Below are 560,770 nucleotides of genomic sequence, written 5' to 3'. Positions count from 1 at the left end.
GATTTGGTATTTGGTTCAACAAAGGCGCCTCGGCCATCCCTGGTCCGTGTGGCTCCTGTCACTTGGTGGGAGACTTTCACTGCAAGCACCACTCGAGCTGAGCTTCAGTTTCCTTCTCTATGAGGCAGGAAACCATCGAGGTAGAAATGGCATCTCATGGGACTAGCCCGGTGCCTCTCAACCTTGCCGGTGCATCAGAACCACCCGGGAATCTTTTTTTAAAATTTTTTTTAACATTTTTATTTATTTCTGAGAGACAGAGAGAGACAGAGTGCGAGCAGGGGAGGGGCAGAGAGAGAGAGGGAGACACAGAATCTGAAGCAGCCTCCGGGCTCTGAGCTGTCGGCACGGAGCCCGGTGCGGGGCTCGAACCCCCCAACTGTGAGATAGTGACCTGAGCCCAAGTCGGATGCCTAACCGGCTGAGCCATCCAGGCGCCCCATCACCTGGGAATTTTAAACCCTCCTCCAGCCCTGCCACCCAGTGCCCAGGGCTCCTCCCCAGAGATTCTGAATCATTCGGGGGAGGGCGGGGCTTGGTTATTGATACGCTTTAAAAATGCCCTTTTTTTGGTCATGTAGATGACACGGCTAAAGTGTTAGGGGTACTGGCATATCCAGTGGGCAGAAGCCAAGGATGCCAAACACACCACACTGCACAGGACAGCCCCCAAACAAAGTAGCCACGGGGCCAAGGTCGAGGAAGGCTGGCAAAGGTTTGGCAGCCCTCGGCTGGGGTACGAGTTCCTCTGGGGAGCCACTCCAGGCTCCCAGCACGTGTGGGAGGTGCCCCTCCCCTGGAACCCCCACAGCAGCGGTGCGCATCCGTCAGGGTCTAGGGAGGACATCAGAAGCCACGTGAAGTGTTCACAAGGGCAGGAATCATGCAAGGACCTGGTGATTCTAGTGCTGAGGAAGCTGATATCCCACAGGGGAGAGGACGGAGGCACCGGAGGTTAGCAAGAGGTGGGAGCCGCCTCCACCCTAGTCGGGAGGGACAGAGGAAGAAGGTGGTATCACTGGAGCCAGGCACTGGAGGTCCTCAGAAGAAACCAGAACCATAGTCAGGGGCTCTCCAGAAGGAGCTGGAGCCACAGAGGGGATACCACGGAAGCCACCCGCAGAAGAGACGGCAGGGGAAATACCCTAGCTTCTCCCTCCCTCCCGCCTTCCAGTGCCCTGAGGGTGTCTCCCACTGCCAAACTCAACTGGCCAGGAGCCTAGAAATGCAGCCGGTAGGTGCCAGCCCTCCAGCGACAGAGCAAGAGCAGGAAATAGATGTGAGAGCAAAGGAGCAGCCCACTAAGGGGCGCCTGGGTGGCTCAGTCGGTTGAGCGTCCGACTTCGGCTCAGGTCATGATCTCACAGTCCAAGAGTTCAAGCCCCGCGTCGGGCTCTGTGCTGATGGCTCAGAACCTGGATCCTGCTTCGGATTCTGTGTCTCCCTCTCTCTGCTCCTCCCCTGCTCATGCTCTGTCTCAAAAATAAATTTTAAAAATTTTAAAAAAGAGAAGATCAGCCCACTAAGCCCCACGGGGGGCTGGCAGTGAAGAGGTGACTATCTGTGCCTGACAATGCACAGGGTCTAGGGTGCATTTAGGTTGGGCACACCACCCTGCTCCTTTCTGCCTCCAGTCTGGAATAGTTTCAGAGGGATCCGTGGTCAAGCCAACCTCAGGACTTCCCTGTCACATCCTGGCTGCAATCAATCCATAGACAATGCTTTGAGCACCTGTTATATACCGTTCCCAACGCTGTGAGCTTTAGGGGCTCAGAAGCCCAACGAAACACAGTGAACGAGACAGGCAGCTGACATGGGAGACAGACAGCAAGAGAGTAAACAACCACCTTAAATAATTTCAGGTGATTTCAAGTGCGGGGGGGGGGGGGTAGGGGGGAGGACAAACCAGATGATGTAATCAAAAGTCATCAGGAAGATGGGGGAAGGGCTATTTTCGATCGGGAGGTCAACAGAAGCCTCTCTGAGATGTTTAAGCCGAATCCTGAGTGAGGTAAAGGGAGCAGCCCTGCAGCTTGGTGCAGGAAGGGCATCCCAGGCAGAAGGGACAGCCAGTGCAAAGGCCCTGAGGTAGGGTGCACTTGGTGGGTCTGAAGAATGACTGAGGCCAGCGTCATAAATTGGCTTAAAAGGGATAGGAGAGCTTTAGGTAGTGTTGCGACATGACCTGGTTCCTGGGTTTGCACCCTGACTCTGTGTGGCAACATGCACCAGGCTGAAGAAATGAATCAGGCTGTCGTTGATTCCCTTAGATTTTACCAACTAGTAAATTCTCTCCCATCCTGACCTCAAAAGTGGAGGACCATTATATGAGGTTGTCAAGCTTTCATCTCACCAAGACTGCAAATGCCCAAAAAGAAAAAAAAAAAAAAAAAAAACTACTGGATCCCCATCATCATACTTTTATAATAGAGAGGACGTTTCAGCACCAGAAAACAAGGAGAAAGGAGGAAGGACATAATCTCAGAATAAAGGACAATGCTTTGTATTCAATAGAGTTGACTTTGTGCAAGGCTCCCTCCTTCATCCTGCCTTTGCTCATTTTCTCTGAGGATGGTGGCCATTTCATCACGCTCCAGTGTGCCCTTGACCCCCAGGGCTGGCCAGGAGGTCAGAGGAGCAGCCAGGCGTGGGATAGAGCTCAGGTCCTCCAGGAGGTGCTGTGATGAAGTCCTTTTTCATCCAGAGCCCTTTTGACAAACCTAAAATCGTCCACAGAGAGGAATCAGGATCTGGTTTCCTTCTCCTCCCACCCTAGGACCCCCTGCCCCGTGTCAAGTGTGAGAATCATTGAGCCATCAAAGGCAGAAGTCCTGGGGCACCTGGGTGGCTCATTGGGTTAAGCATCTGACTCTTGATCTCAGTTCAACTTAATAGCTCATGGGTCGTGAGATCGAGCCCCATGTGGGGCTCTGCACTGACAGTGTGGAGCCTGGTCAGGATTCTCTCTTTCTGCCCCTCCCTAGCTCAGGTGCACACATGCTCGCTCTCTCTCTTTCTCTCTCTCAAAATAAATAAATAAACTTTTAAAAGGCAGAAGTCCTTCCTGGGAGCTCAGAAGATAACACTGAGCCTTAGGTTATACCATATATATATATATATATATATATATATATATATATATATATATACAGATAGTATTTATTGAGCACTCCTATGTGTCCCCAGCACTATTCCAGGAGCTTTATAAATATTAATCGAGGGCGCCTGAGTGGCTCAGTCGGTTGAGCCTCCGACTTCGGCTCAGGTCATGATCTCACGGTTCACGAGTTCGAGCCCCTTGTCAGGCTCCATGCTGTATCACAGAGCCCGCTTCAGATCCTCTGCCTCCCTTTCTCTCTGCCCCTCCCCCCCTCAAAAATAAACATTTAAAGTAAAAAAATAAACACTAAGCCATTTAGCAATGATAATCTAGTAATTGTAATGTATTATATACAATATACACATACTATTATTAAGCAGTACCTGTACTGTCTGTAGTATTACATCATTATAACAGTCCTATAGGGCAGGTACCACAGTTCTATGATGAGAAGCCATAACTTGCCCGGAATAAGGCAAGAGCTGGCAAACTGGTGCGGCCAGACTCCTGTGCCCGGGACTTCAGGTTTTCCACTCGCCACTTCGGTTTTTCTCCTTTGCTTTCCAAACATAAAATTACACTCTAATACTGACTCTGCTTTATCAAACTGCACGTGCCCCACCCATCCCCCCCCCCAAGACTCAGATCCAAGTCCTATTTATTTATTCAGCCGAAAGGCACTGAATGCCTACTGCGTGGAAGGTTCTTTACTGGGCACTGGGTGGTGGCACCAGCCCTGTGCCCCGGCAGAGAGAGCTGGAGGGGACGTTCTGGAGAGAGGAGCGGCTGGGGCAAAAGCCTGGGGGGTGTCAGTGATGACGGGGACAGACCAGAGAGATGGGGAGGCAGGGCAGATGCGGGGAGAGGAGGGGTGAGTGGCGGCGGGAGGCAGGGAGGTCAGGAGGGGGCAGCGGGCATCTATGTTGTTACCCCACCCATGGCCCATCTCTGGACAGTGAAAGGGCACATCAGTGAAACACATAAAAGGTCCGTGTAGATTCTTTTCCAAACCTGCTTTTCAAAGCCATGCATTCCCTCCGGGTTTATTCCTTCAGTCCACAAAATCTTCACAAACACCTTCTCTGTGATGTGCTGGCCACTGAGCACACAGCCGAGCACCGAACAGATCGGCCAACATCGAAGGTGCGTGGAAGTCAGATGCTCCTTGGAACGAGCCTGTGATCACAAAGCCGTGAGGGGAGGAGCCTGAACAGGCTGTGAGACAATACGAGGCCACCTTACTCTGCCCGGGCTGGCAGGAGGTGGCCTTTGGGCTCTGATTAGACATAAGAGCCACAACCGGCGAGCTTAGAGCTTCTCAACCCTCCCAGGGCTTCAAAATCACCTGACGGGACTTGAAAAATACCCAAGCCCGGGAGTCACCCGGAGAGAAGCCGCGTGGATTGGTCTGAGCGGGGTTCGAAGGTTGGTGACCTTCAGGCACCCGAGTGGGGGACGCAGGCCATGTGGGGAAAGGCAGGCTGCACAAAGAGAGAGGGGAGAGCTCGCCAGTCAAAGCGATCGGCCTGAACCAAAGCCCGGGAGCTGGAAAGAGCTTGCCTCTGGGCCTGGCTGGGTGCAGATTACTTTTCCCCCAAATCAGAGAGCTTCCTAGAGTCAGAGGGCTGGACAGACCTTCTTTCCTTCAGACGCCTTTTCCTCCTCGTGTTAAGACCCAGCTTCAAATCCTAGCCCTGCCCCCAGCAATCTGTGCCAGTCTGCAACATCTCTGAGCCTCAGTTTCCCCCATCCATCCATCAGGGCAAATGTTTTCCGGATTCGCAGGAGAAGCAAATGAGATCTCCTGAGGGGTGCTTGCAAACACGGTGCTTGTGGGCCCGGCACTGTGCGGGGAAGTGGGGGCAGAGCCATGGACAGGCCGCAGACACTGCCCTCAAGAAACTCAAAGGCTAGTGTAGACCATGAGGAAGTTCACAGATATCTTGTAATGAGAAGGGGGCTGGGACCAGGCGTGTGTGGCGGGGTCCTCACGGGGACATCTGCCTTCCGGCCGCTCCGAGGCTGAGGTGGGGCAGCCAGGGGCCACCAGGAAGGCAGCGGGCCACAGGAGAGGGCGCAGCGGGCACCGCGGGGGGTGGGCAGCAAGGCCTGGAGAGGGTGGGGAGCTGACTCAGGGTGGGCGCTAGGGGAACGGGGCACCTTGCCATTGGGACCCTTGAGGAGGCCGCCCCCAGAAGGAAGTCGACCACACAAAGGGAGCCAGGAGACAGCAGGGGGAGCCTAATGCAACCTTTTAAAAAACAATAAATAATAGCGCCCGGTGATAAATGCATCCCCTATGTGAATGGCGGCTGGAGAACCGGCCCCTTCTTTCTAATCACTTAATGACCCCCAAGAGGGCGGAGGGGGCTCACTCAAGGCCCCCCTCCGCCTTCCCCTCTCTGCACCAGGTCTATAAAGAGAAACTGGCTCCTTAAAGAGGGTCATTTACAAACCCTCCTTAATGGAGGGCGGCAGAGCTCCCGGGTGACACCCTTCTGGTCCCGGACAAGGGTCATGAAAAAGGAATTGGCTTCGGAGTCCCGCGCACATGAGCTCGCGCAGCCCCAGCCGCTCCCGCCCCCCACTCCTCTCCAGCCGGGAGCCCCGCGGCTGGCACGCTCCGATGTATTTATTATTTTTCCCCCCATTGTCTCGGCCTCCCCCCTGCCCGGCCCGAGCCCCCTCCCTCCTCGGGGCCTCCCCCTCCCCAGCCGCCCCTCCGGCCCGCCCTCCGCCTGCATCCAGCCTCTCATAATAGCGTCCTTTTCACAGAGACAAATTGTCCGGCCTCAGGATGCACCTGAGGACTTTCGCCCCTTAACAAATGGTCTTTTAATTTTCTACCAGAAGGGCAGAGGGGAGGGGGGCTGAATCAATCACACATCCGTCTTCATCATTGCTGCTGAGGGACTCTTTTTGCTGGCTGGCTGCCCCTGGGGAAGATGGGGTGAAAGAGAGGAAGGGGGGCGCCGTCGGAAGGGCCGTGGGGGAGGGGCAGCTGCAGGGAAGCCATGCGGAGAAGAAGCCGGCCGCCTCTCCGAGGGGGAGGACCACCCCCCCACCTCCCCCTCCCTCCCCTGCCCTCCCCTCCCACCCACCTCGCCTCCCAGCGTGGTTTGAGTCCAACCGACCCCACGCAGGGCACGAGGTGCTGCTATCTTGGCAAACGGGGAAACTGAGGCCCACCTAGCCAGTGGTCTGACAGGGAGGAAGTACCAGAGCCGAGATGGGAGGGCGGCTCAAGCCTCTTTGCCACTTCTGGCAAAGTCTTTGGGGCCAGGGAGGCAGGCTTTCCAGTTCTGCCGGGTGCCCACTTACTAGCTGGACCGAGGCCCCGTGAGCCCTTCAGCCTAAGCCTCCAAACTTCTCACCTCCCTCCTAAGGGTGCTGCGGGAACCGAGGGAGATAATTCAGGGGAAACGCGTGGTCTGGTCCCCAGCACAGAGTGGGCATTTGATCCATGATAGCTATGCTCCCCAGATACTAGGTTTCAGATCTCCCCCCACATTACCCCCCTCCCTTCCAAAAACACGCTCTCTCTACTTAGAAACTTGGTTTTCCTGGAGTCTGGGGAGCAAGCATCTATTTCCAGGCCCAGGTGGGTGTGCTCAGGGCCTTTGCCCCGGCTGTTCCTTCTGCCTTCTTCTGTCAGATATCACCCTTTCACCTCTTCAGGTCTCTACTCAAAAGTCATTCTCCGAGTGAGGCCTTTCTAGATCATTCTACATCATCCTGGAACACCTCCCACAGTTTCTTTTTCTGTGGAGCACCTATCTATCTAATACCCTGTGTGTATTTTTTGTTTAAACAAACATTTGTATAGCATGAGCTAGGGGCCAGGCATGGTTCTAAGCACATTTCAGATACCGGCTCATTTAATCCTCATATCAATCTAGGAGGTAGGGATTATTGTTTCCTGCTAACATGGGGAGAAACTGAAGCACCCAGCTAGGTGTTCTGAGAACTCCTACGTGAAGTGACACCCCAGTAGCCGTGAGCACACCTGGAGCCCAGACCATGGCTTCTACATCCCATTCCCCCACTAAAAGGAGCTAGGGTTCCTCAAAGAAATGGCTGATTCCAGGTCTGGAGCAGAGAAAGGGCAAAGTGAGTCTGAGACACCTGGAAATGTCCAAAGAATGATGGGGGCCTGTCCAAAGGGCACAGGAGTCCACTTGAAAGACTCCCATTGGCCAAAGCTAGGACAACTTGAACATCAAAATACATAGGTGATAGTAAAAGATTATTGGCCAGTGAATAAAGTAAGAGTCCTAAGTCCATCCTGACATGGTAAATACATAAATGAATAAACAGATGAACGGATGGATAAATAAATATACATATAAACAAACAAGCAAATAAGTAAATAAGGAATCCTCTTGTTTACGGTAGAAAGCCAACTAATAAGTGTAGAAGGAAGACCAGAGTTAGAAAATTTGCATTTGGGAAGCATCATAAGGGACATCTGGGTGGCTCGGTCAGTTGAGCATCCGACTTCAGCTCAGGTCATGAGCTAGCAGTTCACAGGTTCCATCCCCTCGCTGGGCTCTGTGCTGACAGCTCGGAGCCCGGAGCCTGCTTCAGATTCTGTGTCTCCCTCTCTCTCTGCCCCTCTCTTGCTCATGCTCTCTCTCTCTCAAAAGTAAATAAAAACATTAAAAATAGTAATCGATGCAGGCAAGAATCATCAAAGAATGCTAAAACCAGTCAGTGCAAATCTGAGGAGTAGCATCATCTCAAAAGATACATAGATGCCAGTTTGCCCCTCTTCGTCCATCTTCCTGCCTACCGCCCACACAGCCCTCAAAGTCCCAGGAAGAGAGAACGGTTTGGGTTTGGGTTTGGGTTTTTGTATTCTGTTTTATCAACTGCTATATTCCCCGAGCCTAGAGCAACGCCTGGCACACAGTGGGAACTTAAGAAATGTTTGTTGAGTGAATGCATAAAGTTCAGGCAGAGGCGCTGAGGGCCCCCTCCCCCCGCCCCCCCCCCCCCATATCACACAGCTGCCAGGGATGGAGTTTGGCCTTGGCCAGGTTTGGGTAACTCCACAGGCACACCCTCACACCTGCTGCATCCCATGGCCCCCAGGGTCTGTGTCCTGGGGACTCCAGGGTCTGGGAGACTCGCAGGGAACAGGCTTTGCCACCTCCCCAACCCAAGAGAAAAACCAGAAACCAAAGCCTCCTTTTCTCCTGAGGGCCACGAGGGCCCCATCCCTAGCCCTAGCAAATAACGTGGGCTTGCCCAGCGCGTTGGGGCTTATTAAACCGGGATGCAGATCTCAGATCAAGCCTGAGGCTGCTGAGAAAATCAACCCGCTGGAGTTTTAGCTCAGCCCCTGCCTGGAGGGGAGCTGGCAAAAAAAAAAAAAAAAAAAAAAGCCTGGCTTCCTCTCCCTCCCTATGGCCTCCCCTCCTCGTCCCATCCCCCAAATCCATCCCCTGAGGGAAGGCTGGGAGCCCTGGGAGGGCCGCCTCCCTCTCTGCAGAGGGAACTGAGGGAGAAGGTTAATTAGATGTTTGCATCCAATTTATGTCTTGTTTGTGAAAGCGCCGTTTCAGCCTCAGCCGCAGCCCGGGCGGTGGCCCCTTGCCCTCCTCACAAGCCTCAGAGTTAGTTCACAGCTCGGGAACTGGTTAGCCCGGGTCAAAATGCACCCATTATCATTTTATCACTGCCTCTTCCTCTATAATTACGGAGCTCTGCTTCCCACCATCACCACCCCCCACTTTTCTGTTGTTTCAACCCCAACCCCCCTTCTCATCCTCCTCCCCAGGCACCCACGTTGGGAGAGATGGGCCTCGGGGAGGTCCATGTGGGCCAACACCGCTGACCAGGACCTGCCTTCCCGGGCTGGGCTCTGAGCTGGGCACCCTGGGGCGGGGTGGGGGGTGGGGGGGATGGCACTGCTCTGGAAGGTTCCCATACCAGCTAGCTGCCCCGGCCAGGGATCAGAGCCCCCTTGCACACTCGGATGCCATGCAGGTAAGGCACGTGGGCCATGCTGGAGATCGGGAAGCCACAGGGGAAGGGGGAGACGTGGGCAAAATGGAGAAGACCACCCAGCCCGAAGGGGCACCATTCTTGCGCTCTGACCAACGGATGACCGTCCACTGGCAGGTTGGCCCATCCCTGTGTTCGGGAAAGGTGGCGGTGGGGGTCAGGAGGACAACGTGGCCCAGGATGGACGAACAGCCCATCACTGGAAATTCCGCCAATACCCATCAACAGTAGAAATCAAACAGGGTGTAGTCATACCATGAAATATGACGCGGCAGTAAGAAAGATCAATCAGCAGCTACCGCCAGGATGTCAGGGTTTTCATCTCTGTTGTCCCCGATGTGGTCCCAGTGCCTCCCGCGGCACCTGGCGTGTAGTAGGTGCTCGCTATGCGTTTGTTGAGTGAATGAGCAAGCGCCCTCAAGAAACATGTCCCAAGACTCAATTCTAAAAGTCTGCTTCTGAAGCTCTCTGCCCCTGCTGGAACCCAGCCTGGACCCTGCTCAAGAAGGCTGTCCCCGTGCCCAGCCCCCACCCACAGCCTGCCTCCTTCCATGCTGTGTCCCTCGGCCAGGCCTGTTGTGACCTGTCAGTCACTCTAAGTCCTGCAGGCAAGGCCCACTGGAGACCAGATGGAGCCCTCCTAACTCATTCGGCTTGTCAGGGGACCCCCACCTGGAGGGGGGGCAGGGGCTCTGGGGAAAGGGGGCCAGTTGGGTCTATTAACCCCTTCACCCCTGCCCAGCTCCGTCCAGGGAGGGCTGGGCTTTGGGATGCAAATCGAGGTGGTCCCTGGTGAAGGAGGGACGTTCCTCCTTTCTGTGGTTTGGGAAGGCCCCATGCCAGCTCCAGGTGGGGGGTGGGGCCCTCCCTGGGGCTCCTGGGCCCCCAGCACCTCAGGAAATATAAAAAGGTAGTTCTGCTTTGTCGTTGGAGGGAGAGCCCACCAGCCGCAGAGACAGGAGGGGGGTGCTGACCTGCAACTCTCCTCCCTCTACCTCCCAGGGCACTATTCAGCCTCCCTGTTTGCAAACAGGGAAACTGAGGCCCAGTGGGAGAAAAACCTGAGCTCACCAGCCGGTCAGAGGGGAGAGCTGAGATCGCACCTCCTGAGTTCACTGCCAAGGTCTTGCCTTCTCTCCTGTGCAAAGTCCCCACTGTCCAAGGACCCATTCTGCTGTTGCCCCCAGCCCACCGCAGCCCTGCAGACCCCCTGCCCATCCTTAGCAGGCGGAGCAAGGGGAGGCATCTCACCTTCAGGGGCGAGGGTTTCAGGGAGAGGAGCTTGGGCAAAAGGGATCCAGAAGGGGGAGTTGGTGCCGCTTCTCTTGACGTCCCCAAATGTTCCTTGCTCTCTGCAAAGATACAGAATTACCCGCTGCCTCGGTTTCCCCCTCTGCCACCGTTTGGCTTCTGTGCGCAGAACTACCGTAGAGATCTGGAGAGATCTACACACGGCACCCCACTGGGACACTGCACCTGAGTTGTGCCTTTCCAGAGCCCTGGCATGGAGCCTAAGAAACCCCGACTTAGACGCTCCGTTGTGATGCCACAGGGCAACTCTGTCTCCCTCCATTGGAGCCTCCAGCCCTGCCCCAGGCTCCTCCCTCTGACTAGATGGCTGGGTGGGCAGGGGGGAAGGCGCTCTGCCAGAACTGGCTGATCCCCTTAAGCATCAATCCCCACCCCCTAACTTGGGGGGAGTTGGGAAAACCAGAAAGTCTCTGTATCCGGAAGGAGGGAAGAAAGAAGGAAGGGGGGGGGGGGTCTCGCTTCTTGCGATACTATAGTGGCAGGATCATTTACAGAGATTAAAATCCAATTCGTAATGGGGTTTTTAATAATTTCCCCACTGCAGGGCCAGCAGCTGGGCAGGGGTCCCTCACACACAAAGTGTGAACAGCTCAGCTACAGGTTGGGGACTCCTGACAAATCAGTTCACCTTCCGGTCCTAGGAAGGCTAAAGTACTGGCTGGGGTTGGGCGGTGGCCCTTCATTCACGTTCTCTCATTCGTTCCAGTGTTTGCGAACACCTGCTGAATGCCGGGCACCGCGCCAGGCGCCGGGGAGGTATAACTCCTGCCCTCATAGCGCGCACAGTCTTGTGAGGCTGCACCATGCGAAAGAAGCTGTCAGACACAGGAATAGAAAATCCCAGTGATTGGGCTCCATCGAACCCTTTCCTGAGAAGGGAAAATCCTGAAATAGAGGGTCCTTGGCAAACTTCCCCCTTCCCCCAAGCAGGTCCAGGCTTCAGAGCCAGAATGCCCGCCTTCAAGTCCTGCCTTGGTCGCTTCCCAGCTGGATGACCTTGGGTACACGGTGGCCTCTCTGAACCTCGGTTTCCTCCTCTGTGGCCAGGAAACGATGATCACAGCACCTGCTTCCTGGGGTCATTGGCAAAACCAGCTCATTGGCGGCAGGTTGTAAAAGGCCGGTGACGGGAATAGGGAGGAGGCTGGAGAGCATCAGGGACATTCTGGGCAGCTGGGCCCAGACTGGGGGGATTATGGAAATGCAGAAAGTACCAGGCAGGGTAGACATAAGGAGAGAGAAGGAGACGGCAGGAGAATCCGTATTACTATGGAATGCAAGGCACGGAAGGTAATAGTTAAACACACAACCTGCCTGGGTTCAGATGCCAGCTCCAACCCTGACCCACTGGGTGACCTTGGGCGAGTTACCTAATCTCTCTGTGCCTCCCTTCCCCCGTCTGAAAAACGGAGAGCATAAGCACACCAATCTCACAAGGTTGCCATGAAAATTGTTAAAATACGTGGACATCGCTGAAAACAGTGCTTTTGGCACAAAGGAAACATCACATGAGCAAAAGAGCGAAATAAATAAACATATATAGAAACCGCATCCCGTTCAGACAGCCCCTGCCAGCAGACCCCCCAGCCTTCAGCAGTAGCTGGGGAAGGACGGTCTCCCCCCCGCCCGCCCCCCCCCCCACACACACACACGGATGTGAGAGAACATTCCACCATCAGCAAATAGAAACACTGAAAGGTTTTGCTTGAAGGAGCCAGAGATCATTCGTTCACCAGCCTGGGATCCTGCTGCTGACCTCAATGAGCAAAGGGACAGATGGTTACAAAAGACCTGACGAGTTTATTGGGCCCCGGCCACAAAGCGCTTTCAGGGTGTACCAGGTTGAAAATCAATAGGGAGCCAGAAGGGGCGTGGCTTAAAAGTAGCTTAGTGGGGAGGGGATTCCAGGGGACAGCGGGGAAGGGCACGGAGATACCAGAGCTTGGTGGAAGGAGGGCTCGTTGGCTGGGGAGGCAGGAGGTAGCTTTCAGACCCCGGGCAGATCTGGGTCAGCTGTGGGTCCTCCATAAGCCTCTTGGAAGCCAACCCCAAGCCTAGCACCTGCCACGGACGTCACGCAGCTTCAGGGACTGTGAATTACCCTGGGGGCTTTGTCTAAAATAGCTGGGCTGATCCACGAGGAGCCCAAATGGTAAAAGCGGGAAGAACTGTAATATTCAACCAGTTAATTATAGCAGCTCACGCTGACCAAGCGCTTACTACGTGCCAGGCACAATAAGGGCTTTACCTGGCATGTGAGTTTCCTAGGGCCACTGTAAACAGATTGTGGTTTAAAAGAACACACAAAAAATGACTGTCTTCTCATTCCGTAGGTCAGAAATATGTCACGGGTCTCCCTGGGCGAAATCAAGGTGTTGGCTGGGTGGCATTTAGTCTGGAGGTTTTAGGGCAGAATCTGTTCTTTACCTTCTCTAGCTTCTCGAGGCCACCTGCTTTCCTTGGCTTATAGCCTCCTCCTCCTCGTAGAAAGCCAACCGCTTTCCCTCCTGTCTCTCTCTCTCTTCCTTTCTCACGTCTCCTTCTCTGATTGTGATCCTCCAACCTCCCTCTTATAAAGACCCTTAGGATTACACTGGGCTCACCTAGATAATCCAGGATAATTTCTCCATCTCAAGATCCTTAATCCCATCTGCAAGGTCCCAGTGGCCATGTAAATGAACATATTTACAAGCTCCAGGGATTAGGATCCAGGAACAATTTTCTCTTCAGCCTACCTGACTTGGATCGACTCATTTCACCTTATGAGGGAGGGACTGTTAGTCCCTCCATTTTACAGATGAGAAAACTGAGGCTCTGAAAGGGAATCTGCCTATCCAAGATCATGCTCCCAGGAAAAGTAGAGACCCTCCCTTTCTCTGGCCTAGAACCTAGGAGGATGAGCCCCCAGATCCAACTGTGCCTGAAGGAGTCTACCTTCAACTTTTCAGTGAATAAGCTAACAAATTACCTTTTCTGGATCAAGTTGATCAAGTTGGATCTCCTGTTACTTGCAACCGAGAGAGTTCTGGAGGACATGGGAGTCCTTTAGGGGATCTGTTTCCTCCAGGGCAAGGATTACACATGGCGATAATGCCCAGTGACTTAAGAGTCTGCTGTCAGAGTCTGATTCTTAAAAAAGTTGGGTCTCGTATCCATTCATTCATTCCACAGATAAATTTTGAACACTCGCTGTGCGTCAGGCGGTGTTCCAGGTCAGGAGATGGCAACATGTTTCTGCAAAGGGCCAGGTAGTAAACACTTTTGACTTTGCACCCCCCTGTCTCTGTTGAACTCTGCAGCTGTTGGGCGAAAGCAGCAGTTGACAGTCAGAGATGAATGGGCATGGCTGTGTTCCAACAAAACTTTATTTACAAAAGCAGACTGCAAGCTGGCTTTGTCCGTGGGCTGTAATTTATTGACGCCTGCCCAGCTGATAAAAATACAGCCGCGAACATGTCTTTCAAAGTCTCTGCCCTCATGGAGCTTCCATTCTATGGACAGAAAGGGACCACAAAGAAATAAATAGCTGTATGAATAACAGTCAAGAAGTGCTAAGTGCCATGGAGAAAAGTAAAGACTGGACGGAAAACAGGGAGGTCTGGGCAGAGCAGTCAAGGAAGGGCTGTGTAGGTCACCTTTACCTGAAGGTAGGCGGCTGCAGGAAGAGTGAGCCGGGCAGGGACCAGCAGGTGCAGACACGCCAAGATGGGACCGTGCTCGGGGAGTTTGAGGAACAGCAAGGAGGCTGCGGCGGGAACAGAGTGATGGGGGGCACAGAGGGAACCGGGGCCCACAGTTAGGACTTAGGGATTTGGCTACGACGGGGGTGATCTGAGGGTTTGGGGCAGGGGAATGACAGGACCTAGCTTGCGCTCTGGGACAGCTCTGGCTGCTGGGTGCAGAAGGAACAGAGGAGCAAGGGAGAAGGAGGGAGCCCAGGCAGGGGACTGCAACAGTGGACGGCCAACACATGATGGGGTGTCCGGCCCGGGGCAGCAATGCAGAGGGCGGGAGCTGATGGGATTCAGGATAAACGCTGAAGGTCGAGCTGACGTGACTGTCTGATGGGCACCCCCACCCCTGACCCGCCCGACCCAGGCCTCGCTTTCCATCACCTTCTGCAGCAGCCCCCACCCACCCCCACAACAGTGAAAACAGCTGTCAAGACTTCTTTTTTTCAGAGAATGAAAAAAAAAGCCAACAATCTATTAACTCATCAATACAGAACCCCGCCAATCTGTCCATCACCCGGGTTCCCGTCGATAACTCCATCTCGGGACTGACAAGGCGGGAGGGAAGAGGGGAAAATGAAATATTTATAATTTCTTAAGGGACAAAGCCCTTCCCCAAGGTGATGTTCTCAGGTTCAAGCGCATTAAGGTTTCCATCACCAAACGGTCTCCCTGACTCCTGCTGCCATCTTGGTAGGACAGAAACACCCAACAGAAAAGAAAATCCTAGAAGCCATCTAGAAGAAAACTTCTTTAATTTTGGACCTCGACTTGGAGGGAGGGCAGATTCATAGATTTCCATGGGCTCCTAGATGTGTGACCAAGGGCAAATTATTTCACCTCTCTGGCCTCAGTTTCCCATCTGTAAAGTGGGGACAAGATAAATGGAGGTGATGTACATGAAGCACTGAACATAGTGTGTGGCACATGGGGAGAGTCACCGTAAGAAACATTTCCTGGGTGCGCCTATTTGGTCTGAGTCTTGATCGGAACTGCATATCAAGCAGGAGGGGAAGAGCCTGGGCAAAGGCCCTGAGGGTTGAAGGAATGTAGATTTGAGGAGCTGTGTAGGGCCTGGTGGGAGATGAGACAGATGTAGGCAAATTAATTCCTCCCCTGGCACCAGAGACAATAAGATTAGGTACCCGAGGCTGTAAGCAGGAAGGTCGGACTTCCCCAGTTTGGGCTGAGGAAAGACAGAATCTGGGGCTGGTCACTCTGCCAAGAAGGGAAGGCGATGCCCTGTGAATGGGTGGGTTGGTTTGTTCTTAACCTCAAGGGCTGAAATCAAGTTGACCCTTCTCAATGCACAAGATACATTATCACCGTTTATTCAGGCAAGGCGCCCCTTTTGCTTTTTATTATTATGTTTCCCTTTGTCCCTGTGTTAGCCAGCTACTGCTGCAATAATGCTGCGTAACAAAAAAACCCAAAAAACACAAACAAAAACTCAGAATCCCAGAGGCTTCCGACAACAAATTTACAATTTTTTTTTTTCACACACGTGGGTCTGCAGGTTGGCTGTGATTTGGCTGATCCAGGCCGAGCCCTCCTGGGTCAGGTTGGCTCCAGGCTCCGTGAAGGGCATGACTGTGCTCCGTGGAGACCAGCAGCTGCCCAGGGCATGAACTTATCAAGGCAGATCATGAAAGTGCAAGGGGAGAGGGTCGACCCCATATGCACATTTAAAGCCTGTGCTGGTATCACATCCTTTAACATTCCATTGGTCAAGTCACATGGCCAAGTTCAAAGTCAAGGGGCAGGGGAGTTCACCCCACCACACTGAAGACACAGCAAAGGTGGAGAAGTATAATTTTGTAACATGAGGGAGTGGAGAATTGGGAGCAATGATCCAATCTATCACAATCCCCATTCACAATTTCCTTTTCCACCCCACCACGGGCACCTATGCTTATCTATGTCCAACGAGCAGAAGACACATACATACGTACGTGCATACACACACACATACATACATACACACACACACAGATAGAGACATAGAGGCATATATACATATACAGTCACTAAAAAAATCTTTTAAAAACATTTTTTTAATGCCTATTTCTTTTTGAGAGACAGAGAGACACGGTGTAAGCAGGGAGGGACAGAGTGAGAGGGAGACACAGAATCCGAAGGGAGCTCCAGGCTCTGAGCTGCCCGCACAGAACCCGACGCGGGGCTCGAACTCACAAACCGTGAGATGATGACCTGAGGCGAGGTCAGATGCTTAACCAACTGAGCCACCCAGGCGCCCCTAAAAAAAATCTTAAGTGTTGGGTGCCTGGCTGGCTCATCAGTGGAGCATGTGACTCTTGATCTCGGGGCTGTGAGTTTGAGACCTACACGGGGTGTAGAGGTCGCTTAAAAATAAAATCTGTTAAAATAATTTTTAAGTATTATTTTTGTTTTATATTTTCTTATTTACAATAAAATACTGTTTTAAATAAACCTTATTGAAGCTAAAGTCACGCACCCGTTTTAAGTATCGAATTTGGTAAATTTCGGTGAATGTATACATTCACATAACCTCTTCCATCAAGACGAGCACATTGCCACCACCCTAGAGAAAGTTCCCTCGCGCCTCCTTGGAGTAACTCTACCTCCGCTAGCCCCAGCCTTCTGCCCTTAGAGATGAGTTTTACTTGTTCTTGACTTTCATATCAACGGAGCCTCACGACATGTCGCCTTTCGGGTCTGGCTCCTACCTAACAGGATGCTTTGGAGAGTCCTCTGTACCATGGCCTGAATCAGGAGCGCATTCCTTTTTATTGCTGAGTAGTGTTCCTCTGTGTGAATGTGCCATAGTCTACGAATCCATTCAACCGTGGAGGGGCTGTAGTATTGTTCTTAATTTACTTAAGTGATACCGTTTTACACATCTTACCCCGTTTCTTACTTTTTCACATCAAATATTTTTATGGCCACCATGTGGCCATGTATAGCTCTGGTTTGCTTTCTGGCTGGCTTGCATGAGCGTGGGTGTGTGTGGGTGGGTGTGTGGGTGTGGGTGTGGGGGTGTGTGGGCGGGTGTTACCCCTGTGTCTATTTCCACAGACCACACACTGCATTTGCATAGTGGTGTCCCCTGCCCCCTCCTCAAGCCTGTTTGTAAAGACACCCGGCATAATGTGGATGTGTGTGTGTGTTTCCCTTTTATTTTGCTCACTGTTCTGTGACAACAGAATGCTTTCCCCCCGCTTACCTCCTCTTCCACATTGCAATCCTTTGGGGGATATCAAGGGCAAGCCAGAGAAGGGTTACCTGGAGAAAAAGGTTGCTAAGCAACCAAACACCCACCACCCCGGAGCACCACCAACCCAAAACTCCGTTCCAGGCCTGCAACCAGATTAGCATATTAATGAGGCTGTAATTTCCCCCGAATTGTCTGCTCGTACACACTCAACTCACAGCACACTGGCCCAGGAGTTTGCTATGCAAATAAACTGGTTTTACAGACTGCGACTTAATTAACTCATCAAGTTCATCCTCCTAACAGAAAAGGCAGACGAACTACAGATTAATGAACCTGTGTTTGCTTGCCCCTCTCTCTCTCCCCAGCCACAGCAAGCCGCCTTTCTCTTTTTATGGCCCGTTTCCTTTCCTTCTCCTCCTGAACCCCGTAGCCCCCCAAAAGCCCACCTGGGGCTCTTCTCCACCTTCCTCCGGGGTTTCCCATTCCGAACCTGGTGGCCCCGACACCCCGAGCGCCTGGCCTTCCTCATCCCTGCCTGGAGCCCCCAGTGCTCCTCCCCCCCCACTCCCACCCCCACCCCACCCCACCCCCGCCCTGCACCCGGCTCTAAGCAGCAGGCAAAGCTGATGGGGAGGCAGAGGGCTGGAAATGGGACGCTGCTCCTTTAACAAGTGGAGCGCGCAGGCTTTATTTTTGACACACGATTCATAGTTTAGCCCGAGCCCTGATATTCAATCAGCTGAATACAGACTCTGGAAGAAGAGGCATTCTCCCTTGCCTGCGTGTTAATTAGAAACGCCAGTCCTGGCTGACGCCCACACTAATCAACTTTCTCCGCGTCTTGACGGAAGCCACGCAGCCGGGAGGGGTCTCTGAAACTCGGTGGAGAAGTTCCCAATGCCTTGCAGGCAGGAGGCGCCTCGGGAGGGAGTGGCTTTGAACACTGGACCATTTCTCCTTAAACCCCTTTTCTTTTCTCTCTGGGTTGGCCCCTCACTGAGGTCTGGGGTGGGGGAGCATCACCTCCTCCGGGAAGCCCTCTCTGGTTTGGTGAAATTCAATGTATGGATCTGAACCTGGAAGAGGCGCTGTGGTGGAAGTTGAAGACATTTCTTCCCCGGTCCCTGACCTCACATGAGGCAGGACCTTTGGCAATTTCTCCAATGCCACAGATGCCCTGCACACTGACTTTCTGCCCCTTCTCTAGACTTCTCTGTGCAAGTTCAGGCCCTACTATTTCTCCCGTGAACAGTTGCACCCTGGTCCTATATCACTTCTGCCTGCCTGCTGTCTTCCCTCCTTCCAACCAGCCTCCCCTGCGCTGCCAGAGAAATAAGCCCGCTCCCTCCCTTGCTCAAACACCTTTGATGGCTCCCTATGGATCTCAGGACAAAGTCTAAATGTAGCACAACATTAAGGCCGCCTGTGATCTGGTACTACGTAACCTCCCCCAGGTTTTCTCGGCACCCCAAATGTCTGTGGTTCCAAAATACAAGGGAGTGTGAGAACCCCCTGGAGCCTTTGTTATAATACAGATTCCTGCTGCCGCCTTCAGAGATTCTGTTTCGGGAGGTCTGAGGCGGGCCCATGAATCTGCAGCTTTAACCAGTAACCCAGGTAACTGGGTCCTCAGACCGCTCTGAGAGGCAGTCTTGTGAGTTGAAATTCCCTTCCTGATTAAACCCACCCGGCCTAAGCACCTGCTCAGGACTGGCCCTCCTTCTCCAAAGGCCACCTTGACTCCTCCCACCTGGTGCTCCCGCCTGGGGTCCCCCGTCAGGGCTGCTGCCTGGACTGTAGTGAGTGGGGGGCCTTTCCCTGAATGCTCCAGCCCCACAGGTGCCCTCAGAAAGGGGGATCTTCTGTCTGTGGGCAGTGGGCACCCATGCAGCCCCTGGGGCAGTCGTGTGTTACTTTAGGGTCCGGTTCAAGGTTATTTTTTTAACTGTCCTTCCAAACCAAGAGCTATTTGGAAATGTGGGGGGGGCAAAAATAATAATTCTCCCAAATGGTAGCTCTTACCGTCTAGCAATAAAGATCTTGAGTGTGAATAAGAAAGAATGTGAATTCTAGAGTCCAGCCTCCTGGGTTCGACCGACTCCCTCATCTTGCCACCAGCTGGCTGTGTGACGCTGGGCAAGTGTCTTCCCCTCTCTGTGCCTCGGCCCCCCTGTAAGCAAAGTGTGAATGATGGTAGCATCCACTTCATAGGAGCGGACACGAGATTTTACAACATCCACAGGACTAGCGGAGATGCCCGGACCGTGGCCGGTCACTGCCGGTGTGGTTAATGCCCCGTTTGCCTGCTGGTCGCAATCCAAGGGGTGCTGAGAGCTTTCTGCCAACCAAGGGTTCGGGTTTGGGTATGCGAGAGAGCGTGAGCGGGGCAGGGGCAGAGACAGGGGAGGACAGAGGATCTGAAGCAGGCTCTGTGCTGACAGCAGAGGGCCGGACTCGGGGCTCGACCTCACGAAGTGCGAGATCATGACCTGAGCTGAAGTCGGACGCTCAACCGACTGAGCCCCCCAGACGCCCCAGACAAGCTCCTTTTTTTTTTAAATTTTTTTTCCAACGTTTTTATTTATTTTTGGGACAGAGAGAGACAGAGCATGAACGGGGGAGGGGCAGAGAGAGAGGGAGACACAGAATCGGAAACAGGCTCCAGGCTCCGAGCCATCAGCCCAGAGCCCGACACGGGGCTCGAACTCACGGACCGCAAGATCGTGACCTGGCTGAAGTCGGACGCCCAACCGACTGCGCCACCCAGGCGCCCCCAGACAAGCTCCTTTTATGCATCCAGGCACTTCTCACATTCACACACACACGGACACACACACACAGACACGCACAGACAGACAGGCATAGAGAAGGACACATTCAGACACACAGACACACAAAGACAGAAACACATAAAGACAGACGCGATCAGATGCCCACAAATATAGGCAGGCGTTTGCACACATACGAAGGCTCACCCAGATGTCCACATGCACACTCCCACGCACACAGATTCTCACACGTGCACACGCGTGCACACACACACACACACACACACACACACACAATGCCAGTCTGTTCAGTCCTCTTACACCAACAAGCTCAGGGGCAGCGACCACTGCAGGAGTGGCCTCCCGATCTCTAGAACAAGCCTGCATTTGTTTGAAGAGTGTCAGGAGGTCATTCCTCAGCTAAATAGTGTCGTGCCCGTCCTTTCTGTCTCGTCCTAGGACCTATTCCGCGATCCATTCATCATGCCCCGCACCTCCAGCCGCAAGGCCCCTCCACGGATGTCCCGACGCGGCCCCTCCCACACGGGGGGCCGCCGCAACCTCTCTGGGGGGCTGGCTCCACATCCCTCCCCCTGCTCAGCGATTCCTTCCCCCACCCCACGGATGAGAAGGCGGAGGCTCAGGGAGGAGAAATGCTTTCATTTCATTCATTCATTCGTTCCTTCAGACACTGGGTGGTAAATGTTCACTGCAGCACTATTCACAGCGGGCAGGAAGTGAACACCACCTAAAACTCCACCCACAGACGCTTAAACGGATGTGGCCGATCCCTACAACCGGATACTCTTCGGCCAGAAAAAGGAGCAAAGCCCTGATATCTGCCACCTCGAAAACGTGACGCTGAGCGAAAGAAGCCAGGCACGGAAGGACAGATGCTGCGCGGCCCCGCTTACCGTGAAACACCTAGAACAGTCAACCCCAGAGAGACAGAGAGCAGCTCGGGGGTGACCAGGAACTGGGACGGGGGGAGCAGGACTTAGTCCTTAAGGGGGCGAGTCGGGGGCGAGGACGTTTGCAAACAGACCATGGTGATGGTGGCACAGCACGGTGAATGCCCCTGATGAAAAATGGTTAAGACGGCAAGTTTTACGTTGGATTTATTTCATCGCGGTAAAGAAAAAGAAGGAAAAAACCCACCTTCGGGTAGAGAATGGTACAGGCAGGGACGGCAGCGGGGAGACCAGCGTGATGGCCACGGCCTTGGTCCAGGCAGAGACCATAATGGCCAGAACACTTTCACCCAAGGTGTCCCGGGGTTACTGTTAATACTGGGGCTCCAACCCAGGACTGTGGCCCCCACACCCTTTCCTGTGGCAGAAACGTCCGGCTTTGGGGGCTTTCGGAATAGACTCGCAGCTGAGAGTTCAGATTCCAGGGCTGCCCTCCCAGCTCTGTGACGTTGGGTCGATGACCTCCCCTCTCTGGGCTCCAGTTCCCTCATCTGCCCACCCCCGGGACTGGTGGGAGGATTCGTCGGCGTAGGCGGGAAGGGCTTGCCTGGGGGCCTGGCAGCACACAGGACTGAGCACTCAGTACTCAGCTGAGGTCACTGTGGGACACCATGGATTCCCAGTCCCAGGGGCCCTCCCTTCTCCTCCCTCTTACTCTCTGCTCCTCCCTCCCTCTCCTTTCCCCTTCTTTTCTTCTTTTCCCCACCTCTCTCTTCTCTCCAGGATGGGTTTCGTGGCCACACAAACTGTGAAGTCCCGCGGGGGCCCCCCACTTGCTTTAATGACCTGCGGTCGCCATCTTGAGATTCTCAAAAGTTCTTGAGAATTGTTAAGGACCTCTCATTTTCATTTTGCGCCTGGGGTCCGGCCACCCCCTCGTCCAGACCCTCCTCCACAAAGAGAACCACTGTGCCCACCTCTGGTCTTCAGGAAGGCGTTGCTAGAACTCCAGGCCAGAAGGGGCTGTGCCCACTAGCTCACCAGTAGCCTTCAATATTATTTTAATGACCCGCCTCCTAGTTTAACCGTCCTCCCTCTAGGGAATAGCAAAGGGGGGGTGGGGGGTGAGAAGTCTGGAGACTCTCAAAGTTGGCTACATCTCAGACTCACCAGGAAAATGGATTGGAAGAGTGGCCTCTGTGGCCCCACCATTCCCAGGGTTCCTGATGATTCTGGTGCAGGGAGGTAATATCCAAGTCCCCATGGGGCCAGGTGCCATCTGGCCGGCCCATACCCTTCTCTTCTGCCACCCCCTCCCCACCCCAGGGCCTGGGCACCTCCCTTTTCTTCTCCCAGGAACGCTCTCTCCCTGGATCTTTAGCTTAAATGTCACCTCCTGAGGCCCACATCTAAAGCAGGTCCCCAGCCCCCATCCCTCTCCATCACCTGAGTTGGTTAACTGATCCCAACACACAGGTCCCTTATTTAGGTTTCCCCGTCTGTCTCCCCGACTAGGACGGGAGCCACGTGACAGCCAAGACTTCAGTGTCCTGCCACTGCGGGGGCCTTGGCTGCCTCGCCCGGGGCCTGGCACATGGTAGTTGCTCAGTAAACATCAGCTGCATGTACGAACGAACAAGTCTGTGTTTTCCACAAGAGCCTTGGTGATTTGCAGGTGTCTGGGCATCAGAGACCTGGATGGGTCCCTGCTGGAGTGCTCTCTGCATCCCATCAGCCTTTGCTTGCACACCCCCGGCATTGGGGAGGCTCATCCCCTTTTGCGACAGCGCTAACAGTTGGCGAGACTGACCTTCTTGAGATGCTGAGCCTGCGTCCCCATAGCTTCCAGCGATTGGCCCTTATTCGACCCACACACCCCTCCGAACGGCCCTAATTCCTCCATCAAACCATGGCCCCTCAAAAGCCTCAGGACTTCATTCAGGCTGCACCCCTCCCGGCCCTTCAACAAGCCCCATTTCGTAGTTTCACTTCCGCTTAGAGAGGACCAGGATTTAATCGAAGTAGATCCCTCTTCTGGAGTAGATACCTCCCATACCTCCCATTTATTACTTTTGACATCGGCTTCTTCTCCAAAACGTTCCACCATGAACTTGGATTCCTTCCATAATCAGAGAGAAGAGCATTTAAGAAGACACGCTATTCAAAGCGACAGTCACTTAGGAGAACGCTCCCTCCTCCTGCACCGCCTCCCCGCCCCCCAAATAAAAACAAATGTCTTTGAGGCCTAGAAAGAGAGTCGGTACTGAGGAGTGGAAGTCACCAAAAGGCAGAGAGCTCTCTTCGCTATGCTTGTGGAGAAAAGCAAATGTATGTCCTCATTCGTGAGGGCCACTTGGGGGGGGGTTCACAGGCCCTGGGGGACCTATTTTGTGACAAACCTAAGCCAGCCCAAACGGTCGGACCCATGCTTCGGGAAGAGACGGAACTTCCAATGGGGGTGCCTTCAATTTTGGAATTTTCAGCACCAAGTCCTGGCTGTGCTGTTGAGAGAAGCATATTGATCAGAAGAGGGTTGGGTAGGGGTGCCTGGGTGGCTCAGTGGGTTAAGCGTCTGACTCTTGGTTTCGGCTCAGGTCAGGTCATGATCTCAAGGTCTGTGAGTTTGAGCCCCACATTGGGTTCTACGCTGACAGAGCAAAACCTACTTGGGATTGTCTCTCTCTCCTCTCTCTGCCCCTCCCTCAAGCTTGCTCTCTCTCTCTCTCTCTCTCTCTCTCAAAATAAATAAATAAACTTAAAAAAAAAGAACAGGACTGGGTATAAATTCAAAAATCTCTTTCTGATCATGTGGAAATTGTTCCCGCATGTGGGACTAAGACCTCAGTTCCCAGAAAGCCTGAAGGCCTCTGTGCAAAGACCTTGGGGTGAGTCAGGTTTGAAGGTTGTACAGTGATCCTCCCGGGGGAGCCGCGAGCCTCTAGGATCATCCAAGGAGACTCCTAGGGTGGCAACGGGAAAGGACTCTGGAAAACAACCCGTCCCCACCCAGGCCATCTTCTGGTGCTTTTTAGAAAGTTTTCAAGCAGCAAGCATCAGCTTTGGTCAACATACCCAGAGAAGCAACTGGAATGATGGCTTGTCAGGCAGGAGACACCGTCTCTCAGCAGGAACTGTGGCCCCTGTGGGAACAGCTGCCCAACGCCCCTCTGGCCTCCCTCTGGGGATCCCCTTTGGGCAAACCCAAGCAGAAGCCAGGGGGGAGAGGGACGCCTGGGCGGCTCAGTCCGTTAGGCATCTGATTCTTGATTTCGGTTCAGATCGTGGATCTCACCATCATGAGATCGAGCCCCGCGTTGAGCTGGGCTCTGTGCTGGGCGTGGGACCTGCTTGGGATTCTCTCTCTCCTTCTCCTTCCACCCCTCTCTTGCTTGTGCTCTCTCTCTCTCTCAAAAACAAAATTTGTTTTAATTAATAAAAACAAAGTCAGAGGGAAGAGAGCCATAGATGCTCCCTATAGGTCAGCCCCCCAGAACACAGGGCAGGTGGGGGAGGATGGAGGAGAACGAATATAGAGGAGCAGACAGAAGACCCCCCACGCTATTCTAGCCCCGTCCCCAGCACAGTGCCTACCATGTGGCTGGAGCTCAACAGACGTTCGATGAGTGAGCGAGCGAGCGAGTGAGTGATGCTTGGCATAGCCTCACCTCGTTACCTTGCATTTCTCCGCCTTTGGATTTTTGTGCACGCTAGTCTCTTCCCTTAAAATGCCTTCTGCTTCCTCTCTGACTCAGACCCCGTCCTTCCCAGCCCAGCTCAGACTCAGCTGAGACCCTGTAGGCCCACTAAAAGAAGCCAGACACAAAAGACTACATACTGCATGGCTTCGTTTGCATACAATTTTACAAAACGCAAAGTCATCCGTAGGGACAGAAAGCAGAGCAGTGGTTGCGGGGGGGGGGGGGGGGGGGGGGGCAGTCGGGGAGGGGCGGCTTGGTAAGAAGCATCATAAAAGGACGTGTGGTCGCTTTAAAGGCCGACGGCCGTGCTCAGTCTCTTGATCGCGGTGACGGTGTATACAGGTGGGTGCATGTGTCCAAACGCATCAGATCGTACGCTTTAAATATGTGCAGTTCATTACACACCAATTGTATTTAAATAAAACTAGACCCAAAAAAATCCGCCTGCCCCCCCCTCCCCGCCAAAATCTTCAGATTCCCCACCTCCTGATGATGCCTGGTCCCTGGCTCTCTCTGCCCGGCATGCATTCATTCCCCAGCTATTTATTGAGCATCCACTAGGAGCCACGCAGTGGGGCTGGATGCTGAGACCAGCCCCAGCCCTCAAGGAGCTCAGAGCCCTGTGGGGAAATCCACAGGGGGTCTGGGGAGTAGGAAGGTTTCCTGGAGGAAACGTGTCTGAGAGCCGACCTGAAAGGCAAGAGGAGCAGGGGGAAGTCGGGGAGGAAAAACAGTTAAGAAGAAAGAAACAGGCTCAGAAAGGGACAGAGTGTGTTGGCGAATCCAGTCAAAGCTCAGGATGGCTGGACTGTAGGGAGGGAGGAGGCAAGAGAGGAAGTAAGTGGAGGGGGGGCGGCTGGAGGGGGGGCAGGGAGACAGGGGGTTGGAAACCAGCTAAGACACTGCAATTTGTTCTGGCAGCAATGGGGAAGCACCCGGAAGCTTTCAAGCATGGGAGCCACCTGGTCCGTTGTGTTCTACAGCAAAATCACTCTGGCAGGGGTTGGGGTGGGGGGGGGGGCGTGGGAATGAATTGGAAGAGGAGGGGTGGGAGCCTTGTGTCCAGGCAGGTCACAGGCAGGTGAGAGACTGGGCGGGATTCGGGAGGGGTTGCGGGGAGCAGGAGAGAAGGAGCCCGTGTGGTTTCTGGCTTGGGCAGCAGGGAGGACAGCGGTACCCGGAAGGGGCAGCAGGTAAGGGAGGAAGAAGGTGACCGGTTAGTACCGATCACGCTGAGGGGTCTGTAGCCACCCCCACCGCAGGGAGTCTGTTCAGCGGGCGGCTGGGTAGACGAAGCTGATGCCCAGGAGCCGGGTCTCTGAGCCCTTCTCCTCGAGCTGCGAGACCCTTGAAGAGACTATGAGATCCCTGAGGATCTTTGCATCGTCCCCAGCAAGCCACCCGCGAGGCCTCACAGATCTTTGTCTCCTAACGGATGTTTGTCGATTGGCCCATTGCTGATTTCTCTCTCCAGGCAGAAGCTCAGTCTCAAGGGACATCTACTTCTTTGGTGGTGGGGTATCATCACCTCCATCCAAGCCTCAGGTCTGAACGGTGTATGGAAAGCAGCGCTAAATTCCCATGGGCCCATTCCTCCAAGCCCTCCCATGACTCCACTGGGCTCCATTCCTGGAGAAGAGGCAGCCTCTGGTTGGCCAACCCTCTTCATGGTCACTTTGCCCTCAGGAGGGAACAGAACTCCATGCCTACCATATATTTAATTTTTTTTTAATGTTTCTTTATTTTTGACAAAGAGAGAGAGAGACAGAGCATGAGCAGGGGAGGGGCAGAGAGAGAGGGAGACCCAGAATCTGAAGCAGGCCCCAGGCTCCAAGCTATCAGCACAGAGCCCGACGCGGGGCTCGAACCCACGAGCTGTGAGATCATGACCTCAGCCAAAGTCGGACGCTCAACCGACTGAGCCACCCAGGCGCCCCAATGCCTGCCATATATTAATCATTACATCTCGGAGAGCCCCGACATTGTGCTCCAGGAAGCTCTGGCCAACGTCCCCAAGGCTGGGGACACATAATTCCCAATTCAAAGATTGAGACATGCAATAGAGAGACTCAGAACTCTCCCAAGGCCACACAGCAAATCCAAATGCAGAACCAGGCCTCCGGATGCAGAGGGTGTCTTGTCCCCAACACGGGCTCATCTTCCCTGTCCACCCTCTCCAAAGTTGGCCTCTGAGGACCCTGAGGGTCTCAAATTAGAAAAGCCATGAGGACTGCAGAAGGGTAAAGTGACTTGCCCACACCCTCACAGCTAGGGAGGGGCAGGGAGCTTTTTCACTGGAGCGGAAACTGGAACCCTCCTCTCCTCCACTTCTAAACTTCTCCAGGGAACACGTACAATCAGCAGTCACTCTATTTATCTACACTGATGAGCTCGGTCACGGCAAACCCTTCCTTCCGGGGGGCATTTCGTATCTTTTACTGGTTTCATATTTAATCTTCTCCAACTGAACTCCTGGGGCCAGAACTGAGTCTGATTCATCTTCCTGCTCCCCAACCCCTCACAAAGTGCCCTGATGGGGGAGGAGGCTCGACAGTAAGCGTCTGACCCTTTGACGAGGTGGAGAGGAGACATCACTGGTGGAGGGGAGACACAAAGCATTGACTGAATAATGCCCATGGCCCGGGAGGCCCTCTGGAAATCTGGATTTCTACCCCGGCCTTTTTTGCTACCACGTGGGAGATACCAAAACAGCCATCTGTCCCAGGCCTCAGATGTCTATAAAGTGGTAGTGATGATATAATGAAGGACTTGAGGCCTAGGCAATCAGAATTCACACGGAAAGCATCGCATCTCATCGAGGAAGGGGGCAGGGCACGCTGCTCCCTTGTCCTCTCTCCTCTCGAACTTCGTGGAGATCAGAGACCAGAAAAGGGCCGCTGCTATCCACCGTGGAGAAAGACCAGCTCAAAGAAACACACCCCGGTCAAGTCCATGCAGGGCTGGGGTAGCCGACCCACTGGGTCCACCTCACAGACCGGTGCCCAGAGAGGTAGAGGGACTCCCTCAAGCTCACGCAGCAAGAGAGTGGCAGCGTTTGGCAACATGAGGTCCACCAGACAAAAGCGTCCCTGCTGGGAGAGTGTCTTGCTGAGTTAGCCTCAGACAGCTCCAGATTCCATCTTGGCTTTGCAAGTGAGACGTTGTAACATCCAGGAAAAGTGGCCCAGCCTCTCCACACCTCAGTTTCCTCATCTGTGCGGTGGGTAGAATGGTAGCACCTACCTCAAAGACGCGTAGTCCCCAGGACATGCAATCATCAGCTGAGCTGTGGTGGCTGCTGTTTACTTTCCAAAAGACCCCCAAGAGGTAGAAATGACTCGCATTGAATCAGAGCTGGCTGGGAGACCTTTCGGACCACAGAACTTCTGATGCCCTCAGAGCTCTGATCCGGTGCCGGACCACCTGGTCACCCGTGCCCCGCCCCACCTGCAGATTCCACAGGGACATGGTCCGTAGAGACCTGTGTGCAACAGCTGGGTCACCTCCTTCCAAAGAGAGCCCCGACGGCATCTTTAAAAACGAAGACCTTCTCGGATCTGGTTTCGTGAGGCCTCAAAAATCCTGAAGCTTCCCAGAGAGAAGGAGAGAGGCAAAGAGACCCCAAGACATTTCCACAACACTTGCATGCCAGGAGAGCCCTCCAGAGAAGCCCGTGTGGCTACTGGGCCCTGGGGATCTGACCAGCTGGGGCTACCGATTGGCTCAGGAGGGAGTGGGCTGGGCCTGCCCGGGTGTGGGTGCACACACACACACACCACAGTAGGGTCCTCTAGTGCAGGGGCTTGGGTCTCAGGGCCTTAATCCCAGACACCGGAATGGGGGCTTTCTCCACTTTTACACTACTGAGATTTGGGGTAATTCTGGGGTTGGAAGAAATGGTCCTGTGCACGGGAGGACGTTTAACAGCATCCCTGGTCTACCTGTTCCATGCCCGTAGCACGCTGCACTTGGTCGGGTCAGCCGACATGTCCCCAGATACTGCCGTATGTCCCTTGGGAGACAAAATCACCCCTGACCGAGAACCACCGATGTAAAGGGGGCTTCCCAGAAGGGGAGGGAGGAACAGAGCCCCCGGTTAACAGTGGTGGGTAGAAGGGGAGAGAAAGGGGAAGAAGCGTAGACACGCCCACCGGCCTTAGAACGGAATCTTGCCCAGGTAACAGAGCTCACACTCTGCCCCTTTATTCTGAGGGATCCCTCCTTCTTATTTTTCTTAATAAGGGCATGATTCTATTATGTAAATATTTATTGATTGCTTTTTGGAGACAAGGCACTTCCACGCATGCATTTCAAAAATGATTCAAGAAATTTGTGCTGCTCGTATTATTACTACATATTTCATCCCTGATCATGAATAGCAGGCGTCGTTAATTGGGCACTTACCTTGGACCAGGCACTGTAGTAAGCACTTTACATTTATCATCTCATTTAATCCCCACAACTCCTGGAGCTGAGTCGTTGCCTTTATCAGTGTTCTTTCTCCCGGTTTGCAAATGAAGACAGTGAGCCGCCTAAAACAAAAGCACTCAAGCTGGTATAGCTTTGGGGGAGGGAAGGAAGGAAGGAAGGAAGGAAGGAAGGAAGGAAGGAAGGAAGAAGGAAGGAAGGAAGAAGGAAGGAAGAAGGAAGGAAGGAAGGAGAAGGAAGGAAGGAAGGAAGGAAGGAAGGAAGGAAGGAAGAAGGAGGAAGGAAGAAGGAAGGAAGGAAGGAAGGAAGGAAGGAAGGAAGGAAGGAGAAGGAAGGAAGGAAGAAGGAAGGAGGAAGGAAGGAAGAAGGGAGGGAGGGAGGAGGGAAGGGGAAAGGAAGAAGGAAGGAAGAAAGGAAGGAAGGAAGGAAGAAGAAGGAAGAAGGAAGGAAAGAAGAAGGAAGGAGGAAAGAAGGAAGAAGGAAGGAGGAAGGAAGGAAGAAGGGAGGGAGGGAGGAGGGAAGGGGAAAGGAAGGAAGAAGGAAGGAAGGAAGGAAGGAAGGAGGAAGGAGGAAGGAAGGAAGAAGGGAGTGAGGGAGGGAGGAAGGAAGGGAGGGAGGGACAAAGGAGGGAAGGGGAAAGGAAGGAAGGAAGGAAGGAGGAAGGAAGGAAGAAGGAAGAGAGGGAGGGAGGAAGGAAGAGAGGGAGGGAGGAAGGAGGGAAAGGGAAAGGAAGGAAGGAAGGAAGGAAGGAAGGAAGGAGAAGAGGAAGGAAGGAAGAAGGGAGGGAGGGAGGAAGGAGGGAAGGAAGGAAGGAAGGAAGGAAGGAAGGAAGGAAGGAAGGACAGCCCAACAGTCCATACCTCTTCTTCCTTTGATGTTCGGTAGTAATGTGTAGATGCTGTGAGCAAATTCGAGTTGATGGTGGGTCTCCTTTGCCAGGCCGTGAGGCATTTTGGGAGCTGGGGTGGGGGTGGGGTGCTCCTCATTCACAGAGGCAACTTCAGCCTCTGGCACAGGGGTTGGCACAGAGTAGGTGACCAATACAGTTTTACCGAGTGAGCCAACGAAAGGAGGCACTTTGCACATGTCTAATTTACCCTCATAAACACCACCTCCCAAACCCAGCACAGGCTCTGTCCCATAGTAGGCTCTCTCGGTATTACTGTATTTTGTTCAAAGAGGACAGGACGGGTTCTGGAATCCTGAGGCTTCCCAGGGCTTGAGGCAAGTCTGGCAGACCTGGCTCCAGATCAGTAGTTGTGTTTTTTATCCCCCCAATGTTTTATCTGTTTTTGAGAGAGAGAGAAGCACAGAGTGCGAACGGGGGGTGGGGTGGTGCAGAGAGAAAGGGAGACACAGAATCCAGAGCAGGCTCCAGGCTGTCAGCACAGAGCCCGACACAGGGCTCGAACCCACCGACTGCAAGATCATGACCGGAGCCGAAGTCGGACGCTTAACCAACTGAGCCACCCAGGCGCCCCTCTAGATCAGTAGTTGTTAAGTGGCAGTGATTTTGCACCCCAGGGCACAGTTGGCGATATCTAGAGACCCTTGGGGCTGTCATACTCCTGGCATTTAGGAGGAAAGGCAGAGGAGGCCGCCTATGCACAGGACAGCCCCCCACGACAAAGATGTATCCAGCCCAAGATGTCAATAGCGCCTGCTCTATTATAATCAAGCCCGCTCTACATGGACATATTAGCAGATGAATTGTAATCGGGGATTGTACAGATATCTAGGGACAGACACTCTGGGGTCACCTAGCTGTTCGTTCATTCATTCAGAACACCTGTACCCAAACCATCTGACGTAAGGAAATCGCAAGAAGGGGTGGGTGAGGAAGAGACAGATAAATACGGCTCAGTCGCGCTCTGCCAAGCTTACCAGCTCCTGGGGTTTCGGCTAACGACAAGCAACACCGGAGTGCCGGATAGGAAATGAGTGGTGAGTGAGCCAAAGAGAGTAGAACTCAAGGAGAGGGAGGAGGCACACCACCTTGGCGTTGCTCAGGGGGAGGGAGGCTCTGTCCCACTTCAATTTCATCCCGCAATCTTTCCAACTGTGTGTCGACAAGATGCACCAACAGGGGGAACCACGTGGAGAGAAATGTCTCCTCTCGTCCCAAGTCACATCTGTGTGTTTACTTTACAGAGGATTTTCTTGGACAGCTCATATTACATTGTGAAGTTTGTTTATATTTTACACACACACACACACACACACGCACAAAGAAAGCCCGTTAGCACTGGGGCCAGAAATTCAGTCCGAGTCTTCAGATCCAGGTACAAATCTGGGCGATGGGCTCTGACACCAGCCGTGTGACTTCCCTTCCCTTAGTATCTCCGCCTGCGAAATGGGGTCTGCCTCCTAGTGCCGTTCGGAGCATTCGACAACATGATGTGCAACATGATGTGGATCATCTGGATCACCGCACTGCAGAGCACAGTATCTGGCCCCTGAAAAGACTTGATGACTTTTTTTTAAGGCGTACAGATTAGGGAGTGCTCATTAACCTAACAAAGGGATTCACCAGGAGAATTATCTTAACGGCACATTCCAGTAGGGCATTTAACACCTGGTGCCATCGACCATCGTGGGTTGGAGAGATGTCTCTGTAGAACATTCTGTTACGTAAAGGATGGTTCCCCTGAAGGGTGAAACTGACCACAGTGGCCCAGATAAGGTCTCTGGGAACCAGCGCCATCTGAAACCGGGTCAGCCCCAGCAACAGGATTGGCTATAAGAAGGCCCTTTAATGACTCCAAGCAGGTTGCCTTCCTACTCTGATCCATTCTAGGGCCCAAGAATAATGCTCAAAGAGACATGTTTCTTTATAAAGAGAGAAAAAAAAAAGCTCCAAATAAGACCCATTGACAGCAGCTAACTACTAGAGATGCTGTCCCACGTGCTGGACAGGTTCCCAAACATCATCTCCCCAAATGCCAAATGAGGCAGGCTTACAATTACTGCCCATTTTATAGATAAGAAGACTGAGACTCGGAGAGGCTGAGAGTTCCTTCCTGCCGTGACTGAGCTGGTCAGCGCTGCAGCTAAGACTCTAAGCCAGGCCCTCTAATTTCCGAGCCCTCTTCTACCTTGACAGATAAGAGAAGAGCTCTTGAAGGAGAAAAGGAGCTCTTAAGAAGGTGAGTCTCATCTTTTTCCCTTGGCACTCAGTCTGTTTGCATCTATGTCTCTCCCACTCGCAACCCTGCTCCCCTTTTTCTCTCCTATACCAAACTCCAACACAAATAAAACAGACTAGAGCAATCCCTCATGGCCACTCTACAGGATAGGTATACTATTTTTATCTCTAGTCCACAGATGAGGAAACTGAGGAACAGAGAGGCCCAGTGACTTGCCCCCCATCACGCAACTCCATTTGGTGAACAATGGAGCCAGATTCCAGGACAGGAGAACTGGGCTCCAGAATTTGAAACTGTTAACTAACACCACACTGTATTACTTCCCTCACAAGTAGGACTGGCTAGATTTTTCAAGAAAGATTTTGTAATTTAGATATCTTCCCGATTTGCTGTGCTTTTCCATTGCCACCCTTTTGTTTGTAACCAAGAGAAGGTTCCAGGTCCGCCAAGAACAAATAAAAATCACTCTTTGAGGCATAAACCTGATTTGCCACCCCAATGTGATACCTGCATCTGGTTTTCAGAATCCACCTAAAGACTGTGCCCTCTTGGGGTCTTTGGCAAACTTTTCTTTCTTCCCTTCTCCATGCTGGGAACCCAACAGGCAGCTGCTCCATTTGTGGAGCCCAGAAGATAGGCAAATGCAGTTCAGTCTCTCCTCGGCTTTGAGCCCATCCCCATTCACTTCTGTACCACGTGGTTCATCTGTGTATTCAGTTACTTTTCATTCAGTCGACACACGCATACTGAACAGCTCTATTCCAGGTACTGGGCTAGGCACCGGGGATTCAACAGTGAACGAGACAAACACAGTCTCTGCCCTCAAGGAGCTTTTATTTTATGAAGAAACACAGACAGTGTGCACCTAAACAGACAAGTAGGATAATTCTAGATATTGGTAAAGGGCTACAAAGAAAATTGACAGAGGGGTAGACTAGAGAGTGACCGAGGACAGAGTGCTTAGCGAAGGTGGCCAGGAAAGACTTCTCTGAGGACTTGACGTTTGAGCTGAGACCTAAGGGACAGAAGGGAGCCAATCTCCTAAGGATCTGAGGGCAGAGGGGCAAGCCAAGTGCAAAAGGTCTGGAGGAGAGAAAACCTAGAAGTGTGTGAGGCACAGCAGGGGGGCCAATGAAGGGGGAGCATGCTACAGAGATGGGCGGGGGCCAATCACAAAGGGCCCCGCAGAGCAGGTTGGGAAGTATGGATTTTATTCCAAGTGCACTGGGGAGCCGTGGGAGGGTTAAAAACAGACGAATGACAAGATCTGATTTATGATTTTAAAATATAATTTGAGTTATCGTGTAGAGAATAGATTGCAGAGGAGGGCAAAGATAGGAGAAATAGGGAGACCAGTCAGGAGGCTACTTTTATAAAATAGATGAGATGATGGCGGCTTAGACTAGGGTAATAATGGAGAAGAAGATGAGAAGTAGATGGGTTGGAATATATTTTGGAGGCAGAGCTAACTGCATTTGCTGATGGATTGGATACATGGCAGGAGAGAAAGGGGGAAGTAAGGATGACTCTTAGGTGTGACTCCTGCAAGATGACCCAGGACCTTTTTCACATTCTGCAAATACCCACCTAACCCACATGAATGGGAGGCTCCTCCGTCCTCTCCATTCTTATGTCTTGCTTTCAGATTTAGAGTTTAAACCAACTTCTAAATACAGACCAAAGGCCATGATGGCTGGGCAACCCAAAGGGATTGTGGCAGTGTGGCCACTGATATAACCACCAGTATAACCATCAGTGTGATCTCCAGAAAAGCATGGGGTATGAGAGTAAGGACAGGCTCCAGAACCAATGAAACCTAGGTTAGAATCATTGTATAACCATAAGGAACTTCATGAACATCTCTGAGCCTCAATTTCCTCATCTGTACAATGGAGCCATGATAAATATCTACCATCTTTCAGAATCTCAGTGAAGATTAGGAATCAAATGCACATAATGGTCACTCAATAAATGGCTTTTTTTTTTCATTTCTCCTTTACTCACTCAAGGTCAGGGTTTCTGTCCTGCCTTCTTCTAAGAGGTTGAAAGGTATATGATCCAGAAGGATGATGGCTTTCGCCTTAGTGAAATATCTCAGGTTGTTTTAACAGTCAGGGTTTGGCGGAATGGGGGTTCGTTACCTCAACCCAAAGATTCAGCCTCCTATTACAAATCACCCCCCCCCCCGTTTAAGAATTCTGGTTCCTCTGCCTTTAGGGGCAAATTAGCTCTAGAATGCCCAGGTGGGGAGCCAGAGTGAATCTATTCCATTGAATTCACAGGGACCTCTCGCCAGATGTATTGACAATGCTAACAACTGGGCTTAGCTGACACCCCTGTGGTGGGGAGGATTGGAGGGTTCAGAGAAGACCATAAGAAGTGGCCCCAGGGTATCTGGGCTCTCTGGGAAGCAGTGTATCTATGAGATGCCAGAAGGAACGTGTACGGATCTGTGTGCATTAAAAATGGGTGGGCGCCTCCCCTCCGGAGGAAGTATGTGATTTTTTTCCTCCCCTGCTCAAACTTCTTCAGACAAGTACTGCATACAAATTTGAGCAGAGGAATCGATGCTTGGTTATACACCATGCCAGGCATCTAGATAACACAGTGCACATTTAGAAAATGAAACACCAGATTAACCCTTTTGTACCCAAACTTTCGAAAGGAATCATTTCCATCTTGATAATCCTAGAGATTGTTACCTTTTCAGATCTCATCTCAGCCTCAAAGCGTTAGGTCAACTTAATGTCCATGCTGTGACCCTCACAAGCCATCTATTGACTTGTAGGCAAATGCCTTAGTCTGTTCACTTTCATATTTGACTGCCAATCCTCTCCAGCTCTTATATTTTTGAACCCAAAAGTTAAGATGCCAAGGATATGATTTTCCTGAAACTAAAATGTCTAAACCCCTCGCCTCTTCTTCAGAATAAATCAAAAGGCAGATTCATGGCCTCCGCTATTGCCCAGTTCTATTGTTTTAAGCATGAGTTTCCACTTCGTTGGGGTTAGCGATACCTACTTGTATCTATTTAAGAGTACACTTAAAATACACCTTTCTTACATCGTTTATTTGGGAAGAAAGGAGAGGACACCGTATTTAGTCAGTTGTTTTGTTCTTTGATATATATACCTGTGTACAGGACGCGGGTGCTAAGGAAAGACAAAGCGGGGGAAACAAACGCAGGAGAGGGCGAAAATCACAGGGTAAAGGGAAGGTGGAAGGAGGGAGTGAAGGAGGAGAGGGCAGGTTACAGGAGCCCGTTTGCCCCCTTGGCGGCGCGGCAGGTTCAGCACCGCGGACAGCTCCCGTCTTTGTCTTGGTCCAAACTCCGGGCCGGCGCTTAGCGAGGTAGCGACCGCTGGTGCACCTGCTGCCTTCTCCACCAAACCTGCTTCGGAGAGAGAGAGGGAGCGTGGAGGAGAGGGAGGGATTTTCCTATCCCCTCCCCGTATCTTCCGAACTCGGCCCTGATGCCATCCCACCATATCACGGCGGCTGATATTAACTTGGCTTCGCCAGGAACCTCGCTTCTGTCTACATGGTGTTGGGGGCTGGGGTGTCTCCGTGGTGAGTTCAAATTGGGTTTGGAATTCGTTTTGCTGTCACTGTCCCAGGTCCTAGACCCCCACATCTGTCCCCAGACAACGCCTAGCCTTTGACTTAAAAAAAAAAAAAAAAAAAAAAGGCGGCGATGTCGAACGGTTCGCTGATGCGCGTCCCGAGCTGTGGACACACAAGGACGCCCAGACCAGCTGAGCTTGGCCCAAGACCCACAGCATCAAATCCAGGAAAACCACCACTGGGAGACAGGAGCCAGAAAGATGAGAAAGGGTTTCTTCTGATTCAACCTAAGCCTGGCAGAAAGCAATGGATTATGTTGTGTTCAGAAACTATACATCCCACCACACGAAATCAGCCTCGTTTTTCTCCCTTTCGCCAAAGAAAGCATCTGGCTTTGAGTTCAACAAGCATCACCCACAGAGGCTGCTCAAAATACTTTTTTTTTTCTGGGCCCTTTCGTAGGATCCAGGATAAAAAGAACGCCTCATGTTCTCCTCTGCCTCAAACCTTGCTTCCCCGAGGGAGTAGGAGATGCCGTGCATGTGAAACTCATTCTCCAAATCCTAACACACACACACACACACACACACACACACACAGAATGTAGCCTAGGGTCACTAAAGTTCTGCGCTTTTGCCAAGCTTCAGAGAAGTCGACCAGCCAAACCACCATTTGTTCTCATAGAATTTGTTCCCCAGGTGGAGCCCTAGGGTGGGGGTAGAGACGAGGAAAGTTTAAGAATGAGCCTCCTGCACAAGGAGGACTTCCTTTGGCAGTCTGCAAATATGTTAGGAGGAAAGAAAGCGGACCCTTGCAGATCTGAAGCTTAGGGCCCCCACACCAGCGTCTGGAGCACAGAGATATCACCACAAACCAACCAGCCCGAAGACCCCGAGCCCAGTCCAGCCACTGTAGACGGATTGGAATTCGCCTCCAAAATAAGATGCTTCACCATCCCCTTCAGGGGGAAAAAAAAATTCCTGGATTTTTTTTTTTAAACAGCATTCTGTCCCTCCCCTCCTCCTCCCCCCAAGAAACCTGGAGGAGAAAGGCCACCGCGCACCGTTGGGCAGCTCAAAGGAGTTTTAGAGAAAGCGCATCCCCGCTGAGGTCCCCGTGGAGCAGAAGGGCGCTCAGCGGGGTAAACATACTCGCCTTGGGAGGAAGGAGCGGGGGGTCGCTTTCCCTGGGCCCCTCCCTCCTCCCGAGATCCGACGCCTGGGGCGGGGGTTGGGGGGAGGACGCCCCCCACCCCGCCCGCTCCGGTGCGTCGTTCAGCCCGGCTGCGGTGTAAACTGCCGCTTTCCGATGCAGATTTCCCTTTTAACACCTTCTAAACAAAGGCTAATGAGGCCACTGCTTTACTCTATCAACACACAATCATTAGCAGCCGAGAAATACACGCGCGCGCGCACGCACACACACAGCGCCAGGCTGCCAAAGTCGGGCGGATTCTAAAGGAACCCATATGAGGCTAACAAAAAGGAGGTGGGGTAGGGAGGGGCGGGGAGAGGAGGTGGGATAGAACGGGGAGAGAAGGGCGGGAGGGATGTTATGGAGACCGCGAAAAAGACCAAGAGGAAAGAAAGAGGCAGCAAGATCCGGGCTCAAACGCAGACTCGCTGGTTCAAGGGTAACCAGAAAGTGTAGGGGGTCCTAAATCGGAAGGTTAGAGTCCCCAGAAAGCTCTCTCGTTTGTGCTCCAGAGATGGCGGAGGGTTGCAGGCACCTCCTTCCAAACGGCTCCCTCAGTCCCGCAGCTGGTCTCCACCTTCAGATATGCTCAATGGGGCCAGGGAAGCCGTGGCCACAGCCCGATCCCTCAGCGCTGCCGGCCCTCCGACGCCCTACGGCTGGGGCTGGCCTCCAGGCCTAACCGCCAGGGCAAGGCTGAGGAGGATCCCAGCCGTTCTCAGCTCCCACCGTCGTCTTATCTGGCCACCCGGGAGATGCGCTTCGGCGGGCAGCGTTGGGGCAGCCCGCAGCTCAGCACCAAGTGCAAAGGGCAGCGTTTCCCCTCTCTGAACAAAAGGTTCAGTGTTTTCCTCAAGGGTTGAGGGGCTGGCTTGCACCTTTTTTTCTGTCTTCCTCGGGTCCCCTTCTGGTTCCGGGGAATCAGCCCCAGCCGGTGGCCTCCCAACGAATGGAGCCTGAGTCCTGCCCTGTATCGCAGCGCCCAATCTCGGAATACAGGCTGCAGGAGCTTGCTGGGCAAGTAGAGACTCCCGAAGGGTGCGTTCCAGGAGAGGGGCTTGCAGGAAGGAGAGAGGGGCCACCATTCCCTGCCCCCACCGCACCACTGTCGGGGTCTCTAAGCTGGCCAGCACTCACAAGCACTTGCACTCGCGCTTTGGGACTGGATCTCCCAGAACCCGAAGCGGTGCTCAGCCGCTGTCCTCCCCACCTGCTCCCTCCCAGAGTTGCCAGGCCTGCTCCCCAGCGCCTGGTAAGGCTGAGAACTGACCTGCACCGGCCACCCGACTCTCCACCCCGTGAAGCTGACCACAGTCTTCTGGCCCCCGAGTCCGTCCCAAAGCTACCCAACGTGACAGTGTTGCCCAACCCCTGCTGGCTTGCCCCTCTCGGGCCCCTCAAAGTCCCAAGCAGATACTAGACTGGGGTTGAGTTCAGACTCAAGAGCCACCCTTGCAGGCTCTGGCAAGGGAACTCAGAGGAGGGAGGGGGCTTGAGGAAGAGTGCCATTGTTGAATGGATAGAGGGGAGGGAGGGAGGAAGGAAGGAAGGAAGGAAGGAAGGAAGGAAGGGAAGAAGGGAGGGAGGGAGGGAGTGAGGGAGGAAGAGAGGAAGGAAGGAAGGGAGGGAGGGAGGGAAGGAGGGAGGGAGGGAGAAAGGGAGGGAGAAAGGGAGGAAGGGAGGGAGGAAGGAAGGGAGGGAGAAAGGAAGGGAGGGAGGGAGGAAGGAAGGAAGGAAACAGAGGGATTCCCTGCCTTTTTGATTAAACGTTCCAGGTCGGGCCTGCCCAGTTAACGAGACCGTTAATTAAGCCATGCGCAATTCAACTGACAGGAAGGCCCCGCGCCCCGCAGAGATGTTCTGGAAACCAAGCAGTCCAAGGCAGAGCGTTAGGGGCACACCGGCCTCATCGCCCCTGTCCTCCAGGGTTCCGCCTATGTCCCGACTCTTGGGGACGCCCAGGCCCAGATACTGTCCCTGCCTGGACTCGGGGCTGCCCCCAGGTGGCCACCCCCTGGGGCTCCCGGAAGGTTCGTCCACCCCCACATTCTGCATCCCTGTGCGGATATCCAGGCCTGCGCCCGAGCCCTGACCTACTCATCGCACTCCACCAGCGTCCACCCGGGCCAGCCAGGGCGCACACGTTCCGGGCGTCCTCGGGCAAACTCGAACTCCCGAGGATAGAGGTTGGAGACCCGGCCGGCCAGCTCGGCTCTCTGGGTCTCTCCGGAGCGCCAAACCAGGCGCTCTTCTCAGGCCTCCGGGCGTCAGGGCCCAGCCTCCACGCCCGCTCTTACTCGGGGGCCGATTGCGCGCAGCGGCGGGCAGAGCGAGGCGGCGCGGCGGGACGCTGAGTGTGTGTGCGCGGCGCGGCCTATATTTACACCCCAAACAAAATAATTACACTTTTGTCGGAGGGAGAAAGCCAGTGATTAGGCGCGGGCTCTTTGCGGCAAAACAGTTTCTCAGTGGTACACCAGTATAATTTTTCACGGCTGGCTGAAATCAAAGAGGGGAAGTAATGAATCCGGCGAGCAATTTAAATTTACAATTTGTAACGCCGCCGCCGCCGCGCAGACCCGGCCGAGAGCGCAGCTCTGAGGCGCTCGCTGCGTTTGTTTAATGTTAAAGCCCGCGCCGGCTCTTGGGGACGGGGTGGGGGGGGGGTGGATGCGGAGAATGCGTTTGGCTGGGGGGGGGGGTGGTTGGGGGGGAGGTAATGAACGAAGTCGCGAGCGGACCGGCAGCGCCGCCCAAGATGCCGCGCGGAGAAGCCAACGAAGGGCGCACCCCTCGGGTTCCCTCAGAGCGCGCGTCCCCCAAGAAAGCAAGCCGCTCCGGACCACTCAAGGGGAGGGGATGCCTTCGGAGGAGCGAAAGGAGATATTCCGGCCGCCACAAAAGCTCCAGGTTCCTGCTGGCCGGCAGAACCACCCACCCGCCCCACCCCAGGCAAGAGAGCTTCCAGGGAGTTAGGGAGGCGCGACTGAAAATTCTCCTTAGCCTGCGGGGAGGCCAGCTCCAAATTCGCGAAGAGTCCCCATTCCGGCCGCCGCCCCGAGTCCCCGGCTGGAGAAGACAAGGAAGAAGCACCCCAAGCCCCAGCTCAGCGCGCCTCCAAACTCCCACCCCGGGCGGGTGTGTGCCTCTTCGCCGGTAATTAATTACCGAACTCAAGGGGGAATATGCAAACCGCATATTACTAACTCTACAGGGCTTAAGTGATTGGAAACAGATTATTATCATGCTTGTCTTTTGTCTGTTTTACTTATCCCGCCGCCGTCTGTCGAGTTGTAATGTTGATACTCTTTAGTCTAGGAGGAAGATTTTTATATAGTAAATTCCATCAACATCTTGTATAAGTGACACTGCGTCTCCATGCATTACCCTGTTAAGACACAAGCGGTTTATTAGTTACATATAGGAGCGGATTTCGCTGCCTGGTCGCCATCTGTTAGCGCTGTTAGGGCGGGATAATTCGTCTAATAGTTGGTCTGCCGGCGTTTTTCGGATGCTGTGCGCCCTGGAAGGTGGAAGGCTGGTAAAGGCCAAGCAGGCTTTCCTGTGGTGGGGCTGGGGCATGGAGGTTCTGGACCGGGGCTGGGCTGGGCTGAGGCCCCCAGGGTGACTTCAGGGGGGGGGCTCTGTCCTGCACGGGATGGGTAAACCCAGCGACAGGAGGCAGAGGCCAGAGCAGGGCTTCTGGAAGCAGAGCTCTCTTCTCCTGCAAACGGGCACTCGGCCCCTCATGACTCACCACATCCAGGCTCCGGAAGACTCAGAACTGCTCTCTGAGACCGTCCCCGATTCCTGCTACCTCCCCAGCCTGCTATCACCGCTGCTGGGGCCTGGCTGTGCACTGGCATTTAAGCACATCCAGGAGGTGAGGGCAGGTGGGTCTGTCCCAGATGGAACGCAGCACACAGCACCCAGCAGCCGGCAGGGTTGGCAAAGCCAGGGCTGGGAAGACACAGTAACCTGGCTCTCAAGGACCCAGTCGGGCGGGGGGAGGGGGGGGCGTTGGAGGACCGTGAGTTTGGGGTGCTTAGTCCAGAACAGGGCAGAAGGCTGTCAGATGGGGCTTTTAATGACTGTATGTGAGTCTCCCAGCACCCCAAGAGCTGTGCGGTGCGCGATGAGAATTGTTCACTGAAGCATTGAGCACGGTGCTGGATTTGGACGCCCAGCAGAGAAGAAGGGGGGAGAAAATAAAAACGGAGTGAAATCGAGAAAGTGATGGAGAAACAGAGATGAAGGGAAAACAGAAAGAGAGCAGAGGCTGAACATAAGAAAGAAAAGGAGACAGAAAGGAAAGCAGATGTGCAGGGAACGCGGGAGAGAGAAACCCCAGCGAAACAAAGGCGGGGTAGGCAACCCAGTTGGCCTCCACTCCCAGCCTGGCGCCTCTCTCCTCGTGCGTTCTTGGTCCTCCCGGACGCTGCCCCGCTGGAGGCTGGGGCCCCTCATGCCCGGGGAGGGCAAAGCCAGGCTGCCAGAAACTGTGGTTTTCGTTTGGGGCTCTGGGAGCTCTCCCAGCTGGGCCTAGGGGACCGGGCGAGCGCCGGTCCACTTGCTCCTGGCTGAGCCCGGCTCTAACCAGCCACGCTGCTACCTCGTGTGGACGCCTGTCCCTGGGCAAGCCAGAGGCTGGAGTAACAGCACCATCAGGCAGAAGCTACTCGATTTGGGGACTTCTTTTCAGAGACCCAGCTGTGGGTCAGTGTCCCACCTGGCAACCAGCATCTGTCAATCTCCTGTCCCCAGCCAGATCGCCTCCCCTAGAGACTGGGGGACAGCGCTAAGCCTAGACAGGAACAGAGAGAAGTAAGCATCTCTGTGCCTCCACCAAATGCCCCAACACGGGCATCCAGAAATCCTGCCCCCATCAAATCCACAAAGGTAATACAAGGAGCACACACACAACAGGGCCCCCAAAGCCTACAGGAGTCACATAAAGAAAAACAGGCCATCCACACACACACACACACACACACAGTGACTGGCATACAAGCACAGACCCACAAAATCCTGCGCACACAACCTAGCTCAGTCACACACACACACACACACACACACGGCGTCTCAGGCACGCACACGCTCACCCACGCACAAACACACACACCTCCAGGTTTTTTTAAGTCCACTTACACATCAATGTTAGTACACGCACACGATAATATCCACACGCCCACTCACACGTGCAAACACCCTCCCGCTTGAGTGTCTGAAAGTCAGCCTACACACACGCACGCACACCCCGACAGAAACAAGACCACACAGACTAAAACACAGCGCAGAACTATTAACAAATGCAAACACACAGATTTGCACCAAAAAAGACACATGCCCAAATGTATTCACGTGATTAATGGCTAACATTATAAATAGAGGCAAAAATGCAATTCTCAAACAGCAAACATACACTAACAAACTCCGTAGATGAGCCAAACACACGTTCACAGCCAAGTCTTGGCACAAACACACTTCTCTGGCCCCAGCCCAGGGCCTACCTACCCGGTCGGCCAATGGCGACTTTCAGCGAGCAGGGCGGAAAAAATCCTGCGGAGGCTTCCCGGCCTTGGTGAGCCGGGTCTCCAGGTCGGCCCCTTGGGAAAGGTGGCCTGGCCTCTCCCCCCACCCCCCAGACCCACCCCTCCCTCTTCACACACACACACCTGCAAGCGCCCCCCACACGCCCCAGACCCTCGGCTCCCCGCCGAGCCGCTCTTCCTTCCCTCGACTTTGGACGCAACTTGTACACACAGCCCGCACGCGCCGCCAAGTACAAGCAGCGCCCACACAATCTCTAGCGTTCCGCCCCCACCCCTCGAAAGCGTGACCTACTCACCACGGTGCCCCGACTGGCTGAGCCGGGATCTGGAAGGTGCATCGAGGAGAGAAGAGACGTGGTGAACGCCACCTCTGAGCTGGCTTCAGAAAGACCCGTCCGCCCTGGGTCGTCTGCTCCCCACCTCTCCCCCAGAGACCCGTGGGCGGCGCGCTCAGGCCTGAAACGCCAGGGTCTCGGACCAGGCCAGATGACCCACTCCCCCTCCCCCCCCCCCACCCGCCCTGCTCCACCTAGTTTTGGGGCCTGCGCGGGGAAAGATACCCAAACGGCGCGGCGCGGCTCGCGCTCCCGCTTGCTCTCTCGCTCGCACATTCACGCGCTCTCTCTCGCTCTCTCTCTCGCTCTCGCTCTCTCGGTCCATGAGAAAGGCCGGGCTGGGCCCCAGCTCCGTGTGTGACAAAAGAAGCCGCCCGGCTCGGGGAGCCCCGTGAACCGCGCTGTCGCAGCTCCAGGGCGCAGACGCCAGGGACTCCGGGACGAGGGAGTCCAATCTGGGCGTGCTGGACTGGGAACGAGGAGGGGTGGACGCAGAGCGCGCTCCGGGCCTCGGGCAACTTCTGCAAGTTCCTCTCGCGCCAGGCCTTGGAATCCTGGCCCGCAAATATTTATGAGAAGACAGAGGAAGGGAGATGCGGTTTTGAGATCGCGCGGCCCGCGCCCCCAGCCCCAAACTGGAAGGTAATACTTACTTAGCCTCCGAACCAGGTACAAGCTAATACTCAACAATACTGATGCCTTGTTTTTTTTGCTCTGTCCGGACCGCAACGCTGTAGCCAATTTAGATATGCTATAAATTTAAGAGGTTGCCATGGCCACCGCGCGCCCATTGGCCGCCGGGCCCCCTACGTGCCGCGCCACGTCACCAAATCTGAATAAGGATGCGCGAATTAGGCGGCGGCCAGACAAAGATGAGGATCGGGACGGCTTGAAAGTGGGGGAAAGTGCCGGCGCCTCCGCCACCGGGGAAAGCCGCTCCGCAGCGCCGAGGCCATTCGCCACCCGAGACACCTGGGGGAGCCGGGAGCCAGCACTGGGGCGCGCGGCCCGGGGCATGAGGCTGTGAAGGCCACCCCTCCCCACCCCACCCCACCCCCGGCAGCCCAGCGCCAGGCCAGCGATCATCCAAGGACTTGACCCGCTGAGTCTTGGTCCGGACCGGACTCGCCCGGCGGCGGCCGAGATAAGAGGCGGAGCGCAGCAGCGGGGCCCGGGGGCCCGAGGGCCGGGGGCCCAAAGGGAGGGCAGGGCGGCCCGAGCCGCCGGGGCGCTATGATGGTGCACTGTGCCGGCTGCGAACGGCCCATCCTCGACCGCTTTCTGCTGAACGTGCTGGACCGCGCGTGGCACATCAAATGCGTTCAGTGCTGCGAGTGCAAGACGAACCTCTCTGAGAAGTGCTTCTCGCGCGAGGGCAAGCTCTACTGCAAAAATGACTTCTTCAGGTAAGAGGCCGCGCCGCCCTGCTGCCTGCGCGCCCGCCCTGCGCGCGCTCCTCTGGGGCGCCCGGGCAGGGGGAGACCGCCAAAGCAGCCTCCTTGGGCTCCCAGCCTAGACGGGAAGCGGGGCAGCCCACTGCTCTCCTCCTGCCCTTGGTCCGGGAAGGCGCCCGAGCCCGGGCGGAGTCAGAAGAACGCTGCTTCGCTGCCTCTAGTTCGCTCCTCCAGCCCGGCCTGGAGCCGCGGCGGGGCAGGGCGGAGAAGCCCTGAGAAACTTGCGCGCCACTCATCTCTGCCCCTTCCCCGCAGCTGCGACCCCAGGGTGCACGTTCAGGCCCGGTTCTGAGAGAGGAAGAATTTTTGCCTAAGTCAGGGACTGCTGGAGGCTTCTCCCGGCCGGCAGAGTGCGGGAGCCCAGGGGCTGACCTCCCGCAGGCCAGGGCCCCAGAGCCCTCCTGGACAAGCTGAAACTTCCCAACGCCGAGGGGACTCAGTCAGGAAGATCTCCTCTGATGACGGAGGGAGGGAACCTTCTCCTTGCCCCCACCCCACCCCCAACTCCTTAAACATTTTCTCCCGCGTTGAAATGTCCAAACGAAATCGAAGCTGAGAATCACGACCTCCAGGGTCCAGCCTGCGATGTGTCACCTCCCTTTGCCGCCCACGGATCACTTTTCTGGGCCTCAGTTTCCCCAGCTGGGAAATGCCAGGGGAGGGCCTGAAAGGCTGTGGGGTTTTCGGCAGCTCAGCCCTGCCGGCTTCCGCCAGGCGCCCCGAGCCGGCTTTGTGCGTGCGAATTCCCGGGCACCAAGGGAAGGGGGGGCGTGATTAACACCGCGGAGAAAGGCTGTTCTCCGGCCCCAGCAGCCAGGCACCAGGGAATTTGAACGGGAGAGAATGTCAGCCTCGGCTTTACACGTGTCAGCTCCCTGGCTCCGGAGGCCTGAGGCCCCTAATGTGGTGGTGCTTGCAAAGTGCCTAATGATTTTTGATAAGGTGCATATGGCCAATTACGCTGCCGGATAAGGCCAAAAGTGACTTATGGCTTCTAATGCCCTCACTACATCAACGTCACCCAAATTCGCCCTGTTTAGAGACGTGGGTATGAGTCGATGGGGGGCCCCAAAGTCCTGGGCCCTCACTCTCCCCCTCGACCCACACCTCCCCCCTCCCAGTGCTGGCCTGCACCACCCATTTTGGGGGGGAGGCTGGCCTTCTCCAAGCGCTCAAGGAAGAAAGAAAGGGATTTAGATCAGGAACGCGGGAAAGGGGGGGTTTGAGAGATCCTGTGTACTGGCCGTGCAGGTTGAGGATTGCCTTCTGGTTACATTCTCCCAGTTCCTGCCAGGGCCAGAGATTGGGGACAGGGAGGGGCGGGGGAGACCCGATCCCTGCTTTCCGGAGACCATCGCTCTGAGGCCCTGCTGTCCACAGGCTCCCAACTAGCTCCAGCGGGTCCCAGAGTGGTCCCGGACTGGAAGGCCTCCAGCGCCGGTGGCACTGGGAGTCAGCTAAAGGTCCCTTCCTCCTTGCTTGGGTCCAGCTCCGAAGAGCTCCCCACCCCGTTGATAGGACCTGCCATCCGGGCCCGTCTGGCCTTACCCGGGCCCCAGCAGGCTGGAAAAGCATCCAGGAGGCAAAGGAAGAGGTGGTCCAAACCTGGCTTGCCGGGCTTAAAATGCCTCCTAACTTGGAGATCCAAGTTTGCCTCAGGAGAGCAGCCGGGGCGGATCTGGCAGGGACGGGGCTGGCATCTCGGGGTGCTCTGGCCTGTGTTTGGCTCAAGGCTCCGAGCCGGGTGGTGTGTGGATAAACCTGAACAAGGCACGCGACAGTCGCAGCCCCAAGAACAGCCCGGGACATTTGTCTCATCTCTCTTGCGCTAGTCGGACAGCATAGGATTGGGGTCTCGTTTGACAGATGTGGACGGGGCGGGGGGGGGGGCTTCTGAGAAGCTAGGGCGCGTGGGAAGAGGTCAGGGGCTCGAGGGAATGGGACGCCGGGCTGCTCCGAGGTGACAGGCCACGTTGCGTTCCGCAGACGCTTTGGCACTAAGTGTGCGGGCTGTGGGCAAGGCATCTCGCCCAGCGACCTGGTGCGAAAGGCCCGCGGCAAAGTGTTCCATCTCAACTGCTTCACCTGCATGGTGTGCAACAAGCAGCTGTCCACGGGCGAGGAGCTCTACGTCATTGACGAGAACAAGTTCGTGTGCAAGGATGACTACCTGAGCTCCTCCAGCCTCAAGGAGGGCAGCCTCAACTCAGGTAGGAGCCCTCCTCCCCTGCCCAGCCGGGGGCCCTGAGACCCTGCGGCGGCACCGCGGGCCGGCCCTCTCTACTTTGCGCCCCCCCCCCGCCCCCCCCACCCCCCACCTCCCCTTGGGCGTTCTGTGCCAGGCTCGGAGCTCTCCGCTCCCACCAGGCATTTCTGGGGCAAATGGAAGGGGCGGGGAAGGGGGACAGCATCTGGAGTCTGTCCCCACCGGATACGGACTCCCGGCTCTTTCCCCGCTCTCCTTCCCCGGAGGGACCTTTTCCAAGCTGCCCTCCTCCCCCAGTTTGGAACCACACGACTCCCCCCACTTTCCGAATCTTTTCAGCTCCTGGTAACTTCAGGCCGCTCTGGGAGGACGGTCAGTGGGGTCTGGAGGAAGGAGAGAGGGGAGAAGGCATCTGTGGCCTCCTCCCGGTCCCCTCTCCTCGAAGGCCGGGCTCCCCCAGAGGGCGTGCCTGCCCCTCACCCAGGCCATAGCCGAAAAGTGCTGGAGAGGGCTGGAGAAGGGTCTCTCCGAAGGCCGGCCCCGCCTGGAGGGAGTGGGCGGGCGCCGGGCCCCTGGGGGAGGGGCTGTCGCAAGGCTTGGGGAGGAACCCGGCGCGGGTAGCTGCGCGCGGGGGTCGGCGGGAACCCGCTACCCGGTTGCAGAGACCTTGGGCCGCCGCTGACGCCGGGGTCCTCTTCCCGCTCTGTGCGCCCCACAGTGTCATCCTGTACGGACCGCAGTTTGTCCCCGGACCTCCAGGACCCTCTCCAGGACGACCCCAAGGAGACGGACAACTCGACGTCGTCGGACAAGGAGACGGCCAACAACGAGAACGAGGAGCAGAACTCGGGCACGAAGCGGCGCGGCCCGCGCACCACCATCAAAGCCAAGCAGCTGGAGACGCTCAAGGCTGCCTTTGCCGCCACGCCCAAGCCCACGCGCCACATCCGCGAACAGTTGGCGCAGGAGACCGGCCTCAACATGCGCGTCATCCAGGTGCGGCTGGGCCCGGGTCGCCCTTTCCCAGCCCAGAGGAGCCCCGGAGCCAGGAGGCCCACGGGAGCCTCCCATCCAGCCTCCTTGGCCAAGAGTGCGCCGAGTTGGGGTCTGCCGAAGGGCAGACTCTGTGCCCGAGGGCAGGGCCGGCTGGTCAAACTCCTAACCGAAAGATTCTGCAAAGCCCCGCTGACCTCCTGACGGCGCGATCTGGGGCGGGTCACTTCACGCCTCGGAATCCCGCCCCGTCCCCGTTCAAGGAGTTTTAAGCCTCGCTGGGGTACCCCCTCCCTTCCTCTCCTATTTCCCAGCGGAGAAGAAGGCAAGGTTCTCCACGTGCCCTCTCCCTGCGCCTGTGCGCGGGCGGACAGACAAACGGCCAGAGCCCGGCTGGGGAGCCGAGGTGCCCGGGACCAGGGCCGTGCAGGGCAGGAGGCCTTTATAAAGCCGTCAGGCCGAGGGCGGGCCGAGGACCAGGAAGCCCAGGTCTTTATGAGTCGCCCCACGGGTCCGCGAAATCCTTCACCCTTGGCTGGTTCCCCGAAGCCCCTCTCCACCTCTCCTGGCTTAATCCGCCCGCCCCCGCCCCTGGGCAGTCTTGGTGAGGAGGCTATAGAACCCAGAAGGAGCAGCCTGGGCAGGAAGGAGAGGGCACCCCGGATTGGAGCTCACAATCCCTGCTCTGTCCCAGGTGTGGTTCCAGAACCGACGGTCCAAAGAACGCAGGATGAAACAACTGAGCGCGCTGGGCGCCCGGAGACACGCCTTCTTCCGGAGTCCGCGGCGCATGCGTCCGCTGGGCGGCCGCTTGGACGAGTCTGAGATGTTGGGGTCCACTCCGTACACCTACTACGGAGGTAAGGGCCCCCCCCCCCCATCTCGGAACGCGCTGCCCTACACCCAGGCCCGTGCCGTTCTGGGGGTTGAGGATGCAGGTCCGGATCCCGGGCGCCGTTGGCCGCCAGGGACGCCCTCCCTCCCTTCTACTCACGCGGGAGGTACATACACAATCACGAACACACCTTAACAGACGCACAGCAACGTAGGCGTGTGCACTCTCCTACTCCTGGAGCCCAAATCAGACACCCATACAGCGACACACACAGATGAACACCCACGCACCCACGCAGGACTCATGGGTACACTCCCTTGCACACACACTGGAGTTCAGAGACCTCGTGGACACAAATCTAGACACATGATCCCACACAAGTGGTGCCACTCCCCAGTTACATTCAATGACAAATATACCCAAAGAAATGCACAGGCTCACACACCCCCAAGCGTCATGCCAAGACGAGCGCTGGCAAATCCACCTGCCCCCTGCGCCAGCCGGACACTCAGCCTTCGTGCTGCCCTTGCCCCGTGGCCTGGTGTCCCTGGCCCCAGCGGGAACACAGGCACTGGAGGGCAGCGCAGGCGGTAGGGATGGAGGGGTCGGGATCCATCCATGACTGTGCTGTGCACCCCGGGCGTCTGGAACTGTCAGCCAGGATGCCGGCCCGGCGCTCTGGGCAGGACTCCCGCGCACTCTCCAGCTCCAGGCACGCCAGTGGCCATTAGGGTTGGAAGTACAACTGGACCAACCCGGTTCCCCGCTCCCGGTCTTTGGAGCTGCAGGGGGCCAGGAGCTGGACTTTGCAGAGAGAATTCTGCTGTTGCTGTTACCGGGTTCAAGGCCTGGGTGAACTCTCCTCCTGGTCACTCCTTTTCTTCCTTCCCTCCTCTTCTCCTTCCTCCCTAGTCTCCTCACCACCACCACCACCCTCCATTTCCTTGGCATTTGCCTGGCGACCCATTCCAACCCCCCACTGCCCTCCCAACTCCCTCACCAAGGTTTTCTGAGACCCCCAGTGTGCTAGGGAATCCACTCCGGGTCCTGCATTTCCCCAACCTTTGGGCTCAAGGAAAACACCTCCCGCTTCTGTTTGTTTCTGACCCTCTGAATTTGGAGAGCCCCCAGGAGTGCCTATGCCTCAGACACATCTCTGCTGAGTTGCTCAGTGCCACAGGCCTGTGGGGGGGCTGGTGTCCCAGATTGGGGAGAGGTGACTTTTCTTAGAAACGTGGGTTTGGAGGCAATGCCTAGGCCTGCGGGTGGGCGCCTGGCACGCGGGCCGACCCAGGAAGGAAGGTTTCCGCACATTGTGGATCTAGGAGGTTAGATCTCACCTCGGGCCAGGGCCGCCAGAAATTGTGGGCATATACGGCGGCTGTGTTCTGGGGAGAGACTCTGCGGTGGCAGGGCCCTGACTGGGGGGCTGCAGACGCCCAGGACAGCTCGGATGGTGTCCCGGGGTCTTCAGTCACCAACTCTCTCTACCTGTCTTTGCGTCCTTCGGCTCACGATCTCCGCCCGGCACGGGGAGATGGTGGGGCGGCGCCGTCCGGAATTTCTCCCCGCCTGGGTAATTAAGCGAGGTCTCCCCGAGGACTCGTGTGCCCCCACCGGTCCCGCTGCCTCCTCTCCCCGCGCGTCTGCTGGATGGGGCGGGGGCCTGGACACGAGGGCCCCTCTTTCTCCGGAATGGGGGGCAGGACCTCCGCCCCCCCCCCCCCAGCCCCAGGGAGGCAGCCCCGCCTAATCCGCGCTGGGAGATCCCGGCGGCGGCGGCGGCCGGCAGCGGGCGAGAAAGGGGCTGGGCGGCGGGGCCGGCGGCTCCCCGTGGGAGCGCGGACAAAGCCCCAGCTGCGGCTTTTGTGCCCTTTTCAGACGGCGTTTGTTCCAATTACCTCCGGCCCGGCCGCCATATGGGCGGAGGCGGCGCGCTGCGCGCGGGGGCCGCGGCCCTGGCTGGCTTGCCGGCTCGCCCCGAGCCGCGGCCGGCCCCCATCCCCGTCCCTCAGGGGCCCCAAGTTCGCCGCTTCCAACCTTTCTCTTCGCTTTCGGGGAGAATGGAACGAGCGGTCTTTAAAAAGTTAATTGGCCAACGCTTTAGTTGTTGCCGAAACCGTCGACAAGCCGCGCGCCTCCGGGCACCCCCTCCCCCATTTGGACTGATTTCGGGGTTTGGAGAGGGAAGGGAGCTGGCGGCAGGGGACGTCCCGAATTCGCCCCGGCGACGGAGACCCCCCAAGACGGAGTGCGAGGGTGGGGGGGCGTGCAGAGGAAACCCTGGCTCGGGGGCGTGCTGGTTTTCCCGCGCACAAAGCGGGTTATTGTCACCGGTGGCCGCTACAAGGTGCTCCTTCCGTGGGGTCCCACCCCTCAAACCTTCACGGGCAGAGGAGGGGAGGAGGCTGCCTGGAAAGACCCAAGCGAAGGGGTTGTGGAAGGAGGTGAGAGAGGTGATGCGGAAACAATCTTCTTGAGAACCAGGGGGGGCTTGTCACCGGGAGCCCCTGCGCCCCCTGGTTTTGTGGGGGAAATGCGATGTGTGCATTTTTCTGGAGAAAGCCCATAGCTATCACCAGATTCTCAGAAGCACTCAGTGTCCCCAAATGTTTCCGAAGCTGGGTGTCCTGGCAAACCGCCCCCTGCCCCCCGGGGTGAGACTGAAGGCCCCAGCCTTCCCGCTGAAGTACCCACGAAGCGTTGGACGTGACCAGGCGAATACCCTCCCTCCTTCAAGTTCCGGGCTTCTAGTGAGGCCGGCACAAATGGTGGGACCCCCACATTCACCCAGAAGGTCCAAGGGCTGTGTTTGAGGGGGCGAAGGACCGGCCAGGGCCGTGGGGTGCCGGGGGTTGTCAGAGTTCCGGTTGCCGGGTCCCCAGGCCAACTCCTCAGCCCTGCTCCACTGCTCGGGCAGAGTCTCTCCCCAGAACCAGGTCCGGCTTCTCCCCCACCCCTGCCCCCCAGGTCGCCGGCCCCTCTCAACCATTTGGTGCTCTGGTCTCTGGCCACCCCAGCATCCCCCACCCAGCTCTTCTCCCGTGTCTCTGACTCATCTGCCGGGTCTGTGGGCGCCTCTGTCTCTCCTGGCCTCCCCCACCCCTCCCCGGCTCTCCATGGGTTTTTCACGGTGTATCTCTAACCAACGGTCCATCTCATCCCTTTCTCTGTGCTCATCCTAGACGAACGCCCTGGTCTCTGTCTCTGCCTTGGGCTTGGTGCCTCTGGGTCTCTTTTCCCACCTGAGTCTGGGGACTCCCTCCTGGGTCCCCTCTTCGCCCCCCTGTCACACTGTTCACTGTCCATCTCCCAGTGACCCTGTCTCTGGCTATTTCCGTGTCTCCGGCTCTCGGTGGATCTCCCCACTTCAAAGGCACCGTCTCGGATGGTTCACTGACTCTGTGTCCACTGTCTGTCTCTGTCTGTCGGGGAACCTCTGACTTTGAAGTCACGATATTTTTCTGTCTGTGCTTCTGGCTCTGGTCCTTGTGTCTCTCAGCCTGGGTCTCTGGGCCTTCGGGCAGCTCTCATGGTCTCTCTCGGGGACGCTTGTCCCCGGTGGGGGGGGGGGGGGGCGGGGGAGGGGTGTCTGTGTCCTTGTCCGCCGGCCGCTCTCTCCCTTGGTCTCCGCAGGCCTCCCCGCGGGGCTCGCCAACCTGAGTCGGTGTGCGCCCCCCCCCCACCCCCGTCCGTCCGTCCGTCCGCGTTCCTCCCGGCCCGGCCGCCTCTGACCTGTCCCTGTCTCCTCCCCAACCCCCTCCCGCAGACTACCAAGGCGACTACTACGCGCCCGGAGGCAACTACGACTTCTTCGCGCACGGCCCGCCGTCGCAGGCGCAGTCCCCGGCCGACTCGAGCTTCCTGGCGGCGTCGGGGCCCGGCTCGACGCCGCTGGGCGCGCTGGAGCCGCCGCTCGCCGGCCCGCACGCCGCCGACAACCCCAGGTTCACCGACATGATCTCGCACCCGGACACGCCGAGCCCCGAGCCGGGCCTGCCCGGCGCGCTGCACCCCCTGCCCGGCGAGGTGTTCAGCGGCGGGCCCAGCCCGCCCTTCCCCATGAGCGGCGCCAGCGGCTACAGCGGACCCCTGTCGCATCCCAACCCCGAGCTCAACGAGGCCGCCGTGTGGTAAGGCCGCGGGGCCGGGCCGCCCCCGGACGCAGCCGCCCGAACCGCCACGCCGCCCTCAGGGGTTCCCTCTCGCGTCCGCGCGCAGCGGCAGCTGCTCCTCGGCGGGGCGCGCGGGGGCGCCCCGGTGTCCACCCCGCGGGGCCGTCCCGCCGGCGCGAGCGGTGCTCGGGACCAAAGTCAATACTGCGGAGGGTCGAGAGATTTCGAGCAACGCCCTAGACTTCCCCCCGACCCCGGCCACCACCGCCTCTTCGGACCGAGAGAGGGTTGAGGCCCAGCGGCGAGGCTGACGTTCCCCCCTCTCCGCCATCCGAGTGGCATTTGGTAACCTTATTTCTCACTCTGCTTCCCCCGTCTTTAAAACAAGAGGATCAGAAAAAGAGAGAGATGGAAGGGAGGGCGAGGGAAGGGAGCAAAATGAGGAAGAGAGAAGATGGAGAGCGAGCGAGAGAGAGGAGCGCGCTCGAGGGGTGGGGGGGTGTCGCCGGGAGGACGAAGGATCCGCCTGCGCCTGGGCGCCCCCTGGTGGCCAAACTGGAGGATCAAGGTCAGCTTTCTAGGAAGGGGGCGGTCCGGACCTCGCAGCCCCGGGCCGGGCACAACCCCCCCCCCCACCTCTCCCCCGCTCCCCCCCCCCCACCGTCTCTCCACTCTTCCTCCCTTGGACATTTATTGTGAGCCCGGGGGTCCAGGCCAGACTGGAACATTCGCCCACCCTGCTCTCCCCCCGCCCCTGGCAAGGGCAAGGCGCCAAGATCTCCGGGCTCCGGCCCACAGACCACCCTCCCTGCCCGGGGCCTGGAGGCTGGGTCGTCAGGATGTACAGTATTATACTTTTTTGGAAGTCGAACGCTTCTAGTTTCCTTATTTTGTATAAAGAAGAAACAAATAAAGTATGTTTTTGTGTTTACTGTTTATTTATTGTACTCTAGTTATCCGGGGTTGGACATTTTTATATTTTTAAGAGGAGGGTGGGGCAGAGTGAGGGAGGGGAGGCAGAAAGAGGTTTACCTAAAAAAAAAAAAAAACCACAAAAACACGAAAAATCAACTTTTTTTAAAAAGAAAGATTAATAAAAAAAAATGCTTTTTTTTCCCTCAGTGCTGTGTGTGTGGTTTTCTTTTGTGTGTGTGCCTGCCTTCAGCTGCTGAGAGTGAAGGGAGCCATTCTTTTCTCTAGTCTACGTGTCCCACATAACACGGATTCGATGGGTGCACAGCCCTCTCTGCATCTGGGGGGGGTGCTTTTAAGAACCAGGAGGTAATGACAATGGCTGCCATCTCCCCCCCCCCCCGCCCCACAGCTACCATGTGCCGGGCACAGTATAGCCCAGATGCTTTAATGCTCTGCTGCTGTATGTAATATCCCCCCTCTCACACCGGGCGCACAGTAGGCCTTCAAAGCCGTTGACGAATGCATGATTGTGTCATTTGTTCGCCCTCAGTGTGGGTCAGAAGAATTCCAGCCTGGCTCCTAATGAGGCCCCCTCGGGCAAAAACTATGGGCGGGCTGGTAAGCTAGTTATCTTCCGAGGCCCTGTTAGGACAGAAGTGCCCCAGGGAGAGTGAGCAGCTGAGGCTGAGGTCCTCTGCCTTTCTGATGCGAGGCGTGCCCACGCCAGCAGGTAAATCCGCAGCAGCATGATGGAAAGTGCTAGAGATTCCGGAGGCCTGAGGCCACTACCTGAAGACAAGTCCCTCCTTCCTGTTGCCTCAATTTCCTGACTTCCAAAAGCGGGGATTGGAGGGAGGGCTTGCTACCTTCCCTTCCGGCTCAGACACTGTAGGGTTAGAGAGGCAGATGGGGGAGATACCAGTAAATGGAAGAGTGTCCTGCACGGGGTCCCTTTTCACCCAAGCCGGGGGGAGGGGGTTGCCCACTTCAGGGGCAGAGGGGCCAGGAGGGGACAAGGGAGACCAAGGAATGGGCACACACTAAGAGCCCTTTTATGTGGACTGTGGGGCAGTAACTCAAGGTGGCTTGGCTTTTTCTTTCCTTCCCCTGACATGCGTTTGTCTTTATCAGACCAATGCTCCGTGCTCGTTGAGGAAAATTTAGAAACTTCAGCTAAACAAAGGGAGGAGAACGGAATCACCCAGAATCTCAAGCGCCTTGCTGATGTATCTGGCACATTTCCTTCCAGACTTTCGTTTTTGTCTTCATTTTGAAACTAGAGATCATTCTCCCCACACTATATGGTTACCTGCTCTGTTTCACTCAGCAAGATCCCCAGGTTAATAAACTGATCACAGAGCGATGTCATCCTCTGGAGTGACTGGCGAAAACTTCCTGGCGATGGGGGAACCACCCTTTCACGGTTTTAAGTGTTTTATTTATTTTTGAGAGAGTGCAAGTGGGGGAGGGGCAGAGAGAGGCGGCGGGGGGGGGGGGGGTGGCGGTGAGGACAGAGGATCTGAAGCGGGCTCAGCGCTGACAGCAGTGAGCCCGATGTGGGGCTTGAACTCGTGAACCGCGAGATCGTGACCTGAGCCCAGATGTGATGCTCAACCAGCTGAGCCACCCAGGTGCCCCGGGTTTTGTTTTCTCTTTAACCTATTCTGTTGTTGGACATTTGGGTCTGTTTCCAACTTTTTGCTGCTGTAAACCAGGCTGGAATAGACATCCTCATCGCTAAATCTTTCGACTTGTATCAGGGGAGGTATTATTTGCCGCCTTAGGATGCTCAGAGAGGTCAAGGGACTCGCAGAAGGTCACATGGCTGGGAGTGGCAGAGTAGGGATTCAGGCCCATGTATGTATCAGGTTGTGTTTCTACGCCACAAGGGTGCCCTGATCGTAATGGGTCTCGGAGCCCCAGAGACAATTTGCAAGATTCTGGGCCCCATCTCTGCCAGGCCCCCAAGTGTTTTCTGGGCACATGTGAATTTTGCAAGCTTAGGCTCGCTCAGAACTTTTCACCAGAGAGAAACCTGGGCAAGTGAAGTTCAGAGGCACAGACTCACCGTCACTCCCCTGCAGACAGGCTTGTCACAGGGTCACGGAGGCAGGGGAGGAGGAGGGGAAGGGATTTATAAGAGAGAGGAGGACTCCCCCCCCAGTTGTGCCAGGTCACGTGACCTACCGCTCAGCCGCCCCCCCCCCCAACTCCACCCCACCCCCGCCAGCTGCTGACAGGTGGAAAGATTGAGCAGAGCTATCAGCTCCTTCCTGGGGACAGCAGAGTGGACCTACAGGGTGAGAATTCTCGGTAGCACCATCCCTCCCAGCCCCCCATCCAGCTACACACACACACACACACACACACGCACACGCACACGCACACGCACCAAACATGTATGTCCTCACACAAATGCACATTCACACATACAAAAACATGTGCAGAAACAGAACACCCACATAGACACAGACATGGGCACAGGCACACGGACGCACTCCTGCCGATGCACACACAGGCACGTGCGTGATGATCGTCAGGCACACACGGGTGCATGCCAGCACAGGCACATTAATGTGCACACCCCACGTGCTTGTGTCCAGTGTGATTTGCACAGATACGCAAGCGCAGACAAGCACACACACGCGTGTTCACACATCCATGCTTTGAACCCACACGCCCAGCCCCCACGGACGCCCGCAAACCCAAACCTCATATCCTTGTGAACGTGTGCGCATGCACGTGGATTCAGAGCATATACCCGCCATTCGCACGCCCACAGTTTCAGCCTGAGAGAACCGGGAGTGGAAGGAGCCCACTCGTGCACCAGGGAATGCTTGAATGGCCCTGGGGTGGTCCGTCAAGATCTCTGAGGGTGGTTCCAGAAGCCAGAATCCAGGAGGGAGGGACATCTGTGGGGTCATGATCAGTACTGGGGGCTGACTCCCAGGCACTCCCTCTGAGTGTGCCTGAATGAGGAAGGATGGGAGCAGAGGTCTCCTGGGACCAGGATGAGGGCAGAACAGAGCAGGGGTCCTGGGGTCCCGGAGGTTATCTGGTTGGTCACCGTATCACCCTCCTGAGGCTTTTTTTGGTCCCGCTGCAAAATGGGCTCACAATGGCATTTCATGCACATCGGAGAGATGTCATTCATCCAACCTGTGGCCAAGGTTCAGGAAATCTAGGACCTGGGTTCAATCCCCACCCCCATTTCCCCCCACTTCCACGCACACCAGCTTCCTCGAAAGGGGACAAGCAGGGGGCTGGCGGGTGTTGTCGTCGACATCTGCTCAAGCCCACGCCCACTGCTGTGAGCTCATCTCAAACGGCCCAAGTGCCTACTTGGACCCAGGGACTCTGAGAGGAGAGATCCCACCCCCACCCACCTCGTCTCAGTGCCCCTGCAGGGGACCCGTGGTGCAGTGGCTAAGTTAGGTGCGCTAAGTTAGGGAGACCGTTCCTGAGGAAGGCCGTCCGGGGAAGGGGGAGGGCTGGGCGTGATTGCCGGTCCCTAGAGACCCACAACCATTTTCTCAAAGTGTGATCAGGGGATGGTGCTTGCTACGAGTACATATCCCCCGGGGCCTCCTGGCCCCTGGCTGGCATTGCTCCCAGGCCCGGCACCCCAGATGCTCCACCCACTCAAGCTCCCAAGCTGATTCCGCTGTCCCCCAAACATTCAGGACCACTGCCCAATGAAGTCTCGTCCATCTGGGGTCCACGTAGACCCTCAGATGCCCTTCAGCGTGAGTGTTGTTATCCCCACTTTGCAGGCGAGAAGACTGAGCCCCGAGAGGTGAAGTAAGCTGCCCCGGGGTCACACAGCCAGGGAGTGGCAGACCCAGGCTTTGAAAGCAGGACTCCTGCTTCCAGAGCCCATGTTGCGCCTGGACCCAGGACAGAGCCTGGCCCAGGTAACGCCTCGTTCTCTGTGGAATAACTACAGGAATGAATGAATGAATGAATGAATGCAGTGCACCTGCCACCAAAAGAGATTTCTTTAAGAGAGACTCTAACGGGTGCTAACTCTCACGGGTAGCAACCTCACCGGATTTCGTTCCGGGGTCAAACAAAGCTAGCCCGAGGGCAGAGGGCATAAGGAAAATCGCCAAGGTCAAAAGACGCAAGGACTTCCGGCTTCTCCAGGCTCGCCTTTGTTTCTTTCACTCTCCCTCCCCACGGCCATCTCTTTCCACCTCCATTAATGAAACTGTTCCTCTCCTCTTCTATCTCTTCATCACCTGTATTTATTATCATTTAAAAATAAAAGATTTCCGAGAGGGGGAAGAAAAAATGCTCCGAGCTGTGCCCGTAAGGAAGCTAGCCAGGCCCTTCCCCCCCTCCCCCCCAGCGGTGCCCTCCAGCTCTGGGAGAAAGGGGCCGGCTCCTCTCCCTCGCTGCCCCCAGGCTGCGATTCTGGCAAACCTGGGCAATGAAACCACATGTATTCCGGCCCCCCCCCCCCCCCGCCTGCTCTCCGCAGCCCCAGCCCTGTCCCCCTGCCCAGAAATGAACCCCCCACAGAGCACGAAAGCTGACCCACTGTGCTTAGGACTAATATTTAAAATGCAGAATGGCTGTGGAGGGCTCCGGTTCCCAAGCCTTGTCGTGCAGTAAAAAGATATAAACAGAATAAATTACCTCTCCAGCTCGGATTATGAGAATACCCATCTCCTGACCGGAATTTTAAGTCCTGTCTCCCTCGTAGTGCTGCACACGGCTGATTTATGGAAACCTGAGCACTTCTGTGCATATTTCTTCTGTTGAGCCAAGTGACTGAGTTTACCCTTCCTATGCCATTAGTGTTATTAACACCTGGGCAACCGATCATTGCAAATGGGCCATTTCTGTGATGAACGGAAATCTCTCCCGCCACTTCTCTGGGGCCTTGCCGTCTCTGGCCTCCTCTTTCTGCATTTTGTGCCCGGGCTCAGGACCACCGCCCCCCCCCCCCCGCCCCCCGCTTCCCCCTAGCACCTGCCGATGGGCTCCTGAGGGCTCTGGAAGGAAATCCTTACCCCAGCAGGTGCCCGTGGCTCTCTGGCAGGCACGCCAAAAAAAAAAAAAAAAAGGTCAGCAGGGACCCCAACTTCACGGTCAACCTGAGTAAAGACGAGGCAGCCGGCTGAGCCAGGGAGACTGCAGCACTGCGAGGCGACATCCCGACCCACGCTGCGTGCCCATCCCCGTCCTCAGGCTGCGAGCAACTTGAAATCAGGGACTGTGTGACTTCACATCGGCCACTCAACCTCTCTGAGGCTTGCCAGCTGTAAAAAGGGTATGACAATACTAACTTCAAGTGTCATTGTCAGGGTCAAGTAAGGCCACATCGATCAGAGTCTAAGCGCGGTGCCTGGCATAGAGCGGGCCATGGAGTGATAGACCCTGAATGAAATGATAATAGTTTAGTAAGATAACAATGGCCACTTACTGCTTGATGTCGTTATTATTACCATTACCCTGTTTTCTTCTTTGAAGAAGGTGCTTAAAGCATTTAAAAAAAATTTTTTTAGTGTTTATTTTTGAGAGGGAGAGAGAGAGAGAGAGGCAGAGAAAGAGGGAGACACAGAGTTGGAAGCAGGATCCAGGCTCTGAGCCGTCAGCAGAGCCCGACGCGGGGCTCGAACCCGAGAACCACAAGACCGCGACCTGAGCCGAAGTCGGACACTTAACCGGCTGAGCCACCCAGGGGCCCCAAGCATTTTTTTAAGACAAAGACTAACTTCACAGCCTATCTGGATAGATATGCAATGTATTACTTTCCAGAACGTACTAATAGATGGAACACTGGCTACATGGAAGATTATAGGGCCTGTAAAGACAAGAACGTGCCTGCATGCGGTAGGAGGCCAAGACAGGGGGGACAGAGGATCCGAAGCGGGTTCCATGCTGACACCAGAGAACCCGATGCAGGGCTCGAACTCATGAACGGTGAGATCATGACCTGAGCCGAAGTCAGACGCTCAACCAACTGAGCCACCCCAGGCGCCCAACAGTTGCACTGTCAACAACGAAAGGATATTGTGGTATGTCCATTCAGTGGGCTATTATTACTCAGCCATGAAAAGGGATGAAGCATACTGATACTCGCTAAGACATAGGAGAACCTCGAAAACACGGCGCTAAGCGAACGAAGCCAGACAGGTGCGAGGAAATCACACGTTGTCTGGTCTTACCATCTCCGTGAAATATCCAGAACAGACACATCCAGACACAGCAAGCGGACCGACGGTTGCTGGGGACTGAGGGGGGCGAGGATGAACAGTGGCTGCTCAATGGGTACACAGGGTTTCCTTCTGTGATGACGGAAACGTCCCGAAACTGGACACAGAAGGTGGTTGCAACAGCATTATGAGTGTGCTCACTGCCTCTGAATCGTTTGCTTTAACGTGGTTCACTTTGTGCTGTGTTTCACCTCATTTTTTCCACATGAAAAGAGGGGCGCCTGGGTGGCTCAATTGGTTAAGCGTCCGACTTCGGCTCAGGTCATGATCTCACGGTTCGTGGGTTCGAGCCCCGCGTCGGGCTCTTTCTGGACAGCTCGGAACCCCGGGGCCTGCTTCGGATTCGGTGTCTCCCTCTCTCTCTGCCCCTCCCCCCGGCTCATCCTCTGTCTGTCTTCCTCTCAAAAATTAAAATAAACACACTTAAAAAATAAATCAATCCCTGCTGGAGAATGAAGAGTCTCTTGGGGCCTCTGTTCCTGCCCACGGTGGATGTTCGGGCTCCAGCTCCTCCTGGCAGACTTTGGGGGGGGGGGTTCCCTGAAATAAAATCGGCATCATTGTGTGGTTCCACCGGGCCGTTATTTAACCGAGGCAGGGTTTCCCAGGGTGAGGGGCAGGGGCCTCTGGAGGAAGCAGGAAGTCACTCTCTTTCCCCTGCTTCTCCCGCTCTCCTGACCGTCTCAGGGCCAGTCCCCACTGGGTGTTTGCGGGTCTTCAACGCCCCTCTCGCGCTTGCGTCTCAAACACACTGCAGGCAGGCTCGGAGACCCGGCGCACCCGAAGCCCGCCCCCACGCATAGGCATCGCTTTGCTTTTCCTGTGTTCATCGCTACGTTCATTGCCAAACTCTGGGAAGTGATACCGTGTCTCCAATTAGAGCGGTGATAACGTTTTCTTTCTAGAAGGCATTTAAGATTTCAAGAAACGTATGAATTGGGTACCAGTAAAGATGACGCACAACCCTAGGTGGCAGCGGGGGGTTCCGGGAGGATATTGCAGGTACATGCGCACAGTAGGAGGGCTGGCCCCCACCCGGCCGGCTCGGGGTCACCAGAGACTTCTCTGCGGTGAACACGCAGCGCCGTGGGATTCTCATGCGTGCGGCTTGCTCGGCCGTGGCTGTGCTGTGTGGCTGAACTGGGTTACTCACTCCCTCTGGGCCTCAGCCTCCTCATCTGAAAAATGGGGCTGGGAGGTGGACCAAAGACCTTGAAGCCAAGTTGTACAGGCACCTGCCTGACCTCCTACACTTCCTCTTCATTCATTCACTTAGCAAGTATCTGTTGAATTGCCTTGTATGCGCTGGGCACTCTTCTGGGCTCTGGGTTACGGATGTGAATAGAATAGGTTTGATCCCAGCCCTCACAGAGCTGATATTTCCCTGGGAGAGACAATAGCTCCCCCCCTCCTCCCGGTACAAAATGTAAGGGGCGGGGCGGGGGAGAGGCGCCCCAAACACTGTAATCACGATCAATCGCATTCTCATACAATATTTTGAAAAATCGAAATGAGTGCGCAAGAACCCATAATGAGCCAAATGGCAACCTTTCCGATAAAGACCGGACCTGACAGGCCTGGGATTCGGTGAGGAGAGGCACTCACGTCCAAGTGAGGCCCTGTCTTTATTTAAAATGTCACTATTTTACTTTTCACGAATTTCTTCCACGTTAATTTTAATTGAAACAATGTTTCATTGCTATGTAATTTATTTTGATTTCTGAGTTGGGGGTACCCCTTACTTTTTGCTCCCCAGCCGAGGGCCACGCTGGCCTCAGCCTAGACCCGGTCCTGAGAGGCAGCCTGCGAGCCCTCAGAGGGAGGGCTCTGAGCTAAGTGCCGAGTCAGCTGAGATGTGGGGGAGAAGTGTGACAGGCAAAGGGAACAGCACTGACGATGGCCCTGAGGCCGGGTCAAGCTTGGTGATCCTAGGAAGAGAAAGAGACTGGTGTGGCTGCAATTTGGGAAGAGGTGAGGAGGGGCCAGGGAAAGGCAGGAGCTAAGGTCTGTCTGAAAGGTCAGCAGAGAGTAAATGATACAGGGTTCTATAGGCCAAGGCGAAGGGGGGGCCCTTTATGCAAAATACGGTGGGGGCATGGGAGGGTGTAAGCAGGGTGGGGAGAGAAGGCAAAGATCTGCCTTAGCCTCCTTCTAGACTCCATATCAGGGGGTGAGGGCAGCCCCAACACCGGGCAGGGAGACCAGTGGGGTCTGGCCCACTTTCTGCCCACCTTACCAGCTCAGAAGAAAGGGCTACCTCACGTGACTTCAAATAAACAAGCCTCAGTTTCCTTCAGCTGCAATGTGGGACGAATTGTAGTACCCACTTCCTAGACTTGAAGGGTCGAGGAAATTAAATAAGCCATGCCCCGGCGAAGCACACCGTACCTTTTCCCTTAAAAGGAAGGGAAAAAAAGCCCTTCCCCACCCACTTTTCTCTCTGCTGGTTCTCCCCTAAATGGAGAAACTTTGGTATTTGTTCCTCAAACATTTATTTTATTCTTTAGGGGTTTTTTTTTTTTTGTTTTTTTGTTTTTTTGTTTTTTGGAAGAGGAAGGCTTGGTGAAGGTAATCAGTTTTCGGACTTAAGATAAAAAATCGCAGCGAAGGGTCGGCTTGACTCTTTATAATTAATGGGGCGGCTTGTAATAGGATTCTCCTGCCTATGGCGCTCCCAGGAAACACCTTTTTACATAAGATATTGCCCATGCCGGAGTGGCAGCGAGGTGATTTATGGGGTTCCTTGCTCCAGAAAACCTCTCCTGGGGTTGCCCGGCCGGTGGAATTTATCAGGGAGTTTGGAAGCAATGAGAGAAACCGGCCCATGACATTTTTGGTGGAGTTTAAAAAGCACAAACAGTGGAGAAGGGAGAGGCCGATGGGACGGGGAGCCGAGAGGGAGGGTCCCATTCGGCTGGCTTTTCCACCAGCAGAGCAGGAGGGCAGTGGCTGGACGGAGGGCGCGGAGGGCTCAGGCGGAGCCTGCCCTCGGCCTGATGCCACCCAGGGGGCCCTGCTCTGGGGATGGCACCACGGAAGCGCCCCGCCTGGGGCTCGCAAAGGGGTCTCCTTTTACTTCCCTCCATCGGTCATCGGCTGCGGGCTACCCCGGGGCGGGGGGGGGGGGGGGGGGGGCGTGGCCTCTCGCGCGTCTCTGGACACAGCGGTTCCCCTTGACCTTTCTCCGGAGAAGGGTGGGTGCAGCTGGGGGCTATTAGCAGCCGACACCCCCAGCAGCTGCGGAATGGTGCACCTGCCTGATAAAGGGGACTTGAGTCAGGGAGAGAGGCAGCAGTAGGGTCCCTTGTGGAGACAAAGGGGTCCCTGGACAGGAGACGGAACTCAAAGCTGGGGAAGGGGCTGGGGGATGCAGGGGAGGGGGGGTGGTCTCATCGTCCACTGTCCCAGGGCTCTCCCTCAGGCACAGAGTAAAAACCAAAGTCCTAACCACCACCCAGAAGACCGTCTATGATCCGATGCCCTGTTCCCCCCCCCCCCCACACACAGACACTCTCACCTCTCTGTCCGCCTTCTAGCATCTTCCGCCATTCTCACCCTCGCCCGCTCCCCTGCAGCCGTACTGGCCTCCTCACAGGTTCCCACCTCAGGACCTTTGCACATGCTCTCCCCTCTGCTCTTTCCCCCACATGCCCCACATGACTCGTTCCTTCATTTCCTTCAGGCCTCAGCTCCGGTTTTCCCTTTTCTGAGAGGCCTTCTTGGACCATCCTACCTCAACCTACCGACAGAGCAAGAGACCCGAGAGACCCCTTTCACAACCGAATGCGACGTGAACACTTTGGCCCCTGATTCCAACAAACCCACGCCAACAAGACAGCTTTGAGACCATCTTGGAGAAGCTGAATACAGACTGAGCAGCGGATCGCATTAAGCAGTAACTTGTTAATGGCGATGGACCTGGTAAGGGTATCATGCTTGCATTAAAACATTTTTTTCCTTATCTATTAGAGGCCATGCTGATATACTTTATAAGTCAAACCATATGATGCCTGGGATTGCTTTGGCAGACTCCAGCGGAACAAACTAGCCCCCCACCTCTTGCGAGGCATTCTCTCTCTTTTTCTCCCGCCTCATCTTTCCTCACACCATCCATCACCGTCTGACATGCCATACGTTTTTCTAATTTCTTTTTTGTAATGTTTATTTTTCCTTTTGAGAGAGAGAGAAACTGAGTACAGGCAGGGGAGGGGCAGCAGGCGAGAGAGAGCCGGCGCCAGGCTCTGGGCCGTCTGCCCAGATCCCGATGCGGGGCTCGAACCCTAGAACCGTGAGATCACGACCTGAGCCGAAGTTAGACGCTTACTCACCTGAGCCACACAGGCGCCCCTGACACGTCATATTTTTATTTGGGGATTTGTTATTGTCTGTCCGTCTCCATTAGAATGTAAGCGCTACGAGGCCAGGGCTTTTGCTGTATTCCCATCACCTGTAAAAATGCCCAACACAGAGTAGGTGCTTAATAAATATTTGCTAAGCGAATTATTGAGTGACTAAATGAATGGCGGGTGAACGGATGGATCCATTGGCTTTTCTTCCCACATGCTCCCTCTGTTCGGATCTCCCCTCTCAGTCATCTTCCCAGTGGGCCCCTCGCCACGCCAAGTCAACCACTAGGTCGTGTCGGTCCCACTCGACACATTCCATATTTCCCCAAACTCATCACCTCTTCTCCAACCAAACCACACGGCCAGACCACACGGTCAAAGCCGCGGGGGCCCGGCCCAGCGTCACCCGGCCAAGCAGAGGTGAGTCTGGGGTTGGGCATCGGAGCATCTAACCCCAGCACGGACTTCAGCCCAGTCGGGGCACCTCCCACGCCCTCATCCACCGTCACCCAATCACCCGTCCCTTCGTTCCTCGTCGTGGTGAAAACTGCAAATTGCCCTTTGGTCCCACTTCTCCTCTTGGGAAGTCGAACCCTGAGCTTCAGCCTGGAGAGTGCCCCCCTAGCTACACACTACATTTCCCATGTCCCTGTGCAGCCAGGTGACCCATGTGATTAAGTCTTGGCCGACGGGCCACCAGCGGGTGCAAAGGGTGTCACATCCAGGCGAAGCCCTTGGAAAGGAAACGTCTTGCCCTCTGCTTTCTCTTTTCCCCACGCAGCCTCGGTTATTACGGACCAATGTTGAGCATGTGGACAAGGGCAATATTTTCAGCGGCGGTGAAATAACAGGACAGAAGGAACTTGGGTCCCTCTATAACCTCGTGGCACAGAGCCGCCTCCCTTCTCTGAACTAACACCGTAGCGTGGGGTCTCTTCGTTCTACCAACTTAACCTGTACCCGTACACGTTCAGTCTGTGTGCCAAAGACGTCTTGTCATCCCTCAATATTCATTTATTCTTCTTTGTCTATAGCAGAACCTTTGGTCTTAGCTGGGCATATGGCTGTCTGGAATAAAGACTACATTTCCCAGCCTCCCTTGCAGCTAGCTGTGCCATGGGACTAAGTTCTGACCGACGGGCTATGAGTAGAAAACAGTGTGCCTTGGGGCGCCTGGGGGGCTCAGTCGGTTGAGCGTCCGACTTCGGCTCAGGGCATGATCTCATGGTCCGTGAGTTCCAGCCCCGCGTCGGGCTCTGGGCTGATGGCTCAGAGCCTGGAACCTGTTTCAGATTCTGTGTCTCCCTCTCTCTCTGCCCCTCCCCCATTCATGCTCTGTCTCTCTCTGTCTCAAAAATAAATAAACGTTAAAAAAAAAAAGTTTAAAAAAAAAAAAGAAAAGAAAACAGTGTGCCTTAATTACAGGGAGCGTCCCTAAAGAGAAGAAATGTGCTTCTCCTCATCCTCTCTGCCTTCCTACTGCCTGGAATGAGGATGTAATGGCCGGCCCCCCAGCATCCATCTGGGACTGTGAGGTGACCACGGGAACGGGATCCATTCACAGCTGAACCAAAAGCAAAGGGTCTCTGACACCACTGAGACACTACACCAGCCCTTTTAAGTGAAAGAGAAATAAACTTCTATTTTGGTTAAGCCGCTTATTTCTGTGTTTTCTGAATTGCGACGCGGAACCTAATCCTAACTGATACACTCGCGTGCGTTTATTCATTCTGAAATGAACCAGCAACAACGAAAGAATGGAACTGAGTGTGTGATTCCGGGTTGGATCCTCCGTACCCTTCTGCACGGGACGCCGAATGGCCAGTCCGCCCCAGAAAGGCCCAGAGGAGCCGGACTTTGAGATTAGGAATAAGTGGGGTCTACATCCTCGTGAGAACAGGCGCCCTACGAGAGCTCTGTGAAGGCCCAGGTGTCCTGGAGGGAGTGGCTGCCCCTCTCCGGGCCTCGCCAACCTCCTGGTTCCCCCGGCAGCTAACAGTCCTGCTGGGCCTTCCAGGAAAGGTGGGCATGAGGCTCTAAGTCAGAGTGATGCTGGCCGCAGGCCCCGGGGGTGTGTGGAAAATTAGGCAACCGTCTTCTTACAGGCTGGCGGCGTCTCTGGGTTCCACCAGCGCCGACACCACTCACACCGGCTACTTCCAAAAGAGACTCCTACCCTCTGATTTAAAACACCCTCCCAGCCTCATCAACACTGCCCCCCAACGTCATCAATATCACAGTGGGTTAGGCTTTGCTCTTCCCGTAAAGGCAGGCGGGATGAACCCCCACGCCCAGGAGGGAGAATGGAAAGTGCCCCCAAAGACAGGCGGAGAATGAAAGGCAAACTGCCCAGACTGGCCTCATTTTTGCCGAGGGCCAACGGCAGGTCGGGCTCAAACCCAGGCAGCTCGAAGCAAGTGAGTGCAACTCGTGAGACGTGTGCTGACTGTGTAGGCCATCAGTCAGGGCCCTTTCTGTCCCAAGTGACAGACATTGCAGGCTATAAAGGGGAATGCACTGGCTTGCGTAAATGAACAGTCCATGGATGGCTCCCAGTTCCCTCCTAAAGTCCTGACCAGACACTCTGACTGGACAGCGTGGCTCCTGGGCCCAACGGGAACCAATCAGTGTGGCCAGGGGACAAACAAGCCTCAAACTGGCTCAGGCTGGGGTCACGGGCTCCTCTGGACTCAGAGCAGTCACTTTCCTGCGGGACTTATCAGAGACTTTCCATGAAGACGTGGGCAAAGACACGTGGTGTTTCCTAGATTGCTTTGAATCTGGCTGAACGATCACCAGATCTGTCGTACCGGGACTGTGGTTAGATGGGCTTGAGCAGCGGCTGCCTCCCTGAGACAGAGCACAAGTTCTCAGTTTGCTCCAATCCCCACCATTCCCTAATGTGTAGCCCCCAGCCCGCCTCCCTGTAGACACTGAAGTTTGAAATCTGCTTGTGATTGGATAAGTCCCAAATGCAAAGATGTGAAGCACACTATGAGAGAAATCAAATAGCCTTCCAACATTTTTTTAATGTTTATTTTTGAGAGAGAGAGAGAGAGAGAGAGAGAGAGAGAGAGAGAGAGAGTGGGGCGGGGGCAGAGAGAGGGGGAGACACAGAATCGGAAGCAGGCTCCAGGCTCCGAGCTGTCGGCGCAGAGCCCGACGCGGGGCTCAAACTCACGGACCGCGAGATCATGACCTGAGCCGAAGTCGGCCGCTCAACAACCCACTGAGCCACCCAGGTGGCCCTCAAATAGCCTTCAACTAACGGCAACACTCCCTCATAAATACCTGAGTGTGTGCCCTCGCCCACATGCACACACACGTGGACCCAAACACGCAGGGGCACACACCAGCGCACGCAGACGACCTGGGACACAAAGCCAGCCTGAGCCGTCACGTCCCCAGCACGGGGGTCAGGTCTTGCCCTGCAGGTGCTGGGGCATGTGCCCCGCCCTGCATGGGCTCCCGCTGGGGCTGGAGGAGGGGGATGTGTGTCTGCATGTATGACTCTGGTCCCCCCCTCCTCACATCCCGCCTCGTCTGGGTTCCAAGCCCCTGTGTCACCCCGGATTAAGGCTGGAACAAAGGACCAGATGGAGGGGAGGCATCGGGAAGCAGGGTGCCGGAGTCAGGCCGGCCAGGGGGCAGAGGAAGCCTCAGCTACTAGAACACACAGGGGGCCAAAGGGGCCCTGTGCCCCGCGCGGGGGCCCCGGTGGCGGCGGGGAGGCGGCGTGTACCCAGGGCAGGTACACGCACCTGGCGGCGGCCCCGTTTGCTGCGCTCTCTGCACAGCCCTGGACAAACAAAACACAGAGAAGCTCCCGCTGCCAGGACCCTCCTCCAGGCTCCCCGTCTCCCCCCCGCAGCGGTCCGCGAGGGCACAGACAGATGGTGAGAGTCCCCGTGCCCGGTGCCCGTCCCGCTACACCCCCTCCCTGCGCCTCCACCCTGCCCTTGGCATTCCCGGGGTGTCAACCAGGAAGGGCTAAAGTAAGGTCGCTGCCGGGCGTTATCTGAGCGGGGCCACGGGCCCCTCGGCGTCTTATCTCTGTCTCGCCAGGACCTGTAGGGGAGCAAACAGCAGCTGACAAGTCTCCCAGGGGTGCGGCCGCGGCCCAGGCCTGACTGGGAGATAGGGCACCTGGGACTGAGGTGCGCCCTGCCCCTCGCCTGGACCAGCACAGGGCGGCGGGGAGAGCATCGCTGGCTGAAGCAATCCCGTGGGGCTTCTGGGAGGAGGCTGCCCTGCCGATGCGCTTTGAAAGCACGTAGGATTTAGAAGCACGGAGAAGCGTGAGAGCAGGAGCAGTCACACACACGCGCCTCGGGGGTTTACGCAGCGGGGTTCTGGTCGGGCTGTGTGGCCTGGAGGAAGCGCTCAACTTCTCTGTGCCTCAGTTTCCTCGTTTGCAAAAATGAAGGTAATGGTATCCACCACGTGGGTGATTGCGGGATTCAATGACTGCTAAGGCCCCTTTGCACACAGTAAGTACTCAGGACACGAATAAACTCTGGCCCCCCGCGCACCCTCGTTGCTGGGGAGCACGCTCAGGAGGTAGTAAGAACCAACATTGATTGAAATAGGCCAGGCCCATAGCAAGAATCCGCAAACCACCCATTTTGCAGATTAGGACACTGAGGCTCTGAAGCCGGGCAGTGCTTGCTCAATGAGGAGGAACAGGGCCGGGCTCGGTTCTGGCTGAATCCACAGCCGGGGCTCTCCGCGCCCCCTCTGTTCCAGGGAGCTCACACCGTAGGGTTCCCAGGAAACACCGCAGGGCCCAGTGGCTTCTGGAGGGGCAACTCTGGCCATCGAGGGCAACGCCAGGGTCAAAGAGAGAATGGGACACAGGCAGAGGGAGGTCACGGCAGGTCTCAAATTCTCTTGCGGGAAGGAGGAGGTTCCTGGAAGGGGGAAGCGCTTGGGCAAAGGAAAAGAGGCGGGAAGCCAGCACACTGGTGCAACTTTGAAGCCCAGAGAAGGGAGAGCACTTGCCCAAGCACACGCAGCCCTCCTGAGGCAGCCGGGGGGACTCCGTGGGAGGGGAGCCAGGGGCTGTTGCCAGCTGGACCCCACACCCTCGGAGCCTTGTTTCCAGCAGGGTCGTGAGGGTGGGATAGGGCTTCCCGATGCCAAGACCTCATGGGCTCCGGCCATCTGTGGGACCTCAGCACCCCTAGCTGGGGTGAAGGCCCCTGAGGGGCAGAGCCCAGGGAGGCTGGAGGGGCGGGTCCGGCCTTCCCAGCCCAGAGCCAGGCTTCCCCATCAGAGACGCTTTGCTGCCCCCTGGTGGCTCCAAAAGATTCTAATTTCCCTTCCTAAGGGATGCTTCCCACAGGTCAGATCAGCACCCACCCTCCTTGTGACCCGCAGCTGTATCCAAACCAACCTGGAGGTCCTCCCTCCTTCCCCAATGTCCCGCCACCACCGACCTGCACACAAAGGTGTCATATTGAAAATCACAGGGTTTGAGCCTGGCTGGGCCGCACTCCAGCTATGACCTTGAGTGGGTTCGGTCACCTTCCTGTGCCTCAGTTTCCCCATCTTTAGAACGGGGGTGATAATAATGGTTTCTGCTTCATAAGGACCTTTGTGAACATTAAAGAAGCAAATGCATAGAGAGCACTTGGTAAAGGGACGTCTGGGTGGCTCAGTCAGTTGAGCGTCCGCCTTCAGCTCAGGTCATGGTCTCACAATCCGTGGGTTTGAGCCCCGCATCGGGCTCTGTGCTGACAGCTCAGGGCCTGGAGCCTGCTTCGGATTCTGGGTCTCCCTCTCTCTCTCTGCCTCTCACTCACTCACACTCTGTCTCTGTCCCTCAAAAATGAATAAAGGTTAAAACTTTTTGTTTTTAACAAAAAGCACTCGGTAAAGACTGGTGATATTGTCCTTGCCTACCCAGGCCTGAGGTCCCCCTCCTCCCGAGCGGGTCCCCCAGGGAGGAAAGCCCTGAGGGGGTTCCGCATGACGGGATTCCCTTAGAGACCCAAGTTTTGCGTCCTTGCTATTATCGCCCACGCCATGTGATGTAGAAAGAGGTGCCTCACTGCAGAGCCAGCCTCGAGGAGAGACCGGATTAGCTGGAATTACAAATTCAACTCAGAAAGTGTTTATTGGCCAGGGCTGCGGGGAGTCACAGGGAGCAGGAGGGCTTCCTGTAGGAGGCGGCTGCACCATCCATGAGCCCAGAGGCCCTTCGGCCACCTGTGGGTGTGTCCGTCCGGAGGAGGGGCCCTCAGCTCTGACCCAGCTGGGCTTTCAGGGCCTGCAGCCCTTGACTGTTGATGTTGTTGCCTCCACACACAATGACCACGACCGAGGCCAGGGAGGGGCTCAGGCGGCCCTCAGCCTGGAGCCTCCCCAGGAGGCCTGAGTAGATGACAGCCAGAGCTGCCCCGCAGGCAGGCTCCACCAGCATGCGCTCGTCGTCTGCCCGGAGGAGGGGACGGGGGTGGATGAGAAGAGAGAAAGGGAGGAGGAACCAGTCAGTGCTCAGGAGGCTCTGGGCACTGCAAATCCATGAAGTCGGCCAGCCAGCCATCTCGTAATCCATCATTTGCCTGACCCCCCTCTCCATCCATCAATCTGACCGTCTATCCATCCATCCATCCACCTTTCATCTATCTATCCATCCATCCATCCCTCTATCCATCACGGGACTGTCTGTCTGTCCATCCATCAGCGTATCCATCAGTCAACGGATCCATCCATCTATCCATCCATTCATCCATCATCCCCTCTCCATCACGGGACTGTCTGTCTGTCCATCCATTAGTGTATCTATCAATCAATGTACCCATCCATCCATCCGTCCGTCCATCTATCCATCCATGCATTCATCCATCCATCCCCCTATCCATCATTGGACTGTCTGTCCATCCGTCAATGTGTCCATTAATCAACGTGTCCATCCATCCATCTATCCACCCACCCACCCATCCAGCCATTATCTACCTTTCCACTCACTCATACATTCACCCATTCATTCAACAAATATTTATTGAGGGCCCACTCCCTGCCAGGCCCTATGCTAGGAAGGCTCTGGGGACACAACAGTACACAGGACACAGCAGGCCCCACCCTCACGGGGGCTACATCTAGTGCTATGGATGAATAAGGACCAGGCAGGTATGAACAGACAAACTGGTGCCTGGGACGTCTCTAACCCCGGCAGGATGTGGGTGGGAGACCGGAGGAGGCTGCCCGGAGCAGGTGCCATGATGACTGAGTAGCCCTGAGTCACACGAAATCGACAGGGGCCAGGGATGGGCGGCCGGAAGAAGGTACACATGGAAGCCTGGAGGCTAGAGACGGCCCGGCACACGCCTCTTCCATGCACTCAACGTGCAGTTATTTGGTAAGCACCGCATGCCCAGCCCCGTGGCAGGCACTGAGGATACAGACAAGAGAGAACACGCTACCTCTAGGGGCCCAGGGACCTCATGAGTCTCCGAGCCTGGGGAGGGAGGGCAAGGCTCACTCACCCAGGAACTTCTGCACAGCACTCACGGCCTGGGCATCGTCCACTACCTCAGAGAAGATCTCCAGCTCCTTTGTGCACTCCAGGGCCCTCCTGGCCACAGTCTTGGCACCCAGGCTCTTGGCCACACTGCAGGAGGGGGCAGGCAGGACAGGGAGCGCAGGGGTGTGGGGAAGAGCTGGTGAATCCTCGGACCTCCGCCTTCGCGGACCCAGCTCTCCAAGCCCCAGGGCCCCCTCCCATCCAGCCATGAGCCGCGGCTCAGCCCTGTAAGAGGCCAGCACAGCACTGGCCCAGAGGACGTGCTCAACGATCGGGTGTCCCACGAATGGTGGACAAATGCACCTCACTCCCTCCCACTCGATAACCATGAGTGTGCCCTTCCTTTGCACGGACCCCAGAAACCCAAGCACAGAAATGGGTTGGGTTTTTTTGTGCATCTTATTCATTAATAACTATTTATCACGTCTGCACGATAACTAATACTTGCTGAGTATCTGCAGGGTGATAGATGCATTTTCTCTTTCAATTCTCATGATCACCCCTTGAGTTAGAAATTTATGAACTCATGGGGCGCCTGGGGGGCTCAGTCGGTTGAGTGTCCGACTTCGGCTTGGGTCATGATCTCACGGCTCGTGAGTTCGAGCCCCACGTCAGGCTCTGTGTTGCCAGCTCGGAGCCTGGAGCCCGCTTTGGATTCTGCGTCTCCCTCTCTCTCTGCCCCTTCCCCTCTTGCACTCAGTCTCTTGCTCGCAAAAATAAATGAACATTAAAAAAAATTGTTTAAAGAAAGAAATTTATGAACTCCCTTTTACAGAGAGGAAATTGAGGCTCAGGGGGAATAAGTAACTGATTCCAGGGCATGCAGTGAGTCAGTAGCAGAACGTGGATTCAAATCCAGGCAGTCTGGCTCCAAGGTCCTTGCTTCTTATCTCTGTGCTTGGGATCACCTACCTGCTGGCACTTTCCCGAGCTGGGCAGTTTGCCTCAGGCCCAGGAGAGACTTTGCCGAGTCCATCACAGCTGGGTCTGCGTCCCGAGGGGCCCAGAGCATAGACTCGGGAGCCAGGCTGCCTGGTTTGAAACCTTGGCTCTGAGCTAGCAGTGTGACCTTGGGAAAGTCACTTCACCTCTCTGAGCCTCAGTATCCTCAATCCGAAAAATGCAGATAATCATGAGATTGTCCTGGGGACGGACTTCGAACATTTCAAGGGCCTAGAAGAGAGCCTGGCATTTCACTAAATGTGAGTTCTACAGAAGGCTTAGTGGTGGTTATTATCATTGCCATTGCCAAGAATAAAGCCAACAGCAACAAGAGAGAAGTGGTCTCATAACTACAAAGACCCACTAGTGGTTGCCAGAGGGGAGGGGGCTGGGGGGATGGGCGAAACAGGCGAAGAAGAGGAAGAGGTACAAACTTCCAGTTACGAAACTAACAAGCCAAGGGGATGAAGAGGACAGCATGGGGAACCGAGTCAACGATATGGTAATAGCTTTGTGTGGTGACAGATGGCGACAACACTCATGGCGGCCAGCGCAGCGTGATGTATAGGCTTCCCGGGTCGCTACGAGGTACGCCGGAAATGAATAGAGTATTATAGGTCAACTATATGCTGGGTGGCAACTGCCTGGCTGAGCCACGGAGGATTTCATCAATGCAAGAAGGGCTGGTATTTCAGGTGGAAAGGACAAGAAAGGCTCAGAGATTAGAGGCACAAATAATTTCCAGGAAAAAAGCAGTACAGAGATGCTGGAGGGTGGGTGGGGCCAGAAAGGAGGAGAGACGGTAACCAGAAAGACAAGAAGGAGACTCATATATCCGGATAGAATTCTCCTTTTTTTTTAATTTAATTTAATTTTTTCAATTTTTCTAATGTTTATTTATTCTTGAGAGAGAGATCACAAGCCAGGGAGGGACAGAGGGAGAGGGAGACACAGAATCTGAAGCGGGCTCCAGGCTCCGAGCTGTCAGTCAACACAGAGCCCAATTCAGGACTCGAACTCACGAACTGCGAGATCCTGACCTGAGCTGAAGTCGGACATTTAACTGACTGACCCACCCAGGCATTCCTAATTTATTTTTTTAAGTATTTTTTATGTTTATTTATTTTTGAGAGAAAGAGAGAGAGAACCAGGCTCCATGCTGTGCCAGCAGCTCAGATCCTGAAGTGAGGCTCGAACTCACAGACCATGAGATCATGACCTGAGCCAAAGTCAGATGTTTAACTGACCGAGCCATGTAGGTGCCCCCAGATAGAGTTCTTGAGGTAAGGACTGAGTTGTTTCTCTAACTGGCCACCCAGAACCTTGTACACAATAGGTGCTTAATAAAGATGACTTAGGGGGCGCCTGGGTGGCTCAGTCAGTTAAGTGCCTGACTCTTGATCCCAGCTCAGGTCATGATCTCACAGTTCATGAATTCAAGCCCTGCATCAGGCTCTATGCTGAGGTGCGGAGCCTGTTTGGGATTCTCTCTCTCTCCTTCTCTCTGACCTTCCCCAGCTTGTGCTCGCTCTCACTCTCTCTCTCTCTCTTCCTCTCAAAACAAATAAATTTTATATATAAATAAATTATATATATACATATATATGTACAAATACATATACATATACAAATTCACTCATTCATTTCACAAACATTTGTTGAGCACCTACTGTGTATGCCAGGCACATTTTACTTGTGTAACTATGCATGCACAAGGGGAAAACAAAGACTGGGAAAATGTAGCCCATTGTTCATCTTTGGATGGTGGGATTGAAGGTGCCGTTTTGTTTTCTGTTGTTTATTGCTTGCCTACATTTTCTAACTTACCTGCAACACACTTAAACTTCCTTTTTAACGGTACATACCAATGAAACTTGTTTCATTAATTCATGAAACTTAAACAAATCATATCCTTCATCTCCTTGTTTGGCATCACCTTCTAAGTGAGATCCACATTTCCATGGTCGGGGTCACCAGGTGAAGTAGAACCTCTCATGTACACCCTGCCTCCACCGGTTGGGACTGAGAAGCCCAGTGACACTAACACCCCCATCCTCCAGCCCCCCACAAATGCCCCCAGCCCACACCTACCTGGTGATGTCTGGCAGTGTGACTAGCTTGCCTGCCTTGATGGCTGCATTGAAACAGTGTGCCCCTTGGGTCTCTGCTGTGATGATGGGCACATGCTGCCAGCCCACCTCTATGAGGCCAGCTGCCACCCCAGCTAGGAGCCCTCCACCGCCTACTGCCAGCACCAGGGCCCCCGGTGGGGTCCCCAGTGCTGCCTTCAGCTCTCGCACCAGGCTGGCATGGCCTTCCCTGGGGGAAGGAGGAAGCAGGTTGAGTAAGGTCTCCCCACATATACACAAACTCTCCTCCATTCCCAAAGGCTCACATATACACAAACTCTCCTCATCACCACCCCAATCCCCACCCGCATCAAGGGGAGAGGAGACCCAGGAACACTTAGTTCACTCAGCTTTCATTCATTCAATTTATTCATTCACTCATTCTTTCCAGGCACGTTCTCAGACACTGTCCCGTTTAATCCCCTCCACAACCTTGGAAATGGGTAGTTAGTGTGTGCTTAAGAGGAGACCAGCATGTCACTTGGAACCAGCTGACTCAAGTTCTGGGCCTGGGACCCAATGTCTTGGCCACGTACTAGCTGTGTGATCTCAGGCAAGTTCCTTGACCCCTCTGTGCCTGTGAAATGGGCATAAAACACTCACCTCTAGGGCTTTGGGGAGGATCAAATGATTAAATGCATCCCAAAGTGCACGCCATAAACAGGATTTGTTATTAACATTTCCATTTTATACATGTGGAAACTGAGGCATGGGGTGGTGAGATACTTTGCCGAGTCCCACAACTTGCAAGTGACAGAAACAGGGCCTGAACCCCAGTGTGCCTGGCTTCCAAGCATCTTCTCCTTTCTAGGCCTCAGTTTTCCCTTCTGTACATTGGGAAGACACCAACGCAACAAGGGTCTGGGCTCTAAGCTCTATGAGGGAGGGACAGCAACCTTACCAGATCAGGGGGTGGTCAAACGGAGGGACGTTCACCCAACCATCCCTCTTGGCCAACTCTTGTGCCTTCAGGCTGGCCTCGTCCCAGACCTAGAGACAAATCGAGGGTCTCAGAAGGCCCAGGCATCAGACCACTCGGAGGCTGGAGCAGAGCCTGAGGTCTCCTGGATGGCCCCAGTCCCGTGCCGGGGGACACAGAGAAAGCAAAGAAATAGTCTCTTTCCACAAGGAATTTCTAATCTAACCAAAGAGATGGGCCTCATTCTCTTGAGTTATTGAAACAAAAATGAGATTCAAAACCATGTGGCCCTTGACTCACCTGGAGGAGCTGCCTCCTCACAGGCTTCCTGCCTCCTGTCCGTTGCCCGAGTAAGGGTCCCATCGTGTCCCTCCCCTGCTCAAAATCCTCTAATGGCTCCCCATTGCCCTCAGATGAAAACCTGTGCCAGCCTGACCCTCAAGCCACCCTGCTGCTGAGGCGGCCATCCCCACCCCCACTCTTGGGCCTCACCTGTCATCCCCCCCCCCCCGCCGGGGAATGGAATGCACCATGCTCATCCCCATCCATGCCTTTCCCTCACTCCTTCTTCTGCTCATGACCCCCTTTCTCCAATGGGAGGACTTGTATTTCCCTCTCAAGACCCAACCCAGGGGACCCTTCTTGGGGAGACTTTCCTGGGTCATCTCCCCAAATCTGAGGCACAGCCTGGTGGTAGTTTGAACCATTGCCCAGTTCCTTCCCTCCATTACATTCACACATCATGCTTTTGCCACGTGACCACTGTTCTTCCCACTAGAGAGGGCAGAGGACATTCTTCACCACCAATTGATGTAGGTCCCAGTGTGGAACTTGCTTTGGCCAATGCCATGTGACAGAAGCGACAGCACAACAGTTCTGAGCCACGGCCTTGAGAGGCACTCTGCTCTCACTCTTCCTGACATTCACCTTGAGAAGAACAAGTCCCAGGTGGCCACTGGTCAAGACGGATGAGGGGCACGCGTGCAGACCTTAACCCCGTCTGCAGCCTGAAGCAGAGCCACCCTGGCCCACGCACAGGCCCATGAGCAAGACAGATCATGTTTCTCATAAGCTCCTGATATGTGGGGGCTGTTTGTTACGCAGCATTATCTAGCAGCAATCACTGATTAAAACGATATATCTTCTCTGTTCTTCCTCAGGGCCCTGTGCTTCCCATCAGAACACTTACCACATTCTCTTGTCACCATCTGCTTATCTGTGTGTCTCCCCAACATCGGGGAGTTTTGCAAGAGTAGAGACCATGGCTTACTATCTCTATATCGCTGGCTCTAACATACTACAGGCACATAGTAGAAGTTCAATGAATATTGGATGGATGGATGGATGGATGGATGGGAGGGAGGGAGGAAGGAAGGGACAAAGAGAGGGAAGGTGATGAGGGATGGATGGATAAATGGATGGATGGATGGATGGATAGGAGGGAGGGAAAGAGAGTAATGGATGGGAGGATGGTTGAACGGATGAATAACTAGAAGAAAGAAGGAAGAAAGGAAGGAAGGAAACTGGACACTGAATATTTGGACACCAGGTCTCAGGTACCATGGTATGGTTTTTAGTTTTAATTCTGATGCTTTAAAAAATTCTCTTTTCCAAGGATGCTTTTTTTCCTTCTTTCCAGGAAGGTAGAAGGATTACATAGTTGCATCTCTATTTTTTCAGTAGCGAGATGAGCCAGCGATATCCTTGACGGTGGGCCCCTTTCTCACTGGGGTGGTCTCAGAATAAGAAATGATGCCACCGTCATCTTTCTCTACGCTTTTTGTCTCATCAAATGCCAACAATTTTCAGACGAATAAGGCCAAGTGTTAGTGAGGATGTGAGGACACGGGCACACTCCTGGCCCATTAGCTTCCTGTTTCTCCTGGGCCCACACAGGGCAAGTAGAGGTAGGTAGAGGCAGGAAGCACTAGCCCTCAATATACATCATGCCTCGCTCCTGCCCCTCGGCTCAGCCATCCTAAGAGAAGGCTGGGCTCCAGGCCAGCCTTTAAAAATGTGTGTGGATGGGGGGGGGGGGAGATACCAACTCTTAGGGGTGAGTGGAGGGTAAAGGGGAACAGCCCACTCCATCCGGCTTCTCCTTCCTGGGGTCCTTACCTTTCCAGCCAGCTGGACTTCAGCCCCCTCCCCCTGCAGCCTCCTCACCACGTGCGGGGAGGTGCCCTCAGGGAGCACAATGGTGGCAGGGATGCCCAGCTTCCGAGCGGCATAAGCAGCAGCAAAGCCTGCGTTGCCCCCTGTGGAAGAAGTGGAAGGGTGGTCAGCGTGGTTTTAGCTCGTTAACACACTCTCCCCCCTCCCCCCTACTTCCCTTTGTGAGCCACTCCTTCCCCACGCTCATATGCCCCACCTTCTGTCCTCTTTCTGGTCCCAGAGGTGGATATGTGACCTAGAATGAGTCAATCAGAGAACTCAGTCCCCTAACCTGTGACTGTTTCACGGATGAGGACATGACCCAAGATGGGTGCAAAAGACCAATTCATGGGTTGAGGAGAACCAGCCAGAAGGGGTGCTCCCTTTTCACTAGGGCTCCTGATGGCCATCTTGCTGCTCTGAGGTCTGCGTGAGATTAAAGCTAGTACAGAGGAAAGACAAGCCAAGAGAAGGAGAAATAGAAAGGGGGGCTCCTGGATCCAGCTGTACCTGAAGGCCACTTATCCCAAGAATTTTCCATTCTTGGAACCTGTAGCTTAAGCCTGTATAAATTGGGTTTTGGTCACTTCTGCCATAAGTCCTGAATGACGGGAAGAGGGCGGGCAGAGGACAGTGGCCACCTGACCATGACCTTGATGAGGCGGGGCCTTCGGGAGGAGGCTGATCCCCGGACATCTACTGCTGCTGCTCCAGCTCTTCCTCCCCCACACCCAGAGCTGAGGACCCATCCCTGAGGGTCACCTGAGGAGCACACCAAGTGTCTGCATCCCCTCTTGACCGCCTGGGAAGAGAAGGAATGAGCTTAGGGGCTGACCCAAGCAGATGTCACAGAGCCCGTGCGGGATGGACTCAGACCGTCCCCAGCCCTCTCCTCACCCCTCGTCCTGCCCCTCCCATCTGTACAAGTCTGCTTCTCCCCTCCTGCCCTTGCCCCCCATCCAGCCGGCATCCATCCCCCGCCTCCTCCTCCTTCCCCTCCGCCTTCACTTCTCTCCTGCCGACACCTCACCTCCTGGCAGAAATGCCCAATGCCCCGGATCTTGAAGGAGCCGGCCGGCTGCACGTTCTCACACTTGAGGAAGACGGTCGTGCCTGCCACCTGGGATAGTGCCCAGCTCTCCAGCAGAGGAGTGACCACATGGAAATGCCCACCCTGAGCACAGTCTGCCAGGGGGCTCTCCATTCCAGCAGCCTGCAGAAGAACGCGACGGTCATAGCCCAGGCTGCTCCAGCAGGAGACCCCTTAACCGGGACAGAGGAGCGAAAGAGGGAGGAGAGCCTCGGCTAGGCCCCTCAGCCCTATCTGGCTGCCGAGCTGTGACACTCCAGGCAACTAGCCGCTCAGTGTCCCCGTCTGGACCACCAGGTTTCACTCTGTAACGGGCGTTGCCCACAGTGCTGGGGATGTAGAACGTGGCCAGTACCTGGGGATGAATGAACGAGAGTAGAATTCATTCATGCATTCACTCATCATTCATTCATTCAAGCAGGCTGCAAAAAAAAAAAAAAAAAAAAAAAGCTTTTCTTGAGCACCTACTATGTGCCAGGCAGTTCCAGGTTTGGCGACCCAGGAGTGCCCAAGTCAGAAGCAGCCTCTGCTTGGCCAGAGCTCACATTCTAGCTGCGGAGACAGGATCGCAAAACGTCAAACAGGGGTGACAGGGGCAGGAGGCAGTATTTTAAATTTTTTTAAATCTATTTATTTTTGAGAGAGAGAGAGAGACAGAATGTGAGCAGGGGAGGGGCAGAGAGAGAGGAGAAACCGAGAATCCCAAGCAGGCTCCCCACTGCCAGCGGTGGCCGGACGTGGAGCTTGAATCCATGAACCGTGAGATCATGGCCAGAGCGGAAATCAAGAGTCGGAGGCTTATCCGACTGAGCCACCCAGGCGTCCCTATTTATCATTATTATTTTTATTACATTTCCCTCCTGTATTATTTCATCTACAAATACTTCAGCACACATCTCTGAAAGTGAAGAACTCTTTTCCAACAAGGTAGCCACATGGTTTCATAACTGTATACGTTTGGACAAACTCACTGAATTCTAACTCAAAGTGGGCTCATTTTATTTTATGGAAATTACACCTCAAGGATGCTAAGGTTTTTTTTAATCATCAAATACCATTATCACTTCTAAATATATTATTAATCATCTCTTATTATCATCAAATACCTGGTGATTGTTCACCTTTCCATCCCTCTCATTAAGCTGGATAAATGGCTGGTTTTGCTGTCAGTGATCTGGGGTTTCTAACAGTTTGAACCAGGATGCAGATCGGATCTGCGCGTGTGCGTTGGTTGAGAGGTCTTTGAATTCTCTTTCGATCTGCAGGTTCTCCAACGGGGATGTTGGAGATGAGGGACAACAGGGAGCCCAGGGAAAAGCATTCCTGCAGAGGGAACAGAGGTGGAAACCCCTTGAGAGAGAAAATGAACTTGGGGAGATTCCAGTGCAGGGATAAGGGGGTTGGGCGCAGGAGGCGAGCAAGGAGGGCTAGGCAGGGACTTCTGGAAGGGCCTACCAGACCACGGGGAGGAACTGGAATGTTCTTCTAATTCTGCTTGCAGTGGGAAGCCATCGGGAGGTTTTGAGCAAAGGCCCCGTTAGTGCAAAAGCGACCCCTCTTTTTCACTGGGGGCAGAAAAGCATTGGGCCAACCCCTGCAGTTCCGCTATTGGCCAGTAGGAGGAGCGCTGCAGCTTTGCCCACCCTCCACCGCCCAGGGGTTCTTGTCCACCCTTACTTAGTCACATTGCACCCCTGCCCTACCAGAGTTCCAGGGCTCCTGCCCCTGGAGTTGACCTGGGGCCCTTGTTGGGATGGCCCTGGGATTCCCTGGTTAGAGCAGAGTCTGAGGCACCTCCACCCAGTTCCATCAGGGGCACTTCTCAAATTGGGCATGGCATTGACGAAGACGGCCCCGTGGATCACCCAAGCTCAGCATCCCTCAGCCTGGGCCTCACCTTGGCCCTGGGCTCTGGGCTGAATCAGAGACCAAAGTTAGAAACCAGCTCTGTCTTCCTAGCTGTGTGACTCCAACAAGTGTCTCAACTTCTCTGTGCCGTATTCTCTTTTGTAAAATGAGACTAATAACAGTCCCCAGACTCGCAGGGCATGGTGTGCATTCACAATAATAATAGCCCCCCTTCGTTGAGCCCCCAGTATATGCCAGACATCAGAGGAGTCCTCTAGAGGCATTACCTCACTGGGGCATTCTCACAAGGCGGGCATGCTTACCCTCACTCTAGCATGTCTGTAGGGCACCCACAAGGTGCAGGCCCTGACCTAGGAATTGGGGAGACCACGGTGAGCAGGACAGACATCTACTCTTGGAGCTGATGGGGGAGATCGGCGATCAACAAATAACTGTATAGACAAACAAAATAATCAGAAATGGTGAAAGTCGCTAGGAGAAAGACACACACCGAGGGAGTCTGAAAGAGAAGAACCCACTGCCAGCCAGGCACTGTGCCGGGAACCTTATATGCCATCTTATATAATCATCGCAACAACCCCGAGGTAGGTTCACCCACTAGCTCCGTTGTACAGACAACGAGACTGAGGCCCAGAGAGGTTAGGTTATCTACCCAAAGTCACACAGCTGGAAATGGCAAGGCCAGGCTTCAGACTCAGGCAGTGCACTTGGGCATCTGTGTTCTTAACACCGTGCCATGCTTTCTCTATTAGATGGCGACGATGGGGACGGTTAGGGTTGTGAGCATTTCATACTAATCGCCAGTTGTCCTTAGGCGCCAAATGCTCCTGGCTCAGTTCCCAGGCCCGCCTAGTACTGTCAGTTACACTATCGGCCCACCAAAGGACGGCAGGCATCAGTCAAATGGACAAGCCTCAAACCGTCAACAGCCTTATCAGGCCCAGATGCCCATAAGGACGCAGGCCTCCCAGACTGAGGTCTGGGGCCAAGGTGAGACCTTGGCCTAGGGACGCGTGGCTCTGACCATATGTGGCAACCACTGGGGCTGAGGTGGGAGCCCCGGGCCCTCTCGGCTGTGGGGCAATGTAGTGGGAAGCCCGGGGCTTGGGTTCAGGTCCCAGCAAGCACGACTTTGGCCACGTCCCTCTTCCTCACTGGGCCTCACCTGCCGCATCTATGAATTAGGGTAACAGTCATCTGCTGTTTCTGCCTCCTTTGTCCCTCAGGCTTTCCCAGAGGCCACCTGGGTGGCATAGCCAAATCCCTGGGACCAGCGCCGGGAAGCTTTGCCTGGCAGGAAGCCCCTCTGGCAAGAAGGGCCTGCTCCCCAGCCATCAGAGTCCCCGGCACCCCGCCTTCTTTTCCAAGGCAGTCCAGACCACAGAGCACCCCGAGTTAAATGAGCGTTCCTGGGAAGGTTTCGCACCCGTACCCTCTCACTTTGTGTCCACTCATCGTGGACTTTGCTCCAGAACCTTCCAGACTATCCTACGCGCACATGCACACACAGCCCCAGGGGCAGCATTCGGGCCCCAGGCCCCATTACCTTCCAGCCGAACAGTCCTCAGACCCAGCTTGGCTCCAGTCTGCGGCCCAGCGGCCAGCCCAGCCGGAGCACCAGCTCTGCCCAGTTTCCTGCAACTTCCTGTAGCCTTGGCCCCTCCTCCCCCATTAAAGGGACACCTCCCCGCCGGAGGAAGAAAGGGGACAAGATTCAACCTTCACTGCCCCGCTGTGCGCTGTCCAGGGTCCCATTGGACAGATGAAGAAATTGAGGCTCAGAGAGGGAGACTCTCTCGGCCAAGGCCACCCAGCTAGACTCTCCTTGGCCGAGGACCAGCTCTCCTGTGACACCGACATCTCCGAATCCTCTTACTCAGGGTCCAGTATCTGCTCTGTGTGCCAAGCCACCATCCCTGGGCCACTGTCAGGTCGGCTTAGGTCAAAGGACAAAGAGACAATTGTTATCTGTCACGCGAGAAGGCCTAATTTTTTTCTGAAGCCCCTCCTCACCTCTAATATTTCACACCCAACACAGGCACCCAAATAATTACTATGGTTCAAATGAATGACTCTGACCATTGATTCAGTCAACAACTATGTACTGAACGCCTACTATGTGTCGAGCGCTGGGACTTTAGCCCCAAAGGACACAGCAAGTCCCCTGCCCTCATGAAGCCCCAAGGGGCCACCAGAGAGCAGTTACCATCGGTATCTATCAGATGCTATCAGGCAGAGGTGGGGGAGGGCTGTGGACGCCCAGAGCAGGTACCTCACCTGGCCCCGGGGGGCTGGGAAATTTCTTGGAGGACGGCAGGTTTGGGGCTGGAGATGTGGGCAGGAACCACAGTCTGCAGGATGCCTATGCCACTCCAGAATCTGGGACTTACCCAGGGGTACTGGGGACCCATAGAAGACTATAGGCAGAGGAATAACACGAGCAAATTTACATCTTGTCACCATCTCGCTGGGTGAAACCGAGCTAGTCATATCCATCTCTAAGCCTCAGTTTCCCTATATACAAAACGGGAGGTGAGCTCCAGGAAGGACCTGGCAGCCGAGATGTTCTTTGCCCTCCTAGGACTACGTGTGACCTCCCCAGGCTTGATGATTAACTCCTGGCTGCTCGCGGTCAAGTTGAGCTGCTTGGCCATGACCCTTGGTGAGGGTTCTGGCAGCTTCCTGGCCATCCTCCCACGAAACATGTACCCGTCCTCGTCAAATGTCCTGTCCCGAACGGGGCACTGGGGACGCAGAGGTGGCAAAACCCAGTTGGTGCCCCGAGGTGGCCTCCGGCCTGGAGGGGAGAGGAAGACATCCAGTTCAGAGAGCAGAAGGTCCGCATAGGGCAGCTGGGGGTGGGGGAGAATCAGGGAGGGCTTCCTGGAGGAGTGGGGCCTTAGCAAACAGCTTAGACTTGGACAAGAAGCATGATAGCCCTCGAACCACACGGATGTGAACGGCGCAGGTCCACTTATATGTGGGTTTTTTAATACTATACACGTATTTTCTCTTCTTTACGATGTTCTTAAGGTTTTGTTTTGTGTTTTGTTTGTTTGAATAGTGAGTGGGAGCCATGACAGCGGCTTCTGGAACGCGGACCACGGAACCAGCCTCTGGCACAAACACCAGCTCTGCCACTTCCTCGCTGCGCAAACTCAGGTCAGTCCCTCAGCCTCTCTGTGCTTTGTTCCTTCAACTGTAAGAGGGGGCTAGAACACAACCTCTCTGGTGGAGTTACAGGGAGGATCACGCGAGTTAAGACGTGTAAAACATTTAGAACAGCAGACAGTGGCGGCATGCGACGGTGGGAAGGGTGGCGACACGACGTCGTCGGATCACGGAATACTCGTTGCGTGTCAGCATCCAGACCGAGCTCAGCAAGGTCAAGCCGTGTCCCGAAGTCACACAGCACTGGCAGAGCCAGAGCTCAGAAGCCGAGGGGCCAGGCTCCAGAGCACCTGTCTTAGAAGCGCACCCAGTGGGGACGCCAGGATGGCTGCATCAGAGGGCAGATAAGGCTGGAGGGGTGGCCCGGGTCACTGACCCGTGCCCTCCCGGAGCCCAGAGCTACGTTCGTCAGCCAGCCCCTGTCCCTGACGCCCACAGCCGCCAAACACTCACGCTGGCCAGTCCCCCGGGTTATTCATTAAGCTTCCTCTTACCAGCTTCACCCCAGCTGTCGCCAGGGCGAGGAGGGATGGAACCTCCGACACAGGAGACTGGCCCTCCCGATTCCCCGTTTAACCCCGGACTCTGTGTCATTCACTTTCCAGGCCGCGGGGGCAGCATTGCACCAACCGGGGCTAGCCTAGCCCGCGAGTAACCCAGCTGGGATGTGGACCCGGGTCTTCTGATGTCCGATGCAACACGGCATCTCAGCTGAGGTCTCGGATCCCTCGACTCTCGCCAAGACGCTAAAGCCTTCTAGCGCAGAGAGGGTCTCAAACCCGGGGGCCGCATTTCCGCTGACTGGAGCTAACCCACCATGTCCTCTAACACAGTATATGTGGCTCTCTACCTGCCACCCCTCCCTGTGGCATCCTCAACACCCAACAGGCCCCCGCCCGGCCCCTGAGATTTCTGAGTTTGAGACCCTTGCACACCGGAACTCTCCCTCTCTCTCTCTCTCTCGCCCTTGAAAAGAAGGAGTCAGTTATCAAGGGAGAAGCAGAGGGCACAGAGAGGTCGAGAGACTTGGCCCAAGTTGCCCAGCAAACAGGCCACAGGACCAATCTTCAAGGGAGCCCACATCCAACCTGGATGCTCTTGTCCTCAGAGACTTACACACCCACAGCCATCATGTCTGAGCTGGAAGAATCTATGTGGGCCTAATGCAACCTCTTTCTGGATGGAGAAGCTGAAGCCAGCGGCGGGGGGGGCTGGGGACAAAAGCGAACAGCTTAACATCTGCCCTCAAGCAAGACCAAGGGAAATTCTTGCCAGACTTTCAGAATTAAGCCTTTCCTTTAGGCATTCAGCAAACATCACCCCAAACCACCAAAACCTAGACCCTAGGGAAGGAGAGATGAAAACAAATATACATTCCTGGCCCTCAAGGGGCTCAGAGTCGACATATCAGTGCATAGATGCCATAAAGGGTTAGGGATGAAAATCGGAGCAACAATAAAATGCCATTAAAAAAAGCTTTTGTCGGGGGGGGGGGTTCCTGACTGGCTTAGGCTAGCAGCGTGGAGCCTGCTTGGGATTCCCTCTCTCTCCCTCTCGCTCTGACCCTTTCCCACACTCTCTCTCTCCCTCCCTCCCCCTCTCTCTCAAAAATAAACTTAGGGGGGGAAAAAAAAAACAATGGGGTTGGCAAAAACTCTTCAAAAGCATGAAAACGACAACAACCAGGGCTGGTGAGCATGAGGGAAAATGGGCTCTCTCGTACGTGGCTGGGGCGACCAGAAATTGCTACAGCTTTTCGGAAAATAGATCTGTCGATACCGATTACAATTTAATCTATACCCATTCCCTTGACCAAGACACATTAATTTAAGAGGTTTACTCTCCAAAGTGAAAAGTGCCAGAGGGTAGGGATGTGAGTATGAGAAGGTTTCTTAGAATCCTGTTCGGAACAGCAAAGAAACAAAAAGCTGGAAGCTTGGACGCCCTTGAATCCGGAAATGGTTAAGTCGTAATACGCTCTCAGCACGCAATTTTATGCAGTCATCGCAGAGAATAAATTAGCTGCAACTCTATTGGCCCAAAGAGACAGTCACAACGCATTGTGAGTGAGAAGAGGAGAACATATATACGTACGGTGGATAAGAGCTTCTTTTCTTTTTACAAAGAACCGTGACCCAAAGTGTGTCATATACCAGCCTGCGGTTGCGTAAATACCTGTAGGCTCGTGGAGAACAACGCCGATCACGTTGGTTGTCCTTGGGGGACCTGGGAACTGGGGACGAGGGAGGAGAGGGGTGAGGAGACACGGGGGCCGTAATGAAACCGGGGATGGAAATGTCCCGTCACCTGCACTGTCCAATGTGTTAGCCCCTCATCACCACCTACGGCTGCTGCCCGCGTGAGATGTGTGTGCACAACTCGGGAGCTGAACTGTAAGTCTTGTTCGATCTTCATTAAACCTAAATGCTGCGAGTGGCCACCGGCGACTGGATTGGGCAGCAAAATTCTGAAGAATCTAAGAGACAGTGTGGACCCAACATGAGACATATCACTGTCACCAGGAAAGCAAGGAGCATCAGGAAATCCTTAGGCTTTGCGTAACGATGCCCTCGCCCCAAGCCAGACAGATTTGAGCGGCCTGCAGACAGAAAGACAACGACCCAACAGGGACGTAAGTCCCCAAAACGAACACTCGGTCGCAGATGGACGCAACTTTTTTTTTTTTTTTATTTCAGATGGACACAACTTTTAAAAATCCCACACCTGGGGCGTCTGGGTGGCTCAGTTGGTGAGTGCCCAGCTCTCGACTTCGGCTCAGGTCACGATCCCAGGGTCGTGGGATCGAGCCCGGTGTCAGGCCCCGTACTGGGCACGGAGCCTGCCTAAGATTTTCTCTCTCCCTCTCCCATTCGCTCTCTGACTCTCCTAAAAAAAAAACAAAAAAAAAAAAAACAAAAAAAAACCCACACCCGGAAAAAAGAGGGAACTTTACACGAAGACACCTGACAAAGACCAGTTCAACCGGGCAGTGAAGGTTAGTATCAGCAGTGATAAGTCACGTCCGTACTTGACAGGGCCTTCTCGTGATGCGAGAACGCTGAGAGGACCACGTCACCTCCACGGTCTTCCTCCCCGGATCCCCGAACCCCATCCTACTCATGAGAACAAAACAAAACACAACACAAAATCCACGACCGGTACTATTTGAAACTGCCAAGGGCATGGAAAGCAAGGAAAAGTCTGGGGAATGTCACAGCCAAGAGGGACTTAAGGAGACAAGGACAAAACATAGCGCGTGCCCCTGGATGGGACTGCGGGGCAAAGGAAAGACGTTAGGGAAGAACCAGGAGGTCTGAATAGAGCACAGACTTCAGGGAGTAACAGGGTATCGATATCGGATCAATAATCGTTTTTTTTAATTTTAAAAAAAAAATTTTTTTAACATTTTTATTTATGAGACAGAGAGAGACAGAGCATGAACAGGGGAGGGTCAGAGAGAGAGGGAGACACAGAATCTGAAACAGGCTCCAGGCTCCGAGCTGTCAGCCCAGAGCCCGACGCGGGACTCGAACTCACGGACCGCGAGATCATGACCCGAGCCGAAGTCGGACGCCCAACCGACTGAGCCACCCACGCGCCCGTCCTGGATCGGTAACTGTGACACATGGACCACAGTAATGTAAGTCGTTAATAACAGGGGACACTGGAAGCCGGGTATCCGGGAAGTCCCTGCACTATCTACACAGTTTTAGAGTTCCTTTTCGGTCTGTCTAAACCTGTTCTAAAATAAAAAAAGGGGCTTTTCAAAGTCCCTACCCCCAGACCTACAAGAGTAGCGGCAAATAAACAATACCCCTTACAAGCAGATTCTGTGCAGAAAGCTTCTCCTCCAAGAGGGCTTACATAATGGGGCTGTTTTTACTCCCATTAACATAGAGCTTCTGTCACAGAAGTCCTGTGTTTCACAGCGAAGACAGAAACAGGCCCAACCCTGGGAGAGAGATGTCGAGAAGCTAGCGGATGACAGAGAAGAAGCTGGAAAAGAGATCGGTTGCAAGCCTCAGATAAAGAAGGGGCAGCGAACGGGAGCTATCCGGGATCATCAGCACAGTTTTTGCCTTCTGCCGGTTATTTGTCTGCATGGCCGGGAAAATGCATGCGGTGAGGCGTGTGTGAGGGAGGAATAATCTTTTGAGTTTATGAACTTATCACTCCCTCCCTCTTACTTCCCTCCCCGGGGAGGAGAGAGAGACAGAGACAAAGACACATGGAGAAAGCAAGCAAGCAAGCAAGGGAAGGAGAGTCCTGACGGACAGCATCGGCTGATGTCCGTGGTGTCACCACTCCCTCGGTGGACAGTTTCAAGCTACCAAAGCTTGGCTCACGAATGTCCCGCAAAGTTGAGAGTTGGAAGGAACCTACTCCCCAGCTCCACTGCTGGGGGAGGTGGGGGGGGGGGGGCGTCCTACAAGCAGGGGGTGCTCTTTGCCTCTGGGAAAGGAGGGAACAACAAAATAAGAGAAAGGGTTTGTGGCAGTGGCCACAACTCAGGGAAGACACCTTGAGTTTCCAAGCATTCTCTGGAACAGTTGCCACGGGCCCCAGACTATAGGACAAGGGCCCACGTGGCTGGGAAGGAGGAAGGGCCCCCAGGCGAGCTGGGGTCAGGGGGCAGTCAGCTGAGAACCACCCGGCACCCCACCTTGTACCGCCTTGGCCCCTGAATCTCCCTGCAGTCTCTGGTGAGCAGGAGAAACCCCTCACTGCCTCCAGCTAATTATCTGCATGAAATAAATAAAAATTAGCCTTGGGGGCGCCTGGGTGGCTCCGTCGGTTAAGCGTCCGACTTGGGCCCAGGTCATGATCTCACGGTTCGTGGGTTCAAGCCCTGCGTCGGGCTCTGTGCTGACAGCTCAGAGCCTGGAGCCTGCTTCAGATTCTGTGTCTCCCTCTCTCTCTCTGCCCCTTCCCCGCTCGCACTCTGTCTCTCTCTCTCTCTCAAAAATAAATAAAATAAACATTAAAAAAATAATTAAAATAAAAAATTAAGCAGGTTAAGGGAAAATAAAGAAGTCTCCATTTGTTGCACATGGAGTGTGTGGTCTGAGATTTAATCCTGCTGCAAATATCTTGATTTTTCTATGAACTTTGGACAAAATCCCTCAGAGGCCACCTGGACCTAGCCAACTCCACCCATCACATGTTGATTGATGGGTGATGATAAGCCCAAGGGGGAGGCCCAGTGTGGCCCTGGGGTCCTGACCTTGGCCGTGGCCAGTTTTAGCCATAAAGGCCCACCAAGAGACTGTTGTCACATTTTCGGATGACGCAAAGCCGGGAGGCGTCCCTACAGACAGCTCTGGCAATGACCGAAGGAGGGGTCACAAAGTCTCAATCGAATCAAATGATGGACTGAAGCCAGGCGAATGAACATGAAGAGGACTGAATGCCAAGCCCCACAGTAGAAATCACAGAGGTTAAGTGCATCACGTCCAAAACAAGGTAGGCCTTATCTGATTGGGTTAATTTCACCAAGAAAAAAAAAAATCGTTTAACTTCTCTGGAGGTCGATTGGGAAGTAGTTGGATACAGAACAACAGCTTTTTAGATAAAGCACATGTCACCCAGGTGGGATTAATTCATTTCTCCTGGTCATATTAATAGAAGTAGAGAAGGTAGAATGAGGGAGGTATGGGTCTCATTCCATATTACCCTTATGCAGGTTTCCTTAACCTTGGCACTACTGATATTTGGGGCCAGATAACCCTTTGTGTTTCTTTGGTGGGGGGCTGTCCTGTGCCCGACAGGATGTTGAGCGGATAGAGGATAGAGAGGGGAATCCAGCGGGGAAGGGGTCCATACAAACCTGCCCTAAGTCTGCTTATGAGCTCCCAGGGAGAGACTCCAGGGGCCGCCAGGCTGCAGAATCCCAAAGAGGCACTAACCCACGACTGGCTGGGGAGGGAACATGAACGAGGAAGGGAGATTCAGGGCCAGGGGCCCAGCAAGTGTGGGAAGGTCCTGGATTACGATAATGAGATCGAAGACGATCAGAACGGCAGCTACCATTTTCGGACCCCTTACTCTGTGCCCGGCCCTAGGCTGCAATACCCAGACCCGGGAGGTATCATCGTCCCCATTTCTGGGGGCAAGAAACTGAGGCTCAGGGAAGTTAAGCGACTTCTCTGAGGTCACACCCGGGTGTCAGTTTCAACCCCGGTCTGACGGGCTAGGGAGCCAGAGACCTTAACCAATCAGCAGACTCCAGGGCCGGAGGCTCCAGCCAGGGCGGGCAAACAGAGAGGGGAGCTGCCCGTTCCTCTCTGAGCTGTGAAAACAATCGTCAGAACCCCCGCCTCCCGCGGCCAAGGACACGCTGATTTGGCCATCCTCGGGGACGCTTCTGGAAAAGGTGTGATGTAATGGAAGCAGCAGGCCCAGGAGAGGGAGGCAGCTTGCCCAAGGTTCCCCAGCCAGACTCCCATCCCTCCTCCCAGGACCGGGACTGCGCTGCCCCCTCGCCTTCCGACGTTGGATAGATCCAGGCCTCAGTTTGCCCATCTGCTAAATGGGAGAGGGTGGGTTGCACTTTCTGCCCCTACTTCTGAAGCCCTTTCAAAGGAAGACTAGATGGAAGAGAAGAGCCCTTGTTCCCCATCACCCAGAGCTAAGAACTCAAACGCCTTCCTGGGTACCAGAAAATAAGGATGACCATCACCTCTCAAGGGTCCACCACTCGCCAAACACTATCCTTATAACTTTACGCCAGTTCGGTTTCAATCCTCGTAACAAATCTACAAAGCGGACACTACTATCAGTTAAAAAACAACAACAACAACAACAACAACAACTGAGGCACAGAGAGGTTAAGTAACTCGTCCAAGGTCACACAGCAAGTCGATGACCAAAGTTGGATTTGAACCTGGGCCCGTCAGAAAAGTGACTCAGTTGCTGTATGAAGGCTGCCACACCTCGGGACGGGAGAGTCACAGGCCCGAACTGATCCCGCTGGGGTCTGCACAGGGACGGCTGCCCCTCCTCCCCCAAGACCTTCCAGGGAGGGGGCACAGGGGAGCAAGTGGCGGATGTCCACAACAGGGGTGTACGTGTGGCCTTTGGTCCTCTTTCGGGCGCTCACACGGTTGGCTGTCTTAACGGGGTGGTTTTCAAATCACAGCAGTGACACATCCTTGCTGAAGCGAATGAAACAACGGGCAGAAGTCTCAGGAAAGACAGACTCGACTTGCCCCACCCCCGGCAGCTCCCGGCCGCCCTCCCCCACCCCCCAGTCCTGCCTCTGCCAAGAACTCCGACTTCCTGAGCCTGTCCGCTCACCTGCGACAGGGGGCTCAACATGCCCACTCGCCTGGCGGTTCCAGAGTTAAGCGAGACCCCACACGGCCACACTCGGAACGGGATCGGCCGCAGGCAGCGGCTTGGGCGTCGTGAGTGCCGGCTGTATACGCTCAGATGCACACAGGGAGGCTGTGCCTACCGCGTGGGAGCTTCGCGATGCCCACGCGTCTTCAGCCCTGCTGCACCCCGTGAGAGGGACGGCTGGGCGGGCTGTCTGTGCCCTCGCGGCCCTCAGTCTCATTGCTATCCTCGTCCTGGCCAGCGGGACAAGAGGGCTTTGTTGAAGGGGCCGGAAAAGACGAGCCGGACGTGTGTGCGCACGCAGCACCCCTGGGGGCTTACGGACCCCTGCCCACGGCCAGAGACAGACAGACAGGAGGCTCGGCACGGGGCAGGGAGTGAGCAGGTCCACACGTTATTGGGTCATCTAATCCGCGGAGGGAGGTTCCATTTTCACCCCCCCCCCCCCCCCCCGCCCCATCTTCCGGATGAGCAGAGGGAGGCTCCAGGAGGCAAACGGACCTGCCCGGGGCAACACAGCTAGTAACCGGCAGAGCCAGGACTTGAACCCCGACCCGCCAGGGTGGTCCCCAGAAGGCCATCGGCCCCTTCGAGACGAAAGCGTCACCGAGAGCGCCAGAGGAAGGCAACGGAGACCTGTGCTCACACTGCAGCCCACTGGGGTCCGGGGCCGGCTCATCTCTGTCACCACGTGGGTCTCCGCTTCCCTTGTCGTCAAATGAGGGTAGTGACAGTACCCACTTTCCCCTGGGGGCCCACTAGGTGCCAAGCACCTGCTAGCGACTAAGTGCACCGTCTCACGCCAGCCACCCTCCCGCAGGCCCTCGGGAGGGTGGGGGTGGGGAAGGGAGGTGGCCACCGAGGACGGAGACCCGAGGGAGCCGAGGGAGCCGCAGGCAGGACAAGCCCGGCCAGCTTCCCCCTCCCCTCCCGGAAGCCCCCGGGCCAGCGGCCAGGGGCGGGGCCTGGCGGGGGGCGGGGCCGGCCCCGGGGCTCCATTGGCTGCCGGGAGGCGCCCGGGGAATAAAGCCTGGGACCCAAGGCCCAGACCGGTAGTCCCTGGGACAAATCGGGAGACCCTCTACCTGCCCCGCTACCCTCCATCTGTCCGAGGCCCATCTACCCAGTCCGTCCATCTAGATCACCTCCTGGCCGTCCCTTCCCGGCTTGCTCGCTCTGTCCAGCCGCCTTGGCCAGGTAAGTACCCCTCCTCAGCCCCACCCCAGACTGGAGGGCCTGCGGCCCAGCGAGGGGGCAGGTTCCAGGCCAAGGCGAGGAGGTAGAGTCCGTGGAGCGTAAAAACCCATGCTCTGAAGCCAGACCGGCTGCGTTGGCATCTAGCTCTGGGCCTCAGTGGTCTCTTCTCTAAAATGGGGGTCATGACGGACCCTTCCTCATCAGGCAGTGGGAAGGGTGAGATGAGATCATGTGCTCAAAATGAGAGTTCGTTTTTATTGAGCTCTTGCTATGAGAGGGGAGGTGACTTCTTCTTCTTCTCCTTCTTCTTAACGTTTATTTATTTTTGAGAGACGGAATGCGAGTGGATTAGTGGCAGAGAGAGAGGGAGACACAGAATCCGAAGCGGGGTCCAGGCTCTGAGCTGTCAGCACAGACGCAGGGCTTGAACCCACGAACTGGGAGATCATGACCTGAGCCGAAGTCGTGATGCTCAGCCGACTGAGCCGCCCAGGCGCCCCGAGGGGGAGTGACTTCTGAGCGAGAGGGGACACATAGACAGCAGCTTCCAGCCCCCTCCCTCCTCCGTGTTTGGCACCCCCCACCCAGGATGTTGTGCTGGAGGGAGCAGTGCCCATAGGGGGTCCCTGCCCCTCATCTGAAGGCATCCGTGGTGCAACCAGACCCAGGTGGGGGCAGAGGCTTCCCAAATCCGCCCGAAAGCAGTCTTGGGGGTATGCCCCCCACTGCCAACCCGGAGGGCTCCCTGAGGCCAGAGATTGGCGACACGCACACGGGGTCCCGTCAGCCAGAAGGGGGGGTGCCGTTGTTTCAGGAATAACCTCCAGGAGGGTAATAATCAAATAGATATGGGGACGCTTCTGTAATGGGGTGCATCTAGTCTCCAGCTTTTGTTCAGGAGACCTAGGGCAGAAGTGGTATCCGTTCAGGGCCTCCCGCTCCCAGGCCCTGGATGTTAGTTAATTCACACAGACCTCAGTTGTCCGTATGTGGGGGAGCTAAGGCTGGGGAGGTGGTCAGGAACCCCATCCCTCGCTTTTCTTCTGAGCCAGGCATATATGGCCCTCTCTGGGAGCCAGAGGCCTGAGCTGGAGGCCGTGGCCAGAGCGGGCTGCACCGGGTGGGTCACTGGAAATGGGGCAGGGGTGGGTGGGGAGGGGCAGCCAGCCTTGTGTGGGACGGAGAAGGACATGGGGACGGCCAGACAGGCTCCCCACGCAACCACCCGCTGATCAGTTCTGGCTCAGCCCGAGTTGGGGAGACCCCAGGAGGAGAAGGGACGTGTGTGGTGGCCAGACTCTGGGCCACTTCAGCTTCTCGATCACCCAGAGCCCGTGCAGAAGGGGAGCCCTGAGCCGCGCTCACAGCCTGCAGCCCGGGTGCTAGACTGTCTCATCCAGTCCTGCCTCCCCCACTAACTAGCTGTGTGGCCTTGGGCAAGTCACATTAATATTCGGGTCCCTGTTGCTGTGGGACCAACCGCCCCAAGGTCAACAGCGTTCATCGTATTGTTGTCTGTCATGGCCCTGGGGCTTATCGGGGCAGTTCGCACTGGGGTCTCTCAGATGGCTGCAGGGTGACATCTCAAGGTCACCCCGCCATGTCTGGCCATCAGCTGTCAGGTAGGGCACCTACATGTGGCCTCTGCATGCGGCCTGGGCTTACTCCCACCCTGGCAGCTGGGTTTCGAGAGGGGAGCTGCCCCAGAGAGACGGCCAGGCGGAGGCTGTGTCCCCTTCTGTGACTTGGCCTGGGGAGCAGGGCTGCACTGGAGCCGGCAGATTGTGCCGTCTCTTCCCAGCTCCACAGGCAATGACGTCATGTTGGTAGCTCGAGAGTGGCCTTGGAGAAGGTTACGTACAGAACAGAAGTGCGCCCGCTACAAATCGGGGCTTTGTCTTGGGAGAGTCCATTGTTGAACATTTACAAGCACAGCACCGCTTGGAAATCGCATCGTGTCTTTTCCAGCTGCGGCCACAGACCACCCCCCTCCTCCAGGGTTCAAGGGGAGGAAACACAGAGCCCGCCTCTCACTGAGAAAAGCATCTGTGTCCCATCATGAAGGGATGGGAAGGGCTTGCAGGGGCCATCCTGGGAAACACAATCCGAGCCTGTGTCCTCATCGGGAGAATGGGATAATGATGGCACCTCCCAGGATTGATCAAAGGAATAAGTGAATTGATATTGGTAAAGCTTAGGGGCGCCCGGATGGCTCAGTTGGTTAAGCGTCTGACTCTTGATTTTGGCTCAGGTCATGATCTCACCGCTCATGAGACTGAGCCCCGCATCGGGCTCTGTGCTGACAGCCCAGAGCCTGCTTGGGATTCTCTCTCTCCTTCTGTCTCTCTGCCCCTCTCCTGCTCATGTTCTCTCTCTCTCTCAAAATAAATAGGTAAATTTAAACTATATATATCTGTCAAGTTTAAAATAGTGCCTGGCACATGGTAATCGCTTCATAAGCAATTAATAAACAATATAGTAATTATTATACAATAATAATAATAATAATAATAAAAAGCTTTCCCTGGTTGGGTACAGGGCTTTCCAAAGGTTAGTATAAAAAAATACACGTGTTTAAATAAAGAGGCAATACCTCTTCGTAGCAAAATAGTTAAATAGCACGAAAGGGGACGCCGAGTTCCCGCTCTCCCCAGAGAGCGTTTCTCACCCTAGCAAGTTTCTTGTGTGTTTCCTGCGATGTTCTATGCCCGCAGAAGCCTATGGATTGTGTGTGTGTGTGTGTGCGCGCGTGTGTCTCCATGTCCTCCCACAGACTATACATACCCGCCGTCCTGCCCCTTCTTTAGCACGTAACCGTCTCGCAGCTCGCTCTGCATCCGCCCCTGCGAAACCATCTGAGTCACGCCCCTTGACAGGTGCCAGGTCCCAATGCTATTTCTGAGTTCACAGCTTCCCAGCACAGTGTGCCCTGGGGGGGGGGGCTTCCCCCCCATTTTACAGACGAGGCAGCTGGAGCTGAGGGGGCATCGCTCGTCTGATGTCACCTGGTGAGTAGGTGGCTCAGTTGAGATGGGAATCCAGGCGTCCGGGATGCTTCTCATGTGGGCGTTTCCCTCGGCCTCGTGGGAGGGGAGGGCAGGGCCCGCTGGTAGGTGCACCGAGGGCCCCGGGGCCGGCTCTCCCGACCATCTGGGTCTCCTTCCCGCCTCCCAGCAATGACGTCTGGAGAGCCCCTGCACGTGCGGACCCCCGTCCGTGACAGCATGTCCCTGTCCAAAGTGGCGGGCACCAGCGTCTATCTCAAGATGGACAGCGTCCAACCTTCAGGCTCCTTCAAGATCCGGGGCATCGGACATCTCTGCAGGATGGTACAGGATGGGCTCCGCGGCGTCTGAGGGAGGGGGGCAGGCCCTCTCTCCTCGACAGGGTGAGGCCAGAGCTGTGTGAAGTCCCATGACGCATCCGCGGTTAGCACTGCCCCCAAAGAGGCCGTGCCCGCCCGGGAGGGTCTGCCCATGGACTCGTCCCAGAGCCGTCATTTGCTTGCCTTTCCCCCGCACCCTTCCCTGAGCCAGGCCCTTTGGGGAGGGGCGATGTCCGCGGAGAGGCAAGGGCAATACGAAGTCCTACTCCCTGGGGGAGGGGAGAGCCCGGGGAAAGCCTGGGACGTGGGCCTGACCCTCCCCCCTTGTCTCCACAGTGGGCTGAGCAAGGCTGTGAACATTTCGTCTGCTCCTCGGGTCAGTGGCGGCGTGCCTCCTCCTGTGTGTCCCAGGGCCGGGCGCTCTACCTCTCTGGGCCCTGGTTTCCCCAGCGACGAGCCATTACAAACGCCCACAGCAGCCCCCCGTTCGGAATTCCAGGGGGAAGGCAGGAAGTCACTGGGGGGGGGGGGGTGGTGTTCGGAGCCCCGAGGCTGGGGACGACAGTCCCAGCTGGGCTCCCAGGCCATCCTTCACTGACACTCTCCACCCCATCCCCGGCAGCGGGCAACGCAGGCATGGCAGCCGCCTATGCCGCCAGGAAGCTGGGCATCCCTGCCACCATCGTCGTGCCCAGCACCACACCTGCCCTCACCATCGAGCGGCTCAAGAATGAGGGCGCCGTGGTCAAGGTGGTAGGTGAGGTGAGCACCAACCCGGGGGCAGGGACCATGGGGCAGGGGGGCACCTGGTGGCAGGGCAGGGTCCCCCCAGCCCCTCACCCTCTCCAACCTCCCCAGAGCACCAACCCGGGGCAGGGACCACGGGGAGGGGGGGCATCTGGTGGCAGGGCAGGGTCCCCCCAGCCCCTCACCCTCTCCAACCTCCCCTGTGATCTTGCAGATGTTGGATGAGGCCTTTGAGCTGGCCAAGGCCCTGGCAAAGAACAACCCAGGCTGGGTCTACATTCCTCCCTTTGACGACCCCCTCATCTGGTATGTGGAGCCCCAAGGCACCCGGTGCAGGGGGCGACAGAGGGCTCTCGTGGGCAGGTGACTGATGCGGGCAGCCGGAAACCCGGGTGGAGGTGGGGAGGAGGCGACTGGCCCAAAGCCCGTCAGCCGCCTGGGTTGAGGACGAGCATCTCCAGGATCGCCCCCAGCCCCCATGGGGTCTCCAGGGAGCCCAGCCCTGACCCGCCCCCCCCCCCACCCCGTCCCCAACTCTCCAGGGAAGGCCACACTTCCATCGTGGAAGAACTGAAGGAGACGCTGAGTGCAAAGCCGGGGGCCATCGCGCTGTCGGTGGGTGGCGGGGGCCTGCTGTGCGGAGTGGTCCAGGGGCTGCAGAAGGTGGGCTGGGGGGACGTGCCCGTCATCGCCATGGAGACCGCCGGAGCCCACAGCTTCCACGCCGCCACCACCGCGGGCAAGCTCGTCTCCCTGCCCCAGGTTACCAGGTGAGCAGCGGGGCCCCCTCCGGCGGATGTTCAGCAGGCCTTGGGAAGCCCACCTCGGTGCCCGCTGCGAGGCAGAGCCCCGCTACCCGTCCCATTTTACAGACGAGGAAACTGAGGCTTTCCACTTGCCCAGAGCCACACGGCCAGAGAGTGGGTCTGCTGGGACCGAGCCCAGGTCTGTGTGACTCTGTAGGATGAACGTCACATTTCCTCACGTGAAGAGTTCACCGTTAATCACTGACCGAGGCCCCTGCCACAGGGTTTTACACCCCTCGTTAATCTGCCAAATGGTTGGCCCCTAACAGGGGCCAGTCTGAGCCCCTAACAGGTGCAAGCATTGCTGATCCCGGGGACAGGGTGGTGAACAAACACAGCCCCTGCTCCTAAGGAGTTCATATTCCAGCCCCGAACCTTTGACAGATGGTATGTAATTAGGATTAGGTTTGGCACGTTATACAGGAGGCCCAAGTAACAGTGACTTAAACAAAATGGAGCTTTACTTCCTCTCTATAAAGTGAAAAAAATGTCTAGAGGTACACAGTCTCGGGGCAGGGAGCTCCCTGAAGCCAGGGGTCCAGGTTCCTCGAGTTTGTTCTCCATCATCCTCATCATGTAGCCTTACGGCCCAAAAGGGCTGCCTAAGTGCCAACTGTCACACCCACGGTCCATCTGGCCAGAAAGAGCCATGCCCCCTGCCTTTAAAGACACAGTACTTCCACTGACCTCTCACTGGCCAGCATTTAGTCACATGGCCACAACTACTGCAGGGGAGGCTGGGAAATGTCTTCCTATCGGGTCTCCACGTGTGCAGCTAGAATAGATATTGGGTAGACAGGTCCCTACCTCAGATAGGGAAGACTGAGTCCAGGTGAGACCTCCTTGTGGATTCCTGAGCCTGGTACCCAGCAGCCACCATGTTGGCCTCTGATCCTGCGCTGTAGGCATTGAAATAGTGGCGGAGTGCCTACCACGAGTCACGTGCCAGGGCTCAGGGCTCAGGTGGTTCAGGCTGCAGGTGCTCATGGGAGACGTGAGCTGGGAATAAAGCCGACGATGACTCCAGGGAGGGCGGGGAGAAAGACAAGGCACCGATTACGCGTGCACGTCCCAGGGTTACGTGGATCCTGCTCCGGGTGCCCACACCACCACTCCCTGAACACATAACCGTGGGCCAGTGACCTGCGTGCTCTCTGCCTGGGTTTCCTCTTCCACGGAATCGAACCAGTGGAATGGCAAACACAGCCGTGAGGACTTAAAAATGCGCATAAAACGGGTGGTACCTCATACTCCCTCGAGAAGGGGTCGCTATGTCTGTTTATGGGGGAGGACCGACCGTTTGAGAGTTCCGTCCGGAGACAGGCACTGGAGTCCCTGGGGGACTCCTTGGAGGAGGTGGCCTTAATCCTGAGCCTTGAAGGACAGGGCGGGACTTGGACGGCAGAGTGGTGCCCAGCTTAGGGAGGGTCGAGCAGGTGGCGTCCTTTCAGGGAACCGCAAGGGGGCTTTTCCGTCCACGTGGATCAGGATAGGCTATTTACCCCACTCACGCCTCCGCGTCTTATGAGACCTCACCCTGACGGGGAGCCTCTGGGGCCTTTCAGTGCTTTACAGCCACAGAGGGCATGCCCCGCGCCCCTGCCCGTGGACCCCACTTCCCTCCTCCCTCTCAAATCCATTTTTCTCTTTCTATCCCTCCTCGTCCCGATCTCTGCCGCCTTCCTCCCTCCTGTTTTCCCCCGTTCCGGCCTTCTTCTCCATCACCACCTCTCCCAGTGTGGCCAAGGCCCTGTGCGTGAAGACCGTGGGGGCTCAGGCCCTGAAGCTGTTTCAGGAACACCCCATTTTCTCTGAGGTGATCTCGGACCAGGAGGCTGTGGCCGCCATTGAGAAGTTTGTGGGTATGTGCCAAGTCTTTCCAAGCCCTGCTGGCTCAGGGACTAACTGGTGACCTAACAGATCCCATCCACGACAAATTTTCCTCACAGTTCTGTCTCCCACCCCTTGCTAGAACTTCCCGTTAATGAAAGATAATACAAGGCAGCGGTATAACTAGAAAGGCCAGAGCCACAAGTGAAGAGGACTGATAACCATGATAGCAGGGAGCTTCCTGGTAGCCAGGGTGAAAAAGGAAAGCCAACCCTAGGGTTGGCTTCAGAAGTGGGTCTGTGATGCGGTTGGACTCTTTCTGGGTTCAGCCTAGGACAGGGACCACACACACACACACACACACACACACACACGAAAGGGAGCACTTAATCCTCCTGTACCAGCCGACAGTTTGGCTAATCAACCATGGCGGTCTTGCTCAAGTGACGGCCCAAGCCTTCTCAACACAGTGCTCGGGCAGTTAACATGCATCGGTGGGAGCGCTCGGGGTGAAACCTAGCCCTGCCTCAGGGTTCCAAAGGTCAACTAGGATAGCGATGGGAGGTTTGGTGCCCAGACTCCTAGCCCCGAGTCTTTCCCAGGGACCCAACAGTCCCCTTGCCCCCAGCGGAAGCCAGGCCCCACACTCATCACCCATCACCCCCTCCTCTGGCAGATGATGAGAAGATCCTGGTGGAGCCCGCCTGCGGGGCGGCCCTGGCCGCCGTGTACAGCCGCGTGGTTCAGAAGCTTCAAGCGGAGGGGAAGCTCCGTGCCCCGCTGTCCTCCCTCGTGGTCATCGTCTGTGGCGGCAGCAACATCAGTCTGGGCCAGCTGCGGGCCCTCAAGGAACAGCTGGGCATGAAGAACGGGCTGCCCGAGTGAGGGCCTTTCTCCGCGGCCGGCCTCCCCTACCCGGGGCGGGGGTGGGGGGTAGGTACCCCCGGGGGAGCTGGAGTTTTATCCAGCGTCTCACTGTAAATATTATTCTTGCGTCTGCCGGTGAGCCTGCGGCCCCGACCGGCGGTTCCTTCGGTTCCTTCTGGGCCGAGGGGCCGAAGCCCCAAGGTGGGGGACGGGTCGGCCGCCAGCGAGGCTGGATCTGAACCTCTCCGGCGTCTCCGCGCGACTAGACTATCCTGGCCACCCCTGCTAGGCGACGGCTGCCCGCGTGTCCCCTACCAGGTCCCCAGGGCGGGGTGGGCCCCCTCCCTGGAGGGGGCCGTGGTCGGGGCCAGGGGCCAGAACTGAGAACCAGCTGCCCTCCCCCCCCCCCCCCGAGCCCCGCCCTCAGGCGTTTTTCTAATTGCAGACTTTTTCGTTGAAAAAGAAAACAATATATTTATGGACTGAAGGTCCTTTGGGCTCCTCCATCGCAGTTGGCCTCCCTCCCCTCCCCCACCCCACTCACCCGCTCGCGGCCCCGGCTCTCAACAGCGAGCTCCCTGCACCCTCACCCCTGTAACCTGGGGGCCCCGAGGACACGGAGGCCAGGACCCTGCGCGCAGCTGGGCTCGCGCGCCCGGAGACAGCGAGCAGGAAGCAAGGAAGGGCGCTGAACCAGAGCTGGGGCAAGGGCGGCCTCCACTGGAGGCGGAACCAGCCGGGGAGGTGGACGAGGCCAGGAGCCGAATGACTTAGCACAGAACCGCTGGGAGCAGAGCAGCGAGCCCCCTACCGGTGGGGGTGGGCAAAGCTACACCGACTGGACACCCATCTCCGGGGTAGGGGAAGGGGCGGACTTGAAGAGAAGGTCACTCAAACCACGACACCCGTCTTCCGAGGAAAGCGTGGGCGGAAGCCAGCGAACGAAAACAGACCGAGGAAGGCCTGCCAGGGCTCCCCGAGGTCCGAGAGGGGCACGCACGCTGCTCACGGGCATCCCCGCGCCTCCGGCAGCAGCCTCAGGCAATTCATTGAATCCCCAAGGTCAGGGTGAAGCTTGAGATCCCCCCCGGAGCCCCTCAGGACACGATGCGGCTCCCTCCGCAGAGTCCCACCCAGCCGAGCAAACAGCAGGGGCTGTGAGATTCAGGGGAGACTGGGGACCCCACTCCAAGCCCGCCCGGGACACAGGCCCATCCCCCGATTTCCAGCCAGGAGGGGCACACATGTATCTTACAGGGGACGGAATACCAAGGAAGGGCTGGAACAACAGCACACCAGCAGCTCCCGGGCCCCACAATTCTTCCCCGGGGGCCAGACTGCGACTAAAATAGTGCTCAGTTTAAGAAAACCTGCCCAGAACACTGGATTGCTTCCAGCCTCCACTGTCCTGCCTGTGTCGGCACAAAGCCCCCAAAAGAGGCGAGGCAGACCCCTCCGCCCACTACAAGAGCTGAGGCGCTGCGGGCTGGGGTCGACCAGCCGGCTAAGGTCAGAAGGTGACAGGCTCTGTTTCGTCTTGTGTAGTACCCCACAGTGGAACTTGGGGAAGTCTTGTTGGCTCAGAAGGCCCCAGGACAGGACCCAGAACAAAGGAGGTGCTCAATGAACATCTGGATGGATGGATGGATGGATGGATGGATGGATGGATCTATGGATGGGTGGCTGGCTGGCTGGGTGGGTGGGTAGATACAGATAGGAGGGTTGGCAAATGAATAAATGGCTAGGTGGATAGACAGAAGAATGGACAAGAGAATGCAAGAGTGGATGGTCCAGAACCCAAACCAGAGAGGAGAAAAGGCAGCAACCCAGCTTTCCCCACTGCCCCAAAAAGCACAGCACAGGGGCCACGGCCTCTCATTTAATGGCAGCACAGCCTGCGATTTGGTTCCTACAGCAGGGGAGCTGTGGGCACGGCCCAGAGGCCAAGGGCAGGCCCAAGCTGGGGGGCAAGGGGCAAGAGGCTGCAGCCAACGAGGCCAACGAGGCACACGCACACCCCCGCAGCCACAAGTCACCAGAAACTTTGGTTTTTGTTTGTTTTCAAGTTTCTGTCCTCAGGGAAGCCGCCCAGGAGGGAAACCAGGGGGCTGCTTCCCGAGGGGGGCAGGGGCGGGAGGTGGCAGGACGGATGCCAGCCAGAGGCAACGCCCAGGTGTCGGGGCCGAAGCCCCACAAGCTCCAGAGCCACCGGCAGGAATGACACCGGGAGGCAGGGACCCAGACAGTCCCCCGCTGCCCCAGCAGGGGCCCCGAACCCCACCCGAGGACCCCTCCCAAGCCCTCAGGAGAGGGCAGCATGAGGACAGGGCCCCAGGCCGGGGGAGAGAGAGAAGCAGACGGGGCAGAGAGAGAGGTGCAGAGGCAGGGGACAAGGGCGGCACTCGCCCACTTACGGAGAGCGAACGAGTCAGTGCTGGGCCCCGGCGGGCCCCGTGTCCCACCTAGGAGACGACCCAGATGAGAGTAACCCTGGCAGACCCGGGTCCCGCATCCGGGCACAGCAGGTGACGAAGCCCACGGAGCGGGCGGGTGGGAGGTCGGGGCAGCGGCCTGTGGTGGCCCCGCGGGGGTCGGTGGGGCCGAGACGGAGGCTCAGGCCCACCGCACCTCGATGGGCGAGAACTTCCAGAGGTCGGGCTGGCCCATGTGCAGTAGGCCGCTGAAGGGCGAGGCGCTCCACTGGAACGGGGGCAGCTGGTCCCACGTGGGGCCACTGGCCGCCACCAGCTGAAAGGCCTTGGCCAGGGCCATGCTGGTCACCTGGGGGCCAGGGCAGAGGCCGCTGAGCACCAGCCCAGGCCGGGCCCCGAGCCGCCCCAATCTGGAGGGCCCCGACCCCCAGCCCTAACTCTGACCCCCACCGCAGCCCAGCGCCGACCCTGCCTCCTGTCCTGCCATCCACTTTGACCTGAGCCGTCGCCACCGCCCTCCCCCTTCCTCCCCAAGCCCACCCCCAGCCCCCAGGCCCAGGGCGGGGCCCTACCTTCACGTCTATGCCCCCGTGAGAGCGCTGCTGCAGGGCCTGGAAAGGGTAGGAGCCGTTGGCCGGGTTCAGGTCGGAGCGGGCCGAGATGGCATTCTCTGCGTTGGCCTGCGGGCTGCACGCTTTGCACAGTGACAGTGGGTCGTGCAGGAAGTCGTTGTACCTGGATGAGGGAAGGGAGGGGGCATCAGTCGCGCCGGGAAGAGGGGGCCGAGGACGGGGCTGAGCTCCCCGTGGCGGCAGAGCCCCGGGACAAGCCACCTGCCCTCAGGTGCCCGCTCCCCCCCCCCCACCCCCACCCCGCCGCCTGGGCCTCCCTCACCCCTGCACCTGCCCGCGCCATGCTCAGCGGCTCGTCTCTGCTCAGGCCGCCCCCAACCCCAAGCCGGGCTAGATGCCCCATCCTGCCCCCTTCTGGCATCTCTCGGGGCTCCGCCAGCCCAAGCTCACGCCCACATCGGTGCGCGCGCCTGACGGGCTCCGCGCCTCCCACGGCCAGGGCGCCCCTGCTCGGTGCGGGTTCTCTGGCACCGGGCATCGTGCCTGGCACGGGGTGGCCCACCCCACAGCTGCCCGGCACCCTCGCCCGGAACAGGACAGCGCCACAGGGCTCCCGCACCCGCGGCTACAGCTGGCCGCCGCCCCACGGCCCCCGGGCTCGCCGTGAGGGTCACACAAGGGCCAGGAAAGTGCACAGGAAGCCCCCACGGGACTCAGGGCTCCCGCTGCCCCACGCACCGCATAAGCCGGATCATGGAGTCCAAGTCGTGCACCAGCGACTGGTTCCGCCTGAAGATCTGGGCCCGGGGGCTCCTGTCATAGGAGAACCAGTCCCCGTACTGGGCCACGAGGGCCTGCATCCCGCTGGCATTGAACACGCTCTCAAAGTACCTATGGGGCACAAGGAGGGTCACTCCCGGCCTCTGACCGCGCCGGCTGTGGCCCGGGAGGTGGGGGGGGGGGGGGGGGGGGGAGGGTCACTCCAGAACATGATCACTAACAACCACGACAGGACAGCAACAACGTCTTCCGTTGAGGCCGCGGGGGGGGGGGGGGGGGGGGTGCGGCTTGGTGAGGTGACCAAGCTGAGGCTCTGCAGTCCCAGAGACATGGATTCAGATGCCGACTTCGCCACTGAACAGCTGTGGAAGGCACCTCAGGAAAGGCAGGCATTCGCGCAAGGCCTCAGTTTCCTCATCTGTGACATGGGAACAGTGGCCGTGGCTGCCGGGAGGGGGTCGTAAGCGTCAAATCTCTTGTCTGGCAGAGGACAGAGGGCCAAGAGGTTGCGGCTGCGCAGCCTAATTACAGGACACACGGCGAGGGAGCCACCGCAGGGGTCGGCACCTGAGCCGAGCCAACCCCCACCACCCTGCCGTGGGTGCAGACCTAAACCCCCAGACCGGCAGGGCTTTTCTGGCCAAAGAAAGGGCAGAGCGGTTTCTCTGCTCCACGGGTTGAAAAGATCGCGCACGGAAGACCCCTGGCCAGCCCGGAGAGCTGAGCAAGGGTGAGGCGGGTATGGGGCAGGGGTGGGGACATACGGGATGTTGTAGCTGGCCCAGTAGGTCTTCTGGTAGAGTTCCGAGGTCTTATCGGCCACCACCACCATGCCCCTGGGACCGAGAAGAGAGACGGGGCAAGACTGGTGAGAAAAGGAGCAACTGTGGGCGCTGCCCTGCTCCAGAACCCCTGATGGCTCCCCACTGCCCCGGGGTAGATTGCGTCCTGAATCTTCCCCTCTCCCACCTGGCCTTCCTCAGATGCTCGTCTTCCCACACCTTCCCACACACATTCCAGCATGCCTCCAGACCTTTGCCTAGGCAGTTCCCTCTGCCTGGAACACCCTTCCGTCCTTCCCCCAGTACTCACGGGATCTGCTCCAGGACGGTGAGCACCCTGCTCCGAGGGCTGGGCCCGCCGGGGACAAACGCCTTGTAGTCCACGATCATCCACTGGTTGTTGTACCTGCCGTGCCCAAGGAAGGGGGACTGAACACACCCTGGGGCCACCGCCCCAGTGGCCCGCGGAGTAGGGACTCATGGGGTGGGGGTGGGGTGGGGGAAGTCCGGCCGTCTGACTGTCACCCTGACGTTGCAGTTTGAACAGGTGTCGTCAGCTCTCATCATACCGTCTGCCTGCTCCAGAGGAATCTATGGCTCCCCAGTGCTTATTGGAACAGAAGTCAATTTTTCTGCCCAACCTTCCAAGGCCCTGCAATGTCCAGCTCCAGTGTCTCTGGCTCACAGGCCCTCATCCACGCATGTCCCCTTCCTCACACAGCCCTTCCCTGTCCCCAGAGCTCTCATATTCCAGGTTCTCTTCCTGGCCTCCCTCTTAGAGCCTGTCCCTGGATAGAAGAGCCTGCAGGAGAGGGGCAAAGCCCTTCCTTTCCTGAGCCTCAGTTTCCCTAAATATAAGACAAGGGAGAAGACTTTAAGGCACTTTCCAACTCCAGGAAGAACCATGAGGGCTCTGCAGAGGGTGTGGGGTATGTGGCCCTGGTGCCACGTCAGGTCCCCGGGGGCGTGACTGTTGGGGGGGGTCGGTCCATTTCGGGGATGAGGAGGCCACAGTGCCAGAAGCCCACTCACGTGCCACTGTTGAACTTCTGGAAGATGTCCGCCCAGGCGTCCCCGTCCAGGGCCAAGCGGTTGGCCACGACATTGCGGACCCACTCCAGCACAGAGTCCTTGGGCTGCACGTACTTCCACAGGGCCGGGTTCCGGTTGCCGATGGTGGTCTCCAGTGTCACCTGTGGGAGAGCAGAAGGGACGCTGCACTGAAGGGCCACCTGACTTACGACCGGGCACGCTGCCACCAAGTGGCAATGCTGCCCCAATCGTGGTCCGCACGCTGGTTATTCACAGCTTTTGGAAACCCCGGGTCCTGGTTTGGGTGCGCGTTCCTCACTGGTTCCTTGGCTGAGCGCCGAGGGGGCTTCACGATCACGCATCCAGCTTTGTCCCGGAGAACAGCCCCCGACAGAGCCCACGGTGCTGCTCCTGTGGACGCGTTCTCCCGACCAAGTCGGTCAAATCTTTCCCCAGAGAGACGGCATCCCATTTCTACACCTGCCTTGCAGTTCTGCAGGGCAAGTCGGGGGGCTTGAGGAAAACGCGGCAGGACCTCTGATGCCCCTCTTTACTGAAAGGTAAAGTGGGGCCCGAAACAGCCAGGGGACGTGCCAAAGGTCATGGCTGGTAAGCGGATGGGCCGAGATTCGATCACCGAACCTCCGGCTCCCACACCAATCCGTGATAGCAACGCCCGGGTGGGAACACCTTCTTCCACTCCTTCCACCCCGTCCCTTGCTTGCCCCTCGCTCTACTGCTCTTAGCACCCAAAGCCACTGCCAGAACTCGGACCGGCGTGGCCCGGAAAGCCCCGGAGGGCGGTTTCCCCTCTCGGGGCAGGGGAGCTCTGAGCCGGGGGCGGGACAAGGGGAGCCGGCAGACTGGGAGGGGAAAACAGTGCATCTCTGTTCCCACCTCCACCGAACTGAAACTCGGCACCTCCTTCCACTGGCAGCTCCCCGTGGCACGAGTGGCACCTGAGACCGTCACCAAGAGAGGTCACAGACGTCTGCCCAGCATGCGCCAGGGCGGCACCTCGCTCAGGATATCATTTCTGCTCCCCGTTCCTTCTGCGTCACGGTGGTCAGGCCTTCAGCGCGTTCAGTAAGCAGCACGTGTACAACATGCAAAGGTTCCTTACGTGGTATTTCGATCAACGCGTTTCAGTATAATCGGTTCCCTTTATGATCCCTATGTTCTGGCTTATGCGTTTAAAAACGTTACTCTGAGAAGGGGGTCCTTCTCAGGGCCTTCGCCTGCCAAAGGCGTTTGTGGCACAGAAACAGTTAAGGACCCTGCTGGAAGGTTAATTGCCTGCCGGGGCACCTGCCAGGGAACTGGATGAAACCTTCTCAGTTGTCCTTCCCCAGACTGTACCCTCCTTTCCCCACCAGGACTGCAGCGAGGGGGTCCCCGCCCCCACGACCTGGCCCTCTCGCGCTTCCTTCCACATTTAAGGGAGCTAAACCCCATGCTTCTCTCAGAAAGCAACAGGGAAGGAAGGAGCCCCTCCCCGCCGCCCCCCCACCCCACTCCGGGAACTGGCACCTTCTGCGAGGAGGGTATTATTTTAAAGCAATGTTTTTTCTCCTCCGCATGTTGCAATCTCAGGGCTCAATGCCCCGGCTCGGGGATGCCAGGAACATATTTCTAAACGAGTCTGGACCCCGGCCAGGAAAACCGATTAAAAACAACGCATTGGAAACAACATTTATTCAGAAAACCTGGCCGGGCTAGAGGGAGTGTGCGGAAGGCAAGAGGGGAGGCAGCACGAGAAACAGCAAGGTCACGGTGGAGGGAGGGGCGGCGTATGCTAAAGACACACGAACAAAACCGCAAACGGGCCCCCAAACCAGCGACGGATCGCTGAGGGGGTGATCGCGGAGCAGACAATGTGGAGCCCCGGCAGGGACTGGGGATCGGCAGCCCCGGGGAGAAAGGCGACACGAGAGGGACACTCACCAGCCCGCTGCCCACGATGTAGAAGTCATCACAGGAGAAGAGGGTGCCAGGGTAGGATGAGAAGACCAGCTTGTTGCCAGGAGCCAGCGGAGAATTCACTGTGGGGGGGGGGGGAGAGTAAGCCCAGCGGGGGATAGGGGTGCAGGTCAGATCAGCCCATCCGGGGACCCCTGCGCCCCCGCCCAAGACACAGAGCCTCCAGATGGGGAGCAGCAGCCTCGGGGCGGCCTCCATCCGTTCTGATGTGTAGCAAACCATGCCTTTGCCGTGTGTGTGTGTGTGTGTGTGTGCGTCTGTGTGTGCATGTGTAAAAAGGAAAGCCAGTAGCAAAAAAAAAAAAAAGAGGAAAAAGAGATATATATATACACACACATTTCTTTAAAAATACATTTCGTTTACTAGAATGCTTTGGCTTTCCTTTTTAAATTTTTTTAGTAACAGTTTAGTTTTGAGACAGAGAGAGGGAGAGCAAGGGAGGGGCAGAGGGGGAGGGAGAGAGAGAATCCCAAGCAGGCCCCACGCTCAGCACAGGGCCCAATCTCACCATCGTGACATCATGACCTGAGCTGAAATCGAGTCCGACGCTTGACTGACTGAGCCACCCAGGCACCCCTTGGCATTCCACCCCCCCGTTTTGTTTTGTTTTGTTTTGTTTTTTAGTTGCAAAGACCTATTGTAAAAATGATAATTCAGAGGGCAAAACCCAGAAGTCTGAGCGCACGGGCTTTGTTTTTGTTTGTCTTCCAGCTTTACTGAGATACAGCCGATGAATTACTGAGATATAACTGATGAATAAAAGTTGCCTGTATTCACTGTGTGCAGTGTGATGGTCTGATGCATGCACACACACACACACACACACACACACACACACACACACACTGTGAAATGATGCCCACGGTCAAGCTCTGGAGGGCGCCCATCACCTCACATAGTTACCATCTCATGTGGGTTAAAGTACTTACGGTCTATTCTCCTACCAAATTTCAAGTGTCACGACCCAGTTAACCTCGGATCCCCAGAACGTACTCATCTCAGAACGGAACCTCGGCCAACGTCCCCCCTGCTTCACCCTCCACCCCGCCCCTGTCAACCACTCTTCTACTCTCTGCTTCCACGCTTTAGGATTCTACCTATAAATGAGATCATACAGTATTTGTCTCTCTGTGTCCGATATATTTTACTTCACACAATGCCCTCCAGGTTCGTCCATGTTGTCGAAAGTGGAAGGGATTCCCTTTTCTTTAAGGATTTAACTTCCAAGAGTGCCAAGGTGAAGAGCGTCTAGCCCACGGCAGTACACAGTAGGCCTCCAATCAGGGGGTGTGTATATGAAGTTCTAGAACAGGCAAAACTAATGTAATGGAAAGGCGATCAGGGGTGTGGTTGCCGGAAGGATAACTACAAAGGGCACAAGGACCTTCCCGGGTGACGGAAGTGTTCTCTGCTTTTACTGAGTGGCGGTTACATGATGGCCTGTGTTTGTCAAACCCATCAATATATATATCCTACACTGTGTTTAAACTAACCATCAGTAAAGTTAATACAAAAAAAAAAAAAAAAAAGCTCAGTCCGGGATGTCATTTATGACCCATCAGAATGTCAAAAATGGAAAAAAACCATAACACCCAGTGCTGGCAAGGTTGAGGGGAAAGCTGATACCTCCCAGCCTTGTGGACAAGTATAAACTGGCCCAGCCACTTTTGGAGGCAGTTTGGCTGTGTGCATCTTGAGACTAAAATGTTTAATTATCCCATCTTTTAACCTAGTGTTTCTACCTGGGGGCCCACTTGTCTTACAAACACCAAAGACCTGGAAATGGCCCAAGTCCTCAACTAAGAACTAGTTTAAAGTTTAACATCCAGCAGTTAGAAGGTGGACTGAACATGGCAATTATCAAAACTTCTCCAAGGCCAGGGGCGTCTGGGTTGCTCAGTCAGTTAAACGTCCGACTTCAGCTCAGGTCACGATCTCGCAGGCTCCGTGCTGACAGCTCAGAGCCTGGAGCTAACCCTAACCCTAACCCTAACCCTAACCCCTAACCCCTAACCCTAACCCTAACTTTTTAAAACAAACTTTTTAGGGCAGTGAAACTCTTCTGTATAATACTATAAAGGCGGATACGCATCATCGTGCATTCACCAAAATCCGTACGACCATACTTTTCAGACTGAACTTGAATGTAGGCTAAGGACTTCGGTTGACAGTAACATACGGATATTGCTAGATCAACTGTTAACAAATGCACCACACCAATGCAACATGTTTATAATAGGAGAAAGGAGTGGGAAGGTATATTGGAATTCTCTGTAATAGCCACTCAATTTATCGGTAAACCTAAAGCTTTTCTAAAAAATAAAGACTTCCCAACAGGTGCCATCCTCAATAAATTATATTTAATATAAATAAACAAATTAAATAAATAAAATAAAAATAATAAAAAATAAAGACTTAACCAAAAAAAAAGGTTCACACATACACATTATAAAGGCATCCAAAAAAATCTAGACGATCCAAACCAAAGTGGCAACAGGTGTCCTTTTAGGAGGGGTCTGGAATTTGGGAGAAGGGTTTCACGGGAGAGATGTATTTCTTCACCTACATTGCTAGAATTTGTGTCCGCACGAATGTATTCACATGTTACTAGCATAATACAAATCAGTTAAAGCAAATGGAAAAATAAAGTATATTTCAGTCTCGGAAAAAACATAACCAAATAGCCTCCGAAATGATCTCCCAGGGGTCGTGCGGCATTCAAAGTGATTGTGATTCTATGTGAATGTTTTATTGTATTTTCCAATTTTCTGTAACATGTGTATAACTTATGTAGGTTTTTGTTTAAGTAAACTCTGCTCCCAGCGTGGGGCTCGAACTCACGACCCTGAGATCAAGCGTCGCAGGCTCTCCTGACTGAGCCAGCCAGGCGTCCCCTTACGTAGGTTTTTTAAAAAGACATTACAGTGTTCACGGATCTACAGCAACGGAAAGGAGAGACCTATGGCCGCAGGTGACAATATGGACGAGCCCGACAGGCATCACGCTAAGCGGGAGAATTCAGACACAGGCGAGCACATGCCGCGTGTTTCCACTCGCGTGACGTTCGAGATCAGGCAAACCTCGTCTATGCTGTAAGAATCAGATGGAGCTTATGCTGGGGTGAGGCCAAATGTGGGTGCTGCACCCAGGGCCGTTCAAGCCGCAAACATCTCAGCTCTACACGAATGACACGCACACTTCTCTGTATACGTGTCAGTCAATTCAGACATTTACTTGAAATTAACAGGCATTAGGTTGTTTCCAGACCATTATGGTAGTTGACATCCTTGTACCCGGGCTCTGTGCAGGAAGTCGCAATGTTTCTCTAGGGACAGACCCGAGCCAAGAACTGCTGGACCATGGGAGAGACAGATTTTGAATCTTATTAGAGGCCGGCTGGGCTCGTCTTCAAAGAGGCAGCACCAAGCCCCAGTCCCGTAAGCAGAGGAGGAGGGTGTATGTTTCCCCACCGCCTCGCCACCTCCTGGCAACATTTGATTTTTAAGGGTTGCCAAGAGGGAGGCACTGCGAACATGTGACAGTGGCTACCTCGGGGTGTGTGGGGGGGTGGGTTGCGGCGCTGGGGCCGGGGATTGGTGGGCGGGGAGCCACTCTGGGGCACTTGGGCCTTAGTTGCAAAGTTTTCACATTGGACAGGAAGAACGTACTCGCACGCTCCTCACGCAGCTGAGCATTTGCGCAAATGGCCGTCATTCTTCCTGATCTCGCACCCATACCGTCTGCAGTGGGACCCTCCAATTCCTCACCTCAGACAGCAGGCTCTGCTTCCCCACCTCTCATATCTGAGCGGGTCACTTGACTTGCTTTGAGCAACGGTTTCAATCGGCCTTCAAGAGGCCTTCCACGCTTCCCTGCCCAGATGTCACACGAAGGAGCCTGCGCCGGCCCGGCCGCCCCAACACCCAGCTGACGGCCAAGCCCCAGACGGGCAAATGCGGCCGTCCCACCTCCGCTGACCGCAGAAGCGTCAGGGACCCGGCCACCATCACCCAGGCCTGCCTGGCCCCGGATGACAAAACCACCCGGCTGACCCACGAGCACAAGTAAATGGCTGGGTCTCAAGCTTTGGTTGTTTTACACTGGGGTTGACTTGTTACGCAGCAACAGGTGACTGACACACCTTGTAAAGTACGAACTAAAAGGAAACAGACGTGTTAAAAATGAGACGAACTCTGAGGGCGGCCCCGCGGCGTGCGTGGGGCCGAGGCCCGCACCTTCCGCCCACCCTCCAGCCCGCCCCGCGCGCCCACACGCGCCCACGCGCACAGATACACCTGCATCCACCCACCTTGGGGGTCTTCCCGGAACTGGAACCAATACTTCTTGATGATGCGCAGCATGTTCTGGTAGGAGCTCCAGGTGTTGTGGGCGATCAGGAGGTCACTCTGGCCAGGCAACAGCTTGATGAGGGCGGAGCACGAACCAGAGCCCATGACGTGCTTGCTCTTGGTCTTGTTCAGGGCTGGCTCTAGGTCTCCCAGGTCCCCAGCAAGCTGCAACAGGCTGGGCAGGGCCGGGCACCAGAGGGTCACCGTGCCTGCCAGGAGTGCACTTACACACCCCTTTCCCAGAGGAGGAAGCTGAGGCTCTGGAAGGTGAGCTGAGCGGTCCGAGGCCGGGCCAGGCAGCGGCAGAATGGGCACTGGAACCCAGGTCTGTCTGACTATAAGGCGCGGGGCCCTTTCCCCTACCCTGTCCACTCCGGGGGTGGCACTTACAGGAACCCCAAGGGTTTGATGGTGAACCTCCCAGTCGGAAAGGTCACACTGCTTTCATAGCTGTCCTCCAGACCCTTCAGCTGCAGGAGGGTCAGCCGCACCTGAGGGAGGGGCAGAGGGAGGGTGAGGCGGTGGGAGGGGCTCTGGTCTGGGGATCCAGACAGAGCAGGAGCGGCCCAGGTGCACCCTCATGGCTCCAGCCAGCCCTGACCCCCCTCTTACCCAGCACCCACCCTTCCTGCCATTACTTACTTAATTATATGTCTCTTCCCTGCGCCAACCTAAATCACTCCCACTTAAGAGCCCAGTTCAAAGCCACCTCCTCCAGGAAGCCTCCCAGCCAGCCCTGACCCATTGTCAACTGCTCCCAATTCTGAGTTTAGCTACTGGCTGCGCTGCTGCCTCAGGGCCATGTGTCTTGTAACTGACTTCTCCCCATTGTCACCGTCACTGTTCTATAACCAGGGAGATCATCACTGTGTCCCCCGTAGGGCCTTGACCACGCACCTAGCATCTGTAAGATAGATGGACAGACGGGCAAAAGGCTAAGCTACACAGACAGACAGGCAGGCAGGCCTGAAAGATGGATGGGTGGCCACTAAGTTATGTAGAAGGAAAGGAAAGAGAAGCAATCGTCCAGATGGATGGCAGGGTGGACAGAAGGACAGATGTCTAATCAGGTGCATAGACTGGATGGGCAGACAGGACAAGACAGACCCCTTCCTTCATCTATAGATATTCAACAATCCCTTACATATAAAGCACCCACTATGTGCCGGCCCTTGTGCTGGGCACTGGGAGTATTTTGGTGAACAAAGTAGATGTGATCCCTGCCTGTCCTCACGGGCAGTGGAAGACAGACTCTGAGTCCCTCACTAGAGCACCACAGGGAAGTGTGAGGACCGGACAGAGGTGAGGGGTGGGGGGGCGAGCCAGGCAGAGGAAGTGCTCTTGGCAGAAGGAGCAGCGGGCCACAAGCCCTGAGGGAAGAGGAGGGTTCAAGGAACCAGGAGGTCAGGGAGGCTGGAGCACAGAGCGTGGTCAGCAAGAGACGAAGCTGGGGACAGAGAAGGTGCAAAAGGTGTGTGGGCATGATCCCCAGGGAACAGGGCAGCCCCTGGCAAGATTTAAGATGGGGAGAGAGGGCAGGCATAGAAGGAGCTACAGATGGACAGACTCACACTGACAGGTGCTTCAAGGACCGATGGCCAGGAAGAAGGTGAGGAATAAAGCAGACAGGGTGGCTGGTCAGACAGACAGCTGGGCAAGTGAATGGGAGGGGGGCGTAGGGGGGAAGTGTGCAGATGGGTAGACGGTGCACAGGGACACAGACAGACAACCCAATGGGGCACATCAATGGCGGGAAGGGCGGGGCGATAATGGGTGGGGGTAACAGATGGGTGACAGGAAGAGAGTGAAAGATGGGATAAGCTTGTGGGTGGTAAATGTGTGGACAAACTAGACATACAGAGGGCGGGGTGGGAGGGAAGGATGAATGGAAGATGGACAGATGGGTAGACAGGTGAAAGGGAGAGAAGGAAGGATTGAGGGAAAAGGAAGACAGAAGGTAGGGAGGGAAGTATGGCGGGAGGGAAGACTGGATGGCTGGATGGATAAACGGATGGGTGGGTGGGTAGGTGGGTGGGGAGATGGCTGGGAGGGAGGGATAGAGGGAAAGGGAAGAAGAGAGGGAAAGAGGGAAGGCTGGATGGATGGACAGACAAATGGAGGAATGGACGGGTGGCTGGAGAGGGAGGGAAGGAAAGAGGAAGGCCTGACTGATGGAGGGAAGGATGAAGGAGAGAGTGAGGGGAAAGGGCCGGCGAAGAGGGGTGGGAGGCCGGCGGTCAGAGCAACAGCACCCACAGCAGAGTCAGGTCCCCAAAGCAGCCCCGCCCACCGCCCCGCCCAATGGGCACGGGGGCCACGCCCACCTGATGCCAATAAGCAGAGCCCTTGTTCCGCTGCATCTGCTCCTGCATCCACGCCAGGTTGGTCTCCAGGAAGTTCTTGAGCTTCTCGCAGTAACCGACTTCGTACTCGAAGGGGCCACAGTAATTCACCACCGTGTTCACCCAGTGCATATAGATGAGCTGCGGGGCGGACGAGGTGGGCGCGGGCCGGGGTGGCGCAGCCGGGCTGCTCCCCTCGAGGAGGACCCAGCCGGCCCCCCGACTCGGGCTCCGATGCCTCGCCCCCACCCCAGCCTCCAAAGAGCCGAGGCGCCCTGGGAGGCCCCCTCCGCACCTTTGCTCTCCTCCCCCACCCCGCTCTCGTCCCTTCGGGGGCCCAGAGCCTCTGGCTGCCTCCCTCCTTTGAAAGCCTCCGCCGTTCAAAGTCTGTTCAGACTGTGCCTCTGAACAGCCTCAGACGCCCAGTCTACGTCCCCATTCAGTCAGCTACTGTTTACGCACCTACTGTGTCCCCATCCTAAGCCCCGAGGACACAGCAAGGAACTCACAACCGACATGTGGGTAAGAGAACACGTGCCCGTTCAACCGGCCCTCAGAAGCCCTCCACACACCCCCTGCTCTGATGTCACACGAGCAAGCCTGGACCACCTTCCTGAGAGGTTAAAGACCACGCCGCCCCATCACACCCGCTGGCAGACAGCCCATCCCCAGGCACAGGAATGAGGCCATTCTAGGTCACCCGGCTGCCCCGGCTGACCTGTCAGCTGACTGCAGAAGCCCGGGGGAGGCCGGCCAAGATCAGCCAGACCTGACCTGGAATCCCAAATCCACCCAGTGACATTCCGGCAGGGGGAGGGAAGTCCCCTAACTTGCAGCGTGACGGAGAAGTGGCCGGTTGCCCGTAGCCAGCACTGACAGCACTCTGCGTGACCCAACACGGTCGAACCCCACGGCAACTCCGTAAAGAAAACGCTACCGTGAGCATCCCTACTTCGTAGCTGCAGAAACTGAGGCACAGGCGTGCGAGGACCTTACCCGAGGTCCTCTAGGTAATGAATCAAAGAGTCAAGACTCGAACCAGGGGAAGGTGTAGATGGACCCCCACTCTGCGTTCATCTCCCTGAAACACCCTCACGTTCTACTCTGCCCTCGAGGCCTCGGTAAGATGCCACCTCGACCATGCAGCCTTCCCCTACTTCCAGAAGCATTTGCCAAGCGCCTGGCCTACACCAATCTCTGGCCTGGGTGCAGGGGACACAGCCTGGGATAGGACGCAGTGGCCAGTCACGGGAAGCCCCCCGGGCCAGTAGGGGAGGCAGCAGAACCTCTGGGCAGACAGAGGCGGGTCTGAGTGCTGGCTTCCCTGCTGATGGGCTGTGTGACCCTGGGTGAGTAATCTCCCCTCTCTGGGCCTCGGTGCGGTGTGCAGGATCAGGGAGAGAACGCGGGCAAAGCCCCGGGCACACGTGTTGGGGATTCCTTACAGGGGAGCCCTGTGGCCCTGCCCCGGTGCTCCTGGCAGGCTACGGGCCCCCCGAGAGATGGAATCAGGTCTCGTTCACCACCAAGCGCCCCAAGCAGCACAGGCCCGACCCAGCGTCTAAGCAGCTCTCCGGACATCGGGATCCCAGGAGGGCGTCCCAAAGTGCTGCTGGGGTATCACGACGAGGAGCGTGAGTTTCATAAAGGAGTGTCCCACTGCGTGCCGTCGTCTGTCGCATGCTCTTCCCTCTCGCCCCCGAGGACCTGGACGCAGCTCGGCGGCTCACTCCTTATCAAGGCCCTGTCATCGGCTCCCTGCCACTGTAGCACCATCTGGACACTCACGCGCCAGGGGCGTTCGGCTGTTGCCACCTTAAGGCAGTTCTGAGCCCCTCAAGCGCGTCCCCTTAAGCGGGTCGCCCGGGCACACCCGACAACTGAGGCCGCTGGAACCCCGGGCGTGGGCAGCCTCCGCTCTTTACTGCCCAATGATTTTCCAAAGCGGGCTTCACACCTCCACCCACGCAGGGGGCGGGGAGAATGGCTGTCACTCCATAGCCTCACCTACTTGTGACACGGGCTGACTTCCGAAATTTATGAGATCCCTTTCACAGCGCCCCAAATCAAGTAAAGCAGATTAGTAGGTATGTTGCCTGGGGATTCATCACATGAAGTACAAGTAGGTCACCAGAAGTAAGAGAGGGGAGATAATTCGGGTGTCCGTCCATGGGCGAATGAATGAATGAAATGGGCTCTATCCACACGATACAGTATCACGTGGCCACAAGAAGGAGCGAGGCTCGATATACTTTAGAACGTGGATGCGTCTTGAAAACATGACGCCGCGTAAAAGGAGCCAGACACAGGCGACCACTCGTTCATATGAAACCTTGCTAACAACACGCGAATCTACACAGGAGGTAGATGAAGGGTTGCCTGGGGCTGGGGTGAGGGAGAGAAGGGAGGTAGGGGCACGGGGTTTCTTTGTGGGGTGATGAGAATGCTCTGGAATTAGGGGTGACGGTTGCGCAACCCCGTGAATAGACTAAAAACCACTGAATTGTGCATTTTAAAACAGTGACTTTTACGGCATGTGAATTCTATCCCCCGTATAAGTGAATGCATGAATGGAAGTCACATTTAGGGTGACGGGTGCCTCTGGGGGCGGGGGCTGGGCCTCAAAGGTATCAGTAACAGCCTTACGTTTTAGTCTGGATGTTCGTTGGATCGTTGTGCTTCGTGACTTGGGACACGTTACGTATATTTTATACGCATCAAACGGTGCCTGGCGTTAAGTTTTCCGAGAACGCACGTTAGCCCCTGCTCCCCAGTTAGGTGCAGGGCTGGGGGCAGAGGCAGGGGAGCCCCCTCTGCACACGCCTCACCTCAGAGCCCTTCAAAGCTCCCTGGGGGACACGCTGGGTGGGGCGGGAGGCAGGATCCCCGGGTGTCCCCCCCTGCCCGCGCCCCCCCGCCCCCCGCCCCGGTCCGGTCTTACCTCCTCAGACACGGCGGCCTCCACCACGCCCGCCGCGTAGGCCTGCAGGCTGTCGTTATAGCGGCCGTTCGTGCGCAGCTCCAAAAAGGCCCATCTAGACGGGGAGGAGAGGGGACACCTGGTCAGCGCGGGGACAGATGCAAAGCCAGCCCCCGGCTGGGCACACGGCCATCTCTAGCGGTAAACCCTGAAAAACACAGTGAGGAACGGCCATTCACGCGAATGTCCATCAAGAGGGGTGCTGGGTCAAAGGGCACATGTTTTTTTCACTTCAATAAACACTGACAAACATCCGTCCCCCGCAAAGCCGTACCAATCCACGTCCCACCCCCTACAATCACGTCAGCCGGCATCCGGTGAGGGCTTCCCCTGTGCCAGACGCTGTTCCAGTCACTTCTTTTTTTTTTTTTTTTTTAACGTTTATTTATTTTTTTGGGACAGAGAGAGACAGAGCATGAACGGGGGAGGGGCAGAGAGAGGGAGACACAGAATCGGAAACAGGCTCTAGGCTCTGAGCCGTCAGCCCAGAGCCCGACGCGGGGCTCGAACTCACGGACCGCGAGATCGTGACCTGAGCTGAAGTCGGACGCTTCACCGACTGAGCCACCCAGGCGCCCCTGTTCTAGTCACTTCTTATGTACGAACTCATTTATCCTCGCGACCCTCCTACAACCCTATCAGGTCGGCATGGTTACCCCCACCCCCCATCACACAAGAGGAGGAAATTAAGGCACAGTGTTATGTCATTTCTGCGGGAGCCTGTGTTACTGCCCTCGCCCCCCCGTATCTGTGCCCTCTGCTGTGCGACTTTGTGGTCCCTCCCACCAACGGCCAAGCGCTTCCTCGCCCCATTGATTTGGGCTCGGTCACGTCACAGGACTTGCTTTGGCCAACAGAACATGGGTGGAAATGACCGTGTGCCAGTTATAAGATCAGCCCTCAAGAGGCCTCCTTTGGGGCGCCCGGGTGGCTCAGTCGGTTGAGCGTCCGACTTCGACTCAGGTCATGATCTCACGGTTCGTGAGTTCGAGCCCCGCGTCGGGCTCTGTTGCGGACAGCTCAGAGCCTGGGGCCTGCTTCGGATTCTGCGTCTCCCCCTCTCTCTCTCTCCCCCTCCGCAGCTCATACTCTGGTTCTCTCTCTTTCTCAAAAATAAATAACATTTAAAAAAAAAAAAAAAGGGAGGAGGCCTGCTTGGTTTCTACTCGCCCTCCTGTGCCTCTGCTATTGACCTGAGAACATGCCCCAGCCAGCCCGCCGCTCCCAGAAACATGGAGCGGACCAGGTCCGCAGACCCACAGCGTGAAACAGAGCCGGCAAAGGGCAGAACCGAAATTCAATTCCAGGCAGGCTGGCTCCCATTCCCCCGGGAAGCAGCATTTCCAAACTCTGATGTGCATCCGTGTCGCTAAAAGACCTTGTTCAGAAGCAGATTCTGATCAGGAGGTCTGGGGCAGGGCCCGAGGCCCCGTGTTTGTAACTAACAGGCTGCCTCGTCACAAGGTACACACTCCTGGCTGGGAATGATTCCTATCAATCTTTTCCACCTTTGCTCAGGCAATGGTCGAAAAATTCCATCGTGTTGTTTTCATTGTAATCCTTTCCTCGATTAAATTGCACTTGTCTTTACATTTTTATTGGTCATTTGTAGCTCTTTGGTTCACACGCTTTACTCTTTTCTCCCTTGTGTTTATCTTTGCTTATTGATCTGCGAAATTCTCTATGTCCACATTAGCCCTCCGCTTGTCACTAACACTGAAAATATGTTTGCATTTTCATTGATTTTTCGCTTTTGTTTTTGCCACACAGAGGTTTTCGTGTGCGTGCGGCCAAATCTATCCATCTTTTCCCGTGTGGTTCCGGCTTTCATCCTTGCTCCAAGGACACCAAACTATTCACCCAGGTGACTTCTGTACCTAGGGGAGAAACGCTGGTTAAGGCAATTCCTGCAAAGAAAATGAGGGCTACGGGAAGGCACTAATGAGAGTGTGAGACAAAACAGGGCACAGCCAGGCTCAGCCGGGACAGCCTCATGGGGAGGCGGCTAAAAAGCCCCCCGGAAGGGGTCCAGGCCCAGAACAGCTCAGCCCCAGAGAGGGCTCTGGAGAGGAAAAGACGATCAAAATGTGCACGCCTGATACTTTGGGCAAGCAAGCCTCGTTGAGAGCCTACTGGGTACCAGGCGCCAAGAAATGAATGACAAGCAGGCTCGGCCTTCCAAAGGCCAATGCAGGGGAGGGGGGGAGGGGTCGGCATGTAAACAGGTAATGACATAACAGGGAGACTGCTCTGATGGGAAGAGAGTGCCATGTGCTGACGAGATGTCAGAGGCAACGTTAAAAAAAAAAAATTAGGGGAGCCTGGGTGGGTCAGTCGGTTAAGCGTCTGACTGTCAGTTTCAGCTCAGGACATGATCTCATGGCTTCATGAGTTCAAGCCCAGCGTTGGGCTCTGTGCTGACAGTGCGGGGTCTGCTTGGGATTCTCTCTCTCTCTCTCTCTCTCTCTCTCTCTCCCTACCCCTCCCCCGCTCATGCTGTCTCTGTCTCTCTCAAACTAAACAAATAAACCTTAAAAAAATTTTTTTTTAGAGAAGCGCAATTGGTGGTCTGTGTGAAAGCGTTTTACACACACACACACACACACACACACACACACGGGCGCGCGCACATACCTATGCTTATACATAGGCATACATACTTAGGCCTATTTATGCACAGAAAGTTCTGGAAGAAAGAGCTAACCCTGGTTATCTCTGGGGCTATATTTTTACTTCATGCATCCTGTCTTAACTTTCTAGACTGCTGGGATTCTTACCACAAGAATTGCTTGTATAATAATTAATTACCTGTCTAATACAATTAACTACTTGCATAATAATTCCAAAAACTTAAAAGAGAACGGAAACGAGGAAGAAGCAGCAGGAAGCGATAGCCCCACCACCCTCCCCCCCATCTCCTGGTGTGCGGCCTCATTCCAAAGGGCAACTGAGGTGACTCCATTTAGGTGGGTTGTATTCACTTTGCTCAGAAAACCCAGGTTGATGGGTTTCCGCCTATTTCCAGAACACTTTGCATGGAGGGAGTTCCCATTCAAGGGGCTTTGTTCTAAGTCACCAGATTTCAGGGCTGGAGCCCCTGAGGCTGATCTCTGAGGATCCCTCTGTTGCCACAGGCCCTGGGCCTAATCAAATGATTTTTTTTTAATATGTGTTTGTTTATGGGGGGGGGGGGGGGGGAGGCGGGCAGGGAGAAAAGGAGACAGAGAATCCCCAGCAGGCTCGGCGATGTCAGCCCGAGCCCAATGTAGGCTTCACCTCATGGACTGTGAGACCAGGACCTAAGCGGAAATCGAGGGTCGGCCTCTTAACCGACTGGGCCACCCGGGCGCCCATCAAATGATTTCTTTTCCAAGGTTGTCACCACAGAGATGAGGCAGGCGAAGGGCCCCAAATGTCTCTGACAGTAAGGCAGACACTCGGCCTCATACTACACGTCCTTGCCCTCCCAGCCCCCGCTTCCCCATCTGTAAAACAGGGAAGCTTGAATTTGGGCAAACGGCCTCTAGGTTCCCTGTTGTGCTGACCACTTTGCCAAACTCTACCCCGATCCCCGGTCAAGAGAAAACCACTGACAAGAGCATTTCTGAAGCTTAATGTACCCGTTAGACTGCTCTCTATTAAAGAACACATCCTTTCTGCTTATTTGGCTCTAAAAGAGCTGATCTGTTAGGAGATAAAACTGACAGAGGTCAATAAATGCTTCTCTGTTTTGTTCTTAATGCACTCCTTCAACAAAAATAAAAAGTTGGTACACTGATCTGTTCCCTCCGGTTTTTTGGGGGGGTTTTTTTGTTTTTTCTGTAACGTCTATGGGCCACACTGCGATTTTACGCTGTCGGTGCCTAATGCCTGACGATTCCAGGGTCTAAAGAGGCCACGTTTGAGAAAAACCAGCCCATTCCTGTGAGATGAGCTGGGGGTCACAAATCTCCCCTGGTCACCACGCCCTGCTTTGGGGTATAGGGTACCCTGGGCACCCTCGGTATGTAGGCCACCCTACCTCATCTGGGGCTATCACTCCTTCCTCATTCTCGATGGAATATGATTATCTTTTCTGACTTCCAAGAACAGTTGGATGGTATTTATCCACTTCACAAGCTTCTGCTTGTTGGCTGGTGGATTTGGGCTGGTTCTCTGCCTCTTAACAGGTTAATTCCCTCTTATTGGTATTCTCTTCCTTTCCTGACTCCAAGGTGATCTGTGATTCGTATCAAGCAGCTGGTTGACAGAGGGGGGCGTCAAGGAAGGGGGAAAAGGTAAGGCTGGAGGGTTCAGCCTCCCCAGCACCAAGGTCAGAGCCAAACTGGCGAAGGCTCTGCCTCCTGGGGCAGCTCAGATGCCCACACACCCAATCCTAACTGTTCCAGGCTTCACGAGGAGTATCGGTCCAAGGTCAGATACAGCACAACTGAGAGAGGGCAGACTATGTGGGAAGAGGAAATGGAATTTAGCCAGACAATCCTGTGGCGAAATCTGGGGGACAGAAGGAGGAGAGATCCCGAGTACAGGTAAACAAAAGACGAGTCAAATTCCTGGCCTCCATCCTTGGAAAAATGAGACAGTCACCCACAACTCGGCGGTTCTGCTGATCGGGGACTAGGAAATCCCACATGTAGTTCGTCTCACCTCTGAGTTCTAAGAGGTTGTTCTGAAGGGCCTCAGTTTCCCTGCTTCTGATACAGTTCTCCCTACATCATGGTCCCAAGGGCTAAATGGGAAGACTGGACCGAAAGGATGCTGGAAAGAGGAGGTGGGAGCGAGAAGTACAGAAGAGACCTGGCCTCTTGCCTTAGGCCTCGGTTTCCCCAACTATAAAATGGGGCAGAGAGCACCTGCTCCTTTCTTTCACTCATTCCTTCTTTCAGTAAACAGAGGTGCTTTCTGTGACCCCACTGAATCCCCCCCCCCCTTCCTTGCAGAGGAAGGAATGGGTTCAGAGAGGTGAAGGGATTTACCCTTCACAGAGCAAAGGAGCTGGGCCTGAAAGACCTTTCCACCCGGCACAATCAAGGAAGTCCTCTCTCCGCGTCTGTTTTCCAGAATTCAGAGCAACACAGCCCAGTGGGGGCCTCCTGAAGACAAAGCCCCCGCCCTATGCGGGGCCTCACCTCTGTGCCTCCTTCCTCGCCAGCATTCAGGCAGAGATTTGTCAGGCCCTCTTGGCTTTGTTAGGGCCCAAAACACGTATGAGTCAGCAGAGAAAGTGTAACCAGATTCCAGAGTCACAGAGCCACAGAGCCCTAGTTCCTGCCATAGACTCTAGCCCACCCTGTGGCCTCCTCTCCCTGGGAGCCTTCCCAGATTAGCCCCACCCGCTGTGTCTGCAGCAAATCCTTCCTCACAATGTCCCCTCTGTCTACCGGATACCCTCCCAAGTCCCACAAAGCACCAGAATGGGGGTGTCTCCCACGTTCTGTATCTCCCCAACACCTGCAGGAATTAATGCATGCCAGCAAAGTGGATGGGGGCAGTGGGAGGGCAGTAGGGGGGAACTTAGGGTTCACTAGGATCCCCAACACAGCCTTGATCCAGGGCCTGAGCCCTGCTGACAAGGCTTTTAGGTAATTCTCCCCCGCCCACGGGCTCAGGTTTCGCTCCTGGCACTATCTGCCTCCCCACTGAATCGGGACCCTCACCGTGCTCAGCTCTGTGTCCCCAAAGCCAAGTACATCAGGTGAGTGAATGAATGAATGAATGAATGGGCACAAGCCCTGGTACAGGGCCTGAGAGGGTACCACTCAACCTCCCGGTGGAGCACCTCCAAAATCTGAATCACAGAAATGGGAGCCCAGACAAGCAAGGGAGTCAGAACGACAGCCGGGGTCCCAGCGATAAGGACAGCAATCGTGACTACCAAGGACCGAGCACTTGGCTCCATACTATCTGGCCAAGCAAGAGAGGACCAGGAGAGAGGAGAGAGGATCAGGAGAGAGGACCGGGAGAGGAGAGAAAGGAGAAGAGCCCAAGCAAACATACTATCCGGGTCTATGTGAATTTAGGGACCTCGCGCTTTTCCCACTGGCCTACAATCTAGGCTCAGTCCCGCTGCCCTGGTTCTAGAACAGAGGCAGGAAGCTGGCACCCATGGGGTAAGCCACCACAACCAAGGAAGTGAGATGAGAGTTTCTCTCTTGAAGAGCCATCACCAGCCTTCGGGCCCAAGATGGGGGGAGGGGGGCGGCGCTCCGCGGACCTGATCCAGATGGAGTCACTGGGGCCTGGGTGGCAGGGATCTGGTCTCTAGGGTAACAGAGGTACTGTCACCTTTGGCTCAAGGCCAGGGACTGGGCCCCATGAGCTGAGAGATGCTGCATTAGCCCCAGGGATCCGGTCCGGATGGCTGTGCTGCAGTCTCAGGGGCGGGAAAAGTGACCCTCGGGGAGACAGGGGCCCGGTTCTAGGGGCGGGCGAGAGGCCCGGTGTCCATGCAACCCCCTCCCTCAGCGGGTCCCGCGCGGAGTCGGACCAACCCTCACCCGGTCTCGCGGATGGCGTTGGTGAGGTTGGCCCAGGCCACGGCGTCAGGGTGGCGGCCATCCACCAGTCGGAGCTGGCCGGTCTCGGCGTCCAGGAGCACCGAGCGGCTGCGGGAGGCGGGTGGGACCGGCCCGTCGGGCCCCCACTGGCGCCCCGAGATCGGGATCGCGCCCGTCAGGCCGCTCAGGAACAGCCCGACCAGCAGGGCCAGCACCAGGGCCAGCGCCAGGGCCCGCGTCAGCGCCCGGGCCAGGCGGCCGCCGGGGGAGCCGTACATCGGGGCCACCATGACGGCGCGGACCGGGGCACCGCAGCCCGGCTCACGTGACTGCACTCGGCAGCGGAGGGCTAGGCCGGCGCAGAGGGGGAGAAGGCGGGGCGCGGCGGGAGGCGGGGCTTGGACGAGCTCTTCCGGGGTGGGCGGGGCCCGTCTTAAAGGGCCCCGGCGCCCCTGTCCCCCTAAGCCAACTGCCTCGCTCGCTTTGCCCCCTGTTTATCTTTCAAATTGTCAAACCTTGAGAAAAGGTGCAAGCGTGGCAAATACCCGTGTGCCTGCCATCTATGGCTAATATTTTGTTCTATGTACTTATCTGACCCAGGATCCACTCCTCCCACCATACACAAACACAGACTCCTAAATAATGAGAACGTGATGTAAATAACAAAACCAGAAGTGGTGAAAAAAATATGGGTGAATTCCTCCATAGCTTGTGTGTGGGGGCGGGGGGGGGGGGGAAGGCCTTCCAACTATGACTTAAAATCCAGATGTGATAAAAGATCAATACATTTGAGTACATAAAATCTTCTGTAACTTTTCCACGTGGAAAACGCCGTAAGCAAAGTCAAAAGACAGCTAACGGACAAAGAGAAAATACGTGCAACATATGTTATAGATAAAGGCTAATATCATTAATGTATGAAGAACTCTTTAAATGTGAAAGGGGGAAAATGTGGAAACCAGATAGAAAAATGGACAAAAATGTGAACAATTGATGAAAAAAGATGTAAAAATGATCCTTAAACTTATGAAAAATGCTCACTTCATTGGCCATAAGAGACACCCAAATTATAGCTACATTGAGGATAAAATTTCAATAAAATATACACCAGAAGTTTTGAGTGCGTGTAAAAACTGGGGAGATCAGAATAAGGTCTGTGATTTAGTGAAAAGTGATGTGTTCATGTCAAATTCCTGGCGCTGATCATTGCACTTTGGTTATGTGGCACGTTATCCTTGGGAGAAGCCGGATAAGCTGTACTACTTTTCAAAAAAACTTAAAAAAAAAACTACTTCTCACCCTTCAGATTAGAAAAACATGAAGAAGCTTCACAGCTTACGCTCTTGATGACTCTGGGGAAATAGACATGCCTACTTTGCTGGTAGATGTGTTAAACGGAGGGGAAATAGGTAATGTCTCAAAAAACTTCACTTGCGTTTACCTTCTGACCCAGCAATTCCACTTCTAAATATCTATGCATAAGGTTGTTCACTGCAGCCTTGTTCATAATTTTAAAATATTGGAAACACCTGGGCCTCCTGGGTGGCTCAGTCACTTAGGCATCCGACTCTTGATTTTGGCTCAGGTCATGACGTCAAGTTTCATGAGATCGAGCACCACATCAAGCTCTGCGCTGACTGTAGGGAGCTTGCCTGGGATTCTCACTCTCTCTCTCTGCCTCTACCCCTACCACCCCCACCCCCACCCCTGCCCCCGCCATGCATGCAGGCCCCTTCTCTCTCAAAATAAATAATAAACTTAAAAAAATATTGGAAACACCCTAACGCCCGTACACATTAAATTCATTTAGTAACTGGATCAGCTCCAAGATGAAGTACTATGCAGCTGTAAAAAAGAAAAAGAATAAGGAAATTTTCTATAGATTACTAACACATAGTGTTCATTGAAAAAAACAAAGTGTGAAAAAGTGTATGTAATATGCGGTCTTTTGTGTAAGAAAGAAGGGCAAATAACATTTACTTGAAGCTTCTAATTTTTGCAAAAGAAACACAGGAGGGATAAACTGAAAACTAATGAAATTAGTTTCCCAAGGAAGTAGGTGAGAAACGAGTGGAAGGGTTAGGAGAGAGAATGACATGTCCGTGAAGACAACTTCTTGTAGTTTTCTTTTTTTTTTAATTCCAATAAAACAAAAATACAGTGTTCTCTTTTTGCATAGTTTTGACTTTGGGAAATGTGTTGATATTTTGTGTACTTTAAAAAAATCCAAGTCTGGGGCGCCTGGGTGGCTCAGTTGGTTGAGCGCCAACTTCGGCTCGGGTCACGATCTCACAGTTCGTGAGTTCGAGCCCCGTGTAGGGCTCCGTGCTGACGGCTCGGAGCCTGGAGCCTGCTTCGGATTCTGTGTCTCCCTCTCTCTCTGCCCCTTTCCAATCATGCTCTGCCTCTCTCAAAAATAAAAAAAAATGTTTTTTTAGAAATCCACGTCAGCAATATGGGGAAAATCCATAAAAATGAATACAAGCAAAAACAAACAAACCTGACTTATTTTTTTAATTTTTTTCAATGTTTATTTATTTTTGAGAGACAGAGACAGAGCATGAGCAGGGGAGGGGCAGAGAGAGAGGGAGACACAGAATCCGAAGCCGACTCCAGGCTCCGAGCCATCAGCACAGAGCCCGACGCGGGGCTCGAACCCATGAATGGTGAGATCGTGACCTGAGCCGAAGTTGGACGCTTAACCGACTGAGCCACCCAGGTGCCCCCACACCTGACTTATTTCAAATAAATCACATAACTCCACTGAATGAGTCTCAAACTCTGTGTCACAAATTCGGTTTTCCAAAGAGGTATTCTGAAACTTTTCTCCGGGTATCGTAGGACTGAGCAAATGAATAAATATAATGCCGGTTCGGGATCCGGGTTTGTCACTGCGGGACGAGAGAAATACGAATATGGAAAGCTAGAAAGAGGCCGCAGAAGATTATCGTGTCATTGGGCTGGATTGGAGGCATTAGCATGAACTCCTGGTTTGTCACTATACCTAGAAATCCACATACATATATCCTTGCTCTGTCCAATTAAGATGTCCCAGGGGCAATGCCACCCTGGGGGCACCAAAGAGAGTCAGGGCTCCGTGAAGAAAAGGCTAACTCCAGGGCTGGGCCAGGGAAAGTACAAGACGAGCCTGGAACATCTTGTGTCCGAAACCACGAAAGTACACAAAGAAGGAGGGAACCGTGTCCACGGGGCAGGACCCCGGCTGGCAGAGAGACTCCCACTGGTGAAAACCGGGACAGTTTGAGCATCCTTGATAATGACAGCGATGTGTTCAGCAACACTGAATTAAATAAAACTCATGGGGCCAAAACTAAGAACACCGGCACCTTGATCTTGGACTTCCCAGCCTTCAGAACTGTGGGAAGTAAAATGTGTGCGGTCTAAGCCACGCGATCTGTGGTATTTTGATGTGGTGCCCGAGTTGACCCACGCGCGGACTCACATGGTGATTCTGGATTTAGCATTTGGAAGATCTGCCAACCCGTTTTTCAAAGCACCTGTGCCATTTTGCATTCTCACCACTGGCCGGGGGGCGGGGGGGTGGCATCGTCTCCACATCCTCACCGGCACCTGTTGTCTCTCTTTTTAAGTCACGGCCACCCTCGGGGCTGTGAAGACGTATCTGAGTATTGATTCACATTTCTGCAACTGACATGGGGCACGTCTCCCATGCCCATTGGCCCCTTGTGTGTCTATTCGGAGAGATGTCGATCAGACCCTTTGCCTAGTTTTTGGCGGGTCATTTGCCCTTTTCGGGTGGAGTCTTCGTTTTTTACACATGCCACGTCCAAGTCCCTTATCAGAGAAACGATTTGCAAAACTGTTCTCCTCAGGGGGAGGTTTGGAGCAGAGGAAAACGTGATCTGATTTCGTATTTTGGCAGAGTCCCTCCGACAGCAGAGGGTGATGAGGGTAGAAACAGGGACACAGTGAGGAAGGTCCTGCAGCCGACCCAGCACTCTGACCGGGGGTGATGGCCATATCAGTTTTTGTCACTCTCGGGGTGTGGTTTTTGTCATTCTCAGGAAAGGATTTGCCAAGGGAAGGGCCGGCGTGGGCTGAGAAGGAATCCAGGACGACTCGCCGTTTCCCTGGCCAAAACGCCTGGAGAATGGAGCGGCCGCAGGGAGGGGGACGATTGTTGGGGTAGCAGGACGGGGTGGAGGGGAGCTCCTTGTGAGAATCCAGAGCTGTGGTAAATGTGTCTGTCAGATGTCTTCTGAGCATGCGAAAGCATGTCTGCGTGAGGCCATTCCTCCCCCAGCCTCCACCCACACGCCTTCATCATGCACAGGGCAGGTGCGGGGCACGGAGACGTCACACACACACACAATGGTAAGTATGTGAGGTGACAGGTAGGTAAATTAGCTTGATGCGGTGATCATTCCACAATGTGTACACATATCAAAGCATCATGTTGTACATCTTAAATACAGACCATTTTTATTTGTCAAATATACTTCAATAAAGCTGGAAAGAAAGAAAGAAAGAAAGAAAGAAAGAAAGAAAGAAAGAAAGAAAGAAAGAAAGGAAGAAAAGAAAGAGAGAGAGAAAGAAAGAAAGAAGGAAAGGAAGGAAGAAAGAGAAAGGGAGAAAGAAAAGAAAAGAAAGGAAAGAAGAAAGAGGAAAGAGGAAAGAAGAAAGGAAAGGAAACGAAACGAAAGGAAACGAAAGGAAACGAAAGGAAAAGCAAACACACCTTCCAAGGCCTTTCCTGGAGGGAAAGGAAACCAGATTCTCCCAGACAAGGGACACACAAGGGTCCTCAGCCCCAGTGGTGGTCCAGAACAGCCGTGTCCCCAAGAGTGGCAATTGAGACTTAAATTATTTTCTTATTTGATTCTAAATTTGCTTGGGACAAATTTTTCAGAGCTGGCCCTTGGAGAAAAACCTCGGGGCAGGTTATTGTGTATAAATAAACTTGCCTATGGCATCATCATAACTGGCCCTCCCGATGTTCTGTGCTATTATTTGCTGTATGGCCACTCCTCCTTTAATATTAAAAAAAAAAAACAAACCCTGTAGGTCTGTCTAAATGTGCATACCTATGGGGCGCCTGGGTGGCTCAGTCGGTTAAGCGTCCGACTTCAGCCAGGTCACGATCTCGCGGTCCGTGAGTTCGAGCCCCGCGTCAGGCTCTGGGCTGATGGCTCAGAGCCTGGAGCCTGTTTCCGATTCTGTGTCTCCCTCTCTCTCTGCCCCTCCCCCGTTCATGCTCTGTCTCTCTCTGTCCCAAAAATAAATAAACGTTGAAAAAAAAAATGTGCATGCCTACATGTCTATGGGCATGCCCATTTATAAGTCTGTAAGTATATCCATTTGTCTATCCGTGTTACTCTGTGTCTGTATGTCTGTATCTATATGTCTATCTACAGCCCTATGCGATCCATACATCCCTGTCATTATCTGCATCTTTGAGTAGAGCTGGTTAGAGCGATCAAATGCTGGTTTCCTGCAGCTGGTTACTGCCATTTCTCACTTTGGATAGAGTTAGGGTTAGAGCCAAAGAGGGGGGAAAGGACATTCCTGGCGGGGGTCCAGCCTGGGCAGAGGCCCAGAGGTGACCCCACAAGGCTGATTCTGGGGCAGTGAATAAACCAGCTTGGCGGGATCCAACGACCAGCCCCATCTTTAGCTTTCTGCCCGCCCAACGAGGACAGAGAGGCAGTTTGGAAGGGTAGGTTGAAGGCAGACGGTGGACGGTGAACTTTGGGAACTATGGGGAGCCATGGCTGGTTTCAGAGCCGGGGAGTGAAGGCAGTGAGAAAGGTAGGGCTTGGGGGAGATTGGCCAAGAGGTCGCTAAGTGGTCACAGTCATGAGGTGGGGGGCGCACTGCTCTGACACGTCCTGACTGTGTGGCCTTGGAAGAGCAGAAAGGAGGCCAGTGAAGGAGGGGAGAAGGTTGCATGAGATAACGGGATGGTCCTTGATTTCCCCAAAGCATCTCTCTAAAGCTTCGAGGTGCCCTCCTCCCGCTCTTCACGCCCTTGGTGAGCTGGACGCGAGGGGGCACTCCAGCTCCCTTCCCATCCTGGGAAGAAAGGAGTCCCTCCCTTGCCACTGACATCCATCAGCACTGTCATGGGTCAGTCATAACCTGTGAACGCCTTCTGTTACAGAAGCCTCGCAGCGACCCGAGAAGTCCCCACTACTACTATTCCTATTGTGCAGGTGGGGAAACTGAGGCGGTAGCAGGTGAAGTGACTTGCCCAGGTCACCCAACCAGGAAATGTGAGAACAGGGATTTGAATTCAGCTCCGCGGCGCTGTAGGCGCTGCCCGTGGTGTCCGCCAGCAGAGGGCGCACGCCACCGATTCCCAACCGCTTCCCCGTTTGAGAGCATTTCCTGCGTCCCTCCTAAAAGTGCCAGGGGCACTGGCTAGAGACAGACTGGGCTCCGTGTCCCCCACTCCAGTCCCCATTCGCTGGGGGGGGGGGGTGTCTTTGGTTAAAGTGACGTCACCATGCTGTGCCTCAGTTTAGTCATCTCTAAAAAGGGGGCAAGAGCGGGACCTCTTTCATCAGGCGACCTACCAGGATTCAGTCAGAGCCTTGCACGGCACCTGAAACTCAGGGGGACTCAGTAACTGTTACTCGTCAGCCCCGGTGCCTTCCAAGTATACTGTACTTATCTAAAGCTGCTCCACCGAGAATTCTGGTCCACCGAGAAATTTGGTCCCGGTGCCCACTGTGGACTGACCACGTGGAAGCAAGGGCAGTGGCATTCTCACTAGCCAGACAGCGTGGTGTGAATAGCACCATGGGGTTGGGGATTCAGACAGACTTGGTTCAAATCCCAGTTCCGTCATGTGCCGGCTGTGTGATCTTGAGAAAGCGAACTGACCTCTCTGAGCCCCAGTGAAAAGGGGATAATAATCATTTACACCGTGGAGGCCTGTCCAGAGGTTTGTGTAGTGCTGGGCACTACAGAAGACTTGAAGTAATGGGACCCTCTCCCTCTGCCTCCTAATGACCCCCCGTGGTGCCCCCCAGCTTGCTCCGGGCCCCACGCAAAGGGGCAAGACCTCATGAGTCAGGATCCTGGCCTGTCCCCCACACCTAGCAGGTGCTACCCGCACCACAGCCAGGTTTTGAGGTCTCCACCATCCAAAGCGGCCGTCTCTGCCAAGCAAACAGGCTCCCGGGCAGAGAGGGCACTGCTTGGGCTCAGGGATGGCCCAGGCAGTGCCTGGCAGGCCCCCTGCTGTGAGAGCATTGCCCCAGCACAGGGCCTCTGATCCTCCCCATGGGTCATATGACACCCCCCTCCCCACCATGGCCACTGCTGCGGCTCTGCTGTGACCAGTCACTCTGGATGTGCTGCATGTGACCGCGGAGCAATTCTGTGTTCTTGGAGACTCGACCCCTGATAACATCTGCCATCCACCTGCTGAGTGCTGACAAATCCCAAGCATCTGATGTGCGTTTTCTCCTTCAATCTTTTCAACAAGCCTAAGAGATCCAAGAGCCCTTCAGCCCGTTTTAAAAGTAGAAAAACACCAGAGTCCGAGAGGAGAGGTGACTTCCCCCAGGGACAGTTTCAAGTGAGTAGCGTACCTGAGTCTGGCTGAGCCAAGACCTAATTCTTATCCAGGACATAACAGGGGACCTCAAGATGGGCAGCCTTCCAATGTGCAGAGTCTCCCCAAAACTGGTTTAACAATGTCATTTTGTAGAGGTAACAATGGCAAGGCAAGACCCCCATAGAAAAATACTCAAATGTGCTCAACGTCGCTCCTCATCAGGGAAATACAAATCAACACCACACTCAGATATCACCTCACGCCAGTCAGAGTGGCCAAAATGAACAAATCAGGAGACTATAGATGCTGGAGAGGATGTGGAGAAACGGGAACCCTCTTGCACTGTTGGTGGGAATGCAAACTGGTGCAGCCGCTCTGGAAAACAGCGTGGAGGTTCCTCAAAAAATTAAAAATAGATCTACCCCATGACCCAGCAATAGCACTGCTAAGAATTTACCCAAGGGATACAGGAGTACCGATGCATAGGGGCACGTGTACCCCAATGTTTAGAGCAGCACTCTCAACAGTAGCCAAATTATGGAAAGAGCCTAAATGTCCATCAAATGATGAATGGATAAAGAAATTGTGGTCTATATACACAATGGAGTACTACGTGGCAATGAGAAAGAATGAAATCTGGCCCTTTGTAGCAACGTGGATGGAACTGGAGAGTGTGATGCTAAGTGAAATAAGCCATGCAGAGAAAGACAGATACCATATGGTTTCACTCTTATGTGGATCCTGAGAAACTTAACAGAAACCCATGGGGGAGGGGAAGGAAAAAAAAAAAAGAGGTTAGAGTGGGAGAGAGCCAAAGCATAAGAGACTCTTAAAAACTGAGAACAAACTGAAGGTTGATGGGGGGTGGGAGGGAGGGGAGGGTGGGGGATGGGTATTGAGGAGGGCACCTTTTGGGATGAGCACTGGGTGTTGTATGGAAACCAATCTGACAATAAATGTCATATATTGAAAAATAAAAAAAATAATAAAAAATAAAAAAAGGATGTGAGCTAGCAGAACATGAAAAGAAAAATGCGAGTAGCCACCAGGGTTGTGAAAATTCCCCAGTTTTGCCAACAGGGAAAAAAAAATACAAATTAAAGCAGCGATGAGAAAGCATTTTTTTTTTTTTTTTTTTTTTTTACCCATTGGCAAGAGTTAGCAAAATTGTTAAAAATCAGTCTGGTGAGCATGCGGGGAATGATTTTATTCCCCGCTCTGCCATTGCCGGTGGGAGCGTGGACTGCTACGGTTTCCTAGGGAAGTATCTGCTGGAGTCTCTCAACGTTTATTATTATTTTATCATTTTTGTAATGTTTGACTTATTTTTGAGAGAGCGAGAGAAAGACAGAGCACGAGCGGGGGAGGGGCAGAGAGAGAGGGAGACACAGAATCCGAAGCAGGCTCCGGGCTCCGCACAGAGCCCGACGCGGGGCTCGAACCCACAAACCGTGAGATCACGAGTTGAGCCGAAGTCGGACGCTTAACCGACTGAGCCACCCAGGCACCCCTCTCTTGGCATTTAAAACACACATGCCTGTTGACCTGCCCTCTGCTTTTGGGAATCTGTCCTACAGAGATAAAAGCATGTGCACCCAAGGAAATGTCTGCAAGGATGTTTATGGAGCATTGTTCATAGGGGGCAAAACCCGGAAGCTTAGCAAGTACCCAGCAACAGGGGGGTGTTTGCAAAGTTACAGTGCTTTCCTCTGTCCACCAAAATATTAAGCAACTATTATAAACAATAATTTTGGGGCACATGGGTGGCTCAGTTGATTAAGCATCCAACTCTTGATCTCAGCTCAGGTCTGGATCTCAGAGTCATGAGTTCAAGCCCCACATTGGCCTCTGCACTGGAGGTGAAGTCCAGTTAAAAAAAAAAAAGAAAGAAAGAAAGGGGCGCTTGGGCGGCTCCGTCGGTTAAGTGTCAAACTTTGGCCCAGGTCACGATCTCATGGTTTGTGGGTTCGAGCCCCGTGTTGGGCTCGGTGCAGACAGCTTGGAGCCTGGAGCCTGCTTCGGATTCTGTGTCTCCCTCTCTGTCTGCCCCTCCCCCACTTGCTCTCTGTCTCTGTCTCTCTCTCTCTCCAAAATAAATAAACGTTAAAAAAAATTTTTTTTAAGAAAAAGAATGATTTAATGATTTTAGACTTAAATGTCCTGGCACGAGGGACACCCATAAAATGTTATCAATTTTTTAAAATGCAAGTTATAAGATAACATCAATCTCAGGAGTCTTTTATAAAAATTTAATGAAGTCAAAGTTGGGATCCCTGCATGGCATATATTTACACACACCTGCTTTCACCTGGTTGTCTGGGGCAGGGCAGGGGCAGGGTAGAGGGGTGGTGGGTCCACAGAAAGGGGGAAGAGGGCAGAATGAATTTCATGATTTATTGTATTGGCTTTCAGACTTTAGTCACTATCCTTCCCGCCCTTCCGATAACAAAAGAAACAAACGGAATGCTATTGTGTGTAAAAACACGCACTCACGCCTCCTTCACACCTGGATCCTTGCTCTGGCCCAAGCAATCTCACTTCTTGGTTTATGACTGTGAAGGTCAAGGTTATAGGTCCGCTTGGCTGGACCACAGTCCCCAGTTAGCTGTTCATCAAGCATTGAGCTAGCTGTTGCTGTGAAGGAATTTTGTAGATGTGATTAAAGTCCATAATCAGTTGCCTTCAAGCAAAGGAGGCAGGCTATCCTGGATCATCTGGGTGGGTCTGATCCAATCTGTCGAAAAGCCTTAAGAGCAGACCCAACCATCCCCCAAGAAATTCCACTTGTGATGGCTCATGCCTAGGACTTTCCAGCTGCCCTCTGGATTTCGGACTCACCCCACCAGCTCCCACAGTCTTGTAAATCCCTCCTTGCAGTGCATCTCTGAACCCCGATCTCCTCCTGGTTGTTCCTGGTTGAACCCCAGCTGACACAATGCCCTAGGAAAAGTTTTTTGCAAACGCACCAGGAGACGTGTAAAACAGATGACATTGATTAGCAATAACCCCGGGGACAACCCACATACAACCATCAACGGAAAAATGGCCCACAAACCCTGGTACAGTCATGCAACGGCTATGACATAGCACTGGGCACAGGGCAGCTGTGGCCACACAGAACAACACGCACTAAGCCCGCGAACGGGAAGGCAAACGTAAAAAGTTGCAGAGGAATATGTAAAATACTGCTCCATTTCCACAGAGTTCAAAGACAGGCAGAAGAAAATAAGTCGCTGCTTAGGCAAACGTATGTAATGATAAATGTATGCATGTATATTTGATGTAGATATAATATACATTATAATCTACCACAATATATATTATCTCTTATAAGAGATATACAATATCTCTTATATTATAAGAGATATACAATATCTCTTATATTATAAGAGATATGCAATATCTCTTATATTATAAGAGATATTGCAATATCTCTTATATTATAAGAGATATGCAATATCTCTTATATTATAAGAGATATGCAATATCTCTTATATTATAAGAGATATGCAATATCTCTTATATTATAAGAGATATGCAATATCTCTTATATTATAAGAGATATGCAATATCTCTTATATTATAAGAGATATGCAATATCTCTTATATTATAAGAGATATGCAATATCTCTTATATTATAAGAGATATGCAATATCTCTTATATTATAAGAGATATGCAATATCTCTTATATTATAAGAGATATGCAATATCTCTTATATTATAAGAGATATGCAATATCTCTTATATTATGAGCATCAAAGCAAATACATTAGAAATAATATATACACACATTTTATGTTTCATATATATATATATGAAACAAAGTTTTATACACACGATGGGAGAATGATTTTTTTAAGTTTATTTTTGAGGGGAGAGAGAGAGAGAGAGTGGGGGAGGGGCAGAAAGAGAGGGAGAGAGCAACTCCCAAGCAGGTTCCATGCTGTGGGCGTAGATCCCCATCTGGGGCTTGATCTCATGAACCATGAAATCATGACCTGAGCCCAAATCCAGAGTCAGATGCTTAACCCACTGAGCCACCCAGGCGCCCCTATGATGGGAGAATGATTTAAACAATCATCAAGTTGATGGTGATTTCAGGGACTCTGAATGTACTGATAAGGTTCTGTTTTTTAATCTGAATGGAGAGTATTTGGGTGTTGATTTTATTATTTTAACTGCAAATAAGTAACTATTTTTGCCCCATTTTGCACATAAAATACAGTCCACAATAAAACATTTTAAAAAAACAAGGCCAGCAAGCAAATAAACGGCAAGCCTCCACTGGAAGAGGAAGCCAAGTGTATATGGAATATCTTGGTGGAGGTTGACCAGATGTTCTCCAGGAACAGGAGCGCGTTCTAGAACACGAGGGTGGGGAGGCAGCAGGTAGAACATCACAGAGCCAGCGTGCGCTGCTCTCCGGCCTCAGCCCCTCTCTCAGTTCAGAGTTCCAAGCTCAGCACACCACATATGATCTAAATTGCTTCACCGAGGCAGTTGTTAGTGGGTCGAAAGGCAGATTTTATCTCTCTGAAGAAGGAGGAGAAGGGGGAGGGGGAAAGGGAAGAGAAGAAAGAAAAACAGAACGGTTAAATGGCTTTGTGGCAATATTTCCCAGGAGATCCCATAAGTGGTCGACCCAGCCGGCTGTTGTGGGACCGTTAGGGGTTTCTAATTGTTGCACAACTGTAAAGATTGCTGCTGAGAACACTCTTGCGCTCAGTGCATTGCCCATATCTTCTCTTTTTCACCACAGATACCTCTGGAGTATCTCTGGCGGCACAAAAGGCACACGTGTTTTTGAGGCCCTTGGAATTGACGTGTATCCATTGCCAAGTCACTTTCTAGAAAGATTATTCCAATGGAGACCCCCCCCACACACACACACACACACAAAGCCAGTGAAAACACTTCCTCTGGTAATTGGGCTGCTGTGAGAGGTAGTGAGCGCCACATCCGTGGGGGAAGTTAAGTAGGTGTGATGTGACCGTTTGCTCAGGGCTGCTAGGATCAGGAAGCCACGTGGATTGGTTGCAGGTGAGACTCAGGTGCCCCGACGGGACCTTCCAGGTCTCTGGGCCTGAGACTGAAATTTCTGATTCTCTTGTTCCCCTCCGATGTTCCGCTTTCAGCCTCACCGCTTCTGCTCGTGGTCCCCAGGTACTTGCGCTGTTTCCGGAGCTCCCGCCGTATGCCCCGGGCCCCCTGAACAGGGGTGCGGAGTGCTGGGCAGAGCTGGCCTGACCTTTGGCGTGATGGGGGACGCCAGGCCCAGGGTGGTGAAGGGGACTCATTCGAGGTCCCCCAGACCTAGGCACAAATCCCAACTCTGACGCTTTCCAGGGAGTGCCTTGGGCCCGGGTCACTTCATTTCCTGAACCTCAGTTTCCCTGCTCTGTGCAAGGGGGATCGCTGTGGGCCTCGACCCCTAGGACTGTTAAACGTGACAAGCACGTGAACACTCAGTACAAATTAAGTCTTCGATAAACTGTCGGTATTTATCTGGTTTACGCTGAGCCCCGGGCCAGCCTGCCCGTGTTGCTGCAGGCAGCTGTCCACGCAATGGGATCTGAGGGTCTTTTCTCCTCCTATCCCCAAAATACAATTCCCCTCCCACTGCTCGGCCCGCCACCTAAATATGCACCATTTGACTCCTCCCTCCGTGGAGTCAGGCACAGTGGCGGATTGTACTTTCCCAGCAGAGTCCACATTGAGAGCTCACGTGTCCCACCGTCTTCCTATGAGAGGAGCCTGACGTATCTCCCACCGAGAGGTACAATCTGTTTCTTCTTGAATCTGGGGGGATCCGTGACACAGCATCACTTCCACAACCAGCCATAAAAGGCAATGTGGCCGCTGCCCGGAGCCCCGGAGCCTTGACGTGCATACCCTGAGCTGCCCCAGCCCCTGGCTGTGCCATCCGTGGAGTCCGGCTGCCTGAGGCTGCCGTGCTCTATCTAGGGAAGCCCGGAGACCGGCTCCTGCAGAGAAATCTACACGGAGATGCCCTGAGACTCCACAAAGAAAGAGGAATGTCCGGGCGGCCCCCAGCCGCCCCTGCCCAGCCACCGCACCCGAGCAAGCACAGAAGAGCCCTGCTCCTATACCACCCGAGAAGTCCCTTCCTGAATTCTTGACCCGTAGAAACTCCGACATATACTAAAACGTGCTTGTTTGCGGAGGGCGGCTATAGGCACCCGACGCAAGTGTGAAATCCTTCATTCAACATCGACGTTTTCACCCGCTGGGTGTCAGACTCTGGGTCAGGCTCTTCCACCCTCAGCAATAATAATGACAGTGATAATGATGATAATAACAGCAACCTCCGTGTGTTCAGCTCTTACGAGTACCGCGCAGTGGGTTATGGGTTTTACATATATAATCTCACGACAGTCCCGTGAGTGCCGTTAGGTGCTGTTACCAACCCATTTTCCAGATGGGGAAACTCAGCCTCAAAAAGATGAAATGATTTGTCCGAGGTCAAGTAGCCAGTAAATGGCAGAGTTAGAACTTGAACTTGGATTGGGTGATTCCTGAGGCTACTCCTATGATGACTCATGATATCCAAATGGTTTTTCCCAGGGGCGCCTGGGTGGCTTGGTTGAGCATCTGACTTCAGCTCCGGTCATGAGCTCACGGTTTGTGAGTTCGAGCCCCGTGTTGGGCTCTGCGCCGACAGCTCAGAGCCTGGAGCCTGCTTTGGATTCTGTGTCTCCTTCTCTCTCTCTCTCTGCCCCTCCCCCACTTGTGCAAATGCGTGCACTCTTGCTCTCCCTCTCTCTTTCTTAAAAAATAAATAAAGATTTTTTCGGGGGGGCGCCTGGGTGGCTCAGTCGGTTGAGCGTCCGACTTCGGCTCAGGTCATGATCTCGCGGTCCGTGAGTTCAAGCCCCGCGTCGGGCTCTGTGCTGACAGCTCAGAGCCTGGAGCCTGCTTCAGATTCTGTGTCTCCCTCTCTCTCTGACCCTCCCCCGTTCATGCTCTGTCTCTCTCTGGCTCAAAAATCAATAAACATTAAAAAAATTTTTTTTAAATAAATAAATAAAGATTTTTTAAAAAATGGCCTTTCCCAGACTGGGAAATAGGCCTTAACCCTGAACACTGTCCACCAGGGCAAGGGCAAACCACACGCTGTGTCCCAGGCCCCATTTGTCTCCCCTCTCTGTCCCCCATGAGTCTTTCCCTCCCTTGGCTCTTTCCTGGGGTCTCTCAACACCTCAACACGTACCCTTCCTCCTCCCCACCCCCCCTCCCCACCCCCCCGCAGCCCTGGGAGACCAGGAGATAGTGATCCGCTTGCACAGCTGACCTAGATGGTGACACTGAGTTTCTTCTGCTGGCTGGGACACCAAGTACCAGTTAGGGCCCCTTAGGGAACGAGGACTTTGGTTCCAAACTCAGCAATTTCGGAGCTACTTCTCCAAGCAGCGGGTGCCCCGGAGGAACAGCTGACCACAGAGGGGGCGCGGTCATTCCCCTGCCCAGACACTCACTAGCTGTGGGCACCCCTGGCCTGCACCCTGCTCGGATAGACTCCCAGCTGGTTGAGGGATCAGGTGTGTAAGCCCCTATATTGCAGGATTCATGAAATAATGGTTGCCACGATGCCTTCCATGGAGGGAGTACTCACTGAACCCCCAGGCATAAGGCCCAGGCCTTTACACACAGTGTTGGATTTCATTTTGCAAGGACTCCTCGTGGTAGGTACTATTATCAACCTCATTTGCCAGGGAAGGAAAGTGAGGCTCTTAGAGTGTGTTTACCAAAGGTTGCAAAGAAACCAGACGCTCTGAGACTCCAAATATATCATGCACTGGGCCACCGTGTCATCCGTGTCCCAGAGTGGGGACCCAGGGGTATGCTCTTTTTTGACGGTGAGGAACCCGGGAGGTGGGGGCGACGGAGGCTGGGGGGAGGGTGGGCCAGGCGCATGAGTAAGATTTTTGTCAGGTGGAAAAGGGAAGCGTGGCATCCGGGGAAGGGAGCTCAGAAGGAACAGAGGTGCTGGCCGCGTGTAAATAGCAGGGTGTTCAGGGAATGGGGAACCCTCCCCGGGACAGAGCGGGAGGGGGTGGCGGCGGGGTGGAAGGGGGTACAAGATGAGGTCTGAAAGGGGCGCGAGGGCTGGACGCTGAGGGGCCCCAAACGCCTCCGGCAGGTGATGGTGAACCGGGGGACCGGGGGAGCCAGGCGGAGGCGTCCGACGTGCAAGGGCGGGGGGCGGAGCGAGCCTGCGGAGCTGCCGGGGAGGGGACGTCGGCCCCAGCTCCAACCTGCTCTCCTGCCGCCCAGCCCTCGGAAAGACGCCGAAGACGCGAACCTCCCCAGGGGCTGGGAATCGGGGAGGGGTACGAGTAGAGCACCGACTCCCCTGTCTTGACTTATTTGCCTTATTCCTCTTTTAAAAGCGATGCTACTAGAGAGAGTGCTGACCCCAATCAGGAGGTCTCGCGAACGGAGGCATTTCAGGCAGGGCAGCCGGAATATTTGCGGGACCCGCCTCTCCTGGGACCCTCTCGAGCGCCCCTTACCACCGCTGATTTTACCAGAAGCATCTAGGAGTAAACCTCCTAATTTCATTCTCTAACTGCCCCTCTCCGGCCTCCTGCTCTCTTTGCCCTTCAGGTTTTATCTTAGCTTCCGCCGAAGCCGCTGCGGCGAAACCGACAAGCTGGAGACTGAGAAAGGAGGGCGGCTGGCGGGGAAGAACCCCGAGACCTCGCCGGGACCTCGCGGGGGCCTGTGCCTTTAAGGGAGGGGGCGGGACCAGCGTTCGGGGCGTGTCCTTGGGCGGGGCCAGAGAGGGCGGGGCCACGGTGGGGCGGGGCGGAGACGAACCCGGGAAGTGCCCAGGACTCTGCAGCGGGCCGGGCGCCCAGGTCGGCGGCGACGGGGGCGAAAGGTCCGGCTGCGCGGGCCGGCGGCCAGGGACCGGGAAGGCCGCGAAGCCCGGCGGGATCGAGGTTCGGAGTTTGCGGGTCCGAGGCCCGGCCAGAGGTAAGCGGAGCCTCCTCGCCCGCCAGGGCGCCGCCTGAGGGTCGGGCACCCGGACTTCAACTTCTCAATTTTCTCAAAGATTAGGAAACACTTTGATGTTCCCGGAGTCTCGCACCTAGAAAGTGCAGCCGCAGATGGGGTTGAAGCCCAACTTCCTGTGCCCGCCTCTTCCTATCAGGACTGCACATCTAATGAGCGTTGGGCTTCGGACAGGCGTACAGAAGGCGCTCGATACATGCTCTCTTTGTGAATGAGTACAAGCAATCCGTCGTCCAAAGAGAGGGAGGTCCTGACCCTCAAGCTGGGGACGCCAGAGATTCAAACATTTATTGAGCTTTTACTATGTGCTCCGATGGGTCAGCATGTGGCTTCATTTTGCAGATACCGAATCAGAAGCTCAGAGAGGCGAAGTGACCTCCCCAAGGCCGCACGGCGGCTCGTAAGTGGCCGTTACCGGATTGGAAACTTGCGGTGTCCGGTTCCAAGTAGGTGCCAAGTGAAGTTCCGGAAAACAAGAGAAGAGGGGGAAAGTCACCAGGTAAGAAAAGAGCGCAGGGACGGGCCCCTTCTGCCCCCTCCTCTTCCCTTCTTTTCTTCTGGGGTCTCCCCCTCCCCCTCCTGCCTGGTCAGGTCATTGAGAAACATCTGTGTAAAGAATTACAAAAACAAACAAACAAAAAAAGCCCAATGTGGTTTTCTGGACTTCGCTTCTCGTGAGGGCAAAAACAAAGCATGCTCGTGTATATAACACATGGGAGAGCCAGAAGAAGGAAATCGGTGTGCCCAGGACCTGTTTTTGTTTTGTTTTGTTTTCTTTCCAGTTTGATTTCCTTGGGAGGAAATAAAGCTGGCTTTGCCCTGGTGTCGAGGTAAAAGGCAGATGCTAGGACCCAGCTCAGCTCGGCTGCTAACAGGCTGTGTGATTTTGAGCAACGCACTTCCCTCTGGGCCTTGATTTCCCCATCCCAGGAGCTGTGTGGGCTTTGGGACCTCCTTGCCATGTGACTTTGGGCAGGTTAGGGAACTCCTCCGAGCCCAGCTCCCTCCTCTGTGCAAGGGGCGGGGACGGTGACCTCTCCACCGCTGTCCTGAGGGCTGGATGAGAGAGGTGAGGCACAGCGGCTGGGGAAACAGACCTGGCTCTGTGCCCGGGTTTGCTCATCCGTAGAATGGAAATAATAACAGTGCCTTCTCTTGGCCAGTTCTGGGAATTCAGTGAGGTCATCTGTGATAAGTGCTTAGCTCACTGCGGGACCTGCAACCGCACTGCTTCTCCGTCCTCAAATCGGTGGCCCAAAGGCCAAGTGCACCCCCACGAGTATGTTTCCGTTGTTTTGAGGGCTTGCCAAGCCGCCACCCCTGCTGCCCACTTCCCATATTGTTTCACCCACCTGGTCTCTGGAGCTAAGATCCCCTTGGAGTCCCAGGATTCCTCCTTGCAGCCCTGAGGGTCCCGGCTCAGGCTAGGGGGTGGGCGTAGGTGGGAGAGGCCTGCGTCTCCATGGAGACACTACCTGGGGGCTTAGGAAGAAGGGTGTAACTAACCTGCCCGCCGGGTGAGTTGGGTCCCTCCAGAGAGCCTCCATCCAGGGGGTGGGTTTCTACATTTGGCTTTCCTTTGGCGGGGGCAGGACGGAGGGCAGCTCCTCAGCTGAAAAGTTTTCAGTCCCCTCCTGCTGGGGCCTGGGCTCTTTGGTGACACTGTCCCTCGTTCTCACCTCACCCTGCAGGCCGCTGGAGCTAGCAGCTGTTTGGAAGTGAAACGCTGCGGAAGGGGAAGGGGAGAGCGTGGGCCAGGCTCCGTGGGGGCCGATGACCGGCAGACAGAAGGATCTGCACTGGGTGCTGAGTTTGTTCCTTGTGCTGCGGATGGTGGAGACGGTGTCCGGGGCCAGGGGCCCATTTACAGGGACCCACATGAGCTCCCCGTTTTCGGCCTCAGATGTGAAGCAGACCCCCACGGTAGACGTGTATATCCAGGTAGGAAGCTGGCATCAGGCGGGGGTATATTCACCCAATCAACGAATATTTGTTGCATCTCTGCTATGTGGCAGGTACCCAGCTGAACCCTGGGATATACCAGGGAATGATAAAGACAAAACTCCCTGCCCTCATGGAGTGAACAGTCTTCTGGGAGGACAGATCAAGGAGTAAAACATGTAAATTTCAGGTGGTAAGACGTTAGTGGGAGCTGTGATGAGGAGGGTGTATTTTCAGTGAGTTCCGAATGGGTGGTCACAGGTGGCTTCTGTGAGACACTGACCTCTGAGCCAAGCCCCGAATGGAAAAAGGAAGTCACTTATACAGACATCTGGGGAAGAAAGAGCATTCCAGACAGAGAGGACAGCAAGTGCAAAGGCCCTGGGGCAGCAGCAAGCCTGGCATGTTCCTGGAGCAGTGAGGAGGCCAGAGTGGCTGGTACAGGACGAGCGAGGGGGAGAATGTTAAGAGATGAGGATGGAGAGGTAGCCGTGGCCAGGTTATAAAAGGCCTTATAGGCTGAGGCTAGGAGGTGATATTTGTTTACAATAGTTGGGAGTCCGTGGAGAGTTGTAAGCCGAGTGTTGTCAGAATCTGATTTATTTCTTCAAAAGAGCTCTCTGGCTTCTCTGGGGAGAGTGGATTGAGAGGAGTGAGGGTGGCAGCAGGGAGAGCAGCGGAGGGGGGGGGATCTGGCATAAACGTTGGGGGCACACTGCGTGGGATCTACCAACGGATGAGGTGGTGGGAGAAAGAGAGATCTCCAGGGGGGGGACGGTGGTGCTGTTGACTCGGATGCATGGAGGGAGAGAAATGCGGATGTCTCAGTGAGAGGCAGGAAGTCCTTCTCCAAGACAGGGAGGGTGGGGGCCATTGAGACAGGCTGCGGGAACTTGCGTCATGCCATTCTGATGTCTGCGAGCAGGGGAGAGATCACAGTAGATCCCAAGTGAAAGACTGAAGGCAGGGGACTGGTCACCGTGACCCCTGGAGTCCCCGCCATTCCCCCTTGGGAGAATGGAATTACAGACTCCTCCCTCTTGCACCGAAGAGCTGGGGGTGTTCGGCGCCCATGCCAGTTTTGTAGGGCCGCAGAGTACCTTCGTGCCCACCCTCGGAGGCAGGCGAACGGGTAATTATACCCATTTTACAGATGGGAAAGTGGTTTGTGGTTAGTGTGGCTATAAAATTCACCGCAGCCTCTCGGGGCATGCTCCTCGGGGGCAGGAAAACCGGAATAACTTGTGGCTTGTGCCAGACGATCTCTGAGTTATTGAGCACTTAGGCCAGCACTGAGGCACGCTCAACAAATTCTCCCCCAACTCCCCCCCCCCCCCCATTTAGGGACACATCTCTGCCATAGATGACGGTGCTGAGGGTCCGGGAGGGGAAGCCAGAGCCAGGAGAGGGCCAAATACTCCCCTGGGTGTCCTTAGTGACTCAGGGAATGGGGAGGAACCGAAAAGTCCACCCCAGACTGAGAGCAGTGCCACTGTGAACTTGCCACCCCAGGGCAGAGAGCTGGGGACGGGTGCTGCTGGGCTTTAGGGGAGGGCATGACTTCCTTGGGATGGGGGGCAGGCACGCTGTAGAAGAATGTGATTCTGGAGGCTGATGTGGGGGACCCGCCTTGCTGGCTCGCTCTGATGTCAGGGAAATGAAGACAAGCGGGGGCTGGGCCTGTCTCCCTGCCTGACCCTGAGGGCAAGGAGCGGGGAGGGGGTGTGGGCTGGAAGGGGAGGCTACCCCTGCCCCACCGGGCTGGTTCCCCAGGAGCTTCAGCTAGTCACTTTTGGAAAGAGCTGAGTTCGAAACCGCCCTTGGGCAATCACTTTGCCTCTCTGTGCCTCCGTTTTTTCATCTATCAAATGGAGACAATTGTACCAACCTCCCAGGTCTGTCACGAAGACCGAGTGCGATGGTGCCCAGCACAGCGTGTGGCAAAACAGTTGCTGAGGACCTACTGTGTGCTGGGCACTGTGCAAGACTTTGGTGGCGAGGTGGGCACTTAACCAGTGTGTGAGCCTACGAATCGCTGGGGACTTCAGAACACATAGGTGCTTGGCAGGGGGGGCACCTGGGATGATGAGAATTTATAACTGGGGGGGGATCCACCCTAGGCTGGAGGTAGTCGGGGAAGGCTTCCTGGAGGAAGCATCTGGGGAACTCAAGAATTGGAGGATGAATGTGGATGAACGCGGAGGCAGAAGGCCGCGGTGCAGCGGCCCCCAGGGAGGACATGCGCAGTAGATACAGCAGTTGCCTCGCCTGAGAGCTAGCCAGCAGGGGTGGGGCCGTGGCCAGAGGGCTCAGAGACCCGAAATCTCCCCTCCCCCAGTCTGAGGTCGGTGGGAGTTCGGCGAGGGCTGGAGGGGGTGGAGGCGCGATTTGACTACGTGGTTTCTCTTTAAATTACGGTGCAACATACATAACCTCAAGGTCACCGTCTTTTCGTCTTTTCACTGTAATGCGGCCGCCGCACCCCCATCTGTCCCCTCCCCATCTCCCCCACCCCGGTCTGCTTTCTGTCTCTACGAATTGCACTGGTCCATGCACCTCCGATAAACAGAGCTGAAGAGCGTTTGTCTTTTCGGTGACTAGCTTCATTGCACCAGCACAGCGCCGTCCCTTAGGGTCCCCATGCGGCCCGTCCGTCGTGTGGTGGCGGCGGCATTTCCCGCCTTCTGAAGGCAGAGTCCTAGGCCACCGCATGGATATGCCACACCTCCTCGTCCGTTCATCCCTCCGGGACCCCGGGGTCGCTTCTACACCTTTGGGCGGTTTGTGAATAGTGCCGAGGAACGTGGGTGTGCTCGTCTCTCTCTGAGACCTGGGTTTCTGTTCTTTTCGGCATATACCCGGAAGCGGATTTACCCGATCTGGTTTTGTCCCAGTTTTATTGAGGTAGAACGGACATCCGGCACTGCCGCCGTTGAAGGCGTCCGGCATCACGAGTTATGTGTAGCGAGGACAGGAAGCTTAGTTAACATCTCTTGTCTCATATAGATGAAAGAAAGAAAAAGATATATATATATATATATATTTTTCCCCCTCATGATGAGAACTCTTAGGATTTATTGTCCTAACAGCTTTCCTACGTCCCAAACAGCAGCGCTAAGTGGTCACCACGTGGTGCCTTTCCTCCCTGGACTGGTAATTCTCTTAATTTTGGGGGGATCTGCCCCACTGTTGTGTTCCATTCCCACCAACAGTGCGCGTGGGTTCTGATTTCTCCCCATCCTTCCTATTTTCCAGGTTTGTTTGCTTTATATAGCAGCCCTCCTAATGGGGGTGAGGCGGTATTTACAAAGCTTTTTTTTTTTTTTAATTCTTTGGGGTAACATTTATTCCTTTTTGAGAGCCAGAGAGACCCAGAATCCCAAGCAGGCTCCGGGCTCCGAGCGGTCGGCACAGGGCCGGACGCGGGGCTCGAACTCACGGACTGCGACTTCTTGCCCTGAGCCCCCCAGGTGCCCCTCAGAGCTTTTAAAAGTTTGAGAAGGCGGAGGGAAATCCTAGGCTGCAGACCCGACAGAGGGCAAATATCCATCATACAGAGAGCTTCCAGCTGAAAACTCTGGCAGTTTGAAGAAGGAACACACGTGACCGTTCCCGCACGAGAAGGGCACTTGGCAAGTAATCGGGGACTTGCAATTTAGCGACAAGGAGATTCCTACTGCGCTGGCCTGGACAGGACTTAGTGAGAAGCACTGGTGTGGATCCCATTTGCTACTGCTGGTGGGAGTGTGTATAATAAGTAGGGTCGGGGGCGGGGATTTTGGCCAAACCCATGGGAACGTTTAATATTTTTGTCTCTGCAAGAGAGGCGGGCAGGGCCCCGCCCCTATCCTTTGGGCATTACCGTTCTTTGCTGGGCTGCTCTTGGCTTCTAGTTGCCAGCATCTTTTTCTGGAACTGCCCGTAAGCACGGTGGGAAGAAGTGCTGGGGAGCCAGCTAGCGACCGGTGGGAGTCGGTGTCTAAATACCCCAGCTCCCTTGCCAGCGGGATTACTAGTCCAAGGTGGGCGTGGTCCCAGCGGGATTACTAGTCGAGGTGGGCGTGGTCCCAGCCCAGGCTCACTGGTAGCTTTCTTTTCCTTCCCCACCGCCTCATTTTGGTAGTTGTATTCCATACAGCACCCAAATACTTTTTTTTTCATAAAAAAAATTTTTTTCTTCCAAATACTCACTTATAAATCCTTGTGTCCCGGTTGCTTCTGGAGGAACCCAGACTATGATACACTCTGACTCAGCCCTTTTACTTCTAGAATTCTCTCTTTCAAAATCTTTTCACATGCACTCAGAGAGTCACATGCAAGGAAGTTTATTGTTGGCAATATTGAAAAATCAGACACACCCATAGGCCTGCCAGTAGGGAAATGTTACCTCCCCTGTGTATCCTTCAGAGTATAAAATACTCCTCCGTTGATGTTAAAAACAGATCGGCAGGGAGAGGCACCTGGGTGGTGCAGTCGATTAAGCGTGCTGACTCTCAATCTCAGGGTGGTGAGTTCAAGCCCTGCGTTGGGCTCCGCCCTGGGCATGAAGCCTACTTGAAAATTAAAGAATTGAAATGTATCGGCAGGGAGTCTAGGGGGAGTGTGATGGTTAAGGTTGGGTTATGGACACAACCTTGGGTTAAGGACAGGGTTCTGGAGGCTCAAACCAACTGGATTCCCACCCTGTCTACCACTGAGTGGACCCCAGCACACTGCCTTCGTGTCTTTATCTGTGCACCGGGCACGATAATAGGGCTCTCCTTGAAAGATTGTGGGGCGGGTTAATTGAGATACATTCTCAGCTCCTGGCCTAGTGCCTGCCTTATAGCCATTACTCAGAACGCTTTGACTTCTATCCGCTTCTCCGTTGTAATGTGTACCGATATATTAACACACGGCACGTATGTGAAGTGATAACAGCACATTGTAAGAAGAAGAGACTGAAGACGGATCCGTTTCTATAGAACAAGACAAACTGTGTACTAGGATGTATCTACAAGGTCATTATGCCTGTAAGGTTACTCAGGAAACTAACGGTGGTGGGGCCTTTGGGAAGAGGGGGGATTGTGGCGTGTAGGGAAGAGAATGGGGGATTTAGAAATCTGTACATATTTGTGTTTGGAAACCAATATGTATTCGTGACTTACTTGTGTTAATTTCAAACACAAGTTTATTTGAAAAAATTAAAGTATGCGGTTGGCACGGGGGGGGGGTGGGGCGCAGTTAGGGGTCGGGCTGAAGGAGCTTGTCTTCAGCTGCTGGGATGGTCACGGTCCGGCTGCCCTCAGGGCGTCTACCCCTGACATGTCCCCCCCCCCGCCCCACTTTCCACCTGCCCCTTCCTGCAGTGTCGTGAGGTGTGCGGCCTGAACGTCTCTGACCGCTGTGACTTCATCAGGACCAACCCCGACTGCCGCAGTGAAGGGGGTTACCTCAACTACCTCGAGGGCATCTTCTGTCGCCTCCCACCCAACCTGCTCCCTCTGGCCGTCACCCTCTATGTGAGGCCCTGCCCTGGGGAGCTGGTGAGAGGGGCCGGTGGCGGCCCCGGGCCGGACTTAACCCTCCCTCCCCTCTCCGGCCGCCCCTCCAGGCTGTTTGGCTGCTGTACCTGTTTCTGATTCTGGGAGTCACCGCCGCAAAGTTGTGAGTTTGGCCTTGGGCTCACGGACCTGCTTCTAGATGGGAACAGAGCCCCTGGGGGGGTTGGCATTCGGGTGACCCCGTGTTTAGGAGAAGGAGGTGGGCAGGGACCACCTGCCGGGGAGGCCCACACTGGTGCCTTTCTCTCCGCAGTTTCTGCCCGAACCTGTCAGCCATTTGCACCTTGCTCAAGCTTTCTCACAATGTGGCAGTATCCTTTTGTCCAGGGCCTGCACCCCGGAGGGAGGGAGGGAGGGAGGGCAGTCCGAGGGGTGGCTGGGAGACAGGGCGGTGTGGCTCGTGGCCCAGGAAAGGCCCGGCCGGGCCGGGGGCCCTGGTCTGTGTCCCCTTGACGCACACTCCCCCATGGCGTCACCTTCCTGGCCTTTGGGAACGGTGCACCTGATATCTTCAGCGCCCTGGTGGCTTTCTCGGATCCGCGCACCGCCGGCCTGGCCCTGGGGGCTCTGTTCGGTAAGAGTGGCCCGGCGGGGGGGGTGGGGCAGCGGGAGCGGGTGCAGGGCGGGCTGAGCACGCCGTCCTCTCCCCCAGGTGCGGGTGTGCTGGTGACCACCGTGGTGGCCGGTGGCATTGCCATCTTGCGCCCCTTCACGGCCGCCTCCAGGCCCTTCCTCCGGGACATCGTTTTCTACATGGTGGCCGTGTTCCTCACCTTCACCGCGCTCTACCTGGGCAGAGTCACGCTCGCATGGGCCCTGGGTGAGCAGCCGCGGGGCTGGGTGGCTCATCCATCACCCAGGGCTGGCAGGTGGCAGGCCAGTGGGGCACAGCGTCCCTCTGGGTTCCCAAGTGAGGGGAAATCCTACTCAAGCTGGCCAGAACAAAAAAAAAAAAAAAAGGAACATACGGTTCAGATAACCAAAGGGGCAGGGGCGGAGACTGGGGTGGTGTTGCAGACCTTCACGATGTCACATTTTAACAAGCAATAGAGCCAGGGTGCTGACCATGGCCGTCGGGGTCCTTGCTGCGCACGCGTTCCACTCCTGACTCAGGTGACGCGGGTGGAGGCACAATTTATAAAGGGTTACGGAAACCCACGAGGGGTGCTGAGATGCAGAGACATCTGGGGATCAGCACAGTAGGAGCCCCAGAAAGGGCAGGGCATGCTAGCTGGAGCCTAGTGAGGACTGGAGGTCTAGTCCTGGTGCCACCAAGGCACAGAGGGTCCCGCCCCGCCCCGCCAGAGACAGGGCACCACGCCGGGGAGGGAGCCTGGAAGAGTACCGCAGACCCTCTGCTGCCACCTGCCGATTTACTGGCGGGCCCCCTGCTGGCCAAACCCGGCACAGCCGGAGCTCGGGGGCTGCGGTCTTGGGGCTCCCGCTTCCCAGGGCGCAGAGCAGGACACCAGCCCTTAGCGCTCGACTCAGGTCCCGAAGGCCACTGTCTGTGTCGGGCGTTTCCTCTTTGATTTCCAGACCGTGGGGGGCAGGAAGGGGAGGTGGGCCAAGGAGAGCAGAGTGGTGGGGTGGGGGCTCCAGGAAATTGCCGTTTCCCTGCGGGCGCGGGGCTAGGTTGGCACAGACCAGCGGCACCAGGCACCAGGGGAGCTGACAGCCCTTTGCTCTGGGCCCGTGGCCAGGATGCCACTTGGTGACGGCCCGCGCCCTTGTCTGCAGGCTACCTAGGCCTGTACGTGTTCTATGTGCTTACCGTGGTTGTCTGCACCTGGCTGTACCGATGGCAGCGGAGGAGGTCCCTGGTCTATTCCATGCCAGGCACCCCAGGTAAGGGTCTGGGTCGAGCTCCCGAGAGAGGCCGGCGGGGGCTGGCACCCTCTGTGCCCTTCGCTGCTCCCTTAGATCTCTGGAGGCCAATGTCATCGTCCAGCTCCTCTGTGTACTTTTTCTACCCGTTCTCACCAAGGTCCCGCCTCCACGCTTTTGCCGGTGCCGGTGAGGCCTCTCCCCCAGCTGCCTGTCCAGGTTCTCGAGTCCCTCCTGCTCCGTGCTCTTTCCAGGGCGACATCCAAGAGCCGTCACGGCTCACATCCAGTGACGCTGCCACATACACAAATACGCGCGTAACACGCACGTACGCAAATACGTGCACAACACACGTGCATACACACACGCCCAGCCGACCCTTGAACAACACACGGGTGCCGGTGACTCCCCCTACAGGAAGTCTGCCATGATTTTTCCTCTCCTCTCCGGTGGCAACTGAGCCTTCCGATTTCAGCACACATCACCCCTGTGCCATCTTCCAGACCCATCATAGCCCATCAGGCTGGAGGAAGAGGGAGAAATGAAGCCCGGAGAGGGCCCTTAAGGACACACAGAGGCAGAACTAGGGCTGGCCGTGACTCCTCACTTGAGAAAGACCATTTTGATTTTAGGCCCCTCTTTGCCGGGCTCAGGCTGTAAGCGTTCCAGAGGACTTCCAAGGAAAGTTCCAGACTGAAAGAAAAACATGGGATGGGTTCCAAATTCTGGAAGGTCCCAAACTGAAGTCAGCAAATGTTTGAATTACCTCTTCCAACGCCTTATGTTACATTTGAAGATGTTTTTTGAGTTAGACTTTCTCACTTGGTAAGAATCCTGGGCGTGCGTAGGGATTCTGAGAAATCCGAGCTCCAGAGGGCCTGGACACTTGGGCCCTGGACACTGCCCTGTCCCGGGGCTGTCCCGCACTGGAATGGTGGTGGAGAGCGTCCGGGCTCCCTGGCCGGCTCGTGCGAAACACCCCTCTCTCCTACAGAGATGCTCTCAGACTCTGAGGTGGAACCAGTGTCTTCCAACAGCTACGACTACAGTGAGTCTGGTCTCCGTGCCCGGCGGGGGTGGGGGTAAAGAAGTGGGGAGGGGAGCGGGGTTCCTGGAAGCTGAGCCAGCCGCACACTCCCCCTTGCACACCCAGGCGAAGAGTACCGGCCGCTTCTCCTCTATCAGGAGACCACGGCTCAGATCCTGGCCCGGGCCCTCAACCCCCTGGATTACAGGAAGTGGAGGAACAAGTCCGTGTACTGGAGGGCCCTCAAGGTGCTCAAGGTAGGAGGGGGGCCCCTGGAGCCAGGCTCACGGCTCCACGACAGCGGCAGGGCAGTGGCCGCTCAACCTTCTCCAGCTAAATGACAGGGGAGGGGCTGGAGTCTGCTGAGACCCTCTCAGAATAGAGTACCTGGGACTTGATGGGGAAACTGAGTCATAGAGCTTGGCTGGGGGCCTGACCTGGGGCTTGGCCCCCACCGTGGAGGAAGGAGAGCCTCTGGGACAGAGGGAGAAGGGGAGGGGACCCCTCCTGACTGGGCAACGGGTGTCTGGGGCTGGGTGAGGGAGTGGGTCAAGGTGAGCTTCAACGAGAATGAGATTGAGTCGTGCTGACCATTTGCTGCTTCCCCGGGCAAACGTGTCCTGAGGTGTAGACCTGAGCGGGGTGCCCAGGCTGGTTTGCGGCTGCCTTTCACACCACCCAGAGCAAAAGGGGCAGGGTCTCACCTCCCAGCCCTATCTCCTCCCGGAGAGAACCTGGAGGCCGCCAACGCGGAGACATTTTCGGCCCCTCTGTTCCAGGAGGCACGTACCACACACTTATCCGTCCTCCACGGTGGCTCCGGTGGCATCGTGACCTGGGGCCTCTCTGAGCCTCAGTTTCCTCCGCAGCAAAATGGGGACAATGATACAGTGCCCTCCTGCTGGAGTGACTGTAATTGTGAGTTGCTGCCACAGCAATGCCCTACAGGAAACAGCCCCCCAAATCTCACCGACTTACGACGACAGTCTTTTTTTCTCATTCGAAGGCCTGAGGGCTGTCTGGGGGGACTTCAGGCTGTGTTCGGAGGTGTAGGTCCACCCAGCGTCTCATTCTGGGGCCCGTGGGTGCTGGGGATGCGCTCTGGTCTCGGCAGAAGAGGCCAAGGCCAACTTTGCAAGCGCGGTTGAAGTCTCTACTCCCATCACGTTCGCCGACAGCCCGTTGTTCCAAAGCTCGTCACACGGCCAAGTTCAGTGGGGCAGGGCGACATATCCTGCAGACTCCTATCATTTGGCAAAGCGTGTGGGTGTTGAATTCTGTCGCGGGAAGGGATTGGAGCATTGTGAACAGTATCGAGCCTATCACGGTCGCTGTGACAATTTAATAAAAAGTAATATGCGGAGGGCTGGGTCCTGTGTCTTAACAGGCATGCTCCATTTCATTGCACCTCGCTTTATTAAGCTTCACAGATACTGTATCTTTTACAAGTTGAAGGTTCGCGGCCAGGCTGTGGTTAGCAGGTCTGTGGGCACCACTTTTCTTTTTCTTTTTTTTTTTTTAATTTTTTAATGTTTTTTTTTTAATGTTTTTTTTACATTTATTTATTTTTGAGAGACAGAGTGAGACCAAGTGAGAGTGGGGAGGGGCAGAATGAGAGGGAGACACAGGATCGGAAGCAGGCTCCAGGCTCCGAGCTGTCAGCCCAGAGCCCGACGCGGGGCTCGAACTCACGAACCGCGAGATCATGACCTGAGCCGGTCAGACGCTCAACCGACTGAGCCACTCAGGCACCCCTAATTTTTTAATGTTTATTTATCTTTGAGAGATAAAGAGTACACGAGTAGGGGAGGGGCAGAGAGAGAGGGAGACACAGAATCCGAAGCAGGCTCCAGGCTGTGAGCTGTCAGCCCAGAGCCCAATGTGGGGCTCGAGCTCACGAGCTATGAGATCATGACCTGAGCTTAAGTCGGACGCCCAATCGACTGAGCCACCCAGGCGCCCCTGTGGGCACCACTTTTCCAACAGCATTTGCTTATTCTGTGGCCCTGCATTACGTTCTGGTAATTCTTGCGATATTTCATACTTCTCATTATTATATTTGTCGTGGTGATCTGTGGTCAGTGCTTAGCAGTCGGTGCTTATGACTCGCTGAAATCTCAGATGACAGCATTTTGTAGCAACAAAGTATTTCCTTAAGTAAGAGATGTACATTTTTGTAGACACAGGGCTACTGTGCACTTAATAGGGGACGGTGTAGGGGAAACATAACTTCTATGTGCACTGGGACCCCAGAACGTTCGTTTGACTCGCTTCGTTGCGACATTCGCTCTAGTGAGGTGGTTGGGAACCAAACCCATGATGTCTCTGAGGTTCGCAAGTCGGCAGCACTCTGTCCGTGTTATTACCTAATTTAGTTACTGGCTGGAAACACAAGGTGTGGAGTCGGTCAGAGCTGGCCCCGTATCCCAACTTCCCATACCCTTCTGTGTGTGTTTGGAGAAGTTCCGTAACCTCTCTGAGCCTCAGTTTCTTCATCTGGAAGGTGGGAAAAGATTAGTTCCTATGCACGGGGTCGTCGTCAGGATCAGCGGGCGAGGTGCTGTGGTCAGCCGAAGAACGGCGCCCCGCCCCCCGCCCCATGCCTGCGTCCTTCTCCCTGGAAACATGACTATGTTACCTTCATGGAAAAAGGGATTTGCAGCTGTGATTAAGGATCTTGAGATGCAGAGATTTTCTTGGATTATCCAGGTGGGCCTGGTGTCATCACCAGGCTCTTTCTAGGGAAGGAGGGGGGCGGGGGGGACGGAGTCGGAGGAGATGTGATAAGGGAAGCACAGCTTGGCGTGACCCGGGTGGGGGCCGCAAGCCAAGGAATGCGGGCGGCCTTGGAAGCTGGAAAAGGCAAAAAAACGAATTCTCCCGCAGAGCCTCCAGAAAGAGGTGCGGCCCTGCCAGCCCCTTGATTTTAGGAGCCTGTTCCCCAGAACTTGCCGGCAGGCACTCCGTCCTGGCAAAGGGGTCCCAGCGGCACTTGGGAGACTAATACGGGCACTTAGCCTGGGCCTGCCCAAGCCTTCGCGCAGCCCGCTGGGACGCGGGCCTCCCTCGTGACCTCCGTCTGCCTTCGCCCACTTGACAGCTGCCCGTGGAGTTCCTGCTGCTGCTCACCGTCCCAGTTGTGGACCCCGACAAGGACGATGGCAACTGGAAACGGCCCCTCAACTGTCTGCACCTGGTGATCAGCCCGCTGGTCTTGGCCCTGACCCTGCAGTCGGGCGCCTGTGAGTATGGTCCCGGGCCGGCCCCCCTCCCCCCGCCCCCCATTCCGGGCCACGTTTCTGAAGGCAGAGTTGCCTGGATGGCAGAAGGGCGTCCCCCGTGGGGGGGTGCCTGCTGTCCGAATCACGGCCGTCCCCTCTGTTGCCTGCTGGGGGACCTGGCTGGGGAATTCGAGTTTTCTCCCGTCTGCGCCAGCCTGCCCTCGCCTTTTCCGACCTGCTCTGGCTAAAGAAATGCCCAGTGTTATCAGGTGTCTCCCAACTCCTGCTGTGCAGGCTTCTTTCTGTTACGTGCTGCCCATCCCTCTGTCCCCTGGGCATCATGTGGAGGTGGGGGGGCGGGGGGACTCTGGTGACAAATGCATGGCCGGGTGTCAGCATGAAACATCTACCAAGTTCCCTGGGGGTTTCCTCTCTGATTTGGGTGCCGGGGCGGGGAGGAGCGGGGGCACAGAGACTGTCCAGCAGGGCAAGGTGTGATCCCAGAGCCGAGAAGGGCGCCCCCTGGGGGTGCCAGCCGTCTCGTCCCTCAGCCTTTCATTCCCTACTGAGCGGGAGGGTCTCGTCTCCGGCCCGGGGCCTTTCTCTCATGATCTCTGTGGCTTCTTAAAAGAGTAGTTCCCAGTAGTTCCCAGGCATTGGTCACTCATGAGCCATCTTCTTGATTTTTCTCCCTCTGTGTACTGTTAAATCTGACATTTTTCTTGAATCAGCTGTGCTTAAACTTACATTCACTGCAAAGGAAACTGTATCAGCCGCACCAGTAGGAAACTGGCTTCATTGCCGATACATGCAAGGTAAAGGCACAGCAAAAATTAAGCATCTGAGCCGGGAGCCTTTGATCCAGAGGGCGTTCAGCAGGTGTCAGAGACGTCACAGACCCATTAGCGCCAAGGGAGACTTTCTCTGAAGGAGGAATCCCTCGCCTGAGGTGTGATTCTGGCACGACAGCGTCTTGTCCACGTACCGACACCATCCGGTGATAGCAGGTCCATCCTGGGGAAATTCTGGTTCAGGCTAACGCGTTTGTGACCCCCCTGCTGGGCTGAGCACCGCATAGCGGGGCCCCCGGACTCGGCTCCCTGCCGGAGGGGGTGTTGTGTCTGTCGCCAGAGCCTCCCAGCCTCCCTCTCTAGACCACCCCCAGAGCCCTCTTCCTGAAGGGCCACTTTTCATATGTGGTGGTCACTTCTCTACTCCAAGACCTCCATGGCTCCCCAGTGCCTCTTGGTACAAGTCCACACCCCCGCCGGCCATCATTCAAGCCCGCCGCCTTCCCCAGCCTCTTCTGCTCATGCTGTACCAACCACCTGCTTGGTTCCTCCCCGGTCCAGCTCTCCCCTCTCCTCCTGTGGCCCTCGTGCCCTCTCTCTGCTTATGACTCATATCCTCGACGCCTGAAGAAGCCCTTCCTGACCACCCCACATCCAGCCACCTCCTAAAATTCCCCTAGAACAGGCTTAGCCAATACAGAGGAAGGGGCCCCTGACCCAGGCGTCAGGTTCCAAAGCCCAGACCACGTTCTGTCAGAATCGCCTCCTGAGATTCCGGCACAGTGTGCTGGGGACACGGTTCTGTGTATCAGCTCCCTCGTGGAATTCTGTCGCCAGCTGACGCTGGAGAGCCCGTGAGCTAGACTGAAAAAGAACAGGAGGAGAGTCTGGGTCGCCAAACCCTCCACTGCCTTCGAGTGGTGAAAAGGGTCACGTGCAGAGAATTCCAGAGTGTGCTGCCTGCGCGTAGGTGGGGCTTTCTCCTTTTCGTGTTTTGCTACGAAGCCCCCGGAGCTCACATAACTCACTGGGCTCCTTTGGGGAGCGGGTTTGTCGAGAGAGCGGACGCGGGGCCCCAGGGTCAGTGGGTAAGCGGCGGGTTTGACCGCACGGCTCATTTAGTGGAGTGGTGCTGCCCTGAAGCTTAGTCTGAAGAAGCATCAGCATCATGGTTGACTAGTGATGTCTGCCACGGCGTGGGAGAGGACGGTGGTGGGGAGCGGGCTGAGCCACTCCCGTCCTCGTCTCACGGGAGAGGGCTGGGGAGAGTCTGTCTTTCACGGGCCTGCTGCCTTTCCAGTATGACTGGCTTGAGGCAGGGGCTCTGCCTTTAATTTCTCTGTCCCCTTGCGGTGCCCGGGACAGCACTGGGCACGTTGCGTGTCCAACGACGCAGTGCAAGTGAGTTTTATCCCTGGGTCTCTCCGCCAGCCCTCTCGCTCACTCTGGGGAAGACGTGTGCCCTCCAGGAGGCGCGGCCACGCGGAAGCAGTGGTCCCAAGTCCCTTTGTTGCCTCTCTGCAGACGGCATCTACGAGATCGGTGGCCTCTTTCCTGTCTGGGCCGTGGTGGTGGTTGTGGGCACAGCCCTGGCTGCGGTGACCTTTTTTGCCACATCCAACAGTGAGCCTCCCAGGTTTCACTGGGTAAGAATCTCCGGTGCTCCGGGGTGGGATGAGGGGACACTGGAATCTTCCAGAAAGATGTGTGTTCGTGCTCCCCGGGGCAGTTAGGCCAGTAATCACTTTCCGTGATGACAGGTCTTTAAAGCCACTTTTGAGACTGTTGGGTTTGTTGTTTTTCTTTTTTAAGTTTATTTTGAGAGAGAGAGAGAGAGTGCACGAGTGGGGGGGGGGGGCTCAGAGAGAAGAGGGGGAGAGAGAGAGAATCCCAGCGAGGCTTGAACTCCCCAACAGTGAGCCGAAATCAAGAGTCAGACCCCTAAGTGAGCCGCCCAGGTGCCCCACACTTTGGACAGTTTCGTACCTGTTCAAGGTTCTTTTTTTCTTTCTCTTTTTTGGAGCAGCCTTATTTTATTGAGATGTAATTCACATATCCTGATGCAACTCACCCCTGTAAAATATGGGATTCGGTGGTTATTATTATATTCACGGAGCTGTGCAGCCATCACCGTTATCAGTTGGGGAGCGTTTCAACACCAAAAAAGACACCCCGCGCCTGTCACCCGACCCCTGGCCACTGCCAGTCTGCTTCTGGTGCCTGTGGATTCGCCTGCTCTGGACTTTTCGTAGACACATACGTATACAATATGTGGTCTTTTGTGACTCTTGCGTCGTGTTTTCAAGGTCGTTCCGAGCATGAGCAGGGATTAGTGAATCACTCCTTTTCGTGGCTGAGTGCCATCCATCGTATGGCGATGCAGCACATTTAGCTTATCCGTGCATCATTCACGGACGTTCTTTCTACTTTGGGGATATTACGAGTAACACCGCTGTGAACTTTCGCGTAAAAACGCGTGGCTCGGAGGTTTTGTTTCTCTTGGGTGTATTCCTAGGCGAAACGGTGGGGTCACTTTTCGAGACTCTTTCCTGCTGCAGGAAACCCCTGTGTCTCCAACAGCCAGGTCCCAGGGATAGAATTTTCCGGTGTTCGTGGGTGGGTTTTTTTCCCATTCTCTCCACCCTGCAACACCCCGAGGAATTTTTAGGCAGTATGTCCAGAGTTTACTCTTAAGAGTTCACTTAAAATGTTCTTTTTTTTTTTTTTTTTTTTTTTTACTATTTATCGATTTTTAAAAACTGCGGATTTTAAGGCATCGGTACACGCTCCAGCAGGGAGCGTACCTTGAAAGACGTGATGCGGAGTGAATGAGACCAGTGACAAAGGACCACGTTTGCGTGCAGCCGTGTATATGGCATGTCTAGAGCAGGCAGGGAGCAGAGTAGCAGCTGCTGGGCACTGGAGGGAGGTGGGGTGCGCTGGGGAGTCCCCGTTAACGGGGATGGAGTTTCATCTATGGGCCTCTGGCCCAAGAGAGCTATGACAAAAGAGTAACACTGAGCTAGCATTTTACTGAGCACTTACTGTGTGCCAAGCACTCACTGCTTTGAATCCGTTAACTCATTTATGCTCGTGACAATCTCAGGGGGTAGGTACTGTGATCATCCCATTTTACTGATGGGGGAACTGAGGCCGTATCCCTGCTGGGGACCGGCCTTGGGCCATCAGTGCACCGTTCCCTCCCCAGCTCTTTGCTTTCCTGGGCTTCCTGACCAGCGCCCTGTGGATCAACGCAGCCGCCACAGAGGTGGTGAACATCTTGCGGTCCCTGGGCGTCGTGTTCCGGCTGAGCAACACCGTCCTGGGGCTCACGCTGCTGGCCTGGGGGAACAGCATCGGAGGTGACGCAGGGCCGGGTGGGCTTCTGGGATGAGTGCCGGCATTTCACTGTCCTTTGCTCCCCTGGCCAGAGTGCCTGTGGGCATGTGCTCGGGCCCACTGTTGCTCTGGAGTGACCATAACTGGTCATAGGGGTGAGATGGCCTGGACCGTATGTGGGCCAGGAGACTGTAGAAGCCCTCGCCTCTTCCCCCTTGTCCGATGTGTAGACATGGGGCTCCCCATTACAGCCAACCACGCTGAACGTGTACGTGGGGTATGCCACCTACGCGGGCATTGACACATGCACCCATATACCCTTCTCTAACTGCTGCCGCCGGGTAGGGTTGGCCAGGTTGTGCACTGCACAAGAGCATTCAGACAAGGAGTCAGGGGGGCTAAAATCCACATCTCCTTCCATTCACCTTTCGGGGTACCTTTTTCTAATTTGCATAAAGGTGCTATGTGTGCTGGCCGTAATGGCATGTCACACCCCGGGTGGGAGGGAATGGGATAGAAAGAATGAAGGAGGGAATCATGTCGTGGGAAGCCGTGGCTGAGGGCCCAGCCAGCTACCACAAGGCCCAGATGGGCATTCGTGGGTGTTTGTTGACCGAACGACTGTGGTTAAGAATTAGGGAGCGAATGACCAGAGGGCCAGGGGGAGCCACTCCCCACCCCTCAAGGGGGTCTCTCGTTTCCACGCAGACGCCTTCTCAGATTTCACGCTGGCCCGCCAGGGCTACCCGCGGATGGCCTTCGCAGCCTGTTTCGGCGGCATCATCTTGAGTATCCTTCATGGGGCCGCCCTCCCCTCGGCTCTGGTGGCCCAGCCTCCGAGGGCCATGGGCGTGCTCGGTGCCCCACCCCTGCGATTGGCCCTTGCTGTACCCCCTGGGCAGGTGACGTAGCTGCCCGAGCCTTAGTTTCCTCATCTGTAAAATGGGCGTGCTGAGAGGCCTGACCTCAGAAGGGCTGTTGTAAGCATTGAATGAGGTGACAGAAATGCTTGGTGCCTGGTGAGCCCCCAGTGGACGGCAGATACTCTTTTTCGTAGACGCCCCCGTGCCTAGCTTATGCGTGCCCTTTGGAAGACCCTCTTCCTCTTTCTTATGGACATCGTGGTCTGTAGATGTTAGGGGGTGGCCAGCTTTTTCTTAAAGGGCCGGAGAGTAAATAGTTTAGACTTTGTGGGCCCTGCCAACCTCTTTTGCCACCACCTGACTCTGCTGTGGTCGTGTGGAAACAGCCATCGGCAATACGGAAATGAATGGGTGTGGCTCTGTCCCAATAAAACTTTATTTATAACAGCGGCCGGCGGGCCGCTTGGCCTGGGGGCTGTAACTCGCCACGCCCCGGTCTGTGCAGGAAAGACAAGGACGAGAAGAGAGGGCTCCGGCCGCAGTGCCACCACTCGCCAGCCGTGTGACCTCGGGGCTTTGCACACATCTTACTCTCCGAACCTCAGCAGTCTGTAAATTCAGAATGGGTTGGCGTGGAGACTGATGACGGGGTAAAGCACCCAGGGCGGTGCCCGGCACATTACGTGTGCCCAGCAAACGTGGGCGGGGACTGGCCGTTTGTCACTCCTTGGCCGGCCAGGGCCTTCCGGGGGGTGGCCCTTTGAGACCTGGTCCTGGCTTTCTCGCTGTGGCCTCTCCTGAGCCCTCAGGTTGGGGTGGGAAGGAAGGAGCCCTGCCCGGAGCGGCGTCCCTTGACCGACACCTGTAGATGGCCTTGACCCGTGCTCCGTCACAGGTCGCCTCCCCTAGCCGCAAGGAAGCCCAGTGCTTACCAGGGACCAAGCACTTCTGCAAACTCATTTCTTCCTTGCAGTTTGAGTTAGAAATGTACATTAAAAGGGGCTAAAACTGGAAAAGGTCCCCTCAGGGTTTGGGGGGGCTGGGGGTGCATAGACCACAAGGGAAGCCGAGGGGCGTGGGGTTGGGGTTGTGGGGCGTTGTTCCAGCAAACTTCCTGAGCCCGGCCGCAGATATCCTGGTGGGAGTAGGGCTGGGCTGCCTGCTCCAGATCTCCAGGAACCACGCGGAGGTGAAGGTGAGTGGCCGGACCCCTGTGCAAGGGGCCCCTTCTGGGATTTTTCTTTCTTCCTTTTTTTTTTTTTTTTTTTTTTTTTTTTTTAAGCAGCCTTCACACCCAGTGCGGAGTCCCACGCGGGACTTGAACTCACGGCCCTGAGGTGAAGATCGGAGTTTCTCTCTCCTCATCTTTCTCCTGTCCCCCAGTGCGAGAACATTCCCATCTCAGCAGCATATGCTTGCTGGGGAGAGGTGTTACCTGAACTTGTGACAAGTCAGAATGTGTAGAATATTTTTAAAATAGCCTGAATGCAGGGTTGAAAAAAAATGTATTCCTTGCAAGTTCCCAGGGTAATTAGGATATAGCTTTGCGGCGGGGGTTGGGGGGTGGGAGTAGGGGGTCAAGAAGGCCCTTGGATTTATGTCCTGGTCAATCACTTTAAGTCTCCTGCCGTGTGACTCTGGGTGAGTTAGGACATCCCTGGGCCTCAGTCTCCTCACCTGGGAACTGGGTGAGATGGCGCCCCCACAAGCTTCCTGGATAGCATGCGTGAGTCAAGGGCCAGGCCGAACCCCTTTGCCCAAACTGCCCACAGAGGACAGGCCAGGAGGGAGGATTAAGTCAGCCCCAGCAGGGAGCCTGGCAGATTTGGAGAAGGTTCTGAGACGCACTGAGTGGAGGTTCTTAACGCTTCAAGGATGCCCGAGGAGTGCATGAGACCTCCTGTCGCAGGCGTTCCAGCGGGTGGGGGCTGGAAACTGCGTTTTAAAAGCAGCTCCCTGGGGACGGATGAAGGTAGGTGGCTTGAGAAACCCTGTTCCAAACAAGGTTGAAAACGTCAGCCCTTACCAGGACCAGGGAGGCAACCAAAACGTGTGCGTGATTCACGTGGGCCTCATGTGGCCAGATAGTCCACATTTTCTAGAGAAGAAATCAGGATTCCCAGGGGAACTTTCTCGAGTCTCAAACGTTGCTCAGGGCAAACGGGAAGCTGCCCCAGGCAGATTCGACCCCGCCCCGGCCACCAGTGCCTCGGGCATCTCTGTTCTTAAGGACCCACCGCCCAGGCCCCCCACGGAGAGCAGCTGGGGTGCCGTGGGGCCGAAAGGCGGCGTTATCAATGGGAACCGTCACCCATGCTTTCCCTGAGGGGCTCTGCTTGGCGGTGACTGTTGCGGGAGGGGGGCCTGGAATTAGCTGGCGGCAGGGCCAGCCTTCGAGGTAGCCACGCCCACAAGCAAATAGCTACTGACTGCTTGGAAAGTTTGCTTTTCTAAGAGGTAAACACGGGCTGCAAATTTTGTTTAGACGCTTCACGGTTTAATAGGTTTCTTTCATGATCCATTCCCGGGCAGTTCCAGTTAATGAGGATTTAGGGTTGGCTCCCCAAGGGGCCGATTTCTTCCTTTCTCTTGCTCTTTGTGGGGTGTGTGTGTGTGTGTGTGTGTGTGCGCGCGCGCGCGCATTCCACTGCCTTTGTGCGGAGTTTAGGGATGGAAGGCATCACGGACGGATGGCCAAGGGCTGGTGTTGGGTGGAAAACGCAGATGCTCTTAAGCACTTCGCCTACGATTCCGTTTCTGGTTTCAGGACAGACGTGCAGGTCTCCGTGTGTGGATCCACACGCGTGTGTGCATGTTCGTCCCTGGGCGGGGAGGCAGGATAGGGTGTCGTCAGTAAGAGCTTGGACGTGGACGTGGGCTCTGGCACCAATTACTGTTTCCTCGCCTGTGCCTTGGGGTGAAGACGCTCCCCTCACAGGTCGTCGGGGGAGGTCCTTACCCTGACGCACAGATGAGACGCTACGTGGAGTGGGTGAAAACACCCAGCACAGCACCCAGTTGTCGAGTCCCCCGTGGATGTTAGGTGAATGCTAAGTCCAGGAGGCAGGGAAGCAGGGAGAGGGTCATTTCACTTCTTTTCGCTCTTCTGTATCGCTCGAGAACTTTCCACCATCTGCACGGAACGTGCGTATGTAACAGACCGTGTTAGTTTCCTAGGGTTACCATGGCAAGTGACCACCAGTTAGGTAGGTGGCTCAGAGCGTGGAACTTGAGGGCGGGGCGTGCCATCCCACGGGGCCAGAGCTCCCGCACCTGGCGAGGGGTGGGTGACGGACTGGTGGCCGCGGTGACCCCGCCTCTCCCCCTGATCGCCCCCACAGCTGGAGCCAGACGGACTGCTGGTGTGGGTCTTGGCGGGCGCCCTGGGCCTCAGCCTCGTCTGCTCCCTGGTCTCGGTCCCACTGCAGTGCTTCCAGCTGAGCAAAGTCTACGGCTTCTGCCTGCTCCTCTTCTACGTGAGCTTCCTCGTGGTGGCCCTGCTTACCGAATTTGGGGTGATTCACCTGAAGAGCGTGTGAGTGACGCCGCGTGGCCGGCGCCGCCTGGTGGCCGGGAGGTGTCACTGCAGGCAGAAAGATGGAAGTCGGGCCCCGGGGGGCCCGTGAATGGGGCTGGAGGTTCCGGGCCGCCGCCCTGGGCGGGACGACCAGCTAAGCCTTGTTTCCGGGACGTCGGAGACCGGGCCTCGCTGTGGACAGAGTTGCAGACAGAAGGCAGACGTCCTTGGATGATCGGCGGAGCCTCTCGGAGGCTGGGGTTGGGGGTGAAGGGGATGGCGAAGTGCCTTCCAAGCTGTTATTGGAAGACCACCGGCGTGTCCGGGGCCTGGAGTCACGCCCTGCTGCCTTCCCGCATCTTCTCAGGGCTCACTCAGACCGCTGCCAAGCCCGGGCTTAGCCAGAGTGACTCAGAGGGCGGGCACAATACCACGGGCCTCAGGCCATCGGGGCTGAGTTCTAGAGCTGCACCGTCCGACAGAAATGGAATAGGAGACACCTGACTTTGAGATTTCTAGTCGCCACGTTAATAAAAGCCAAAGCAAACGGGGGGGAAATTCGTGGTACCATACCTATGGCTCAGTGGCCCCAAACTAGCAGCACGTGGCTCTGGCCCCCTCAGCGGCCACCGTCCTGGACGGCACAGCCCTCGACTCTACCTCCGGGACTGTCTGCCGACTGTCGCAAGCGCCTCTGTGCCCTGAGCTTGGGTTTCCCCAGCTGTGAAACAGGAGTCGATTGACCGTGGCCCTGTGCCTACCTCAGGGGGAGCCCCAGGCCGGGGTCACAATGCCCGAAAGCTCCGGGGACAGAATGAGTGCTCCCCAGTGCCTTCCCGCTGTCCGCCGCTGACCTGACTTTCCAAGGAGCACCTACCTTCTCAGTTTGCCCGGCTGCCTTATGCCGGCGGTGGCAAAGGGGTCCAACTGTCTTTTTTCCAGTGAAAAAGTCATTAAATATTTCAAGTGTACAGAAAGGAATACACCCAGCTCTTACCAGTTCTTCCTTCCCTGGGCCAGGTGACGAGCGGCTGGTTCCAGGGCCAAAGGCTCTTGGGCCTGATGGATCTGTGGCACGTCCAGGGGTGGGGCTGGGATGGGGGGGTCAGGGGCAACCATGGACGAGCCCCCCCCCTCCTCTTTCCCCACAATACGGGAAGCCATGGGACGGCACCTGACGGAAGTCACGAGGCGGCAGCCACGTTTACAAAGCAGAGGCCTTTATTAATGTGCCAGAAATCCGGAGACACGGTGGGTTTTCTAGGTAACAAAACACCGATGTACAAAACCTTGCAGCATCGCTCCCGCTATCCATACAAAATGATTGTCACATGGTGTGGAGTAATGCTGGGTGGGGGGAGGGAAGCAAGGAGGAGGGACCAGATGGCGTCCCCCCAAAGCGGGGCAGGGCACAGTGCCATCGCGGCTGCTGGCAGGTTGCGGGACCCAGGGCGGGTTGGCGGGGCGGACCTCGGTTTCATTCAGCTATGACGTGGGAGGTGAGGGCATGTGAGCTGGATGATGTCCCAGGTCCCTCAGAGCTCACAGTCCTGGGTGACCCCCAGGGGCCAGCCGTCCTTAGCCTCAATGACAAGGGCGCCCACTACCAACGGGAGTCTGGCCCGCGGCATCCATCCCATCCCCCACACCGGGGGCCTCAACGACCCTGGTGCCCCTCCCCGGTTCCCGGGGGGAAGGGACTAGAATGAGGCCCAGGCACTGAGGGCAGGGGACCTATCCTTTGTAAGCTGTCCCTCGACTCCTACCCATTTCAATACACAAATGCTAAAAGGCACCCAATTGTGCAAATAAATAAAGTTCCTTCTCTGGAGAGGGCAAAGGGTTACGGCCTGGTGCAGGGCTGCCTGGATTGGCTGGTGGCCCTCCAGAGCTGGAGAGGACGATGCCAGTCTCCTGATGCCCCATGGAGATCTCACTGGTTCATTGTTTCCCCAAAGGGCTGTGCTTTAAAAACAAAGCCCCGCCACCCCCCCGGGAGGGGCACAGCTGTGCAGCATCATCAGGGCCGTCCCGAGAAGGCTTGGCCTTGCGGATGGCCGGGGAGAGACGGGGGGAAGGGGGCGAGCCAGTATGGCACCCCTGGCATCAGGCTGGGGACCTTCTGCCCACCCACCTTCCTAAGTTCTGGAAGGCAGTGGAGGCAGCTGGGAAGCCGGGGGAGGGGCAGGAAGCCCAGGCTGGGTCGGCAGCCCAGGAAAGCTGACCTTGGAGGTCCCTGTGCTCTGACCCCGCCTCTGCCGCGCCCACTGAAGCGGCCCCCCAACTGCCTTCTCTGGATTCGAGCACCGGTCCTGCCCCACCCATGCCGACCTCAGCGAGCACTCCCACGAGACACAGGGGGGCTCGGTTAACCGAGCGCTCAACCCAACCTACTTGTGCACCACCACCCCCCGCCCCGCCCCCGTTCTGGCCTCGGTCGAGTCCACGGAGGTGACTGCTCAAGGCGCGGGGGGAGCGGTCCATGTGGACTGGCAGGGGCCCAGCCACAGGGCTGCTGTGGACGTCCCTGTAGGCCCCTTCCCAGCAGCAGAACCTAATGCACGATGTGAAGGGGCTGCCGCTGTCTTTAGCAGAATCCCGTGTTACCCAAGATGTGTCTCTGCTTGAACAAGACGATCGCAAGGAAAAGGGACTTGGTGGAGAAAGCCCATCTCGGGAACTGGTCCGGGGTGGTAGCCGTCAGCCTGGCCTCTTCTCTCTTTCCTCCCCCCGCTGGGCCGAGATTCTCAAGGAGGCCATTTCAGGATTTGCAGCAACAAGGGTTAAACCGAAGGAAGCGTGGGATGTGGGAGAGAAGGCTTACAGAGCCAGGATGTGAAATTCGCACAATCTCGCGCTGCCCAGCGCCGGCTAATTGGGATCTGACCACACGGGTATAATCACACCCCTTGATTACTCTTTCCATTAGGACCTAGGCACTGCTCCCCCAAAGGAATGTTCTATTACATTATCATATATATAGAAATACTAACCCCGAGGATGTAGGTTCTTTCCATCCTAAGTGGTTTCGTCCCTAAAGCAGGGCACAGAAACCCCGTGACGCGGGCCACAGGGAAAGTTACTGGGGAAGCTGTCAGCTGGGGCGTGAGTGTGAGAGCAGCATCGGGAAGACGGTCTGGCTCTGGCCTGGGGAGGGGCTGGCCCACTTTGAAGGCGAGCCCTGCAGAGATCGGCAGGATCTATCCAAGTGCTCTTCTTCTGAAGAGGCCTTCTGGAACTTTCCACATTAGGAAGAGCTCACGGTGGCCTGACCGCCCCCCAAACCAAAGTGACTTCTGGGGTTAAGGAAGACAGGGCAAGGTGGTTGCACAGCAAACCCCGTCTTGTCTTTTTCTCTTCCTATATATAAATATGTGCATATATATGGGTGTGTGTGTGTGCACGTACACGTGCACACACACACCTTTTTTTTTTTCTTCAATACATCGTAGTAAAATAATACTATTGTGTTATTGCATAGAAGGGATGGCTGCCGCAGGCTGGGGTTAGGTGATGGTCTGGGAACGCTGGCGGCTGCCTGGGAGCTGCGGGGTGGAGGGGGCCTGGCGGCTGCCGCTGAGCTGTCGCCGCTGTTCCTCTTGCTTACGGGCATGTTCCTCGAACCACTCCTAGAGCAGAGCGCAGACAGGGCGCTGAGCCGGCTGCACTCCTCCCCGCCAGCCCTGCGTCCCCTCCCCCCCTCCCCCCCCCCCCCCCCACGGCACACAGTGGGCAACAGGGGCCTCAGGACGGAGGGGGCGGGGCTGCAAGTCACCCAACAGTGACCGCAGGGGTCTTCTGAGCCCTGGACCTACTGGGAATCTGGAATATGGCCCAAACAGAAAAATTACAGTGAAATCTTTCCCTATTGAGGCGCCTGGGTGGCTCAGTCGGTTTAGCGCCCGACTCTCGATTTCGGCTCAGGTCGTGATCTCACAGTTCAGGAGTTCGAGCCCGGCGTCGGGCTCTGCGTGGATGGTGTGGAGCCTGCTTGGGATTCTCTCTCTCCCTCCCTCTCAAAACAAAGAAAGAAAGAAATCTTTCCCTTATTAATTAGAGGCTTGTACACCTCCTCGGAAACATTCTCCTTGGCACATATCAACTCTTTAAGAGAAGCCCAGGCACTTAGTAATCATCCTCTGTGAACATAATCTCTTGTCCTTCACAAAGGGTTCCCTGCTGTCGCCCCTTTTGGGCTTGGCAGGAACGGTGTCCTTGTGAAACACCTGAGAAAAGCGAGGCTCAGAAGTTGCAGAAAAGCCAGGTGAACTGGGTGAAGCACCTCCCCTAACTCCCACGTTGCCTGCGTGCCCTCCAATAAGGCTGTGAAAGCATTTTGGAAAAAAAAAAACCAAAAATGCCACCTGCCTAAGACCGTTGTCACGTCACCCACGGTTTGCAGGGATGGGTATTCAGGTAATCGAGGAATTAAAAAACCTCCCTTAACGTTTTTAAAGAGTCTGAACCACAGAACTTGACGGCTTAAAAAAAGACTGAGATGGGCTTCTTCTGTGGCCCAGCACTGGACCGGGGGGGGGGGGGGGGGGACTGAGGCTGGGAGTGGACGGACGGGCAGAGGACAAAGGACAAGGCCTGCAGCTGAGCGCGTGCCCCCGTGAAGCCGTCTCCTCTGCTTTGGGCCGGAGATGGCCCCCCTTCCACAGGCGGGAACGGACCGGCACTCTCCCCCCGGGTTTCACGAAGCCAAAGCCCCTGCTGGTTTCGCGCCCCCGTGACTCCTGCTTCCTGAGCCGCCATGTGTCTGTTTGCCCCTGGCGTTTTCACAGAGAGCGTGTGACTCAGCTCTGGGGACTGCAGCCTCCCTGCCTTTTGGGCGTGCACACTGGTCATCACCGTCCCAGCGAAAACAGGATTTTCAGCTGCCAGAATGCCAGCAACGGCACCGTCACAGCAAGCGGCACGGGAGACTCTCCCCCGAGCCCTGGGCCCCGGAGATCGAACAGAAGGCTTTATATATATATATATAAAACTTCTCCCTTCTCTTAAATGAGAACAAAAATAAGACCCCACACGGACACCTGGGTGGCTCAGTCAGCTAAGCATCCAATGCTTGATTTCAGCTCAGGTCATGATCTCGTGGTTTGTGAGTTCGAGCCTCGCGTCCGGTTCTGTGCTGAGTGTGGAGCCTGCTTGGGATTCTCACTCTCTGCCCCTCCCCTGCTTGTGCTCACTCACTCTCTCTCTCTCAAAATAGATAAACATTACCAAAAAAACCAAAAACCAAAAACCCAAACAGCCAAAAGAGCCACGAGACCCAAGGACACGGCAGAGCCCGATGGCCCTGAGGAGAGGCGCCCTGGCCTGCGCAGCACGGCCCCCGCACCCCCTCGTGCCCATCTGTCTCCTGCGGGACACGCTGCACCTGCGGTTCTGGCTCAGCGCGAGGAAGGGAGGTGACGTCCTGGTGGCCATGCCGTAGGGAAGCAGCACACCACAGCTGCTTGTGCTGGGGGAGGACTGAGGGTTCGCGGTTGAGCCCACATCCCGCCCGACCCTGAGTCCCAGACGCCACTGGCGGCGGCCCCGACAGATGACTCCCCCCCTTAGCCAGCGCCGCTCCACACTCGGGACGGGGCCGGGAGGCCCACCCCCAGGCAGGAGCTGGCCGGGGCGAGGGCCGAGGCAGCGTGGGCAGGGGCGCTCCTACCTGAATCTCCTCTTGGTACATCTTTAGGCTCAGGTCACTTTTGGTCCTCGATCTCCGTCCCAGAAACACCACGGAGTTTTGCTAAAGAAGGGCGGAGGCTTAGGGACTGCCCGAGCTGGCTGGAGGGGAGCACGGTGGGGGAGGGCCTACGCGAAGCTCAAACCCGCCCCCTCCGCTGGAGGCGGCCCTGAGGCTCCTCACCTCGTGTCTCTCCATCTGAGAGAGGACCTTCAGCAGCCGGGTGACGTCCGAGGTGGCTCCTCGCACCTCCCGGTAGAGCTCCAGGACGGCAACCAGCTCCTCTTTGGAGATCTCCGTCTCCAGGGTGATGCCTCCGTCAACTGTGGGAGGGGAGCCGGCGCTGGGAAGGAGGCTGGGGCTCAGAGCCCCCGGTCTGCCTTGGTCCACTTCAGCCATCCTCCCTGCTGCCCCGGGGAGGGGGAGGGGGGGGTCCCGAGGTTCCCTCTCTGAGGGAAACCGCAACCCCCACCCCCCGCCGCGTGGCACTCTCGTCCTGCCCCTTCCCTTCCCTTTGCTGCGGCTGGCAGGACGGCTGGTTGGGCCAGCAGCTTCTAGGGGACAGAGGTTATGGCAGGGAGTCTGGGCAAACAGCAAATGATCCCGTGGCCTGAGGGGACAGCGATTTGGAGACGAGTAATCGGTATGTGGTGGCTCTGGGGGATGGGGCAAGAATGATCAGTACGCGTCAGCCCTGCACCCTGGAACAGGCGAACTGGTGATCAGGGCTGCGAGCACCGAAGCTGCAGGAGGAGCCACTGGCGCGACATTTACGCCCCTCAAGTCTAGAACGACACTGTGGACGCAGGTGATAACAAAGAGGGTGACGAGTGTCTGGGAGGCGCAGGGAGGCGGGGCAGAGGGCGGCTGTGCTCACAGGAAGCCTGTCCCTGCTGGGTGATTTTTCTAATCTCAGACACGTAACGTTTTTATTCTAAAAATGAGATCGAGGGCGTTCTTCGGTGGTGACGTGCGTGAAAATCAGCGTGAATGAGGGATGTCACAGGTCAGCCAGACAGGTATCAGCTGAGCTGCCAGAGGCCCGGACAAGCAGACAGCCAAGAAGCAGACAGTGGGGCAGCCAGCCGGGTGGGCAGCGGGGGCCGCAGCTGCCCGCACAGACCTTCCGAGTCCTGGTTCTTGCGGCTGTAGTTCATTCGGAAGACGAAGGCCTCGAGGATGAAGGCAACGATGATCGTCATCACCACCTGGCGGGGGGCAGGGGGTGTGAGCTGCTGTGGGGCCTGCACTCAGCAGAGCCCGTCGATGCCCGTTGCCCGGCCGGGCCCCTCCTCCCCGGGCTGCCACCACCCTGCAGGGGCAGCCGGAGACTCAGAAGTGAAGGGCGAGGGGCGAAGGGCGTGCTGGGGCCGGGGACCTACCATGGTCACGATGTAGAAAGTCATGAAGTACAGGCGGCTCCAGTGGGAGGTCTGAGAGGTGACACCTTCCTGGGGACACGGGGAGGCAGCCAGTGAGCAGGCGCCTGGGTGGGGCCGGGTCGCCGTGTACCCGGGCCCCTCCGTGGTCTCCCACATGGCCGGCTCTACACAGACCCTGCCTGATTGGCCTTGGGTTGTGGGAGACACAGGAGGGGGACCTCACTGCCCAGGTCTCAGAACTCCTCCGTGCTGCATGAGGCCCGGATGCTCCCCAGGACCGCGGGGTTCAAGACTAATGCGAGCGGTCTGTGCTCTGAGAGGCAGTGGCACTCGGAAGGGTTTAGGGAATGGGAAACAAAAGCCAACCACCCTTGCCACACCACCCCTTGACCGAAGAGCCCCTGCCACAGTGGGGGGGAGGACGGAAACCCACAGGCTACTGGGCATCTCCTGGCCGCCAGGGGCTGTACGGGGGGCAGGGATGGAACCCATGTCTAGCAGATGCAGAGGGGTGGCTCCTGGGCTCCAGCCCCGACAGTGGGCTCTCGGCAGAACGCCAACCCTGTGTGACCCAGGACCCCATCGGGGAACACAAGAGCGACGCATCCCGTCCAGGGCCGGGCAAGACCACAGGTGGTCTCAGAGGCTGGTGGGAAGACGCCCCCCTAGGAGCTGACCGAGGTCCTTACCATGATGATGTACCAGTTGTTGACAACTGTGAGCTCGAACAAGGTCACTGCCAAAGGGAAGGGAGGAGGAGGAGTGTTTTGATCAGGCTCGCTTTTTCAAAGTCCGTTTCAGATGGCCTGTCTCCGCCTCTCCTGGGTACCGTGCACCTAACTGATGGCATCCCACCTGCCAGCTTGGGCTGTGAGTTCCAGAAGTGAGCGCCACCCCCCACCCCCCGACTCCCACCCCACAGGAAGCGCGGCAAACTTGGCCTGTCCCCAAAAGGGCGTGCCTCCTGCCTCAGCTGCCTGTGACCAACCAGGGCTGGGGGTGGATGGTAGGGAAAGAGCAGGCACACCTTGCTCGGTAGAGATCTGGGATGCCCCGAGGGGCTCCCCTTCCTCTTGACCTATGCCCTGCTCCTGCCCCGGCCTCTCCACGGAACCCAGGAGCAGAGCTGTGTGGGCCTGAGCCTGGGTCAGTGCAGGCACCGTGGCAGGTGGGTGTGGCTGCGCCCCACCCTGCGGTGTGGGGTTGTGACGGGGGGTGGGCTCCCCAGCATCGGGCTGTACCCCTTCCGGCAAAGTGCGGGGCTCTTCTGCTCCCAGGAGTGAGACCTGGCAGCGAGTGAGGGCTGGCGTCTGGCCTGGACTGCACCCCTGGGACCGGGCAAACCACAGGCTCCACTGAGGCTCGAGGGGACTCGGGAGAGTGTGGCAAACGGCTGGGGGAGGGGAGGCCTCAGACAGCTCTGCTCCGCCGTGTCTGGGGCCTGCGGTGACAGAGGCGGTGTGCCCCAGGGACTGTCCTGCTTGGGGCCCCTACACTCACCAAAGCTGTTCAGGATGTTGTCAAAGTTATTGAGATAATAGTAGCCTTCGTCCACAACAGTCCTGTTGCCCACGGTGTGATTGAGCCAGCGGTAGGCGTCGGCCACTGTGCTGGTACTGGCCAGGGAAGCAGAGGGAAAGTCACAGGGAAATGGGCCACCTCGACAGAGGACAAAAGTCCAAGGTCCGGGCAGGGAGCATCTGTCCCGGCCCAGCCCCCCGCATCCTTGCCCATGTTCCTGGCTCAAGGGAAGCCCTGGGCTCCTCTCACCTGTTGGGTGCTAGTGGGAACCCCTAGGCCTGCCCCCTGCTTTTCTGCGTCCACTTGTCATTTCTCTGCTACCAGCAGCCTTCTCCCTCCCAGCTACCGGAGGGAGAAGCTGGGAAGGGTTCTCCCCAGGCTGGGATCTGCTCTAGAGCCTGTGTGCGGGGTAGTGCGCACGGAGCGGGAGCTCCTCGCCTGGCTGGAGTGCACCGAAAGGTCGTCCCTGTCTGAGAGCTTATTCTCTGCCTTCCTTCCGGTCCTTTATGGCTGATCTGTTAACATTCATGCCAGAAATTCTACACCTCTGGTCCCGGGGCCCCCAGGGAACTTATTCAGCAGGCAGTGACTTGGTGACGGGGGCAGCATAAAGTTTGGGGCCCCGGGGTGCCTGGGTGGCTCAGTCGGTTGAGCGTGCGACTCTGGCTCACTCAGGTCACGATCTCACGGTCTGTGGGTTCAAGCCCCGCATCGGGCTCTGCACTGACAGTTTGGAGCCTGGAGCCTGCTTCGGATTCTGTGTCTCCCTGTCTCTCTGCCCCTCCCCTGCTCATGCTCTGTCTCTCTCTGTCTCAAAACTAAATAAAAACATTAAAAAGAAAAAAAAAGTTTGGGCCCCCTGCTATCGGCCTCTGGTTCTGGGCTCAGCCTGACGCTCGGAAGGGCTACCAGCATCTTAGGAAGGAGTCTGTGCTTGAGGCCTCCCGGGCCAGATTTTAAAGAGAACACTGCGACTCCAGAGTTAATGCTTTCAATGTGGTGGCTTGCAGAAAGGGAGAGGTCGTGGAGGCTGTGCGCTCCACCCCTGTCCCCAGAGGCCTTCCTGCGGGTGTCCACTTGTCTCATGCCAACAGGCCGCCGGAGATGACGTGTCTGCCCAGGCCCCCCCCCCCGCCCCCAGACAAATGGGAGGAAGCCACGGGACTCGGGCCCCAAGCCCCAGGCCGCTCCTGGTTCTGCGGCAGCCTGAAGACCGCCTCCGCCCCAAGGGCGAGGTGACAGAGGCCTGCTTGGGGACAGGGACACCTGCTCAGATGTCACTGCTTCAGAGACAGCCGTCTCTGATCCCAGGTCCCTCACTCAGCTACTGCGCTGAACTGAGCCAGTGAAAGCAAGGCCAAGGGATTCCCAGGCCTCGAAAGGGTGTCGCGGCTGGGAGAGGTGTGCCCGAGGCCCCTGAGCTGGGGGCGACCTGCTCAGTGGGGCTGGCTCGGCCCCCCTCCCACCCCGGCAGAGACACAGGCTCCCTGGGGGGCGGGCGGGGCCGGGCCCCGCCGAGTACTCACTTGCAACAGTTGGGGTAGAGGATGCCGCAGAAGAATTCCATGCCCACGATGGCGAAGGAGTAGTAGAAGATGAGCAGGGTGAGGCCCAGGCTGGGGAGGAGGGTCAGAAGGGACAGGGCGACTTAGGGCCAGGCAGGAGAGCCCAGCGCCTCCGGCGGCCCCGGCGTCCTCAGACCCACTGAGCTGACTGACAGACAGGCATGCCCCTAGCCAGGTTTACCAGCTGGAAAGTGCCTGCAGGGAAGGGGCCTCGTGATTCAGGTCTGGGGTCAAAAACGGCTCGAATCAGGACTCTAGGAACAGATGCCCCTTCACCAGAGACTCACCCCTTACCTGTGAAGGTAGACTCACAGGTGACCCCTTACCTGTGAACGTAGACACAGGCGGTAAGTGAGTTGACAGCTCCCTGCCCTCCCTACTAGACATTCAGACAGGTCAGAGGAGAGAAGTGGCGCCAGGGAGACGCGTGGTGGCCAACATCTCAGCTCCTTGCAGACCCGTCAGACTCTCCGCGTCAGTCCTTTCCGGGCCTCCCCCCGCCCCGCCCGCGGCCGCCCAGCCGCCCCCTCGGGGGCACAAGCCTCACGGCGCCTGGCCCTGGAGCCCAGAGGCGGGGCAGTACCTGGCCATGCGCGGCAGCAGCTCAAACATGGTGTCCAGCACGTTGCGGTACCTCTTCTTCAGCTTGAACAACCTGAGGGTCGAGAGCAGGTGGCACTCAGGGGCCGGCACGGCCGCAGCCCCGCTCCTCGACCGGGGGGCCTCTCTGCCCCAGGCCCGGTGGCCCTCGGGGCCCTGGGAAGGGGCAGCGGTGGGGCCGGGACACCAAGGCTGGATGGCCCTCCCCGGAGGGACCCGGAACCCGCCGTGTCCCCCCAGTCTCTCGCTAACGGCGATTTGCCACGGTTTTCTTTTGGAGCCAGGAGGCTCTGTGAGGGGCAAGGCCTGGCTCGGGACGGGGTGGCAAACCTCGGAAAGAAGGGACCGGAAGCCACGCCCACAGAGGAGCCTGGCGAGGGACGGGTCATCGGTAAAGGAAGGACGCCCTGCGTGGGGAGGACACGGACGTTCGCCTGACCCCGGCCACCACCCCCGGGGCATGGCCACAGGGTCTTCTAGAGACACTGCCCTGGCCACCCCCACACCTCCACCTCTCCTCCCAGGAAGGCCATGTATGGGGTCGTGCCCCTCGCACCATCAGAGGCCATGGCCTTCTGGTTTATGACTCTGAGCATGTTTGTTTCTGTGGCTACAGAAGATATCACCGCAGGCCGGGTTCACCCAAGCCGCGGGCCACGTTTCTCCTCCACAGTCAGAGGCTACTGGTCCCGGTGACGGGAGGAGACGGGCGGGCCGCACATCCCCACAGGAAGGCGACAGGGGCCAGGTGCCGTCACAGGAGGGTGAGTCTCTGACACCAGTCTTGCGAACCTTCTGGCTCCTTCCGGCCACTTCCCAGATCGGTCCCAAGGCCTTCCCACCCTTCCCCTGCCTGCCTCTCCCCAGCCCCAGCCCTGTCACCTCAGCAGCTGGAGGGGACGCAGGACCACTATGAAATAAAAGGGCTCCATGTTGAAGGCCAGAGCCAGCAGTCCCAGGAAGGCAAACACGGTCACAGAGAAGTCGAACCTGGGAGGGAGAGGAAGGAGCCACAGGCCATTGGGCCTGTCCTGCCCGGAGCCTGCCTCCCTCCCACGGTGCCCCGCTCCCCAGCCCCATTCTCAACGCTCCCTTCCAAGGAGCCCACCCGCCAACCTCAGCAAGAGCAGAGGGTGCCCAGCAGTGGCCCGCAGCCGCACAGCTCAGGAAGCAGCTTCCTGCCGCCTGGGGGTGTCTGAGGCCGGCCTGGCCAGCCCTCCAGGCATAGCACATACAGCAGGGATCAGAAATGCCCAGAACCACCCTCTCTCCCCACCAAAGTCCTGCACTGGTCTAACGCCGTACGTCGGGTTCTATGGGTGGCCACCGACCCCGGTGAGGTTATGGAGGAAAAGGGCGGGATTGCCACCTAGAGGCCAGCCAGCCCTGCCCCAGACAGGGCCTCTGTCCTCTGCACACGTGTGTTAAGGCCCTGAAAACAGCAATGGTGCACACGCTACCACTGTTCCTCCTCGACTCCTCTGTTTGTCAAGACTGAGACCTTGTGAGGATAGCCTGATTTCACGGGCGAGTCAACTTAAGTGGGCGGGAGGTGGCCTCTGAGGTCTCCGTGGGGACAGGGACAAGGGCCACTCGGGTCTCGTCACCACCCCCAACCGGCTGCTGCTCCTTCTCTGTCGGTATCGTGGTTTCCATGGGGGAGGCAGGAGCTTCGTCGTCAGGGGTGGGTGTAGGGGCCGAATGACTCAGGAAGAGCCAGCCTAATGCCCCTTAAGACGCCACGTCCCGGAGGAACGGGCCAAGGGACCTGAGAGAGTAAGACGAGCCTGACCCTGGCGTGTCCCGGAGCCACAGACGGAGCTGTACCGGGGACAAAGGCCTCGTCCTGTCCCCGCCCCCTCCTCCTGCCACTGCAGAAAGGTGTGCTGCGGGTGTATGGGGAGAGGGCCTCTCTTGGTCGCGGACGTGGGGAAGACACACACTCTGCACTCACAGATTCCACCCGGAGGACAGGTACTCAACGGGGCCCAGGCCAGCAACCTTCAGGAAGAGCTCCACCCCGTAGACTGTGAACAGAAGGAGGCAGTTAGCAGCGGCCGGACCACAGCCTCTCCCACACCTGCCTTGGCTCCGTCCCCCCCTCTGAGGCTCTTCGGAGGTCTCCAGCCTCTGCGACAGGCCATGTCACACCCACACCACCCCTCCCCCGGGAGAGGCCCGGCCCAGAGGCTGGTCAACTGGGGCCACCTCCAGACAACCCCCAGAATGGGGCAGGTGAACGGGGCAGGGCGGTGCAGTGCGCTCAGGGACGTTCAGGCCTAAGAGGAGGAGGGGGAATGTCAGGCAGAGCGGGGGGCACCAGGTGGACAAAACAACCTTGGCAGAGGCCCCAGGTAAGAAGGGGCCCCGGGCACGGGGGGGCCGGGGAGCGGGTTGCTGTTCGGGGGGGGCCGCAGGCCGGGGCGAGGGCGGAAGCGGAGCGGGCCCCGGGTGGCCAGGCAGTGTGAGTCACGCCCAGGATGGGGATGGGATCCGGAGGGCGGCGGAGAAGCACAAAAGAGCTTTGGACGGGGGTGGAACGGGATCAGACTCAACTCCTGCTCCATTCTCCCCAAGCTTCCCTGTTTTCGAGGAGAGCCGCGAGGTCCCAAAGCAAATGAGGGTCCTCCCGGCCCAGCCATTCGGCAAAGCCACCGCCAGAAACCTACTCGTCAGGAAGACGACGTAACTCCAGGGCACGTGCTTGGAGAAGAAGTTCCCACCTGTAAGACAGGAGGCGGGAGCTCAAGCTCAAAGGCACCAGGTGCGCCCACCCGAGGGCCGGCCGCCCAGCCAGGGCTCACCTTTCAGCGTGAAGGTCTCCACGAGGATCCACACCCCGTTGACGGCCACCACCAAGTCTGCAAACAGACAGACTCGTGACGGACAGAGGAAGCACAGGCGGGTGTGCGGAATCTCTAGCTCACAGCCGCAGCCCCCCCACCCCGGCCACGTTCCCCGGCAGCCCCGGGCGACGCCCCACACGCCCATGTGACAGGGGCTTCTCTCCGCTTCGTGCTTTTACCACGTGAGCTACACCAGCCAGGGGTTTTGCGCAGGAAATAGCTATGGATTCCTAAAAACACCCTCGAGGTCACTGCTGTTGCCAAGTCCGTGTAAGAGGTGTTTGAGTGTTAAAATGTTTGCTCTTCCCTAGATTTTAAGAATGGCTCCGTGAGGGGCACCTGGGGGGTCCAGTCGATTAAGCGTCTGACTTCGGCTCAGGTCAGGATCTCACAGTTCGTGGGTTCGAGCCCCGCAGGGGGCTCTGTGCTGACCGCTTGCAGCCTGGAGCCTGCTTCGGATTCTGGGTCTCCCTCTCTCTCTGCCCCTCCCCCACTCATTCTCTGTCTCTCCCTCTCAAAAACAGACGTTAAAAAAAATTTTAAATAAAAGAAAGGATGGGGCGCCTGGGTGGCTCTGTCCGTTAAGCGTCCGACTTCGGCTCAGGTCAGGATCTCACGGTTCGTGGGTTCGAGCCCCGCGTCGGGCTCTGTGCTGACAGTTTGGAGCCTGGAGCCTGCTTCGGATTCTGGGTCTCCCTCTCTCTCTGCCCCTCCCCCATTCATGCTCTGTCTCTCTCTGTCTCAAAAATAAATAAACATTAAAAAAAATTTTTTTTAATTAAATAAACAAGAAAAGAAAAGAAAGGCTACAGGAACCAGTTAGCAAAATTACGCGTTCATTTGATCTTTCACATAGCAATCCCACTTCAAGGGATCCACTCTAGCGAGACACCAGTGAAACCCAAAACAATGTTACTGCAAGCCATTTGCGGGAGAGGTATCTGTGAGGGCAAAAGTCTAGAAATGACCCAAATGACCAACAGGGAACTGGTGGGATCAACTATGACATGTTCGTGAAATGGTGAAGTAGCAACTCTAAAAAGAAATGAGGAACGTCTCTATATATTACAATGGGAGGCAGTCTCCCGAACATATTTTTAAAAAAGCCGAAAAGGTGGGGAAGAAAGTGTAGCAAGTATGTGACTGTTTATTTAAGACACGGGGAGAGGCACGTATATGCATCTACTTAGAGCTTTTAAAAACTGGAAGAATAAACCAAAATAAAAGTTACCCATTTGAGGGGGGGGGGGGTTGGCAGGATATAAATGAGACGTCCTTAAATATACTTTGTTTCATAGGTCCGACTTGGAACCACATAGATATTTTACATAAGTATAAAACAAAATGAAAAATAAAATGAAATAAAGAAACCTAAATGTGTCTCCAGTTGGTGACACACCCACATGGGCGGGGGCGGGGAACTACTGTGACCTTGACGCACAATAATCTGAATGTCTATCCCTGGAGTGGCGTACTAGGGTCTGTGTTGTTGGGACAGTGTTGATATCACTTTCTGGAGATGGTTATGAGTCTACCGTGGGGTACAGCAAATGAGTAATTGTGTGAATGGTGCTGGGAAGCAAGATTTTAAGACTGGAAATCTGGATTTGAAAGAATGAGGAAGTTAAGTAAAAACACGGTAGTCCTGAATTTGAATTAGAAATGTCAGGGGGAGCCTGGGTGGCTCAGTCGGTTGAGCGTCCGACTCCAGCCCAGGTCATGATCTCACGGCTTGTGGGTTCGAGCCCCGCATCGGGCTCTGTGCTGACAGATCAGAGCCCGGAGCCTGCTTCAGATCCTGTGTCTCCCTCTCTCTCTGCCCCTCCCTCACTCGTGCTCTGTCTCTCTCGTTCAAAAAAATAAACATTAAAAAAAAAATTTAATATGGAGAACAAACTGAGGGTTGCTGGAGGGGCTGTGGGAGGGGGGATGGGCTAAATGGGTCAGGGGCACTAAGGAATCTACTCCTGAAATCATTGTTGCACTACATGCTAACTAATTTGGATGTACATTTTAAAAAATAAAAAATAAAAAAAATTAATATTAAAAAGTTAAAAAAGAAAGAAAGGAAGGAAGGAAGGAAGGAATGTCAGGAGAAACTCCGGAACTCTGGATACGGTTTATCTTCAAAGACAAAATCCCATCTCTGTCCACGGAAAGGCCTAGAAATAATAACCAACTCCAAGCAGTGAGCACTTCTAGCATTTCAAACTGTGGTCTCTAAACACCCTTTCCCGCTAAATGGAACCAGAGCTCCTTAGAAAGTCTCAGTTCAAGCAAACCTCCCAACTAGTACTGCCTGAGAGAACTTCCTGTGACAACAGAAATTCCCTTCTCTGTGCTAATTGGTAGTCATCAGCTGTATGTGGTGCTGAGCACTTGAAATGTGGCTCCCGTGGCTGGGGAACTGAATTTTTCATTTTAGTTGCTTAAATATAAATAGCCACACACGGCTAGTTGCCACCACATTGGACAACACAAATCTAGATATAGTTACAGGAACCAAGCAACACGGGGAATACACAAAAAGAAGCCCGAAGGCCAAACAATCCTGTCTCTTCAACTAAATGTCGCAAGAGGGAAAAAGGGGATGGAAGAGAAACCTACAGACTGAGACAGACTTAAGTGGCAGAGCCACTGACCACATCCTGTGGTTCTGAAATCTGTGTCCGAAATCTCCAGGTCTGGGGAGGAGTCGAAGAGCCACAGCGAGGGTACGGACGGACAGAAAGACTGGCCGTGGGGGACCGCTGTTGAAGCCAGGTGACCGTGGATGCTCACGGTGACCGTCATCTCCCCACTTTTATACATGCTTGGAATTTGCTATAATAAAAAGTCAACAACATGGCTGCAGGGCTAATCTCTTGCCTCTCCACCTTCTGGAACAGTAAAAGACTCAGGCAGGAAGGGGCCCGGAGCTGTGGTATTTCACACTTACACATGAAATACTGGAAGGCCTTGGACTTCACAAGGATATTAATTCCTATTTGAAGAGAATAAATGTTAATAGCGAAATCTTCACGTCCAAGTACACATTCACTACCGCACACTTCACACACGTGAGCAACCAGGGTGTTTAGGCCCAGGGGTGAGGAAGGAACGGTGTGCCGTCAGAGTGACCTGTGCTAGTGCTCAGGCAAGACCACACCGACAACAGCTGCTCTGGGGAGAGCCTGGGCAACCCGGAGCCAGGACGGAGCCTTCACTGCTGCTGGCCTTGACCCTGGACCATTTATTCATCCACTTGAGTGGCTATCATCCCATGGGATGGAAAACCCTCTACAGGATATGGGATAACAGCTGTGCCCCAAGCCCTAGCTGTGGGAGAAGTCACAAAATAGAACATACCCTCTTTACTCTCATTCATAATGGCCCATACCCAGGCCTCAGCTTTTCTGCATGAGAAATGCCCCGTGAGCTAACTGGATCTTTGAAAGTGGCGCTCAACTAAGGGGCAACAATAATATGGGCGCTTTGATGTTAAAATTTTGAATTTTATGCTATGCAAGCATGATGTAAGGGATCACATACACCAGCTACGTATCCTGTGAGGAGGATGGTCAGAATACATTATTTGGTAAAAAGGCAGGGTTGGGAACCGAGTCTATAATGTAATCCTACTACCTTTTAAAAAGTACACAGAGGGGCGCCTGGGTGGCTCAGGCGGTTACATGTCCAACTTCGACTCAGGTCATGATCTCACAGGTTCATGAGTTCGAGCCCCTTATTGGGCTCTGTGCTGACAGTGCACAGCCTGCTTGGGATTCTCTCTCCCTTTCTCTCTGCCCCTGTCCCCACGGGCGCTCCCTCGATCTCAAAATAACTAAATAAAAATATCTTTTTTAAAAAGTGCACAGAAAAATAACCAAACACAGAAGGAAACACATCAGAAAATGAACAGTGGTTACCTCTAGGTGGAAATTTTTCATTTTGTCTGACTTTGTAAATGTTCTTCAGTGACTATTCCACAAAGGTCTTTTGGTCTGGTTTTTAAGTTACTGATTTCCTTCCTAGTCCAACACTTATTTGCCTGCTGGGGTAGCCACACTGTCTCTTGTACACACACACACACACATTCAGACGCGTACGCACACACATACAGCTTATGAATATGCTCTTAAGATGCTTGTCTGTGGTCTCTGGAAACCTCCATCTCTCCCCAGCTGCCGAGATGTCACATTCAGGCCAACCCTACCTTTGAAGATGAGGAACGCTGTCCTGGGAAGCTCATCGAACCAATGTTCCCTGTTTCTCTTTGCCTGGCCAGGAGACAGGGCCATGGAGAGAGGGTGTTAGGACCGGCGACCAGAACCCAGCCCTGGGGGACCAGAACGCCGCTTTCCTTCCCTGCTTCCCCAGCTAACTTGGGGAAGAACGAAAACACTCGGGGATCTAAATGACAACAAAGACAGCCAGTTTACTGAGCATTTAAATGGAACCATGCATGTGCCTTCCTTTTATGTGATGCTGGAAATAACTGCAGGGATCATCGTTATCCCATTTCCCAGGTGGGACAAGGCTTGGAAAGGTTCCAACACTTGCCGGATGTCACACAGTAACTAATGCGGTCTACCTGAGATTCAGTGCTCTTAATCGGGAGGCCATAGGGCAAGTGTAAGGGCACACGGATGGCCACCTGTAGCCCTGCAGTTGGGGGGTGGGGAGGCAGGCCGAGAGCCGAGCTGCTCCAGCGGGAAGGAGTCGGGCCGCCAGTGCGCCCAGCCCCCCCCCCCCCCCCCCCCCCAGCAATCAGCCCCGCTCCCTCTCTGGTCTTCTGTCTCGTACGAACACTCACCTTCCACTTCAAGGCAGCAACCTCATAGATATCATAAAAGTCCTTCAGGCTGTTGTAAGCCACGTGGAAAAGTAAAAAAAAAAAAAAAAAAAAAAAAATTCAGAACGCACTGCCACTGAGTTTCAGGACTCCCTCGTCCACCCGTGGTCACCTTTAAAGGGGCAGGGACACCTGCGACCTTCAGCACCTCAGTGCCCCAGGGACCCTTACCTGCAGGCAGCTGATTTCCTTCCTCTGGGTGCCATGCCCACTGAATCCGCTTGGTCTATACTGACTACTGATGGCTTTAGTCACTAGGATTCTTAGATAGCCAGGGACAGAGCCTCCTCTGGCGGAGGACTGAATGGAACAGCTGGGACTGCGTTCAGCCCAAACAGAGCTCAGCCGCTCGAGTTTCTACAGCTGGCCCGCTTCCTTCCCCGGAAACAAGGGTTCGGATCATCAGCATTCTGGAAGACCAGGACTGCCCACACACATCTCAGGGCCAGTTCTGGAGGTTCTGCCAGGAACCGTGGTCAGAGGGCGTGTGTGTGTGTGTGTGTGTGTGTGTGTGTGTGTGTGTATGCGTGCTCGCCTGGCTCTGTGGCTCCGCTCGAATGGGATTACCCCACCTCACTCAGGACTCGAGAGTGAGTGGCAGAGCCGGACCATTTCACGAGACGATACACTCCTTTTTTGTCACGCCAGCTGGAACTGGGTTTGGGTTGGACTGCCGTTACTTGTGAAAAGAAACCGGATGAACGATGCCATCTACGTGTGTAAGAATCTCTGTGGAGAAAACTAGTCTCTAAGAAGCTTCTTTGCCCACCCACCTCCTGGGGCCCTTGCCCGCCCCAGCTCCCTCGTGTGAACACCTTGTCCAGACGCCCCGCCCCGCCTGGCGTCCACTCTTACCTGAGCAGAGATGTGTTGCTCTGATTCAGGGCCTTGAAAGTCAGATAGCGCTCCCTGGCACTCATCCGGGGCCTGTAGAAGCGCATCAGGCCTTCAAATTGCCTGTAGGAGACACCGGCGGGCCTCTGCAGGGAGAGGACAGAGGGCCATGCGAACACGGGGAAACACAGAGCCCAGACTGCCCTTCCCTTGGGGTCAGCCACCCCGGACGCCCAGGGCAACGAGGGACCCCAGGGCATCTGGCTCTTTCGGGTTTTCCCAGGGGCAGAACTCTTGGTTTCTAAAGCTGCCGGCCCGGCCGTGCTTAGGCGCTACTCTGGGCCAGCGAGAGAGAACAGGGACTGGTCCTCTCCCCGGCCCCACCCCCACTCCTCCGTACCCGTTGGCTGATGAGCAGGCGGTAGGCATGCTGGATGGCAGTTCGCTTATGCAGCAGCAGCGACTTGAACTTGCGTTTCTCAATGTCGTTGAAGGTGTCGAACACCACGGCCAGAAGCTGTGAGGGAAGAACACGGGACCTGGCTCCCCTGCATGGCGGGGCCTGAAGGAGTCGGGGAGTTCGTCCTCTGCCTCCAGAGGGTGCTCTCCCAGCCACCCCAGAAGGGGTGGACCCTCTGGGTGGACCTTCTTGAGAGGACCCTCCCACCTGCCCCTCGGGGATACGGGAAGTTAGTCTCCAGGCGTCTGCAGAGGAAGCCACCCGCGGCCACTTGTAAGTCTCCTCTCTTGGGTCGCCTCTCTCCACCTAAGCCCACGCCTGGCTGGGCAGTGTTCTAAGGGAAAACAGCTAGAGAAGTGCCCTGGATTCTATACCCAGCCTGATGGCCGGGGAGCCGCTGTCCGCCCCAACCTCGGAGCAAGAAGGAGCATCACGGCACAGGACGGTCCTCCCTCGCCCCCTTGCTCCCTCCCAGTCCCGGTGAGACACAGCTTCGTGCACAGCCCCAGAAATCCAGGCAGTGAGGTGGCCTGCCCTCCAGGGCACAACAGTGCCGGGCTGCCCAATTCCAGGGCTGGAATGTTTACGACACAGTCTGTGTCGGGAGGGCGGGATCAGATCTGAAAGAAAGCTTTTTTGGAAACGCTTTCTTTTTCTCTCGAAAATATCTTGAGGGACACTCCCTGGTCTTTTCCATCCCTTCAAATTGGTCCCCCATTTTTTCCTCCTTTAGATCGAGGGAGGGGCAGCAAACTTTTCCTGGAGAGGGACATATAGCAAATGTTCTAGGCTCTGAAGGCCAGATGGTGTCTGTTGAAAGTACTCAACCCTGTAGCCGTGGCATGAAATCAGCCGCAGATGATGCGCAAACAAATGGCCATGGCTGTGCGCCAATAAAACTTTATTTATAGAAATCGGTGGTGGGCTGGCTTTGGCCAGCAGGCTGCAGCTTTGCTGACCTGTGCCCTAGATTCTCACAGCTCGAAATATATTACAAATTAAAACAAGTCAGTTACACAGAATATCTTTTTATGATTCTAAACCGACAACAGGATATAAGAACTATACCACATATAAAGATAGATAGGATCTCAAGTTTTTAGGAGACTTCCTAAGTCTGCCCCAGGGGAGGTGCTCTCCATTTCTACCCTGGGCCGGCGGAGGAATGCTCTTCAGAAGTATACAAATAAATACAAGCTTTGATAAAAGCCTCTGCCGACAGTCTGGCATTGACGTGTGGTCTCGACACGGACCTAATGGCCTCATCCTAGGGGCCATCTGCTGATGGGAAGAGGCTTTCTGGTGGCCAGCTGGGGCTCCGCAAACACCTCCAAAGTTCCCAGGGTGTGCGGGGACTTGACGTTCTCCTTAGCAGAATGCGTCCTGGATTGCTTTGCTAATGGTTCCCGATCAATGGGGTGGAAACAGACACGTGGGTGCAGTAAGAGGGAGCGGTTAAGGGCAGATCTCTGGGATCGGACCAGCTCACCTGGCCACCCCGAGCTGTGCAGCTGTGAGCAAGTTGCTTTGTCAGTCTGGCCCTCAGTTTCCTCAGTTACAAGCTGAGGATCGTAACAGAACCTCCAGAATTTTTGTGGAAAATCATTTAATCCTCACGTACGGAGCACTCTGCCCGGTGCCTGGCAAAGGCTTCGTTGGTGCCAGCTTTTAGAGTTGTTGTGACACACATTTGCTGGAGAACGAACGGCCCCAGGGCACCCTGACCTAAGGGCTAGCTCCAGGCCTAAGAGCCGCGGCAGTATCATCCCAGGGGTACCCACCGGGAACCAGCTGAACTCAAGTCCCGCCAGGGCGTCTGCCACCACACCACACTTGACCACAGCCTGGGACCCCATCCCGGACAGAGGCCGACAGCGGGCCGGACTTCTCCGTTCCCGCGGTGCCCGGCGCTGTGCCGGCTGGAACGGCTGCTCCAGTGGCGCGACGCACGCTCACTCACCAGGTTCATGATGAAGTACAGCTCGATGGAGAGGTAGACGATGAAGAAGACACAGGACCAGGGGTTCCGGGAGTAGGAGGGCATCATCACATCTGGGAAACTGGATTTGCAGAGCATCACCGCAGGGCCCCGCGGCTGCCTTCTCCCTTTCTCCATCCTCACGGAGGACATCTCTCCTTTCTGCCTTGCCAGCCCCACCCCCACCTGCCCCTCCTCTCGTCCACGTCCACGAGCTTTGAGCTCATTGGGCCACCCCCATCCCTCACAGTGTCCCGAGCACCTGTCTGCCCTCAGGTGTGGGATATTCTTGCTGATAAGAGAAGACCCTGGGGCACCAGCAGAGGGCCCAAGCCAACGCAGAGCCAGACTCACTTGGCTGTGGTCAGAAGGACAAAGAGACTGACGATGCTGTTCTCCAGGGTGCTGAAGTACTGGAGGGAAAGAAGGCAGGCTGTGATGGGCCACCTGGAGTGCCCGCCCTTCCCTTCCCCTCCCCTCGCCATCCACTCTCCCTCCTCCCAAGGAGTCCTAACGGATGGCAGCGGGGGTGAGCGAATGCGGAGTCCAGCCGCCTCCAGCCTTCTCGAACTCTGCGCTTCTGGCAGAAGCAGACAACCGGTGGGACTGTTTTCCTAGAGAATCACATGTCTGCGCCATCCGTCTGGCGCCCCTCCACTGTCCCTTCACCAAATCTGTTCCAGATCTGATCCTGGAAGCCTGCCTCTCAAGGCAAGGAAAGGGGATTCCCTTTCGGTGCTTAAGGAAGGGACCAGCTCAAGTGTCGTCCCTCAAGGAGCCGTAAGCCGTGCTGAGAAACCTTCCTCATGTGGCCGGGGCGTCAGGCCGGCCCCCTTGTCTGCGGGGATAGGCCCCAAATAGAAGAAGAAACAGGATAAACATGGTGACTACTTACGGGGTCCGAAGGATTAGAGGAGAACAAGTAGAAACCTACACGGGGGCAGAAAACACACAGATAAAAAGGGTTAGAGCAGAGGTCCCAAACCCGACATCAAAGGACTGCACAAATAAATGTAAACGAGTGCTGGGGGCAGAGGGAAAGCATCAGGGAGTGGTGGGGACAGCAGCACTCTGGAGAACACGCGCTCTGTCCAAAGGAGCAGGTGTGATACGTGGCCCAAGAATCAAGTCTGCTGTTTTTAAGGCTGGATGGGGGCGCCTGGGTGGCTCAGTCGGTTGAGCGTCTGACTTTGGCTCAGGTCACGATCTCACGGCTTGTGAGTTTGAGCCCCGCTTCGGGCTCCGGGCTGACAGCTCGGAGCCTGGGGCCTGCTCTGGATCCTGTGTCTCCCTCTCTCTGCCCCTCCCCTGCTTGCACTCTGTCTCTCTCTCCCTCAAAATAAATAAACATTAAAAAAAATTTTTTTTAATAAATAAATAACCTTAAAAAAAAAAAGACTGGACGTCCAGCATGTTGAGTAGTTAACAACACTCTGTTGTATATTTGAAAGTTGCTCAGGGAGGTCTTAAAAGTTCTCATCAGAAGAGAAAAAAAAATTTGCAACTGTGTGTGGTGACAGGTGATAACTAGATTTACTGTGGTGGTCCTTTCACATTATACACAAATATTAAATCGTTCTGTTGTGCACCTACAACAAACACAGTGTTGTATGTCAATTATACCTCCATTTTTTAAATTAAAAAACCCATTTTTCTCAAGGCTAGAAATCTGTATTTTCATGTAATAAATCTAATTTTCAAATGTCGGCTCAACATTTTCAGACCAAATGAAACTCATCCACAGGCTGGACAATTCCAAGTGACAATTCCAAAGAGATTCCCTTGATATAGCCCAGGGTCCTGGGGTGCGAACACCCTCGGTTTCCTCCCTCCTGGAATGGGCTATTGCCCTGAGTCCTTGAAATCCCGAGTGGGAAAAGGGAAAAGTTCTGCCCTCAAGGTAATTTAGCCCCCTTGGAGCACAAAGGAAGTTCTACAGAGAGTGGGGTGGTCGGGTGGAGGGTCGGAGGCAAAGAGGGAGCCAGTGGCCGATGTGTGAGCGTTCACTACAGTGTGACGTGTAATGGTGAAAATGCCCAACAACGGAAGAAACCGCCAAAGAGCAACTTGCAGGAGGGAACCCCCCGCCCCCGCACACATCATGTAACCATTTCTATAAAATGTTTATTTGTTTAAATTTTTTTTTAATGTTCATTCATTTTGAGAGACGGCGGGTGGGGGGGGGTGGGGGGAAGAGGGGGAGTGGGGGAGGGGCAGATAGAGAGGGAGACACAGAATTGGAAGTGGGCTCCAGGCCCCGAGCGGTCGGCCCAGAGCCCGACGCGGGGCTCGAACTCACGGACCACGAGATCACGACCTGCGCCGAAGTCGGCCGCCCAACCGGCTGAGCCGTCCAGGCGCCCCATAACATGTTTTGATATGCACAGCAATACCACTTACTTGCTGTTTCAGGAAATATAAAGTATAGCTAGAAAGATACACGTGGCAGTGGTAGGCTTAGGTCGGGGGGGTACCTCTGAGGGGAAGGGACCGGGGGTCATGAAAAGATACAGAGGGGCTTTGCATTTTACTCCTAAGACTTCATTTCCTAAGCCGAAGGTCGTGCGTGTTGCACACGTGTAAAAGCTTCCTGAACTTCTCCAACTGTCAGAGTGAGTTCGTCTTCAACCGCGAATTTGCTCCGGTGGGGGGGGGCCATCAGGGCCTCGGGGCGCGGGGAACTCACCAAGGATGGCGAAGATAAGCATGAAGAGGAGCAGCAGCAGGAGAATGTCCATGAAGGGTGGCAGAGATTGGAAGATCTGTCGCAGGTTGCTGGGGAGACAGCAGGGCCGGAGGGGTGAGGCGGGGAGGGGGCGTGGGGCCCAAGTGGGGGGCTGTCTGGGACTCCACGGGCGAGGCGGGGGCCGGGGCTCCCGACTCACACCACACTAAGGCCCGCGGCACCCTGGTTTGTGACGTCACGCTCGGTGTTTTCCCAGGGGACTTCCGCCCGGGGGCGACAGGGAAAAACCGGGCCAGGTACGCCACACACAGCCCCTTCCTCCTGCTTGCGGAGCCCAAGCAGGCAAGGGCCCTGGTGAGTAGTGGGGGGGAACAGCAGAAGGCCAAGCGCATGGCCTTGGGCACCGAGCTTCCAGGAGCAGGACGCACAAGGGCATTTCAGGGCCACCTAGTCCTGGGACACTCATTTCCAGCTTTGGAAACAAGCACGGGCCCGAAGAATGAACTGCCCAGCCTGCTCTCTCTCGGCATCCCAGCCAAGAGACTTTCCAGATGGAGTCTGCAGCCCTAAGCTCAACTCCAGGCTAGTGGGCAGGTTTGAGTCCAGCCCCCGGGCTCGGGGAGGGGGTCAGCCTGCTGAGTCACTCAGACTTCGTGCAGTTGCCTGCTTTGAGAGGTCACTGCCGCTGTGTTTGGGCAAATAATGTGTCCGACAGAGGAGCCAGCCCCAGGAGGCTGCAAATAAGACGGGAAAGAGCCCCGGACCCGGAGCCAGGAAACCGAAACCCGAGTGGAGGGCCGCCTTCTGCCCTGTGCGGGTCCACTTCGAAGGAAGTGAGCGGGCGTGTGTTCTCCCAGCGTGCAGAACTGATCCCATCGCTACTTGACTCGCTGGGTCCTGCTCCACGGGCCCAGAGGTCCGGGCCAGGCCAGGATAGCGACCGTCTCGTCCCCCGGGCCTTACCGCCGGACGCCGCCGCAGTACCGACAGTCCACGAGGAAAATGCAGCGCAGAGCCCGGGTCACACGCACGTGGGATGTCTGCCGTACCAGCACCACGATGGCCTCGATGAACTGCACCACCAGCACGGAGGTCTGGGGGTGGACGGGCACAGAGCTCCATCAGCTCCTTCTCCAGCCCCTACCTGCACACCACGAACAGAGGGCTGGCAAGATCCTGCCCACTCTGGCCTCGAGAGGCCCTTCCCTTCTCTCCAGCTCTCTCTCAGCAACCCCCCCAGCCCCCCGACATCGAGCAGCCCCTGGACACAAGCCCTCTGGCTGCTGGCACAGATGTATGGCCCCGGGGGGAATGAAGCCCTGCTCCCAGCAGCTCATCGGCCACTCTGCCTGGCCACATCTGCCCACCCTCTGCCTTCAGCCCTCCCCATTCCCACCGGGAAGGCCCCTGATGTCTGCAGGGCATCCTGATGTGCCATTCCTTGGGCACCTTCTCCTGGACAAGCGTGCATGCTTTTTACATGGCAAAGCGCACTCCGACTCATGCCTACTCGCTGCCCGGAAGAGAGGTGTATGTTACTGGTTACTGATCCGCGTGGGCTTGGAGGCCAGACAGACCTGGGTTTGAACCCCAAGCCTTTGGGATTTAGATCCCATTCTCGTCTGGCCGGCAGGGTATAAACTAGGAAGAGTAACACATCTCCCGCAAAGGCTGTTGTGCCAATGCCGGGCACACGCTAGGTGCCAAATCACAGTGGCTCCCGTTAGCATCACCCCGACATCCGGGGCGAGGCTCTGCAAGGCTTGGCAAGGACAGGGCCCCAGGGCTGCAGTGCCGAGTGCAGGGCTCGGCCCACGGGGGATTTGGAACTGAACTGAAGATATAGGCCGGAAGCTGACGTGGGAGAAAACGCCGTTCGGACACAGACACATCACCTTGACCATGGTCCGTCTGTGTCGGATGAAGGTGTGGAGGCCCAGCCACCGCAACTTCATGCAGAGCTCAAAGACAACCACCATCAGGGCGAACAGCTCCAGGGTCGCGTGGACCTGCAACCAGGGGGCAGGAGGAGGTGTAGCCCCACCAGCCCCCTGGCCTCCCGGCGGTCACACCCGGCTACCTTTTCCCCTGAGGCTGCAGACGGTGGGCGGGACCGCAGCCAGGTGCACTGCTCCCCTGGAACCAAGGTGTGGCCCACAGCCCTCCATGAGCCAATCAGATGGCGCCCCCCCCCCCCCCCCGGAAGGTACCAGTAAGCCCAACCACAGAGAGCATTCACTCCAGCAGGGATCCCATGCAACACTGGCAATCCAATGCTGCTCCCGAGGCCTCTATGATGCCCGCTGCACACACCCGGGCCTCTCTGTTCTAAATCCACCGGGGGCATCTGCTCTACCAGAATGTTCCCTTCCGGGCTGGCCAAGCGGACACTCACGTAAATGCCGAGCCGGAGCGCGGGGACGGCGGGGGCCTCACACAGGGAGAGCAGCAGCAGGAGCAGGGCCGTGGACAGCTCCATCAGGTAGAAAAGGTGGTTGTGTGCGAAGAGGTAGGCCGCCAGCGCTTTGGCGTTCTTGGGGTGGGTGAAGAACTTGTCATTATTCTCGCCTTCCTGAAGGAACGAGAGCAGTGTGGGCAAACGGGCCTCGAGGAGACACAGCACCAAAGAGGTGCCAGGGGCTGGGGGAGAAGGAGGGCCCTTGGCAAACGAGCGAAGTGTCGAGCCCGGGATGGAAGCCGATGGGAGACCAAAAGTATTGTCTTCACCAAACTGCACCCCGGTCGGGTCCCTCAAGAGACCGGCTTCTTCCTCAGGACCGCCTGGAAGAATCAAAGAATAAAGAGTCCCCGAGAGAATGAGAACAGAGGCAGCACGTGTGAGCCCCTTAGTGGCCAAATTCCGGCTCTCAGAAGCACCCGTGGGTTGTAAAGGGCCAGGGTGGGGGGGGGGGGGGACGGGCAAGCAAATACAGCTGAGTCCTGGCTTCCCTGCTCCTCCCTGGACGATGCGGAGAATGTTTCTTCCCCTTCTTCAACTACCAGTGGGCTATAACACGCGTCCTTACTCACAGGGCTCCTGTAGGGCACTTAGGATGTCTGGCATACAATAGGCTCCCTGTTGATATTACCTGTTATTATGATTATAAATGATACTAACATTGAGAAAAAAAGGAGCCTGAGACTACCTCTATATATATACATATAGTAAGTATAGTGCTGAGTTGAGAGCACCTGCCTCTTTCACTTCTTGACTCATCTCCTTTCCTAACTCCTCCACAATGACAGGCCTTGCCCTCATTCCTGAGCTCCGACAGTAATGGGACAGGGGCTGACCTTGACCAAGGTGCCCACCCGGCCAGGCACCAGGCTCAGCCCCTTACCTGAGCCCTGGACACTCCTTTACTCCTGACCACATCCCCTCTCTGGCAGGGGCTTTCATTGTCCCATTTGACAGATGAGAAAATCGCAGCACAGAAGCTTCAGTGGCCCCTGAGCTCACAGAGCCGCACAATCACCAGATTGTGATGAGCCTCCTGCTGATGGCAGGGCCCTGGGGACAGTCCACTTGTGACAAGCAGATGACACCCTAGGGCCAGTGCTGACCCTCCCTGTTAGGGTCAGCCTTCTGGTGGCTGCGGGGAGGAGTCTTCGCTGCCCCCCCTGTAATTGGTGGGCACAGCGATAAGGGTCACCCCACCCCATCAGCTCTCCCCCATCAGCACCCCGTCCAGCAGCCAAAGCCGGTAATGTTCCACACGCGTCATCTTTAGTGCTTCTGAACTAGGGGCAACGCTGCCCCGCCCCCCGCTTCCTCCACCCCATCCCGGCCTGGAGACGTTTGTTCATCACACCTGGGGGTGCTGCTGGCAACCAGCGTGCAAATTCCAAGGATGCCACTAAACATCCTAAGATGCACAGGAGAGGTCCCCGTGCCGAAGAGTTACCCAGCCCCAAACATCAGGAGTGCTGAGTTGAGGGCACCTGCCTCTTTCACTTCCAGAACGAACACTCAGCATAGATTCTTCCCATTGGAAGGACTCTTCACTTCCTGGAGGGGAAAGTCGTGGAGCAGGAAGGGGGGACACCCAGGCCCCCTGACCCAGAGCCCTTCTGGAAGCTCTCCAGCTGCTGTCTTGGAATGAGGTCAGACCTTCAACTATTCCAGCTATTCGGCTTCTCTGGGACGAGACCACCCTCTCCGTCCTCACAACCCTTATTCCGGGGAGGTGAAACACACCACAGTGATTCCTGCGGAAGAGGCAGCCAGGCTGGAGGAAGAGCGGCTCTGGGCCCGGAGGGGCACGCTGTGCGTGGAAAGCATGGAAAGCACTCTGGCCTGGTGGGCTTCCGTGCCACCCCGAGGCCGCTTCAGCTCACCAAGCCTGTGTCAGGACAGCAGGAAAGGCCGGGGATGCGGTCCAGTGCTCACCCAGCACGATGCCTGGTACACACAGGAGGTGTTTAATGGATGTTTGGGAGGATGATCCACGCCTGTAAGAGACCACCTCTCCAGACCCCAGCCCGTCCTGGGACTTCCCAGTAGCTGGGAGGTGGGGAGCTCTGACCTCGGCTGTGGTTTGCAGGGTGGCTTTGAACAAGTCACTTCCCTGAAGCCAGAGACATCACTAGCTTCATTACCAAAAAATAAAGACAAGCCACAGACTCGACAGGGGCAGGCCAGACAAAGGGAACAAACATCCCAGCAGGCAGACAGAGGGCAAGCCGGCAAGCCGGCAAGCCTCACTCGTAGCCCTGTGATCTGTTCCGGGCTGTGGTTTTTACCACCACCGCCACGGCCGGGGAGCAGTGGGAGGACACACAGGGTGGCCCGGGAAGCTTCTGGTTCGAATTACTAAAAAATGCAATTCTTGGGTAACATCTTCCAATAAGTAGCCAGGTCTGGCTAGAGGGAACCACCAACAAGGATGGAGGAAAATACTACTCACATCACTGGATTCTGATCCAAACCCCAAGGAGAACACTGGCCTTGTTTCCTCACTGCGAGGCGCCAGGACCACAGAGCTCCTGGCTCCCGAGGGTGAGTGAGTTAACAGGTAAAATTTGGGAAGAGAGGAAACCACAGGCCCCAGGTATCTTCAGAGGAGCAAGGGCCCAACTATCCGAGCGTACCCACAGCCTGGTTCAGGGGCCATGCCGCAGCTCAGCGGCAAAGCAGGAAAAAAAGACCATCTGACAACAGCTAAACCCACCCCACACGAAACAGCCGTGAACTACCGTTCAGAGGCGTCTGAGTTCTGCTTGGATTTTTATTAAAAAAAAAAAAAAAAAAATGATGCGTTGTTGGTAAACATAATTCAAATAATACACGGGATTACAAGGCAGTAAAAATTCCGTCAGCCAAAGATAATCACCTTTACGAGTTGGATGAACAACTTTCCAGATGGGAATGGGGATCTACGCACATGTGCGTGAGCACACAGGTGTATGCTGCTAGATACGTATATGAACCCGTGTGTGTGTGTGTGTGTGTGTGTGTGTGTGTGTGTCTGGATGCATAAACGTTATGTAAAAATTATCATACTATACTTGCAGCTCTGTGGCCTCTTTTTCCACAACGGGGGGGCCCATTTTCAAGTGGATACACGTGGCCAGGTAAAGAAATAAAGCAACAATGTATAGAAGAGAAGCACTGTTTGAGGTGAGCTGGACGCGGTTTACATCCACGCTCTGTAACTTATTAGCTGGGTGGCCTTGGGCTCCGTTAGCCCCTCTGAGTGTCATTTGCTTGTCAGTGAACGGGAGATGATCAGACCACCTTGGAGGGTTGTTAGACTGACCAGCAGGTGCCCACTTAAAGGCAGATATTTTCACTACTGATGTTCTCACCTGCTTAAGGAGTGAAGGAATTACCAGACTTCTCAAGTCCCCCAAGCCATCCGAACTCTGTGTTTTGATCCATCCTGTGCTTAGATAGCGTCTATTCAACCTTAAGGTGACAGTGCACAGAGTGACCCTGCGGCACCCTTCCAGATCACCGACAGGCATGCCCGAGCTTGCCAAAATGTCCCGGAAGCATTTCTATTGTTTTCACCTGAACCAAAATGTATCTGGTGAGGAACACAACTTATGTGATGCTGCATAAAACAAGAGAAGCATCAAGGGAGCTGAGCAACTATGAAATGACTATCCGAATTTAATGAAATCTTTAAAACGCACACACACACGCACACGCACACACACATGCATACTTGCAATGTGAGAGCTGCTTCAAAGAAAAAAGATTAGGGAAAATTATTATTCAAATGAATTTAAGAAAAATTCCACTTCCCCATCTACACTCTTACTCAGTGCACACAGGAAACTGACATTTTACGGTGACAAGAATGGCAAGATTATAGTGACTAATGCTACAGACGGTGAGACAGGCAGTTAAGAGGCAGTCTCCCCCTTGGAGAATATCTGATAACTGTACATCAAGGGCCCTAAAAATGTTGCTTCCTTTCATCTGGTAAATTCCACTTCTTAGAGGCTTTCCTAATAAAATAATCCTGGATCTTAAAGAGAGAAAGAGAGAGAGAAATAGCTCGATGCATGGATTGTCCTTGGATTATAATTTATAATAGGGAAATGCATAATATATAATAAGGGAAGTATAAAAGATGGGAAAATATCCAGCCTTTTCAGGACAGTTTACATAAATTAGGATCCATTTATCAGATATAAAGTCATTAAAATTTGTTTCTAGGAATTTTAATAAACATAAGAAAAAAGCTTCTGTCACAAACTATAAAAAAAGCAGATTATACAACTGTACATATCGCGTGACTTTAAAATTACTTTACAAAACACAGAAAACCCCTGTATTATTCTTTTTTAATAAAATTTTTTAAGTTTATTTATCTTGAAAGAGAGAGACAGCATGAGTGGGATGGGGCAGAGAGAGAGAAGGATAGAGAATCCCAAGCAGGCTCCATGCTGTCAGCACAGAGCCCGACACAGGGCTCGAACTCACAAAACATGAGATCGTGACCTGGGCCAAAATCCAGAGTCGGACGCTTAACCGACCGAGGCACCCAGGCACCCCTTATTCCTAAATAATGTTGACAGTGACTCAGGTGAATGTTTTTGCCACATCCCCTTTGTACCTAAACTTACTGCAGTGGGCATGTATTACTTCTATAAAGAAAGTATTGTTTTTATTGAAAAAAAGAGGGGAAAAAAAAAAAAAAAACAAGAACCAAGAAAGAAATAGCAAATGTGAAAGCAACAGCAAATTAGGCAGGAAAGAAATAAAGGCCTATCTCTAAGTTCCCATACCAGGCCCACCAACCCCTGCTACAGTATTATGTTATTTCAAGAACTCCCCCTCGGGAACTGACTGTCAGTGCCTGAGAATGGGGAGCGAGGCAGGGGAGGCCAAGCGGACAGACTCAGGGAACCTTGGGGACAGGCAGGGCCAATACTGGGAGTCACAGGAAAGCCCACGCACATTGCCCTCCCTGTCTGGGCACGATCGGGCTGGCTCTCCTCACTGAAAGTTGAGACAGGAGCAGGGACAGGGACCGGAGCCAGAACTGAATTTCTGGGCACGTAGCGGAGGCCCGGGTACCCTGCTCGACCGACAGGCACCGAGAACAGATCCTGATCGGAGACGCTCACCTGGAGGTAGATTGCTGCCTCTTGATAGTTGATCTCCCAGTTGTGTCCGGTGGGGCTTGATGGGGGACTCTCACCCCCTGAGCCTAGACTGGGGGCCCGGGAGTCGTGGACGGCATAGCTGCCTCCATCTGCGTGGGAAGAAGACAGCGATTCACTCACAACCCAGGCTCAAAAGGATAAAGACACCACTCACCAGAAGAAAAGGCTCGTACGCTCACACGTATATCCCATTATCTACAAGTCAACGCTGGATCCCGTGTGATAATAGCAAGAATTAGCATGGCTAGTTAGAAATGTTTTCCATTCTCTTGTTAAATGGAAAAGGCAAGTGCAAACGAGCACATATAGTATGCTATCTTTTGTGTAAAGAAGGGAGGAAACAAGAAAACATACAGATATCTCTCTTTACAAAGTAAAGAAAACAGGAAGGATAAATTAGGACTCACAGAAATCAGTGACTTACGAGGGGAGTGGGGAACAGCGTAGAAGTGGTCACTCCCTTTGCGTGAGTGATCTTTTTGTACGCTTTTGACTTTTGGAAGCATTTTAACGTTCCACTTCGTTAAAAAATAAAAATAATCAGATTTGTTCCCCGGTGCCGGGTCCTCTGTTGCTTTTCCCTGCTGACACCCATGCCCTCTTTGCTTCCAGTAACACTGATCCCCACCTGCCTTTGGAGAACATCCTCTCCCTACCTTCCACCCATTCTTTGTATCTGGCCGACTCCACCCCTGGCTCCCGGGCAGACGACACAAAAAGCGCCTCATCTCCCTGGCCAGGGACTGGTACAGGGAGGGTGCTGTCCCAGGCCCAGCCAGTGAGGGCTGAACTTGGGATCTTTTCCTGGACCACTCAGGAAGGAGGGGCTCTTTCTCTGTTGCTGCAGGTGGCTGAGGAAAGCCTGCCTGAGAAAGGAAGCCGAGAGAGAACAAAAGAATCACAGCGATAACATCAGCTGCACCCCTGGGATCAAGCTGTGCCTGATATCCACCTCTTAGCGTTTCCAAAATCTGAGCCCATAAAGATCCTTTTATATTTAAGCCTGTCTGAATTGGGTCTGTCAAAACCCTCAAGTGTGTCTACTGATACCTGGTAAGCAAAGGCACCAATTGGGGAGATTTACTATCATCTAGGATAAGAGTTCGGTTGCCCACAATTCACACTCAAACTGATCCACCTACAGGAAAATAAAGAATGAAATATGTTTGGATAAGGAGATAGGCAGAGATGACAGGAAGCAAATATGTAAAACTCACAAGCCAATCGGAAAGGGCGGGAAACTGGTAGGGTTCCTAGGGCTGCAGGGTCATAACTGGTCCTTTCTGACCTTGCACTGCCAGCCAAGGTCAGCTGGATCCAACAAAGCTCTTCTCCACGCACTTTCAGAAACCATTTTATTTAGATATATTGGACACACAGTAAAAATGCACAATTTGACATGTTCGGATACATGCACACACTTGTGGAACCATCACTTTCATCAAGACTATACATCCATCGTCCCTTCGTGCCCACCCCGGCCCATCACCCCCAGGCAACCACTGATCTGTTCTGTCACTGTTAGATGAACCTGCGTCTCTTAGAATTTTACACCGATGGAATCATGGAGCACGTATTCTTTTTTTGTTTGGCTTCTCTCTCTCAGCATAATTATTCAAAACTCATCCGTGTTGTATGGTGTGTGGATGGCTCATTCCATTTTTTTTTTGCCGAGCGGTACTCCCTTGTATGGACCTATCGCGGTTTATCCACACACCTGTTGATGGGCACTGAGCTTGCTTCCGGTTTGGGGCTGTTTCAAATGAAGTTGCTATGAACATTCATGTGCAGGACTTCGTAGGGACACATGTTTTCATTTGTTTTGGGTAAACACCTAGGGGTGAAATAGCTAGGTCGTATGTTTAACTTTTTAAGAAACTGCCAACCTGCTTTCCAAAATGACTGTCCCATTTTACACTCCTACCTGCAGTGCAGGGGGGGTCCCGATTTCTCCACGCCCTCACCCACACCTGACACGCTCAGTCATTCTTACTTCTGACCATTCTAAAAACTGTGTGATGGCATTGCACGGTTTTAATCTCAATGTTTTTACTTTGCATTAGGACTAATATTATTGAGCGTCTTTCCATGTGCCTGTTGGCCACATGTACGTCTTCACTGAAGTATCTTCAAATTTTTTACTTGTTTCTTCACTGGGTTATTTTCCTATCTTTGAATTTTGAGAGTTCTTTTATATATACGCACACATATTCTCTAAATATACGCAAGTCTTTATCTATTATTAATATACTTACTCCAGCTTTTGATTATTTCTTTTGATGAGTGATTAGTGTGGCTTTCTCCACTCTTTTACTTTTAATCTCTTAGCATCTTTATATTTAAACCATGTTTCTTTTTTTTTTTAACTTTTAAAAATGCTTATTTATTTTTGAGAGAGAGAGGCGGAGAGCAGGGGAGGGGCAGAGAGACGGGGAGACTGAGGATCTGAAGCAGGCTCTTGCTGACAGTGCAGAACCTGACGTGGGGCTCAAACCCATGAACTGTGAGATCATGACCTGAGCCAAAGTCGGCAGCTTAACCGACTGAGCCACCCAGGAGCTCCTAAACTGTGTTTCCTGTAGGCAGCATACAGTTTGGTCTTGCTTCACCACCCCCCGCCCCCATCTGAAAATCTCTGCCTTTTAATTGGAGAATTTAGGTTACTCACATTTAATGTAACTATCAATATAGTTAGGTTTAAATATATCATCTTTGCTATTTATTTTTATAGTTCTCCCATCTGTTCTTTGTTCTCTTTTTCTGCCTTCTTTTGGATCACTGAGTATTTATTATGATTCTGTTTTATCTCCTTTGTTGGCTTAGCTGCAAGACTTTCTTTTGTCACTCAGAGGTCACTATAGGGTTTAGAGTAGACATTTTTAATTTACCGCAATCTACTTTCAGGTGATCGTGTGCCACTCCATGTACAGTACGCGAACCTTTAACAGGACACTTCCCTTTCTCCCCTCCCAACCTTCAGGCTTCTGGAAGCGCAGGGACTTCCAGTTCACAAACTTACTCTGGATCCAGCTTCCTCTCCATCGCTAGGACGTGTAAATAGGACAATCTTTCTGGAAGGAACTGCACCAATGAGGCCATCTAAGTAATGAGTGACCACTATTGCAGGCTCCGTGCTCCATGCTGATGTAATTTGCACAATCCCAATCTCATCATCATAAATTCTACAACCTGAGGAGGTGAAGCAACTCACCCAAGGTCACACAGCTCTAAGGGGCCGAGTCAGGATTTGACCCGGGGTAGCCTGGCTGCAAAGCAGGTGCATTTAACCACTGTGCTATACTACCACCTTCTAAGAAACAGGAGTCTGGGAGGAAGGACAGCTGCCAATGGGTTTTGAACTAGTGACAGCATGCATTTGTTGAGGCTTACTGCATGCCAGAACCTATGCCGTGGCAGGTTTTATTCTCCAAATATAGCCACAGAACGATCTTTCATCCTGCGTGCCCTTCCAGAACCTTTGCCTCTTCCCCAGATGGGCGGCGCCCCTGTGTCTGTCCTGAAACCAGGTGAGCCTCTGTGACTGCCTTGACCAGTGTACGATGGAGGACAGAGTGCTGGTGACTTCTGAGGCCAGGTCACAAAAAAGCTTCCGCCTTTTTCTACTGGGACCCTTGCTCCTGGAACCCAAACACCACGTTGTGTGGAAGCCCATGCAGCTGGTGGAGAGGCCCGTGGAGGAGAAGCAAGGCCCCCTGTCCCCAGCCCAGCTGAGCCCCCTCCCCCCCCCCCCCCCCCCCAGCCAACAGCCTGCACCACCTGGCCAGTCAGGTGAATGAGCCACCTCAAAACCAGATCCCCGAGCCCCGGACAAGTGCCCAAAGTGACACTGCGTGGCTCAGACATAAGCCCCTCCATCGGGCCCTGCCCAAGCTGCAGACTGCTGCACAGAAGATCTTAAGAGAATATCTGCTCTTAAGGCACTAGGTTCCAGCGACAGATAATCGACACATGTCTGAGTACTTTATGCCAACTGAGCTATTTAACTCTCACAACCATCCTACGAAGGAGGTACTACTGTTCTACTCCAGACTTGAGGAAACTAAGGTGCAGCAAGGCTCGGTACCTTCCTGAGGTCAAGCAGCGGGTGGCGGGCAGGGCTGGGATACCAAGCTAGGTGACTAGCTCCTAATCGGTACCCTCCCAGCCGCTCGAGGATGAAAACTGCAGCAGCAGGTTCCCTCACGAGATGGAGGTACAAGCAGGAGGTGGGACATCTGGCTGCAGCGTGCACTTGGCCATTCTGGTCCTTCTACCCAATGCCGACATTCCCCGCCTCCGATCCCAGTGTCTATTTCCGAAAGAGCTAAGCCCGAGGCGGAGACGCAAGGAGGTCAAACCGCCTTCCCGGATGCGCTCACGTGCCTCCCACGTAGAAGCCGCGGGCAGGCCACTGCGTGGTGCTGGGATCTCGCGTGCCTGTCGTCCACGACCTTCACGTGCCACGGCAGGAGCCTGTGCCCGCGACACGGCAGTCCTAGGTGAAACGAGTGACGGGGCCGGCGCGGGGTGGGCGGCGACGAGCTCGCACAGATGGCAGCGGACATCAGCGCCATTCCCCCAGCCGGTGCAAGACTCTGGCATCTGCGAGAATCCCCGCCTCGGAGGCCCCCTGTGCGAGCCTCCCCAGCCCTTCCTCTCTCTCGGGGGTCTCAGCAGATGGGTCCAGCTTCCTGCGCCCAGCCGGGAGCTCCCTTAGCCCATTTCTGGTGGGGGAAGGCGCCTGGCCTGCCTCAGTCTCTCCCCTTTGGCCCTCACACTTACACTGCACACCGCTGTGACCAGTCCGCGTTTGGAAACTGCCACAGCGTCCCCCAGCGCAGGCACCTCACTCACACCCACGCCGGCGGGTTTTGCCTGGGAGCGGGTGCCCTGCAGCATCCCGAAGCATCCTGCCTTGGCTGCCATTTTCCCCTCGATGCTGCAAACAGCCCCCCTCCGGTCTCTGAAATCCACAGGGACTGCTGGTAAGACATGCGCTCCTCAGCCACAGATCCCACTGGGCTGGCCGGTGTGTGACAGGAGACATGGCACAGGGCTGCAAAGGGCAGAATAAAGACCGGGGAGGGGAGGCCACAGGGAGGGCCTTTCTGCCAAACAGGGTTGCCCAATGACGCCCTGGGCAGGGGGGTCTTTAACTGTCACGCTTGATTTGCTAAAGTAAGTTAATAAATGCTAGGCTCTATGCTGGGTACATCGCTGTTATTTTATCCCAAATAGGATCTGTAACTTGGAAATAGTTTAGTAAAAAAAAAAAAAAAAATGGTTTTTTGAGAGAGAGAGAGCGAGCGAGCGAGCACGTGCGTGCGTGTACTGGCGCGCCAGTGGGGAGGGGCAGAGAGAGAGAGAACCCCAGGCAGGCTCTGGGGTGCCAGCGTAGAGCCCGACTCAGGGCTCGACTCCCACGAACTGTGACATTGTGACCTGAGTCGAAACCAAGAGTCGGATGCCCAACCAACTGAGGGCCCCCTTGAGTAAAATTATTTTAAATCAAACAACTGCGTGGTTCATCCACCCGTCTGTTTGATGGGCGTCGCCAGGGGCGGAGGACGGTGCTGGGCGCTGGGCGCTGGGCCCTGGGCAGGGACTGGAGGTACCTGGATGGCCCTGGAGGCAGCAAGTGCCCCATCACCACGGGGCCTCGACAAGAGCTTCCACAGCCATCCCACCCCAAACGTGGGGATGTTTCAACAGAAAGGAGGTTCCTCCGGCGAGTGGCGATTTGGACTAGCTCCCCTCGCGATTCCCAGCATCTATGTATTCACAGGTACATAGACACTCCGAGGGGACAGGCAGATAGGGGCAGGTGGCCTTAAAAACAACTCAAGTTCATGAGCTTCCCATGAGGCAGAGCCCAGACGCCTGGACCTGGCTGGTTACCAACAGCCTTCCACAAATACCGCCTGGCTGCACGGATGGGGTCACAGCGTCTTTTAGCACCCAGATTCCTGCCCCTCCCCTGATGAACCGCAGCCCCACGGACCTACATAGCCCAGGGCTCAGCAACTCCGTTTCTGCCCAAATAACAAACTTAGGCACGTCCAGAGCGGATTCCCTGTGCCAGGCGCCCTTCTGAACACCTCACATACATATTAACTTCATCCTCACGACCTGCCATTACTGTCCCCATTTTACGGACAAGGCAACGAACGGAAGTGAGTTTGAGGAGGATTGCTGTGGGGTTTCCCAGCACAGATTTTTGGATACTTCCTGTTGCTAATCTCAGAAAGAATGACTGTCAGGTCTGGAATGGATGGCAGAGACCACTTAATTCAATGCCCACCTTTCAGAGGTGGGCAACTGGGGAGCCAGGGACGGGGTGGGAGAGCCAAGTCGAGCACTTGGGCTTCCCGGCTCATCTAGAGCCTTCCTCAACACAAACGCTGATCACTCATCCTTCACCAGAGACATGTGGCGGGTGGCTCCGTGCCCACTGGGCACACGGCTGTGAGACCCATCAAAGAGAAGCGCTGGGCCTTGCACAGACCGCCATTCCCGTGGGCCGGAGCTCTTAGGATGCCCGGGGGGGCCGGGAGTGACTGACGGACAGGCAGAGCTCTGGTCTTGGTAGGGGGTGACAGGAGAATATTTTCCTGGACCTAACGTGCTGAACGGAGCAGCCACACCCATACGAATCCCAGGGCAGGAGGCTCCTGGAGAGTCAGGAGGTTCACCCCTCATACGCCCTTCATTCATCCTGCTGAATGACCCCCAGACACTGGCTGTGCCTGGACCATGAGATCCCACAGCTTACCCCCTGCCACCCCCTGCCATGGCCCGAACCACCTCTTTCCCGGGGAAGCACAACCCCTTCTGCTGACTGGGCTCCCTACTTCCCACCCTGCCCCTGTCTAGTCTCTACACCGAAGAAGTCCTCTGTGTGTGTGTGTGTGTGTGTGTGTGTGTGTATTTTAAGTAAACTTTATAGTTCAGTATAACAATAATCTTTTAAAAACTTAAACCAGATGGTATCCCTTCTCTGCCCCAAATAGACCACAGCAGCCAGCTCCCGAGAAAACGCTGAAGTTCTTCCCTGGATTAAAACGGCCTATGAGGCCATGGGTGGCTCAGTTAGTTAAGCCTCTGACCCTGGATTTTGGCTCAAGTCACGATCTCATGGTTTGTGAGTTCGAACCCTGAGGTGGGCCCTGTGCTGACAGTGCGGAGCCTGCTTGGGATTCTCTCTCCCTCTCTGCCCCTTGCTCACGCTTCTCTCTCTCAAAAAATAAACTTATAAATAAATGAAGGAAAGTGGCCTACGAGACCAAGCTCTCTCACCCCACCCACCCTCTCGCTCCTAAGGACCTTTGCACTTCCTGTTTCCTCTGTCCTCCCTGGGCTTCTCGCATCTTTGGAAGTCACATCACTGGCACCCCCTGTCCTCATGCTGCTCTGGGCTTCCTCCTGGGGCTGCATCGCCACCCGGCAGGGCATTTATTTACTTGTTGGCCTGTTTAGTGCCTGTTTCCCTGCCTGGAATGGCAGCTCCACGAAGACAGGGACTTTTGTCTTGTGGTGTCCCCAGAACCCAGGACAGTGCTGGGCATGATGTATGAGTGCTCAACAAACATATCCGAAGCGAAGTGAAATGATGCTTTTCCTTGAAGACTCCAGGAAGCAGGGTCCCAGGCCAGTGGCTGGAGGGCAGGGCCCAGGAGGAATGCACAGAGTAGGCTCCCTCAGGAGGGCAGTGGGGGTGCCTGAGGGTATTAAGGGGCACCAACCTGATCTCTCGTGTTTTCTAAAAATCATTCTTTTAAGACTTTGCTGGAGAGTCACTATTTTGTATGAGTAATTCAGGGCAGAACCTTAGAAAGAAAGGGAAAAATGGGACTAGCAGAGCCAAGAAAGAAGTCTCCCCTCCAGGGCGGACTTTGTTCTAACCATTCAACCTGGTGCTTGCGCAACACAGAGAACTTGGCTTGCTTACTAGGTCCCCAAAGGCAAAGCCCCACAGCTTGTTTGTGGCGCTTATACTCGGGGAGGGCTGAAAGGCCCTCGGGGCTGCAGGGCTTTTCAAGAAAGCCATGGGGGATTTCACGGAGCCCCCTTCACACCTGGCTCCAAGTGCTGGGCAGCACATTTAGAGATTATATTAGAGATTACAGAAAGGGCGCAAATGGAAGGCAGGGAGCCTCTGGCTTCTCCTGTTCAGTTTATAAGCAGCCCTCACGCAGAGGGGGCGGCCCTGAGGCCAAGTCCAGAGGGATTTTCAGTGCACCGCACAGCAAATGAGGGCGGGGGGCGGGGGCGGGGTGCTGGGGCACCACGTGGGTCCTAATTCCCTGCCTCCAAATGCTGCTTCCCACTTCCTAGGTTGCAAAAGTGGCCACACAGGGGCGATGGAAATGCTCCAAATCCCAAGTGCTTTATTGCTGCAGCATAAGGCATGCTCAAAGACTCAGCAGCTTCCGAGAGCGGCAGGACAATTATCGTCCATAAAGGAGAAGAAGGCAGGGGTGCAGGGGGCAGGTGAGCAGCGACAGAGTCGAGGCAGCCAAGCCCGGGGACACAGACTGTGGGCCTATAGTTCCAACAGTGGGGTATCTGGGGGCACAAGGCCCTGCTTGCTGGGGAACAGACACCCCAGTGGGCTTCCTTAGGAAACCGGGAACTGAGAGGTGGTGCAAGGACTCCTAGTTGCCCTGACTGGTCACCGGGGCACGAAGTGCCAGGGATAACGTGTTCCCACGTCCTGGTTAAAGCCTACACATCGTGCCCACTGGGTCTGCCGCGGATCGCCTGCCTGGGGAGCCTCAGGCCCCAGTGGCTGTAAGCAGCCAGCTTCCCTGGCCACCTACTCCTGCCCACCCAGGCCGAATCTGCCCCCACGCCTCCAGGTGAATGGCTGGTGCTCCCGTGAGTGCCCTCTGCACGAGGAGAGTCCTGGATAACAAAGCAGTCAGGGGGCCTCTCACCACAACACCCCAGGTCCAGCCCAGTCCCGGGGGCCGGGATGGCCTCTCACACGGAGGATTATTAGAGACCTCACGAGAATCAACACGTGAGACCTCAATCTTGGGCACTGGCCTCACCCGGAGCACGGTGGGCTCTTCCAGGGGAGCTGGAAAGGCAAGGTCAAGGCATACCGCAAGGGCCCAGCTGGTGGAGACGAGATGACCTCACCACGGGGCTGTCGGGAATCTGGCGCTCTACCACCACCTCCAGGAAGGCGGTGGCTGGCCCTCGCCTCTGCATGTCTGCTTTCCTGGGAGGCGGCTGGGCTGGAAGCGGGAGGGAAGGAGAAAGACACCCAGCAGGTGCAGGAGGATGGGAGGAGCCTCCACTCTGCCCAGGCCCTCCCAGCAAGCCAGCTTCTCCGTTGGCCCCCAGGAGGTTTTTAGAAGGGCCGGAGGAAGCTGGCCAGGAACATTCTTGGCAAAACCAAGAAGGTCCCATTCTGTGCCTCCGGGGAAAGTTCCCCGAAGGGAAACATTTCGTCCCACACTTCTGCTGCCCTGGGCAGAGAGCTCTCATGCGGAAACCAGGCGGGCGGGCGGCAGCCTCTTCAGGCCAGCAGACCTCAGCCACGGAAGATTTATGCAACACCTGACCCTTAACTACCCTCCCTGAACCTTGGCAATCAGCCCCAGGGAGGTGAACAGAAAATCACTGGCAGGAGGAGGGGAAGGAGCTGAAAGAAAAGGCCCAACGGGCAGGCACTAGGATACGAAACACCAGTAACAAAAAACTGACTCCAAGTAGGAGAGAAGTTCCCCATACAGAGGACAGGCCGACAAGCGAGGATATGACCTGTTTGCACAGATGGTAACGCTTCCTCCACGCTGATGTAACAGGGCCCAGACGCTCCCTGCAAAACAGCTGGCTGCTTTGCACGCAGCCTCTGAAATGACCCTGCGGGGAATCCAAGGTTTCCGTTCGCTGGAGCACAGCGTGCGGCAGCATCCTGGTGGTGCCGGGTAAATAGAAACAGTTTCCATATGCCGCCATAAAGCTGCACCAGGGAGGAGACGGAAGGAGCCCGCAGGAGGGGAGGGCTTCTATGTCCCAACCCCCACCCAGCAAGGGCAGGGTCGGCACAGGCGGGGTAAAGCCACTGCGACCTTCCTCTGGGGCCTAGACAAAGAGGTCGCCTCTGAGCTCCTGGACGGGAGAGGATGCCAGGCCGTGACCGCTTCCAGGCAGGTTTACACGGGGGAGGGACTCCAGCCCCATTCAATCCTTGCTCCTGTCCCCCCTCCTCTTACATGTCCACAACCTCGCCCATTCTCAAACACACACACCGTCCGCATCCTCTTCGAGATAAAACACCCAGGTTCACTCCCGACGGTGCCCCTCCCCTCCCCCGGTTCACCATCGGAGTCCCCGGAGCCTCAGTTTCTTCAGCCATTAGCTGGGACTGCGGCCAACCGAGCTCCGGGCATCACAGAGACAAATGTGAATACCCACAGAGCACCCGGAGCCCTCCGGAAACCGGTGCCCGCCAGAATGAACAACGAGCAATCGCCCGACCGTTCGCCAGTTGTCGCTGAGAGCCCCACTCCATGGGAAAAAGCTCGAAGAGAAGAGGAAAATAAACCAGAGTGACACTGATGAGTTTTCCGGGCGTAGCGCTGCCACCCGGCTTCTGCGCTGGCTGGCTCTTCAAAGCCCCCCAGATAAAAATCGAGCAAAAGGCCCGATGCTGCAAGAAAGCAGAGTGCACATCTCCTTTGCTCAGGCCTTCCCTTTCTGCTGACTGGCTGCAAGATGGCGAGGGAGGCAGACCCATGTTGCAGCGCACGCTAGTCGGGACTGCAAACCCGGGCAGGGCCCCGGGCAGATAGACCGACTCCAGAAAGGCAAGAGCTGGCACAGAGCCAGCCTAGCTGAATCACTGGCCTCAAGCCCGAAACCCATCCTGCCAAAGGCTCAGGCCAGAGGAGGAAAGGGAAAACAAAAGGCTCAACTAGGCCAGTACTATGGGTCATGCACTGTTCTAGAAGGAGAGACCCTGGTTTGGAAGAGGCCAGGGTAATGCCCTGTGCTACCTCTAACTTTGTTTCCGGCCAGCTGACGGGGACCTACGGGATTCCCTGTAATACATGAGCTCAGCACAGAAGGGCCTTGAACTCGCAGGGGAAATGGCTAGAGGGTTGAGAGCAGCGGCTGGGAAACTGAGTGCCTCTTAATACTTTAGGGTAGTGATCACCGCCCCAGGTGCCCACCCTCAACTGGCTACACAGGGCCCCTGGCATCCTGAGGTTGCAAACACGACCTTGACCGCAACTCTCCAGGCTTCATACGTCATGTCGTGATTTGGGGGAGAACGAGGGAGGGTGAAACCTTAAAAGGCTGACCTTCTTGATACAAACAACTATGGTTTAATTGAAGGACACATTTATGCAGCACCTACTGTATACCAGGCATGGTGCCAGGCGTTGGATTCGAAAAAGTCAAACCCTGTACTTTGTCCTCATGAGGCCCACAATCAGGAGGCAAAAGAAGGAAAGTGATCCTGTGCAATAAAGCCATTTCTTACTTACAACAGCCTAGAAAAGGATGTCACAGCTACCTTCCACGGGGGCTAGTGGGCAGAGGCGGGGGCAGGGGGATTCAGGGGTGATGTCTGGGCCACTTCTGAAGGATGAAGGATGAAGGAGGTTCACAAGGTGGATGGGGGTGTGGTGAGGGGAACACTCCAGAAACAGGAAAGGTCATGCATAAAGCTCAGAGAAGCAAACAGCAGGGCGTGTCTGGGAGACCACAGAGGGTTCAGGGATCCTGAGGCTGACACAGGCAGAGACAAGGCAGGAGCCGCGGGAGGGCTGTCCGCCACATTAGGGAGACCGGACCCAAGTCCCCGGGTTCCAAAGGGAAGCACTCTGACCAGGTGCACCAACCAGAAGTCCGCGGGGAAGCAGTTGTCTTGGGCAGCATCATAACCCCATCTACAAACCAGTGCACGGCGAAACTGCAAGTTCGCTCTCCCAGGGGAGCACAGTGAGCGCACCTGTGTAGGGCAGGTGCCTGGCCAGGAGGCACCAAGCTCACTTCCACCGTCGAAGGCTCCTCACCACCCTGGTCTCGCGACTCCTGCACATCCCCCGCCACCCCTCCTGCCAAGGCAGAGAGAGAACTGTGGCTGCCGGACGCCCGCAGGTCATCTCTTGGGGAGGCAGGATGGCATTTCTCCTTCCTCCGTCCGTGAACTTCAAGACTTGGCTTGCAATTCTACTCCCTGCCCCTGTGTCACTGGCTTCATTGAAACGAAGGGCTTTCGCCGGAACAGATCACTCACCGAAAAGTACTTACTGAGCACCTACCATGCACAAAGTGCTTCAGGTGCCTTGAAAAGAAATGTTGTAAGGTCTGTGCACACGTCAAAGGCCCCTCGCTTCACACACACACACACACACAGTCTGCAAGCCCCACTGTTTACCCAACGAGGAGTGCAGCACCTGTGCGAACATCTGTCCTGCATTCACTCAGAAGCATCAGAAATGCTAATTGTGAACTGCACAGGGACAGGGAAGGAGCTGTGGAAGAACAAATGGGGATGAGAGGCATTTTTCACTGCACGCTGGCACCCCCGGAGCCCCTGCAAGAGGCCAACAGACAAGTGGCACGCGGGGGACGAGTCTGGCTGTGAGACCCACTCTCCGCATCAGCTGACGGTCCGCTCAGCACAGATCAGAGGTCTGCACCAGCCCCTGCCCGGGAGCACCCAGGGGGCTGGCTGGACCCGGCCTGCACAAACCCTGGCCTCACCCCAGCATCTGGATCATCTGTGGCTGCCGGCGGTTCTGCTCAGAAGAGTGAGGCGGCCGGAGGCACAGGCCCGTTGGGGAGGTGACAGCGGTTGGAAGGCGACAGCCTGCAGAGAGCTTGAGCCCTGAGGCGTGCCACTGTCCAGGGGCCCGGGCTTGTCTGGCTACTGCTGCTCCCAGAGGACTGTGAGAGCCTGCACTGTCCGTGGGCAGCCCCTGTGCTCAGCCTCTGCTTCCTGTTTTCCTCAGTCTCCCTTCCTGCCACGTGGGGAAGCAGCCAAAAAGAAGCATCACAGACAAACATACAATGGCGGGGCACGTGCATGGCACAGTCAGTCAAGCGCCCGGCTCTTGGTTTTGGCTCAGGTCACGATCTCACTGTTCACGAGTTTGAGCCCCATGTCGGGCTCTGCACCGACAGCGCGAAGCCTGCTTGGGATCTCTCTCCCTCTCTCTCTCTCTCTCTCTCTCTCTGCCCCTCCCCTGCTCATGTCCTCCCTCTCTTTCACTCTCTCTCTCAAAATAAATAAAGAAACTTTAAAAGTATATATTAGAAAAAGGAAGAAACATACAAGGGCAACCAAGAAGCCAAGCTAACAAGTAGCAAGAGACAGAGCTGCTTGAATTAAATTATCCCTGCAGCGCGCCCAGGATGGTGGTCAAGGGAGTAAACGTATTATTCCCCCGTTTACCATGGGTACCATGGGTAAGAAAGTGCAAACAAACCAGCTACCGTTCCTTAAGAGGAAGGCAGAGATTTTAATAAGAGAAGACCACGTTCAAGCTCTCAGTCCAGAGTCCTTCAGCTGCCTACTCATGGCTCAGGAAGGGGCAACATGGCTACTGTGTTGAAACTGAAACCCTGATACTTTATTATGACTTAGGGCTTCCACTCACCGAGTTGGTCCTAGGAGATGTCGTGTGGAATTTCCCACTTAATCTTTACGTCCACCCTGAATGCAGTTATTCTTATCCCCCCTTCTACAGGAGGAGAAGAAAGTGAGGGAGAAAGTGGAAGTTCCTCATCGGAGTCTCCAAGGCCACCAGCAGGTGATGCCGGAATTTCAACCCCATCCTTTGCTGTAGACTGAGACGCTCTGAAGAAACAGTAGACGGGACATGTGCCAGCAGATAAGATCGCCCACCCAACACACACACATTTCTAGCGACCTGCGAGTTCTCCAGGCCACCCCCGTCTCCAGACTGGTGAGTCTCCGTGTACCTTGGGCCAGTGTTTGATCTCTAAACCGAAACGGCACAAAATAACCTACAATAACACCAAACGGGGCAACTGGCCTGGAGGCGGAGTGGACTTTGGTACCGATCGGATCTGAGCCCTGTCGAGGCGACCAGACTGGCCCCGGGGTGCACCATAAAAGCTGTGATTGCAGACGACAAGGCAAGCCAGCCAAGTGCGAACAGCCGAGACCGCAAGAAGAGGGCACCCTCGAGAGTCACAGAGAGAAGACATCACGCTTGTCGACGACCACCCACAAGTGAAAGCCAACACATCCGGCTGCTTGGAGGGGCTCCAAGCCATTAGCCTGCACTGAGCACAACCACTCTGCCCAAGCTGATTTTCAGCAAGAGCTAAAGGAATGAAAAAAAAAATCTTTTTTTAAATAAAAACCCGATCTAACAAAAAGAGAGATTAGCAAGAGAAAAAGGCAGCCTTTTCCTCTTGCTAAAGGTGGGGTGGTGGGGCGAGGTGTGGGAAGATGGGAGCTGAGCACCCGGGGCCTCCGTGACAATTATGGGACGTGTGGGCTCCTGGAGAACTGGGAAGGTGTTAAGAAACAGAGACCTGGGGCGTCTGGGTGGCTTGGTCGGTTAAGCGTCTGACTTCAGCTCAGGTCACGATTTCGCGGTCCGTGAGTTCGAGCCCCGCATCAGGCTCTGTGCTGACTGCTCAGAGCCTGGAGCCTGCTTCAGATTCTGTGTCTCCGTCTCTCTCTGCCCCTCCCCTATTCATGCTCTATCTCTGTCTCAAAAATAAATAAATGTTAAAAAAATTTTTTTAAAAAGCAGAGACCTAACCGTCCAAAAAGCTGGCTATTCCCAGGGGCGGCGGGGGTGGGGCCCTGCCTAGACTATTTCTGGCCTGTCACATGTGTTTGCGTCTCTTTGTCACCCCAGATGGCTCCAGGAGCCGGCTACACTGTGACCCATGGAGTCACCTGGGGCCTTGGGTGTTCTCCGAACCTGGTGAGTCACTTCCAGATAGGCTACTTGACATCTCTTTATGAAGCGCCCGGAGTATGTGCAGAAAAGACACGGTCTTTGCCTTTGCAAAACTTGTACTAATAGAAAGAGGCACAGTTGTATACATCAGCACCCACAACAACAGCACCCGCCCAGACGTTACACTGAGTCGGGCACTCCACCTTCCTGCCCGGTCCACCCCAGCCACCTCAAATGGGCATCCGGAGACACTCGAAAGAAATCCACTAACAGGTTAATCCCTGATTGGAAGGAACGTGGTTTATAAAACCCAGCTCGGCACTGGATGACCTAAGGAGTATTAATCATACTACGAAAGGAAGCTTTGCCAAACTCGGCCCTCTTGCCCATATTTTAAATTATCTACTTCACCAAAATCCCATTTTCTCACAATCTTTAGGAATCCATCATGGCACAAAGCAAACCGCGACTCAGTACCTAAGACATTAATCAAATCTATCACATGCAGGTGCCGGGGAGGGAGCGGGCCTCTGGGCGCAGGGAGCAGAGAATGAGGTGCACACAGCATATTCAGAGAATGAGAGGGTGTGGACAGGCGACCACTACCCTAACCGATTAGGGAGGCTTGCGGAAGGCCGTGTGGAAGAACGGGACAAAGGTCTTCAGCCGGTGGAAAGCCGGAGTGGGAAGAGGTCAGAAGCAAGAGACAGCAGCCCATGGGAGGTTGGGGAGTGAAAAGTGGTTCAAACAACAAAATGAATGAGACTATATGAGTGGGGCCATGCTGTAAGACTTCTGATCATTGGTTCTGATTTCCGGGGTGGAGGAAAAGAACGGAGGCCAGTCAGCCAGGAGTGTAACCGAGACGAAATTTCTCATGGCCTGGAAAGCGCTGGGGCAGCTGCCAGAGGCTGGGGGCAGGCAGGCAGGGAAGGTGAGTCAGAGCATCTGCTTTTCAAGGGCTTCGTCTTTCACTTGACCCAAGAACTTGGCCTACCCTTCACGGAGTGAGCGGGTGTAAGTTTACGGTTTCCTTCTCTACACTGGGAGGCGAGTGAAACTTTCAAGGCCGCTAGGGCCTGGGCAGAGAAGCACACGCGGGGGCAAGGTCGGAGAGCAGAGGCGGCAGGGGTCTGCGATGAGGGCAGACCTACCTGCCCGAGCGCCCACCCGGCGGAACGAACGGGCCCCACTCCTTCATGCCTCCAACTGCGCGTCTGCAAAACGGGGATGCATACCATCGCTGCCCACGGGCCGCTAGGCTAAACCAGTTAGAGACGTTATTACACACAACCTTTCCAACCACAATCCACTATCACAGCACTTGCTGCCTCTAATGAGAGAGCATCAACACCGGCTGGGGCGGGGGGAGACACTCTTCATGGCAGCATAAAGGACCCTGATTTGCAGCTAGTGGATCCACCGTGGGGCCAGGGAGCAGGGGGTGGAACCCAGAGCGCGCACGGAGGGAGAGGTTTGCAAGTGCGGCTCCATATGCCGGCTGAAGCCACCAAACCTTCACTTTGGAGAATCCCCAGACATAACGGAGTCTTTCATGGAAATAGAAACCCCTAAATCGTGCCTAAAAAAAAAAAAAAAGACACTGCTTCTACAATATTATGTTCCATGCTTGCTTTTATAGCTAAAATACACAGAGATAAAAAATATATATATATATATATATATATAAATATAGATATATAGATATATATATAGATATATATATAGATATACACACACACACACACACACACACACACACACACATATAGGGGCACCTGGGTGGCTCAGTCGGTTAGGCCTCCATCTCTGCCTCAGGTCTCGATCTCGTGGTTCGCGAGTTTGAGCCCCACGTCGGGCTCTGTGCCGACAGCTCAGAGCCTGGAGCCTGCTTCGGATGCTGTGTCTCCTCTCTCTGCCCCTCCCCCACTCACACTGTCTCTTTCAAAGATAAACATGGAAAAAATTTTTAAAAATGTGTATATATATATATACATGTATTTTTTAAGTTTGCAATCCAAATACCCCAGTTGTATGCCAAGATATCACTTCCTCAGTACATGAAGGGTGGTTATGAGGACAGAATCCAACCCTCCTTTTCTCCACGGAGGGGAAAAAGCTTTCTTTTCACATAAAAGCTTTCTCGTGAAGGGGGACAGAGTTAGATCTAGCTTCCTGGCTGAGCCGACTGAGAACTTCCTGATCAACCCTCGATTACAATGGATTGTTGAGGGGGTCCTGTCAGTGCTATGGAACAAAGCAGAAACTTATCTGCCGGATACAGCTGGACACCATGCCTTTTCCAATCAAGAGAGTAGGTCCTTTCTGATCGTAAGGGCTTGGCGTGGTGGGGCTAGGAAAGGCATGGGGGTGGGGGGGGGGGGGCCAGGGCATAGCAGAATATACTCATCCCGATCTCACTCTTCCTTCACTAACTCCTTGCCCTTTTGTCAGACCCCGTCCCTGATGTTTCTAGAAGGCCCTCACCTATGCCCCAGGGCAGGGGACCCTGGGCGAGTACTCCTCAGTTCTATTTTGTCCAGATGTTTTCTGAGTGCCTAGCACGAGGCAGGCACAGTGCTGAGCCTCAGGACTGCGGATGACCCGGCCCCAGGGAAGTCCAGAAAAAAAATGCCAAACCTGGCTCCTGCGGCTACAGAATATCCTGGGAGTCTGTCTCCTCTCCATGCACCGCCCAATCTCCAGGGACAAAAGTCACTGCTATCCGGGGCTCACCCACCTCAGGGTTTCTAAGGAAGGATATCACGGTGGCTGGAGAAGGCATCCAGGGTTGGCAAGAGGTCAGAGGGAAGAGGTTTTGTCATCATGTCACCAAACACACATAGTAGCTCCTGTGCCCAAGTTCACAAACTCCTGCTGTTGGCATTCTAGGCTCCCCATAAAATGGGTCTGCCTGCTCTGACCCAAATAATAATGGCCAACATCCAGCAGGTGCTCAATCCGGCGTAAGCCAGGCACTGTGCTAATCGCCTGATATATGCCATCTCGTTTAACCCACGGCCGTAAACAGCAGAGCCCATTCAACCTCAGGTGGTTTGAGAGCCTATACTCTTTTTTTCTTTTTTTTTTTAACATTTATTTATCTTTGAGAGACAGAAAGAGACAGCACGAGCCGGAGAGGGGCAGAGAGAGAACGAGACACAGGATCCGAAGCAGCCTCCAGGCTCTGAGCAAGCTGTCAGCACAGAGCCTGACGCGGGGCTCGAACCCACAAACAGTGAGGTCATGACCTGACCCTAAGTCGGACGCTCAACCGACTGAGCCACCCAGGTGCCCCCGAGAGCTTATACACTTAACTACGGCCCACATCCGACGCGCCCCTAGCGTGCTGGCCTCTGGCCTGCACACGTCCTTCCCTCTGCCCGCGCCACGGCCCCTGCCCATCTCCCCAGCATCCCCGATGCCACCTGTCCCCAAATGCAACCTGGCCACAGGCCCGTCTGCTACTCCCCTAGATGACTCTCCGCTGTCATTTGCTCTCTTGACTCCTGCCACGGTGTCGCTGCCGCGGTAACCTACCACCGAAATTTACTCCAAAGGCAACAAACCCAAACACCTACAGGCCCCAGGTGGGTAACAAACCCAGGAAGCCGGGGTGTGTGAGGCCACAGGGGCTGTGTGCTCATTCTGTGACCAAGCATAATGGCTGCTTGATCACGCCACCCCTGGAAACCGTTCAGGCCGAACAAAACAGGTCCCACCGTGTCCCTAGGCTGCCACCATGTTAGCCAGTCTCCACACCCAACTCCAGCCACTCTCCACAGGGCGGCCTGAGTGAATTCTCCGACAACACCCCTGAAATGTGACCGCGTCACTCCCCCGCCAGAAGCACCCTCTCGGGCTTCTCCATCACCCAGGATGAGGCCCCAACTCCTGAGGTGGACGGGAGAGACCCTGTAAGATCTGGAGACAGTCTGTCCTCCCCACCCTCCAGCCCAAGCACCTCCCATACGCACCCACTCCGACACCTGCGGGCCTCTGCCCCCTGTTCCCTTCCTCTGGAACGGTCTTCCCCCCCTGCCGCTCTTACACTAGCTATTCAACTGTTACTTTATTTTTTAATATTTACTTTTGAGAGAGAAGAGAAAGACAGAGCATGAATGGGGGAGGGTCAGAGAGAGAGAGGGGGACACAGAATCTGAAACAGGCTCCAGGCTCCGAGCGGTCAGCCCAGAGCCCGAACCCACGAACCGTGAGATTGTGACCTGAAGTCGGAAACTTAAAACAACTGAGCCACCCAGACGCCCCTTCACTGTTACTTTTTTTTTTTTTTTTCTAATTTCTAACACTGGCCTGAATCTTTATTATACATCTCAAAGTCAAAGCCAAAAAAAAAAAAAAAAAAATTCCCAGCCCCAGTTTGGATCAAATAGCTAAGAACAGAGAAGATGGTCTTAAAGTTGGACAGAATGCAAATGAAGAGAAAGAAAGGAAAATGGGCCCCCCAGCCGAGAGTTCCAAGAACTACAACCCAGAGGGAGGAAAGTATAAACAGAAGAGGAAGACAAAGGGGTTTGTAGGAGATGCGCCCACCTGCTCTGCCCTCTCATCCATATGTGCCCGGCCTGGCATGTCCGCCCCCAAGCTCCGGCCTCCATTCCACAGACGGATGAAATCTGGGCTTTCTTTAGGCAAATCACATGGAAGCAGAGAACGAAATCCCCAGGGCCTTTCCAATTCCCACTGAATGCCACCCAAAGGTCAAGAATACTTCATGGGCCGTAGTTCCTTGGTCGGTTTTATACTGTTTCCTTATTTTGAAGTACTTTGTTCTGAACACGAAGCCAAGGCTGAATTCGTGTGTTCCAGCTCAGAGGTCATAAAGCAGCAGCCCAGTGACCAGGTTGTATTCGGCCGGCTGTGTTTAAGAAATAAGAACGAGTTACCAATATTTAAAAATCAGAAGACTTCCAGGGTGCCTGGATGGTTCAGTCAGTTACACATCTGACTTCAGCTCGTCACGATCTCATGGCTCGTGAGTTCAAGCCCCGTGTCGGGCTCTGTGCTGACAGCTCAGAGCCTGGAGCCTTGCTTAGGATTCTGCGTCTCCCTCTCTCTCTGCCCCCCTCCCGTGCTCACTCTGTTTCTCTCTCACAAAAATAAACACTAAAAAAAGGTTTTTTTAAATAATAAAAATAGAAATCATAAGACTTCCGATTAAAAATGTAGGTTTGGACTTCTCCTGCAACACTGGAAAATGTGGTAACAACCTGCCTGTGATCCTGCGTGGCAGTGAGTGACCAGAGTAAAGGGGCAGCTGCCCTTTACACAGCAGCACACACACTCCCCAGTGTGCCCCAGGCCTACAGGGCTCCAGGCCAGCTGAGCTCTCAGGCCCTATCCTATGAGGACAATTCAGCTGAACCAGACCCTCATGAGGTTCGAGAAGAGGAAGAACCACACATTTTTACAGCTAGATAAGTCCTTCCCACAAAGAGCAAACAAGGCAAGAGGGACCCCAGTGCCAAAGAGAGCCCAAATTCCAATGACCTAACTCAGTTATCCAGTCCAAGGAGCATTCTCCAGGGAGGGCCGGATGTGGGGTCCCCTGCCCCTGGAACTGTGACCTAAGGGGATCGCCGTCCTTACTGAGTCTCATTGAGTCTCATGCTCCAAAGCTGGCCTTTCCTTTGTCCTTCCTGTCTACTTCCCCAATATTGACTCCTAAGTTCTCAATTTCAGCCCAACCACCAGGATGTAAAATTGAGCCCAATGCCTGTGCACAGGAAGAGCGGAGGAACAGCAAATGTGGAGGAGAAAGCCACAGTTTTCTACGGGGTAGAATCGTGGGTGTCCTTCGTGGTCTGGTTTTTCACTTGCCCACATTTTCTGGTCCCCTGTGATGATCCAATACAATTTGTACGATGAAACCCCATCAGCTGGGCTATTTTTTTTTTTAATTTTTTTCTTCATGTTTGAGAGGCAGAGAGAGACACTGTGAGCGGGAGAGGGTCAGAGAGAGAAAGGGAGACACAGAATCTGAAACAGGCTCCAGGCTCTGAGCTGTCAGCACAGAGCCCGACGCGGGGCTGGAACCCACGAACCACAAGATCATGACCTGAGCCGAAGTCGGACGCTTAACCGACTGAGCCACCCAGGTGCCCCAGCTATGAAAAGGAGCTCCAGGTACGAAACTCCAATTTAGAATACCATGTCTTATAGGAAATAAAAGTTAAAAAACAAAAAACAAGATAAAGACAGAAACCAGCTTCCTTTTGGGAAAGAGAATTCAGCCTAAAATGCTCCCTCCTGCACAGAGTTCACTTCGTGGCATGTGGCACATCAGTTAAGAGCCTGAGTCCGGAGTCAGAAGACCTGCGTTCGATGCCGCTGGCACGTCTTGGCTGCATGACCTCGGGTACGTTTCAACCTCCAAGAGCATCAGTTTGCTCTCCTGTTGACGAGGATCCTGCAAGCGCTGGGAGCACCCAGTGACGGACAGCACAAGCGGAGTGCTCCCGGACACTGCCTGGCACATGGGAGGGGCTCAATACCCGAGAGCCATTACCAGAAGGGAAGGAGTTAAGAAATGTCCAAATCAAGGAGTTTACCCCAGCAAAGGGAGAACGGAGAGCTGCCTTGTGGGCTCCCTGAACGCAAAGATGGGATGGGGGCGGTCTGGGGACTGGCATCCCTCTCAGAGCTTCCTCTCAAGAGCCCGGGTTCCCTTCGAAGGTGGCCCCAGGGAGAGCACCGCACCCGGAAACCACCAGAGACATGCTGCTGTGAGCCATCTAAGCCCTCCCGGGTGCCCTCCCCGACTCGGAGGCTGAGAAGCTGACAGTTCTGGCTCACGGAGCTCCGGAGCAAATGTGAACTCAGACCTCCCCAAGGCGATGGGTACAGAGCGGGGCTCTCCAGCTCGCACCCAGCTGCCACCGCGCCGTTTCGACGCGGCTGCTCTCTGCGGGCGGAGGGGAGAGATGGCATCTCATGGCAGGGGGGCCCGAGGCAACAGACAGGATCCCCCACGAAGACCAGGAGGGCTGAGGAAGTAAAAGGCTTCAAGTCTGGGTTAGATGGCTGCAACCCAGCATGCCGGGCGCTTGCTCATTTTAATTGGTGCCTCCACCGGCCCGGTGACACCCGGCATTCTGCCTCGGCGAGGCCCCAAGAAAGCCAAATGCCCAGGCTCCCTGGGAGGCCGTGAAAATCTAATTGCTGCTTGGTCTCCAGCTGCCATGCTGCCTCCGCTTCCTGGCTTGCCGGCGGCCACCCGCTGTGCCAGGAGCGAGGCAAACAGGATTCAGATCCTGGCCTGGGTTCAGGACCCCTATATTCCACAGAAGAAGCCCCGTCTCTGGCCACGACAGTAACGCCTGCCTATGACTAGCCGAACACTCACCACGGGCGGCACACACGTGATCTCACCAAATGCCCCCCAGCAACCCTCCTGGGAGATGCTAGCATGAGCCCACTCCACAGATGAGGAGACTGAGGCTCAGAGAGGCTGAGATCCCTATTCAGGTAGGAGTGGAAGCCTGGAGCTTGACTCTCCGGAGCCCACGTGCTTAACCAGGCCACCATCCGGGGTATCACGGGTGACGAAAGCTACACGGGTCCTCTGGGCTGCATTCACTCTTTTTGGCAAGATGCTGGAGACGCTTGGTCAGGGAAAGAACCGTGGGCACAGATTTCTGTTGATGGAGAGCCCACCTTGGGGGTGATCATCCTCGGGCGGACAGCCCCCACTGCTCTCTCCCAGCTCATCCTGGCTACACCTGCCCCCAGGCCAACAGCTCTGGCCCACCTTGCCTGAACGAAGACTGTGGAAAAGGAGCCAAGGGTGCCACATGTTGGCCCCTGTGGTGGGTGGGGGGAAGGGGGTGCACCTGGAGACAGGGGAGTAGTGGTCCTCTACATTGCTAGACCTCGCACCGAGTTAGGCAACTCCTGATGGCATGCCAGGCATCAGGGTGAAGGAGGAAGACAGGGCTCCTCTGCTCTGTCACCTTAGGCCTTATCCCTGCATGGCCTGTCACCTGGAAACCGTGGGCCACCAGCACCGAAGTAGCCTAGGAAGGAGCGCCTGGCTGGCTCAGTCAGTAGAGCATGCGGCTCTTGATCTCAGGGTCGTGAGTTCGAGCCCCACGTTGGGTGTAGAGATTGCTAAAATAAATAAACTTAAAAAAAAAAAAACAAACCCCAAAGTAGCTCATGAGACTAAGTGTGTCAGCCCCTCCCCTCGACCCTAATCCTTCTTACACCCAGAGAAAGCAGCGAGTACAGGCCCATCTTAGGCAGCTGTTGGGTTAAAAGGCAATGAGAAGGCAAAAGGTGAGTGTGACCAGAATTCCCTTGGAAAATCCTTTGTATTGCCCACGGCGTTCACCCTCTACGGTCTAATGGCGGCCTAGACCGCTGCCTGATACACAATGCAGACTGTGAGCTATTTCTAAACCACGCTGTCACACGTCAGCCCCACTGACCATGTTCAAGGTTATTCCTAATTTCCAAGCTTTAAATACCTCTGCTTATACCTGCCTCCTTTATCAACCTGACATCTGCTGCCTATGAGTCATTCGTTAGCATTTCGGCAGCCGCTCTTATAGCCCAGAGAGATGTCTGAATCTTGGATAAAATCCATTCTTGCCCACAGAGGGAAGAAAAAAATCCCAACCCTCCAATTCCCTGCAGGGATAATATTCCAGCATAGGCCATCCCTAGCACAGGGTCAAAGGTCACAGGCAGCACAGCCAGGCTCCTGCATGGGAGGAGGAAAGGAAAAGGAAAGGAGTGTTATACAGGCCGAACTGTGTCCCTCTAAAATTCCTATTTTTTTTTGTTGTGTTTTGTTTTTTTTACATTTATTTATTTATTTATTTTTGACAGACAGAGAGAGACAGGGCACAAGCGGCGGAGGGGCAGAGAGAGAAGGAGACACAGAATCCGAAGCCGGCTCCAGGCTCTGAGCTGGCAGCACAGAGCCCGACGCGGGGCTCGAACCCACAAAACACGAGATCATGACCCGAGCCGAAGTCGGACGCTCAACCGACTAAGCCACCCAGGTGCCTCTAAAATTCCTATGTTGAAGTACTAACCCCCAGGACCCCAGAGTGTGGCTGTGTTTGGAGACGGAGCTTTGAAAGCAGTAATTAAGGTAAAATGAGGTCATATGGCTGGGCCTTAAGCCAATCTGACTGGTGTCCTTGTAAGAATAGATTAGGACACAGACACACAGACTCGGGGACAAACATGTGAGGACACAGTCAGAAGGCAGCTGTCTGCAGGTAAAGGAGAAGGGCCTCAGAGAAAAGCTGATCCTGCCGCGGACGAGATGTTGGACTTCCTTCCGGCCTCCAGAACAAGGTTCACGGCCTTAGGTTCACGGCCTTAGAAAGCTGGCTTGGTTCTCAGTGGCTCATGCCCACGTAGCTGCCAACTCCGCTGAAGGCCTCCGTCTAAATCCTGCCAACTCCTTAATACCGAAAGGGTTTACATCAGCCACGGACTGGGTGTCGATGGTGGGAGCCTCTAGGACAATCGGCTGTACTGGGGAAAATGAGACTCTGAGTGCCAGTTAGGAGAAAAGGCAGGGGGAGATACCGCCCGCCTCTGACCAGGTCCCTGACACCACTCCCACGAGCTAGCGACAAGGTCCCAGAAAACCCAATTAGGTTTATTTCCACCATGAGCTGTTGAGTGCCTAGGTACCGTAGGCATCAAGCTGGGTGATGCCAAGATGAATGGAACGCAGGGCCCAGCAGGTGATCAGACGGCTAAACAAGTCATTACCATGCAGTAAGCTACTTGTAATAGTGGGAGCCTCATCTAGACACCAAAGCAGGAAAGGGCAGTGAGTGATTAGCCCTGTCAGGAAGGGGAGGTCCGGAGAAGGCTTCGAAGAGACGGGAGTATCAGCAGGATCTCCAAGACAGAACTGGAAGCAAGCAACAATGGCAGCAAACCAGAGGCTGGGCAGAGTCACCAGCAAGGCAGAGCGGCTGAAGAACGCATGGCCTTTCACAGAGCCCGAAGCGGCCTGACACTGTGGCAAAGGCAGGAAAATGGGACCATTCAGGCAAGAAGGCACCGGGGCACACAAGGCCGAGGGCGCTGGCTAAAGAGTTTGGCCCGCATCCCGTAGGGGTCGGCAAGGTCCTGGGGGGCTGCGAGCTCGGGAAAGTACCGGGTCCGATTTGTGGTTCAGACAGACTGTTCAGGACCACAGGGACGGGGGACTTTGGGGAGAAGGTCAATGCCAAAATCCAAGCATGAAACAACAAAGGCGTGAACTGAGGCGCAGCCGGTCTCCTCTGAAATCTCTTCTTTCCTCAGAGAGGCCCGACCGATTTGCCAGCGAGGCTTGGTGGGTTACACCCACCAGCTCTTGGAGGTTTGAGCAAATGATCTACTAAGAGGCTGAGAGGGGAAACTGAGGCACCAACACACTGCACGGAAAGTACAGTTTCCCTGGACCTTCCCTTTTTTATTTTTTTTAACGTTTTATTATTTGTTTTTGAAAGGGGGGGTGGGGAGGGGCGGAAAGAGAGGAAGACACAGAATCCAAAGCAGGCTCCAGGCTCCCAGCTGTCAGCACAGAGCCTGACACGGGGCTTGAACCCACAAACCGCGAGATCATGACCTGAGCTAAAGTCAGGTGCTTAACCAACTAAGCCACCCAGGTGCCCCTATATTTCATTCTTCTTATACAGCCAAAAGGAGCCACCAACTTCACCAAGGTAAGAATAGCCTCACCAGGGGGCGCCTGCCTGGCTACATCGGTCGGCAGTCCGACTTCAGCTCGGGTCATGATCTCGAAGCTCCTGGGTTCAGGCCCCGCGACAGGCTCTGTGCTGACCGCTCGGAGCCTGGAGCCCGCTTCCGATTCTGTGTCTCCCTCTCTCTCTGCCCCTCTCCTGCTGGAGCACTGTCGCGCTCTCTCTCTCTCTCTCAAATATAAATAAACGTTAAAAAAAAAAAAAAAGAATAGCCTCGCCAGTGGCCCATCTAAGGTTGGTTTTATTGTCTACTTGGCCTATTTCCCACTCAAGCTCCGTCACTGGTTCCAAACCTGATCCTGACACAGAACTAGGTTGCTCTTCCCACTGATCCGCAGGAGAGCCGAACACCCCAGCCATCAGCTGACACTGTGCAAGGACTTAAAAGCAGCACCCACGACAATGACCAGGATTCCAATTTAGAACCCTGAGCTGGACTATTTCCAGAATGATCCACACCCTTAGCATGTCAACCACCCCCGCCTGTCGTCCATTCCCTTGTTGGCCATGGATGTGACCACCCCTTCGCTAGGGAGTATCCTACTTTCAAGCTGAGACGAGGTCACGTTCATTTACATCACTTTCTTCAAAGCACCTCACACAGGGTGTAGGGGCAGGTATCAGAGGGGCGTTACCGCTTACTAGCTGTCTGACTTTGGACAAGTCACTTAACTTCTCTGAGGCTGTAAATCTTCCTCTGTAAATCTGGAAAGTGACAACATGCTCATCTTGATGAGATTAACATATACAAATGCTAAGGGCCAGCACTCGCATTTCTCAAGGGCTTGTGATGGAAAAAAAGGAGAGGAAAAAAGGGAGAAGGAGGAGGAAGGGAGTCAGACAGTCCTGGGTTCAAATGTGACCTCAGCCACTTGCTTGGCTGTGTGACCCTGGGCATGTTATTTCACCTCTCTGACTCACAGTCTCCTCCTCCTTAAAATAGGAATAGTGCCTGTGCTACCAAAGGATCTTAGTTAAGATAACAGAGAAGAGGAGCTTTCACACTCAGCTTGCTAGCTCTAGGGCATCTAAGAAGTGAGCCTGAAATCAGAGCCACTGATTTCTCAGCCCTGAATGGCGCTTAGGGAAGAGATTGATAGTCTAACCTTCCTAGACCACCCAGATCTACCATGGGGGGGAGGGGGGGGGGGCGGAGTGAATTTGCCAAGCAAGGAGAGGCCAGTTTACAGGGAGCCAGGCTTCCCATCATACTCTCAGCCACAGGAACAATGCTGTCCTTCATCATTTCCAAGGGGACGCTGCTGAGCTCCCTGCAACCTGACTGTGTTCTCTCTGGACAAAGGAGATGGAAGGGCCAGGCTCGTCTTTCCCGGGGCCCAAGTGTGTTCCCATGTGATCTGGAGGACAGCAACAGCCCTCTGTCCTGGCTCAGGAGCATGGCCAGCGGGCAGCACGTCCATTTGGTAAGGAGCTCCTAAAGCACTGACCCCTGACATCTCAGGACGCTCCACAAAACGAAAGTTTATTTTAAGCTCTCCCGGACACCAGGCCTGAGCATGCGAGGGAAATGGCTCTGGGACAAGGACCAGGAAGCTTTTTAAGGTCTCCCATGCTGCCAGAAACACAATTAAAATGTAAAAAATTTAAAGCTCGCCTCTCTTGGGCTCACTTCGTGCCAGGCTCTGGTTTAGAGGAAGACACAGAGCAAAACCCCAAACCCTCAAATCAATGGATCACGACAAATGCTCGGCTCCTTCCTGCTTGTCCTGGGCAGCAGCAAGGGCCTGAGCACCCACATGGAGAAGCACTCAACTCTGCTTTCCTGCCAAAGGTTTCAGGTTGGACAGAGGAGGCCAGAGTTGAAATCGGTGCCTTTCGCTTTTCTTTTTCCTTTTTTTTTTTTTTCTGTTTTAAGTAGGCTTCATGCCCAGCACGGAGCCCAATGCGGGGCTTGAACTCACAACCCTGAGATCAAAACCTGAGCTGAGATCAAGAGTCGGATGCCTCACCAACTGAGCCGCCCAGGTGCCCCTGTTTCCTTTTTTAACAAGGAATGGGGCAGGGAAGTTAGCCAAAGGGCCAATTTGCCTGAGGTCCCCACTGAGCATCCACAAACAAAGCCAGGGTACCTCAAGTGCAAGGGGGGTAAGGCACTGAGGGAACGGAGAGCCCCGGGAGGGGAGGCTCCTCCCTGGAAGAATCCCTAAGCTGGGAGTGCAAGATTAGGACCCCACAGTCTCCTAGTACTTTCTGTGTCAGAACTCAGGGGCCAAATGCAAGGTCAGGCATTGGCATAGGTGCATCTATTACCAGACCACCAAGTCCACAACTCACCCCCTGAAACAGAACAGCTGTGCCCCTCCCCCGGCAACCCCCTCCCCCCAGTCTTACTTCTGCGAGGCAGCTCCTCTTGGCCCAGGCCGTTGGAGGGAGCGAGTGGGGCACCGCCACCCTCATCCAAGGTCAGGATGAGGGGAACGTCGTCATCTAAACTCACAGCCATGTTCTCTTCTCCTGCAGCCCTCAGGATGCGATGTCCAGAGCTTTGAATAGTCTCTGCTTTGAGCTCTCGTTCAAAGCCACTGGCCCAGAGGTACTTCCCAGAAACTCCTCCATCAGAGGCATCTTCTAGGTTTCGGGGGGAGGGGGGTAAAAAGAGAAAAACAATTATTAAAATACAATTACTGATGAAAACATTCTGGAATCAGACAGTGGCAATGGTTGCATAACCATGCAAATGTACTAAAAAGTACAGAATTGTACCCTTTAAAATGGTGGATTTTTCTATGGTATGTGAATTCTATCTCAATAAAGGGTATTACAGGGGTGCCTGGGTGGCTCAGTCGGTTAAGCGTCCGACTTCAGCTCAGGTCATTATCTCACGGTTCATGAGTTCGAGCCCCGCATCAGGCTCTGTGCAGCCTGGAGACTGCTTCAGATTCTGTGTCTCTCTCTCTCTCTGTGCCCCTCCTCCGCTCCCTCTCTCTCTCTCAAAAATAAATAAACATTAAAAAAAAACTTTTTTAAAATAAAAAATAAATAGAGTATTACAGTAATAGCATTAAAGTATGGCAGGGAACTGTGTAAGAACAAATACTAAAAATTTAAGCATAATTATGTTTGGAGATTGAGATTATGGCTAATATGTTCCACCACCTCCATCCCTCTTGACCCTTGTTTATGTGTTTTGTGAAGATTTTCGACTTAAAAAAAAAAAAACCATTAAAATAATAGTAGTTAATACTCATTGAGTATTTACTATGTACCAGGGGTTTTCTAGCAATTTTTAAGTAAAGCTGATTGAAACTTCATTAATAGTAAGTAGGATTTTCTTTTTAAGTTTATTTATTTTGAGAGAGAGAGAGCAAGCGGGGTAGGGGTGGGGGCAGGGGGGAGGCAGGTAGGGGAGAGAGAATCCCAAGCAGGCTTCCCACTGTCAGTGCAGAGCTGGACGCGGGGCTTGAACTCACAAAGGGTGAGATCGTGTCCTGAGCCCAAACCAAGAGCCGGACGCTTAACCTACTGAGCCACCCAGGAACCCCGCAAGTTTTAAACCCCGTACTAGCCCCCATTACAGAACGAGAGACTTCAGGCTCAGAGACATTAAGTGACTTGACCAAGAACCCACAGCTCGAAAGCCAAACTTTGAACTACACAGTCTGGCTCCGGACCAGTTATCCTAGCCACCACACTACAATTTCTCCCAGACCCAGCCTCGGTGTTTACACAGCACCTAGCTTCAAAGACGTGCAGAGTCAGCGTGCCAGATCACCCACACTTGCCCATATCATTCTTATATAAGCATTATTCTCCCAGATTTAGGTGTTTCAGGAGGAAGGAGACGAGCATTTTTTTAAATGACATCGCGTCACACAGCAAATGGCGCTCATCCTGGACTCCCCATTTAGAACCCGCAGAACTAGCCTGTTGCGGTTTCCTATTTATACACATTCCCGCTTCCGCTGAGTGGGACCAAAAGCAAAGACTCAGCAGATCTGACGGCAGACCTTTGAACTTAAAGACAGCAGCAGGTTCCTTCCTCAAGCCGAGGCCTTCTGGGCCCCATCAAGTCTGTCTCCAAACTAAACCACTAAATGGCAAGCCGGCCACTTGCTTCTTTCACACGCCACCAGCAAAACCCTGGGCAAGTTCCTGGGCGTCAACATCTTCTTAAAACTAGGCGGTGAAAGTGAGCGCCATTGTATTTGTGAAGCCCGGAGCGCTCTGCCCAGCCAACTTCCTGTGCGACTTTTTTAAGTTTCCCCCAAACCCGGGGATTAATTTTGCTTGGAAACCTCAACAGTGGAGACGCAAGGGAGGAAATCCCAGATGAGACGCCGCCACTCGGGCAGTCTTACGCAGCGTGTGTTTTATTTGTTTTCTCTTCGGTTTAACTTTTCACCACAGGTATTTTCAAACATATTCGGAAATAGACCGAATATGTAAATGAACTTCCTTGCACCCCTCGCGCAGCCTTGACAGTGATCAACGTTTTCTCATTCTCTCCCTGCCATTTACTTTGTAGGTGAGAGGATCTACCAACCTTCTCCACTCATCAAGAAGAGGTTTCTAATTTTTTTTTTTTATCATTGCTACCATAATGGCTAGAGGTTTTTATTTTAACTGTTTATATATGACTGCTTGCTAACAATGCATGCGGTATGTTAGTTCCGTGGCTCTCTACCAGGGTGATTTGGGCCCTCAGGGGACACCAGTAACATACGGAGACATTTTTGATTATCATAACTAGGGGGGAGGGGTGCTAGTAGGTAGAGGCCAGGGATGCTCCTAAACACCCACCCTGCAACGCACAGGCGAGACCTGCCACAACGGAGAAATATGTGACTCCAATGTCAACAGTGCTGCTGTTGAGAAATCCTATTTAGCTAATATCCCCACTTCACAGATGGGGAAAACTGGGGCTCAGAGGGGCTAATTTAACCTGCCTTTTATAAGCAGGGAAGTGGTAAGAGCCCAGATTTCAACAGCTTAATTTCAGACTGTCTGAATGCGGGGGCCCTCCCCACTCAACCATTACCATCTACCTCCCGGCAGAACCAGACCAGCAATTTGAATTCCAGCCCATCGTCTTGCAGAGAGGGGAAAAGTGAGGTCCAGAGGGGAGCAGGGACTGGCCCAAGGTCACACAGTGCAGGACTCCTGAGTCCCAGCCCAGTGCTCCTTCGGTGGGCTCTGCTCCTCCCTCTATAGCGGACCCAGTAAGGGTCATCCGTGGGGACAGGTCCCAGGAAAGCGGGCCAGCAGCCATCCAGACTCAGGCACGAGACCCTGCGGGTGGGGCGCCTGAGGGCGCCAGGGAGCTGAGCAGATGGCGGGGTCGGGTGGGGGACAAGGAATGCGGGCTCCAGCTCCACGTGCTCCCGGCTCTGGTCCGGGCCCCAACTTGGGGGTCGCCCCAGGAAGCCGGGAGCGAGGAGAGGGGGCGCCAAGCACCGGCCTGGGCTGGAGGGAGAAAAGCGCGGCGATGACTTCCCGAAGTCCCTCTGGGCCCGCCCTGCCCGCCTCCCACAGCCCAGAGCGCGGCGCAACCCCTTACTCCATGCCCTCTGACCCCTGGCCCCTGCCCTCTCCGTCAGGCCATCGCTCGCACCCCTCAGATTCTTACACGCGCCGCCCCAGCAACCCGGACCGCGCGCCGGGGTCCGCACCGCGCAGCCCAGCCCGCTGGCGCCGCCGCCGCCGCCAAAGCCCCGAGCCTGGAGCTGTTGCAGCCGCCGCAGGCGCCGCCACTTCAGCCGCTGCCACCACGGCAGCTGCGCCAGCTCTCTCCTCCGCCGCTTACCGTCCCTTCAACCCCCCGGCCCCGCCCCATTCCACCTCTTTGCCGCGGCCTATTGGCTACCCAGGCAGCATGATGAGCTCTGATTGGGCAAGCTTCACGTCCTTCCCCAGTTCTCGCCCGCTGCTGATGCAGGATCCCCTGCCCACCTCCTTGGGAAGAGGTGGGACAAAGAAGCTCCGCCCCTTTCCCCACCCACCCCACCCCCGCCTTCCTCATTCAGCCCAACCCAGGGAGAGTCGCGAGCCTTTTCATTGGCGGAGGGTCAGAGAGGCGGTACTCCTGATTGGTCAGGCCTCAGGAGGTGGGGCGGACTGAGCGAAACAAGGAATGGAATGGTGAAAAAGAAAGTCAGTCAGACGCCGAGTCCCTCCTTCCGTGATTGGCGGGTAACCTAGCAACGCAGGTACAACGGAGGTAAGTAACTGCGTTGAGAAACCAGGGCGCTAGGAGCAGGTGAGTGACCCCGGTGGGGAAGGGCCGGGAATGAGCGGGAGATGGGGAATAGGATCCAGTCCGCTATCATTTGGTGCCTGAGGAATCAGTAGCCCTCACCGCGATGCTGTCCCTGCCCCAGAACCCTGCTCTCCAGCCCCTGCCTCTGTCCGGGCCTCCCTCTCCACTGCCTTCAAGGAGTACTGGGCATCTTCTGTGTCCTTGCTTCTACTCTGCCTCCCCGCTCACCATCTTCACATCCCCGCTTCCTCATCCTTAATACGTGGATGATACTAGTCAAGTGGAGTCACATCCTGGTTAACTAAGTTCAAGTCAAACATAGGTGATGGGGATGAGAGGGTAGTTTACAAGTTCCCTACCATTTCGCCCAAAGGCCATGCATTCCAGGATGAGCATGCAAATCATCTCACTTGGGTGTGTTCAGATTAGGTCCTTTCGATTATATCATTGTTTTCCTGTTGTGCTAACGACATAATTTAATTCCCATTCTTGTCCTTAAAATGTGATTTCGTTGTGCCTACTTCATTCAAAGGGTTAGTTGTTAAGGATCAAATGAATTGAGGCAATGAAAAGCTTGGCATGGAGCTGAGCAACGTAGTAAGTGCTCAGCAAACAGTGGCAGGTTTTTTTCTTCCTAAAGCACATTTGTCCATTTGTCTTCCTGCTTCAAATGGATCAGAGGGAGTCGTTTTGTTCCATATCTCAAATATTCATAAGTATTCACCCAGTGCCTACTACTGGGTGCTGGGGTAGAGAAAACAGCAACAACAACAACAACAACGAAAACTAATTCCTCCATTCATGGAGCTTGTCTAATGTGGGAGATAGTCATTAATCTAGTAGTATACCCATAAATGTAAAAGTGCACCTGTGGATGTGCATTTCTAGAACGGTGGAGCATGGAGGACGACAAATCCTTTCCTCAAAGAGCAACTGTAGCCCATCAATGGATAAATGGATTAAAAAAAAAAACATGCACAATGGAATATGATTCAGCCTGTAAGAGGGATGAAATTCTGATAAATGCTACAAGGACCATGGAGATCTAATGCTAGGTGAATATAAGCCAAGCACAAAAGGACAACTATGTATGATTCCACTTATATAAGATACCTAGAATAGTCGAATTCATACAGACAGAAAGAATAGCGGAACGAAATAATGATACATGCTACAACATGGTTGAACCTCAAAACCACTATGCCAAGTCAGGTCCATTGGCACCACTGACATTTCGGGATAGACGATTCTTTGTCGTAGAGGGCCATTCTGTGCAGGGCAGGATGTTTTAGCTTTATCCCCAGCCTCTACCCACTATATATGCCAGTAGCGCCCTCTCCCAGCTGTGACAACCAAATATATATCCAAATTATTGTCAAATGTCTCCTGGAGGCCAGAGTCACCCCTCCCTAAAAACTACTGCGCTGGGGCGCCTGGGGGGGGGGGGCTCAGTCAGCTGAGCATCCGACTCTTGATTTCAGCTCAGGTCATGATCCCAGGGTCGTGGGATTGAGTCCCGAGTAGAGCTCTGCGTTGAGCGTGGAGCCTACTTAAGATCCTCTCTCTCTTTCTCTCTTTTTTCCTCTCCTTCTGCTCCCCTCTTCCGCTCACACACTCTCTCTCCCTCAAATTGAAAACAAAATTACTGAGCTAAGCACAAAGTCAGATACGAAAGATTTCATACTGTATGATTCCATTTATATGATTTCATTTGTATGATATATCCAGAAAAGTTAAATGTGGGAATAGAAATTGTTTGCAAATTAGCTCATGGGAAGTTGGGGGGAAGTGATGGAAATTTTGTGGTGATGCGGCATAACTTTGGACATTTACAAACAAGTCATGGAGTGGTACAATTACAATGGGCAAATTTTAGGGGATGTAAAATGTACCTCAATAGAGTGTAAAAAAAAATTACACCCATGATAAGTACCATGCAGAAAAGGTACAGAGGGTTTCCACAGATCACAGTGCCCTCTCTGTTGCAGTCTGGGGAGAGGTAGCCATTGAGCTGAGACTTGAAGGTTGAGAAAGAGCTAATCTAGGGGTTGGGAAATGGTTTCTGGGAAAAGGAACATTGTGTGTGAAGATCCTGGTGCTTTGAACACTTTAGAGACCAGTGTGGCTGCAGCACAGAGTGAGGGCAGGAGGGCTTTGAGGGATGGCTGGTCGGGGAGATTGAAGCCAATCAGAACAAATCTCATTAAAAGAGTGAAGGAGCTTCATCCTTCTCGCCTTGCTTGCCCTCTGTCCCTGCCATGGCTTCAGTCACCATCTGTGCAGTAACAGCTCTCACATTTCTGGGTCTTTCTGGGTCTTTCTTAAAATCTACTCCAGGGGCGCCTGGGGTGGCACAATCAGTTAGGCATCCAACCCTTGGTCTCAGCTCGGGCCAAGAGCTCACAGTTCGTAAGTTCAAGCCCCATATCGGGCTCTGCGCTGATGGTGTAGGGCCTGCTTGGGACTCTGTCTCTCCTTCTCTCTGCCCCTACCCTGCTTGTGTGCTCGCTCGCTCTCTCTCTCTCTCTCACCAAAACAAATTAAATTAAAATTAATTAATTACATTGAATAATTAAAAACAATAACAATAAAAAACAAAATCTACTCCAGATATCAACCACTCCGCCACATTTCACAGATGTCCCACCCAGCTGGCTGCTAGTCTATACATATATCGTGCCTTGGTATGAACTAGAAAGAGGCGCCCCCTCCAGGCACCCACAGCCCCACAGTTGGTAAGTGGATAGCAAGTTCTGCCATCAGTAAACACCCCAACCCCTCAACGCCTGCTTCTCTTCCAGTGTTCACCCTTTGGGTAAACACGGAAACAATCCATCAGGCAACCTGAGCCAGGACTCTAGGCACCATCCCTCACTTCCTTCTCCCCCAGCCCCCACAGCCACTCCTTCATCTCATCCCACTGATTCGCCTGCTCGATGTTCCTAGGGCCCGTCCACTGCTTTGTCTCTGGTTGAGGCCACCCACGTCTCTTCCCTAGACACCGTGACAGCCTTCCAAACCTGATCCTTCTGTCTCGTTGCACCTGCCAACCCTTTCGCCACAATTATCCAGGCAGTAGATCTCGTCTCGTCGCTCACTCCCTGCTTAAAACTCCTCCCCCAGCCTTTCATGTCTCCTCTTGAGCAATGAGGGAAGATGCACAGTTGGATTTTCTAACCAATCAAGTTAGGAGGACTTTCTTATTCCCTGCCCCCCCCCCCCCCCCCCCCCGTAAGGTTGTCGATGGGAAGTGAAAATAGAAGCATAGCCAGATGACCAGGCTGGGACACGACAAAAAGGTACTGAAAATGGCAGGAAAGGCAAACTTGAGAAGGGGTGAGGTCTGAGGTCACTGTTCATGCCTCGTCTGGACATACACAAGTTGTTGCTAGAAGGCAAGAATCTGCCCCACCATTCCCTCTCCCAGACTGCACCCTCCACCCAGAAAGCCCCAGACAGCCTTAGATTGGAAGCGGTGGGGCGACAGAGACCCAGCATCAGTCTCCCTGCCTACAGGCTGGACAGGGCATTTGCCCTACCCCTGAGCAAGGCATCCCTCCGGAACATTCTAGGCGCACGTGGTCAGATGTAAATGCCATGGTTTAAGGTTGGGTTTTCACTTCATTTACAGTGAAAAATGGAAAAGGCTGAGTCTTCCTTGCTCTGTGCTAAATTCCTCCCCCCACACACACACCTTTTCCCTAGGAGACAAGAACTCAGAGCAGTGAGGCACCACCTGATTTATGCTTCAACATATAATAATTATCACTCCCCTTTGAAGAGGGCTTTTAACCCTCAACAGGGCTTTCTCATCCAGTAGATCAGCCCTCCTCCACCCAGTTGCCTTTTGATGTGGTTTGGACAAGTATTGTATCCCCAGATGCCAGAGAGATAAGGGACGTGCTCAGACTTATTCCAAGAGCTCCAACAGGGAGAATCATGCAGCTGGGTCTCCTGACACTCAGCTTGTGAACCTGATCTTGATTTCATAACCGATGGCAGCTTTAGATGGCACGGATGTCAGCTTGTCAGACAGAGCTGAGCTAGCCAGGGACAGGCCTTCCTTCGAACCTGGATGGAGCGCTGGACTTGGGGGTGGGGGTGGGGGTGGGGGGCAGGAATTTTATAGAAGAGCAAGGCCACTGTGGTCTAGGCCAGTGATTCTCCACCAGGGGCATCCCCCGACCTGCCACCTTCACCATGTGGGGATATTTGGCAATGTCTAGAGACATTTTGTCTCCAACTGGTCAGAATCGGTGATGAGAAAAATGTGCTACTAGCATCGAAAGGGTAGAGGCCAGGGATGCTGCTACAGGGGGCGCCTGGGTCACTCTGTCCGTTAGGCATCGGACTTTGGCTCAGGTCATGATCTCACAGTTCATGGGTTGGAGGCCCACGTCGGGGCTCTGGGCTGACAGCTCAGAGCCTGGAGCCTGCTTGGATTCTCTGTCTCCCTCTCACTGCACCTCCCCCACTCACGCTCTGTCTGTCTGTCTGTCTCTCTCTCTCAAAAATAAACATAGAAAGAAAGGAAAAAAGAAAGAGGGAGGAAGGAAGAAGGAAAGAAAGAAAGGAAAAAAAGAAAGAAAAGAAAGAAAAAGAAAGAAGAAAGAAAGAGAAAGAAAGAAAGAAAGAAAGAAAGAAAGAAAGAAAGAAAGAAAGAAAGAAAGAAAGAAAGAAACCCTGTCCCCGACTGATATTTCCATAAAAGGCAAATGGTATTGCATGCGAACAGGTACATGTGCACATAACCCTACCTTTCCCTTCAGGCCCTGGTTAGTGGAACTGAAAGGAAACGTGATTGCAAATCAAGATGATTTGAAATCAGGGGAAAGTATCTCTTTGACCTTAGCTTTCAAATAATAGCAGGAGGTTATATTCTACAACCAATCAAATGCCTTTAGTGGGGGGGGGGGGTGGCTTTCGAACACAGATTTTTTTCCCTTTAACCACAAACCAAAGAAATACATTTTCCTTCTCTGCTCAGCACACACGTGTTAATAACACGTGAGTACTTAACTACATGCCATGCACTCTAATAGTTCCCATTCTATTTCATTTATTTTTAACGCCAGTCCCAACTGGCGAATTGATTTCACTACTCACCGAAGGGTCGTAATCCTTGGTTTAAAAAAGACACTTCTTGAACGTAATCAAGCAGTGAGGAAAAGCCAGTGTTTCGCATTTGATAAGATTAGGATTTAAATATTTTCTTAGGTGGAGGAAGTTTATTTTAGAAGAATCTAAATGCACCACTAGGAAATTCTTCCTTTTGTCTCAAACAGCCACAGTGATACTACCCACAGTTGGATATAACCAGAAATAAACATGTCTAAAGTGACATTTAACCAAAGGAGGAATTAAAAATCATGATGAATTAATTTGTAAGGAGGAGGAGACAGGAAACGGGACTCCAGTCCTCCTTCATCACCAACAGAAAAATGAAAATAATGTAGAAATCAGTCAAATTAAAAACAAATAGGAGGGGTGCCTGGGTGGTTCAGTCTGTTAAGCAGCCAACTCTTGGTTTCATCATGGGTCCTGATCTCACGTTCCAAGAGTTCAAGCCCCACATCGGGCTCTGTGCTGGCAATGTGGCACCTGCTTGGGATTCTGTCTCTCCCTCTTTCTCTGCCCCTCTCCTGCTTGTGCCCCCCCTTAAAATAAATAAATAAATAAACAAACAAACATTAAAACAATTTTTTAAAACAGTAAAAAAGAGTCAAAAGTCGTTCCATTTTGGCACTTTATAAACCCTTCTGCATACTGAGGAAAAATACATCTTCTATTTTAAGAAGTATTCAAATATTAATACTAAACCATAGGGGCGCCTGGGGGCTCAGTTGGTTAAGCATGTGACTTCGGTTCAGGTCATGATCTCAAGTTTGTGAGTTCAAGCCACATGTCAGACTTTATGCTGACAGCTCAGAGCCTGGAGCCTGCTTCCGATTCTGTGTCTCCCTCTCTCTCTGCCCTTCCCCTGCTGGCCTTCTCTCCCTTTCTCAAAAAAATAAATAAACATTAAAAAATACTAAATTATATTATTTTTGAAATCATAATAAAAGTAATAAAAGCTAGACATTATTTTTTTAATGTTTATTTATTTTTGAGAAACACAGAGAGAGAGGGCGCACAAGCAGGGATGGGGCAGAGAGAGAGAGAGAGAGGGAGGGAGACACAGAATCCAAAGCAGGCTCCAGTCTCCAAACTGTCAGTCCAGAGCCTGACACAGGGCTTGAACCCATGAACCATGAGATCATGACCTGAGCCGAAGTCGGACACTTAACCGATTGAGACCCCCGGGCACCCAAGCTAAACATTATTGAGCCAGGATTTCATGTCGTACTCATGACAGTTCTATTGAGTATGGGTTCCCTTACTGTCCCCATTTTACAGATGAGGAAGCCAAAGCTTAGAGGGTTTGATCGACTTGCCTAAAGCCACACAGCAAGGATCTAGAACCCACAAACTTAATCACTGTGTGTGGTAGGCTCATGTTTTTCTTTTCTCCTTCACCAATGAGGAGATAAGGGCCCAGAAGGTCAAGTGAACTTGCCCAGGGCTGTAGCTATGGCCAGTTTCCAGTAGAGAGCATTCATTAGAACCAACAGTTTAGAAATCTGTCCCCAGGAGCGCATTGCCTCCCAGCCTCCGTCACCACTCAGTGCCCTCTGTCTCCAAAGCACAGGGTAACGTTGGAGCCCACAGCCATGAAGTCATCACGGCAGATGAGATTCCGTCTGTTATCTGTTAATACCTCCAGCGTTCACTGCTAACAGCTCCAGCCTGGGAATCTTTTGCAAACCAAATATAACCCACAAAACACAGGTTCTCCGAAAGGACATGAGAGGATTGGGTAATATTTCAAAAGTGGTGACAGAAAAAAAACAAAAAAAAACTACGAAAAAGAAAAAAACAAATTGGATTTAAATCTTTTTATTTTAAAATTCCAAGCCCTGAGTACAGGGATGGGAAACAAATAGGCCAAATGCTGGCCCACAGTTTTCATTATTAAAATATGACGCTATCTTCTGGTTCTAATTCAGGACATAACGTATTTCGTGAAGTAACATTATCATATGATGCCAACATCTCCTTGTGAGGAAATGGGCTGGATTTGCCGTCTCTTCACTTATTCCACAGTGATTTGTTGAGTGTCCACTATGTGATCTTGGCTTGGGACAGCAGTCTCCGTCATGGATTCTCTACCCCTTTCCAGCCGCTCACTCTCTCCGCTCTAGACTTAGAAGGCTCAGATAAAGCATACAGAGTTCTGAAGAAAGCTATTTGCATGGTTGCCAGACCAGTGGGATGTCCTGAGACTAAAAGGGAAATTCCTGCTGTTTCAAAGGCAAAACCTATGCCTATTAACCCAGCAAGTAGGTGGTGAAATCCGAACTAAGTGGCCAGGAATCCCTTAGCCATCAAAGATTTCTTTGAATCCCAAGAAAGAGCTCAGGTTAAGAATGAAGCAGGGATGGGGCGCCTGGGTGGCGCAGTCGGTTAAGCGTCCGACTTCAGCTCAGGTCACGATCTCGTGGTCCGCGAGTTCGAGCCCCGCGTCAGGCTCTGGGCTGATGGCTCAGGGCCTGGAGCCTGTTTCCGATTCTGTGTCTCCCTCTCTCTCTGCCCCTCCCCCGTTCATGCTCTGTCTCTCTCTGTCCCAAAAATAAATAAACGTTGAAAAAAAAAAAAAAGAATGAAGCAGGGAGTGTTAGGTCCTAAGGGCCTGGGGTGGGTGGCAATTGTAAAGGTCAGAAACGGGACAGAGCTGTCAAAAGTACATGAAATCAGGGGCGCCTGGATGGCTCAGTTGGTTAAGCTTGTAACGTTAGCTCAGGTCACGAACTCGTGGTCCTAGCGTTAGCTCAGGTCACAAACTCGTGGTCCGTGAGTTCGACACCCACATCAGGCTCTCCTAACAGCTCAGAGCCTGGAACCCGCTTCAGATTCTGTGTCTCCCTCCCTCTCTGCCCCTCTGCGGCTCACTCTCACTCTCCCTCAAAAATAAACATTAAAAAAAAAATTTTTTTTTAAGTACTTGAAATCAACTACACAAATTGTGAAATCCACAACATGGTTTTATTCGACCTGAAATCGGGCGGGAACTGCAAATTCCCCACTAGGGTAGGAAGTAAAAACACATAGCATCTCTTGTGAAAACTTCTCTTTGTCATCTCCACCTCCAACCATATTTCCCACCCCAAACCGTTCCTCCTTAGCCCTCTCCCATCTAAACCACAAGCAACCTTTTTTGTCTAGTCATGGGAGGGAGCAAGACTGGAGCCAGGAAAGCAAAAAAATAAAAATAAATAAAAAATAAAAATCTCAGTCGAAGCTACGAATCACTGAGGAAATAGTTGTCTAGGAATACATGTACTAGGAATTTTAAATTTTTTTTTCAACGTTTATTTATTTTTGGGACAGAGAGAGACAGAGCATGAACGGGGAGGGGGGGGGGCAGAGAGAGAGGGAGACAGAATCGGAGCTAGGCTCCAGGCTCCGAGCCGTCAGCCCAGAGCCCAACGCGGGGCTCGAACTCCCGGACCGTGAGGTCGTGACCTGAGCTGAAGTCGGACGCCCAACCGACTGCGCCACCCAGGCGCCCCTGTACTAGGAATTTTAAACAGTAGGCTGGTACTATAAGAGAGGGTCCGTTCAAGTTCGTTTCGTTGGTTCAACGATATTTTTTGGAAGAGATGTATACACGTGGCACTAACACCACTTACATCGATTCTCATGGTGAGACGCCTATGCTGAAGATCCTTTCCAGGTCTACTTTAATTCTAATTACATCAATGAGACAATCTGAGTTTGGTGTTAATAAGTCTTTTGTATGTTAGCCTTACATCCGGCAACTTGGCTATAATTGTGCGATTCCAGGAGCGTGTATAGAGATTCTTTGGGATTTTCCACATAAGTAATCATGTTATTTGCAAACAAAGATGGCTTTATTTCTTCCTTCCCAATCTGTATACACTTAATTCCTTTTCTTGTCTTATAGCATTAGCCGGGACTTCCAATATGGTGTTAAACAGGGAGCGTAAGGGGGGATATTCTTGCCTGGTTCCTAATCTTAGGGAAAAAAACTTCTAGTTCCTCACAATCGAGTATGACGCTAGCTGTAGGGCTTTTGTAGATGTTCTACATCCAGTTGTGGTAATTCCATGATATTCCTCATTTGCTGAGAAGTTTAGTGTCATCGTTTGTTGAACTGTGTGGGGTTTTGTCAAATGCTTTTTTGCATCTATTGACATGGTTTTCCTTTCTGTTGATGTGATGGATTACGTGAATTGATTTTTGAATGTTGAATGGACCTTGCAGGCACAGGAGAAAACCCACTTGGTTGTGGGATGTAATTCTTTTTATACTTTGTTGGATTCAATTTGTGAATATTTTGTCAAGGATTGTTGCATCTATGTTTGTGAGAGATATTGGTCTGTAGCTTTCTTTTATTATAGGGTATTTGTCTGTTTTGGCATTAGAATAATGCTAGCCTCATAGAACCTGTTAGGAAATATTCTTTCTGCTTCTGTTTTCTGGAAGAAATGTTGAAGAACTGGTATAATTTCTTCCTCAAATAGTTGGTAGAATTCACCGGTGAAATCATCTAGGAGTTTTCTGTTTGGGAAAGTTATTAATTATTGATCAATTTCTTTAATATATAAAGGCCCATTGAGATTATCTATTTCTCCTCGTGAGAGTTTTTGTGATTGTATCTTCAAGGAATTGGTCCATTTCATCTAGTTTATCAAATTTACGGCCATAGAGGAGTTCATTACATTCCTTTATTATCATTTTAACATCCATGGGATCAGTAGTGATGGCCTCTCTTTCCTTCCTGACATTTGTAATTTATCTCTTCTCTCTTTTTTCGTATGTCTGTAACATCTCCCTGCCAGTTGCTAATCTCGCTTTTTAACAACAGAGATCTGGGCTCATGCTCATCGTCCCTGAGCAATAGCATCCAGCTAGAGTGAACTGGTATCAGGATGTAGACATTCTTGTCTTCTCTGTGAGGACAGTGATACAGATTTTCTAGTTAGAAAGCTTCCTTTTTCATGAAAGTACTTAAGAATGAAAGTATACTTACACTTCAGGGAAAAAAAAAAAAGTTGAGTTGGTAATAGTACGCTCCGGTCTATAGACTTGGCAGAAATCACAAAGGTGGAATGTTAGTGAGAGAGATTTGGACAACCCTGAATCAGAACTAACCCTCACGAAGGCTGCTTTCCTGACCCAGACCCCACATTCTGCTTCCCACACGACGGCCTCATGCTGCTCGACAGTCCTGTGTCGTGATCAGTTACGACGGGTGTCTTGGTAATTAGTTTATAATAAGCTCCAAAGTAGGTGAATGATTGACTCGAAAACATAAAAGTCAATGAGAGATGATTCAAAGCTCACCCAAAATAATTCAGCCACTCACTCATTTGCATCCTGATGCACTCTCTCGAGCGGGGAGAGCGCGATGGGGTGACAGCTCTGTTGTCGCAAACTGTGTCTGATCCCAGGTGTGTGCCTACGGGAATGCGACACCAGCAAGGACACTGCTGGTGGGACGTGTACGTATACCTATAATGACAAATATGAGCATTCATATTGTAGCTGCTAAGTAGATTGAATGCTGTGGGAACCGGATCTGGGACCCGTCTGTCCACTGGGTCTCTGCTTGACAGGATCCACTGAAACTGGGCCGGCAAAGTATCACTGTGCTTGGGCCACTAGAAAAGTCGATCTGAAAATGGTCAGACCGGACAGTTGGAGTTACAGCGGGGGGCAGGCTCTCCAGAAAGGTTGCCTGGGCTGAGACCCCAGCGTGGCCGCTTAGTAGCTATATACTCATGGAAACATCTCGCCTCCCTCTCTGCCTCCCTTTCCCTGTCTGTGAATAGAGCTAATGAAAGCACCTACCTCGTAAGGTTGTTGTACGGAATGAAGGAGTTAATACACCCAAGGCATTTAGAACAGTGTTGGGTATGGAATCAGTTGTCAAGAGTTAGCTAATATCAAAATGTCGTTCTTTGCAATGAGATTCCCCCCCCCGCCTCCTCCCCCCCACCACACTCCAGTTTTGTTTAACCCCCTCTGCCTCCATGTACCATTGTGAGATGTGCGGGGTAGTTGCAAGGGTCGGGTTTTCTTCCTCTTTTTCTCCCCAAGGGGAAGAAAATGTAATTTCGCTCAAACCCTTTTTTTCTTTTCTCAAAATGTTCTGAGAGTGAAAAGTAATAAAATATCCAACAAGCCCATTTGAATGAGGACGAGGTATAATTTGCATGATAAAGATATATTTCCATTTATAAAGTTCATCAGCAGAATTAATGACAAATAAAGGGAAGACCCAATTAAAGTTCCCCATCCATTAACAACCTTGCTTCACTCTCAGGGCAGGAATTTTAAAAGGAGAGGCTTAAGTTGGAAATGATTTAAATATTAAGGTTGGTGGCATTAAAAAGGACATGAAATGATCATATTAGGATTCAAGGGAAAGAGATTCTCCAGTGATTTTTGTCATCAGAGCGAGATGCATTTCCCCCCCGATCGTCGTTCCGCTGGCTTCTCCGTGTTCACCCAAATGAGCTGTCAAACACTGATGGGCGTCATCATAATCAAAGAAAACAAGTTTGCCCTTTAAAGCAAAAGAGGTAATTTGGCTGAAAGCAAATTGGAAACATTTCATAGAATGTTGCATTTCCAGCTGCAATCTCTGAAGAGTTCAGGCGTTTTTTGATTTATGCCTGAGAGCTTTGGGGGACAATGGGAGAGCTTCGTGAAGCACTTTGTTCACGTTCATCCCGTGGCCACGGAGCGAAGATCTTCAGAGGGGCCGAGGAAGCTCCCTGGCTGTCCCTAAAACATGATCTTCGCGGGGGGGGAGGGGGGGGAGCCTTAAGGGGATTCACGAGATTGACGGGGGGAGCAGAAAGTGGGGGGGGGACAAAGAGATGCAAGGTAGGGCCCTCCTCGCCTCCACTCGGTCAGCTCCCAGAGCCTTCTGACTTTGGGACCCATTTTGCCTGGCCGAGGAAGCCTGGCCGTCCTTAGCATCTCATCTGGCTGCCTTTCTTCCTTGCTCATGGTCACTCGAGATGTTCCTCTGATTCCCGCTCTTCTGTTCGTGTACTCCGGTTTGGGGAACTGAATATCTCTTGGGGCTTCAAGCGTCCGCGACTCCTCCCTCTGCATTTATGTCTCTGTCCCCAAGGCCTCCCAGGACCCCCTGGATGTGTGTTGTGAGATGCCTAGAGCATGCTCAGCTAGGCTTCTTTGATTGTAAGCAACAGACACCGACCGTGGCTAAGCACACTCTCTCTTGCTCTCAAAAATAGACTTTAAAAAACCAGACAAAAAAAATAAAACCGAGGGGCGCCCGGGTGGCTCAGTCCATTGGGCGACCGACTTCAGCTCAGGTCGTGATCTCACCGTCTGTGAGTTCGAGCCCCACATCGGGCTCTGTGCTGACAACTCGGAGCCTGGAGCCTGTTTTGGATTCTGTGTCTCCCTCTCACTCTGCCCCTCTCCCGCCCACTCTCTGTCTCTGAAAAATGAATAAATCTTAAAAATATATTTAAAAAAAAACCGAGCTCATTGTCCTCCCTTCCACACCTCCTTCCCCCCAATTTGTCTAGTCCCTCAAAAGGGCCCAATCTTTCTCTCCCAGTCCCCCAAACACAAAACGGTCTCACTCATCAAGTCCTGATGACTCCTTTTTTTTTTTAACGTTTATTTATTTTTTTTATTTAAAAAAAAATTTTTTTTAACGTTTATTTATTTTTGAGAGAGAGACAGACCATGAACAGGGGAGGGTCAGAGAGAGGGAGACACAGAATCTGAAACAGGCTCCAGGCTCTGAGCTGTCAGCACAGAGCCCGACGGGGGGCTCGAACTCACGGACCGCGAGATCATGACCTGAGCCGAAGTCGGCCGCTTAACCGACTGAGCCACCCAGGCACCCCTTGATGACTCCGTCTTCAAAACATTTCTCGCATCCACAGCATATAACAAGGAGAAGGGCACAGGGAACCTGGAGGTGGCAGGCCCAGCCCTCGCCCCAAGACGATGTTGAGGTGTTTTTTTCAGTGCCAGGTATGTAGCCGTGATCAAAATAGATAAAGCCTCTGCCTTCATTGGAGCTCACCTTTTAGGGGAGGGGGAAAGACAGACAATAAACAAACAGGCCCACATATGGATGTCAGACGGTGAGAACCTAGCCAGGAGAAAAGCAAACAGGATAGGGGGAAATGGAGGGCAGGGAGGGCAGGGAGGAGGAGAGGGTTTACGTTTTATGAAGGAAATCCAGAGAGCACTCACTACTACACCAAGATTTGAGCAGAGGAGGAAGTGCGGGAACGAGCTTTGCAGATATTTAGATGAATGCTCCAGCCCTGGGGCTTGGCGGGGGGCAGGGGTCGTGGTGCACAGACAGCAAGTGCAAAGGCCCTGTCAGAGGCTGGAGCACATTTGACATGTTCAGGGAACAGCAAAAGGGTCGGTCTGAGTGCAGAAGAGCAAGTGGTCGCAGCAGCCAGATTACGTAGGGCCTTCTAGGTCGTTGTAAGGACTTTGGCTTTTATCCCGAGTGAGATGGGGAGCTGTTGGTAGCGGGGGGGTTCTGGTAAATGTCCAACAACCAGTTTGGTGGGAGGGGGCACTGATCTGTAGTATTCGCCAATTTCCGTGTGTAAATACTCCCACCATGGCTGATTTCAAACTACTGATGGCTTGGGGCACCTGGGTGGCTCAGTTGGTTGAGCACCTGACTCTTGGTTTCGGCTCAGGTCACCGATCTCACGGTTCCTGAGTTCGAGCCCCACATCGGGCACTGCACGGACAGTGCAGAGTCTGCTTGAGGTTCCCTCTCTCTACCTCTCTCTCTCTTTCTCTCAAAATAAATGAAACAAACTTAAAAAAAAAAAGAGTCAAGTTACCAATGGCTTAACAGGAACCTCACAAATACCCTGAAATTTTAATAACCGGTCCTCGTGAGCTGGATTTTGAACAGAGGAGTAAAAGAATCTGACGTTTTAAAAGGCTCCCTCTGGCTGCTGTGATGAGACCATGGAGGACGTGGGCGGAAGCAGGGTTACCAGTGAAGAGGTTCTCACAGTCATCTGGGTAAGAGATGATGGACCCTTGGAAGGTCCAGTGGCTGAATGACATCAGGAATAGCATTCCTGCAGTTTCCTTCTCATTCACAAAGTGGCTGCCACTGCTCCAGCATTAAAGCCCAAGTTCAAGGAACAGAGGTGAAGCCAACAATGTCTTTCTTTTGTATGGGGAAGGTAAAAGGTTTCCTAGAAGCGCCTAGAAAACTTACCTATTTTATTGGCTCTAACAGTGTCTATAGCCACTCAGAACTGTAAAGGAGGTTGAGAAGTTGAGCATTGAATATTTCCAGCCACTATATTATAGGCAAGCAAGAAGGAAGGAGGTTGGGATGGGGATGGTGGCTGCCACAAAGAGGCTGGCCTTATAAGAATCAACTACAAGAATTCGACCCAGCCTGGAAGCCCAGGCAAGTCTTCCCTGAAGAAGTGACACGTGAACTGAGATCTGAGTGCAAATAATTAACTTAGTAATAAGGAGGGAGAAGAATGTTTCAAGAAGACGAAAAGAGCATGTGCAAGGGCCCTGAGGTGGAAGGTTTATAATACCCCAAGCTCTCTATTTGCCACAACCCTTTCCCTATAAATCATCCATTACGACCAATCTTTCTCGAAAATCTGAGTTGATCCTGTTACCTGTTTCCCAAAATCAAAATGGATCCCAATCTCCTACAAGATAAACTCCAAAGTCCCCACTCTATGTTGAAAGCTGGGCATGATCTCAACCTATTCTGTGATTACAGCTTTATGCCCTTCCTCCTAGAGTTGTTGAACTTTCACGCGTGCGTGTTTCATATTCCAAACTAGGTTATAAACTCTGGCAGGACAGGAACCATTCCTTGAATCTCTTTTATATCCCCAGGATCTCAATAAATACCCAGATAGATGACCCTTACTGCAGGGAGCAGGAGCAGACGTAAGCAGACCAGTTAAGAAGCTCTTTAATCATCCGAGTGAGAGATGATAAGGCCCTCACTCGGTGGCACAGAGGCTGCCCAGAAGGAAAGGAAAGGAGGGGGCGCTGTCAGAGAAAGAACGAAGAGACTGGGATGTGGGGGTGGGGGGTGGGGAGGAGAATGTGGGGTGGCACTCAGGTTTCCAGCTCGAGCAAGTAGGATGGCAGAATTGCCAATCGCCAGGACAAAGGATAAGGAAGGAGCAGGGTAAGGGCTGGGGACGCGGTGAGGTCCCTCTTAGACATGGTATGTTGGGGAGGCCCAGCCAATCCTGGGCAGGAGGCAGGAGGCAGGAGGCAGGAGGCAGGAGGCAGGAGGCAAGTCCGATGGTACATCTGGATCTCCGGCCAAGCCCAGACACTCAGACCAGGAAATCACCACAGTCCTGGACCTGGGATCGGGGTTCCCTGGGTTAATAATGCTAGTTATTATTTATTGAGCACTTACCACGTACAGGCCCTGTGCCAGCAACTTCTCACCGGATCTTAAGATCTCTGTTTTATGGTGAGGAAGCCCCGGCTTAGGAGGATTGGACAAGTAGCCCAGGGTCCCCCCAGCAAGGGTCTAAACCCAAGTGGGGCTACTGCAAAGCTAGTAGTGCCAGGTAGACAACATCCACGATCGATTTCTGATCACTGCCACAAATTTCTCAGAGTCTTGTCAACTTTTTATTTCGTAATGACCGTAGATTTACGGAAAAGTTGCAAAGATAGTTCAGGATTCCCAAATGCCCTTTACTCAGCTCTCCCAACGTCAATATCTTCAATAACCGTGATGGGTCTGTCTGTCAAAACCAAGAAACTAACGTTGGTACAATGCTGTTAACGACACCATCGGCTTGGTTTGGATTTTACATTTTCCTACTAATGTCCATTTCCCCTTCCAGGATCCAGTCCGAGATACAACACTGCACGTAGCGAAGCAGGTTCGAAAGACTGTGTTTCAAAGTCACTGTTCGCGCCCCCCCTGACTTTTAAAATCCATACTTAAAAACCAGCGCAGATGTGCTGTGCTGGTCCCAGTCCCATTTGCTCGCAGCCGCATTGTTCCCTCTGTCCCTGTGCTGCTCTGTCTCGGGCTGCTGACACCTGCAGGCTGCTGTGCCCACTCGTCTTGTCCTCTGGCTTCCCCCGGGGTTTGGCCAATGGGAGGCGCTGGTGTCGGATTGGAGGGTGGGAGGAAGAAGAAACCACGGTATTTCCTCTTCTCTCTGCTATGGGCTGCGTTTCCAGCGGTGGCCACAGCTCCTGGGGGGGGGGGGGGGGGCTATAGCCCCGCCTGGACAGGAAATGGGTGCGGTTCCAGCTTCCCCTGGGTGACCCGCGTCCTCCAAGCTCACCACCAGCTCCTTCTGTGGTGGCCTCCTGCCGTTGACAGTGGCTGGGTGGCTTCCCATTCCCTGGTTAGCCTCTCAACTCTTTCCATCACCTGTGTAACTGGCTTTCTATATTTAGATGCTTTAAAAAAAAAAATTCAATAGCATTGACTTTTATTCATTCATGTTAAGTCACCCGAAACGATGTCTGTTGCGATTAAATGCTCATTAATGTAAATGGCTGAACAAACCCATTTCCGGGGACGCTTAATATCCTACCTAGTTAAGTCGCTTCAACAGAATGGTGTCTGCACGCCCGGCTGTGCCCTGCCTGACATCTGTGCCTGAGACCCACCTCTACGCTTGGTCCTCCTTCCCTCATGTCCGATGCCGTCACAACACTAGAAACTGCTTTCAGTGAGAGGTTCTGCGTAAAAGCTGCGGGGCACCCGGGACGAGCTCTCGGCGTTGACGGTCTGTGGCCGCTGCGGCCACAGCAGCCACCTTCGTGCAGCCCCGCGCCACTAACCGCTTACTCCTTCCTTCGCAGGGTCGCCAGAGCCACTAACGGCAGGAGACCTACGTAGTCTGCCAACGTCTGCGCCTCCCAGGGCGCACAGGGGCAAGGGAGACCGCTCGGAAAATGGCTCTCGATGTCCTCGCCGTGGCCCCTCTCTACCAGGGCCCTGACATCAACAGAATGAGGCTGACGGCAGAGCTGTCCAAAAAGCCGGCCTCCCCGCTAAAACCCTTGGTCCCCTCGAAGTCCAAACTCACCACCATCGAGACCAAGAGGGTCATGTCCGTACTGGATGAGACCATCCACAAGGTGGAGCTGGTGACCCTGCTCTCACACTTGGCTTCCAAGGACGAGGCTCTGGAGGGGATTCTGGGAGGGGACGTCAGGAGGGCGGTGAGAGAGCACGAGGACCTGTGTCGCAGCCTCCTGGACAGTGTCGCTTACCTGCAGGATAAGGAGAGGCAGCTGCAGGAGGAGGAAGAGTCTGAGGACGAGGGATGGCTCAGAGACCGCCTCCTCTCCGTGCAGCTGCAGAAATCCAACCTACTGCCGCTCATGGAGCACATCAGAGAGTCCACCAAGGACGTCCTGAGACTCTTGCTCGATAACCCGCAGGCGGCAAAGCTCTCGGAGACGCACGCGCTGGGCAGAAGCGCAGAAGCCCAGCGTTTTATTGACTGCCTGATGGAACTGCGGGGCTTCCTGTTCGAGAAGCTGCTCACCAGCCCCATGGAAGCCAGAGAGAAGACTCAGTTCGTACAGGACGTCAGTAGTAGGAACAGGAGGAACCAGGACATCATTGATGCGCTGGAGAATGAGTTGGCGGCGAGCATGAAGAACAGGGGCGCAGAGGTACCGGTCAGACCGTGGAAGGGGCCGCACAGAGAAGTGAACGCTTTCGGCGGTCGGGTTTTTGCCTCGGTGCCTTAAACGCCTGCGGTCATTCACTCACCCCACACGTACTGCTAGCAGCACTTACTAGGTGCCGGGTCTCATAAATGGGTCCACATTGTCCCTGCCTCATGCAGCTTGGGGGAAGGTAGGTCTTAAAGACCTGATTTCGTTACGGTTTTGAGAAATACGACAGAGGGTAAGCACAGGGTGCCATAGGACAGTGTTACAAGAGACCCAAAGGGTCAGAGACATCAGAGCCAACACCTGAAGAACGAAAGGGACTGAACCAGGCAAGAGAGGGAGGAGGAACAGGCCAGGCCAGCATCAGGCGAGCTCTTTCTACAAAGGGCTGGGGAGTAAGTACTTTAGGCTTTGCCAGAAGACCACACAGTACCTTTGAGGCCTCATCAATGAATGTGATCTCTGTTCGGAGGGCGAGGGGCAGATGGCACAGGTGGAAGCTCTAGAAGGATTTTGAAGAAGGGGGAACGATAACATGATTCCAACCTAATAACCATCCGGGATGCACACCTATGTATTATGCTGTGCACACGTTTGCTCAGAAGAGCCTTACAGAGTCCCCGTGAGGTGGTATCTAAGTATAGGTTTGGCTCCCAAGACAGACCCAAGATGACAGCGGCTTAGTCAAGGTGGAAATGTGTTTCTCTCTAGTGGGAAAGCTGGAGCAGTCACAGAAGCTCTGCCTTGTAAATTCGTCAGGGCTCCAGGCTCCTTCCGTCCGGCCTTTCTGCTGCCCCTCCCCCAACCCTTCCCTCCCCCCCCCCCCCCCCCGCCCACACAGTGCTTCTAACCGTGGACCCAGAAGACCCCCATCATGTCACCGCTGGTCCAGCCAACAGGAGGCAGAAAGGGGAGGAGGGCCTTGACCCTGGCCCTTTGGGGATTCAACCTGGAAGGAGCCCACGGTCACGGATCTTAGCCACACCCTGTGGCTGGCTTTGCTGGGAAGGGTCGTCCGTGCCTGGGGCCATGTTTCCCAGGAGTATTCTGCTCCACAGCCTTGGCACTGCCATTTCCAGCCCCCTGTGATACACAGAGCGCGAGGCCCTGCGAAACTGTTTGCCGCCCGGCCTCCCCCACGCCCTAGCTCAGGCTGAACCTCCTTAGGTTCTCACTGAATTTGTCCTTGAAAGCAGAGTTTGTTGAGGAATGTTTATGCGATTATTTATCTGGTGATTTGATTCGGGTCTGGCACCCCGTAAGAGGACGGGGGCCTTGTCTCTTTCGGCCCGGGGCGCTCAGTCAGGGGAGACCACGCACAGGTTGGAAGAGCGCCGGCGAGGGACAGGGAGAGGGGCCCCAAACAGCTTAGTGGGTCCCATTCGGGTGGTGGAGACGGCTTGGGCTTCCAAGTTGGACAGATCTGGGCTCAAATTCCATTTCTCCGGGTTGACAAGTGTTATCGTGTCACTTGGATCTCAGTGTGAAATGAGAGGGTGACACCCTTGGGCTGCCGCGGGGCCAAGAGCTCAGACCCCCAGGGGTCCCCCCTGCCAGTTGACCCCAGCCCCCCAGGCTGCTGGCAGGAGCCAGTCACAGCACTGCTGTGCTCACAGGGAGACTCCGGGGCTTGTGACCAGCCTTTGGAGCATATTTACAAAATGGCCCCATCCTCCACCCCCATTCCTGTTCTAGAACCTTCTGAGGGTGGTTTTGTCCCTCAAGCATTAGCGGGGGGCAATCCCCACAGTATGTGTGTCTCGTGCTCTCATGAAACACTCCTAGTGTCTCTGCCAACGGGATACTCCTGTTCTGTGCCACTGTCCAGACCTGCCCAGAGGCCTCGCCCCAGCTTGCCTGTGCCCCTCACTCAAGCCAGGAGACACAGGGGGTGGCCAAGCACATGGGGTCTGGATCAGACAGACCTGGCTTCAAGTACCCCCACCCCTCCCCGGCTCAGCTGTACAGCCCCAGACAGAGGAGTCGATGCCCTTGAGCCTCAATTTCCTTGGCTGTGATCAGGCGGTCTCCGTCCCCCTTGGGCACTGGGGGCAGGGTTCCGCCAGGTAACAGCGCAGGTGGCCGGCTCCCCCCGCAAGGGAGCGTGTGGTACCAGTTCTCCTGCGACTATCGGGCATCACGTAGGTAATGATGGAGCCTCTCGTCTTCCTGGCCCAGGTGGAGAAAGAGAACTTCGTGATCCAAGAACTGAAAAACCACCTGCACCAGGTGCTCAGGCTCTCCGAGAACAACCTCCTTCGCACCAAGCAGGAGGCCGAGAAGCAGCAGAAGGCAGACTTCCGGGCCTCGCAGGCCAGGGTGGCCAAGCTCCAGCAGGAGATACTGCTGCTGAGGTCACACCACCACAACCTGGTCGTGGAAAACCGGGAGGCAGAGCAGGCGCTGAGGAAGGTACAGGGGACAGCAGGGAGGGGACAACGGAGGCCCCGGGGGCAGGGGAGGGGTGGTCTAGCAGGAGGGCGGGGCAGGGGAGGGCTCCCCCAGCCAGCCAGGGAACTGCTCCCCTGAGGAGGAGGGCTTGGGAACAGGGGAAGTGCAGGAATGAGCCAGTGTCTACACCCCACCCCCTGTGCTACACATGGGCCTGGGGGCTGGGGCGGAGACACTGGTCCTATCCTCCTGCACGCTGGCTGTGTGACCTTGGGCAAGTGCCTTAACTACTCTGAGCCCCAGAGGGATGATAACACCCACCTTGTCGTGCAAAGGACCTGAAGGAGCTCCTAAACCTCAGGCAAATTTCGTAATTCCCTCCAGCCCGTGTTGCCATCTTTAAAACGAAAGTGAGCAGATCGGTCTAATGGGTCATTAGGAGAATCGAATGAGATGGTAGGTGGAAAGTGAGTGCATTAAGTGCTCAGGACACATCACTTCTCTTGCCTTCTCCAGCATCTCCTCTGGGCCCTGGGCCTGCACACACCCAGCTTGCTTCCGGATCTCTTTCCTCATAAAGGAATTCTCTAATACTTGTTCCCAGTTTTCATCTTAGTGTCATGACTCTTGAGCATCTGATGGAAGCCATGGGCCTCTCCTCCGTAAGAAGGCACAGATACACCTGCACGTCCGGGAGGCGGTTCTGGGGGGCACAGGCCCTCTGCAGCCAGCCAGTCCATGGTGCCCAAGTCAAGAGCTCTTGTCCTGTAGGATTAGGGAGTTGGTTTATTTGTTCTTCACTGAAATTCACATAACATAAACTTAACCACCAAAAGAAATTTTTAATGTTTATTTTTGAGAGAGACAGAGAGACAGAGCATGAGCCTGGGAGGGGCAGAGAGAGAGAGAGGGAGACAGAATCCGAAGCAGGCTCCAGGCTCTGAGCTGTCAGCACAGAGCCCGACGCGGGGATCGAACCCACGAACCGTGAGATCGTGACCTGAGCTGAAGTCGGACGCCCAACCGAGTGAGCCACCCAGGCGCCCCTAAACTTAACCATTTTAAAGTGAACAGTTCAGTGGCATTTAGTACATTCACAGTGTTGTACAACCACCTCCTCTATCTAGTTCCAGAACATTTCCATCCCCCCAAATAAAACCCCGTACCCGTTAAGCAGTCACTCCCCATTCCCCCTTCCCTCCAGCCCCCGGCAACCACTAATCTGCTTTCTGTGTCTATGGATTTGCCTGTTCTAGACACTTCACATAAATGGAATCATAGAATATGTGGCCTTTTGTGTCTGACTTCTTTCCCTTAGCTCACATTTTCAAGGTTCATCCACGTAGCATTTGTCAATACTTCGTTCCTTTTTATGGCTGAATAACATTCCGTTGTAGGTAGGGGAGCTGATCTTTAAAAAACAGATTATGTCCCTCTCCTGCATCAAAATCCACCCAATGGCTTTCCGTCTCCTTTACACTAGGATCCAAATTGCTTCCACTGCTGACACTCCCTTCGGTGATGCAGCTTCTGACTCTGACCTCCCTGGGACCCCGCTCCTCCTCAGCCACTCCATTTCCGCCCACACTGGCTCAATTTCTGCTCTTAAGCACCGCAAGCCTGTTCCTACCCCAGGGCCTTTGCACTGGCTGCTCCCTCTGCCTAGAGTGTTCTGGAGTCAGACACCTGTGGCTTCAAATTCAGGTTCTACCTCTCATTCGCTCTGTGATCTTGGGCAAGTGAGTCAGCACGTCTGATCTTCAGTTTCCTCATCTGTGAAACGGAGAAACTACCTTGTGGGCGAGGCACGTTAAAGCTTGTTGCAGAGTGAGCTCGGCACGGTTTGTTGTTCCTATGAATCCATCAAACAATGACTCGTTGACTTTTTTTTAGAAGAAATACAAAGTGGAGACGGAAATCGAGAACTGGATCCAGAAATACGACATGGAGATGGGCGAGAAGCAGGTATTTGTGCTGTAGTCTCTCGAGTGCGTTTCCCGTGGTCCTCTAGGAAAGGCCCATGGTCTGTGCCAAGCTCTGGGCCTCCCCAGACAGGCTTCCCTGCCCCCCTACCTTAGGCCCAAGGGTTTGTCTGGCCTCCCACAGCGTGGGGAGAGGTGGGAGAGGAAGGAGCCGAAAGCCGGAAGCCACTAAGCGCTTGTCACTGGGCCCAACGGTCTTGGCTCCATCTAGTGTCCACATCCCATACTCTCTGTCCCTTCCGCACACGGCTCCTGCCAGCAGCCTCATGAGCCAGGGCTCCTCCTGGGCAGACTCAGGCACGGGCTTGCCTCCCCTGCTTCCCTCAGTCGCGCCCAGGTTTCTCCTGAGGGCCTGAGATGTCCCCCTGCTGCGACAGCGCAGTGAAGCTGGTCCCTGTTATCATTTGGAGCTTCTACTCCAGTGTCCCTTACCCACTGTGTGACCTGAAGCAAGGGGCTTGACCTTTCTGAGCCTGACTCTGCATGTGATCGACAGTCATCCCCGTGCCGGGACCACGAAGGGGATACAGTGAGGCACCACGGTCACAAATGCTAGCACCCGGCGCAGGACGCGGCCTGGAGGAAGCGCTTAGCGAACGGAGACCTAGAAAACAGGGTGCCCTCAGGCCCACCTCCCCACAGCTCTGGGACCGTAGGCGGCACTGCCGGGGAGGAAGCCCCTTCGGGAAGGGCGGGGGTGCACGCAGGGGAGGGTGGCAGGCGGCGCCCCGTGCTCCGTGACCCCCACCCCCTGCCCCCCACCCCAGGACGAGTACGAGGAGCTCGACATCATCCACAAGGAGGAGAAGGTCCAGCTGGAGGAGCTGAGGCAGAGGTACAAGGTGCTCGTGGAGGAGTTCGCCCAGATCCGGGCCGAGCGGGAGGTCAATGCCAAGAAGAAAACGGAGACTGAGCAGGAGATGCTGCGCATGGTGCGGGCCGCCACGCTCATCCAGGCCGTGTGGAAGGGCTACCTGGTCCGTTCCCTGCTCAGGTCCAGGAAAAAGCGAAGCAAGAGCAAAGGGAGGGGCAAGAAGGGCAAGGGCAAGGGCAAGGGCAGGAAGTGAGTCTCCCCCTGGGCACCCCACTCCCCACCCGTGTCGCCGCGCTCCTCACTTCTCGGAGAGCAGGCCGGGGGGCCACGAGGAGGGGGAGCCCGGCCATTCCCGGCTGGAGGGATTTTTCAAAGTTAAAAACCATCTCAAGTCCCATCCTACAAATAAACGTCGCTTTGCCCGGGGCTGCTGGCTGCGTCTGTGTCATGCTCGTAGATGCCCTTTGCGTGGGGAGGGCACACGCGCTGGGGGCCAGCACATAACCATTCCTTCCTTTAGCCTCGGCAGCAAGCCGGACCCTAGCTCCGGGAGGATCAGCGTTTCAGGCTGCCCTGAGACCCTGCCCTGGGGCCATCCATTTGCCCCCAATTTCTCCCTCATCCAGCGCTGTGAAAGCTCCAGGGCCTCCAGCCTTACGCAGGCTTTATTTGGTGCCCAGGTAGTCGAATATTCGTATCTATTTTTATTCACTACTGGCATTTAAAAAATCAGGGGCTATCATAGAGAAATCTGGCTTTTTCTGGAAAAGTCTCATCCGGATAGCCTGGGGCCACCCGTCCTCCGGGCCGAGCAGCGGCACCTTTGAGATGGCAGACACCGCAGGCTGCCCCGTCCCCGCCACTCCCAGCTGCCCTCCAGACACACGGCCTCGCTGTCGGCTGCCCAGTATCCTCCTACATGGGCGGTCACCGTCTTCAGTGCAGCCGGGAGGAGAGGCCACAGAGAGGCCAGAGCCCAGCCCCCACCCCAATCCGGCAGGATCCTGGGATTCCGGGTGCAACTCCATCGAGCAAAGGCTTTACCGTTTCTCATCAGTGCTCCGGCCCAGGGTGGCCAATGACAAGCAGCAGGGCCGGAGAGGAAGGGGCTCCCGGCCGGCTTCCGCCTCTCTGTCCCGAGTGCTTTCCAGTCGCACATCTAACTTTCTGGCCTTCCTGGACCCCTCTACTCGGCAAGGTCCTCGTCACTGTTCTTTCGGCAAATGTGGAAAATGCATGAGGCCCATGTTCCCAAACTTCAAGTGGCCAACTCGCCACTGTCGTGATTTCTGCCACTTCCTTGTTATATTATTTAACTTTGTTATTTAATGCAACCCGGGCCTGTGGTGGCCTTTCCCCTAAGGAAAATCAAATTAGTCGAAGTCGTGGCTTTGATACGCTACTGATGTATTTAATACATGGAAACAAATACATGATTATTAAAGTTAAAAAATGCCCACTCGCATGTCACCCAGATCCTGTTTCCCATGGTCCACACACTGTGCCTGGGAAAACTCCAGACTCAGCTGGAAACTCATCCTGAGCAGGAAGCTTGGCTTGAAGAAGGGACCTTCCAGGTTGGCGATCGTGCTACTTACTCACACTTGGTGGCAAGACGTTGTGGGAGTGATGGGGGAGCGGCGGGCCTCTCCCTGGGTTGGCACTCATACGGCCTGTGGCCATGGCAACACCAGTACAGGAATCTTAAGGGGCGGCCGTCAAATCCACACGACGGGGTAAAAGGTAGGAACTGGCGATTGTCAGCACAGAGGCACGGCCCGCCCTCGCTGCGTCTGCCCCCACGAGCGCTTCTCCGATGCCTCGTGGTTACCTAGGAGACCCTGGTTCTCCAGAGGCGCCCCCAACCAGTGCCCTCCTCTGAAACCGTGCCCCTCACTGTGACCCATGAGCAAACCTGAGAACCAAGAAACTCATTTCCAAGGGGGCTTTGGTTTCTGGGTGGCCCCACCTCGCTGAGGGGCGGCTGGCACTGAAACACGGACTGAGCGAGCCCTGGGAGTCACGAGGGGGCTCTGGAAGGTCACCCCCGACGGGGAAGGCCTGGAATCCCGAGGCCCATTGGCGTGGGAGGCACTGGTGTGTGGGTGACCCGTGCCGGGGACATTCAGGTGTGTGAGGGAATGGGAACGTTCTCGCCTCGGAGGGCGTGGAGAGTCTAACCCGTCCACGGACAACTTCCGGGTATCTGCCGCCACCTTGGGCTCTGGCTTCGAGGGACCAGCCGGGTGAACGGCTCGCAGTGGGGTGTCCCTGGGGCGGGGCGACTGGCTGCCCCTGGGGGTGGCTGGGGGTGTCCAGAAGAGGGCATGGAGTTTTGCAGCATCCCCCTTTGCCATCCACGGGCCCTCCCAGCTGGTGCCCTCGGGTCGGGAGCCAAACAGCGACTCATCGCAGTAAGAAGGAGTGTGGCTGATCAGTCTGGCAAAGGGGAGAGAAATGCAGTGAGCTGGGGGAGTGAACAAAGCCTAAAACCCGTAAGCCCCTACCCCCCCTGCTGGGCACCTGCAGTAGCACAGAGGGCTGCCTGTAGATGTCGAAGTCCCTGTCTCCCAGCCTGGCACCCACAGGGAGGCCACAGCCCTCCCATGTCCCACCACTCCCATCTCTGTCGTTTTTTGCCCTGCTGAGAATCCTGACCTCAGCCTTTCCAGGCCCGGCCAATTTGCATATTCCATCTTCCCCGCCACACTGATTGGCTTGGGATTGGCCACATGACCCATCCTATCCAACCAGAGCTGCCGTAGGACCCTTGTTGAAACTACTGGGAAGGATGTTTGTCTGCCAACCTGATAGGCCGGCAGGACGAAAGGGCCAAGCAGCTGGCCGCTGGCTCAGCTGGAACATGGGAGGAAAGGTGCGCTAAGATAGAGACGGAATCCAACAAGAGTCCGAGCCCTTGATAAACAAGCCCCAAGCATTATTTTTCTGCTGAAACCAGTTTGTGTTAAGTTTTGTCACTTGTATCCAAAAGAGTCCCAGTTAATATGACCTTTTTGCTTCCCCCCCACACCCCATTCTCCTTTTTCCTAGTGGCCTTGTCAGCTGAGCCCTCTGCAGCCCTGTGGCCCATCCCACTGTATTTGAAGTGACACAGCCCAGTGCCTGGCAGACAGAGGGCGCTCAGTCTGAACTTGTGTTATAAAGCTGGCCTGGCCTTACTACCAGAGACACTTTTTAAAATGTTGGATGTTTACTGAGGGCTTTTCATGTGCAGGCCCAGGACGCAGCAAGTCATGTGCATTAACCCATTATTTCTCACAAACGTCCACAGGAGGGAGATGTGATCATCTCATTTTACAAACAAGAACACGGAGGCTGGGGAGGGTAAGGCCCCAGAGCAAGGAGGAGGGTAGAGACAAGATTCACATCCAGCCCGGCTCAAGGGCCAAGCTCTGGGATCAGTATATCAAATATAAGTGACTTCTCAGCTTTAATTAGATTCACTTAGCAATTTTCTTTTTTTTATTATTAGTCTCACAAATATTCATGGCACACCTATGAGGTGGCAGCTCCATGGTTTTTGGCCAGGCAACTTTTTGCTGCCTGAGTTCATTGCTCAAACCATATCTGCTTGTTGCCTCTGTCTGTCCAGTGCCAAAGGTTTTACTCAAGAGCATCTCTCTCTCTTACGCACCTTTTCACCGGACACCCTCTACTGGTCAGCATCCTGAACAAAATTCTATCCTCCAGGAGAGCATGGGGTTGACCTCCCCTGTCCTGGACACCATACCTCTGTTAATGTGGCCTACATTTACATCAGCATTTTCAGCTATGTTATAGGTGTCAGTGCGGCTAATGTCACCCGACCCTACCTTAAGGCTCCTATGTCAGATGCATGGCGCTCAATAATAATAATAATAATAATGAATCTTGGTTCTATCTCACTGAATCTTATCTCCTTAAATAGGCACTATTCCCATTTTCACATCTTTCCACCAACCTGTGTCCTCCTGGCTCAGAACGGACCCTTAAATATGACTGTCTAGTTGTTACGGATTGAACTATGCCCTCCCAAAATTTCACACGGAATTTTAAAGAGATGATTAGGCTTAAATAAGATCATAAGGGTGGGCTCTGATCGAATAGGACTAGTGCCTTCATAAGAAGTGGGGAGACTCCGCGAATGTACATGCTCACAGAGATAAGGCCATGCGAGAACACGGCAAGAAGGTGGCAGTCTTGATCTTGGACTCTGAGCCTCCAGCACTCAAATTAATTTGTTGTGTAAGCTCCCCGGTCTATGGTCAGTCTCTTCTCTGTTTTTGTCCAAACCCGTGATAAAATAAACAAGATAGAGCCCTGTGGCCTACCACGAGACACCTCCCTCCAGGCTGATATTAACCTGAAATAATCCAAACAATCTAGTTATAACCTAATCAATTTACAATAACAAACGTCTAACTAACTTACAACAATGTTAGCATCAACTCCTGTTTTTCTTACTTGTTCAAGCAAGAACCATTTCCAAATGACTTGTCATTTCGCGGATCAACCACACGCAAATTGCTCTGTGACTCTGTGCAAATCACCGGACCCTTCTGGGTCTCACTTGCCTGGTCTGTGGCATTTGGGAACAGGTGTTCCACCGTCACCACTGTCACACTGTACACACCTCACTTCGTTTACTCTCAATAATCCCGCTTGGTCCCATCTTCCACATATGGAAACTGCAGCTCTGAGAGGTCAAGGTGCTTACCCCAGGTCACACAGCATGTGAACAGAAGGGCTCTAACAGGAACCCAAGTGGCTTCACGAGTACAGGAATGCACCTCCCCATTTGGTTACCTGTATTTGTTCTTCTTCCTCGGTGTGAGGGTCGGGGTGCTGACCCTGGAGGAGGTGTTCTCACAGCTCCTGTTGGCCCCCAAGGCCTGTGATGTCCCTGTGCCCATTCGACTGGTTCTGTTGGCCTTCTCCACCCAAGGTGGGTCAAAGTCTGGTGGTGTGGGCCGGGTACCCACAGGGCTGCCAAACAAAGTCTCATCCACGTAGGACGCCCTGGCCTTGACCCGAGAGCCACCCCGGCAACGGTGCTGAAGGTGGAGGGTCTGCATCCCACTGACGGCCAGCTCCACGGGGGTTTTCATACTGCCCATGGTCCCCAGTGATACCGGGCATGCTCTGCCTGCCAGGCCCTGCCTCCAGGACTCCCTGTGAAAGGGGATCAGGCAGGCACCCCTGTCACGGGCAGTGCCAGCAGGGGAAGATGGGCCTCCTCTTAAGTTCCCATCCCAAGGACCAGGTCCTCCCTCAACCAGTCCTCCTCAAACGGAGCTTCCAACCCCAGGAGACATTTCAGAAATTCGTTCACCTGTCTTTTGGCTATATCACAATAGGGAGAGGGGTGCTCCTGGCAAATATTTAATGAATAAATATGCATTCTCAGCATACAGTGCTCAATATAGAATGCTAGAAGGATGAAAAAGAGATGGGGCCTGTGTCTATTTTGGCACCAAGAAGAAAACTTGGCATGATGGGACGGGGGAGACAGGGTCGGTCTTTACATGCTGTAAATATTTACGGGGTGGATATAATAACCAGTATCATCTCATCCTTACCTTGTGCAAAGAGCTTTACAAACATTGTTTCATTTAATCCTCTTAACAGTCTTGCGAAGTGGCTTCGGTTATGTCCATTCTACAGATGACAAAACTGAAGCTTCAAAAGTTGAAGTCACATATGTAAGCCACACCTAATAAATAAAGCTAAAGCAGTGGAAGAGAAATTTGAACCTGATAAGAGCCCAGAGCTTATGCATTTAACCATTATACTACTGACAGATCACACCCACCCCTCCAACTACACCATATGCCCCGATCCCCAAGTCAGTGTCCCAGTTGATGTCCGAAATCCCTGCATTCTTTTTTTCCTACCTGAGCATCTCGGCTCGCGGATGTCGGCTGCAACCTCATGCTTCTTCCCCACCTGGTGTGGATTCCTCCGCGGGTGCTTCCGACACCCCAATTTACCTGCGGCCTGGACCCCGGGACCCCAAGCTGCTCGGGCAGCCCCGGGCACAGCGCGAACGGACGCGCCGCCGCAGCCAGGCCCCAGCGACGTGGGCTCGGCGCGCGCAACCCGCGGCAACCAAAGAGGGGCGGGGCGGCGCGGCCGGAACCATTAGCACCGGGGGTGAGGCACCCCGTTTATGACGCCCCCGGAGTTCTCCAAAGCCTAGAGAGGGACCTCTCACGCCAGTCAGGGGCGGGTCTGTGTGTGCGCCCCAAGCCTCCCGGGACTGCAAAAGGGAGGCAGCGCAGGCGGGGCCACGTAGACGCGGCGCCCCCTCCTCGGCCGCGCCGTTGGTACGTCCCCGCGGGCCCCGCCCCCTTCCCCTGTTCCCTGCGCCGGGGCCCGCATGGCGGCCGGCACGCGCCCGGCGGCCGGACCTCGGTCCCGTGCTGCCATGGCCCAGTGGAGGAAAAAGAAGGGGCTGCGGAAGCGCCGAGGCGCGGCCTCCCAGGCTCGCAGCAGCGACTCAGAGGACGGCGAGTTTGAGATTCAGGCGGAAGATGACGCCCGGGCCCAGAAGGTAGGAGCGCGGGGCCGCGACACACTTTGGAGCCCGAGCCCCAGCCCCCCGCATCGCCCCGCGCTTGGGTTTCCCCAGGTGGGGAAGCGGTCACAGCTGAGGGTGGGGAGAGGTCTGCTGGCCGGGGGTCGGGGGCAGGGCCGCCGGCGTGAGCACGTGCGTCCGTGCCCGTCACGCCGCGGCTCCCGATGGCCCAGAGTCTCTGCGTTCCGGAATCCGGGGCCTGCGGGCCTTCCTGGCCGGCTTTTGGTCGCGCGCGCCTCATTGGCTACTTCTCGCCCAGGGGGCGGGTCCTCGCTCCTTTTGGTCCAATGAAAAGTGCGGGTGCCGAAACTCCGACTTGGAGAGTTTGCGGGATTCTTGTGAGGTTAAATTAAGGGGTGGCTGGGCCGCGTGGTTTGAGGCATTGACGCCGCCCTGGGTAACCAATAGTAAATTAAACATGCGTTTGCTGGCCAGGCTCCATGTGCCGGGCTCCTTGCTGAGAACTTTACATGCCTTATTTATTTAATCCGCACCCCAGCCCCTTGAGCCAAGTGCGGCCTTCCCCGTTTTCCAGAGGCGGACCCTGAGGCCTGAAGGGGTTCAGGAGCTTGACCAAGACTTCGCAGCTTGTGAGCGGGAGAGTCGGGATTCAGACCTCCGGTTCCAGGGCTTGTACTGTTTCCGCTACTGAGTGCCAACTGTATGCAAATGGGGGGGGGGGTGTGAGCACCATTATTGCGAAAGAGCTAAAGCCCATTATTTCCCACAGTCGTGTGACCAGACGGTGTCTGACACAGAGCAGGGTCTGGATAAGTAGATGAAAGAGTGCATGTTTATATGAAGAGAGGGATCTATGCTCCTCCAGGTCAGGGACCAGACAGGATCTTAATGTGTTGCCTCACCCCAGTGAACCCAGTGCTTGGCACACAGTAGGTGCTCTATAAATGTGGAGAAATTACTAAAGCACAGGAGGGCACAGAGCGCAGGTGCCAAAGAAGAGCCCATGGATCTGGTTCAGACAAAGAGCTTCGCCCTGTGTTCAAATGTGGCCCAACCCTGTACTGGCTGTGGAACTTCAGAGACATTGCTTAACTGCTCTGTGCCACATCTGTAGAGGGCAGAAGTTTCCACATGCATAGGAAGCAGATGATTATATGCTGCCCAAAGACTGTTGCAAGGGTGAAATTACAGTATTCGTGCATTCTGCTCATTCAGTAAACATTTCGGGGGCCCCAGTGTGTTCCAAGCACTTTGTTTTCACAGGCCGACAAACTTTTCCTATTCAGGACCAGATGGTAAATATTTTAGGCTTCATGGGGCCACGTAAGGGCACTGTCTGCTTTGTTTGATTTTTTTTTTTTCAACCTTTTAAATGTGTAAAATCCATTCTTAGCTCACAGCTCTGGCCCAGACAGTTGTAGGGACGATAGAGGGTCACAGAGGAAAGAACATAGACTCTGAAGCCAGGGTTCAAATCCCTGCTGACCGTGTGAGCCTGGGCAGGTCACTTCATGGCTCCGTGCCTCAGTTTCCTTCTCTCTAAAATGGACAGACTAATAGTACCTACTTCCCAGAGTCGCTGTGAGAATTAAGTGAGCTAATTTATATGAATGCTCAGAGCAGCACCTGGCTTAGAGGGAGCACCATGGAAATTTTAACCATTATCATGAATTAGTGCTCCAGAAATGTTGTTAATTTCTTTTAAATTTTTTTAATGCTTTTTATTTATTTTTGAAGGAGAGAGAGATAGAGCATGAGCAGGGGAGGAGCAGAGAGAGAGGGAGACACAGAATCTGAAGCAGGCTCCAGGCTCCAGGCTCTGAGCTGTCAGCACAGAGCCCGATGTGGGGCTCGAACTCACGAACCATGAGATCGTGACCTGAGCTGAAGTCGGACACCTAACCGACTGAGCCACCCAGGCGCCCCCAGAAATGTTATTTCTGAGAGCCAGGGGGACAGTCCTGTGGTCTGAGAAGGCTCCCCAGAGGAGGTGTCTGGGTTTGGTATAGCTGTGCCAGGACAAGTGAGAAGGTTCTGGATAAGCGGGAAGAAGGCCAACAGGAGAGAGAGAGCAGAGTGGGGACAAATGATGGACCAGAACAGGGCAGCTTGGAAAGTCTAGTACCACACACACACTGCATGCTTTGATTGACCCTCTAGAGTTTTTGATTTTTTTTTTATGTTTTATTTATTTTTGAGACAGAGAGAAACAGAGCATGAACAGGGAGGGGCAGAGAGAGGGAGACACAGAATCTGAAGCGGGCTCCAGGCTCTGAGCCGTCAGCACAGAGCCCGATACAGAACTCGAACCCATGAGCCACGAGATCACGACCTGAGTCAAAGTCGGACACTTAACCCACGGAGCCACCCAGGCGCCCCTAGAGTTTTTCATTCGGGCTTTGAATGACAGGCCAGAATGACAATGATGGTGACACCCCAGGCATGTGTTGGGTGCTGTTCTAGGCTTTCTACTTAACCCATTTAGTCTTTACAACACCGAGGGAGGCGTGTGCCATGGTCCGTCTTCCACGTTTCCCAGATGGGGAAACACAGACTCAGGGAGATAAAGTCTCTGGTCTGAGGTCTCACAACTGGTAAGTGACAGTTGGGATTGAAAGCTAGGCAGTCCGTCTACACAGCCCACTCTCTGACCCCCTGCCCTGCCCTGGCCCGGTTGTAGGAGAGCCCTTTCGCAGAGAAGTCACGTGATCTGGCAGGGGCGACATTGGCCTGAATGTGGGGGGGACGTCCGCAGCAAGACATTCCCTGTCCCCCGTGGTCTGTTTGTGCCTGGAGTGACACCGCCTCTCCGTTCCTCCCTCCCAGCTGGGACCTGGCAGACCCCTGCCCACCTTCCCCACCTCGGAATGCACCTCAGATGTGGAGCCCGACACCCGGGACATGGTACGAGCCCAGAACAAGAAGAAGAAGAAATCCGGAGGCTTCCAGTCCATGGGTGGGTGATCACGCCAGGCATCCGGGGACAGTGGGGCAGTAGGAGCAGGGGCTCGTCATGCCCTCTGCGGTCCGCGACTGATGTCTGCTCTGGGCCCAGCACTGTGGCAACTGTTTGGTGCACTGAGGCCTGGCCCAGCGAGAGAGCCATTAAAGCAGTGCTGGCGACGGAACGGGCCAGGACATTCGGGGATTTACTGCATGACAATGTGTTTCAGAGCAGAGGGAGGGAAGGTGGAATAGCTGGGTGGGACTGGGACACCTGGCTCACTGGAAATAACGCTAAACCCTCTTTCTTGCTCTTTACAAATCAGTAGCGCCCGGCACAAAGATTTAAATGTCAAGGTGAATATTTTTGTAATTCTAAAAAAAAGAAGCCCTTTGTAAGTATGATCTGAACATTGTCCAATTTGACTTGTTTTCAATCAGACATATGTATGCCAAAAAACGCTGTAAACTGAGTTAAAGTAAATGCTGTCTCAGGGATATACTTGCAACCTTTCGGACAGATACAGGGTTGATATCCTTGATATACAAAGAGCTTTTACGAATCAATAAGAAAAAGATACCCTGATATAAAATTGGGTGAAGGAAATGAAGAGTCGGCTCGCAAAAGGAATTTAGACAGCAGGTTCATGTACTAAAACTGTGCTAAATTTCATCAATAATTAGAGAAAAAGCAAATAAAAACATTTACACGTGGCTACTTTCTGCCTTCCTGAATTGTAAAAATGAAGGATTGACCAAAAACCAGCTACAACCATGGTACTTCCCTGTCCCCAGGCCTCCTTTTGCTGTCCCATTGCCGCAAGGCCCATCCCATTCAGTCTCTAAAGGCCACCTCCCCCACGTGGGACCACATGCTTCGTTTGTCAGCACCCACGCCCGTGCCCATCATGGGCCCTGGCAACTTACCACCCTTTCTTTTATCTATAGAAAATTTCAAACGTATCAAAAACTAGAAAACAGTGAGCTCCCGGTACCCATTGCCAGTTTCAACAGTTAGTCCTGTGTCCTCTGTCCCCGTCTTCCCGGAGGATTCTGAAGCGAATCACAGACCTCCGCTCTGGTATCCCTGAATAATTCCCACATGCCTCCAGGAGACGCAGGAGCTTACCACGCCTGAACAGGCACAGCTCCCCAGCACCCTGTGAGCCCCCGCCACTCTCAGACCCCAGTTGTGTGGTGGCACTAAGTGTGTTCAAAGCAATCCCCAGAAGGTTCATGTCCTCCCCCCCCCCCCCCCCCCCCCAGTCAGCAGGTGCATCTCCCGAGTCTCTCTCAGTTTTATTCTGTCGCTTTTCTTTTCTTCTGGCTGTTAATTTGTTGATGACACAGTCATTTGTCCTGTGTAGTTTTCTGTAACGGGCCCTAGGGTCTCCCCTCCCCCTGACCATCCCTGTGTCTTTCCCAGGCTTGAGCTACCCAGTGTTCAAGGGCATCATGAAGAAGGGTTACAAGGTGCCAACACCCATCCAGAGGAAGGTACGAGATGGGGCAAGTTAATGGAGTTGGGGAGGAGGGGACGACCGACTTGGTCCTCCTGTCCAGCCTCTTGACACCCACCCCTTGTCCCAGCTGTCACGATGATCCCCTCTTAGTCTGGCTGAAGCCCCACACAGCTGGTCCGTTTCACAGGTGGAGAAAGTCGGGCCTCTTTGCCATTTGAGCCTCCCCCTGGCTGCCTACCACTGAGCCCCCGCCCAGGCAACTCACAGGCACCCCATTGTCACCCCCTGCTTGTGGGTGTTGTCCTCAGACATTTAGCCAAGATGTAGACAACGATTCTCTGGGGTCCCAAGGAGGAGGAGGAGGATGAGACAGGGAGGTAGAGTCTGGCTTGACCTAAAGAACGGTGTTTCAGCCACGGAAAGAGGTGGGGGTAGTGAGCTGCCTGTCTCTGCAAGTGTACAAATAAGCCTTGGCAGGAATGGGCTCAGGACTGGGCAACAAGCCCCTTCCCACTTAACAAGAACCCCAGTTCGCCCACACCCGGGGGACTCGACACTCTGGATCGCGTGGAGCTGACCCTACCCTCCCCCTGCTCATGCCTCTCCAGACCATCCCGATGATCCTGGATGGCAAGGACGTGGTGGCCATGGCCCGGACGGGGAGCGGCAAGACGGCCTGCTTCCTCATCCCCATGTTTGAGCGGCTCAAGACCCGCAGCGCCCAGACTGGGGCCCGTGCCCTCATCCTCTCGCCCACCCGCGAGCTGGCCCTGCAGACCATGAAGTTCACCAAGGAGGTGTGTTGGGGCCGGGGCCGCTGGGCTGAGCTGGGGCCGGTCAGGGAGGCCTGCGCGGGCTGAGTCATCTCTCTCTCTCTGTCTCTCTCTCCAGTTGGGCAAGTTCACAGGCCTCAGAACCGCCCTGATCCTGGGCGGGGACAAGTAAGTGTGCCCTTGCCCCGTGCCACGGTCACCACCATGAAAGCATACCCCGTGTCTCCAGGGTATCAGACTGAGCCTGGGTTGCTCACGAACAGTGTCCGTGCACACTCCTCAAAGGAGGGAAACGTGCAGTAAAACACCAGGAATTTCCTACACAACTCCGACCAAAGTTCTAGAACTTGGACCGAGGATCCGGGGCTCCTGAGGGAGCCACCAGTGCGCAGGGTCAACTAAATGGGTAGCTCGGTTGTATGTGTTTTAATACGTGCACATACTTGTGAGCTGTTGCCCAGACATCAGGGAGGTCTGTAATCGCCCCAGTTGAGAAAGTGTGCTGGTACCACCTTCTGGCGGGTGTGTGTGTGCGCGTGTGCGTATGTGCAGTCAGCACACTTGTCCCACAGATGAGCACCCTGGGGAAGTGGGGGCTTGTGATCACCAGAAACACCTCCCTGGGCTGTGCTAGGCCACACTCAAAATTCTGGCTCCCCCAGGGGTCCCAAGGATGTGTCAGAGGAGGACTCAAGTTAGGGCTGTGCGCCCAGGGGTCTGAGGGCAAGGACGGGAACCTGGTGGGAGTTCTTTGTGGTATCAGTCCTTCTGTATGTTTGAACTTGTAAGTCTTGTCAGGGCAGTGCCTCTGCCTAGTACGACAGCAATAGCCTTTCCCCGCGTCTGAGCCTCGGGTTGGGGTGTGGGCCTCGCCTGGGTGTCTGGTTATGGAGAGGGACTAAAGTGACCTGTTCCGTCTCGCTTGCACCTCCTTTCCCCCCTAGGATAGAAGACCAGTTTGCAGCCCTGCACGAAAATCCCGACATGTGAGTTTGGGTTGAGGATGGCGGTCTGGGGCCCCTTCCCCGATGGCCGACTGCTGGGGAGTGCGGGGAGGGCTCTGCCGGCGGCCCTGGCCCCGGGTGACCCAGCCCACACCCCCCCTTCCAGAATCATTGCCACCCCCGGGCGCTTGGTGCACGTGGCTGTGGAGATGAACCTGAAGCTGCAGAGCGTGGAGTACGTGGTGTTCGATGAGGCAGACAGGTGAGGCCGCGGGTGCTCTGCCGTGCACCCGCGTCAAGGCTGGCTCCAGGGCCAGAGGAAGGATTTTGCTGGGAGAGACCTGCGTGGCCTGCCTAGAGCAGTGCTTTCCCAAACGTGGGCCACAGACCCGAGGCGGCAGCGGAGCTGACATGGCCTTCTGGTTTTTATTTTGCGTTTGCCTCCGGTATTCCCTTTTAGGGGCATCAAAGACAACAGCAAAACAACCAACAGGCGGTGTCAGAGAACTAGAAAGGAGCACACGCCTGGGAGCGCAGATAGGGGTGGGATCACATAGCAGCCCCGTGAATTTGGGTGAATCTGAGGGTCCGTGGGCCTTGGCGGGCTCATCCACGGGCTAGGGACCCAGCAGCCTGTGCGGGCAGGTGCTGGGAGGGTCGGTACCCGAGGACACGAGACGGGGGCGGGGGCTGCCCGCACTGGCTTCAGCGTGACCCTGCGCATTCCTGAGAACAGACACAGTTTTTAGGTCGGTGCTGCTGGGGCTGAGGAGGTCACGCGGAGAAAAGGGGAGCCGGAGAGCGAGTCGAGCACGTGGGCCGCACGCCCGTCCCCGTGGCAGAATGCGGTGGGGGCCGGGGCGCGGGTCGGGGGCTCGCGGGAACCAAAGCCCCTCTCCCGACCCCCGCCCTCTGTCCCCCAGGCTCTTCGAGATGGGGTTTGCCGAGCAGCTGCAGGAAATCCTCTGCCGCCTCCCCGGGGGCCACCAGACGGTCCTGTTCTCTGCCACGCTGCCCAGGCTGCTGGTGGAGTTCGCCCGGGCCGGTGAGTGAGCCGGGCCGCCGCTGGGGGTGGGGGCCGGGCGTGGTGGGGGGGAGGTCTTGGCTTTGTGACTCCCTCCCCCCACCCCCCCTTCCCTGTGCCGACCGACCGCAGGCCTCACGGAGCCCATGCTCATCCGGCTCGACGTGGATGCCAAACTCAACGAGCAGCTCAAGGTGAGGCTCTGCCCGTGCCCCTTCCTGGGCCCGCGGCCAAGGCCCCGGGAGCCCACCCTCCGCCGCCCCTCTCCCCGCAGACCTCCTTCTTCCTTGTGCGCGAGGACACCAAGGCCACCGTGCTGCTCCACCTGCTGCGCACCGTCGTGCGGCCCCAGGACCAGACGGTGGTGTTTGTGGCCACGAAGCACCACGCGGAGTACCTCAGCGAGGTGAGAGGGGCCCTGAGGGAGCAGGGACGGGGTTGCCCAGGGCCCCCTCCCCCGGGGCCAGCGCCTCCTCCGAGGCCCCCCCTCCCGGAGCTGCAGTTCTGTGTGCGGCCACCAGAGGGCAGCACCAGAGCTGGACGCAGGCCAGGGCCGGAGCCCTTTTGTTCTTTAACTTTTTATCGTGAAGAATTCTGAACGCACACTAACATCGGCAGATGGCGTGACTGACTCCCAAGTATTCGGGTATCAGCTCGCAGCCGGTCTTGAGTTCTCTGATCCTCCCCCGCATCCTACCGTTTCTTGTAGGTTTTCAGTGTCCCCCAGATCTCACGTTTTAAAGTGGAGACGTACCCTGCAAGCTGGAAGCTGTGTAAGGAAGGTGTCCTAAGCTCACGAGAGCAGCTTTTTTTTTTTTTTTAGTGTTTATTTTTGAGAGAGAGAGAGATAAGAGACAGAGAGCAAGCAGGGGCGGGGCAAAGACAGAGGGAGACACAGGATCCAAAGCAGGCTCCAGGCTCTGAGCCGTCAGCACAGGGCCCGACGCGGGGCTCGAACCCACGGAGCATGAGATCATGACCTGAGCCGAAGTCGGATGTTTAACCATCTGAGCCACCTGGGCACCCGTTACGGGAGCAGCCGAATGAGTTTTTCCATACACATATACCTGTGACCCTTGGCGTGGGGCAGTCCGCGTGCCCCGGAGGCTGCTGGGGCCCCTTGCCAGTTGTCACCACCTACCCCGGGTTGGCCCCACCTGGGGTCTGTGTTCTGAGGACGCAGCTCACTGGGTTTCACTTGGCTGACGCACTTTTAACGGTGGTTCCTCCGTGCAGCTGCTGGAATCACTGATGAGTAAAACCAAAGTAGTAGTTTTTGAAGAGCAGTTCACACTGTCACGGCCCTTCTTGTGTTCCAGGCCCTGCGCTCAGCCCTGTGTGCATATTTGCTCATGTAATCTTCACAGCAGGGCTACAAAGAAGGAACTCTTAGTCTCCTTATCCTACAGATAAGGAGAGTGAAAGCACAGAGAGGTTAGGTAACTTGCCCAAGATCACACAGCTTCTTAGCGGCAGAGTTTGTGTCCTGGGCTGGTACTTCTCTCGGGGAGACCTCAGCACCTGTCCTCTGCTTCGGTACTCAAAACAGCCGTGCAGAGACGTGGGGTGAAGTCCCCTTTGTGCTGATGAAGACACCGGGCTGGACCTACCCCCAGAGCTGGGACTGAGACCACAGGGACCTGACCCCAGAACCCTTGGTCCTACCACCACACCGTGGCACCCCCGCCATGGCCTGGCCTCCTCTCCCGCCTCCCGCCTCCCGCCAGCCTCCTTACCGCTCTCCCTCCCTCTCGTCTTCACTCCGCGCAGCTGCTGACGACCCAGGGGGTGAGTTGCGCGCACATCTACAGCGCCCTGGACCAGACGGCCCGCAAGATCAACCTCGCCAAGTTCACCCACGGCAAGTGCTCCACCCTCATCGTGACGGACCTGGCGGCCCGCGGCCTGGACATCCCGCTGCTGGACAACGTCATCAACTACAGCTTTCCTGCCAAGGGCAAGCTTTTCCTGCACCGCGTGGGTGAGGAGTCGGGAGCTGGATCTGGGCCCCGGGCGGGGGCTGTGACCACGGGGCTTGGAGCCACAGCTGGAGAACTCGAGGGCCCATGGGGAAGGGCCCATGCGTTCACATCTCTGGGCACGGCGCGGGCACGATCCCCACGGTTCTGAGCACCGATCCTCCCACTTTGACTCCCTGTCCTAGGCTCGCTGCCTCCCTTTGCTGTCATGGTGCCCGATGACACGTCCCCTGAGCCCCTCCTCCTCACAGCCCCCTCCCTGCAACTCTGTCACTTTGTCTGGTCAGCTCCTCTCCTTTAAACCTTCGTACGATTTAAATACCCGCCGACCCCTCTGCCTCCTGTTCACCCACGGTGGACAGGAGCTCCTGACTTTGTCGAGTCTGCGCGTGGGGCCCCCCTTCCTCTCAGCCCTCCCGGGCCAAGTACTCTTTAATCTCCAGTGATAAAAGTAAGGCCCGCGCATGGCAGGAAAACTACAAAATGAAACAGAGCAATGGAAGGCAGTGAGTCACGTGCCTCTCGTTAGTGATGTGATGGCCACTCGATGGTCCCCCAGCGCTCCTGCGGGGCCAGGTGCCAATGTTTTACTCGCTCTTTTTGTCTTTGTGACAGCCCTACGTAGCGGGTGTCAGCGGCATCGGCTCTGTTTCACAGATGAGGAAGCTGAGGCCAGGGAGGTTAATAAGTGGCCGGGGGTTATACAGGTAGCAAAGTGAGGCAGCTGGGGCTGGAACCCCTTCTTCACCGCCATCCCTTCTTGCCTCCCTGGTGACATGGCTGTCACTTTGCTGTGTCCCTCGTCACTGCTGTCTTTTTAAAAACAGCGGTAAAGCGTACATAACACACTGTTTTTAGGGGTGAGTTCAGGGGCAGTGAGTACGTTCGTATGGCTGTGCACCCATCACCACCAGCCACGGCCAGAACCTTTCCTTCTTTCCAAACTGAAGTTCTGTTCCCATGAAACACGAGCTCCCCATCCTCCCTCCCCGAGCCCTGGCCACCACCATTCTGCTTTCTTTGTCTCCTCTTCACTCACGAAGAGTGAGTGTAATGCCAGTAATGCCGGTAAGGTAACCACGCGTCCGTGAGAGAAGAGTCTGGCCGGCAGGTTCCGTGTATTCAACGTCGTTGAATGAGTAAACGGTGGCCACCTGCGGTGGGCCCCAGGACAACCGCCTCCCCCTCCAGTCGGGGTGTGTGGGAGGCGCCATCTGGGTCCCCTGCTGCAGGTCAGGGGGCCTGGTCTCCCTTTGGTTGCTGTTTGTGGTGCCCTGGTTTCCATGGCTCTGGGGAGGGGTGGCTTGCAGTTTCCTTGTGGGGTCCACAGAACCCCCACGGGGACTTTCTCCTGTGCTCTGTGACCAAGTGTGAGTCAGACCACCCCAAATGAACCTCCTGAATATGGAGACACTTTGTTTTTACGAGAGACAGAAACAAGCCCAAAGTAGGGTCACCCTGGGGTTCGCTTAACACAGAGCGAGAGTCGCCGGATATTCCTTCCTGTAACCTGTTTCTTCCATCAGTGTACGTCGTGTGTGTTTTTCACTCGCCATTAAGCATCATTCTATGACGGGTGGGCAAGTTGTGTTTGTAAAGGACCAGAAAGTAAAGATTTGAGGCTCTGGGGGCTTATAGTCTCAGTGATCTCTGCCATTGTAGCGTGAAAGCAGCCCTTGAAAATACGTAAATGAAGGAGCGTGGCTGTGTGCCTGTGAAACTTTATTTATACAAACAGGGGTCCGGCTTTGGTCACCGGCCACAGTGTGCTGGCCCCTTTCCTCGCCTGTATAAGTCCCACCCTGGGGTTTCCAGCTCGTTCATTTAGCCAGTTCTCTGTCAGGTCTTGGGGGAAGATCTCCCAAAGTGGGGACACTGCACACTTCTGATACTGACAACAAGCGAGGTGCCTTATCTTTGTTTCTGCCGACTTCCCAGAGCGCGGCGTTGGCTTCGTGCACTCGTGCAGGGAACCCCGGTGATCGTTGGTGCCCCTTCTCCTTTTGTAGTTGGGGACAGCGGCTCAGTGAGGTGCGGCCTTGGCCTGGCTTGCTGCTTTAGAGTGGGGCCAGTGGGACTCATGCTGGGCTGTGGAGTCCCTTGTCTATGCGTCAACTTGACCTTTTCTTCCCACAGGCCGCGTGGCCCGGGCGGGCCGAAGTGGCACAGCCTACTCTTTGGTGGCTCCAGACGAGGTCCCCTATCTGCTGGACCTGCACCTGTTCCTCGGCCGTGCCCTCACCCTTGCCCACCCCCATGAAGGGCCCTCAGGTGAGCAGAGGCCGGGGCACCGGGACAGGAGTTCCTGTGGGTCCCCTGTGGGTTGCTGGTGCAGTCCGGGGTGACGCTGTCCTGGCTTGGGGAGGAGGTAGGGCTCGATTTGGCCCCGGGGCGAGATCCCCGTATTTTAAATTCAGGATTTCACATAAAAGTCCAGGTTTCTGATGTCTTTTGGAAAACAGTCAGGTCTGGCTGTGCTGAGTCTGCCTTTTCCTGGGGTTGCTGTACAGGCAGTGCTAGGCCACATGCCTGGATAGATGCCCCCCTCCTCTCCCCCCCCCGCCCCCGGTTCACTGCAGCCTTCACCCCCCACTTCTCTTGTGTGCCCAGCTGCTGGAGGTATATGTTTGAGACCCTGCACTTAACTGAGTTTCTGGGGCAGTCTCAGGCAGGTAGAGGGAGACTTGGGTTTAGGCTGAGCTCACAGAACTTTCCTTCGCTCTCTGTGGGGTGGGATCACGTAGGGCAGGAAACGGCGGTCATGGCAGTCTCCACCTATGGGCCTGCCACCCGTCGAGCCCTCAACACACACGTTCTTTTGCGTTCGTCAGAGAACTTGTGAGGCCAAGCCACGCACCCCGCGTTCCTTGTTACCGAGCAGGGAGGCGGGAGGCCCGGTGTAAACGGACCCTGTGCTCGGGGCCTGGACACGGCATACGGCCCTGCACGTGCTCACCGGGCACCCACCGTGCGCCGCTTCTGTGCCTTGGAGCGTCAGGAGCCCCTGCGGCCGAGCCCCTGGGCCCGGCACCCAAATGCCATTCTGGAGCCTGTGGCAGACCCGGATCAGCACCGGGCGGCGGGGGTGGGAGGGGCAGGGAGAGGGAAGGAGCCCCCACAGCAGCGTCCCAGCAAATGTCACCCACAGAGTGGTTGGCTTTCAGTGGAGACCATCCTGCGTCTGCCTGAGCGCCAGCCAGGGTGGGTGGCCTGGCCCGGGGCCGACTTCGTGCAGAGGAAGGAAGGCCGGCCGGCAGGCTCCTGACTCAGCGTGGGGGCTGAAGAGCTGCTGGGCAAGACTCCCGACCCCTGCTGAGCCTCAGTTTCCTCCTCTGTAAGGGAGTGTCGTGGCGATTCGGTGGTCTTGTGGGCGAGTCGGCAGAAGGCCAGTAGCCAACAGCTCGGGCTTTGCGGGTCATACGGTCCGTGGCACCTGCTCAACCCTGCCCTTGGAGCACAAGTTAGCCAGGGGCAGTGAGAAAACGGATCAATGGGGCCGAGTTCCAGTACAACTATATTCGTAAACACAGGCGGCGGCCCCGGGGCCGTAACCATGGGCGCCCGGTTGAGCACATCCGCGCGGCTGGCGGTGGGAGCTGCTCCATACCTGCGGCTCGTTTCGTGATTCTGGGGCCGGTGAGGGGAGGGCCGGCCGCAGGCCGGGGCCGGGCCGGACGGGCTCTGCGTGTGTGCTGGCAGGTGCGGCCGGTGACGGGGTGCTGGGCCGGGTGCCGCAGAGCGTGGTGGACGACGAGGAGGGCGGCCTCCGGAGCGCCCTGTCAGTGTCGCTGGAGCTGCGGGGCCTGGGCCGGGTGGCCGACAACGCCCAGCAGCAGTACGTGCGCTCCCGGCCCGCGCCTTCGCCCGAGTCCATCAAGAGGGCCAAGGAGCTGGATGTCACGGGGCCGGGCCTCCACCCGCTCTTCAGTGAGTCCCTGCTTGGGGCACGGGACGGGGGGCAGTGGGTGGGCCCCGCTGAGCCTGCCCCTGGCCTCACACCTCCTCCCCACGCCCACCAGGCTCGCGCTTCGAGGAGGAGGAGCTGCAGCGGCTGAGGATGGTGGACACCATCAAGCGCTACCGCTCGCGGGCGGTGAGTAAGGGGGTGAGAGCACACGGGGGGCGGGGTGAGGTCCTCTGCCCCCTGGGGTCACGCGGCGGCCGCCATGGAGCCGGGACTCTGGCCGAGCCCCCCGCCCCCAGCGGGACCCCGGCAGGGCTTTCCTTCGGGGTTTGCAGGTTCTTTGTTCTCAGCTCTGGTTCATCGGTATCTCTAGAGGCACCTCCCGTTCTAGAACCATCCCGGCTGGTCTGCAGTAGGTTCACCATGTGGTAGCCATCTCCTGCCACTTCCAGAGGGGTAGACTGAGGCTCACAGAGGGGAGTGACGTGTCAGAGGCCCGGAGCTGGCTTTCAGTAGCCTCTCATCCCCTCTTGACGCCCCCTGAGCACCCCACCTGGTGCCTGTGCGGGGCACGCGTGGAAACGCAGAGAGACCTTCCCGGGAGTGGGCAAGCCAGGCAGCCAGTATCAGGGAAGGAGAGCTGGAGAGTATCATGGTTACGAGCACTGGTGTCAGGGCCACGTGAACTGGGCTTAAAATCCCACCCTGGCTTGTCTCAGCTGTGTGACCTTGGGTTGGTTACTTGCCCTCTCTGGGTCTCCCGTTTCTAATGGTGAAACGCAGGTAATGAGAATAACCACCTCGTTGAAAGGACTTGGAGAGAAATGCCATAGGGAGCCCCCCCGACTGGTGAGGGCAGGGCCAGGGAGGAGGCAGCCCGTGGGTGAAGGACTCCTGTGTCCCGTCCGCAGACCATCTTTGAGATCAACGCCTCCAGCCGGGACCTCAGCAGCCAGGTGATGCGCGCCAAGCGGCAGAAGGACCACAAGGCCATCGCCACCTTCCATCAGGGGCGGCAGGAGGGCCCAGCTGGCCCAGGCCCAGGCTGCCCGGCACCCCGGGAAGAGAGGCCTGAGGAGGAGGAAGAGGCAGCGGGAGAGAGTTTGGAGGTATGGGCCCCACCCTGGAGACCCTAGATTCTGGGCCTGGGGGGTAGGGGCAGAGGTGGGGCTGTTCTCAGGGCTCTGAGCAGTCGCTGCGGGTGGATGCCGGGTCCCACCCCTGACACGTGCAAATCGGTAACTCGGAGCCTCAGCCTCCCCGTCGCCGAGTGGTCCCTGTGCCTCGCCCAAAAGCCCGGTGCCGGAGGTGTCTCAGGATCCAAGATCTTCAGGGTGGGTGCCCTGTGTAGACCTAACACCCCACGGAGGTCTGGGGGGTCACTGCTGCCAGAGGCATCGGAGGTCCTGCAACAGGATGTGACGTGCGGCCCCCACGCCGAGGTGACAGGCAGCCTCTTGGTGGCTCAGCTCGGCCTTTGCCACCAAGTGCATTTCAGGGAAGCTCATTTTCAGAACCTCGTGGACCAGGGCACAGCAGCCAGTTGACAACGGTCCCTGGTCTTGGGCCCACAGGGCAGATTCACGGCAGCACCCAGGGGTCCCTAGTGCTGGCCGTATCATTGTCATCGTCCCTGTGACCGTCTCAGCCTGAGGCCCGGGGCAGGAGGAAAGGGGCAGAGGGGACTCTTGGGAGCAGTGGGGCATGATGCAGGCAGCTTCAGACGTGGGACCTTCGTGCCGGAAGGCAGGCCGGGGGGACACGGACAGCCTGTCCACCTGGTGGGCGAGGTCCTGGATCTGCTCGTCCACCAGGATGTCCCTCTTCTATTTGATTTGGACAGAGGGCTCAGCAGCCAGAAACTACAGGTGAAAACCCTGGGACTAGTCCATACTGTGTAGAACCAGGCCAGGCCCAGAGAGGGGCAGGGCCTTGCCTTGGTCACGCAGTCTGAGGGACCAGCCTGGGGCTGGAAGGTGGGTCTTACCCTGCTTGGCACCACAGCCCCCCTCTCCCCCACCCGGTGTGCTCTGCCGGTGCTGAGGCGGTGCCGGAACGCGGACGAGGAAACTGAGGGCGGAACTGGCAATACCAAACTTTTAGCCCCTGGTCTCGACTCCGGCTGGACTGGAGGGTGGACAGGCCAGCTGGACTCCCCGGGGGCTGCCGGTGTGACCCGGGCCTCTGTCCGCCAGGATGTCTTCACAGAGGTCATAGGCCGGAAGCGGCAGCAGCCGGGACCTGAGCGGGGAGCCAAGAGGCGGAGGGAGGAGGCCCGGCACCGGGACCGGGAGTTCTATATCCACTACCGGCCCAAGGATTTTGACAGCGAGCGGGGGTCAGTGGCTGGCTGGTCCTGGGGTGCGGCAGGTCGGGCCTGATGGGCTCGCCGTTGACCCTGTGACCTGTTCCCCCCCCCCCCCCCGCCCCCTGCAGCCTGAGCATCAGTGGGGCTGCGGGGGCATTCGAACAGCAGATGGCTGGTGCTGTCCTGGACCTGATGGGGGATGAAGCCCAGAACCTGACCAGGGGCCGGCAGCAGCTCAAGTGGTAAGCGAGCGAGCGAGCGTCCTCTGTGCCCCCGTCTGCCGCGTGGTCCCACGCAACAGGCATGTGGCCCCCTGCCCATCCTGACTCCTGTTTGATCCTCTAGAGCAGGAAATCCCCCCCCATTTGTGCACAGCCTAGATGGTGACCCCCCCCCCCGTGTTGTCCCACGTGATCACACACAGCGAGGACAGTGACCCCACCCCCACCCCCACCTCCCACCCCCTGAATTTCATCATACACAACAGGGTATGATCCATCTTGACCCATCTGTCCTTTTTGCCAGCTCATCTTTCTAGACAGAGCTCGTGACCCATTTCTCCCGTTTGGACTCTGGTTCCAGAGGAGTGATAGGACCCCACCCAGGGTCGCAGAGCCAGGAGGTGGCCGAGTAGGATTGGGAACCCTCCCAGAGGGGCCCCTAACACTGTTCCAGGCCCCCCAGTTCCCGGTGACCCCACACCTGGGCTGCCAGGAAGAGACGAGGAGGGGCAGGGAACAGGCCTTTACTGAGCACTTGCTGCGTGCTAGGCACAGGCACGCTGCCTCCCTTGAGTCCTCTCAGCCACGCAGTGAGAGGGCTGGGGTGGAAACAGGCGCCGAGGGCAAGGGGGCCGCCCCGGCCCCGGCCCTCCATGGCAGCCCTCCCAAGTCCCTCTCCCGCAGGGACCGTAAGAAGAAGCGCTTTGTGGGACAGTCAGGCCAGGAAGACCAGAAGAAGATCAAGACGGAGAGTGGCCACTACATCAGCAGCTCCTACAAAGGGGACCTGTATCCGGGGGGTGGGGCCAAGCGGCTTCTATCCAGCGTCCCCTGGAGGTGGGAGCTGGGTCGGGGGTGGGGCCCAGGGGGTGGGGCCAAGCGGCTCCTGCTGCCCCCGCCCCCCAGAGGTGGGACCTGTGTCTGCCAGCCGGGCAGGACCTGCTACGTAGGTGTCTAGGGCACCAGGGTCCAGCACGCAGCCTCCTTAACACCGTTTCCCAGCTACCGGAAGTGGAAACAGAAGCAGAAAGTCGATGATCGTGACTCAGAGGACGAAGGGGCATCCCAGCAGCGAGGCCCAGAGCGAAGAGGGGGGAAACGGGGCAGAGGCCAAGGTAGGACGGTCCTCAGAACAGAGTGGCAAGTGGCCCATTGGATCATCTGGGCATTTGATTCTCTTTGATCGGGGCCTGAGCCCTTGGGCCGGCGCCAGGCTGCAGTGGGATTTGAACAGGCTGTGTCGGCAGGGCCTGCGCTCCCCAGGCACAGCGTGGTCAGCTGCCCTGCACGCCAGGGCCGGGTCGGCCCCGTGGGGCAGAAAGGCCACCTGGTGGCAGCACTCAGGACCCCTGCCACGGCCTGAGGGGCGATGGCCCCCGTGCTGCCCCCACCTCTGGGAGTGAGCTTGCTGTCAGAGGGCTCCGCCTTGGTCTGGGGGAACGGCCTCTATGCTGGGCACACCACATGTGACCTGGGGGCGAGAAGATACAACGTCTTCTAGGCGAGGGCAGCGACCCGGCCTGGGTGCTCCCATCCAAGGCCTCCCCGCAACCCCGCAGGGCTGGTCACTGCCTCTTGGGTGCCTCTGCATCCGGGCCCTGTTCCATGTCCCAGCTGCTAGACTCGTCCCCATCCTCACTCCGGGCCTCCTGGAGGCTGTGCTCCCTCTCTGTCGGCACTCCTCCTCCTGGGCTGGGCCTCCCCTGTCCGTCCCTCTCCGTCTGTCTGTGGTTTTCTCAGAAGCGTCTTCTCTCTGGGTCTCAGTTTCTGTCTTTCCGTCTGTGACTCTAGATCCCTGTCCCTGCTCCTGTCTCTCTTCATTCTTTCTCTGTCTTCTTTCTTTGCATCTCTCGGTTGTTCTCTGTCCTCTCTGTCTCATGCTGTCTCCCTCATTGTTTCTGTTCCTCTCTCTACACACACATCTCCCAGCGTTGGTCTCTCCCCCTCCCTGTGTCTCTATGTCTCTTCCCTCTCCGTGCCTCTGTCTGTGTCTCCATCGCCCTGCGCCTCTGTGATGTGGCCCTGCCTCCGCTGGGCTCTCTCAACCCTCGCTGCCCAGCCCCTGCCCACCTGGGATGGAGCAGACCGCTGTTCTGGGCTTGCGGGCGGGCGGCTTGTGGGGAGGGGAGGATGGCCTGGGGCCTTGGGAAGGAGCGGCTGTTCTCCCTCCAAGCTTTGTCCCCATAGGAGGTGACGGGCCCCTGTCAGGCGCCCCGGCCCCAGTGGAGACATCTGGGGCCGCCGTAATGGTCATCTGTGTGGGAGCCCTGAAAAGGTCACTCTTGTGGGAAGGCAGGAGCCAGGCAGGGAGAGGGAACATGGTAGAGGAGGGGGACCCAGAGCTTCGTGGGGAGCCAGGAGGCAGGGGCTAAGTGCCTTCTGGAGACCTGGGAAAGCAGCCCGGGTGAGGCCATTGACCTGGGCTGCTGCCACTTTGCTGTGTGACCTTGGGCAAGTCCCTTCCCCTCTCTGGCCTTCTGCGACTGCTCTGCTACCAAAGGAAGGTTAAGCTAACAAGCCTAAGGCATGCAATCCAGGGAGACAAGGATTGGAGTCTTTGTCCACCAGTGCTGGGTCCCCAGTGCCTGCCATAGAGCACATGCTCAAGAAATCTTCGTGGGATGATCTGTAATCGTGATAATTAACCTCAGGAGGCTCTTCCTCTGGGCTAGGCCTTGTTCTGAGCACTGTCCACATAGTAACTCGTCTGCTCCTCGTTGGGACCCAGCAGGCAGGTGCTATTATCTGTCATTTAGAGTGGGGAACTGAGGCTCAGAGAAGTTAAGTGACTTGCCCGAGGTCCAAGAGGTCCCAGCTGGGATTTGAACCCTGGCAGGGTTGGCTTGCGGTTCCGTGCTATTGACCACAGCAGCAGACTGTGTAAGCTTTATTGAGCACCTACAACGTGCCAGACCCTGGGGCCACAGCAGTGAGCACAGCACGGGAGTGGGGCCCCCCGAGGGGTGGTCTGGAGGCCCCCGGAAGGGGAGGAGCCGGGAGCCATCCCGGAGGCTGAGCTCCTTGGATCCCTGTCCTGGCAGGCGCGTCCCAGCCCCGCACCCCAGCTGGCCCTGCGGGCCGCGTGCGCTCAGAGCTCAAGACCAAGCAGCAGATTCTGAAGCAGCGGCGCCGAGCCCAGAAGTTGCGCTTCCTGCAGCGTGGGGGCCTCAAGCAGCTCTCCGCCCGCAACCGGCGCCGCGCCCAGGAGCTGCAGCGGGGCGCCTTCGGCCGCGGCGCGCGCTCCAAGAAGGGCAAGGTGAGGAAGAGCATGTAAGGAAGGTGGCCCGGCTCGCCGGGCCCAAGCGCGGACATCGGCAGACATCCCCTGTCTACACCGCGCGCCTGGCCCGTGCCGGGCGCTGGCGGAGCTCCCCGCGGGCGCCGTCATCCGTGAGGAGTGTCGTGCGGCCACGGAGCGCCAGCAGCCTCTGCCCAAGACGAGACATTTAAACGGTCTTTGAGGGCGCACGGGAGTTTGCCAGCGAGGTCGGGACGGCCAAAGCCCGAGTTGGCGACCCCGCCGCTGCCGCTTCCCCGCGTTCTGGGTGGTTCCTGAGCCCGGAGGTGGCGGCCACACGGGTCCGAGCCCTGAGTGCCTAAGGCCCGGTGATGTATTTTTAATGTAATAAACCTTTATCAAGCACCCCCCGTGGAGCAGGAGCGCAGTCGGCCCAAGGAGCTGGAAGGGACGGGCCTGAAGAGCTGCGAGGGCATGGGCTGGGGGAGGGGAGGGGAAGTGGGGTGGGGGCAGAGGGCTCAGCTGTTCCCCTCCGGCTGTGAAAGGGTTAACACCTCCCCACCGCACCGCAGAGGTCAGAAGCTGTCCTGGCCTCTGCCCTCCAAGCCTTGGGGTCCTGGGACGGTCAAGGCAGCCTCCGGCAGCTGGGTTCTCACCTGTGCCCGTCCACAAGAGAGCCTTCGTGAGCAGGCGCCCCGCGAACGGGTGTTTGCTGTGTGGCTCTCTTGCCGACGCTGTTTTACTCACCAAACACCCGCCTAGAATTTGCCAGAATTTGCACCAGGCTTCGTTCCAAACACCTGACAGACATCAGCTTGTTTAATGCCGTGACTGTCCTGGGAGGCAGGACCCGGTGCCAGGCCATGTGGTGGATGAGGGACTGGTGCCCCCCAGCTAGCCCACATTTATTTAGTTCTTGCTGTATACCTCTCATGCACTTCCCACGGCAGCCCCAGGGGGCACGGCCGTCCCATCTTTCTGGTGAGAGCCACTCAACACATACCCCGCAGGAAGTGTGCACTTCCTTTCCAGGGGGCCCCCCTGTCCCCCTGCTTACCTGGGTCAGGGCTAGCAGGCGGGTGTGGGCTTGGCCTGCCCAAGACTGGCCAGCATGGCAGAGAGGTCCAGAATGAACAGCTTCACCTGGGGGTCCCCAGCACAGCCAGAGTCCCATCCCAGCCCCCGAGGGTCCCGTCCCCACCCTCCACCCCAGGATGCTGCAACGCAGGGTTTGGGGGTGGAGACCCCTATTAAAAGCCAGCAACGTGCTGGTTACCAGCAGCCGGCGAACCTGCCCTAAGCTGTTCTCGGTTCTTTGGGTCTCCGTCCCAACCCCCCAAATGGTTTGTGGTTGTCGGCAGGTACCCTCATAGTTTCCTAGCTGGCTATCACTTGCGTTACAATTAAAAGTACTTTTATTTGCAACGATTCGTTTCCCCCTTTTTAAACAGATCGGGCATATTCACCTGTGTCTGGTCTGCTCTCCTCTCCGAACACTCCCAGATTTTGTCCTAATTAAACTTATTTATTGATACGAACTTCATGAACGCCCATGGGTCCACTGCCAAGAGCTAGAGCTTGAACAAACTTATCTTTGGGTTCTCCCTTAGCGTTTGTCACAGGGAGGGAAACTATATTTCTAACAAAAATAGGAGAGAGTTAGGTTACCCCTTGTCGTAAGTGGAGGACAACTGGAAAAATGCTACAATGAATGCAAAACCCAGTCTCTGCATTCTGGTTGGCCGCTGTCGCCTCCACGGGGTGTGAGGCTCAGGCCCAGAGACCAGAGAGCACTACAGGGGTTAAAGGTAGAGTCGCCCCACAATGAGCCTTTCTCTTTGGTAGAATCGGGGTTGGTTGAAAAGGGACGGGCATTTGCCTGCTACGTCATAACTGAGCCTCTGTCCCTCCTGGAGTCGTGCACCGCAGGGTGCTGGGCCACACTTGGGAGAACTGGAGACATCCATCCCTCTCCGGGTGTGGAACAAAGGTAGGCTCCCAGGGCCCCGGTTCCTGGCGTTTGGGGTCGAGGGTGCTGGGCGCAGGACAGGAGTGGCAGGGGCTGGGGTGCCTCCTTTTGTGTTTCTTCCGCTTAAAGGAACCATGCTCTGGGTCCCCATTAGGAACAACAGAGGGGTCCGAAACCCCCTCCCTCTGTAAACCATGTCACATATTCTGCAACCTTGCAAACCTGAACGACTTGGGCCACAGTGCCATTGGTGGTGCCCTTGTGCAGAAAGACGAGGGCACGGCCCCGCCCTCTCCCTGGGGAACCAGAGGCCTGTCCCTGCCAGGAGCAAGGGTGAGTCTCAACCTGGTTTCTTATTGATGTCACACTTGTTAATGCTGTCTGACCCTGGGACAAAAGACAGACTCTTGGCCTAAAGTACAATATCGTCACACACCTTGGCCCTTGGGCGCAAGTGAGAGGCCTGGGACCCAGAGAGGGGCCTGGCGGCTTGCTTCTGGCCACAGAGCAGATGGCCCACAGAGCCAAGACCAACCCAGCCGCCTAGGCAGGGTTCCCAGGTGGCCACAGAGCCCACATCCCCCCCACCCCGGGGGAGGGGGGGGGCTGGAAGTGTGTGTCCTGATCACAGAGGGTCATACTGAACCCGGAGACTTCAGGCACTGTGAAGCTCTGAATCTGGGGGTTGGAGGGCACGTAAGGAGGGAGCTCACCTGCTCCAGCTGCCCCTCAGTGTCCTCGATGTCCAGGGCAGGCGGGTGCGTCTTGTGCCGGCACACTAGCTGGAACAGGTTGAGCGCTGCTATCCTAGTGCGTCCCAGGAGAAGGGTCTTCTCCGCCCCCGTGTTCTGGCTCTGAATCCACTTGGATTCCTGCAGAACACCCCGCCCCCTTCCCCGATCAAGGTTTGGGCCTGCTGAGGAGGGTGGGGGGAGCCCCCTCCCTTCCCTCCAGTCTGGTGCGCCCGGGCGCCTCCGGGAGAGGAGTGCAGGAATTGGGCGTCAGGTTGGGCTAGGACTGGCCGCCTGTGTCCGGAAGCGCGTTCAGATGCTGGAATCCGCCCGTTAGCGCTGCTCCCCTCTGGGGTAACCATTGCCTTCTGGTCTTAGCACTCGTGGGCTCCCCTCTGGGGTAACCACTGCTTCTGCTTCTGCTCTTAGCACTTGTGGCACTCCTCTGCGGAGGTGGGAGGCTGGGGTCCCAGGCGCCCACCTCCTCCCTCCCGGCCGTACCCAGCGCAGCGTGCGCTCCCTCGCGGCCTCCAGGCGCTCCAGCAGCTGCACTCGCTGCTGGCCCTGCCCGAGCAGCTCGCTCTGCCCCGCGTCCCGCAGCCGCTGCAGCCGAGCGCGCGCCTCCTCCAGCTCGGCCAGCCGCTGGCGCTCCGTGAGCCTCAGCGCCGCCTGCATATCGACCAGGCCGTCGAAGCGCGCCACCAGCTCGGGGATCTCTTGGAACTAGGGTGCGGTCAAGATGGGGACTCAGCCGGCCCGCAGCCCCCTCCCCCCCCCCCCCCCCCCCCCCCCCGCCATCCGGCCCTCCGGCGCCTCCTCGGTTAGCCCACGTGCAAAATGAGGGTATCGCACGGCCCCTACCCCAGAAACGAGGACTGCTCTCGCCCCTCCCCACTCCAGCATAAAGCCTAGCCAACTTCACTGCCTGTGATTAGTATTCATGTAGTGTTCATGTATTGTTCAACCGGTATCTATTGAGTGCCTGGGCACACCCCCTCCTTCTCCTGTGTGTCCCTGAGTGAGAGTTACCATTCTGAGCCTCAGTTTCCCCGTTTGTAAAAATGGGGGGGGGGGGGACCCGGGTTTCCCCCATGCGGTTGACAAGAACAGGACTTACATCACCGGGCGTTGGGGAGAATTCAGAGCAAACCTTGTCCCTGGCATACAGTCAGTGCTCAATAAGTGGTGATTCCTGACATACAGTCAGCGCTCCAGTAGTGCACACCCAAAGCCTTTCCAGAGGCCACCCGACCTGGTAGCCAGGCTGCATGGGGGCGCCGAGCCCCGAAGCCTCCGCAGGGTACTCACCTCCGGCAGCTGCTCCAGCACTCGCCCCAGCAGGCGCGCGCAGGGCTCCAGGCGCTCCAGCCGGCACCGCAGCCGCGCGCGCTCCCGCTGCAGCTCCTCGAACTGGGCCCGAAGCCGTAGGGCCTCCGCCTCCCGGCGGTCCGCCTGGAGCCGCTCCTGGGCCGCCCTCCGCAGGGCGCGGTTGCGCCGGGCCTCGGTGTCCTGGGGAGGCGGACAGAGCGGAGGCGACCGCCCTCGGGACCCGGGAGCCCGCGGGGCCCGCTGCTTCCACCGCCCCAACACTTGGCGCGCCCAGCCGTGGTAGCAGACAGGTGGCCCGTGGGCAGAGTGAGCAGTAGCTCTGATTTTGGTCCCTCTCCTCTCCCCCACGCTTTTTGAAAACTCGAATACGACAGGCGGTGCGTGTGTATTTCCTACTCTACAACCTCTTGTATTAGTCAGCACACTTTTAAAATTCCCGAGCGAGGCTGCCCCTGCAGGATAGAGACTCCCCGACCCGCTGACCTGCCTCCCCCCAGCAGTCTCCACCTACCTGCAGGAACTTGTCAAAGCGGACAAAGGACCCCTTTAGCTCCTGCTCCTTCTGTTCCAACTGTTCCCAGCGCTCTTTCAGCGCTGCTCTCGTGGTCTGGAACACCTGGGGGAGGTGACGAGTGGGTGTCTGTGTGTTTGGGGGTCCAAGCTATCCAGTAATTTCATGATCCTACTTATCTGTTGTTCCTGAGCTTGTCTGCACACCCCTGCTCAAACCCGCCCATGGCTCCCACCACCCCCGATGAAGCCCAAATGCCCTCTCGCAGCCAGCTTCCCTGTGCGTCCTTCTGGCCTCATCTCACCCGCTTCCTCTGACACTCTGCCTTCCAGACATTCATCCACCTGTGTTTTGTCCTTGCCTTCCAGTTTTGTATGTGCTGTTCCCTCTGCCCGCTTCTCCTTCCTCACCCCACCCTCCTTTACTGGCTAAGCCGACTCGCTTGCCCTTTCCCAATCCCCAAGACATTACTTCCTCCAGGAAGCCCTCCTTGACCACCCCTTCGTGGAGATAGAGGCTTCCTCTGGGCTCCCGCAGCGTCTTCTCAGTGCTTCCCCACCTGGACACTTGTGGTTTTTTTGGTCTGGGGTCCCAAAACGTCTCAGGGACTGCAGTGGAGGCTCACCTCCTTCTGGGCCCGCAGGCCTCGGTCCGCGTCTGCCAGCTCTTGCCTCTTCTCCAGGAGACGCAGCACTGGCGGGAAGTGGTCCACACTTTGCTCCGGGATCTTCCTGGAGGAGCTCCAGGAGGAGGCAGGGATGAAGGAGGCAGAAGGTGGGGCCCCCAACCCCCCGCCCCACTAGTGCCTGAAATACCCCCATTAGCCCCACGCTAGCTGCTGAATTTATTGAATTCGTTCAATAAATTGTACCGAGCACCTACTCTGTGCCAGGCATCTTTCCAGGTACTGAGGGGTGCAGGTGTGCACAAGGCAGACAAAATCCCCACCTTCCAGAAGCCACCAGGCTGCTGGGGGGGCGGAGCACACAGAAAACAAACCTAACAATGAATAAGGCTAGGCCGAGGTAGGTGCTCAGAGGAAAAATTAAGCAGACAAAAGGAAATCTTTTCCTTTTTAAAAATTTATTATTTACTTATCTTTATTTTTATTATGTGTTAATTTTTGAGATAGAGAGACAGGGAGAGAAAATGAGCAGGGGAGGGGCAGAGAGAGAGAGGGAGACAGAGGATCAGAAGCGGGCTCCGAGCTGACAGCAGAGAGCCTGACGCGGGGCCCGAACCCACAAACCGTGAGATCATGACCTGAGCCGAAGGCAGTCACTTAAGCACCTGAGCCACCCAGGTGCCCCCCCCCTTTTTTTTTTGAAAGAGAGAAAGTGTGCACACAAGCGGAGGGGCAGTGGGAGGGAGGAAGAATTTTTTTTTTTTTAAGTTTATTTACTTATTTTGAGAGAGAGAGAGAGCGTGCATACGAATTGGGGATGGGTAGAGAGAGGGGGAGAATCCGAAGTAGGCCCCAAGCTATCAGCGCAGAGCCTGACACGGGGCTCAATATCACGAACCTGAGCCAAAATCAAGAGTAGGAGGCTTAACCGACTGAGCCATCTAAGCGCCCCAAAAGGAAATCTTTCAGTAGGGAGATGAAAAAGTCTCTCAGAGGAGACTCTGAGGTCTGGGCAGAGACGCGAAGGGCAAGGGGGAGTGAGCATGTGGACACCTGCAGGGAACAGCCAGTGCGAAGGCCCTGAGAGAAGGATCTTGGTTTGTGGAAGAGCTTGAGGCTGCTGTTGGGGGGGCAAGGGCCGTAAGAGAGGCAGGGCAGCCGCCGGGAGACCGGTGACGGGGTTCCGGGATAACACAGAGATAGTGTGGTGCTGGTCAGGTGGTTGTAGGGGAGAGGTGAGGAGGGTAGGTTCCGGCTACAGCGTGAGAGCAGAGCTGCTGCTGCGATTGGGGATGGGGGGAAAGGAGAGAAGGATGAACTCAGAGCCGGAAGGGGGGGGCTGGTGGAAGTCTGGATGGGGCGCAGGGGAGACCAGCTCCTTGCTGCGGCCAAGCTGCGTTGGGAAGGCTGTTCGGCCTCCCTCAGACGTCCCTGGGAGGGCTCCAGGAGGAGGCTGGGATCTGAAGGCATGCTGGGGGGGGGGGGGGGGGGGGCGGGCGCAGTGCTGCACACAGCCCTCCACGGTGCTGTGTAGAGAGCAGAAGGGAGGCTCCAACAGAATGAGCGGGAGGGCCTTCCCGGCACCGGTCCGGTCCAGACCGACACTGAGCTTGGGCCCCTCGGTCACTGCTGAGCACAAAGCAGGCACCCGACAAGCTTCCTCTACTCCTCCTTGAAAGCGCAGAGCTTTGCAGGGATTCCCATCTCAGTGCAAAGGATCTAATCGCAGCCGGATGGCAGCCAGGGGTGGGGATCCAGAGCAGAGGCTGTTAACCCGGCTCTGCCCTAACTAGCCCAGAGACCGGTTTCCTCTGAGCCTCAGTTTCTTCCTCTGTGAAGTGGGGACAGTAATACCCCAGCAGGAGTTGCCCAAGGAAGCCAGACGCCACGGTGGGCGAGAGGAAGGCACGGGTCATCCCGCCCGCTTCTGCCCTCCTTCCAGCCCTCCCTGCCATCCCAAGACACTCACGCAGGCAGTTTCTCTTGCAAGGCCAGTCGGAAATATTCCTCCCAGGGCACTGCCATTGTGCCGGCATTCACCCCGGGCTTTCTTTCCACGGATGGAGTTTTGCACCAGCCAAGGGGGCCCTGGGGGCTTCTGATGTTCTGATGGAGGGCAGTGTGGCAGCGGGCTCTGTGCTCCGCGAAGGCGGCCACCTAGCAGGCCTTGGTTGCCGGGGCAACCAACCACACAACATTCCACAGCCGGCCTGAGGCCTTGGGATTCCATCCTGGGAGGGGAGAGGACAGGGGGCCACCCAAGGGGGGTAGGGCGGGGAGCAGACTCTGCCTATTTCAGAGATGGCTTTAAGTCCCAATCTCAACTGGGGTGCAGTGGAGAGGAGGTGGCTCCTTCAGCCAAAAATGTACCCATTTGGTGCCACATGTCTGGTCAAGCCTCTTCCTGGCCGGGTGGGATGGGACGGGACGCCTCTATCATGGTTGTAACGGTTAGTTGTCTGTTCAAAGAGTAATTATTGGGCACCCACTGTTTGCCAGGTCCTGGGCAGGGCTATTCACTCCCTGGCAAAGTGCTGAGGGCCTACTACGTTCCATCCCTCCGAGGGTCAACACCTTTTGCTGGGGATGGGGCTACCCTGGCCCAGTCTCATGGAGCCCCCAGTGTGGCTAAGGGAGATCAGCACCACCCAGGGGAGGCTGGGTTGGAGGAGCCCCAGATTTGGGGGATGGGGAGGAGCTGACATACCTTGAGCGATTACTGCTGTTCAGGCACTGTGCTAAGCGCTTTCTGTGCAATGTCTAAGTTAATTCCTAAAAACGGCACTCCAGGGGACGGTATTAGAGAAAAGCGCCCAGACCAAAACTGCAGATACCCATGGGTCCTCCACCCAGAAATAATACACGCTAGCATCTCATCGTCTGTGCTTTCGATCGTTTTATTTTTCTGTTTTAAGTAATATTTTTCATGTAAAGAAATATATTTTCTTATTGCAGAAAAACAGTTAGGAAAAACCATGCTTATCATGCCTACATTGCTTAAAGCAACTCCTAGGCATTTTGTCCGAGCACAAATTAATTAATTAATTAATTAATTAATTGTTTATTTAAATGTTTATCTATATTTGAGATAGAGACAGAGCATGACTGGGGGGACACAGAATTGGAAGCAGGCTCCAGGCTCCGAGCTGTCAGCACAGAGCCCCACACGGGGCTCGAACTCACAAACAGCGGGATCATGACCTGAGCCGGAGTCGGACGTTTAACCGTCTGAGCCACCCAGGCGCCCCTGAGGGCATATTTTTAGAAAGGAGCTAAAATAATGTACATTTTCTCTTGGATCATTTTGCATTAAATTGCACATATATCTTTCTGCACACATTGACGTGAAGTTATAAGCTACACGACCTAATTTTTTTCTTGGTTTAAAAATATTGAGGTATAATTTACATAATGTAAAATTCATTTTTTTTTCACGTACAGTTCTATGGGTTTGGCAAATGCAGAAAGTCATGGGTCATCACCACTACAGTCAAGGTACAAAATGTTTCCATCACCCCCAAAAGTCCCCATGCTTCTTCATAATTAACCCTTGTCCCCACCCTAGCCCCTGGCAACCGCTGACCTGCTCTCTATCCTGATAGTTTTGCCTTTTCCAGAATATCAGAAATGGAATTCTATACTTTGTAGCCTTTTGAGTCTGGATTCTTTAACACAGAAATGTTCATTTGAAACTCATTCCTGTTGATGGGTGTACCCATAATTTATTCTTCTTCATTGCCGAGTACTATTTGATGGTATACCATGGTTTGTTTATTCAGCCTCCCGCTGGGTCATTTCTGGTTCTGGGCAATGACAAATAGAGCCTGTGTATTCATGGACAGATTTTTGTGTGAACATAAGCTTTCATTCTGCTCTGTATAAATATGTAGGAGCAGGATTGCTGAGTCATATGGTAAGTATGTGTCTAACTGTACGAAAACTGCAAACTTTTTTCAAAGTGGCTGTACCATTTTTAAAAAAATAAGTTGCTTTTTTTAAAGTGTATTTATTTGGGGGTGCCTGGGTGGCTCAGTTGGTTGAGAGACCGACTTCGGCTCAGGTCATGATCTCATGGTCTCTGAGTTCGAGCCCCGCGTCGGGCTGTGTGCTGACAGCTGGGAGCCTGGAGCCTGCTTCGGATTCTGTGTCTCCCTCCCTCTCTGCCCCTCCCTCACTCATGCTCATGTCTCTCTCTGTCTCAGAAATAAATAAACATTAAAAAAATTAAAATAACATAAAGTGTATTCATTTATTTTGAGAGAGAGAGAGCAGGGGAGGGGCAGAGAGAGAAGGAATCCCCAAGCAAGTTCCTCACTGGTAGTGCAGAGCCTGACACAGGGCTCGAACTCCCGAACCGTGAATTCATGACCTATGCTGAAACCAAGAGTCAGACGTTTAACCGACTGAGCCACCCAGGTGCCCATGGCTCTACCATTTGTATATAGACACCAACAATGCATGAGAGGTCTGATTACTCCGTATCCTCGCCAGCAGCCGGTATTGTTGGGTGTTTTTCAGGTCATTCTAATAGATGTGTAACCCCCAGATGACTCTTTTATTTAGAGGGCCGTGTAGACATGCATGCAATTTAAGAAGTGATATAGGGGCGCCTGGGTGGCTGAGTCGGTTGAGAGCCGGACTTCAGCTCAGGTCAGGATCTCGCAGTTCATGGGTTTGAGCCCCGCATCGGGCTCTGCTGACAACAGCTCAGAGCCTGGAGCCTGCTTTGGATTCTGTGTCTCCCTCTTTCTGCCCCTTCCCAGCTCACGCTCCGTCTCTCTCTCTCTCTCTGTCTCTCTGTCTCTCAAAAATAAAAAAAAAATTAAATAAATAAAAAATTGAAAAAAAACTTTAAGAAGAAATACAGAAAGATCCCATATCCCTCCACCCGGTTTCCCCCGATGGTTCCATGTTGCACCTGACCGCACAGTATCACAACCAAGAAATTGACATTGATACAATCCGCCAGCCTTAATCAGGTTTCACAGTTTTACATGCACTCATGTGTGTGTGTATTTAGTCCTAGGCACAGTTATCACATGTGGACCCCTGTGACGGTCACCGTCAAGCTGCAGAATGTTCCTCGCTGGGATCCTTCATGCCGCCCTTTGCTAGCCAGGACCCCTTCCCTCCCTCCTGCCTCCCTAACCCCTGGAGACTATTTATCTGTTCTCCATCTGCATAGTTTTGTCGTCAAGGATGTTACCTAAGTGGAATTGTACAGTATGTAACCTTTGAGGCTGGCTTTTGCACTCCACTTTGTTCTCTGGAGACCCACCCTACTTGCTACACGCATCAGTGCTTATTCTTTTTGATCGCTGAGTAGCGTGCGGTGGGATGGATGGCCACAGTGTAACCATTCAGGTAGAAGGACATTTGGGTTATTTGCAGTTTGGGGCTCTCTTGAATAAAGCCGCCGTGAGGATTCCCGTCCTGGTTTTTGTGTGAACGTAAGCTCTCACTCCTCTGGGATCGATGCCCGTGAGCATAACCGTTAAGGAAACTGCCATAGTCTTTTCCAGAGTGGCGGTACCATATTCCCACCGACAATGCACGAGCGATCCGGTGTTTTGTTTTGTTTTTTCTTCATCCTCGCTATTCTCACCACTTTTGTTTTAGCCATTCTGATAGGTGCAGTGATGTCTCCTCGTGGTCTTTGCGCTTGTCTACTGGCCGTAATGATGAGGAACATCTTTTTGCGTACTTCTTTGCCATCTGTGTCTCCGCTTCGGCCAAATATCAGTTCCGCATCTGTCGCCTGTGTTCTAATGAATTGTTTTTAGCCGTTGGGTTTGGGGAACCTCTTTATATATTCTAGATACACGTCTGGATGTTCCAGATAGACCTCTGTTGGGTATTTTCTCCCAGGCTGTAGCTTGTCTTTTCATTCTCTTCACGTGGTCTCTCGCAAAGAACAGTTTTAAACGTTGACGGTCCGATTTGCTGCTTTTTCCTTCATGCGAATGTGCCAAGCCCAAGGCGGGACTTGAACTCAGCCATCTGGACGTGGAGCCCACCTTCTCAACTACAGTACTTCAGATACCCTTGAGCCCATCTTGGATCTCTCCCTCCTCAGGCTCCATTCCCTTCCTTTCCTGTTCGGAGGGTGTCCTCATCTTGAAGCTGCTAGGCGTCCTTCCCTTTTTAATCTCTGTTCCCTTAGAGGTGGTTTGTTTGGGTGTGGTGGGGGGGGGGGCGGGAGGGCAGATGTTTATTGAGCACTTACTCTGTAGCAGGCACCGTGTGAGGATACAACAGTGGTTAAGGCAAATCCTGCCCACATGGGACATACAGGCTGATGGGGAGGTCAGAGGCCTCAAATGACTGCAAATATGTCATTATGCTCTGGAAGGCCTAGGGGAAGAAGCCCAGGGTGTAAGGAGCAGGGAGGGAAGCCTCTCTGAGAAAGTGTCACGTGAACCCAGACCTGAAGGATAAAGAGGGGTGAGAAGAAGAAAGGAAAAGTATTCCAAGTAGACAGAACAGCATGTGCAAAGGCCCTGAGGCAGGAGGATGTGGCTTCTTCCTACAAGAGAACAAAGGTCTGTCTGTCGGTGTGCAGAATTCAGGGATGATGGGATGGGTCAGGCTAAACCCCTCCATGCCCCAGGCCTTTGCATTTCTGCTTCAAATGGGGCCTTGCTTCCAGGTCCTCTTGGGGCTCCCCTGCCACGCTGCTGAGGCAGAGGTCCCAGCCCCCCTCCCCCCACCTCTCTGTCCCCTTGGCCTGGGAGACGGGTTGGGTCGGGCTGCTGAGTGACAGCAGGACACAACTTCTAGGCTGGCCTTGCCCTTGGCCACGACCCGTAGCTCTGGATATATCCACTCTCCCCGCCCCCAGATCTCATGCCTGGGTGGCCTCCCCCTGCCTACTTCTCCATTCCAAGGCAGGGGCGGGGAGGCCACCTTAGGGAGAAGGGCCGAGGAAGGAGGAAGCAGGGCGTCAGACTGGCAGCCGGACACGGTGTTTCAGGCTGTGGGGGGAGGGGACCTACTGCTTCCTCGGCAGCCAGCCTACAGGAGGGGTTTGGGAATCCTGCCCACTCCTCCCACCGCTGCCTCCTGTCCCACGTGGCTCTCTGCCCAGAATCGTGCCCCGCGATCACAAATGGGGCTTTGTGCTCCCGAGACAAAGAACGCACTCCTCACCCCCAACCTGGGCCCGGCTTTGTCCGCATTGCCCCCGGCCTTGGCCTCAGAAGGGATGGTGCCACTTCCGGGAGGGGAAACTGAGGTCTAGAGGGGCAGACAGGTCTGTGGAGCCAGAGGAGGGGTCTGTCCCCGGTTTGGGGGCGGAGGTGTAGCGGAGAGGGGGTAAGTCAGCACTGATTAAGCTGCCACCCTGGGCGCCACGGGGAGAAAGGAAGTAAAAAAATAATATGACTGTTATCACGGCGAGAGAGGCCAGATTCCAGCCCTGGAGGGAAACAGAATTCTGTTTAACCCAGCGAGTGCGTTCTGAGTCTTTCTTAATGTGCCACGCGGTGTGGGAGGCGCGGCATGAATCAGACATTGTCCCTGACATTTAAGAGATAAGACGAGTGTGTAAAATACCACCAAACAAGCGAACAAGAGACCAAGGTCACAGAACGGTGCCAACAGGCAGGGGTGAGGGGAGTGGAGGGGGGTGGTCGTGGCTGCCTTCCCAGCTGTCTTCCAGGGCTACCCGGAGGCCGTGTGCCAGCCTCAAAGGCCAGCAGTGCCTTCAGAAACTGGAGGGCGCACGCATTATTTTTCTGATTATGAAAGCAGCGCATGTCATCATGTCCAGGAAAGCCCTGGGGCTCCTGCCCCACTCCGATGCCCGCTTTATCATCTGCGTATCACTTCCTACCTCCTCCCAGGAGTGATTTCGTTAGCTACCTGCTGCTTCTGCCAGTTCCCCACTCCACCCGAGAGCCCCAGGAGAGCAGGGCTGGGCTGTTTTATACCTTCCCTGTATCCCCACTGCCTGGGACACGGCAGGCACTCGATACGGATCCGTGGAGTAAAAAGAATATTATATATATATACATATAATATTTTGTGGCATCAGAATCATGCTGTATAGCTGGTCATGTGTACTGTGTTTTCCCCATTACCTACGTTTTCTTTTTCAGCCTTTTCCCCCTCTTTGAGAACATCCGTTTTAACAGCTTTGTAGTAGTCTATGACATTGACATGACATTGTCTATCCTTTGTTCACCGCCCCTCCCCCCCCCTTAATCTTGATTCAGTTGAATCAGTAGGACATAAACAAGGAAACAGGTAGAAAAGGGAGTGGAAAGGCTTTCCTGGTGGAAGGAACAGACAGGGCAGGGGCAGTGTGCGGTGGGGTGAGGGGACGTGACTGAAATCTTAAGAGTGTTGAGTTCGGGAGCGGTGTGTTATTAAACTGACCCCCCCCCCCATTGTAGCATTTGCCAACCTGCATGGTGTAAATTCTCCCACCATGGACGATCCCAAGTTCCCAATGTGGCATGGCTGAACAAGGAGTCGGAAAGCCATGGGCACAGCCAGCCCTCAGGAGCGGTCACCAGTGCCCAGGCCCGGTCCCTCCTCTGACATGAGAAGCTCTCTCTGCTGTGCTTATGAGCTCTCCCTGGGCCCCAGGCTCAGCCTTTCGGATGCAGTGGGGGGCGGGGAGGGGGTGGACTCAGCCAGTTCTGGGCGGTAGGGCCCGTCAGGGTACAAGAACCTGACCTTGGGACTTCTCTTATCAGATTTTCTCCGCTGAGATGCAAACTTCCAGATTCCCCCTGCTCAGCAACCTGCAGCCGCCCGCAAGTGTGGCTGTTCCATCCCTCCCTGGAATTCGGGGTGGGGCCTGATGTTCCACGGGCCACATCCTCAAGATCCAGCCTCAGAACTCAGCCACCCGGTGGGGCTCAGTGTCAGGCACAGCAGGGGGTCAGGAGGTCCCACGGGCACTTACTGAGCCCTTGCTGTATGCCAGGCTATGCTAAACACCTGATGTTTTTTCCATCCGGTCCTCACACCCAGGCTATCAGGTGGGTGCCATTATGATCCCCACTTTACAGATGAGGAAACTCAGGCTCCCAAAGGGTAACCCACCAAGAACACCCAGCTCAGAAGTGTAGGTGCCAGGACGCAGTCCCGGGTTGGCTTGGCTGGATGCTAACACCTCTGCTCTTAACTTCTGAGCTCAGCATTTCTTGCCGCTTATGGGTTTAGGGAGCCCTTGCTGCGTGCACCCCATGGGTGCTAGACCATGTAGATGGTGAGCAAGGAGATGATCATGGGCTTAGCGGAAAGGGGAAGGGGAGGAGGCTAACCATTTCTCAAGCACCTACTATGTGCCAGGAATGATGCCAGGTGCCCTCCACCGCCTCTTGCTTACCTCTCACAACAGCCCGTGAGAAAGGTGAGCCCCTTCCACATGACAGCCCAGGCTTGGGTGCTCATGACCCACGCTCCCCTCTCCTAGCTGGGTAGCCACGAGTAGGTCCCACACTCCTCTCGGCCACCATCACCCGTTGGCCCCTTGATAGGAGCTGCCTTGGGAGACCCCAAACCCTATGCCAGTTTCAAGTCAAAGCTTCTCACAACAACAGGAAGTGGCCAAGCCATTTGGAACGTTTGAGGTCTGTGGCCACAGCCCCAGGGCATTTCAGGGTCCAATGCCGGATACTGGACAGGTGACAGAGTTAGCTCCCTGGCGGCCTGGCTGGCACAATCCGTAACCTTCATAACCCCCCTGGGGGCCTGGGGAGGGGTGTTTGGGAACGTGACTTCCTGCTCGGCTCCGGAAGACTGGCCGAGATGGCTGGTGGCGGTTTGGCTGGCATCCCAGGTGGCCCAGGACTAGGTCCCTCAGGTTCCACCAGGGGTCCCTGGGGGCTGGATAGCCTGTTTGAGATCTCTGCAGGGTCTCAGAAGAAAAAGCATTAGCCAAAAGCTCCCCCCTAGGTGGGGGTGGGAAAAGAGCCCGTCTTGACGTAGCTCTCACGAAGCACGTACCGGTTTCCCCTGGTGAGGATCGGGGGTGACTGGTAAGGCTCAAGAGTGGGGAGGGTGGGTGTTTAACACTCCCCTGGGGCTACTACTGCTCCGGATTCAACCCTGGATCACCTCTCGTACCCCGCTGTAGGATGTTGCAATACTTCTAAGCCCGGCTAGACCCACACCCCAGATGGGGTAACTGAGGACCTGTCTTTGGAGGTTGTAGGACTCAACAGATCGTGGCCAGCTGGGGGGGAGAACTCCAGGGATCTGAATCCCTTACCAGCCCGGCTGGAGTCGTTGGGTGGGAAGTCAAGGAGGGAGCTTGGGAGGCTGATGGCTACTCCGGTGGCTGGGCAGGGCTCCCCTGGTCCCGCTGGTCTGGGCGTTGGCTGCTGCAGTCATTCCGTGGGGGCCTTCCCATTGGTGCCCAGCCCTGGGCTGACCCAAGTGAGTCAGGCCTGGTGCCAGCTCTTCCAAGAACCCTTAGGCAGGTAAACAACAAACTCGTGGTGGGGGGAGGAGGGGGGAGAATTGGGGGGGGGGTGAGAAACCCTGTGTGTCAGGCGCTGCCCCGGGACAGGCTCTTCCTGTCACATTGTTTCAAATGTGCTTTTCAAACTGCAAGTTTTAAGACTTGAAAAATGTCCCAACCTGGAGCTGAGGAGCGGAGAAAAGAAGAAAGCCTGTGTCTGGGGTGGTAGAGCATCTTGGAAGTCTTCCTAGGCGGGCTGATGTTTGAGTCATGCCTAGGAGGACAAGAATAAGGACAGCAAGCCCCTTCCGGATCCCCCCCCCCCCCCTACTGTTTTGAGACCTGTGTCTGCTGCTTCCACAGGTGCTTTATCTCACCTAATTCTCGCAAGGCTCTGGGAGCAAAGTTCTATGTGATTCCCACGGAGCAGACGAGGAAACCAGACCGAGGCGCAGGGAGGCTAAGTGACTTGCTCAGTGTCACGGCTACCAAGTGGTTGAGTCAGGCTTCAAACCCAGGAAGGCAAACCAATTACTGACCAACGCCTTCATGAGCCGTCTCATCCCCCTGAACCTGTTTCTTTATCCATAAAATGGGGGCAACGGGGCAACGGTACTTAGTGCGTGGAATCATCATGGGGACGGACGACGACGACAGACTGCCTGCAAACCGCTTAGAACAGCGCCTGGCGCACAGTAAGTGTTCCAACGATTGGGGACGACTTGTCACCGCTGTCGTGGTTGTTATCTTCAGGCCTCCCCTCCCCCTCCGGCCGCGGCTGCCTCCCCCGCAGTGCCAGCCCGTGACGTGGGAGCTGCCGCTCGCACAGTCTGGGTTTAATTGGAAACTAAACGACAGGGAAGGGGATGTTCGAGGCCCCTCCCTTGACTCTGAACGGACTCCCCCCCCCCCCCCCCCGGGAATGTGCGACTCCCTCTCTAGCGACGCCTCCCGCCGACCGCGGGTACTGCTCCCGGACAGGACACGGAGGTGCGATCCAGGAGGTGGCTCCGGGATGGTCGGCAAGGAAGGGCCGGGGAGGTGCGAGTGTGTCGGAGGGAGGGCAGGCAGGGGACCTACTGTGTCCTCTGAGCCCCATGCCAACTCACCGCGAGCCAGCGGCCACGCCCGCCGTGGCCGTGGGCCGCCCCCCACCTGGCGGTCCCAGCCTCCGCGCGCCCTGGTCTCCGCCGCCGGTGCGCTCAGGCGCGCTTGGCTGGGGCTCCGGCAGAGGGCGCGCGAGGGGGCCCGGGGACGGGCGGGGGACACGCGGGAGGCGGGATTGGGGGGAGGGCCCTGGGCTGCCCCTCCGCCCCCTGCCCGCCCTCCCGGAGCTCCAGCCTACGAGGCGAGAGCCGCCGGTGGCCCCTGCGCGCTCTGTCTCCTCCGCGCACAGCTCCTACCTGTAGAGTCCGAGGGGCGCCCCCTCCCCGGACACCTATTCTTCTCCCTCGGAAACCTCCCCCCCAGCTACCCGCGTCTCGGACGGGCGGCGCTGGGACCCCGAGACAGGGCGCCAGGCTCGCAGCTGGTGACATGTAGACGCCCCCTCCGCGGTCCAGCCTCGGCGCCTGGGCACCCTTCTGCCCGTAAAGTTTGGGGCTGGGCGCCATGGCCAAGAGCAGCTCCCTGAACGTCCGCGTGGTGGAGGGCCGGGCGCTGCCTGCCAAGGACGTGTGAGTACCCTGGGGCGGGTCGCGGGTGAGGGGCACACCGGACATGGGATGGGGCGGGGGGGCACCCGTTCCGCATGCCAGGGAGGGTCGGTGACGTGGGCAGGGGCTTCTTGTGTAAGACACAGTGTTGGGGCAGATCCGCCTTCACGGGGCGAGAGGCCCCATGGCCATCGCTGTCCTAGTGGGAGGGGGTGCCCAGACTTAGCAGACGCCCCACCCTGCCCCCAGGAAGAGGGATGTCTTTGTTCCTGGGATGTGCTAAAAGGGGACTGGACGGTCGGATTCTGTTGGAGCTGGGATTGGAGCGAGGGGGGGGGGGTCTCTTCCTTAGTGCCCGCAGGTGCGGGAGGTGGGGCTTCTCCAGGCCTGGGTGGGTGCCTATCAAAAGAAACCTGGGAAGGAGGCCCAGAGGGCTGGGTGGCCTCAGCATTCGCATCTGTGTTATCAGGTGGCCCATCAATCAGGCCTGAGGGAAGCTGGGGTCCTCTTAACCCAGAGCCCTGAGCTCCCCAGCTAGGAGTTCCCTGGATGCTGAGCTGCTGGAGGGGGCACCCTCTCCTGGGAGCCCCCTCCCCAGCCAGGTGTGATGGAGCAGGAAGACCCTTGGGCTCCCCTTAGTACCGGTCCTTGGCTATGCTTCCCCCAGGGCTGAGTCAGCAGTTGCCAAATCAGCAGAACGGCAGGAGGGGTCCCCCTCCTGCTTGGCCTGGAGCCCAGAAAGGGCTCTGAGGTGTCAGCACCTGGACAGGTGTGGGATCCTTGGCAGGATTTCAACTGTGTGACCTTGAACCTTGTTCCTGTTGGGTCTCCATTTCCCACCAGGGCATAGGAGCTCTGGCCAGGAGGCGCCCAGCTCCATGCAGCCGTGGGGGTGGGGGACCTGTTAGGATGTCTCCCGTGGCCAAGGTGAGCCGAGATCTGGATTCCGAGGCTTTGCCCAAGTTGAGGTTGGGGCTTAGCTATGCCCTGACTCCCCCAGCTGTGGGTCCCCAGTGAGGAGTATCCTGCCTTTGATTCCGCGAACCTCGCCCCTCCCCAACACTGGGCTGCTTAGAACAGTTGTAACTTCCCCTCATCCTCATCAGCCACCCCAAATAAACATGCACCTGACATAGAAGCAGAGCACTCGCTGTGTGAACGCAGCATCTGGACAAGCCTCGGCTTCCCTCTTTCTGGGACACCCTCTCAGAGCCTCTGAGAATGAGATTCTGGAACTGTGGGGGCAGCGGGGCTAGAGTGGGGGCCTGGAAACTGCTGGAGGGCTGAGGGGGGCCCCTTCAGAAACCAGGCGTCCATCTCACAGTCCTGAACGAGGGCCATGAGGGAGTGGGGGGCACCGCCCTGGCCCCTGGACGTGCCTCGTGGGGCTCCTTCTGCCTTTCCTGCGGAGGAAGTTGACTCATACCTGGTTCCTACATCTCTCGGCCACGCCTCCTTCCCCAAGTTCCCGGGCCAAGGTGAGCCCCAGAGCAAGGGGGGAAAGGAGTCACTAAGCTCTCATTGGGGATCCAGCCACCCTGCCTCAGTTTCCCTGGCCGTTGACTCCCTTCGTCAGAGAGGCTCTCTTCAGGGCATGCTGGGATCTCCAAGCCCATGGAGACTCAGGTGGGATGTGTTCTCTCTCGTCTCTAAGAGAAAGGGCCCAGACTCTTCCTGAAGCCTCGTCAAGTTTGAGGGCAGTGTGCAACCTGACTCTGGAGAGGTCTCAACTGATAATTCTTGAGTATTACTATTATTATTATTATTATTTTTTTTTAATCTAGCCTTCCTGCCTCTCTTGTCTTTTCTTTTTTTTTTTAATTTTTTTTAACGTTTTTTATTTATTTTTGAGACAGAGAGAGACAGAGCATGAACGGGGAAGGGTCAGAGAGAGGGAGACACAGAATCCGAAACAGGCTCCAGGCTCTGAGCTGTCAGCACAGAGCCCGACGCGGGGCTCGAACCCACGGACCGCGAGATCATGACCCGAGCCGAAGTCGGCCGCCCAACTGACTGAGCCACCCAGGCGCCCCTACTATTATTTTTTTAAGTTTACTTATTTTTGAGAGAGACAGCGAGCACAAGTGGGGGAGGGGCAGAGGGAGAGGGAGACATAGAATCCAAAGCGGGCTCCCGTCTCCGAGCTGTCAGCACAGATCCCGACGCGGGGCTCGAACCCACGAACCGCGAGATCGTGACCTGAGCCGAAATCGGACGCTCAACCGCCCAACGGACTGAGCCTCGAGGCGCCCTTGGGTGTTACCATTATTAGTGATAGCAACTATAAGGCTTCCTCCGGGCCAGGTCCTGCACTTAACATTTTCTGTAGGTCCTGTTAGCAATTCCATTTATAAATGAGGAAACTGAGGTCCAGAGAGGCAAAGTCTCTTGCCCAAGGTCACACAGCTGGGATCTGAGCCCTGACCGCTCCCACGTATAAACCAAAGTGGGCAGGCAATGGCTGAGAGGACTTCTTTCCCACACTTGGGTCGGGGCAGGGGCCACGGGAGAGGCCAAGGGTCTGGAGAGATTGAGGGTCGAGGGGCAGCCTCCTGCTACTGCCGCCTCCTACCTGATGGGAGCCTGATAAGGCCCTTGTGCGTCAGAGCTGTGGAGCTGACGTGCGCGAGCCTGGCTCCCAGGAGGGGCCCCAGGGTCATGTCTGGTTGACAGAAGGGGGCGTGTCTCCCGGCTCTTTGCTCCTGGGATCCCAGCCAATCTTCCTCCGAGTCTGCGGTTGGGGAAACTGAGGAAGGGGACTCCACTTAAAAGAAGCTCGAGGATAGAGAACCCAGGGAGAGAACTGAGATACAGGGGTTAACCCAGCCACAGGCATCCAGGGCGGTAGAACCAGGTCGGGAAACTGAGGCTCGAACCCAGTGGCTTTGAGATAGATTCAGAAGGGGAGACTGAGGCCTGGGGCGCTGCTCGGAAGGGGGTTCGGAAGTAGAACCCAGAAAAGAATGCCGGGACACAGGCCACTACCCAATCTGAGGTGTTCAGGGATAGAGGCCAGATAGGGAAATGGAGGCACTGGAGCACCCACACAGAGGGAGTTAAGAGAAGGAGTCCAGAGAGGAAACTGAGGCACAGGGAAGGATTCATCCAGCAGATAAGGCTCAGGTTGGCTCCTGGTGGCCAACATCCCCTTCTCTGAAACCCTGTGGTATTTGTGGATTAGCGACGTGCTGAGCTGGTTGGGGGTGGCAGGGAGACAGGGTGGGGGCTGGGACATCAAGAGAGGGGGCCACCTGGGGAAAGGATTGTGAGGTGGGGTGGAGGTGACATCGGTTAAGAGCATGTGTGCTGAGCCCCATCGACCCGGGTTTGAATCTTGACTCAGGCAGAGGATTCAGGGGGAAAGAGGATACAGGTCCTCCTCCAAAGAGCTCACAGTTCAGAAGTTTGGCAGGGGACAGATACTAAATAGAGAAACGGGGGAGCAAGATGCCTTCAGGGGCTCAGAGGGATCAGAGATCAATTTTACAAAGGACAGAAGTGATCAGGGACTTTGGGGTGGAGGTTTGAATGACAGGACAGAGCCAGCCATGACCAGATCGGGGACAGAGTGTCTTAAGCAGACATCAACAGCAAGTGCAAAGGCCCTGAGGTCAGACTGAGCTTGGTGGAAGGCAAAGGAGGCCTGTGCAATGAGACAGAGGGGAGATGAGGGCCCTAGTGGACAGCTTGGGATGTGGCTGGTAACTCTTATTATGAAGGGGGGATAGAACGGGTGTTGGTTGGCTCATGGCAACTCAAGGGGCTGCAGCATATCGGTGCTATCGGTTGAGCTTTGAGATCTGGGTGCCCTGGTCTATGCCAGCAGAGGTCCATCCCCACTGAAGGCTGAGTGTTGGGAGTCCTCTCCCCAGCGTAAGCCTCGTGGAAATGAAAAGCTGGGGAGGGCAGTGCCTCCCCCAGAGGGTGGCGTTAAGGCTCCTGGGGGAGAGCTCTGGGGTCAGCCCGTGTGATGCAGCTCACCGTGCATTATCTCCTTTAGTCCCTCCAACTGACCCAAGAGGTGTGTGTTAACATTAGAGAGTGGAAAAAGCAGCACCCATGGGGTTCCTCAGCTAGCGGGTGGTAAAGCCCGTATGCCCCCCCCCCCCCCCCCCCCGCCCCACCAGCCCAGCCACAGCTCCGGGCCTCCTGAGATCAGCGCTGGGAACTTTCTGGCCTCATGCCTCAGTGTTCTATTTCTGTGAGTGGAAGCCCAGAGAGCCCGTGCATGATGACTCAGGCATGCAGCGGGTAGGCTGTGCACCCAGGACATCGCCTGCCGGGCCCCTGCCTTCTTAGCTGGACCTGCCGTGTAACCCTGGGCCAGTCCCCTCCCCTCTCTGGCCGGCAGTTGCTGCCCTCTGTATGTATAATGAAGGTGGATCGGGACCCCCGCTCGTGGCTGCCCTCTCAACCTCCTTCCCGAACCCCCTTCTCCTGCAGGTCTGGGAGCAGTGACCCCTACTGCCTCGTGAAGGTGGATGACGAGGTGGTGGCCAGGTGAGGAGTGGAGGGGCCAGACCCAGGGAGGGAGCCACAGGGCAGGGGACGGAGGAAGAACTCCTTCTAGACCTGGGGAGTCCAGGCACAAGAGGTCACGTGGACAGGAGCTGGGGGAGGGCAGTGCTTACCCCGAGGGTGGACACGCGGGGCTGACGGAGGATGCTTTGTGCTTGGGCCCCTCTGGGGACAGACAGCTCCCCTCCCCGTCCTGCCCCACCGACAGGCCGACACCTTCCCCCTGGACCTGACAATGTCCATGCCGGTGTCCTGGGGCTGACTCAGCGGCTGGCGGCCTGTGCCTCCCATTGTGGCCTCACCGGAGGCAGGCATCTCACGCTTGGCCGGGCTGGCTGGTTCCAGGGCTGCTGGGTGCTGCGGGCACCAGTGTGTGTGTGTGTGTGTGTGTGTGTGTGTGTGTGTGTGTGTGTGCATGCCCAGCTGGGCCTGCTTGTGAGTGTGCATGGGGGTGTTGGAGGGCTGGACGTGAATGCCTGTGGCCACATGTACGTGTCCCTGGGGGTGTGGGGGGGGTTGGGGGCTGCCCTGCATATACCCGTGAGCACCGGTGCCCGTCTGTTTGGGTACACAGGCGCCCTTGTGAACATTTGTGAGGATGTGAGGGTGTTGGATGCAGGTGAGTTTTGGGTGGGGGTGGAGGGACATGGGGGCTGGGCCATGGTTGGCTCCCACCCCCACAGGCCGAGGGACATCTCTCAGCCCCTGCAGGCCTGGGTGGGTGGCTGAGGCCGGGGTTCCTATGGAGACGGCAGGATTCAGGATGCTTCTGGTGTCAGTTCTGGTCCAGATGGGCTGGGAGCTGAGGGCGGGGAGCCCGCGCGGAGGAGGGTCAGCCTGCGGCACCCCAGCTGACCCCCCCCATTGTTCTCTCTCTGCTCGTGCTGCCCCCTCACCACATGCTGTGATGCTGCCCCCAGACCCACACGCAGATTTTCTGTGTGACCCCAGGCTGCTGTCTCCCCGTCCCTGGGCTCTGAAGAGGGACTTCCAGCCGGGAAAAGGCCCCGGGCAGGGGGACGAGGGTGTTTGGGAAGAAGGGTCCCTCTGATGGCGGTGCCCTGGCCTGGAGCCAAGGGCAGAGCGTGCATCTGCGTGTGCGTGCGTGTGTGCGTGTTCACGCTCTTTGCTGGGGAAGGGTGTGGGGAAAGGGAAGGAAGGAGAGGCAGGCGTGTGACCAACCCTTGCAGCCGTCGATTCGGATGTGTCTTCACTGGGCAAAGTAGGCTCTCTGTTCCCTGCTGGGTAAAGGGAAGTGCTTCTGCAGGGGGGTCAGGGTCAAGATGCTCCATGTGCGTGTCTGTTTCCGGGCTTGTCTTGGTCCCTAACCCTCCTGGGGCTCCCCTCTTGCTCCCTGAGTGCTCTGGCCCCTGCTGACTTCGTGGTCTCTTGGCCCCTCACTCTTCCCCGTTTCCCGTCCAGCACCTTCCTGTTCCTCGGTCTCACCGAGCTCATTCCTGCCTCAGGGCTTTTGCACGTGCTGTCTCAGCCATCTTGCCCTCCTCTTCTCTTCCCCCTTTTTGCCTGACTAGCTCCTGCAGGAAGCCCTTTCTGGCTCTTGTGTCCACACCCCCCAGACCCAGCCAGGCGCCCCTGAGCCAACCCCGATCATGGGACTTCTCTCACTGTGTCATAAGAGCTCAGGAGAGAGCACCGTCCACCGAAGGGGGCTCTGCGGGGGCAGGAACCTTGGCACCTCTCCCTCTGATTCTCCGCAGCCCCTGAGGCTTGACACACAGGGTGTTTGTGGAGCGAACGCACGAGTGAATGAGTGGAATTGCGCGTGTCGTCGCGTTTGTGGGGTTCCGCGTGCGTGTCTCTGCCCTCTGTCACCGCCCGTGTGTGAGTGTGTGTCTGGGCATCTGTGTGAACGTGTCTGTGTTCCTGCGTGTGTACCTGCATGTGTCTGTAGGTAGGAACACAAAGATGTGTCTTTCTAGAAAATCTTGAGGATGCACATGTGTATCTGTGTATGTGGGGATGTGTCTCAGGCTTCCTTGGTGATCTGTGAGTGTCTCTCTTTTAGTGTGTACCCTTGTGTGTGTGTGTGTGTGTGTGTGTGTGTGTGTGTGTGTGTTTGGGTCCCCAGGCGTCTGCACCTATGTGGCCCACGGGTCCCCAGCCCCTGTGCGCTCTGTTGCAGGACAGCGACCGTGTGGAGGAGCCTGAGCCCCTTCTGGGGAGAGGAATACACCATCCACCTGCCCCTGGATTTCCACCATCTGGCCTTCTACGTGCTGGACGAGGACACGGTGGGGTGTGTGTGCTGGGGACCGCGGCTCGGGTACCGGAGGGAGGGTGGGCTGCCCCGAAGCAACGTACCCACCCGCCAGCCCTCGATGCCTGGGCCCGCGACCTGATGACGCGGACCCTCACCTTGCCTACCTTGCCACAGGCATGATGACGTCATCGGCAAGATCTCGCTGAGCAGGGACGCGATTGCGGCTGATCCCCGAGGTGGGCGAGGGCAGCGGGCTTCAGCCGGGCGGAGGGCCTAGGGGTGGTCGTGCCTTGGCGGGGCGGGGGTGGGGGGGTATTTGCAAGCGCGTAGCCAGAGGCACAGGGAGGCACGGGGCCTTCGGTGGAAAGTTATCTCAGTTGATGATTTTTTTCTTTTAATTTAATTTAGTTTATTTATTGAGTGCTGTGTGCTGAACACTTTCCAAGCGCTCTTATAGGAATCAGCTCATTTAATTATTGCAATAACCCCGTGAGGTAGGTACTCTTCTTGTGCCCACTCCGTAGGTGGACTACTGAGGCACAGGGGATTGGTTATGGGGCTTGCCCAGGATCACAGCGTTATTCAGTGGGACGTCCAGGATTTGAACTGACATTGGCCAGTCTTGGGCTCCTGAGCCCGCACTGTGTGTGAGTGGTATCCTGTTATTTTCACTGTACCGTATTTTGCCTTTCATTCACCACGTACCTGGGAGAGCTTTCCGTATCGGTGCCCTAAGAGCTTACACATTCTTTGGTCTTTGACTTCACGGCACTCTGTTGTGTGGACGCACCATCATTTCTTTGGCTGGTGCCTTGTTGGTTGGCACTTGGGTTGTTCAGTATCTCTCCCTAGTTCAAACGATGCCGCAACGAGCAGCCTTGTACAAAGACGACTTCACCCACGCGCGAGTTCTGTCAATCAGTCTGATAAATTCCTAGAAGTGCATTTGCTGGGTCCTAGAGTACCCCCATGAGCACATCTGAGAGTTATTGCTAAGTTACCTTCTGTGGAGGAGGTAACAAGTTGCCCACCCTGTACCTTTGCCAACGATTACCAAACTTCTGGTCTTGTATCTGATAGGTGAAAAAATTTCCTCTTCATGTAGGTTATTTTGTAGTTCTCTATGGTTGAGACTGAAAGCCTCTTTACATATTTAAGAGTTCCTTTATTTCCTTTTTTGTTTGTCATTTATTTATATTGTATGTGCATGTCCCCCCTGCCCCACACTGGGTTGTTTGGTTTTTCTTATTGATGTGTAGGAGCTCTTTACATATGAGGCAAATTTAACTCTTTGCCATAGTAGCTGCAAACATGTGTTTCTCCCTTTGTCACTTATCTTTTTGCTTATCATTTCTATCTAGCTATAAAATGTGTTTCTTTTTCTCTAGTTAACTTCGTTTTTTTTTTTGGCCCTTGATTTTCTGTGACCCCTAAAAAGGCCTTCCCAAATCTAAGGTTAGATAATATTTTTTACACGATCCCTTTTAGCAGCAATTTGTTTTCCTTTTTTACATTCAAGTCTTCGATCTATTTGGAACTTACCCAGATTCAAGGTATGGAGAGGGATTGAGCTTATTACTTTTTATCTAGGCAACTACTAATTGTCTCAATATCAATAATTGAATAATGTCTTTTTTTCATCAGTGGGGATTCGTTGAAAACCTATGTGCTAATCATCATAATCACGGCTCCTATTAATTGAGGGTGTACTATGTGCCAGGCATGATGCTAAGAACATTGTATTTAGTCCTCACAATGCCAAGTGAAGTGTGCACTAGAATGATCTCGAATATATGGCTGCTGGGAAATTAGGTTTGGAGAGGTGAGGAGGGCCCTTGCCCCTCCTAGAAGTTGCAGCGGTGGGAGTTGAGTTCAGGCTGTGCCTGCTTCCAAAGTGTGTGTTTTCAACCTGTCTGCGTTGTACCCACTGTGCCCCAAACATCCACCCAAGAGGGTGGCATTAGATGATTGAAGTACGAGGCCAAGCTTCAAGGAGCTTATGGGCCAGATAGAAACACAAAACACATTCACACAGAACAAGGGGCAAGAAAAGCAAGGGAAACTGGCCATGCGTCTGCATGTGGGTGCTTTTTAAACAGGACAGAATTTTTTTTAAACAGGACAGAAATGTAGGGGTGGAGGCATGTGGAATATCACCGGCTTGACCGTGGATGAGGATAAGAGGGCAGTGAAGGCTAGTGTAGTCAAGGAAGCTTTCCTGGATGAAGGGGAATGAGTTATTTCTTGTTTTTAATGTTTATTTATTTTCGAGAGAGAGACAGAGCACGAGTGGGGGAGGAGCAGAGAGAGAGGGAGACACAGAATCCGAAGCAGGCTCCCAGCTGTCAGCACAGAGCCCCACACGGGGCTGGAACCCATGAACTGTGAGATCACGACCTGAGCCGAAGTCAGACATTTAACCGACTGAGCCACCCAGGCACCCCGGGAATGAGTTATTTCTTAAAGGTGCTTTGGCAAAGGCACTAAGGTGTGTCTATAGATTCTCTCCTGGGGCCGGGCCAGATGGAGTACTTGGTGGGTCTTGATTGGAGGGGGCTGAAGGTGCCAGGCCAGAGTCTAGACTTTCTTCTGGGGGCACTGGGGAGCCACGGATGGTCCTTGAGCAAGACAGTGAAGAGACCGGAGCCATATTATCAGAGCACGTGGAGTGACGGGAGAGATTAGATACATTTTCACAAGATCTCTGTGCTGCTTTGGGGATATTGGATCCCAGTGGGACAGGAGTACATGTGGGAGATCAATTAGGAGTCTGTTGCGGTCCTCCAGCGAGAGGAAGTTGATGGCATCCTGGATTTGGGGGTAGCGTGAAGATAGAGAGAGGTGCGGTGGAACTTTTATTTCTAGCAGCATGGGGCACTGGATCCTCCTGCAGCATAATAGGGACGTCCTGAAAGAAGGAAAAAGTCCCACTATTCTCGACTCTCCCCCCCACCCCAACCAGGAGCCAAAACCTGACAGGGAGTGGGGAACAACAAGCAGGGAGGTGGTAAGGAAAGATTTCTCTGGAAGTGAATGTCGGCATCACATCTAGAGTCAACAGAGAGGCTGAATCTTGGACCAGGGATGTGGCAGATGTGACCGACCCTGAAATGTTCCCATTTGATTGAGGCCCTTAAAGTGTCCCAGAGTGAGCTCAGACAGACATGACTTTGCAGTCAGAGGTCACCACACACACAAGGCAGTGGGCCACCATGAGCAAGTGTCAGCAGAAACAGTAACTACCAGATTTGAACCCACAAGGGCTTTAGATTTTGCAATTAGGATACACAGAATTTTTAAAGGAATAAGATATTTAGGGACACCTGGGTGCCTCGGCTGGTTGAATGTCCAACTCTGGATTTCTGCTCAGGTCATGATCCCAGGATTGTGGGATTGAGTCCTGTGTTAAGCTCCAAGCTGAGTGTGGAGCTTGCTTGGGTCTCTCTCTCTCTCTCTCTCTCTCTCTCCCTCTGTCCTTCTCCCCCACTTGTGCTCTCTCTCTCTTTCACTCTAAAATAAAATAAAAACACAATAGCAACAATGAAGAGGAATAAAATATTTAAATAAATAAAAAAGGCAATCACCAGAAAGGGCCAGCAATAATCATAATAAATGAAAGCAATACATTAAAAAGATAGGGACACCTGGGTGGCTCAGTCGGTTGAGTGTCTGGCTTTTGATTTTGGCTCAGGTCACGATCTCGCTGTTTGTGAGATTGAGCCCCACGTTGGGCTCTGTGCTGCTTCTGCAGAGCCTGCTTGGGATTCTCATTCTCTCTCTCTCTCTCTGCCCCTTGCCTGCTTGTGCTCTCTCTCTCAAAATAAATAAAATAAACATTAAAAAAAATTGATTGGAAAAGAACTAGATCAAAGTTTTGGAGATAAGGAGTAGTCATTGAAATTTAAAACTGAGTGGCCGAGTTCAACAACAGAGCCAGAGCTGAAGAGAGAATTAGTGAGCTGGAAGAGAGATCTGAAGAAATGATTGAGACGTTAGCCCAGGGAAACAAGAAGGAAAATATAAAAGAGAAGCTCAGAGACCTAGAAAATTGTGGACAAGGTCTGACGTCCATTTTAATTGAAGTCCTATGAGGAAAGCATGGAAAAAGTTGGGGAGCAGAAGCGATTAAAAGAAAATGATGACCTGGAATTTTCCAGAATGCAAGGAAGGACATGATTCTGTAAGTAGCAATAGCATGACCTGCACCAAGCAGGACGAAAAACAACAACAACAACAACAACACACACACACACAAAACCATCCTTACCGACATATGTGGTGAAATTGCAGACCATCAAATACATAGTCCTTAAAACTAAAGAGAAAAGGTAGCCCATTTACACAAGATCAGTTGTCAGGCTGAAATGACTTCCCAATAACTACAAGGGAAGGTAGAAGTCGGTAGCTGATCTCTTCAAAGCGTTGAGAGAAAAGACAGACAGGGAGGGAGGTTGAAACTGACTTGACTGATTCCGGCAGGGAGTTGCCTGGACGGGGGCTGAGAGGTAGGAATGCCCAAGATTTTTTGGAGGGGAGAGTATGTTGGGATTAAATGACGGAGGCTTTCGTATACCAGGGTGAAGAGTGTGATAGTACATGGTTAATGGCATTGAACTTTACTGCTCGCATTCAAATCCTAGCTCTGTCCCTTACCAGTTGTGAGATCATGGGCAAAGCTCTTCGTTCGCTGTGCCTCACTTTCCTTCTCTGGAAGTGTGGATAATTACAGTACCTACATCAGAAGGCGAACATGAGAAGCCTATGGCTTAATATATATTTCATGAGGTTTTTTTTAATGTTTTTTTTTGAGAGACAGAGACAGACAGCAAGATGGGGGGCAACAGAGAGAGAGAGAGGGAGACACAGAATGCAAAGCAGGCTCTAGGCTCCGAGCCATCAGCACAGAGCCCAGTGTGGGCTCGAACTCATGAACCGCGAGATCATGACCTGAGCCAAAGTCGGACGCTTAACCGACTGAGCCACCCAGGCGCCCCTATGTTTCATGTTAATTGAATTTTTAAGTTAATACAATGCCAGAACCTGGCAGGTGGTTAATAAATGTTAGCGCCTGTGCCCTCCAGGAATTGACAGCTGGATCAACCTGAGCCGTGTGGACCCGGACGCAGAGGTGCAGGGTGAGGTCTGCTTGGATGTGCAGATGCTGGAGAACGCGCGGGGCCGTTGTCTTCGATGTCACGTGCTTCAGGCCAGGTACGGTCGTGATAGGGGATGGGGTGGGACTGGTCTGAGAATGAGCAAGAATTTGCCGGAGATTCCCCCCAGCCGTCTTGGCTTTTGAGACCACTTCACTCCTGGGGTACTTCTGGGCTCACGACCAGGATCCCTTGTGGGCAAACAGCCCCAGGGTCGCCAGGTTGGCAAGTTCCTGGGGTCAGAGCACAAGCAAAATCCTTGCTGGGTCCCCAGCGACTAGCAACCAAAGGCCAGGTACTCAGGCTGGCCAGGGTGTACGTTAATAGGATTGTAAGTGATACATACCCAATTCATACCAGCTTAAGCAGGTTGGTTTATATTAATGACGCGCGGCTTCAGGCATGTCTGGATCCAGGTGCTCAAACAGTGACAACAGGAATCTACAGACAGCGATTTCTCGGCTATCTTTTGTGTTAGCTTCGTTCTCAGGGAGTCTCTCTCCAGGTGTGGGCGAGCAAAGATGATGCCAGCAAGTCCCAGGGCCTCCTACCAGTTTGGCAGGTCCAACTGACTTTCTCCTGTCATTTCATCCAGCTGATGTCCTGGGACTGATTTTTATTGGCCCAAATCTGGGGCACATACCTATCTCTGAACCAAGGGCATGGACTCTGACTGGTCATGCCTGAGTCCCACACCCATCCCTGGAGTGGAGAGGTCAGCCTACCTAACTGATGTGAGCTGGGAGCGAGAGAGGGGAGGTCCTGTCGCAAAGAAACAGGAGAAAGAAGACAGATGTGGGACCGGCGAAACCCACAGATGACTGTCCAGGGGCACCAGCTCATGGGATGTCCATCCTCCCTCCTGCCTGTTTGTCACCCTGCAATCCCCTTCTCTCTCCCTCAGCTCCCCCATCATTTGCTTCCTTAAATACTACCATCCCCTTTCCCCTCTCATCTCCCATCTTGCCTTTCTGCCTTGTTTTCATATCTTATTCCCACAACCCTCCCTCTTGGACCGCTCCTCGCTCAGGTCGGGGACGATCTCTATTTCTAGTTTGCTGTGTGACCTTGAAGCCTCTTCTTGCCCTCTCTGTGCCTCTCCCACCACCTCCAGATTTCTGTCTCCAGCTGGGGCTCCCTGGGTCTGGATGGAGTACCAGGGTGGCAGAGGACAGACAAGAGGGCTGGACATGGGACAGGGGCTCCTCACCTGCTTTGTGCTAGTGGCCTCCTCCCCAGCCACAAGGCTGTGCAGGATCCTTGCAAGCAGGAGAGGGACCGATTGCTGTCGCTTAGCAACTGGGCCGGCTCCTAGGAGACCAAGGAAGGCTCTGGATGCCAAGCAGGGGTGGGAAAGGAGCAGCAGGAAGAAACAAGCAGCCCCTGGTGGGGGCTGTCACTGGATTTGGGGGACCTCAGTAAGGAGGGGTTGGGGCAGCTGACGGAGGTGAGACTTTGGGGTTGTCATGGCAACCAGAGCCTGGAGATCCTTGCCCCATGCCTTTTCTTGGGTCCTAGGCAAGGCGTGGGTATGAGTATTTGTTGAATGAATGAATGAATGAATGAGTGAATGAATGAATGGGCTGAGCACTCACGTCCTGCCAGCTGCTATGCTAAGCCTTTTATATACTCAGGTCATTTAGACCTTGGCCCTCTGAGGTTGGTCTATCATTATTTCCATTTTCTAGTTGAAGAGACTGTGAGGCTCAGGGAGGTGAAGTGACTTTTCTCAGTGTCACCCAGCCAATGAATGGCGGAGCCAGGCTTTGAACCCTGGCATCCAGTCTCCTATCCAGGGGCTCCAGGGAAACTGAGGCTCCCTTCCCACTTCCCATGACGTTTTCACCTCCTGGGCTTTGTGGTTCAGGACGCGGCCTTTTGGTGCCTCCATTTCCTCATCTGGAAAATAGGGGCGCAGGGTAGCCCTGGTCAACAGGAAGGGTTTGGAAGGGCAGGATGGGGGGTGTTCCTTGCTGGGTCCCTACAAGGGAGCAGTTCATCGCCTTGCAAGCCAGAGGCATTTGAATGGTCTACCCTGAGCCCCTTTTCCAAGGTCCAGCCTGGGTGTTTGTCCTTGAGGGTCCTGCGGCCCTCACCCCTTTCCTCATTTGTCTCCAGGGACCTGGCCCCCCGAGATATCACCGGCACCTCTGACCCGTTTGCACGTGTGTTCTGGGGCAGTCAGAGCTTGGAGACTTCAGTGAGTGGTGGTGTGGGTCCAGGGAGGGGCGGGCCTCAAGATGGGCCCCCCTCAGCCCTCCCTCACTCCCCCTCCCCCAGACCATTAAGAAGACCCGCTTCCCACACTGGGATGAGGTGCTGGAACTTCAGGAGATGCCAGGTGCCCCGGCCCCGCTGCGGGTGGAGCTCTGGGACTGGGACATGGTGGGCAAGAACGACTTCTTGGGCATGGTAAGCAACCCCCCCCCCCCACCCCCCGACACCCTGGCTTCCCAATGCCTCCAAGAGGGAAGGGGAGGGGAAGGGGCTGCGCATCCTGGGATCTGGAAGGATAGATGTGAAAGCTGTCTCGACTGGCTCCTTGGCCAGGCCCGAGCGATGGAGTCCCAGCTCCCCATCGTACAGGTGAGGAGACTGAGGCTCTCCGAGGGGCAGGAACCTGCCCAAGGTCATGGGGCAGGCCCAGATTCTCATTCTAGGGTGAGAGTACCCAGGATGACTGCGTGCTAAGTAAGTACTTCCCCAGCATAATCTAATTTCCGTACCGGTAGCGGCCACCCTATGAGGTGGGGACTCTTGTCTCCATTTCATAGATGGGGAAACCGAGGGTCATTCAGAGAAGTTGAGTGGCTTTCCCCAGGCCATATGACTAAGAAATGGCAGAGCCAGGACCTGAGTTCAGGTTTCTCTGACACCACACTCTCAGCCCTTAACCCCTACCCCTGGAGGCCCTGGGCTCAAGGTCTTTCTCTTGGAGCCTCAGTTTGCGCATCTGTAAAATGAGCGCGATTGTCCCTGCCTCTCGGTGGTAGTGCGGATACAGTCCGGGCTGACAGTTTTTCAAAGGAGACGAGATTAGAGCTAGTTACAGGGAGGCTTGGTTGCACACAGCCTTGGAGGGGGGAATGTCAACGGTGCAGCTGCTTTGGAAAAGAGTCTGGCCGTTCCTCAAACGGTTGTGACAGTTGTCACATGCCCCGGCGGTTCCACTTCTAGGTACCGCCAAAGGGAAATGCATGCATTTGTCCACACAAAAGCTTGCTAATGACAACCAAGTGTGGAAGCAAAACCCAAATGTCCATCCCCAGGTGAATGAATAAATCCAACGTGGTGTATCTTACGAGGGACTAGGGCTCAGCCATAAAAAGGAACGGCACACTGGCCCCTGCGACCTCGTGGATGAATCTTGAAAACATGCTAAGGGGAAGAAGCCAGGCCAATAAACCCACAGAATTCTATGATTTCATTTCTGTGAGCTGTCCGGAGGAGGAGACGGTGTAAAGACAGAAAGTCTTTGTGGTTACAGGAGCCGGGGCTGGGGTGGGAGCTGGGGAGGGACATCTAAGCCTATGGGTACAGGCTTTGCGGGGGGGTGGGGGGGTGGCTGATAGAAAATGTTCTGAAATTAGTGGTGATGGTTGCACAGCTCCGTGAGTGGACCGACAACTTGTATGGGATGCAAATTATATCTTTGTAATATTTTAAGAGAGAGGGGGTGGGGCTTGGGGGGCCTCCCGGGCTGTCTTTAAGCCTCTTGGCAGATGTGATTTGTGTCCCCAGACAGAGTGGAAAAGGCTCTCTGTCCAGATATGTTGCCTCCGGCAGCTGTGTGACCTCGGGCGAGTCGCCCCGTCTCTCCAAGCCTCAGTTTCCCCAACTGTAAATTAAGTGTCCCGTGGAAGCCCTCAGGGTCCTGGCAGGAGCTGATAATTTGGGACTGGGGGAGGGAGTGTGGCTGCCGTTGCGCTGATAGGGTATGGTGGGGGAGAGGAGGTGGCCCCTGCCAGGCTGTGCCTCCCCTCCTTGGGTGGGCAGCCCGAGCCCTTCTAGGGCTGGGTGGGGCCTGGGCCTCGGCGGGCAGGGCTCAGCTGAAGGTCGGTGTGTCCCCCCTGCAGGTGGAGTTTCCCCCACTGGTCCTGCAGCAGAACCCTCCCCGTGGCTGGTTCCGTCTCCTGCCCTTCCCCAGAGCCGAGGAGGATTCTGGGTAAATGTAGGCTGAGCTCGTGTTGAGTGCTGTCTTCAGCTTGCGGGCACGTTCTCACGGGTGCCCCGGTCAGCCCACAAGCCGTCACCACGTCCCTTCGTTCACCCATTTAACAAGTGTCTGTCTCGCAATGTGTGTTTCGTATGTGCAGATGGGTTCACCGTATACCCATCCACGTGTTTGCGTGTGAACATGTCAGTCCCCACCAGTCGATGTGCGCTCGGAGCCCTGGGTCCCTCCACACCTGTCCACATCTTCTGTTCTTGTACACTGTGGACTGGCCACGCTGTTTTTATTTGCATTTATTTAAAAAATTTTTAAGTGTATTTATTTATTTTGAGGTGGGGAGGCGGGGGGAGGAGGGGCAGGGGGAGCAGGAGACTCCCAAGCAGGCTGGTCAGCACAGAGCCTGAAAGGGGGGTGGGGCTGGTCCAAACTCACGAACCCGTGAGCTCATGACCTGAGCTGAACGCAAGGGTCAGGTGCTCAACCCACCGAGCCACCAGGTGCCCTGTGACTGTACCCGTCCCTTCCTGTCTCTCCGTGTCAGTATCGGTTTGCACCTGCCCACATCTGCCTTGTTTGGCTAACGTCCATGCTCCTTATATCTGTGTTCACCCCTGCCTATCCTGGCCATCTGCCCCTGTGCACACCCGCCCGATGCTCTTACCCCTGTGGCCTGACCCCGGTCAGGGGGCAGCTGGGTGCCCTGCGGCTGAAGGTGCGCCTCATCGAGGACCGCATCCTGCCCTCCCACAACTACCGGCCGCTCACGGAGCTGCTCATGGAGGCTGTGCGGGGCCCGGCAGAGGTGGGTGCCTCAGTCCTCCCGGGGCCCGGCACCAAGGCCTCTCCCTGCTTCGGAGATCCCTACCTGGGCTTTTTTGCCCTTGGGGCCCTGGGCCACCTCTCCTGCCTCCTGTCCCTGCCCAGGAGGATGCCGCTAGTCCCCTGGCCGTGCTGGAGGAGCTGACCTCAGGGGACTGCCGCCAGGACCTTGCCACCAACCTGGTGAAACTCTTTCTTGGCCAGGGCCTGGCCGGGCCCTTTCTGGACTATCTCACTCGGCGCGAGGTGACCCGGACCAGTGAGTTGCCTGCATGAGCCCCAGATGTCACTCCTCAAGGAAGGGGCCGGCACAAGTTCTCTGAGGGAGAGACGGGGAGCCTCAGGCCGAGGTCAGGGGCTCCTATGTGTGTGGATGGGGGGGGGTCCCTACACTGTGCACTGCCAGCCAGTGGGGACGCAGTCCCTGGTTCGGGCCCCGGTTTTGCCGCTCTTGAGCTGTGTGACCTTAGGCAGCTCATCTAACCACTCTGGGCCCCTCTACTGTACATGGAGTTGATATTACAGCTCTCCTTGGTTCCTGAGGCGGGAACGTCATGACTCCTTCCTTGGGTGGGCGGGGTGGGGTGGATCCAGCCCCCGATCCCAGCGGACACTTCCCTCTGCCCTCCCAGCCGACCCCAACACCCTCTTCCGCTCCAACTCCCTGGCATCCAAGTCAATGGAACAGTTTATGAAGGTGAGCAAGAGGCCAGGCGGGGCCCAGAGGCGGCTCCTTCCAGGGGACTCCTTTTCCAGTGCTTCCTGGGACCCCGGAGCTGGGTCGGCCGAGCTGGGGTGCTGGTGGCTGGTGCCTGGCCCTGCCCTGAGTCACACCTGGAGAGCGCCCCCCACCTGCGCTCTTGGGCCTGACTCAGTCTCCCTCTGAGCCTCTCCCCGTGTGCTGCCCCCCGCCCCTGGCTCATGGGCACGGCTTAGCCTCATCCTCAGCCCCTGCCCCACGCGGCGCCCCCTGCCCTCAGCTCGTGGGCATGCCTTACCTGCACGAGGTCTTGAAGCCCGTGATTAACCGCGTCTTTGAGGAGAGGAGATACATCGAGCTGGACCCTTGCAAGATAGACCTGGGTCGCACCAGGTGAGCGAAGCCCGAGGGGTGAACCGCGACCCTCTGACAGCCCCCTTGTCCGCCTGGGTCTGTGCCGACCGCCTCCCCCTCTCTCTGGCCCGGCCGCTGGGGAGCCCTGCATTCGGGCCGAGAGCCTCAGCCGTGAGCACCGAGCTCCTCCGGCTGGAAGGGGTAGTGGTCGCGGGCGGGCCTCCGAAGCCGAGCCCCTGGGTTCAGATCCCGGCTCTGAGGTGGGCGAGACGGACCCTACCCCTGTGTGGGGACGAAAAGGAAGGGGATAAGTGCTGTGCCATCACCCCCTCGGCAAAAACAGCTGCCGAGAACCTACTAGGCGCCAGACCCTGGCTGAACGCTGATGCCCCGCGGGGAAGAAGTGGATGCAAGTCCGTCTTCTAGGGGGAGGTGCATAATCAACTAAAGAAGGTTATTGAAGGTGATCGGTGGAATGGAGGAAGACAGAGCAGGGGAGCGTCGTGGGAAGTGCCGGGAGCAGGGGAGAGGCTTGCAATATTCCTAGGGTGGTCACCGGGAAAGCCTCACAGAGAAGGGGACGTTTCAGCAAAGACTGGCAGGAGGTGAGGGAGGGAGGCGTGCACAGATCCGGAGGGGGAGTATCCCGGGCAGGGGGAACAGCACGTGCCAAGGCCCTGAGGTGGGAGCGTGTGTCCGGCATGTCCACGCTGACAAGGCACCGAACCGGGGTGTGTGATGACGTGTGACGGGGAAGGGATGGCCTCTTTGAGGTGGGCACGCTGAAGCTAAACGTGTGCACAAGAGTGTCCCAGGCAGAGGGAACAGCAGGTACAAAGGCTCCGAGGCAGGAATGAGCTCAGCGTGTTTTTTAAGCAGCAACAAGAACCCAGGTGCGAATGGTGGGGGGGGAGGTTATGGGGGTGGGGGGGGAAGGAGGGTGCTCTGAGCTCGGTGGGGGCTGGCGGAGGGTTTTGAGCGGACAGATGCTGGGCTCTGAGGCACGGCCACTCTGTTTCCCCAGGAGAATCTCCTTCAAGGGCGCACCCTCCGAGGAGCATGTGAGGGAGGCCAGCCTGGGGCTGCTGACGGGCTACCTGGGGCCCATCGTGGATGCCATTGTGGGCTCCGTGGGGCGCTGCCCGCCTGCCATGCGCCTCGCCTTCAAGCAGCTGCACCAGCGCGTGCAAAAGCGCTTCCCCCAGGCGGAGCACGAGGTGGGCCACACGTTCCCAAGGAGCAGATGGGGAGACTGAGGCTGGCGAGGGGCAGTAGCTTGTCCAGGGGCGTACAGAGAGGCGGGGCAGAGGGGGGACAGAATCTGGGTCTGTGGGTCTGGGATCCAGGGGCAGTAATAATGAAAATGATAATGATAATAATAATAATAATAATAATAATAATGGCAGCAGCGAATGCTATATCTAGTCCTTACCCTGGGTGGGACCTCCTCTTCCTCTCGCATTACCTTACCTCGCCTTCCTATCCACCCTATGGGGTGGGTACCAGTATTCTCCCATTTTACAGAGGAGGAAACAGAGGCCCAGAGAGATTAAGTCAAATGGCTAGGAAGGGGTGTTGCTGGGATAGACACCCATCTAGGCATCTGGCTGCTGAATCTGCTCGAAGCCACCAAATAATAGAATCTGGCACAAAGTAAGTGCTTCTTAACTTCAGCTGTCAGACAGAGAGAGAGGGCATGTCGGCACACAGTAGGTGCTTCGTAGCAGACGCCCCAAGTGGTCTAGAGATAAATCCCTGCATATGTTACTGCTTTGCCAATGTTAATATAAAAGTTGCGAGCGCTGCAGGCCTCAGGAAGGTGAGATCAATGAACGAAGCAGTCAAGGTGTGGGGCAGGCACTAGGGCGTCGTAGGGACTGTGGCAAACTGGAGCCCCCACAGCTTGTCTTAAGCGGGCAGCTGCAGAATTCAATCCTGTATTGCCAGGTGGGAATGGGGACCCGGCATGGCCAGCTCTTCAGAGTTTGCTTTCTTTCCTTTTTTCTTTTTTTTTTTTAATGTTTATCTTATTTTTGAGACAGAGAGAGACAGAGCACGAGCAGGGGAGGGGCAGAGAGCGAGAGGGAGACCCAGGATCCAAAGCAGGCTCCAGGCTCCGAGCTGTCAGCACAGAGCCCGATGCGGGGCTCGAACCCCTGGATCGTGAGATCGTGACCTGAGCCAAAGTGAGCGCTCAACCGACTGAGCCACCCAGGCGCCCCAGGGGTTATCTTCTAAAGCCAACATTCTGGATTTTATGTGAGGTCGCTCATTTTTAGAACGTTGACTCCGGGGCACCTGGGTGGCTCAGCCAGCTAAGCGTCTGACTTCGGCTCAGGTCATGATCTCGCGGTCTGTGAGTTTGAGCCCCGCGTCGGGCTCTGTGCTGACAGCTCGGAGCCTGGAGCCTGTTTCGGATTCTCTGTCTCCCTCTCTCTGACCCTCCCCAGTTCATGCTCTGTCTCTCCCTGTCTCAAAAATAAATAAACGTTAAAAAAAATTAAATAAAAAGATATCCCCCCCCAAAAAATAAAACGTTGACTCCAGTTCACCTAAAAACAAGAACAACATGACAAAACTTTGAGCCAGTTATTATGCGTTGGCAGCTGGCCTGGCCTGTGGGTTACCAGTTTGAGCTCCCCTGGTTTAATGGTCAGCGTGCCTCCCAAGGTGGCTGTTGGCCTCACTTACAAATGACATCAAATCAGGCCAGCTCTTAATGGAGCGCTGATGTACCGGAAATGTGGGCGGGGCAGGGGGTTCACTCTGCCGAATAATCTAAGACCTGCTAAATGTTGGAGATGTAACCCAGTCCCTAGAGCTTGAGTTAAGAGCCCTTGATTAAGCCATACTTCTCCCCACTTTCTGCTTACAGATGGGGAAACTGAGGCCCAGAGAGGTTAAAGAGCCTTGGCCAAGGGTGGTGGACTCAAAGTTAGGCCTCTGGTCTCCCAGCGGGGGTCCCTTCCTTCTCCTCTCAGCCTCCACTGAGGAGTGAGCTCTTGGCCTCCAAACTGGGACGTCGCTTGATTTACGCCCCACTTTGCCAGGCTGTCGCCTGGACTGGAGGTGCTAAGTGGGACAGAGCTGTGACGGGGGGAGGGAAGGGGAGCGGGAGGCCAGACAGCCTGGCCCTTGTGGGGAACCCAGTATCGGTGACACCCAAGTGTCCCCCGGTCCTTAGCTCCCACGGAGGGGCGGAGGCCATGGCACGGAGCAGGGACTTCCTCAGGCCCATGAGGGTGGATGGGGTCATGGAAACCCAGGGGAACCCCTTTCTCTGCCACCCTGACACCTGTTCCACCTTAAGAAAGGAGGAAGTCAAAGAGCTGATCTCAAAGACTAAACTTACCCTGGAATATGGCAGTTGAAGGGGTGGTGGCCTCGGGGGCAGCTCAGGGGTCCAGAGGAGCGGGGCTGGGGGCAGAGACCCCCCCCTTCCGGGCAGTGTCAGGCATCCAGCTTTAGGCAGGGTTCACCGTCAGCGCAGAGGAGACGGGGAGAGTATTGTCTCATGTGTGAATACAACCCCTAAATAAATACCGGAGCACATTTTTGGGCTAAATACAGCTGGGCAAGTGTGAAAGGTGGGTGGGGAGTGATCTGGGGAGAGCCAGAGGCACCCAGGATAAAGGCACACCCTCTCTCTGCTTGCCCTCCGCTGGGGAACCAGCTGGAGGAACCAGCCTTGTCTGCGGGTGGGCCAGGCCCGGGACTCACACAGAGGGGCCAGCCAGACCGGGTTCTCTCCTGAGCCTCCGCTTCCTCATCCAGAAAATGGGGATAATAGCACCTACCCCCTAGGACTGTCGGTCGTTGAGATTAGTCCTGACACTCAGCACAGTACCGGGGGTCGAATGCCGGAGGGCGTGATGGAGAGCTGTGTGTTCAGATCCTGCCTGGGTTCAAATCTTGGCCCTGCCACTCCCAGCTGTGTGGCCTTGGGCAAGTCACTTGGAGTCTCTGACCGTCTGCTTCCTCATCCGTGAGCTGGGAATGATGAGGGTGCTTCCTTCACGGGGCTGGGCCCTTAGCACGGTGCTTGCAGTGGAGGATGGGTATTGTTCCTCTGCGTTCCAGGGGAGGAAGCTGAGGTCCAGAGAGAAAAAGCCGTCTTGGCGGACCAGTGTGATCTCCCGTCCCACTTTCCCTTGCCTCAGTTTCCCCATCTGGGATGTGGGTTTTGGGGGGCTCTTCTCACCTGCGGCTCCTCTTGGCAGGATGCGAAGTACCTGGCCATAAGTGGCTTTCTCTTCCTGCGATTCTTCGCCCCTGCAATCCTTACCCCGAAGCTGTTTGACCTCCGGGACCAGCATGCGGATCCCCAGACCGGCCGCTCCCTGCTACTTCTTGCCAAGGTGCTGGAAAGGGAGTCCCACAGCCTGGGTGCGCTTAGCCAGGGAAAAGCACAGGAACGGAGCCGGAAGGCCAAACCTGCTGAAATGGTTTCAGACCCAGAGAAACCTGTCTGAAACACCCATTAGCCTTCCATCCTGAGTGTGAAGGCGTTCATTCCATTATCCAACTTCTTCTCTTGAAACGAAAATTCTGCCCTTTCAGGAGGAAAGTGGGAAGCAGGCTAGTCGTCTGCACCTTAGTATGAATTAGGCCATCATTTGCGAAGTGGCCATGTTTTGAAGTTCTTTTCCTTTTTGGGTTTTTTGAAAGCTCTTATTCATTTAAGCAAGCTCCACAGCCAACAGGGGGCTCGAACTCACAACCCCAAGATGAAGAGTCGTGCCCTTTTTTTTTTTCCTTAGAGAGAGAGGGAGAAAGCACGAGTGGGGGAGGGGCAAAGGGAAAGGGAGAGAGAGAATCTCAAACAGTCTCCACGCCCCGTGCAGAGCCTGATGCAGGGCTTGATCTCACGCTTTTCTGACTGAGCGAGCCAGGAGCCCCAGATTTTGAGGTTCTGATGGGCTCCAAAGTGTGCATGATAGGGGTCAGGCGGTCCTGGGCGGGGGAACTGAGCTCCAGAGGGAACAGTGTAAGGGTGCTGGGCGTGCGTATCTGTCCCCAGGGAGGGGTAGATATGACTCAAAGCAGGTGCTGCTATGAGTCTCCTTTCACTGAGCACTGATTTGGGAGTTAGGACTTGGGCGCTCTGTTCTGGGGCCACGGAAGGCCCTTCCCCCTGAAGTGACCTTGGCACCCTGGCGTCCCCTGCTTCTTTGTGCCAGGCTGTGCAGAGCATCGGAAACCTGGGCCAGCAGCTGGGCCAGGGCAAGGAATTATGGATGGCCCCCCTGCACCCCTTCCTGCTGCAGAGCATCTCACGTGTGAGAGACTTCCTGGACCAGCTGGTGGATGTGGATGGGGAGGGTGAGTCCCTGTGTCTCTGCCACATCTGGCCTGTCACTCTACTTGGCCCTTGGGACCCGCCCTTGCTCTACCCCTGCCCACCCTGGCACTGGCACTGTGGACCGGTGGGTCAGCTCGTCAGTCAGCTAACACTCCCTGGCCCATTCTGTGCCAGGTCCCAGAGATGAACAGAGCTCAGGCCCCGTCCTCCAGGCCACCGCGGCCAGTGTGGTGGGTGGATACCATCACGTGGTGTCGCGCAACCAAAAAATATCTATTAAGTGCTTACTGGACGCCGTTCCAGGTGCTGGGGAAACGGCAGTGAACGAGACAAGAAATTCCTTCTCTCATGGAAGTTTTATTCTAACGGGGACCACAGAATTTGAGTTAGCAAATAACATAGTGTGTTGGGGAGTAAGTAGAAAAGACAAAGGAGGGAAGGAAATGTTGGGGTGGGGGTGGAAGGGTGAACTTTTAGGTAGGATGACCAGAAGTGGCCCCACTAGGGTACTATTAGAGCAAAGACCCGAAGGAAGACCGAGGGCAAGCCATGAAGATCCCCGGGAAGAGTATTCCAGGCTGGGAACCGCATGTGCAAAGGCCCTGAGGTGGGGGACAGAGAGCAACAGTGAGGAGCCAATGTAGAGGAATGAATGAGGGGGAGCAAAGGAGAGGTGGGGGGGGTGGATTGTGTGTGGCTTCAGAAGCAGCTGGAAGGATTTGGGCCTCGATGTGGGGTGAAATGGGGCATGGGACACGTTTCGGCACAAGAGTTGGGGATGAGTCTGTATCACAACGTGGGGCCCACGTCAAGAGACAGTTGGTTGTGAGTCACACAGGTGCCCCGTGTCAGAAGGCGGAGCCCTGGTTGTGACATAGCAGGGTTCTTGTGTCTGGGCTCCCCAGGCGGCTAGATCCTGGGCCCTCCCTGGACTGACTTCGTAAGACATGCCCCCCACCCTCCCACCCCACCCCCACCCCCGCTGGCCGCCTGCCCCACTGTCTGTAGGGCTCCAGGGGAGGGCTTCTCCAGGTCGACTTTGTGCTCCCCGCCCCACCTTCAGTGACACCCCTCCTCCCGTTCATCCCCCTGCCTCCCGGGGGGAGCAGAGAATCCTGCTCCTGGGCACACTGGCAGGGCAGGATACGAGGGGTTCACTGTCCCCCCTCCCCGTTTCCCAGAGGCTGGGGGCCCAGCCAGGGCCCTGGTGGCCCCCTCGGTGATTGTTCGTGAAGGTTACCTGCTGAAGCGCAAGGAGGAGCCCGCCAGCCTGGCCCCACGCTTTGCCTTCAAGAAGCGTTACTTCTGGCTCAGCGGGGAGACTCTCTCCTACTCCAGGAGTCCTGAGTGGCAGGTGGGGCCCCAGCCCACAGTGGAGGGGTCTTTGTAGGCAGGGGGAAACTGAGGCCCAGGAACGGGGCAAAGACTTAGCAGGTCAAGCTCTCAGGCCAGGCTCTGCTCACGCCTTTGGGCCAGCATGGGCCCAGGACAGGCACAGGCCTGTACCTGCACACGCTCCCCATCAGACGCGGACACGCACGGGACACGGACCACGCTTAACCGCCCTGAGATGTTCCCGCCCAGAGGCACATGCCTGGCCGTGTAGGCACGCACGGGCCGACATTCGTTCACTCAGCCACTCATCAAACATTTACTGAGCGCCTGCTGTATACCACACAGCGTTCCAGGCACTGAAGTACAGCAGTACACAAGGCCCCACGTCCCTGGTCTCACGGGGTTGCCATTCAAGTCCAGCACCAGCTCGAGCCCGTGCTGGGACGCGTTTCTTGTCCGCACGCCCATAAATGATGGCGAACGCTGGAGAGGGTGCACAAGCGTATCCTTCCTACTTTGTCCGCAAAGCATGGATTCCAGAGTTCAAACGCCTGGTTCCCAATTCTGCCTCCACTGGCTGAGTGGCCTCGGGAGGGCCAAGTGACCTCATCTGCACACAGGCTCAGCCTCAGACATTGGTGGGAGTTGACAGGCTGGAGTGCGGGAGGCATGCCCCAGCTGCTGTGCGGGTGGTTGCTCTGACGTCTGGTGATGATGAGACCTGATGCCCGGCGAGGTGGTGGCTTACCTAGAGAGTGATGGGGCAGGGCTGGGGGGGACTCGCGGCACAAGAGCGCGGACACACAGGCACCGATCGCAGATCACAGAGACGCAGGCTTGAGTGTGCCCCCCCTCCCTGTCCCCGTCCCCATTCCCTGATGCACGCCCCCAAAGGAAAGCTGCCCCTGGGCCCCCCGCACCCCGGCCCACCCTGCAGCCACAGCCCTGTCTCCCAGATGTGCTTCTCCATCCCGGTGTCGCACATCCGCGCCGTGGAGCGCGTGGACGAGGGCGCCTTTCAGCTGCCGCACGTGATGCAGGTGATGGCGCAGGACGGTGCCGGGGCACTGCGGACCACCTACCTCCAGTGCAAGGTGAGGCACCGCAAGGATGGGGACGGAGGGCGTCCCTTGGGTCCCCCTCCACCCCTGACCGCCCCCCCCCCGCCGCCCCGACTCCCTGCAGAATGTGAACGAGCTCAACCAGTGGCTGTCGGCCCTGCGCAAGGCCAGCGCCCCCAACCCGGACAAGCTGGCCGCCTGCCACCCGGGTGCCTTCCGCAGCTCGCGCTGGACCTGCTGCCTGCAGGCCGAGCGCTCAGGTGAGGGGGCGGGGCGGGGTCAGGTTCCGCCCGCCCCAGCTGTCAATCAGCGGGTGCCCCCCCCCGTCCCCCCCCCCCCCCCCCCCGGCGGGTTACTTAACCTTTCTGTGCGCCTCGCTCTCCGCTCTCCTCCAGCGGGGAACAGTGCCTGCCTCCTAGGGTTGTTGTGCGGACTGAGTGTGTGTTCTCAGCACTTAGAACGCCGACCGGCACCTAGGGCGCATGGCGTGTGAGAGATTTTGTAAAGCACCTTCTATGGGCCCAGATCCGGTGGTCGAGGCTCGCTCTCAATGAAGACCGGTGGATAACCAGACAAGTGTCCCATGGTCTTATAAGTACCAAAATGAGGCTTTTGAGGCTCCAGAGACTGCCTCTGAGCCGGCCGCAGGGTTGGAGATCAAGGAGGGCTTCCTGGAGGAGGTGCTGTTGAGACATGACCTGAGAAGAGTAGGCGATAAGCAGTGAGGGTGGAGAGACTGGGATGGGGTCAGGAAGGGTCGTAGGCAGAGTAAAGCGCCTGAGCAAAGGCCTGGAGGGGGCGCGGGGAGGGCTGAAGGGTCGAGAAGGGCCTGTGTGGCTGGAGCCGGGCCTGTGGGAGGAGGCTGGAGGGAGGGGACGCTCCTGCTCTGCTGAGCCAGGGCGGTGGGGGGGGGGGGGGGGGGAGGCAGTGGGGCTTGAAGGCAGTAGGAGGCGGGAAGAGTGATTTTAGACGCAGAAGGGTCTGCGCTTGGCGACCCTCTGCCACGGGGGCTCCCGGAGGGGCGGCGGGAGGCAGTGCTGACGGCACCGTGTTCCCCTCAGCTGCCGGCTGCAGCCGCACGCACTCGGCCGTCACCCTGGGGGACTGGAGTGACCCGCTGGATCCCGACGCTGAGATCCAGATGGTGTACCGGCAGCTGCTCCTGGGGCGGGACCAGCTCAGGTGGGCGCCCCCACCCATTCCGCTTCCCCGCGGTGACCAGCCAGGCCAGCTCCGCGGCCCCCCCCCCCCCCCCCGCCCCCAACCCTCCCACGGCCTCCCCGGCTCATTTATTCATTCTTTCCCTGTGCATCAGCTGACTTCCTGGCCAGACAGGGTGTGCAGGCCCCAGGCGAGGCGGGGAGGCGTCCTCAGGCTGGCCCTAGTGCAGAAGTGGGTCCGGGATCTTTTACCATCCCGGGCTCCTGGGACCCGGCCCAGACCGTGGATGTGCTCCTTTTCCCCCCTGGGTGGCATCACCACCGGTCAGTGGCAGAGATCTGCTCCAAGTCCTTAGAGAGCGGGTTCTGAAGCTGGCCTGACCTGGGTTCAAAGTCTGAGCCAGTCGCTTACTGGCTGTGTGATCTTGGGCCCGTTGCTTACCCTCTCTGTACTTGTGTCTTTTCATCTGGGAGATAGGGACAGTCACAGCGCCTGCCTTTTGGACTTGTCCCAAGGGTCAAATGAGCTAATACAGGTGAAGTCTTTTTGTCGATGCCTGGTCGCAGTTAGCTTTCGGTAAAGGGTAACAGTTACTATGCTGTGCAGCCTTAGGCGAGTGCTTGACCTCTCTGTGTCTCAGTGGACTGTATAATGGAGCCAATAGTAAGTACCTACCTCAGATACATTTGTTGGGATCGTGAGGTGGTTAATACGCGGGAAGCGCTTATAGTAGCGTCTGCACTCTGTCTTTGCTGTGATGACGACAATGGTCGCGGTGGTGGTGACGACCGGGAATCCTTAACGCCTCCTGCAACCAGCAGAGAACCTCTGGGGTAGAGAACGAGATTGGGGATCAGGGACCAACCTTGTCTTTTCTCTCTTGCAACTTCCAGGATGAAATTCCAGGAGGATTTCAACATAGATACAAGCCCAGAGGTGGATACAATGAGGGCCTCGGGGGCCAAGGAAGGTAAGGGGTCAAGGGGCTCCCTTTTCTTTGCCTTCTCGGCCGCCTCCTACAACTTGTCAAGCAGGCCCCTATTTCCTCCCCCTGCCCCCGCCGACTCCCCCTTTTCCGGTCCACCAGCAGGTGCGGTGAGTGGGGAGGATGGAGTGTGTGGGTTCTTGGGGGCACAAGGCCCGTCTGGAGCCTGAAAAGCCACGGGGACTGGGCTCCGGGAGCCTGCCCTGGCCCGGCTGAGCCCCCGTGGCACCTTGTCTCCCTCCCAGGGGCCTGTCCTGAAGCCCTGGCCCGGCAGAGAGAGGCAGCTGGCCGCCTTCTGGAGGTGCTGGCAGATCTGGACAGAGCCCACGAGGAGCTCCAGCAGCGGGAGCAGCAGAAAGCAGCCCTGGGTCCCCTGGGGCACTGAGGAGATGCCAGAGCCAGCCTGGAAGGAGGAGGAAGGAGCCATTGGGCCCCTCTCAGGGCACCCTGGCCCCTCTCAGCTGCCCTGTACCTCGTCGATGCTGTGGCACGGATGCTTCTGGAGATCTCCCAGTCTCTGTGCCCCAAGTCCAGAACCCCAGGCACGGAAGCCCTCTGGCAGGGGGCTGGCCTTGTACTGAATGAGTCTCAGTCTCTGGGCTGAGGCAGCTGGGAGTGGACGGGAGAGAAGGAGCCTGACTCATCCGGTTCGGCTGAAAGTCTCTGCTAAACCGGACCGGCCTCTACTCACACCAACAAGGCCATGGCCCCGAGCTGCTGGATACAGCCGGACGTGAATCCCTGATGCCCACGTGGCCTTGTTGCCCAGACAGGCACGAAAGAGGCTCAGCCCTTCCTGTTTTCACGTCTGCCGATCTGCGTCACCTCACTGATCCTCCTGAGCCCTGCCTTGGCCGAGAGTCCTAACCGCAAGCTTCCAGAATCGGGTTCCCTTAGGAATAATGGGGGTTGGGAGCCCAGTGCGCCAGACTCAGACCCCTGGAGCCTGGGATACCTTGGGCTAGGCTCTTGTCCCCTCTTTGAGCCTCAGTTCATGCTGTATAAAATAAGGAGGGAGTGTCTAGATGTGTGGCTGTCAAACTGGGTTCCACGGAGGTGGCTCGGGAGCCAGGGAGGGGTTTCTCAGACTGTGATCCAAAGCTCATCCCCTAGGTTGTCTGCTAGCGATGCAGATGCTTGGACCCCACCAGCATCTGCTGAATGAGAATCTGAGGGAGTGTGGGTGCAGGGATCAGGATTTTTAACAAGTTTCCCAGGTGATACGGATGAACACAAGATTCGAAGATCATGGGGCCGGGAGATGTTGCATATTAGGGTTTGAAGTGAGATCTTGAGAATGAATCACAGAGGGTAAAATGAGAACACCCACTCTGGGAAAACCGGAAAGGCTTCCAAGGACTCATTTCTGGTTTTGTGTGACTAGAGGGTGGGACAGAAACCAAAGTATATATCTAGGGATAAGGGGGACCGGGAAAGATGCAGCGCTATCCCGAGAGTGGCCAGCAGGTGTCGCCTGGAGCCGCAGCAGCCGCCACAGCCACCCAGCATTCTGGGGACGTTGCTGAGGCTGATTGGAAGCGTGTTGGCAGATCCCGGGCTCAGTCTCTAGACAGAACCAGGCCCTCCTCCCTCAGGGCTGGGGCTCCAGGAGCCGATCACGATGTCGCCCAGCTCCTCCGTGTTTTCTCCGAGGCTCTCAGCCCCCCAGCCCAAGTCCCTCATTCCTAGTATTGTACCCGGGAGCTGCTGTGTGCATTGCCTTGGGCTGTGCTCGAGAGAAGAGCACGTTCCGCCCTGTCCTCTTGGGTACCCTCTGCCTCGGCCACCTTCACACCCGCTGCGTACCCGGGGACAAGAGAATTATGGAGACCCTCCAACCCCAGCTGCCCAAGACCGAGAGAGGCAGTGGTCCTGGGGTCATCGTTTTGTTGCAAGCTCCCCGGGAGGGTGGGCCAGAGGCCCCCCAGGAACAGAGCCACCCACCCAGCCCCCGTCTCGGCAGGAAAGAAAACTGAGTGAGGAGGAGAAAGACCATTTATTTCTCCACCCACAGTGGGACGGGTAGGTTTTCCAAAGAGCAATCGCTGGCGTCCCTTTAAATCTTGGCTGACTTCCACCGCGGCAGCCAATCAACAGAGGCGGAGCTGGTGAGTTGCCTGGGCAACAGGCCCCTGGTTGGCCAAGACCATCGGCCACCCCACTGCCCACTCCCAAGAAAGGGAAATGGACTCGTTGCTGTCCGGTCTGCTTTTTTAGACCCGCTGGCCTAAGCTCGGCCTCATCCAGCCTTTGGATCTCGGCGTTGGGAGCGATTTGGCGGAGAGGACAGGATGGGGGGAAAGGAGAACAGTGCCTTTATCTGGGACAGACATAAGGCCTGGGGACGGGAGGGGAGAAGAAGGAGGTGAGAGTCCCAGAAGGATGAAGAGACACAAGCACAAAACAAGGTCCCTCTAGTCCCCCCTCTCTGTGGCCTGCCCCTTTGCAAAACTGCTGACTAACCTGGGGGTTCTGCCCCCTGGGCCCACAAGTGCCCATCAGTGGGTAGCAGAGGGGGGCCCCTTTCCCCCAGGCGCTTGAGCTGAATCCCGCCTGCAGACAAGCCTACACAGATGTGATAGAGACGCGGGTGGGAGTCCACATGGAGTATCACAGGGGTCTTCTGTCTCTTTCCCCCCAGCCTGGGGGTAAGTAGAGGCACGTGGGTGTGCGTGCGTGTGTTCACCAGGACACGTGTGTTTGCGCGAGGGGGTGGGGCTCTGTCTTTTCCGTAGGGAGGTTACTGTGGTTCCGGTGTTCTCTCCGCCACCCTCTCAGGGAGCTGCGGGTCGGAGCCGGCTGGCCTGCCATCCTCCCCCCATCGTTCCAACCGCCATCAGCCACATCCCCAGGACGCTTCTGGCTCCTTCCGCGGGCTCCTCCCCAGCCCTGAACCCGGGCCACCAGGACGCGCCTGGCAGAGGGAGGCAAGGGCCGGACCAGGGGCAAAGCAGGAGGGAAGGTGGGCCGCCCCCGGGCCTCAGGCCTTGGCTGCAGCCTCGGACACGCCCTGGGCTGTGAGCTCGGCCAGCACATTGTCTAGGTAGCTAGCGTCCGGGTAGCCGTGGCCCGTGAGGTTGGATCCAAACTCGGTCTTGTGGTGGATCTCGTTCCACACCACGGTGTCCGACTCGCCTGTGGTGTTGGACGTGCCGATGGTGAAGATGAGTCTCCGCTCCCAGGCGGTGATGAGCAGCCTCAACACCTGGGGGACAGGAGTGGGGACAGGAGGGGGGGTGAGCGGAGGGCGCGGGCAGCCCCGCCCCTGTGGCTGGAGCCCCTCCCGCCCAGCCTCCCTCCTTCCTTGGCCAACCTGTGGCCCTCTCACTACCTGCTAAGCCCTGTGGCATTCCCACAGGCGCCCAGCCTGGCCGCTTCCTTCCCTAGAGGGACCCCCCCCCCCCCCCGCCCGCAGTGAGAGCTCTTTCCAGGCTATCCTGCCCGTTTCATCTGGGTCTCCAACTGAAGGCCCTCGGCTGTGTTCACTTGACTACACAGCCATCTTGTGACTTCTTTGGCAATATTCAAAGGCCTGGGGATTTCACGTGAAAATCAGAATTTCTTGCTTCTCTTGAAAAACAAGGGAGGCAGACGATCCGTAGTGTACCAGCTGTGTGATCTTGGGCAAGTTACTTGCCCTCTCTGAGGCTAAGTTTCTTTATCTGTAAGATGGGGTCAAGACCTTGACCTCCTCAAGCTGGAAATGAGCCCAGGTGTGCGAAGCCACCTGGCGGGGCTGGACACGCACTAGGAGGTGACGGTCAGTGTCGGTGCGGGCAGGAAACAGGGATTGGGGGTGAGGGGGGTCCCTGGCCTGCTCCCGCACCCCCGCACCCTTCCAGCACCCACCTTCCGGCCCTTCTCGTTGTTGGGCAGGTAGCAGTGACGCGGGAAGCCTCTTGCGGTGAACTTCTTGCCTGGGTTGGGGTGCTCAGGGCCCTGTGGGGGGCGGGCAGCAGACGCTTGAGCCACGGACAGGTGTGGGGGACCTGGGGCGGGGGCCAGGGGCACGGGGGCCTCACCTGGATGCCTGTGGGGATGTCGTAGACGATGCGGATGGTCTGGGTGTCGGCGAAGCCAGGCAGCGAGTGCGGGATGAGGTGAAACTGCATCTTCCCGGGCGGCTGGGTGCCCGTCTTCTCTCCGTAGATGGCCTTGCACGTGGGGCACTGCAGGCTGCCGTCCTGGGGCAGGGGAGGCCGGCGGTGAGGCCCCACCCCGCGGCGTCCCGGCCCCGCCCCCTGCCCCCGTGCCGCCCACCTTGTTGCCATTGGAGTACATGGCCACGAGGCACAGCAGGTGGTACATGTGGCCGCAGCGGCCCAGGCGGCCCACGAGCTCAGGTCGCACGCCCTTGTGCCGAAGCACGCCTTCGTAGCCGGAGGCTGTGACCAGCCGCTCCATGCAGATGGTGCAGTCCTGACGGAGGGGGCGCAGAGGGGACACTGACGACGGGCCAGGACACGACACCCTCGGGTCAGCGCTGCCCCTTGGCGGGAGCCAGGCCCCAGGCCACCGAGGGTGGCGGACGGCCCCCTCGCCGGTGCCCCCTTGTCAAAGGGAGGGAGAGAGAGGACACCCCCATACACTGGCGACACATGGCAGAGGTAGAGATGACCCCCCCCACCCCTCTCCAGGGGGGTTAAGGCAAAACTTAGAACGTTGGGTGGACAATATATATGCGTGCAAATAAGGTTCGAAAGCCGTCAACCATCCAAAGATCGGTAAATGTGATTCTATTAAACCTAAGCGTTTCTGTCCATCAGAAGGCACTGTGAAAAAGGGAGAAGGCCAAGCCCGAACTGGGGGGGACAGACTGTAACACACGGGGCCACGGCAGGAGAAGGGAGGTCAGGGGCTGGGCCCTCGGTCTGCCCAGGCCAGTACCCTCCGCTGGGGGCTCACCTCATCGGGCGGGTTCTTCACCTTCTGCATGTACCTTCGAACCACATCCTCGGGGTTCTTACCTGCAAGGACACAGCGGGCGGGCTGGAGGGTGCCCAGGGTCTCCACCCTGAGGGCTTGGCTCGGGCGGGGTCGGGGGGGGGGGGCACAGAGGGGTTGGCAGGAGTCACATGCCAGCGGCTGATGTAATCAGAGTTGGTGGCGGAGGGGGTCAGGGGCAAGGGAGCGGAGATCAGGAGACGGAGGTGGAGGCCTAAGTCCTAAGAACAGATGGGAGTTGAGGGGTCAGGGTCAAGGGTTAGTTAGTGGGGCCAGGGTCGGCGCGGAAGGCGTACTCTTCTTGAGGTGCTTCTTCTTGGTCTTGCGGCACACCCCGGGCACGCCGGGCACGGGCTTGACGTCGCTCTTGCTCACGGGCGGCGGGTGCAGGATGGGCTTGGGGGCCCGCGTCAGGCACACGGGCAGGCCGGCGGCACACAGCAGGATCCCGGTCATCCCTGGGGACGCGGCCGGGGGCGGTCAGGGGGCGGAGCGCTCTCCCGGCCCCGCCCACCCAGCCCTCCCGCCAGCGGGAGGACGCCGCAGGCCTTCCCCCAGGCTCCGCCCACCTGCTCCGCCCCGCCCCCCGCCCCGAACGTGGGGGCCCCCGGGTGGGTGGGCGGGGTGGCCCTGGGCCCCACCCCAGCTGGAAGCCGAGTGGAGCGCCTTCTGCGGGCCCCGCCTACCCCGGCGTCGCGGTCCAACGGTAGGGGGCGTTTCCTCTGGGCCCCGCCCACCAGCCTCGCCAAGGGGCGGGGCCACAGGGCAGACAGGTGGGGCTGCCTCCTCGTGCGCCCCGCCCTTCTGCCCCTCCGGGGATGCATCTCACCTGCCAGGGCCGGAGGGACGGGCCCCGTACCATTCAAGTTCTTCACCGGGAGCGCGGGGACCCTGAGGGGAGAAAAGAGGCCGCAGCTGGACTTCAGCCCCACACACCGGAAGATCCGAGGGCTCTGGTTTGGCTTCCGGACATACCTGCACCTCTGTGTCATTTAGAATATGACCGCCAGGGACATAGACATCCTTCTCTTATGGGGTGGGGTGTCATTGGGACCTCTGCCCAGTTACAGTGGAATGAGTACTGACTCTTCCCTACTCCCTTGTGAGAGCTTGGGGGCCAACAGTTCCCTTCCACTGGCCGCTGTGCCTGAAACCCAACTCCTAGTGACGTAGCCATTCTAGCATTTCTCCAAGTTTCCTATATGGAGCACTAGTGCCTATAAAAGGTTCTGGGAAAGAAGGATTCAGGGAGCAAATGAGTTATGAAACACTTCACTGCCTCCTTGGAAATTCACAACATATATGAGCATCTTAAAGGCTCTGATAAGTCCTGCATAAGGAACTATGATTAGCAATGATGAATCCAGGTTTTCCAAAGACATTTCACACGGAACACTTTCGTCCCCCCTCTCGAAGATCTACTGATGACAGTTCCTGTAACTAAGGCACTGTCCCCTCCTCAGATGAAAAGTCCCCAAGAAAACATAGCCTGCCTCCCCTCTTCGCCTTCCCCCACCAAAGAGCTCTCTGGGTTTTGAAATCAGCCAGAGCTGCTCTCATAGCTCAGCTTAATAAGCACTAACCGTCTGGCTGACACGCAGCCCATCAGGCACCTCTCAGAAGCCCGTTTCCCATCTATAAAGCAGCACCTCGTGTTTGCCCTGAGGAGTCAATGACATTCTGCCTGTCAAGGGTCCACCAGAATTCCTGGCACCTAATAAAGACTCTAATGGCGTTAACCACCACCATCGCCCCGTTGACGTGCAGGCCTGGCTGAAGAGTTCCACCTCCCCGCACCTTGGCCCACTGAGTCACAGAGTGTCTTCTCTTCACCTGGGAGAGGAAGCTGTGCAAGTGTTGCAGTGACGAGCCTGGGCGAGTCACTTCACCTCTGTGGCCCTTGGTCTCCCTTCCTGTAAAATGGGGATAACGATACCTCACCCCAGGGCTGTTGGGAGGGCTGACTGAGAAGATCCGCGGTGACCTGGACCGTGTGCCTGCCTGCGTCTTCGTGACTTCAGTGCTTGGACACGCAGGTGAACTACTGTCTTGCCGTCGACGGGCACAAAACGCTGGATGGATGTCTTGATGGACAGGAGTGTTCTCAAAGGCCGGGACGCCAGAGGGGCCTGGGGGGTGTGCCAGGAAGGGACGGGGGCCGCGACAGCTGGGAAATTGCTGCGACAACCCCCTCTGCCTGGCTGCTCAGGTCTGAGCCTGGCCGGGGCTGCCTGGTCACCTGCCCCTGGCAGGCACAGAGGATACTAGGGAGCTGGCTGGGAAGCATCTTTTAGCAAATGGTATGCTTGGCAGGCTTGGGTGCAGCCACAGTGGATCCAGAAACGCACACGCATACACACACACACACACACACACACACACAGACCACCCCAGAGGCATGCACACACACCTCCACGCAGACACACAAGCACACGGACACATCCACACGCTAGGGAACACAGGCTTGGGGAGCAGATGTCAGGGTCCTCGAACACTATGGTGACCCAAGGCCACCGAACACCGCTCCTGCACCGGTGCTACTGGTGGGCGGGCACCGCGGGACCCCCAGCGCCTGGCCAATCGAGGTGTGTGTGGGGAAAGGTGCTGTGCCTCCGTTTCCCCACCTGTAATGGGCATAAAGCCTTATGAGGGTCCAGTGAGGTAAAACACGCAAAGCTCATAGTTTGGGGGCAGGGCTGTGAGTGGAGGATGACTTTCTCCTTCTAGCAGCCTGCTGGGAGCCCAGAGATGGGGCTGAGTTTCCATCCGACCCTCTCGGGGTCTGTCATAATCCTCCAGGACCTGCCTAAAGGGTATCACCTAATCTTACGCCTCCCCATACTCTTCCAGGAAAGCAAGGAGGCACGTACCTCAAGCTTCTCCTCTTCCCTGCCCTGTCCTTCAAAAGAGTTCTAGTGTAGACAGTCTGTTAAGGTCTTGATATATTTAGGTCTCCCCGACCTCCTTCCTTCCCCTTCCATCTCATGGAAAAAAATCCTTTTCTCCAGGGCTATCCGTAAAACGGGGGGCACGGACAATACGTAGCGTGCAAAGCACTACTCCTTATGGCCCACCTGCGGCAGACATCACTAATCCATCACTGCACGCTCTCAAGCTGAGCAGAATCCTTCAGGTCAGGACGGCCCCTACCGATCAGTGAGGACAGTTCGCTACCCGAGGTTTACCTCACGCCCAATGTCTGGTCCAGCTCATGCCCCTGGTTTTGCTGAGTCTTTGGCCTGGGAGTTAGGGAGCGGGGGGCGGGGGAGAGTGCTCAGAAAGGGGAGGTTTTAAAAATCTCAGCTGCCCTACAATTCCTGAAACCCCTTAAAAACCACAGGGCTCGATTTACAAAAATGAGACTTGTTCCCAAGAAGAAGGTTGTGAGTAGGCTGTGACGGTGGGGGCTGTTTTTTTATTTACTCATCAAGAGCTGGGGAACAGTCTCAAGGCAGCCCCCAGCCTCTCTTGACGTGCAGGCCCCCCTGAGAGAACCCAGGGTAGCAGGGTTCCCACGATGCCCGAGCGTGGGAGCCACCCGGGGCCTCCTTTTGATGTGGGATGCGCTGTTTCCTCCCAGTCAGCAAGAACATCCTTCTGTCCTGGACAAGAGTCTGCTGCCCGCAGGCCTCCCGGAAGGGGGGTCGGCCCGCACGCTGCGCTCCACCCTCTCGGGGCCCAGCCTGGCAAAGGGTAGGAGGAAGCCATCAGCACCCCCTTGAGATCTGCTCTGACCAGGAGCCAGGCCTGGCCACCCCAGTGTGGAGAAGGGTCCCGCTGCCACGCTGGTTTCCCTGCTGTCGCACCTACCTCTGCCTCAAGGTCTGTTCCTCCTCTGCCCTCAACCTCGTTTGGTTCCTACCTTGCTCAGAGAAGAATCCGACCCCCTTACCCTATGTGAGATAGCCGGTACCTAGCCCTTTGCCCTGGGCTCACCCCTCGCCCCTTCTCCCCCAGCCCCCCTGGTCTTCCTGCTGTTCCTCGAACACGCCAGCCGTATTCCCACCCCAGGGCCTTTGCACCTGCTGAGCTCTCTCTCCCAGAATGCTCTTCCCTGGATGTCCTCAAGCCTTGATCCCTCACTTGACACAGGTTTCTGCTCGGATGTCACCTTGTCAGAGACCTGCCCTCCCATTTTACTCCAGAGAAACCTCTGTCTCGGCCATTACCTTATTGACTGATTGATTTAGCGCTAACCATGACCTGATTATAAAGTCTGGTCTGACCAGGCCTTCCCTGCCTCTGTGACCTCGTCTCCTACCCCCTCCATCTCTCTCCCCCGGACACATCTGCCGTGGCTCTAACATAGTCTGAGCCTTCTGTCAAGGCCTTGGCACTTGCTGTGCTGTCTGCCCAAAGGCCTTCCCCCCCACCGATGCTGAATGGCTCACCTAGGTCCCTGCTGCAATGCCACCTCACGAGAGAGACCTTCCTAGGCCACCTGACTTCAACCCCAGGATACGGCACATAGCAGATGCTCCATAGAGCCCTGTTCCATGAAGGGAGGAGGGCGGGCTGAATTTTGTGGGAACGTCCTGCGCGGACGACTCACGTGTACGCGCTCAGGCACCTTCTCCCTGTGTGTTCTGTGCCCACGGGTGAAGTGAGCCTGGAAGCACATGTCCCAGAGAGACACCCTCTGTGGCCTCAAGTCCCCTGGAGGCTCTCTGCCAGTGCTCCTTTTAGAGTGAGCGTGCTCAGTGGGCACCCTGCACAACAGCACAAGCAAACCGACAGAGTCCCAGAAATGCTCCACATCCCACCTGAGGGCAGAGGTTCCCTGGCGCGGTTCCGGGGAACCCGGGCATTACACGGAACCGTCTTCCTGAGTGTGCCACGGACAGGCAGGAGGGGGGGGGGTGTTCTCCATGGTCAAGAATTCCAGGTACTATGTGCCCGGCATCATTGTCACACTTCACTTCCTCATCTAATTGTCCCCCAACGTCTGTGACGTCCCATCTAGAGAGAGGGAAACTGAGGCACAGAGAGGTGAAGTAACTTGTCAGGGGTGGGACCAGGATTCCAGCCCAGGCTGTCAGACTCCAGGGTTTGTGCTCTTAGCCATGCCACGCTAACCCAAGTTCTCTTTCCATGGCTTAGGGGCCTAAGCAGGAGGCTCTGTCTGAGAAAGAAAAGAACAGAAAAGAAAAGAAAAGAAAAGAAAAGAAAAGAAAAGAAAGGAAAAGAAAAGAAAAAAGAGGAAAAAGAAAAAAAGAAAAGAAAAGGGAAGGGAAGAAAAAAGAAAAGAAAAGAAAAGAGGAAAAAAAAAAGAAAAGAAAAGGGAAGGGAAGGGAAGGAAGGGAAAAAGAAAAAAGAAAAGAGAAAAGAAAAGAAGAAAAGAGGAAAAAGAAAAAAAAGAAAAGGGAAGGGAAGAAAAGAAAAGAAAAGAAAAGAAAAGAAAAGAAAAGAAAAGAAAAGAAAAAAAGAAAAGAAAAGAAAACAACCGGAATTCGCCTGAGATACAAGGGATGGAGGACGTGGCTTTCCTCCTTGCCAAGAAAGGACAAGCAGAGATGCTTCATAAATGCACTGGCTGGGCGGCGATGTTCAAAGACAGGATGAGATAATGTGACATTTTCCTAGCTGCTCACACTGTTCCTCACACTGTTCCCTGCCCTTTTCCTGCCTGGGTACCTCTGCCACACTGTTCCTCCTGCCTGTCCATACTGTCTATTCCCAATTCACATCTGTCCTTTGAAGACAGGTCCAAAGGCCACTGTCTTTCTTCACGAGGCTTTTTTTGATCTACTTCAAGTGGATTCCTATCTACCCCTTCTTTTAATTCCCTAGAGACCATGGATGATGTTGATTTTTTTTTCCTTTTCTTTAAGGATACAGACATTTTCTATCTCGCTTTCTAGTTGTGTGGTTCCACGCCTACCTCCTCCGCCAGATTGTGAGCTTCTAGAAATGTGTCTGAACCGGCCCTGTGACCCTGGGATGGCAGATGAAACTCTGCGCACATGGGTTCTCAGGAAGTACTGAATAGAGGAAGAAATTGGTCTACTAGCTCTGTGGCCCCTTTGGTGCGGGGGGGGGGGGGCTGGTGCCCTTAGAAACAGCAGTTCTAACACCAAATGTCCCCCCGGAAACAAGGTGGACACAGGGGTGGCAAATGCATGAGGTGAGTGCTACACTTCCGCACCCACGGCAGGCATCACCAATCAATCCCAGCTCTCCCTTCCACTGAGCCAAAATGCAACTCCAGACTCCTCCTCAGGAGTGCTCCAGCAAGATGTTAGTTACCATTCAAGCGGAGATGGTGCATGAGATGAAATCTGTTTGTCATCTGTTTTGAGGGACTGAGGCCAAGAGAGGGGAAGTGACTTCACTAAGGTCACCCAGCTGGTTAGTGGTGCACCTGGCACCAGTTCCTGGAATTTCTGAGTCAGCGGCCAGGGCCGACCCCTCCGGGCTGATCTGCGGGGCCATCTGGAGTTGAGTGGGCTTTCTGAGCCCACTGTGCCCTACAGGCGGGTTGAATTTTTTGACCGCGGCCCTGGAGCTGGCTCAGGCCCAGGGAGGCTACATCAGCTGCACAAGTGGACCCATCTGCTTGCTCTGGCCACTCCTCCCTGTCCCAGGAATAAAGGGGCTCAGGACCCCCGGGAGGCAGGAAACCACATGGACACGCCCTTTAGCGCAGCCCTTTAGCGCAGCCGAGTTTCCATCTCTCTGCCCACATCTGGCTCCTGTCCTCCCCCTGCCCCCATGGCCAGGGCAGGCCCCAGGCACGTCACATTCTCTGATGATGGTTTCCAGGTCCCATGACTGGCCTCAGGTGCCCTCAGGACACCTGGCACTTGCCCTGGAGTCCCTTGGGAGGCTCCAGCCTCAGTCATTCGGGTCCAAGTGGGTGACGAGGGGGCAGAAGTGAGAGTGCCATGTCACGGGAGAGGGAAGTTGAGCAGCACCTGGGCATCGCCCACGTTCCTTGGGCCTGCTCCCCTCGCCCGCCCCCATTCAGTGGCCCACTCCACCTGCACCCGACCCCCTGACGCCCACAGTCCTGGGGCCAGCCACGTCCCCACTCTCACCCCCTCTGCAGGGCTTCAGACATCGAGGACATCACAGTGAGCTCCGGGGGCCCCATGGGCCCAGCAAAACCCACAGGCCATCAACGGCTGCTGTGTGGAGGCCTTGCTCACTTCCCCTTTCTGCCTGGACAAGGCTCTGAGCTTCTATGGGCCTCAGTTTCCCCTCTGTCAAATGGGACCCCTCATCCCTGCCCCTGTCCACTCCTAGGGGAGAAAACGGTGCAGAAGTCCCCTAGAGAGACCTTATGAGGGGTGGCTGCCATTTAGGGCCAGATTTATCCAGGGGCCTGGGGGCTCAGCACCACCCTCCTTCAAACCCCGGGTCCCCTCAAGCCCCCAGAGCAGTGCTCTGTCAGGGGAACCCAGGCAGGGGGAGGGGGGCGGGGAGGGGAGGGCTGCCGGTTCCCACGGCCTGGGGCTGCCGCTTGCAGACAGGAGTATGTGGTTTGGCCTCCCAGGGAGCAGGGCAGGAAGTGCTTCAGGTCTGGCGCTTGGGGGTGTTGGGTTTGACCTTGTGGTGAGGCGCCCGCCGGGAGGGAGGGAGGGGAGACTGCACACCAGCGAGGCCAGGAAAGGGGGGAGGGTGGGCAGGCCAGAGGCCTAATGGGGACACGGGGACGCGGTGAGGGTGAGACTTTTTCATGTTGTATCTTTCAGTCCTTTGGTGTTTTTGAAGCACCGAAATGTAATGCCTATGAAAAAACCGGAGAACGAAATACGAATTCTTTAAAATGAAAACGTAGGGGCGCCTGGATGGCTCAGTAAGCATCGGACTTCGGCTCAGGTCATGAGCTCACGGTCCCGGAGTTCGAGCCCCGCGTCGGGCTCCGGGCTGACCGCTCGGAGCCGGGAGCCTGCTTCGGATTCTGTGTCTCCCTCGCTCTCTGCCCCTCCCCTGCTTACATTCTGTCTCTCTCTGTCTCAAAAATAAACAAAACATTAAAAAAAACAAAAAAAACCCCAAAAAACAGGAGGAAAATACCCAAATACGCGTATATCGTCCAGACCGTCTCCTGTCACCTGCGTTGGTCCCGCCTATAGCATATTCCCAACATCCAGAGGAAACCTGTTACAACAAAGTCACAGCCTGCTGGCTTCCATTTCACACAGAATAAAAGCCAAAGTCCCCGCCCACCCGGCCCCGGCCTCAGGGCCCTATAGGACTGGCCCCATTTCCATCTCTGACCTCTTCTATCACCACCCGCCCTCTGCAGCCACACTGACCTCCTCAAACATACGGGGCCCACTCCTGCCTCAGGGCCTTTGTACAAGCTGCTTCTCTGACTGGAATGCTCTTCCCCCAGTTCTCCGCGTGGCTTGCTTTTTAACCTCCTTTGGTCTTTGCTCAAACGTTACATTCTCAGTGAGGCCTCTTCTGACCTCTTTATTTAAAATTATATCCCTGTCATCCGTGCTTATGTGTCTTCCGCTATTTTTCCTCTGAAGCAGTTACTTCTCCCTGGACCATGTTCTAGAATTTATTTACTTAGTTTATTGCTTGCCAGTCACTAGACTGTGGTTCCGGGAGGGTCGGGATTATCTGCCTTATTCACCCTTGCCTCCCCAGGGCCCCAAACAATGCCTGGCACACAGGAGTTGTTCAATACATAGGGGTTAATTCATTAAAAAAACAAACAAACAAACAAACAGATGAACGTAGGGTATAAGGAAGGTAAAAAGAAACAGCAAACTGTGACAGGTAAAAACATGATGGATAAAGGGTTAATCGGCTTCATGCAGAAGGAGCGTGCGCAAGTCAATAAGGAAGCAGCAAATAGCCCAAGAGGAGGCGAAGCAAAGGGAATACACACGTAATTGGCAAAAGAAGGAGCCACTGGTGGCCAGAAAACAGGGAGAGGTTCTCAGGCTTACCGAGAACCAGAGGTAGGAAAATGCCACTCAGGCGGCATCTCTGTGGCACAGCTCAGGTTGACGTGATGTACAAGTCTGACAGGCCTGGAAGGGAGCAGCAAGGCTCCCCACCACTAGCGGGTGGTGTAGACGGAGGAGACTTGAAAACGCAGGCACTTTGACACCCAGCCTCATGCTGGACAGCGGCCTGGGTTGCCGGCCCCGCTTCACAGGTGCAGGCAGACACTTGAGGACCAGAGGGGACAGTGAGTCCCCCTGGGGTCCCACAGGGAGAGGAGGTGCCGAAGCCAGGCCCGTCTGAACCCCGGGGCTCCCCGACACCCGGTGGAATCAGGACTGGGTCTCTGGGGCCCTGGCAGGAATTCTGGGGTGGACAGACAGGGAGGGGTCAGGCACCCCGATACCCTGGCCAACTGGGGATTTTGAATCACAGTCCTGACTGGGGGACCCGGAGCGAGTGTCAGCCTTTTGGAGCCTCGTTTCCTCACCCGAAGAACGGGGGAAATCGGACTTGCCAGGTTGGGTTTCTGTGGGCATTAAGACAGGCAATGCCTGTGTGTCAAAGGCGAGAAATGAGGCCTGGGACAAAGCAAGTGCCCAGTAAATGGAAACAGGCCTGCAGCTGTCCCCTCTCCCCTCCACCACGTGGGGTGGAAACTCTGAGTCTGCCCCACAGCTGTGTTCCAAAGTGCTGGATGCTGCCCTCTCAGGAGACAGGGCGGATCGTCCCCACCCCTGCGTGTCCCCCAGGCCCAGGCTGCCAGCTGGCTCCCCGCCCCGTCACAGGGGCAGTGGAAAAATACCCAGGCCAGAGGGACACTCTGGCCCCACTGGGCAAGTCGGTGCCCCTCTCTGGGCCTCTTGCCCTGTTCCCCACCCAGGGCTGAGATGCGGGTGTGAAATGATCCTACGGGGTGGGCGACTTTAAAGCTTTGCGTGTCACGGGCCCTCCGGAGCCAGCCAGCACGCATGAGGGGTGGCAGTTTTAGCTCCGTTTGTCAGATGGGAAAACTGAGGCTAGGGGAGGGAAGCCATGCCCCCAAGGTCACCCAACCGGGAAAGGACTAGACTCTGGGTTCGTCTCAGTCCTGAGGGACGGACGGAGGTGCAGAGGAGAGAGCGGAGAGGAACAAGAAAGGCAGGGAGAAGGAACGACAGACAGACAGATGGACGCAGAGACACAGGGAGCCACAGAAACACTGTTACCAGTTGAACCGTGTCCTCCTAGAACATCTATGTTGATGCCCCCCCAGGCCCTCAGACACTTTTGGAGACGGGGTCCTTGGAGAGGGGACAAGAACGAGGTCCAACGTTAGGGTGGACCCTAACCAAGGACTGGTGTCCTCACAAAGAGGAAACCGGACACATAAACCCAGAGGCAGAGGGATCGTGCAGAGGGCCGTGAGGGCTCTGGGGTGTGGGGGACCAGGGCGGGGCTGGGGGGGCTGGTGGAGCTGGCTGCCTGGCTCCTCAGAGACCCCCATCTCTCCCCTCGTAGGCTATGCCTGGGCCTCTCTTGCCCCGGCAACAGAGGCCTCAGCCTGGGGGAGCCAGGCTCTGCTCCCCTGTTCACACACCCCTCGTTCCCCCTCATTCCCAGGCAGACTCCACTCGGAGCCAGAGTATTTTTAGCTGGGGTTCCTCGGAGAGGAGGCCTGGGGGCCTTGACACAGGCTTGTCTGGCCGGGCAGGGTCTGTGTGGCTGGGGACAGATGAGAAACCCCTCGACAGTTCGCACACACCCCCCCCTTTCTCAGCCAATGTCTGTTCTCAGAGAGGGTGACGGCCATTCCCAGGGGGAGGAGGAGGGGGGCGCGTGGCTGGGGAGACCGGAGGACACGTTTAATGATCAGCACAACACCCCCAGGGAGAAATTCTTCTTGTCCCCACAGCCCTCTTAAGCTCAAGCACACTCTATAGCTCCCCACTTAGGCAGCACCAAGCCCGGGCTCCCCTAAGGCCCCCACAATCTGGCTCTGTACACCCCCCCCTTGGGAAACATCTCACCCCCTACTGTTCCAGCAGGAAACCCCCATCCTTGTATGGTCTCCAGAACCTGCTGGATTCATTCCCACCTCCGCTCCTTTGCACCTGCATCCGCCTGAGATGTCCTGCTCCTTCTGACCCGCCCCTCGCACCTCCAGCCCTCCCCGGCATGTGCCATGTGCTCCAAGCCCCGCTGAAATCGCCTATGCTGCTCCCTCTACCTGGAATAGCCTTCCTCGGATCTGGCTCCCTCCTCAGAGGGGTCTTCCCTGCCCCCCCCCCCCCGCCCCCGTTCCCTCGCCACCCAACCGCCCTGTCCCGCTATCTCCCCGGCGCTTCCCTCTCTCTCCAGCCACGGTGCTCATTTACTCATTTATTTGCTGGCTGCCTATGCCCGTCTCCCCACCAGTCTGGGCCCCATGTGTCTTGCTCAGTTCTCTGAACACACGCCCTCAGTACGTGTCTGGAGAAATAATATCGGGCCATAAAAGCTGAGCGACTCCCAGCCTGCTCTGGAACCGTGGATGGTACGAATTTCATCAGCGGCTAAGACGTTCACTTCACCTGGAAACCCGCCGAACGCGTGTAGGAGAGAGAGTTGCACAGGGTTCCCGGGACAGGTCTTACGGTCACTGGGTAGGACACGTGCCAGTATTTTCTTTTCTTCTTTTCTTTTCTTTTTACCCTATCCTATCCTATCCTATCCCATTCCACTCCATCCCATCGCAAGAAAATTCTGGCTACAGCCTTTCGATTTCATAACCCACTACGGGGTTATGACAATACAGCCCCCAAGAGAAGGTTCTCAAATTCTTGCTGCAGAGGTGCCTGAACCCTCCTGGTCCTGCCCCTCCCTTCTCATAACAGAGCCACAAGGAACGCTCCAGTCCCACGACCCCTGGTGGCTGAGTCCCAAGAGGACTTCTTGACCTCCTCAGGGCTCCTCCCTGTTGGCACCGGGCCTGCCTGAGGCCGGGGCTGCACAGGGTGCCCCTCTGCCTGTCCCCATGGCTCACGCCCTCCCCCCAGAGGCATGACCCGAGCGGAGGGGGCAGGGAGGCAGGCGGCCGCTGCTGCAGTCTGCCTGAAGAATTAGGAGGCATTCTCGGCTCCTCTGGCCCCCGCACCGACCCTCTCCCTGGATGACCAGGGTCCTCACTGCCATTGCCGCACCACTGCGATGAGCAGGCGCTGTGTCCAGGTACACGGTGTCCCCACGCAGTGGAGATTCCGTTCGCATTTGCCAGATGGGGAGGCTGAGGCTCCGTGAAGGGCACGCCCCAGACCTCACAACTCGGAAGGGGCTGACAGGGGGTCTGAACGTGAGCAGTCACTTTCAAAGGGACAGAAGGCGGACAAGGCAGCCAGCTTTGGGGTCTCTTCCCTTCTCCAGGCCTCAGTTTCCCCTGGTGAAAAAGGAAGCCCGGATGTGGTGACCTCAAAGGTCGTGTCCAGATCCGACCTTGGCTGGTCTTGCCTGGGCCACCCCACAGGGATCTAAGCAGAGCTGGCACGTCTGGGGCACCACGACCCACACCCCAACCTGGTCTTCTGGTCTGGTCTTTACTCTTCCTTCTCATCCCCACTCTCTCAGGCTGATGGAGACGGGGCTCCGGGGGTCTGGAAGCTGACCCGCTGGGTCTGGGGGCCTGGGCTGCCTTCCCCGGAGGGTTTCCATATTTGGTATGATGGGGTTTCCTTTCCTCAGTGAAATCCTGCTGGGAAAGCCAGCAGATTCCTAAAAGGGTTGCTCTGGCTGAAACAAGAGCAGAGAGGCTGGCTCTGGTGCCCCTGACTTCTCCCACATCCGCCACCCCCCTGCCACCACCGCCCCGGGTCACCTGGGCCTCTCCTGAGCTGCGAAACACCACATTCGCCCAAAGTTAACGGTGCCATTTCAGGCGCGGCCTATGGGGAAGGTATTCTGAGCCAGTGGCTAGTGTGTGCTGGGGCCTCGGCGCGAGATGGGCCTAGTCTAGGGGAGGGGCTGAAACCCTCTAAAAACTCCAAGACAACACAACACAGACTCTGGAATCCTCCGGCTCTGAATTCCACGCCCCGCTCTCCAGCTGGGGGACCGTCAGAAGGGAGCAGACCGCTCCCAGCCTCAGCCTCCCCAGCTGCAACACGGGCCTGGTGGAGTCGTCTGGGGGTAACAGACGAGGCGAGGCAGACAGGTTAGCAAGTGATGCACAAGGAACGCACACCGCTATTGCCGCTGCAGCCCCAGGGCTCGTGAACTGGTGGGGGGGGGGGGGGTAGTTACGAGCCCTCCCTGCGAATCGGGGCTGATGGCGGTACCTACCTCGTACGCAGCGCCCCTGCGCGTGGACGTACACCAGCGGGAACGCGCTAAGGTGCTTTAATCACTGCCTGGCACCAAGCGAATTATTCACTAGACGCTAGAAATCGCTTACGACTGTTCTAAGGACTGTGACCGTGCGCTCCTAGCCCCGGAGGGCAGCCACCCTGCGCCCGGGGCCCGTCTTACCCGGGCGGGATGGAGGCGCGTGCGCTCACGCCGGTGGCGCGCTGGGGCCCGGGCCGGTTGAGGTTGTTCTGCCCCGGGGTGGGCGCGCCGCCGCCGCCGCCGCCGCCGCCGGGGGCGCTCGGGCTCCGCGGGGACGCCCCGGGGGGCTGCGCGGGCTCGGCGGGGCCGGCGGCGGGCGCGGCCCAGAGCGCGGCGCCCGCGAAGGTGGCGCTGGGGCGCACGGCGAGCGCGCCGGGCGGCCCTCCGGGAGGCGGCGGCGGCGGGGCCGCGGGAGGCGCCTTGCGGCGCTGCGAGGCCAGGATGGCGTTGGAGGCGGCGCGCGTGCTGTTGACCAGCAGGCACTGCTGGCACGAGCAGGGCTGGCCCGAGCTGGCGCCCACGGGCCACGACTGCGACTTGGGGATGGAGCCCACGGTGAGCGGGTAGGCCAGGTCCAGGCGGCGGCGCAGGCGGCGGCGCCGGCGCGTCTGGCGGTTCATCTGCGACATGCTGTTGAAGTAGATGAGGTAGCAGAAGCCGAGCGACGAGAGGTCGAGCCACGGGTGCTGCTTCTCGTAGGCGTTCTGGATGGTGATGCAGATGTCCATGTCGTAGGCCGTCCACGCGCCGCCGTCGTTCTCCCACTCCCACACGATGCCCTTGCCCGGCGCGGACGACGGGTCGTAGAAGTTGCGCCGCACCGGCCGCATGGTGCCTGCGCTCACAAGGGGGAGGGGCGGTCAGAGCGGGCCCCCCTCCCCCCACCCCCACCCCGGGGGGGGGGGCCGCACAGCGGGGGCCCGGGCCGGGCGGGCGCGACGGGACGGGACGGGCAGGCACCCCGCTGCCCCGGGACGGGACGGGAAGGGCCAGGGGGTGGGGGTGGGGTGGGGTGGGGACTGTTCGGGCCAGTGGGGGGCATGCCGGCCCCCCCCTCCCCCCCCCCCCCCGCCTCCGCGAGCTCACCCATCCCAGACTGCCTTCACCCATCCCCCTCATGGGTGCTTGAATGCCAGCGCTAATTCCTCTCCTCAATCATTCTTCCATTGGCTCCTTCATTCATTCATGCCTTAGTTCCTGCACTCCTATCCTCCTGGGCTCCTTCACTCGCTCCTTCTTTCCTTAGATCCTTCTCCCATGCCTGCAGCCATCCCGGATGCTCCTCATTGATATTTTTTTTTTTCCTCACTCGGTAATGTAATTCAAGCATTCAGTCATCCCCTCATTTACCGCCACCCTATTTAAAAACGTGCCACCCCTCCACATCCTTCCTTTTCTCTCTCTCCATCCCCGCTTGGCTTTCTCCATCTGGCATAAGTTATATTTTACCTATTTATCTTGTCTTCTGTCTCCTCTCGCTAGAATGTCACCAAGGCAGGGACTCGGTTTTACTCCCTGCTGTATCCTCAGCGCCTGCGCACAGTAGGTCCTCGGCAGATATCTGCCGGACGCATGAGCGCATTCACTGGTCCAGACACCGATCCGTTTGGGGGTCGGTTACTCCCCCTTGCATTCCTCCACGCCTTTTGCTAATTCCTGCATCTGTCCATCCCTTCGCCCACCGATCCTTTTGTTTTCCACTCATCTGTTTGTTCATTTGTGCCTTCCCTTAACGCGCATTGGCCCAGTGCACTTTTGCGGGCTCCACACTGAGTGCTCATTCAGAATGCACATACCCACGTGATAACCCCAGCCACGTGAGCATTGGTGCCCCCATTTTAAAAAGGAGGGCACTGAGGTTTTGCTCCCAGTCACTGCTTCATGTCTCCCAAAGCTCTAGGCGATCCCCGAGAGCCAGGCTCCACGGGACCCCGCGTGAAACAGAGAGAAGGCAAGGTCCGGGCTGCAGGACTTCTCAGAGGCTTTAGCTTGCTCTGCGCCTCGGGACTACAGTGGAGGGATCGTTTTGCTGGGTTCACCTGGCACACCTGTGGGAAGGCTGTGCGCTCCACTGCTCCTCAACTGTGGGCAGGTCCCTTCAGCCTCCCTACGTCCCGGGGGGGCCCCATCTCGAAAATGAAGGTGCCGCTAACCCATGACCCACCCGCCCCCTCACACAGAGCTGCAGGGAGGATTCGGCGAGAATAGCCACAGAGCCCAGGGTCTGGGTTGGGCTCCAGGGCCGGGAGGCAGACAGACTTCATTTCAAGGCCCAGCTGCCCAGCTTGCCAGCTCTGTGACTGTGGCCAGGTGACTCAACAGCCCTGGCTTCGGCTTTCTCATCTCCAAAATGGGCACCAGCAAAGCCCAGCTGATTCCTTGGCCCCTTCCTGAGGCGGTCCAACAGGCATCTCAAACTCAGCTCTGCTGGAGCGGGGCTCTGATCTCTCCCCGCCCTGCATCTGCTCCCCACGAAGTGCTCCCCCTGGCAGTTGCTGACAGCTCTGTGCTCCCGGCCGCCCCCAAACGCGGACTCATCCCTGACTTATCTCGCACCTCACATCCAGGAAAGCCAGTCACCTCCTCCGCCTTCAGACAAACCCCACACCCGGCCACTTCTCCTCCCTGCTTTGATTCTACCAGGTCCAGACCGTTGGGTCTCTCCTGCCTGACTGGTGCAGTAGACTCACGACTGGTCTCTGCTTCTCCCTTTGCCATCTGCAGTCTGTTCCCCACATGGCAGCCAGCGGGATCTTGTTCAGTGCAAATCGGATTACATCTCTCTCCTGCTCAAAATCCTCTCAGGGCTCCCCCCTCGCTTGGAGTAAAAGCCAAAGTCATCGCCATGACCCGCAAAGTCCCACGTTGTCTACAAAGCTCCTACCAAGCCCCGTGAGGCCACAACGTCCCGTCTTCCTCTCTGACGTATCACCTACCACCTCCCTCTCTCTCACTCCACTCCAGTTACCCTGGCCTCCTTGTCATTCCCCCAGCGCCCCAAGCACTATCCGGCCCCGGGGCTTTGTGTCTGCTGTTCCCTCCACCTGGAATCTGACTCAGTGCGTCCCAGATGTTCTCATAGTTTCCTTCCTTTCAGGTCTCTGCTCGGAAGTCACCTCTTCAGGAAGGCTTTCCCAGACCACCTTTCGAACACGTCTTGTTGCTTTCTTTTTCTTCCTAGTACTCGGCACTGCCTGATATGATAGGTTAATCTGCATACTTTCTTTTTTCCTTGTCTCTTCCCACTAGGCTGTCAGCCCAAGAGGTCAGGGATCTTAGTCGACTGCTTTGCTCACTGCTGTATCCCTGGCGAGCACTGAGCCTGGCAGGCAGTAGGCCCTCACAACATGGAGGGCATTTCCACCGTTAACGGGCACAATTCCAAGGTGCCTGGCCCGGGGATCTACAACCAGATGGGTGGGGATCCCCCGTGGACCTTCCTGAGGACCCCCACGTCCCCCTGCCTTGTTCAGACTTCTCTCTCCTGAGCTGTCCGAGGGATCCTCTATCAGAACCCAAGGGCTATGGACTACCCCTGCCCGGTCAGACCCTGAGAGCTGGGGAAATCAAGGCACAGAGTTGTAGGCATTGACGTGAGGGTGATGTCCCTGGACGCCTGTATTGGTCAAGCCAATCATAGGAAAACCTCCCTCCCGGGGCCTCTCGGGCTGCCTCATTCTGATGCCTGATTTATCTTCTTAATTGAGTGCGTGCATATTGATTTTTTTCCCCGGACAATGGTGTTCCTCTAGGACAGGCCTGAGAGGGGTTATAGGAAACCTTTCCGGATCCTGCTCCTGCTCTGCTCCTGATTGAGGGCTCACGACAGATGATCTTCGGGTCTGATGGGCCTGAGGCACCACCGTTAGCCTCCTGGGAGGGTTGAGGCACCGCGCTGTAGCCCCTGGGATGGTAAAGGAAAGGATGGGAACTTGCTTTATTTAACCACCCCTGTGCATCGTGACTTGAGCGGGGCAGGGTAGGGGCAGAGGTGGGAGGTGTAGAATTAAGTGGTTGAGAGAAACAACTCAGAAGTCTCACAGGCCTTTGCAGATCCTGGCTCCACACATAGCCTCAGTGTCCTCATCTGTGAAATGGGCGTATTAATACATGCGCCAAAGAATTACCGTAGGACAGAACAAGACAATGCCTGTCATAGGGGCTCAGCAGAGTGCTCGGCCACAGTAAGTGCTCGGTGAATGTTAACCGAGACGGCTGTTATTATTACATCACACATTACCCCCATGCCCCCTCTCCCGGCCCTTGTTCCCTCGGTGAACTCCTATTCATCCAACAAAACCCTCCATGCGTCTACCTCCTCCCGGAAGCGCTTTTGTGTTTCTGCCGCTGCGACTGGCACATGCAGCTGTACATTGCACACCTGTCCTTGTGCTGTCATTAATTCGTTTTTGTGCTTAATCTCCCTCGCCGGTTGATGACCCTCAGGAGGACAAGAACCAGGTCGGACCCACGCCTGTGTTCCCAGCGCCAGGCACAAAGCCCGGTGCAAAGGAGGCGTCTGCAACAGAAAGAGGCAACCTACTTGGCACGAGTCAGGGAAAGAGGAGGAGAGAGGCTGGTTTTAATGGAGGGGGAGCGGAGGCTTCAGGAGCCAAAGCGCACCCGGGGTCCCCGGGGAAGTGGGGGCGGGGGGGACAGGGTTCCAGAGGCCAGTGTTGGCCAGCTCTGCAACAAAGGACTCCGACGGGCCCTCCCAGCAGGTCAGGACCAGCTAGCCCAGGCGTCCCTCTCTCCAGGGCTCTATTTACAAGGTATCGATTTTCCTGCCTGTTTACTGGTAGTTATTAAAGGCTGCGTCCCTGGAGTCCTTTTCAAACGAGATTGGAACCTGGAGAGCGGGAGTAATTAGGGCAGCTGCTGTCCTCCCCGCCGGGCCCTGCACCCTGCGGCACCCGCTGCAGCCCGCCCGCCCACCCGTCCACCTCGGGCTCCGGCTGGCCGTGGACCAGGCCGAGGGGGGCCGGCTGGTTCCCCAGTGACCCGTCTGGGCCGCGATCTTCAGATTTCCAAGGGAGCCGGAGTGCTTCTCCTGCCCAGCGGCTTTGGCCTAGATTTTTGGCCAGAACCATGGGTCTAAGATGGGGCCTGAGGTTCTTCAGCCTGGGAAACCGGGGGCCTGGAGGCATAGCTGGGCCTTCTCGAGCAGACCGCTCCCCGCTTGGGTCTCCAGGGCACCCAGCTGTGCCGGCCACGAGGGTCTGTGCCCCCGTGGCAGTTTAGGAAACTGTGTCAAGCTTGGACCATTTCTAGGCCTGTTTCTGTGTGTCTGCTTTGGTTACCTGTCCCCCAAACTCCGCTTTGTTTCTTAAGAATGTTCGATTGAGGGGCGCCTGGGGGACTCAGTCGGTTGAGCGTCCGATTTCGGCTCAGGTCATGATCTCGCATCCGTGGGTTTGAGCCCGGCTTCGGGCTCTGGGCTGACGGCTCAGAGCCTGGAGCCTGCTTCGGATTCTGTGTCTCCCTCTCTCTCTGCCCCTCCCCTGCTCACGCTCTATCTGTCTCTCTCTCTCTCAAAAAAAAAAAAAAAAAAATGAATAAACATTAAAAAAAGAAATTAAAAAAAGAATGTCTGGTTGAAAAATTGCAGTCTTGTTCCAGCTGAACTGAGGGGAAAGGGGCCTTGGCCAAGTGTCAGCTGGAGGATTGTGGGAGCTAAACGCACTGAGACCGGGCGTGGGGGCGGCCACGGCCACTGCGGCCCATAAGCAGCTCATGCCTGGGACAGAGGCCACGAAAGAGATGGAAACACAGAGCAGAGCGAGAGACAAGGGGGAAAGAGACACAGAGAGACAGAGAGAGAGAGAGACACATGCCCAGAGAGACTGCCGTAGGGAGACCAAGATCGAAACGGGAAATGCTGAGGCGGCGAGAAGCCGGGGGTGGGGGTGGGGGCAGAGAGGGAGGCCGAGGGTGAGAGGCGTAAAGAAACAAAACTCCAAACCTAGACACTGAGACAGTCAGGGAGAGTCAGGGGAGACAAGAGACAGGGGAGAGCAGGGAGCGGAGAGGATGGGGGCAGACGGTAGCTACAGCCAGAACGACAGAGCTAGCATTTATTGAGCACCCACTGTATGCCGGATGCTGTGCCCAGCACTTTCCTTCACTAACTCATTTTATCCCTCCTTCCAGGGAAGGACCAGAATTATTCCTGTTTTACAGATGAGGCAACGGAGGCCCAGAGCAGTGAAACCTCTGGAGGGCCGGGACTGATGTTCCATTCGTGAAGTAACAGAATGGCCAGGTTGCACCGGTTCTCAGGGGTTCAACTCAGCCCCGGCCTAGGATACCTCCCGCGATGGGGAACTCACTACCTTACCTCAGCTTCACTCACTGTCTTTAGCTGTGCGAGGTTTCTGCCCCAAGAACGTGGTACTGATCTGACCCCGTTCTTGGAGGTGGGCCGTGTGGGCATCTCAGCACCCAGCGTTTGGCATTAAGAAGCAGCTGACTCTGTGGAGAGAAGGGAGGGCCCCATGCCCTCCTGCCTGCCTCTCAGACTCCAGAGGGTTCCTCCCTGGACTGGGCCAGCCCTAAGGCCCAGCAGGGAACCCCTCCCTGGGGCGGGGGCCGGGGGGGGGGTGGAGTGGAGGTGGCTTCCCGGAGGGAAGTGATCTCAGGGTGGGGGCACCCAGACCCCCACGGGAAGGAGGGCTCGGTGGGAGAGGGAGGTAGCCACGGGACTTCCTGTCCGGCAGAGGGAGTCCTGCCCCAGGCTGAGGCCTGAGATCAGGGGTTGGGCAGCGGGTTGAGCCTGAGTTGAGCACCCACTGGCTGCCAGGCCCCAGTGAGGGACTTTACTGACCCCCCCACCAACCCCAGAAGTAATCCTAACACCCCTAGGACCCAGTCAGAGAACACAGTCGCATGGGGCAGGTTCACGTCAACTTGGGTAATCCTCATGACGGCCCCATGGGGTAGGGATTTTATTACCCCGCATTAGGGGTGAGGAAGCAGAGGCACCCAGTGGTTTAGGAACATGCCCGATATTCCATGCAAGCGAGTGGTCTAGCCAGACCCGCACCCTGACTCCCATCGCTGCCGCCTTTACTGCCCTGCTCCCACCAGCCCATTTTCCAGAGGAGGAGACTGACGCACGGAGGCTGGGCAAGGCACGGGGAGGAGGCTCCAGCCTGCCGTTTGACCTTCCAGGATAGAGGTCCTCTCCCTGGGCCCTCCCCGACGGTCCCCACGGCTGGCCAACTCCCTCTGACAGGGAGCAGCAAGAACAGCAGCTACAGGCGGCCCGATTTATCCAGCTCCTGTGCTGGCGGTTTCCGTGCACACCCCGTCTCCACGGCAGCCCTAGGGCTTTCAAGCGCTCCGATTAGCCCCCCCTTGGAAGATGGGGAGACTCAGGCTCCCTGGGAAGACGAGGGGGCGTGGCTAGGGCACAGGCCTGGCTGGGATTTGAACCCCCGGCAGGCAGGGGCCCAGGGCGCCCCGCCCCTCCCCTCCCACGCTGTGATCGATAATCCCGCCGTGTTCTGTTTCCCTTCAAACTCTCCCAGGGGACTCGTCAGGCTCAGCCGTGGCCCATTAGCGGTTTCGGCACGTTTGAAGCTGGCCCAGGCTCCCCAGGGTGGGCCGGCAGCCAGGCCAGGGCAATGGAGAGGAGAGGGGAGGGGTGAGGAAGGCCGAGGGGCCGCGTGGCACTCAGGCTACCGCCTGCGAATCGATTTCGAAAGGCCCTCGTCCCAGAGGCTGCTGGCAGCTGGATGTGTCCACGTTATGGGCCGCGTGCGGGGCCTCTCGGTCACCCGGCTTCTAGCACACTGGTGTTCAGACCCGATACAGCAACAAGAGCTGCATGCGGGGAAACGAGGGGACAGGGAACGGAAGGAGCAGTCCCCATCTCCCGGACCGCTGTGTGGCCCCGGGGGACTGACCGGACTGCTCTGAGGCTCTCCTTCCTCGTCTCCTTCCTAACCTGGTAGAGGTTACTACGGCAGTAACCTCTGCCCCGTGTCCCAGCTTGCGCCCTCTGCACCCTGCAACGCATTCTCACGTGGCAGCCAGAGCCAAACTCAAGTCTGACCGCATCACTCTTCTGCTCAGGACCCATCAATAGCTCCCTAGTGCCCTTAGGAATCAGTCTAAGCTCTTCAGCTCATCTCTGACCCATCACAAGCGGTCTGTGCCGTCTCACGCTCTCGCCACACCCAACTTCTAGTTCTTTTCTGAACATGTTGTGCGTGGCTGTGCCTCCGAGTATTTGCACGTGCCATTTCCTCTGTCTGGAATGTCCTTCGATTCCCCCAGCCCATTTTCCCCCCTGCCAGTTCAGCGCAAGCACTGTCCTCCTGGGATCTTCCCTGCCATACTGAGGGAGAATCACACCCTTCTTGGGGCTCCCACGGCACCTTGCAACTGCAGTACCCCCATTAAAGCACGTAGCTCGCTGAAATATTGAGACTGCGTTCCCTCCAGCCTGGGCACCTCTCAGAAGCTGGGCTGGCTTTCAGCCACCTTAGCATCCCCTGATAGCCGGGAACACATGCATAGGCCCTTGGAAAATGCTAGCTGAGGGAAGGAAGGGAGGACCGAATAAATACACACGAGTGAACCTAACTGAATGCTAGAAACGACTAGCCTGAAGATTGCAAGTTAGTGGTGGATGTGTTTGTTGTGGTCGGCATGCTATTTACATTGAAAAAAAAAAAGAAAAAAAGAAAGACAAAAATGACCCGCCTTTGAAAACTGGGGTAGACTCACTCAAGTCTGGGTTTCAAACATCCCAAAATATCCAAAGATGTGGCCAGAGGGACTGGCCTCCTTGGCAACCGTTAGCAGAAACTGAGTCACGGTCACCGCATTCATGCTTTGTAGTATTTATTGAACACCTACTGTGTACCAAGCACTAGAGAACAGCGGTTGGAAACCTTTACCTTCCCAGCCACTGCACACACTTTTACTAGCTGCCTGGACTCTGTAAGCATCGGAATTTTCAGCCACTGTCAAGAAGGGGGAACTGGGTCCCAGAGAGAGACAGGGACTTGGCCCATATCACCTAGAAATCAGAGCCCAGACCCTTCTCTTACTTCCACGGTACCGGGTGACTCACGCGTTGGCATGAATGAACCTTCATTCCCTAGAACAGAGGCGCCTAGGAGGGCCCCATAATGGTGTGGTTCCAGGTAAGCCGTATGCTTCCTCTGGCGTGTCCTGCTTGCAGCTGGAGGGAGAGGGGACAAAGGCCTGTCACCGGGAGAAGAGGTGGCCGTGCTGCAGCTGCTGGCAGGACTGTCCTGGCCGCCAGCGCTGCCTCCTTTGATTGCCTTGTCCTTTGTTCTGCATTTCAGGGCACTCAGCTCCGGGGCCGGGTGCCAGACTCCCTCCCATACCCCGTCATCGGCCTGCTATTACTGCCTGGGCAGGTGGAGGTGGCAGCCTGGAGCCACTCCAGAGCCCAGAGAGGGAGAGGAGCTTGGCCAGGGGAGCAGAGCACGCACACAGCCACAAAGGATCCAGAGGAGACTGAGCCCCCAGCCTGGTAGCTCCTGGGGCCCCAAGGTCAGGAACAGCCCCACATCCTGGGACCTCCGTGGTGCCTGGCCTCCTGCGTCACACCAGACAGAGAAGGGCCTTGAGGAAGAGGGTTTGTCTGTCCTGTTTACTGCTGCATCCTTAGGGCCTAGGACAGTGCCTGGCACATAGTAGGTGCTCATGACATTCCTACTGCATGAATGAAGGAATTAATACTGACCGCAATCCCATGTGATAGGTACTGGTGTCGGGGCCCACATTCCAGAGGAGAAAGGGAGGCTCAGGGAGAAAGTGCAGCTTACCCAAAGTCACAAGCCTGCACCCCACCCCCGCTCCCAATATCAGAGAGCTGCTGGGAAGGGAACCTGGAGCCCGGGCCTCACCCGCAAGGCTCCCTGAGGTAGCCAGTTCCAGGTTTGGGGCCCACGTCCTCAGCCGGCATCAGCCAGGGGCAGCCAGGGGCTGGTGGGGGTATCTGTGTCAATCAGGAGGCCGTGTGGGGCTGGAGGCTGTCCTGGGAGGGGCTACTTGGGGTGTGATGCGGGAGTAGTGGGAGGGGAGGCCCTGGGAGACACAGATGTTGGGGGAGGGGAGGCTGGGAGGGCCCTGGGCACGCTCCACGCCCTGAGAACTCCACCCTGGGGAGGGGAACTAGGGACCCCACCGTCCACGGCCTGAGTGGGCACCGCTGCTGTGACCAGTCCTACCCCATCACCTCCCCACCCTGACCTTTCCTTATTACCTTCCAATCGCGTGTTCTATCACCTCCCCACTAGAACTCCCATGCCTCCCCCCTCACTGCTTATCAGCTTCTTCCCACCCTCCATCACGGCCACGGGGCCCCTGTCATCCCCACCCCCTCCCCTCCCCAGGACCCAGGACGGCCACCGTTACCCTCCCTGAGGGCTTTATCAAAGCCCCGCCCCACCTTACTGGTAATAGAACAGCGCCAATCGGTCTCATCCCCTCCCCCGCCGCCACAGCGCTCATCACCTCCCTCACCTCTGGGTTAGACTCCACAGCTCCCTTGGAAAGAGGAGGCTGGGGGGTTGGGAGAAAGCAGGGAAGGATGGAGAGGGGTGAAGGAGGAGCAGGGGACAGGAGAAGAGAGAGAAGGGGGCTGGCTGTGAGCGGGATCCGACCCAGGATCCCGGGGACAACCCCCCACAGGCCTGGGCAAGGCGCTGGTGGCGCTGTCCAAGGTGCTACGGCCGCCCGGCCTCGCATGGGGTGGGCGCTGCAGGCCTGGATCTGAATGTCCCTCCGTCTCTTCCGAGCTCTGGCAGGAGGCTCCCCACCCTCTGAGCCTCAGCTTTGCTGTGTGTAAAATGGGGTGATGCCCCCTGGCTGGGTGGAGGGAGCCCGATGGACTGCAAGGATATGCTTGCATCAGCCACCCTCCCCGCCCCAGCCCCAGCAGGCTTCAGCTCTGGCCTCCAAGGGCCCATGATTAACGAGGCTGGTCCTTCAGCATGGCTCTGGGTCCCCTGGGGCCCGCCCGCTAAAGGGCAGCAGCTGGCAGCCTGGCGATGCCCAGTGGGACCCAAGAGGCCTCCTTTACCCCTCCCCTCTTCCAGCACAGCCTCCCTCCTCCCCCCAGGCCTGAGGCTTCCTCCAGGACCTTCCTGATGCAGCTCCCTCCACCTGGAAGTGCTCCTCAAACAATACAGACTCTTGGAGGACTCCTCCTCAAGGAAGTCCTCGCTCTCAGAGCCCCCAGGCACACGCTGCCCGCGTCACTGGCCCAAGGCAACCCGTACCTCTCCTATGAAGCATGTAACCCTCTGTCCTACTTGAGTGATAACTACGTCCAAAGTAATATTCTTCCTGCTCTTACCTATATTATCTCATTTAATCCTCACGCCAGCCCTCTCAGGTAGGCACTATTGTTACTCCCCCCCCTTACAGAGGAGGGAACTGAGGCTCCCAGAGGTTAAGAGGTTTGCCCAGGGTCACCAAGCTAGCAAGGGGCCAGCCTGCAGTTCAGCTCTACATATCCGAGTCAGAGGGTTCGACCACTATTCCCATGCTATGTGTCTGCCTCCGCCTTCGCAAAGCTCTGAAACCACTCTGGCAAGGGTCCTGTCTCTCTCTCTCTCTCTCTCTCTGCCCCTCTCCTGCTCACTCACGTGCACGTGTGTGCATGCTCTCTCTCGAAATAAAGAAATAAACTTAAAAAGAAAAAAAAGAATCAGCAGCTCCTGAAGCCAGGTGTGAATGTGGGCAGTGTGACAGGTGGTAATGACAGACACCCATGAACAGATTAGTTGGACCTGCTGCTGCCATGGGATGGGCCCCCCCCCCCCGTCCCGCCCAAACATACATCATCCTTCTGGCCTCTGCTCTCAGGCCCAGCCACAGGAGCCCCCCCCCCCACACACATATTGGCTGGGAGAGGGTCCCCAGGGGTCCTGTGACTAGGGAGCTGGTGCTGGAGGCCTCTGGGGTTCCATAGGCCGTTCCCGACAACAAGCCCCAGCAGAGCTCTGGAGGGAGAAGGGGGAGGGGACTCTGTCAGCCCAGCACCGAAGGTCACCTTGTTCTCCATCCCTGAGACCCATCCGAGAGGCCTGGGTTCCACGCTGGGGCTGGCTGGCTGTGTGACCTCGGGCCCGCCTTCTCTGGGCCTCAGTCTCTCCATTGACAATAGCCTGCCTAAGAGCCTGATTTCTGGCGGTGCTTGCCCTGGTGATGGCAGCTTCCCTCTCTGGGCAGCCCCACTGGTTTCCCACAGCCTAAGAATGTCCTCAGATAGGACATCCACATGAGGGCAGTGACCAGGGCTGAGTGGAGCCCAAGCTACCCAGAGAAGGAATGATGTGGGCTTGGTACCAATCAGCCAGAAAGCTGGCCTGTCCCTCTATCCCCTGCCATGGAGGTCCAGGGAGGAATCTGGAAGTTAGCTGGGAAGTGGCTAAGTCATATCTCTGTCCAGCTGTGGGGACTGGGTGGAAACTCTGGGGTCGGGGTGAGCTGTCACCCCGACAGCAGGATGGGGGCCAACGAACCTTCAGGGAAGCTGTGGCCTTGCCAGGGGGGCAGCAAGCGGTTCCCGAATTATCTCCCGGCTGCTGGCGGGAGCCGACCCCGGATGGCTCCCGGGTCCAGCTCTGCCACCGGATGCTGCAACCACCTGGGCGAGCCCACTGACCTTGGCTTCGCATTTGTGAATGCCTGGTTTGCCTGTGGCAGGGGGCAGCTCAACACAGAGGAAGATGAGGAAAGCTGGGGGACACAGCACGCGATACAGCAAGAAGGTCAACATATTGCAGAGCACACGCCTATGAAGAGGGCGCCCGCCTTGTGCTTTGCCTGACTCTGGCTCTCCCTTCCAGCCTTGTGTCTGGGACGCCACGGTGAGCGCTCGAACATCACGTGGCCCAGGGTCACAGCATTCCCCCCCACACGTGGGCTTGGACCTGCAGGGCTTCAAAGGGAACCTCACCTCCCGCGGGGAGTGATGAAAACAGCCCGGCAGGAAAGAGGTGAGGGGGCACCAGCTGAACAAACAGCAGCCCCCACGGGACCGGGCCTGGCCTCTCTCCTGTGGTCCAAGCCTCACACCTGGGCTTCCTTCCGCCGGCTGCGCGACAGGCACAGAGACAGGGCGTTTGGGCGTCGGTGGTATACAAGCGGGTTGGTGCCGTGTGCGTGGGTGTGCCCACACATACGCACCTTGGCCCACACCGCGAGGCGTGTATTTCAGTAGAGGCTCTGACGGGTGTGGCAGGGCTGTGTTACCCCATGGGCAGGTTGAGAGCACAACAGGGCAGGGGTTGGTGGAGTTGGTGAACGGTAGGCTGTGGGCCAAATCTGCCCATCGCCTGCGTTTGCACAGCTCGAGAGCTAAGAGTGGTTTCTACACTTGTCAATAGTTGGGGGGGGGGGGGACGAAAGAATATTTCATGACTTGTGAACATTATACAAATTCCAGTGTTAGGGTACCTAACGAGTTTCATTAGAACGCGGCCACAGTTGTTCATTTGCTGACTGTCTGTGACTGCTTTTCTATCGCCAAGGGAGAGGGTGGCGCTTACAACAGAGACAGTACGGCCCGCAAAGGCTAAGATATTTACTGCCTGACCTTGTCAGAAAGCCCATCGGCTCCAGTGTTAGGGCACTGGCAAAGCTGAGGCACACTGCCCCTTCCCTCCCCCCAAAATTAAAGTTCAGCTTCAGGGAGCTTATCAAGAATTTTACAATTAGAAAATCTAGATAGAAGCTGTGTTCATTTCAGTACATGTATGTGAGCTTTGGGTTTTATAGCTTTATAGTGTTTTGCGCGTGTGTGATGGTGGGGGTGGGGTGGGGAAGAGAGAGAGAGAGAGAGAGAGAGAGAGAGAGAGAGAGAGAGAGAGAGAGAAAGTGCATGCGAGGGAGAATCATAATCTTTTCCAAGATTTAGGACCTCCTACCCACTTCTTGTGCATCTATCGTATCTAGTACATGTGAGGCACATGGCGGGGGATTAGTCAACGTTTGTGGGATAAAAAAATAGGCTTCGTTCTCTCCATCAACCCAAATGAGTGATGCTCTCACTCATTTCACAGATGGAAAGTGAGGCCTAGAGAGCTGAGGACACCTGCTTGGGGCTCTTTCCTGGGCCATCAACAGTGAGGACAAGATGTCCTTTCTTGACTTGTGTTACTTCTGGGAGAAGTGGGGAACACAGGATAATGTGTCTGGTGGGGAGGCATTTTGCCCCTCCCTCCAGCGGCTTTCCACAACCAAGGTGCCCCCCTCCACCCCACAGGTTTCCAGGCCTTCCTCCCTTACTGGGGGGTCTTGGCAGGCTCCCAGGAGCCTGCTGAGGGATGAGTGGTTTTTTCCCTTTTCCGGCAAACAGGGGGTAGGTGTGGGTGAACAGCCCTGGGGAGGAGGCGTGGGGAAGTAGCTGAAGCTGAACTTCTGGGGGATTCAGCAAAGCTGAGCCATAAACGGGCTGCCATTGAGACTAAGGGGCCTGCTGAAAGGGGGAATGGAGGGAGTTTGGGGAGCTAGGGGCCCAAGCGGGGGTGCTGGGATTAGGAAAGGAAAGGGGCCTGAAACAGCGGGCCAAGGACCAGGGGGCCAACGTGGCAGCCTTGGGTGGGGTTATCCCTGCCTCCAAGTGCCCGTCCCCACCCCCAGCCAGGCCCTGGAAAATTTCCACACTCAGAGCTGGCTCTGAACCTGCAGAAAGCCAAACACCAAGCCAAGGAGAAAACCCACTTCCTCCTGATGTCAGACCCCTGCCCTCCAGCAGAGAAGGTTAGAGGATAAACCAGATGAATAGGGCAGGGAACGCCTAGCATTTCTCACTTCTCCATCTGGGGCTCAGCGCCTCTCTGGAAGAATGGGCATGAGGGTTAATGGTGATTTTCTCCACCGTCAGGAGAAAATTCAAAGCCCTTTTCACGGCTGTCCAGGCCCTGCTCCAACCTCGGCTTGTACCACTTCTCCCTCACTTACTGCACTCTTGACACAGTGGACTTGAATGTACTCAGCTCCTTCCTGCCACAGGGCCTTTGCACGCACGGCTCCCTCTGCCTGGAACACTGCCCCACTCACTCATTCTTCATATTTCCGTTCAAACATCACTTCCTGAGGTTAATCTTCTGTCACCCCCCATACACCAGGTCCATCTCATGTTCTCAGACCTGCAACCGGTTATCTGTGCGTTACGTGACTGCTTGCTCCCTGGGACCTCCAGTGTAGGTCCTCCAGTGAACCTCTGCCCAGGACCCGGTCTGTCTTGGTCCATGCGTTTTTCTAGTGCTTAGCACAGGGTCTGACGCCCAGTGAGATCAATAAGTGATTGTATGACAGCATGAACGAATGCCTGGCACCACCAGTGACCACACTCAATGCCTGGAGCTGTGGAATCACAGATGTGCCGAAACCACGTATTGTGAATTCATCTGCGTCTCCACACTCGGTGACCACTCTGTTAGCACCAAGCAATGTTCTAGTGCGTAGCTACCCACTAGAACTTTCTGTGATAATGACGGTGTTCTGGACCTATGCTGTCTGTCCAATATGGTAGCTCTGAGATGCACGTGGCCATGGAGCACTTGAGATGCGGCTGGTGGGACTGAGGAACTGGATTTTAAAGTTTAATTTTAATTAGCATACATTTAAATAGCTGCATGTAGTTAGCGGCTACCGTCTTGAACAGCTCTGGAGAGCAGGGAAGTGTCCTACTATCTCCGCGGCTGTTACGTGCGGTTCTGTCGAGCAGGGATTCGCAGGAACTCCCCCAAACCTCCCTCAGCCGGCCCCTGGGGTCAAAGGTGCCAAGGATTCTCTGGCAGCTTCCTTGAGGCAGGCACTCACCACCCCCCACTGCCCACCAAGCTTGCCGGAGACCAGCAGGCGACGACCCCCAGAGACCTCCACAGGGATGGCATGCTTCCAGAACATGAATGCTGAGCGTGGACCTCACCATTTTTGTCACTATCATTACCTATCACACGACCACCAAGACGGCCACCGACCTCATTCTCCCCATCATTATTGCCCCATCACGCTACCCCCCCCCCAAGACAACCACCAAGTCCACAGTCAATACTATCATTGACATCGCCACCGACACTGTCTCCATCACAGCCACCTCACCCCCTCCCTCCATCATTACCAACCGCCCTCACACCCATCCCAACACCACCAACACCTGGAGCCAGTACAGGAAACCAGCCAAGAGTGTTGGCTCTGGAACTCAATTGCCTGGGCTTAAATCCCCGCTCTAAATTTTTAAATCACTTGGTTTCTGTGAGACTCAATTTCTTCATCTGTAAAATGGGACTCCTAATAATAATAATAATAATAATAATAATAATAATTCAGTAGTATTAGGATCTGTGATTGTTGGGAGAGAATCCAATGAGGAAGTGCATGGAAAGCCCTTTCCCGGAGTGCTAAGCTTTTCTAGGTTCTGGGCTCAGTGAGCGCGATTTTACTCGATCCTCACACAGCTGTGGGAGACACTGACCCACCAATTTTACAGGCGAGGAAACCGAGGCTAAGAGAGGAGCTGGAGCTCAGCCAAGGCCCTACCACGCATAGAAGAGGCCGGACTGGAACCCGAGTCTTGAGCTGGACTAGGCGAGGCTATCCGTTTTTTGGGGGAGGTGAGCAAGGCTGGGTCAGCAGAGCAGCCTCCCAGGCTCCCTCCTCGGGGATGCCGCAGGGATTTTAGTATCCCACCACGAAAGGCGATGTTTCGTCACCGTGATGGTGACCCTGTCCGTCTCGGCCTGGCCGGCCGGGTGGGTGGGGCAGGGTGGGGTGGGGTTGCTCACCTGTGTCCTGCCGAAACTGGTGCATGGACTGCAGGTCGATGATGTAGGGCACCAGCTGGGTATCCACCTGCCCCAGGACCACAGAACCACGGGCGTCCTCCTTGAGCACGTTCTCGATGTGGTGGCACACGGTGGCCGTGTAAGGCCGCCAGCGGCTGTGCTCATTTAGCCACTCCCACACCACCACCCGGGCCACATTCTGCGGTGGGAAGCCTAGCCCGTTCACGGGCATCATCACACCCTGGCCTGGCCTTGACATGGCCACTGCTGCAGCCGCAGGGGCCAGGACCCCGAAGGCCTCCTTGCGAACCCGGGGTCCTCTGTGAGGCCCAGAGGCCCCAGTTAAAGGAGCGTGGGGTGGGGTTCCAGGCCCCAAGGACCCCCGCCCCCAGCGCTGTCTCAGATAAAGGGTGCTGCTCTGGACAGCAAACGTCTTTTTCAGGATGGGGAAACGCTGCTCTAAATTCCCCGGTCCCGGGGCTCAGCAAGGACAGCGAGGCAGCCGCCCCTCCTCGGTCCAGTCTCTTTCCTGCAGGTCTCCAGCCACTTCTTCCCAGCCAGCCACGCAGGGCCTGTCACCCAGGAGGCCCGGGCCAGCCCGCTGGCTCTGCGGCGCCCAGCCGGCCCTCTGCGCTCCCGACTGCGTCCCAGACCCTGAGCCTGGCTCCTGCGGGGCTGCTCGCCTGGCCTCGGGTCCGCCCCTCCGACGGCTCCTGCTGAAGGGGGCGTCCCTGTCCCCCCTGTTCCTGCTTCACACGGCGTCCTGGCAGGCCTGGCTGGCTGAAGAACACACCGGAGAGGGTGCGCCGCGGACCCCTGGCCCGCCGGCCCGGCTGCGGCTCCGGAGCTGGGCGGGGGGGACGAGGGGGGCGGGGGCCCGTGGGCACGCCCCACCCCACTCGTGCTCGCGACCTGCCGGGAGACAAGAAGGGGAGAGGGCCCTTTAAGAGGAGAGCGCAGCACCCCCTCCCCCTTCCCGGGAGAGCGATCGGCTGAGAACAATGGGGAACCGATGGGGGGGCTGGCAAGGGGGGCTTGAGGGGTCACCGCCCGCGTTCCCTCGGGGTCGGCCCGAAGGGAGGGCACGGGCCGCGGGCGCGATTTTCCGAGGCTCCACGCCTGCGGCGCCCCCTCCTCAGCTCCCCGAGCGCGCCCCTCCCCCGGGGCCCGCGCCGGGGCCGGGATGCAGGGCGCGCGGGGATGCGCGGGGATGCAGGCGCGGCCCAGGGCCCCTCGGGGGTCGCGTCGCCTCGTAGGCGAAGCCCGGGAGCCGGATGGTCGCGGCTTCCCGCCCTGAGGGTACCAGCGCCCCCCTTCCCCAGCCCAGCCCTCCCCCGAGCGCGCGGCCGGCCCCCCGCAGGAGCCGGGGGTGGGGTCCATAAGCGCCCCGCGCTCTCACCGCCTCTCCGCTGTGCTGCCTCCTTCTCCGCTGGCGCTTCAGCACCGCCGCCTCCTGGGCTCCCCCCGGAGTGGGAGGGAGCCGCGGTCCCGCCTCCGCGCCCTTTCCCTCCCAGGCCCCGCGGCCGCCGCACGCCGGGGCGCTGGGCTTTCCGCGCGGACAGACTACCCGGCCGACCGACGGACGCACGCGCCGGCTCTGGACGCCGGGATCCCGCGGGTGGGAGGTGGCCGCGGCGGAGCTCCGGGGAGGGGCGGGGAGGGGGCGGAGAAGGAGGAAGGGGAGGAGACAGGCCGGGCCCGAAGCGCCGCGGGCGCTGAGAAGCGCATTGGGGGGGGGGGGGTGGGGGTGGGGGTGGGGGGCCCAAATCCTTGGCTAGCCCCCCCCTCACTTTGGGACCCCAGGGGGTCTCCTGACCCCATGCGCGAAGCCAGGCTGGGAGAGGGAGGTGTCTGTGGGTCGCCTGCTTGAATCCTAGTCGCCTTCACGTTCCAACTGCCGAGTCCAGGGCCTGGCACCCAGTAGGTGCTCAATAAATGCTTGAATTAATGAATGCGATCTGCCTGAAGGAAGATCTTTGCACATTCTAGGGCATAGCTTTCTCTTCTCCTTCCATTATTCTGGGGGAGGGGAGCGGGGAGGGCTAACAAGGCCCATTGCAGAGCCGAATGGAATCTTTGCGGAATGGGAAGTGTACATACGGGAAGACTGAGGGCCAGAGAGGACAAGGAACACGGCCAGGATCACACAGTGGGTTCAAGCAGTGCCCAGACACCACCCCGGAACTGACTCTTCTTTCCCCACCGCCTTAGCTGGTTCGGAGCTCACTTCCCCAAAACACCCACCTGCTCCAGGTGAGTGGGATAGCAACAGCATCTTGCCCCCAAGAGGGGTTTAGGGGCCCCAGGCCGGGAGGCAGAGACCTTGGAGGGAGGTAAGATGAGGCCCTCCACCATCTCCTTCACAGATGTCTGCAAACAATAGGTGCTTCATACATGCTGGGTGAAGGTTGGCTGACTGGAAAGGAAGGCCAGCTCTCCTTCCTCTGGCAGGCTGGATGCAGCTGAGGACACGCATTAGCAGCGAAGGGGGTGGACCACCCCTGTGGCCTGCGGGTGTTTAGATTAGGGAAGATAAAGGATGTGGCCGGGAACTCCAGCCGGGGCGGCAGACTGGGGGTCAGCGGCCTGTTTGGGAGCCTGCCCAGAGCGGCCCACACTCCTCTTCCTCCCCAGGGCTGATGGCGATAAACTAGGTGAGGTCAGGGGCCGGCTGCTCAGGGGCGCTTTCCCAGAATCAAGGGCCGGTTCCCCAGCCAGCTGGAGTGACCTCCCCTCCCCAAGCCCCTGCTCTGTCCTGCAGCCCAGTGTCTGTGGACTTTCCCAGATCGAGTCAGTGACTGTCTGCTTGGGCCTGCCATAGACTAAAGGGAAAAAGCTCTCTGTGAGGTGCTGATGATCCAGGAGGATCACTGGACTCGGGGATTTAGTCTAGGGTGGCTTTATGGGGGTCCATGAGGGCCCCCCTCCCCCGTCACAGACCGACTGATGTGTCTGTGCCTTTTTCTGGGAAGCAGGGCTCTGGCTTTCAGAGAGTTTTCTCAAAAGAGCCTGTGACCCAAAAGATTCCGAGCTAGTGCTCAACAACCTTTCTGTTACAGAAGGGGATCTGGGGACCCCAGGGTGGGGAAGCAGCTAATTCAAGGTCATATGGAAATTTAGCAGCAAGTCAGTCGCATGACTCTGGGACTGTACAATGCTCTTTAAGATCTGATTGAATGCCACGTCCTCCGGGAAGCCTCTCCTGAACTCATCCTGTCTTCTTCTGTGTTCCTTTGCCCCTACCTTGATGTGACTAGTCTCTATCGCAATTAGCCACTTCAGTGCTGTCCCTGCTACAGGGAGACATCCATGAGCTCAGGGGCCGTGTCTGATTCGTCGTGTGTGGTGTGGCTGGTGCCCATTACATAATGGTTAGCATTTATTGAGTGGCTATTATGTGTCTGGCACTTACATAATGCTAGTCTTCATAATTGCCCCACAAGGTAGGGAATATTGTCCTCCTGTTACAGATGGGGAAAAAAAACACCTCCTGAAGCTCAAAGAGGTTAAGTGATCTGCCCAGGTTCCCACAGGGAAGAAGTGGCAGAGCTGGGGTTTGAACCCCAAATCCTTTTGCAACTCCCACAGCACCGCGCTGCCTCTGTGTTTGTTGAGTGACTAACGAACGGCATCCCGCTAAGGATCCGGTGCGTCACGGCCCTACTGGTCCCTCTCCGCTGGGCTGTGGAAAACCCGAAAGTGCAAAAGCCCTGCTCCCAGGGAACCCTGGGAGAAAGGGATTTCAAGGAGGGGAAAGGAATTTGGCCTTCTGGGAGCCACCATCCACTGGGGAGGTGGCTCAGACACCAGTGGAGAAGCCAATAGGACAAAAGCAATTAATCACAAGCTCTTTCAGGAAAAAAAAAATTTGTATGTATGTATTACATCCCTCGAAAAAGCATTCCAGGGTTTTCTCTTCTGCGTGTTTGTGTCTTGCGTGCTCACGGCCACGATCCTAGCCGAGGTCGCACAATGAGATCAAACTGAAGAGTTGGAGGATGTTATTCTGCCACTTTTCTAGATCTCCGAGTTGTACATCAAGTTTCAGGCACTTAGTTTAACCTGCGCATGAGGTTCACCACGATTTCCTCCTTCTGTGATAACTAGGATTTCAAGTTCTCCGACACAACCATGCTTCACCCTCACGGTTAAGAACCAGACGATGACTCTGGAGCAGGGCAGGCAGGAACTTGTGCTTTGCCTTTCTTCTTCGCCTTGTTGGCGCTCTTGAGAGCACCATCCAGGATGTTCTGGTGCACAGGAGGATGGCAGCTGGAGTTGAACTCAGTTTTTGTTCTCTCCGTCATCTGTTCATCCATTCACCCATCACTCTATCTATCATCTATCTACTTATCTATCCCTCCATGCGTCCTATTCATCCATCATTTATACATTCATCCCTGCAAGTCTTCCTTCCTTCCTCCCATCTTTCTTTCCTCCCCTCCTCCCTTCCTTCCTTCCTCCCTTCTTCTCTTCCTTCCTTCCTCCCTCCCTCCTTTCTTTCTTTCTTTCTTTCTTTCTTTCTTTCTTTCTTTCTTTCTTTCTTCCCTCCCTTCCTTCCTTCCTTTCTTTCCTTCCTCCCTTCCTTTCCTTCCTTCCTTCCTTCCTCCCATCTTTCTTTCTTTCTTTCTTTCTTTCTTTCTTTCTTTCTTTCTTTCTTTCTTTTTCCTCCAATCTTTCCTCCCTCCCTTCCTTCCTTCCTTCCTCCCATCTTTCTTTCCTCCCTTCCTTCCTTCCTTCCTCTCTTCCTTCCTTCCTCCCATCTTTCCTTCCTTCCTCCCTCCCTTCCTTCTTTCCTTCCTTCCTTCCTTCCCTCCTTCCTTCCTCCTATCCACCTGTAACTCTATCCATCTATCCACTCAGATATCTATCTGTCCATCCATCTGTCCAAAAATATTCGCCCTTGCCTATGGGGCAGACACTGGGCTATGTGCTAAGACACGGGAATAACCAAAACAGAATTGGTTCCTGCTCTCCTGCATCTCGGAGTCTAGGGCAAGACTGAGACATGAAGCAGAGAATCATACAAAGTGTGATCACAAAATTTTGCAAGAGCCATGAAGGACAAGTTCAGGATATCATGAGGGTCTCTCACAGGGGTTCTACCAGGTCTCAGGAGCCAGGGAGGGCTTCTCAAAGGAGGTGACATTTTCAGCTACTCTCTGAAAGATTCAGAGTCTTAATGTGGTTAAGTGGGGTGGGAGGGGGAGCAGAGGGGACACGGTTGTGCCAAGGCCCAGAGGTTAGAAAGAGCTTAGTGTGGGTGGGTTGCGATGTTATTTTAGACCAACAAGGGTGAGCAAGAGGAAGTGGCAGGGCCATGATGGAGGGCCTTGTAAGCCCCAGCAGGGGGAATTATGGGAGGGGAAGCCCCACCCTCAGAAGCTCTGACTTAGGTGGCCTGGGGGCCCAGGCATCAGTAGTTTGGGCCAATGGTCGTTTCCCTGGACTCAGGGGATTGAAGCAGAGAGATAAATCAGCCTTTCTCCAGGAAATTAATAATAATAATAATAATAATAATATTCCAATAATATCTAATATTAGTCCTCAGATCTTGTTTTGGGCCATCCATTTGTTCAATCAGAAAATATTTATTGAGCACCTCCTATGTGCCAGGCATGGTTCTAGGCACTGGGAAAAGAATGGTGAAAAAAGAGACAAAAATCCCTTCTGACATGGGGGTGCAGGTGGAGAGAGCTAGGAAACAAACACACAAGTAAAATACATAGTATATCATGAAGTGTAACTACTATGGGGAAAGAGAAACCCCTCTTCACACCGCTGGTGGGGATGTGAGTGAGTGTGAAAGCAGTCTGCTTTTATCTTTCAGAGCTGAGCGTGTGCAAATCATAATTAGGACCCAGCCTCCTCCCGCGAAGTATGCACCCCGGGGAAATTCTTGCCCGTCTACAACAGGAGACACACGGCAGAATATTTCTAAGGCCTCTGTTCACGGTGGCCCAAACGGAGAAACCTCCAAGCGCCCGTGTATGGGAGAGCAGACGAATAAATTCTCACAATGCACTATCACACGGCAGTCAAAACGAAGGGACCATCGCCCCACATCACGATATGAACGGATCTCTGAAACAGAACAGCCGGTGAAAAATGTCCCATCACATAAACGTGGTTTCCTTTTCATAAAGTTAAAAGCAACTCAAGTTCTCCACGCGTGTTTGCAATACTACATTATGAAAAGTAAACGTGGGAAGAATAAATATGGGATTCAGGGTGAGGGTTTGGGTGGCGGGGTAGGACGCTGGGATGGGGGACGTGTGGTCAGATGTGGGTTGCCATCGAGATTCCAGTTTTTGTTTTGGGTGGTGAGTTCATGGGTGTTTGTTGCATTGTTAAAAAGGATCATTAAAAGCTGATGAGAGTGGGTTACGAAGTCTTCTTGGATTTCGTGAAACACTTCAGTCTCCCTCGGGTGATACCACATACACAGTGAGCAGCTGAGCCAGAGAAAGCCCAGGTCTGGTTGACCTTGAGGCCGTTGCGTCTGGGATAAGGGGTCTCGACCCATTTCCGTTGTGGTGTCCTCTCGTCTTTGGATAACCTGGGGCAGGTGACTCCTGGCCACCTTTCCCTCTTCTCCAGCCCCTGGGCAGTCTGGAGGCAGGGCGGGCACACTCCATCCACCAGTCACTGTGTCCCCAGCACAGAAGGAAGGGACCCAGAGGAAGAACGAGGTCAGAGTCAAGGGTGAGCGGTTTGTGGTGGGAGGGCGGTGCAGCTCTGGGGCTGGTCCATCGGGGAAGGGAGCAGGGAAGAAAGAGCTCTAACTTTCTCCAAGACTCTAGTGTTCTTGGTTTTTTTTTTTTTTTTTTACCTCTCTAGAAACCGCCAGCTCCTTCTGTGGAGGAGAGAAGGGGAATGGCTACACAGCGCCCCCTGGTGGCCCGTTTTGGGCCGTTGCTCTCCTGCTGGAAGGACTCCCAGGGAATTCATTTTACCTGTTTTTAATGTATTATTATTGCGGTAAAAATGCACACCATAACATTTATAATCAATCATTTCTAAATTTTTTAAATGTTTATTTATGAGGGAGAGAGAGAGAGAGAGCAAGCATGAGCGGGAGAGGGGCAGAGAGAGAGAGAGAGAGGGAGATACAGAATCCGAGGTAGGCTCCAGGCTCCCAGCTGTCAGCACAGAGCCGGACGTGGGGCTCGAACCCATGAACCCCGAGATCATGACCTGAACCGAAGTCGGTTGGGGTCCTGGCAACCCCCACTGTACTTCCTGTCTCCACGATTGTGACTGTTCTAGATACTGTGGTACCGTATGTCCTTTCAAGACTGGCTTTTTATCACTTGGCATGAGGTCCTCAAGGTTCATCCCCGAGGTAGCCTATGTCAAGCTTCCTTCCCTGTCAGGGCGGAAGAAGATTCCATTGTGTGTATACCTTGCCTTTGATGTATCGGTTGGGCCGGGGAGGAATCCTGGGGCAGCTTCTACCTCTGGGTCGTTGTGAATAAAGCTGCCCTGAGGGCAGGTGAGCCACTATCTCTGAGACCTGCTTTCAGTTCTTTCCAATATACACCCAGAAGTGAACTTGCTGGATCATTGGTGCTATGACTGAACTGTGCTCACCCCCCTCCCAGGTCATGTGTTGAATCTCTCACCCCCAAGGAGAACGTATTTGAGACGTGGCATACCTAAAAAGGGGGTACTCAAGGTTAAATGGGGCCATGGGGGTGGGATCCTCATCAGACAGGACTGGTGGACGTTTATAGAAAAAGAGGAAGAAACAGGGGCGCCTGGGGGGGCTCAGTCGGTTAGTCGTCAAGACCGGCTCAGGTCCTGACCTCACAGTTCACGGGATCGAGCCCCGCGTCAGGCTCTGTGCTGACAGCTCGGAGCCTGGAGCCTGCTTTGGATTCTGTGTCTCCCTGTCTCTCTGCCCCTCCCCTGCTCACGCTCTGTCTCTCTCTCTCTCTCTCTTTCTCAGAAATAAATAAGAACATTCAAAAACAGAGGAAGAAACGGGGTTCTGTTTCCTCCCCTGCCTTCAAGTGGAGGAAAGAACATGAGCGTACCCCGCGAGAAGGGGGCCATCTACAAGCCAAGGGGAGACCCCTCACCAGAACCCGGCCACGCCGGCACCCCGGTCTCAGGCTTCCAGCCTCCAGGATGGCGAGATCAACGTCTGTCCTTTAAACCACCCAGCCTGTGGCATTTTCTTCTGGCGGCCTGGGCTGACCGATACGATATGGGGGTTCTGTCTTTAATATTTCGGGGAGCTGCAGCTACACCCGTCTTACATCCCCACCAACAGAGCACAAAGGTTCCCGTTTCTCGGCACTCTCGCCAACAACACTTGCCATTTTGTGTCTTTCGGTTTTTTCCTTTTTAAAAAAATAACTTTGTAAAAATGCTTATTTATTTATGGAGAGAGAGAACAGGGGAGGGGCAGAGAGAGAGAGGGAGCGAGAGAGAGAGAATCCCAAGCAGGCTCCCTGCGGTCAGCACCGAGCCTGATGTGGGGCTGGAACCCACAAACTGCGAGATCATGAGCTGAGCCGAAATCAAGAGTCGGACACTTAACCAACTGAGCCACCCAGGTGTCCCAGGGTTTTTTTTTTTTTTTTGATAGTAGCCATCCTGGTGGGTGTTCCAGGGAGTTGTTTCTCCCGACCCTTCAGTGAGGGCTTACTGTGTGCCCAGCACCGGGCTAAGTGCCTATGTCATCCCTGTCACGATCCAATCCTCACCGGACCCTGCTGGTGAAAGCATCAGCGCTTGTCCACATTTACGGATGAGGACACCGCGGTTGGAAGGGACAAGTGACTGAGCGCTATCAGCCAGCAAATGCTAGGCACGTCGACGGTTCGAACTTGGGTCCGTGTGACTCTCCAGCCCAGGGTCACGAGGACAGCTGGCGGTCACAGAGCATCATCCCTGTGTGGGCACCGCCCTCTGCTCCTCACAGACATTCCTACGAGAGAGGTGCTATCATTATCCTCGTCTTCCAGATAAGGAAACTGAGGCGCAGAAAACTCAAGGGCTGCCCCAGGGCCACATGGCCACTAACTGGTACAGCCGGGGTTTGAATCTAATGGCCCCTCTTGCGGTGACATGAGCGCACGGAGCTTCGCGAGTCTCGCCTACGAAAATCCAGATTTTCCCGAAGGAAACACGAGGGAGGCTCCGATGTTGCGTACGAGAGGGACTGTAACTGACCCGAGGTGGCTTCTGGGCTTCCAGGAGCTGGTACTCTGGTCCTGGGTTCCCAAGGAAAGCCCAGGCATTACATGAGAGAAACCAAATTTGAACCTGTCTGCCTACCCCGCCTCCCCCCCTTTTCGGCGGGGGGGGGGGGGTTTAACTTTTTATTTTAAATTCATTTGGGGCATACAGAGAAATTGTGAAGGATGTAATACATTCTTGTATACCCTTCACCCAGATTCTTCACATGTTAACATTTTTACCATATTTGCCTTCCCCCCCTCTCTCCCCCCCCCACCTTCAGCTGATTGGATCAGGCCCACCTTCATTATGGAGGGCAATCTGCTTAATCAGTCTACTTATGTCAATGCTAATCACATCTAATAATGCCTTCACAGCCACATCTAGACTGGGGGATCCAAACATCTGGGCACCATAGCTCCAGAAATCACAACCTCAGGCAACAGTGTCCAGAGCAGGAGGGGAGAAAGAAGATTAAAAAACTCTTTTCCCGGCCCGTCTCTCTCTTAATAAGAGGAAGACAGTCTTCCCAGAGTCCCTTAGCAGACTTCCCTTTCTGTTTAATTGGCCAAGCCTGGGTCACATGCCCACCTCTAGACCAATGACTGGCAAGAGGGCACTGGCTTAGACCAATCAAGACGCATCCCCTGGGACTGGGTGGATGGTTTGGGGAGCAAGGAAGAAGGGGGAAGTGACTGCCGGGTGGGCAACCAACAGTGCTGGCAGGTACTTAATGCTGTGAACTTCATCACGTACTTGGGGGGCGAACAACGGATGACAGCTGAACTTGGTAGAGGCAAGGGTCCCACAGAGGAAGACAAGCATGGAGAGGGCTGGCTTGGGTCTCCTCAGCGGGATTAGTTTTCCTGGCTTGCCCAGTGCCCTTGGTGGTTACCAGGCTATCTGGAGGTCTCCACCTGGTCAGGGAGGCGGGGCGGCCCAGCTGCAGACGAGGAAGTGGCCGCCACCGGCTGTTGTCCTCTCTGGCGTGACAATCTGATTCTGACCCACGGCCGCCCCGCCTGGGCTCTGGCCCTGGCACCTGGCCGGCCACCTGCTATTCATCTAGAAGCTGAGTCTGCAGGGGGAGACCACGGAAGACATATCGGGAGACTTTCCCAGCACGGAAGTGGGGGTGGAAGGGGAGAGGAGAAGGGGCTTTTGACCCCAAAGCTACCAGCCAGAGAGAGAGAGGTCGAGGATACACCGAAATGGGGTGAAAAATCCAATTCTCATTTACAGGACACTTTCCTTTAGGTCTCCCCCCCCCCCCCGCCCCTTCTCAAGAGCCCTGACCGCATCACAGGGTCCCTTCCACCGTGTAAGGTTGCATATTCATAGATCGTGGGGTTCAGGATGCGGACAACTTGGCCCCACTATTCAGCCTATCACCGTCACCCAGTGAGGAGTGGCTGAGACCTCTGAGCCCCCACGCTGCCCCCTTTTCCTTCCCAGCAGGGCCACCACAGTTTCCGTCACTGACGGATCCCACGTGGCCTTGCTCACGCCAGCGGCAGCGTGTCCGTGGATCCCGCACTTGCCATCTTTAGGGAAGGGATGGGACCGCGGGTCTCACAGTCTGGGGTCTGCGTTGAAGTCCTGGCTTCCACCCTTCCTCGCTGTGTGACCCGGGGCAAGTTACTGCACCTCTCTGTGCCTCTGTTTTCTCACCCGTAAAGTGAAAACACCTGTCCCATCGGTGTGGCGCGTGAGGACCAGGTGGCTGAATGAATGTAGGGTTCTCGGGACAATGTCTGGTTCATAGTAACTGCCGTAGGTGTTGGCCAGCTTTATGCACGCGGGCACTTACTCATGCAGTCACGAAAGCATGACCTCCTGTCACTCCCCATCTACCTCTGGGGTGGGCAAGTGTCAGGGTATTCAACCCCAGCTGCCACAACAGACAAATCTGGAATCACGGGGGCTGAACACACTCACGGCTTGCCTCTCGCTCGCCTGAAGGCTGCTGAGGGCGCGCACCCCTCCTCCCTCCGTGGACAGCACGCGTCCTCCGTGCTGGGCGCGGTGCGGGGAAGAGAGACACCGGACGGCTTTCCTCCATCGTGACCGGCTCTCATCCTGGAAGTGACACGTGGCGGGGGGGGTGGAGCCTGGGGAGGGACAGAGGAGGCACCTGATGCAGCCCGAGGGGACAGGAGGCTTCAGGGAGGAGGGGACTAGCAACCGCAGCCTTGGACAGAGACGCGTCTGTGATGATCCCGGGCGTGGCCAGGGAGAAACCTTGCAGGGCGCCCAGGTTTCTTCAACTTTCAGGCTGGGATATGGAATCGAGGTTTCGTCTGGAGAAAGAAGGATGGGGCAGAAGTGGGGCGATTCGTTGAGGTTTGGTCGACCTGGAGACCCTGGCGACCGAGTCCACTGACCCCTTGAACTTGGATCGGAAAACACATCTTTACTCTCATTTACCGCTAACTGCAGTGTGGCGTTTCTGTCCGCTACGGGCGACATAGCACAGACGTGAGTGTAGGGGGTTAAGACTGTGGCATCAGGGGAGATCGCAGATGGTTTATATCACATTTCGCCGGTCGGAGCCACGTCAAAAAAATACCGCGTTTACTCATCACTACGTTCAAATCATGAGAGTCATGAGGCTAGAATCTTCACTTTAGGCAACAACGCCGATGGTGGGGTGAATCGGCGGGGGGCCCTGGGAGCTGCAGCTGAGGGAATCTGCCGGGCTCTTGGGTGGCATTGGTGACCCCTGTGGGTGGGCGTCTTTCCCCGGGACGTGGGTCATTGTAGCTGCGGAGGTGGCCACCTGGCCCAGGTCGAGTGGGGGCTGCAGCCTGGGTTCAAAGCTCAGCTGGGAAGTAAGTTTGTTACCACTCGAGGAGAATCTGTGGCTTTTGATCACCCGTGGCCGTTGGAACCTTTGCTCGTGCGAGCGGAGATCCACAGTGGTTCGCTAGCCCCCCAAAGCGGGGTTTTCAGGAGTTCCTGCGGTCAAGGGGCTAAAAGCTTAACATCTGGAGGCAGACCGGTCCCGGGGTAACATCCCACCAGCCCACCTACTGGCTGCAGGCCCTTGGGCCAGGGAAGTGACTTCCCCGGGCCTCAGTTTCCTTGTTTTATTTCATTAAACTTTTTTTTAACGTTTATTTATTTCTTTTGAGAGACAGAGACAGAGCATGAGCAGGGGAGGAGCAGAGAGAGAGAGACGCAGAATCCGAAACAGGCTCCGGGCTCCGAGCTGTCAGCACAGAGCCTGACGCGGGGCTCGAACTCCCAAGCCGTGAGATCATGACCTGAGCCGAAGCCGGACGCTCAGCCGACTGAGCCACCCAGGCGCCCCGGGCCCCAGTTTCCTTATTTGTAAAATGGGAACGGCGGTATCCAGCCCAGAAGGCAGTGCTGAGGCCTTAGGGTGACAAGGCGCTTACCTCATTTCTTGGCCCGAGGGGAGCGGTGCTCGGTACATGGTGGCCGGTGGTTGAGAATGTCCTTTCCCCCGGGGGCCAGACAGAGCCAGCAGCAGGGTCCCTTCCCCTCCTGCCCTCTTTGCTCAGGCTTCATACTGCAGCAACAGAGCCTCCTTCTCCAGGCTCCTAAATCAAGCTGAGCGGTGAAGCGAGCCTGGCCCATCAGCAGGGACATTTCGACTCGGAGCAGCTTTGAGATAGCGGGGTTTGCCGATGGCGTTTCTGCTTGGGCACTGGGCCTGTCTGGGCTGTTTACTGCAGGACGCCTGGAGGATGTGAGCAGGGAGCGGGGAGAAGGACATGGAGCCTTCTGTTGCCTTCAGGAGCCCCGCAAAGGCAAGGGGAGGACAGCAGGGCTCCGGGAGTATAGAGTCCCCACCTGTGGGGCCCTGGGTGTGAGCCTGAGAATGCCTCCTGGCCACGACCTGGGCGGGGGCCTCCGGCAAGAGAGCAGTTCTGAGCCTCGGTTTCCCCCTCTGTCGGATGGAGGGAATGTAGGCAAGAGTCCAATGAAATGGCCAAGGAAGAGCTCCGTGCCAGGCACACAGAACACAGGAATGCTGGGCAGCTTCCTTAGCAGACAGGATGCACAGAGCTGAGCCCCGCGTGGCCTCGGCCGAATGCAGACTGGGGACGGGGGTGCGGTGCGGTGTGTTTGGTCCATTTGGCCTGCCTTGGCTAGGCCGCCCCCGCTGGCACCTGGGGGCCACCCACCTGCGTCTTCTCTCTTCTGTACCTCCGGCCGCAACCCGAGATTCTCAGCAGCTGTTTGCCACCTGCTAGTTCCCAGCTACAGACGGGGCCGGCTGCGGGGGGCCCCTCGCTCGGAACTGTATGTGGTTCAATGCTCTGATGTCCTAGTCTTGAAGACTTCATGAAGTCTTGAAACTCTTCATGTGTTTTGGGCAAGGGGTCTTGCATTTTTATTTTGCGCTGGCCTCTGCAGATCATGAGGCTAAGGTGAGGCTAAGGTGACCGCTCACCACGAGCAGAGCTAAGGTAACCGTTCCTTTGAGTCCACGGCTTCTTCCGCTCTCTGTGTATTTACGATCTTATCGGAGCAGAAGCTTCTAGATGGAAGAGCATTCACCAGTGACTGGAGTCTTAAGGAATTAGTCTGTATTCAAATATGCCCCCAGGCCTAACACTAGGATGTATCTGTGTGTTCAGGCTTACATGTCTCTCTCTCTCTCTTTTTTTTTTTTTATCATTTTTTAAAATGTTTATTCATTTTTGAGAGACGGGGGGGGGGGGGCAAGGGGAGAGGGGCAGAGAGAGAGAGAGAGAGACAGAATCCGAAGCAGGCTCCAGGCTCTCAGCTGTCAGCACAGAGCCCGACACGGGGCTCGAACTCACAGACCGTAAGATCATGACCTGAGCCGAAGTCGGACGCTTAACGGACAGAGCCACCCGGGTGCCCCCAGGCTTACCTGTTTCTAAGTGGGAGATAGAATTTTATTGGGAACATGGAGGAAAGAACACTTGATCCTGCCTCTCTTTAAGAGTTAGTGACGAACTGGGACACAACGTGGGTCGCATTAAATGTCTTCATTCTTGTTTTTCAAGACAGCCTCACAATCAAGCCTGTCCTCTCCTCCCCAGTCAGTAGGAGAGTTTGGGTTCTTGTTTCAAGTGGCTCTGTCGAAACAGTCTTTTTCCCAGTTGTGTTTGCATCTGTTTATTATTTTCTCAGTGCGGTAAAACAGACATTTCAGCCGCTTTCAAGTGCACAGCTACTTGTCGCGGCTCACACCAACCTCTGCAACCATCGCCTTGATTTCCAAAACGTTCTCGTCGTCCCAGACGTACGCTCTGGCCCCCTCAAGTTATAACCCTCATCTGTGGCTTCCTCCCAACCCAGTATCTACTTCCTGTCTCCGAACTTGCCTTTTGTAGGTATTGCGCGTAAGTGAAACCGCGCCACGGTCGGCCTTCTGGCCTATTCTGGCTTCGCCGACCTGGCGGACTGTTTTAGAGGGCCGCCTGCCGATGTCGCACGGCTCTGCGCTTCCTTCCTCCTCCGGCTGACGACGATTCCTCTGCATGGCGAGCCCACGGTGCGCTCATCTGTTTGTCTGTTGGTGGACACGTGGCTCGTTTCCACCTTTGGGCTGCCGGGAACCACGCTGCTGGGGATATTTCTGTGCGTGAAGCATCTGTCTGAATGCCCGTTGCCGATCCTTTGGGGCGTATGCCGAGGGGCGGAATCGCTGGGTCATGGGGTGATTCTGTGTGTCGCTTTTTGGAGAACGTGTCAAACGGTTTCCCCAGCGGCCGGGCCACGTTACAATCCTGCCAGCCGGTGCATGGTTTCCGGTTCCCCACATCCTCCCCTACACGTGTGTTTTGTTTTTGTTTCCTTGGGGTTTTTTTGTTTTGTTTGTTTTTGTTTTTGTTTTGTTTTGTTTTGTTTTTGTCTTAAAATTGTTTTTTGCGGGGGCGCCTCGGTGGCTCCGGCGGTTGAACGTCCAACTTCGGCTGGGGTCATGATCTCACAGTGCGTAGGTTCAAGCCCCACGTCTGACTCTGCGCTGACAGCTCAGAGCCTGGAGCCCGCTTCGGATGCTGCGTCTCTGTCTCCCTCTGCCCCTCCCCCACCCGTGCTTTGTCTCTCTCGCTCAAAATTAAACGAAAACTTTTAATAAAAATAAATTGAAAACATGAAATTGGGTTTTTGTCTTTTGTTGTTGAGTTGAAGTTCTTTATATATTGTGGGTATGAAACCCTCACTGATAGGATTTGCGAATGTTTGCTTCTGTTCTGTGGGTGGCCCTTCCACTCTCTGATAGCGACCTTTGATGCACGAAAATTTTTAAACGTACTGAAGTCCGACGTATCTATTTTTTCTTCGGTTGCCTCTGTTTGGGTGTCACATTTAAAGAAAACCATTGCAAAATACGAGATCGTGCATGCTTTAATCTGACAGCTTTATAGTGTTAGCTCCTAAAATCTGGGTCTTGGACCAGTTCTGTTAATTTTCGTCGATGGCATAAGATAAGGGCCCAGCTTCCTCGTGGTATGCATACCTCTGGCTTGCTCAGCACCCTGTGCTGAAGGGACCAACTTCCACAGAATGACCTTGGCACCCTTGTTGAAACCACTGGACCAGGGACCTGAGGGCTTATTTCTGGGCTCTCAATTCTATTCTATTGGTCTGAATGTCTATTCTTAGGCAAATACCACACTGTTCTGATTACCGTGGCTTTGTGTCAAGTTTTGAAATCAGGAAATATGAATCCTCCAACTTTGTTCTTATTTTTAAAGATTGTTTGGGCTATTCTGGGTCCCTTGAAATGCCGTGTGAAGCTTAGGATGAGTTTTTCCCATCTCTGGAAAATGTACCATGAGGATTCTGATAGAGATTGCTTTGAATCTGTATACTGCCTCGGGTAGTATTGTCATCTGAACAATGTATATATATTTTAAAAGGTGACCTGTCTTTTTTTTTTTAAGTTTAATTATTTAATTTTGAGAGAGACGGCGAGACGGCGAGAGAGCACAAACAGGGGAGGAGCAGAGAGAGGTGGGGACAGAGGATCCAAAGCAGGCTCTGTGCTGACAGCAGAGAGCCCGATGGGGGGCTCGAACCCACAGACTGTGAGATCATGATCTGAGCCAAAGTAGGATGCTTAACCGACTGAGCCACCCAGGCTCCCCTATTTTGAGAGAGAGAGAGGGAGTGTGAGCAAGGGAGGGACAGAGAGATGGAGACAGACAGAGAGAGAAGAGAGAGAGAGAGAGAGAGAGTGTGTGTGTGTGTGTGTGTGTGTGCATGAATGGGGGAGGGGCAGAGAGAGAGGGAGAGAATCCCATGCAGGCTCCACGCTCTCAACACAGAGCCCCCCTACACCGGGCTCAAACTCGTAAACTGCGAAATCCTGACCTGAGCCAAAATCAAGAGTCGGATGCTTAACTGATGGCACCACCCAGGCAGCCCTGTCATCTGAACAGCATTCAGCCTCCCAATCCATGAATACAGTTCCAGCAGTGTTTTAGGATCTCCTGCATTCACCTTTTAATAGGGAATTCTTAAAAGTGGGAAAGCCGACCAGCCTCAAAGACTTGCATCCCTGTTGGTCACACTCGAGGTCAATGGGAAAGGCGTGTTTCTCGCTCGAATGTACTGCACAGAATGATTGCAGAAATACCTCAGCGAATTAATTCAGTAGCGTCCGTCCAGTGTCCCTGTTTCGGGGCCATTGGTCGCCTTTCCCTTCTCTGCTCCTAGTGAGTAGTTAACGAAAGGGATGTGGAAATAACAGATTGTTTAAAGAGGCCTTATTGCCTGGGTCGCGGTTCAAAACGAACCTCCCTCCCCAGGCACTTTGCACTGGCGTAAAGCACACCTAACCGGTTCCTGGGACTTTCCTGCTTCCTGCCCGCGCGAGGTTAATTCTTCCGATCACCACACGATGGCAGCAAAGAGCAAAGGGTGCGGGAGCCGCGAAAGAAAAGGCGCGGGAGGAAGGAGAAGGAGGGTGAGGGTGTGAGCGGGACGGACGCCGCTCAGGGCGGATGGCGCCACCCGCCCCCCGCCCCTGGCCCGAGTCCCACACCCTGCAGGCCTGCGATATTGACCGGGAGTGTTAAACCGCCCCGTGCAAGTGGGTTGACACGTTCCAAGTGAGATCACACAGACAACTGTAAGAAAACCAGTATTTTCCTTTCGCAGGGGGAACGGAGGGAGCGGAGGGAGCAAGAAGAAATGAGGCACACATAGCAAGCCGCTCTCCCTCCCCGTCCTGGTGCGGGAGCTCCCCCACATCTGGTGTGGAGGGCAGAGGAGGAAACCAGAGGGGTGCCTCTCCCACGTGACCTGCCTTCCGGGGCTGCAGGCTGGGCAGGTACAGGCTGACCCCAGGGCGCCCGGTCCCCGGCTGCTTACCTGTCCGCCACCTGAGATGGCTTCGACCAAAACAAATCCCCGCAGATTCAGTGGCTTAAAGCCATGCGAGTTCATTATCTCACCGTCTGTCGGTCAGAAGGCCAGCAGGCCTGGCTGGTCTCTGCACTGGGTCTCCTAAGGCCGTGTCCCTACCTGCCGGAGAACCCGCTTCCAGACGCCCTCAGGTTGCCTGCTTGCAGGACTGAGGTTTCCATGCCGGCTGTCCGCGGGGCTCACTGGCGGCATCTAGTGGCCATCCGCCTTCGCGGACTCATGATTCTGCATCTCCAAACCGGCCACACGCACTCCCGTCCTGCTGCTGCTGCTTTAGCTGAATCGCTCCAACTTGGGTGGGAAAGGTGCTCTGCCTTTTATCTTTTGATTTTGAGAGAGAGAGAATGAGCAGGAGAAGGGCAGAGAGAGAGAGAATCCCAAGCAGGCTCCGTGCTCTCAGTGCAAGCCTGACGCGGGGCTCGAACCCGCGAACCGTGAGATCATGACCTGGACGGAAATCAAGAGTCAGACACTCTTGTGTCTCAAGGCTCTGCTTGTAGGGGCTCCGGTGATGAGACTGGGCCCACCTGAGCACCCAGAAACCTCTCCTCCTCTCAAGACCCTTTACTCAGTCACATCTGCGGGGGCCCTTTTGGCAGGCCGGGTTATGTATTCACAGGCTCCATGAAGGAGGGTGCGGACATCTTTGGGGGGCTCGTATTCTGCCTGCCACACGCATGCTGGCTTTCCCAGGCCTCCCGTGGTTTGGGTGGGGTCTGCTCTTCCCTCTGTCAGAGCTCACAGTGGCCCCCGCTGGCTCTCCCATTATTCTGGCCATCGCCGTGGCCAGGCCTTGGGGAAGGGTCCCCTTGGCTGACCCCGCCACCCCCAGCCTGCATACGCTCTCACAACAACTGAGCCCTTCCCCTCCTCCTGGCCATGACTTCCTGCTCTGGCAGCTGGAGCCTTGTCCCTCAGAACACGAGAAGTTCTCCCCTGAAGCCCCATCCCGGTCCCACAGCGAAGGGAAAGGGAAGAGAGAGGCCTCGGATCCAGCACATCTCTGAGGAACTCCCTCCGAGGCACGCGTGCCGGGTTGGGTTACTGGAGTCCTCCTATTCTGCTCCCAGTGCTTCTCTCCGGGTCTACACCCCACTCTGGGCGGACCCAGGCTAGCTCTCATGGGTCTACACCCCACTCTGGGTGGATCTAGGCCAGCTCCCCCAGGGCAGCCCCAGCAAAGACAGAGAGTAAGTTTTCTTCATCTTCTCCTTGTATGAGATTCACCGCGGGCACTGATATCAAGAAACAGAACGAGAGTGATAAGTTTTACCTACTCCGACCCGACCAAGCTTAGCCGGAGAAGCCTCGGTTCAGAGCAGCTGAAACCCTCTGGCAGACAAGGCCCCAGACAGTCCTTTCATCCGCAAATTCTCCCCATTGGTGGCCTGACTTGTGGTCTCCCTTTCACACTCTTCCCAAACGCTTCCTGGGCCTTTGGCCGTTTGCCCTGCTTGTCAACATCGCTTACTTCCTTTGGGGTAAGTGGGGGGCCTCGTTGCCAGGGAAACTGAGAGCGGATGACGGGCCTGGGATCTTGACCTTGCACTGCGCCTAACTGGATTCTTGCTATGTTCTTGGCTCATTTCCCTTTCACTTGTTTTTTTTTTAATTTTTAATGTTTATTTTTTAAGAGAGAGAGAGACAGAGAGACAGAGCACGAGCGGGGGAGGGGCAGAGAGAGAGGGAGACACAGAATCCGAAGCGGGCTCCAGGCTCCGAGCCGTCATCCCAGAGCCCCTGACGCAGGGCTCGAACTCACGAACCGCGAGATCGTGACTTGAGTCGAAGTCGGACGCTTCACCGACTGAGCCACCCAGGCGCCCCCGTGAGTTGCCAATTTCTGAAAAAAGACTTGGTGCCCTCGTTCCTCCCAGTGCTGACCCATGACCGTCGGTTTCTTGATGGTGACGAATGAATGCTCTCTTTGCTCTTAATGAACTTAAATGTCTGCTGAATGCTGAGAAGACATTGGCAGAAAAGGACCAGGGTGGTTCCTTCCTTTGGGACTCTGTGAGTCGCTTGCCTTATGGTTACAGGCCTTAATCCACTCCATGCCGACCGCTTAGCCCGAGGTTGTCAATGGTTCTTCATCTCTATTTGAGGGATTTAGGTGATGTACCTCTAGTGACGTCGTAAGCTCTGTGAGGATGCAGCAGGGTCTTATGGTCTCCTGTCTATGTCTCCAGTGCAAGTTCAGGCATCTAGAAGGGTCTGGTAACTAGCTGTAGACTGCGTAGGTGGGAACTCAGCGGTCATTCTTTCTTCAACCTCGGTCATCGCTCGTTCCTTTGCCCTTGTCCTGGGACAAGAATGGTGGTATATCCCAACACCGGCTCACTGGCATGACCGTCCTGCAGGTCAATCCAACTCTGACGTTACCTGGAGCTGGTGCAGACCCCATGGGGTAGAGGGCAAGGTCCCGGCAAGACCGCCCCCTCCTCAGATGCAGGCTGCAAGAGGCGTCCTCAGACTACTCGCACTCCTGTCGGACTTGGCCACAAATTCAGGGCTTTCCCATGACCCCCTGTAGGTTCAATAACCTGCTAGAATGACTCACAGGACTCAGGGGGAATGCCAGACTTAAATCACCAACTTATTATAAAGGATACAGACGAACAGCCACAGGAAGTGAGGGCTGGAAGGGTCCCAAGTGCAGAAACTCCCTTCCCCATGGAGTCAGGATGCACCGTCACCACACCCTGATATGTTCGCCAACCAGGAAGCTTTCCAAGCCTTGTTGTCCAGAGTCTGGACTGGAAGTTTCATTACAGAGCCACGATTAATTAAATCGTTCGCCGTGTGCTTGAACTCAATCTCCAGCCCCCTCTCCTCTTGGGAGGTTGGGGGGGGCGGGACGCGGCTGGGGGTTGCAACCCTCTAATCACATGCCTGGCATTTCTGGGGCATGGCCAGTCCTTCCCATGAAGCTGTTACCTAAGGGCCCAAACCTAGTTAGCATAAACTCAGGGATGGTTGGAAGGGGCTCCTTATGAATGGAAAAGACTCTCCTATCAGATAATTCCAAGGGGTTCTGAAGCTCTGTGCCAGGATCTGGGGACAAAGACTAGATACATTCCTTATTGTATGACAGTTAGTATATGTGGTGGTAATAAAACTTTAAGCGGATGGATGAGGTTAAAACGCTTAGACATTCAAGTATCTCTGAAGCTAAAGCCAGAGCATAAAGCCTTTAGATTTGGCAAGAAGGCACTCTTGGATGGGGGGAAATGTAGGCTCAGAAGGAAAAGACGATAAGCTATTATATATGTAAGGCAACAGTTATAATCCAAGCCTTTGGAGGGTTTAAAGGGCTAAAACAGACATTGGCTCACTACTGGCTGGGGAGACCTTCAATTCAGCAGGTGCAGCAGGGGTGGAGGGAAACAGACAAGAGGCGGGCAATGTGGAGAAGCATGAGAGCAAGGTCATGGAATTATAGGAACCGAGCGGCCGGTGAAGGGCTTCCTTTTGGGAACACGGAGAGATCCCCGTGCTAAGGCTTGAAAGAAAAGGAAGGAGCAACTTGGAAAACACACAACGGTTGACAGAAATATGGCGCCCATGAAACACAGTGGCTTAGAGAAATATGGCGCCCACGAAGCTGGATGAGAGCAGGTATTTTTGTTAACGCAGGTCACTTACAGAGCAAGAGTTCAGCAGGGTGACGCTATGAAGGACTTAGTGGTCTTGATTTCAAGAGGAGCCGAAGAAGCGAGAGACGGAGTGGTGGAGATTGCCAAGGGATTGCGATTCTACGCAGCGAACTGGTTCTTTGAAAAGCAGCTGCCAGATGACCTCTAGAAGTTTCTTCTAGCATTAGGGTTCCAGGATCCTATGACTTCTGAATGAGAACATCCGCAACTTCCTGGAGTCTGCGCTGTCTGGAAAGAAAGAAATACACATGCGAGAATAACACATAGGCTAAGCAGTTAAAAGCGTTGGTTAAAAGAGTCAGAAAAAAAAAGAAGGAAGTGTATCTGAGAAGGTCAGGATGCCCAGGGACAATTTTTGCGGACTGGCCGCAGTGGGGATCTTGATCACTGAAGCAAACTCCAGAGTTAGCTTCTAAAGCTGGGTTCTCACCCGGGGGGTGGGCATGTTGCTCCCCGCACGGCATGAGGCAAATGTCCAGAGACATTTTTAATTGTGGCCTCGAGTGGGTAGAGATCAGGAATTCTGCTCAGCACCTGACACAGCCCAGGACAAGTCCCAGTGCCAAGAACCGTCGGACCCTTAAATGCCAACAGTGCCGTGGGGAGGAGACCCGCTGGTAGGAAAGCACCGTGGGGCTGCTGCATGAGCCCTGGATGCCCTGCCTTAGGATTTCTTGTAACGGGAAGGAAAAAGCCAAACTGTGTCAGCTCCTGTGTTGGGCAATCTGTTACTTGTGGCCGAATGAATTCCAAGTTGCTATGGCAGGAGAAGCTCTTTGATTTAAGCTTGTCACAGGGTAATCCTCCGGATGACACTCCCTTTAGATTATTCTTACTGGCACTTTCCACGATCGTACAGGATATCCAGTCCCATCTTTGAAGCAGAAAGAGGACAGCCATTCAGTAGCTTCTTTTGCCAGAAGATGCCAACACCATCGGTCCCCTCCACCTACGTCACCAGTGGGGTCAGCCGGGTCCAAGATCACGGGCCTGAAGAAGACGCAGGAGCATTACACGCATACTTTTTAAAACCAGTGGCCTCAGGGGCGCCTGGGTGGCTCAGTGGCCCAAGCGTCTGACTTTGGCTCAGGACGTTATCTCACGGTTCATGAGTTCAAGCCCCGCGTCAGGCTCTGTGTCGACAGCTCAGAGCCTGCAGCCTGCTTGGGATTCTGGGTCTCCCTCTCTCACTTCCCCTCTCCTGCTTGCCCTCTTTCTCTCTCTCTCTCTCTCTCTCTCAAAACTAAATAAATATTTAAAAAATGTTTTTAAACCAGTGGCCTCAGAACGGGAGCCCCATTCTACTCTTAGCCGTAAAATAATGTGTCCTATGTTTTAGACGCCAGTAACTCAAATATTCTGATATAGCTCAAAGCAATTTTCTAGAATTCAATTACATTTGTCGGAAGTGTTTTGAAAGGTGTCACTCAGTGTACACAGGATGGCATAATATACACATTTCCTTCACGTTAGGGCAGTTGAAAAATGACGCGGAATTGAATCAATTGTAATGTCATGTGGGCCACACCCACAGGAGGCAGCCCATGGTATCTTGCTCTCTCCTTCTTCCCCTCTATTCCTTCTCAAAGCTTTTTTTTCTTTTCTTTCTTTTTGCGTCCTCTGTTTTTGTGCTCTGCTGGGGGCACTGAATGGATACACTAAGGTTCCCTGCTATTCTTGAAGGATAGCGGTCTTGTGGGGTACAGATCTGAAAGGGGAGGTAGAATCTGATGTAATAAAACTCCCTCTGGTAGGATGAATCGGCCATGAAGGAATGATAGCATTATTTCTCAGGGACACATTTCTACTTCCACACCTCTAAGATCTGCTAACGAATCCACACTTTCCCTTCGGCCTGGAAAGATGGACGCATCCCAGGCTCCTGGTACCTTGGTCCTTCCTTCTCTGTTCCTCCTGGATGACATTTTCTCCCATCCCCAAGGCCCGAGGAGTTTCTCCCCAGAGACTATGGCAAGTTCTGTTGGCCGGTACCTTTCCACCCCCACCAAACTCCCTCTTCTGCTTCAAACATGGGGAATCACGAATCATGACCCCAGGGAGGAGAATCCGGGTCGCTGAAATAGCATTGGAGGGAGTCAGGTTAAGAAAAGGAAGGGGCAGGGGGCGCCTGGGTGGCTTAGTTGAGCCACCGACTTCGGCTCAGGTCATGATCTCACGGTTTGTGAGTTCGAGCCCCGCGTCAGGTTCTGTGCTGACAGCACAGAGCCCGGAGCCTGCTTCGGATTCTGTGCCTCCCTCTCTCTCTTCCCCTCCCCTGCTCATGCTTTGTCTCTCTCTCTCTCTTTCTCTCAAAAATAAAGATTAAAAAAAAAAAAAAAAAGGAAGGGGCAGGGTTTGGAGCACCTGGTTCTCTGGATCTGGGTCAGTAGGAAGTTCCTCACGGTCTCATCCTCAAAGTTGTAATTGACCGTCCAGAAGACACAGAGCTGCTGGTATTTTGTGACCAACTCCAGGACCGTCCGGAATCCCTCGGCGGTGTCGAAATTCTCTGCCCCGCTCCCCTGCTCCCAGGCGTAGATGGTGAGCAGCTCCAAGGCGTACTTGGGGGGCAGAGACCCCTTTTGCTTCAGTTTCCTTTCACACTGAGGGAAGAGGGGGACGTCAGACGATACCGGCGAGAGCAGGGAGGTGCGGTGAGCTCAGCCAGCCTACCGGAGACCGCATGCTGATGACCGCTGGGGCCCCAGCAGGGCAACTGGGCCAGGAGCCGCAGGGCCCATGGGATGGTCTGGGGGAGGTCTGAGCAGGGTAGCTTTGCAGGGGCTCCCTCAGCAGCACATGCAGGTTTCCGCCTTGTGCTCCGACCATCTAGCACTCCCTGGAGTTGTAATACAGCTACTGTTGAGAAAACCCCTGCCGTGTGCTGGCTGTGGGGCCGGACATTCTACGGGTCATCCCTAACCCTCTGGCCACCCCACCAAGCAGGCACAGATGGACGTTTCTGATGAAGACACGCAGGTTAGGGAGGGGAAGGGACTTGCTCAAGGTCACAGCGCAGCCTCAAGCCCTCTGAGCACCCCGGGGCTGGGGGTGTGGCCATTTCTCTGAGCTTCTGGGATGGAAACCACGGGGCCCAGTGTCCGCCTCAGGCTTCAGGGAGCTGGACGCAGGCAGGAGGCGTCTCAGGAAAGAGCCGGCACTGTGCCGGAGGTCTGCTGTCATGGAAATTCTCGGACACTCCCTTGTGTGTGAGACAGGTGACGGAAGCGAAGGCAGGCTAACGGTTAGAGAAAATGCAGCCCCTGGTCCCGTCTGTCTTCCAAGGATGGCATCTGTGCCTCTCATGGGCGCGGAGCAGAAGGTCAGCTGTGCCGCTGACCTGTAGGCACGCAAATCCCAACTTCATCCGCCCTTTGTACGCAGAGTAACCTGGGTTCCTGTGGAGTTCTCTGGGTGTCAAAGCAAAGGTAAAATAAACCACCCACGGCAGTGTTGATGGGAGGGGGTGCTCCCTACCTCGCCCCACTTAATGGGGGTTGGTGACGGGACGCACAGAGACAGTCAGGATCAGTGGACAGATTCCCGAAAGTGGCTCAGCCCCCCAGCGTGGGAGAGCGTGGGCACACGGAGCACTGGTTACGTACTGATGTGAAGGTCACAGAGCATGATGAAAACGATAACCGGATCGCTGGAATACGAGCAGTCATACCTGTTTGTACCAATGCTTCACCAGACGAATTAAATCCTTCAGCTTGATGGGTCGGAAGGCCACGAAGTTGCACTGCAGCTCCGTGAAACAGGTGGAAAATTCTCCCCCCTCGGCGTCTGAGGATTTATACAGGTCAATGAGCTCTGCGTAGACCTTGGGGCTGGGTGTAGAGCCGGAGTTCAGCTGACCTATAACGGGGGAGATATTTAGATTGTGCCTTCCCATGTGGATGCACAACATCACTCATCATCAGGGAAACACAAATCAAAACCACAATGAGATACCACCTCACACCTGTGCGATGGCTAAAATTAACTCAGGAAACGACAGATGTTGGCGAGGATGCGGAGAAAGGGGGAACGCTTATGCACTGCGGGTGGGAGTGTAAACGGGTACAGCCGCTCTGGAAAACAGTGGGGAGGTTCCTCAAAAAGTTAAAAATAGAACTCCCCTACGACCCAGCAATTGCACGAGTAGGAATTTATCCAAGGGATACAGGTGTGCTGTTTCGAAGGGACGCGTGCACCCCCATGTTTATCGAAGTCCTATCGACAATAGCCAAAGGATGGAAAGACCCCAAATACCCATCGACTGATGAATGGATAAAGAAGATAGGATATATATGTTCTACTCGGCCATGAACAAGAATGAAATCTTGCCATTTGCCACAACACGGATGGAACTGGAGGGTATTATGCTGAGTGAAATAAGTCAAAGAAAGACAGATATCCTATGATTTCACTCCTATGTGGAATGTGAGAAACTTAACAGAAGAACATAGGGGAAGGGAAGGAAAAATAAGATAAAGACAGAGAGGGAGGCAAACCATAAGAGACTCTTAAATACAGAGAACAAACTGAGGGTTGCTGGAGGGGGGTAGAGTGGGGGAGTGGGTTAAATGGGTGACGGGCATTAAGGAGGACACTTTTTGGGATGAGCACCGGGTGTCCTTTGTAAGAGATGAATCAGTGGGTTCTATTCCTGAAGCCAAGACTATACTGTATGTTAACTAACTTGAATTTAAATTTTAAAAAGTAACCATTTTCAAACATTTTTCACAAATACAATGAATCCTGGGAAATGACTTGGAACTCTATTAGTATATTTGAATGACTGATGTCGAAGATACTGGGAGCATCTCCAGAGTAATGAGATATTTTTTAAAATTATACAGTCTATATGAATGCAGGTGCTATTACTAAAGTATTATCTAGAATTGCACTGTCCATTGTGGTTATATGCATCCAAATTAATTAAGGGGAAACAAAACTAAAAATTTAGTTCCTCAGTCCTACTGGCCACATTTCAAGCTCTCAGTAGGTATATAACATTCTTATCACCCAGAAGGATCTTCTAGACTGAGCCGATGGGCAGTTTGCTAACTATGGCCTGTAGGCCAAATCTGGCCCACTTCTTGTTTTTGCAAATAAAGTTTTATTGGAACGCTGCCATGCACTGCCCATGGCTGACAATACTGCCATGTATTGTCCCTGGCTGCTCTCAGGGTACAGTGGCAGAGTTGAGTAATTGTGACAGATACTGTATGGTCCTCAAAGCTGAAAATACTTGCCACCTTGCTTTTACTAAAAAAAAAAAAAAAAATTAGCCAAACCCTAATCTATATTGTTCTTTCCTCTCTAGAGACACTAAGAACCATTCGGAGGGAAGGTACCAGAGTCTTCTTGATTCTGATTTGAAGAATGTCTGAAATAGCCTGCTTTCTTTTTTTTCTTAAAACATTTTTTTTGAGATTTATTTATTTTTGAGAGAGAGAGCATACGCAAGCTGGAGAGGGGCAGAGAGAGGGGGACAGAGGATCCAAAGTAGGCTCTATGCTGACAACAGCGAGCCCGATGTGGAGCTCAAACTCGCGAACTGTGAGATCGTGACCTGAGCCGAAGTTGGACGTTCAACTGACTGAGCCACCCAGGCGCCCCACCTTGGTTTCTGTTAATACAAAATGATGTATCTGTCATTCATGAATTGAATTTCCAAAGTAGATTTTTTCCCTAAGATTGACGGCACTCAGATTTCTTGCCTTTGCTTCAGAATTCTTCCCACAGTCTGTTAATTTCCTTCACTAATACCTGAAGCGTTTTATCTATAAATGTGTACAGAACTCCTGTGCACCCCATTCTTTGATAGGTATTATGAGTCATACCGCAGGACCCATATAAGATGTGGGTGCTGGACATCCTCGGGATACTTAAGTGACCAAGGAGAATTAAAATGTCCATGGTGGGGAGGAGGGTGCTTGAGTGGCTCAGTCAGTTAAGCGTCCAACTTTGGCTCAGGTCACAATCTCACAGTTTGTGGGTTCGGGCCCCGCGTCGGGCTCTGTGCTGACAGCTCAGAGCCTGGAGCCTGCGCTCTCTCTCTTCCTCTCTCAAAATAAACATTAAAAAATTTTTTTAAGAAAGAAAAGAAAAAAAAAAAAAAGATGTCCACAGGGGTAAGGTGTTGTTGCTATGACTCCTGCTGCCTGCTGGGGGCACTAGACCCGTGAGTCATCATCACTAAGTCACCTGGCTTTCCCTCCACCCGCCTGGCCCCATCACCCCACACCCCATCTTTCCAACTCCAGAAGCTGAGGTCTGGGTGGTCTCACCTAGCGCATTAAATGCAGGCAGCACATCAAAGTCAACCCTTTCGTTGAGCACTCTGGATTTTAGAGAGAAGCTCAGCACCCTGGGAGCCTTCCATTTTGAAATCTCAAACTTCACTTGGAGCTTTTTCTCCTGCCGACAGGCTTCTAGCTGTTTACGGATTTCCTTGATGATACTGCACCTCTCACTTTTTTGGGAGGTGTAGCTCTTAAGCGAGTCTGGGAACACCACGAGGTCGGCATCGGAGCCCGTCTTCAGAGCCGTGCCTTTGCCGGTCGACCCTCCCTAGCGAAGAAAGGCAAGCTGAGTTAGAGCATTTTCTAGACCCTGAGCCCCTTGCCCCCGTGGGCCGGTGCCAGTGAGGTTGCCGAGGGGGTAGTTCCAGGTTAGGGTCCAGTCAAGTCAGGGCTGAGTTCAAAGCACGATGTTCACCTTTTCCTGGGATAGTTTGGCTCCAAAGGTTTTCTCATGCCCTTCGATATACTTATTTGCACACAAACAACGGATGGGCTAGTTGCAAATTACCTGCTGCTCAAGTCAACTTTCTAGAGATGCCTCCTAAAGGGCACTTAGCTTTGTCTGGATTCCTGTGACCTGAGAGAAATCAAACTGGATGCAATCAGTACGCTAAAAGTTCTCGTTTGTTCTCTCATTCGTGTTTCCTCTGGGGATCTGGGGATCCCGGGATGAATATTCATGATTTAGGTACAAGGGTCTGCAAACTTTCTGTACGGGGTCAGATAGTTAAGTGTGGGGTATGTATGTCCCTGCCACACAGGCTTCTCCACTTCCTCCTCCCTCCTCTCCCTCCCTCCTCCTCCCTCCTCCTCCCTCTCCCTCCTCTTCCTCCTCCCTTCCTCCTCCTCCCTCTTCCTCCTCCCCTCCCTCCTCCTCTTCCTCCCTCCTTCCTCCTCCTCCTTCCTCCTCTTTTTCTTCCTCCTCCTTCCCCCTCCCTCCTCTCCCTTCCTCCTCCTCCCTCCTCCTCCTCTTCCTCCTCCTCCTTCCCCCCTCCCTCCTCTCCCTTCCTCCTCCTCCCTCCTTCCCTCCCCCTCCTCCTCTTCCTCCTTCCCTTTCTACTCTAACAACTCTGTAAAACTGTCAGTTCATTTTTTAGCTCCCTGGCCCTGGTTTGGCCACCCCTGTACGACGCAGCCTAGGCAGTATGCTGGCTCAGCCTATTTGGAGGGGCTTAGCCTGTAGGCACAGCTCTTTAGCTTATCGGCGTCTTTCAGGGCGAGTTGGAGAGAAGCCAGCTGCCTCACGGAGAACCATCCCAGTGCACGTGTGGTGGGGTCTGCTCAGGGCACCAACCTCCACACTTGCTGCCCTGGTTGCCCCCAGAAAGTTCACCCGACATTTGCAGGGAAAACATTTGTTTTACCCATGATTAGTAAATGCTCGGCAGCGGGTTAGGGGTGAGGGGAGGGTGTTTGGTTTCCTGTATCAGATGCTCGAGCCTGCTTCATTCACGCAACTGGTCTGCAGGTGTTGGCCTTGGCCGGTCTCTCCCAGGTCACAGCCCCCTCCTCACCTTCTCCAGGTGACACCTTCCTTCCCTGTCACCCAGCAGACAACACTTTCCAGCTCGCAACCAACTTCAGGAAGAAAGAAAGCACCTTCCTGTGTGCCCGTGGTTCTTTCTTCTTCTTTTTTAAAGTTTATTTTTGAGAGACAGGGAGACAGAGTGCATGCAGGGGAGGGGCAGAGAGAGGGGTAGACACAGAATCTGAAGCAGGCTGCAGGCTCCGAGCCGTCAGCCCAGAGCCCGACGCAGGGCTCGAACTCACAAACCACGAGATCATGACCTGAGCTGAAGTCAGACGCTTAACTGACCGAGCCACCCAGGAGCCCTCCTATTTTCTTCTCCTTCAATGTGCCATCGTACCTTTTCTTACTTTCTACCATTGTGTTAATGGGGATCTCGGGAAGGAAGGGAAGAACAGGCCTTGACAATTCTAACGTTGCCCATGAACTCGGCCTGTTTTCACCCCGATGAGCCTCTGTGAGACATCTGACTCCACATTTGGCTTATGGGATATTGGATCTGTCTCGGGGCAGCAAGCACCCAGGTCTGTCTGGCAGCATATGGGCACTTCCCCGCTCCCTGCGGGTGGGACGGAGGGGGCGCCTGGGTGGGTCGGTTGGTTCTCTGGTCGCTGACGCACAGACGGAGGGAAGCGTGTTGGCCCGTGGCCTTTGAGCCATGGACAAGAACGACCCAGTCTGCTGAATCTCTAGCTCAGTTGACAGGATGAATCAGACTCCGGTGGTCAAGGCAAGAAAGAGGTCACTCTTTGGTTCAGTGTACATGGAGCTTGGGACCTGCCGGGGTTTGAATTGTAGCCCCTGTGCTGGGAAGGTGAGAACGTGACAGAAGAGGAGACCCACGGAGAAGGTGATGGGGAGGCAGGGGCAGGAGAGGGGCAGGTACCCAAGAGCAGGGGCGGCCCAGGAAGCCAACGGCGTGTTGTTAATGACGTACGCAGCGCACGGGCGCCCCCTACTGACAGCCAGGGTCCTAGGTGCCCACCTCCCCGGCTCGCCTCCGGCGTCCCTTGCCCTCTAGCCACTGGCAGGGCGGGCCTGCCGGGCTCCGGGAACCGCTTCGCTCCCTGAGGGTCAGACCCCGTGGGAAAGAGGCCAGTACTCACCTTGACAGTTTTCTGAACTCTTGTAGCTGAATGTGGAAAGCAATTTTTTTGAAGGAATCTACAGATGATGTCAACAGCTGTCGCAATCTGGCACAGGAAATTTCTGTCGGGCTGGAGAAAGTCCTTGATGAACTTATCCAGAAGGTGGCCCGGTGTCGCATACAGTGGCGCTGGCTGGGAAGGGGGAAGAACGCTCAGCTCTTGCATCCACACACCCCAAGAACATTCTGGAGAGTTTGGGGTGGCAGCCAGCCCCCAGCCCCCGGGAGCTGCGTGCGGTGAGCTAAGAGCACGTCCTCTGGCAGCAAACTCAGAGGGCTCGGTGGAAACAACAAACACGACACCGATGATGGGGACCACTGGGACATAGCTAAAGGGGTAAAAAGTTAAATATTTGGGCGTCTACATAGACAGGGGTTCCCTGAACCATTTCTGCAACTTTCTATACGTTTGAAAGTTTTCAGAATAAAAGCCAGGAGAGGGGGATAGTTTTTTAAAAGCTGTTTTAAGAAGCCGGGAAAATCGAGGTCGGAGAGCAAAGACCAGAGTCCGGTGAACGTCGGGACAAGGAGTGGCCGTACGACATCCCTTCTGGATCCCCGCAGGGAGCTCCCCGTCCGCGGGGTCCTTCCTGTCCAGGGGCCCTGGAATTTGGGAATCTCACTTATATCCCACTTCCTTGCTCAGTTGGCTCTCAACTTCCTGTGCCAAACGGAGTGGTAGATTCACGGCCACCGGACTTTGGATGTCAATCAGTCCTGTGTCTGTGAAACGTGGAATTTGGTTGGCCTCATGGGCACCCCGTGACCCCCAGAAAACCGAGTGGATTCCGTGGCCTAGACTGACAACGTTCTCGTTGGACTGTCCTTCTCCGACGAGCTCTGAGAGCGCAGGGGCATCCCGTGTTGGTAGATGTGCTTCCCTTTGGGGGATGGGAGGGGAAGCCATTGTGTCTGCCCCACAGTCGGCTGCTTGACCAGCTCTCCAGTTTCTGCAGGGGCGGCTGCCGTATATCTGCCCAGGGCTCCGCTCCGTTACGTCCTAAACGACCTAACCACCTGCTCTCTCACCTGCAGCCATCGATTGAGATCTCTAACCTGCAGGGGGGCCCAGGGGGGCTCAGTTGGTTAAGCATCTGACTTCGGCTCGGGTTCGTGAGTTCGAGCCCCTCGTCGGGCTCTGTGCTGACCGCTCGGAGCCCGGAGCCTGCTTTGGATTCTGTGTCTCTGTCTCTCTCTGCCCCTCCCTGGCTTGCGCTCTGTCTCTCTCTCTCTCAAAAGTGAATAAGCATCAAAGAAAAAAGAAGAAGACAAGGAGGGAGACGCAGAGACAGGCTGTGAAGACACAGCAGAGGAGGCCGTGTGAAAATGAAGGCGGGGACGGGAGGCATAGGGCCACAGGCCCAGGAGCACCAGCAGCCACCAGGAGCTGGAAGAGGCAAGGAAGGACCCTCCTCTGGAGCCTTCGGAGGGAGCACAGCCCTGCCTCCACCTTGACCTTGGACTTCTAGCCTCCAGATCCGTGAGAGAATGAATTTCTGCCGCTGTAAGCCCCTTTGTCACAGCAGCACGAGGACATCCACATGTGGTGCTCTCGGGGTCCGACTCCAGTCTGGGTGTCGGGCCGCCCTCCCTGCAGCACGACGCGAGCTGCCTTTGCGAAGCCCCCTCACCAGAACATCCCACGACGGCCCAAGTGGCTCGTTCGGGCTGAGACATGACAACCAGATGTGAGCTTCCTGCTGCAGCATTTGCCAGCACGCCTTATCTTTGCCCACGTTGTTGGTCGGGTCGGCTGGGTCCAAGATGACCGGCCTAGGAATTTCATTAGATGAAAAAAAAAATCAGTTGGGCTGCACACGGAAGAAGAAACCCGTGTTGGGGAACGAGGCCTGGACGGGGCGTCCGGGAACCTGGACTCAAGTATTCAAGCTTCCTCTCATTTCCTGAGGTGCTTCGTCTGAGAGTTTCGACCCTCAGCTCCTGCCTTCTCTGCTTGGCAGAGATGTTCTACGAATAACATAGTAAAATGGGGGCGCCTGGGCGGCTCAGTCCGTTAAGCGTCCGACTCTCAACTTCAGCTCAGGTCACGATCGATCTCACGGTTCGTGAGATCGAGCCCCGTGTAGGGCTCTGTGCCGGCAGCGAGGGAGCCTGCTTGGGATTCTCTCTCTCCCTCTCTCTGCCCCTCCCCTGCTCATGCCCACACACACACCGTCTCTCAATAAATAAACTTTAAAAAATAACATAATAAAGTGGTTGGTCCCTTCTTTCTGTATGGGAACCCCCTCTTGAGTGTTTGTTTTGGGGACAAGACAAAATAGGACGATGGTTTGGAATGCGAAAAAACATTGGTCAGGCTCCCCCTTTCGGACAGACCCCGCTTTGCCTCCCTACCCACCGCTGCTGGCATTCTTCTGGTGCATCTTTGGCTGGGAAGAATGGGGCTGAGCCCTCACTCTAAAGGGCACAGCCTGACGTGCAGAGCAATGGGTGGAGAGAGAGGGGGTGGAGGCACGTTTGGTACCTTGATGACCGGAGCTGGCTCAGCAGAATGTTCCGGACCGTCTCATTCTCAAAGTTGTAGTTGACCATCCAGTAGACGCACAGCTGCTCCTGCTGTTTGATTAGCCCCAGGACAGTTCTGAGGCCTTCCACGATGTCAAAGTTTTCTGCTCCGCACCCCTGTTCCCAGGCGTAGACTGTCAGCAACTCCAGAGCATACATGGGCAGCGGGGGTGACTCTTTCAGCTTTGCCTGGCACTGTGGGAGAAGAGAGGGGGCAGTGGCTCATCTGGGGATCCAGGCCCCCCATGCTGGGGGCCTGAAATCAAGGAGTCGGACGTCTATGGGAAGTCGCCATCCCCCCCCCTCCCGGTGACGAACATGACACCATGCCTAAAATGTGGTGGAGTGACAGTGTCACATCCTGGCAAGGATAAGGGACACCTGAAGCTGTCATACGTTGCGGATGGGGGTATCATTAGGTACAGCCACTTGGGAAAACTCACGTTGGCCATACTTACTAAAGTGAAATGTACACATTATTACATATGTATTTAATATTATATAACGTTACGTATTGCATATGATATACTTATGTAGTGCTATGTGTTTTATATACTATGTAATAATATATAATATAGTCTACGTATGTGTTTATTATATACACACGTACATCTACAAATATGTCGTGTGTACGTGTATCTATCTACACATATGTATCCATATAGCTTATACCCTGTGTATTTATTCAACAGAAATGAGTGCTGAAACTCACAAAAAGATGTGCAAGGGACCATCCGTGGCAACCTGATTCGTAATAGCCCCGATGTGGACGCGGCCCAAACGCCCACTAGCAGGGCGGATACAAGCGCGGTGGGCCAAGAGAACAGAATCCCACGAGACAGCGAGCGAGCGCGAGTATAGGCAACAGCGGAGACGAACCTCTCGGGCATCACGTCGACCCCAAAGTGGCAGACACAGAGCGCCTGTGGTGCCATTCCATTGATATCAAGCTCAAAAAAGAGCCGGACTGATTTGTGGGGACGGACGTCAGGACAGTGGCCGTGGGGGGAGGGGGCATTCACCGGGAGAGGGCTTCAAGCGGTTGCTGGGATGCAGGGAACGCGTCCTATGTCGATCTGGATGCTGCTTACAGGGACATAAAGACGCAGTGGGCTGTATACCTGGGGGTCCTACTTCGCTGGACGTGAGTGCTCTCGCTTGAAAGGAAACAGATGCCGGCAGCAGATGACGTAATTGGAAAGTTACCTGTTGGTACCAGTACTTTACCAAGAGGATCAAATCTGTCAGTTTTCTGGGACGGTTGTGAAAAAACTTCTGCTGGAGTTCTGTGAAGCAGACGGAGAATTCGCCGGGGAGGGCTTTTGTCATATCCAGGGCTCTTTTGAGCTCTCGGTAGATCTGGGGGCTGGGCTTCTCACTTAAGCCTGGAGCGACAGAGAAGCATAGACCTTCCGGTGTTCGGGGAGCCAACAGCGGAGGTCTGTCGTGCCTCGACAGAACATGTCTGTCGCCTCATCTGTAAGGGAACTGGTGTATTCCCCCCAAAAGGTGAGGGGCGGCTTGCCTCGCTAGGTAACAAAACGTGGTCTAGCATTCACGGTCGTGAAAACCGCTGGCCCAAGACAAGGTCAGCAGAAACAGAGGGATCGAAAGCACGGTTATAAGTGAGGAAGGGAGAATTCCAAACTAGTGGGGAACGACGGCTTCCTTAACAAATGCTCTTGGAGCGGCTGGCATTCACCTGGAAGAAAAGAGGGTTCCTGTATCGCAGACAATATATTCCGCTGTTGAGCCCAGCCAGGGAATGTTCTGTTTCAGAGAGTCAAGCATGCGGGGACTCTGAGGAGGCAGGCGAGGTGAAGGCAGGCTACTGGAGGCTGGGGTCAGAGGCCAACAGGCAGGCACACTCCCCTCAGAAGCAGATCCCATGATGCCAGAGAGTGGCTCTCAAACCAGCCGGAATTCTGCTGCACAGCTTCTCTGCAATAGGGCCCAGGAGCCTCCTGAGTCAATGAATACGGGTCTCTCGATCCCCAATTAGCTCTGCGGGAGGTCTGCAGTAGAGACAGCTGGGGACTCTGGTTTTTGTGTGTGTGTGTTTTTTGTTTTTAACGAAGTTTCAGGTGATTCTGACACCCGCTGAAGTTTGAGAACCACTGGTGTGGGGTGAGGAAGGAAATGCAGTGGGAGGGGAATGTCAGTAGGTCCCAGGATTTCCTCAGGGTCTCCACTCTTGCTACATCGAGCACTACTGTTTACAAGCACTTTTTACAAACACGTAAACAAGGGGAGCCAGTAGCCAGCTTGTTCCTTTCATTCGCTCTGACAGATAGTTACTGACTTCCTACTTTTAGCCACACATGGTTCGGGGCTCTTGGCACCTGAGGAGGTCAAGGGAGAGAGCATTCTACGCTCCTCGATGATGGCAATAATGTAGCTAACACTCGCTGAGCGCCTACTCTATGCCAGACACAGTTTAAGCCCTTTCAGGTAGCGGGAAATATGCCAGGGCCACAAAAGTCCATGTGGTTGGCGCGATTAACCACTAACTTAACAGGTGAGGAAACACAAACACTAGGAAGTCACATAAGAGGAAGAATTCGCCTTTGGGTTCGAAACCCTGGGGAGACAGCAATGGAGCCGGACAGCAGTGGAAGTTGGCCTGGAGCTGGTGTGGAGAACAGGCCACGTTAGTTGGGCAACTATTTAGCAAAGAAAGGAATTTAAGAATTCACCCCTAAGTTACTTTTCTCAGAAAGCAATCATGGTTTCCTTTCCCAAAAGGCTCGGTTTGCAAGATGTAAGTCTAGCGCCATCTGGTGGCAGTCTCTGGATACCACATACAAGGAAGAGCGTATTTCTCGTTTTCACACCATCCTTGCAGGTTGGGATGAACCCAGCAGAGGGCGCTCTGGCCCAGTCCCCAGCCACCATGCTCTGAACAACAGGAGAGCAGAGGATTTCCTAAGAATTCTGAGTTACACTGGGTCTCTTCACGACTGCAGCCCTTGTTTGAGGTAGGCACGTCCTCTCAACTCTTGCCATCCTATAAAGGCCCCGTAAACTAGCCATTTCTAGTCTGATCTTATAGTTGGCAAAAATGGGTAAGGGGTGGGACCTGGATAGGAACTGAGAGCTGCCTACCTAACAAATATTTTTCTCTAACTGGGTTGCCTTTCTGTGAATATGAGTCACCGAAGCGTGTGTGTGTGTGTGTGTGTGTGTCCATCCTAAAAGCATCCTGGCTTGGGGTTTAGAAGATCTGGGAGTTTATTCTAGTTCTGTCGGTAACTGGCTGTGTGTCCCTGGGACATTCCTTTCCTTCAGTTTTCCTATTTGCTTAAAGAGGGTTTAATTTCAGCTGTGGCATTTAAGTTTGTGATTATATGTACCTGTGCTTGAGACTAAGTGGAAACCATGCTGAGCTTTTTCTTTCCTTCCTTCTTTCCCGTCCTTCCTTCCATTCATCCATCCAATCTATCATCCATCCATTTGTCCATCTGTCCATTCATCCGTCCATCTGTCTGTACATCTATCCATCCATCCATCCATCCATCCATCCCATCTATCATCTATCCATCGGTCTGTCCATCTGTCCATATGCCTGTACATCTACTCACCCATTCATCCATCCATTCATCCATCCATCCATCCATCCATCCAATCTATCATCCATCCATCCGTCCGTCCATCTGTTCATCCATCCATCCATCCATATGCCTGTACCTCTATTCACCCATCCATCCATCCATCCAACCAACCAACCAACCATCCATCCAACCAACCAACCAACCAACCATCCATTCATCCAACCAGTTGCCTTTGCCTTGATGTTGACCTGGTCAGAAAGCAGACTCCAAATGCTGCCCCAGCTGAACTTTTCCCAGATGTTTGCCCCGTCCTCTCCTCTAACCAACATTTACTCCACCCAAATCCCCAAGCATGGTTGTGCAGACCAGCAGCATGGCCCTGGTTAGAAATACAGAATCCTGGGTCCTGCCCCAATCTCCTGAACCATTTTTCACAAGGTTCCCTGCTGATTTGTGTGCTTGTCACAGTTTGAGAAACTCTGCTCTAGATTCTAGAGTCTAGGACATTCTCTCCAAACTCAATTAGGAGATGGGGGCGGGGGAGACGTTCTAGAGAAGAGAGGAAGCCTAGGGCAGGAGGGACCTCCTCTCTTGAAGGTATGTGGTCCCCCACTTTGGAGCATACCAGTGGTATCTATCTCATCCCCAGCCTAGAGGACCCACATGGCTGTCTGCCACCCCTTTCTTTGGCTTTGCTTTCTCAACACACCCCTCCCGACCAGTGCCCTCCACACCCAGGAGCACTCACCCAGAGCGTTGTAAGCAGGGAGCACCTCAAAAGTGATGCTCTGCCATTTTGTGGACAGCTGGAAGATGAGTCTACCATGGAGCTTGTGGATCTCCATTCTGGCCTCCAGCTTCATTGTGAGCTGACAGGTTTTCAGCCCCTGCCAGATCTTGCTGAGGATTTCATCTTGGCTTTTTTTCTGATCCTGAAACCGCTCAAGGTCACTCACAAAGATGACAATCGTACCATCGGAGTTGCCCCTCAACACCGTTTTCCTGCCACAGGAGCCACCCTGTCAACGATGGAGAAGCAGACGTGAGAATCTGGACCCTTTGGTGTCACAGGGCGCCCCCATAGGTGATAACACTTCTCCAATCAAGCAAAAGCCACGAATGTCACCGTAGCCCTAAAATTGAGTGGCTGGCCACCATCTGACCAATAGGATGCTCACGGCAGCACTTTTCACACGAGCCTCTGCCTGGAGGCCATTCAAACGGCCATTGACGATAGAACGAACAAATGTGATGTATTCGCACCTTGGAACACTGTTCAGCAACGAAATGATAAACACATGCCTACATACAACATCAATTTTGTAAGCAGGATGGGTCAAAGAAGCGACACGCTAAAGCCCCACCATGCGTGATTTCATTTACATCAGGCAACCTGATACAGAGGAGGGTCGGCGGGTAGGTGTAGGTTACACAGGTTATGTTGTTTGTGGCAATCCACTGGACTGGGCACTCAGCTCTGTGCACTTTGGTTTTCTTACATTTTATGTTAATTAGGAAAAAAGTTAACGACACCGAGAGGCAAGACGGCATAGCGGTTCAGGGTGCATGCTCCTGGGGCACCTGGGTGGCTCCGTCGGTTAAGCGTCCGTCTTCGGCTCAGGTCGTGATCTCATGGCTTGTGGGTTTGAGCCCCGCGTCGGGCTCTGTGCTGACCGCTCAGAGCCTGGAGCCTGCTTCAAATTCTGTGTCTCCCTCTCTCTCTCTCTCTCTCTCTCTCTGCCCCTCCCCCTCTCATGCTCTGTCTCTGTCTCAGAGTCTCTCTCTCAAAACTAAACATTAAAAGAAAGTTGAAAAAAAGACTGAGATTTAAAAAAAAAAAGGTTCATGCTCCCAACACTATCTGGGTTGAAGTCCAGCTTTGCCTCCAGCTAGTAAATAACTTCCTCGTGCCTCAGTTTCCTCATCTGGGCCAGGGCAAAAGGACACCGAGTGTCCAGGTATCTTTCCTGCTGGGGCTGTTGGGCATGCATAAGGCAGAGGCCAGAAATCACTGTGACTGAAGAGAAGCGGGGCTCCAGGGCTAGTGAGCGTGAGGGGGTTGTTGGGGGAATCTCTAACTCCCTCCCACCCTAGGGTCCCAGCACCTTCCCAGCACCTTTTCCTCCCCAGAGGCCCGGAATCTCCAGCCTCAGCCCTGGGATTTACACCCACAGCACCAAACATTTCTACCCGCTGAGAGACGCCCCCTGTTGCCCTTGAGAAACCACAGAGCCACCTTCGGGTAGTTTTACCGAACTCAACCGGCCTCAGTTTACTCCTCTGTAACATGGGGAGGATAGAAACGATAACAGTGGGTAATCACAGCTCATTTATTGGCCACCAACTATGTACCAGACCCTGTACTAAGAACATTATATACTTAAGCCTCATTACAGTTTGAGGTGCGTATTATTCCTCTCCCATTTTACAGATTCAGAGACTGAAACAGAGAGGTTAAGCACCCTGCTGCGGGGCGCGCAGGAGTAAAGGCAGAGCTGGACCGTAAAGCTGTGCCCCTAGGCTCCACACCATATCCATCATCCCACTCGAGGGCGCAGAGGACAAGGCGAAGCCTGCCTCACCCACGGCCTGTCACCCAGAAGGTGCTCAGCCCCATGTCTCTCTTCCTTCCGGTGGCCACGGCACCTCCTGGCTCCCAGAAGCCCTGACCCCAGCCTTCCACTCACTTTAGCCACACATATCACTTGGGGGAGCTGCCTGGTTTCCTCCAGGAAGGCACAGATGGCGTTCACCGTGTCATCGATCTGTTTCTGACATTCTCCATAGGGCCTCAGGGAGTTCTGAATCAACTCCTCCAGCTTCTCCGGCTGCACGGAGTACAGATGCGACCCCCAGATGCCCATCGCTCCTGCTGCTCCTGCCGGCTGCTAACCGTAGATCTCAGATCAGCAGAGAGGAGAATGCGCCACTCCCTTGCCCAGAACCAGGAAACGGCAAATCACAGGAAGAGAGTCTAGAAACCGAAACTCACAGGGTGAGTTTCCAGCTGACTTCCTCGATCCAGATTTCTGCCCACCCCCACAGGGTGGACGTCGGCCGGTCGGCTCCTCGGGAGGCAACCCTGTGGTCAAACAGGCAGACTGATACGTGCTACGTCGTCTGCCCTATTTGTGCCTCAGTTTCCCCAGCTGTGAAATGGCGATGACAACGGTACCTCTCCGGTAGGGTTCGTGTTAGAATGGGCAGACACTTGGCAAATGCTGTTTGAGAAGCTGTTAAGGAAATAATACTACTTTACAGGCGATAGAGGTCATCCTTGGAGGCTCTTTTCCTTTTCGCCTTGTTAAAAAACAAAATTCAATGCTTGTAAATTTGAAGATCGAATTGGCTTTATGAAGTGATTCACACATTGGGCAGTATCCCACCTAGCAAGTAGAAAGAGCTCCCAGGGTTGTGCACAATGGAAGGTTTTTCTAGGAAGGAGGGCAGGGCAAGAAGCTTGAGCAGGAAAAGAAAGGACTGTCTCAGGCCAGGACATCTGCTTCGGGCAAAGAGACCGGGCTGGCAGGGTGTTTATCCTGCAGATGATGTCACTAGTGCTGATCGGGAAATTTCAGAGGGATTTTTCAAAGGTCACATTCCTGGCATAGGTTAAAAGTTTAATTCAGTCTTGGTTTGCTGTCACGGGGGGGCAAGTGACTCCATCTGGGGCTTGGGTTTTCCTTTTTAACACCTTTGTCTCCATGGCCTGGGAAGTCAGAGTCAACGAGGGCAGCAAGGAGAAAGAGACCCAGAGAGGGGATTTATTTGCTCAGGGACACACAGCATGGCAAGGGCTGAGCCAGAGTCAGGTTTTAGTTCTACCACTGGGCACATACACGTGCCAGAGTGTTCAGCAGGCATATGCATGTGGATACCTGTAGGTCCTCAGCAGGTACCTCCCTGGCCGAACAAGAATGGGACACCGGCCCAGGAGTGCACAGGCCAGGGGGAAGACAGACGCACAACTCCATCCAGAGCTGTGCAAAATGAAAACCCCAGAGGGCTCCCACTGGCTGCCTCTGTCTAGCAATAATAAATAATACAGAAGGCAAAAAAAAAAAAAAAAAAAAAGTCCCTGAGATGGGGAAAGAACGGGGCCCTTCTCTGCTGTGATGATTAGCTTCGTAGGTCAACCTGGCTGGGCCATGGTACACAGATATTCGGTCAAATGTTATTCTAGATCTTTCTGTGAAGGCTTTTTTTTTTTTTTTTAAGATGAGATTAACATTTCAATTAGTAGACTTTCAATAAAGCAGAATACTTTTCCTAGCACGGGTGGGCCTCATCCAATCAGTTGAAGGTCTTAATAGGAAAAAAGGCCGACCTTTCCTTAGGAAGAAAGAATACCACCAGCAGATGGCCTTCAGACTCAAGCTCCAGTCTCAGCTTTTTTTTCTGGGTCTCCAGCCTCTCAGCTTACCCTACAGACTTTGGACCTGCTAGCCTCCACAAATAGCATGAGCCAATTCCCTACTTCGATCTATCTATCCTATGGGTTCTGTTTCTCTGGAGAATCTTAACTACTACACCTGCCCAATAAGGGTCTTTCCTCGTCCTTATGACTGTTCCTACCACATTTAGAGGTAGGCTGCCCAGGGGTCAGAAGGCTCCTTCTCTAGATGAGAACACGAAGGCTCAGTGGGAAGGTTCACACAGCTGGTAGTTTGTCTGGATAGGTTCTACCTCCGAATGACCTGATTCCAAAGTCCCTGCTTTATGATTGTTTTTAAAACATTGCATTTTGCAATAACTTGGAACACTTTGCATTTGCAATAACTCGGAGAAAATGTGCGAGACGAGTACAAAGGAACTCATTGCATTTGCAATAACTTGGAGAAAATGTGCAAGATGAGTACAAAGGAATCCCCATACCCTTCCCCCGGAGTATTTCACCACATTGGTTCTTTATTCTCTGCATGGGCATCCCATCGTATAATTAGTACGGTATTGCCATTTGAGGTCATATTGAAGACGTTAGTCCCCTTTACTCCTTTTTTTTTTTAAATAGACTTTATATTTTAAAGCAGAATTAAGCAGAAAGCCCAGAGATTTCCCAGATACCCCCTGCCCTCCCATGCACAGCCTCCCCCACTAGCAACATTCCCCTCCCCCACCCCTGCCTCCAAGACTGGAGCATTTGTTAGAACTGATGATCCTACGTTGACATGACCTAATCACCCAGACCCCTTTCCTCTTAAGTACTCCAATATGTATCCTCTAAGAACACGGATGTCTTGTTACATAAACACAGAGCAATAACGTGATTTAGAATTTTCACATTGATACAAGGCTATCATGTCTTATAGCACATATAATGAATAGATTCTTATATTCAGATTTTTAAATTTTTTTTTAACGTTTATTTATTTTGAAAGACAGAGCATGAGCGGGGGAGGGGCAGAGAGAGAGGGGGACAGAGGTTCAGAAGCGGGCTCATTGCGACAGACAGCCGAGTGCCCCATGCAGGGCTGGAACTCAGGAACCTGTGAGGTCATGACCTGAGCTGAAGTCAGATGCTTAACTGACTGAGCCAGCCAGGCGTCCCATGCTAGTAAGTTCTAATGTTGGTTGGGGCTCATCCCTCCTCTGAGCTCTTTTTTTCTGCATTTTCCAAGCTTTTCTTGCACACATGTGTGTCCATAGAACTTTAGTATCAATTTGTCTCTTCCAGAGAAAAGTGCATGTGGACATTTTTGTGGTTATACTTGTTGCATCCACACGACTCCTGAAACAGAATGCGACGGGCACCAGTGACAGTCCCCACAAGGTTTATTGCAACGAGAGGCAAGGCCGACCGATCGGGACCAACACTTTTGACCAGAGTGCGGCCTCGAACAGCCGGGGTACAGAGTTTTTATAGCTGACCACATCGTTTTATCATCACCTGGAAACAGAACAAAGAAATAGTTCCCAGATGAGGTGGAAACAGTTCCCGGATGGGGTGATTATTCTAGACTTTCTGCCATTAAGTCCAGTTGATCTCCTTGACCCTGCCTCTGATGCTCTTTTCTTTGAACTTTTGTTTTCTTAATTGGTGAGGCCTAATTTACAACAGTAAAGCAAGGCTGCTGTCTCTTAACCTTCAGGTCAAAACAAACCTGTTATTTCTCGAGCTACAGGTTAGCCCTACACCACAATTTAACCCTTACATCTTTAGGGTCATTACATGTAAGAAATCAACTTAAAATCGCCACCTATTAAGGGTGTGGCTAGATCAGGAAGCCCTCAAACGGGACAGCGGGGCTATGAGGCCAATACCAGAGTGGCCGTTGTCAAGGACGCAGGAACCAGAATAGAATAAATCTGCGCCACCCCTTCCCCACCCCCCACCCCCGCCCCTCAGGTCAGCCTGGACCAGGTGACAGGTCCTTCTCACCTCCAACCTACTGGAGCTACCCCATTTCTCACCATCTCACAATTATCCTAATTCAAGAGCCATTTCGGGGGGTGTGGGGTGCATAGAGTCCGCGTCATGACGATGGGAGTTATCGAATTGAGACCCTGCTGCTGGCCCCACCTGGGCCAAGAACCACCAGCTTGCAACGCCCAGGCCAGGTCCCCACCTGCTGCTGGACATGTGGTGGGACGGGTCCCTGTGCCCACTGGTGTCAGCTCTGAGCCCCTGGAACCACACCAACGCAAAAGGTGTACCTTGGGGTCCTGCGAACCCCAGCCCCGGCTTCACAGTCAGTGAAGTGAGTTTAAGAAGGCTTTTTCAACACCACGTGCCCTCAGTAGCAGTCCAGCTGCCAGAGCGAGTGGCACAGGGATGGGAGGCACCCACGTGGCCCCGGAATCCGGGGGCTCTGCCCCCGAGCCTCGGCCGCTGTGGCCCCAGGCGGAGCAGAGGGCCTGCTCTCTGGCACTTTCTAAGAATGGCATGGACAGGGGAAGGCTCTTCCCCACCCCCGGTCTGCATCCCTGCCATGGTGTATGTCCCCCCCCCCCCGTTCCTATGTTGAAACCCCAATCCTGATGGGATGGTATGAGACGGTGGCGGTCTGTGGGAGGCGGTGAGGTCTCGAGGGGGAGCCCTCACGAATGGGATCAGTGCCCTTGAAAGAAGAGTCCGGAGAGCTGGCCGGCTCTCTGCCATGTGAGGACACAAGAGGTTTGCAGCCTGGAAGGGGCTCTTCCCAGAACCCGACCGTGCTGACTTCCAGCCTCCAGAGCTGCCGGAAATACACTGCCATTGTTGATGAGCCACCCGGTCTGTGGTGCTTTGTTACAGCAGCCCGAACGGACTCAGCGCCCGACCGGCAGTACCCAGCAGTGGGCCACGGAGAGTCAGGCCATCTGAGACACTCAGGGGGGGCAGGGAGGGGATGCATGGGGGCTCCTTCCCCTCTGTCTCCTCCTGGTCCTCCCTCTGGGACGGCCCACCCCCTCACCCGCCCAACAGACATTCGCAGTTCACAGCGCATCTGCTGGGGATGCCGACCCGGACGCGGGCGGTCAGCACTGGGCATCCCTCCTTCCCTGCGCTGCAAGGAGTGGGAGGTGAACAATTCGCTTCCGATGGCCCTGTCGCCAGACTTCTGGCCGTAATTTCGACTGTGCTCCAGGAGGGAGACAGAAGGCATCTTCCTGCAGAGCTGGTGGCTGACAAGTCCCAAGCGACACCCGTGGCTGCTGGAGCCCACATCCCGGGTCCGGCCCCGGCTAGGTGGGTGTGAGGCAGTGGCCTGGTGACAGGCAGGAGCAGCTTCCTGACCTCTGATTCAGCCACGGGGGTCTAACCTTGAGACCACCAGTCCCACCACGGTCCTTGCCTTCCGCTCCTCCCGACTGTCCAGGGACTTTGGATGGAATCCCTTCCTGCTAACGATTCCTGGACTACTTCCTGTTCTCTGTGCTGAGCCTTGACTGAGAGGGACACAGCTGTCGGCCTGGAGGGCAGGAGCCCCGCCTGCAAATCACACTGTGGATTTGCCCTGGAGGGCGGAGGGAAGCAGGCTGAGCACTGTTGTTTGGGCACTGGCTCGCTCTGGGGATGGAGAATCCCACCGGCGATGTTCTAGCACATCAGGAGAGAAGACAGGAGCCCAGAAAAAAATTCAAGAAGGCAAACAGGCCGTGGTCTCAAGATGTGCGAAGGAGGTAGAAAACAAGGCTCCTCCAGCAAAAAGGCATTCAGTCAGGGGTCCCATGAGAGGGACTGCATGGTACACACGTCCCCACGCCTTCTGTCTGTGGCAGACAAGACCGGCCCATCCGGGCAGGCTCTTCCTGCCGGTGGCCAAGCTCAGAGAGCTGCTCAATAACACCCTTAGCCTGTGAGCCCATATTCCTGCCTTGGGGCCAGACATCGCTAATCAATCACAGCACTCGTGCCACCACGTTCCCCTACCGCATCCATGGCAACATCACTAGTTGATTACATCACTCTTCCCAGGTATGCATCCATTCTTTAGAATCTTCCAGAACCCAGGCCTCCAGGCGGCCACTGCCAATGGCCTGTGGCTGACAAATGGCACGAAGACTGCCATCTCTGCGAAAGCCGCTGGGCTGGGGAAGGAGGAGAGGCCACTGGGCGGACAGGGATGGGCTTCAGCGGAAGATGTGAACCGGTGCGGACGGGCAGAGAAGGCGGGAAGGAGGAGGACATTCTCGGCAGGGGCGGGACGCAGTGTGGTACGCGACAGTGGCTGTCTGAGAGTGGAGTCATGGCAGCGACAGGCCGCTGCCAGCCCACGGAGTCTGGTGCGCGGCCACAGGAGGCAGGGGAGCAGGGGAGCCTTGTGGTGGCCAGTGCCTGTCTGACGCAAGGGGGTATTTGATAAAACTCAGCTGGGCTGGGTACGCAGAGCAGGAGGAGGGCAGAGAGTGGGAAGGCAGGGATAGGAGTCGGGAGGCTGGACAGAGGAGGAGTAGATTCACTGAATCGAGGTCTCTCTGTCTCTCACAAGCGCACACACACACACACACACCACAAGCGCGCACACACACACACACACACGCGCGCGTGCACATCTAGTAGGTGACCCAAAGTCTCTCCACGCCAACGGCTGGTGTCCATCCCTCCATCTGGTACAAATTCCGGCCTTCACACAGCAGCCTGGCGGAAGGTGACAGAAGAAGTTGGTTTGTCCTAACCTTCCTGGAGAAGCAGAGACCAAGGGACAGCCGGGACGTGGAGGCACGGGGGCCCCTTTGGCAGGAGTCAGGCCCCTCCCCTGAGCACACTGTCCCCAGGGAAGGGTGCGCCCTGCTGCACCATACAGCTCTCTTACCTTCGCTGGCCATGGCTGGATGGGGCTGCCGTCCCTGCCCATGCAGCACAGGGCAGACATGCAGGCCACAGCTTCCTCGGCCAGCAGGTCCCAGCGGGCATTGTGGCCCAGGTTGCCTGTCGGGTCAGCTGGATCCAGGATGATGGGCCTGCAATTCCCATCAGGGTCAGTCTGATCCCTGGCAACATCTGGGTGCCCTTCTGTGGGACTGGTTGGACTATTCTCCTCCATCACCCAACACTCTGCACGGGCCACTTCTCCCTTCTGTGTCCCGGGCAGACATTACTAATCGACCACCATGTTCGTTTGGGCCACTCTTACCCCTTCAGCATGTAGCGGGCATTGTTAATTAATCTCGGGACTCGTTCTACCACTCTGCCTTCCTACATCTGTGGTAGATGTCACCACGTCAGAGTCTTTCTCAACACATTGTTCTAAGTTGCCATCACCCACTGACTGGAGATGCATCGTGAATTTGTGCAAGCGTCTCTGTTATCTTTGCACCATTTCAGAGGGAGGCAAAATCCCAAAGAAGCAGACCTGCTCCTGTTACCTGGTGGGTTCCCAGGTAGGGTTGGCACATTTAACAAATATAAACAGAGGACGCCCAGTGAAATTTGAGCTCTGGAAAACCATCAGTATGTCCCAAGGACTGCATGGGGGCATACACATACTAAAAAGTCACTCATTCTTTTTCTGAAATTCAAACTTGGGAGTCTTACATTTCACCTGGAAACCAGGGGACCAGGAAACGGAGTGCCTGTCCCTCAGGTGCTAAGGCTGTCCCTGTTAGAAAGGAGCTCCGTTCCAGGAAGAGGAGTTTGCTGTCCCTGCTCTGTGCCCTGCGGAAGTGGGAAGGGTGAGGGACCCCAGATCTGAGACACTGCAACACTGAGTGTGGGCCAGAACCTGGGCTTCTGAAGCTGCTGGCTCAGGAAGTCCCTGACAGTCTTGTCCTGGTTGTCGTAGTTGACGGTCCAGTAGACACAGAGCTCACGGTACCGGCTGACCAGCTCCAGGACAGTGCGGAAGCCTTGCGCCATGTTGAACTGGGGGTCCCGGCCGCCCTGCTCCCAGGCATGCACCGTCAGGAGCTCTAGCCCATGCTGGGGGGGCAGGGAGCCTTTCCCCTTGGGCATCTTGTTGCACTGGGGAATAAAGGGAAAGTGTGGGTTGACACTGGCAATGAAGAGGCACAGGAGGGACCCTTCCAGAGCTGGCAAGACCACCCCAAACCTTTACCGGGCACTTCCATGCGTCAGATGCCCGGCCACGCACTATGCCCTCAAATGCTGCGATGTGGCAACATCAGCCCCAGTTCACCGATAAGCAAACCAAGGTCCCACAGCTATGAAATCTCTCTCCAGCCGCTCGGCCAACCCAGGGTCGTGCCCCGCCTCCTCCCAGGACAGCGCTCCAGGGCCCGGGCGGGGGGTGGGGGGATGGCCCCGTCCTCGTGGCTGAACCTGCTGGTACCAGTGCTTGACCAATCGGATCAGACTCTTCAGCTTGGTGGGGCGAGAGACGATGAAGTCCCTCTGCAGCTCCGTGAAACAGGTGGAGTACTCGCCTGCGTTGTTGTAGCTGTGGATGAGGTCGACGTAGACTTGAGACGTGGGCCTCCTGCCGGAGCTCAGCTGGCCTGGAGACAGGGAGGAGGCCACCGTCGGCTCGTTTCCCAGAACCCCCCTGGGGCCAACTGAGACAGGCCTTCCAGGATCTCCTACTTGGGCACCTCCCTCGCCGGGGGTCTGGACCCACGGCGGCGGGGAGGGAGCACAGGGGATCTTAGACGGAACACAGACGTGGCATGACCCAGCCTTAAATCCCCGGTGAGAATCTCGCGGCCCTTCCTGCCCCCTTTCAACCCCTCCGGTTGGCTGTCAGCAAGAAGTCTCAGCTGGGAGCTGACACATCTTTAGCGGCTCCCGGACACTTGTTCAGCCCTCTCTAACAAAGGCAGAGCCTCAGTCTTAGAGCCTCCTGTAAGGAACAGGACCGTATCACTCTCCGGCTTCACCGCCCTTAAAGGCATTCCTTGACATTCAAGCGTTCCTGTTTTCCGAACTGAGGAACTGTGTAGATTCAGACACATTTCTGGATGAGTCCCTCCCTTGTCACTCGTTTCCCAAACCTCAGGAGCCAAGTACATTCCAATACACGGGACGTCCTCACTCTGCGAACTTTCCAGTGCAAGTTCAGAACTGAATAGATAGAAAGGATTTGTGTTTGTTTTGTGCAGGGATGTACCCTTGGTGCCACGGAGAATGCTGGACACGTACTCGGTGCATGTGTTGAACGAACGGATCCTCCGGGTCTGCGGAAGGTGGAGAAGGTAGCACACAAATCCTCGAAGCTGGGAGTGCATGGAGACGCTCGAATACAGTGTCAGGGGAAGACACTGCGGCTCAAGGCAGGGAATTCCCTTGCTCAAGGTCATCTGTCATGCTGAGACTAGGGCCCAGCCCAGGGCCACTGTTAGATCGCATAGAACTGTTGTATGAATTGGAAAAACGTGTCCTTTTCTCCAGACACCTTGCAGGAAAGTGGTGAGAAACACACGTGTACAATGCCTGCCCTGTGAACACGTGTGGTCTGGTTGTGCAGTGCACAACCTCGACTGCTGTCCCTGGCAGCCCTGCCTCTGCTTTTCCCCTTCTCAGGAGTATGCTTGGGTACCTCACCTAAGGCGTTAAAGGCTGGCAGCACGTCAAAGTCCACGCTCTGATCCAGCATCGTCTGGGACATCAGAGAGAAGCTCAAAACGCGGGGATTCTCCCACTTGGGGATCTTGAACTTCACCTCGAACTGCATCTCCTGCTGACATGCCTCCAGCTGGGCTCGGATCTCTGAGATGATCTCAGCCCGCTTGTTCCCTTGTTCGGTGAACTGGCTGAAGCAGCTGAGGAACACCACTATATCAGCATCTGAGCGGCCTCGCAGAGCTGTGCCTTTGGCTAAAGAGCCACCCTGGAGAGGACACGGAGGCGGCTTGACCCTTGCAGGACTGCATGACGTCGTCCTGCTGGAGCCTGTGGGTCAGGAACTTGCTGTGTGACCTTGGGCAAGTCACCTAACCTCTCTGTCTTACCTCTTTAATATGCGGTTAAGACGTAGTATGGTTGTAAGAAAAAGAAATGTGCAAGATGTTAAGTTTAAACCCTTCAACAAATGCAAACGTTCTCATTCCATCAAGTTTGGGGGCCGGGAGGGATTTGAGAGATTTATTTGCTTATTTTTTTGACCTGTGGTTCTCAAGCCTGCTTGTACCAGGAGAGCTTTAGAAACTGACTGATGTACGTATGGCTCCTATGCCCCTGTGACTGTGATTTAATTGGCCTGGGAGGGGGACAGGGCATCAGTCTAATTTTTAAAAGTCACCTCGTGATTCTAAGTGAAGCCACGGTTGACAACCAGTGAGGCAGGTTATCATCTTTAAGTGTTATGAGTAAAGAAGGTAAGGATCAGAGAGGGGAAGGTATTTGCCTGGGGCCACACAGCAAATCATCAGGCCTGGGACTTTTCATTGGCTGATTCCATGCTGATAATCTTCCAGAGCTAACCTGGGTCTCACTTGTGACTTCAGCTGTGGACCGAGGTTGTATCTGGTGCAGTGGATAATGTGGCTTTTTATACACCCCCAGCATCCCTTCTACTTCTAAGACCAGCACCCTGGTTTTCTTTGGGGGAACCGCTCCTCCCCCACAATTCAGGTCCACGTGGGACTGACTCAATAATATGAACCAGGCTTGGCCAGTCAGAGCATGGTGTCTCCCTAGCCCCAGTGATGAGTTTGGGGAGGGGTATATAACCCGAGTCAGGACAATAAGACTCAATTCCGAGACTTATTTGAATTTTGAGAAAAAAGAATCCCCCTTTCTGGAAGCTTAGAGATGCCAAGAACCATCACGTGGAAAGGGCTTGTCCGAAGCAGAAGACAGCAGAGCCAAGGGCTGGGATGAAAAGCTGAGTCCTGATGACCCCGCACGGGCTCCTGGATCTAGCTGTACCTGATGGCAGCTCTACTCCAGGGCTTTCCACTTACATCAGCCAATATACTCCCTTCGTTCCTCCTTTTGAGTTGGCTGTCACAAGCGACCAGAAGAGATTTGTTGGACACCTCTGAGCCCTCCTGCCGCCACCCACCTACAACAACGGCGTTCTGCTTTCCCTTCTGTGTTTGGCCTTGTGCCGATTGTTGTAAGGGCCACAGAGGTGGGTCAGGCCTGGCCCTGGCCTGGGAGAGATCCCCAGCCTGCAGGGCCCTCCTTGCCCACGGCCCTCTGGGGACTTACCTTGACCACCTTGAGCACTTTGATGGGAGAATTCCGGAAGCTGTTTTCCCTCAGGAATGAGCAGATGGCATTGACGGCCTTGTTCACCTGAGCCAAGAACTGGCGGCTGGGCTGGAGAAACTCACTGATGAACTTGTCAAGGTCCCCAGCTGGTGTTTGGTAAAGGAGAGCAGGCTACAGAAAGAACCCAGGTACGCCGGCTCGAGCCAGGATTCCCTAGGAGCGCGCAGGCCCTGCCTCTTGCCAGTCTATGAGGATGAGACTCCCGCTACCTCCCACAGCCCTTTTCTTTCTCAGCTGGTTGGCAGGTCTGTGTGGGAGCATCAGAAGGACCCGAGTTCACGTTCTGGTTCCACCGCCAACACGCAGCCTTGGTTTCACCATCTTTAAATGGGGGCAATAACAAGGCCCGTGCCTCACTGGATTGTCGTGAGTATCAAGCCCTGGTTATGAGATCCGGCTGACAAAAGCAAGGGCAATAAACTCATATCCCTTCGGGGGCTGGCTATCGCCTTAAGCGGGGGTCCCCTAGAAGCAGAGCCTGCGATGGGGGTTCTTGTGCGTGGATTAACGGGGGGCAGTGCTTGCAGGAAAAGGGGAGTGAGGGAAGCAGGAGAAGGAGCTAAGCAAGGCTCCAGCTCGAGAAAGCTTTCTCTCGATCCCACGGGGAACTCTGGACTCGGAATTGCATCACAGAGCCGGTCTCGCCTTAAAAACGAGGGTGGGCTTTTTGTCCCCCGTGTCACTGAAGCGCTGGCTGGGACAGAACAGCAGGTGTCTCAGCTGTAAGCCGGCAGAAACACACACTCCTGGCAGCTGGGGAAGGCGCGCACCGGCAGGGAAAGGGGGTCTGGAAGGGGGCACCAACGGCATCCGCCGCCCCAGGGGCTCCCCTCTTACCATCACATCCCAGGGCTGCACAGACGTCCCCTGTCTATTCCTAAAGCAGGCCTGTGTCTCCAGAGCTGCTGCTTCCTGGGCCAACAGCTCCCAGCTGCCCTGGCCCACATTCCAGGTGGGGTCAGCAGGATCCAGGAGCAGGGGCCTGGGGGGCAGAGTGGATGGGCAGGCAGGTGGGGAAGGTGGGACTCAGTGAAGAGCAGGGGGGTGGGAGGGACCAGGAAAGGGTGTCGGGGCTGGGGAGAAGGAGAAGAGTGTCAGGACCTTAGGGCTGGCCCGGTCTGTCCCAAGCACAGTAGGGTTCCCACCTGGCTGCCTCAGTCAGGTATTGGGTGAGCCCTTCATTTCAGAAATGATATTTTATTGTGTGAATGAACGTGGCTCTGGCTTCTTTGGGGGCTCCCTGTGTCCGTGCTTCTTCAGCAAAGAGTCCAGAGCAAGGAGTGGGGTTGAGGCACCCAGATCCCAGCCTGGATCCCTCCCGGATGCAGTGACTCCAGGGTGACCGTGGCGGGGGGGGGGGGGGGGGGGGGGGAGGAGAAAGGATGATGCAGTGCATCATGGGTCTGCACCTGGGTTTCTGAAGCTGGCCAAGAAGGTATGTTCTGATAGCTGGGTCCTCAAAGCTGTAGTTGACTGTCCAGTAGACACAAAGTTGCTGGTGCTGCTGGACGAGCCCTAGGACCGTCTTGAGGCCTTCAGCCGTGTTGAAAGAATCGTTCCTGCAGCCCTGCTCCCAGGCGAAGATGGTCAGGAGCTCCAGGGCATAGACTGGGGGCAGGGAGGCACAGGCTGGCTGCCGTCCTCTGTTCCGAGCTGCGACCTAGGTCACCCAAGGCCAATCAAAGAATGAGTGGAGTTGAGCACCCAAGATGTGCCAAGCATGGCCCTATGTACTTGGAGAGGGAGGGGAATATAAACAATAAAGCCCTTTTCATTTTACAGGACAACATGAAACCCTTTTTATTTTACAGGTGGACACACAGAGGTCTGGGAACGGGCGTGGGTAGTGACTTGTCCAAGGTCACACAGCGAGGCTAAGAATCTCAGACTTGATCTTTGCCCAGAGTCTCTCCATCAAGGGTGTACGGGACGGTTGTACAGGAATGGGGGCTGCGATATATTCAGCTTGGTATCCCAACATCTGGCACAATCGTGACGTTAGTGGCAGTGGGTGCTCAGTAGATGTTTGCTGAATGAGTACACGAATGCGAGTGCATTCAGATGAGTGTTTTTGGTGAAGGAGCTCTGGAGGAAGCTCGGGGTTTATTTAGTACACCTTGCACACAAGACAGTGATGGTGGAACAGCATAAGCTAGGGCTTGGGGGTGGGCAAGAACAGGGAATCCATTAGCAGCGTGGGGAGTGAAGGGAAACAGATGAGCTAGAGGTGGATGGTGAACCGCAACTACAAGAAACGGGCATTCGGAGCTTGACGGAGAAAGATTTTCTTTCAGCCAGGGACTTCCGGTCTGTACCGGAAATGGAGGATGGAGGAGGTGGACCTTCTACTTGGGATGGCCAATAAGAAGCGAAGGAAGGGAGATGGCTGCCTGGGGGAGGCGCTGATTGGCTGAGGCAGTTGCCATGACAGCAGCTACTTCCTGGGAGGAGGGAGGCGAGTATAGAGGCCTCACCTGGTAATACCAGTGCTTCACGAGCAGGATCAGGTTCTTCAGCTTGGGTGGGCGAGTGTTCACGAAGTTCCTCCTCAGCTCTGCGAAGCAGGCCACGTGCTCGCCCCCCTGGCAGCCGCTGTCGAGGAGGCTGGAGTAGATCTGGGGCTCAGGTCTGGCGCCCGCACAGAACTGCCCTGCGAAATGTGAAGTACTCTGAGTGCCTAGCTCTAACGAAGACAGCAGCATGTCCCCACCCAGCCACTCCCCAGCCTTTATTAATATGTTAACGTTAATTGCATAGCATAGCACTGCAACCCATAATACACAAGTCTACGACATGGAATAGCAATCAGAACTTTTTTTTTTTTTTTTTTTTTAAGCACCAAATACGTGCTGGGTGCTTTTCAGTAATTTTCGCTCATCCACCCAATAACTCCGCAAGGTGGGTGATCTCGACCCTAGGCAAGCTGTGTAGCAGAGCGGGTGAGGGCATTGGTCTCCAAGGCACAGGCTGGAGGCAGCCCTCACCCGCGGCATCGAAGACAGGCAGCAGGCTCACGTCCATCCAGCTTCCTGGGGCCCGGGACACCAGCTGGAACTGTAAAGCCTCGGGCATGGTCTGCTCAGGAAAACGGAGGCTCAGGCCGGGGACTGGGTCTTGCCACCAGGATTCCAACTGTGCCCGCATCTCATCAAGGATCTCCAGGCGGCGGGCCCTTTGGTCCCCGTAGTCCTCGAAGCAGTTGAGGAAGATGACGAGTTCGGCATCACCGTAGCTCTTCAGGTCTGTGCCCCGGCCAAATGAGCCCCCCTGCAGAGGATGGACCATCTGAGACCCGTGACTGTCCCTGAGCTCAGGAGTCAGACTATGACCCCACCCGCTGTACCCCCACTGCAGTCCCAACACTACTCTGTCGCTGGTGTCGGGTCTGGGGACACCGTGACAGAGGCGGGCTGCACAAGCCCCGTGACCTCTGACTCTTAGAAGCCTGGCAGAGTCAGATTATGTCCGCCTGCACCTGCCTTCTGACCCTCGGGGCCTGCGCAAAGTCAGACCAACATGTAGCAACAGAAAACGGGGGGTGCGGTGAAGGGGGCAGGGATTAATGATTTTAGCCGAATATCCGCAGCACCTATTGACTGCCCATCTGGACCACACATGGCACGTTGAGGTCCCAGGGCCAAATGGGGCCTGTGGATGTGCTCTGCTGGCCTGCTTCCATCCATCCATCCGTTTATTGGGCACTCACATGTGGCAAGGTATGGGAGTACATAAAAGTTACCTCTTCTCCTGGAACTTACATTCTAGCAGGGGGAGAGGAGGGAGGGACAGTCTGCAAACAACAGCTCCCAGAAGCGCTAAGGTCTGTGTGCAGGCAAATAAGGCAGTAAGGGGACGGGGTGGGGCTGTGGAAGGGAGGTTGCAGTTGTGAACTGAGCAATCAGGCCTCCGTGAGACTCTAGAGGGCTGGGACCCTAGACTTAAAGGAGAGTGGGGGAAGCCAAGTGGATGGGGCGGGGGGGTGGGGTGGTGAGGGATTCCAGAAAGAGAAACCAGCCAGTGCGGACTCTGGCCGGTGAGTTCAAGAAGCAGCCAGGAGGCCAGTGTGGAGTAAGTGAAGTTCCGAGAAAGACCAGGGCCAGATTCTATGGGCCTCGAAGCCACTGTGCTCTGTGAACCCGGGGAGGGTTTTGAGCAGAGAGGAGGTGTGCTCTGTTAGTGGTTTAAAAAACTATCATTAAAAAAGATCCCCCCAAAAAGCTGGTACTTAGATACATACCTCCGGCCAGCAAACTACCCCTCCACGGATGCCCACTTGCCCTGCCCGCCCTCAGCCGCGCTGTGGCTCCTCCCCCTCCTCGCTGTGGTGCCCCAGGAGGGTCCCATCAGTGTCCCCACCCACCGACTTACCTTGCTGACTCTGGACGCCCTGTAGAAATGCTTCTCGCAGAGGCAATGCAAGATGACATCGATGGCCTTGTTGACCTGCTTCTGGAACTGGGGGTTCGGTTTCAGGTGGTCCTGGATGAAGCGGTCCAGGTCCTTGGTGCTGATGCGAGACAGATCCAAGGCTGTCCCCAGAGTACAGGGGGTGGTGCTGGCTGTCCCTGAGGGGCCGGGAGCTGGGCGTGAGGGCTGCCTGCTCCCTGCACTTGGGTCCACGGCATCGAGACTGCTGCTCTCCTCCGGGGCCCTCTGGGCAGAGTCTCGCTGGATGGGGTGGTCCAAACCTGAGCACCCAGGACGTGGAAGGCCCTGGAAGTTTGTTGAAGGAGCTGTCTTACAAGCGAAGAGGCTTCTCCATCCCTTCTCTCGCCACCCCCCTCCCATTGTACGGTCAGGGTGACTGAGACTCAGAGAGAGAAAGCGAGAGGGTCACCGCTAGCCCCTAAGGCGCCTTCGTGCAGATTAGATAGAGGCGCCCTTCCAGACGGGATAAATTATAAAAAGGTCCCCGGTGCCGGGCGGACACAGCACGGTAAGCAGATGATAACAGTGCCACCGGAAAGGTTCCTCCAAGCAGGCTCAGCTTGGTGATCAGGTTGTTTTACATGCCTGCAGCCCCCATTTTTCAAGCCTGTCCCACACCCCAGGGCCCCAGCACACAGCAGATGCTCAGGAAACACCGAGTACACGAATTGGGTGCGTAACAAGGATCCTGGGAGCCCCTCACTCACGGGCCCCTCCCAGGGCTGCACAGCGCCCCCCGCCGCCTGCAGAAAACACGGGTGCTCATAGCAAGACTCTGCCTCTCGGGCCAGCAGATCCCAGTGCCACGCTGCTCCGTTCCCCACGTCCCACGTGGGGTCAGCCGGGTCCAGGATCACGGGCCTGCAAATCCAGAGGGACAAGAAGGTTCTGGTTAGCGAGACGGTCAGGATCAGGGGCTCCGAGGTCAAGCAGGCCTGGCTCCAATTCCAGCTCTTGTCCTTTCCAGCTGTGTGACCTAGGGCGGATGACTTACCTTCTCTGAGCCTCAGTTACTTGGGGGGCGGGGGGGCTGCCGCGGAGATTACATCAGAGTCATGATCCTCCACTCTGCACATTAGAATCATCAGACAGGAGGATCCACCCCCAGGGACTCAGAGTTACGCCCGCGACCAAGCAGTTTCATTCCCATGTGTCTCTCTAACGGTGCGGGCACACCGAAATGCGCGTGCAAGGCTGTTTGGAACAGCCTCATGGTAACAGCCCCGGAGTGGACACCACCATACTGTCCATGAGGAACAGAACGGAGAGCATATTGTGATAAATGCACACAATGGAAGTACTCTGCTCGGCAACAGAACGCAATAAGCAACAGTAGGAACGCCCCACCGTTGGTGGTCTTTTCACAGGTGGGTTCACTTTATAGAAAGGCATCAAAATGTGCCCTTGGTACCTGTATGCTACGTGTCGCATAAAACGTTCACGTGTAAAATACGTTCACGCAAAAATCTTTTTTTTTTAAAGGTTTACTTATTTTTGAGAGAGAGAGAGGGCGGGGGGGGGGGAGCGCTAGCAGGGGGCGGGACAGAGAGAGAGGGGGAGACACAGAATCCCAAGCAGGCTCCAGGCTCCGAGCTGTCCGCACAGAGCCCACGACATGGGTTTCCAGCTCACAAACGGAGAGATCGTGACCTGAGCCGAAGGTGTCGCTTAACGGACTGAGCCACCCAGGGGCCCCTAGAAAAATCTTTTTAAAAATGCCCCCTAGTGGGGCGCCTGGGTGGCTCAGTCCGTTAAGCGGCCGACTTCGGCTCAGGTCATGATCTCACGGTCCGTGAGTTCGAGCCCTGCGTCGGGCTCTGTGCTGACAGCTCAGAGCCTGGAGCCTGTTTCAGATTCTGTGTCTCCCTCTCGCTGACCGTCCCCTGTTCATGCTCTGTCTCTCTCTGTCTCAAAAATAAATAAAAGGTTAAAAAAAAAATAAAAAAAAATGCCCCCTAGTGACTGTCATTTCCCTCTGGGGCTGAATCCACTGAATTAGTAAGCGCACAGCGTGTGGCTTTGGCCCCCACGCAGGCCTCCGGGAGAGGAGACCTGTTGGATCATTGATCATTGCTAATTATCTCCTGCGGCCCAAGCCCAGGAGAGTGGGGACAGGGGGGTGATGGGAGGTACCTGGGTCTCTCGAGCTGGTACCGCAAGAACCACCTGACCGCAGGGTCCTCGAAGCCGTAGTTGAGGGTCCAGAAAACACACAGGTGCTGATACTGACAGATCAGGCCCAGGACGGTGCGGAGGCCTTGGGCCAGGCTGAAGGCCTCCATCCCACAGCCCTGCTCCCAGGCGAAGATGGTCAGCAGCTCCAGGGCATAGGCTGGAGGCAGCTCCTCCCTCCTCACCTCCCCCTGGCACACCTGTAAGAGGGGAAGGGGAGGGGAAAGAGAGCGCTCCCTGGAGAACTTCCCCGGAGCTCTCAGTCTGGGGGGTGCAGAGCCCGCCCACCGGGACGCAGGCGAAGCCTGAGACGAGATGCCGCGTTCCAGGAACAGCTTGCCGCGTCTCATCTGCCCTCGCTCCTGGGGCTTCGGCCAAGCCTCGGGCGTATGCGATGCGAGCCTCTGGAATTGGGGAGCAGTCAGAGAGAGGCCGGCGGGTGGGCAGTGCGAGGCTGCTGCTCCTCCTCCAGATGAGCGAATGGCAGAACTTTCCAGGGCCACACAGGGAGTTGTTGGCTGAACGAGATCCGGAATCCAGGATCTCCTCCCCCCAGACTTGCTTTATGATGAGTGGTCCACCAGAAAGCCCAAGCCGTGTGCCCAAAGATCTTGGGGGGGAGGGGGCCTGTTCCCTCATCTCCAGGCACAGGCTGGGCACCCCTTCTTCAATACACAACAGTCTGTCAACAAACATGAATGTTTCAGGGGTGGGGGTCATTCCTGAGGCTGAGGCGGGAAGCATACAAACTCCGCGTTACTTCATACCATAGATAAAATATTCCAGAGAGTTCAAAGCCCTGAACCCACACGAAAAGAAAACTTTAGAACCTTCTGGAAGGAAATATGGGAGAAGAATTTTAGAAAGGATAGGGGCGCCTGGGTGGCTCAGTCGGTGAAGCGCCTGACTTCGGCTCAGGTCACGATCTCGTGGTTCGTGGGTTCGAGCCCCACGTCGGGCTCTGTGCTGACAGCTCAGAGCCCGGAGCCTGCTTCAGATTCTGTGTCTCCCTCTCTCTCTCTGCCCCTCCCCCGCTCAAGCTCTGTCTCTGTCTCTCTCAAAAATAAATAAACATTAAAAAAAATTAAGAAAAAAGTCAGGATAGGCAAAGCCTACTTACACAAGATGCACCAAGTACAAATCACACACGAAAAAGATGAACACACCTGATTACATTAAAATCCTGACATTTTCCGTGACAAAAGACCTAAGAACGAAACGGAAGTCCCAGCCTCGTCCTGGGAGAACACACTGCATTATGTTAACTCAGTAAGAATTAGCACCCAGAATATGTAAAGAGCTCCAACAAACCAACAGGGAGAAAACAGCTAGCCCAGAAGAAAATAATAAAACAATGATATGAACAGGCATATCTCCCTAAAGAGAAACACGAGTGGCCACGGAACATAAGAAAATATTCTCGCCATCGCGAAATCACAAATTCCAACAGTCCTATGCCTGGGGCGAGGACCCTCCGAAGCCACCTTACCTGGCGGAACCAGTGCTTCACCAGCAGGATCAGGTTCTTCAGCTTGGCCGGGCGAACGTTCACGAAGTTCCTCCGCAGCTCCGCGAAGCAGGCCGCGTGCTCGCCCCCCTGGCAGCCGCTGTCGAGGAGGCGGGAGTAGATCTGGGGCTTGAGTTTGACATCGGAACTGAGCTGTCCTGCGGGAGTGAAGTGCTGTGCGTCAGGAAGGGTTCCGAGGCACAGGATGGAGAGCCGGGGGCGGGGGGAAGGAGGGCAGTTTGGTGGAGGCGGGTATCCACGAGCATGGGGGCTGGAGGATGAGGAAGAGAGCCTGGAGCTTCTCAGGGGGCAGGGAGGAAAGGTCTAGACCAGAAGGAAGAGCCCCTTCCTTCCAAATGGCCAGGCAGCCCCCAGGGCCCGGCTGCATTCCAAGCCGGCTCCAAAGGAAGGATGCTTCCAGCTGAATCAGGAGTACCTAGAACCTGGTAGTTCTTCCCTCCCTGTGGTTCCCTCAGGCAGAACAAAAATGCCACTGCACGTACCTTTAATTGGTGCCAGAGGGGAAAGGCACGGTGCTGGGGAAACCGTAAGGCAAAGGATTCTGAGCCCTTGGCGGTGATAATATTTTTTTAGTGCTTGCGACACTAAAGTTTCACACCGAGTGCCGCGTCTCCCCACCAAAACCCCACCGGGCAACTTGCCTTCACTTCGTCTTACAGCTGCGGACACTGAGGCACAGAGAAATTCAGGGCTCTGCCCCCAGTCACAGAGCTGGCAAGTGACGGACACAGGACTGGAAGTTAAAGCTGGCTGCCTTTGCGTCGTGGGCCTTTCCCACCCCCGCTTCCTGTGGGCCTGGCCTGGGAAAAGGAAACGCGCTCCATAATTTCCCAGGTTCCCCCGACATCGCTTACTTGCTGTGCGGCTTTGGGTGAGTTACCGTCCATCTCTGTGCCTCAGGGCCCCTCTTAGGAAAAGGGAAGACAAGACAGTACAGACCTCATAGGTTTGTTCTGAGGAATTAATGAGATGAAATAGGTCAAGTGCTTGTTGGAGTCGAGCACTGAGTAAGCAGTAGCTATTGTGATTAGTATACGTGTACCGAGCGTGGGAGAGTGTGGCTGTCCGTCAGGACGTCGTAACCTGGATAAGTTCAAGAGAGCTGTCTCCCAGGACATCATGGTTAGTAAGAAGAACACTGATAATGGGAAATAGTAATAATAATAATAATAATAATAATAATAATAGAAAGAAGGACAGCAACCACTCATACAGCCCCATCATGTGTCAAGTTCATCACAGGTTTTCACGCACACGGTCTTTCCAAACACTCTGCAAGATGGATTGCTACGGTCCCATTATTATTAACCTCATTTTACAGATGTGGGCACAGGGGCACATTATATATACTATATTATAAATCAAGCATGGATATACTATCAAGGGGAGCGCAAAAATCATATTAATGCTTTTCAGATGAAATACAAGATTTTGCAGAATGCTGGCCTTGTCCCCAAGCCCCCTGAGGCCAGGCGGCTGTGCCTTCCCCCTGGGGTATTTCTCAGCTTCTAGACGCCAGGACCGCAGATCCGGGAGGAACCGGGCTTTCTTGGCCCACACTCAATGCGTGTAGTCAGGAAACGAGAGCCCAGAGAGGGATGCCCAGGCCACACAGCAGGCTGGTGGCAGGGTTAGGACTGGAAGCCCGGTCCTACTCCTAAGGATCTTGCCCCCGACCCTGGAATGGGTCAGGCACCCCTCACCCAGAGCGTCGAAGGCGGGCACCAGGCTGACATCCATCCAGTTTTCGAGGTCCGTGGATGCCAGTCGGAACCGTAGGACCCTGGCCGCGTCCTGCTCGGGAAACTCAAAGCTCAGACCGGGGATGGGTTTCTGCCACCAGGATTCTAGCAGGACCCGCATCTCGTTGAGGATCTCTGCACGGCGAACGCCCTGGTCCTCGTAGCTCTTGAAGCAGTTGAGGAAGAGGACAAGTTCGGAATCACAGCCACCCCTCAGAGCTGTGCCCCGGCCAGAGGAGCCTCCCTGTGAAGCAAAAAACAATTCAGAATTCTGCACTCTTCGATTCTGGTGACCGAGTGGGCTGGTAGGCAACCTGAGCGAACCACGCGGGCTGTGGGGGGAGACGGTGGGCACACAGCCCCTGGCGTGTGAAGCCATGCAGAAATGCAGGCCGAGGAAAGCCAGGCCTGAGTTTTCAAGAAAGGCATGTTTTATCTGTAAATCCATATATCTCTAAGTGTTGGCCACTAACTTCAAAAAGCTTTTGTTAATTTATAATTTAAAAAAAAAAAAAGTTTTTTTAAGGGCACCTAGGTGGTTCAGTAGGTTAAGTGTCCGACTTCAGCTCAGGTCACGATCTCACGGTTTGTGGGTTCAAGCCCCGCATCAGGCTCTCCGCTGTCAGCACAGAACCTGCTTCGGATCCCCCGTCTCCCTCTCTCTCTGCCCCTCCGCCCCTCTCTTTCCCTCTCAAACATAAACAAACATTGAACAAAAGCTTTAATTCAAAATGCTGGTGAAACAAATTCTGCTTTGCAGAACACATGTTCTCGGCTTTTGCCTGGGATCAGTTCAAAACCATGATATGACTTGCTGAATGTCCGGGACCTTTCTGACGGGTGTTTCTTTCTGCAAAGCTGTCAGCGAAGGACCTGCGAAGGAAACTCCCACGATGAGAGTCTCTACCCTGTGCCCGGAGCTCGGTCAAATGTCTGACACCTGTAATCTCACTTCCAGACAGTCCCTGTGATGTGGTTACACGCGGTTACATGAGCCTCGGGGCTGTGAAGTGAGTTAACACAGCCTGGAAAAGCCAAGAACCAGATTAGCCTTCCAGAGGGCATCTCCCCCACCGAGCTGGGATGGCGAATTATCCCAATGGCATCCCAGGTTTTTTTTTTTTTTTTACTGCCAGCTCCTCACATGGCGGGGGGGGGGGGGGTTGCCAACAAAGGGGGAACAGGGCGGAGCACGGAGGAATATTGTAAACCGAGCATTTCCTGCCTGTTTTGCGCTTGATCATCTCACGGAAGCTCCCTAACAAGCCTGAGAGGAAGGTACTGTTACTGCTCCCACTTCACAAACGAGGAGATGAGGAAACGAAAGTGCAGAGAGGTTGCTCACCGACAACCTGACTCAGAGAAGGCACCGTACTTGGAACCTGGGAAGACTGGGCTCCAAGCCTACACTCTTCCTGCACCCCTCCCCGTCGATGAATTCCCTTAAAAATACTTATTTTATTGTGCACGTTTCTAAACCTACACAAAAGAAGAGCGGGTTTTTAAGGAAGTCCGTTGCCACATGTGCTTCATGTATGTTTTTATTTTAGAAAAATTTTTGATGTTTACTTATTTTTGAGAGAGAGAGAGAGAGCATGAGCAGGGGAGGGGCAGCGAGAGAGGAAGACACAGAATCCAAAGCAGGCTCCAGGCTCTGAGCTGTCAGCATGGAGCCCGATGCGGGACTTGAACCCACAAACTGTGAGATCATGACCTGAGACACTTAACCAGAGCCACCCAGGCCGCCCCATCTCCTTGTGGGATTTTTAAAGAAATTTCAGCCTTTGGCCACGCCACCGGGAGACATTTTTGGTGGTCACAGCTGGGGCAGGAGAGCCCCTTCCTGTTGGCTCTGGGCAGGGGTGGAGAAGGGAGAGGGCGGTCCTTCTGAGAGGACTACAGAGGTCAGCCACCCCTTCTTTGCGTTCTGGTCCAACTAGAAGCCCCAGGCTCATCTTGCACATTATTCCAGCCCTGGAATTGGCCATTCTCCAAGGAGTCTTTTCCGCAGGGAGCAGCATCGGAAGACTGGAAAGGTAGCTCATGGCCCTATACCCACCTTACCACTGCCTCCTTCAAAGCTTTGAATGATCCGAAGGCCATAAGCTAAAGTCAACCATAAGAACTGTCCCAGGCTTTCCAAGAAAGCTGAGGATTGCCAGAGCTTTAGAGACTCTTAAACTATTGCTCCAAAGAAATTCGTCCTTTCCACCTCAAAGGCAGAAATCTGCCTCCACGTTTCCCAGGCTGCAAGCCTCTCCTTCTTTCCCACCCCCCAAGCTAAGACTCAGCCCCAGGAAACCACCAGCTGCTCTGGGGCCGTCCCTTGCCCTGTGTCTCCATCTCTTCCCTGAGAAGCTCCAAGTCCCCTCTACCCCAGCCAAGTTCCTTCGTCGCAGCCCTAGAGCCCCTGAGTTTGTGCTGAGGACACAGAAGCTGATGCCTGTCTCCTGCCTGAGCCTGTGGGCATCCTGAGGTCACAGCAGCAGGAAGGCATTTAAATGACAAAATGTGGCCCGGGGCAGTGGCTCACCCACCCCCAGTCCCAGTTTCCCCAGTCCTAAAACAGGGGTAATAATCCCTACCTTCTTGAATGTGAGGATTCAGCGGGATGACTCATTTAATGAGACAATGTTCATTGTTATTGGGCGGTTTCGCAGTAAATTAGGCTCCGTGGCTATTGGAGAAATACTAGGGTTTCTGCATCTTTAGGGTCAGGCATGGTGTGAGGACTGGAGTCTGTTTGGACTGGGTAAACGACTGAGTGAGTGAGCGAGTGAACGAATGAATGAATGAATGACTGAATGGAGGCAGCCTGTAAGAGCACAGATGCAAGAATCAGACGACCTGGCTTTGAATCTTGCCGGGCCTCTTACAAGCTTTGGACACATCATTTCGTCGGTCCGTGCCTCAGTTTCCCATGCGTCGGGTGCGGTTAATAGTACCCACTTGGCCGGGCTGTGGTGTGCAGTGTATTTTCAGGGCACTTAGACCAGCGCTGGCGCATCGCAAGCGTGCCTCCAAAGTGTCAAAGAAATGAATGGAAAGAGCTGATACAAACCGTCCGGGGCCACATCGCCCGCGGCAATGGGTCAGGCGCCCTGACACCCCCTGCCCCTGCCCCTGCCCCTGCCCCCTGCCCCCTGCGCGGCGCCTACCTTGGCGATTTTCAGCACCCTCCAAGGCTGGGCAGCGGCGCGGCCCCCGCGCTCCCGCAGGAAGGTCCCCAGGGCGCCCAGGGCGCGCCGCGCAGCCCCCACGAATTCGGCGGACGGCTGCAGTCTGCGGGCCACCAGGTTGTCCAGCGCGGCGGCGGGGGTGCGGTACACGTCCATGTCCACGGCCGGCTGCCCTCCCGCGCGATCCGCGCGCGCTCCCCGCTGCCCGCGGCGCCCCGACCTGGGCTCTGCGCCGGGCGGGAGGGCAGGGGGTGGGGCTGCCGCCCCAGCCTCCCCGTCGCCGCGCCCCGCGTCCCTGCTCCCCAGCCTCGCAGGCATTCCGCCCCTCTCCCGCTTTCGGTTTCGGTTTCGTTTCTCTCCAGCAGCTCTGGGCTCTCGCACCCATTTCCGGGTTCCCTTCCCAGCCGAGTTTCGTTTTTCGGCTTCCCGGCTCCCAGCACTGGGTCCGCCTTCCCTGCAGCCACCTCCCCCCCCCCCCCCCCCCCCCAGCTCCGATGCACTGAACACACCTGAACAAAAAGCCTCGGCAGCAGCGGGTCCACAGAGCACCGTCACGTGCCCTGGAAGCATTGAAGAAACGTGCAGGATTTACACGCGAGGACACGGTCACGCCTGGTGGCCTGGAGGAGGTTCACCCAGAGAGCACCCCGCTTGCTCTCTGCCTGAAGGGGGCGTTCTGAACACCGCTAGTAATGGAGGACCCTTTGCACAACGCTTGTCCCTCGCTGCTTTACACGTCCAGCCATCGCGTTCCATCCTCCCGACAGCCAGGCGCTATTAATACCACACCCGTTTGATGGACGGAGTTAAGGTACAGAGAATCTAGGCACCTCGGCCAAGGTCCCATACGTAGCTGGAAAATTGTCAGACTGGATTCGAACCCAGCACACGCTCTCAGTAATGCGCCGTGTTCTTACAGGAGCGCCTGTTCTTACAGGAGTATAAAAATAATTTACACGTTTAATGCAATTCCAAAATGTTTAGAATCCCAATTTTTAAAACTTCAGACATACTCTGAAGTCCTGCCTGGAAGAAGAATTCTTTTAAAAAGGAGAAACGGGGAAGGAAGATCAGTATACCATGGCATCTCACGCAACGTTACATAGCAAGGTGTTATAAAGCTGCCAGTTAGATCCCTTTGGGACCGGCGCAAAACTAGGCGGAGAGTAAGCAGCAGAGTGGAGACCCGAAGCTACCAGGGGTTTCTATCTTCACACCTGTCCTCGACCTTTCTGGCGGGTTCCCTGTGGCTCCTCTACCCAGAGGACCAGAAGGTGAGCTCTTTCCCAGGCTCCGCCCATGCCACCGTCCAACCCCTCCTCCCTATCCCACTCAAAAATTCTTTAGTTCTCTGTCCCATACGCTCAGGGATCCAGCAGTCACTCTGTCTTGGGTAGCAATGAATGTGAACAAGGACTTTCTGAAGTCTGCCTTAACCTCTAGGAAATAGATGGGGTCGGAGGGTGAACTGCACAGCTCATAGTGAACCAGAGGAAGAGAGGGCAGGCTACTGGGGTGGACACCTGGTTTTCTACTTCGGGTAGCGAGCACCACATCCCTGGGAGGTATTCAGTTGTAGGAAGACGCCCATTTTGTACGTTTGATATTGTGGAGGGGATTCAAGCCGGGTGCCCTCAGCCATCAGGTCACGCTTTCAAGCTCTCCTATTAATCAGTCATCTCCCTGACTCACAGGTCACTTTAGAAATCCTCCATTTGTCAGGGCGCCTGAGTGGCTCCGTCGGTTGAGCGTCCGACTTCAGCTAAGGTCATGATCTCACGGTTCGTGGGTTCGAGCCCCGCGTCGGGCTCTGTGCTGACAGCTCAGAGCCTGGAGCCTGCTTCGGATTCTGTGTCTCCCTCTCCTTCTGCCCCTTCCCTGGGCGCGCGCACGCTCTCTCTCTCAATAAATAAATAAACATTCATTTAAAAAAGAAAGAAATCCTCCATTTGAGATAGTATGCTGAACGCACATTCGAGATCCCACCAAAATGACAGCAAAGATATGTTAAAAGTGTCCTGCAACTCAACAGGTGGGAAATCAAGAAAGATCACCGTCAAGGGACCAGGACAGCTGAGGTATGTTGAGGAAGGAGAAAGGGAAGGGTCAAGACTGGATGAAGACGGGGGACCGATCACGTACACAAGCTGTCAACTGCTGCCTTAGACTCTAGAAATCACAGGGAAGAGGTGAACACATTGGATCATGCTGCCGGATGCTAAGTAGAGGCCCCGCGGGCGAACTGGGGTCTGTGGGACGCCCGAGACAGATGTGGGGCTGGAGGAAGTAGGCCTGAAACACGGGAGGGAGAAAGTGCTTCTGCAGGGCAGGAAGGGCTCTGAGCAGCTCGGGGGAGGGGCCCTGACGTGTCACAGACACAGGGGTGTGCAGGGAGGGCTTCGTGTGGGGGGGGGGTATTTGGAAGTGTTCACTTGGGGCTTCAAAGGCGGCATTAGGTTAAAATTCACCTTCCTTTTTTCAAATTTTTTAAATTAAAAAAAATTTTTTTTTACTGTTTATTTATTTTTGAGAGAGAGAGAGAGAGAGAAGAGAGAGAATCCGAAGCAGGCTCCAGGCTCCTAGCTGTCAGCACAGAGCTCGACACGGGGCTCGAACTCATGAACTGTTGCGATCATGACCTGAGCTGAAGTCAGACGCTCAACGAACTGAGCCACTCAGGTGCCCTGTCCCCCCCCCCGCCGCCCCCAACCAAATCACCTTCTTTTGAGCCAGGGGTGGGGTGGGAGGGGCTGGGAGCATAGAGGGGTGGGCCTCAGCATCAATTCTGAGCATCAATCCAGCATCAATCAGTTTATTGCAAAAAGAATTGATAAAGTCAGAAAATTCAGAAGAGTATAAAGATCGCTTGAAATGTTATAATCAAATACACTCTCTGCAACATTTAGGTCTTCCAGGAACCAAATGCTACAAAATGCAATTAAAGAGAACATACTGAGGACAGTAAAACAGAAACAAATATGTAGGAATAATATGACAGAGGATGTGAAAGACCCATGCAGTGACATATTACAATGGTTACAGCATCATTAAAGACGATTAAAATAAAAAAGACGATTAAAATTAATAAGGAGACACTCCAAGTTCATGGATGGGGATTCTCAATAGAACAACAGCGTCTTTCTTCCTAAACTAGTTTATGTAATTCCAGTCAAATGCCTCCCCATATTTTGGGTGGGACTTCACACAGTGAGTATAAAATTAACATAGAAAAGGTCAGGAGAAGGCTTTTGTGGGTTTCCCCCTAATATAAGATTTTTTAACAAATGTTTATTTTTGAGAGAGACGGAGTCAGAGCGGGAGCGGGGAGGGGCAGAGAGAGAGGGAGACGCAGAATCCGAAGCAGGCTCCAGGCTCTGAGCTGTCAGCACAGAGCCAGACGCAGGGCTCGATCCCTTGAACCACAAGATCATGACCTGAGCCGAAATCAAGAGTTGGACATGTAACCGACTGAGTTAAAAAAAATCTAGGATGGATTTTTTTTTTTTTATCAAGGGAATCATATAGTGTATGTGTCCTCTTCCTATTGTTGCTTAAGTAGGTTATTCCTTTAAAAAAATTTTTTTTTAATGTTTATTTATTTTTGAGACAGAGAGAGACAGAGCATGAATGGGGGAGGGTCAGAGAGAGGGAGACACAGAATCTGAAACAGGCTCCAGGCTCTGAGCTGTCAGCACAGAGCCCGACGCGGGGCTCGAACTCACAGACCGCGAGATCATGACCTGAGCCAAAGTCAGACGCTTACCCGACTGAGGCATCCAGGTGCCCCTCCTGTAATATAAGATTTAGTCTTTAATCCATTTCGAGTGGCTTTTCGTGTATAGTGTAAGATAAGGGTCTAGGTCATTCTTTTGCATGTGGGTATCCCCTTTTCCCATTGCCATTTGTTGAAGGCTTAGCCTTTCCCCATTGTGCATTCTTGGCAAATTGCTGAAGGTCAGCTGACTATATGTGAAGTACGGGCAAGACAAACAAAACTGGACAAGAGGGACGACATCAAACTGAAAAGCTTCTGTGCAGCAAATGAAACAGTCAACGGAGGAATAATGCAACCTATGGAAAAGGAGAAAATATTAGCAAACCGTGAACCTGATAAGGGGTTCATCTGCAAAATCATAAGGTGCTCCTACCACTCAGTAGCAAAGACACTAATAGCCCAATTTAAAAATGGGCCAAGGACTCGAGTAGACTTTTTTCCGAAGAAGACCACAAATGGCCAACAGGTGTATGAAAAGATGCTCACCATCGCTAATCACCAGGGAGTTGTAAATCAAAACCGTAAAGCTATGACTTCACACCAATTAGAATGGCTATTCCCGAACAAACAAGAGACACGAGTGTTGGTGAGGAGGTGGAGAACACGGAGCCTTTGTGCACTGTTGGTAGGAAATCCAGATGGCACAGCCATTACAGGAAAGTATGGGAGTTCCTCGAAAAATAAAAAACAGGGGCGCCCGGGTGGCTCAGTCGGTGAAGCGTCTGACTCCAGCTCAGGTCATGATCTCACAGTTCGTGGGTTCAAGCCCTGCGTCGGGGCTCTGTGCTGACAGTGCAGAGCCTGCTTCAGATCCTCTGTCTCCCTCTGTCTCTGCCCCTCCCCTGCTCATGCTCTCTCTCTCTCTTTCTCTCTCTCTTTCTCTCTCTCTCTCTCTCTCAGAAACAAACATTAAAATAAATAAAAAATAGTACTACTGTATGATTGATGTGGCTTTTCAGTTAATCTACTGATGACTGTAACATTGTTTATAATCATGAAACACTCAGAAGATGACACAAGTTGGGAATGCAAACTGGTGCAGCCACTCTGGAAAACAGTATGGAGGTTCCTCAAAAAAAACTAAAGATAGAACTACCCCCACGACCCAGCAATTGAACTACTAGGCATTTATCCACGGGATACAGGTGGGCTGTTTCGAAGGGACACGTGCACCCCCATGTTTATAGCAGCACAATCGACAAGAGCCAAAGGATGGAAAGAGCCGAAATGTCCATCGATGGATGAATGGATAAAGATGGGACACACACACACACACACACACACACACACAATAGAGTATTACTTGGCAATCAAAAAGAATGAAATCCTGCCATTTGCAACTACGTGGATGGAACTGGAGGGTATCATACTAAGTGAAATTAGTCAGAGAAAGACAAAAATCCTGTGACTTCACTCATATGAGGACTTAAAGAGACAAAACAGATGAACATAAGGGAAGGGAAACAAAAATCATATAAAAACAGGGAGGGGGACAAAACAGAAGAGACTTAAATATAGAGAACAAACTGAGGGTTATTGGAGGGGCTATGAGAGGGGGGATGGGCTAAATGGGGAAGGGGCACTAAGGAATCTACTCCTGAAATCATTGTTGCACTACATGCTAACTAATTTGGATGTAAAGTTTAAAAAATAAAAAATAAAATTAAAAAATAAATAAAAGAAAAGATTTTTTAAAAAAGAATCAGCAAAAAAAAAAAAGCCTCCTAGGATTCTGATAAGGATTGCTTTGAATCTATAGATCAATTTGGAAAGAATTGACATCTGAGCCATATTAAGTCTTGCATTCCATCATACAGTATATCTCTCCATTTATTTAGGTCTTCTTCAATTTATTGTGGAAATCTTGTGTACTTTTCAGGGTAGAGATCATGCACACTTTTGTCAACTTTATCCCTAATTTACATATGTCCAATTTCTGATCTTTTTGCCGGTATGTAAAAACCCGATCAAATAATTTTGTACGTTGGCTTGTATCTTGCAACCTTGCGAAGTTCATTTGTTAATTTTAGTAGCTTTCTGAAGATTCTACCAGCTCTCTACATAAGCGATCACACAGTCTGTGAATAAAGACAGTTTTACTTTTTTCTCTCCAAAAAAAGAAAAAGATGACACGAGTGGATTATCCACTTAATTATGGTATAGTGCAATGCAGCCATTATATGTGATAGCCCAAATTTCCTACTCAGCATAGTGATAATTATGATACAAAGCAGGTAACAAAACCAGGTAGGGAGTAGAATCCCATTTTTATAAAAACACCACATACACAGGGAGACAGGGAGAGTCAGAGACAAGGCTGAAGAGACAGGTCCCAAGTGTTTACAGGTTGGCGGAAGGGACCATGGAGTGTTTTTCTTTCTTTCTTCCTTCCCCCTTCTCTCCCTCCTTTCTTCCCTTCCTTCCTTCCATTCGTTCTAATGATTTCTTTACTTTGCTAATGTTAAAGACAATAACCAAATAATGTCATGAAAAAGAAATGACGTTTGTGGGTTCAAGCCCCACATTGGGTTCTGTGCTGACAGCTTGGAGCCTGGAGCCTGCTTCATATTCTGTGTCTCCCTCTCTCTCTGCCCTCCCTCACTCATGCTCTCTCTCTCTCTCTCAAAATAAATAAACATTTAAACAAATTTTAAAAATTATCAGTTGTCAGGCATGTGACATTCTTCTGTTCGTGTGTGTGCTAAGTCTCTGAGACCAGGTATGTGAATTACACACTCACTCGCAGCACACCTCGATTTGGACCGGCTGCGGTTCAAGGGCATAACAGCCACATGTGTCTGGAAGCTACCGCATCAGACAGGGCAGTTCTAAAAACTTTCCTAGATGATCAGAAGTGTAGACAGAGGGCGAATCAAAACTGCTGGTCCTAGGATTATTTGTAATTGAAAATTAGAAGGACCCAAAGTGATCTAATTATTACAAGGTTCCATGCAAATGTCGGTCTATGAGGCAGGGATTTTTCGTCTGCTCTGTTCATTGCCGTGTTCCCAGCATCCAGAACAATGCTTGGCACACAGCAGGCACCCAATACACGTTTCCGGTTGAATCGGCTCATGTATACACACATATAATACGCGGATACACTTCTCGATGGTGTGATTTGCAGTGACTAAACATCCAACACACGGTATTTGCTGTTCTTTTTATTGTTATTGACGAGGAATTGGACTAGAACTCTCCCACTAGGAAGACAGAATACAGTTAAGGCTCTCTGGTTGTCTCTCAGAGAACATTGTCAGAGATCAGGCTGGGGTAGGGTGGGGCTGCAGGGAACGTCATCTATGATGGGTTGAAAGACCACCGAATGGGGGAAGAGTGGGGGCCAGGAGACCTGGATTCGGGTCTGAAGTCTGACACCCATTCACCGCTGCTTTGGGGGCCGTCTTCTGCTATCTGGATCAAGGGACAACCCCCCCCCTCCCCCCGCCAACCTCCAAAATGAGGGGACTGGTCTGGATGATTCTGGAGCCCTTCCCCCGAAGATGGGCTGGCATTCAGAGGATGGCACACGTCCAGTCATCTTCCTTCTGGGGAATGGATGCTGCCAGGCCCGTGCTGAGGTTCTCAGAGGGTGCAGGACGCCATCCATAATCATGACACTGATATGTCCTGTGTTCACAGGTAAACCAATCGTTTGGATAGTCTTCTTCAGGCTAAAAGGGTAAAGCACGTGATCACATGGCAGAGCTGATCCTTCCCCCTTGGCACTGGGTCTCAGTGAGCATTTACAGTGTCACAGGCCACCCGGATCCCCCTGGAGGACGGACAAACAAGTCCCAACTGCTGGGGAGGCGGGCAGCAGACAGACCCCTGGCCTTCAGGGCCGCCTCGGCTGCAGAAAGCCCATGTCCAAGGCGATGCCCATTCCTGAGTTGCCCACATTCAGTGACTGGTCCACGGGGGGTCTAAAGGGCTGACCGCCCCAGACTGCAGCAGGGCAACTCTGAAGGCCACGGAGCCCCAGGACTCCCCCATGGAAGGGCTGGCCGAGACTCACATAGGGGCACACCCCCAGCTGGACTTCTCCCTGCGCCCACACCTGCTTCCTCCCACTCCTTTCCACACCTGTTGGCTCCGATGGTTCTCCCCTAAAACACTCCTTCCCCGGGGAACCCACCTACAATGTCATCAACGTCACCTGCTGTGCGAAAGACTACGGCCCTGGTGTGGGGGGTGGGGCAGAGATCCAAGTTCAGGCCCTTCTGCCTCTTCCCGGGCTGTGTGGCACGCCCACGTCCCTCAGCAGTGCGGAGTCTCCCGTGTGTGGGATGATACGCGTGGGGACGCTGCAGAGCACGGCGGGCTGAGCGCTGGCACTGGAAGCCACCGACTTTGGATCTCCGCTCCACCGCGGGAGCTCCCGCGCTAAATGTCCTTGAGCAGGTGACTCTCTGAGCCCCTCTTCTCATAGGTAAGATGGGAGTAGGAAACACGCCTCAAAGGGTGTTGTTTTCATGAAATAATGTAGCCATCCGTTTGGGACAGAACCTGAGCCCAGAGCAAATATTCACTAAACGGTGGCTGTTATTGTTTATTATTATTCGCAGAGGAAGGAGCCCACGGGGAGCTGTTGGAAGAGTTGCCTCCGGCCAGGGTAGTGGTAACTAAAGAATGAACTCTGGGGGCGCCTGGGTGGCTCAGTCGGTTAAGCGGCCAACTTCGGCTCAGGTCATGATCTCACGGTCCGTGAGTTCGAGCCCCGCGTCGGGCTCTGTGCTGACAGCTCAGAGCCTGGAGCCTGTTTCAGATTCTGTGTCTCCCTCTCTCTCTGCCCCTCCCCCGTTCATGCTCTGTCTCTCTCTGTCTCAAAAATAAATAAACGTTAAAAAAAAAAAAAGAATGAACTCTGGACAAGGGATATGCAAATCCCAGGAGCCGGGCAAAACGGGGCTAAGATGACGGAGGAAATGGAGCGTACCCTGAAACTATAGGACTAGGGGACCCTGGTAGCAAGAGGCCACTTCTTTGGAGAGAACGTTCTCCAGCAGCATGCGCCACACGGTGTGGAGGAGGTGGGGGGCGGGGAAGGACAGCAGAGGGGAAGCCGCAAATCACCTGCACGTTCCACGAGACCACCGGAGACCCATCCCTGTTGGTAAAGCATGGGTAACCCAGCCAGACTCTGGCCTCTTCTGCCAGCCGCTGCCAGCTGTACCGGTCTTTACCGGCCACGTTTCCTGTAGGGTCGGCCGGGTCCAGAATCACAGGCCTGGAGAGTAACAGTGAGAGAGGGACAGGTGAGGAGTTAGGGCTGTGTCTGGGGGATGAGGGCCTCCTGGCCCAGGCTGGGACTCGGGGCGGGAGCGGGGGGGGGGGGGGTGGGGGGTGCTGTTCCCCCGGGGGCGTGTCCTGACTGCCCTGCCCCCGTGGCGGGTGGTGGGCAAGGGGAGAAAAAGCCTGGCCCTTGGGTCTGACAGGCCTGGGTTTGAATCTCCCTTCTGCCCTTTATTAGTCGTTTGCTCTTGGGCAGGTCAGTTGACCTCTTTAAGCCGATTTCCTCATCTGTGAAATGGGGAGAGCAGAGGACACCTGTCTCATAGGACATGGTGTGAGGGTGGAGACAGAACGTGGGAAATGTTCCGCACAGGACTCGGAACGTAGTAAGAGGTCGGTACACGTTAGCTGTAAGGACCGTAATTTTTTGCTTACTATATCAGGATGCGTTTGTCTTGCCGCAAGCCCTTAATCCCTCGGAGCAACAAGCATTGTTGCTGTTGCTGTTGATATTTTACTCGTGTTTTTGTTAAGGTTGAGGCAAGCTCCTGACTTCTCAGAACCTCAGTTTGTCCACCTGTAAAGTGGCCACATACTGCCTACCTCACAGGGCGGGAGGCTGTAGGTTCAATCAGATGGGCAGTAGTAAAATGCTCAGCACGATGACTGGCCAGAGAAGATGATCCGTGAGCACGGAGCCCTCCCCCTCCCCCCCACTTCCAAGGTGCCACAGGGCACCAGGGGTTCCTTTCTGTGGGGAGCCGACCCACGTAGAAGTGTAGAGTACCTGGATTTATTGAGCTGTCTCCTCAGGTACTGTTTAATGATAGGGTTTTCAAAGTCATAATAATTTGTCCAGTAGATGCAAAGCTCCCGGTAGTTCAGGACTAATACCAAGACGGTCTGGAACCCCCGAGCAGTGCTGAAATCTGTCTGCTTGTTCCCACGCTCCCAGGCGTAGACGGTCAGGAGCTCCAGGGCGTACTGGGGTGGGAGTGGCTTCCCAAGCTTCTCCTTGCACTGAGGAGGGGGAAAAGACCATCAGAAACATGCACTTGTCCCGTCGTGGCACAAAGCACATCTCCCAAGGGCCAAATCCGGCCTGCCATCTGCTTTTGTCAATAACATTTCCTTGAAGCCAAAGCCACGCCCATTCATCTGTGTGTAGCCTGTGGCTGCTCTCATGCTACAAAGACAGAGCTGGCTGGTTGAGGCAGAGACCACGTACGTAGCCCCCAGAGTCTGAAATGGTCACTACCTAAGGCATTTTGGAAAAATTTTACTGACTCCTGGTTAAGAGCTTGAGCTCTGGATTATGCGTGAGGTCGGTTCGAGTCCTGGATCCACCAGTGTCCAATTCCGAGAAGACAACTTAGACCCTTGGAGCCTCGTTATTCTTACCTGCCAGGTGAGGTGTAATAACACCACCAACCCCAAAAGGACACCGTGACAATTAACTGAGAGGAAGAAACTGAAGTGTTCCTAAGAGCCAAACAAAAGTCCCTTTGGAGTAAGATCGCTAACCCAGAGCGTCAAATGATTTCACAAAGAATTTATAAGTATCATGACCTGCGCGTAAATGACCAGGTACACGAGGAAACGGGAGACCAAGAGTGATAACCAGCAGAAGAAAGAGAAAATAGTAATAAGTCCACAGAACTTTTTTTTTTTTTTAGGGAAAGTAGTTTAAAAAATTTTTTTTAAGGTTATTTATTTATTTTGAGAGAAACAGAGACAGTGTGAGCAGGGGAGGGGCAGAGAGAGAGGGAGAGAGGGAGAGAGAATCCCAAGCAGTATCTGCACTGCCAGCGCAGAGCCTGATGTGAGGCTTGAACTCACAAAACTGAGTGAGAGATCAAAACTGAGCGTGAGATCACGACCCGAACCGAAAATGAGAGTTGGACGCTTAACCGACTGAGCCACCCAGGTGTCCCAGTCCACAGAACCGTAAATATTGAAGGATCAGATATAGACTTTGAAATAACTAGGAATATTGTGTTTAAAGAAATAAAGGAAGAGCTTGAAATAGAGAAAATTAGAAGCCGTAACAAGTAGCATGGCATATTTGAAAATAAATAAAATAGAAATCATAGTATAAAAAATGATAATAACTAATTAATAACACAACAGCAAATTAGACACAGTTAGGGGAATATTAGTGAGTTGGAGAGTACATTAGAATGAACTATCTGGAAAAAAGCATGGAGAGACAGAAAGATGTAAAATATGGAAGACGGTATAAAGATACGGAAGACAGAATGAGGTCTAACATACATTAACTGGAGTTCCAGGAGGCAAGGAAGAGAGAGAAACAGTATTTTAGGAGAATGGCTGAGAGTTTCCAAACCTGATGAAAGAGATCCATCCACAGATTCAGGAATCCCAGTGAACTCCAAACAGGACAAGTAAAAAAGGAATCATCATTAAGACACCTCAGGTTGAAATGAAACGAAATCGAAGACAAAGAGAAAAATATAAATGCAGCCGGAGGAATCAGATAGTTTACCTACAAAGGAGCCACGGTTAGGCTGACAACTGACTCGTCACTAGTGACACCAGAAGACGGAGGAGTGACGTATTCCATGTACTGAAATGACCGCCAAATATATGGCAAAAATACCCATCGACAACGAAGGTAAAATCAAGACATTTTCAAGCAAACAAAAACTAAGAGTTCATTATCACAAGACAGTCACCAAAAAATTCTCCAAGGGGACATACTTCAGGAAGAAGGAACGTGATCCCAGGGGGACAGTTAGAGACGTAGGAAAGAGCTGACAGTGAAGAACGTAGTAAATATGTGGATAGATAAAATGAGCACTGATGTTGTAAAATAATAGTAATGCTTTGAGGCCCTTGAACATATAGAGACTTGAAATATACAACACAAGTAGCATGTGAGTTGGAGATGGTGATGGTGGTGGTAAGTGGGGTTAAAGGACGGTCAGGTTCCTGTATTGCTTTCCAGGAAAGGAGAGGGAGGGAGAGGGGAAGGGGAAGAAGGGTAGAGAGGGAGAGGAAGGAGGGAGGAGACTAAGGGAGGGAGGGAGAGAGGGAGAGAGGGGAAGGGGAAGAAGGACAGGGAGGGAGGAAGAGACAATTTTTTGCAGGACCATCTTGTTCATCGTAGAACAGTTAGTATCCCTGGCTTCTTCCCACTAGTTGTCAGTAGCATCCTTGCCCCCGATCACCATGGTTACCAAAAAGCATCCTCATGAATTTTCAATGTCCTTGGGGCCAGTGTTACACTTGTCAAGAACCACTTTTGTAAGTTCTAAAATGCTCAGGCTCCATGATCAAATTTCCTAGATCGGCAAACTTCAGGTGTCTAGCAAATAAGTGATTTCTTGCTTTGCCTTGAAGATAATTTTTCAAGTAGGAAGGTTATTCTTAATTGCTTTCTTTCACCCAATTACTCATCCAAAAATATACACGTGTATTATAAGATGTATATTACTTATCAGGCAGTCTTCAGTCGGAAGACCCAAATTCAAGGCTTCGTTCTGCTCCTTATTAGCTGAAAGAGTGATCTGACTCTTACTCCTCCAGTAATACAGGCTTGATAATGATACCTCCCCTCGCTCAGTTCACAGAACGACCATGAAGATTAAGTGAGATATAGGATGTCTTAAAGTAAATGGAAATGCGTATCACATCCACAAAAGATTAAATATGATGAGCCTGGACAAGATGAACACATACTACATGCTAACTTTTATTATGTGCGCTCTTGGCAGTGGCTCAAAGGAACCACATCCATGAGGATCGGCTGTGCCAGGCACCATGTCACGTTAGGCCACGTTGCCCTTCACAAATGAGAAAATAAGAAGCACAGAGAGGTTAAGTTGATGGCTCAAGGTCAGACAGCCAGGGAGCAGACAGAAGTGTGTGTGTGTGTGTGTGTGTGTGTGTGTGTGTGGTGATAGCATTCATTAATTTATTCAACAATTACTTACTGAGCACCTATTATGTGCCAGGCGCTGTTCTAGGTTCCGGAGACGCAGCAGTAAATAAAACGCACAAACCCCTTCCTTCGTGTACATTTTTAGCGGGAGAGACAGACACTAAACAAACACATAAGCAACTGCAAAGGTCCAAAGGCTGGAGCAGAGTCTTGCTGTTCGAGGAACGACAAGGGAGGCGGCATGGCCTGAAGGGCAGACATGGGGGTTCAGCGAGGTCAAGGGCAGATCCCGGGAGCCTCGCAAGGTGCCTGGGACCCAGGCGGCAGCGATGGAAGTGGTGACAATAAATGAATTGTGGGTATATTTTAAAAATAGGACCAACACCATTTGTTGACTGGTTGGATGGAGGTGTGCATGTGAAGAGGTCAAGGAAGATGTACGGTTCAGACCAGAGTAACTGGCAGAATGGGGCTGTCAGGTGTTGGGATGGGAAAGACTGGGAGGAGTGTGACACCCTGGGTCCCCTGGCACCTGTCTCTCCCCTTCTTACCCAACCCCGTCCTCCTCCTTCTCTCCTTCCCCACACATCCCCTCCTCTCCCTCGCCCCATCCCTCCCTCCCTGTGGGAAATAGGTTCAAGGATTCCTTACACTTACCCAACGAAGCTGAGGGCAGAAAGCCCGCGCCACAGGGTGAAAGCGCCCGAGGTTAGTTAGCGAGATATTGTCACGGGATCACGAGTAACTTGCTACAGGAAGCTACTCTCCATCTGCCGCCGATACACTATTGTGCTCTGACAACTTCAAACGCCCCTCGCCCCCCAGACTCTTTGCTTCTTACACACACAAGTTCATGCTTTACTATCTGATTGTTTTCTGCACATTCACCACGTGTGTACGATCTTGAGAGCTCAACAAACACGGACACGAAATCCCTGCTCGGGGCCCTCGTCTCTCCCCAGACATTAGCCTCTCTTGTCTTCGTTTCTGTGTCTGCTCTCTCGCTGGACAAGAGAGAGCTCCAGATTCCTGATCTGAGGCACCTCCCCTTCCCCCCTCCTCTCCTCCCTCCCCTCTCTCCCTCATCTCCTCCCTCTTCTCCCCTCCCCACACCTCTCTCTCCTCCACCCCTCCCTCTATTCCATGCCCGCCTTCCTTCTCTCCCTCCTCCCCCCTCCCTTCCCCCTCTCCCCTCCCTCCCCACCCCCCCTCCCTCTCCTGGTCCTCCTCCTTCTCCCCTCCCCACACCTCTCTCTCCTCCACCCCTCCCTCTATTCCATGCCCCCCTTCCTTCTCTCCCCAGACAGAAGGAACTTACCAGTTGGTACCAGTGCTTCACTAGGCGGATGAGGCTCTTCACCTTGGTCGGACGCTGCCTCAGGAAGTCTCGCTGCAGCTCTGTGAAGCAGGTGGAGAACTCTCCCTCTAGGTCCAGGTCCTGGCACTCTTGGATTAGCTTGATGTAGACTCTGGGGTCAGGTCTGTGGGTATCGGTCCACTGCCCTGTTAGGGACAAATCCATGCGTACCTCGAAGATGTTAGCATCTCTGATGCTCGTCCGGCCACTCTGGGGCCCACTGGCCGTGGGGTGCAGCGGAAAGGGCGACGGGCCGGGCCACAAGCCACCTCACCCCGAGGTGAGCCTCCTCACTGGTTCCTCCACAGCCCACTCTCGACCCAGAGAGGACTTTCAAAACCAGCTCACACCGTTTCCTGCTTCCCACATCTAGAATAAAACCCAGTATCTCCACCGTGGCCTAAGAAATTTGTGGGGATCTCACCTCCCACCTTGCTCCCCTGCCACTCATACCTGGGGCCTTTTTTCTCTTCCTCAAACATGCCAAGCGCACTCCTGTCTCAGGACCTTTGCACTCGCTGTTTCTTCTTCCTGGATCTGCCCATGGTTGGCTCCTTCCCATCCCTCAGCTCCGACGTCACCTCCTCAGAAACCCTCCCTCATCACACTGCCTGAAAAAGCCCTCCCCCTGCCACCTCCCGGTCGCTCTCCATCGTATCGCTCTGCAGGCATCATTCCATTTATCTTGCTTCTATACTTGATGTCAGGCTCCAGGATAGAGGTTCCTCGTCTGGCTCATTCGTGGCCAGGGAGCAGTGCCTGGTACACAGTAGGCACTCAATGGATAATCTGTGTTTATCCTTGTTGACTGAATGTCTCCCAAACTCCGGTCGTGCCTCTCTCCCCATCTATTCTCCACGCTACCGTTGGACTAGGTTTCTGAAACACAAATCTGCCCAGGTTACTCCCTACTTGAAACCCTCCCATAGCTGTTCTGTTGTGTTCAGAAGAAACCCTTGACCAAGGAGGCAGGTTCTGCAGGATCAGCTCTCCTGGCTCAGTTCCCACTCACTCCCCCCCTGCCCCCTCTACCCTCCCCACTCCCTCCCTGCCCCCATCCTCCCCCCTCCTTCCCTGCCCTCCACACCCTCCCTACTCCCTCCCTGCCCCCTATCCTCCCCCCTCCTTCCCTGCCCTCCACACCCTCCCTACTCCCTCCCTGCCCTCCCCCTCCTTCCCTGCCCTCCATGCCCTCCCCACTCCCTCCCTGCCCCCTATCCTCCCCCCTCCTTCCCTGCCCTCCACACCCTCCCTACTCCCTCCCTGCCCTCCCCCTCCTTCCCTGCCCTCCATGCCCTCCCCACTCCCTCCCTGCCCCCTCTACCCTCCCCACTCCCTCCCTTCCCCCTTCCCTCCCTCCCCTCACTCTCTTCAGTGTCTAGCAGTTCCCCCAACACATCCTCCCCCTTTCTCATCTCCAGTCCTTTGCTTGTGCTGTTCCCTCTGCCGGGCATGTCCTTCCTCCCCTTCTCTCTCCCCCTCTTATCTCTTTGGTAACCATCATACGCCAGCGCCCAACACCGGACATGGCAACAAGGAGAGATTCCCAAACTTCCTCATTTCCCGGTGCCTTTAGAGTTTCGGTATTTTTCTCAAGGGTCCCCTCCGCCCAAGAGGAGTTCCATGCACGGGGTTCAGTCTACAACTGAACAGTGGTGGTTCGTGCGGTGTCCCCCAGACGGCATGGTGTGTCCCTCAAAAACTTAAAATCTAACCTACTCCGTGTGCTCCCCGTGAGTGTTTTCACTGGGGCGTCCTGGGGTGCCTCGGCCTACGGTTGGGGAACTCACACTCTTGAACACCTACTATGCGCCAGGCCCCGTGGGACAGCTGAATGCGGATGCTCGCTCAATACTTAAGAGTAGGACGTAGGTGGCATGGTTTTGCCAGCTTTCCGAATGCGGAAACTGAGCCCCTGAGAGGTTCTGCTTCCTGTCCAAATGCGGCTGTGGGTCGTCGATATAGACTCCAGCCCTCAGCACAAGTCTGGAAGGGTTTCCTCCTGTTTGGGGCAATAGATGAAATTCACGTACGGACCGCAGGCTGGATCTACACTGCCTCCCTTGCAGAAAGCTAAAATTTACACGTTTGCCACAAGTAGAGCCGGCCAGCCCAGAAGGTGTTCCGTAAAGGACGTCTTGCCCCCAAATTGCGCCAATTTGCCACTTAACGTCGCTCCTGTGGCCGGTCGTGACCTGATCCGTTCTAAGATCTCGACCCACCCCCTACAAAGGGATGCCCCGTCTCGGTAAGACTCTCCGACTGTGGGAAAGTTCTGCTCTGAAATATGAAAAAAGAAAGCAGCCCTGTGGTGGGACAGAGGGGAAAGCCCTTGCGTCTGTGAGCGCTCACCCAGGACGTCAAAGGCAGGCAGGACATCAAACTCCACCCCCTCCTGGAGCTGGGGGGACCTGAGCACAAAGCTCAGGGCCCGGGGCCTCTCCCAATGCAGACTCTGTACTTCAAACTGCACTGCAAACGTTTCCTCTTCTTGACAGGCTTCCAGCTGCCTCTTAATTTCCCGGATGAACGTTCCCCGGTGGTCAAGCTGCTCCTGAAAACTTGTGAGGTTACTCAGAAAGACCACGAGGTCGGCGTCGGATCGGCCTCTGAGGGTCGTGCCTTTGCCCGAAGAGCCACCCTACGACAGATGAGGAGAACGAGAACGGACATTTACCGAGAAGGGAGGGCCTCCCGAACGAAAATGATGAGAGCGGCCACTAACATTCTAGAGCATTAGCCACTGATCTGAGGGCATCGCCAGTCTTAACTCCCATAATGCCCTCAGCCTTATGGCTGACCTACACACTCTTGTTACCAGCTCCCACTTTACAGATGGGGAAACAGGTGCTCAGAGAGGTGACGCAGCGGCCCGGGAGCACAGCTTGTAGGTGGCACAGATACAATTCAAACCCCGGCTGTCTCCGTCTCCAGTCTGTGTTCTTTACATCCTGTCCTTTACTATCTGATTATAGACTGCAGACCAGCCCTTGCTGGGTGGTCTACATGCATTATTTTACTTAATCTGTATATGGCCCGATAGGGCACTGGGCATGATGGATGAGGAAACTGAGGCACAGAGAGGTGAAATGACTTGCTCAAAGCCAGTAGGTGCTATCTGCTTTCAAAATTTATACTCTCTCTCTTTTTTTTAAGTTTATGTATTTATTTTGAGAGAGCGCACGCACCTGTGTGCACACGTGTGCAAGCTGGGGAGAGGCAGAGAGAGAGAGAGAGAGAGAGAGAGAGAGAGAGAATCCCAAGCAGGCTCCGTGGTGTCAGTGCAGAGCCCGATGCAGCGCCCGAGATCACGATCTGAGCCGAAATCGAGAGTCAGATGCTCAGCCGACTGAGCCACCCGGGCGCCCCTCAAAACTCATACTCTCAACCAGCTCATGATACTGTAGAAATGGTGAGTCCCCATTGCGGATGGGGGGAAAAAGGGAACCCTCCCACACTGTTGGTGGGAATGTAGATTAGCGCAGCCACTGTGGAAGACGCTGTGGAGGTTTCTCAAAACATTAAAAATAGAAATACCATAGTATCCAGTAATCCCCCTATTGGGTATTTTGCCCAAAGAAAACGAACACACTAATTTGAAAAGATACATGCAGTCTTATGTTTACTGCAGCATTATTTACAATAGCCAAATTATGGAGGCAACCCAAGGGTCCGTCCACAGGCGAATGGATAAAGAAGATGTGTATACACACACACACACACACACACACACACACACACACAGGACTGTTACTCAGCCATAAAAAAAGAACGAAATCTTGCTATTTGCAACAACAAGGATGGACCCAGAGGGTATTATTATGCTAAGTGAAATAAATCAGATGGAGAAAGACAGATGCTGTATGAATTCACTCATGTGGAATGTAAAAAATAAAACAAGCAAAAAAAATAAATTAATTTTTAAAAACTTAAAAAAAAAAAAAAAAAAAGGCCCGGGGTGGGGGGTGCCTGGGTGGCTCAGTCTGTTGAGCGTCCGACTTTAGCTCAGGTCACGATCTCGCGGTTCGTGAGTTCGAGCCCCGCGTCGGGCTCTGGGCTGACCGCTCGGAGCCTGGAGGCTGCTTCCGATTCTGTGTCTCCTCCTCTCTCTCTGCCCCTCCCCTGCTCATGCTCTGTCTCTCCCTCTCAAGAATAAATAAACTTAGGGGCGCCTGGGTGGCTCCGTCGGTTAAGCGGCCGACTTCGGCTCAGGTCATGATCTCGCGGTCCGTGGGTTCGAGCCCCGCGTCGGGCTCTGTGCTGACAGCTCGGAGCCTGGAGCCTGTTTCAGGTTCTGTGTCTCCCTCTCTCTCTCTGACCCTCCCCCGTTCATGCTCCGCCTCTCTCTGTCTCAAAAATAAATAAACGTTAAAAAAAAAAAGACTTAAAAAAAAAGAATAAACTTAAAAAAATTAAAAAAAAAAAGAATACTAGTTTATCACGGACGTTGAAAAGCTGAGCATCTGGGGAGACAGCTGGTGCCTGGACCCCGTTTATGGACCCCAGAGCGCTGTCCAGCTCTGTTTTTGCAGAGTATACACTTTACAGGGGGCAATACCAACAACTCTTCAGCCACACAGAGTCATCGGAACATTTAGCTGTTGTTGGCTGGAGAGGGGCTCTGGAAGTCATTTTGTCAGGAAAAAACAAACAAACAATGCAGAAATGGTGAGTCCCCGGCCTGGCCACTAATTAGCAAATTGTTTACTAGAGCTGGGCCTCAGTTTCCCTATCTCTGAAATGGACGCGGCCGAGGATGAGGGTTCCTAAGCTTCAGTCAGGGCATTTGTTTAAAAGCTACAGGTGGAGGGGGGCGCCTGGGTGGCTCAGGCAGTTGAGCACCTGACTCTTGGCTTCGGCTTAGGTCACGATCTCACGGCTTCATGGGTTCGAGCCCCGCATCGGGTTCACGGCTGTCGGCGCAGAGCCTGCCTCAGGTCCTCTGTCCCCTCCCCTTCTCTGCCCCTCCCGCGCTGTGCTCTTTTAAAAATAAGCATTAAAAAAAATCACAGATGGAGGGTCTCACCCCAGAACCTATTCTGACAGGCTATGGTCATATGTGCTCGCTATGGCTAAGTCAGAAACCACCTGCCCTGAAGACCCGAACCTTTTGCTCTCTCTCTGTCTCTGTGGGAACTCTGGCCCACTCAGCCACCCCTTCCCCAGGCCAGCAGGCTTGGGCTCACCTTGACCACTTTGGACACCCGCACGGGGTGTGGTGCATCTTGGAAACACCTCTCCTTCAGGAAAGTGGAGATGATGTGGACGGCTTGTCTGCCCTGCCTGCGAAAACGTGCGTCTGGTAAGAGATAGTCTTCGATGAACTTGTCCAGATTCCCGGCAGGGATGTCTTTGAGGTTCCACCCCGACATGATACTCAGGGCAGGCACAGCAGAGCCTGTGGCGGTGGAGCTGACTTCTTGGAGCTGGCTTCCCGAAGCTCCTAACCTCCGTCCCGCCCGCTGTCTGAGTCAGTTAGTTTCGTTTCCTGGGAAGGGAGGGGCTTAGCCTAGCGAACCCGCCTCCCACCGGGAAACCCACCCTCTGGTCCTTTAAGGACGTCAGACCTTTCTTCAGACTGTGTTCTTAAACTCCTGCACTTCAACCCACACTGGTACCTCGCCTGGGATAAATCATAATTAAAAAACTGATGTGTGGTTTCCTGCTTCGTCTTTTTTGGTGGCTGACAAAATTGTTTTATAGTCTCTTGTGAGCTTCACGGCAGTATATGCACATTATAAAATGGAAAAGAAGTCAGAGAAATCAGGAAGCATACAGACCATCCGGGACCCTAAAACTCAAAAATGTCCACTATAAAGGCTTTGGCATAGATCTTTTCAGAGATTTTTCTGGGTTCACACACACACACACGCACACACACAGACAGTTACAGTTCTGTCTTTTTTTTAATGTTTATTTACTTTTGAGACGGAGAGAGAGAGAGAGATATTAGAGAGAGAGAGGGAGAGAGAACGAATGGGGGAGGGGCAGAGAGAGAGGGAGACACAGAATGGGAGGCAGCCTCCAGGTTCTGAGTTGTCGGCACAGAGCCAGAAATAGGTCTCAAACTCATGAACTGTGAGATCATGACCTGAGCCAGAAGTTGGAGGCTTAACTGACTGAGCCACCCGGATGCCCCCCCAAAACTCTTTTTTTTTTTTTAAGGCATCACGCTATATACATTTTTCCTTTGGACTAATAGGCTGAATTTCTTGCAGTGGTTTCAGGTTTACAGAAAACTTGAGCAGAAAAAGCTCCTGTAACAGTGCTCCGACCGGCCTTAAGGGACAACTTGCTTCTTCAAGCTTCTGCGCTCCTCGCTTGCTGACCTAAGTCCCTTGGTCTGTGGCAGAACTCAGTTTCCCTGAAACTTGCAGACCACCAGGCTCGAGGAGAGAAGGACAGAACTTTCCCAGGCATGAGGCTGACCAAACACAGCTGTCGCGGACACCAGCAGTTCTGCTCAGGGGCGTGTCGGAGTACAAGTCACCGCCTGGACACCTGCTTCTCCTGCCCACAGCCCCCCTCCCTCTTCCCCTGCCTTCCCCTTTAAAACCCTCTGGCTTGGCCTGGACAGGGAAGATGGTCTTCGAGACATCAGTCTTCCCGGGTTGCCGGCTCCCTGAATAACACAACCCTCCCTTTCCCCCCATGATGGGTCTCCTGAGTATCGATTTTTGACCAATGAGCCGCCGAACCCGAGTGCGAAACCGATTCTCTGTCCAGTAACAGCCAGGAGCTGTGTGTCTGACTCTCCAGCGCCCGGGGACTCCCCGAGACGAGTAGGAGGCCCACCTGTGCGTTTCCTGAGCTGGTGGCTGTCACAGTCGGAGCCAGCTGCTGGTGGCCAGCCGACCCAGCGGGACCCCTCACTATCTCGGAGGAAAAAGCACCCCACGCTGCTGGGCCACCTCCTTATGAGGCTCAAACTGAAGCACCTCCCAGATCAGCTTTAGGGGGCCTAGGGCTCCCCTGGACTTAAAGCTCCAACCTCAGATTAGCCCACAAGGGGCCCCGGGGAAACTGACAGGAGTACGCGGATGGGCTTTTGAGCGGACACAGGTGCAACATATTAGGTATCAGAGCTAATTCAAGGTTCTTGGTTTAATTAAAACAGACATGTTTTTGGAGGTATCGGCATCAAATATAATTCAGATAATCAGCTTTTATTCGACCTGAATTTATTAGTTAAATTCATGTTGATTCTGTTACAACTTACCAGCAAAAAGGACTTAAAAGGATGATTTTTGTCTGTCTCGGGAAGTTTTCCCGGGGAATTAAGAACAAGTACATTAAGGTTTTTTTAATGTTTACTTATTTATTTTGAGAGAGAGAGAGAGAACACAAGCAGGGGAGGGGCAGAAAGAGAGAGAGAACATAAGCAAGGGAGGGGCAGAGAGAGAGAGAGAGAACACAGCAGGGGAGGGGCAGAGAGAGAGAGAGAGAACACAAGCAGGGGAGGGGCAGAGAGGAGAGAGAGAGAGAACACAAGCAGGGGAGGGGCAGAGACAGAGAGAGAGAGAGAACATAAGCAAGGGAGGGGCAGAGAGAGAGAGAGAGAGAACACAAGCAGGGGAGGGGCAGAGAGGAGAGAGAGAGAGAACACAAGCAAGGGAGGGGCAGAGAGAGAGAGAGAGAGAACACAAGCAGGGGAGGGGCAGAGAGAGAGAGAGAGAGAGAGAACACAGCAGGGGAGGGGCAGAGAGAGAGAGAGAGAACACAAGCAGGGGAGGGGCAGAGAGAGAGAGAGAGAGAGAACATAAGCAGGGAGGGGCAGAGAGAGAATCCCAAGTAGCCTCCACACTCAGCACAGAGCCCATCCAGGGGCTTGGTCTCAAGACCGTGAGATCATAACCTGAGCCGAAATCAAGAGTCAAGGACGCTTAACCGAATGAGCCACCCCGATGCCCCATAAACAAAGTTTTAAAAAAGAGTTTATAGCTAAACATTTTTTAAAAGAGATTTTGCTTTTAAGTAATCTCTACCCCCAACTTGGGGCTCAAACTCGTAGCCCTGAGATCAAGAGTCACATGTTCCATCTACTGAGCCAGCCAGGGGCCCCTATCTATAAACTTTTATCTATCTAAAACTTTACAGTTTTGCCAGGTTAAATGGTAAATTGGATTGGGGTGCCCGGGGGGCTCAGTCGGTTGAGCGACCGACTTCAGCTAAGGTCATGATCTCGCGGTTTGTGGGTTTGAGCCCCGTGTTGGGCTCTGTGCTGACAGCTCGGAGCCTGGAGCCTGTTTCGGATTCTGTGTCTCCCCCTTTCTCTGTCCCTCCCCTGCTCATGCTCTGTCTCTCTCTGTCTCTCGATAATAAATAAACGTTAAAAAAAAGTTTTTTAAAAAATGATAAATTGGATTGAATTCACTGGATATCTAAGTCTTTTCTAGATAAGATAAAAGACCGAAACATTAATTACTGAATGTCGGTTTTTCTGCTTTTAGCCTCTTACTGTAGGGGAACTAAAGGTACTTGGGTCCAGGGGTGCCTGGGTGGCTCAGTCGGTTGAGCGTCTGACTTCGGCTCAGGTCATGATCTCATGGTTCAGCGGATGGAGCCTGATGTCCAGCTCTGAGCTGACAGTGAGGAGCCTGCTTGGGATTCTCCCCGTCTCCCTCTCTCTCTGCCCCTCCCCCACTCACACTGAGACTGGAAAAAATTAGCTTTAAAAATACACTAGTCTAAAATTAAATTTTGTTTTTTCTCTCTCTGATAAAGGCAGAGAGAGAGGGAGACACAGAATCGGAAACAGGCTCCAGGCTCCAGGCTCCGAGCCATCAGCCCAGAGCCTGACACGGGGCCCGAACTCCCGGACCGCGAGATCATGACCTGGCTGAAGTCAAACGCTTAACCGACTGCGCCACCCAGGCGCCCCGGTTTTGTTTTGTTTTTAATTTTCCCCTTTCCTTGGGGAGGGGACCCTACCACATAACCAGGGCCATTTTTTGAGTCTCCTGCCATTTACAGTTATTGTTCTGATGCTCTTGCAAACTATGTTTCAGCTTCAAGGAAATTCACGAACACAACTTTCAACACATACAGGTGTCCGATATCCTTAAGGTCAGAAAACTAAACTAAGCATTTCTAGAACTAATAGAAAAGCTCCACTCAGAACAAGAATGAACAACACGGGACTGACTGCATGGAGGTAGAGGACTAGAGTTTCTTACGATTCTTGTTTGAAACGTTGCTGGTTCTCTAATGTTTGTGTCACGGGAGGGTGGGCGAGACGCTGGTCCTTGTCTCACGGAGTGGAAGAATGAATCTCCAGCACGACAGCGATGGAGTTTGAGAGAAAGTATGAAGCTCTCAAGAGTGCGGAAGGTCCCGACGGGGTAGCCACTGAGGATTTCTGCCCCTGACTTTTTACTGGGACCTTACCAGAAAGTTTGTGAGACTCCACTCATGGCATCTAGCCCAGGCGGGTCCGGAATACGTTTATCCTTTTTTTTTCTTCCCCCAAACCCTGCTGCCCAGGGGGTCCCTGATCTCGCCCTGCCTAATGTTGACCTTTTCCCCTATTCATTTGCACTTCCAGATTTAAGGAAGCCTTTTCTCTTAAGATAGCCATGACTTCCAGAAATTTGACAAAATATTATTATTATTATTTTTTAATTTTTTTAACGTTTATTTATTTTTGGGACAGAGAGAGACAGAGCATGAACGGGGGAGGGGCAGAGAGAGGGGGAGACACAGAATCGGAAACAGGCTCCAGGCTCTGAGCCATCAGCCCAGAGCCTGATGCGGGCTCGAACTCACGGACCGCGAGATCGTGACCTGGCTGAAGTCGGACGCTTAACCGACTGCGCCACCCAGGCGCCCCCAAAATATTCTTTTGTAAAGAAATGGAAACATTTATCTTTTCTCCCTGCCTGAACCTTCCAGAAGTCGGAAACTCTCAACGAGTGTTCTTTCTTCCATGACAAGCATGAGACTTTGACTGGAATGTCCTATTTGAGAGAGATGTGCACAGACTCAGATATGGCCAGACAGTTTTAAGGAACAAAGGTCCACTTGGAGCCAATGGAGCCCCTTGGAAATGTTAGCCTCATACCTTACTTCCAGAGTTGTCAACAGCCTTACCAGGTGCGTAAAGGATGTCACTTCCTGGTGGATACAGGAACCTCAGGAAATTTTGGAGGACCTCACGAAGAGAGGAATTCACCTAAATCTACCGGTGTTACAGGTGAATCAGACGGCCAATATTTGGCTCGGCTCTTGGCCTTAACGTTGTTAAAGGCTCAATCTGAAATTCTTTATAAAAAGTTCAGCAGAGCAGATTAAAAGGAAAAAAAAAAAAAACAACCCATAGGGTCAATCACTATTCTTCCTGTGCTTATGTAAATAATTAAACCTGGACTTATTTTACAAACATATTAGTATTAATTTGGCTATCTGTAATAGGAATGAGGGTGACTTCAGAGAAAAAGATTATGTTTCAGTAACACCGTGGATGTTAGATTCTGGTTCTGGCTGGTCATCTTTGAGTGTTTGTTGTTTGCCCATAAAACCGGGCTGCATCCTGAATTCTTTTGGTTGCTGCTAGCAGGCTGTGCGAGAAAGACGCCATATTGATTAGCAATGTTTGCCATGAGCACGGGGCAAGGTTAGCAATGTCCGCATTGAGCAGTGCCCCCTGCCACTTTTGGGGGTGCGACATGGCCTTAGCTGGTACCTCTTTCCACCTGGTGACAGCTGGCTGATTTGTAGGAAAAACAGATGGACGTTAGGGCAGCGGTTTGCAAAGTCACCATGGGCGTGGGAAGCAGAAGGCCATAAGGCGTCAACCAGGAAGTATGTTGGAATGTACACCTTGTCCCCAGGGCGCAGGAGAGTCTGGGGGTGGGGTGGCAGGGAGAGCATGGGTAGTTTGAAAAGAAAATCTCCCCAGGTGATTCTAACATGCCTACTTCTTCCCCAGGATTGAGAACCCCCCTTTTGGGGGGGAAGAAAAAACTTCTAACATGGCCTGGGTGGAACTGGATGACTCCTTCTGGGAAGTAACCAACATTCCCGATAAATTGCTTCAACCCTTTCGGGATAGATCATAGGGAGATTAATCATCCTTCTGGGAAGTTAGTTACCTCCTCAGCTCACTTTTAGGACCACCGAAGGCTATCTGTGAAGGCTCCTTGTAGGATGGAAGGTTCTAGAACACAAAGGAGGCGTTTGATGATCCGTGATAGTATTAGCCACTGTGTTAAGGACACTGTGCCGGGAGTCCCATGAAACGGCTTCTTTCCTGGCACTGCTGTCGTGAGCCGTTGGGTGTGTTATTCCCTTTCCCAGGCTTTGGGTAATTCCTCTGTGAGATAAGTGAGTTGATTGGACTAGGCCCTGGCCCAACTCTGTCGTCTCTTTGGGCATGATATGATTCCACGTGACCTTGGAATTTTCCCAAGGTTGGGCTAGAAGAGAGAAGAGGAGGGTTTGGGTACCAGGGAACAGCATTCAGCCATCATGGCCAGAAACCACATCTGCCTCGTCCACTGCTGTGTCCCCAAGGGCTGGAACGTAGCAGATACTAAATACTGACTCTCCCAATAGCATCATGGGTCCTGACGGAGAGGAAGCACTTCCAGAAGCCAGAAAGGAAAACCCCAGGCCAGCCAGCTTTCCTGGGTATTCCTACTTTATTTTTTGGCTACATCATCACTAAGAAAGGCAGTGGGAGGTTCTGCATGCACTGGAGGGCGTGTGTGGATTCTAGGCAGGGAGGTGGTTACATTTGTCGGGGACAGCGTGCACCCAGACCGGGGACACCGTGAGCTCGCTGCATGCCGATTCCAGCGCCCACACCAGCGTCGGGCTTGAGCAACACAGCCAGCATGCTTTCTCCTAAGGGCAACCGTGGGAAGGAGGTGGGCTGAGAGTGGGTGCCACAGGGACTGACAGAGAGACAGGGTCAGGGGGCAAGATGGCAGCGAGGAAGCTGTTGGCCATCTTGGGGAAGGGGAAGAGCCATCTCGATGTTTAGAAAATGGTTATTCGAGGCGAGAAACCAGAGTCTTCCGATGAGTTTGTGCAGGGAGCTGGGGGTGGAGGCATTGAATGGAGAGGTTCAAAGGTGCGTCTGGAGAAAGGGAGAGCGTTAGTGTCTATCTGGTGATGTCTATAGATGATGGTGGGCGGTGAGACCGAAGGAGGTGATTTCCACAGGGGTAGACAATGGAAACGGGGGGGAAAACACAAGCCTTTCTCGTGGGGCAATGAAGACTGCCTGACCCCAGCCTCAAATTTATAGCGTTCATTCTCATTGCTTTTTTCCTCCTTTCCATTATTATTATTTTTTTTTTGGGGGGGGGGGAGACCGACCGATTCATGATGGGACAATGGCCTTTGGCATCAGGATCTGTCACTCTCGAAAGCTTTCCATTCATGATGGTGTTTTCTTCCCCTGACAAACTTGGTGAAGAAAGGGCAAGAGACACAGAGACTGAGACAGAGCCACAGACAGAGAGATTCAAGGTGATTCTGAGTGAGAGACAGGATCCCAGAGATGCAGAGAGTCAGCGAGTGCTAAGGACGCAGTCGTGTGTTCCTTTAACTGATGGCAGAGGGGGGAGGAAGGCTGGGGGCTTTGGAGAGGTCCCCTGCCCCCAGAGCTCTGGTTTCTAAATGCCTTTGGCACCGACTTGGGGAGCCCAGGGGCTGAGGAAGCCCTCTACAGGAGGTCTACACAGCTCCCGGGACGTCGCCAGCAGCTGGCCCAGCCCAAGGACACCCAGCCCTGCAGGCAGGAGTGGAAGTTTTGAGAAGCACGGCCCAACTGGGACTTCCAGGCTGCGCCAGTTTGGGTCAAGCTGGTGAGGGGCGAGGCTGGGTGAAGCCCTTGGAGAGAGAGAAAGGAGGAGGGGAGAGAGATGGACAGGGAGAGAGGAGTGTGAGGAGGTGAGAGAGTTTGGTGGGGTGTAGGGCCCGGGAGAGGGGAAGGGAGGTCGGAGGGACAGGGTGGGGGCGCTAGAGAAAGGGTGTTGGGTTTTGCTAGGAAGCAAGTGGGGGGGGGGCATCCTGAAAGAGGAGGCTACCGGATCCCGTTGGGTGTTCCGTGCGCCCATTTCTTGATGCATCTGGAGCCAGGAGGGCGTGTTCCTAGTCACTGGGAAGTTTAAACCCAGTGGTCTGTTTTCCTGGCCATTGGCGGGGGACGGATAATGCTGTGGAGGGGCAGCCTGGCCTGGATGCTCTGTTTCTGCCCCAGTGCTGGTCCTCACAGCCTTGTCCGGGTCTGCTGACAACTGAGGATATGCGCAGACACGACACAGGAAATGCAAGTTGTGTGTGTGTGTGTGTGTGTGTGTGTGTGTGTGTGTGTGTGTGTTCGAGGCTAGGAGGGTCTAAAAACAGTTCTAAATGACGAGGAACCTTTGCCGTTTACCCAGAGAGGTCATTAAATTCCAGCCTCCTTGTCAAAATCGCCCCATCCCTCTCCCTGCTGCCCCATCCTAGAGGGACCAGAGAGGGGCTGCACTCAGGGCCCGCACCACAGCATCGCAGAGGGAGGGAGGAGAAGGTCTTTGGCAGTGGTGCCCAAGGTGGGGGGGGGGCACCTCAAAGGCAGGTGCAGGGAGGGGAGGGGCGGAGGAGGCAGAGAGAAGAGGGACCAGAGTGCAAAGGGCAGCTGGGGTAGGCGGGTGGGTGAGCTGGCATGGGGGTGGGGCGTGGAGCTGGGGACCTGGTGGGGGGCATCCTAATCGCTCGACACGTGGTTCTCATTCTGTAGCTGGTGCCAACGCTCAATCTTCTTGTCCTTGTTTTTCAGACACTCGTACCAGTGTTTTAAGCGCTCTCCCTTGGCTGAGATCCCCAGCTGGCAGCCTCCTGGAGGACGAGATAGGGAGACAGGAGCAGGCGGTCAGAGCGGAGAGATGCGTGGGACTCTCACTCTGGACCCAAGTGTCTAGCTGGGGAAAAACTGCCACCGAGAAGTGACCCCTCCAGCAACCTGGGATCCTTCTCTGTGGGGGGCTGTCGTAATGACGCTGTGGTTACTGCTGGCCTTCTCTGCCTGTGCACCGGCTCCTCAGGATCCTGCCATGGCTCCCTATTGTAGCATCAGGTCATAGCTTCGCGGCCTCATCTTTAAAGACCTTCTGTGAGCGACCAGCCCGCCCGGCGAAACTTCTCCCCACTCCTTCTGGGTACTCCACACCGTTGCCTATGCTGCGGCCTTTGCCCGGGGCCCCCTCCCTTGCCCTGTGTTTACCGGTTGTTCTTCCTCATCATTTGAAGGGATGCTGGGAAAATTAGAACCTTCCTCCACGACTTGCAAACAGATCAAGGAGACTTCCTTTGCGCCCTGTTTTCTGAGGCCACAGACCCCACTCTCCTCTGTGATTCGATTATGCACTAAAGATGATTTGTGCAGCACATAATCAATCGTGACCCAATCGCCCAGCTCTGTGAGCCCTTTCCTGTGAAAGCATCCCCACGTTGGACCCAAACCAGTACCATGGGTCCTGACTTGGTGTTTGGGCAATGTGGCCACAAAAGACAAAGAATGCCCTGACCCACCCCCCCCTCCACCGCCCCCCTCCCCAAGAGAAGCCTAGGTAAGGCTCTTCTCTCCCCGGAGGATGGGCTTTTCTCTGGGAGCTGGGAGCACTCACCGATGTAATCGTTGGATTTTCCAATGTCGTAGTCCCAGACCGAGATGTCCAGGGACTTCTTCGCCAGGTCACTATGTTTGATGTCATAGAAGAACTCCTGGTTGCAGCAGAGGGAAGACAGGTGAGTGAGAGGGTCCTGAGCCCTTAGAATCAGAAGCTAAGAGGCTGAGCCCTAAGGGTTCGTGGACCAACGGGAGGCCCTAGAACTGGGCATCTGGGAGCAAGGGGGCCCTCCTGCTCGAGCCTTTACCCCAGGCCTGACAATCCCCTTTCAACAAACACTCTGTATAACGAAGTCCCTCAAGCCCTGTAGCTCTCGTTTCAATGACTCTCTGTTTGAAACAGGAAGGCTGATGGGGCTTTTCTAAGAGAGTTGCTCCTGGCCAAGTTTACTTGAAGGCAGATGGCCCGTGAAATCAGTCCTTCCATTCTGGTAGCTTCTGAAGTGGGTTTCCCTTTCACTCCATCATTTAGAGATTAAGGATAGTCGAGGGCCCTGAGGCTAATGTGAGGGACAGGTGCTTAGGTTTCCAGATAATCTGACTTTTATGTAACGTTTCTGCCTAACTATAAAATTCATTCACATTCACCATTAAAACAAACAAGGAAGCTAAAATAAAATAAAACCTAAACACCAAAACTTGCAGTCTAACCACCCAAGAATAGCCACTGTCAACATTCCCCGTGTGTGACCACATTAAAGTATGTTTTTAAAAGTTAATATGAATATTCATTTGAGTATTATATGAAACATTTGAATACTCTATGAAATATAAAATAAATATACTGCACTATGGCCTTCTTTTCTCATTTTGTAACATATGATAAAAACCAGCTTAGCGGGGCGCCTGGGTGGCTCAGTCAGTTAAGGGTCCGACTTCGGCTCAGGTCAGGATCTCACAGTTCGTGAGTTCGATCCCCGTGTCGGACTCTGTGCTGACAGCTCAGAGCCTGGAGCCTGCTTCACATTCTGTGTCTCCCTCTCTCTTTGACCCTCCCCTGTTCATGCTCTGTCTCTCTCTCTCTGTCTCAAAAATAAACGTTAAAAAAAAAATTAAAAAAAAAAAAAGAAAAAAAAAGAAAGCAAGCCACATACGTATTTGTTTTGTATACTTATAAATTCTGGAAACGGATAATATACAGTTACTTTGGAAGAAGACAAGTAGTTGATAGAGGCTGGGAAAGGAGGAGGATTTTGACTGGATACCTTGGGTCCTTTAGGAATTTTCAAATATGTAACTATTTTACCTGTTCCCCGAATAAATGGAATTTAAACTTAAAAACTGTAAGGCTTTTGGAGTAGTTTCACAACATCCCTTGGGAAGTCAGACTGGTTTGTTCTCGTGCGCATGGCGTGTACCTTTCCCCACAGGCTCACCAACACCCGTATCAACATTTTACGGTATTTTTATGCCAGTTTGTGACGAGTATGGTGTCTGGCCTTGTTTCATACTTTATTGTTAATGAGGCTTATTGGCTGTCTGGATTTCTTCTTCAGTGACTTGTTCAGACTCAAGGAGAGGGTAGGGCAGGTCGGCAACAGTTGCCAGTTGGTTCCTGACTCAAAATTCCTGAGTCTGTGTTGGGGTCCAGCTGAAAGAGGGGCCTGGGAACGGGGTGGGCTGAACTACTGGCCAGGGATGCTCTGAGCTCTGTTTACACAGAACATTCTCCACGCACGCCCATACAGGCACATGCATTTTTAAAAACAAAACAACACAAAACACCTGTACTGTAGTTTTCTTTCCCTACTTTCCGACATCTGGTGAAAATCCATACCCGCGGGCTCTGACCCAACATCAGATCATTATATTCAACGCATATTTCCGGGCGCCTACCATCTGACAAAACTGTCAACAAACGATGCAGAGGGACAGGGTAAGACGCGGGGGCAGGTAAAGCCTGGAAACACAGAGGAGAGCGTACCTGCAGGGTTACCACGCCAACTCCTGAGGGATGAGAAGGAGTTTGCCAGAAAGGAAAAGAGAGAGATGGAAGGCCAGAAAAAGGGAGCAGCGAGGGCAAAGGCTACGAGACGTACCAAGGACCTGTGTGAGGTTACTGTGACCTGAGAAGGGGAGTCAAGATAGGGCAGGGGTGGGACGTGAGTTCGAAAGGGTTTGACTGTCACCCTAAGAGGTGGGGAGGCCACTGCTGGGTGAAGCAACAGGGATGACAAATCCGGATCCATTCTTTAGAAAGCTCATGTTTAGGTGGAGGATGGGCCAAACACAAGGGAGTGAGGCAAGAGTCTACTGCAACAGTCCAGACAGAAAATGTCAGACAAGCAACACTGAGACAACAGGAAGGAGCACGTTCAGAGGGTATGTAGACAGTGGCCTTGCGGGGACTTGATGCCCAGGATGGACATGGTGGGTGAGGGAGAAGAGAGAAGGGAGCGCCAACTGGGTGGATGGTAAAGGGCATCACTACCCCCATTTATTTCCTCAAATTTCAGCACCACAAACTATTAGAATTGGTAAAGACATTGGAGATGATTTCCTTTCAATCTCTCTCCGAATGCAGCTTCTTCCTATGGCATTCCTAATCCATAGGCTTTTGTCTTAGGCTTGATTCCCTCTGGTGACCAGGAACTCATTACCTATCCTTTAGCTAATTCAAGTCGATCTGTGAGAAACAGTTTTCTTGACGTGCTTTACAACGTCCTAGTAGGGAGCGTGCTCCTCTCTCGCATCTAGGAGATCTCTCAGAGCATGACAAAAATGGGGCAGCCTCACCTCATTAAATTCAGGATTCAAGGTTTTCTTCTTTATTTGAGTCTTGTGTTTGGCTTTCTTTCCCATGTCCGGTTTCAGCCAGCTGAGAGGAGATAGAAATGCTATTGTGGATGACGTTTAACGAGTAAGAGCAGACTCTTGATGACCCCAAAGGTGCCGTCCAGCGTCAGGAGAGTAAATGAACAAATCAGAAAGCGAATCAACATTAACAATGGCCAACGTGCATTGGAGCATCTACCGGGGACTGTGCTAAGGACCGTAGGTACATTTAACTCTCAACAAACCCTAGACGGTGGAGTTACGGTCACCTGTTTTACACACAAGGAAATTGAGCATCCAGAGTTGAGACACGTGCCTCCGGTCACACAGCTGGGGACTTGACCCAGCTGTTGCCTATGGAGTCCACGCTCTTAGCCAGTACTTTCTCCCAAGGGATCAGATTGAAAGCCTAGACGGTGGTGACTGGAGTCTCACTATTACCCCTTAGACTGCCCCCAAGTCCTGGGGAGACGGTGACTGTGTAGACAGAAAGGAGAAGAAGCAAATCTGATTATAGTAAATCCTGCTCAAAACTGGTCGGTGGCTCCCCCTTCGACCTCAGGGTAAAATTCAAAATCCTTGATGTGGCCTTTAAGGCGCTGTATGATCGGGTCCGTGCCCCAGCCCAGCCTGGTCTTGCGCCATGCTCTTCACCCCACTCCCCATTCACTGTCCTTTCCACCCCGGGGCCTTTGCACATACCATTACCTCTGCCTAGAAGGCTCTTCCCCAGTGTAGGCACAATGCCTGGCATATAGTTGGTGCTCAACTAATTTCTTCTGGGCAAATAAATAAAATAGGCCAACAACTCTTGGGAGTGGGGATATTTGGATTCGGATTAAAGCTATCACTCGCTGTGCAACTTTGAACTTGACTGTAGCTCTGGCATACCCCAGTTGCCCAATCTCTAAAGAGGGCAAATGTTTGTTGTTTTTTTTTTCTTACTTACAGAAGGGTTTTGGAGGACAATTTATTTTATCTATTTATTTCTATTGTTGACGTATAATGTCCCATTAGTTTCAGGGATACGACACAGTGACTGGACAAGTCTATGCTTCCACCGTGCTCACCAAACCTGTCACCATACGACACGACTGCAACACCATCGACTCTATTCCATACGCTGTACCTATGATCCCTGCGACTCGTCCATTCCATGACTGGAAGCCTGTACCCCCCACAGCCCGTGAGGATAATTTTCTTCATCTATGAATTTTACTTTGTAATGTTTATTTATTTTTGAGGGAGAGAGACATACAGCACAAGTGGGAGAGGGGCAGGGAGCGAGGGAGGGAGACACAGAATCTGAAACAGGACCTACTGAGCCACCCAGGCGCCCCGAGGATACTTTTCAAGAAGAGACACAAAGTTGGTACTGAAAGTATGAGGTGCTGAGCAACGATAAAGATAAGATTGGGGCGCCTGGGGGGCTCAGTCGGTTGAGCGTCCAACTTCGGATCAGGTCACGATCTCACGGTTCGTGGGCTTGAGCCTTGCATCGGGCTCTGTGCTGACAGCTCAGAGCCTGGAGCCTGCTTTGGATTCTGTGTCTCCCTCTCTCTCTGCCCCACCCCCACTCACACACACACACACACACACACTCTCTCTCTCTCAAAAAGAAACATTAAAAAAAATTTTAAAGAGATAAAATCAATTCTGATTTTAAAAATCTTTATTTGGTCTTAAACCGATTAATGGCCTCCTTTTAGCTTTCCCACAATGGCCACCAGGGCAGCCGTTTTACTGGTGACCTCAGCAAGGCTCCTTCTTCTGCAGAGATTGGGCAGACGAGAGAAGGGGTGGTAGGGAGAATTATTTAAGAAAAACAATTTGCATGTGGCTGGGATGTAATGGAGGGCAGGACAGTAGTCCATGAGCCAGTTTTCTCTGTTGGACCGTATGAGAAAATAAATGCCAATGACTCCCAGAAATCAAACTCATCCCTGACACGTGGGTTCTTTTGTTCACTAACTCCTCATTTGAAGAAAATCTGAAGCAAAGTCCACACTGAGTTTTAGCCATGACCTGAAGGGAAGCATTGCTTTCCATTATGAAAGGTAGTCAGTGGGAGGGAGCGTCTCCCAGGCTGGAGGGAACAATGAGCACCCTTTGCCGTGAGTAGGAATAGTGGTGGTGGTGATTTATAACCACAATGGCACATATTTATGGAGCACTTACTACGTACTGGACCCCACGAAAACACATCTCTCAGATCTCCAACCGCAGGGGGCAAAATTGGCTGACAAGCTGCTGGACTCTGATTTCACCCCGATGTTCCCACTGTGGCTGCGCTTGCCCTGGGCAGCTCCCGTACCTGGGCCGGCAGGGACAGGAGGCAGCCCCATTTCTGGGAGGTGCAGGGCTCCTCCGAGTGACTTTGAACTCCAGGATTCCCCACAGCCTGCGTCAAAACTTCCTCAGAACTGCACTTCAATCTTGGACTTTCCCTGCCCAACCGTCCCCCCTCCTCCCCACCTGTTTTCCTCTGACCCTCCTCTCACTCCCTCTCAAATCTTCTTCACAGGCATGTTCCCCAATAAATCTCTTGCACACCTCACTTAGTCTTGGTGTCTGCTCCTTGGAGGAGAGAACCTCATGGCCAATGTTACTCTTCCCGTTTTACAGATGAGGACATCGAGGGCCAGAGATGTGAAGGCACTAGCCAAAGGTCACACAGCTGGAGAACACTGAAGACTACTGGCTCTAAGATTCAAACCCAGGCAGTCTGGACCCAGAGCCCAGGCTTTCCACCATATCGACAGAAACACAACTTGCTTATAGTTACACAGCTAGCAGCTGGCAGAGATGGGAGAGGAACCCCACGTCTGATTCAGTGGTGGCCACGAGAACGCGCCGGGTGGACCTCCAGCCACAGCATAACTGACCTAGGCCCCAGCTGCTGCACTTGGAAATCCAGCCACGTTCGTGCCAAGACCCTGCTCCCAGCTGATGACTGAAGGTGGCAGGGCCCACTCCTAGGAGACATGGGACTCGTCTGGCGGCTGATTTGGGCCTTGAGGACTCGGACGGTCTCGCTGAACTTGCATCTAGTATGCTTCCACTGGCTCCCACCTCCCCTCTCCGCTCTCGCACACACGGCGGCCTCTCCCACTCCCTCCCTGCTTTCCCTCACTCAGGCATTTCTCCTAGTGAACCTTTGTCTGTTGAATCCCATCTTGGCATCATTCCAGAGGACCTGGACTAACACAGATAACACGTCTCTCTTACTCCCCATGGTGGCGATTACTGGAATAACCAAAGTCTAAGGCCTTTTCTTAGAGCATTTCCAGACTGCACCTGGGAAAAGCTGGAATTGCTTCTTCGGTGGTGAGGCTCTGGACTGCTGGAGGGATGTGTTGCTGATTCCAGGGGGCTCCAAAGGGGGTTACTGCAACTTGCCGACTGCCTCTCTCCCACTGGAGAGGACAGAGTCACAAAACTCCTCATATGGGCGAGCGACACAGCGGTCTGACTGTCTGAGACCCCAGACTCACACTCTAGCCAGTTCTGGACATCACCTCATTGTGTGACCCTGGGCACGCTCATTCCCTTCTCTGAGCCTCAACGTTCTATGATCTTGGGGAAATTCTCTAGGTTCTCCCTTTGCAACGATCTAGGACCCCGTCTGGGGTCCATTCACAGTCCCAATGACTCACAGCTTGACAAATGGATCTGAGTAGCCATTGGCATCCATGGCGGCCAGGTGCACGCAGCGTATGATGCCCACGATGAGGCCTCCCTGCTGTGTGCTGTACATGAGGGACACCAGGATCTTGCCGCGTTCCTCTATGTCACCAATTCGTTCCACCTGCTGTAGAAGAAGAGGGCATATGGGTCTAGGAAGGGGAGGGGGCCAGGCAACAGGATGGATGACTGGCAGGAGGGAGGAGCCTGTGGAAAGTAGGAGGCGCTGGCCCGCCCCAGCACGGTCAGCACCATGGACAGCAGATGCTCCCCGGTCTCCAGAGACCAGAAAGTCGGGCTAGCAATGAAGGCACCTGGGGGCCTGGGGCTTTACTCTGACTTAGACAAGGACAGAGCCCTGAGTGATTGGAGGTGGGGCTGGACCCTGGTTCCAGTCTGACTCTGAACTCAGATTTGCCTGAGTAAAACAGTTTTCTCACCACTGTAGTCCCTGGGGTCCCATGAGGGACCTGGGCAGAGGGCACAGATATGTAGCCCAACCCCAGCCCCAGCCAGCCTGTCCTAGGTCCCCATGGAGGGAGAGTGGCATTGCTTTAGTCCTGCAGAATTTTCCAGCAGAGCTTCTGCCAACAAGGCAGAAGGCACTCAAGGGTGTGCCCCGGGTGTGAGAGGGTGGGCTTTCTTGGCCTTGGGGGCTCCAGACAGGAGGAGCATCCATTTGGTCTCATGTTCTAATGGGAAGGGGTACCTCTCTCATGGTACACCGACGGGCAAGTGGTTTTGGGGGAAAGAATAAGGAAGGGGCTGGGAGGGAGAGGAAAGAGAGTTGGCAGATCCTGACTGTGGCTTCAATACCCACTGAGTGCTCACCTCCTCCTCATAAAGGGCCATGCCTCGGGCTGACCCGGTGGTTCCAGCACGCTTCATCTTAGAGGAAAGAAACAGAAAGGTAAGATAACATGAGTCTATGAGGCTCATCTCCTTACATGGGAAGGATCGGAAACCCACATCCTTCCATTAGCAGCCAGAGCCACGAGGGTGAGTTCTCCAAACTTCTGTGGTCCTCCAGCTCCCCTTCATTTAGATAAAATTTATGTAATGTTAACCATTTGACAGACCACGTTAATGCACAATAGCCTATGATGTAGGTTGTATATTCCTATCCCATTTGACAGATGAGGACACTGAGGGTCAGAGTGGTTAAGCCACTTGCCCGAGGTCACATAGCCAAGAAATGGCAGGGCACCCCACTCATAAAGCAGGTAAGATTTCATCTGCTTTGGTAGAATTGACACAGGGGGCTTGGGGTCTGAACCACCAGGTACTTCTCCCCCCTTGGCTCCTAAAGTCCTTTTGTGGGATTCTAGGACTCTGGGGAACACAATGTGGAAACCACTGCCTAAATCCAACCTCCCCACTATAGAGATGAGGAAAACTGAGGTCCGGGGCGGGGGTGGGGGGAAGGGACAGCACTTGCGAGGCCCCTGCTCTTCGTGGGGCATGTGGGGGTAGCTGGCGGTGGGAAGGTTAAGGACAAAGAGCAAAAGATGTCCTGTGGTGGCTCCAGGCCCCTGCCTGTCCCCGCCACCTCTGTGCCTCTGGGGCTGGCTGCACCCCTCACAGCAAGATGGGCAGACTCGGGAGCAGATAAGCCAGGTGGGGGCCCGGCCACTGTCCTGACTGGCTGGAGCCACTGAGTGAGGGATGGAGGAGGAGGCCTGAAGAACCAGCTGTTTCTAGGAAAAGAGCCAGAGCCAACTCTTCACTCTTAGGATGGTCTTTAACGATTTATTTGGAGCCTGGCCTTTGGGGCAAATTGCTTCTTGCAATTTTCCTTGCTCTGTCTTGTTCTTCTGCCTATGCTATAGAAACATGGTGCGGCACATGGGATATTCCATCCTCGGGCTGGCCATCTGGTGGGAGGATGCTGTAGGACTTCCCCTCCCGCCCCCCACGGAGTCCTTGTGGGGAGCTGGCCGCTGCCCAGGGGGAAGAGTCACACTGGTGGCTGCAGGAGAGCTAGGCTCTGGCCGGTGCGCAAGAGCACAGCCACTGACTTGTGGCATAACCTTGGCAGCTCGCTCCCCTCTGTGGGCCCAAGGTGGCCCATATGTAAAATGGGCAGGTTGTTTTGTCTTTAAACATACAGAGTGCTGGGTCCCACCCTATCTCACTAAGTCAGGATCTCCAGGGAGATCCCCACGAATCATAGTTTAAGCTCTGGTTTAACATGTGGTTTAAATTCCGGTTTACAATTTGACAATACATTTCATATTAAAAAAAAAAAAAAAAGAAACTCCGGTTTAAAAATCTCCAGTTGAGAACTGTGTTTTGCAGCCTCCGCTGTGCCAGCATCGCTCGACACCTCCAGCTGTGCTCCAGCCGAAGGAGAAGGTGGGCAAGTAGGGAGGTCTCCGTGCCAGGGCGCATACAAAGCAGACTGCTCGAAAATGGGCGGGGGGAAGCCACAGGTTACAAAAGCTGCTTGCAAGAGTGCGCCCTCTACCGGAGGGTAAAGAAACCTCATCGTCACAGGCCTGGCCCTGTGGCCTTGGGTGAAATTAGACGTTATCAGAAGTCCATTGAACTTCTGATCCACAAACTTCCTTTCCGGCATCTGGCGCGAGAAATTGCTCAGGACTGCAAAACAGATCTGCGCTTCCAGAGTGCAGCCATTAGACTTTGCAGGAGGCAGTGAGGCCTATCCCGCGGGCCTCTTTGAAGACGCTCCATGCCAAACGTGCAACATTGTGCCAAAAGACATCCAGCTAGTGCACCACACGCATGGAGAAAGTGCTTAAGAATCCACTATGATAGATAACATTTGGAGGTGCCTCGGTGGCTCCGTCGGTTAAGCACCTGACTCTTGATTCTGGATCATGATCTCAAGGTCGGTGAGTTGACTGTGCCGATTCTGCTTTGGGTTTCTCTCTCTCTGTCCCTCCCCTGCTCATACTCGTGTGCGCTCTCTCTCTCAAAACTATCTAAACATCACAGAAATTTTTTTTTTCTTCCTGTTATTGGTGGCTCTGAACGTTAGGTACTTTTTTTTTTTTTTCCCATGGGAATCAAAAGTTACCTGAGTATATGATTGCAAGGGAAAAAACGGGGGACAGAAATCAGGTATTACCAGTTTCTCCATTTTCATTTGTGTGTGAATTTTTAATACAAATGCAGAGACCTAAAGCGTTAATGCAAGTGAACATGTTTCAATGAACACGATTCAGCAGCTTCAACTTTATAACGATTTTAAATAAACCAGTTACATTTTTCTGGACAATGCCAGCATTTGGATTTTTTTTTTTTTTTTAACAAGGAAATTTCTTATCGACGGCAGCTAAACGGTGTTTGTGGCTTTTTTTTTTTAAATCACATGGTAGGTTCCCTCCATTCACCATTCTGAGTTGTCCTACAAGTCCTACCTGTTTTTTAATGTCATCAGTCCTCTGTGCTGTTCCTGTAAGTTTGCTACTAAAGTACACTGAACTATAGAAACAATTGAAAAAAATAAAAATCCCCAGTTGATTCCGAGGTATAGATTGCTATTCTCCAATCTCCAACTGGAGCGCCTTGGTTTGGTTCCTGTTTTTTCCCAAAAGGCAAGCAGCACATAGCGCTAACAGCTCCAATGCTCTATAGGTAGTCTCAGATTAAGCCTTCAAAGACCTTATGAAGTTCGTACTTGCTACATTAGTCCATTTTACAGATGAGAAAATTGAGGCCTAGAGAGGTCAAATCATTTGGCTCAGATTATACTAGAAGTGCCAGAGCCTGACTCTGGCTCCAGAGCCCATGTCTTAAGCCCTATGCTACCCTGTCGCCCGCTGATCTGCGTGGTGCTTTATGAATTCGTGACCGACAAGGGGGTGAGGCAGTATTATTTTCTACAATAGCAACAGTTAATTTACAAGTGGCTATTAGACCCTAGGTTCTGTTCTGATTGTATGTATCACACAACCGTCCTATGGCGAAAGTCCTGTTAGGATGCCCATGTTGTAGACTAGAAAATCGGAGGCTCAGAATAGTTCAGACCCTTGGCCAAGGCCAGGGACCAGGGAAATGGCGGAGCCAGGCTTTGAACCCAGACGGGCCACACTGCTGCACCACACTGCCCTTCTCAATGTCACCGAGGAGGATGCGGACGTCAGAGAAGTGATGTTGGTACAGGGTTGAAGAGCCAGGATGCCATCCCGATGTTGTGACCTGAAATCCCCCTCCCACCTCCACTGTCGGGCACCCTGCAGATCTATCACCCCCTTTGCAGGCCCCAGAGGAAGGCCCCAGCCCCCAAACTCTTTCTTCCCCATCGCACCCTCGAGGCAAAGGTGCTCACCGGGATCACCCGCTCCAGACAGATGTTGAAGTTCTTTCTCTGGTTAGGCTTCAGTTTCTTGAGTGAGAATCTGGTCTCACCGATAAACTCGTTATGGCCAAATTTGTCCTCGTCACAGACAGAGATCCTGCAATCAACATAGGAAGGGGTGGGGAGAGAAAGAAGGGCCTATATTGAGCACCTACTATGTACCAAGAGCTGTGACTGATACTGACAAGGAATGTGTCGTGTGCATAGGACTATTTCAGTTTCCTATTTTTTGAGCACTAGGCCAGGTACTTTGTTTATTCCTTATTACCGTGTAACTTACAAGCAGTAATGTGTACAAATCTTAAATTTATAACTTGCTGAATTTTTGCATAGGTATACACTGATGTAACCACCACTCACCTCAAGATATAGAATGTTCTGGCTCCTGGAAGATCCTCAAGGTCCCTCCTTGTCATGACCTCCCTCAAAGATAAGCTTCGTCTACATCTATAGGCATTTGTCATTTTCCCTGCTGTATAGTATTCCACTGTGAAACTATACCATAATACTTGTGCTACTGATGGGTATTTGCTTTTGATCCGTTTCTAGTTCTGAGCTTTTACGAAGAAAGCTGCTGCAATCAACTTTTTTTTTTTTTTTTAAAGGGGGTGGCCTGGGTGACTCAGTCTTTAAGCATCCGACTCTTGGTTTCAGCTCAGGTCACGATCTCGCGGTTTGTGGGTTTGAGCCCCGCGTCGGGCTCTGTGCTGACAGCTCAGAGCCTGGGGCCTGCTTCGGATTCTGTGTCTCCCTCTCTCTCGGCCCCTTCCCTGCTCGCACTCTGTCTCCCTCACTCTCAAAAAGGAAGAAACATAAAAAAATGAAAGAGAAAACAGTGTTGTAATTAATCATTGGGGAAATGCAAAACCAGAATTGCGACACCACGGCACAGCCACCAGAATGGCCAAAAGGGAAATGTGTTGATGAGGATGGGGAGGACCCAGGACTCTCGTGCACTGCTGTTAAGAGTGGCAACTGGTACAATCTCTTTGGGAAACTGGCAGTTTTCTGTTAAAGCTGAACGTGCACATACACTACAACTCAACCCTTACTCTCCTAGGAAGAAAAGCATGCACAATATGTGACTCGAATGTTCCTAGCCATACTATTGTAATAGCCCCCCCCCAATGAAAACCAACCAAATGCCCCTCAGCAGCAGAACGGACACATAAAACTGTGGCATCATCACCCCAGGGGATACTAAATAGTGACAAAGCATCAACGATCTACAGACACAAGCAACAACTTGGGTGTGTGTCACGAACATAGTATTAAGTGAAAGGAGACAGACACAAAGGGTCATGTTGTGCCATCCCATTTATGTAAAGTACAAAACCAGACTGAGTTCGTTTGTCCTGTCAGAAGTCAGGACAGTGAATGCCCCGAGGGAGGGGTCCTCACTACGGGGACGGCGCTGGTGGGGCAGGGAGTCTGTGGTCTTGGGAATGTCCTCTTCTTGGATCCTGATGTGTTCACGTGGTAAAAATTCATCAATCTGTGCAGTTTTTTTTTTTATGTGTGCATTTTTCTAAGTGGACGTTACCCTGCAATAGAAATGTTTACTTAACCTAATAGTGTAGCTGGTGGGAATGTGCGTGAAACAGCCAAATTTGAAACACCGTTTGTGCGATTTGTAAAATAAAACAAACCCCACAACAGCGGATACTATGAAGCAGCAAATGCCTGCTCACTTTGTTTCTATCCTAAGGAAACACCAGTGTGTATACACGGAAGCATAAAGGATACTCGTTGCAACTTTGTTGGTAATAGAAGCTGGAAACAACCTAAATGTCTGTCCATACAGGATACTCGTTGCAACTTTGTTGGTAATAGAAGCTGGAAACAACCTAAATGTCCGTCCATAAAGGATACTCGTTGCAACTTTGTTGGTAATAGAAGCTGGAAACAACCTAAATGTCCGTCCATAAAGGATACTCGTTGCAACTTTGTTGGTAATAGAAGCTGGAAACAACCTAAATGTCCGTCCACAGGGCGAGGGCTGAATAAACTGGCAAACATTTACATAAAATTTAAAAACATGCCAGATAAGACCACCACAGTGTATAGATACATAGTTATGCAGCTAAAGCCTAAAGCATGCTGGGGAATCATATCCATAAAACTCAGTATGGTGTTTAGCCCTGTGAGGGAAGGAAGAGAAGGAAAGGGTATAGAAGAAAAGCTTCGACCTGCTTCTGTGGCGCTTTATTTCTTGAAGATAATAATAATTTAAAAAGCAGCACATACAGTGGAAGAGTGCGATTTTCTAAAAGACCGAGTATTGAGTTTGTCGGTGTTTGTTTTATTACGTTCTACACTCTTCTGTGTCTTTGTAATATTTAAATTATAAAACGTTTTCAAAAACATGTGATAAGCCGTTCTGTACAACTCTCTGAAGCAGTCAAATATGAGGCAGATCTAAATGTCTTCTCCTGGCTATAACGCCAAGATACATTGTTAAGAAAAAAAGGAAAGTTCCAGATCTATGCAACATGATACTTTATAGGTTCTGAACAGCCGTATGAATATGTGTTCACTCACAAAGGGAGGAAGCAGGCCTGGGCTGGCAGAGGGGGTTAACATTTAAAAGGAGCTTTGCCTTCTCTGTAATTTTTTTTTTTTTTATAACAAGGAACGTGTATTCATTTATGACTTCTATAATTACAAATGCAGTTTAATAAAACACTGAAGAATATAAAATGGCACCAATATACTGTTAAGTAAGAGAGGCTAATTAGTTAATAGGATGGTCCATTTTTATAAACACTTAATTTTACTTTTTTTTTTTAACGTTTATTTATTACTGAGAGAGAGAGACAGAGCGTGAGCAGGAGAGGGGCAGAGAGTGAGGGAGACACAGAATCCGAAGCGAGCTCCAGGCTCCGAGCTGTCACCACAGAGCCCAATGCAGGGCTCAAACTCATAGACCACGAAATCATGACCTGAGCCAAAGTCGGACGCTCAGCCGAGTCACCCAGGTGCCCCATATAAACACTTAATTTTAGAAGAACTGTTTGCACACACACGCAAGGTCACACGCATAAATACACACACACACACACACACACACACACACACACACACACACAACCCGAATGTCCAGACACCAAGATGTTAAGAGTTTTGTTTATCGCTGTTTTCAAAAGTTTCTACCAGCAATATACTGTTTTTGTAGAAGTGGAAAAGAAAGGAAAAAATAAGCAGACACATTTTGCAGAGTGGCCCCTGGCAGCTACAGACGTGTCCATCTACCCGGCCTCCGTGTCCTGTCCGCCCACCCTCCTGCCAGGTACCTGAGCGTCTTCCTCTGCATGTCCTCGTCTGTGATGCCGTGATAGACAAGTGTCTCGTTCCACACGGGGTTCCGGGTGTTCCGCAGGGTTTTTGTACGAAGCTTGTTGGACTAGAGCCCAGAGAGATGGACAGACACCTGCCTCGGTGGGGAGCCAGCCCTGCGGCCCTATCCTTTGGGTTGATTGGGGGTGGGGGGTGGGCGGGTGATGTAGGAGTCCTCTCCCCTTACGAGTATCCAGGGGCTCAGATGTTCCCAAATGCATGTGTTCGGTGAGTGAGGGGCATCCTGTAGGGTGATGGCTACAGCCATCACCAATGCTGGACATTGGGCCACCCCTCCCTCCATGCACTTGTCCCTCTCTTTGAACTTTCCACTAAGATTAGAAAGCAGAGACACCTTCCTCTGAGGAAAAAAAATATGATTTATAGGCCAGAAAGGCAGAAATAAGAGTCCCCCGTTTCTAGGCAGTAAAGAAACAATTTCTGGGGATATTGAAATTGTTCCTTCTGTCTTCCTCCATGCCTGAATTCCTTAGGGGACAAAGTTTTCATTTTGTTCTAAAAGAGAAGGCTAAAAACGCACTATGTCCAGAAGAGACATAGTGACATGACATAGTGGCCTGGTGACAAATCTAATTCATACTAACATGTAAATGACTCACTGGGTGCTTTGGCAAAGCAAGTTTGGATTGAGGACTGAGCAAAGACTCTCAAGGAGAATCGAATGTCACTGGGGAGTTAGAATGAGTAGTAGCCAAACACTTCAAAGTTTGGCCACGGCCAGGTGAGGGACTCTCCTTGATCCAAACAAAGAAAGGGTAAGAGAGAGAACATGCATGTGAATGCACGCACGTGTGTCCTCTTTTTGTGTGATGTGGCATTTCTTATTTGCAGAGATTTTTAACAGGCAGTTTCCCAAGATCACATAAGCGAGTGTGCGGTCGCCCTTGTTTTTAGGACATCCATATCAAATTAAGTCAACAAACCAGAAAACAAAACTCAAGAAAGCACCCTTTCCTTTCTAGCCTTGTCTTCTGAGTGGGTCAATCCAAAGGGAGGAGAGTTAACTCCATTTTCCCTTCCCAGGGCAAGGTCGCGATACACTGACTTTCACTCAGTAACAGAACATTGTCTCAAATGCTTAGCCCCACAGCCTGGAGAGAGTTACTCATTTCTATTAAGAGATGAGAAGTCTTTGGTTGGGACGTAAAGTGAGTGGGGGAAGTGAGCCACGGTCAGCACTGGGGAGCCACTGAAGGTATCTGAGCAGGTGGATCGCATAATCAGGGCTTCTGCTCCCCCCTGGCCTTCGGCAGCTCCTTGGATCCCAGGTTTCTGGGCTGGAGAAATGGGCAGAGCGCCTGCCCCTTGGGGAAGAATGACTCCTGTCATGACTCCTGTCTGTCCCTTACCCCTTGCAAGGACTTTACCGCTCAGGGAGGAGGGGCGCTGGGGCCAGATAAGGCTATTTTAGGCTCTGGGCTGGGAACCTTGGGTGCCTGCCAGGGCCCATGTGCCCAGCCTGCCGAGAGGCCCGGGCCATATGGTACCTTGCTGGCTCCCGGCAGGAGATGCAGCTTAACATAAGGATCAGCCAAGCCGTTGGAATCCATGGGCTTCAGTCCCTGCAAGAGAACAGGCAACAGCATGAGGGCCTCGGGAGGGCCTGGCACTCAACCGTCATAGGCAATGGACACAGCCCCTGACATCTGTCCTGCCCATCGGTCCACCCGTGTGCTTCCTCTTCCAAAGAGAGAGAAGGGAAGCGAAGTCTCTTGGAAAGAACGCCGGAATCAGGCAGACAGGATTTGAAGCCTGGCCATGTGTGACGCCTTCCCAGCTGTGTGAGTTTGGGCAAGTCCCTTAGCCTCCCTGAGCCTCATTTTCCACATCTGTCAAATGGGATGACAGTATCTGTTTCATGGAGCGGTATGACTTCAACACAGTTATACCTGTAAAGTGCTGGGCACAGAGCCTGGCCCACGGTAACTGCTGCGTTAAGGCTGGACTGTTATTTCTTCTTCTTTTTAAAAAAAATTTTTTTTCTTAATGTTTATTTATTATTGAGAGACAGAGAATGAGCAGGGGCGGGGCAGAGAGAGAAGGAGACACACAATCAATCCGAAGCAGGCTCCAGGCTCTGGGCTGTTGGCACAGAGCCCAAGGCGGGGCTCGAACTCACAAACCGCGAGATCATGACCTGAGCCGAAGTCGGACACTCAACCAACTGAGCCATCCAGGCGCCCCAAGGCTGGACTGTTATTTCTGAGATGGGAGGCGATGTTCCAGAACAGGGAAGATGGGAGAGGAGAAGCTGGGGAAAGAGGGCTTGAGTTCTGGCCCTGGCCCCTGTACTCATTTCTGAGACCTCAGTTTCTTCACCCATAAAAGGGGGATCACAATGTCTGCCTGGCCCCCCTCACAGGGCTGGAATGAGGCTCAAGGGAGACACTGTGGGGGAAGGGAGTTTGGGGCAGGGATTACACTGGGCTTGTTTATATGAGCAACCCCAAATTCCCGGGGCCCAGACACATTCTGTCAACTTCCTAGGCCCGGGCTGGGCAGACGTCCCTCCTCTGGGCTCCCACTGTCCCTTCTCACAGCCCTAATCCCAAAGTCATGCATCTTTGTGCACCTGTTTCCCTATCTGTTCACGTTCTTAGGGGATGAAGACCTCTCCCATGAAGGGCGAGCTCTGGGCCCCGCACTAGCGAGTGCGGACAATGTGGAGATGGTAACACAACGCGGGGTGCAAGGGGGAGAGCTCGCAGAGCAGCATCGTGGGTAAGAACGCAGGCTCCTGAGCTGGACTACACTGGTTCAAATCCCAGCTCTGTCACTTCCTGGCTATGTGATCTTGGCAGGTCCCTTAATCCCTCTGTGCCTTAGTGTGTCCGTCTATAAAATGGGGATGATGATGATAGACCCTTCCTCACAGGTTGCTGTGAAGGTGAAGGGGAACAAAGTAATCTGTGGAAAGCCCCGGAGGGTGTGTGATCCTCAGGAAATGCTATGGCCACAGTTTCTTGGCTGTTTCCCCAAAGTGAGCCCCAAAGCAGGGCCAGCCCTTGTTCACTCTGGGATCGCCAGCATTCGGGACAGTGCCTGGTACAGAGGAGGTATTTAGCAGACGTTTCTGGAATGACTACTGGGGTTCCAACGTTGCAAACTGGCAGACGCTGTGCCTTTAAACTCTGAATTTGAACGTCTCTGTTTGGGGCCTGCTCAGTCCAGTTGACCACAGTCACCATCACAGCCGAACATCTCACGCACCTTCCTCACCCCCGTTACCAGCCCGGCCCGAGAGCGTGTGAGTTTTCTGTGGCCCTGTCTCCAGGGGGCTGGCATGGTGTGGCATTCCCCCATTTCTGGAGCTGAAAGAGGGGACTGAATGCCTGGGCATTGAGCCAGACTCAAATCCAGCTCTATCCCTACCTGCCAGGTGACCTCAGGCTTTAACCTTTCTAGGACTCAGTTTCCCCATCTGTACAATGGGGCTAATAATGAGCCCCACCTCAGAGGTTCCCGGGAAGATATAATGAGATCATGAATGTGCTTACCTCACGGTGCTACTGGAGGCCGGGGGTGGGTGCAAGCACGTGCTTGCTATGGTGACGGATACAAAATACACGCTCAATGCCTCTTCCGAAGACGCGACCTGGGTGTGTTGACCCAGGAGTGGTGCCAGGCACTGCTGAGCCTCGTTTATATCCCAAACTGGGGCGTTAGGCAAGTGAAAAGGGGGGCTTTTAATCATTACAGCATCACAGGCGTGGCCAGGGACTGTCCTGGGCAGACGGGAATATGTGGCCACCTTCCTCTTAATGTTCAGTCATCCTTGGGACACCTCGCTGGCTCAGTCGGTTGGGCGTCTTGCTTTTGACTTCGGCTCAGCTTATGATCTCACAATTCGTGACATCAAGCCCTGCATCGGGCTCTGCGCTGACAGCGTGGAGCCTGCTTGGGATTCTCCCTCCCCCTCTCTGTCCCCCCCACTCACACACTCTCTTTCTCAGAATAAAAAAAAAAGTACTCAGTCATCCTTACAGGAGAGGCACATTATTATTCCTGATTTACAAATGGCACACTGAGGCACAGAGAGGCGAAGTAACTTTCCCCAAATCACACAGCCAGGAAGCAATGGAGCTGGTATTTGAACCCGGCAGTCTGCTTCCTGAGCCTTGTTTCTTGTTTGTTCTTCCACGTGGACCAGGCTTGCCGTGGGGGGAACTCTGGTCAGTTACTTTCTGGGATCTGCACTGGCATCATCCAGCTTTCCTCGGGGTCTGGAGTTGAGTCCGCTCACTCCCCGGGGGCCCGCAGCAGGGAGATGTTCTTGCATCTGCAACAATGGTTCCCCCGCCCCCACTCCAGCAGCTGCTCCAGCCCGACAGTCACGTCAACAGAAGGAGCCCTCGGTGGGCATGTCAGCTGTCAGGTCAGGCTGTCACCGCTTCCCCAGGCAGCGCCTCTTGGGCAGATTCCAGTTCTGCCCTTGAAGCCCGGCTGCCTCTGCTCCCGGGAGCTACAGATCAGTGAGCCCCTCCCCCCCCACCAGAGACCACCCCTGAAGAAAGTCCTCCAAAGGAAGTGGCCACGGTTAATTCCTGCCCCCTTCTCATTACCGTCACGGTCACAGATCAACAGGCCTGGTAACCCACGCCAACCCCGAGTCCCCTAGAAATGCCAGGGCATCCTAAGCGGTCCCCAGCTGGGCCTCTCACCTACCTTGGCTTTTATGATGGTGCAGTGCAGGGAGCTGTTGTCCTGGTCGTAGAGAAGACTGAACTCCAGGGCACCCAGGGTGGCTGAAGGGGGCAGAGGCAGGAACCGAGAGAACATTCATTCAGTCACTCAACAAACATTTCCGGAGCACTTACTAGGTGCCCAGTCCTGTCCAGGCATTGAGCCTACAGAGAGGAAGACTCAGTCCCTGCTCTGGACTCGCCATCCTGGTAGGCCCTCCTCTACTTTGGAGCCCTCAGCACACCTGTGATCAGTGAATCGGGTGAGCAATTGTCAAGTTAACGACTTCCCATCCTGCTAGATTGAGAGCCCCACGAGGGCAAGGGCTGTGACTGTCCTGTTCACTGCTGGGCCCCCACTGGGCACAGTGCAGGAAGCACAGTCGGTGCTCACTTACTTGCTAAAGGAATAAATGAATCTGGGCATTTGCCGTTACCTCTGCTTGGAATACTCTCCCTCTAGATCCTCACGTGGCTGCCATCTTCTCATCATCCACATCTCGGCTTAAATGTCACCTCCTCAGGGAAGCCCTCGCTGACCACTCCATCTAAAGCAGCCACCCCCGTGGCCATTGCCTTTATTTCCTTCCTGCTGTGCTATCTCTATTTGAAATGAACTCATTTGTATGTTAACTGTTTCTCTCCACTAGAATGGTAGTTCCGTTAGATTAGCCATCTCGGCTGCCTTTTTTTTTTTTTTGGCCATGGTGTCTCTAGCACCTAGAATAGTTTGGGGCACATAGTATGTACTTGATAAGTACTTATTGGTTATAAAGATGAGTGAATGAGTGAGTGAGCGGTATATACAGCTAAATACAGTATAGGATTGTTATAAATCACTGGGGTCAGCTCGTAAGAGGGACAGATACAAGCTGGGAGGGATCATCTAGGCTCAGCAGGTCAGTGAAGAGACACTTAGGGCCGAAGGAAGGAGCAGTGGATACTGTTCTGGGCACAAGTGCCAGTGTGCAGAAAGGCAGAAAGGTGGGCCGGACACAGTGTGCATTTCCAAGGCAGGAAACAGTTCGTCGCTCACAAGGCGGTGGACCTTCCTACGCTCCTTTCCCGAGACCGCAGACCCATGACAGAGCACAGGGGACAGAGGGGACAGCTGATATTTCATCCTGATCTATTTCACCCAGCTGATCTGCTACAGCAATGCGACCGTCAGCCCCTCCACTCACTGGCCCTGTGAGGTTGGACAGGTCCCTGAAGCTCTCGGAGCCTCAGTTTCACTATCTGCGAAATAGGAAGAGTAGAAGCAACTACTCCCAGGCCGAGCAGGAAGACTCAATGAGCACGTGCACGGAACACACTTAGAAAAGCGCCCGGCATAAAATAAGCAAGTATGGACTATTATTACTTCTGATGTGCATACCACATAAATATAATTCCTCCTGTGTGTTTAGGACTATATAATGATAACGACTGCCAGTTTTTCCTCCCAGGGGGTACCTCAGTTTACCATCCCCTCAGCTCCGTGCGGGAGGCAGTATTTGCTTCCCATTTTACAACAAGGAGTGGTGACACGGGGGGACCAAGCCACGCCACTGATCACGAATGTTCGTCCACTTCTTCTGAGTGGGTGCGGTCTGTCCCCCTGACCTGGAGCCCCTGGGACGCCCCCAACCCCACAACACGTTAGATCCAGACACGTGTCCTTCCACGCCTCCCTCCAGCTCACAACGGCCACCCCAGCTCTCCTCTGCTGCTCCACACACACCCAGGATAAGTGCCACTGCGTGTGTGTGTGTGTGTGTGTGTCCCTAGGACTTCGGGTCCGAGTGGGAGAGGGACACAGCAGGCATTGTATAAATCACTGAAGGAATGGATGCAAGAGGAAATGTCTAGAAATATTTGAATTACGGTTAAAAAATTACTTCGAGAAGACACACAATAAAGAGTTTTGGAAACTAGTAAAACACACACACACACACACACACACACATAAATGTAGAAGTGAGATGCTGGGTCGTATAATTCTGCTTGACTTATGGACCCACCAAACACTGAACATCTGAGCATTGTCGATGTAGTTGAATTGTACTCTTTAAAGTGGTTTAAATGAAAAAATGAAGTTTCAAACAGAGAGGGAGGCAAACCATAAGAGACTTGAATGAGGAGAACAAACTGAGGGTTGATGGGGGGGCTGGGGAGGGGGGGAAATGGGTGATGGGCACTGAGGAGGGCACTTGTTGGGATGAGCACTGGGCGTCGTACGTAAGCGATGAATCATGGGAATCTACCCTCAAAACCAAGAGCACACTGTATACGCTGTATGTTAACTAACTTGACAATAAATTATGTGTATATATATATATGTGATTTACATAATTTATGTGTATATATATATATATATATATATATATAAAAGTGATTTACATGGCAACTTTGATGTTACGCTTTTCATCACAATAAAAAACACACAGCACCTTCTCTTTAGAAAGCGGAGGTCATTTTTTGAATTCAGCAACACTTGTATCTTTATAACTTGATTGATACAGCTTATTAGGCTTGGCATATTGGGGGGGCTGTTCTGATGTCCCCGGGGACGACACCCCGAAGTGACTTTCCCCAAACACTCCTCCCCTAAGTGCCACCTACTTGCTTCGTCCGAATCGTAGCTGTTGGCTTCTTCCTCCTCGTCCTCCGGGGGCGGGGGCTGGCGGGCAGGGGCCACGGCGGGCTGGGGAGCCGCAGCAGCCACTTGGGAATAGGGGCCCGGTGGGTGGCCCCCTCGGTCCTCCCTGGCTCCAGCTGCTGAGTAGCCCCCAGCCCCCCCTGTTCTGTCCTCCCGGGCGGGGGCGGTGGCCCCTGCGTAGCTGGGCTCACCGGGAGCCACCTCTGCAGAGGAGATGGGGAGAGGGCAGGAAAGAGGCAGCTGAGACTCTGTGTCTGTGTCTGAGCCACTGTGGCAGCATTACCGTTAGTGATGAGTGCCTACTGTATACCGGGAGCTTGGCAAGCCTTGCACCAGAACTACCCCGGCCCGGCCACGGAGGATCACCATATCCAGTCGAGGGGGATGGGGCGGGGGGGGGGGGGCTCATGATGTCATTCACCAATTCTCAGAATGTTGCCTTTGTCAAAACCACCTAGGGAAGCTTGCAAAAATGCAGGTTCCTGGGCCCCACCCAGACTGAGTAGGCAGTGCAATGGGGCCCGGGAGCCTATGTCTCATAACAAGTCCCAGGAGCTGATTCAGACGTGGGCAGAACAGACCTCAGGGGGGCACTGATCAGCGGTGTGGTTCTGCAGCCAGACAGCCTGGGTTTGAATCTCCGCTGTGTGACCTGGGGCAAGTTACTTAAAGTCTCTGAGCCTCAGTTTCCTCGTCTGTAAAGTGGGAATTATGACACTGAAGGCACTCAAAGAGTGTCGGCTAATATTTTAAAAATTATCTACTACATGATAGGGGCACCTGGGTGGCTCAGGTCATGATCTCACAGCTCGTGAGATCATGTCCTGCATCGGGCTCTTCACTGAGAGAATGGAGCCTTCTCTCTCTCTCTCCCTCTCTTCCCCTTCCTTGCTCAGGCATGCACGCTCTCTCTTTCAAAATAAATAAATAAACTTACAAAAATATATAACCTACTACATGTATACTACTTAACACAGTACCTGGTGAGTTAGGAAGCAATGATTAAGCTGTAGCCATGGTAACCGAAGATGATGCATAACATCATATGCAAGAATCACGGTCACTTAGCATGACCTTAATCCACTCCAGGCCACGTGCTAGAGTTTTATGCGTATTTGTTTGTCTAATCCTCCCATCAATTCTGTGAGGTAAATCCTTGTATTATTCCCATTTTATTTTATTTTTTGTTTACTTATTTTCGAGAGGGAAAGAGACAGAGGGTGGGGGGGGGAGGGGCAGAGAGAGAGGGAGACACAGAATCCGAAGCAGGCTCCAGGCTCTGAGCTGTCAGCACAGAGCCTGACGTGGGGCTCAAACCCATGAACCATGAGATCATGACCTGAGCCGAAGTTGGACGCTCAACCGACTGAGCCACCCAGGCGCCCCAACTCTCTATTTGTTTTTAAGAGAGAGAAAGAGAAAGAGACAGAGCGAGCAGGGGAGGGGCAGAGAGAGAGGGAGCCACAGAATCTGAAGCAGGCTCCAGGCTCTGAGCTGTCAGCACAGAGCCTGATGCGGGGCTCAAACCCACGAACCATGAGATCATGACCTGAGCTGAAGTCGGGCACTTAACCCACTAAGCCACCCAGGCATCCCTCCCATTTTAGAGATAAGGATATTGAGGCCCAGGGAAGGAAGTTAAGTGACTTGCCCAGGGTCACGTAGCTGGGAAGTGAAGGAGCCAGGATTTGAATTCAGGTTAGTCCGTGCTCTTAACCACTGTATGCTCTGTCCTTTTCTATTTAATCTTGGTAAGGAGTATCTAGAGTTTTGGAATCAGGGGGTCCCTTAGAGCTCATCCGATGGGTCTCTGGGCACAGCTGGGGAAGGTCTGGCAGCCCGGGCTCTCTCACAGGAGGTGGGAGGGCGTGGCCACTGGACAGGTATGGGAGGAGGGGGAACACTTGCCTGGTCTGTGATCTGGAAAGCGTCCTGCTGGCCCAGGGCTGGCTTTGCCGCCTCCTGGAGGCCCTGAATGGGGAAAAGAGAGAGGGGTGGAGCACAGGTGGCATAATTTCCCTGTTCTTCCCTCTCCCCCCTCATGTCGGGGGTGTGGACACAGGCCTGGGGGCAGCAGGCGATGAGAAGGAGCCTCCAGGGCTGCAGGAATGGCCCCACTGGGGACTCTGGGGTCAGAAAGGCCTGGGTTCAAGCCCCAATACTTCCTTCCTGGGTCTACACAATGAGGATGCCTGTACCTGCTTGTCATGTTTCACGGGCTGTTATGAGGTTGATGGACGAATGGAGTAAGGATTGCTTGTGAGGGGACGGGCAAGTTTACACCCGGAGTCCCCCACTGCTACAGGGCCATTACTGGTCCAGGGGAATTTTTACAACTACATTTCCCAAAGCCTGGGATGGGGCGGGGGGAGAGCCGAGGGGGCATGAAAGATCATTCAACCACACAGGGAGAGAGTCGCGTCAGTTTCCACTGCCCTTCAATACCGACTCCATCGTGGAAACGTCTCATTCAGGTGCCACTTTGTCTCTAACTTTTGTGAATTTCCCTTCTGAGCAAAAAAAGGACAGAGCTCGGACTCAGAACCTTTCTCAGACCAGCGTACTGAGAACCTCACTGCGTTGTTCAATTTTCATGACATTAATTTTTAGAACTACCTTCTGCAATGGGTTGAATTGTATTCCCCCAAAGGATGTTGAGGTTCTAGCCCCCAGTCCCTGGAAACGTGGCCTTATTTGGAAGGAGGTTTCTTTGCTGATGATCAAGTTAAGATCACGCTCTGTCTCTGTCTCTCAGAAATGAATAAACGTTAAAAAAAAATAGAGCAAAATGTTAACAGCACCAATGAGGCATCACTCCTATTGTTTCATGCAATCCGCATTTGTTTAGATTTTCCCATATGACTCGTCTCTTTGGCCACCAATTTTTCCTGAATCTCACGCTACTGTTCTGGGAACCATGTGTCCCCAACATTCCCTTGAGAGAGGAGTTCGGAGATAGCGAGTTCTCTCAGTTGCATTTTTCAAGCGAACCAATTTGAGGAAAGATGCGAAGAAATGAGAGAGCAGGAGGCAGATGTATGAGGTAAGGACGGTGACGGAGAGTGACCCGACAACGAGGAGGGAAGGGGGCAGAGGCCGAGGCACTTCATGCAGGTAGGCTGATTCTGTCTGGCCCCTGCTCCACCTGCCCGCCCGGAGGGTTACTCATTCTGAGGGTTTGGAGGTGGCTGTGGCTTTGCACGAAGCTGGGGGGCTCTGCAAGCAAGGACGGGAGGTCCCAGGGTCACAGCTGGGTGACAGGTGGGGGTGGGGCGGCAGGTACCTGACTGCCCGGGCTGTGGAGGGGCTGGGCTCTGCACGGAGGCGGGGGCCGGTCTGGAGGCCTGGACTGAGTTTGCCCGTCGCAAACCTGCAGGGGTAAGGAAAGGAGACAGCCCGTCATGTCACACACACACACACACACACACACACACACACACACACACAGTGGACACGGGAGGAACCTTGGGTCTGGTCAGCTGGCACGAGGTAATGCCTTCCGGCTTTGAACTGAGTGCAGGCTCCGATGCTCTCTGCTCCTCCAGACCCTCTCCTCCCCCTCCGGTGCCTTCTCTCTTTGCAACACTCAGATGCCCTGAACCAGGTCACAACAACGACACGGGTGTTGAAAAGGGAAGGATGTCACCTCCACCTGTGTGACCTTGCACAAGCGACCTATCCTCTCCGGGCCTCGGTCTCCTCGCCTGCGAAATGGGGATAAGAGTACCTACTTTTTAGGGTTGTGGTGGAGATGCTGTGATGCGATACAGGCAACGTGCTCAGAACAGCACTTGGCATGGAGTAAACACCGAATATTATTATTATTATTATTATTGAATCTGGTCTCTATCTTCACATGGGCCTAGCTCTGCATCCCAGTTTCTTGTATAAGCTGTGTGACTTTAGGATGGTCATTCACCCTCTCTGCATCTCTGAGCTCTACCTACTGATAATAATGAGTTGTCATATATTTAATGCTTACCATGTTCCAGGGACTTCACATATAAGAGGTTGTTTAATCTCTATACTCCATGAGGTGGGCGCTGATTTACCTCCATTTTACAAATGGGGAAGCTAGGCACAGAGGGCTAACATCTCTTGCCGGGTTAATGGCAAAGCCAGGATTTGAACTCAGGCATTTGGTCTCCGGAGTCTGCCTGAGACCAGGAGGTGCTACTGTCTCCTCCAGAGCTACTGGAGGATCAAATGGGATAATGTACACAGCAGGTCCTGACATCCAGAAGGCATGACATTCCTGGAAGAAAGTCCTTTCTCACTTCTCTGGGCTGGATCCCGCCTTTCCTGAACTCAGCCCTGTGTCACTGGAGAGATGCTTGAATGCTAATGACAGAAGGTGCTTTGCCACCGCTGGCTGGGGGCTGACCAGTCCCTCTGTCTTGTCCCCGGGGCCTGTAGTAGCACTGTGCTTTTGTTCATCTGGGTCCTTGTTCATTCCTTCATTCATTCACTCACTCATTCAACAAGTGTTCATTGTCTACGAACTGCCCATCTTGATGGACAAAAATCACCTTAATTCCTCCAGGAGCAGATGGCCCAGTCAGAGGAGGGAGGCAGACACTGAAATAATGGGTTTATAAAGCAGCGATAACAGTGAACACCCACTGAGTGCTTCAAATGTGCCAGGCCGTGAGCCTCGCCTCAGGGAACCCTCACAACTTGACGCCATGCGTAGCGTTATGGTCCCCGTTTGCGGTCAAGAAAAGGGAAGAAAAGGGAAGCTAAGTGTGCCCAAGGTCACGTATCTAGGAAGTGGCTAGGACCTCCGACCAGGTTCACCCGGCTCTGGAATCCCGCGAGTAATAATGCACATCGGCCCTCACGGCATGTCAGGCTGTGTTCTGAGATCTGAGGTTTTAGTTTACTTAATCCTTTAGAGCAACCCGAGATAAGAATGATTACCATTATCATTTCCATTTGATAATAAAGGAAAGCCCGGTGCCCCGATCTGTAAAATGGGAACACCCAGCTGGTAAGTGGTCGAGCTGGGATCTGACCCCACACGGTCTTTGATCTGGTATTTGTGCACTTGACATTGAACTGAAATGGCCATACAGGTAAAGAAGTAACATCACGGGGGGATGGAGGGGGGATGGGGACGCTTCACAGTGAAGGTGGCCTTTGGATTTGGAGTTTGGGTTTTTCCAACCCAAACGGAGGTCGTCGATGCACAGGCGACCTCTGTAGCATAAAGCAAAGTCAGGATAACTCTGGTTTATTCCATGGCATTAACTCCAGGTCCCAGATCTGGAGAGAAAGGGGCCCTGGGAGGCATCGGGATAACTGAATGGAAGATGCAGAGGTCAGCTGATTCTTGTCAAGGATCTGGGGCCCGAGTTGCAAGTTGTTCTCAGCGCTCCTGGTGGGACCCCCCTCTGGGGCTTAGGCTCGTCACTGAGGGCTCCCGGCATGACGGAACCTTTTCTTTTTCTTTTTTTTTTTTTCAATGTTTATTTATTTTTGGGACAGAGAGAGACAGAGCATGAACGGGGGAGGGGCAGAGAGAGAGGGAGACACAGAATCGGAAACAGGCTCCAGGCTCTGAGCCATCAGCCCAGAGCCTGACGCGGGGCTCGAACTCACGGACCGCGAGATCGTGACCTGGCTGAAGTCGGACGCTTAACCGACTGCGCCACCCAGGCCCCCCAACGGAACCTTTTCTTACACAGCAAGGGCAGCTGGGCTACAGATCAGGAACGGTCGCAACCATCCCTTCCTCCGATGGCACAAAAAGGGTGGCACAGACGTGTCTGTGTTTTGGAGCAGCAGACCCCTCTGACCGACCTCAGTGCCACTAGGTAGGATTTGCATTGCCATAGCTATGAGATGTGTGGATAATATAAAAATTGCAAGACGCTGGCCCTTCCTCTGCTCAGGATCCTTCTGTGGCTCCCTGACACCCTCGGGAAAAAGTCCAAACTCTTTTATCTGACTATTCAGGCTCTCAAACAATGGTTCTCAAACTTCAGCATTCACTGAAATCACATGAAGAGTTTGCTTAAGAAGTGCAGCGTCTGGATCCCGGTCCCAGAAATTCTGATTTCGTAGGTCTGAAATGCGGCAGAGGAACCAGTGTTTTTAACACTCACCTAAGGTGCCTGGATCTGCCGACCGCCTGTCTTCTGCTGCTCTCTCAGGGAGAGGGATTCTGGCTACGACACGCTTTAGATGGTGACAAGCACTGAGTAGAGCTGTGTGTCAGAACTCTGGGGACTCAGAGGAGGGAGCAATGAACTCTTCTCAAGGTGAAGCAGGGCGGATGCTACAAGTTTCACAGACGAAGGGACATTACACTGACTCGAGGGACAGGGGATCCAAATCTGGCTCAGGAATACTGTGTGACTGCCTTTTCCCTCAACAGGCAAAATAATACACGGGCTAAAAGCGCAGTCTTCAATATACAAAAGTTAGCTAAAAATAGATCAAAGACCTAACTGTAAGAGCTAAAGCTAAAACCACAAAAGTCTTAAAAGAACACATTCAGGGAAAATGTCACGACATTGGCTTTGGAGCGACTGTTTGAATATGGCACGCAAAGCGCAGAGAACAAAAGAAAATGAGAAAAATTGGACTTCATCGAAATTAAAAACTTCTGTGCATCAAAGGACCCTATCAGTGGGGTGAAAAGGCAACCCACAGAATGGGAGAAAATATCTGCGGATCATAGATCTGACGAGGGATTAATATCCAGAATATATAAAGAACTCCTGTAAGTCAACAATAATAAAACAAAGATCCCAAATGAAAAGTGGGCAAAGGACTGGAAGAGACATTTCTCCAAAGAAAATATATGAACAGCCAATGAGCACATGCAAAGATGCTCAATGTCACGAATCATCAGGGAAATGCAAATCAAAAACATGAGATATTGCTTCACACGCATTAGGATGGTTACACACACATACTATATATATACGTATATATATACGTACATATATATATACATGTATATATCCTACATATACAGACACACATGTATGTATATATAAGCGTTGGTGAAGACGTGGATTAACTGGAACCCTTGTATATTTCTGGTAAGACTGTAAAAATGGTGAGGCCACTGTAGAACACAGTATGGTGGTTCCTAAAAGATTTAAGCATAAATTTACCATATGGTCTATCTATTCCACATATATATATATATATATATATATATATATATATATACCCCCAAATTAAGAGCAGGAACTCAAATCGATACTTGTACACCAATGTTCATTATGCACAACAGCCAAAAGGTGGAAACAGCCCAAATGTCCATCAACGGATGAATGGATAAAGAAAATGTCTACCCGCAAAAGGCCACATACTGTGTAATTCCATTTATGTGAAATGTCAAGAATAAGCAGATCCACAGTGGTCAGTGGATTCCAGGGGCTGGGGGGGAAGACGGAATGGGGAATTAGCGTTTAGTGGGTACAAGGTTTGTTTGAGATGGTGAAATCGTTCTGGAGATGGTTAGTGGTGATGGTTGCATGACAATGGGAATGTACTTGGGGCCCCTGAACTATATACTTCGAAGTACTTGAAACGGCAAACTTAATATTAGTGTATATTTTTTACCACCATTAAAAAAGATTTTTTTAAAAGCATCGTCAATAGAAACTTCACCTCTGGAAGGGGAAAAACAAGAAGCCCAGGCTTTAATGTCGGACAGACACGGGTTTCATTTCCATCTGAACCAATTGACAGCTGTGTGACTTAGGGCAAACGGCATCAATTCTCTGAGCCCAGTTTCTCCATCTGTTAAATGGGAATAATAGGAATCTTCGCAAAAGGATTTGGGGGTATGACAAGGATCGAAGGAGATGATGTATGTGAAGAGCTCGGGACAATGTCTGGCACATGGTAGGCACTCAACAGATATTCCATGATGTTGTAGACCTGAGAAATTCTTCTTTGTCTGTGAATCTGAACCATAGGTTCACTAGGGGGTGTGCACAGTGGATTAAGCACAAGGTATGTGCCCAGCTCTCCTGCCAAGAAGAAGAGGGACTAAGGGCCTAAGCTATACACCCACTATTCAGGAAGAGAAGCCAGAGGTCAACATGGGACCTAAATATTCAGCCCATCTAACTTGGGACCTGGTCCAAAAGTCCAAGTCCAGGAATCAAGGATTCCCACCATCATGCACTCTCACCAAATAAATCCACTTTGAGTGCAGCTGGAGGTGCTGGGACCCAATGAGATGAGAAGCGTCCTGGCCGTGCTGACCTACCCCATCCTCATGGATGGCAGAGGACGCCGGCCAAGAGAAGAAAGAACTTGGGTGGGTCTGTGAGAGGGAAGCTTCCCTACTGTACTCAAAAGTACGTTGCATTTTCCTTAGGGCTTCCAGGGAGGAGGGCAAAAAACCCACATTTTCCTTACATTTGGCGTTAGAGCAGGAAAGGGATATAACCCAAAGTATGGATGTGCAGGGTAAGAATTGTTTCTGAGCTCTGTCTTTCCTCTACCATAGACTAGAACCAGCATCTAGAACAGAGCGTGGCACACAGTAGATACTCAGCAGATACTGAATGAATAAATGAATTAAAACATTGTCCTCCCCGCCCCCCCCCCAACTCCTTTTGATTCTCTTCCTCCAGGAAGCCCATCTAGATTTGCCCATGTCTCCTACCAGCTGGGCTCCGGCTGGAGTCAGCGGCAGCCCCACCGTGGCCATGGTCCCAGCTCTCTGAGTCCCGGCTGGATGAGCTCATGCGTGCCTCAGAGGCCCTGCGCACAGGAGGCCCATAGCTTCCTCGCCCGGGGGCAGAGGCCAGGTCAGGACCTGGAGGGAAAAGCATGTATTAAATGGAGAAAGGGCAAGAGAGGGATGGGATAAAGTAGAAGACAGGGTGGGCAGGACTACCTGTCCTCTGACCTGGGCCCCTCCGGTCTTCCGTGTCACCTGGAGAGAGAGAGATGAAGAGAACTTGTTTTATGGTTTCTGGAGAGCTGCCACTTAAGGAACACACAAAGGGGCCCATCGCCACCCCTAGGAACTTTTAAAAAGTGAACTGAAAGTCTCTTCTCCTTTCTTCCCCTGTGGTGTAGCTCCCATTTACAATCTCACATGATTTCCTTGGCATGCACACGCACATGTGAGCACACACAGGCTTTCAAAAGAGCAAACTGGGATCCTCGGTCAATGATCACACAAACTGTTCTAGAATGTGCTCAGTTGATTTGATTTTCCCCAGGACTCACTCACCGAGCATGCTCCAACCTCAAGTCCTTTTGCACATCACATTCTCAAACGTTCCATGAGCCCTCTCTACGCTTCTCTCCAAACACCGTCTCCGTAGACAGCCCTTCTGTGGCCACTCCATCCAACACAGACCCTCCTGCCACGTCTGTCCCCCTCACCCGCTTCATTTTGCCTCTGGCTGTCATCACCACTGATATTCTATTATATCTGCATATGCTGTCTGTCGAGTATCTGTTTCCCCCAGTAGAATTTTAGCTGTGCGAGGACAAGGATTTTGTCTGTTTCATTTATCACTGTGTTCCTAGGGCACAGAACAGAGCCTGGAACTCGTTGGGCATTCAGTAAATATTTTTTAAAAGAATATTGTAAGCTCCTATCATGGGCATAATGCAAAATCTATCATACACATTTACGTCATTGGATTCTAAAAGACGCCTAACATAGCATGGTATGGCTAGATCATAATCCATTAGACAATCCCATTAATGAACATTTGGGTTTCTCCAGTGGTTCTGCGATAGAAAATGGCACATAGAAAGTGATACAATAAATATACTTACACATATATCTTTTTATATTGGTCCTTTTAAACCTTTTTAAATATTTATTTGTTTTTGAGAGAGAGAGACAGAGCACAAGCTGGGGAGGGGCAGAGAGAAAAAGAGACAAAGAATCTGAAGCAGGCTCCAGGCCCAGAGCTGTCGGCATAGAGCTGGGCGTGGGGCTCGAACTCACAAACAGTGAGGTCATGACCTGAGCCAAATTCAGATGCGTAACTGACTGAGCCACTCAGGCGCCCCTATATTGGTCCTTTTATTGCTGTTAAATATATTCCCAGATAGGGATTGCTGGATCAAATGGTATATACACTTCAAATTTTAATAAATTCTGCCATAATACTTTCCAGTAGGCTGGAGGTGACTTATAGTCCTACCAATGGTTTATAGGGTATTCATTTCCGCCACATTCATCAGCACTGGATGTTATTACCAATAATTTTTTAGGTGGCACTGCGCAACGCTGGTGATGTTACTTCTTTCTAGCGACGTGAGTGGGTGTCACATCGACTGTAGTCTTGGAGTTAATGCTTTGTCCAGAGTTTATGTGATAAGCTAATTCATACTATTTATGTGCGTATGTGTCTGTGTCTACGTGATTAACGTGATATAACATTGGCCAACATCTACGAAGCGCCACATCGTGCAAAGCACTTCCCATGTAGTATCTCATGTAACCTTCAAAATAACCCGGTGAGTTGTTCAGCCCATTTCATAGGTGAGGAAAGAGTCTCAGAGGGCCAGGCGACTTGCCCAAGCTCACGCAGCTGGTAAGTAGCAGAGAAATGAGATTCAGGTCCTCCTGGTCTCAGATGTCCCAGATCTTGACAGTTATGCCATGTAGTCTTCTCAGCCTACAGGGAATAGTGCTTAACCAGGAAGAAGGAAGTCTTGGGGGTGAGTGTGGGGGCTCCTCGGGGATGTGCTGTATATTGAGAATTTGGTATTTCTCTGCCAAGGAGCAGAAATTGCTCATGTCATGTCAGGAGGAAAACATCTGGTGAATGCCATGTGGGTGCCAGGCACGACCCTGGGCACCTTGAGAAGTCATCTTACAGGAGGCATAGTTGGACATTTGAACTTTTGAGACCTTCAACTATAACTTTCCTTTCAGAAACACTGCCTGTGCTCAACTCCAGAACCGTCATTCAGACCAGATTTTATCATTTAGTGTTAGCTGAAATTATTACAGGGGCCTCATCTGGTCGGACCTAATGGTCTCACTCAATTATGATATGTTTTGATAGCAGTGGCTTCTTTTCTTTTAACTTTTTTTTTTTTTGCCTCTCCCTTTTATCATCATCATTTTACTAATTAATCATAATACTTGGGTAATAGGGATAATATCCACAGTCACGGTACTTTTCTTTTATGAGTCCCCCTTTTGCTCAACTTTCACTTTTAATTAGTACAATTTCAGATATGCTGATGGTTGATAGCAGAAGTATGAGGGACAAGGAAGGCCTTCTCAGCAAATCCCCCTCGGGCTCCAGTGTGTATTTTGGTGACAGAAGTCTCTCAGCTTCTAGTTTTAATTCCCACCTCTGTTGTACCTCTAAACACTCCATCAGGGATGACAGCGAAAGCTTTTGGCAGCCTGACATTGCTGGAGACTTCCCTGTTCTACCCTCTTTTTAAAAACCGTTTTAAATTCCACTATTATACAATAGTATTATTGTGTAACACTATACGATACGATACAGTGTCACATTAGTTTTAGGTGTATGATAGTGAGTCAACACTTCCATACAACACCCACTGTGCGTCATGACAAATGCTCTCCTTAATCCCCATCGCTTCTTTCACCCATCCCCCCACCCTCTCTCCTCTGGTAACCATCAGTTTGTTCTCTATAATTAGGAGTCTGTTTCTTGGTTTCTCTCTCTCTCTCTCTCTCTCTCTCTCTCTCTCTCTCCCTTTGCTCATTTGTTCTGTTTCTTAAACTCCACATATGAGTGAAATCATATGGCATTTGCCTTTCTCTGACTGACTTATTTAGTTCTGCATTATACTCTCCAGCTCCGTCCGTGCCGTTACAAATGGAAAGATTTCATTCTTTTTTATGGCTGGGTAATATCCCTGTGTGTGTGTGTGTGTGTGTGTGTGTGTGTGTGTGTGTGTGTATCTCACATCTTCTTTATCCATCATCAATCTATGGACACTTGGGCTGCTTTCATATCTTGCTTATTGTAAATAGTGCTACTATAAACACAGGGGTGAATGTATCCCTTTGAATTAGTGTTTTTGTATTCTTTGGGTAAATACCCAGTAGCACCACTGCTGAATCATAGGGTAGTTCTATTTTTAAATTTTGAGGACACTCCATACGGTTTTCTACACGGGCTCGCTATGCTACCCTCTTGACAAAGGTTCATGGTGAGTTGTGCAGTGGACATAGGGGTCCTAAATCCAGAGGCTGGCTGTCCACCAACTGGGTGGAAACACAGTCATGATGTCAGGACATCCTCTAGGTAGACCAGTTAGCCAAGACCTGTCCGTGGTCCTGAAAGGAGAAGCTGTTTTGTTGTACCTCGGGTTGGAGCCCGGGCAGCATGCTTGGGCTCAGGAGTGACCTGCTCAGGGACAGCAGGCTCACTGACAGGCTCCTGGGGCTTGGTCTTCCTTATAGGCATAGGCTGTGGGAGGACCTGTTTGGGGAATCCCTTGAAGAACCACGCTCCAGAACGCTTCCACACCTGGGGGAGGACAGGGAGAGGATGAAGACATGGCAACCATGCACTATCAGCCCTGCCTTCATGAGTGCCAGTTTTTACCTTTACTCCCTGCACTCAGCACACCGACACACCACATAGCCTGTCACAACTCCTCTTTGATTCACACAACAACCCCAAACACTCCGTAGAGAGGGCCTGAGTACACCCATCTCCTGGATGGGGAAATTTGAGGATCAGAAAGGTGATGAACTAGTATAAGGTCACACAGCACCTGCCACCTCTTACACGCGGTGAGCTCCCTACGTCGAGGAAGAGTCAAGTCACAGAAGCGGGAGATGAGAAAAGGATTTCATTCAAACACTCACTGAACAGTCCTGCCAGTGTTCACAGCTGAGCTGGTTCCTTGTTACCAATCCCATAAGACCTACACCTAACCAGGCTCCCCAGCCCTCAGTGGCCACCCTGCTTCCCGGCTGGCAGTGAGGAGGGGGGGATTGGACAAATAGGGACGGTGACCGCTCCACTCACCTCTCTTTGCTCGATGCAGATTTTACAGAGCCACACGGAATGCGGGCGGTTATTGGAGGTCTCCACCCCACACTTAGTGCAGACGTTCTGGGGACAAAACATAGCCCAGTGCACACTCACATATGCCAGGCTCCGAGCTGCCAGTGATCGGGGCCAAGGGGCTGGGAGGCAACAGAGCCCCTCTCTCTCTTGGTGGATAGAAAGAGCTGGAACTCCCCATTTCTCACCTCCCTCTCATGACCAAGGCCAGCTAGGATTAAAGTTCCAATTTGAGTTTCGATTTCCAATAATGAGAACTGGAGTCATCCTCCAGCACTGGATGAGTATATTCTCTGGAATTTTCCAAGAGTCCTTGTGGGGTCTGAATTTTTGGCATCCATATGGGGGAGATCACTGACATGATTTTTAAAGAGGAAAGCCACATACTTATTTTTTCTCTCTTTCCCTTTTGTTTTTTTTCTTTCTCTCTTTCTTTCTCTCTCTCTTTCTCTCTCTCTCTCTCTCCTTCCCTTTCCTTCCTTCCTTCCTTCCTTCCTTCCTTCCTTCCTTCCTTCCTTCCTTCCCACATGAATCTGACATTACCTAGATTATGGCTGCAGGTTCAGCTCCTTGAAGAGAAGGAAGTTACCTGTGCAAATGCCATGACTGTGATGGAACATTATACTTTTGGCTGAGTTTCCTGGCAGTCAAGACAAAACGGAAAACTGAATAGGTCACGGAATTTTTACTACGTGGCTGACTGCAGAAGACAAGTTTTGGGGCATAAACTTTCCCCAATACCGCATTCTAAATGCTAAGTGGGACCCCAAGCAGGAGATGCCAAGTGACATTCTGGATGTCCCCAGCTCACATGTTCCCCTGAATTCCTTTCCGGGGAATTCAGGCAGACCCAAGGACAGGTATATCTGCGTCCTGGAACTGTCACGTGCGGACAGCTTGAGGAGAGGGTGCAGGGTGGAGGGAGACTCCTTTAAATACTCAAGAAGCCCAATGGCCCTAACTGGGCTGGAGAGGGGCTTTCTAAGCCAGGGTAAGAGGATGCTGGGTAAACCTTCCATGTTCACACAGGTGTAGACACCTGCCCAGCATGTTCTTTAGCCTGACACATAGCCTGCTAAGCTACGACCAGGACACCTGCAGGCTCAACCATAGCCTACATCCTGTCTCAGGTTCCCATGTTCATCCTAGATGGAGCTGAGCTCCAAGGGGACAGAGGGGTCAGAACATCTTCCAGAAGAGGAACCAGGGTTCAGGGTTGCCTAGAAGATAGCTGGGCATGGGAGCATCCCCAAAGGAATCATATTCTGGCAACTACCGTTCAGAATCCAAGCTCCGTCCCCAAGACCCAGGGTCCCCCAAGGCTCGAGCCCAGGCTTAGTCCCCTGCATGTGCTGAGAAGGGCAGCAGGGAGGAGGAGGATGATAGTACCTTTTTACAGTCCTCACACACCACACAGGTGGAGCCCAACATCCCCAGCTGCTCTCCACACAGTATGCACCGGTTCACCCCGTCCCCAGCCACGTTCTTCCTCATGTTCTCCAGACGGTCCACCAGGCGCCTGGAAGCAGACACAGAGTAATGAGGGCCTCATAGGACCGGGGACCACGGCATCTCCTAGTATCAGGCTGACGGTCTTGACCTTCTCTGAGTCATAGACCCTTGGGTGTCTGATGAGGACTCTTGGACCCTTCCCCCGAAAAAGGCATGTGTGCATGAAATTCTGATACGTTTTCAGAACACCACAGACCCATATCCCAGATCTCCCACCTCCTTCTATTGACTTCAGATTAAACACCTTCTCTAGACTTACTATCTCACATCACCTCCTCCAGAGAAAACTGCCTTCTGGGCTCCAGATCCCTTTAGCTAATTGTCGACATGACGTCTTCACTCGGATGTCTTCGTTGCCGTCTCAAAGTTTAGTTTCAGCTGCTCCTCATCTTGGCTGTTCTCCAACCCCGTCCCTAACACACCTGCTCCCATTCTCAGGCGGGAGCTGGACCCGGCCCACCCCTCCAAGGACCGGGTTCCCGCTGGGGGCACCACGGGCATGAGAACCACCGGGATACAACTTGGGTATCAGAGGTTCTAGAAGGACCCTGGGAGCCACCTGATGCTGACTCTCCCCACAAGCCTCCTCGCTCCTGCCATCCCCTCAAAGTGCTCGGATTTGCAGTGTTAAAAATAGCAACTTCTCCCTTTGTGTTTCATTCAACAGAGAGCCACTCTGTCCAGGGAAGAGCCAGGAGCAGCCTGCGGGCTCCAGAGCCTCTGCTGTGACCCAGATTGGACAGAGCTGCTTCGGCAGGCAGGGTGCACAGGGCCAGAGGCAGCACACTCCTCCTTTCCTCCCCCTCATCTTCCCTTCCCCCTCTCCCTGTGTTTTCCCTAGAAATTGTTTTTATAGGATGATGGGTGGAGCGGTAACCAGGAGCAAGCCCCCCAGTCCACGGTCTCAGATGACCTAGAGTAACAGTAGCCGATGTGTACTGAGCACTTAGTACATGCCAGGTACAGAGATAAGCACTCCACATCAATTTTCTTAAGGACTCCTTCCAGTAGTACTATACGCTGAGCACTATTCTTGTCCCCATTTTCCAAATGGGAAAACTGAGAGGTTAAGTGATTTACTCAAGTCGCACAGTTGGGAAGTGGAGAAAGCTGGGATCCAGACCCAGGCAGTTTGTGCTGAGTTCCTAGTTCCTATTCTTTTTTTTATTATTATTATTATTTTACTTTGAGAGAGAGAAAAAGCACAAGCGGGGAAGAAGCAGAGAGAGAATTCCAAGAAGGCTCCACACAGTCAGGATGGAGCCTGATGTGGGGCTCAAACCCACGAACTGTGAGATCATGTCCTGAGCCGAAGCCGGACGCTTAACTGACTGGGTCATCCAGGTGCCCCCTGAATCTCTGTTCTTAACTGCAATACACCCTGCTGTTATGTGCCAAGCAGAGCCACGGGGGTCTTCTGGAACAGTCTGATCTCCACCCTGCTGGATCCTCCTGCAGTCCCTACACCAAGGGACCCTCAATGATTGGTAAGTAGGTACCAACTCACACACACCCAGTTACCCTAGCTGGTTCTGTCCATCTCACTTCCCTGAGCTTGGGACAAGACACCCAACAGCTGCCCCATCATTTTGTTTCCTGGAAAAGCCCTTAACAGAGGATTGAGAAAGCTGGGGGTTAGCCCTGGAGTTGGACTCTCCGGGCTTCAATTTCCTCATCTGTAAAACAGAAGGAGTTGGGTTGTCAAGCTGTGCTTTACGGCACCCCAGAGCTCCTTAGAGCCAGTTGAGGGGCCGTGCACTGTAGTGGTGGGGTGATTCTGAGGGGCCAGAAAACTGCACTTCATCCACAGCATGTCTGCATTTATCCATTCCGTTTGTTTGTTTGTTTGGAATTAGATTTCCTTTGGAAAGCCACAGTTTGAAAAAACAGCCTGAAGTTGTCTAGAGCAGATAAACTTCAGGATGCCTTGCAATGCTGCAGAATTATAACATGTTATGAGACGATGAGGCAAGCTGATGGGAGGCAGGGGATGGTAAACGCATGGAGACATTTTTCTTGTCCACACCCTCTTTCGCGGGTTGCCCTAGCCAGAAAACGGTTAGATTTTGTTCTCCTCTATCAGCGCGGGTCCCAAAGCACAGAGAAGGTGAGAGGCTTGCCTGGGGTCGCTCCGCCAGGGCTAGAATCTAGTTCTCTGTGTCAGTAAATCATCTTTGCTTTCCATGAAGCCCTCCCGGCTTCCTGCCTCAAGTCAAGCCCCAGGAAGACAGCACGGGACAGGTGACCCAATTCCAAACGGCAGTGCGCTTTGCTTAGGAAACTTAAGAGGCTTTCCTGCCTCCTCTTGTAAAATCAAGGCCATGGATTCACTCACCACTTGCAAAACCCACATGAGAGCCTCCACCAAGATGCCTGTTCCTCCCACAGTTCACTCCTAAATGCCGAAAGGCGCCATTAATGGGTCTTGTATGGGGAGTGTCTCATTAGCTTCTCTCAGTGCAGCAAATGGCGTGGAAAAACAACAGATTTAAGATCATTATTCAGATGTCTCAGCTCAGGGACTCTTGTTATTTGTGAATTCAGTAGAGACCAGTAAAGAGAGAAGCATGTGGGTGGGAGGCACAGACCTTCCTTCTCTGCTCCCAGATCGGTTGAGCAGGGGGTTTCCCGCAGCCTACTCATTTTGACATCCTCTCTGTAGCCCCAAATGCCGGGGCCTCAACGTGGAGGGCTCCGACAGCCAAAGAGTATAAACTTAGAAATGAAACTGTGCAGGAAGCTAGGTCAAAATATGTCACAAAAGACCATGAAGACAAGTGGGTCTTTATCCCGGTGATAAAATATTTCAGTGTTTTTACCCTTTTAACGTTTATTTCTTTTTGAGACAGAGAGAGACAGAGCATGAACAGGGGGAGGGGCAGAGAGAGGGAGACACAGAATCGGAAGCAAGCTCCAGGCTCCGAGCCATCAGCCCAGAGCCCGACGCGGGGCTCGAACTCACAGACCGCGAGATCGTGACCTGAGCTGAAGTCGGACGCTTAACCGACTGAGCCACCCCGGCACCCCTCAGTGTTTTTACCCTCGAAGGAATGTTTGTTGTCTCGTCTCGGCGGGAAAACCCTATATGCATCATGAAAGATGCCTGCAACCTTCCATGCATGTCAATCACCCAGACAGCATTCAAAAAGAATACCAACCCGTGGGCCCCCGACTCTAAACCTTCTCAGCTATGGATCTGCTTAAGCCTGGTTTCCAGTATTTCAGCATGCGGCCCTGTTGAGAACCACTGCATGCGGGGACGTTCTCAAAACTTACAGCGCCTCTAGAGCACCTGGGGAGAGTGTTTGACACACATACGATTCTGTGGGATTGCGGTGGGGCCTGGGAATCTGAATATTGAAGTGGCTCCCTCTGTGATCCTGAGGCTGGGGAATTCCGGGCCACACTCTGGTAAGCACTGTAGTAAGGAAGGAAGCAGTCAGGCAAACTGCACGGGGAAATGCTCTCCTTATGTTAAAGGGATTAAAACCCCCAAAACCCAGGAGGTAGAGTCAGGGTGTGAACTTGGGTTTGGAACATGCTCATCTGAATCCCTGCATGGTGTGCACTGGGCAGAAAAGAAAAAAAAAAATGAGAAAGGAAACACCCAAAGAGCCACAGTGATAATCACTGGGTGGTGGGATTATAAGAAAGCTTTATTTCCTTCTTTAATGTCTCCATCACCCACCCTCCTCAAGCACTCAATTGTCTGGACTCCCTCTGCTTCTTTAATTTTCCAAAGTGAACATGTGTTGCCTTTTCTTTCAAAATGTTTATTTATTTATTGAGAGAGAGAGAGAGAGAGAGAGAGAGAGTGAAGGAGAGAGTGGGGGAGGGACAGAGACAGAGGGAGAATCCCAAGCGGGTTACTCACTGTCAGTGCAGAACCTGATGTGGGGCTCAACCCCACAAACCGTGAGATCATGACTTGAGCCAAAATCAAGAGTGGGATGCTTAACCGACTGAGCCATCTAGGCGCCCCACGTGTTGCCTTTACATTAGAAGATAGGGAACAGATAAGGCAGGGTCAAAAGCCATGGGTTTGAATCCTACCTTTTCTCCAGTCAATGACCTTGAAAACCCTCTATTCTCTGGGTGCCCTTTCCCCCAGACGTTAACGTGAGGGGTTAGATGAGGTGCACCTCAAGTTTCCTCCCATGGGCAGCGTTCGGGGAGTCTCAGATCCTGAGGCTGAAACATCCAGATTTCCCTGGTGTTTTGAAATAGAAGATCCCTCAAGGACTAAGAGAAGGACCGCTCTGTGTCAGCAGCCTGGTGTTTGCCTGTCTAATGCCTCCACATTAAGTGCCCAATTAGCTGGACACCGTACATGGCTGTCACTCTCTAGTTATGTCTTTACATGCCCGATTAATTTTATGACTACAACTCACGCCTTGCATCCAGGAAACACATCCATCACCAGCGTGGACACTTAAGGGGAGCTGTTGGTTACTCAGCGAAGCCGAGTGGGCACGTCCCATTTCCCAGGATGCTCCCAGAGGTACCAGAAAGGGTGCATCTCTTCCTCTAGGCATCAGCGGACAATCCCTGGGGGTGGCGGGAAGGGGTTCCCAGCTTGGTCTGACCTTGCTATCCGAATGGATGCAGATGGGCTACTCATTCATTCAATTATTTACGGAGCACCTGCTATGTGAGGACCCACCTGGGAGCCAAACAGGTGAGTCCCTGTTTGCACGGACCTGACATTATAGAGAGAGACTCGGGCATTATTGAAATCATCATAATCATGCTATAGTAAAGTTCTCTGAAGGGCAGTTATGGGCAGCTAGGAGAACGTGTAAGAGAGGGACGTGAACAGTGAGGAAGGGGCCTCGGAGGAAGTGACTGTAGAGCTGAGACATGAGGATAAGGAGGAACTGGACCAGTAAAGAGGGCTGAGGAAAAGTACTAGGAAGAAGAGGCAACAGCATGTGCAAAGTATTTGAGAGATGTTCAGTATGGCCAGTGGGCTGGATGGTAGAAGATGAGGCTGGAAGGGTGGGCAGGGGCTGCTCCGTGCCAGATCTTAATAGGATACCATTACCGGGTTTTAGGTAGAGGAGACTCAATCTCCCCCGTTTTGAGACAACACGTGGACGTAAGAACGGAGCCCATGAGAGGATCACAGCAGTGAGGACTTCAGAGCTGTAGTGGGTCCAGGCAGAATGAGGCAGGTGGGTCCCCAATCTTTGTCTACCCATGGGGCTGGACCAGGTCTCTTGAAACTACTAGATTGTTCCCTGTGGGTCTAACTCAGTATGGCTAAGAGTACACTCGCAAGAGGACCTAGAATTCCCATTGCCTGAGACCAGACTTTGAGGATCTGCTCCGTGTTAGTTTCCTATTGCTGCCATAACAAATCACTGCCACCTTAATGGCTTAAAACAACATATATATATATTACCTTTATTACCTTCACAGTTCTGGAGACCAGATGTCTGACACAGGTTTCACTGGCTGAAGTTAAGGTGCTGGGAAGGCTGTGTTCTTTCTGGAGGTTCCAGGGACAAACCTGTTTCCTTGCCTTTCCCAGTTTCCAGAAACTGCCTACAGTCCTTGACTCATGACCCTTTCCTCCATCTTCAAAGCCAGCGGTGTGGCAATTTCCAACCTTGCTGTGACTCTGACCCTCCTGCCTCCCTCTTATAAGGACCCACGTGATTACATGGGGTCCACCAGATAATTGCCACCCGGGTCATATTTCCGACTGATTCACATCAGAATCAGACTTCAGCCCTCCTCTCCACAGCAAGGTTGGGGCAATATCTCCCTGCCTGGCTGTGGATGTCAGACAAGCCAAGCCTGGGACTCTGCAGGATCCCAATCACCTTCTCTTGGTGCTCACGCTCAACTCCAGGAAAATGCAGGTTCCCTACATGCAGGTACACATGCACACACTTGCAGAATTTAGAAACAGGCAGGGACACAAGGATTGGGGTGCCAGTTTGGGGGTGAGTTTGCCTGGGTCTACATTTGGCCCTGCACTTCCTAGCTCTGTGACCCCAAGAAAGTTACTTAACCCTTCTGAGCCTCTGTTTTTCACCTGTAAATTAGGGAAAACAAAATCCTTACCTCCCAGGACTGTTGCAAAGATGCAGTGAGAGTGTTTGTAAAATTCCCCAGAACACGGTAACTACTGAGTAATGGTTGCTGTTAATTATTTCTTCTAGAAATGTGTGGCTCCTATGGCTCCCCGGTCTCACACTTCTTCTGTGTAATGAGGATGCTATCATCTGCCCACGGAACCTGTCTTTTGAAAGCTTTAGAAGGAGCTGCAGTGACTAGAAACTGACACGGAGAGCACACGTACCCACAGGTGAACACATATGCCCACAGGCACACCTGGAGAGGCACATGGCCACGTGCACCTGTGAGCACACACACGCTCACACACACGCGCGTGATCGTACCTCCGGGCAGAACACATCTTCACACATACGGCTATCCCTCCACCACCCTCGCCGAGAGCCCAGCCCCATCTGGCTGCTTTCTGCAGACAAGGACAGAAACCAAGTCAAGGACTGACCGACACCGCCTGTTTGTAAAGCTCAGCCTCCCTCAAAAAGTCCAAACTGGCTTCGGAAGCATTCAGGCGACTACTTCTGAGCTTTCAAATGCGTATTGCTGCATCGGCTACGGAAGAATGTTGAGGAGAAGGCTAATGGGTGTACAATTACACCGGGAAGTAGGCTTAATGTGGCATGCTGCGGGGCTGAGGCACCCTGCCTGGGAGGCGTGATGGCTTTGCGGGCGATCCCTCAATCGGGGAGGGAGATGGCGTAAAGCCGGGGCTGGGCCGGGGCGGCTGCCTTTAGAGCAGCAGTAGGTTGGATTACACATGATTCATAAAAACACAGCAAAAGGGGAGGGTGGATGTCATGTTGCCTCCCTGTCTCTGTTTCGTCAATTCCAGAGTCATGCTGTTTTTCCCTCACCCTAATTTCCCAGCTGAGGGTGGGGGGGGGGGGTGGATATTACCGTCAAGTTTATTAAACTTGGCGTTTTCTTAAATCAAGATCAGATCATTTGCTGTGAACGGGGACATGGCTGCTCTGACGGCGACTGGCCTGAGACTCCGCTGCCAAGGTCTCGCAGAAACCTGTCCTTAAGTGACTGAGCTGTCCTATCACGAAGCCATTCGGCTGGCATGCGGGGTGCGAGTATCTCAGACTCATTAATTCTCACTGTTGTTTATTACTGGCGACACCTGGGGAGCCGTGGATCCTAATTTCTCTCCTTGATGGATTGGTGAACGGGATTCCTGCCTGGGCCTCAGCTCTTCGGGGAGGGGGGTCACCTCGGCTCAGAGTTGGAGACGAGGGAGCCAAGAGAAAAAGACAGCTGGAGGGTTCAGCCGAGCTAAGGTAGTCAATGCCAGGTAAGGTGCTGGGTCATTAGAAACCCAATAATTGTCATGGTTACCAGGAGCTGTGCTAAGTACTCTATATGCATTGTTTTCCTTGGGCCATCTTCAACCCGTGACAGCAGCTCTAGGATTCACCCCCATTTTACAGATGGGCAACTGAGGCACACAGAGCCTGTAAGAGGAAAAATGGCGCTGGAGGCTAGGTCTAGCTGCCCAGATACTGGTGCCTGCTTTAGTTTCCCTTCAGTGCTTACAGTTAGAGCTCTTTCTAACCCCTTCCTCGGCCTGGCCTGGAGGAGGGGACGAGGGTCACTGCGGTGGAGAGACATGAACTGCCCCACTGAAGGAAGAAGTGTGTGAGCTGGAACCAGTTACCCTGAGTGAGGATCTGAGATCCCCTGTAAATTCTGGACTTCCCTAAATCCCTCAACTCATTTGTCAGCTGCCTTCCCTCCCTGCACCCCAAAAGGCCATAGGATAAAGTGGAAAGACAGATTCAAGTTCCAAGTCTGGTTTGGCCACGCAAAGGCTGTGTGCCTCTGGGCAAGTATCTTAACCTCACTGAGCTTCTTTCCTCAGCGGTATGGCAGGGACAACAGTCTGTCTCTCAACGAGGACATTAAGAAAATGAAAGGAAATATAACATATCGGGCAGTCCCTCACACAGCGCTTGGCAATAAATATTTGCTTTTCTATAGAATAGCAGAGTAAGACTCTGGTCCTGGAGCCAGTCTGCCTCAGTATGTAATCCCAGTGCCAGCCTTTATTAACCATGTGACCCTGGGCAAGGTGCTTCACCTCTCTGTGCCTCGTTTCCTGATCTGTCAAATGGGAATGATAATAATGTGGCCGAATGCATAGGGTTGTCGTGAAAGTTACATAAAGGAATCCGTATAAAGCTTCGAGCACAGAGCTGCCATGTGGTGCTTTGTAAGAAGAGCAAGCTACCATTTTACTTCTCTAGACGCTGAGCATGGTTGCAGGAAAATTTTCAAGTTTGTCTCTTCTCCCTTTTGTGAACCACCAGACAGAAAGGGCAAGCGCTGTGGTTCATTCAGCAGGGAGCGTGTGGCAATGGCTGGAGACATCTGGGGCTGTCACAGCTGGGTGAGGCATCACTACAGGCATCTAGCAGGGGAGGCCAGGAATGCTGCATAAAAAAAAAAGATCCTACAATGCACGGGACAGTGCACACCACAAAGAATGATCTGTCCCCAAGTGTACTCAGTACAAAGGTTGAAAAACTCCAGCCTGGAAAGACTTGGGAGACGACATGGGCCAACTCCCCATTTTACAGATGAGGTCCAGGAGGCAGTGAGGTTAAAGTGATTCCATGAGAGGCTTACGGGTTAGGCTTCACTCATCATACGCTATTCATCTAACGAGTATTTATTTGTTCTCTCTTTTATGCCAGACACTGGGCTACTTAGCGAATTAAGAAGACTTCTATGTTCATCTTGCACAAACAGATTCTATAAAGTATTAATGCGATCGGGCATTAGAAACCATTGATCCACAAATAAAATTTAAAAAAGAAAGAAAGAAAGAAACCACTGGTCCAATACCTGGGGAAACTAAGGTACTACTCAGTGGTTCTTAACAAAGGAGGGTTCAGAGTCCCCCCGCCCTCTTCCAGAGTATGCTGAAATCTATCAATATTCCTTCTCAAAAAAATACAGACACATGTATAAATGTCTCCAAACCCCTGAATCCTATCTACAGAACATTTAGGACTCCAGGTCAAAAAAGAAAAAGAAGAAGAAGAAGAAGAAGAAGAAGAAGAAGAAGAAGAAGAAGAAGAAGAAGGTGGTGGTGGTGGTGGTTGTAAGTGGTCCTCCTTTGGAAAGGGGAGAGTATGACCCCCTTACAAATCACAGGAAAGATGTCTACCCAATGCAATGTCGCAAATTATAGGTATTATTACTCACTTCTCCCTCTGTCCACATTTTGGAAAAATTCTGTGCCAAAAATATGAGGGATGATGGAACCGAGATGGGGAGGTGACAGAACCCAACAGATTCTGTCAACAACAGGTCTCCCTGTGTCTCTCTGCCTTCCTCTTCCATCCCAGCGTCTGGACACCAAGGTTAATGACAAATCCTAATTACTTTTGTGGGCCCATCTGTTTAGGGAAATTGACCTCCAATGGAAGCCACCCGGCTGCCCATCCCTTGGCAGGCAGGATATGTGAGCCAATGCCTTTGAGAGGCTCTGGACAGAAAGAAATGTAATGAGGATGTGGAGGGATCTATCTAACCACAGGGTAAAAACAAAATGAAAACCGCCGACAGGGTTTCCTAGGCAAAGGTTTAACTCCAGAGTTAATACATGCAACACTTTGGGGGACACCCTATGGGTGTCTGTCCAATGCAGGAAGGTTCTTTTCACACTCAGCAGCCGCATCTGTAGCCCGGCGACCCCTGGCCACAGCTGGTTGGAGGAGAGGTGGATGCTCAGGGTGAGCTGGGCCAGTCAGGGTTCCTTCCCTGGGAATCTGGAATTAGGGCCAAAAAGAGCTATAAAAATCCAGGAGGTACAGTATCGGTAGGTTTTCTAATATGTCAGATGAGAAGCAAAACTTTCCTGAGGCCAGGCTGTGTTCCTGCCCTCGGATCCCTTGAGATCTCTCCAAATCCTTATGTTAAACTCCCCTTTTTGCAGAAGGTGAAGCCTCCAAAGATGGCCGCCATCAGAGCCTTCCTTCCCTGGTGGCCCAAGTCATTCTTCCATAAGGAGAAGGGACCTATTTCCCCTCTCCAGTAGAACATGGAGGGGTGATGCCCTACCAGTTCCAGACCTAGCTGGTAGAAGTCCTGACGAACGTCCATCTTTGCTCCCTTGGGATCTGGCTGCCATGGAGAGCAGCTCAGGCCAGACTATCGAAAAAGGAGAGATCCCATGGAGAGAGCAAGCCACAGAGAGAACACGGGAGCACGGACTTAGGATTGCAGCTCTCAGCCCCGCCACCAGCCGAATGCAGCTGAGGGAGTGACCCCAGCCTGTGCCCCGTGGAGTTGAAAACCCGTCCAGCAGAGCCCTGCCTGAATTCTCAACCCACAGGATCGCGAAACACAATGACTGTGGTTTCTTTCAGTCACTAAGTTGTGGGTGGCTGTTGCGCAGCAGTAACAGATGACTCAAGCAGTCTCCCTGGAATTAATTTCCTCTCCTGCCAATAGTAGTCCGGGCACGTCGAACAACCTCTGACATCCCACTTAGTGCTTCAATAAGGAATGTGGGGGCAAAATGAGGCTGTTTGATGAATTTCCTTTCTGGCTACTATCTCTTCCTCTAGGGATGCTGAGGAGAGCAGGGCTGGGCTATGGGCCGAGTGGTGAGCCAAGGTTTAGGCACTCCTGCCCCCACTCTCCAGGGAGAGAAGCGGTCCTGTCTGCTGCTTGCCTGGGGCTCCCTGGGGTGGTCAGCTCCGGCCAAATTGGCCTAGGGAGGCAGCGCCTCCTGGGAGGCCTGAGGAAGATTCTTCTCTGTATCGCTCAGAGCCACAGGAGTGCGCAGACCAATGTTGGTAGCTTTGGAGATACAAACAGGTGAAGAGGAACCGGAAAGGAACCACGAGACCAGCACAGAATGGGTTCCAGCTTCTAGCTCCGCAAGGTCCCCTCCAAATCTGGGCTTTAAAAATCTCCATGTTCTTTGGAGTCTAAGAATTTGGGGCCAGGCCTTCAGGAAAGACACCCAAGTCAGCTGAGAGCTAAAAGCAGAATTCTGAAAGCTAGCCAGCCAGAGACGTACATCTTGGCTCCATGTGACCTTGGGCAAGCGACCTTGGGCAAATCGCTTCTCTAAGCCTGTTTCCTCACCTGCAAAAGGGGGTTAAATAATAGCACCTACTTGACAGGGTTGAGAGAAGCAGTTAAGGAGTTAATCTCCAGGAAGTTTTAGATTCAATGCTTGGCCCATAGTAAGTGCTCAATAAATGGTGCCCAGTATGATGATTTCAAACCACTTCCTAGAAGACTCCACACAATAGAGCTGGTGTGAACCCAGAAGGGGTCTCACATACATCTGCCATTTCGGGTTCTGAAATGGGACCCCCGTTGGCACCCTGTTTTCAGACTTGCTTCGTTTCATGTCTGATGTATCATCTTGCTTTCTTCTGACTCTGCTCTGATCCCCTCCCAGGGCAGCATGGATAGAACAGGAATGAGGGCAGGTCTGAGATCGTAAGACACAGACAGCGATGGGTTTGCCTCTGGCAATGCTACCAGCAAGAACTGGCTGCTGGAACAGGGCAGGGAGACAGCCACGGCCAGAATCCTGTGGGACTGTCCTCCCCCACTCTGGCAGAAAGCACATCTCAGCAAAGGGACACTCTGTCATCAAGAGCTTGGCCCCGGCCTCCCTGGAAGCCTCTCAAATCTCCTTGAGGGGAAGCCAGGGCTGCTGGAATTCCAGGGCTTGCCAAACAGGCGTCTCAGGGCATAATTCTAGAACGGAAGCCCTGGCCGGGGTCAAAGACTGAGCTTCCTAAGCAAATTCATCTCTAAACGACTGCCACCATTTATGGAGCGTGTGCTCTGTTCCAGGCACTACGATAATCCTGTGCCTCCTAACTAAACACTCACCAAGAATTATGCGCTGATGTTGTCCCCATTTTACAGAGGAGGAAACTGAGGCACAGAGAGGCTAACGTGGTGTACCTAAGGTCACACAGAGGGTAAGTGGTAGAGCTGGAATTTGAACCCAGGTATCTCTGACTCTGGGTGCCCAGTTGTTAACCACGGTGCTATTCTACCACGTCACCACGTTAGTTGAGGCAATATGACAGGACATGGAGGACGAAGCAGGGGACCCATCTATCCTGTTCTAGAATGTTCCAGAATGTTCATGCTGCAATCTGCTCGGGCCACAGAGACCTCCTTAACTTCACCCTCAGAGGCAGCCCATCTGATACATTTGAACATGGCTGGCACCCCTGGCCACAGCTGATCGGATGAGAGCCCCTGACATAAGCCAGCCAATCAGAGTGCCTTCCCTGGGAATTTGGACCCTCGGCTACAAGATTCTAAATTCTCCATCATCTTGGCCACAGGGGATATCTACAGAAATTTGGGGCAATATGGTCTGCCACGTTCACTCACTTACTCAGCAAATATTTTACTGCACACCTACTATGAGCCAGGCTCTGAGAATTCACTAGTGAACAAAACAGGCAAACATCTCTACCTATAGGATTCTCACAACCTAACAGGGCAGAGATGTACAAGAGTCAAAATAAATATATAACATATAAAATATGTTACCTGATTGTAAGCACTATGCCAGAAAATGGCTGAGAGGAGTTTTGCTGGTAAGTGTCTACTCTTAAAACCCGTATCCCTCACTTCCAAAAGGCTGAGGCCCATTGTTGGGGGAAGTGAACACACACATAGGCACACACACACACACTCACAGACCTCCTGCCTGGACGACTTCCCACCCTTGATAGGTCTTTTATAAAGCAAAATTAAGGGGAGCCTGGCTGGCTCAGTCGATTAAGCATCCGACTCCCGGTTTTGGCTCAGGTCATGATCTCACGGTTCCGTGGGTTCAAGCCCCGCATCGGGCTCTGCACGGACAGTGCAGAACCTGCTTGGGATTTTCCTTCTCCCTCTCTCTCTGCTCCTCCCCCCCCCCCTCAAAATAAATAAACTTAAAAAAATAATAGAAAGAAAAATTAAGAATTCGATCCTATAAGCAGGCCCCTTGAGATCTCTCCCTTCGGCAGCCTCCGGGGTATTCAGACGGAGGGCGACCCATGAGGCGGACCCAGGAAGTACGTGGCAGGCGCCCGTCATATGTCAGCAGTGCTCCCCATCCACCCTGAGTAAAATCGTCTGCAGAGACTCAAACCAAAGGCGCCAACTTCCAGTCTCCATCCAAGAACCTCTTTAACCCTTAGCTGAGTGTGTGGGTAGGGACATAAACGGCACCTCGGTGCCTGCGTCCGTTGTAAGCAATTGGCAAGGGCCGCCCCTGGCAGAAGGGGGACTGGGAAGGGGGCTGGGAAGGAGCACGTCCATTTGAGACCCTGGTCCTGGAGGACCCTCCAGCGGACCGGCATCCCGACAGCCGGTCTTCCACCTGTACCAAGAGCTCCCATACACACATACTGTCCTAGGTCCCTGCCTGCCTCCTACCTCCCCGACCCCACGGTCACCCCCGCTTTCTCCACTCCTCCCGTCGCGAGACCACCCACACACTGCTCCCTCACTCTCTAGCACTGGCCTTGCTCACTGATTTTGTCACTCTCTGACGCACCTGTTACACAGCCTCCTTCTAGCCCTTGCTCCTCTCCCCATACATTTTTAAACTATCTGCTCTCCAAACTCCACCTTTCCCTTCTTCTTACCATTTAGGAAACACTGAGTGTCACCAGGGTCTGGGCCAGGGAGCTTACATGCATCATGTCATCTGCTGCTTGCAACAGTCCTGTGGGATAAGTACTGTCGTGCCCCCCACCCGACACGTGAGCAAACGGAGGCTCAGAGAGGTGAGGCATCATGCCCGGGACCCACAGCGGGCAAGCAGGGAACTGGGACAAAACCCTGGGGTTCTTCAAGTCCAGACCTGTCAGGTTAACCTCTGCTGCCTCCCTCTCGTGCTGTCTCCCTCTTTCAAGCTCCATTTCTGCAATTCTCTTTTCTAAGTTCATTTCAAATGCACTATTGGGCATACCGTCCCTAGACAGACACTCTTCTCCTTAGCTCTCCCTCGGCTGTATATTCTGGTCAATGGTGACTCCAGAGCATATTTCTGCGTAACTGAAATGGCCAAGACGCCCTGCGCTCACAATCACTGGCCCCCAGGCCCCTCCCTAGCGAGCCCCAGCCCATTCTCTCTCCTCCTCCCTGAGCTCTCCCACCTAATGCCACAAGGATACCAGTTCTGCAGGGTCAGCGGTCTGGCAGGTCACGGACGGCAAACCCTCAGGGAAGCCCCGCCACCCCAGCACACCCCTGGGCGGCACAGCCTGCCGGCCCTCGGGCCCCGGGGGCTCTCCGGACAGACGGCAGGTGTCAGGCCTCACCCAATTCGCTCCTGCTCCATCTCTTCCATTTTCTCGGCTCGAGCGATCACCCTGTTGATGATTTCCTTCTCCTCATCTGTCAGCTCTTCCTGCTTCCTCTGTCTGTCGGGCGGACCACTGGGATGCACGGGCCAGCCTGCCTGGAGCCTGAAAGGTAACATGGGAAGGCGTGAGGCTGTGCAGCAGGAAGAAGACTGTGGTTAGGTTCTGGTCCCTGGTGTCTTCAGTTAAAATTCCTGCTGGGAAACTCTCCAGCTAGGAGATGAGCCTCAGTTTGCTCATCTGTACAATGGGACACGTTCCTCCCTCATAGGGTTCTCATGAGTTTCTGTCTACCGAGTGCTTAGCACATGGTAGGCATATTCTGTGAGCAGCATTTGTAGGAAGTTCAGGAGAACCCAGAGAGTAAAGGTGTTCTCGGGAGAAGAACCCAGAACAGTAGACTCCACAGCCGGAGGGGAAACCATTCTGGGAGGAGGGGGTCCGAGGCTGACCCAGCTCCTGCCTGCACATATGTTCTGTTTGTGCAGCAGATTATTTCCTCTATAAGTTGGAAAGAATTGCCAACAGGGTTTACAAAAAGCTCGTCATTTCACAAAAACATCCAGATTTCCAGCCTCAGAAGCTCCCGTAGCGTTTTGCATTCCATCCTGTGCTTTTTTTGGCTTTTCTTTCCTTCTTTCTTTCTTTCTTTCTTTCTTTCTTTCTTTCTTTCTTTCTTTCTTTCTTTCTTTCTTTCTCTGTCTCTCTCTCTCTCTCTCTCTCTCTCTCTTTCTTTCTTTCTTTCTTTCTTTTAAAGTCAGCACTGACACAGCACCTCCTGGGTGCCCACATGATCCCGCTGCCTCCTCATGCCGTCCCTACAGGGCAGGGGCTGTTATTGTCTGCTTACTGGTGAGGAGACCCCAATACGGAGCAGTGAGACCACCTGCCCAAAGTCACATGGCTGGGAGGTGGCAGAGGTGGAATCCAGAGCTGGGCAGGCTGCACACTTAACCTCCACGACACAGAGGGAATGGAAGGCCAGCCCCACAGCCCTGGTGACGGTGCGGAGGGTCAAAGGGGGCCGGGTGGAGAGCTAGTGCTGTTGTCATTATCTCTGCTAATAAGATGGTCCACGCCCCATGGCGCTGAGGTGCCCCCCCTGAGTGGAAAGCAAGGTTAAATACTGCTGGAAATCCTTGTCCCTGCTAGGGAAAAAAATCAGTAGAGTAGGAATCCTCCGGCCCCAGCACCCCATTAGCTGTCTGCTTCTATTATTTCCACTGCTCTAATCACATCAGCAGGCATGAAATTGCCTTTTGACGCTCAAAGTTGCAAATTAAAAGCCCCATCTCCCTCCCTCCCCCGGCTTCTCTTCCATTCTCCCACCCTTAGCTGGTTTGGTCTGAAGAGCGGAGAAGGAAGAGTCTGGAAGCGAAGAGAAGCAGATGTCTTGGACAAGCCTGACGTTGAGAAAGGGAAGGGAGGTGTGTGGCCTGGGGAAATGCTGATGGAAACGTACCTTGCCTTGCAGCAGGGGCCTCTGGGGATGAACACCTGATCGACGCACTTGGCCCACTCTGCTCAAACCCCTCCAATGGCTTTGCACTGGTTGAGAATAACACCCATGACTACATACAGGCAGTGGGCGAACACCATTGGGAATATAAGTACCAATGACCTGTACACTTTAAAATGGTTCATGTTATATTATCGTGTGAACTTTACCTAAATAAAATAGGACCTGCTCTTTTGGCCCACGTGCAAAATCCTACCCGGTCTGTCCTTAACCTGTGTCTCCATCCTCGTGGCCTCCAGCTCTCCCTTATCCCTATAGTCAGCTGCACTGGCTTCCCTGCTCAGTCCCAAACTCCGAAACCTTGTTTCTGCCTCAGGGCCTTTGCACTTCCTGTGTCTCCCGCCAGGAACACTCATTATTCAGGCCTCAGCTCAAATACCAGCTGCTCAGAGAGGCCTTCCTTGATCCCCCATTGCCCAGATTTATTTTCTTCATGGGGCCTATCACTAATTCAAACTATCTTTCTAAAAAAATTTTGTTACCTGTTTACTGCATCTCTCTACACGCAACCCCCCCTACCCCTGCACCAGAATGTTGGTTTCAGGAGGGCAGGGGCCTTGTCTGGGTCTGGGTCACTACTGTGTCAATCGTATTTAGAATAGTGTGTGAGAGTGAGCACAGAAAGTTATTGAATTAAGACACAGTCCCTTGTGGCCCAAAGGGATGTTAAAAGTCTAATCCTAAGGGTGACCTAAGCAGTGGAACTTGGTTAGTCTAAAGGACCAAGGACAGCTCCCTGGGGAAGTGACAGCCATGTTAAGACCCAGACAGAGATCTGCTGCGATACAAGCAAAGCTTACATTTGGGACTGTTTGTTTGCACAGGCACCTTCCCAGACCCCAGGAGGGGCATTAGCAATGGTCCTGTGAGCTGAAAAATTTGTAAAAGCAAGGTAAAGAGGGCCCCCCAAATTATGTAAGCTTCAGGCCCCAGAGCAGCACTAGGGCCCCTGCGGAGACCGCAAGGGTAAGGTGAAATCCAGGAGAGGACAGCAGAGAACGAGACCGGGCCTGGCGACGGGAGTAAACAGTCGTTGCGAAGGCTTGGAGTTGAGAGAGCGGGCAGAGTGCCGGAGGAGGTGAAGATCAACGTGGCAGCCAGCCTGCAGGGTGGTCCCCTAGGACCCCTGCCTCCTGGTATTCACGCTGACTTCCGGCCGGTCCCGTGTGACCAAGAAATACAGTGGGAGTGGCAGTGCGTGACTTCCAAGGCTGGGTCGTAAAAGCCATCGCAGCCTCTGCCTTGTGGCCTTGGATCGTTTGCCCTGGGGGAAGCCAGACGCCATGTCATGAGGACATGCTAACATCCCTGTGGAAAAGCCCCATGTGCAGGGGAAGGGAGACCCCCAGCCACAGCCAGTGCCATCTTGACTGCTCCACGGTCCTCCAGCCCCCAGCAAGCCCTGGGAGGACACCAACTGCACGAGTAACCCTGTGGGGGAAGCACCCGCCACCCTCAAATTCCCACCAACAGAAACCGGGAGATGTGATAAAGGTTTCATTGTTTGCAGCCACCAAGGTTGAAGCGATTTGTCCTGCAGGTACTGGAAAAACTCGGCTGGAGGGTAGAGACAGAGTGGCAAAAAGCCCCATCTACAGGGTCTGTATCGGGAATATAAGTGCCTCTCCCTCTCCCTCTCCCTCTCCATTTTGTATGGATGTCCTTTCTATATTCTCTATTGCTGCATCACGAGTTATTACCGATTTAGGGGCTTAAAACAGCACACATTTGTGATCTCACAGTGTCTGTGTCCATCCAGGCCCGGCTACGCCGGCTCCTCCGCTTGGCATCTCATGAGGACGCAGTCAGGTGTTGGCTGTGCTGTGTTCTCATCTGGATGCTTGACCGGGGAGGGGGGAAATATCAGCTTCCAGGCAAATTTGGGTTGCTGGAAGGATTCATTTCCTTGCAGCTGCGTAACTGAGGGCCTGGCTTTTTGTTAGCAGTTGGCAAGAGGCTACCCCTGGGGTCCTGGGGGCAATCCGCAATTCCTAACCAAGTGGGCTTCTCCAACTTCATCCTGGGAGCTGCTTGCTTCATCAAGTACGCCAGGGGGACCTGGCTCCTGTCAGCTGAGAAAGAGTCTTATACAACATAATGTAATCACGAGAGTGACGTCCCGTCCCTTTGCTGTATCCTATACGTTAGAAACAGGTCCCGGGTCCCACCCACCCTCAGGCGCCCTCACCTTGAGGGGACCTTGATTACACAAAGGCATGAACACCAGAACATTGTCTGTCTGCCACGGCCTCCCCAGCAGGGGTCTTTCCAGCCTTGCTTGAATGCTCCCCACAATGGAGACCTCACTTTCTCAGGGAGCCTGTGATGTTGAATTGGAAAGATCTTCCTTACAGTGGGCTAATATCCCTGAGCCTGACGTTTCTTCAATTATTTTTAAAGGATGCACTGGACTCCAGCATAATGAAGATCACCCACCCTTCCCAAAAGAGCCTGCGTCATAACCTAATTCAGCCACCCCTCCCCCAGGTCCCTCTGGCTTTCCCTAGAAATGGACGTCCCAACTGGCCCTATTCTTCCCTCCTTTGTCCTCACTTTTCTTCCTTCTACCTCTTCTGATCCCTCTCCATTTATGTCCTGCCTTTACAAAGCAGCCTAGTGACCAAAAACAGAGCACAGGTGAGATGCTGGGCCATGTTCCCAGTGGAGACCCCTTCAAGGACGTGTTCCTGGAGCTCACCAGCTGGTCGTGGGCAGGGTCAGTCACGGGCCAGACACAAAACCAATGCCTCTCACCCCATCACACAACTCACCGGGGTCCGTGTGTGCAGGAAACGGGTGCTGCTGAACACGTGTGGCTCCAGAAACATAAGCAGGGACAGGGGTCCCTGAGAGGGCCCGCCTGACATAATTGCCTCCATCTGCAGACAGGCAGAAGGCGTGCCAGGGGTTGCCAGCCCCTCTCCAACCCCTCCCCCATTCTCGGCTCCAAAACACGCAGTTGACAAACAGCTCATCCAGTGTTTGAAGATGTCACCGACTGGTCTCAGTGGGGACTCACAAGCCTCCTGTGGATTTTCGTGTTTTAATTCCAAAAGCAAACAGAGAGAAGCGAGATAGTGTTTCAGACCAGAGCCTCTGCTCTCAAGAGAGAGACTGGGCCTGTCTGGGCCTCCCCGTGATATGCTGGGGAGCACTGTCAGCACGGAACCCTCGAGAATGCTCCTAAGACAGGACAGTGGCTCCTTTGCCAAGGCCCTCTGAGCCCAGGATCCCAGCTCTGCAGCCTTAAGACCAGGGTCCAGTGTTGGGAACTCATCAAAGGCCAAAGTACTCAAGTTACTCACAGCATTGCATCCAAGCCAGAAAATACCCGGACGGCCTACTGCATGGCAACGTGAGCCCTCCCTGACCTGGCGGAGTTCAAGATTGTAATCCTGGGTCTGCCGCGTGTAAGCAGCGGGCTCTGCTCTGCTCTAAGTATCAGTTTCTGGATCTGTTAAATGGGAATGGCTTCATTTCTGTTTTCTGCTGGGGCCCTCGGAGGCTGCATGTAGAGAGACCCCTGGCTTGCCGGCTGAGACAGGTAAGGGCGAATTGCCTAGCCTGTCTCCACTCTTACCCACACACTTAAGACAAACATCAAAGGATGCCTGCCTCCTATTCCCTCGCCCCGCCACCAAACTGGGCTCAGCAGTTCCCTGGAGGGATCTCAAGGGCTGCAGGGGGGTGGGGGATAGAAGGACGGGATAGGTAGGCAACCAGGCCGCCCACCGTCCTCACTCAGGTGGGTTCTCAGCACTAGCAGAAGACGGATACCAGTATAGAAAACAAAGAGAAAAAAACGGAAAGAACGTAGTATTTAACAAAAGCATGAAATTTGGTTTACTGCATTGATGACCTCCATACTTCACCCTTCCAAGTATCCATGCTCTCTGCCACGTGAATTTGAAATCGCTCTCACCCAAGAGTCAGTCTATTTCTCTACACGTGCATCCTTCCCAGACTTCTGACTTGCCCTGGCCAATGAAATGCGGGGGAGCGATGTCGTGCCACCCCCGAGGCTGAGCCTGCAAACGTCTTGTGTGTTTGTGCTCACTCTCTCGCGCCCCTGCGGTGACCGTGACAACAAGCCCAGGACAGGGGGCTGGAGGATGAGACGCATGTGGAGCAGAGCTGAGCCGTTGCAGCCATGGCCATCCTAGATCAGCCAGCCCCGCTGATGCATAAGCAAGCCCAGGCAAGCCCAGACCCCTGAGAGTAAGCGACTGTTGTTCCATGCCACTGAGTTTTAAGCTGGCTCGTCACACAGCAAAAGCGAACTGATACAGTGCCCACTGTGGCGACCACACAGATAGGTGAAGCCCGTTAGGGCGTCTACGTTTATTTTACAGTTTGGTATTATTGGAAATGACCAGCGGCATCAACTTCCCTATAAGATGTTGAAGGCTTGTAGCCACTAAAGGTCTTTATCCAGCTCTCCTCTGATCTGCCTTACATATCCAGCTTCTGAATTAAATTCATTCAAAGCGTTTCGCTGTTGACAAAAAGTTTAAAGATCACCGCGGCTGGCCTGCAATTTGTCCAGATGCCTGACACGCAGGAGAGGGGAGGGAATTGCTGAGGAACATGCATGAGGCAGAGACTCAAGAAACCGGCATCCGGATCGTGCTTCGGCTGCTACCTGAGCCTACCTGCTCAGGGGTGTCTGGACGGGGACAGAAGGAGCCCTCCCGCCACAGCCAACACCCAGGGCCCCCAACACAGAGGAGATCCGTCCTGACTGCTGGTAGAAGCCCTTCACACATGTCGCTCCCTGAAATACTGCAAAATCCAGACTCCCACCTCCTTTTGGCCTCCCACCTTGATTCTTCATTTCATGCACACAATAGTCACATAATAAATCCCCACCAGATGTCTCTATTAATAAATTATAATTCCCAAAAGGAGTAGGACGAGGCAAGTGCTGTCGGGGCACGAAGGCTCCGAAACATTAAATAGCAGCGGTGTGCAGAAAATTAATCCTTTTTCTTTCCTTTCTTACTTCTTCTCCACACCACCCCCCCCCCCCGTCCCCCAGGATGCCAACACAGGCAGGTGTCGGCAGGAAGTCTCTTTACAGCTCAGTGAATGAGGTTTTAATGAATCCTGGAGGAAAGGATGGGGAAGGAGGGGCGGCTACACCATGGAATGCCGTGGAACGTTTTACATAGGCCTTGCTGGCCTAAAGGCGCTTCTGGATGAAATTCACCCCTACTAGACTAAAGGGGGTACAGAAAGGATGCTCGGGTTCCTCCTACCCTCTTTAGACTGCTAAGGGAATCTCAAGTTCCCGCTAATCTTTTAAGTCAGACTGAGTTCTACTCAGTTCTTCTAAATTTCCATGCCGCCTCTCACATTTGGACTTCGCACATGCTGTTCCTCTACCTGGAACTCCTCTGTCTCTTCTCCATCTTGCTCCTCTGTCACCTGGTCTCAGTTTCCACATCACGTCTTCCAGGAACGCCCCTATCAGGATCACCAAGTCTGGGTTATGTGCCTCTCCTTGCATTCCCAAGGCTCACTGTGATTCTGCTATGACAGTTCCTTGCACGCTTGGGTATTTGTTGCTGACTGGCTATTTATTTGTTTGTAGACCCCCCTGGATCCATACTCATACTTTGGCTATGCCTGTATCCCTAGTACTAAGCACAGTGTTTGACATGTGGTGGGAACTTGGTGAGGATTTGTTAATGAAGGAAGGAAGAGAAGAAGGGAGCAAGGGAGAAGGGGAGGAAGGGAGGAGGGAAGGGGTGAAGGAACGAGGGAGACAGAATGAACACATACCCTACCTTTCGACTTGCAGCACTCAGAGCAGTACCCTCTGGAGCCCTGAACCTCTCTTGTGATGTTCATATTTACGCTCTGACAACGTCTCAGCATCTCTCCCTACATGTCTGAATAATATACTCGTGATATTCCTCAAAAGCAGATTTTGTCTGGCCAGAGTCTTAGCAGCCAACATCAGACTGTAGGACATTCAAATGGTCTTTAGTGATCAGCTTGTTCAAAGTCCCCATTTGGCAGATGGGGGGGGGGGGTCAGGGTCAGGAAAGCAGGAAAGAATTTCCCCAGGTCATCTAGTTAAGTGTTTATTAGTGTTAAGAAAACTTTTAAGGATTCTGGGTATGATGATATGGTCATTTAGGTCCAAAAAAGCTGTACAATGCATATGCACCCCGCACATAAACACAGTGTATGTATATATATATACGCGAAGGTAAGGCAAGGTTGTAATTCACACATGCCTCTGATTTTGCTCGGTGCCTTACAGTTTACAAAGCTTTCCTGTACATCTCATTCGATTCTACCACCACACGAAGAGGAAGGAAGGGCAGGGTGATCATTCCCATCTCACAAAGGACGGAGCCAGGATTCAAGGAAGTGAAGGGCATCACTCAAGGCCACCCTGGAACTGAGCACCAGACCAGGACTCAGACCTGGGTTTTCCGATGCCAGACCTGATGCTCTGCTGCTGGCTCTGTAATTGCGTCCCCATCTCAGGGAGGGTAGCAACAGCCTTCCAGAGCTTCTCAACGTGCACACACAACCGAAGCCCGGTCTGCTTTGCGGCCTGACTCTTCATTTATTGGACTCGGTGTTCAATCTGTCATGCATATTGAGGAAATGAATCCAATTTAAAACACAGACGTAAGCAGAGATAGGACCTCCGCGTCAAAGGCGCCTCACTGGGAACCCAGACTGACCTCCCATGAGGTGACAGAGACCACATGTGTGGCACATAACTTCCCAAAGGCTCTGTTCTGTTCCTCATCACCTTTTATTAGTGATAGCAGTTATGTGAGTGACCACTGTCTTTATCTGAGAACGTTGTTCTGCAGGCAAAGGCTGCAGAAACGGGCACAGAGGGGTCAGTAAGCTGGCTGGAATCCCGCAGGTCACTAAGAAGAATGACAGTGAGGGCTCTCCTAAGGAATGCTTTCTATCCTTTTACCAAGACAGTTTTCTGTAATTTCCTAATTTTTTTCTCCAGAAACTCGGATTTTTTTTTAAGACCTGTAAAACTTGCTAGTTCCTTTTTTAACCAGCTCTCTTTGGGGGTCAGCTAATTTGAACAGAGAAGAGATAAAATTCAGTCCGTGGAAAAAATTAAAGTATCAAAATACTCACTGTTCTTTATCACTGAGGGAAGGCAAAGAAAGGAGAGAGAGAAAAAATGAATAAAGTTAAGGAAACAAATCTCATAAAATACCAACACTGGATGCAACCACTACAGAGTTGACTTTTTAAGATAAAGTGTCTTTTTAAATGTTTATTACTTTATTTCGAGAGAGAAAGAGTGTGTGTGTGAGCGGGAGAGTGGCAGAGAGAATTCCAAGCAGGCTCTGAGCTAGCCTGATGTGGGGCTCGAACTCACGACTGTGAGATCAGGCCCTGAGCTGTTACCAAGAGTCAGATGCTTAACTGACTGAACCATCCAGGAGCCCCAACAACAACCACAGAGTTTAAATTGCAATGACCTACTTCTGTTTGGTTTTGGTTTCCAAAACATTTTCCAAAAACACTTCTAGTCATTATTACCTTATTTCAGCACATCTGAAAAAGGTTGCTGCAAAGAAAGGTTGTAAAATCCTTCGCTTTGATGAAAATGACTAATCAGTTCAGCTTATTAACTGAGCCGACCATTTATGTAATTGAACAATGGATTTTTGGTACTAAAGAGAAATCGCCTAATGACAGCATGGCCAACGTCATCCTGGGGGACAGAGAGCACATTGAGGTAGGGCAGTGAGCCCTGAACGCTCCGTGGGTCATTCGTTTGCAATGTTCCAGCTGGGGAAAGCCAGTTCTTCCACTCTAGAAAGAAGACCAGCATCTCTATTTACTAGGCGAGCAATTGTAGGCATGTCATAGCCTCCCCTGGTGCCTCGGTTTCCACCTCTGATCTCTGGTACTCTCTGCCTTGCAGACTTGAAAACTACAGAGAAATAGAACGTTTGGACACCAGCATTCCTCCCCACGTGTAGAGAGCTGAACGCACCCAAGCAAGAAGCAGATGTGTTCCCATCTTTCAACCACAATCACAATTGTGCCTCAAACATTGTCATTAGGTTCAAGGAGGCTGAGAGAGGGAGGCATTTGAAAATCACAAAAGCGTTTGAAAATCACAAAAATAGTAAGTGTCTCTGGCTAGCCAGAAGTGAATCAAGACTGGATTTCTTAATTTCCCAGAGAAAGACCTTAGAAACATCTGCATTAGCTGCAGCAAACTAAGTAGCAAGTGTGATGTCTATAATTCACCCGTTAGTATTTATTTGAAAAATAATTTTAATATCTGAAGGAAACGTAGAAGCAATCAAGGCAGCCGGATGCATGCAGAATGCCAAGATGTTTCACAGAAGAGCCCAGGAGCACTTTAAGAAAACTGCATCCAGACGGTTGGAGTAATTTTAATTTAATTGTAGGGCAAATTGTTTGGCTTCATATTGACTAAAAGTAAACTCTGATGGATGGTATTTTAATTAACTGACATTTCCTAAATAAAATAAATATTTTACCCTCATCCACCCTCCGGCAACTGTTTATCTTACAGAAACACAATTTTTTGGCCGATGGAATGTTCTCTGCAAAGTAACTGTGGCTCCAAGAGAACACCATGGGAAGGGCTTGGCAGAATAGACGTTTCCTTTGGAAAAGTTCCATAGTGTCGGCAAAACTGTAAAACTCACAGAACTCGAGGTTTTGGACAGAAGTAAGCAGACGGGGGCTTTTGCTTCAGAGAATATGCGTGGACTAAATACTCAGAAAGACCCTTCATCAATGCATATAGGTCCTAGATAAATTAGAGCAGACTCCCCCCCTTTTTTTAATGCAGTTCTGGGATTTCTATAAAGTTAGGGGAATTCTCCAACACCACTTCCCCGTGCAACACAAATAAACACAACAGACTTGGTCAAAATGAAAACTTAAACGCTTCTGTTATGAAAAAGAAAAAGCAAGTCAGAGCCAAGAGAAAATACTTGCAACAATGTGTATCCAAAAACAGGACTCTTATCTATAGCATATGGAGAAAAAAGCTTATAAAATTTAGTAAGAAGGTAAATGCCCTGATTTTAAAATGGAAAAAAGATTCGAACAGACACTTCAACAAAGAGATTATGTGAAAGGCAAGCATTACGTAAGAGGGGGTTCGGCATCATTAGCCGGGAGGGAAACGCAAGTGAAAAGCACAAGGAAATGCCACTGTGTACACACTAGAATGATTAACGTTGGAAAGACTGGCCACGTCAAGGGCCGTGAGGAGAAGGCACAGAAGCTAGAATTCTCATACCCCTTCTGGTGGAAATGTAAAATGGTGCAGCCAACTTGGAAAAGAGTCTGGCAGCTTTGTAAGAAGTTCAGTGCATACCTATCACGCGAGTACGGGAGCCTGCTCCTAGGTGATGACCCAAGCGAGAGGAAAGCATCTCTCTACGAGGCTTTATGTGTCCCAGTCCCAGACTGGAAACAGCCCAGAGTCCATCAGGAGACAAACGGATAAACAAATTGTGGTATCGCCACACAATGAGATAGAATTCAGTAATAAAAAGGAACAAACTATTGACCTGCACAGCAATGTGGGTGTTTTGGAACAAGACGAATGGATCATGAAAAAGAAGAGAGACATCTCCCAAAAAAGAGTTCACACTATATGATTCCACTTGCGTGAAATTCTAGAAAACATAAACTAATGTTATAATTACAGAAAGGTTAGCAATTACCTAGAGATGTGGGGGTTGGGGTGGGGGGAGGAAGAGGCACAAGGAAACACTGGGGAAGTAGGGATTTGTTCATTACCACACGATTGCATGTGATACCCTCACGTTCTTCCAATGGTCAAACTGGACTTCAAATGTGTACTGTTGAAGGTACATATTCATACTCTAGAAGGCAATTTTTTAAAAAAAAAAAAAGAGAAAGAAAATAAAGCAAACTGAATCTAGGACAGCGAGCTGTGAGCAGTAAGCCGATGCGAATACCAGCACTGTGTTCCAGAGTCTGACCTTACACCCCTAACAGGCGGAGAAGCTCAATCTGAGACCCGGGAGGACGTTGAGCCAGGACCCTCCGAGGGAGCTAACGCCATCCTGGGGGAGTGACTCCCCTGAATCCTGGCAGAAGCAAGAATGTTAATCCTTCTGAAGAAAAATATCCCCGAAGTCGATCCCCAGGATTCTCACAGATTGAACTCACAGTAAAAAACTACCAAGCATTCAAAAGAAGCCATTTTGAGTGAAAACCTACAGGAATGATAAACAACAGACTTAGGTGGTCAGGCACTACAGGCAGTGGTGTGCTGGTGAACCCTCCACAGACAATTTAACGGTGGAGAAAAAGCCCCGCTGAATGCAAAATTGGGAAGAAATATGCAGGAGCATAGCATTAGATACACGGGTTTAATAGGGGCGCCTGGGGGGCTCATTCAGTTAAGCATCTGACTTTGGCCCAGGTCATGATCTCTACACTGACAGTGTGGAGCCTGCTTGGGATTCTCGCTCTCCCTCTCTACTGCCTCCCACTTGCATTCTCTCTCTCTCTCTCTCTCTCTGCCCTCCCCACTTGCATTCTCTCTCTCTCTCTCTCTCTCTCTCTCTCAAAATAAAACATATGTAACATAACACAGAGAATAACAAAATATAGTAAAATAATTAAGTGATTAATTTTGAGTATTTATATCCTTTGTGTTTAACATAATTCAATGGTAACGTTATAAACTTAATTTTTAATGACTGTGTTTAATAACAGGCTTGCCAAATGCCCCAAAATTTATCAGCTCTCATGAGCCAGTATGGCACAGATCTAATACATCCCTTATTCAGGTATAATAATTACTGGATACAGAATATGACGTTACTTTTATGTAAAATTTCCCAATTTTTAAATAATCAGGCCAAAACCAGATAGTAAAAACAAACAAACAAAAAAACACGGTTGCAAGTCACAGTCAGCTGATGGCCTGCCCGTTTGCAGCCTGTGATCTAGTCCAACCTCCTCATTTGACTGATGAGGAAACTGAGGCCCAGAGGGGGGAAGAGATTTGCCTATGATCGCACAGTAAATGAGCTCACATCTAGAAGCAGAACCAAGTCTGATTTTAACTGTTGGATCAGTGCTCTCACCACTCCACCGTGCCACCTCTGATATGTGGTATGGAGTTCGAAATTTCACCTTGGTTTTTTTTTTTTTAATGTTTATTTATTTTTGAGAGAGAGAGAACAAGCAGAGACAAGGCAGAGAGCGGGAGACACAGAATCCGAAGCAGGTTCCAGGCTCTAAGCGGTCAGCACGGAGCCTGATGCGGGGTTCGAACTCACAAACCATGAGATCATGACCTGAGCTGAAGTCGGACGCTTAACTGACTGAGCCACCCAGGCGCCCCAAAATTTCATCTTGTTCTTCCAACCTTGCGAAGCAGTAAAATGGGTGAAGAAGTTTCCATGGCAATACCCCCACCGGGTGTTTTCTCCCCCCTCACCCCACGGAAGGGAATTCTGTTTCCTTCCTTGCTTTTCCTGTCTTCCTTCAAGTGTAGGACTATCAGGACCTCACTGACCCCACGCAAGCCACTCCCAGGAAGACGCAGGGACTTACTCTGATTGAAGGGGTCGGTCACTGGGACACATCCAACGGCTAGAGCTGTTGCTGAACACGGTGTCAGTCATGGCAGAAGTTCGGTGCTCCTGGAAAACATTAACCCGGACATCACCTAGTTATCCAGCCGCTCTTTCTTAAGTCCCTACTCTATGCCAAGCACTCCGGGAGATGCAGAGAAGACCGGCACGTCACCCAGCTTCTCCACTTCCCAGATGGAGAAACCCAGGCCCCAAGAGGGAAAGTTCCTTCTGGAAGTCACAGCTCCCTAAAGGCAGAAATGGATCGGAGCCAAGAGCCTTCTTCCTAAAACCCACCTCCTCCTTCTTCACTAACTCAAGGCCACGTGTCCAGCAGGGGGAGGGTCAGAGTTCTTGATTCCAATCCAGGGTCTTTCTACCGGAGGGTGTCATCTGACTCATTTGCCAGTCACCTTGGCCTTGGCCAGCTTTGAGGTCCAAAACCCTGAAGTCAATCCTGGCTTTAAAAAAAAAATACTTTTGGGGTGCCTGGGTGGCTCAGTCGGTTAAGCTTCCGACTTCGGCTCAGGTCACGATCTCGTGGTCCGTGAGTTCGAGCCCCGCGTCGGGCTCTGTGTTGACGGCTCAGAGCCTGGAGCCTGCTTCCGATTCTGTGTCTCCCTCTCTCTCTGCCCCTCCCCCATTCATGCTCTGTCTCTCTCTGTCTCAAAAATAAATAAACGTTAAAAAAAAAATTAAAAAAATAAAAAATAAAAAAAAATATATTAAAAAAATACTTTTAACCCCCGACCCATCCGAAAATGACGTTGGTTTGATCTTCACAGTGGATCCAGACTCTGTCCACTGCTCTCTGCCTGGCTCACCGCTGTGCTGATCCAAAACACCGCTATCTCCGCCCGGCTTACTGTGGTGGCCTCTTCCACAGCCCCCCTGCTTCCATACCCTTGGCTTTCTTCAGTCCACGCTCCACACAGTGGCCAGGGAGATCTTTACAAACACAACTCACAGCTTGTAAAAACAGCACTCCACGGCGAAACCCAGAGATACTGTGGGATCCAGCAATTCCACACCTAAGTATCGACCCGCCCAGGGGAAACGAAAACATATGTTCACCCAAAAACGTGTACGCGGATGCTCGTAGCAGCATCATTCGTAACAGCCAAAGAGTGGGAATGACTCCGTATTCACCAACTGATGAGCCTACAAACAAGATGTGGTGTGGTCTAGGCGATGGAAGGTTATGTAGCCGTAAAAAGGAAAGAGGTTCTGACATGCGCCACGCGGATGAACCTTGAAAACAGGGTGCTGAGTGAAAGACGCCAGACACAAAAGGCCACATTGTGTGATTCCATTTGTAAGAAATATGCAAACCTACAGAGGTGGAAAATAGATTTTGGTTGCCAGGGGCTGGGGAGGGTGGGGGGGACTAGGAGGTGATGGCTTTGGGGCACGGGGCTTCTTGGGGGGGGGGGCAATGAGAATGTCCTAAAATTCATTGTAAAGGGTGAATTGTTATGATATGTGAATTGTATCTCAGTGAAGTGGGGGGAGGGTGGGACCATCACTTTGGGAAGCTGGCAGGCCCATTAAAGCTATGGACGTTCATCTCCCCTACAGTTCACAGGTGCGACTCTTAGGTATACACCCAAGGAGAAAATGCTCACGTTCTAAGCATGTACAAGAACGTTCACAGCTTCTTGATTCACAACAGCTAAAACCTAGAAACAATCCAAATGCCCATCAACAGGAGAGTAGATAGATCCGTGTGGTCTGTCCACGCAGTGGGATGCTGGTCTGCAATAAAAGACAAACTCCTGATGTATGTAGCGATAGGGACACATCTCACAGACACTATAGTTTATGAAGGAGGCCAGCAGCAAAAGAGAACATGCTATATGACGGTGGGTTTTATGGAAGTTAAGAAGAGACAAAGTTATTTGATGATTGTAGAAATCAGAGCAAATCCATTGCTAACTTTGGGGCTGGGGAGGGGCAGCTGGGGAGGGGCAGCTGGGGAGGGGCCTCTGTAGGATGAAAATGTTCTGTATCTTGATCTGGGTGGTCATTAAACAGGTACATACACCTGCAAAAGCCGTGTCTGCATTTTATGTCCCTTCCCTCCCTACCTCAAATACAGTAAGTCAGCCCATGTCACTCTTTTGCTCAGAAGTCTTCAATGGCTCCCTATTGCTCCCAGAATAAAATCTAAACTCCTTGGCATGACCTTGGCTCCTTGTGACCTCCTTCTCTAACTCTACCCCCCACTCTCCTCTTGCTCCCTACGCAGCCCCCCGCGCCCTCTCCCCCAGGCCTCTCTGCCCTTCTTCCAACCCTCACTTCCTTGCTCTCCCCTCTGCCCAGAACTCCAGGCCCATATGCCAGGCTCACTGCCGTTTCTTTAGGTGTGTTCCCAAATGTCATCCCCCCAAAGGGCCTTCCCTGACTGCTCCATTTAAAACAGCTCCTCCCCCATGTCCTCCACTCTGGCTTCCTTTACTCTGATTTCCTTTTCTTCACAGCTCATATCCCTTCCCAAATTTATCGGATGTCTTATTTCTTTATTTGCTTAGAGTTTGCCTCTCTTATGTTTAAAACGTAAGCCCCTTGCAGGACTTACTCTGTTCTGTTCTCTCTTAATCTCCAACACTTCACAGAGCGCCTGGCGCATAGAAGGCATTTAATAAACATTTGTTGAATGCATGCGTGAGTCTCCTTCAACACTAAGGCAGTCCAGCTGAACTGAGCCAGGCTTATGTCCTCTGTGAGGCTCCCCGCCCCTCTCCCGCAGGTCTGGCCAAAGGGCAAAGCGGGAGAGGCCACGGAGATTACACTTAATTAATTAAAAAACAAAAACTTCGGAACGTGGGTCACTGTGTCCCATGGGTCCCGATTTCCCTGAAGGTCTTGGCACCACACGGCCTCGTTTTCTGGGATGCTGGGAAGTCGGGAGATGAACAGGGAGAGCACTCTCTCTCCTATCCTGCAGCCCCTGGAGTTATTAAATCTTTGAGTGAGTGAAGCCAGAGGGGGGCCGAGGGCTGGACACATGGGAGGCAAGCCTCTTACAGAAAAGCCATTTCGTCTGCTCCCCTGTGATCGACATAATCTTCTCAGATTAATATGACCATTTCACTGTTTCTACTTGGAAAGCAGGAAGAAAGAAGGGACATCTCCTGGTGCAAAGGGAATCTGCTGAAAAGAAACTTGTCTCGTTATTATCTGTTGTCAGTTGCTGAGCGAGGCCATCCTGGGCCCCCGGGACCCCTGGCCCCTGCTCGGGCCCAGGTTTTGGGCTTCCTCGGCTGCTCCCGGACGGGGACTCCAAACATTCATTCGAATGCCTTGCCTCCTGCTTTGCAGCAGAGATGTGGTGCTGCCCTCGGGGGACCCCAGGAAGCAGGGAGGGCTGGGACAGGGGTTACACAGTCTCCGCCCACGAACTCTAATCTCCAAATGCTGTTGCTCTCCAGGCGGAACCTGGCGGCCCATCCTCTCCTGCATTCAGTCATGCATACTAGGAGCTCATTTCCTGTTAAAAGTCTGCCTGCAAAGTCCAAGATCATTCATGGAAAGCACCCAGCTCAGTCCTCCAGGCCAGAAGCTACCCTGGACCCTACTGGTTATTTCAGCTTTGCCATCCAGAGAAAGGAGGTCACATGTCCACAGGCAGACCGTGGCTGGGGGGATGGGAGGACAGATGCAGGTGGAGGGGAGGGGGCACAGCACGCATTGCCGATGTCCTTGACAGGAGGGGCGTCCACCCCCAGCCTCTGGGAGTGTTAGCAGCTAAGGGCTCATGGCAGCACCGTTTTCCAGAGAACTGCCCTCAGCCAACAAAAGCAGCTGCCTTGCCCAGAGACACCCCGAGTGCAGCCCAAAGCCAATGAATAACGGGCAGGGGGCAATGTAAAAGCACAGACTTTTTGTCTCAAGGCAGGACAAGCGTGTGCCAGCATGCTCCAGAGCTCCCCATGGGATCAGGCTGAGGCCAGACTCCAGCTGAAGCCCCGTCCTCGCCTGACATCCCTCACTGCTTCCCAGAGTCATCACTGGTACCAGAAAATCCCATCGCGGGTTCTGCTTCTAGAGTACTTGACCTCACGCGGGAGTAGAATTTTAGGAAATCGGGGTTCCCATCCCCAAGCTCATCATGTTACTTAGCCATCTTCTAACCTGATAAAAGGCGAGCCTAAGACTCTCTCCTACCTGCCTGCAGATGATGCCCCAGGAAGTCCAGCCACGATGTCAGGTTTGAGGGCGAGTTAACAGAAATGGAGAAAGCCTCTGACGTTTTCAATGACCCCTGCCTCTCCTACTGCACACTACAGAGAAACCATCACCACAGTGGACAGGAGGCCTGCAGCTCCAGGGAGAAGCCCCAGAGGGAAACCAACCATTGGCGCCAGGAGCAAAAACAGAGATGCCTGTGTCAGATAAATTACATAGGATTCTGCCCTAGGACCCGCAGAACCTCAGCGTCACCGAGCTGATGAATTTCAGCATCTACAACAGTCCCTGACACACAGTGAGCACTTGCAGAAAGATAATCCCCCCTTCCTACTTCCCCTAGACTATAGCTTATGTAACAACGATGACCAACATTTCTTGAGCACCTACTATGTGCAAAATTCCATACCTTCGTCATTTGCTTTAATCCTTACAATCCTACTGTCAGGTAAGTGACATTTTACAGGTAAGAAACTGAGGTTCAGAGTGGTTAAGCCACCTGTTTAAAATCACACAGCTACCAACAAGCAGACTCAGGGTTTGAACTCTCTCCAAAACCCATGTGCTAATCACTACTCGGTTCACACCTACAGAACATTCCTCCCTGGGCTTTAGATTATTGGATCCTGACAGCTCCTGGCTGTATGCCCACCTTTCAGCCCCAGAAACAAGCTGAGACCCTCCCCCACCAGCCCCCTACCTAGAGATGCTGAGAGATCACACACTTTGGCTCGCTCGGTCAAGGCCAAAGTCATGGCTTAGATCCAGTCCTGCAGCTGCAAGTTCAGAAAGCAGAAAATAATTGCCTCCCCAGAAGCCAGAGGCTCCAAGTCTTTTTCCTGGGCACAGGTGATTCCCCCCCCCCCCCCCCCCACTCCCCAGTCCTGGTGCAAACTCCAAGGAACAGTCTGCTTTCAATAATAAAAGCAACAACAACAACAGCTGTTCACATATCAAGGGCTTAACACGTGCTAAGTGCCTTTCAAGTTTTATCTTGCTCGGCCCTCACAATAGCCTTCAAGAGAGATGTTCTTCTTATCCCATTTTACAGAGGAGCAACTGAGTCACGACGCATTTAAGCGGGCTTCCCAAGGTCCTGCTTAAAGTGTTTCAACAAAGCAATCTAAACGCCCGGCACTTAGCGCTGGCTAGCCCGTGGTGTGCCCCTGGATAGTGGAATACTGCACAGCGGGAAAGAATAAGGAGATTATTTATGATGGACGTGGATGCATCACTGAGATAAACTGCCTAGTCGTAAAGACCAGGACGTAGGATGATGTTCTCAAAGAGCACCATTTGTGTGCATAAGGCAAAGCAGGATACGTGCACACGTGTGACTTGTGGTTATCCATGCGTAAGATACATGTGTCTCTGTAAAGAACTAGCAGGAAACTAGCACAACATTGCTTGCCTCCGGGGAGGGGGACGGTCGCTGAAGCTGAGCTGGGAAGGAGAATTTTCACAACATGCCCCTTCGTATTTGCAACCGTGTGGATATGTTAGCTATGGAAAAACAAATGAACATTTATTTTTTCATGTTTATTTTTTTATTTTTGAGAGAGAGAAAGAGAGAGAGCTAGCGTACAAGCAGGGAAGGGGCAGAGAGAGAGGGAAACACAGAATCCGAAGCAGGCTCCAGTCTCCGAGCTGCTAGAGAAGAGCCCGATGCAGGGCTTGAACCCATGAACCGGGAGATCATGACCTGAGCCAAAGTCGGACGCTTAACTGACTGAGTCACCCAGGCGCCCCTGAGCATTTATTTTTTTAATGTAATTTTAAAATAATAAAGTGCTCCAATGGCTGTCCATCATAAGAGTTAAGACCTCCCCTGTAACTTCAAAGGAATGTCATGACCCTCTCCCTGCTACCCTCCCCGTATCTCTGACCACCCTCTGCTCGTGCTGGCTTTTCCAGCTACCAGGCCTTTGCCTCTGCTGTTCTCTCTGCCTTTATAACACCTTCCTCTTCCTCTCATGTGGCTAATTCCTTCTCAGGCTCCCCTGGTCTCTGCTCAAGTGTCACCTCCTTCAGGAAGCATTCCTTGACTACACTAAGTTACCTCCTTTCACCCCATTGCTTGCTGTCACTGTTTTGTTTATAATACTTATAATGATTTGCAATTATCATTTTTTTTTTATCTACTGTGTGTCTCTTCACCTATTCTGTAAGATCCATGAGAGCAGGGCCTGGGTCCAAATTTGTTCGATAATTGTACGTCCAATGCATGCAGGGCCAGCTTCACGGGCCCACAACCTAGGCAGCTGCCCAGAGCTCCAGGCCTAGAAGGGTCCAGAATTTGCCTTAATGCTCTGCTGTCACTATCTTGAGATTCTTAACAATAGTTGATCAGGGGGCCCTGCATTTTCGCTCTGCAGCCGGTCCTGAACATGATATACAGTAGGTGCTCAATAAATAAATCCTCACCTAAGCTCAGTGAGTGCAGTAGGCACTCCATAAACCTGCATGTAAGCGGCAGAGCCAGGCCTGTTCCAGATCTGCCCACCCGCACGGCTTGGTACTAACCCGTATGCCGCCTTGCTTCTGAAACTACCACAAGACTCTGTCCCAAGCCCAGAGAGGCCAGATTCCAGAACCTTGCCTCTCTCCCCTTTGCATTTTGTTTCTGCCTACTTCTCCTTGGCTCCCGTCAGCACCGTTTGCTCAGGAGCTGTGCCTCAAACCACCAAATCTCCAGGTCTTCTGTCGGTTTCCGATGAGCTGAGAAAGGAACTCTTAAAGCCCATTTAGCCACAAGTGTCTACGCATGACTCCTCGGGCTGGGCCGGGCTGGCAGGGGAGCTGTACAGGCCCTTCAGGGCACAGCAGGGAACTGACGTGAGCTACAGCTGTGTGCGGGGAATTCAATGCCACGGTCAGCCCCCCAGCCCCACAGTCTTGGAATTAAGCCAGATGCTTCACAGCAGACCCCGCAGCCACCAGCTTGGACAGCCCCCACCAGTTCTCTCTCTGTCTTTTCCTGTCTTGCCCTTCTTTCCCTGAGTCAGGCCTATCACTGCTTAGTTAGAAATCTAGAAAAACCACGCAGACTATGTGATGGTATGGGAAATGCAACTTACACCAAGGGCCTTAAATGGGGGGGGGGGGAAGACTGGGGGGGGGGGTGAATGGGAGGTTCCAGGAACAGGGTCCAGGCTGAAAATATGTTTTGTTTGGCCCATGCAGTGTTTTCGAAAAAGTTAAATCAAGCCAATATTCTAAAAGCATGGGATTTAATTAAAAATACAGATTGCCGGCTTCTGTTAAGAAATAGGAAGGATCAAAAAAATACTTATAGAACATCTATTACTGTGTGCCAGATACTGTTCTAGGCACCGGGGATACAACATCAAAGCAAACAGACAAAAAAGAGGAAAATCACTGCCCCCATGGAGCTTAACTTTTAGTGGGGAATCCAGAGGATAACCAAGCAGTAATTCAAATGTAAAAGGCATCAGCTAGTGATGAGCACTTTAGAAAAACAAGACCAAGAAGGGGGATTGGTGATTGAGAGGGAAGTGTGAGTTTTAATAAGTAGTCAGAGGAGGCTTCAGTGAGATATGTTATTTGAGCAAAGACTTGAAGAGGGTAATGGACTGAGCCATGTGAATATTGGAGGCAGAGCATTCCAAACAGAGGGGAGAGCAAGTGCAAAGGCCCTGGGGTGGGCATATGCTGGTAATGTGGAGAAATGACAAGGAGCGCATAGTGGCTGGAGTGGAGTGAGCAAGAGGAAGATAGGTGGGAGCAGAGGTCGGAGCAGTAGTGGGGGCAGGGAGGGGGGCACGTCAGATCATGAGGACCATTTGGGCTTCCACTCTGAATGATGGGGAAGGCAAAGAAAAGCTCTTGAGAAATGAGCTGAATATTTCTACTCTGCCCCAACCACGCATCCAGCGTGGACTATCTGCCAGGGTCTTAGGGTTCCGACACATCCCCGCCGAGGCAAGGACATGGGCCAGCAAGGGGAAAGATGCCATCAACCACACTTGATCGAGCCAGGCGCCGCTCCACTTGCCCACCCACCTTGCCACGCCAGCCCCGTGTCTCAGAGCTACAGCGTCCCTCATGCGGCCAGCTACATCCAGCGCCTACAGGCTGCTGTCGGCTTCTCTTTGCTCCCGAAGCCAGCTGGGACATCCCCAGGCTCCCCAGAACCTGGCCACAGGCCTGGAATGGTAAGGCCTTGCTTGGCTCCTTCCCTGCAGAGCCTGCTGGTGCCTAAAACAAGGACAGAGACGGGCCAGAGTAACACTCGAGACGCAGGCACGTTTGTGCTCCTGGCCTTGAAACAAACGAAACTCACCATCACCTCCGCATGCTTCTCCCACAGCCACACAGCAATAACGGATGATTCCTGTCATGAGCCTTCGAAGAGGCCCACGGGACAGTCCCCCTGTTAGAGAGTTTTAAGGCAGGCAGAGAGTCTATCCCTCACCGTTGTGAGGGTCCCGGTCATCCTCGCTGCTGCAGCCGCCCCGTCATAAAGCAGCCACTCCCAGCCCGACCTGCACGCTGGCCACAGATGTGAGCCAGCCCAGACAAGGTCATCCAAGTCTGGCCTAGACCAGAGGAACCACCCAGCTGAACTCAACCCAATCGCTGACCTAAACAATCGTGAGATAAATGAATGGTTGTTGTTCTAAGGCACTCAACTGTGGGGGGCTTGGTTATGCACCAAAAGCTGACCGATAGATAGAGCAGCCTATCGTTATGGTGCAACAGCCGGCCTTGGACCCGGAGTCTGGGAATCCAACCTTACCACCCCTGTTCGTTTTACTTTCTGTTTAGTCATTCTGGGCCTCAGTTTTTGCATCTGTAAAATGAAGACATAAAAATGCCCACCTTTGTCATGTTTGCCTTGCAGTGTTGTTGGGGAGGGCTCATGAGTGAACACATGTGCAGGGACCTCGTAATCCAAACTCCTTTTCAAGTATGAGGCAAGGAGGTCACTGCTAATGTTATCTGAGGGTACGGCTGGGGAGCGGAACAAAGACGTAAATTCCAGACGTTTGTTTAGGCTTGAGTGAGACACTGCAGTGGATATCTGGGATCGAGACGTCTTATTTTTGCCTGTTTGGCATTTCTCTCTCTTTGGTGGGGGGAAACGGTAATTTTCCCTTGGGAAACCCTCCCTCTTTCACGATCAATCTGTGTCGCTTAAGAGGAGCTCATCCATTCTGGTCCCTAGAAGTGGGCCAATTTCCCTTGCCTGGCCAATCAGCGTATTACACCCCACGGGCTACAGTGATTGGTCCAGGGATAGGCACATGACCCAGTCTGGACCAATGAAGACCTGCCCTTAAACTTTTGCTGGAACCATATGGAAAGAAGCATTCTCTTTCCATTGGGATTGCTCAGCTGGTGGAAGAGAAGCTTGGAGCTGCCACTGGTCACTTTTGCCACCACGTGGGAAAGGCCTGCCAAAGCATAAAGTAGAGCTGAGAGATGGAAAGAGGTTGATTCCTGATTATGCACTGGAATGCTGGAACCAGCCACGCCTGAATGTATCCTCCTGGCCTTTTTAGCCACCATGAGCCAATATGTTTCTCCTTTTTTCATTTCTCAAGTCAATTTGAATTGAATTTTTGCCACTACAACCCTCCTGAGCAGTATGTGTCTTCACAGACCAGCCACCTTGGAGCAAAAGGGGACCTCAAAGGCAGCCTGAATTGGCCAAGGCCTGGAGAGAAATACACCAGCCTTCAACAACCCCCTGGAGCACCCCCCCTCCCCGCTTCGGAAGCACTGCCACCCGAGCTCAGGCCTTGCAGGAGGACAGGAAACGTTTGTAAAGCACCCTCACCAAGGCCTGCTGAGACCCTGCACTGACAATTAAAATTCAGTGACAACAAACAGCACTAATTAAAAGCAAAACTAAGTACTTAATAAGACAAATGAGGTGGCAGTATTAAAAGCCAGGATGAGAGAGCTGGCATTAATTAAAAACAAAGACTAATCTCTTCCCTCCTCTGAAAAGGCTGTGTCTGTGTGTGTCTAGAAAATGTTCAGCTCTGTTAATGTGCTAAAGAAATGCCATGGGAACAGGCAGGCTCTGGTATTTGTTCTGCCTGGGGGCTGGGGTGATGAGGGTCTTCCTGGAGTGGGGGACCTTTGGGCTGGGCCTTGAAGGATGAGCAGGGGGTGCAAGACTTAAAAGGCAGAGGCAAGGATGGGGATGCGGGTGAGCAAAGACTCAGAAGCTTCAACAGACATGGAATGTTTGGCGAATGAGGAATTCATGGGAATGGAGCCTTGGGTGATGGGAGGGCAGGGGGGAGGGGGGGGGAAACAGGACTGAAAAGAGAGGATGGGGCCGTGATTCACCCCTGTCACCCAAAGCAATGTCCATCCAGACAACCCTGCTTGCATTGAAGGATGCAGGGGCGCCTCGGTGGCTCAATCGGTTAAGCATCCAACTTCGGCTCAAGTCATGATCTCACGGTCTGTGGGTTCGAGCCCCGCGTCGGGCTCTGTGCTGACCGCTCAGAGCCTGGAGCCTGCCTCGGATTCTGTGTCTCCCTCTCTCTCTCTGCCCCTCTCCCGCTTGCACTCTGTCTCTCTCTGTCTCTCAAAAATAAACATTTAAAAATTAAAAAATATATATTTCCAGAGGCTAAGACCACATGCTCTTAGCAGACAGTTCAGCAGGGTGATTTAGGGTACGGGCTTGGGGGCCAAGCCCATCCAGCCATCTATCAGCCTGAGAAGCATATCCCCATCCCTGAACTTCAGGGAGGTTCCTCATCGGTAGCATTAGATCTCAGATCATAATTATCATGAGGCTTAAATGAGACGATGCATGGGAAGTTCCTGGTTCAGGACCTGGCACGAAACACCCGCCCGTCAAGTGGGAGCTATCATGAATTTATGTTATTATTAACAACAATTATCTCAGTTACATTTTCCTAAAGAGATGGGAGCCCAGCTTTGGCACTAGAAGGAACTATCTCAGGCTTTTTGAAGCCAGAATAAGCCAGAGTAAGTACAGGGAGCATGCTAATGATGAGTACTAGAAATAACCACAGTACATGTGATGCTATCAGGGGATGGTAACAGTGTAACTATACTAAAGCAAGGGTCGGTTGTTGAGTGCAATGGTTGTCGTCAGTGCAATGACTGCGTTTCTGGTTTTCCACCGTGTGATAGGATGGTCCTTCCCTCTCCCTGGGAAGCCGGGAGAGGCCACATGATCCGTTCGGGCCAATAAACATCCCCAGATGGAAACTGAAGCCGGCGCATCCATCACCACATTCCCCTTTTCCTGTCTTCACAATCGCGGATGGATGATGCAACCCCCTCAGCCTGGGTCCCTGGGGCAGGTCAAAGGCAGAGCAGACACCTATCAACCCACCATTCCCAGAAACCATGAGTGAGAAAGAAATCTCTGTTGCTTCAGCCAGTGAAACCTTGGGGATTGTTTGTTACTGCAACAACAGCCTAGTCCGCCCTGTCTGTGCGTCCTACCGGCCAGGAACTGCACAGAGTATTTCCCATGCAACCCCTCGTTTCAGCTCCACAACAATCCTAGGACACATGATCTATTGCCCAGCTTTACAGATCAGGAAACTGAAGCCCAGAGAGGTCAAGTTCTTTGCCCAAGGACACGCAGCCAGTAAATCACAGCAGGGTGTGCATTCACACACGAAAGGCAGGAAGGATCATCCAGAGTTGATCTTCCTGGGGGAGAATGTCTCCTGCTGGGCAGGGGTACCCCAAACCTTTCCTTCCTTCCCTGAGGTATGAATCTCTCTGCACCCTGAGTCTACCATCCCAAACACTGCACACTACACAAAGAGCAGACACTGTTACGGAAGACTCTCCAGGGCTCCCTGCACAGCTCAGCCAATTACCCGATTCTTTGATAAAGTGGAAACTTGGCCTTTGCTGTGTTGTTAACCAAGCTTATCTCTGCTCCAGCTAGGCTGTGGTGTGCGAGGGAAAGAGGAAAGGTTCGGGACAGATTTCTGCGTTTGCACATGCATGCCCAGACACAGGGGGCCCCCAACAGGAAGATGCGACGAGCTAGGTCTGCGTATTAAAACGGGTCATTTAGCTTAATGGGCCCTGGCTGCCACTCAGGCCTAAATTGCAATGAAACTCATTCTGATTAAAACCCAGCTAGAACTGATTTATCTGCAGCCCTAAATCTCATCACGCCAGAGACCACAAGTGCCATCCTGACCCCGCCTCTACCTCGGGTACAAAAGAGAGCAGAGAGGAGCATTTATCCATTAAAAAGATGGCAGCAGGCCTCATCCTCAAACCTGAAGAGCATTTTTGCAACTCATAGACGAGAGACATGGCATTCCCATTTTACAGACGAGGAGACAGAGGCCCCACTTTGTCAAGGTCACACTGGCAGCAGGTGTAATATCCAGGGATGCAGACCAGGGTCTTGTATAAATGAGCCTTCTAACTACCCTGCTTCATTGACTACTGATGCAAATAACAGAACATTTGGCTAAGCATATTAATTTGCTGTTTTTATATGGCAAACATGGTTGCATAGTGGCAGTATTGTATGGTCTAACTCAATAATAAAAATAGCTTTGCTGGGTATTTTCTCTTCACCCTTACAGATGCAGTCACCCTCCACCCGGCTCTGTGCCCTGGGAGAATGACCTGTGTGGGTGACATCAGTGGCCCCCTTGCCCTCCAGCTCCTCATCAGGTTTGTCTAATGGGAGGCACCAGCAGAAGGCTGGAGGGAGGGAAGAGAGAGGCTGGGGCATTTATCCCCTGCTGGTCACCCTGGGTTGGCTGTTGGGGGTCCTGGCTCCTGTCAGGAGGACCCCTCCGTACAACCCTTTCTCTTCTGGATCCACAGCTGTTCCCTTCCTGCCCCCCCCAGGCCGAGAGATGGGCCTGCTGGAGTGTTCATGTGACTCTAAATATCTCTTCGTTAAACTCACCTCGGTCCTTAAACTGGGTGTGCAACCAGCTTCTGCTGCTCGCCAGGCACTGTTCAGGGAACTTAGCTCACCTAATCTTCACGGCGACCCAGTGAACGATGATCATTCCCCTTTCATGGGGGAGGCACCTGGAGCACAGAGAGGTCAGGTGACCTCTTCCAGATCACACAGCTAGGAGATGACGGGGACACATTTGGAATCCCTGCAGTGTGGCTCCGGAGCCTGTGCATTTGACCAGCTCACCATCCTGCCCTGAGGGTCTGTCCTTAGCAAAGGTAGGTTGGCACAGAAACGAACAGCACCAGCCTTCTGATGGGCAATTTCCAAGTACCACCTCCTTCCGTCTTCAATACCATCCTGTGAGGCAGGCCCTGACGTTACTCCTGTGCCTGGGGCTCAGAGGGGTGCGTTAATTGCCCAAGGTCACCAGCCAGGAGTGGTGGAGCCAGCCAGCTTATGAACCCCGGGTTGTCTCCCTTTAATGCCAACACCCTTGACCACGACTCTGGACAACACCTCCTAGAACGTGGCCGCCTAGCGGCTGGGAGACTGGCTTAGGTAAAGAATGGCTTTCTAACCGTCAGAGGTACCAAAAGGAGGATGTGCTGCTTTGAGAGGTGATGAGCGGTCACACCAGACATCATCCACACAAACAGCAAAACTGCCTGTTGGGGCTGCTGTAAAGATGGTGAGGTGCTTTTCTGAAATGGCCTCTCCTTTCTGCATTTGGGAAAGAACAGCTCAAGCTCACAGACTCTCCCCGGTCATGTGCGGGCAAAACTCCTTACGCTAACTCTCTAGCTTGGCCTGACTCTCTTTTAATGTTTATTCCTTCTTGAGAGAGAGAGACAGAGAGACAGAGAGAGAGAGAGAACACGAGTGGGGGAGGAGCAGAGAGAGAGGGAAACACAGAATCTGAAGCAGGCTCCAGGCTCTGAGCTGTCAGCATGGAGCCCGACGCGGGGCTTGAACCCACGGACCGTGAGATCATGACCTGAGCTCAAGTCAGATGCTTAACTGACACCCCCGGACTCGCCTACCAAGCAGGCAGAACCAGTCCCTTCAGACAGCAAGATTAAGTCCTCGGGCCTCAGACGCTCCCTGCCCTGGGAAAATGCATATTTTCACTTCCTCCTTGTGAAGCAGAGGCAATCAAGGCCCCAGGAAGGGCTCTAACTTGTTTTCTTGCCTCAGCACAACACACACACACACACACACACACACGTCCGTCTCATTTTCACCCATGGTACAAATTTCATGATAGAATTTTCCATCAAGGGCTTGGGCTTTGGAGTCCCATCGTCACCCTAGCAAACTATTTGGGCAAATAGTCTGCCCAAACTCTGGGCAAACTATTTAACTTCTTGGAGTCTCAGCTGGCTCATCTGGAAAATGGGGCTGTAACAGCACCCACTTCATTGGGCTGGTGAGAGGTGGGAGTGGAAAACAGAGTAATAAAGGTTACCTAGCCCAGGGCGGGTACAGGTGCTACTCAGGTGTTCTTCCAGAACCTTCAACACCCCAAAAAATAACACGAGTTAGAGTCTCTGGCCAGGAAGGATACCTCTTGCCTTGCACCATCTGGCTACAGCCACTTCCCCGGGGCGTGGATCCTAAGAAATCTGAGGCCACTTCAGACAGAACAAAAAGCTCCTTTTAGTTGCCATGAATAATAGATCTTCAAGACCTGCCTCCCTCCAGCCCCTGCCCCGCCCAGACCTTCGTGGCGCCAGGTGGGAGAAAGTAACAGAAAAAGGAAATCTCGGTCGGTGTTGGCTGGAGAATATGAATGAACCGCAAAGTTCCTGTCCCTCTCCCGTGTCCCCATGGAAACAGCCATCAGAACACCGAGTACGGACGGAGCCCTCCGTAATTTACAAAGGCCTTCGCCCTCACAATCCCCCAGGCAGGCGGGCATTAGACCCTCATCACTGGAGGCAAAAGAATGCAGAGAGGGGCCCAGCCAACAGGGTTCAGCTCTGCCTCTTTCTATCTGTATGTTGGGCTAGTCACTTAACCTCCCTGTGCCTCAGTTTCCTCATACGAAAACCAGAGGTGAGAGTAACAGTGATAACAGTACCTCCCTCAGAGGGGCGTTAAAAGACTCCATGAGCTGATACTTTCAAGTGCTTAGAACAGTGTCTGGAACGTGGCTAGCACTAAATAAAGTGCAGCAAGTTAGCTTTGCCACGCCTTCGGGGTGAAAAGGCTGATAATAACAGCCGTGATGGTATTTATCATCTACCGGGTACCAGCGGCCGCACTCAGTGACTTCCATACTCTGCCTCATATAATGCTTGCATAGACACCATTGAGCTCATCTCACAAGTAGAAAAACTGAGATTGATAAGGGTTAACTAACTTTCGCCCTAGACCGAATTGGAGCCAGAAAGGCACAGGGCTGGGAGTCAAGTACAGCTCAATTCTAAATACCCACCTACCATCGCCTTCCTCCTCCCCATCCCCCTTCGTTGGACCCCTAAATAAATAGAGAGCATTGATTCTGTTTCAGTGCCAAGTTCTCCACACATGTTGGTGCTCAGCACAGCTGTATCTAAATTAATCCTCAACTCAACCTTTAGCCCCATTTTATACCAAGAAGCCGAAGCAAAGGCGAGTTTAGGTACTGGCCCAAAGTGTCCAGCAGAGGCAGGATCCAAACCCCAGAGGTGAGAGTCCATTTTTATACACACCACACACACGCACAAACGCACACACAGGCACACAACAATACCTTCGAGTTACATCCGATAAGCCACCGTCCATCCTCCGACTCGAAGACTTTCTGGAGAGACAGGACATTAAAACTACATCTGAAGCTGGTCTAGTTTCTCTTCTTTGCAAAGCTACTCGCTCCGGGAGGCGAAGCATTTTAGTGCGTTACCGGCAGACACAGACTTACCCTGTCAACATCGAGATTTCCAGGGACTTACAAGAGCTCTCAAAAGTACATGAAGCCAACGGCAAAGAAAAATGCGGAACGCAGGTCACGGTCCAGTTTGTCCTGGGTCAAGCAGGGGAGACTGTTCAATTGATGTCCTTCAACGGACACGCCTCCCACCTGGTGTGGTTCCTTCCACACTCGCTCTGGACTTAGCACGTGGCTTTCTGTGGCCCATGGGAGATCAGTGAATAGGACACAAGCAGGGTTGAGGTCAGCCCCATTAGAGTGCCGTGCACTGATTTGACATCAAGAAGAGGAGGGAGAGAAGTCCACTCTCCATCCCCCGTGGAACCGTCAGTCTTGTGGAGAACGATCTCTGTGAACCATGGGAGGCTGGGCCCTGAGCTTCTGAGTTCACAGCACATGAGGGAGAGGCCAACCCAGAAGAAAGCAGAGCTGCGTGATCGGAAATCAGTCTGAGTGCTATTTTGGAGCCACTGAGTACAGTCATGCCTCGTAGCCAAGAAACGTCCCCCTGTATCACTCGAACTAGACGGAGTTAGGTTTACCATCAATGTAGTTCTGACGGACACACACATACTCACGCCCAGAATCGATTCACGTATTTGCAGATTCCGTATTTGTGAATTTGCCTACTCAGTAAAATCTGTTTGCAACCCCAAAATCAATACTTGTGGCACTTTCATTTTTCACCGGTAGCAATACTTGTGAGCGTGCACACACGCATGCATGCACACACACACACACACACAGTGGCCAGAAAAAACGGAGTTGCCCGACACGCATGTCACCAGCTCAAGTCCACCGGCAAATGAGCTCCAGCTCTCATACCATACAGGAGTCTCTTTTTCAAGGTCTCGTTTAGGGCAACGCTGTTTGCATTATTGTCGGCGATCGCACTGTTTAAAAATGGCCCCCGAGCACAGTGCTGAGGTCTGGCCGGTGTTCCTCAGTGCAACAAGGCTGCGATGTGTCTCAGAGAGAAAATATGTTTGTCAGGTGAGTTCATATGCCATGAGGTATAGTGCTGTTGGCCCTGAGTTCAACGTTTATAATCAACAATACGATATACTGGGGCACCTGGGTGGCTCAGTCGGTTAAGCGTCTGATTTCGGCTCAGGTCATGATCTCACGGTCCGTGAGTTCGAGCCCCACATCGGGCTCTGTGCTGACAGCTCGGAGCCTGGAGTCTGTTTCAGATTCTGTGGCTCCTTCCCTCTCTGCCCCTCCCCTGCTCACACACACTTTCTCTCTCTCTCAAAGATAAATAAACATTTTTTTAAAATTAACAATACGGAATACTGTTACAGACTCGACGTTTGTGTCCCCTCGACATTCAGGTGTTGAGACTCTACCCCCACAATGTGACGGTATGTGCAGGTGGGACCGTGGGAGGCGGTCAGGGGGTGGGACCCTCCTGATAGGATCGGTACCCATCTAAGAGTCACGAGAGAGCCATCTTGCTGTCTCTGCCCTCTGCCACATAAAGACACAGCGAGGGGTCAGCAGTCCGCAGACCAGAAGAGGATCCTCACCAGAATCCAAGGCCGCCGGCACCCTGACCGCAGACTTGCAGCCTCCAGAACAGTGAAAAATAAATTTCTGGGGGCACCTGGGTGGCTCAGTCGGTTGAGCGTCCAACTCTTGATTTTGGCTCAGATCATGATCTCATGGTTCATGAGTTCAGGCCCTGCGCCAGGCTCTGCACTGTCAATGTGGAGCCTGCTTGGGATTCTCTCTCTCTCTCAAAATACACAAATAAAAATAAATAAATAAACTTTCATTGCTTAGAAACCACCCGGCCAAATAAGACGTCTATTGAACCAGATGTCTTTACACAGAAACACACATAAAACAAGGATGTGCATGGACTGGTTGATGAAGTGTGACGAAAGGCTTGTAGGGACTAACCCTGTATTTCCCTCAGGAGCAATGATTCAGTATTTGCTGATTCGGTGATCAAGGTAACCTTGCACAACGTGATTCCTCCAAATAATGAAATTACCTCCCTCTTTCTCTCTCTCATACATACCTATATGTGTATACATGCAAAATCAACAGTATATTACATGCACCACATGCAATGTTATATTATATATCCTGTGTATATGCAGATGTGTGTGTATAGAGATAGATATAGATATGATATATGTATACATTAGACACATATATGCAACATACTAGGCGAATTGGCAACTGCTCCTACCTTTCCACTTTCCCTTTTACAATGGGGACTATTAAGTGGGACAAACGCTTAGCAGTTTGGTCTGTTTTCTGTTTTCAGATTGTGGTTGGGGCGAGGGGCAGATAATAAGATAATGGATGTCAAGAGGCAATTTGGGAGGAAAAGCACCAAGGACCTACAAAGTCCCTCATCGTCCTTGTTTCCTGGCCAGCTTCTCCCACAAGGTGCCCAAGGTGCGTTTCAGACCCCGTTCCCCCAACCACCCCCCTTCCGGAGCAGAACGGGGTGAACTGGGAGAATGGAAACCAGCCAGGAGCGAGCACATTGGTTTGGGGATTCACCAGGGACGGAAAACTTACAGGAATCGTCTAGCACACGGCTCTTCTGGAGTCCGACCAGATAATGACCCGGGACTGGGAGCAAATGGGTTTCTAAGTGTCTTTGCCATCTCTGGCATCCACGACACACGCTCAGAGGGGAAAGGTTTGCGGGGCCTACGGTGGCTGCCGATGGGTCCTCTCAAACCAGCTCGGTTTCTGCAATAAACCGGGTCACTGATGAGGGCTGATCTGGGGGAGCAGGAGGGTCCTCATCTTTCGCGGCTTGAGGACGGAGTCCCCTTGGCCCTGATTTTCAGCTCTTCTTGAGAGAAGAGACTTGAGGAAAGCAAGGAAAATGGGAAGGTCATTTCTCCCTGAAAGACGGGTGGAGGCTTTGCGGCGATCTGTGAGTTTTCGGTCTGGCTTTGAACGGCCAGGCTGACCGTATGAAAACCAAGAAAGGAAACAAAAGTGTCCCCAACAAGCCTTCATGGGACCTGGTGTAGTGGGAGATGCGGAAGCCTTGAGTAGAAAACCAAGCCCCCGTGACGCAGAACCAAAGCCGGGGTCTGAATCTACAGGCACAGGGAGGGGGTGACGCTCAGCCCATGAACGGCCACTTGACCTGGCGCTTCCGGAGACATCTTCAGGACCCCTCCTCAACAATCACCCCTCCTAGAAAGCCAACCTGTGTTCAGCGTAGGGACCCGTGAGGCAGGAAGTGGCTAAATCCAGACACTTCACCGGTGCCATCCTGGCTCAGCCCCTTGCCAGCCTTGGGCACGTTCCTGTCTGCACCTCACTTCCTTTGTTTGGAGAGTGGGGGCTACAGATGTTCCTTCTTCGCAGGGCTGATGGAAGCGTCGGGTGGAATGAGGCATGTACAGTTCCCAGCACAGAGCCGGCCCCGGGGCCCCAGGATGCTGAGCGGGGTGGCTGGGGCAGCCGGGCAGAAATGGGCAAGAAGACACGCCCCCGGAGACCCTCATCAGCTCTGCCATTGGCACAGCGCTTGGAGCCCTGCAAAGATTTCACACCAGCATCTCTCCCAAGCTTCACAATTTCCTTGCAAGTCACAGAACATGGGAGGGTAAGGGCCCGCTTCACGGGTGCCAGAAATAAGGACACACGAGGTGAGATGACTCATCAAAGGCACAATGGTAGGGAACAGGTGGGCTGCCTTAGAATGTCCCTCGCTGCACCCTAGAATCAGGGATTTGGGGGGCAGTAAAAACACTAGTTCCAGTATACTGGAATTATAGTATTCAGAGTATATAAACTTAAAAACAAACAACGGGGACCTGAGCGGCTCAGTTGGTTAAGCATCTGACTCTTGATCTCGGCTCAGCGCATGATCTCATGGTTTGTGGGTTCGAGCCCCGTGCTGGGCTTTGTGCTGACAGTGCAGAGCCTGCTTGGGATTCTGTCTGTCCCTCTCTCTGCCCCTCCTCTGCTTGCTCTCTGTCTCTGTCTCTCAAAATAAATAAACTTGGGGCACCTGGGTGGCTCAGTCAGTTGAGCGTCTGACTACGGCTCAGGTCATGATCTCACCATTCGTGAGTTCGAGCCCCGCGTCGGGCTCTGTGCTGACAGCTTGGAGCCTGGAGACTGCTTTGGATTCTGTGTCTCCCTCTCTTTCTGTTCCTCCCCTGCTTGCACTCTGTCTGTCTCTCTCTCAAAAATAAAGATTAAAAAAAAAAGACTGTTAATAAATAAACTTTATTTTTTAAAAATCTCCTAATGCTTTTATTTATATTTGAGAGACAGAGAGCAGGCGGGGAGGGGCAGAGAGAGAGAGGGAGACACAGAATCCGAAGCAGGCTCCAGGCTCTGAGCTGTCAGCACAGAGCCTGACTCGGGGCTTGAACTCATGAGCTGTGAGATCATGACCTGAGCCGAAGTTGGACGCTCAACTGACTGAGCCACCCAGGCGCCCCAAAATAAATAAACGTTAAAAAAATGCTAAATTCCAGAATCCCAACGAAACCACCTTTAGAAGAAACTTGTGGTGGGTACCCACATCATACTTTTGAAAGTCCTCCTGGTGATTATAATGTGCAGCCAGGGCAGAGAACCATGAGCTTAGAACCATGTGCCCCACTCCATACTGTCTTCAGGTCCCCGTCCCTCCTGCCAGGACATCTTGAACTTGGTCATGCATCAGTCACCTCGGGGGGGGGGGGGGCTCCTGAAAGTGGACTCATGCTCACTTGCCAGCCCCAGAGTTTCTGTTTCAGGAGGTCTAGGACAGAGCCTGAGAATTTGCATTTCTAGTAAGTTCCAGGCGCCACTGATGCTGCTGGTCTGGAGACCACACTCTGAAAACCACCACTTTATGCAGCGTTAGCAAAAGGGGGACCCACGAGACCAAGCTTCCTGGTTTGTGGTTTTCTTTCCACGGGTAACACTCTCTTGCCCTGGGTCAGAGCAAACGACTCTGGGGTGTGCTGGTCAATGTTATCAGAAATCTGGGAAGGCCAGGGAGAGACTGAGGGCGTTAGGGCTTTTCCTTCTCTTGTTTCTCTCCTTTTAGAAACAATCCACCACTTAAGAGACTGTCCCTGAGCATTTGCTGGCTGTCCTTCTACCTGCAGCCCAGACCCTTTGCCTACAATGCAGGTCTTCTTAAATATTGAATAAGGCTGCTTCCATCAGCTGCCGCGGCCAGGGCTGAGGGAATGTGGATATTGACAAAGTCTTAATGCGATTAATCAGGTTAAAAAGAGCAGGCTGCAGAGCTGGTTTTATAAAAGACCTTCACTTTTTTCCCTGTCACAAAAATCTCTGGTGCCTCAACACCTTCCCTGTCCACCCCCCACCCCTTCTAGGGCTTGGGATTTTTTTTTTTTTTCTGCTGCTGCTTTTGCTGTTCAGTGAACCGTTAGGTGAGTTAGAGCAGCCTGGGGAGTGGGTCAGGTTTTGAACAAGAGCAGGGAGCATTAGATGGACACTGTCAGCCTTCATTTACCCAGCAAATACTTACTGAGCACCTACTGTGTGCCCGATGCTGTGGGATACAGTACCCTGAGCACAGAGTGGTAACTAAAACAGTCAAACATTCCTATTCTGTTGGAGCTGGTGTTCCAGTGGGGAGATAGACAACGACAAAATAAATAAGTAAGTTATGTATAAATAAACTTAAAAAAAAAAAGAAACAAAAAGGCTTCCTGGGTGGCTCGGTCGATTAAGCATCTGATTCTTGGTTTTGACTCAGGTCATGATCTCATGGTTCATGGGTTCAGGCCCCACATCAGGCTCTTCACTGGCAGTGCGAAGTCTGCTTGGGATCCTCTGTCTCTCCCTCTCTCTCTCTCTCTCTCTCTCTCTGCCCCTCCTGAGCTCTCTCTCTCTCAAAATAAATATATGAACTTAAAAAAAACCAAAATTAGTAAGTAATATAGTAAGATAGTGTGTCATATGATACTAAGTGCTGGAAATATGAAACAGACAAGGAGGAAGTAGGATTCTGGCGTGGGGGTGCACTTTTAAATAAGATGATCAGAAAAGGCCTCTCTGAGAAGGTGATGTCTGAAGAAAAGACCCGTAGAAGGTGAAGCAATGGGCAGAGGGTGGAAAGGATTAACAGGATCCCTTCTAGAATGTTGAGCGCTGAGATTTCATTATCATCACCATAATATCATCAACATAATATCATCAACATAAAAATGGTACTAATGTTTATTGAGCATCTCTCCTATGCTATGCCTGTTCCAAACAGAGACTGTACATATTGACCTGTTAAATCCCCAAGAAAATCCAGTGAGGTCGAGGTTATTGCTGTCCCCATTTTCCAGATGAGAAAACTGAGGCATGGGGAGATTTTTTTTTTTTTTTTTTTTTTTTTTTTTTTTAGTAACTTGCTAAAGTCACACAGCAGCGGAGCTGGGATTTAAACCCAGGTGGATTGCCAACTGTCCCTAGCTCGTCTCTCCAGATTTTCAGGAGAAAATCACCATGATTCACTGCAGAACAAAACCTCTCCCTGGTTGGGGTCACACTGCCCTCCCCGCTTCCAGGAAGTAGGTGCTGTGAAGAGGGCACAGGGGGCTCGGCCAATACGCGAGGCTCTCTGTTGTCAGTTTAGAGTCTGTCAAATCGCCCCAAGTCCTCCCCTGGATGTGAATCCCACACGGCTGCTAGGGAGGCCTCTACAAAACTGATCAGATCAGGTCACCTGCCTGTGAAAACAGAACTTCCCTCAGAACTGCTCTCAGAATAAAGACAAGTGGCCACACCACGGCCCTGCAGGTACCACTGACTTCATCTCACACTGGGCTCCCCTCAACCTTGTGCTCCGACCACGCTGGCTTTCTTTCAGATCCTTGAATGCCACCTCAGGGCCTTTCCACGCGCTGTTCTCACGTCACAACTGTTCTGTTCTCTTTTCTTCAGTCAGTTAACTCCTACTCACCCTTCAGCTGCTCTCACGGGAAATGTCATTACCTCAGGGAAGCCCTCCCAGCTTAGGTCAGATTTCTTTGTGAGACTCTCTCATAAATGTGTTCTCCCCTCTTTGGAATCCCTTGTCTCGGGTTTTAATGATATATAATTAAATTTTTTATGATAAGCATTTTAATATAATTTTATATAATAAACATAAAAACATATATGTTATATCTATATATAATAGTATATATATTATCTATATATAATAATATATCTATATTATATATCTATATATTTTATATATCTATATAATATATATATTATATAATATATATCTATATATTTTATATATCTATATAATATATATTATATAATATGTATCTATATATTTTATATATCTATATAATATATATTATATATCTATAATAATATATCTATATTATATATAGATAATATATCTCCATATGCATGATTACTGATTCATGTCTACCTCCTCAAGAGAAAGGACCAAATCAAAACTGTTTTCTACTCTATTCTAGCACTGAGTACAGTGCCTGGCAAATGCTTTCCAGTGTGGTTACGAGACCAAACAGAAGGTAAGGGTTCCTCCCAACCAATAGGCCTCAGAAATTCACCTTCTATCCAAACTGTTTTTCACACTGGCAGGTGTCTCTCATTCTCTCTCCCTCAATTTGTTTTATTTTGCATAACAAAATAGTTCAGGTAAATTCTTCCTAAACTTTTCAACCACCAAGGCAACTCCAAATGGTATCTCTCCCTTTTCCTGTTCTTCGACAAAAAGTATTTGCAGTAGATGAATTTTGCTGAAGTCACAAAACTTTGTCCATTTTTTTGGTTTGTTAATTATTTTCTAACTATGTATCAGCAGCAGAAAAAACATTTTTACGGGTTAATTGATTATTTGATATAATAAACATTTTTAGACAATTTTATATAATAAACATATAAAACCATATATAATTTTATATAATAAACCTTGACTCTAGAAGTAACTTAAAAAAAATGTTCCAGGGGTGCGGGGATGGCTAAGTTGGTTGAGCGTCTGACTTCGGCTCGGGTCATGATCTCGCGGTTCGTGAGTTCGAGCCCTGCGTCGGGCTCTGTGCTGACAGCTGGGAGCCTGGAGCCTGCTTTGGATCCTGTGTCTCCCTCTCTCTCTGCCCCTCCCCTGCTTGTACTCTGTCTCTCTCTCAAAAACAAATAAACATTTTTTTAAAGTTCCATGTAATAATAAGCAGAGGACATCTATGCAGTGGAGCATGTATGGGGCCCTGTTCTGGGTGCTTTGTATATGAATTACCTGATAGAATCCTCACAGCGTCCCTGTGAGGGAGGCGCATTATTCCCATCTCACGGGTGGGTAAACTGAAGCCAGGGAGGCTGAATAACTTGCCCGAGGTCACAGGCTGCCGAGTAGCACAGACCGAATTGCAAGGAATTCTGGAGGCGACGGCTGTGCTCCTAATCACTGAATACTGCCCCCTGCTGATCAGTGTCGCCCCCCCCCCGCCCCCCCATCCTTCAGCAGAAGGACCTTCCTACTTAACGTCCAAGATCCAAGCCAGGAGGATCTGAAGACTAGAGAATCCACGTCTGCAGAGCTTCACATCAAAGAAAGAAATTCCAAGCTGCTCGAACTTCGCAACTCCAAACAATAAGTGGTGATTGGTTATTACCTTATTTTGCAGAGCAGAAGAACGAGGCCCTGGGAGGCTTACTTCCTGGCTATGAAAATTCAGTATTCGACTTTGGTGTCCAAAAGATCAGGGTTGGAATCCCTGAATCTACTCTTGACGGGCAGCATGAATTTGGGGAACTGAGAACTCTCTGTCCCCTGTAGCCTCGAGTTCTGGTCTGCAAAATGGGCATGGTAACAATGCCTCCTTCGCAAGCCCTCTGAGGGTTACGGGCGATCACTTATGTAAGGGCAGATCACAAGGTCGAGCCCCCCGTGACTGCTCTGTGACTTGGTGGAAGAGGCTCCAATTCATTCGCTTCCCGTATGACCATGCAGCTCTGGGCTACAACCACTATGTGGCATAGCTGGGATTCGAACCTAGCTGGGTACTCTTAGCTCACGGGTCTTTTTAGCAAGAGGATGATGGAATGTTAAAAGCAGGTGGGGAGCCTCCCCAGGGCATCAGAGACCACCCTGCAGTAGAGACCTGAGGCCACCGTGCAGTCTGTCAACAAGAAATGACAGCCTTGTGGTGCCCCATTGGGATGAAGGGTTCCATCCCAGACTTGCTGCCATGACAACCAGAGGGAGAATGTCCCAGAGCTGGAGGCTACTCGGTCCCAGGGCCTTGGAGTCTTCCGGGGACCTCTCCAGCCACTTGAAGACTCCCACTACCGGTTTCTAGGGTGTTTTAGCCTCTGAGCGTGCTCAGGACCAACATGAGCCTTTCTGCTGCCACCAGTCTGTTTCCAGAGGCCACGTCAGTGTTCGAGTAGAAACCCCAGTCCTGGAGAATGCACAGAGGCGGCTCATGTGGCTGACGCTAGAAGGGATCAGGGTCTCTCCACATAGAGGGGGAAATAACTGTTCCACAGGGCAGACACTGTCTTGGCCTCAGCCAGGAAACCACGCCCCAAAACACACACACACACACACACACACACACACACACACACACACACGCACACACTGACACAGATCCAGCAGAACATGGAAAGGATATAAACATCTACTTATGCAACTCCCCTCGCAGAGTGCCATTTTAAAAAGTTTTATTACACAGGGGCACCTGGGTGGCATAGTCAGTTAAGCGTCCGGCTTCGGCTCAGGTCATGATATCACAGTTCGTGAGCTCGAGCCCCGTATCAGGCTCTGTGCTGACGGCTCGGAGCCTGAAGCCTGCTTCAGATTCTGTGTCTCCCTCTCTGTCTGCCCCACCCATGCTCACACTCTGTCTCTCTCTCTCTCACATTAAAAAGTTTTATTACACAAAGCGATGACATATTATCATCTACTTCACTTTCAATAACCTTATAAAATGAATACCATCATTCTCCCCATTTTACAGAAGAAACTGAGGTTCAGAGAGGCAAAGTCACTTTGCCAAAGGGCACACAGCCATTGGTGGGTATCACGGTCTGATTCAGACCCAGATCTGCCTGCCTCCAAACCCCACCAACATGACCACTGTCTCGCTCTCCATACCCACGGGCACCATGAGTGGGTGCTCAGTGTTTGTTGAGCAAACAATCAAAAGCTAAACAGTGAAGCATCTCCCTACACCTCCGAAATGACTATTAAATCTCTATTAAAATAAGTCTCTGTGTCCTGAATCCCAGATGGTTAGTGCAGGAAAGTCCCAGAAATATTCCAGGTTAACTGGAATTAACATACGTTAAGAGAATGGGTAAGATGTGGGGTATTTATGCTTTGGAGCATGTAACAATTAGAAGCAAAGGACTAGATGCACGTTTTGCAACATGGAAGGATCTTAAAAACACAGTACTAAGTGAAAAAAAAAGTGGGCAACAATGAAATTTATAGAACCATAGCATTTATATAAGTTAAAAATGCATATTTTGGGGCACCTGGGTGACTCAGTAAGTTAAGCGTCTGACTTCAGCTCAGGTCATGATCTCACAGCTCGTGGGTTCGAGCCCTGTGTCCGGCTCTGTGCTGACAGCATGGAGCCTGGAGCCTGCTTCAAGTTCTGTGTCTCCCTGTCTCTCTCTGCCCCTCCCCTGCTCATGCTCCCTTTCTCTCAAAAACAAATAAACATTAAAAAAAAATTAATGCATATTTTGAAGGTGCACATACAAACAAAAGAGAAGTCCATTAAATGGAATAGAAGGGCTGCCTGTGATGCGGGGGGGGGGGGGGCGATGGCATATGAGGACGAAGAGAATAAGTAATGAAAAATTGAGACAGAAACCTTTAGGGATCAACAGTGGTCATGTGCTAGGAAACGAGAGAGAAAAAGAACTCCATTCTCAGCGCCTGGGCTACAACAAAAATTCCATACTAATCTACAAAGCAGATGAGTTCTCTGTGGAAAACTGAGAGGCTACAAATGAGGCCAGCTCTCCTCTCACTCTAATCAGAAGCAAAGCCCCCTCCCGGTCACCAACACGCAAGCACTATTTTTCCCTGGGGATTGCTCTCCAAAGAGGCATGTGCTGTCCGGAAGTGGACAGGCGTCCAGATCCCTCTGCAGGTAAGACACCAATAGTAGGTAGGCCTGCCCGAGCCAGATAAACCCTCCCAAGGGAAAAAAAACAAATCTAAAGAACAGCAACAGGTCTCTTTCTGAGAGGCACAGGAGGCCTGTCATCGGTCTGAATGTTCCCTCCAGGGCTGAATCGTCTTGTTTTTGGCTTCTGGGACAAGCCAGTGCTGATGACTCCCTCTGGCCAGGCCTGGCCAGCCCTGGTGAACAACAGGACATCTGATGATCAGATGCCAGGAGCTCTTGTCTTCCTTCCTACCCAGCAGCCCTTCCCACAAGCCCCCCCTCCCCGCCCCTCAGACCTTTGGGAGAAGTACTTGGCCAGACATCCCTGCCCGACACGGCAGCAGCAGCCACTTTCGGGGGCTGTATCACCTTTGCCAAGTCCCAATATGTTGCTTAGCCCTGGCAGATTAATTGAGCCACCGCTCGTGGAAGAAAAAAAAAAATTCTGAGCTGCTGCCTTTTCCTCTGGGGAGAGAGGGGTGGTGAATTTTAGCAAGCACCGAATGAGCATTGGCGATCTCCCTGAAAGGCCCCCCTCACTTAGCACACGCTGTCAGTCTTGCTTCTTAATCCACTGGCCCCTGGTGGCAGCCAAGGCCCCTCTCCTCATCCCCAGAATCTCAATGGCTGCACCAATGCCAAGAACAGGTCCTGTGTCCCCAGGAGTGGGCCCTGACTCCTCCCTCAACCCACATGTGATCCGTCAGTAAGACCTGTCTGTGCTACTGCAAAATAAACATAGTAGAATCTGACCACCTCCTTCCCTGCCACCACGTGGTCTGCGGCCCTGTCACTCGTCCCCGCCCTGGTCTCCTGTCTTCCACCCCTGCCTCCTGCAGTCCTTTTTCCACTAAGAAACCAAAGCAATCATTACCAAGGTTATAAATTAGATCATGGAACTTTCCTGATTAGAATCCTCCCCCCAGAGAAAATCAAATCCAGACTCCTTGCCTACACGGGCAGGTCCTGCATGACCCGGCTCCCCGGCCCTCAGCCCCCCGGCCCCCGGCCCACCTCGTCCCCTCACTTTCCACCACAATTGTCTCTGCCTCTGCACTTCTGTTCCCCTGGCCTGAATTGTTCTGGCTCCTAGAAACTCAACTTTCAATCCAAATGGTACCATCTCTAGAAGTTTCCCCTGGCCATCCTTTTTTTTATAACAAAATTAACTTTCTTCCCCCTACCCACCACTTGTCTTTCTGTACCTTGTCATACTGTTTCCTGAAATCATCTTGTTCATGTATTTATTGGCTTTGTCCCCCAACTAGACCGTAAGCTCTAGCAGGGCAGAGAATTATGTCTCACTCACTGCTGAATCCTCAGGGCCTACAGCACTGCCTGGCACATGGTAGTAAACAATACATATTTGGGACTGAATTGGTAGAAACCAGCGGTTCTCAAAGTGGGGTTCCTGGAGCAGCAGCAACCACGTCATTGGGAATGATGTGTTAGGCACGCAAATTCTTGGGCCCCGTACTAGCCCCAGTAGAATCAGAAACTGCCTTAATAGTCCTTCAGGGGATTCTGACATAGGCTCAAGAGGGAGAGCATCTGGCATAGGACCATCTACAATCTCTCACTGGATCCCCTCTTGTGGCAAATGAGCAAATAACTGGCTGGGTGGTCAGTCTTGCTGGGGGAAGGGGAGAGGAGGGAGGAGGGAGCCAGCCCCCTGCCCTTGACTGACCATTGGCTCTGCAGACCCAGGTCACCTTCATGCCCCAGGGCCACGCAGTGAATGTCAAGGCTGGGGAGGGCTACAGAAACCACGGTGTCCCTCCCCCTGAGCAGGAGAGCAGGTGACTGCCCCTCCCGTGGCCCCTCCCCCCCTGAAAGCCACGTCTCTGGTCTTGGAGAGTTCTACAAGATTCCAAGCATTTGACATAGAGGTAAAAGGACCTACTTGTCCTGGTTTGCCCGAGCCTCTTCCAGTTTGAACACACAGAGAGTCTGGCATGCCCAGAATCCTCTCTGTCCCAGGCAAACTCGATGGCTGGTCACCCTACCTGGGGCCTTGGGGACTCACAAATGCTTTCCCTTCCCAAGCCACTCGATATATCTGCACAGATGGGATGGGGCAGGGCAGGAATGAGGAGAGCAAGAGAGTGGGGAGAAGAGGGAGAGAGACAGGCAGGGAGACCGGAGAGATGGGACAACGAAAGAGGATTTTTAAAGGGTGGAACAGATGGGCGAGGGGACAGGGGCGGTGAAAAGGGGAGAGAAATCTAGAGAGAGAGGCACTTGGGGACACGGCGACGCTACAGTGACGGAGGAAAAAGCCAACAGGTAGAGGGGGCCGGGGACAAGGGGCAGGTGGAGGGACAGAATGCACCACACAGATGCTTCTTCGGCAGCATGTCGCGTGGAAGGCCTCCCGATAAACTTGGAGAAATCATTTCTCCTCTCAGCAGCCCCGGCATGCCGCCCCGCCATCGATGGCTGGCACCAGAACCCGCTTACATAATCTGTTCTCTACTGAAAGCTGCTTCCATTCACAAGTCGCTGCCTGTCACTGTGTAGGTGCATTAAAGAGGGAAAAAAAAAAGGAAAGAAAGGAAGAAAAAAAAAAAAGAAAGAAATAGGCAACTGAATGAACTCACTCAGATTATATTGAGAGACGAGGAGACTCTCCCCCTCTGCTCTCCAAATAAACCCTTCACATCATGCTGCCGGATGGTTTTCCTCTCGTTGATTAATAGCAGAGGGGTGGGCAAAACCCCAGCTTCTGGGGGCATATGTCATCGTGCTCCCTAACCGGATTACTGAGCCGGGGGCTGACACGGCTCCATTACAATGAGATTTAAGCATGCATTATGTCATTAAAACTAATGACAGCAAGACAATTACTTCGAGGAAACCACGGTGCCATCGCATATGGCAGCCTGGTGCCTTGGTGCAGCTGCATCCCCCACACTTCCCTGGCCCAAACGGAAGGCCAGTTGGGCTAAGAACCAACTCTGTTCTCTCAAACCCCAAAGGCCTGGCCAGGCTAGCAGGCTGGCTGGTCGCTGCTACCTTGCCACTAAGCCATCTGATAACCTAAGCCCCCCTGGGTCCTTCCTGCCTGAGAAAGAACTGCCCCCACTGGGGTGCTCAGAGGTTAGCAGGGAATGGGGTCAACATGGCGAGATCAGGCTCGTGCTTCTGTGGGCAACAGGGATTCAGTGGCAGAAAGGACATGGTGGGTGCTGGGGAGGCAAGAGGCCTGAATAGCACCCTGTTCAGCCCCTTGGGGGATGGAGGAGGCCTTGGGAGAAAGCCTGAGGCTTGCAACACCCCAGAACTGTTGTAACTCCCACCTGTAACGGTGTTGCGCATTTCAAAACCACCCCTTTATCTATAGCAGGTGGAGGCTTGTGCAAACACACATCTCAAGGCCCTGCCCTCCGAGTTTCTGATGGAGCGGGTCCAAGGTGCCCCCCAGGAATCTCCCTTGGATTCTCTTGGGCATCAAGAGCTTGCTAACCCCAGCAGAAGGTGAATCCAGCAACATTTGCCTTTCCTGCCTTTTGCCCCCTTCTTTTACCCGCAGGCTTAGTATGTGCAGGCTCCACTCCCCACCCCAAAAAAGCTCCCCCCTCACTTTTTGGAAGGGATATTTCCACCTCATCTTCAGTAAAGTATACATGACGAAGAAGGCTGGGTGTGTTATCCCATCCCAGGCATCTGCTTTTTGTCTAAGAGCAAAGGCCTGAGACAAAAACAAAAAACAAAAAACAAAAAACCCCAGAAACTTAAATGATGGAATTTCGGATGTCATTTAGCTGAGTGGAAACACCCCAAAAAGGGTGACTAAGGAAGCCCTCTCTCTGTACCACCCCCCACCAAGTTTACATTTTGTAGGCAGCCACTTACTTAATCTAAGTCCCAAAAGACACTGTGTCTTTGTTACCATTTTATTCCCAATACCCACCATGGTGCCAGGCATACTGTAAGCACTCAATAAATGGACAGCACTAGAGTAAGTGTCGATGATACTCCGTCAGGAGGAGACAGAGAGGCCCGTCCTTTGCCTGTAGCCGATCTGAGATGAAAGCCAAAGTCTAAACTCTGCACCAATGACTCATCATAATCAGCACACACTAAGTGCCTACTGTATGCGGACCTCTGGCTTGGACCGTGGGCCAAAGATACCTCCTCAAATTGATCTGTCCCCTAGTCATCCAACTAAGGTTTCATTCATTTATTCATGCATGCATGCCTCTGTGCAAGTCACTGCTGAACGGCTGCTGTATGCTAACCTTGACTTTAAACGCTGAGATGCTGCACAGCCTTGGCCCTTAGGGATTTGGCCTGTGGCGCCTCCGGAGCCCTATGCAGGAGCACCATGGCAGGGAAGCAAGGGGAAGCTCAGTTCTCCTAGGAAAGATTCACGGGCTCTGAGCTGGTGAGTTGGAATGATTCAGCAAAAACCTCCCGAGGATTTGAAGAAACAAAAGACAGAGTAGTCAGTATGTGTATTCTCCTCCCAGACCCCCTCCTCCGGGGCCCGACCACCACACTCACAGGGCCTGTTTCCTCAGGGCTTCACAGGCTTTAAGGAAAGGAGGTCATTATGCCCATTTCACAGATGAAGAAACTGAGGTCCCGGGAGCCACCGGAAACTGCACAAAAACCACACAGGGAGTAAGCGGGACTGGAAGCATCCTGCTTCCAAGCCCTGTCTTCACTCCCCCAGGGCCCCAGAGCTGCACAACTGGCCCACAGGATTCACCTTCCTCTATCTCACCCCCATCCTGTTTCAGTCAGAGGTGACTTCACCACCATCACCCCTGTTGCTAACGTATGTTGCCTACTTACTTACTCCTCCCAGGCTCAGTACTAAGTACTTTGCAAGCATGAACTTGCCACAGTTTTACATTTCCTTAAGTATCCTCACTTTACAAGTGGAAAACTGAGCCTCGGGGAAGTGTAGTGACCCAACTAGAAGGATCAAAACCCAAGGGATCTATTTTCAGAGCCCACACTCTTAGCCACCATGCTGTGCAACCTTAACATACCTAACTGGGGAAACCGAGGCTCAGAGAGGTTAAGGGTCTTGCCTGAAGTCACACAGCAAGGAAGCACTGGGAGTCAGAATTCGAACTCAGGTCGTGGCTTCTCCCAGAGTCCCACCCTGCAGCCCCTCAGACAGCTAGTTAAGGAGGCAGAGCGGGGTGGGGAACAGGAAGGAGACGGGCCTATTTCTGCGGTGCTTCCTTCACAGTCCCAGCACAGCAGGGCTCTCCATCCTGGGTGGCAGCTGGATCATTTAAGCTCGTTGGCTCCAGCCTACCACGACTGGGTCCTGGATTTATTTTTATCCCAGGTTACAGCCACAGCACTTAACAGAAATCTACCACGCTGTTTGTTCCTCATTGCCTTCACATCAACTCCTCATTCGTCTGCATTTATGACCAGCTCCCCACTCAAAGGGGATAAAGAGCAGAAGACAGGACCATGTGTCATTGTGGTTTTTATTAGAAAGTCACAAACTCTCTATGACCAGCAATGGCGGAGAGGGGGGCGGTAAATAAAGAGCCAATACCACATCTTACGCGTAAACGCCCAGAGCAGCCAACCCGTCAAGAACTCACAGCCTCGGACAGGTAGCCAGGATGTATATGAGCGGTACACCTTTCCAGGCAGAGCAAGCTGGGGAGAGTGACTTCCCGGGCCACGTTTTGGAATTGCAGACTCTCTAGCTGCTCCCTCTCTCCCCCCAGCGAGAAAGGCAATGTCTGCGTTTGTCTCCACAGCTCTGCTTCCCAATCACCCGCACAGGCTAGTGCCTAGAGAGGCACCACAGAACGTCCTCCCTCCACATCCGACCAGGCGAGGTGAGCAGGGGCTGCCAGAGCTGGGAGTAAAGGGATGATGTCTTGTCTTCATGATGGTCGATTTCTATGTTGCTCTGCCGTGATTTCCTGTGTGGTCTTAGACAAGCCACTTTCCCTCTCTGGGCCCCCTTGAAGGGGTTAGACTAGATCAGAGATTCCAAACCTGAGGTGCTCAGGCGGGCATTAGGGAGGCTCCACGGATCCCCGGGTGTTGTGTGTTTGTGGGAATCTGCATCTTTTCTGAGTGGAGGCTCTCAAAGGGGTCCTGGCTGCCACCCCTGGAATAAGTCTCTACAGAGCCTTCAAATGCTGCAATATCTGTATGTCTACATATCTGAGGCCACAAATAAAGCAGACTCCTCTCCAGCTGAGCACAAGATTCTAGGAACCTAGTGAAGTTCTCACAAGAGACCCCCATCCCGGCTCACCCCAAACAGGACCTCCTTGACACATGTGATAAATTCCCAAACACAGCACAAACCCTTCCTAGAAGCCAGCCTGCACATACACTCCTAATACACAGCCACAGAGCTGGAAGGAGCTGGAAGGAGCTCTGGAGTCACCTAGACCAGGTGCCTCATTGCACATACAGGGAAACTGAGGCCCAGAAAGGGGAGGCAGAGCTGGGGCTGGAACCCAGATCTCCTGGTCCAAGTCCAAGCCTCTTTCCAGAAGCTTCTGTCTCCCTTTCCCTGGTGCACCACAATGCACCATTTCAAATGTGATGGGGGAGGAGGGAGGGCAGCCTTTTGGATGTTAGCCACCCCCAAGGAAATAAGGCTGAGAAGCAGCAAGGAGATGTTTTCAAAGCGCCCACATGTTAAAAAACCCAGTCCCAGCTACCTCAGCTGGGCTAGCATCCATGTTCTGCCTGGCTGAACCGGTTGTTAAAACACTGAAATACTCCTGTACTAGATGGTGATGTTGCACTGAGGCCCCTGTGGCTCCCCTGATACTCTCCCAGTTCCCCCCAAACCTCTCCATGATCCAGCAATTAAAGGGCTAACACTCAGCACACTAGGGAACCCCCACTCCAGGGCCCCAGCCATTGCCCGGTTTGCCCAGTGATTGCCGAAGTTCAATATTTTAAATTTCACCCGCGGCCAGACCTTGCGGCTCCTCATCTGAACCAAATCTCTTCACGTCAATCATCCCACTTGAGGCTTCCTGGGGAGGAAGCTAAGGCAACTTCCTCCTCAGAAGCGTGGGATTTGGCGGACCGAGTCTTTGACACTAACCACTGAACGGCCACCCCCGCTGCCTCATACGCTCTACCTGAGCAGGCACAGGTCCCAGGATTCTGGCGTCCCCACTTGGCTCTGGGGCTGGAGATAATCACTGAGTGGGCCCTGCCTCCATTTCAGGCTTGCCAGTCTCCGGGGCTGATGTTTTATTCCTCCCACCACCGAGAACAAGAACCTACAGAGAAATCCTTGGGGGTACAGAAGACTGAAGTGGCCCCTGGGATAATAGCGAAGATGCTAAAAATAAGGACATTCACTTCCAGAAAGGTAGATGTAATCAAAGCATAAAGCAAAGAGAAATCTCCTTTTGATGGGCCACAGATCAGCAGCAAAGGCATTTTAAAATTAAATGTGAGTTTCTGGATTCAGTTACAAGAAACCTCAACTTCCCACTCACTAACAGGTTGGCGCAGGCTTATCCCATCAGGATCTCAGATAAAGAAACTAGATCGGGGTTTGGTCTGCTCTGGAACAGATCCGAAGCCGGAAACTGGAGTCTTTCCCCAGAACCTGAACAAACCCTCTTCCCTTCTTTGCCTACTCTGAGACAAGCTCAGGATGGAGTCCCCCGGGCTGGTGCCAGGACGCACCCCCCACACAATCACTTACAGGTTACACCACCTGTGAAAATAAAACATCGTCTGCTCAGCAGGCTGCTGGCTGCCCTCCTCTGGCCTGCCTGACCGCTCAATTCCAAGCAAAATGTAGTCCTTTCATGGCTCCCAGACCGCCCATCTCAGGAAGCTTAGAACAGCCAAGCTTGCAAAAATCACTACAGTTGAATTATTCAGCTGTACCTGGAAGATGGTAGCTTCTGGGCTCTGTCCTGCACAAGCCTCACCTCGTGTGCCTAGGTGACCCTCAGCAAGGGTTAACCTTTCAGCCTCAGGTGAGCCTTTCCCCTCCAGGGCCAAGGTGCCCACCCACTGGATCAGAACACTCAGAGACCCTCCATACAGGCTAGCCATCCCATGAAGGGTTAATCCACCCAGAGAGCTGCCGGCTACTTTCAATAGCTTCTGCTGCAAGGGAGAGGGTAAAAATTGGGCAGAAGCCACAATTTTGATCGCATTGCCTAAAACAGGAGCGCATTTTACCCCCTCCCTGGGCACCGAGCCAAAATCTCATTTAGCTTTGGGGTGCCGCTTAGGTGATCAAACACTGCAGAATGTGGACAAATAAATGTGGTCATTTCTCAACACTCCTCCCCCCCCCCCCTCTATCCCACCAGCTCATGTACACTCCTCATCCCCACTGGGATCCCAATACCCCCTAGCCCGTTTACACAATTGAAAAGAATAGCACTTACCACCACACCAGAGGATTGCAGAGGGAATGGGTGAGCCAAATTCTTGCCAACTCCTCCCTTCCCTGCCGGATGGGAAGATGCTAACTCCCGATGACTTGATTTGAAAGCTCAGCGGAGGTACCTGAAAGAAAATTGTTCATTTGATTCCCCTACTCTTCCCAAAAGAAAATCAAAGCACCAACACACACACACACACACACACACACACACACACACACACACACCCCAACGACCCCTAAATCATGCAGGACCAAGACGAAAAGAAATACCACTGCCAGAAGACAAGAAAACTCAGACCAGTCAGTGGACAAGGCAAAGACAGTGGCTCCCTCAGACTGCCCTCCACATGGATGAAGGTTTTTCGCTCCGAGCCCTCTCCCCCCCCCCCCCCCCCCCACCGCTCTTCCTCTCTATTTCCCTTTCTCTCTGTCGTCCGCGTCCGCGTAGGCAACTCCGGGCTGCTGGCAGTAGACGAATCAATTGCTTCTCCAGTGCCTGAATCAGTGGCAGCTGCCACCACTGCTGCAAAACCCTGTGTGAGTGAGGGAGGGGGCAGAAGCTTCCCGGCGCAGGGGGGACCGAGCCGCCCTCCCACCCGTGATTTATGTGTGAGGTGCCTGGAGAAAGAAAGGTGGGAAGCCAGGAGGAGAGGTTGGGCGCACCAGAGATCCCCGCTGGTCGAACCGGCAATCAGGAGATTGGCGATCAGCACCGCGGACAGCGCTAAGATGCGGCGGGCGGCGGAGGGATGGGCGGGAAGCGAACCCTCAGGCGGCGAAGTTAAGTTATTGGATGGTTAGAGCAGAGAAGGGGGAGTAGTGGGAGGCGGGAGGACGGGACTTCTCGACATCACCACACACGCCCCCAGACCTTCATTGCTCCTCTCTGCCGGAAACAGTTTGACCCCAGTGTGGGAGCCTCCACGTGGTTTTTACCCCCAAAAACTCAGCCCAGCTGACCTGTCCTCACCCACATTACTTCAGATTTCTGACCTGCATCTTGAATGCCTCAGAATTCAGAGCATGAAAGGCTTAGCGAACGTACATTTCTAAGGGGATTAGTTGAAAACGCATTTGACAGATTTCTGGGAACCAGTTCTAGCCCCCATACAACCCTGGGAAAGTCATTTAATGTCTCTAAGTTCCAACTGTAAAATGAGGATATGACTACCCAATTTTCCTAAACATAAAAAGCAACATGAAGAACATCAAAGTTGTGGGCTGCTAGGATCCCATAATCCATAAACTGTCCTACAACTCAAATGTCTTGACAGAGGGAGAAAGGATGTGCCCAGGATGTGCCAAGCCTCACCTTTCAGCATGTGGTGTGAGCGGGATGAACTTGGGAGATTATAGGAGGTCTAAATCATGCAACTGAGCCTCCCCCAAGACCCATCCACAACAGATCTGAAGTGAAATCCAGAAACAAGAAAATAAAATCATTAGAAGGAGAAATACAGGGGCACCTGGGTGACTCAGTCGGTTGAGTTTCCGACTCTTGATTTCAACTCGGATCATGACCTCGAGCCCCACATCAGGCTCCGCACTGACAGCTCAGAGCCTACTTGGGATTCTTTCTCTCTCTGCATCTTCCCTGCTCTCTGTCTCAAAATAAATAAACACACAAAAAATTATATTAAAAAGGAGAAATATACAGAGAAAAATTTATTCCCATAGCTTCCAGTGTTCCAGATCTCAAGGGCCCTATTCCTGCTTACTACGGGAAAAGGAAAGGCTATCTCAAGCAGATAGCCTTCGCTGTTTAGAACAGCGAAGTGAAGAAGAACCCTCTCTACTGGGGACCCTTCTAAAGTGTCCCACTCAGATGGACCAGACTGAACTACCACATTTGTCACTTAAATCTCCCCTTGAAAAGTAAGGCTTAAAATGTCAGAGTTTTAGAGATCATTTAGAGCTTCACTTTATAGATGATCATGATCATAATGATCACAATGATGGTGATGATGATGATGGTGGTGGTGGTGACATTGATGGTGATGATGGTGATGATGGTGATGATGATGATGGTGGTGATGATTATAGTGGCAGCGGTAGCAACGGCAGCTATCATTTATTAAGAACGGACGATGCACCAGTCATTCTGCTACAAAGTTCACATGTATCATCTCCTTCAATCCTCACCATGACCCCTTTGAGGGTATTATTACTCCCACTTTAAAGATGAGGAAACTGAGCATCAAGAAATTAAGTCCCTTGCATAAGGTTACACAGTTTAAGTGGCAGACGCAGAATCCAAACCCAGGGTTGTATGATTCCAAAGCCCATGCTGCAAAATGACTCTCTCACAGTCAAGTTCAAATACATTCTATGGTTTTTTTGGCAGGATCTCACTGAATCTTTGCTGGGAATACCCGATGACACAAGTTCAATCCCCTCACTTTACACATGGGGAAAGTGAGGACCAGGGAGAGGCAGGGAGTTGCTCAGACACAAAGAGCTAGGAAGTTGCAGAGATGGGTCTGGAACTTAGGCCTTTCAGGTACCAGGGCCTATGTTCCAGCACCTAGGACAGCGCCTGGCACATTGTAGGCCCTCAATAAACATCTGAAGAGTGATCCAAAAAGATGGGGATTAAAGTCAGACAGGACACTGGTGGTAGAATCAGGACCCAATATTTCCCAGGTCTTTTGGCTCCTGGTCCCAAGGAATAGTCTACCCTACCTCACAGCTTCCTTGGGGATTAGGTACATATTCTGAAGGGTCTGTCTCTAATTCAGATCTCTCTGAGGAAATGAAAATAGCTACACCTGCTAAATTCTTAGACACCTACTGTGCACTATGCTAAGCACTTTACACTTTACACTCCAGCTTACACAAGTGCGTGAGGTGAGTGCTATTTATTTATTATCCATTTTAAGATGAAAAGACTGAGGCTCAAGCAGGTGGAATGAAACCCCAAAGCTCACAGTTAGACAGTGGCAGAGGCAGGGTTGCAATCCTAGGTCAGTCTGACTTCAAGGCCTGTGTTTGTGCCACCCTGTTAGTTTTTTTTCCTCAAACTGGGCCCCCTGGAGGCCCCTGATGGAGTGAAGAGGAGGCCTGAGTTGCCCCCCACATACATCCTGGTTTCAACTAGAGCAGCTGTGCTTTTAAGTATTTTGCATACTGGGCACCTGCCCAAGCCTTCACTGAAACACAGGGCTTTGCAGCAAATTTTAAAAACGATAATATGGTTGAAACCAGAGCTCTGCACCTTTCCTGATGACCACGCCATCTAGGAACTAGCCCCACCTTCTCTGGGGATTTTGCCCCAGCCTCCGCGCTGCGCTGGTCACCATCTCTAAACCCTTATTCTGTTCTGGGAGCTCCTGGAGAGCTCTTAGTTCAAAGAACCAGCTGCTGCTGTAAGTTCCGACAGATCTGCAGCAGGGAGGTACCTCGAAACCAGACAGCTCAAGGCTCAGCCCAGCCAGGCTCTGATCCTCTCACGAATGGAGCACTGCCATGTGATTTCTCAGGGTCCCAGATTGAGCAAGCTGTCCCGTCCTGTCCTTGCTCTGCTGGGGCCAGAGGCAGCCCACCAAGCCTCTCAGTCACCCCCAGGGGGGGATGGGCAATGATGGTGATGGTGACAACTATAACCACAAAAGCTACCCACTATGTTTTGGGAGATTCATGGGCACCACCCAGGTTGTTCATGCTCACGACAAGCCTAGGGGTTAGGGTGGTTATAGTTTTATTTCCATTTGACAAGTGAGAACACTAAGATTTGGATGCCTAAAGCAACTAGCTTGAGGCTACTTCCTTCAGAAGTGGAATTGGGATTTGAACAGAGGCCCTTGGAGTTTATAACTATTATGCTACATGGCATCCCTAATTATAATGATCTCTCCCATTTATTTTTGGTGTTTATTATTCACCCAGCGACATGCTTTATCACTCCAACACTATCCATCACTTAGTACAGTGAAGTTTTACCCATCTTAGAGATGAGGAAATTAGACACAGAGAGGTCAGGTGACCTGCCCGAGGTAACACAGCTAGGAAGAGGGGGAGGCTCAGGGTGTGAATCTAAGTACTTTCAGGCCCCAGTGTGATGTACTGTCTCCCAGCAAGATGGGTACTGAGCGGGCGGGCAACCAATGCTCCCATTTTACTTGGCAAGTGGGGCAGAATAACGGCCCCCAAAGATGTCCACGTCCTAATCCTCAGAAGTGGTGAGTATGTTGCCTTATGAGGCAAACGAGACTCTACAGGTATGATTAAGTTAAGGATCTTGAGATGGAGAGATTATCCCGGGTCATCTGGGTGGATACAATGTGATCACAAGAATCCTCATAAGGAAAAAAGGGAGGAGGAGGGTGGGGGTGATATTGGAGTGTAGGATTGAGAGAGAGAGGGAGAGAGAGAGAGAGATGAAGGTGGTATAATGCTGGCCTTGACGTTGGAGGAAGGGGCCACAAGCCAAGGAATGAGGACAGCCTCTACAAGCTGGAAAAGGCGAGGAAACAGATCCATGCCCCGTCCCGCCCCACCCGAGCCTCCAAAAAGAGCACAGCCCTTCCCACACGTTGATTTCAGGACTTCTGACATCCGGAGCTATAAGATAATAAATCTGTGTTGTTTTAAGTCACTTGGTTTGTTGCCACCTTTACAGCAGCCACAGGGAACCAATAAGGCCTGTCTGCCAGAGGGATCTACGATGAGAAGTCCACAGCAAGCAGCCTTAGGAATCACGACTGGGCCAGAAGACCCAGTGCTTCACTCATAACACAGCCGTTCTAAACAATACGGTGTGCGCGCATGTATGTGTGTGTGTCTGCGTGTGCACACGCATCTGCACACACGTGCACACAGATGGAGGCCCTACAACAGAAAGGACTCGACCTCAGGGCGCCAGCCCGACCGCCAGGCTCTGTCGCCGGATGGCACTACCGGGGCACGCGGCGCTTTATTCACTCCCTCCTTCTCTTGGTGAGCCCCTGGGGAAATGCCATCACCAGGAACACAAAAGGGAAGAAATGTCACAGGGCAGCTTTCCAGGAGCACAACTCACCACCAGGGATCAGTCAAAGACAAAACAAGTGAATGGAACAGAGAGACAGGTGAGCAAGAAGAAGTGACAGAGAGAATTGCTGGGTCCCTGAGACCAGCCTATGTTCCCCGACAGATCCCTTCCCACCGAGAAAAGAGGCAAGTCTTGGGGAAGTGCATTAGCCCCCTTAGGAGAAAATAGGGTAATTACGGAGACGATACTGTAGGACTTGGCCAGGCAAGCTTTTATGACAAGTCAACAAGTATTGCTTATTAATCAGTCAGTTCGGTGTCACCAGCAAGGTACTGCGAGGGGTGAAAGAAGCCTGGGCTTGCCTTCCGGTGCTCTGAGCTTGATTCTTGGCTCTCCCACTCACCGGCTGTGTGCCCTTGGGCACGTCGGCTGCACGCTCTGTGCCTCAGTTTCCTCAACGGTAAGATGGAACTATGATACCTTCCTCACCCACTTACCAGCATGGGCAGGACGTTTCGTTGAGCTAATGGACACAAACGAGTGTCCCTTTCTTCCTCAACGAGTCTAGTTAAGCATCCAGCCCAGAATTACCATAGGTGCTGGAGAAAGGGCATTGGCAGAGACAGAATGATCGAACGGTTACAAGGGTAAGGCTGCCTAGCTTCCAGGCTGGCTCCACCACATACACACTGTGGCCTGGAGGAAGTTGCTAAACCTCTCTGTGCCTCAGTGTCCCCACCTGTAAAGTGGGGGATCATAACTGTACCTCCTCACATGGTTGTCATTGGGATCCCATGAGAAAATATACGTAGAAGCACTTAGAATGGTGCCTGGGATATGGGAAGCCCTATGTGTATCATTTTTATTTATTACTTTCATTATTGGGATGATTATTATTGACGAGATGCATTTTCCAAAGGGTGATACACGTTGGGCTGAAATGCAAAAGATGATGTTAGGTGACATGAGGATACGTATTTTTTTAAGGTTTGAACGTTACGTTTTTTATTTTTTTTAAGTCTACTTATTTTATATTTTGAGAGAGAGAGAGCAGGGGAGGGGCAGAGAGAGAGGGAGAGAGAGAGAATCTCAAGCAGGCTCCATGCTGTCAGCATAGAGCCCAATGCGGGGTTTGAACTCATGAACCATAAGATCATGGCCTGAGCATGGGGCGCCTGGGTGGCTCAGTCGGTTAAGTGTCCGACTTTGGCTCAGGTCATGATCTCACAGTATGTGAATTCGAGCCCCACAGGGGGCTCACTGCTGTCCTGCCAGCACAGAGCCTGCTTTGGATCCTCTGCCCCCCTCTCTCTGCCCCTCCCCTGCTCATTCTCTCTCTTTCTCTCTCTCTCTCAAAATAAATAAATAAACTTAAAAAAAAAAAAAAGAGTTGGACGCTTAACCGACTGAGCCACCCAGGTGCCCTGTTACATATGTATTTTAAGGTGCATTCGAAAAATATTGTATTTCCATTTCCAATAGCAACATAATGTTTTCTGGTAAACAAATGTACTTAAGTTGATATAGCACAGGGCAAAACTAAGTTGGCTTTTCTCTTTTCTTTCCAGCACGTTGATGGCATTATCTGCTCTGAAATCAGCCCTCTAGGTGTGCTGGGTTCACCTGCCTCCCCTCCCCTTAGTGACTGCATCTCTCAGGGGGCAGCTATAGTTATTCCAATAAATCCAGAAGCAAAGTCTTATGCCAAGAAAATAAGGGAAGAATTTACTATCTTCCCTTTCCCAGGTCCCCTCCAGAATCAGCTTCTGGTCTATAAGGAAGAAATAACTAACACTTGCTGAAGGGCGACCCTTCAATTCAACCCTCAATTCAACAGTTGCTGAAGTGTGTCCCTCACCTGAGCTCCTGCAATACAGCTAACCCTCTCCCCGGGTCCAGCCCACGTAACCGGCCCTCCCATCACACTGGATATTCCGAGAACCGGCTCAGTCTTGTGCATCTCTGAGCTCTCGGGGCCCAGAACTGACTTGATGTCTGATCAATGCTGAATAAGTAAATCACCAGAACTATTGATGCCTATTTCTCTCACCTTACTGTAATCTCGGGCAGGGGGAATGTGACCAGCCGAAACCGCGTGCGTAGTTATAAACGGACTATGTCAGTGGTTCACGGGATCCCGCAAGGAGTCCCGTGTCTTCGAAACGAACAACTTTACGAAGACCTGGGCCAGGTCATCATCCCAGATGATCAGCTCCGGAGTTGCAGGCCACAGGGAGAGAGCTGAGCAAGCTGGGAGAGGCTGGGAAACCTGCCTGGGTAAGATTTGAGCTGGTCGCGTTTGGGCAAGTGGGGAAAGGAGTAGAGAGAGGAAAAGCTGCTTGAGAAAAAAGCTTGGGCATCCGGACACCCGTCAAGGCATTAAGGATGGAGGAGGCTCCTCCGGCTTTTCCCTGCAATGAACAAACCAGATTCCTCAATTCGGTTGCCCATCTGTCAACATCTCCTGATCATGGGCTAGTGGTGGGAGGGAGCAGAGTGAGAGCTGGCCCCTCATTTAGTGGCTGAGCTACTCACCAAGCTCCTAGCAGAATGGTTGAAAGGGAGTTGGCTTTGAGCCTCACCTCTTCTACTCACTGGCTGTGTGACCTTGGGCAAGTCACTACACCTCTCTGAGCCTTAGCATCCTCATCTGTAAACTGGGATAAGAGTAATACCGACATCATTAGTTTATGGGATCATTCAATGAGATAAAACATGTAAAAGGCTTGATATAGTCTTTAAAGTGCCTGGCACATAGTAAGTGCTCAACACATCAGTTGCTGTTGTTACTTTATTATTATTTTTTAAGTTTATTTATTCATTTTGAGAGAGACAGAGAGAGCAAGTGAGGGAGGGGCAGAGAGAGAGAGAGAGAGAGAGAGAATCCCAAGCAGGCTCCAAACTGTCAGCATGGAGCCCGATGCGGGGCTTGAACCCACAAAACGCGAGATCGTGACCTGAGCTGAAACCAAGAGTCAGACACTCAACCGACTGAGCCACCCAGGCGTCCCTATTACTTTATTATTATTAATCATCATCATTATCATCATTCATTCGTTTTTTATCATTACCGTCTGCCAGATGCTGGGGATACTCTGAAATGAATAAGACTCCACCCCTCCATACAGGCCAATGGGAGGGAGAAGAAAGAGACCCCCAAATGATAAAAGAGAGTGGCGACCACTATAAGAGAGCCACGAGAAGCATGCCATGGGGAAGACACATATATTTGCGATGCGAGTGCGGTGTGGAGAGGAGGAACAAGGCTACCTCTGCGGGAGGTAGAGGGAGACCTCGGGAAGTGGGTGGGTGGCGGGTGGCAGGGGGCACGTCGCGTGCCCAACCTCTCAGTGCCCCGAGTGTTTCTCCCTCCCTACTCCAGCCCTTGCTCCAACATCTGGGGACCATCTTTCCTCCAAGGAGATTTCTCAACATCACACTTACGTAATCCTAACATGACACGACAGATATCCAGCAGGCTTGAAAAAAGAGAGGCTAGCTCTCCCCGTGAATCTCATTTGGCTAAGCAGGCAAGGCAGTGAAAAGTGGCATAGAAATGGCGGGGGACCAGCTTGCAGGCAGCAGACTAGTGGTCAGATTAGCTGGCGGGTAGAAGTAAATTGTCACAGCCTACCCGGAGGGTGACGTAGTCCTACATGGCCAAAACCTTAACAATTATATACGCTTAACCATCTGACCCTTTAGACTCTCTTGAGGAATTTAACCGAAGGAAATAATTACATGTGTAGACAAAGATTGACATCATGGCGTCACTTATAATAGTAATAGACTGGAAACAACGTGGATGGCCAGGAATAGGAGGGTCATTTAAATAAACTGTGGCACAGTCCGTATTAGCAGAAGCGAAACAGCCCCACGCTGTCAGAGTCTTGATGCAACCCTGAAAAGATGTAATCTCCGTATTTAAAAAAACCTACAAAATTGTATATGTAGTTTGAGCCCACTAATACACAGGGTCCCTGGGAAGACAGATATGCAGGAAAGACCCTTCTGCATGCACATCCTATCCCTCCTTCAAAGTCATTCATTTAGTCACTCAACAAACATAAGCTAAGGATGGACTTACATGCCACATGCCAGGGATACAGAAGGACGCAAATGTGATATCATCCCTTCTTTGGCCAAGTTCACTTCCTTCAGGGAGATCTCTCTGATTATACCAGTCCAGACTGAGGTTCCTCTTTCTTGATCCCTGGTAGTCCCCCTAGAACTTATGAAGGATGATAGCAGCAATTTCCCAAGGCATCAGTTAACTTCCTTACATGCAGGATATTGTCTCATACTTACAGCATCCCTGGAGAGTAAATCCTAGGATTGATCTCCATTTCCCAGATGAGAAAACTGAGGCTCAGACAGAATAAAATACTTGTTCAGACTCACACATCACCACATGACCAAGCAGGGACTCAACCCACGCCTGTCTGACACCAGACCCTACGCCCTTAATTAAGTGCCGTGTTTGTGCCAAACAAACACTTAAGGACTTGCTTGGGGCCGGCACAGGGCACCTGTCCGCGCTCCCAAGACCCTTTTCTGACTCCTCCTGACACAGCTGGACCCTCCTCTTCTCTGCCCCCAGTGCACATAATTCAGTCACCGTAACAGCCTGTCTCCTACCATGATCCCCAGTGTGGAGAGGGGGAGACCTCTGACCATCCTAAAGTGCACGTCTAGTTACCATAAATGGTTCGTGCCAGTAGCGAATGGGATTCTCTAAGGAGCCCCATGCCTTCTGGATAGTGCTATCCATGCACAAGGTTAGAAGGACATAGACTAGACCATCATTCCAGAAGATGAGTGTCAGAATTGCTAGCTACAGCCTAACAGTTCCTAAGGACAGGGCACCCCATCTGTCTCTTATGTCCCTCACACAGGGTCTGGCACAGGATAAATACCAAATAAAAAGTGGCTACATGAATGAATGAATGAATGAATGAATGAATGGAAAGGGGCACCATTTTTGCCAGCCATTTATCTCCTGGATGAAAGGTTCTTCCTCTGGGCTGGATGCCTACAGTTTGCTGAGCCTTATACCATCATTACCACACCCAGGAAACTGCAAAGAATTTGGGCAGATATTCAGGCCACGCGTGCACTCACGGCCCCTCTCATGGCCCCAACCACATGGAAGAGGAGTCTTGGAGAAGGAGATGAGGAGTGAAGGCTGCATATCCCCTGCCCGAGCTGAGGCTTCTAAAGCTGCAGCCCCATGGAACGCTCCTGCTCACTCAGACAGCAAACCCAGGAACCTCGCACTAGCCCTCTCGAGCACAGGAACCAAAGAGAAAAAGCCTCAGGGGACACAAGTCTGGCTGCATTTGAAAATGCCTACTGGTTTTTCCGGGAAACCAGATAAGTTCCAGAGGGTACTTTTCATGAGCATTTGTATGCCATTCTCAAGCTAACCTTGAGGGGCAGCAAAACAAGATCGTTTCTCCTCATTGACGTATCCTGATAGTCCCCTAATTCATTGCAGGAAAAGGAAGCAGAGGTTCTCAGCCTCTCTCTCTTCCTGTAAAATGTTTATAAGGATAAAAGGGGATTGAAACACATGAAAGGGGGCCGCTGGATGGCTCAGTCGGCTAAGTGTCCGACTTTGGCTCAGGTCATGACCTCTCGGTTTGTGGGTTCGAGCCCCGTGTCAGGCTCTGCACTGGCAGTGATATTCTTTCTCTCCCTCTCTCTCTGCCCCTCCCTCGCTCTCTCAAAATAAATAAATTTTTTAAACACTTAAAAAAGGGGTGCCTGGGTGGCTCAGTCGGTTAAGCGTCCGACTTCAGCTCAGGTCACGATCTCACGGTCTGTGAGTTCGAGCCCCGCGTCGGGCTCTGGGCTGATGGCTCGGAGCCTGGAGCCTGCTTCCGATTCTGTGTCTCCCTCTCTCTCTGCCCCTCCCCCGTTCATGCTCTGTCTCTCTCTGTCTCAAAAATAAATAAACGTTAAAAAAAAAAAAACTTAAAAAAAAAAAAAAAGAAAGAAACCCGTGGAAGGACCCAGCACAGAGCTCAGCAGCTAGAAAGCAATTCAGCAAATGTCTGTTCCATCTGAAGGCAACAACAATCACCACGAACACGCCAATGTTATCCGGAAGAAATACCACTTTCCAGTCTAGCAGGATAACATTTATCAGCCCGTCCCTCTCAAAACACTAGAAAGAACGGATGCAGGACAAGAAAGTTTTGAAGGAAGAAGGGGGAAAATTAGGGATCGTGAGGGGTTTTCTCAGACATCAGGCCAAAGTGGTCCCCAAGAAGAGAAGATATGGGTACTGGACACACAGAAGGGAGTAAAAGGGATACAGACAAGGAATAAAAGAAGCAAAGACATAGTAAAGGAAGGTTGTGCTAATTTCACTGACGACCTCTGAGCACAGCGAACAACGTGAGATGCAGCGTCAGAAGACCTGGGCAATAACCAGCACGTATTTGGGGAGATCCTCAACGGGATCTCACGGAATCCAGCGTCCAGCCTCCCAGCCACCATCACCTCTCACCTGGACAACAGCAGTCGCCTCCGCCAGCGAATGCCATCTCTCTGCAATACATTCGCTGCACGTGACCAGTGGTATAGCCCGAAAATCAAACCAGGACCTACCATCCCTTCCCTTGAAACCCTCTCCGGGCTCTCCCCATTGCACTTTTGTTTTTAAAGGTTTTACCTAGCCCCCCTCTCCTCTTTTGCCCTGTGTCCTACCACCCTCCCTTTTCTCACTACGCTCCAGCCTCAGGCCTTTGCTCTGTTATCAAACGCCTAAGCTTGTCTCACCTCAGGCCCTTTGCACCAGCCATTCCTTCTGCTGGACTGCAGTTCCTCCTGTTCTTTGCACGGTGAGTTCTCTTTTTGTCATTCATGTCCTAGCTTAGGTCACCTCCTCAGAGAGGCCTTCTCTGATCACTTCTCTGATCAATGAGGCCTCCCTCATTGCCTATCTTAGTTTTCTGCATAAGCCGCCACTTAATGGTTTACTATTTATTCAGAGAGATGGATAGAGTCTGTTTCTCTTACTACAACATAAGTTCCATGAGATCAGACACCTAATACTCTGTCACAGCCGTATCCCAGGGCCTAGAGTAGTGTCTAATATACAACAGGCGCTCAACAAAAATTTATTGGATGGATGGGTGACAGATGTATCCAAAACCAAGATATGAAATTTAGCCAGACCTCATATGATATGGCAGATGTCCATCATAAGCCAAGTTTTCTCCGTGTCTCTGAGAGGCCCCAGGGTATTTCTTTGCTCTGCTTGCCTATCTCTTGACTCTTTCTTTCTTTTAAAATACCCTTTTTACGGGCTCTGTGCTGACAGCTCAGAGCCGGGAGCCTGCTTCAGATTCTGTGTCTCCCTCTCTCTCTGCCCCTCCCCTGCTTGCACTCTCTCTGTCTCTGTCTTTCTCAAAAATAAGCATTAAAAAATTTTAAGACCCTTTTTATTTTGTAATGATTTCAGATTTACAGAAAAGCTGAGTCCCCCATACCCTCTGTTCATCTTCTCCTAATGTTAACATCTTACATTACCATGGTACCTTTGTCGAAACTAAGAAATTAGCGTTGGTACAATACCGTTAACTGACTTCCTTTGGATTTCGCTAATAGCTTTTTTGGTTGCTCTAGGCTCTGACGTTGCCTGCAGCCATCACATCTCTTAGTGACCTCCAATCTGTGACAGTTCCTCAGTCTTTCCTCGTTTCATGACCTTGACACTTTTGAGGAGTACTGGTCAGGTGTTTTGTGGAATGCCCCCCACCCCCCCAGTTTGAGCTTGTCTGATGATTCTCAGGATTAGGCTGGAGTTGTGGATTTGGGGGGAAGACTCCCACGGAGGTGAATGCCCTTCTCATCACCTCCCATCGATGGGGGGGGGATGGGGAGGGAGTCCATAATGTCAACGCGACTAAGTCTCTTTTCCAGCCGCATTCTTCAGATTTGCAATGATCTGAGTCTTTCTGGCCAGCATGGCTGTCCCTCTACCATCTGAGCACAGGCTCTGTCACTCTGGATTCATCGGCTCAGCAGTGCCCCTGGGTGGGGGGCAGGGTCACACCAGACAAACAGAGAGAACCAGAGGGGCAGCAGGTTCTTTTGGGGGGGGGGGTGTTGGTTTCCTACAGCCGCTGTGACAAATTACCACCAACCGGATGGCCCGAACAACAGATCGACTCCCCCACGGCTCTGAAGGCTGGAAGTCCGAAATCAAGGTGTCGTGAGAGGGCCACGCTCTCTCTTGAAGGCCAGAGGGAAGAGTCTGCTCCATGCCTCGTTTCTAGCTTCTGGTGCCTGCCGACAGACCTTGGTAACCCTGGCCGGGTGCACTGCTCCCGACATCACATGGCCTCCCCCTAACTCTTCTGCCTCTGTATCTTCCTCTCTTCCTCCAGTAAGAACACCAGCATATTGGATTTAGGGCCCACCCACCCTAACCCAGTATGACCTCATCTTAACCTAACTAATTATATCTGCAAAGACCCTATTTCTAAGTAAGGTTACGTTCTGAGGTTCCACGTGGGCACGAATGGGGGGGGGGAGCTAGTCAACCTGGCGCAGAGCGGGTACGATAGATAGGGAGGCAACGGTCAGGCTCTGAGTCTGAGCTCTTCGCTGACTAGCGGAGAGGAGCGGCCTTGGACAAATCCTCACCTCTCCTTCCTTACCTTTCCCATCTGTAAAATAGGAGAAGGTGGTGATAATATTGTTTGGGGAACAGGGATCAACTAAGCTGAGAACTATTACAGCACCTTTTAATCTATCACGTACTTCGTAACTACTACGTAACTACGAGGTATTGTCAGTGGAAGCCATGAGAATGCCTTGCAGGCTTCCAGCTACAGGAAGCTTAATGAACCAAGGGCCCCAGATGCATCACTCTCACATCCATCCGTGCAAACGAGGCCACACTTCCCATGGGCCGCTCCCAGCCAATGACTGAGTGCAGCAGGGATACTAAACGAGGTCTGATCCGGGGGGACAAGGCCCTCCTCTGGCAGCGGGAGGACTCCTGGCACCTTGCTGGAGCTTCTTGAGACTGCAGGGCGGTGGGGGGGTGGTCTGCGACACGCCCACCCAACCTTCCCTTCCTCTCCTCTTCACTCAGGGTCTGATGGCTCTCCAAGGCTTCCTGGTGCCCTTCCTATTTTCTCCCATAGATGTTTCCCCTAATTAAATCCTTGCACATTTAATCCCAGACGCCTGTTGGGAGGACCCGAACCAGTACATCATCCCAGAAATCATCGGTTGCCTTTGCCCAATCAGTACATTTATGCCTGCTCCTGATTACCCTTTGAGTAAATCACACACTCACCCCCATCGTTGATCTGTGAGGTCTGAGTGGAGCTGATGCCTCCCACTACTCCAGGGGCCGGTATATGCCCAAGCCTGACCAATCCTTCTATTGGATTGGCCACGAGGCCAGTGCAGGGAAGGGCATGCGACTCGACGCAAGCTATTGGATCCCTATTAGAAACTTTGCTACTGCTTTTAGGAAGGAGGTGTATCTTTTCCAACGGGGCTGCTAAGCTGGTAGAATGTAAGTCTGGAGCTGCTGAAGAGCATCTTTGCCCCCCCTCCAGCCTGAGACTGAAAATCTATGTATGCAAAAGAGAGAGGGATGTGAGAAACTGGTTCCTGATACCATTATCTTAGCACCTGGATCCAGCCATGCCTGAAGCTCTTACACTTATCCATAATGTATGTCAGTACATTCCCTTTTTTTTTTCTTTTAGCCTATTTGAGTTGAGTGTTCCAACTAAAAAAATTAAATCCATAATTTTCCCGACATGATTCTTCACAGTGAGGGGCAGAGATTGTGGCTTTGGGAGAAGAACTACAAAGTCAAGTAAACATCAAGGATGGACAAAATGGATTCTTTTAATTCAATGTGTGAACTACTTTCAGAGTGTCGGAAGGATTAAAGAGAAAAAAGAAACAACCAAAGAAGCATCAGTGGGAGCCAGTTTGGCTTTAGGCTGCTTTTTAAAGAAAGCCTCTCCACAATTAGGATTTCCAAATATAATCCCTCTCTCGTTCGACAGAACCCAGTACCTAGACAGCTACTTCTAAAAATAAGAGAAATAAAATCTGTTTTCTGATGAATCACAAACACATTTCATCTCTGGTTCTTCTTCTGTTTGGGAATGAAACTCAGAAGAAGGTGTTTCCCTTCTTTTAAAACATTAAAATTTGTGGGGATTTCTATCAATAAATTCGTTCTGCTCTTCACCCTAAACGGATTATTATTTTTTTTTTTTTGTGCAAATGCTCCAATTTGGAGGGAAGGCTGATATCAGGCCCATAATATCAACCACTGTTGAGGCTGATCCTACATAGTGAAAAACATCTTGGCCAACCGTTTGCTTGGCAAGAGACAAGAACCCTAACAAAACCAAGACTCAAGAATCCTTTTTCTCTTAGCTAAACATAAGAGCACTCACCCAGCTGAGGGACTGTGAGCAGAGCTACAGA

General features: G+C 53.9%; 15 protein-coding genes and 1 non-coding gene across 44 annotated transcripts; 7 read left to right on the top strand and 9 right to left on the bottom strand.

Moving 5' to 3' along the window:
• Positions 1-44,176: 44,176 nt before the first annotated feature.
• LHX5 (LIM homeobox 5) lies at positions 44,177-52,568 on the top strand. Its single transcript, XM_027044007.2, has 5 exons — positions 44,177-44,349; positions 46,384-46,607; positions 47,322-47,599; positions 48,291-48,456; positions 52,201-52,568. The coding sequence occupies exons 1-5, from the start codon at positions 44,177-44,179 to the stop codon at positions 52,566-52,568; spliced, it is 1,209 nt and encodes a 402-aa protein (XP_026899808.1).
• Positions 52,569-70,123: 17,555 nt separating this feature from the next.
• On the bottom strand, positions 70,124-82,351 carry SDSL (serine dehydratase like). 7 transcript variants are annotated; one of them, XM_053205887.1, is made up of 11 exons: positions 82,209-82,312; positions 79,900-80,116; positions 79,262-79,345; positions 78,734-78,916; positions 78,466-78,505; positions 77,921-77,959; positions 77,668-77,807; positions 75,532-75,620; positions 74,593-74,820; positions 71,522-71,646; positions 70,124-70,466 (listed from the first exon to the last, which is right to left on the bottom strand). In XM_053205887.1, exons 4-11 carry the CDS (start codon positions 78,905-78,907, stop codon positions 70,273-70,275), a joined length of 1,029 nt encoding a protein of 342 aa, XP_053061862.1. In that variant the 5' UTR covers positions 78,908-78,916; positions 79,262-79,345; positions 79,900-80,116; positions 82,209-82,312; the 3' UTR covers positions 70,124-70,272. The 7 variants fall into 7 exon arrangements, with proteins under 7 accessions (XP_053061862.1, XP_053061860.1, XP_026899795.1 ...); XM_053205885.1 differs by having other exon boundaries at positions 78,734-79,148; positions 82,209-82,311; XM_027043994.2 differs by lacking the exon at positions 79,262-79,345.
• Positions 82,352-92,184: 9,833 nt separating this feature from the next.
• On the top strand, positions 92,185-100,430 carry SDS (serine dehydratase). The gene is made up of 8 exons (XM_027044339.2): positions 92,185-92,368; positions 95,543-95,697; positions 96,030-96,069; positions 96,316-96,455; positions 96,655-96,746; positions 96,983-97,210; positions 98,984-99,108; positions 99,753-100,430. The coding sequence occupies exons 2-8, from the start codon at positions 95,545-95,547 to the stop codon at positions 99,959-99,961; spliced, it is 987 nt and encodes a 328-aa protein (XP_026900140.1). The 5' UTR covers positions 92,185-92,368; positions 95,543-95,544; the 3' UTR covers positions 99,962-100,430.
• Positions 100,431-101,806: 1,376 nt separating this feature from the next.
• Positions 101,807-124,042, bottom strand: PLBD2 (phospholipase B domain containing 2). The gene is made up of 12 exons (XM_027044338.2): positions 123,690-124,042; positions 117,154-117,247; positions 114,195-114,353; positions 112,261-112,361; positions 111,831-112,045; positions 107,486-107,583; positions 105,542-105,702; positions 104,820-104,915; positions 104,492-104,563; positions 103,686-103,838; positions 102,948-103,110; positions 101,807-102,724 (listed from the first exon to the last, which is right to left on the bottom strand). The coding sequence occupies exons 1-12, from the start codon at positions 123,977-123,979 to the stop codon at positions 102,557-102,559; spliced, it is 1,770 nt and encodes a 589-aa protein (XP_026900139.1). The 5' UTR covers positions 123,980-124,042; the 3' UTR covers positions 101,807-102,556.
• A 14,707-nt stretch (positions 124,043-138,749) lies between these two features.
• On the top strand, positions 138,750-167,871 carry SLC8B1 (solute carrier family 8 member B1). 7 transcript variants are annotated; one of them, XM_053205860.1, is made up of 20 exons: positions 140,103-140,237; positions 140,317-140,523; positions 140,619-140,775; positions 141,059-141,106; positions 141,968-142,217; positions 144,113-144,217; positions 147,566-147,718; positions 147,811-147,863; positions 148,014-148,072; positions 148,230-148,334; positions 148,413-148,580; positions 149,501-149,608; positions 150,582-150,635; positions 150,741-150,871; positions 153,715-153,856; positions 156,151-156,272; positions 157,835-157,988; positions 158,674-158,754; positions 159,959-160,023; positions 167,561-167,871. In XM_053205860.1, the coding sequence occupies exons 5-20, from the start codon at positions 142,050-142,052 to the stop codon at positions 167,783-167,785; spliced, it is 1,893 nt and encodes a 630-aa protein (XP_053061835.1). In that variant the 5' UTR covers positions 140,103-140,237; positions 140,317-140,523; positions 140,619-140,775; positions 141,059-141,106; positions 141,968-142,049; the 3' UTR covers positions 167,786-167,871. The 7 variants fall into 7 exon arrangements, with proteins under 7 accessions (XP_053061834.1, XP_053061835.1, XP_053061833.1 ...); XM_053205858.1 differs by lacking the exon at positions 141,059-141,106 and having other exon boundaries at positions 140,110-140,237; positions 167,561-167,870; XM_053205863.1 differs by lacking the exons at positions 141,059-141,106; positions 167,561-167,871 and adding an exon at positions 160,114-160,779 and having other exon boundaries at positions 140,112-140,237.
• Positions 163,549-225,778, bottom strand: TPCN1 (two pore segment channel 1). 6 transcript variants are annotated; one of them, XM_027044170.2, is made up of 28 exons: positions 225,596-225,778; positions 222,361-222,594; positions 194,319-194,446; positions 189,133-189,309; positions 188,633-188,746; positions 187,701-187,831; positions 186,738-186,826; positions 184,947-184,981; positions 184,406-184,464; positions 184,034-184,133; positions 182,014-182,130; positions 181,635-181,759; positions 180,741-180,789; positions 180,141-180,204; positions 178,884-178,928; positions 175,904-175,960; positions 175,769-175,822; positions 175,054-175,126; positions 173,982-174,089; positions 173,083-173,154; positions 172,461-172,550; positions 170,914-171,029; positions 170,103-170,149; positions 169,414-169,482; positions 169,155-169,239; positions 168,215-168,354; positions 168,014-168,094; positions 163,549-165,974 (listed from the first exon to the last, which is right to left on the bottom strand). In XM_027044170.2, the coding sequence occupies exons 2-28, from the start codon at positions 222,470-222,472 to the stop codon at positions 165,852-165,854; spliced, it is 2,460 nt and encodes an 819-aa protein (XP_026899971.1). In that variant the 5' UTR covers positions 222,473-222,594; positions 225,596-225,778; the 3' UTR covers positions 163,549-165,851. The 6 variants fall into 6 exon arrangements, with proteins under 6 accessions (XP_026899971.1, XP_026899969.1, XP_053061827.1 ...); XM_027044168.2 differs by having other exon boundaries at positions 222,361-222,597; positions 225,596-225,753; XM_053205852.1 differs by having other exon boundaries at positions 222,361-222,597; positions 225,639-225,659.
• Positions 225,779-226,031: 253 nt separating this feature from the next.
• Positions 226,032-249,441, top strand: IQCD (IQ motif containing D). 4 transcript variants are annotated; one of them, XM_053205869.1, is made up of 6 exons: positions 226,154-226,225; positions 242,176-242,214; positions 243,155-243,976; positions 246,158-246,391; positions 248,264-248,335; positions 249,120-249,441. In XM_053205869.1, the coding sequence occupies exons 3-6, from the start codon at positions 243,248-243,250 to the stop codon at positions 249,417-249,419; spliced, it is 1,335 nt and encodes a 444-aa protein (XP_053061844.1). In that variant the 5' UTR covers positions 226,154-226,225; positions 242,176-242,214; positions 243,155-243,247; the 3' UTR covers positions 249,420-249,441. The 4 variants fall into 4 exon arrangements, with proteins under 4 accessions (XP_053061843.1, XP_026899774.1, XP_053061844.1 ...); XM_053205868.1 differs by lacking the exon at positions 242,176-242,214 and having other exon boundaries at positions 226,032-226,186; XM_027043973.2 differs by lacking the exon at positions 242,176-242,214 and having other exon boundaries at positions 226,060-226,225.
• Positions 249,442-250,535: 1,094 nt separating this feature from the next.
• On the bottom strand, positions 250,536-255,373 carry RITA1 (RBPJ interacting and tubulin associated 1). The gene is made up of 4 exons (XM_015080251.3): positions 255,061-255,373; positions 254,746-254,892; positions 253,973-254,338; positions 250,536-251,605 (listed from the first exon to the last, which is right to left on the bottom strand). The coding sequence occupies exons 3-4, from the start codon at positions 254,281-254,283 to the stop codon at positions 251,098-251,100; spliced, it is 819 nt and encodes a 272-aa protein (XP_014935737.3). The 5' UTR covers positions 254,284-254,338; positions 254,746-254,892; positions 255,061-255,373; the 3' UTR covers positions 250,536-251,097.
• Positions 255,374-255,506: 133 nt separating this feature from the next.
• Positions 255,507-274,906, top strand: DDX54 (DEAD-box helicase 54). Its single transcript, XM_027043968.2, has 20 exons — positions 255,507-255,719; positions 258,531-258,660; positions 260,074-260,144; positions 260,719-260,907; positions 261,002-261,051; positions 261,828-261,869; positions 261,994-262,089; positions 262,751-262,872; positions 262,984-263,045; positions 263,126-263,257; positions 264,622-264,832; positions 266,967-267,101; positions 268,530-268,757; positions 268,850-268,923; positions 269,646-269,843; positions 270,930-271,072; positions 271,171-271,284; positions 271,948-272,052; positions 272,266-272,378; positions 274,305-274,906. The coding sequence occupies exons 1-20, from the start codon at positions 255,546-255,548 to the stop codon at positions 274,535-274,537; spliced, it is 2,622 nt and encodes an 873-aa protein (XP_026899769.2). The 5' UTR covers positions 255,507-255,545; the 3' UTR covers positions 274,538-274,906.
• Positions 274,907-275,034: 128 nt separating this feature from the next.
• CFAP73 (cilia and flagella associated protein 73) lies at positions 275,035-281,840 on the bottom strand. Of its 3 annotated transcripts, none has more exons than XM_053205871.1 (7): positions 281,636-281,838; positions 279,667-279,781; positions 279,042-279,146; positions 278,510-278,710; positions 277,703-277,924; positions 277,184-277,342; positions 275,035-275,644 (listed from the first exon to the last, which is right to left on the bottom strand). In XM_053205871.1, exons 1-7 carry the CDS (start codon positions 281,689-281,691, stop codon positions 275,570-275,572), a joined length of 933 nt encoding a protein of 310 aa, XP_053061846.1. In that variant the 5' UTR covers positions 281,692-281,838; the 3' UTR covers positions 275,035-275,569. The 3 variants fall into 3 exon arrangements, with proteins under 3 accessions (XP_053061846.1, XP_026899776.2, XP_026899775.2); XM_027043975.2 differs by having other exon boundaries at positions 279,667-279,772; positions 281,636-281,837; XM_027043974.2 differs by lacking the exon at positions 275,035-275,644 and having other exon boundaries at positions 275,899-277,342; positions 281,636-281,840.
• An 8,416-nt stretch (positions 281,841-290,256) lies between these two features.
• Positions 290,257-320,868, top strand: RASAL1 (RAS protein activator like 1). Of its 6 annotated transcripts, XM_027043971.2 has the most exons (23): positions 290,257-290,778; positions 291,026-291,124; positions 291,554-291,759; positions 296,182-296,238; positions 298,400-298,513; positions 298,652-298,713; positions 303,559-303,688; positions 305,749-305,830; positions 305,911-306,042; positions 307,707-307,795; positions 308,489-308,606; positions 308,729-308,882; positions 309,256-309,320; positions 309,604-309,716; positions 310,702-310,894; positions 313,898-314,035; positions 314,858-314,999; positions 316,161-316,333; positions 317,271-317,408; positions 317,500-317,635; positions 318,437-318,557; positions 319,430-319,506; positions 319,767-320,868. In XM_027043971.2, the coding sequence occupies exons 3-23, from the start codon at positions 291,695-291,697 to the stop codon at positions 319,904-319,906; spliced, it is 2,439 nt and encodes an 812-aa protein (XP_026899772.1). In that variant the 5' UTR covers positions 290,257-290,778; positions 291,026-291,124; positions 291,554-291,694; the 3' UTR covers positions 319,907-320,868. The 6 variants fall into 6 exon arrangements, with proteins under 6 accessions (XP_026899772.1, XP_053061829.1, XP_026899770.1 ...); XM_053205854.1 differs by lacking the exon at positions 291,026-291,124; XM_027043969.2 differs by lacking the exons at positions 290,257-290,778; positions 291,026-291,124; positions 291,554-291,759; positions 296,182-296,238 and having other exon boundaries at positions 296,246-298,513.
• A 630-nt stretch (positions 320,869-321,498) lies between these two features.
• DTX1 (deltex E3 ubiquitin ligase 1) lies at positions 321,499-356,119 on the bottom strand. Of its 2 annotated transcripts, XM_053205865.1 has the most exons (10): positions 355,894-356,119; positions 354,495-355,406; positions 337,852-338,545; positions 325,295-325,356; positions 324,762-324,923; positions 324,427-324,488; positions 323,782-323,940; positions 323,544-323,705; positions 323,371-323,460; positions 321,499-322,726 (listed from the first exon to the last, which is right to left on the bottom strand). In XM_053205865.1, exons 2-10 carry the CDS (start codon positions 354,751-354,753, stop codon positions 322,502-322,504), a joined length of 1,875 nt encoding a protein of 624 aa, XP_053061840.1. In that variant the 5' UTR covers positions 354,754-355,406; positions 355,894-356,119; the 3' UTR covers positions 321,499-322,501. The 2 variants fall into 2 exon arrangements, with proteins under 2 accessions (XP_053061840.1, XP_053061842.1); XM_053205867.1 differs by lacking the exons at positions 354,495-355,406; positions 355,894-356,119 and adding an exon at positions 339,160-339,378.
• A 17,540-nt stretch (positions 356,120-373,659) lies between these two features.
• LOC106982083 (2'-5'-oligoadenylate synthase 3-like) lies at positions 373,660-417,772 on the bottom strand. Its single transcript, XM_053206473.1, has 28 exons — positions 417,386-417,772; positions 414,189-414,471; positions 412,447-412,622; positions 410,919-411,157; positions 409,493-409,646; positions 408,726-409,070; positions 407,342-407,642; positions 406,832-407,007; positions 405,767-406,017; positions 405,195-405,339; positions 404,295-404,468; positions 402,684-402,969; positions 401,466-401,641; positions 400,909-401,147; positions 400,000-400,147; positions 399,153-399,274; positions 398,158-398,428; positions 393,451-393,648; positions 391,512-391,782; positions 388,419-388,597; positions 387,172-387,407; positions 386,318-386,459; positions 384,646-384,819; positions 381,997-382,279; positions 379,389-379,576; positions 378,083-378,321; positions 376,555-376,708; positions 373,660-375,946 (listed from the first exon to the last, which is right to left on the bottom strand). The coding sequence occupies exons 1-28, from the start codon at positions 417,722-417,724 to the stop codon at positions 375,863-375,865; spliced, it is 5,973 nt and encodes a 1,990-aa protein (XP_053062448.1). The 5' UTR covers positions 417,725-417,772; the 3' UTR covers positions 373,660-375,862.
• TRNAR-UCG (transfer RNA arginine (anticodon UCG)) lies at positions 411,834-411,918 on the top strand. Its single transcript has one exon. It is a non-coding gene; the product is annotated as a tRNA-Arg (tRNA).
• A 6,557-nt stretch (positions 417,773-424,329) lies between the features above and the next one.
• Positions 424,330-437,159, bottom strand: LOC113595144 (2'-5'-oligoadenylate synthase 1-like). Its single transcript, XM_027044221.2, has 6 exons — positions 436,864-437,159; positions 434,030-434,318; positions 431,639-431,823; positions 427,204-427,436; positions 426,258-426,411; positions 424,330-424,855 (listed from the first exon to the last, which is right to left on the bottom strand). Exons 1-6 carry the CDS (start codon positions 437,047-437,049, stop codon positions 424,697-424,699), a joined length of 1,206 nt encoding a protein of 401 aa, XP_026900022.2. The 5' UTR covers positions 437,050-437,159; the 3' UTR covers positions 424,330-424,696.
• A 6,138-nt stretch (positions 437,160-443,297) lies between these two features.
• Positions 443,298-545,734, bottom strand: RPH3A (rabphilin 3A). The gene is made up of 21 exons (XM_027043849.2): positions 545,593-545,734; positions 545,324-545,444; positions 509,826-509,914; positions 496,676-496,822; positions 482,157-482,286; positions 480,729-480,815; positions 480,056-480,221; positions 476,630-476,668; positions 476,396-476,548; positions 471,041-471,127; positions 469,666-469,728; positions 467,721-467,960; positions 465,100-465,179; positions 461,922-461,996; positions 460,371-460,480; positions 457,048-457,174; positions 453,585-453,641; positions 452,726-452,880; positions 449,031-449,112; positions 446,293-446,389; positions 443,298-445,504 (listed from the first exon to the last, which is right to left on the bottom strand). Exons 3-21 carry the CDS (start codon positions 509,894-509,896, stop codon positions 445,374-445,376), a joined length of 2,097 nt encoding a protein of 698 aa, XP_026899650.1. The 5' UTR covers positions 509,897-509,914; positions 545,324-545,444; positions 545,593-545,734; the 3' UTR covers positions 443,298-445,373.
• Between the last annotated feature and the right edge of the window lie 15,036 nt (positions 545,735-560,770).

The sequence above is a fragment of the Acinonyx jubatus genome, chromosome D3 (assembly GCF_027475565.1).
Source record: "Acinonyx jubatus isolate Ajub_Pintada_27869175 chromosome D3, VMU_Ajub_asm_v1.0, whole genome shotgun sequence".
NCBI lineage: Eukaryota > Metazoa > Chordata > Mammalia > Carnivora > Felidae > Acinonyx > Acinonyx jubatus.
This window is presented reverse-complemented; position numbering and strand designations above follow the sequence as displayed.

Bases quoted from the DNA above. Each gene is read 5' to 3' on its own strand.
- PLBD2 (XM_027044338.2), bottom strand. From the start codon at position 123,979: ATGGTGGCCCCGATGTACGGCTCCCCCGGCGGCCGCCTGGCCCGGGCG. The intron at 105,703-107,485 runs GTGAGTGTCCCT...GCTCTCCCACAG, and splicing joins ACATCGTGGGCAGCGGGCTG to GTGACACTGGAGACCACCAT. The intron at 104,916-105,541 runs GTGAGTGGGCTT...TGGGCACGGCAG, and splicing joins CAGAAGTTCAACAGTGGCAC to GTACAACAACCAGTGGATGA.
- DTX1 (XM_053205865.1), bottom strand. From the start codon at position 354,753: ATGTCAAGGCCAGGCCAGGGTGTGATGATGCCCGTGAACGGGCTAGGC. The intron at 323,941-324,426 runs GTGAGCCCCCAG...CCCCTCCGTCAG, and splicing joins TGAAGAACCCGCCCGATGAG to GACTGCACCATCTGCATGGA. The intron at 323,706-323,781 runs GTGGGCGGCACG...CCCCTGCCCCAG, and splicing joins TGTACTCCAATGGCAACAAG to GACGGCAGCCTGCAGTGCCC.
- SDS (XM_027044339.2), top strand. From the start codon at position 95,545: ATGACGTCTGGAGAGCCCCTGCACGTGCGGACCCCCGTCCGTGACAGC. The intron at 96,747-96,982 runs GTATGTGGAGCC...CCAACTCTCCAG, and splicing joins TTTGACGACCCCCTCATCTG to GGAAGGCCACACTTCCATCG. The intron at 99,109-99,752 runs GTATGTGCCAAG...CTCCTCTGGCAG, and splicing joins CGCCATTGAGAAGTTTGTGG to ATGATGAGAAGATCCTGGTG.
- CFAP73 (XM_027043974.2), bottom strand. From the start codon at position 281,691: ATGGCAGTGCCCTGGGAGGAATATTTCCGACTGGCCTTGCAAGAGAAA. The intron at 277,925-278,509 runs GTGAGTACCCTG...ACCGCACCCTAG, and splicing joins TGCTGGAGCAGCTGCCGGAG to TTCCAAGAGATCCCCGAGCT. The intron at 277,343-277,702 runs GTACGGCCGGGA...GGTGTTCTGCAG, and splicing joins GGGAGCGCACGCTGCGCTGG to GAATCCAAGTGGATTCAGAG.
- LOC106982083 (XM_053206473.1), bottom strand. From the start codon at position 417,724: ATGCCTGCGAGGCTGGGGAGCAGGGACGCGGGGCGCGGCGACGGGGAG. The intron at 409,647-410,918 runs GTACCTCCCATC...CTGGATTTGCAG, and splicing joins TACCAGCTCGAGAGACCCAG to GCCCGTGATCCTGGACCCGG. The intron at 375,947-376,554 runs GTAAGAATAATC...CTTTCTTTCCAG, and splicing joins TACGATCGTGGAAAGTGCCA to ACAGCGCAGACTCCAGGAAG.
- IQCD (XM_053205868.1), top strand. From the start codon at position 243,248: ATGGCTCTCGATGTCCTCGCCGTGGCCCCTCTCTACCAGGGCCCTGAC. The intron at 243,977-246,157 runs GTACCGGTCAGA...TTCCTGGCCCAG, and splicing joins TGAAGAACAGGGGCGCAGAG to GTGGAGAAAGAGAACTTCGT. The intron at 248,336-249,119 runs GTATTTGTGCTG...CCCCCACCCCAG, and splicing joins TGGAGATGGGCGAGAAGCAG to GACGAGTACGAGGAGCTCGA.
- RASAL1 (XM_027043969.2), top strand. From the start codon at position 298,209: ATGCACATGTGTATCTGTGTATGTGGGGATGTGTCTCAGGCTTCCTTG. The intron at 315,000-316,160 runs GTGAGTCCCTGT...CCCGTTTCCCAG, and splicing joins GGTGGATGTGGATGGGGAGG to AGGCTGGGGGCCCAGCCAGG. The intron at 317,636-318,436 runs GTGAGGGGGCGG...TGTTCCCCTCAG, and splicing joins CCTGCAGGCCGAGCGCTCAG to CTGCCGGCTGCAGCCGCACG.
- DDX54 (XM_027043968.2), top strand. From the start codon at position 255,546: ATGGCGGCCGGCACGCGCCCGGCGGCCGGACCTCGGTCCCGTGCTGCC. The intron at 255,720-258,530 runs GTAGGAGCGCGG...CCTCCCTCCCAG, and splicing joins ATGACGCCCGGGCCCAGAAG to CTGGGACCTGGCAGACCCCT. The intron at 263,046-263,125 runs GTGAGGCTCTGC...CTCTCCCCGCAG, and splicing joins AACTCAACGAGCAGCTCAAG to ACCTCCTTCTTCCTTGTGCG.
- LOC113595144 (XM_027044221.2), bottom strand. From the start codon at position 437,049: ATGTCGGGGTGGAACCTCAAAGACATCCCTGCCGGGAATCTGGACAAG. The intron at 434,319-436,863 runs GTGAGCCCAAGC...CATCTGTCGTAG, and splicing joins GGGTGTCCAAAGTGGTCAAG to GGTGGCTCTTCGGGCAAAGG. The intron at 424,856-426,257 runs GTGATTTGCGGC...TTACCCTTTTAG, and splicing joins TGGTCTCGTGGAACGTGCAG to CCTGAAGAAGACTATCCAAA.
- LHX5 (XM_027044007.2), top strand. From the start codon at position 44,177: ATGATGGTGCACTGTGCCGGCTGCGAACGGCCCATCCTCGACCGCTTT. The intron at 44,350-46,383 runs GTAAGAGGCCGC...TGCGTTCCGCAG, and splicing joins TGCAAAAATGACTTCTTCAG to ACGCTTTGGCACTAAGTGTG. The intron at 46,608-47,321 runs GTAGGAGCCCTC...TGCGCCCCACAG, and splicing joins GGAGGGCAGCCTCAACTCAG to TGTCATCCTGTACGGACCGC.
- SLC8B1 (XM_053205860.1), top strand. From the start codon at position 142,050: ATGACCGGCAGACAGAAGGATCTGCACTGGGTGCTGAGTTTGTTCCTT. The intron at 148,335-148,412 runs GTAAGAGTGGCC...CCTCTCCCCCAG, and splicing joins GGCCCTGGGGGCTCTGTTCG to GTGCGGGTGTGCTGGTGACC. The intron at 157,989-158,673 runs GTGACGCAGGGC...GTTTCCACGCAG, and splicing joins CTGGGGGAACAGCATCGGAG to ACGCCTTCTCAGATTTCACG.
- RITA1 (XM_015080251.3), bottom strand. From the start codon at position 254,283: ATGGGCAGTATGAAAACCCCCGTGGAGCTGGCCGTCAGTGGGATGCAG. The intron at 251,606-253,972 runs GTAACCAAATGG...CCCCTTTGCCAG, and splicing joins AGGAAGAAGAACAAATACAG to ACTGATCAGCCACACTCCTT.
- TPCN1 (XM_027044167.2), bottom strand. From the start codon at position 203,852: ATGAGAGCTCTCTGCCCAGGGCAGCAGAAGTGTGGGACGAAATGTTTC. The intron at 181,760-182,013 runs GTACGGAGGAGT...CTCTCCCTGCAG, and splicing joins GCCTGCTCATCAGCCAACGG to AGGCCCGCCGGTGTCTCCTA. The intron at 165,975-168,013 runs GTAGGAGCGCCC...GCTCTGCTCTAG, and splicing joins TGTACCAAGAGGAGATTCAG to GAGTGGTTCGAGGAACATGC.
- RPH3A (XM_027043849.2), bottom strand. From the start codon at position 509,896: ATGACTGACACCGTGTTCAGCAACAGCTCTAGCCGTTGGATGTGTCCC. The intron at 476,669-480,055 runs GTACAACAAAAC...CTCTCTCTCCAG, and splicing joins TGCCCGGGCTCCAACCCGAG to GTGACACGGAAGACCGGAGG. The intron at 467,961-469,665 runs GCAAGTGTTCCC...TCTCCTCTGCAG, and splicing joins CTTTCCAGATCACAGACCAG to AGGTGGCTCCCGGTGAGCCC.
- SDSL (XM_027043993.2), bottom strand. From the start codon at position 78,907: ATGGAGAGCCCCCTGGCAGACTGTGCTCAGGGTGGGCATTTCCATGTG. The intron at 77,960-78,465 runs GTGACCCTCAGG...GACTCATTCTAG, and splicing joins ACACTTGGTGTGCTCCTCAG to GTCACATATCCACCTCTGGG. The intron at 75,621-77,667 runs GTAAGGACCCCA...ATTTGTCTCTAG, and splicing joins AAGTCCAGCTGGCTGGAAAG to GTCTGGGACGAGGCCAGCCT.